This window comes from Patagioenas fasciata, chromosome 5 (assembly GCF_037038585.1).
Source record: "Patagioenas fasciata isolate bPatFas1 chromosome 5, bPatFas1.hap1, whole genome shotgun sequence".
NCBI lineage: Eukaryota > Metazoa > Chordata > Aves > Columbiformes > Columbidae > Patagioenas > Patagioenas fasciata.
The window spans coordinates 4,442,635-4,942,099 of NC_092524.1; the positions used below are offsets into that span (position 1 = coordinate 4,442,635).

The 499,465-nt window shown below is 38.9% G+C and overlaps 2 protein-coding genes and 2 long non-coding RNA genes across 17 annotated transcripts; 3 read left to right on the forward strand and 1 right to left on the reverse strand.

The window, feature by feature from the left end:
• The first annotated feature begins 21,288 nt into the window (after nucleotides 1-21,288).
• On the forward strand, nucleotides 21,289-46,106 carry SLC6A5 (solute carrier family 6 member 5). The gene is made up of 13 exons (XM_065838531.2): nucleotides 21,289-21,412; nucleotides 21,709-21,882; nucleotides 22,770-22,911; nucleotides 23,346-23,478; nucleotides 25,742-25,876; nucleotides 28,055-28,158; nucleotides 30,230-30,354; nucleotides 32,977-33,089; nucleotides 33,369-33,500; nucleotides 34,182-34,281; nucleotides 39,417-39,517; nucleotides 42,575-42,742; nucleotides 44,929-46,106. Exons 1-13 carry the CDS (start codon nucleotides 21,304-21,306, stop codon nucleotides 45,082-45,084), a joined length of 1,692 nt encoding a protein of 563 aa, XP_065694603.1. The 5' UTR covers nucleotides 21,289-21,303; the 3' UTR covers nucleotides 45,085-46,106.
• An 8,094-nt stretch (nucleotides 46,107-54,200) lies between these two features.
• NELL1 (neural EGFL like 1) lies at nucleotides 54,201-326,052 on the forward strand. Of its 7 annotated transcripts, none has more exons than XM_065839269.2 (20): nucleotides 54,201-54,371; nucleotides 58,486-58,614; nucleotides 78,921-79,071; nucleotides 93,178-93,348; nucleotides 109,995-110,091; nucleotides 115,961-116,033; nucleotides 116,278-116,360; nucleotides 121,573-121,707; nucleotides 122,502-122,604; nucleotides 125,597-125,670; nucleotides 131,200-131,299; nucleotides 140,377-140,505; nucleotides 187,363-187,488; nucleotides 218,987-219,109; nucleotides 261,678-261,773; nucleotides 306,968-307,042; nucleotides 315,548-315,741; nucleotides 320,738-320,914; nucleotides 322,634-322,858; nucleotides 324,105-326,052. In XM_065839269.2, exons 1-20 carry the CDS (start codon nucleotides 54,323-54,325, stop codon nucleotides 324,153-324,155), a joined length of 2,361 nt encoding a protein of 786 aa, XP_065695341.1. In that variant the 5' UTR covers nucleotides 54,201-54,322; the 3' UTR covers nucleotides 324,156-326,052. The 7 variants fall into 7 exon arrangements, with proteins under 7 accessions (XP_065695341.1, XP_071664918.1, XP_065695342.1 ...); XM_065839267.2 differs by having other exon boundaries at nucleotides 54,216-54,371; nucleotides 306,902-307,042; XM_071808817.1 differs by lacking the exon at nucleotides 320,738-320,914 and having other exon boundaries at nucleotides 306,902-307,042.
• A 490-nt stretch (nucleotides 326,053-326,542) lies between these two features.
• On the forward strand, nucleotides 326,543-356,972 carry LOC139828062 (uncharacterized). 8 transcript variants are annotated; one of them, XR_011739240.1, is made up of 9 exons: nucleotides 326,543-326,686; nucleotides 334,032-334,114; nucleotides 334,809-334,913; nucleotides 335,370-335,518; nucleotides 340,337-340,425; nucleotides 346,154-346,341; nucleotides 347,734-354,083; nucleotides 355,525-355,630; nucleotides 356,571-356,972. It is a non-coding gene; the product is annotated as an uncharacterized lncRNA (long non-coding RNA). The 8 variants fall into 8 exon arrangements; XR_011739235.1 differs by having other exon boundaries at nucleotides 347,734-353,158; nucleotides 353,929-355,630; XR_011739236.1 differs by having other exon boundaries at nucleotides 347,734-353,158; nucleotides 353,954-355,630.
• LOC139828063 (uncharacterized) lies at nucleotides 332,683-453,205 on the reverse strand. Its single transcript, XR_011739242.1, has 5 exons — nucleotides 453,097-453,205; nucleotides 449,686-449,786; nucleotides 351,104-351,255; nucleotides 347,811-348,016; nucleotides 332,683-332,883 (listed from the first exon to the last, which is right to left on the reverse strand). It is a non-coding gene; the product is annotated as an uncharacterized lncRNA (long non-coding RNA).
• Between the last annotated feature and the right edge of the window lie 46,260 nt (nucleotides 453,206-499,465).

Below are 499,465 nucleotides of genomic sequence, written 5' to 3' on the forward strand. Positions count from 1 at the left end.
AGGAAGAAAAAGAATGCAACGGCCTAGATGGAGTTTGTGTAGTGAAAAAGTGGTGGAAAATGTGTAGAAGGAAAAAGGAAATGCCAGCTATTATTATTTAAAACAAACAAAAAACTGCATTGAGAGAGAGTATTTAGTAGCATCTAAGCAGAACAAAAATGGTCCTGAAAGGACCTTAATTAATGAAAAGTCTGAGGAGGGTTGTTTGATAAAGACACTGGAGTTTCAAAGAACTTCAAATACACGAGTGGGAGTTGATCTGATAGCCAGTGTCGCACCGTGTCCTGTGGAAATAGCCCATCAATTCTAAGTGGCTTTTCTGTACCTAGCAACTGAATAATGTGGGATTCATCTGATGGCACGATCAGTTATTTACGTTTCCTAATTGTAATTGTGTGAATTAAATGTTATAGGAAACATGATCAAAGGAACTGTAATGATTCAGGCAGAGGCAGAAAAGTGGAACGTAGCTGCTTTGGGTAGAGATACCCTGGAATTTGTCCAGTGAGAGAGAGTAATTCTAATTATACTGTTTGTAAGTGCATATTCACTGAATGTTTTGTAGTTAAACTACATATTTTTCTATTAAAAATCGCTTGTAGATTAATTAGTATGATTGCGATCCTATTATATTTAATATCCCATAATTATTTCTACGCTCACTCTGTTGAATGGGAAATGATTTAGAAAAAAATGCTGGTTTGGCTATAAAGAATTGTTTGGGTTTTTTAATTGGGGAAGTATGTTTTTGTTGTGCTTCATAATGAAGGCCAGGAGTTCTGAAGAACATTGTGCAGAGGGGTTTTCATGTTCGATCCAATAGTTAACCTTTTTCATAAGGAGTATTCTCAATTATCAATCTTTATTCATGCTTAAGTAGTTTACATTATACTTAGCCCAAGGTCAGAGATGTTAGGATTGACCAGTGATTCATAAAAGTTGTTTTAATATTCAGATAAAACTGAAGGTTGGCCTGTCTTCAAATCCTTGCCCAAAGTCTTGAAGATCAATAACACCACCTAAAAAGAGTGTGGATGCTCACAGCTCCACTTCTGATTTTGATGCCCAACTACAGGTTTTTCCCTCTTTTGTGATCCGTTCCTTATTTAATTTTCCCTGTTTTCTGCAGTGCTTCTATATGTTTTGCTTGCTAAGCTGTAAAACCCTTTTCCTGGCTTCTACCATCAGAGGGCAGCTAAGCAAGAAAGACAAACTCGGAAGCTCCTGGTCCTTCCTCACTGAATGTCTCTCCAGTGAGCATCATGCTGGAGTCTCTAATAGGATTTTTCTGTGGGCACCTTAGTTCAATCTGCATTCTGTCCTATGGGGTGTGCTGTAATGAGATAGACCCGGCTTCTGTGATCCAGATAAAAGCCAAGTCTCAACTTCAAATAGATAAAGCTCTACAGAGGATTCAGGAAGCTGGTTTGGGAAATAGAGCTGCTAGCTAAAGCAGGTAGGTCGCTAGTAAGGTTTTAAGTTTAGGGTTTTTGTTTGTTTGTTTTTTCAAGGATGTTCCTCTGCTATCTGTTTAATAGTGTCTGAAGTTCCCTGTAGTAACGACTCTTAACATTTTCTGTCTATGGCTTAAATGATTTGAAGAAAAAATTGCCAAACTGTATATGTACCAAGGTTAGTAGGATGTCACAGGCCAGCTATGGCTGAATTAGAAGGAGGAAAAGCATAAATCCTTTCCTGGAAGGGATGTTGGAAGATCGAGAGTTGAAACTAAAGGCCTGTATGAAGACTGAAGTGATTATTTTATTTTTAGAAACCAGATTTGGGGGTACAATTTGCCACTGCTGTTACAGCATTGATTAACTGCATAATCCATGAAATCTAAGAGTTTTCAAAGGCAAGCAAAAATAAAATCATGGGCATATCTCTGAATATACAAATTTTGAAAGAGATTTTACGCTGTTCTGTTTGTACAGATGTTGGCAGATGTTAATGCTTCTGAAACAGTGACATCCAGTTAAAAGGCAAATATTGGTTTACATGAGAAGGCAAGCAAAAACATAGAGGAAAGGTAGAATTTGATGTTACAGCCACTGTAGATACATTTGCAGGAGGGCTTACATGATTAACTAGGTTTAAAAAGCAGCCAGTTTGAGTTATATTTATCTAGTTGGACTGGAACCTGAAGGTGGTTCAGTTTTCCAAGTTTAGTAAAAGAGTTTAAACACATTGTTTGATATAATTTTTGAGCTTGTATAAAATTCATAGGTAGTTAACTTCAGAGTTAAAAGCAGTATTTTTAATGGTGGTGTTGAGTGGTAAAGCTAGAAGGGGCAAGGAAAAACCTTACTGCTAGTAAGGTATTGTGAACATAGAAATGGTTTTGTTTCTCAAATAATTCAAAAGCTTGTGCTTTTTCAGTACATTAATCTGTAAATATCAGTCTATTTCCTGATGTCAGTTGACTCGTTCTGAACTTACTTACTTTTCTAATCATCATATATTAAATTAGCAACAATCTTCATTTATGTTCCTTTCTGAATGGCAAGAGCTTTACTCAGTTTCTTTGCCTTGCTGATGCTTCTTGGTTCCAGCTCTGGACTCCATGGTAAAAGAAAGACGCCCCCCATGCAAAAACTGTACCATGAAACAACTTACTAATTTATAACATTTCTATAGCTGTTCCTGTAACAATTAGCCAAAGTAAAATAAAAGACTCTTAATGACAGCAATAACAAATTAAAGAGGAATAAAGCTTACTCAACATGTTAATTATATTTTCCACTTGGGTACTACTCAAAACATCAGTGGAAACAGGGTGGGAGCAAATATGTCCCATGGAGAACAAAGTAACTGAATTTAGTCTTTCACAAGTGAGAGCTACAACCCAAATAAAAGTATTCTCCTTAGATTCAATTGGCAGATGCTAAAATAATCCTGCTTTACATGGTGATTGAGGCTCTTCTCAAATATTTTCTTCCAAAGAGAGCCAGGTGAAGCTGGGGATGCCCATTTTCTTGTGGTGATTTGTTGGGTTTTTTTCTTACCACTCCAGCATATTGACGTATATTATGGTCTATACAAAATAAGGGATAGATTTTTCCAAAGTGATTTGAATTAACTGGGTGAGATCACATCTGTACACAATAATAATGTGCAGTGAGTAACGAGGATGTGGGTGATTCAAGTACTTAGAAGATATATCTGGGAAATTTCCACTGGTGAAAACCCATCTCATGGACAAAATGCCATGTTACCAGAATATAATCTTTGCTGTGGATGCTCCTCTCATCATCACACCTGCCTTCAATTTTTTTCCACTTTAGCTGGTGACATTCACAATGTATATTTAATGAGCTAGTTTTTTTAACAACTAAAATCTGTAAAATCAACAGAACTATCCAAATTGCTACACATTTACTTAGCTCTTCAGTACTATCACTCTCCACTACTGCTGTCTGCAATAATTTTCGTTTTTAAAAAAATCGATTTTGCTAAGAATTACCAACTCTTTCTGCTTTATATTTCCCTGAGCATTGCAGTCTGCCTGGATGGAAGAAGGGAGCTCTAGGGTGGCGGGAGAGAAGGGTGAGCTGATGGAAGACACACTGAAGAGCTACAGGTCCCGGGTGACATGTACCACAAAGAGAGCTCCCTCGAAGGAGTGTTGATCCACTTTGGGTAATGATGGTTTAGATAATTAAGCCTGAAATACAAGTAGGATTCAGTAAGTAGAATTGAACTTTGATTAAACCTTCTGATGGGTTATGCAAAGAGAAGAGCATTGAAGGGAGGGGAGTTTCATAATAATATTGACTTGTGTCACAACACTGGTCATTCTTGAAGCGAAGTCTACTCAAGTGGAAAATTGGATGTGAGGAGGAGGACTTCTCAGCAACAGGGATGTTATGGCTGTTGTGTGTGAGTTAATACAAAGCCTTACACTGAGAAGATAAAGCAGTAGGGAACTCAGGTCTCTTGCCTCGTGTTAATATACGTCTTGGTGTTAATTTTGGAAGTGTTGTGTTCTTAGAGCATTCACAGCTCTTATATCTACATAGACACCAAGACAGATTTAGCTTAGAGAATAACAGATGGGATGTAGTGTCCCTAGAGGTAGAGATAATGCTCTTGCAATTGATTCGCATGTAATTTTGACCACCTTTAGGGCACTAGTTGATAATGACCCTGGACTGTGCAACGCAGCTGGAGATGGGTGGCCCCCATCTCTTTTGGTTGTCACCTAGAACAGACCAACGTCTCTTGCAAACAACAGCAAAGAACAGCAGGGAACACACTGTGATTTGAGGAAAACTGAAGGAAAGTTGTTTTGTGGAAACATCTACATGCCGAGGAAGGTTAATGCTGTCAGAAACAGAGGATATTCAGGAAAAAATTGCAGGCTTCTTTAACTGTCAAAACATTCAGCTGTGATCAAAATGTTTGGAATTGACCAGTGATTTTAATGTATTTATTCCTCTGCTGAAACAAAGCTTTCTTGTCTTTAGAAGAGTTTTCCTTTCTGAAAAGCTCACGTGAAGGCCCCTCTGTAGTGTCTTAAGGACAACTTAAGATTGTTTTCTCTGAAACAGACTTTCTGAATGTTATTTCTTCATAATAGCTTGATCTACGTTTCAATATTTAAAGGGTGTCATGCTTTTTTCTAATCTTCCTATGTTTAAAAGAAGAACCACAAACAACCCACAGGCAGGATGATGAGGTGCTATAAGGGTGGTAGTAAAGTTTCCATTTTTCGTGGCTTTCAGATTGTCTTTTAATCCATGATTTTGGTCAGCTCTTAAGTTAAAACCTAGGTGCAGCATCTAGCTAAGGAATACACCCTGTAGTTAGGGCCATGCCTCAGCCCATCCTTTAATGGAATTTTATGTTTTTCACACACAAGTATTTTTTTTAATCTGATATTTCATGCTTGACTTATTCCTCCATATGACAGTTAATTACTTTTGTGGTAATTGAGACATTATTGAGGGAAGTGGGTAAGACAGCTATCAACAGGAAAACTACTATGGGATGATCTTGTAGTCAGGTTTTGTAGCTGCCATTTGAAACCCCTGCTTCAGTCCCTAGAAAAACCAAGCGATGGCCAGGCTGTTATGACAGTCTCACCATTTCTCTGTGTGCCTTAAATTATTTCTAGGGAGAAATTGCCTTAAATAGTCCACAGAGTTGGGAAAAGACATTATATAAACTTATAGGGGAGTTCAACGGCTTTTTGATAAAATAGGATTTCATGTGCCTGCCAGAACACGGTTGTTTTTTCTGAGTTGTGCCGTTGCCCCTCTGGCTCCACTCTTTGCTTGAATGTTTTCGATAACTCCATGTTTTTGTACGTCTTGTTACAACATGGGAGCCATTCCTTTCAGTCAATATGCCCAGGTAATTTATTACCAGTACTGCAAACCTTATTTTCAGTAGGTCGTTGCTAGTTCATCTGTTTTTCAGCAAATTGTTATTGCCGGACATATTTTTAAAACACTGGAGTGCGTTGATCCTTTGGAAGAGGACAAATACATATTTTCAGATCTCTTTCCCCATCTGCATTCACTCTGATAAGTGCAGCTTTCATTATGTGGGAGGAGGAGGAGTGGTCCAGAGTCAAACTGTTTGATTTGTTTGACATTTGCTATACATTAAGTGAAACTTAGCCAGTTTGTTTGAAAAGGTGGTGGTGTGGAGAACCAGATGGGGTGAGGGACCAGGTAGATCTGTCCTGTGCTTTTTCTTTTTGCATAAATATTTTAAATACAAAGTCTCTTTCCAGAGCACCTCACCTCTACCTGCTCTTCCCTGCCTTCCATAAAGAATAGAGTTAGCCAAGTGCAATTGACCTTTTTTCTACAAATTAAGCTGAATTAAGGCATGCATGAGCCTAGCTCGTAACAAGAGTGTGAATAGTAGAAAAAGTTAATAAAAGGCTATAAAATACATACCTGGAACTTAGTATACTAATTATCTCCGTGTGGTTTAAGAAAACATCACTATGTTTTCCTGTACTTCACAGAGCCTCTGCAAGTCTTTCTTTTTCCTCTTCACCCCCTGCCAGCTTGTTGCAGCTTACACTGCAAAGCTATTTTTCATGCTCAGTAGCATGGAAACAGAAGGGAGAGTCTGAGTGATCACCTGGAGGTTTTTACAGGGGGTTACACTGGATCTGATGAAAGGCCAGCCGTAAATCGTGCAGATGACGATCCTTTTGTAGCACATCCCCTGGACTACTGTTTGCACCAGCTTGCATCCCTCTGATTGTGTGGGATTTGAAATGGATATGAAGACTTGCCATAGGTGTTAATAATATTCTGGCTCCACATGCGAACGTTTTACACTTAGTATGTTTGGTAATCACACTAAAAGTAAATACTGAGCATGCATGTATCTCACTTGCCTGGGACTGTCCAAGGGAAAGCCATATTTCAGGTCCACTTCCCTGTTATAAATAAATCTGAGGTTTGCAGCAGTTCTTTATGATCTTGTTAGGCTAAAAAAAAGAGTAAACAAATATCAAATTAAGAGATCGTGGGTCAGCCCCGTTTGAGCATTGCTGGCTCTGTTAGCTGATAGCACGAGTTGGTAGTTTAAACAGTTCTGACTTGCAGACATCTTTGCTACTCCTCCTTGGGCTATACATTCATTTCCAGTCTGCTTTTGATTTGTTTTTTCTTTTCTATATCTAACGTGTTCTCCCAAATTGTATTTGTCTCCATCAAAATTGCATTGAAGTGTGTGTTTGCATTTTCCTTCACTTTCTTTGGGGTTTTATTTTTGCTTTTCCTCAGGATCAGGGCTGTGGGATACCTGGGATCTGTCCCTCTGTCTGCTGCAGACCAAGCAGACTTGGTTTCTTTATGTCTGAAGTGAAACCACTAATAATTGTCAGTCCCAGCAGGGAGGTGGAGAAAGGAACGTCTGGCCAAGTTCTGTGGAATTCTCCAGGTTAAATTCTACAGACATCAAAATCAATTTAATTTGTCTGTCTAAATGTTATTGCTCCAAGTTGAGTAATGATGTGTTGCTCAAAGAGGAGCAAATTGGGTAGAGAGAGGCAGGAGCCACCCTCTGCATCAAAGATGTCTTGGTGTTGTTGATTTTGTAAAATTCCTGTGAAGTAGCAACTACAGCTCTGAAAGATTTCCTCTGACATAGGAGAGATGAGAACACTGACACTGAAGTAATTGGTTTGTCCAGGTGGATGTATTGCAGGCATCTCTGCAGCCGTACACTGTCTGCGGTGTTTGACCATATAGCTCACCATACCATGCAGGACCCTATAGTTTGAATGGCCATGTTGCCTTTTTCTCTTCAGAGCTGGGGATGAGGACAACAGGAGTGAGCCAGTGCCCTCCTCACCTGTCCAAGTCCCACACCGAGGTGCCAGAACAGAAAAGCAAGTATCTCCACCATCAAAAAGTCCCTTCCAAACGTATTATCTTACTAATTACGTGTTTCATATCGATTTGCCCAGTTACAGTTAAAGGGGGATGTGGTTATGATTGTGAAAGAAATCATTGTCGCAATGTGGGAGATGCAGGTATAAGAATTTTAGGTTTCCCTCTGATTTTTTTATCAACTTGAAAAGAACTGAGGAATTAGTTTCAAAGCAGCAGAGCAAAACACTTCAAAAAGAAAGAAAAAAACGAGAAGGGGAAAAAAAATTCATCATCATGTCACTCAGTGAACCGCTATACTTGAAGCCTGGAATCCAAAAATGTACAATTCCACTGTACGGATATCTGGAGATGCTCAGATGCTCAGTTGGAGCAAAGCCCTTTAATATGCAGTCTAACAAAGCAGAATTTGATGAGATATCTTGTTTCCCTAGAAACTGAGTTCTTTCTGTCTAAGACTGAACTTTGAGTTTCAGACACATGAAGATCTGAGACTCCAGCATATGGAGGTACTGACTGCTCTGGTGCTAAATCTTACTCGTTTGAACCCATTCCTCTTGCGCTAGTGTCACTTGCCTAACTTGACACTTAAAGACCAGGAGCAGATGGCAAACTTTACTTTTTGACTGCTGACACCTCATTTCCAACATCACCAATTCTCCATTAATTTCTAGCCCCTTGTGCCTGTCCACCAAGCATGATTTTGAAACTACTTTCAAATTGCTTCAGATCCAGGGTGGATTCTTTCAGCTGGAGAATGTTGTTGTTTTCTTTGTAATTGTAAGTGCAGATCAAGTTGGGTAACCGTTACCTTGGACAAAGATGAGGCTCTTTTATCTTGTGCTTGGCACTCAAGATGCCTCATTTACCTGGTCTTGGCATCCATATAGAATTGGTTGCTGAAGTACTATGTTTTTTTTCTACAACTCTGAGCAATCTGATTTTGCTGATTCAGATTGCTTCCTCATACCGTCCAGCTATTTTTGAACACAGAGTCAATCTCTGGTGTCAGTAGGGGATGCTAAATTGAAGGGACAATGCAAATAAAGCCAAGTCAATTGATGTCCTGTGGAAAGGACAAGAAATAAATTAATTGCTGGATTGGAAAAGAGGTGTTGCATGCCAAGATGCTAAAAATGCTAAAGATTTGAGGAAGGTTTTCTAGCAGTATGGTGCAATTTGGAAAGCATAATATGTGTTAACCATTGCACCATGACCTGGAGACGCAATTATATTGCAGGGCTATAGAGACTATGAAAATACGTAATAAGGACTGATTCATAGATGGGTTTTTGTGTGAGTTTTCCTTTCAGTTAAGGCTCGACAGAAAAAGCTTTCGGAGGAGTGAGGAGGGTTGAACTCAATTTCTTAAACCTGTGAAACCTCCTCCTGGCTGCCGGCATAACAAAACTATACTCATGCATTTGCCTAAACTTACAGTGACTAATACTTTTTAAAGTTACTCATGTAAATGCTTTTATCCCAGAATATTGGCCTCTCTACTGAGAGGTCACACAGGGGGATAAGGAACTGGCTTGTTAAGTCCTTGGAATCAGACTTGATCTCAGAAGGATCATGGCTGAACAGGGGGAGAGAGAGGAGAGGTTCCTGCCCATGTTCACTCAAGCTCTCAGTTGAAGTGATGTCCCTGAGGTCACCTAGGAGGCCTGTGGCAGAGCTAAGCTCCTGTCTTACATCATGGAATGCTTTGGCTTGGAAGGGACCTTCAAGATCATCTTGTTCCAACCCCCCTGCCATGGGCAGGGATGCCAGGTTGCTCAAAGCCCCATCCAACCTGGCCTTGAAACACTTCCAGGGATGGGACATCCACAGCTTCTCCAGGCAGCCTGTTCCAGGGCTTCACCACCCCCATGTTGAACAGTTTCTTATATCTGATCTAAATCTACCCTCTTTCAATTTAAAGCCATCATCCCTTGTCCTATCACTACATGTCTTTGTGAAAAGTTCCTCTCCAGCTTTCCTGTAGGTGATCTTTAGGTACTAGAACCTTAGTAGGTTCCTTCTTTCTCCAGTTTAACTCACTGCCTGTCTCTGCCGGACCTGTTTGTCTGCTTCTTTAGCTGCAAAAGAGAAATGGTGGTATTTAGTGATATTTTGGTAAGTTCTCTGCAGTGTGATAAGAGAACATCATATGAGTGTCCTAGATAAATGTGGCTTTAATAGGCAGGTGTAAAGAAAGATTAAATGAAAAAGGTACTCAGGAGAAACTGGCTGTTGAAATACCTCTGATCTTTTTTCTCATCTTACTGTCTCGCTGACAAGTGTAGGAGTGAGCTGGGAAGCTTAATAAGAAAATGGTCTTGGCACCAAAGTCCAGCTTCAGTTTTCCATCACGTTACATAGTGGATCGCCTTGAAGTTTTCGTATGACCAAGGCATTAAGTATAATTGGAGCTCAATGTTGAAGCTGCCCAGAATTTACGAAGATGAACCATAGAAAACAGCAAAGTGGTCTTTTAAACAAGGAACCTCTTACCTTAGAACAACGATGTTGTCCTAATTACTTGGAGATTTATGCTCAAGGGAATGCTTAAACCTGATTTCAATATGTAAACTAGTGGAAGCGTACTTGCTTTTTCTAACTGTTGTTGTTTTAAATCCAATACCTTAAATGGAATACACAGATTGTCTTGGGCAGCAAATACTACTTGTAATGGTTTTTTTTGAATTGTAAATATTGCTGGAGTTGTCTCTTCAAAATTAAAGTTGGAGGTGTGCTGCAATTCAAGTCTAGTTCAGCACTGTGAGATGATAGAGCATAGGTCTGCGCTCGGTGAAGTGCAGACTTTGATTAACAGCTGAGAAGGCTTTGAATAACAGCCACATGTGTACAAGCTGTAAGCCAGATTCTCTGCTGTGATGCCAGCCCCTTTGAGCCATCTGACGGTGTAATGGAGCTGAAAAGTGGCTGTGTAATATATCCCCATCTTCTGTTCCTCAACCACGGGGTAGTTCCCATCTGCCACAGTGTTGGCAAACCCGGCTTTCCCGTACCCAAGGCTTAGGCCCCAGAATAGAGACTCTGTCTGGACTTGCACTAAGGTGTCTGCTAAGGAGGATGTGATTAGGTGAAGCTTTTCCATCAGTATATTCCCTCCGAGCTTTTATGAGTACACTGGGTCCAGTTCAGTTCGTTAGTAATGGGTGTCCCAGAGAGAGAAGCTGTAGCTGAAAATTTGCACTTAGCATTTATTCTTTAGGCAAAATTAACTTATGTTTAACCTATGACCTTCAAAGTGCACTGCTTCTGTGAATGTCCTACAAACCACTCACTGATTCAGCCTCACATCCCAACACCAGGTTGACTTATCAACCCCGAAGAGGCAGGTTTCTTCCTCTGGCGCTCTGCAAAAGTAAGTATGTTTTTTCATGCCGCAGATTGTTATCTCTGTATGACAGTGGCCATAACCATTTCACTATGTGTTGGGGGATTTCCCCTTTCACAGTGACAGAGGAATAAAATGACTGGGGAGCTCTCTGGTTTAATCAAACCAAGAACATCCTATGGGAGACCACAGAAAAGTTAAAGGCTTTTTTTTTTTCTAATTGGAAATTGAAAGAATCCAAGTGACTATTATGACTTGCCTTATGAAATACTGAAGTAGTTACATTGCTATGTTCATTAAGTTTTTGCTTAAAATGGGACTATGTAGTCGGTGTTGTTGCTGACTCCTGGGAAAGCTCCCATAGCCTTGCAGAGGTGCATGTCACGATTTTTCATTCTTACTGGTTTTGACTCAACAGTCAAAAGTGAATTAAGGCAAAGAATGAAAGGTGTTAAAATGGGCTGGTTATCTACAAGAACCTGGTGTGTTTTTTGTGTAATCCTCATGGTGTCTTCCCAGAGCATCTGCCTAGAAAATCAACTTTCTCTCATTTTGTGATACTTGCGATATTTTTCTTTCCAAGTTTCTGATCAGGAAAACGTGCATGTGCTGTGTTCACATGGTAACGAGTAACCAAGATACCCCAATTTGGAGAGTTATTCTTTCCAGATAATATTGTTTATAGTGTTAATCTTTACTGATATTGAAATTGAGCTGAGTTGATGCTTCACAGTTGAACAATGTGTCTGCGTGCCTCAAAACTTCCCCGATTGCACAACGAAACAACCTTGCAGGTGGTTTAGGTTTAGGCACCTTTCTGCAGGTGAACCTCCCCAATGAACGTGCTGGGCTTCAGTGTCCATGTGCAGTTCCTTGTCCCTGTGTCCCCAACCTGCTAAATTGGGTATCAGGGCTGCCGCCAGGCTCTTCTCAGCCAGGGTCTGCCTCTGTCTATCAACTCTCAGATTTGTGCCAAGATGAAAACACCAGGTTGTTGACATCCAGAACCCCTTGGATTGCTCTGCAGGACACTTTTCTATGTGTTGGTTCTGCAGGGCTCCCTGCACAGAGCCAGCATATATTGAAGGAGTCTTATTTGTCTGTTCTCTTTGCTAAACTGACTTATTGTGTATTTGTTCAGCTGGAAGAAACTACTGCTCTTAATCATGGTTTTGAGCACCACTAGTTCAAAAGTACATATTTTTCTCTCTTTTTTTGCAGTGTAAGGATCAGGTACATTCTTACCTGAATAGTGAGAAGTGTTGAGTTCAATGACTGGACCAGACTAGATCTGGAGCTTACTGTGGCACTGTGGAAAGAGCAAAAATAATTTAAAAAATCCTTTATTTGATTGCACACAGGTAAATTATGGAAATACATTTAGTGCTCTAAATAGCACCTATTTATCATTTTTCATGACATATGTCTTTTTTTTTTTTAAGCCATGTCCTGTTGGAAAGCGGGGGTTAAAACCTGTGTTTATTACACTTTGTATTGAGATTATACCCCGTGGTTAAGGAAAATGTCTGTACAAATGAAGAGACATGTAGGTATGGATTAAATAGCTGTTAGGAGCATAAATGCCTGGCCAGTGGTGCAGAAATTTCCTCCAGATGCGTCTGTTTTCCCCCCACCTGATCCCCTTTTCTTTTAATTTTCTCTTATTTACAGTGATCTCCATTGAAAGAGTTTAATTTCTCGCGGAACTCGCTCATTTTTTCTCGGTGAGGCTGCTGGACTTTGACAATTACCTGAAAATACAAGGGCCATCCACTGAGTTCCATGGGCTAAGACAATTGGAAGCAAACTCATCAGAAAGTGTACAGTAAAGCTAATAAATAGCAGGATGAGCCTGAGGCATTTCACGGCAGAAAAATAACAGGTAATTATCACTTGAAAGATTTTACAGTCTCTTCATTATTTGGACATAATTAACTGAGAGAGGCAAAATTTTGCAGCCTGATAAGGTGAATCTTTGTCTTAGGAAGGGGTCCATGCTCTCTGTATAAGAAAACTGTTCAGATGAATTAGGGCTATAAACCCCACATGTATAGTTAGAATGAAAAGGGAAATAGAATTGGAGGTGAAACGTCACTTTGCAAGATCTGTCTTATTTGATACCTGCTTTTGCTGGGTTTGATTTCTAACTCAGCTGAGTGAATACACTATTGTGCTTGGCTTTGCATTATGTATCGCTATAGTGAAATCTTTATAACGGTTTAAAACCGTCGTTGGTTGTAAGAAAAGCCTTAAACTTTTGTGGGTTTTTTGCACATTTTAACATTTCTGCGTTGCCCAAACCCGGACTTTCTCTGCAAGATGACAAAGCCCCGGATGAGGGCGAGTTTATTCACCAGGGAACATGTGGATGTTCTCTCTGCATCCTCAGAGACCCCATGGGATCGTGCCCATCTCTCCAGCTGCAAACGCCACTGTCCTGAGCTGCAGAAATTGCTTTCCCCACTTGCTGGGGAGTTGCCTGAATTCAATGTCACCTGCCCCCAAGGGAAACGAACAGAGGAAAACCACATTTGACTGCAAGTCAAATCCACGACGTGCCCGGTACAGCTTGAATCAGCGCATTTCACAGCTCGCTTTTAACACCTCTCTAATCTTATTACCTTGAACAAAAGGCCATTCACTCGCCTTCCTAACTGGGCATTTAAGGGCATTTCGCGAGGTCTTCACACCGTTCTTCGTCCTTACCATTGTGTTTGCCTTTTAGCTTTAAGGGAGAAAAGAGTTTAAATGGCCGTCTGCGGTGGAGAACTCCCCCCAAAGCGGCTTTCTCGGGATGTGCCGGAAAGCTCCGTGAATAAAAACATAAGGTGAGACCAAGGAGAGGAGGGAAGGAGGAAGCCTCTCGCTAGTTGCATGGATTGATGTGCTGTGTGAAAGGGTTGACACAAGCTGATTTCCCCTTCTAAGTGAGGACCCGGGACAAGCTGTGACTCCAGAGTGTGGCACTTGCAGAGGTTGCAAAGGCGGCAAGTCCAGGGAGAACACGGAGGGAGGAAAAAGGATGCAGCTTCTTGCTGCGACTACCTCCATCAATTTTAGGCAAACTTTCCAGTGGGAAGGAAGGAGAAGGAGACAGATTTCAGATCAATAGCTGCGACGCTTAACCCAGTGGCCAAGACGCGGGATTTTAGCGCAGGGATGGGAACTGCGGGGGTGTCTGTTGGGGTGTTTGTGGAGAGGTGTCGTCTCTCGCTTTTGTCGTGACTTGCTTTTTCCGCTGAGACAGGACACGAATGCGACGTAAAGGCAGGAAAGTGGCCGTTATGAGGGCGGTGGGGGACAAGGGGACACGCTCCGGGGGTCCCGGCACAGCCCGACCCCCCCCTTCTCAGTGCCGGCTCCTCCCCTAGCTTGCGCATTTGCTTATCTGCAAAGAGGGGGCAGGGGAAAAGGAGGGAGGGCGAGCAAAGGGGGGAAAAAAGAATCAATTGCTATTTTTCATCTTTGACAAAGTAATTAAGATGGAGGCACTTGCTCGGCCGCTCCGCGGGGTGCGGAGGGAGCCGGGTTGTGCGGGGATCACCGCGAGGGGCTGTTTCGGAGAAGGTGGGGGGGTCTTCCCTGTTTTTGGAAGGACCATGAACCCCTCCCAACCCGGAGCAGCCGCTCTCACTCCCAGCGGCGGTGTGGGCGGCCCGGGGGGCCTGTGCCGGTGGTCACGGCACTGGGGAGTGGGCAGGGACCCCTCCAGGCAGGGCAGGCTTCGCGGGGAGGGGGGTCATGACCCCCCCGAGGGAGGGGAGAGGTTGGTGTGTGGTTGGTGTGAGATGCAGCCAGGTCCTTGTCCTTTATACCTTCGGTACTCGCTCGGGGCTGTGGAGGGCGGTTCCTGTTGGGCAGAGACCATGAGAAGTCAAGAGAGAGCTCAGAGAAGTCATTTTAATGACTTTACTGGTGGTTAATTGGGGCGTTAAAGCCCCACGTTGGAAGGATTTGGGTTGTTTTTGAAAGGAACGGTAACTCCAGACCAGGAGTTTCGACCAAGAGCAGGTGTCTCCATCTGAAAACACGGATGAGGAGAGAATGGCAGGACCCGCACGGCTCTGGGAAATTTCGGCTTTGCAGGCTCGATTGCCGGCGTCGGGGCTGTTAAGATAAGGGAAAATGTTTGAATTCGAGACGCGTTTCTCTGTGGGTTTCCCTCTTGACCAAGCGTGGGTCCTTGGCTCCGGTCCTCGCCCCACCGAGAGCCCCCTTCCCGGGGGCGCAGGGGAAAAAGGGGTGCCCTTGCCTTTTCTCAAAGTACGGGAGATCGATTTCTCTTTTTCAGGGTTGAAACTTAATTTTCACGTTGCAGTGAAGAAAAAATATCACTTAGAAAAGAGGGCGAAGAATTAAAACTGTCAATTTTCTGGGGAGAGGGGGAAAAAAAGGAAGTCAACCCAGTGAATCTAGAAGAGGTTGGGGGGGTGGTCTTCGCGACCACAATACTTCTTGGACCGCTGCCTTGTCGCTTTTAATTTGGTTCGTGCCTTTAGAGGCATTAATGTAACCTGAAAGGCAGCATAACTGAGATAACGATCCCCCTCGGTTACCGGGCTCCGAACAGATTGTTCTGCGGCTGGAGGAGGCGTTGGGAAGGGAACACTAAAAAATACCGCTGGTTTCTCCCCTCCCCAATAAAATCACCTTCTGTGTGTGCCCCTCGATTTCTGAATAGCCCGGGGGATATTATATTGCAAAATAGAGGCAGAAGGTGTGTTTGAAGAGAGAAACATACCACAATCTACACGCACAGTGTGTATGTGTAAAAATACCTATATGTGTGCATTATAATTATATACCTATACTATAGGTAGGCCGTCGTGATTGAATATGTTCGAAGCAGCAGCATAATAAGTAGTTGTGGTAAAAAGCTGCTTTGAAGCTCTGCTGTAAGGTGAAAGAATTTTTCATTTGGGAGAAGGGATGATATTTTTTTTTCCGTGAAAAACGATTTTTCGATGTTCTGCTTTGCCAGCCCAAATCTCCTCGGCTGTCGCGATACTTCTAATAATTGTCGCAGGTGAATTTCTGCTGACATCAACGATGACCAGGTGTCATGTGAAGGATTTTGGGGGTGAATTACAGGGGACCCGCAGCCGGGCTGCCTGCAGTGGCACAAAAAGCTTTTTCAGTCCCAGCCGGCAGCTCCTCACGGCACCGGGCAGCCAGAGGCTTTGCAGAATTGACTGAGCTACTGCGATTTTATTATTAATCCGCTGAAACAAACGCTAGTAACTCGTAAAATCAAGGACGTACAAGAAATACATGTGGTGCTGGTGAGTTTAGCCCCCTCCTGTCCTCCCCTCCCCCGAATAGGTGCACACATCACGTTGCTTACGCTAAAATATAGAATAATCCCCGGAGAAGCTGACGCCAGCAGAGTGTATGCGGAGGAACAGCATCTCTGACGCTGCACAACAGGGAAGGTTGCTTAGGGAGCATCCCGGTTTGCCAATGCGCTTTATTTTTATCAGTGTGAACGAAGTTACCTTGTGCGCAGCAAATCTTTGAGAAAGCCCCTCAGGTAGCAAATAACACTTACGTGAGGTGATCATGGGTGAATGAGTTTGTTGCAAAAACGATTGTGGGTTAACATCTGACTTCTAGTTTTGAGTAATTCCACCACCTCCCTCGCCCCCAATTCTCAAACAGAAATGCTTTGATAGGTGGGGGAAAAAACACCAACAACTTGACTGCAGTTGCCATCATATTTGCTCCTACTTAACTGTTTTAAAGATAATTTGGATGAAAGATAAGATGATTGCTTTATTGTGTGTATCGTTCTAATTTCATTAGGTCTGAGGGTTTCCCCCCACGAGGCACAGTAAAAATAGACGACATAGTGTTGTCTGGTGCAGCAAGAACAAGGAAGACACAATTTAAATGTGTTTGTGTACTTCAAACCCCTCTCTCTGTGTAGAGGTATGTGGAGATATATATATATATGATAGATATAGATATAATGTGTGTATATATATATATATATATATATATATAAAAGCTATCATAAGGTCCAACTGTGAACTGCAGGAATGCAGAAAAAAGTGAGCTGAATCACACACTACAGTAACCGGGAGGGAGGAGCGGGTTAGAAATGGAAGGTTTCTCCCCACTTCTCTCTTGCTTTGGGTGCAGTAGTACGTGTTTCTCACATGTTCCCTCTAATTACCAGCAAGAAAGTTCTTCCGTGCTCTTGCTGGATTTGGTTTAGTAATCAGCCCCCATATGAGTCACACGGAACACGCAATCCCACCGCCGCCTGAGTGACAGCTAGCCGGCGCTCTGGCTGCTTCTTGTCCCTTTAAAATCTGAAACCAAGGGTAATGATTTATCAAACTCTTATTATCAAGAAAATGTCAAACGAAGGGCACCTTCCTTTGCACTGACGCAAACCCAGTCTTTCCCAAGGAAGTATAGAAAGCTTTGCTGCGGACTGGGCAAAATCCAGTCTGTCAATTGTCTGTACTGCTGGTTTTACCTCTACCGAGTCAATCCGTGGCTATTTAAGACATGGTAAGTGCTTGATTCCTTTTATTTTTGATATTGAAAAGGGGTGGCGGATGGGGAGCTGTCCGCGGTGCTGGCGGAGCTGTCCGCGGTGCTGCCCGCGGAACCAGCGCGGGGAGGGGGTGCAGGGGAAACGGTGGCACCCCGATATTTCATTCATCTAGAGACCCAGTTCTAGCAAATCGTACCCCTGAAGCTGGGAGATGGGATTAAGAGGAGGAGAAAACTTGCAACGGGAGCGGTGACGGGTGGTTTTGTGAAACCTTCCTCTAAAAAGAGGAGGTGTTTTTGAAGCTGATATTAAACTGATGGAACAGGTAGGGTTTGTCTGCGGGTTGCTCAAGGTATAAAAAGAAGATGCATTTTAAATTATAATTTTAAACTGGAGGGAAAGGCAGGGCTGTGGTGTGGGAATGTTGTCAGTATTCTATTTAATGCATGTGGGAATGCTTAAAAAAATCTTTGGGGGTGTGCGAGTCGAAAAGATAACAAAAAAGAACAGGAAAAATTAGCTGTTATTGGCATTAATTCCACTGTGGTGGTGTGGTTATTTTTTGCGTTTCGCTGTCTTCCTGTCGGGTTTTGAAGGGTGTCAGCCAGCTCAGAAATGCTCACCAGCACTATTTTGCTTGTTTTTTAACATCGCCGGCTGCCTACAGGGCAGCTTGTCTATTGCCTATATATATATTAAAAAAAAGCCGATGTGCATTGTTGAATGACAGAAAGGAAATGGGGCGTAAAATTAAAGAATCTTTCTACACTGGTGATAGGGAAGGGAGCATCCTACAGTCGTGATGTGAAATCTAACAAGGTCTGGCGGCGCAGTGCTGTAAAAACACTTATTTAAACTCGAATTAGGGGTTGTATCCAGATTTTCTCGCACATGCATTTTGTGCACAAGGAAAGAAATACGTAGAATCTCTGCAGTCCCAACATATTTTTTTTCTTTTGGTAAAATATGTGACGTTGTCATTTTAGGATTACGCCAGTCAGAGGGATATGAGCAGGCAGGTTGTGAACAGTCCTGAAACCGTTGCTCCTGGACCCAGTGAATGTGCGGGGGTTGTAAGAATCAGCCCCGAAAATGAGCCGCAGAATGCCCCATCGCAAGCCCCTGCCACGATGGTGAAGCTTCCCCGATCGCTCTCTAACGACAACAAAACACTTCCCTCCGAAGAACCTAAACCAAATGGTTTTGAGAGGACCAAAGTCGGGATCTGCAAGCTCAGCAGCACCCCAGTGCAAGCCAACTCCACCCTCCGGAGGGAATCTGTGGAAACCTTTCCGTGCAAGCACACCCCTGGGGCAGGGGCCGCCGGGCAGGCTGCCATCCCTCACTGCAAAATTCCCGCTTTGCAAAGCGCAGACGGGGACGCTAACCTAACCCTTGGTAAGAGCACACTGGAGCAAAACAACGCCAAAGGCGCCTGGGTGACCTTGAGCCAGAGCACCGTAGTACTGGGCACAGATGGCAACACTTCTGTTCTTCCTGGCAGAGTGGAGGGGGTAAGTTGGCTCCTTATAGTTTTTTTTCCCCCCCTTCAGCTCGTGGACTGGGAGGTCTTTGCCACTCAGCACCGATTTAGGGTTGAAGCTCTAAAAGCAGGACCAAATCAGTCGGGGATGGGGCTGTGCCACGGGGAGGGCGGAAAAGGAGGGGGAGAGAGGGTGTCAGATAAACTGCTGTACTGCTGGCGGGTGCTAATCATCTAATATCGGTATAAACGACAATCAATAGTTCCTGCCTGATTCCCATGTGTTCATTGAGCCGTGCCCGTCAGTGTCACCCGGCTCCGGGTACGCGTGTGCGCAAACCCGCTGCGCCCCCCTGCAAGGGGCCGGGTCCTGTCCCCAGCATCAGAGGCGAACGGCTGCCCAGCTTTTCCCATCCGCAGCCTTGGAGCCTGTAACCAAAAATAAGGTCAAATCAATCAAACCAACCCCCCCTCCCAGACCCTGCGCCCAAGGAGGGGTTCTCTCTCCCTGCCCTCCTGCCTCTCTGGGTTTGCGCTGGAAGGAGGGTAGGGGGGCGGGTTTATCCTGTAAAGGCGGGTTTTCCTTCGTCTGTGTGTGCCGGGGGAAAGGGCTGGGCCCCTGCGGGCTTTGCTGGGGATCGGCGGTCAGGCCGTACCCGTCCAAGGGCACCGAGGGCTCTGCTCCCAGAGAGAGCGATGGGACCTCCCGTACATCGGGAATAAGGGACCAGGCCACCCCCCCGAGGCCCTGTGTAGATGCCGACACCGCCGGGAGATGCGCATTGCAGTGGCCGGAGTCTCCGGGAAGGGAACCAGCCAGCCGAGCCCTGCGCATTTCGCCCCGGGAGGAGCCGGGGGGTTTGAGCAGGCGGGGATTGACACCCTCCCTCCCGCCCCCGGGCTGCAATCGCCTCCTCCCCTCCCTCGGGAGCAGCCTGAGAAAGGGCCAGGGTTTAAAAGCCCGTCTCTGTGTTCTCTGGCAGAAGAGAGCCCGGGCGGGGGCTGCAGGGTAGAGGTTCCCCCTCCCGTTTCCCTCCAGGCCCCCCCGGTCTCCCTTCGGTGAACCCGGCAGCCGCAGCACCGCGATGCTTGTTTGCAAAAGCGGCTCTTTTCCGATCTCTCTTCATTTTTATTTTTTTCCCTCCCCTCCTTTCCCCCCTTATAGGAAGACGATGTAGGGGATGAAAACAAAGCCCGAGGGAACTGGTCTAGCAAGCTGGATTTCATCCTCTCCATGGTGGGTTATGCAGTGGGGCTGGGCAATGTCTGGAGGTTCCCGTACCTGGCCTTTAAGAATGGGGGAGGTATGATGGCTTTTTCCTGTCTCTCTACCTGCAGAACCGTGCGTGGCTGGGCCGGTCCCCGCCTTTTTGGCAGGGAGAAACACCAGGGATACGGTGACTGGCAACTCCCTCTTGCCTGGCAAAGCCGGGCTGCAAGTCTTAGGCTGAGCTGAGGTCTGAGGGCTCATCCAGACCGTCAGAGATTTAGTGAGGACCCTGGCTGGGTTTTTCTGATGTTCAGCTCTGAAAGTAGGCAAGCTCCGGCAAGATTTCGTTAAAAGATAGGGCTTTCTTTAAAATCACCTGCAATTAATTGGTGCTGGCCGGAGGGGGAGGAAAATGAAGAGCCAGGCTGACCCCGGTTGGCACAGGGTGAGGGCTCCTGCTTCCCCCAGTTTAAACGCAATCAGGTTTGAATCTGCAACCGGTTCGGCGTGGGGGAGGTGGAGGGAGGAGGAAACGATACCAGGGAATTTCGATTCGGGAAAGTCACACGAGGACGTTTGAACCCGAGTCGAGCCGTTGTGTTATTTGGTGAAGTTTGGGGAATTTATTCTAAATCCCCCAATGAGCTGATTGAAAAGTAATCGTTTGAAATAGAGCGAATACTGCCTAGCAGAAAAGAGAGAAGAAAACTTAGAAGAGGGCTTGTGCCGTTAATAGTTTCTAAGGGGATGAAAAACTTGATTTACGGAGGTTCTCCTAACAGAGGCTCTTGTCTAAACTCACAACCGGTGGGTGTTACTGCTACAACCTCCTGCAGCTGTAAACCTCTTTCCCCTGCGCAAGGCTATCAGCAGGGAATGTTGGTGCTGTGAACATTGAAAACAGTTCTGTGGAGGCTCTAAGAGCTATTTTATGTGCGAGAACTAGCGATTTAAAACGAAAATCAGTCTTTAAAACAAAAAAAATCGAGAGGTGTGGGATTTTTTTTTTTTCCTTTTTACACTTGAGCACTTTTAAGTGCGAGGTGTTAAAATACTAATTTAATAATAATATTGTCTCGAGCAAATGCTGGAAATGCAGAAAGCTGCTCCTCCCTGTTGGGGCTGGGGGCACCGGGGATCGATAACAAAGAGAAAAATTTAATAGCTGTAGGTCTTGGCTACGTTGTCCCCAGTGTCACGGGCAGAAACGGACCCGTTTCGGCCCGGGGAGAGCCGGTTCCCAGCCTACCGCTGCCCCGCGGAGGTTACGCGGGGCTCTCCGCATTCACCCCGATGGAGTGAAGGGGGAGGCGCGGGCGGCCCGCCTGTGCGCCATGATTCAGGTTGTTCTTTTCTCCCCCTCTTCCCCCCCAAGGTGCGTTTCTCATCCCCTATTTGATGATGTTGGCTCTAGCTGGGATCCCCATTTTCTTCCTGGAAGTCTCCCTGGGGCAGTTTGCTAGTCAGGGGCCCGTGTCGGTCTGGAAAGCCATCCCCGCCCTGCAAGGTGAGCGGAGCAGGAGCCGGCCCGGTTTTTGGGGAGCATGACCTGCACCCCCCTTCTTGCATGGCTTAAGCACCGCCGCCTCCCTTCGCCCCAGCTCCGCAGCGCGTCCGCAGGCGCGCAGCCGCATGCTACGGGCTCTCCCGCTGGTGTTTCGGCAGCGCCAAGCGCGCAACTTGCGCGGTGGTTGCGGGTGGATGCGCTCAGTGCCTGCGCCACACGAAGCCGTTGCTTTGCTCCCCGCCTCCCCCCGCGGCATTAACCGCGTTATTCTCCTCTCTCCCTCTCTCTTCTCGCAGGCTGCGGCATTGCGATGCTGATCATCTCGGTTCTAATAGCCATATATTACAATATTATTCTGTGCTACACACTTTTCTACCTTTTTGCGTCCTTTGTACCTGTGCTACCTTGGGCGTCCTGTAACAACCCGTGGAACACGCCGGACTGTAAAGATAAAAACAAACTTTTGTTAGGTAAGTTGGGACAGGCGCTTTTTTTTCCTTTTAATTTAATTTAATTTTTTATTCCCCCCACCTCTTTGTGGCTGTGGTGGGTTCCAGAGCTTTCTCTGGCTCAGCTGCACCACTGGGAGATGCCAGCAGAAAATGCGGGTGCCCGTCCCAGCACGGAGGAACCACGGCTTCCCAATGCTCTTTGAAGCGATTTGCATCATATGGGCGCTTCCCCTCCTTTTATTTAAATTTTCATCGAGGATAAATGGGATATTTCAACTATAACGCTAAAAAAAGCTCAACTTTATATACATATACATATACATATATATATATATATATATATATATATTCCCCCCCCCCCGGTAAAAACTGTGTAGAGGAGAAAGCACAGAACATAATGCTGTGGTTACCCCTGATTTTTGTGAAAGACGACTTCTTGGGCTTTAGCGGGGTTTATTTTCAACGGAAAAAAAGCCAAAAAAGAACCCCCAACAAAACAAGAAAACAGAAATAACAATTAAAAAAACCCAAACCAAACGAAAACAAAACCACAACCAACCCAAAAATATGAAATGAAACGCACTTTTGCAGACGACCCAAACCATGCAATGATCTGAAAAGTAAACCGAGTAAACGCCCTCCTGGAATTGCTGCAGGGACCGGGTTCCCCTCCCTGCATGACCCCGGCACCTTAAACATTTGGAATTAAGGGGGAAAGTCGTGAAATGTTTTAAGACCCAGTTTTCTCAGACCATTACAGTTTATGTAAGAAAATTGTTCCAGCAATCTAAAACACAGAACAAAAGTTCAAGTAACGTGTGTGATCTTATGTTTTTCATTGTCATTTTATACCAAACTTGAAAAAAAATTCGGCCTTCTTTTTTCCCCTTTTTTTCAATTCTTAGATTCCTGCATTATTGGTGACCACCCAAAAATACAAATCAAGAACTCCACTTTCTGTATGAGTGCCTATCCAAACTTGACTATGGTTAACTTCACCAGTGAAGGGAACAAAACGTTTGTCAGTGGAAGTGAAGAATACTTCAAGTAAGATCTGTCTTTGTTTGGAGACATTATGTTAATGTTTCTCTACAGTTCACTCTAACAGACCAAGCATCACTGTTTGGAAGACCAGAAGCACAATAGTTAAGGACAACAAATGATACCCATTTTTTTTTAATGCGTAGGGATGATGAAAGCTGAATTTCAAACACTGGATTATTTGTGTTCTGTTCCTACGGTGCTCAGCACAGCTGGGGTGTTGGCCCATGCCTGGTATTTTTATCTACTACTGCAATGCAGATAAATAAAATAATACATTGTAAGCATCATTGGAACCTTCTAGAGAAACCACTGAGGATACTGAAGCAAAACAAAACCATTGGAGGAATTTGCACTGAAATGCTGCCTGCACTTGCTGTCAATTTTTTTCCTTTAAAAAAATATTTTATTTTATTTTATTCTATTTTTTTAATTCTTAGGTACTTTGTATTGAAGATTTCAGCAGGGATTGAATATCCTGGTGAGATCCGATGGCCCTTGGCACTGTCTCTTTTCCTAGCCTGGGTGATTGTATATGCCTCCCTTGCCAAAGGAATCAAGTCATCGGGAAAAGTAAGAAAAACATTTGTGGTGATACATTTAGCAGAAAACAGTGTGCTGCTTCAAGGGAATCACATTCTTGTTCAACACGGTGAATTACTGATAATTATTTGCAGTAAATGGCTAAGTATTAGTGAAGTGACATTTTCCCGTCTAGTCAAAACAGGCAAACAAAAAGGATTACTTTGGTTCAGGGTTTGTTCCCTAATCTTCAGTAACTTTTAAATGAGCTTTTGAGCTGTGCTCAGCAGTTGGCTGGCAAAAAAGGTCCCTTCAGCAGCTTTCTCTAGTCTGTGTGGGTTTCATTAAAGTCCTGCAGTCACCTTATGTGTCACTGCACTCCTGGAAACTGCGATATAAATCAAGGTGTAACACGTTTTTAAATCAGAACTGAACTCAAATTGTGCTATGGTGAGTATGCCCAGTGACAGCGTGTCTCCCCTTTTCCCATATCGTGTGTCATCTCTCTCAAACTCTTCCTTGCGGCAACCCGGCTCCTTGCTCTGTTTCTCTGGCATCTCACACGTCGTTCTCTCCGTCGCCCTTCAAATCTGCAGTTTCTGCCATGGCTCTAACTAGCAACTGTGTCAAGAGGAGCATGTTCTATTACTGACATGGAAGTACAAGCATTCAAATTGGCCAGGCAGCCATCTGAGCACAGAAATGCGGATTTTTCTTCAGCAGCAGCAGCAGTTTGGATGATTTTGGTTTTTTTATCTTCTTTTTTAATTATTATTTTTCTTTTTAAACTTGCAGGAATGCAGTATATGAGACTTCTCCATCAATGCCATTGCAATTAGCATGTAGGTTAAAATGTTAGATGACGACATAGCAAAAATCCAGCTTATTTACACAGAGTGGACTGAGAAGATCAGGAAAAAAGCTGCAGCAAAATAATTGGATATTTCCTGGGATAGAGATAGTGAATATGCCGAAATAGCTGTGTGTTTTCTAGAGTTCACAGAATCCCAGAATGTCAGGGGTTGGAAAGGACCTCGAAAGCTCATCCAGTCCAATCCCCCTGCTGGACCAGGAACACCCAGATGAGGTTACACAGAAGCCCAAGTGGGAGAAGCTAATTGATGCTATGGTGGGCTTATTATTGAATTTATCAGTTGGGCACAGGGTTTCTGATTCCAAGCCATCTCTTCACATCCAGAAGCTGACACCATATGTTGGGAGGTAGCTTGGGGATTAGCAGAAAATCCAGAGACTCAGAGTGCCAGGGGAAATTAGAGATTTTTTTTTTCCTTATTTTCCTACCTTAGTGTGATAGGAAAAACTGTTTTATGAAGGCCAGAGCCAAGAAACAGGTGAATAACTTGGGTTTGGATGTGGCAATAGATATTCCTTGAAGTGAGTCTTAGTGGCCAAGAAAGATGTTGAGTCCTTGTTGTCAGGGTTCGAAACCCTTTATTTATGCGCAGATGAGTTCAGTCTATTCACTGCACAACCATTCATCAGGACAACAGCTTGAAACAGCAAAGAGAAGGTTGGGAAAGCAGTTTGAAAAGTCACTTCAGCTCGGAGGATTCTGGACCCTGTAAGATTCAGAGGTTAATGTGAAAAGGATTTGAAATGCTTTTGGGTACAGTGTACAGCTTCACTGGCCATAATCCAGCCATTTAATTTGACCACAGAGAGAGCTCAGCTCTGTTCTGGGTAATTATTAAGACATTAAGCAGACAACCTCTGTTGTGTATTTAGACATAATGATGATTAGATCTATCTGGATTGTTCCACTGACTTTTTAAAAATTTATTTTAATTGGAACCATATACATTTTCACGGCGATATCTAATTATTAAGAGGTACAAACAGTAATGAAAATCTTTAGGCCTAGTGAAATACAGAGAAATACATAGAAAAAAATCAGAACTCTAAGTGATACTGAATGGCTCTACTTATTTAGTATCCATTGAGCTTTGTCAGTTTACTCTGGGAAAGGATCAAAAGTGATATTTCCATTTAGCTCTAAATTCCTATTGTTCCTCTCCAGACTTTATTTTTTGCTTTTTCCTCTCCCTGTCTAGAATCCCAAATCTCACCGCTGTTGCTGTTGTCATTATTCCCGTTTCCAGCAGCAAGAAGAGCTGTTAAATTTCCGATTTCCTGGGAAATAGCCCTGTTGTCTTTCTACTTTTATCCTCTGGCTATTGTCCCTGAGACTAAGTGATCACTTTCTTCAGGCAGTAATGTAGCACTTGTATTTCCCTTCCCCTCTTCTTATACATCTGAATAAGCCCTTTCAATAATCTTTTCTTTGTCTGTCCAGGTGGTGTACTTCACAGCTACATTCCCATATGTAGTTCTCATCATCCTCCTTATAAGAGGAGTAACTCTGCCCGGAGCTGGAGCTGGGATCTGGTACTTCATCACGCCCAAGTGGGAGAAGCTGATTGATGCTATGGTGGGCTTATTATTGCACTTATAACTCTGCCAGGGTGAATAATTCATACAGATTTTCTATGTGCAGAGACAAATATTGTCATCTGTGGAAACTTGTTTTTCACCGTGGGTGGAATGTTGTTGCAGTGGATGTTGGTTATTTGCGCACATAACATTTTTTAGGCATATTATTCTAGATAAGGTGTGTACTTTATGTTTAGTATTTCACCTGAATCTCTCAGAGCAGGTGTGTTTGGAAAATAGGGAATTAGGAAGGAAATGTACATTTTCATACACTGGTGACTGATGGATGCTGCCTGGACTTGAACAAGCACAGGGAGCTTTCAGTAGGTTACATAATAAATCCATCTGCATTTCTTGAGGAAAACTCAGAATAGGTGTATTTTGCTCACTGAGCAAAGAAGATTGTTCTGAATATTGCATCTGAGACATTAGATTAAACAGAATCAAATTGCACATCCTAATTGAACTCCCCAGCAGCACATACGCATACAGAGAACGTCTGGGATCATTATCCTACCTGCATTTTAAAAACAAAGCTATTTGCTGTGCAGGAGAGAACAGAATTGAGAAACTCAGTACCTGGTTTTACTCTTTAAACATTGATTTTATGAGACGGAGATGCAGCTCTGCTTTGTCTCATTCTTGATTTCAACTGATTTCTAAAAAGCCATTTGATGCCAACAAAGCCAATCAAATGTGTTCCAAAAACACATGGAATTGTGTTTGTGTAGACATAAATACACCCATGGATTGTGTATTTGATGCGTGTCAGTCTGAAGTGTCTTGAGGCAGGAGACTGAATTGAGAGTTACGATTCAGACTCTTTTCTCTAGAAATTTTAGAGGCATTTTTAGCACCACCTCAGAAAATCTACTGACATTTTTTTTCGTTAAGAATTTTTCCCCTCTATCAATAATGATGCAATATCACACTGGTAGATTGATAATTAAAGCTGAAAGCAGTTTTCTGGGTGAAATGTGCAGATCTTAATTTCCTTAATATCTCTGCAATAATGGGTATTTTGGTTCTTTGGTGATGGGAGTATTATATCTTGCAAACCATACAGAAATTAATTTTGCATTAAATACGAGCATTTTTGGATCCCACATTATTCAACAAAGGAAGCCAGAACTGTTGCCTTTTGCAAAATGGGGCTGTCTGAATACACTAAGTATCTGTATAACCCTGGGAAAGTGTTTGATAATATCGAGGTGAGTTTCTGGTTTTGATTTTATTTGCAGTTTTAACATGAATTAAGAGCTGTATATTACGGTCAGCTAGATGAAGGACTGACTGCTTGCTGGCTGGTAGCTTTTAAAGTCCTGTTTAAGCAATAGCTTCAAACCTGTTAAGGTATATATAGGTCCACTGTATATCTATGCAGGGACCTGTATCTCCGCTTCTGCACTGTGGAACTGAGTGGAAAATCAGACTTTGTAGGAAATCTTGTCTACAGAAATATTAATGCTTCAAACATTTTTGCAAGTGATAAGTGAAACCAACTCTTTTGAAATTCCAGACAATTCAGACATGTTTTAACTAAATGAATTTTAGGCTTTGAAGAACTTTGTTACAGAACAAACAGTTTTTAATATGTTTTTTTAAGAGGCACTTGGTTGAACATGTGTTTTCTTCTGATGGAGGAAACTGGGCCCTGGTGTCTAAATAGCCATAACTTATGCTATGCTGTTTGATGCACACCTAATGACAGAAGTTTACCTTAATTTTAATGTACTCTCACTCATATGTAGCACATGAAGCAACACTGAGGGTCTTACATCTATCAAGAAGACAAAGTATTATTTAGGACCACTGGTAGACAAACCATCAGCACCCGATGCAGATTTTTCCTCTTGATTTATATTTTTCTTGCTGAATGTGTTTGAACTGATATGTGTCAAGAATATAGTTTGATATTTGTACCTTCTATATACAGCAAAGGTTATATTGTCATTCTATATGGGCTCAGGAAGCACAGCACTCCTCATCAAACGGGCACTATGTGTGGCAGGGCAGGATTTTGCTTTTAAACGTTTTATTGACATCCGTTGCTCTAAAGTTCATTTAAACTACTTATGTGTTAATCTCCTAACAGCAACATTTAATAGTGGTATTGATCTTTGCAATACTCTTTCCTGAAGCCGGTGCTATTTCCTCTCCTGTCCATCTTACTTAGGTTTGGAAGGATGCTGCCACTCAGATATTCTTCTCCTTATCTGCAGCATGGGGAGGTCTAATTACTCTCTCTTCTTACAACAAATTCCATAATAATTGCTACAGGTAGGTAAGAGTAAAACCCATCGACCTTATTAAACAGGTCTTGCCCAAAACCAGTCATCTTCCAATTTGCAGTTAAGTGGTTCGAAAACTGTCTTATTTTAAATTTTTCTTTAAATTTCCTTTTTTTTTAAATATATTGGGGGTGGGGAGTTTGTGTGTGGTTGTTTTGTTTGTTTTGTTTCTTTAATCTTTTTTTGCTCTGTGTATTCTATCTTCTCCCCAGTTCCTAATCTGCTAGTCTCAAAATAAGCCTGAGGCTCATTATAGTCTCCATTGGCTCTTTAGTTTCGGAATCAGCGGTTTTAGGTTGCAAGGCAATCTGGGAAGCTGTCAGGAGCTCTGAGCAGTGCTTCATTCCAACTGTGCCACTTGGCAACTTCTGCTGAAGAGCAGCCCCTGTGCAGAATGGGCTGAGATTCGCTGTTGGGAGACACACATGAATTTAACACCCAGTTTCTATATATATACGATTCTAGTCCCTCCTAATTGCTATTTTTTTTCCAGTTCCCTTCTAGTGCTTTTACATGTACAAAGTTATTGCAAGTTTCAAAATTTAAAATCACTTCTCTCTGAAATTGCGGAAAGTTATTTTTGCAAGGAAAAGTCGTTCTGGTGGCATGGGATGGTTTTTCATCAAAAAGCAGGCAAAAGAAATGTCTGCAGACGGAACAAACAAATGCAAGTGGCATTTGTAGAATGCTTCACTGCTGTTTTATTGTCTCTAAAGCCAATCTTGTTTTTACTGGAGTGAAATGTTCCTGACTCCTGCAATAGCAGATGTGCTGATTCAGGACACACAACAGCAGCACAGGGACTGTCCCAAGGGCAGCCTTAAAAGTCATTGCTGAATTAAGGCTTCAAAGCACACGGTCCTTGGGATTTGAACTCCCATATCCTCTAAGTACTGTATACAAAATACCTTGAAAAAGAAATGTGGATTTGGATTTTAAAAAGGAATTTAAAAAGTGTTTCCCACTAGTCTTCAAAAGTAAGTTAATTATCCTAAAATATGGATTAAAAAGTAACAGTAACTCCCACCCAGCAATCCTTCAGGTCCAATTTTAAAAATGCTTGTCCTGGGCTTTGATTTATGGTTTGTTATTGGTAATCTACAAATACGTTCAGAATACCAGGGCAAAAATGGGAGAAGCATCGTGCTATCTTTCTGAATTAATTTAGCGATCTTTTTTTAAGTTTGGAAAATGTTAATGAAAATTTTGAATTAAATATGTGGTAATGAAGTATAAAAATCTTACAGGTCTAATACTAAATACATGCTTCACCTGTGTTAGAGAGGGATATGGGAGACTGAAGCAGAAGTCATTAGAAAAGCTTAGTTACTTCTGATCTGGTTAATTTTACAACACATCTCGAATACTGCAATGAAGACAGACTATTTTCCCTTTTAATTTTTATATTCATTAGATTATAATATTGCAGACAAAATTGTAGTTTTCAGCTACATATTCATTTTAAACATCACAAAATGATCTCTAATTGAAGTAAATTTACATAAATTCACTTCATAATGCATACCTAAAATATGGTACTTAAAATTTATCTGGGTTTTTGAACAAGATCAGCATGTCTTTTTTTTCTATAGACCTGAAGAATTAACCTAATCATTCCCATTAAGAGATGCTCTGTTAGAGATTCCAGAAGTTTGCCAGCTCAGGGAGGTTCTTGACAGCTTTTCAGGCTGTATTTTGTTCTGATCCTGACAAACAAATAGCAGAAAGAATAAGCAATTCTAGTAAAATGAAAAATCAATAAATAAAGCAAGTGACTCGTTTGTTCCTCAGTCGTAGTAGTTAAAGGTGAAGTCGTTTGGACACACGTTTCATGAAGAAAATAATAAAAATCATATCAAGAATGTAATAATTATGGACAGGGATAATGAGGGCTGGTTTCCTGTCGAGTCACATGTATTTTCCCAATATAGCCCAGTATTCAGGTATGGATTTCTTCATATTCCCATAACACCAAAGCTGGAAAATGACACCAGGGAATCCCATCCCCTCCCTTGCATGTGTTACAACAAGGTGACGTTTCTTTTGTGTTTTCTTTTCAGGGACACGTTGATAGTCACATGTACCAACAGTGCCACGAGTATATTTGCAGGCTTTGTCATCTTCTCAGTTATTGGCTTCATGGCAAACGAGCTCAAAGTGAATATTGAAGCTGTGGCAGACCAAGGTAGGGTACTTAGACACCTGCTGGCACCTTCAGCTCTGTCATTAATGATGATCTTGATGCTGGAGGTGGAAATCATGCCTTCAAAGTGGAGCGGATTAGTAAACCACTTGTACGTAGGTATTTCTGTATGGCAGAAAGTACAACAGGAAGTCAAGATATTGCTTGAAGACCACACTACACTCGTCAAAATTATTTGTAAGGAGTTAGCTTCACTCCAGCACAGCTTCTTGACTCTACAAAGGAATGGACAGAGGGGGCACGGAGAGACACTTGGTTCAGCTGGTTTATCTCCCTGGAGATGACAGAATATTTAGCGCAGGGGGTCACAAACCCTCTCTGTTGGGTGCTTGTTGGTGGCCTTTGAGTGAGTGACTGTTCACAAGCTGGAGCTCTCTGTTCCCAGCTGTTTCAGCAGCTGTTCCAGGGGATGTGAAAAGAGCTGTTAGGAGAGAATCTTATTGCAGGGCTGTCAGTGCACTTGTGAGAGCACATTTAGGCTCTTTAAAAATAGTTCACAAGGGTGACACTTCACTGCTCATCATGGTAGGGGAAAGAAAATTTAGTCCCACAGTAGATGACGACTGTACAGTAGGCATAGAGTGAAGATTAAGGATAATTGCAGACCGAGTTAGCACATTAAATTAACAGAATTAAAAATCAGACTCAGCAAGTGGGGAAAAGAGCGAGCCATTGTCCCAGCCTACCCTTTTGTTTTTAATTCTGAAGTTGTGTTTCTCTTTGTAGTGAGGGAGATAACAACAAAAATGATGATGATGTCCCTTCAGGTTTTTAAAATCTTGAATTAAATTGGCAATAGAAATGGAAGGGATTTTCTTTTTTTTTTCCTCCTAAAATATTCATCTGAAATACATAGCATTTTTTTTTTCATTTAGAATCTTCCTTTCAGGAAAAAAACCCCTCATGAACCTGATGAACAACTAAAACACTCTTCATGGAGGGAAAAACTGGATGAGCTATTTTTGTTCTGCTCACACAGTTCGATTAAGAACATGCTGCAGTTGAAATATTTTAGTTATTTAAAATGAAAGTTCAATATCATTTGACTTTTTTTTTCATTTCAACACATATAGAACCTTTGGAGTTCTCCTGGCTTTAACAGACAGACGTTTAGAGAGTGTTCATACCCACCTAAGTCTCTGAGGATGGGAACCAGCCTCCCTGGCATGTGATGCCTTGGAGAGTTATGAGGGCCTGAGATGGAGAAGTGTGCACTTTCATATTCTGTAATTAAACTTTTCCTAAGAGTGTGATTAACAGGAACTCATTTTTCTGAGACTTAATTAAACTTCTATACGCAGGAAGCAAGTGCACACAGAGCCCTTATGTCTAATAGTCAAGAATAAATCTTTAATCAAGAGACGAAAGGACATGTTCATGAATATACAGTAGTTCTACGTGCACCTTCCTGTTCCCAAAAGCCATTTTAAAGGCAGTAACGCTGAGTCAGGTATAGTATTGTGGTGTTTTGATTTATTTTTTTAAGAATGGTGTTAATTCTCATATTTGTCTTTTGTTGAGAAGGAACTCCAAACTCTTCACAAAGTTGCCCGTGGAGAATATTTCACGTGCTGCTAAAACTCTATTTTTCTGCTGTACGTGCGACAGCAACGGTTCTCTCTGGAGCAAGAACAGTGTGGGGAGCTGTAGGAAATGGGATTCAATAATCTGGATTAGAAATGGCCAGGACAAAGTGAATTTGGAGCCCCTTCTTGTGGCGTGGGCCATGGAATTGGCACAACTTGGCTCCCATTTGTATCTCACCTGACAGGAAACATCCCCCAGAGCATCTGAAGTGGATTCTCCTTTAGCTGGGATAAATCGTGGTGCTACTGCCATATTCATCTGGCCTTTTGTCCCAGGCAGATCTAAACATACTTGTGAAAATAATTTTTCTTTACAATCAATAAAAATTATAGCCCAAGATATCAGACCTACAGAGAAAGGAAAATTCCTGGTTAAGGCTTTAAAAGGCCCCATCTCCTTATTTTTTTTGCTGTGCATTATTTAAGAATTTCTTGTAGTGGTGTTTGTTCTGTTTTCTTTTCTTTTTTTAAAAACTGGTGGTAGTTATTACCTTGTGTCTCGTATCAGCTCTGTGCATTCGTTATGTTCTCTCCTGCTCATTTGACTGTGTGCTGATGAGTTAAAGAGGAGTATTTTATTTTCTGTTCATCCTTGTCATACTGAGGGGTGGATGATCGCTGTGTTAATTTAGGGCTGGGTTGCTAATTGGCAGGGACAGTGGTAGGAATTCAATCACAGAGCAGGAAAGAAACAACTGCAGTACATGATCTTTCCTTGTCTTTCATATTTGGATCTATATATTAGTATACTGGAAAAATATGTATTCTGCAGCTTGGAAAGCAGGAGTGTTTTGAAACTTAGAGCAAAAATAGAAATTAGTCATGTGAGGCTAAATTCTGCAGTGGTTAAATCTTTCTGTAACTAAGAGACTGAATCTGATAATTTTTTACTTTTATCAAGCAAAGTGATATCATATTATACTTTGAAACATGACTCTTCACATCTCTTTCTTTTCCATTCAGTCAACAATGTTAATATTATGCAAGATATTCATAGCCTTTATTTTTTCATTTTTAGGTCCTGGAATTGCTTTTGTGGTTTACCCAGAAGCCTTAACCAGGCTTCCCCTCTCTCCCTTCTGGGCTATAATATTCTTTTTGATGCTTCTGACGCTTGGATTGGACACTATGGTAAACTGCTTTTGTTTCCCCTTCTTTTCCTTCTTGCGTTTCCTAATTATTTGTTTGGAGGACGGTGAGATTACTCACTGTTTTCCATGTGGTCAATGCTTTGCAAACAGAGGAATGAAGTAAGGCCATCGATGCGGAAATCATTTGGGTGAAGCTTTGTTGTTGACATCTGAGTGTTTAACACCTCAGATTCAAAATACTCTTACATTCTGTTATATCCAGTTGGACCACTTTGTGTCCAGTGTGCACTGAAATGACTCCTTTTGTTTTGTCTTTCAGTTTGCCACTATCGAGACCATAGTGACCTCTGTTTCGGATGAGTTCCCCAAATACTTACGGACACACAAGGCACTGTTCACTCTTGGGTGCTGCATCTCCTTTTTCATCATGGGATTTCCTATGATCACTCAGGTAATAATGTTGTCTTTGAGCATCACTGTCTGTTCCCAATCCCCCTCTGGTGGCCGTTTTCCTCCTCTGCAAGCTGCAAAAGATTAAGCTGAATTCTGCCACATGCGCAAAGACACCGAGTGAGACAAAAGCCTTCTCTCTTCTTTTCTCCTCCTTCTCCTTCTCCTTCTCCTTCTCCTTCTCCTTCTCCTTCTCCTTCTCCTTCTCCTTCTCCTTCTCCTTCTCCTTCTCCTTCTCCTTCTCCTTCTCCTTCTCCTTCTCCTTCTCCTTCTCCTTCTCCTTCTCCTTCTCCTTCTCCTTCTCCTTCTCCTTCTCCTTCTCCCTCTTTCTTTATAGATGCTCCGAGATAGATTTAAAAGACTTTGGTGTCCAAATCTTTCTGAGAATCAGACTGTTAAAGTTAACCCTTAGCCACACATGTCTAAAGCACTCATGTGAGTTAGGAATTCATTTAAGAAAAAAAAATGTATATCATACAGACCTGCACACCAGTTTTGCGTGCCTTCCCTCCCACATTAGGTATATACTGATAGTCTGGCAAACTGTAGAGTTAATAGTGAAATTCTCATCTACCACTGATAGTCTTCAGTGTATTTTGTCCACTAATTCCTCCAGCATTATAAACTCATAGAGATCAGCTATACGCCACAACTAATGGTTGTTTTCTTCCTTTTTCTCCAGGGTGGAATGTATATGTTACAGCTTGTGGACACTTATGCAGCTTCTTACTCTCTTGTCATCATTGCCATTTTTGAGCTTGTTGGAGTTTCCTATATATATGGTAAGAAAAGATACTGCTATTGGACAGCCTATGTCCAAGTAACATTTTAGCACATGGTAAGGTAGCTGGTAATGTGAAGTTCTTAAGGAAAGGAGTAACTTTGTTGTTGTTTTGTTTGTTTTTAATTAAAAGTCTCAAAATTCCTTTATTTTGAATGGAAGCATAAAAACGCTTAATTACTATAGGATTTCTCTATTAACGTGTATTCAAAAGACTTTTGTAGGGTCTAGTGTCCTTTTCTCACCAATAGCTTAAAACCAATGCTAAGAAATGAGTATAAGAACAGACCAAGCATTTAGTGACACTTCTCCAGCGGCTCTTCTCACTCCAACAGTTTTAGGGTTAGAGACTTCCTGAGCCAGAAGTGGTATCTTTGCATTTAACAACTTCTGAAGGATTTATTTTCCATGTACACATCCAGCTTTCCCTTTAGCCCATCTGTCCGTAACACAGAATCAAGACTATACAGCCGCTCAGACTGATTAATTATGCACGGTAGTGGCACCAGTTACATCAATCCATGTTGACATACATTAAATTATAAGGAAGATCCTCAGGTAATATAAAGCAGTGCAATTACCTTGGTGCTACTGGTATATCAACTGGTGATTTGCTCTCAAACTCGTCCAGGGCTTTTAGGAGATTGATTCTTGGAAATGTGTGATCTCAGATGGTTGTGCTGGGAAACGTGAAGATCTCCCTACATAACAGATGATTAATTTATGTCTAGAGCGTGGTGGTGCCACATAAAACTTGTCTTTAAAAGCAAAGGAAGATCTGAATGTCAGTGTTAAAGACAACAAAGATAAGGCTGTTTCTCCTGTTGCTATGGGCAGGAAATCATCATATATTTTATGTCAGCTAGACAAAAGCAATCCCAAGATGTTCTGTTGAAGGTGCACATTAGGAGCATGATCTTAGGCTCTGGTCCTGTGCACTGGATACTGAAACCTACCTACATTGTGGGGTCCACTCTGTAATATTAATGCATTAAAAAAATTGCATGTAATTCAAAACATACAGAATTTGTTGCTTTTGCTTGAGAAATGAGTGTTATAGACAGGACAGGGGATCATCCCTTCCTTGTTTCCTCTAATTTCATGGAAATACAGAAGTGTATTTTATCTCCACTGACATCCAATCCAGTAAGCAGGCTTGAGTGGTTTGTAAGCTGAGTCAGATGTGATCTAGTGAGGAAATGTTACAGGATGCAATGGGAAAAGTGAAAGCACTGAGAGCAAAGTTGATTAAAATTGATCACGGTTTGGTTGACCAAAATATTTGTTGTTTTTCATGTCCCTGAAATGTAAGTATTTTAATTAGAGTCAGTTTAGAAGTGTTGTCTCTATGAGTGAAATTACATTGGTAACTGCTATCAGCTTTACATTCAACCAGTCATCTCAAAGGACCTGAGCGTGATGCTTTGAGATATCTCCTTAAGTCCAGAGATGGATCTTGAGGGTTATTTAGCAGAACTCCTGGTTTCAAACATCAGTGCTGGCAAGTTTTGCTATTGCTCTGTGCTTCCTTTTCCATGAAGACACACAACCTTTGCCCATTCCCTTCCCCAGTCACTACCAGGTTTAGCATTTACCTGTTCTTCTGGAAACCCCACCAGGTACGTGTCATTTGAGACATAATATCTGGTTATCATACTGACCAGTTTCCCAATTTACCTAAAAATCAATACAATTCCATAAGAGTTGATGAGTGGGAATGCTCAAGAAGAGTATAATGGTTTAATTATTTTTTATCCCTTCTTCCTCCTCATCTTTTTGCTGGGATCATGCCTGAAAAAAGCTGCACTAAAGCCCTAGATGTGATCCCTCTTCCTTGCAGCATTATCCACAGCGTCACCCGGTCTCTGCCAAAAAGGTTGTCCCCTTTAAAGTCATTGGATTCTTTGTTCTGGATGTTTTTAAAGAAGGGCGAAGGTAAACAGGGAGGAAATTTCTGGCTCTGTTCCTCCTCTGAACACTGTGTGGCAGAAGCACCACAAACCTGCCTCTGTGGAACAACATCTTATTCAGCTTCTAAGTAGAATTGTTCTGGCTAGTGCCTGCTTTGGCCAACAAATTCAGTATCCCTTAACATACTATCTTACATGAAAACCATAAAATAATACAGAAATAGTTATAGCACTGCAAAGGAAGGACTTGAATAGAGGAGAACTTTTTTTTGGAGTTACCTATTACTTTAATGTAATCAGACTTGGGAAAAATCTGCCGATTACAAATCATTCTTCCCGTGCTTTCTGTACCAACTGATTGTTAATCAGCAGAAGTTAGTAAAGCCTTTGGTATGAACTATTTCAAAGAGTATTCCCTGGAATTAACCTTTTGCTAGACTAAGGAGCTTCCAGTCTTTTAGACAAAAAAGGAAAGGGTTACTTTACAATCATCGTCCGCTTGACTAATGTATTGTAGCCACTTCTGCTGCATTAAAGCTACTTTTCTAAGGACTTTTCATAGCGATACAGCTTGTATATTTGTGATTTGCATGTTGTAAACACAAGTGAAGCTGCTGCTCTTGTTATATTCCTTCAAGCAGTGCTTAAAATTGGCATAATATATTTTCAAGCTCTGACAAGCGCTGTTTTACACTCCACTGGCACCTTTCTCCATACACATGTACTCTTCATGGCAAGCAGGTTGGCACAATAGTGGCAGGTGCTTTTATGATGAAATAAATCTGTCTTTAGCTCTTGTTACATGTTCTGCTTGCTGAGCTCGTTGACATTTTTAAATTGAGAAGAGGCACACTTGGTTATTTCCTTGCAATCATTTATTTTTTCGGTAGAGTCAGTGCTACATAATCCAGCCAAATTCTGCTTTTATTTCACATGCTGGTATAGCTGTTTATTCTCCAGTTGTTTGGATTATGATGCATGATTAGTAAATAATAGCCTAGAGCTGTGGATATTAATTTAATCATCAGCGTAATTCCCACTGTTGCATTTTGTAACATGAAGCTAAACACAAAGACCCTTGTGCTTGACTAAAACGCTGTTGGAAACTGAAAATGTACAACCTTCACTTTGTTCATGCTCCTTCAACGTCTGTTTTTTGGCAGTCTGTTGTTGGGAAAGTTTGTCATCAGAGTGAGTGGAAACTGCTGCAGTGTATTTGTAGAAAGTGCTAGTAATTTTGAACATTTTACCTCTAGCAGAATGTTGTCTGCCTAGCTTTGCATTCTCCTTTTTAATGGATGTTATACCTGCAGCACCAGCGAATGCATCATACTACATTAGAGAGCAGACACTGAGATATGGAATATCATGTATTGTTTATTTCCCAAAGTTATTCAGCAGGCCTGACTGATCTGAGAGGGAGAACAGATATACTAAGATTTAATTGTCATTCTGTTAAGTAAAGCATCTTCTTTTTTTCCTGTGGAACTTGACAGTCCTATTTTCAATCTTCCACTGAGAAAGAGACAAGTACTGTGCAATTCCTGTATCTGTTTACATGCATTTGACTCCTGAACTGCTAATATTTAAAAGTACCTTAAACTGTGAATATCTACTGATGATTCCAAGAAGGGACTACATTTTTTAATTGGGGTTTCAAACAAATCTGTGCAGGTTGCACGAAGCTTGCACAAATTTTGGAGGCGGAAGCCCCGGTAACTGTTCAGTTCAGTATAACTCCTTTGCAGCGACAAGTGTGGTTGGAGTAAAGACATTCAGATGAACTTTAAACTTGGTGGAAAGACCCTTCAGCCCGTACCTTGTGCTGCTGAAGGGACCGACCCTGTGTGAGCACCTCCCAGGTGACTCAGTGCAAATGGTGCACTGAGCTGTAATAAGAAGGTATTATAAATAAAACACAGGGGTAAATCATTCGGTTGCAGCAAAGATCCCCTTTCAGGTCCATAACACGGTGACCTGGGGGGTTACGGTTGGTCCAGGTGTACAGGGCTCTGCTACAAAACGGAGAAGCACACGGTGGGTCAGATGGGTGCGGAAATACAGTGATTCCATGGGTCATAAAAATTACATGTATTTTACAGAGAAGAGGGTTTCTGAAGAACAGCATTTGCTGTATTCAGTAGAAAGAGAAAAAGAGGGAGAGAAATTACAGTTACAGAAAAAAAAAAGTGACATCTGGGTCAGTTTTCTAAGCTTTCATCTACTGCATGTTGTACTTTTCCCTTCCTCTAAACACGGCTCTTGCAATACCATCTTCTTGTTTAATTTCTGGATTTTTCTTCTCTGTTTCTTACCATAACTCAGTTTTTTAGCTTTTCTCTGACATGCTATCTGCCTGAACCAGCTTAGTCTGTGCTCACCCTCTGAGCTGGGCCTTTAGGGCTGCTCTAGCACCATTTATCCCTCCTGCTGTCCTAAAGGTGCATCAGAAGACACTGAATAATGAACCATTGCTATTTTTTCCCTTGTTAATTCTTGGAACAGTCATGTGGGTAGATTTATTTCTCCTTGACATCAACAGAAAGGCTTCAAAATTAGGCGGATCAAGCCTGGGGTTGATCCCTTCTTATATTTCTTTTGATCTGTGTCTTGCATCCTTTTATCAACTCCAGTAACTTGATAGATGCAATCAATACAACGATCTGAAGAATGAACATGTCAGCCGATCTGTTTGTTCAAACAGTATCAAATACAATTCAAAATAGTTACAGATGTTCACTAATAATTCCAAGTATTGCTTAAATATCAGTTGAAAAATATCAGGTTGTTATCAGTTTCACTGGTAAGTGATACAGTTGTACCCCAGTTACGTAGCGGGTCTAGAGAAGCTCAGGTATTGTCCATGTTGAAACAGGTGTACAGATACTAATTAAGTTTATCTTCACAGCAAACTATAACAAGTAGGCACATAATTGCACCTAGCCCGTACATACTATTTATGCTTTAATCCGAAACATGCTGAACACTTAATCTCTATGTAAAAGCTCAATTTTGCTTTAATCCTCAGGAAGTAAATATTTTTATTAGAATGCTTCCCACCATAACAGTCTAATTTTTGACTGTGTCGTTAGATCCTCCACTGAAATTTTCAACCAACAAATCAGTTTGTTTTTCTAACGAGACACAAGGAATGTCACAAGAGCCATGTTGTAAATAGCAGCTGGTTTCTTTCACACCTAATTGCATTTACATTTACTGTTCACAGGATTGCAAAGATTTTGTGAAGATATCGAAATGATGGTTGGATTCCAGCCGAGTAAATTCTGGAGAGTCTGTTGGGCATTTGTGACCCCAACTATTTTAACAGTAAGAACAAATATTTTTTAAGCTATCTTCTCTAAAGAGTTTTGTTGTTCTTTCTTCATCATCCATGATGTTTCTGAGTGGTATTAATTAGATTTTGGACGCTGATATCTAGACACACACGTGTGCGCACACGTGTTCTTGTACGTGGATGTAGCAGCCAAAACAGATCATAGCTAATGGTATTTTTGCAAGAGATGGATGGTGATTATCCAAGTGTTGCTGTGGAAGCCTGTCCCTGTCTGTCCAAAATGCTCGTATGGCATACTGCAGAATTTTTTATTATTGTGTATATATATATGTGTGTGTTAAATGTATTTGTACATATATATATACACATAGGGAGAGGAAATTACACGATTCCCCTGTCTGTCCTCAGGATGAGCTGGGAAAAAACCATTTATTGAGTCACAAACTAATTGAAGAGACACACTTTGGAAAGCTTTACGTGGAAATTTGAATGACAAAGTTTTAGGTGCAGAGATGGAGCTATTTTAGCAAAGGTAGAAATAGCGATGAGCTCCATAACAAATAGAAATCCCTTCAGTTTCTCTTAAAAAAAACCAAAAACAAGAAGAAAAATAGGGGAAGGAAAAAAAAAAAAAGAAAAAGAAAAGGTGAAAAAAAAAACCTAATAAAGGAAAAACGGGGCTTTTGTTTCCAGGCCCCGGAGCCGCAGGGGACGCGGCCGCTTCCCCGTCGGCACCAGCAGGGGGCGCTGGCGGCGCGCTGGTCATTTTTGTGCGTGCTATTTTAATTTATTTTATTTTTAATTTGCACTTCCACCCCGACCCCTGGCGTAACCCTTCACTTCAAATGTAAATCTCCATTTAATCTCAAAGACAGCACGTTCTCAATTTTCCCAAAACTACACACTTTTTTTTCCAAGTCCAAGTGTCCACTAATAACCATATCTACATTTAGTGCCTGGCTCTCTAACACACTGTCTCCTTTATATTTTAACCTAAGTACAGATACAATCTTTAATTGCATATCATGTTTTGGCACAAGAAGGAAATAATTCTTGCAGCCGTTTCAAAAGCCTTCAGCTTGAGAAGTCTGTATAAAAGCACCGAGCTTTCTTTCAGCCAGATTTTGTGTTTGAGAGCAGGTACTTCAGTCTGTGAGTCCTCAGACTTGGGCCACGAGTGTGGCAAGATGATCAGGGCTGTAGAAATTCTGCATTTCACAGCAGTGCTAAATAGTTCGTATGGGTATTCATAGATAGAGGCTGAGGGAGCTGGGGTGGTTTAGTCTGGAGAAGAGGAGGCTTAGAGGTGAGCTCAGCACTCTCTAGAACGACCTGAAGGGCAGTTCTAGCCAGGTGGGGATTGGGCTCTTCTCCCAGGCAGTCAGCAATAGGACAAGGGGGCATGGGCTTCAACTCTGCCAGGGGAAATTTAGGCTGGATATTAGAAAGCAATTCTGTGCAGAGAGAGCGGTCAGCATTGGAATGGCTGCCCAGAGAGGTGCTGGACTCACCGGCCCTGGAGGTTTTTAAACTGAGACTGGACTAAGTGCCATGATCTGGTAAATGGACTGGAGTTGGACCAAGGGTTGGACTTGATGATCTCTGAGGTCTTTTCCAACCCAGTCGATTCTGTGATTCTGTGATTTTTAGGTAAGAAAAGTTACTCAATTTTCTGAAAAGACACATTTTGCAACAGTAAATATATTGTCAGCTGGGTGGGGTGAAGCACCAAAATGGTGACTCTTTAGTCCTTTTTGGTATTTTTAATTCTGGAATGAGGGTTTTTTTGTCTGAAAACTGAAAAGGTTTAGTTTTTGCGGACAGGAATGCATGTGTGAAGGGACGAGGGAGTTTGGGTGGACTCCACAAAATCCTGAGTTGCAAGGAAAAGAAACTTGCTACAAGGAGAACAATGTCTCCAATGGGCACAATGAAGATATTTCACCTTCTTGCACAGATTTGCTTTACCAATTGTCCTCACTGAAGAATATTATCGTTGTGCATGAAAAACAGGTAGATATGTCTTACCTATCCAGTGGTAATTGTTGTTTGATTGTGACAATATATAGGTATAGTTTGTAAATCCGTTTTTAAAAGTTTGAAGACAAAGCCCAGTTTAATCGATAGTATCAGGCTAACATCAATAGCAATGTATTTTTTCTCTTGTTAAAAACAAAAGCGTGTGCATGTGGGGTTTTTTATATCTTTTTGTCTTCCAATGGTTGTGTTCAAGATGCTGCCTTAGACCCATTGTTACGCTTTTGTACAAATTGCTCGGTTCCTTTACTGATCAGACTCACACTCTTAGTAATCACGACCAGGGAATAGGAAATTATGTTGTCTCTTGAGCAAAGCAAATTTGGAAAGCAAACAAAGTCACTTCAAACTTGCATGTTCTGTTGTTGTTCCCTCCCAATGTAATATTTAGTGAACTTGTGGTGAGAAATAAATTGACACTGATCAGTGGTAATGCAATTTTTATGCAATGGAAACAGACAAAGCAAAACCAAGCAATACATTCTTGTCTGTTATTGCTTCTGTAAAGCTAATATTTGATACATTTGGATAGTCCAATATTAGACTTTCAATTACTCCACATCTCTGGAAATAAAACTGATCATTTTTATACGTGCCTTCACCTAGCTATACTGCTATAAATCTTCTGTGTGCAATTATGGCGAGCACAGGCATTTCCCAAAAGTTACTGAATTATGCACAAATGTAAGCAGATATATTGCTATTCATACAGTAAGTGAAATGGAGTAACTTAGCATAATCACATTAGGTAAAACTGCCAATAGACCATGTAATAAAGCATGTTACTCTAGGGGCAAGATTCTAATTCCAATTATTCTGGCATAAATACAGTGATTTTTGTGGGATTTTGCAAGATTTGCATGAAACTCATTAGATTCAGACTCTGACCTGTTTATTACAGCTTGTGGGAGCACCCTGCCTGAGGTGTATATACTTTATATACTTTTATCTGTATTCCATATATACCAGCTCTGTGTGTGGATACCTACCATTTGTAGGCTCGTTTTGCTTATTCAAACATATTGATTTTTGCTTTCCTTCTTTGTTTCCAGTTTATTCTTTGCTTCAGTTTTTACCAATGGGAACCGATGACTTACGGAGCTTACCACTATCCTGGCTGGTCCATGGTGCTTGGGTGGCTGATGCTGGCCTGCTCCGTTATCTGGATCCCAGTTATGTTTGTGATAAAAATGCATCTAGCCCCGGGCAAATTCATTGAGGTAACGCTTCTGTCTCTTTTTTTTGCTGCTTAAAAATATGGTCACAGGAGACTGTTTTATTTTACATTGATTTTTGTGGTATTGAATGTCTAATAGTACTAAGATTACTTTCTGGTAAGCTAGTTGTTGCGTTGCAAAGAGATGCTCAGTTGATTTAAAATGCAGACCTGCTATTCCCCATTCCTTGAAAAAATGCTCCTAAACTGTTAAGTGATTGCTTTTATGAGAACTAGGAGGAGTTACAAATCTCATAAGCCCCGGTGTGGTATTACTGAGAAAAAGTTGTTCTCCTGGCTCCATTGGCCTTTTGGCAAACGCCATGTGTAGGTGCAGGAAGCACCAACTGCTGGTGTGAGTTGCATGGCAACGAGCTCAGCAGTCAGTGCTGGGAGATGAAAATCAGGAGTCGCCTGTTTGCGAGGTGGTTGGGTACCCGAGTCATCCGGGATGCGCTCCAGGAGGTTGTGCTACTTGATAAAGTTCAGGAATAAGACATATGAAAAGACCTCGCGCTCTACGGCTCAAACTACTCAATATAATGCTTTGCTGACAATCTTTCTTCTACCCCTTCTTCATCTCTTCATTTTTCTTGGTTAAGCTGGTCCTCCCTGGCACTTGGGCTTAAAAAAATTCTAAGTGGTGCTTTCTTTTTATGCTGCTTTTGTTTATTTTGTAAATCAAGCTCTTGCTGGCCACCCTGGCTGTTCCCATCCCGTTGGCTCCTCGGCTCCTTGCCATGTCTTTCTCGTGTCAGAATTTCATCCCTTCGTTGCATTCCCCTTGTCATCTGAAGAAGTTCGGTGGTCTTATTTTTGGCCTTTGAGGCTTGTTTAGTTGTGTCCTCTCCTCGCTGCTTGTGCTGCTCCCTCCTCAGGATAAGGAACAGCACTCGCCACCTCTTTTCACAGCCACTTCTGCAGCTCAGCTCTCCTGCAAAACCCATCAGGGCTGTTACACGCCGCAAAAATGGAAAGGAGAGAAAATGTACTAAAATAGAATAATCTTTTTGTCTCTCAATATGTCACACTATGCACGCCCAAGGGAAAAGCCCGTGCTTTTCTGCTTCACGTGGAGCGAAGGAGTTTAATATGAAGTGGTGGGACACGCCGCGGAGAACATCCGAATACATGGTTGGCACGAGGCAATGAGGCCACTTATCTAAAGGGCCATTCAGCCCTTGTGTGGAGCACGTTGGAGTGTGTAGGTCAGGAGGCAACTGCTCCTACTGGAAACGAGCTAATGTGAAATTAGACTGACTTGTTCATCAGCTCATGAGTTTCTCACATTGAGACAAATTGTTCTACTTCAAGTCTTCTAACTTTTATTCATAGTACTGGCATATGTATTGCTGCAAAAATAGGGTGCACTCTTTACTGCCCCCCTAGTACGTGCAACCAAAGAAATGCCAAAATTTGGGTCTGTTTTAAAGGGGCTTTTGCTGAAGCTATTTCAGCTGTAGCCCAGTATTTCCCAAATACAGAGTCTGTTGCATAAAATTATTATGGTTGATTAGGGAGGTAAGAGTTGCAAACTGGTAATTAAGCAGAGATTAAAATAACTGATATAGAGGTCTGATTCACTTTATTAGGTAATAAACATATAATTGTTCCCTCTTAAGTCATCAGAAATATGTTTTCTTTCCTTTTTATCTGTAAACGCGCCAATCAAATTATATATTTAATAAAGAAGTCAGTGGAAAGATTAGGACATGTTTGTTGTTTGCCAGGTTAATGTTCTCCTCTTTCTTTTTTTCCTGCAGATAAAAATGAAACATTTTTTAATCTCAAAATTAAAATCTCTGCTCATTCATAGCAATGTATTCCTTTTTGGTCATTTGTATACCTTTGGGAAATATGCTAACCAGAAATCCAATTATTTTAATGCATTTACTCACTGCTTAGACCATTGGGCTAAGTAATTGTGCACATGTCCTTCAGTAAGTGAGCCTCACAATCTGTAGCCGTGGTTCTGAGCTCCCCTCATACGGTGCAGGGGAGAATGTATAATTAAAATCTGGGCACTTTATCCTCTATTAATCTTGCAAACTTTGCACAAAACAAACACTGAGCAGTGGAGCATTGCAGGGCCATCATCAATAATCTCAAATGAGCCTATCCTTGTTTCTTCTGCCTTGTAATTTGCTCTGTAACTTTGAATGAAACTCTTTTTCTCTCCCCCCATTGCAGCGACTCAAGTTGGTGTGCTCTCCGCAGCCGGACTGGGGTCCGTTTTTGGCCAAGCACCGCGGTGAACGTTACATGAACATGATTGATCCACTGGGAACCTCTTCCCTGGGACTTAAACTGCCAGTGAAGGATATAGAACTGGGGACACAATGCTAATAATTATTACATGGGTGGCGATAACATTGTCAGCCTTCTCTGATTTATTTTCTTCTTTTTTTCCATGTTGTTTTCCCACTGTTTCTTTTCGTTTTCACAGTGCCTGGAAGTGGTTGCTCAGGACAGCAGGACCTCCTGTTGCATGCCATAGGGAAGACCTACCGAGACCACTTCCAGGTGCAGGGGATGCCCATGACGTGTTCTGTACCTGGTGAAATAGCAAAAGCGTATTGTGCGGTGGGCGACATCCCAGATTTTTTTCAGGCCATGTAGGAATAAACAGAACACAAGGGAAAAATCTTTTAAGGAACTGAAGTGTGGAATCTGACCTGTTCCACACAAGCAACCTTGTATCAGGTAGCTATGATGGGATGGGGGTTTTGTTGCCAGTGTAATCAAAGGGAAGTTCAGCCCTCGGAGGGGATGGAAGTGAGGGAAGAAGGGGATCTCCTGCAGTCCTGCTAGAAATCCAGAATAAGGCTCTCACAGCAAGCGGGGTTGCTTTGTCTACACTGACAGCAGACCCTGACTCGTTGTGTCTCTGCAATTCTTCTATGATTTATGCTAACTTTGAGGACTTGTTATCTAAACGAGCGGAGATCCTTTAAACAGCAGACCAGGAAGCAATGTGTGAGATCAGAACAGAAACACCCTAATCCATTTGATCCTCTGTGATTGGGATTAACTCCATTTGAGTCTGGAAGCGGTTTGGAAATGGTACCAGACTGAGTACGTGTATGGGCATCGCTGTTTCAAGTACCCTCATATGTTTCTTTCGCTAATTTGAAATCTGTCATTTAAATCAAAAATGCTTCAGCGATACCAAGTGTCTGAAGCCTTGCTCCACACTAAGTACACCTGTGGTTATACTCACTCCAATACTCTGAACATAGTTTTCCTTGCTTCTCTGCTTTTGTTTACAGTATCTCAAGAAGCCATCATATAATTTGTGCCTAACTTTGTATTCTTACAGTGGAAAGTGTAGTCTAGTTACCACCGGACAACAGTTATTAGAAGTTAGATGTGCTGTTCAACTTTGTGACTCCTCATTCATTCTCCTATAAACATCTTTATATAAACCTTAGATGATGTATTCTTCTCTTTCAGCCAATGGGGAAACAGCAGAACCCCACTTGTCTATATATTATATATATAGCACGTAAATTCTTCAAAGCAGTATTCTCTCTGAAATGTACATAGTTGTGGGGTTTTTTTTCTCATTTAAAACATTTTCATTAAATCAAAAACCAAAACCCCCACCAATTAACTGCTGCAATCATCCACATGGATGCAATATTAGATATACAAAATGCGAGGGTTGGGGGGAGAGGAGATTATAGTAGATGGCCATTATAACATCGCATAACAATAGGACATTCTAAATCACTACATTTTAGAAATCAGATATAAGTTGTGATATAAATGTTAGATTTAAATAGTTTTGTTACCTATTGGGCCAAATAAAAATAGAGCTTTTAAAGAGTATATTTATTTACCTGAATAGAAAATTAGCCCAATTTATTGTAAATGCACTAGAATGAGGGAGAAAAATATATCTTCAATAATTGGCAAAACCGTAACCTTTACTATCTTGTTATATCCTATACATACATATATGATATTTTTTAACAGTGATCAGTGTTCACGTAGTGTGTACTAGTGATGTTTTATGTCCCTATAAATATGTTATCAATCAGTGTAGAGATGGTAAGCTTAGAGTAGTTTAGCCTGTTTTTTCCCTCCCCACACACACTACTGTAGTAGCCAGTAAATGTTCTTTCCTTTCAGGGGACTGTTTCTGTCCCGTCCTTCTGTCTGTCTGTCTTCATAATACAGGGTCTCAGGTAAATCTTCAGTTAACGTGTGTCTGTAGATCAGTAGACGTGTTGTTTCATCCCATTGACAGAAACCAAACCTAAACCTTACTGTAACTCTTCCACAAAATGAGCTTATTTTCTCTCTGTGTGTGTATATATATATGTATATTAAATATATTAATCATTTTGCTGAACTTCCTCTTTCACGGGGCAATTAGTGTTGCCAGTTCTAGGCACTGCTGGAGACCTTTAATCCTCACGCGGGACAAGCGAAGCGCCATCGGGGGTTGTCACCAAGCGAAGCCACGGCAGATTTTGCATTGTTTTGCGAAAAGTTTCCACTCCACAGGCTCTGTCGGTCCCCGACTCGCTCGGCAGCGCGATGGGACCATGAGCTTCTCTGCCTTAAAGCTGAGCCCCCTCGTTTCAGCTTCGCCTTCTCTTTCAAAAAGGGGGTCGCTATTCTTACTCCTGGCTTTTATTTTCCTAGCAGAGGCAGGTTTGAGATGCCATGGTCTGTTTGATGGGATGAAGGTCCATAAAGATGAGCTGGAAATGTGGCCACTACATCTATGTGGGCTTGAGGGGCAAAGAAAGGAACCTAAATCAGCATCTCTAATGGGAATATTAGGTACTTTCGTCAGGATAAATAGCTTTAGGCCTCTCTTTACCAATATTAGTTAGCGTCTTGGTTTGATTTTTGGAGTCCAGGCCAGTTTATTTCCACTACTATTGTGATTAAAAAAAAAAAAATAAAAGAAAAATCTATACTTTTTAAAAAAAGGAAACACTCCAATGGCTTAACAGTTCTGAATCCTTTTCACTCACTAACTTGTCTCAGGACGTGCATTGGGACAGGGATTAACTAATTGCAATAAAATTACCTCGGTGTAAGGATGTCAGCTACTGTCTACCTTAAGGATAAAGGAGATATCATTTGGAGGAATACTGCTAGGTTATGATATCTTCCTATGGCTTGGATTACCAAACCAGAATGCATATGAAAAATTGAATTGCTTTCCATGATTTCTGTAATTAATCTGCATGCTTTTAATTTAGATGTTGTTCCTGTGCTTGCTAAGTCATTAGTGCAGGATTAGGCTTGACTTTGAAACTCAGAAAACAGATGATAATGATTTTGTTCTAGCCGATATTCTTCTTCAGCTTTAATCTCCATTACTAAGCTTGCAAAAACAGTTGAAGAGAGGGGGGAAATGAATACAAAAGTCATAGAAGATATGACGTTTTCATTGTGTGTGAAAAGCAGAGTTCTTTCACGTTAGCCTTTTAAAAGTATTTTACCGGCCAAATGTGAGTGTTGAGATTAAATTAACCAGCAGTGTCCTCTTTAAATGAGAAGTAATTTGAAGTTTGGGAATGCACTTCATTTACCGTATTCTAGGAGAAGTTTGCATGTACTTTGATAATTTTCTAAAAATAAATTTAGTAACTAATTAAATACCAATTAAGATCTTAAAAAAATAAAAAGGAGGGGAAAAAGCCATATTAGTAAAAATGTGATGTATGTACTTGCAGATCTATCTATCTTGTGAGTAAAAAATGTTCAAATTTGGTGAAATTTCTTATGTTGCATATTTTTTCTTTGAAACAAAATTGAATTCTGGATGAGCTGAAATGCATTATTGTATGCATTAAAGATTATACCTAATGCAAATGCTTGCCATCTTCAAATTCTTTGGGGTCTTCCTATGCAACGTTCAAACCCTGTGTTTCAGCTAGACATGGCAGCACTTTGTTTCACAAAGAAGGGTTTAACAAAATGACCTTTGATTGAGAAAGACTTGGATTGTCTTTATACGATGTTTCAATTGGGTCCAAGTAGTCTTTTGATTAGGTTCTGCTCCACTGACCACGTTAGATGTGCCTCAGCACTGAAGATCATTGCCTCCGATACACTGTGTGGCTCTTGCCATGAAATTCTGGCGCCCGGTTTGTTTTAATTACCTTTGGTGTTTCTGTCTATATGTATAGTTGTATGGGTGGCCATGATTTCTTGTTGCCTGTGATAGAGCCATTGCTTATTTCTGGCAGATGTTGGTTTCATCTTGGTTTTCTGTTCTGCAGCTCCGCTTCTTGCGATCAAAGGAAGGCTCGTTGGGGCTATGAGTTTTGGCACCTGGCATCCCAGAGAGCGCTTCTGTTTTGCTGTTAACTCTGTAAGAGACACTTGTTTCTCAGTTTGTAGTTAAATAAGATGTCTGTAAAATGGTCAGAGCTTGACATTCCCAAGGGACTCGTGTTGATGACTCAAGGTGGGAGGGTGGGGGTATTTGGGGTTTCTGCCTTTGTCACCATCAGGCAGCCTGTTGCCAAAGAGAGGTTTTTTCCTGGCGGGTTTAGCATAATGCGAGAACCGAGCTGGACATTATTGCTTGCAATATTATTATTTGCCCATAATGTTTAAATACATCTTCAGGTAACCATTTGCCTTATAGCTGTGTTCCATTGGTAGGAAAATTATTGATCGACTAAAACATGTTGTTATCTGTCATTTATATTATGTAGTATTACCTTGTAAGGTAGATGCTTAGCTGGTATAAATTGTCACAGCTTTGTTTGGAGCTGTGACAATTTACACCAGCTGAGAATTTGCGCCCTGTGTCCTATGGCACTTTATTACGGACCCATCGCTGATGGGTTAAATCTTAATTACTTGCGTAATGTCATATATAAATATATATATATATTTACAGGCATTCTATGGGGTACTGCTGCCTATGGATAAAGATTTGTACCCTAACCAGGTCATTATAATTTTTTCATTAGCTATATGTGGAGAAGATATATTATGTTACAAAGGATGCATCATATATAACTCATGTAGTGCATATTATAATGCTGTATGTTATTAATTTAAGAAATCATTATTCTTGAGGCCCTACCTCAAATTTTGTATTTATGTGTACAAATGCAATTTATTGTATTATATATTTGCCTATTATATTTGGATGTGATAAATTAAAATTATTCAATAATGTATGGGCTTTAAAGACTCTAAATAAATGTCCAGTGTTTAAAACAGAAAATACGTTGATGTTTTCTGGTGACTGGAATTCCTCTCTTCCCACCGCTTCCTTCCCCACCCAATATACACCACAAACATCATTCTTACTTAACACGCAGCCTTAAGGTATCTGCAGAATTGATCCGTTTGATTGTTAGAAACCTCGAGCAGCAACTGGAAACAGCCCTCTTGGGAAATGGAGATATTGCACAGTTGCAGAAACAAGTATCAATTAAATGGCTGGATTCTTAACTATTTGAGTGCTCTGTAGCTGGTGGAATAATTGATCGCTTATCAAAGCGCCAACTGGAATTGCTCAAATCCTTCTTATCCTATCAATTCAATGATCCCAAAGGTTGTTGAGCTGTTAAAAGCAATAGAGGTTCATATCAGCTGGAGATGAAAACGAAAGGTGTAAGGGAGGAGGAACAGAAGCAGGAAAGTGTAAGGATCTTATTGTACCTTTTGTTTAAATCTGAATTTCACAACACCGATGTGGGAAGCAGTTTCCTCCCTTCCCAGCACCCTGCTCTGGAAACGGTCCCGATCCAACCTGCTTCGCTGCTGGAAGCCACAAGCTTTGCCGAGCTTTCCCCAAACGCAGCAGCTGAAGTACGATGTCTGATCACGATGTGCCATCAAACGTGGGTAACACAAGAAATTTTAACTAGCGTGGTGCCAAGAGTGTGACGGGGATGCTAGGCGAGGGCTTAATCCTGCAGACAGCTCAATAGCTGCGTGGCAGGACTGTTTCAGTAGGTCTGGCAATCAGTTTCCCCCCCAAAAAAAAGTACTTTATTCTGTCTGTAAGCTTGCATTTCTCTGAGATGTTCATGTGCAGATGAAGGAGATGGTAGGACCCAGCGATGGAAGGCTACAGGAATTCTTTGCATGCATAAAGCACTTTTCATCTTGGAGAAGTCTGAAGTTACCAGCGAGCCTCGTAAGAGTCCCGAGAGGCAGGTAAGTGTCATTAGTCCCCTTTTCAGGAGGGAAAACTGAGGTGTGTGGCATTTGTCAAATCTCCAGAGTCAACCAATGCTAGTCAATGATAAAACACATTGATTTGGGGAGTAAGAGACAGTCATTCGCTGTCAGCATTAGGGATTGCTGCTTTAAATCTTTAAACTCGCGGGAACAGCTGAAAACCCATGTCCTTTTAACTTGGTTGTACGGATTCACTCAGGCCATACTTTAAAGCAATGTATGTCACTTAAATTACTAGAAGACAGGCACATCTATTGCAGCACTAGCAGATGCACTTAGTTGGAAATAATTTTATGCTTTCGGGTACCAAAATTCCTATGGTCAGGGTGGAGACTGAAAGGCACATGTTATAATAATTAATCAGTTGAAAAGTTTAATTTAGACGTTGTAGTTTTGAAACATTATCTAACCATGCATTTGGGAATTAAAAAAACCAAAACATTAAGTATTGCTCCACGGCTGAGTGCAAAAGTAGACAAGTGATTTCTCTCTCTAAGGCCTCATTGTGGTGTATTTATTACTTATTTATGTAATCATAAATCTTAATGTGGATACTTTTAGGCTGTTGGACTTACGATCTAGTCCTTTGCAACTATTTATCTGTTGGTAGGACAGGTATGGCATACAGATTTCCCTCCCTCCCTTTACATCTGCTCTTTTTCTTAGTATAAGCGCTGTTGTTAATTCTTGCCCTCTCCTGGCCACAAAGAAAACTTTGCCCACATGGACCACAAGCATCTCTTCAGAGCCAGGCTTTCCAGGAGAAACTGAGGACATTTTCTATCCCATGAGCTATGTTTCTTTATTATTATTTTTATTTGTAAGTATTTACAACTGAGTCCACACATTCAGCTGTGCTTAAAGTAATACTTCTAATCACCTTTCATCCAAGGAAAGCGAACAAACAACTGCTCTGAAGAGATACTGGGCCTAGTCAAAAATACTTCATCAAACTAAAAAATGCCACAAACTTTGTAGCTGACAGGACTAAGAGTTTAACACCACACAGTTAGCAACATCACAATAATTTAGATCAAAATCAAGAAGCATTCAATGTCCAACTGAGAGTGCAAGAACAATCTTCCACAGGAATATAATCCGAGCTGAAATCCAGGACTAGCACTTCACTCTTGTGAAAGTGCCACCAGACATTATTTTTTTTAATTGCTATGAATGTTCAGGAACACCATTTTAATTCTTAGCTGAATGTCATGCCTTTCAGCTATTTAGACTTCCAACAAGATCATATCAGAATATCAGATTTTTTGGTGATAAGGGAAGATGATTTGTTGCCATTAGAGGAGGTGTAAGAATAGTGTTGGCCGGGAGAATCTGATTGTTAATTTTTTCATCTATCTGCTTTTCCTATCCTTTTCCAAAATGAACAGATGGAAATTCTTGTAAGGTTATTAGTGCTTTCCCAATGTGTGATCATTTGGGGACAGTGCTGGACTATAGAAGGACCCATGTTTATTGGACCAGTGCTGCTCAGAGAGCTTCCTACCAAGTTGTTTGTGTTACTTTTTGCAGAACCTGTAGGCTTTTGGATGTTTCTGATCAACAGAAGAGCGAGTCAGGAATGATTAAGGCGTTCTTTACCCATGAGATTGTCCAGGATGTGCTTGAAGCTGTGCTTGAAACCTGATAACTCAGTGCAAATTTTTGTATGTACCCAGAGTAATTTTTAAAATAGCATTTAATCCAGATTTATGTTAAGCTAATAAGCGATCTGTTCAAGAATATATCTATGACCAGTTTAAACTGGATATCCGCTAAAGACTCCGCACAACGTGGAAAACTGGAAAACCTGAGTTGAATTAGATTTAGTTTTGTGTACAGATAGACCCTGTTTTTTCTATCCGATAAGCACAAACATAGCTTAATTTAGATGTATAGACCTATTTCACAGAAAGAAATCTCTTAAATCTAGTAAATACTATGCAGAAAAATGGTTTTATCAGGATGGGATAGAAGGGTGTGTCTTCACCTGCCTATGTACCACTGCCTTTTTTTCTTGTTGCTATGGATATATAACATATATTTATGTATACACACATACACTTGTATACCATCTATATACTTCTCCCGTGCCCCATGGGTATGAGAGGTGCTAATGACACAGCACCCTAAACAAAAGTAAGAATATACAAAGTTGTATCTGAGTAAAAGCTATTTTGATACACTGGCAATAAATTACTGAGATGCTTTTGAAATGACCACCCCAGAGACTTCCTGGAGTGCATTGCATTAGCTCGCTTGCAGCCAGGAACAGCTGTTTCCAGATATCTTACTAATTAAGTCATTAGGCAACCAAGTTATACCCTTTGCTCTTGCTAATGTAAAGGCATGCAAACGCAACTTCGGTGATTTTTTTTTGTGTGTCATCCAAACTTTATCCAAATGTACAGCTTATTACTTTACATTTAAGATGGCTGGAATTTATGTTATGTAGAACCAAACCGTAACGTGATGAGGGGAGGCAGCAGAGAGGAGATTCCTCTGGCTTTACAGCTGAAATGGTTTCATTTGAACTGTAGCAAAGCTAAACCTGCTGGAAATCTCACTCTGCTCCTGTTCAGTGGGATGGGAGCTTCAGCTGGGGCCTGTAATCTCTACTTCAAATTTAAATCAGGTGTGTTCTAGGGGAGAGTCATTGCATGTAATCGATGCCATGTTTCTTGCCAGGCATTGAAGCAAATTAGAGGCTGGAGGGAAGAAATATTTAAAGACAGGTTTTAAAACAACCATCAGAGCAGATTCTCAGATGACTCACAGGTATCTTTAAATACTTTATTTCCCTTTTACACTTTAGAGCCATGAAAGAGAGCAGCAGTTGACTTGAGCAAGGACGTGTGAGAAGCCCACAAGCAGTCCAGATTTCCTTATTATACCTTAGAACTTCTTTTTGTTTATTCAGTCCAGGCATAAATCATTACTAAGACTGAATAGTTAATAAGGGTCGAGTCTTACTATTTCTGTGCCCGGAGCACGAGGTGAAAGTGCGCACAGCCCCCTGCAGAGCTGGGTCATCGCACCCGCGGCTGCGGAACCTGCCCCGGAGCGGGGACCGCGGGTCCCCGGGGAATTCGTCTTTTGGGGGGAGAAGGGCATTAAGCGCTTGGGGAGAGAGGGCGGCCGCTGCGTTCTACCTGCGCCGCGGGCCGCTCGGTGGCCGTGACCGGGCGGCGGCGCTGGCGAGGCCCGGGGGGGGCCGCGCGTCACGGCGGGGGGCGGGCGGGGAGCCCCCGCTGCGGGGGCGTCGGGGCCGCGCCTGGGCAGCGGGCGGAGCCGCCGCCGCCTGCCGGAGCTGCTCCGCGCGTCGGAGGCTGCGCTGGGCTCCGCTGGGCTCGGCGCGGCTCCGCAGCAGCTGCCGGGGAGGGAGGCGGGCGCCGCCGCCCTGGCCGCGCCGATGGGTCTCCTCCTGCTCCTCTGGGCGTGTGCGGCCGCCGCCGGGGCAGGTGAGGGGCCGGGGCTGTGGGGCCGGTGTCCGCTCCTGCCGCCTCCCCGGGAGGGAAAGCGAGGGCTGGGGGAGCCGCCGGCGTGCGCTGGCGGCGGGCGGAAACTTTGCGGGGCGGCGGCGGCGGGTTGTACCGGGCGGAGCGGGGAGGCACCGCGGCGGGGCTGGGCATCCCTCGCTGCGCGGGTCTCCGCGGGGCGCAGCCTGGATGTCCCCAGCGGGGGACCCCCGGGGGACGAGTGAGGGAAAGTTTTCGGGAAGCGGCGTGTGCGCTGCGCCCCGCGGGGACGGGGCGCGGGTGGAGCGGGGCGGCCACGCCGGGGTCCGGCCGGGCGCTGCGCGGTGCTGCCCGCGGTAGCGGGGAAGCCGCGTTACCGGCTGCGAGCGCGTCATTCCTGCCGGGGCTGTGCCCGCTGCCTTATTTCTGCGGCGTTGCGCGACCTAAGTAGCGTTTCTTGTTCCTTGTGGAGGCTTTGTTCTCTGTCCTCTTGCCCCGGGTAACGCTCTGCCTTGGTGGAGCTCTTGAGGGGGGACGTTTCTCGATGGTGCTCGTAGCTATTCTCTAGGGGAATTACGCAGCACAATTATCAGAAGTGTAAAGGAGTCCATGTTTTAAAATTATAATTTTTCTTATGGTAATTATTACCTTCTCAAAATCTGTAGATCTTGAGAGGTGTGACATAAAAATAGCTGGAGGAAAATACCACCTGCCCGTTTTGTAGTGGTGTTACTACTAATATTGCACACAGAAATATTGGAAATGGTCAGTAGGACCCGAAACTCTACTACCTGGAATTGTGAAGCCACTTGGAAAGTTCTTTGTGTGCAACAATTGCCGCTGAAGCTGTGAAAGAGCAAAATGCCTCTGCCAGAGCCTACTCTTTACCATTTGAATGATTGCACATGGGTACGTGGGAATGACTTGGTTGTGTCGAGTGTGCTTTTGCTTAAAGTTTTTTCCAGTCCCCAAATACCACGTTGCACATGTTGAGGAAATTATAAATGTGCTGCATTCGTTGCATAGGTGCACGTTAGCTAGATGGAGTGTGACATGGTTGCTGGTGGTGGGGTGTAGGTGATAAAGGCGTAAGCAGAGAATACAAGCTGTCAGAACTGTAAGGCAGGATTAATTTCTTTTTAGGGATTTCCTGGTGACATCATTCATAATTATATTGCTTAATCCTCTAATCTGCTGTAGTGCCTTCAGTTCACATTGGGCCAAATCCACCAAGTCCTGAGATGATTTCTATTTCCACCCACCTGACCGAACCATTTGGAGTTTTGCTTGTGTGAGCCACTGATTGAAGTGGAACGGCCCAATTACTTTAAATAGGAATTAAAAGCAACATCAGTCAGGATTGGGCCCAAGCTTTGCGCTGTTCTCCAGTGAGAGCAGATGGGTTGATGGTTAATTTTTACTTCAGAAAGAAATGCTATTTCCAGCTTCTCGTTCCACTGAAGAGAGACAGTGTAAAATACTAGATGCAAGTGCGGTTGATATGCCTGTGGTATCTTTCTGATAGACTGAGAGACCACAAGGGAAAAGGAAACTTGGTTATCATACCAAAGCTGCTGATTTGTTGTGTATTAATTATTAACCAGGCTTTTGAGTGCTTGCTGCAGCTCCAAGAGACAGCATAGGAGAAGGACTAGGTATTTAAAGCAGTGTGTGCTCTTGCTGAACAGTTGCTGTGACATTAGAAATAGTCTCTGGTTTTGAAAGCATTTTAAAAGCTGGAAGGGGGCACAGTGAAGTTGTCACACAAGATCCTTCACTGGCATAAATCGAAGCCTGTGGAGCTGCGGTGATCTATACATGTTGAGCCTTGGGTGTTCAGGCTGGAATAAACAGCTTTAATAGAGCAGTGGAGCTACGGTGATTTATGGGAGTGCCTATACTCGCTAGATGTGGTTTCTCTCCTCATCCTGTTGATGTCTGTGGCAGAGCTTTCACTGACTTTCATGGGGTCAGGATTTGTCTTACTGGACATAGTTTGTCCTTTGAGTTGAGCAAATTTTAGTCCCTACTTGACCTTTCTTCATATTGGTAGGTTTTTTGCTGATCTGGATCGATCTAACCTCTTTCAAATGAGGAACAGCATCACCATTCTTGGCAGGGACAGCAGATACTATCTTTTCTAATAGATAAGTTCACACAATTTACACTGTGCTGCTTTTCATCTGAATAGAAACCTTAGAAGAAATAATAAGTCCTCCTGTTTGTCTTCCAAAGCAATCTTTGTTTTTATTTGTGCTTTTATTGTTTTGTTTTCGATTGTTTGGGTGTTTTTTTTTTTTTCCCCCCAGCAAGGCCTCTCTGTGTATATAGGGGGGTGTGTTTGTGTCTGTAGTTTGTAGGTTGCAGCCCCTGCACTGGACGAGTTGCTGTGGCTGGGAATCAAGAGGCAGATGAATTTTCTCCTGTTGATCAGCTGGTCTGTCAGTGCGCACAGCATCAGTTGTGGTCCTTCAGTGCATAAGTGTCTAGGGCAGGTGAAGTCAAAGATGGTACTAAAAGCCTGATGGTGCTGCTGATCATCTGGGAAGTTTTAACTTCTGAAGAAGTTTATCTGGGTTTGTGTTCTGTAATGTTAATTTTCTACGAAACGCTATTTATGCCCACATCCTTATAAAGGCATTATATGTGTATTCATTTGGATATGTCAGCACTCTTTGAGCTTTAGTTCTGTAGGGTAAGGTTGCTAGAGACCTCCTAAAGCTGTCTTTTCAGTATTTTTTTGCTACTCTGCTCCTTATGCAGTAGTATCCTCTGCATTAGCACAACACATTATTCCAACAAGTTTTAATACTTGAGTAGAGGAGAGGCAAACGTGCTGTGGTACAGATGATTTATGCGTAGAATGCGTAACTTGTTCAGTCTGTACACCTCAGTAATTTCTTTGAGCCTCTCCAAGAATAAAACTAGAATATTTGCTGCTTAACTGATCCAGAAGCACGGTCCTGGAATAACAAATGAATCAATTTAGATCTGAACGTGAAGTCCACTCAGTGGAAGTCAGTCTGGATGTGCTTTACAGGTCATGTCTTTGCTCTATGGAAGTTAGTGGGACTTCAGCTCTGTCGGGATTTCATTCTTGGAGCCTGTTAGTGAAAAATTTCCTTAGGAAGGTGCTTGCATCCCACAGGAGATATTTGACCTGTATCTCGGGCACAGATCTCATGCCACACTTATTGCTGTGTTGAGAGAGACGTGGTGGTCAGGCTGGTCTATTCCCATCATCATCCCTAGAGAAAGGAGATATGTTTGCTGAACTTGGTATGCCATAACCATTGAGTTGCCCTGAACTTTTGAACAAAACAACTTCAAACTGCTTGAGAGTGTGTGTGTGTCTTGTCAATCCCTTGAGGTCCCTACTAGTTCAAGGAGTGCCCAGTCTTTTCCTGCGCGTAAACCATTTCTAAATTTTAGGTTTAGATTTGTGCTTCTCCAGCAGATGCTCCTGCTGGTTCAGGTGAACGAATGTCTGCTATTTGTCGGTAGGCTTTGGCATGCTGTGCAGGCACCGGCTGTGCTGAAATATGGAGGTGCGCTTCCAAAGAAAAACCAGTTTCGTGAGTCACCCAGGGCTCTTGGATCACTGGGTGGCATCCTTTGCCCTGCTACCGTATTTCCCCCTGGGTCATTTTGACCAGTTGGGAAAACAGATTATATTTAGACCAGGATCTGTTAGTCGGAACTAGGTCTGAAATGTGAGAAGAATTTTCAGTGCTCACGTCTCCCTGGAAATCGTGTAGCCAATAGATGAACACTGCAAATCTCTTTCATCTTTTTGCATAGGTGGTTATGCTTTTATTTATTTATTACTCTGTAGCCTTATGAAGATACTGGATTAATGTATCAGTTTCAGAATGTTTTAACTTGTGTGTAGCAAGATCTGTGGAAAGGAAATAGTTTAATTGAAAGAACTGGAAAAGAATATCTTCTCTTTTCTGCAGCAGAGGTGCTGTCGTATAAGTAATTACTGTATACAATGTGTGAGTGTGAAGGTACTAGAAATGTCTGCACTAGATACTCTCCTCCCTTCTTTTCATTACCTGATTTGAAATAAAAATTGATCTAACGCTGTGTCTCTCTTTCTCTGTGCCTCCAACAGCTGTAGGATTTGGAATGGATCCTGACTTACAAATTGATGTAATCACAGAACTGGATCTTGTGAATACAACCCTTGGGGTGACACAAGTGTCAGGACTACACAATGCCAGCAAAGCATTTTTATTCCAAGGTAAGATGAGCATCCTCATTTCTCTCATCTCACGTCTGCCTGCAAGAGCTCCTAAGAGCTTTGCTGCCTATCTGGTTCCCTGTACTGCTGGTCTTACTGAACTGTCGCTTAATTTGATTTTTATGTTTTGGAAATAGTCTTAGTTACTTTCCTGAAATACATAGGGCATTTTTTTAGTGTGCTGTCAGGCACTTGAGGTTAGAGATCTTTAGGGAAGTTTGTTTGGGTAGGTTTTCAACACTCCCCAATGTTTATTTGTAACTAAATACATGGAAGCAGTTCCAAGGCGCGGTTGTATTCCTGTGTATGATGTGATTGTATACATGCAGAGGCACAGCTGAAGCAGTGGAACTGTGAGAAAGTATTTAATGTGTTGACACTGATTGGTAACATGTAGCAAGTCTTCCATCAGCTTTGTCAAAACTGTTAAAGTGAGAAAATTGAACAGTATTGCATGTAACTGTCCAAACTGAGTACCAGGTACAGAACAAGTCACTTGGATTTCTTTTTTTTTTTTAATTCAATATTCTAAGATAATGCTTGTGAAGTGTTTTAATTCTTTTATTTATATATATTTTTTAAGTGAATGAAATTCTGGATGAATTAACAAGTCTTACCATGGATTTAAGTCCAGATTGTGACACAATGTCCTATGGGGTGGAAGCACTGATTTGTTACAATATGCTTATTAGGCAAGAAAGACATTTATATCAGTTGAGATTAACATGCACATTAAAGCACAGTTAGGAACATTTTTATTGTGGAAACCTCCCATATGTTTTTTCTTTACTGTGCTTTACTCTGTGTTGAAGTCTGCTTGGTAGTGGTTTTGATATCTGTCCTCTGTAGCTGTTTTTAGAAGCAAATTACTACAGTCTCATTTAGCTTTAGTTCTGAATCTGTAATGGTAACTGACTTCACTGTAAGTAAGAAGAGAAGTGGGTCCGTAATCTTGGTTTATTCTTTACCTGGCCAAGGCCAGTGTAGGAGCAAGAGCAGGGAGACTTCTGGAGACCTTCTCAGAATTTGTTAGTTGTATTTCCAATCTTTCGTGCTATATTGAGTAGCGTAGCTTTCACTTGTTCCCAGATTAATGTCCATTAATTTATACATTTGAAGATACAAATTGTTTTTTTTCCAATACCACAAATCCAGGTTTGTCTGTTACGGACAAACAAATTCCTCAGAAGCCTGCGTTGGCCTAAGTGACTTAAAATATGTTAGTATTTCCAATTGCCGTTCTGTGCAGTTAGTCACAACCGCACTGATGAGCTGTGATGCTGAGTTTTCACACGCTGGTGGTCAGAGCTGCAGGGAGGAAGACCAAGATGTGTTTTTCGGCGCACTGGTTGAAACCATTGATACTGAAAGGAGCTTTGAAAGGCTAATGGTGAAGATGTTATGGATGTTCAGTTCTTTTTGCCTTGGGGGACACCACCTATAGTTTACAAACTTGGAGAAGATGAGCGTAAAAAAGGTAGAGCTTGTAAAGTTCACATGAGTGGATAAATTGGGAAGCATTGAACAGAAGTTCACTGTGTGAAGTGGGTAAACAATTTGAAGACTGTGATTAGTAGTAGTTGTTGTTGTTGTTGTTATTATTTTAATTCCCACAATAGAAGTTGTTCTTGCAAAGGCACACAGGAATAGCCCTCTGCTTAGATATCACCTCTAGTATGAAACTTCTTGGAAGATGACTCCAGAAAATTATTGTCTTCAGTTAAGCTCATCAGCCCTTGGTTTGCGAGAAGACTGGAGACTTTGGTCTATTACTCCATCCTGAGAAAGGTCTGCAATGGGTCTTTTGCTCCTGCTGTCGGGTGGGATGGAAATCCAAGGCTGCTTCGTTGGCTGCTTCCCTTCTTGTTCGTATCTGTTACTTGTTAAATGTCAGCAGTGTGTCGGCAGCTGTACGAGTTTTGCTAACAGAGGTGACTTACTTTCCAACTACAGTTTGGCTGTGTGCCAGGTCCTTTGGCTGGAACCAACAGATAAAGTCTTGATTTTTATCCTGCCGTAGTGTAAAACCGATATAGAACTCGGGGCAATGAATGGGCACCTGCTACATCTAACAGAGATTCAAGCAGCCAACATGATGCTCCCAGAGGAGAGAAGAGACTGGAAGTTAGTGCATAGTTTTAAAATTACTGTATCCTCATGGACCAGCTCTTCTAGTTTTTGAGATGGGATCCTTTCAGCAAAGCTTTGCTTAGATGAGTTCTTACCGTGAGTAGTTGATGCACGCTGTGCCTTGCTGGGCAGGGGCGGGAGGACCTTTGTCACCGTGCAGGTTCATTGCTGAGCATGGAGCCACCTTAGAAGACGGCGTCACTCCTGCGCCTTCACCACTGAGGATTTCCTAGTTTAGGAAATGAGGAGAAGAGTTTGAGTTGACGTTGGGTTTCATAGGGACAGTTTTGCCCGTGCCTTTGGCAGTGTCCTTACAGCAGCGTAACAGGGCTCTGAGCTTCCACAAAGGTTTCCCCGTGGATCGTTTTCTGTCTTGTAAGATGTATTTATGGCTTTACTAGAGCTGTTCAAACTGAGAGTGTTCCTTTGTGTGCCTCTGGAAGTCTACATCTTTGAGGCAGAGAAATGGTAATTTTTCCCCAACTCAGACAGTTATGTGTGCTGCTGTAGTGAAAAAATGGATTGTTTTTCCTAAGTGAGATTCTTTTTCTCTTTGAAATGGAAAGGTTTTTAAATTTTGGGCGTTATTTTGGTTGCATTTAGAGACAAAAAAAAGGAAGGAGTGAGGACAATATAAACTATTATTTTTAATTGGATTTTTGATCAGTGTTGTTAACTCTCTTATAGTAAATGGCATACTATTTGTTACAAAGTTTCTGGGGAATGAGGTCATGATTTGATTTATCCCAGAGAAAATGTAGAAGGACTCTTTTTCCCTGAAGAGGTAGCAATTTCAGTCCAAGACAACCTCAATGAAGCCAGTTACGTATTCTGATTTTATAATGATATTGATAGCAACAGCTGAAACTCAGATTTCTGTGAGCAGCGGCTTTATAGGCAAAGAAACAAATTTAGCTCAATTGTGTGACTCAATTGTGTGACAGCATGACAGAACCACAGTTGGAATTGAGAGATGTGGGTTGCCTTTGGGTGAGCAAAACTGCTCCTAATTCAGGAAAGCGTAGAAACCTATAATTAAGTGTTGTTATCTGAGTGGTCCTGTTGGGCGTGGACTTCGATTATTAGAGTATTTCAGCTGGATTTTTGATTGATCAGTTTTATTATATGTGTGTTTCTGTTCCATTCTCTCTGAAACGGAGATGAGGGAACCCCAAAAGTGGCATAAGCATTGACAGTGTGAATTAGATGAAATATACACATCTAACTCTCAATTCTGCAAACAACCTGACTCTTCAGATTCCTAACATTATGGTGTCTTAATCATTTACCTTTTATTTATTTATACAAACAATAGCGGGGTAAATAGGCTTTTTGTCCAGATGGGCTGTTTTAGCACAAAGAGACAAAGGAGGGCGAGTGGATTCTTGACTGGAGTGCTCTTGGGGCATCCAAGATCCTGCTGTCTGACCCCACATCTCCTTTCCTCCAACCAAGAGTCCAAAGAATTCAAGGAAACAGTTCTGAGGGCAGGTAGGTGATTTCATTCACAGAAGCGTATTGAAAATATTGATCATCCACCTAATGTATTACAATAACATCTTGCAAACGTTGCATGAAAGACATCTGTAAATGGTATCTTACAAACATGACGAAATTATACTAAAATTCCTAAAACGGGTTTATAATACAAACTTTTAGTACATTAAGAAACACTGAGCCATATCTCGCTTAGTGGAACTCAGTCCTGTTCTGTTTCAGATAGCAGGGAAGCAGGGCTTATTTTGGCCATGTAAGTGGAAAGCTCAGCGGGATCTTGAGTCCTGTGGCAGAGAAAGGCTTTCACTATAAATAAGGCAAGAGGAGGTACTTAATTGGTGGTCCTGTTTTTAACTACACTGAACCCAGTGTTTAGCCTAGCTGTTACATTATCTGATTACCTTAACCACAGTGACTTTTTTATTCTGTGCTCAGTTCTCGTTGGGGAAGTAAAATTTTATACCTTTTACAACCTGTCAGCCATGCCTGTTTCTTTTTAATTCTTCTTCTCTCAAAATCTCTTTGGAACTAACAGAGGCTCAAAGCCTTTACTTATAAAGCGCTTCCCCCAATAAGTTTATTAATGCTTTGCTGCTTCTTTTCCTAGCAATCTGGCAGTATTTTTCAACTTAATCTTGAAATTAGGAATGGCCTTTTATAATGGATAGCGTGCAGGAAAATAAACCAGCAAGTACTTTAAAAAGTCTACCTATATGTAGTCCCTTTTTCCTTGACTGTTCCTTTACTTGCATTAAGCAACCACTGGATTTATAAGTGAAACGCCTGCCCCGCAGCACGGAGTTCGGTCCTTCTTCCCACTTCGTACCAGTGACTGCCGAGTTCTTTTCTGCACAGTCGTAGCTCCAGCAGGAGAGGTGAAAGAATAACGAGTATCTGCACAGAGAAAGGCAACGATTTTGCGAGAAAAGAGTGATTCTGGTTGAGTTCCTGAAACAAAAGGGCTGTCCTGCTTCAGGGCAGGAGACAGCAAAGCTGCCGTCCCAAGGGAGGTAGAGGTGCCTTCCAGCAGACTCACTTCACAGAATCACGGAATCTCAGGGGTTGGAAGGGACCTGGAAAGCTCATCCAGTCCAATCCCCCCGCCGGAGCAGGAACACCCAGCTGAGGTTCCACAGGAAGGTGTCCAGACGGGTTTGAATGTCTGCAGAGAAGGAGACTCCACAACCTCCCTGGGCAGCCTGGGCCAGTGTCTGTCACCCTCGCTGAGAAGAAGTTTCTTCTCAAATTTAAGTGTAACCTTTTGTGTTCCAGTTTGTACCCATTACCCCTTGTCCTGTCATTGGTTGTCACCGAGAACAGTCTGACTCCATCCTCGTGACACTCACCCTTTATGTATCTGTAAACATTAATGAGGTCACCCCTCAGTCTCGTCTTCTCCAAGCTCAAGAGCCCCAGCTCCCTCAGCCTTTCCTCGCACGGGAGATGCTCCACTCCCTTCAGCATCTTTGTTGCCCTGTGCTGGACTCTCTCCAGCAGTTCCCTGTCCTTCTGGAACTGAGGGGCCACAGCTGGACACAATATTCCAGATAGGGTCTCATCAGGGCAGAGCAGAGAGGCAGGAGAACCTCTCTCGACCTACTAACTAGCCCCCTTCTAACCCACCCCAGGATGCTATTTGCTTTCCTGGCCACAAGGGCACAGTGCTGGCTCATGGTCGTCATGCTGTCCACCAGGAACCCCAGGTCCCTTTCCCCTACACTGCTCTCTAATAGGTCATTCCCCAGTGTACATCCCTCTCTGTTGATGTTTCCTCTCAGTGTGTTATGGATCCTGTTTTTTTTGTTTTCTTGGACGCCTTCCTCCTTGACTTGCTAATTCCTCGCTTACAGAGCAGAGGTGTTTTCAGATCCCACTCTAGGAATCCAAGTCCTAAAAGCCAGCTTTTGTGGTAAAAAGTCTAAGGGGTTTGATGTTGTCGTCAGGACTGGCCACATACCCTTGATATCAGGAATTTTAAGTGAGCTTCTGCTGGGATGGTCTTCAGGATACACTTTTTATGCCCTGGCTGTGGGGCAGCAGCTCAGCACCAAGGTGCGCTCAGTAAATTCGAAGGGTGAGTTGGCCGCTGCCTTCGCGAACATCTTCTCACCCGAATCTTGGTGACCTGTGTGCAACAGCTGAGGTTTTAATCTAGTTCAAGTGTTAAAGCCCAGCATAATGTGTGGGGTGTGCGAGCCGCAGAGCCGAACGCGAGGCAGCAGATAAGGGCTGGAGGAGGAGACTTGCAATTACTCTTCCTGGGGTGGACAGCAGGGAGGTCTGCAGTGAGTAGCAGAGATAAACTTTAATTTTTAGAGTTCCAGGTGTTGGTACCTCTTAACATGAGATAATGCAATGAGAGTCGTTGCCTTCTGCGTGATCTCTCCTGGTATGTTTATAGCAAATGTTATGTATAAGCAGTATAGTTTTTACAGAGCAGAAGTCTCCACCGTAGCAGAAAAATTAGGAGGGCGCAACATGGGTGGCTGGAAATCTTCATAGTACCTTCAGCTGTTGTAAAAGAGGGTAGCTCTAGTATGTTTTCTGTGCCCTGTGGTATCCGAATACCCCATTTTGGTGGGAGGTTTAGGGGTGGCAGTGGTGCAGAACCTCTGGGCACACCCGGGTGCTGGGATCCCGCTCCACCATGCGCTTGGCAGAGCAGGCGATGACCCTTGTGCTCTTGGAAATGAAAGGAACATTTATTTCTTTTTAAATTTATTTTTTACTCAATATTGCCCACCACCCTCCTGTGCTCGCAGCTGAGCACCTGCACAGCCACTCGCTGCTTTTTCTCCAGCCTGATTAGTTTTCTTTCCCTTTTAAAAGATGCTTTTCCTGAGGCGTCACCAGCTCCCGCCTCTCCTCACAGAGGTGCCAAACAGGTATCTCTTCATGGAAACTCTGCAGGCTCCTCAAACTTGTGAACTTTATTATTATTATTATTATTTTAAAGACAGTTTTTTTCCCTATTACCTGCCGTGTGGTGCAGGCCCATGCCCATTTCCACAAGCGTGGGGTAACTTCGGGGTTTTGCCCCATGTTGCGTATGGGGCACCAGTAAAATATCTGTGATGTGCTAATTTTTAACAAATGTTTTTTGGAGGATACAACTTGGATAATGTACTTTTTTTGTTAGTGATTTAGAACCTTATTTGTGCTGTGCTTGGGTGGCTCATCTGTGAAGTTGAGGTACTAGTGCCCTTTTCTCTAACAACAGTGGTGTGAAAAGAATTCATTAGTTTTTGTAGAGGTCTCAGATACCGTTCTGGAATAATTAACTTGGTCGTGGTCTGTTCTGTTTCCAGAGAGGGATTTGAATAGGGCAGATCTGCTGTTCAGGGTGAGCCTTGAACAATAAAAATAAAGCAAAAGTTCAGATCCTTGTTTGTTACATAGGTATTTTTTTTGCTCTTTGTTCTTTACTGAGACAGGGGCCCTTTGGAAAGCTGGTGTAAGAAAGATGTTGGGACCTGGAGGGTTGAGCAAAGTTTTCCTGTGAGACTTGAACCATAACATCTGTCTAACTTCTTTTTTTCTTTTAATGTTTAAATGTGTTCTGTATACACATTTTTAATATGCTTTGTAGCTATGTTTTTTTGCAATGAAATCATTAGGCTAAGTGTGGCGTGTTGTGGGTTTTTTTGTTTATTTCATTTGTAAACCTGACCATTTTCAGACCAGAGGAATGATCTGGAGTTGGAATACAATGAGCTAGGAGGGGATGAGTGAGATGAATCATCTCCAGTGGAGGAAATTAAAGATCACTTGAGACATAATTATTGAAGGTCTAAAGATACATAAACTACTGTTAACATTGTCAGTTCCCAGAAGTAGGTTTTAAAACACTCGTATATACCCATCCTGTGCTGGCTGTTTCCACTCCTGTTTAATATTTGAATTATGTTGGAAACCTGTCTAGGAGTAAAATTTATCCAGCATATTGGTATGAAGGTATAGCTTGTAAATCCTTGCGGAGCTTCTTGCTCCATATACTTTTGTTAAAACACCACTACCCCACCCAAAGTATAGACTAAAATAGAAATGTAGTCATATTAAATGACAGTGACCGACTTCTACTTTTCTTTCTTTTTTCTTTCCATTATGAATGTTGACATGCAGCCTTCTGTTACTTGACATTTTTTTGGGTTTCCCATCATGTCTGTAATGATGAGGAAAGGATTCTGAGCACACGTGGCTTCTGTCCTTGGCAGTTATTTTTGCTTTCCTGGGAGACAATAATTGTGCTGCTTGTCTGTCTTCATTGCCAGGGTGGTAAGTACAGAGGGATAAGCACTTCAGTATTCCTGTAGTATGCTGAAAGCCTCGAATGCTTTTGCCAACCTGTTGACAAAGTTCAGTAATGAAGATAAGCAGAAATAAAATAAAAGGTCTCTGCTCTTCAGTGGGCAGAGGGGGGTGCAGAAATTAGTTTCTGATACTGCCAGTGAGCATAGCTTGCTTCCAAACCACGTGAGCATCTTGGTCTTACAATGAAAGTAAATCAATTTAGATAAAAGAATAACAGTTTGAGTTTCTTGTATCTTCATCAGAACAGAAAGACAACAAGAACTGTCTTTTTCCTGCAAAGGATTTTGGCTAACTGGTACTCTTAAGTCGTATCATACTGCATGTAATCAGGTTTTATTAGCTGCTTCTTCAGCAAACGACTATTGAACTGGAGTAAGAATATAATTCTATAATATCTTATCAAATAGTGCATGGGCTGGTCAGAGTTCTGGTGAAGCAGAATCAGTACTTGAGTTGTGGTGCCTTGAGGTGAGTCCCTGCACAGTGCTGAGCATCTCTGGGTGCACAATCCTGCCCAAGTTCAGGTCAAGTCCCCGCACCTGACCCTGCGGGTCTGGGTCACTGGGCAGATTTTGGGGCAAAAGAGAGCAGAATCGGAGCGTTACTTGGCACTGCTGAGTTAAAACTGCTTGAAACACAGTGGGAGGGAAAAGCGACGCTGAAGAATTGAGTTCTCACTATAGGCGATGAATCAAAGCGGCCCATTATGGTTGGTTTTGACCTCAAGAGGGATTTCTTAATTTTCAAAACTATTTTAATAGAAATGTGTTAATATCCATTTGATAAGAATATTTACATTCATCCTACTTGATTATATTACCCCTAAACAGAGCCACGTCTTCTGTCTGAAAAGTGGTGTTATTTGAAATGACTATAACACAAATTTAAACATGTACAATGATTTTTTTTTTTAAAGATTTTGTACCTTTAGAAAGTACACAAAGGCAGATATAATCAGACCCAATGCAAGAAAGAGCCAGGCATGGACCGTTTCCTGTGGTGAAAAACCCCGCTGGCTTGAACTACCTATCAAGAATAAAAATTAGATGCTACTTGAGGCCTCAACCCACTTCTGTGCCAAATTCTAGATTAATCTTGCTACCTGCAGTGTGGGTGTATAAATGACACGAGGGGGACGTTTTTTTCTCTTATTTTTTCATTTTTGCCACATAAATGGTGTGAAGTAATCATGTCATGCTGTGCTGGTTCATGGCGTTGTATCATGTGATTGCCTTTGCTTCTGTGGCCTTCTCAGTGATACAAAATGCAGAACATTGGATTTTATTTTTAATAGAATGGACAAAAATATTATTATTGGCACCTGATGTCCACTAAACCATTCATCTAAATCAGTAGTTACGTGGGTTGCATACCTGCTAAAAGAGCAAAGTTGGTTCTGTAATTCTGACAACAGGGATCTGTGAATCACTATTTTGGAGCAGTAAATACTGTAGCTGAGCACTGGTGTTTTGGCTTCCTAAAAACTCTTTCATTGCAGTCTGTCCCATGTTGTCTCTCCTCGTGTGATAATGTTTCTCACATAGTTACAGCTGAGTTTCCCGTTGGTCCTCTGTGCTATAAATAGGAGAAAATACTATAGGATCTCTGCAGCTGCACGGATTATTTTACCGAGTGTGTCCTCCCCTTGCACACACGGGCGACTCCTCCCTCTGAAGCCGAGTTTTCCATTTGGCATCAGTGGGAATGGACACCTAGAGCGGACAAGTTTGTGTTCTAAAGCTTAGTTCTGTGTTGTGCCCTCTCTTTATTTTCCTTCTCATTTTATTTTATCTTTTGTAAACTGAAAGGCAGCAAAGATGCTCTGAGAGTGCATGTATAAAACTAGATCTCGGAGGTTAAATACTCATTGCTTCTGTGATGAAAGAGTATCTACAGATGGCGTTCAGACCTGCCTCTGCTTCTCTCATTTTGCTTTGGCTCATCATGCATAACAATGTTGAAATTTTAAAGCCTATTCTTAGGGACTGGGGAAAATAACAAAGCCAAGATGTGTGGGAGGAGAAGTGGGGTTTGTGTGTCGTGATTTTTCTTGGTCTGCGGAGGTCTGAATGGATGTTCATCATGCTACTGGGAAATGAACCAGCACAGCCTTAAAACACGATATTTGCAGAATGATTAGGTAAATGCCAATGATTTGCAAGCCTTACGTACTGCGCTTTACCTCAAGTCTTCCTTTTAAGGGAATCTGCTGAGAAGTTGTGGTAGGAGGGCCCTGTGCAGTATTAGTTATAGTCATCGTATTAGGGCAATGGTGGAAGTTTACATTTACTTCATTGTAATTAATTATGAAGCCAGAACAAAATTAAAGTTCTTTTTTGAGTAATATCATTGCCCACACATTTAAAAGTCACGGTCCTCTATGTTAGCCTTTTGTTCTCTGATGCTGGCAGTGCTTTTAATGTTTTTGATGTCTAGCGAGTACCAGCTTTGAGATTGGATATTCTCCCTTTCCAGCTTTATGCCATCCTAATTGTTTCAAAATGTAGTCATTAAAACAAAAAGTCAACATTATTGCTGGTGTTATTGCTAATGGCAAGAAATGCAAAAAAGGGGGACACATGTGGCAGTTCTATTTAAAGAAAAGCTTATTTTCAGAAACAAAGGCTTATGGAGCAAAAGGGAGCGCTTAGTACCCCAAGCACGTTTGCTGTTACGGATGAACCCACAGCAATGGATGCTATCAAAGTTGTCATATTTTATTCATGAGTTGTGGTATGCTTGGGTGAAATAAGAAAAGCAATGCTCCAAATCATAATTATGGTGTAAAAAGATAAAACAGTTATTATTGTGACATTTTTGAAAATTCTTAAATCCCTCACATAATTTGTCTAAAACTTGCAGGGAATGACTAAGTATGTTAGTTGTATTTATGATTCTTTGTTGGGGGGTTGTGTGGAACACTTCAAAAATAGAATTTATACGTATTTTGGGAGAATATATAAATGTGTGCTTATGTGTGTTCCAAGAAACAAAGACAACTAGAATATTGAATATAAACATAATAGTAAAGAGGCTGACAGCAGAAATTATACTTCAGTAGAGAAGGGCTTTGACAAATGTATTACGCCTCGTGTTGTTATCGTGCAGTTAATAAATAAAACAGACACCCAGGATTTAATTTGCTGTAGCAATAACATGGAAGTGATTTTTTTCTAAGGGAAAGAAAACAGAAGGGAGAATTAGTTCATGAAACACATTTGTTTAATGCTTCTACAAATTATACGCAGAGAATAAAGAGAAAACATAAGATTTTTAGTAATAAATGAGCTAAATGCTTTAAAAGTAATTAAAAAACTATTTAGCGTCAAGTCATTGGGAGTTTTTGAACCAGGAGAGCACTTCAGCACATGCTTGCTTTGAACTTTACGGATAATTTCTTTTCCTTTAGTTGGATTATTCATGTGATAAAAGGCTTTACTGGACTGGAAATTCAAACCTTTGTGTAGGTGTAGCCAGGTCTGTTTGCTGCCATAAGTAGCATTAGGCATTGTAACCTCTCTCTGCAAGTGACAAACCTCAGTCAGAGGTTTCTGTGTTGCTGAAACTTTCCTGTTAATGAGCTATTTAAAGCTAATATTTTGATTTACGTGTTTAGGAATACAGGTTTTCAACAGGGAGGCAAATTCTGATTTTTGTGTGGCCTTGCTGAAGTTAGACTGGGATTTTCAACAGAGTCAGTGGGATCTTGTAGTTATAATTGCTTTGAAAATCCAGGTTATGGGTTACTTGTTGACAGTATCTGTCATATTCATGTTAAACTTTGGAATACTGAAGCACTTCAGAAGTACTTGGTATTACTATTTATTTTTAATACCGTTGCCATAAAGTATGAGCAGCATTTATTATTACCTGTAAAAAGGAAGAGTGCTAAATGACAAATCAGAATTATTATATATTCCTTAAAAATGCAAATGGATCAGTCTCTGCATGCTCTATTGAAAAAGCTTAAATTTTGTTTCTAGATTATGAACACGCTAAGGGTTATAGTGGGAGGAAATAAATCCAAACTACAATTAGTAGTTATTTGTAAAACTTGGCTTCTAGATCTCATTTTTGGTTCTAGATGCTACTCACCTTCTGGTGCCATCTTAAGCTTCTTTTAAACAAATGGGTCTGAAGACCATGTTTTGTCAAGTTCAGTATATATATATTTTTGAAGTAACTTCTAATTTGTGGGTATGTGACTTTGAGCATACCTGAAAATGTTTTGTAGAAGGGGAGGAAAAATTTGCTTAGCTTGTTTTTGCATGAAGCCAGAACAGAAGCAGTATTTTTGGGTGGCTTATTATTTTGCACAAGATTAGAGTTTAATATACTCTTAAAATAGACCCCTGAAGTGGACAGTACTGCTGCACAATGGACAACGTATCAGTAACAATTCTTAGCCGTTATTGCTATTTCCCAAAGTTACACGCATCACCACTGGCTGTGTTCAAACATGACAGTGTTGCTGCTGTTGTCCATATTCTTTCTGTTAAAATGTTATTGTTTTCCAAATTTGCAAATAGCAATCTTTAACGTTATAGTCACAGTGATGCGATACTTTATCCAATAGAGATAAACAGTGGAAAAGATGTTACGATCAGTGACTCCTGAACTAATTAACTAACAACACATGTAATTTGATTAATTTGCATAATTTAAGAGCGGATTATGTGATTTTAGTCATGGTGTAACTTCAGGAGGGTTTCTACCAGGCATTTAATTTAAGGGATCAACTGTTTGTAAGTAGTCTTGATGTCAGCATGAGTCCCTTGAGGAAACAACAGAGCCTGCTTGAGCCTGAGCTTGGTAGCCCCTTAAAATGTTTGAAACCAATTAAAGAGGCTGCCTTGAGTGACAGGTGATGTGTGGCCTCAGCAAGGTGACCACCGGTGTTCTCAGCAGGGCTCTTGTTGCAAAGCCATTTGGCTTCTTCTGGTTTTGCTCCATCATGGCCAAGTGATTTAGAGATGGTGTCAGTCCCAGAGCTGTGTGTGTGCCCAGACCTGCTGCTCAACCTTCTGCTGCTGGAGAGGTGACTCCAGCGCTTTCCATGGCCATTCTGTCCATTTGAGTGGAAAAGACCAGTAAGGTCCTTGGAGGTATAAAGCCCATATGCAGCGAAAGAGGGGCCATTTCTCAATGTAAGCTTTGTTACTTCTGCCACCGTGCTTTCCCTGTCACCTAGGGCACGTTTTGCCAGCCAGGGCTTGAGAAATGTAGGTGGCCACCTTCTCTCTTGGCACGTATTCGTTTCCATGTCTTGTGCGATATCTGCTGCTCTGTTTGTTCCAGAATACTCAGTTTCTGTGGTTCAGTTTGAAATGCTGATAGAGCAAACAAAGGACTTAGACTCTCTGACGACTACTTAATTAACAGGAGTGTGGTCATTCTAGCTAGTGCTCAAGTTGGGCCAATTTTCAAGAAGTGAAGAGTCCGACATTAATCCACTAAATCAACTAAATTATTGGTTGGGGAGAAACTGTGATTTGATAAGTAGTCTCTGTTTGATTTCTTTAATGACTCAAACTTCTGCTGTCCCTGGTATCTGGAGTTTCAGGATAGGGTTTGCAATAGCTGCCTGAAAGGAATGAAATATATATACAATTTTAAATGCTAGATTAATTTTGTTAGGAGAGCCCTAGTTGTAAATTAGTTTACAAACGTGTATATCAAAATGACAGCAATAGATGAACACTATTGCCAGGGTAGTTTTGCATCATGCAAAAGCAGTTTACTTTGAGTTACTCTATTTTTTCCACCTTCTCTAGCAGAACGGCTTTTGCTGTATAGTCACGGGAACTTACCTTTGTAACATTAGCTATTCACCCTGGTAATTGCTCCATCCTCTAATTTAATGAAAACCCATTAAACCGAAACAATAATTAAAATGAGACATCATCTCTGTAGGAGGTTTGCATATTAAAATCACCAAGCATTTCACTGCAGATGGATCTTATTCTTAAGAAACAGTGTTTGAAGCAACATGTAAAAAGTGATTTATAATGAATAGTCATAATTTAGAAAGCTGTGCTGTTGAGCATGATTTCCTACTGTTTATTACTGACTGTGAGTGGAGCTAGCAAGGCAAAAGCATTTACAATGTCTTTTTGTACCAGCAGCAGAGATGTGCCTTCTTTAGTCTTCCCTAGTAGCACAGTCTTAAAGAGAAGGACTTCTTGGCAGTGAAATGACTGGAAAAGACCCCTGTGGCTGGTGTCAACATCTTTCTATGAAACTTAGGATGTGTTTGTGACTTGTGTGGACTGAGGAGTGGTTTTAGAGGAGCACGAAGGAATGGACATCAATCAGTGGTAGTGTTTGAGGTTGTTAGGATTTTTTTGACCAGTTCTTTGAAGGATCATTTGTGGGACCAATGTGTGGAAAGGAGTTGGTGCACTGGATCCCACTTGGACTCAGAGGCTTTGATGAAGCACCTGCCTTCAGTGAGCAGAAGGGTTTTGTGATGCTGTCATGTGTTTTCATCCCGAGCGCCTTTTAGAAACTGTCTACACTGAGAATTGGTGGTTTTTGATCCGCCTTCCGCTCTTGGTTTCATATATGGAAAGCTGGTGACTTAAAGTAGGGCGCTATGGTTGCTGTGTGTTGTGTGTTTGGTTTTTTTTAATAGAGATTTCAGTTTTATTGCTTTTTTGCCTATAGCAAGGTAAAAACCAATATGCCTCAATATTCTCTTCTTTAATTGCTGTAGCTGAAATCCAGATTCCCTGTTGTTGCCAGGTTAATTTCTACTTGCTTGTCCAGAGTGAGTGCGCAAAGGTTTTCCTGAAACCAGCAGCTTTAAAATGATTGAAGGTACCAATAAAGCAATGTGTTCTGCAGTATGTCCCCTACCAAATTAAGGAAGTAAAAGGAAAAGGTATTCAAACAGGCTAGTGAATGATGAAACGTATCTGTTGCTTTTGAAAACATGAGTTGATTTAGAACTGGATCTTTATCTCTAATGGAAGCATCTATTAAAGAAGAACAATTTCCCAGAGAAATTGGAATGCAGTTTGTAAGAAGTGGTGCACGTTTTTCGTGGCTTAAAATTCCACCCCAAATGGTCATGTACTTCCCCTTGGACCACGGGTTGTTGACACTATCACCAAAGTAAGTTTGGCAAGAATTCTGCCTATTTTCCTAGTGTAATATTTTCTTTCTCTAACTTGCTTTGCTTCTGCACGATGATAATTTTCTTACACTGTTTCTAAAGGAGCTGACGCCAGATTCTCCCTTTCTCTTATTTTGGACCTCTCGTATGTTCTGGGCTACAAGTGGCAAAAGCCTGAGGTTTTAATTTTCTCACGTGGGACAAGGCAGCCAGGATGAGACAAGGTGGCATCCCTGGGAACAGGGGAGATGGTGTTGAACAGGGCAGTGTGGGGTGGCAGGGGCAACATGGGCTTGTGTTAAGGAAGTTTCTTTGCTCTGGGTATCCCAAAACAGTGTCAGACATGAATTCCAGAAGTTCCTCTAAAAGAAAGAATTCACTTGTTAGGCACAGCGTGGAGAGTGGCTCAAGCTGGGTGCCTCCGGAAGAGGGACCCTAAATAAAGAAAACTCTGGGTAATTATACCCTTACAATTGAAGGTTCCCACCCCTTGTGCTCAGTTTGGTCCTATTGTAGAATTAGAGTCTGTATCCCTTAATTTTCATCAGTTGGACCTTCTCTTATCTCTGTGTGTAGTTGGTCTTTCGCTGACCAGAGGGGGTTGTCAGTCTAAGTCCTCCAGTTGCTATTTTGCACCTGCAGCTGGAAAAAAAAGAAGACCTCGTCAATAACCAAAACATTCTTCCTTTTTCTCATCTGCTTTGGATGCACCATTCTGTTCCTTTCCTTATCTCTAGGGCTGCAGCTCGTGTTGACTATCAAAAGCTTCCTTCTTGCTTGAATTGACTCTGATGCCCTTCTAGGCAGAAAGTTTGGAAGTTCACAGTTTGTGACCTAAGCAAACCTAGTTACTGATGCTAAGTGAGTTATGCTCAACAAGTTCTATATGAGCAGTTTCTGAGCAAGCTCTGGAAGAAACAGGATACCAAATAGTTCAACAAGCTAAGGCAGTCTGTATTTCCTAACAGTTTGCGTGTCGTGACAAACTGCACCATTGCTTTGTGTTTGGCATTTCTTCCTTGGATCTACAGCTTAAAAAAGGGATTCAAATCAAGCAACAGATGTGCTCTCCCTTTGACATAGTATGTCTTCTGCTTCTCTGTTTTGCTGAAGAAAGTTGCCTTCACTTGATGCTCTGACATGATTTGTATCTGTTGTACTTTCAAATAACTGTGTATGCTTGCCTTTTTTGCTTGTTTTATTTTAGAAACACGCTGGTATGTTTAAAAAAAACCCCCTCCAGACAGTCAATATTTCAAATTAAGAAAATATAATCACATAGAAGGGCATATGAAAGTCACATCTATGTATGTTTATTTATTTATTTTGCTGAGATTGCATTATCATTCAAGCATGAAGTGATGTTTCACTGAAGATTACTGTATAAACCCATATTGTTCTATATTATGTAGGAAATATGGCATTTCATTATGAGCAGACAGTTATTTTTATAGAGAGCATAAAAAGTATTTTCCCTTTCAGGCACCTGTGGTGAGGGGGTGTATGTATACTCAATTTTTCTTTTTTTTTGAAGTGTGAAAATCAACCTGAAAATAGAAAGCTCTTATTCTAAATGGATTGTACTCCCAGTTCATTTGTATGGTACTTTCTGCAGAAATCGAGCAGAACACAAAGAGCTGACATAGCCGGCGATGGCGCAGCATTGAGGAGGGCACTGCCGGAGATGCGGGGGGCTGTCCTGTGGGGCTGGGGATCCGCGGTGATGCAGCACTGACTGGACCGTGTCCTTAGTGGAGCCTTATGTGGCTCCTTCCCAGGATTCGGACCCCAGGTTGTGAGCCCAGGGTTGCACTCCGCACCCCGAGGGGTTTTTCATCTCCGTAATGCCACGTTGTGTGCCCCCAGATCATTATGAGCATCTCTTGGCTCCTCACCTGGAGTTCCTTCATAGGCTTTTGGGTCATGTTTGCCATCTCACCATGGAATTGCTGGGAAATTCCCCTTATTGTAGTTACTGAGGTGGAGTTACAAAAAACAGCATTTCTGTAGACATTTTTGCATCTGCAAGTACATTTTCCTCGTGGTAGTGGGTGTTCTAGGCACTGGTGATGAGTAGACCTACTCCAAATAAATAGCACCATACTTAGAAGTGTGTTAATTTTTAAAAACTTAATCATATAACTTTCTTTGTCTGAATTATACTAGAATAATGTTGCAAAGCAGTACAGAGATACCGTTTGTTATCTATTAGTTTGGACCCAAGATTCTGGAGTTTCCAAATTTTGGATCTTATCGATTCTAATCAACAGAGAATGAATATAAGGTGTGCGTGTGGTTTGGTGTATTTGTGACTATGGAGATGTGGCAGAGTATAGCACAATATTTTCAAGTATGTTTCTGCCTGAAGTAGTCAGTGCATTGATGATTCATTCATGATTCTGACCAAGGAGTCCCATATTTTTGTATAAAATTCAGTGGATAGGTGGCGGGATGTGGCTTTGTATCTGGGTCCCCCTATAATGAGCAAATGTCAGACTTTGCAAGGCTTGACTGAATTTTAACATTTATGTTCCACTGCCTATGATTTCAAGTGAAAGAGTTTCCGAAAGCTTCGATAAGTCATATTTTATTTCTGGCAATTGTGAAACCTTTAAGGACGTCCTTGTTTTGTTAGAAACAAGACCAGTTCTCTTTTAGTGATTTTTCTTTCAGCTAAGTTCTTCTAGGTGGCTGCACTTTTCTGAGTTTTAGCCTGCATATTTTTCCTAGGATGCTGTACTTTTTGCTGATAAGAGACCAAGGGAATGCTGAAGAAGCTCATGTTTAGATTTATTACTATGGTAGCCAAGAAAGACTGATAAGTTTTGCCACGTTCCGTTGTGAGGGGGGCGTGTTAGAGGAGGGGTGGATGGAATAGGTGACTAGAACTGGCCAACTGAGGATCAACTGAGTATCCCATCTCATAATTGTCATACCCCCTATATAAGAGGGTGATCACGAGGGTCAAGCTCTCTTTGACCATGGCCGGCATTTAGAGAGGACCCTGTCTGTCTGCCTGTGATCTACGGGCCTCAGGCCCTGCATCCTGCAACCAGTTTCCGGTTTGCTGTGAAGTGCCGCCCGTGACTTCCGGGGGCAGCCAGTTCCACACACCCAGCTCTGCTGCTGGAGCGACGCCAACTCCTCATCGAGCACTCGAGATTGGTTTTGTATGTTTTGTATATATTCTCTATTTATTAGTAGTATTAGTAAAACCCTTGAAAACCTTGCAACTTGAAGTCTAAGTCTCTCTTCCTTCCCCCTTATCTTTGCTATCATCTTTCCGATCTGAGGAAAGGGTTGGCGGGAAGTGGGTGACTGGGAGCGTCTGCCACAGTTTATTGCCACCTTGCCTTAAACCGTGACAAAGGAAAAAGAAATTCTAAGATAATATGGTTCTTAAACTTCAGAACAAGAATAATTATCTTCAGCTGTCAGCTCTGGGACATTTTCTCTCTTGAGTCCTACTTGTACCTTGGAAGTTAGTACCAGTGGATTGTCTGTCTGCATAGACAGCAAACCGGGTATCAGAGAACTTACTGGTGTATGGGACACATAGTTTTGTGGCTCCTGCATCAACCTTTTTTAAAGGAACTAAGTAATATTTATGACCGGTAATAACGCTTTCTGGGTGAAGAGAATGATACAGATAATGAAGTTCTGTAGATAAAGACAAAATCCAGTCTTCTGTGCTGGATTGTCTCTTCCACTATTCCCCTTTCTGATGGCAGTGGAAATGATTTGTGTTCTATATCTTCTGCCATGATAAAAAGTGGCATTGGACAGACAAATAGTTTGTTGTTGTAAAGTGGGTGTTATATTTATGTATTGGGTGAATTTAAACCCCTTGCAAAGATTTTTCAGTGATTAGTGATATTTTAATGTCTAATTTGCAGTACTTCTCAGAGGTGAGCTCTTCCAAGTGCAATTGTGTTATGGATTCTGAGTGTGTAGTCTCATTCGAAGGGCTGTAAGCTGCACAGGAAAAACTGAGACACCCAATTACAAAACATGCTTGAATACTTTTTCCTTGGAGTTTGGTTTCAGTCCATGGCATTCCCTCAGTAGTTGCATTTCTGCGTTTCAGGTTGTTTTTCAAGCCAGTCTCTCCTCTTTCTGTCTGCAAAGCCTCATTTAATGACACAATGGTGTTTTTTCTTCCTGCAGTGAAATTCTGAATTGTAAATCTCATCACTCCTTTGTGTGTTACAGCATTCATGCTGGGCCGGATTCTCAGGATTCAGTAGAATTATATGTTCTTTTTACCAGCTGAGAATTTGTGCAGGCATTTTTGGCTTCAAAGTAAACCTTTCGAAAAGAAGCGCCCCGGGTTTCTAATTGGTTGTGACATCCAGGAATCGCAAGTGGCATAGGTCTTGCAGATGTGTGACAAAGGCCCAGCATGAGAGACGTGGCAAGGGGTGGGAAGGTGAAATGCCGTGATTTCTCCGTTTTGTCGTTAATCATCTTTCAGAGTGGTGCTATATTGCGAATAAAAGGATGAGATAAAAATGAATGTGTTGGGAGGCAGCACATTTGAATCGTAGAAGATCAAATATAAGGCGGCGGTGCTGGCGCTTGGACATCAGCAGGATTAGCGAGACTGAAATATTCCTGGATCTGCGTGGTCAGACTGGAGTTTAATAAATATTGTATGAGCTGTCACACTTTGCTTGTTTAAACTGAGAAAACCCCAAAACGATAGTGGATTGTAAGCATGTCTTGTATTTATTTCTCGGGCAGAAGCGCAGCTGTATAGCATTATTAGCAATAATACATCTCTGCCTTACGCTGTGCAAGGACAGGTTTCCTCTGATGTACGATGGAGAGGTGGTAGCGGAGTCGGTGGTAAAAACTGCAATTGGAGCTCAGTGAATTGTGTGGGGAAAGGCAGCGCCTGAGATTTTGCGGAATTTAGGAGTCTATTTATCTGACTGCAGCACACCTTATTTACAGCAACTTAATCTGCTCGCAGCAGACACAAATGGCTCAGCATCCCGTTAAGAATTCTGTCAGAAAATCAGTCGTTGACCAGTTGTGAACTTGTCAAAGTGACGAGTGGGCATGCTGACAGAGATGGCATTTGGGTTTTGTCATGGAGCAAGTACAGTGGTAAAGCATGGTAGATGGCTCTCAAAAATGAAAAATACTGATGGGAAAATGAAAAATGTAATCTGAATCTTTCTGATTTAGCATTTATACCGGACTATTTATTATTTATTTATTTATTTATTTATTTTTTAATTCCTAGATATAGAAAGAGAAATCCATGCAGCGCCCCATGTGAGTGAGAAGTTAATTCAGCTCTTCCGGAATAAAAGTGAATTCACGTTTCTGGCCACCCTGCAACAGAAGGCATCGACTTCGGGAGTTATACTGTCCATTCGAGAATTAGAGCACAGGTAAGAGGAAATTGCAGCAGTAATAACATAGAAGATACTGAGCGCTCAGTGGTCCATTTTGACATGGTGCTCAAATGGTAGATGTACAACCTGACATGGAAGGTAAAACCTTTCTTCGTAGTTTGCAATTTGCTACATTTTGCTCGTTGTTTTCTGTTACAGGAGGAATGCACTATTTACGTGCTCTGGTCTGTAAAATAAATGAACTTAAATGGAAAGATCAAAACCAATGTAGTATTGACACAATGCAGTTTGGAAGTTACAAACCTTGTAATGCAATTTCCCTTACTAGTTTATCGTATGCACTTTGGAGTTTACTTTTTCATAAAAGTTAAACTTACGTGTTTCCTGCTTTGCTATGTTATATAACGTTTTAAAATAATATGTTTTCTTTTTTGAGGTTCAGCAATTAAGTTATTAAGCAATTAAGCTACTTGTGCTTCCGTATGGTGATGTGTATCTTTTCTTTACAGTATATTCTTATTTCGTGTGTTGTTTTTTTTCGTTTTATTGCCAGTGTAGGAGGGAAAAAAAAGGTTCCTTTCATTGTCTATTATAGTGGTAGGCATCATTTATTTAAAAAAAATGAAGTACCTTGTATTGTGGCCCATAATACAATTCCAATGATGTTTTGATGTTTCAAAGCGTGCTTCGCATCAAATAGTCTCCTACTTCTAACATTGTGAATGCTTTTTTTGTGTAATTTCTTAGGACTTGAGGGACCTGCGTGTCTAATCTGTCTTTCTGTTTTAATGCAAGTAATAGGATGTTCTTTGGTTGCTCCTATTTAAAATTTAATATTAGTCATTCTACAGTGTTTCTTTTAGGAAAAAAAAAATCCTATTGGTATTTAGTTTAGTTAACCATGTGCATGATACACAACTGTTAGCCCAATTTTTTGCCTTTGGTTGAGAAGGTATATGAAGAAGGCAGTGGCTTTATTATGACCAAATCGTCAGTGATGGCTCTTGCCAGCACAAGAGCAGGGATATCGGGACACGGATAGCTAAGGGGAGGGCTCTGCCACTTCCTTACTCTATCATCATACTTTTCTGTCGCCTCTACTTTCTTATTGGTCTCTAACTTTATTCATTCTTTCTTTTTTTCCAGGTCATTGTCTCAATATATAAGAATATTGTTTTGCATTACGCAAGGATCCTTCCCTCCAACTCTTCCTGTTTTCCTTCTCTCGCTCTATCATTCCTTTTGTCATTATGTTTTCATTCCTCTGAGCTTTTCAAGGCTCTCCGAAGTCATGGTTGACAGGATGAGTTTGACATGATAAGGGGTTTTTCTTTTTGTATTTGAGAAAGAAGACATTGAGGAGGGTCAGGAATGCTGTCACATATAGGGACACACACATGCACTTGGCAAAATCTAAGGTCAAACTAGACAAGCAGTGACGATTACGCAATGCAAAGCACGTGGATTTTTAGGTATGGCCTCTTTTGAATTTAGCTACTTCTCTATCTTGATGGGTAGAGACAGAGGCTCGTAGAGAGATGTGCTATCCAGAAGCAATCTTGATTGAACAAGATGTGCTGCTGATGTCCTTCTTGGCATTGAGATTATCTCTAGTATTTCAAGTTAGTAGGCATCTTCAAAAATATATCTAGTTGAAGGAGTGGGTGCTAGTCTTGCTTAAACGTTTGTAGTTCTGTGTACTAACTGAGGTAGTTCCAGCCTCTGTAGTTCTATGCGAGAGTCAAAACAGATATGTCCAGTGTTGCTGTTCTGAATGTCAGATGGATTACTGTGATTGTCCTTCTTTTCTGCACTCCTCATGGATCACTTAAAACAGAGTCACTGTTTGTTTGTCTGTTTTCTTAAGTTGCTACTTGGACCATGATAAGGATCGTGCTTTCAAACGCTCAGGTCTGTAATGACAGAAATTAATAAAGTGGATGACAGTGGAGAAAATACTTTTTAACACTGAGGAGGAGAGAACAAAGATTTGGGGCACTACTGAAGAGGACCCTACTTACATTATGATCAATGCAATAGCAGAACTTCCAGCTTGCTATTTGTTTTGGTGTTGCTCTAATTGCCCAGGTCGCTCCAGCTTTGCATGTGAACTGAAATCGGTGCAGGCCCTTGACACAGGGGAAGCCTTTTTAAAATTCTGTTTCCTACTAAGCTTTTGATAATTATCATGGTTGTGTTCTGGTGACATCCATTATTCTTTGTCAAGCTTTTTTCAACCTTCCATATTTCTATGAAAACAATGCAAAGACAATAGTAAGAAACATCAGTATGTTTCAGCATGATTAGGACCTATGGGAACAACTATAAGGGTACATTTATTACCTAGCCAGTGTAGATTTTTACCATGGAAAAGCCAAGAACTCTTTCCTTGTGCACAGAATGGGAGATATTGTGGTTAGGGACTATGCTTAAGGATTGTAGTTAAGTTTCTGAACTTACCAGCGTGCCCAAAGTGGCTATGTTAAAAGTTGGAGGCTTCAGAACATGCAGGAGGTCAACAACACCGAATAAAAGAAGCTGTCAGCTGTTGGTACAAGTGTTCATATATTTGTGGGAAATGACTTTCCATTGTGCACAGATTTAATAGTTGACGAATAGGTTTTATTGCAAACAACAAAAAGGCACGTGTATAGGTACACAGACACACATATATAAATATTTTAAGTTAAATATGCCAGCATAACTAGTTCCAAAGGCAGTTTTGCATGATGTGTGTAGTGGAGATGATTGCCATTAGGTGGTAATGTATAGAATGCCTAGTTTATATATAATTTCTCTAGTAAGTTTTAGCAGGATTTTATTTTTCTTTAGTAGCATGGAACTCTGAAACTAAAGGTATTAAAATAACATGAATACAACTTTTCTTGAAGTTAGTAAATCAGATATGCTGTTTTATTTTACTAAATAGATATTTTGCAACAATTGTAAATTTGTTGTTAATTTATATCATCATTTGATGGACAGGATTTATATTACAATGATGATAAATGCATCTTTGTTAATATATTATCCTGTTGAATCAGCTTAGTGATGATACAGACTTTCTTGTCATGATCCAAATGTATTAAAATACAACTTGGAAAATGGAAAGCTTAAATAGCACAGATTAAGTCCAATTAAACAGTATGATACTATGTGCAAACTGTGTACATAGTTACCTGGAATAGAGTGGTAAACCTGAAGATTATAACTTTTTCCAAATTATAGATTAAAAAAATGTAATACAGGATGGACAAACGTGTTACTTGGGAATGCAGAAAGTGGAAACTGTTTTCTTTATTGGAGGATTGTGCTAGCCAGTTCTTCCTAGAAGATCTTTGTGAGCTGTTTTGCTCATGACTTTTGACTCTTCAGAAACTTGGAAAAGGCCATTGAGATATTTAAAATCCCATCCATAATGAATCCTTATTTTAACAGTGATTTAATGGTTTCACCTGAAGTTGGAAGAGTGGAGAGTGTTCTTTTGGTGAGTCATCACCCAGCTGACCAGCTCATAACACTTGCAAATCAGTTACTGCACAAACTTTCAATAATGAGCTTTTAATTGCGGGGGATTTTTTGGAGGTAGACATCATTGAACCACAACTTGTGGCTAAGCATGGTAGGCCTAAGGTATCAAGAAGTATTGAGTCCAGAATGATTTTTCTATTGATGTACAAATCTGAACCTCCATAAATCAGACAAATAGCACAAGTACACATCACCTGGGACTCTGGTACTTACCTGAAAGGAAGTAAAAGGAAATACAGTTTTTACAGTGTGTCACACATAACTGTGAGGCAGCCACCAACTCATCATCTGGTCATGATGTGGGAGGCAATAACTCTGGATCAGGTTTTCTAATCTTTCACTGGGCAAAATTCCTTTTGACTTTTTGAAAGTAACATGCTGGGTGTTTACATGCTCTGTAACAAGCTGACTCCCAAAGATTTTTCTCCTTAACCATTGGTATATTTGTATGGAAAGCAGAGAAATTGGGCATTGTAATACAGAATATTCAAAATTAAACCTAGTAAGCAGAAGAGCCATGAACTACCAATAAGAAATAAGATAGTAGCCATATTGACCTTCTCCTCGAGGCCTCCTTATGTGCATTTTTAATGTCCCTGAGTCTTGTGTGTTGTTCCCATCCCTCCTGCTTCTCTTGCCTTCCCACAGAAGTCATTGTTGCTGTTGTTGATGGTATTAGTTGCTAAAGAGGCAGGATGAAAAACTGATTGTTTTGTAAGATGCCAAGTTGTTTATTCCTCCCTACTATTTTGTGTGTGTGCCTTCTCTTTTCTTCACATCTATTAGCACTAACTTTCTATCCATGTGTTGTCATTCTTTCTGAAGAGTGTTTCAAATTGGGATATTCCACCATGATAGATCTAGGGACCCAGTAATAAGATTAATGTTTCCAAGATCTTCTTGCAGGAAGCACTAAAAACTTTTTCTAAATTTTCTGAGTGTTTTTTCTTTTATTCTTTGTTTTCATGCTTATAACTTATGCCCATGACCTGAACTTCAGTAAATTTCTGCCACGCCAGATATACATAACCTTGGAAGCGATTAGTATTGCTTGGGTGGAATGATTTATCGAGTGTGAAATTTGGCCCTCCACTTTGTAACAGCAGGTCATATTGGTATAAATATTCAGGGAGATTCTGATAAAAGTGTTAGGCTCATAGTGAAAGATTTTAATTCCTAGCAAGTCAGAATTGGGTGGAGAAGGGAAAAGGCATGGGACTCTCTAGTACGTTCTTGAATACTTCCCCCTGGTGACACCATGAACAACTTCTGAGACTGTTGAGGAACTGATAAAAAACTGGATGTTCACAAATAACAGTTGGAAGGCTACCAGGCCATAATACGCTTCCTTAAAACACAAAACAAGATAGTTGAATTAAATGCTGAAACCTAATTAATGAAAGGAAACCTATACAAGTGACTTCTGACCCTAGTTGTAAATCTGAGAAATTGGATTTACTCCATACTATGTTTTAGATTATTCTCTGCAAGATGTATATATATGCATATTGGATTCTAAGATGCCCAGAATTCAAAAAGTGAGGGGAGAACTCTCCAAATGGGTGCATTAACCTTTTTCTTTTAGGGTAGAGGTCACATCTTCATTAATATTTATATGTAGAATTGCTAAACTGGAAAGCTGTACAGAGAATATAAAGATCCAGCCTTACTTCCTTCCCTCTTAATGAGTTGATAGGAAATATATGAGGCATCTATGCACTTTTTTTGTCATAGAGGAACAAGCAGGTGGGCTTTATTTCTTACAGTTTGGTTTTTTTTTTCACCCATAAGGGTCTTTAGAACTGCAAATGGAAATGGAATTGGGTGCATCTGCTTCTGTGCTTTGTGTTAACGTATGCAAAAGAGGAAACTGAGGCCAAATTTTTATGTTCTATACATCTTCCACTGATTTAAGAGTCATGAAAGAGGAGTTACTGCTTGAGGATCTCCCATCTTGTGGCTCCTTGCTGAGAGCAGGTGTTTTATGGACACCAGGCTGACAACTGCTGTCTCTCTGAAGCATTAACACGCTGCTGATAACCAGCTGTTGAAACATATTGATTGGACCTTGCTGGCAATTGGAGCACAATGGCTGACAGTTTGAAACTCTTTAAAACTAAACTGGGTCAGCGCAGAAATGTTGTGGTCAGCCAGGAGCAGGGTGTGTGGGTCCCCAAGGAGTCTTCTCCAACAAGCTGAATTATTCTGTTTGTTTTATGACCTTCTGATATAGGCAAAACACCGAAATGTCTCAAAATTACTTACACTGTAGGAAGCTGCTGGAGCTGGGGTGTCAGTGGGGAGGGAAGGAGGAGACCTGCGGGGCAGGAGGAGGCTGAGGGCATCCAGAGAGCATCAGGGAGCAGACATGTGCTTGGGCCTTGAGAGGATGGAAAGGAGAAGATTTTTTTGCTGGGAATCTAGCAGAAATGTGTGGAATTTGTAATAATATAAGAAGTCACTGAAAAGTTGCTGAATTTGAGAGCAAGATCAGAGGGAAGAACATTCCTTGTAAGGACACAGCAATTAGGGTGAGTGGAGCATCTCCATTATAAGGAAAGGCTGAGGGAGCTGGGTCTCTTTAGCTTGGAGGAGACTGAGGGGTGACCTCGTTAATGTTTACAGATATATAAAGGATGAGTGTCAGGAGAATGGAGCCAGGCTCTTCTCGGTGACAACCAATGACAGGACAAGGGGCAGTGGGTATAAACTGGAACACAGAAGGTTCCATTTAAATTTGAGAAGAAACTTCTTCAAGGTGAGGGTGATGGAGCACTGGACCAGGCTGCTCAGGGAGGTTGTGGAGTCTCCTTCTCTGCAGACGTTCAAACCCGCCTGGACACCTTCCTGTGTAACCTCATCTGGGTGTTCCTGCTCCGGCGGGGGGATTGGACTGGATGAGCTTTTGAGGTCCCTTCCAACCCCTGTCATTCTGTGATTCTGTGATAGGGTAGTTTGTTTTCAAATATTGGAGTTTGACTCAGGTGGCAGACCTCATTAGTTTAAAAGGCTACATTATCCTCTTGTGTTTTATTCAAATCTGGTATTTGGAGATTATGGATTTGGGGATCCCCTGAGCTGAGTTGTTGCTGTGGAGGGCCCAGGGCCATGGTCTGCTTTGGTCACAGCTCCGCTGGAGCTCTCTGTTCACATGGGCAGCTCCAGGCTTCTGCATACCCATGATGATCCCTGAGCTAATGCCAGCTCAGAGTTAGCATAAAAAGAATGACAGCCCTCATTCAGAATGTCCTTGGATACAAATGCTTTGTGGTCTGCGAATGGTCCGCTGTGACTGGGGAAACTAACCTTTGGTCAGAGGTTGTGGGTGATGAGCCCTTCAGGGACTAGTTCTGAGTGTAACTGTGGATTGCCTTCCTTGCTAGAGTTACAGCGATTGTGTGAGTACAAGGTCACTTGGTTTTGGAATGGTGATATGTGAAGAAATGATTCTTGTCTTTCGTCAGGGTACTTTTCTGTCAGGCTCGTTCATTGGGTTGACATGTGTCATTGCAACTGAATGGCTAAATGTGGTGCAAGGGCTGAGGTAGGAATAAGCAGGCAGCAGAGTGAGGCCATCTCTTTCAGGAGTGGTTACACTGGACTGTGAGACCAACCACTGCTTTTCGTGAGGCAATATAAACAAATTTCTCCCATTACTTGACCACTTCTTGCAGAAACCTACCTTTAGCAGGGATGTCTTGGTTCTTGTAGGTGTTCGTGTCTGTGTGTGTATGAGGATTTATGACCTTCTTGCTTTACCATGAGTAGAGACCAGGTCTTTTTAAGATAGCAAGCAGGTAGCAGCCACAGTGAGGACAGACTTTCAGACATACGAAATGGAAATAAAAATCCTTAAGGTCAAGCCCTACATGCCATGAAAATGAGTAACTGCTTTGTATGAGCTCTGACTCAAACTGTCTTAGCTGGCAGGCAGAAGGTGGGGTTACTCTTTTCTTTATACGATCAAAGAAGAAAGTAAATTTGTATTTGGATGGCCTTTGCCTCATTGCAGGTAAACAAATGCATATTTTGAGCGTCAAAAATGCTTAATGCCTTGCAGGTTGTATGCCCAGCTGCCATGTAGAAGATTTGTAGAACAAAAGATTAAATGTTTGTTACGGAAAATGTCAGTGTAGGGGTTTTATTGCTAAAAGTTTCAAGCTAGGCTGATATAACGTGATTCCTGTTGTCCTCAGAGTGGTCTGAATGGAAAAATAAAGTTGTTTATTTGACTGGATTTAGTTCCTTTTGTTTGAAAGGAAACGATACAAATGTTGGAAAGAATCCTGTTTAGGTAACCAACAGCACAATGAAGTTGAACTTTCAGGCTTTTACTTGAGCGATTTGAAAGAATTGAGTATTAGGTTGTGGCTTATTTTGGATTTGCTTGTATAGGAGGATTACTTTCAGAATGCAGTAGGTGATGATAGAGTGTTTGTGCAACATATGGGCTTCAGCTTTTGCATTTTCTTTTGTAGAAAGTTAATCTGATTTTTCAGCAAGATACCTTCATTGTCACAGATGAACCTTCTGTTCACGATGCCTTTTGTGCTACCTAGTGTCAGTCTGATTTTGCTCATAAGCTTTGATGATATCAGTACTTAATCTCTGCCACAGTAGTAAGTCTTTAGCACCATGTAAGTGAATTCTGCCCTGTATGGTTTTGCTGTGCAGCCTCTCAATCTGTCCATATTTAAACTAGCTGTGACAAGTAGCTTTTTATGGTTTGCAAGTACGCATATGTAGCAGAAGACGAGATCCGTACGCTTGAGCGTGTGAGAGTATTTCTTCAAAATCCAGTGTCTGACAATGCTTCAGAGCCTGGGATCTTACTCTGTCACTTTATAGCAGCTGGGGTACAAGAACAGAGCTTGTGGAAGTGACTGAAATATTTACCTTGACAACTGTAACTTGTGCTAGTTTGGCATCCATTCAGAACCGTGCTGACAACTGCAAGGTGAGTGTTTGCTGTTGTTTGGAGTCAGATGATTCTCTTGTTTCAGCGGCGCAGCTTTTGCCCTGCATGGCTTCTCTGGCGGTGGTGGTGCTCTTGGCCACATACCCTCCATCTTCTCTGCAGCATCATGTACCTGCTCTGTGCCCCTGGCCTGACTTGCTTCCCACCGGTAGTGTTAGAACAAGATCTCACCTTCTTTTGCGTTGCCGTCCAGGCTTGAGCCACCTGGCCGTACAACTGAAATAACAAAGTGTGGTGTGTACCCCTGGGCGCACAGACTCAACCAGCGGTAAGGAACAGTGAAAGGCCAAAAGTGTAATGAGCTGTGATTAATCACAAGATCTCTGTAGATTGAAAATAATGAAATCTGTGTGATAGTAGATACAGATTCATTGTGTACTTGTCTCCGAATACATCAAGAAGTGCTTCTGCAAAGGTGCTAAAGCACAATCGTGCCTGAAGCCGTTTTTATCATTAAACATCGTTAAATGTTCTGATTTTCTGACTGGCATGACTCTATTGTGAAATGAAAAGCTGTGTGCACAAACACATTCAAACAGGCACATTTGTACAGAAGCTTCCTGAACATCTTCCTGCTGGCATCAAATGGGCTGCTCTCTGAACTTTCCTTGAATTTGCTTTGCTAATAAAACAACATAAGAAATTGTGCCTTGACCAGACTGACAGAACTTTCCAGAAGCTTCTGTTCAGTACCAGCCTGATTCTTATTATGGCAGTGACTTCTTTTTTCCCCAGCAGCTGAGAGACCTGACATGGTAGTTTTGCTGCAGCATGTGCAAGGTTGAACAGTGCTTCTATCCTTGAACTCCTGCGGTTTTGTGACCTTCTCCCACACAATGTTAAGCAGATGCACGAGTGTTTTGACTAGATGGCAACCCCAAGTTTGTACATATTCGCAGAGATGCCATCTGTGCCTGCTGCCTTGCCCTGGGACATCTGTTCAGTAGCTCTGAGAGCATCTGCTCTAAGTGCTGGTGCTGCTCCTTGAAAGAGGCTGTGGGGCTTTATTTGGCACTTGATCAGGGATGGTGGAAGTTGTAAAATCAGAATGATCTCTGCTTTATTTATGTTTGAAAGTGATAAAGGAGATGATTACCAGAGCGGAATGCAAAAAGTAGTTTTGCTTTAGTTATTGGAGCTCATATCAGAGCATTTAATCAGTATCGTGCTTACCAGATGGTGACCTGTCTTCATTGTGGGATATGTTAGTGTCTCGTGATAGGTGTTAGCATTGAAAAGATAAGAATAAAAAGGAGATTCAGAAGGAGATATATCTGAGCGTTCTTGGGGTGGTGTCTTATTTGGAGCCCTCCCTCCTTTTGCCACTTCCACAACCTGACAGCAGTAAAATCTGAATGGAAGTTAAGATCACTGCTGTGGTAGATATGATGAATAGATGAGTATGTTTCTTTAATGCAGATGGCGGATTAAGCCAACTCACTTTTATATAATAGAGACACTCTGCTTTTTCTGCTTCAGGTGTCTTACGTGCTCTTATTCAATGGTGATAATGACTTTTCCAATTTTTTGGTCATTACATCCACAGCAACGGTTTCTAACTTACAGTATACTTCCTGACACCTTTCTCTCCTGATCTGGAAGTCAAATGAACTGTCAAATGCACGGTTAAAATATTCACTATGGTTGGGACTAAAAGAAGGCAAAAAAAAGTGCATTAACCATCACTGAGTGAAGTTTTACCCTATTAGGACAATATTGGTGTGTGAGGTACATAGGGGGTTACAAAAGTTGTCAGAGAAAATTGCAAAGCGTTTGGAGCTGATTGTGGAATAATATGGTCCTTTTGTGAAGCACATTGCGTGATCTTAAAATACCCCAACTTTTTTGATGTGCATAAAATTAATCTGTATTTAGCAACGTGTTTTTCTCATACAGGTTGGGATTTGAATGAGAGACTGCAGACTGATCTCTAAAAAGAATTTGGATTCTATAACTGTATAAAAGAAGCCAGCAGTACCTTACATGTTAGCAAATATGGAAATTCTGGTAGTGGCAAGATTTCAGCCAAGGTCGTATTGTGTTGCTGTTCAATAAACAGCAAGCTTTCTTGATACACGTGTCCTGAGAATTTAATCTGTCAAAATGCATCTTACTTTTGATCATGCCTGTTTAAAAACAAAAATGTATAAATCCTCTTTGAGAAATGACAAATAAAACAAGAAACCGTCTCTTTGTACTAACAAGTTGACAAGTTGAATACTGTCTCACATCTCTCTCTGCTGGAAAAGGTCTCGCGGAGGGGAGCAGGGGGATAACTAGAGCGGCAAGTTGACACACAGGCTTTGTGGCCGCGATGCAGAAGCAGAACTGGTTGTAATGCTCAGGGACCTCCCTTGGGTTCTTGATATGAATCTCTTGGTAACCTGAAGAGTTCATGCTTGCCTACTGGTGATAGATTTATTCAGGTGGTCCCAGATGCTGAAATCCTTTCAGGAACCCTGATTTGTTCTGTTCCTATGTTTTCTTCTTCCTTGGAAAATACTGGGAAGTACCTACAAAACACCTGTTAGAGATTAGTTTGTTTTCTTGCCTCTTGTATGGTAGCTTCTGGTAGTTTTCCCCCGTGGCTCACATGTTGGCTTATAGTAGAGAAGAACGTGTGCAGTGGCATTTCAAGTCAAAGGTTAGATAGATATTAAAAAAAAAAAAATCACTTCCTCTGGCTTTACAAATTATTTTCTCACAGGTTGCTAATTTCTTGCCTGAACTTATGTTTTTCTGCTCATTTGACTTCCATTCCACAATTTGCAGATTAGAACTTGAACACAGAGCAGGTGCATTTATTTCCAGGAGTGAATGGCCTTCATGTTGTTGCTTTTGAAGAGGGTTTTCCTCCAGAGCGTGGTGGGAGGAGGAAAGAAAGGATGATGTTTGCTATTGAGAAAGCTATCTGCATGTGAGCTATATTCTGGTAGAGAAAAGACAACTACATCTTCTGAACTGTGACCATGGTGAAGTGCGTGTGTAGTCAAGATCTTGATGTGAATTTGTGCATTTTAAACAAAAATAAATGCAAGAGTGTTGGTTTACATCATTGCCTTGTGCTTTTTAAATACTTGAGATTATGTTGGGCTAATCCAGCCAGTTTCTGCTCTTGGGATTTTATTGACTGTTGTTTACTAATGTTTGTCTGAGCGTAAGTACTTCTGATTTGCACTTATTGAAGAGCGGTGAAAAATAGGTGCAGAATTTGTCTGCTGTCATCCTCCGTTCCTGTCACTGAAGAGGTAAAATGTGGTGTTCTATACAGTTCTGTGGTACTTAGTGTATTAGCTGTACATATATAAAAATGTTAGTGCTGGTTTAAACAGTAAACTTTAACGAGTCACTTTTGTGTTATATAAATCAGTCAGGCGATCAACAACCATCTCAGTGCATTAGCAAGAAGTTGTTTTTTTTGTCCTGAAGTAACTATTGACACTAAAGCTTGTCAGATGAGAAACGATGTTGCTTTGCGATTCCCTATACTGTTCAAATAATAGAGCAGAGATGTGATTAAGTACAGTATCTGACTGACCTTCCCAGGGCTGGACTGTTGTCTTTTTATTAACAACCCAGACATTGTGTGGTAAGCGATTAGCTCTGTGACTAGAAGAGATAATGAAGAACAACTGAAGAAAGCCATGTGCTTCCTGCAACAGGAGCTTGTCTTGCTCTTAAAAGATATAAAAATATATTTATATAATACTTCGTGCATGAGAGAGATACTAGGATGTTATGTAGCTCTCCCTTATTTTTTGAAGCTCTCTACCTCGCTGCTGTTCATCTGAACAAGAGAGAAAGTCTCTTTAATGACTCCTTTTGTGCTTTGACAGCAGATGGCAATTATGGAAAGTTTAACTTTGTAAGTACAACTTCACTGGCAGTACTTGTCCTAGTGCTTTCCTGGCTTGGAAATGCCAGCAGCACTATGTTCTCTATATTGACTGTGCTCTTACTGAGCATCAAAAAGAAAAGAATTAAAAAATCCTCTGCACATTTCTTATTGATGTGTTACAGTTGAGGTATTTTAATGGGTGGTGGTGGTCGTGAATCAACATTCTGCTCTCCCATTTAGAAAAATCTTGTTACTGTGCCCTCCTCCTGCCTTTATGTACATGAAGCAGGCCAGTTCCTTCACACCACCAGCCGTTCTTATTGTTTTCCACTCTGTACTGCGTGCATTTTATTTCTACATGTGCCTGCTGTTTTTTTCATTCTCTCCTGGTTTTGCCTTTATCTGCCTGTGGCTGGTTTTACTTTGCCACTCGAGTCTTTGATTTGGGTGACGTGATAAAGCTCATTTGTTGCATGATAAATGTAGTGGCAAGATATTGACAGCATGGAGGAGGGTTTAAGTTTCACTTTTGGTCAAAATTTATTGTCGCTATTGCCCTTCCCGTTTTGTTGCAAAATTCTCAGCTAGCATTTTATCTCATAAGTAAGTTCCTCCCTTTTTTTAAAGTTATTATGTTCTAAAAAGCCTGCGCTTCCATGGTAAGAGCTATTCTTGATGAAGTGCACACACCTCATATAACGCTTGTGCATACTGGCTATTAAGGTCTGTGTACAGCTGTAAAAGGCTTACAGGAGAATCAAAATCAGCACCTGGATACTTTATTTTTTTAGAAGTGGATTTCGTTACTGTATTTTTTTTTTTAAACCCCAAACTAGAACCCATCTTTCAACTGCCATGTCAGGTTGTCATTGTCCAGTAGTGAAAAACATGACACTGTGGAGGCAGACACAGGTAGGGACAGGCTGGACAACCTAACACGTTTAGTTGTAGAGTTATTTGTGCTATAAAAGGAGGTCTGCATCTCCTTCATTCTATACCCAGGGCTTCATTTTAGCAGGAAAAAGTGAACCTTAACTTGATATGCTGCGAGTACTCTGTGTGATCTGAGGTCCAGGAGAAGGCTTTGCTATTTACACTGTCAATGTACTACCACCTGTACACCAGAGCAAACAAAGCTCTGGTGAGAACTGTCTGAAGGTTTGGGTTGTGTATGCAAGGTGTTGAGACAGCTCCTCTGGCCAGGAGCTTTTGTTCCCTTGTAAAGCTGAACAATTACAGCTGGAACAGTAAAAGTCAGGAAAGGAGTTAAGCACAATTGCATGTAGGAAAGTCCTAAAACTAAACAGCTTTTTAAACAGTGGAATTGCAAATAGTAAATACAAATTTAATGATTACTTGTCGCTTTCTTACTTTAATGGCTTTTGTTAGTTCATTGGTAGTGATGCGTACAGTTCTTTATTTTGGCGTTTCCTACAAATCCTGCGTTCATAAAAAACATTTTGGTAAAAAGAGTAAAGGTCATTTTCTTGTAGTTTAACCTGGTCTATGGGTAAAAAGAGGACGTCAGTTTCCAGGATCATCAAATGGTGTTTTGAACGTGACCTGTTTTCGTGTAAATGGTATTGCTATTTTTGTAATGCACTGAATGTATAGCCTTGTCTTTCTGTCTTTTTTAAAAAATGAACTAGTGGCGAATCCATGCTGAGTAACCCCTTTAGGTTGTGACCATCCGTGTGGTGTTTGCTTAAAGAAACCTATGAATTACAAACCAAGTGACAGGAGCAATGATTAAACTGAAAAATAGCACTGATTCTTCTTCATGTTTTAAATACAGCTATTTTGAGCTGGAGAGCAGCGGCCTGCGGGATGAGATCAGATATCACTACAGGTTTAATGGGAAGTCAAGAACAGAGGTGTTCCCGTACCGTCTGGCGGATGGACAGTGGCACAAGATTGCTGTGTCACTTAGCGCGTCCCACCTTCTGCTCCACGTGGACTGCAACAGGTAAGAAAATATGTTCAGTAATTTATATTTCTTAAAAAAATGCTCTCTACTTACACACAGGTATAAAATGGGAAGACTTTTTTTTTAAAAAAAATCTAATTTAAAATGCACGCCAAACTGCCATGGGATAAGAAAAGGAAAACAAAGCATTAAAATGAAACAATTCATTGTGATTATGAACAAATGTGGAAAAGGTTGATTGCTGACTGGGGAGTATTAAATGCATCTCTGTAGTTTAGGCACTAGCTGATGTTATGTTTGACTGTGATTGCGTTTAAGTGTGATAGATTGGTGTGCAGTCTTCTGTTGTGAACTGCTTGAAGACTTAGATGTGTCAGGGGCACCTTAATTTTATTTTGCATAATCAAGCAATGCACTTTTTACTGATTTTTTTTGTTTTTCCACCCGCTACCCCACTTGGAAACTTCTGAGAACCCTGAAAGCTTCTTTTTGCATTTTTAGAACTTGCGGTTTTTATTTTCTGAAGGGTATTCTGTCTGTCAGTGCACTTTTTTGCTTTTAAAAGTTGTGAAGACTGCAAGATGGCAAATTGTCAGGATTTCAAGGAATAAAAAGCAGCAAACCTAGAATCTCTCTTCCCTAGAATCTCTGTTCCCTTGGGACTTGATCTCGCAACGTGTTGAAGACTTTGGCTTTTGCTAACTTAGCGGTTGATGAGGAAACTCAGAAAGCTTGAAATTGGCACCTTCAAAATAGGCTTTAGGAATGAGGAAAATGATCCACTACTTTTGTGTCTTCTTGCACTGGAATGAATATAAAATTATCCTTTGCCTTTAGTGAGATCAGCGTATGCATTGTGGAATTGTGGCACTTAAACAGATAGGGTGATGGTGGCAGATATTTCTTTCTAAAGTCTTCATTTTGTTTAGGCGGGCAGAATAAAGTTATGTGGGTATTACGGGAGTGTGTGCTATTGGAACATTAGGTAAAGTCTTAATTTTGACCAAAGTAATTATGAGATACTGTTTTGAGAAAAAAGTTACAACCATTTTCTACAACTGCGTTAGCTACTGACAGTAAAAATAGAATCTGAAGGAATGTTTCTTATCGAATCCTTTTATTTGGATCCTAGAAGCAATTAAATCCTTAGAGCAATTTTAATTTCACTGAGGCATGAAATCTACAATTCGTAAAGATCATCTTCATTTCAGTCATCTGATTTATTTAGCTTACCACTATTTGTTTCTGCTATATTATTTCCTTGCTTACAACAGTATATGTTTTTGTTTGTTTATTGACACACTGGGTTTTGGGACAGGTTTTTCATTCTCTCCTATGATCTTTTTATTTGTTTGTTTTGTTTTCAATGAACAGCAAATGTGTTTCAGGAAGACCCTTGTTAGCAGATTGTGTTGTCTTCCTTTCACATTGTGTGCAAGAGGCACCCAGCAGAACAAAGAGCCTGCCTGGTGGAGAAGTTGATCCAGGGCACAGAGCTGTGGTTGTGCCCCAATTTTCTTTACAGCAACAGTCAACAATAGATAAATAGAATTACAGAATGAGCTGTGATGATGTGTGAGGTGATAAATGTGCATAGCTGTCTCAGAACAGGGCTGATCCATCTAAGGGTGTCCCTTACAGTACGTCTCAAGGCTGCTCCCAGCATAAATCAATACCTAAATGACTCTGTTTGGCTGTGAATTTGTGGGAGTTGATGAAAACTTGTGTGTAAAAGTAATGGGGATAGTTCTGAAAGCATGACTCGAGGGCAGATCATAGTAGAAGTTTAAATGAACAACAACAACAAAAAGTCTTTCAAGTTCCTCACTCACCTATAGCATCTTTGTCCATTCAATTAGAGAATTTTGTGAATATTGGTATTATAGTTTCCTTTATTGTATCCTACCTCCCTACATCTTTGCACTTGGAAGAGGAGTCAGCATCTTGTTCATCTTTGCACTAGCATTTCCTGATGACACAACACTAAACATCACAAGATGTGAAAATGAAGATCAAACCATTGAGGGGTACTTCTGAAAATCGTGAACCTCCCTCATGTCAGCGTTAGGAAAGCTGCAGCTGAAAGTGTGCACAGAATCCACTGTTAAGAGCTGTAGGCTTTACATATGAATGTCACCATTTTAGTCTTGTGGGTGTCACTGGCCCTCAGCAGAGTTCAGGATGCCTAATGAGAAGTGATACTTGGTCAGACTTAATTGAACAAGTAAGTCACAGGGAAAAAAATACGTCTGCAGTCAATAGATTCACCTGTCCCACCTCCTGCAGCGATTCAGTGCCATCACAACAAGCATTTAGCCTGAAACGTACCTGTCTAGTTAAAGAAGTTCTGTGCTTTTTACTTACTGTTCTTTCCTTTGTAAAAAATAAAACAAAGCAGAAAGGAAAAAAAAATGACCAACAATATTTAATCCTTTGGATTCCTGCTGGATTTCTTTAAGGTGGTTGCAACATTGCTTCCTTACAGTTATGCATGGATTTGTATAAATGCATTATTGCTTTTGCTTAGGGCTGTGGTAATACGTTAGACGTTTGGAAGGCTATGCTGAGTGATTTGTGAATGCAGTGTTATTAAAGTTAACCTGGATCTGAGAATGCATTGAAAGTGTTTGCATTGGGAAAAATATCCAGCCACAACCTAATTTTGCTACAGGATTTGTATTGCTGTCTCTGGTGTCCAAAAACTGCAGTGGATCAGAAAGCATTAGAGATGAAACTTTTAATTTGTGAACAGATAGTAGAAGCTACTTTTATTCTTCCCAGCCTTATCATCCACATTACTCTGATTTGTAAAATTGCTTTGACATTTGGTGCTTGATTGTCTTTTGGATTCAATTCAAAGTTGACTTTGTTTTTCAGACCTGGATAGGTTAGGGAAAAATACTTGAGAATTGGTAAAAGCCTTTAGTGCTTTTAAGAGTCATCTTTAAAACAGTATAATTGCCTCTGTTCTGATGAGATGTGATATGATGGGGGAGGCATACAGATCAAAGGAGGTATATCTCCCAAGCATGTGTCCTTTTGAAATCGTCTCCTGCTGTGTGTTTCTTGCTCCTTCAAGAACATGGAGTGAGAATTGTAGCTGAGTTTGATGCTCAAGCTTGGAGCTGCTGACATAGGAAGAGACGTTAGAGCCCAGACTAAAAACCTGTTGAATGTCACTGGGCAGTTTTCACAGACTTGGAGAGACTTTGTGCTGGGCCTTGGCAATGACCTCCAGCCAGAGATACATCTCTGACAACTGGCATAATAAGATGTAAGTGTACTTGCTAATATGCCTTTAACATTCTAGTAAGGTTCCAGAAGCTTAGAAAACCTAAAAGACTACATTAATGATGAATGTACGACTGATGCACACGTAAAACCTGTGCTGAAAGTAACATGGAAATTAAGTACGCTGCTGTTAATTTCCTGGCACCTCCAATGCTGAGTCCACTAATGGCAAACAAATCTTGTTTCCAAATATTGGTTATGTGTAGGATCTGTGCTGCCCTACTCTGGGGAAAAGAGGTTGTCAGGGGCTTTCTGGTGAGGGTTTAAGTTAAGCTAGATCAACTGTGTCATTGTCAGAGGGTCCTTAAATAACCTATGGCACTAAAGGGTTAATATGAAATGAAAGAAACTCTGCCATACACTTTCCCAGATTTAACGTTTTAAGGGAGCAGAGGAAAAGGATCCTGCTGTTCAAACCTGTGTCGTTAGGAGACTTGCAACCCCAGGAGGCTCTCCTAGTCCTGCAAGAGCTGCTGTTGGTCTTCACTTTACTGGGAATTAGTTTCAGCTGTAGAGTCTGTAATGTTCCCTGTGGTACCTGGTTGTCCTCTACAATGTGTTCACAACTCTGCTACAACAGTAACAACACAGAAAAATGTTATATTTAATAGCATTAAGAGCAGATTGTGGGACTAGTACAGAGGCGACAATTCAAGAAGTGGTAGGAACTGTATAAAAATGTATTTATTGACAATTTATTTAAGAGCTATGGATTGCACATTGTTCTCAGTGTGTCTAATTAACCAGGGGAGGTGAGCCTGGTGGTTGCTTGCTTTATATTTCTATTTTTTTTTATTTCTCAGCAACCGTATTGCTACTAAGTACTTACCTGTTCAGACAGCATCAGTATTCCTCTACTTGAACTCTCTCTGCAGGTGTAGAAGGGAGAAAGGCACTTTCCTGTAAAAATTAACGCTTTCCAGCGAAAATATGTGCTGGAGTGCCTTTTACTATTGAATACAGCTTGTGGTTTTGATGGATACTCTTAGCTGTCTGATGGAGGGGGTTGGTAAGAGAATAGATTATAAAACTGGAGCAGGCTAGGAAGTAGTCTTTAACTGAAAAAACATGTTGTCTGCTTCTTTTATGTTTCTCCTGATAGAAAAGTGCATTAGGGAATTAAAAAATGCATGAGCACTGAGAAGTTTTTAATTGGAAAAATAAATAAATTAAAGCAATGTAATCCAAATATGGGAATCCAAGACCTCAGAGTTCTTATAAAGAAGATATTCTGGCTGCCAATGCGAGGTTTTCAACTTATCTAAACAAAGTCCTATGACTTTAATTAAAATGTAACAAATTTAAAGAAGGTTAAGGAATGTATTTAAAACAGGGATTCACTGCTTTACTTACTGTGAAACACTTTCTCTTGAGAGATGAGATGGCGTGATGGTGGTGTTATGCAGCTGGGTAATTTACTCCTGACATTTGAATATGATTTTGTGACCCAGATTGCTTCTCTGCTCTTTAAGCTGTAGCAGAAGCTGTCAGAGCGGTGGTCACTTGGGCTGAGCGCTGTAATTTTGCATTACAGGTGCGCCCAACTTCAGATCTGTGGTGTTGTGGATTGGAAGTTAATTTTCACATACCGATTGTCCCTTTTGTTTGACAGAAAGGCTATAAACTTTTTAGCATAAAAGAGGTCTCCAGCTGCTGTCAGGCCTGTATCATTGCAGTCATTGTAGCCAAGCTGCAAGGAAACGTTCAGGATGCATTCAGCATTACTTGAGGAAAGCTATTTTTTTAAAAAGACATTTTTAGTAGCCAGGGTTTTTCATCCAATGGCTAATGCATCAGCAGAATGGTAGTATGGGCATGACCAAAGACTGAATGATGATGTGTCTTAACCCAGCCCCTAATTATAATGAACATTTATTTTTTTCATCCTGGATGAATCAGTTGAACTTTTCCTGTATACTACATTGATAGAACTGGGAGAAGGCCATAAGCATTTATGAAAAAGCTGAAAAAATACTGTAGAAAACAAATCTGTACCCATGCCTGGCTGTGAGCACCCCTAGAAGGCAGCAGCCACTTCGAGTCGGTGCAGGTGCCTGGGGCACTGTGCTGCAGAGTGGAATCGGCATCTGCTTGGGTTTCTTTTAGGAACTGATCCAGGTCCTGCTGATGTCGGTTACTGAAGAGCAGAAGTCAGCTTCTGTTTTTTTGCTTAAAAGTCTTCAATGGGAGCTTGTGGCACTCTCCTGAGTTTTAGGGACCCATGGAGCCAGAGTTTGGAAGCTGCAAAGCCCAACTATGCTGAATACAGACTTAACAGTGTTCTTTCTTTTTTTTTTTTTTCCCTAATTTTTAATGGGGAACTTGCAGTGCATGCTGTTGGATTGCAAATGTTGATAGACAAGTTGATGACTTCAACAGAGCAGGGCTAATGTGTTATGCTTTACCATTGGCATCTCGCCTTCATCGTATTTGTACGCTGTGGATGTGTTGGAGGGAAAGGATAGATAATGGCAGAGGAAATAATCTTAAATCAAGACCAGCAAGCCTGAAATGATTTAGTCATTTCCTAAAGTGTGTGAGTAGGTGTATTATCTAATTTAAAAATATTTTTGCATTGGTCCAGTATACATTTAGTGTGGGTTTTTTTTCCCTTTAAATGTCAAAGCAATAAACCCTTAAAGTGGAGTGATTTACTTAATAGAGCAGTCTCTGAAAATTTAGCCTGCATAGATTGAAATGTATCTGGACATCTATTTCTATGGAATTTTTTCAGGGGAAATCTCCTGTTATTTAGTTCTATTTTCTTTTCATTTGTTGGAGTGCTGAGGGGGGTCATATGGACAGAGGGGCGATCATGGTAATTTGAGAATCAACTAGGTAGAGCAAATGTTTTGAGATTTTTTTCCTCTCGGATTATAACAAAAATTATCTTGCTCCAGCCAGGCAGATTAACTGAGCCCAAAACATAAATGAACTGTTCTGTTTGAAGTGGTTAGCTAAACTCTGGAGTTTAGAACTGGAAGTCACATAGGGTAATACAGGAGCTGAACTGAAAAATGGTGGTATAATTTTAGCTAACTACTATTATAAAGCATTGGCCCTTTGCCAAAGAGCAGATGAGAGCCCCTCTGAGCCGTTCAGAAGCTGACTTGAGATCTGAGTCTCTGTAGAGCAAATAGTACAGAGTCTTCCCAAACGACCTGAAACCTCCTGGGTGCTGTGGGGTGTGAGAGGGCAACTGAGCAAACAGGACCGAGACTGCTCAAGCCTGTGAAACCAGCCCGGAGTTTTATCAAGTGGTCTAGCACTTGGGTAGTCTCTTTGACAATTTAGAACAGTAATAGTTCCCAAAAGGTAATTATTTTTAGAAATCAAATCTTGTCACAATCAAGTTGATTGCAGGGAGGTGGACGCTACTTGTCTGCATTTATTACTACTCAAAACCCGACAGTCCTCATCAGTGCAGCACTGGGTGACAGACACTCAACAGCAGAGAGTACAGGAGCAGTCGTGTTGGTTCCTTGGGTGTGGGTGCTGAGAGGTGGAAGGTGTCAAGGCTGGGGAATGCTGGGAGTGTGGCTGTCATGGCTCTGGGCTCTTAGATGGTGGCACAGATCTTGCTGCAGCAGTTGTGTAGTGTCCCCTCTCACTTCACATGTCATGCGGAGCCACTTGTCCAGACCTCCGTTATGGTTGCAGTGTGTGAGGGGGTCAAGTGGGCTCAGTACTGAGTGTGGGGACGACTGAATTTGTGGTTCTGTGCTGTGGCTGGGAGCTGCTTTGCAAATGTGCTGACTGAGAGAACGGCAGAGGCAGTCCAGTCTCACGCTTCGGACAGTGAGATATTTCTGAGAGTTGAAGAACTCCATGATAGTTTGATCCTCCTCATAGGAGTAAGGTAACGTGCAATTTGCAGTCCTGTAAGTTGTTTTCATATCTGAGACTGGTCAGTAATAATCAGCAAAAGCTGCATGACCTAATTGAGGTGCAATTTTAGTGGCGTTCCCTTCAGCATGTCAAAAGCAAAAGCAAGTAACTAGCACTCTGTCAGCTACTGCAACTCGGGCTTCCTCAGCCCTATTGAATCTTTCCATGTCACACCAGCCAGTTACCTTAAACTCAACTGCAAGATGTGCTGTGCAGCATCCCCGGGGTGAAATCCTGGCCCCAGTGAAGTCTGCAGTGAAAATCATTGACTCCAGCTGAGCTGTGCTTTCACCTCCCGAGCGTGTCAGATGTTGTGAGAAATGAGCTCCAAACCTGAGTGCTGTCCCTGGAGAGAGCTTTTCTGTCTGTCTGCTTGGCAGTTTCCATCAAAACTTAATTTTAGAACCAATATAATGGCTTGTTCTATGTTTACTGTATGCTTCATACACCTCCTCAGTCATGGCCAATTAGTTATTATGGAGAGAGTGCAACGTTATATTTCAAAACGGGCAGTTGAAAAGTACCATGGGAAAACAGAGACGTGGGTTATCGGCTGAACCTGTGGCAAGAACTGACTGAGGAACATGGAATGAGTCGTGGGGTTGCAAAGACAGCGACTAACGAGACAGCGCGACCGGGAGGGCTCTGCTGGGAGCGGGGCAGCACAGGCAGGGTGTTAACAAGCAAAGCCCATGGTCCTCAGCCTGCAGCTTCCTTCCGTCACGAAAGGAAATTGGCTCTGGAATATGGATGAGGTTATTTTGTGATGATACACGAATCATTTAGTGATGATATGAACCCCTTGATGAGATGATCCTGTGACAAGATACACTGTAAGGCAATTAACAACTCAGCAGATGATTTTTTGGAGGTGGGGGAGAAGCTGTTTAGTAGAAAGGATGCTCATGGCTGGCTTCCTTTTAGATCTATTTTTTGTAGCGGTGCAGAAAGGCATTGAAATCAAAAGCCTGATTCTTCTTGCAGTTGCACCTGTGTTACTGTACTGGGTAAAGCGAATTTGGGATTGAAAGTAGCATGAGACAGACAAGAGGAAGGCTGCATATATTTTTGTGAAAAAGGGCTGTTTCTAAGCTGTCAGTGTACTGTGCTTCAGGTTCTGCTGACATTGCCAGTTGTGAAGACCCTTGTGCTACGAATCTTGGGCCGGGGATCGGCATGTCCCTGTGTAACGCAGGTAGATGTTTTATAAAAGAAGCAAAGTTTCAGCACTGCTAGCTCTCACTCAACAAACATCTTGTGGCAAATACCAAGATTAATCTTAGATTTCCTCCCTCCCATGACAAAATGAAGATGACACAAGCCACGTAACAGCGGTTTTACCCCTTTGTTCTGGTAGAATTTTATTTTGGGGTTAATTTTGCTGCAAGACCTGAGTTACCAGTGCTACTTTGTGCCATTATTACGATGCACTTTTTTACCCACTTGCTTTCTGATTTAAGATAGGCTTAATTGCTTACTACTTGTGTCATAGATACTTTAATGTATTTTTTTTTATCTCATATCCATCTTATTCTAAGGGCTTCTTGTTTAATTTGTGAGAGCGGAGCTTTTGTTCTTTTTTATATCTTGGAAGAACGCATTGAATTATTTTCTTCCTCTTTTTTCTAGAATCTGTTTTTGCTTGCTCAGTCTTGGTTTACTGATATTTGGCATCTGTGCTCTGAACATTTGGTTCATCTGAGATGGGCTTTTGGTGTGATGTTTGGGATGGTAACAAATGAGCGTGCTGTGCTTTTAGCTTCCTTGTTAACAGTTCGCTTTATTCAATATTCTGGTTTAGAACCCGATTCAAAGCTTGCTGATGTTAGGGTCACTAAAAGACACCCTTTGTGAGTTTTAACGTTGTCTTCATTTATAAGTGGATTTGTCTCCTTGTCTGTAGTGGGTACTTGTGTGCATCATAAAAAAACCCCAAACCTTACTGTGCTTTTATGCTCTGGTACCTGGGATGGTGATGGTTGCTCACAACTGGTAAAAAGATGCCAAAATACCTTTGGTGAGCCAGATATTTATTTGAAAAGTGGTATTTGAGCTATGTGAGGTATTGAGATGTTTAAAGACAGGTACCTACGTTCACATTAATTTACAAGATGTTGATTTTTATAAGAAAAGTCTGTGTATGTAGATGACATATCCCTCAGCACTTCAGAAGAGACATTATTTTGGCCCAGATACCACCTTGACCACTGTTGGAGCTGAGCAGGCCGAATGTGGTAAAAGTTGGCATCTTCACCAGAAAAAACAAGTCCATTCCTCTTGTGTTTCTGCTACATGTAAATTATGTGCAAGTTTCATAGGCAATGCCAGGAACATGAGCCACAAGCTGTTCAGCTCAAATTTACCAGGTCAAAATGGAAAGTAAAGTTAATAATATTAACCTTGTTTGTAAAGGTGTTTGAATTCACCTCAGGATCTCCAGATGAAGGATACCATGCAAGTATAGTACTCTGAGAAAGACGGATTTCTGCCCTTCATCTGGCCAATGTCATATCATCTACTGGGTCCAATCCTTTGCTTTGAATCAATAACAATGATTTGTTTTAGTTTAACGCCCGAGAAATACTCCTACAATTCATTGATAACTTTGTAGGAAACTGAAAAGCCAGATTTGTTTTGTAAAGAAAGCCTTGCGCAGGCAGATAACGCCTCTGTGATTTTGTCCTTATTCAATTTATATATGGAGAATAAAGCCCCAAATCTGACAGTGACACGTGCTTTTCTAACCATCTTTACTTGCGTTTGTGTAATTTCCTCCTGTTAGAGGGTCTTGAAAGTTGATTTGCATTTTTCTTGAATGAAAAAAGGGATTGCTTATAGAGTTTTAGTTAGATCAATTTTTTTTTCTTTTAGTTTAGATTTGTAGTTGGAATAATTAAACTGAAGAGTACATTAACTTTATCTCTGTGATTATACAGAAAAATCAATGAAATCGTTTGCGTGACAGAGTTTGAAGAGAACTTAAAAACTGAGCATGCACTCTTGAGTCTTTTGCCTAACGTGATATTACTGGACTCACCTATTTTTCTTTTCCTCCCAGAGCTGAACAGTAACTTTTGATTAAATAGTTGGCAGTTACTATTGTATATTCAAAATTTAATAACAAAAGGCTTCCCTCAAAACCTGAGATTTTAATCTAAATAGGTTTCCTCTGTTAAGTGATTGTGAACTCCTATACTATGACAGATAGAACGAAAAATCAAAATTTCCCTCAAGAAGATTATTTTTCTGAAAAAGAGCACTGGAAACTGTATGAATAATTCAGTTAAAGTTGCTCCAGAACTGAATGCATGTCAAATAATGCATCCTATCTGTAAACACTATCAAGAAAATCCAATCATGTTGGTATTGACATATTTTCATTGGGAAGTATATAGAAAATAGGTTGAAAGAGAAATATGTAAAGCCATCCTAGTGTTTCTTTCCAGAATTGGTTCTTAATCCCTTCAGAAGAACAGCCATGAAGACAAATGCCAATACTGTATCTTAAAGCTAGAAGCTGATAAAATAACCTGTTTCTTTAGGCAGTTGGGATTCAGAAAGTGTTGGACAAACTTTTTGAAGCAGCTGGGTATTTTTATCTGGTGAGCTGTTTTAGACCTGACATTTGATTTCAGTGCTGTTTCAGATGCACTGAGCTTTTGCAGCCTCAGCTGGAGATGGTAACGATGGCCAAGATGGTCAATGACTCTGCAAATTAGGTTGGGAGAAAGACAAAACATGGGAGAACCTCTCTCTCTCCCCTGAGTTTCCACGACAAAAGTGGAGTGCGTTATTTCAAAGACTCCGCTGTGAACAGTGCGTTATTTTGTGTGACTTCTCCATACCCTTCGGTTTATTTAAAGAATCTGAGGATCCAGATGGATGTATACAGGGTAATGAATGGTTGCCGGAGAATGTCAGTTTTGAGGATCAGGTTTTGAATTGCAAAAATCTGTTTTGATGATTCACCCTGCTGTCAGCAAGGGCTCCTGTGCAGTCACTGGAGCGGCCTTCGGAGAGTGATTCATTTGCTGGAAGATGAATCACACTCTAGAAACACTTAGGTCTCTTCATTAAGTAAGTGAATCTAGAGGACCAGCTCCACTGGAGGTGTAAACTTGTGAGACATCTAAAATTAGGTGTGATGAATTCAACACCTGAGCGCTACATGGAAATTTTTACCTTCAACTGAGTAAGAAGTATAGCAGGAACAAAAAACCCTCTTATTGGGTTGATAGAGACCAGGGACTGAGAAATGAGGTTCCTGCCATGCCCCAGCCACAAGAATATTTAGATTGCAGCTATTTGTTTTTTAATTGTACTACTGATAAAATTAATCTCTCTGGTTCCTGCAAATTTGAGAAGGCATATTCCTCTTTTAGCAACCTACTCATAGTTTAGATGGAAAGAATTTGGAAATGTTTTGATTTGGTGTGCTACTTCGTTAGAGATGAAGTCTATTTTATTGTTCAGAATTCTAAGGCAGTTGCTTCTCCTGATCAGTCCACGTTGGCTGATGTGTTCTAACGCGAACAGACACAAAGTTTATTTTCATGTTCTGCTAAATATTTCAGCTATTTCCAAAATGCTTCTGGCATGGCAAATATTGTATGTATGAAGTAGAGCTGCATCTCCACAAAAGTGGAAATACTCTCTGTCAACTTTTGCTTGTTAAAGTTGTGTGTAAGAAATTTTCTTCCCTGCAAGAGACAATTCCATGTCACGTTTTTCCAGAGGGAACGTGGCCAAGCGTGTGAGTCGGTTAAGCCCGAGTTGTGCCCGGTCTAAGGACTTAGATCTTGGGCAGTGTCCCTCTCTGACTCTCTTTGTGATCTCGGTTAATCGGTTAGTCTTTGTTTCAGTTTGCATATATGTAAAATGAGGGTATTTCCCTATTTTACCTGAGCATTATAAAGATGATAAAAATAGACTGGGAGCATGGAAGGAAACTAACTTCATGTCCAACAGAACCTGAGTTCTAGAGGCTGTCCCTCTATGCAGAGAAAGATGTGTGTGTATATTTGCATACAAATATTTTACATATGGTTCCTTTCAGGAATCTACTGATTATTTAATAGATTTTTCTGTTTTCTATATATCGTAGACGCCTGTTTGGAAAGCATATATGAAAAAGGTGTTTCTGAGGATTGCGTAAGAATACTTCATAAATCAAAGTGTAGAGATGTTGGTACAGAACACAATGACATCATGGGTCTTTGTCAGTTAACAGGTGTTTTTCTTACTATGTTTAGCTAAATGAATCGGTGGTTAGTGAAGGTATTCTGAGCATGAACATTTCAAGAAGGATTGGTTCATGGTTATATTACTCCAGGTGTATGGTTTAGCTTCTTTGAAATATGTCAGCATAAAGTAGGGGTGAATCAAGCTTTCTCCTGGCAAGTGAATGCAGTAATCATAAATCTGAAAGTCTGAAGTATGGAATAGAGCTTCCATTAACCTGGAGACCTGGGTCTCCTCGTGCTGGAGAGACTGTTCAGTCTGCGGTGATTGTAGAGACCACAGTTCCCTGGAGTCCTCTTTCTAAGCATTCCTGTTCGTGTGAAGTGTATTGTGCATTTCTCTGTGTGGTTATCAAAGCCGAATGTATTGGAAATGGATCTCCAAGGAGCTCTAGACCAGCACTTCATAAACTGGAAGTGTAGCAGACATAATTCAGCTATTCATATGCCAAATACCAAGTATTGGTCAGGTGTAGATAAAGCCATAGAAGGTGAGACAGCCGAGCCCAGAAAATCAAGCAAGGGAATGAGAATGATGTGGAAGCTTAGTGCAGCTGTACAAAAGAAGAAGGATCCTTTTGTATGTATTCAGCAACAGTAGTTTTTCAGCCTGAAAAACACCTCTTTTCTTCCGAAAGAAAACCGATACAGGAAAGGGAGTGGAACAAGGGTTTTTCCCACTTCACAAGCAATAGGTGTAAGAGAATACTACTTTTAAGTAGTAACTGTTCTCATTACTCTTTGAGATACGTTACAAAATGTTCATGCTTTATGGGTTTGTCGAAGTGTAGAAAACCCCTGAAAAATCACCTGAACAGTCAGTGATACTTGATAGATTTGTAAGTGGTGTACATACGTGGGTAACCTTATGTCTGGTTGAAACCCTATTCCTGATTGTTTAGCCAAGAGCCACCTTAATAATTCTGTATGGACAGGGTATCTTCAATACCCATGAAGTCTCTCTTCTCAAAAACCTACTATGGGAATGATGTTCTCATGACTTAAAACGTGAACTTGGTGGCCAGAAGATGTGCCCAGTTCCCAGCATTACTCCAGCATTATGCCAGTGTTACTCCGCTGCACATCGGTCAGCTCTGCTGGCTTTCAGCTGCCAACGTGTGTAGCTGGCCATGCTCTCTTCACTGATACTTGAAAATGTTTGCTTTCATCTTTATTAAATCCACTGATGGAGAGTTAGTAATACTGTCATGTTAACTCAAAAGCTGCCTCCGTGTAGCTCTGGTTTTTCTTTGTGTAGCTGTTTCACCTTTATGTAACAGCTTCCAGCCCCTTGGAAAAGTCCCTTGGATGTTTTTGCATCACTCTCCCTTTTTGTCAGGAGTTGCAGGGCTCTTATTTTTTGTTGCTTAAAAAAAAAAAAAAAATCAGTTGTAGAGGTAGTATGTAGTGAACCGTGTTTCTTGTGCTTCCTTTTTTTTTTTTTTACTATTATGAATTTATATGTGCTTTTTGGCCTTTTAATTTCTCAAGACTGTAGCGGTGATTATAGGGGCAGCAATGAGATGCGTGTATGCTTGCTGGGGCATTTTTGCTGATGCACAAACCAAACAGTATCAACCCAAACATCTTTTTACATAGGAAGTAAGGGCTAACCTACATCTCATGCCTTCAATCCTAAGCCTGTTACTCCATGGACAATTCTATAGAGAAGAAAACCAGCCAGTCTCTTAGACATATATGGGATAAGGCACAAACCAACCTTTAGTTAATCCATTAATTTAAGGTAAATACCTGCTTCAGAAATTGAATTAGAATAGAAGAGTAGAGGAATATAGGGAATCCTGAGCATGTGTCTTTTGAACGATGCTTTCTGAAGAGACTCTGGAAGCAAGGTCACTACAGCCTTTTCCACACAGGTTGTAAGGTTTTGTTAAATCATCAGAAAAGACAAGATGAACCACTTGAGCCTGTCTCTGATTTGACTTCCTTACTTGCTATTCTTGAACTGGCATATAATAAAGTCAGTTAGGTTTTGGGTTTTTTTTTTTCTTTAATATGTAATTGCAGATAGGTATTGTAGAGTTCCTTCATAAACTTTAGCTAGGCCAGATGAATACAAATCAAATATTCTTCAATAAGCAGCGTTGTTGAACCTGGTCAGCACTGGGATTTTCTCTGTTAGCAGAAACGGAGTTCTTTATGGAATATTGACTAGTCTTTTCATGAGATTAGAAATTTTCTGGTGAGAACTTTATTAACATAAGTCATGAACAAAGATGTATTATATATCCAAAGAGAAGTTCCTAACATGATAGTGCAATTTAGTCATTGGCGTACTCAGGGAACAGGCTAATTCCTTGCTCCTTGTTCCACATTTTACAGCAGTTTTGCGTCTGAGTAGATCTTCAATTTTGTGTGAGGCATGGCAGAAGAGGTCTACTTGCACTTCCAAATATTGATAGAGACGGTGCATGCAAAATTCCTGTAATTCTCAAAACATGGTTTAAAAGAATATAATCTTGTTTTGCTTTTTGAACAGGTAAAACAGCTCAGCGTGATAATTTTATAGATAGTAAGAAGTAATTAACTAGTGGAGGCAGAATTTCCTAGAGCTTTGAATGTATCATGTTGATGAAATGTGATGAATTAGCCTGATGATAATTATAAGGAACTTGAACAATAAAATTATGAGCATTAGAAGAAATCTTCTGACTCCTGTACTCACATTCTTGAGTTGGAATTTTCATGTCACTATTTTGTTCTCAGGTTCAAGATTTTTGTTGTTGTTTCTTTTTAAGGAAATAGTAAGTTTGCCTCCTTTATATCACTTAGCTAAGATTGAAAAGTTCCAGTGCGCTTAGTCCAGATTCACTCAGCGAGTATCTGATGTGATAAGGGTTGTCTCAGTCACAAGGTGTAACCCCGAGACACGTCCTTGCTCAAGGGAACGTCCCATCGTGCAGCTGCTGCTGTACAGGAGAGCTCAACGGCCTCTGGACTGTCTGCTGTTCATGGAGTGAAATGATTGACTCATAGTCATATTTGCATACCAGCCACAGATGCCAGTTTTTGCAAGTCTGGCTTGAGTTGAGCACAGACCAGCACTGTGGCCAGGTGGGTGCATTACCAGAAATTAGCCCTTGGCTGTTTTGTTATTTTTCTCCCCTGAATCTGCCTTGAGCTGGATGCAACTGTTAATATCAAGACCAGATGCACCCATCATGAGTGCCACTGGTGGTTGTCACTTGATCAGAGTTACCAGAAAAGGCCAGGTTGGGGGCTGAGGGGAGCACACCATCACAGCAGTACAGCAGTTTGCCTATAAACCTCATGTTATCTCGTTATTTCTTATTGCTGTTCTTTCTAGTTACTTGAAGAATAATCAAGAAAATATTGTGCTAGATACCAAACATATATTAATACAAAGATGTTCTATTCTGTGCCAGACCTGCTGGTGACATAGGCAAGCTGCATGTAAAGTAGAATCATAGCATCATTTCAGCTGGAAGAGACCCTCAGGATCATTGAGTCCAACCATAACCCAACTCTAGCACTAAACCATGTCCCTAAGAACCTCATCTAAACACTTTTTAAACCCCTCCAGGGATGGTGACTCCACCACTGCCCTGGGCAGCCTCTTCCAATGCCCCACAACCCTTTCTGTGAAGAATTTTTTCCTAATATCCAATCCGAACCTCCCCTTGTACAACTTGAAGCCATTTCCTCTTAGTGGCAGCACATGTGAGCACCCAGGCCAAATTAAGTCAATAACAGCAGCAAATGGGAGAGATGGATAAAACAAAAGATCCAGGTGCAGGAATGAATAACACAAATGTAGCAACAAAAAGTCCATGGGAGTAAGGGTGAGATAAAGTTTCTTTGTGGCATCTGTTCAAAATTCCCAAAGTGTTGTTTCTCTGGTTGAATCTTGTGTGTGACTGCATTTTTTTCTCCAGAATGGGTAGTTGAATTTGAAGGCCACCCTTAGGATAGGATGGTTCCATTTTATTGTTTTTCCTGCTATGATGGGTTCTGGCTTTGTGTTTCTTTAGCCTAGTGCTGCACGGTTGCACAAGGGGAGTTTCAGCTTTATCCAGTCTTTATATGTTAGGGATTTTAGTAGCTTTTCACCTTTTTAATAAGTTTTATTTCAAAGTTGTGATGTACCTTTATAACTATCAATGATAAATATGATGTTTAATGGATTTGGTTCTACTTTCCATCTCTTATCGTTGGCTGATTTTGATTAGGAACTTCTCAGAAGAAAAAGAGCATTCGAGTAATGGCAATGTATTCCCTCTGCAGGATTTATGAACGCATCATTGATCCCCCAGAAACCAATTTGACACCTGAAAGCAATTTATGGCTCGGACAGAGAAACAGGAAACATGGTTTCTTTAAGGTAAGCGGATGTGAAACGGCACATGAAGAAGGATATTAATAAATAATCAACAAGATATTTCCGATTAGTTGCCTTACACTCCTGAAATCTGATTTTTATGAGTTTTAGTAGAAACTGTGGACTTGGGATTTGAGGCAGGTCCAGCATTTAGAGAAAAGGCTCTCTTCTCGTAGTTACTGACTGCAGTGCCCAGTATTTGGGGGTTTTATTTGGTTTCCTTACTTTAGGTCTCACCTACCTGCTGTGCTCTTGCCTTGCCACTCCTGGGGACAGAGTGAGGCCGTGTAAGCAGTGTCAGAATCTATTCCTGGCTTTCATCTTTAAACCTTCATGAAAAAACAGCTTTGCTGTGGTCTCCTGGCTGGACAGTGATGGTCTTAATAGCTCTCAAAGGTGGTTTCCTCCTTGATTTCACGTGCAAAATACCCTCACTCATCTGCTGTTTACCTTGGGTGACTCTTCCTTGTTTGCCTGTCAGCATTGACTTCTGGAGCAGAGGTGGTCTCCTGACCTTTGATCCTTCCAGCTGTGGCAAATACTAGATATGGCACACACTGCTTTTGCCTTGCTGCTAAACAGTGGATTTTTCTGTTCCTGGAGTACCTTTCTATTTTTCTAAACTAAGTGTGTCAGTGTGTTTCTCAACAGAGATTAAATAGTGGGTGACCGAATTTTGTTAATCAACTTTTTGGTCCTTTGGAGCTTCTATTTCTTCCAAAGAGCTCAGCTTGAATGGCTGGCAGGGCTCGGGCTGCTCCTACCTGTAAAGCCTTTTTCCATTTATCAGGCTCCCCAAGACATCATTATTGAGAACAACAGTATGGACACGAGGAACTTTTCAGAGGAGAAAGAGGATTTGAGTAATGGCAATATATTCCAGATTCAATGAATGCCAATGTATTTCCAAAATTGCAAAGGACAGAGAAGTGACTTACAACTTGAAAAGCATGCTCCTGTGTGTTTGCTTGCAGTTTTTTCCCCTCTGGTGAAGCTATATGCTTTTCTAGTCAAGGTTGAATTGCTGAACCAACCAACAAACAAAATCCACTGACAAATGAAAATCACCACCTCCACCTGACAATTAAATGTTTTACTTTGTAAAAAAGCTACAGAAAAGTTTGGGATGTTTTTCCCAGTTTTGGGTAACAAGCCAGGGTGCAAGTGTTTACCAGTGAAAGAGTCTATAGCGCAGTGATCGGCCAGTCTGCCTGTCCTCGATATTGGCGTGGATTTGTTGCCAAGGTGATTTACCACCCACTCAGTTTCCCTTTGAAGCTGTTGGTTCCTAAGACAATTTCACAAGTTGCTGTTTTTCTGAGGACCTCTTCTCAAAATCTTGAGATTCCGACAACCTAAGACAATTATTTAATGCTAAAATTATTTACGGTAAGATTGTTGCAGCAACTTACAATTTTCATAGTGAAACAGAGGTAAAAAGCAACTCTTAACTTAAATGGCTGTCCGAGAGTTGTTTTGAACCTACAGCACATTTCATCCTCCAGCAGCTGAGCTGTCACTGCAAAGTGAAATTGATAGTATTATTTCATCCTACAGCTGTTGTTTTTTTACCTCAGCTGCTTCCCATAATTCCACAGATGGTAAACATATGTTTATAGCTACATAGGAAAAAAAGAAGTTATGTTGGATTCGCCCATCTTAAATTCTTATTTTATGCAGGCAGTCAGAGCCTCAGAACTCTGGGACATTATATGTTTATAAATTAATATTTCCACGCGTTAACACTTTGGAAACAGCAGGGTAGCTAATGATATGCTAATGAGCTGACAGTTTTTATTGATCATAATGAAAGCCGACAAGTGTCTTACTTTGCTTTATGCACGCTTGAATATTTTGCTAACTTTCTTCAGGGCAGAAATATAATTGGTTGTATTTTTTAAATCCTGCTTGAGAGTTTCAGAAATCTTATTTTGTTTATGTTACTTATTGCAAAAACTTGGACTTTTGCCAGTTTATGAAAAATACATATCTCTTGCCATACATTTACATGCTAAGCAGGACCTCCCTTTCTTTTTCAGAGCGATTTGTTTCACTGGTTTAGCATGTAAAGAGATAGAGCTATTTTCCTTAATGTAAACAGAGATCTGCAGGGAAATAAGAGCGTTAAAAAAGAATTAGCATTTTGGTATGTTTGTTGGAGCCATGATAATGTGTGTAACAAAAAGCACTGAGTACTGTTCTGAGTATTATCTTTGCTGTTCCAAAAAAATTCTTACTTTAATGATAGTTAATTAATTGTTGTGTCCTTCTGTAAATGAATAGTGTTAGAGCACATTTTGAACCATATTTTCCTGCCAATTTTGGATCATAATTCTTCAGTGTAGCAGAAGAGGAATGAGGGATATGATATTCCTAAGTCACTGTGGCCGGTTCCTGCCATTTTTCTTATTTGTGCTTTTGTTCCACATCCTTACTTGCAGTGATTATTCCATAAGTAGCCCTGCTGTGCTTGTGGCCTTGCCGGGGAATGGAGTGCTCTATGGCATAATCAAGGGAATTGAAGTCTCGCCCCTTACAACTGGTATCTCTTACTCATTGCAACTTACCCGTGACGACCAAGCATTTGGAGTTCAGACGAGATGGAGTGGTTTTAGCACAGCAGCGGCGGCAGCAAATGCAGAACAGACTGAAGACAGTTTTGTCTGTTTGCTTTCAAGGGAATCTCGTGAATTACTTCCTTTGAGAAACACATGTTGGCCCTTCAGGTTTCTTTGTGTGGCCCAAACCCAAGATCTGTTTTAGGGCTAAAGAATAACATTATAATCAGATTAGGAAACCAAAGTAAATGCAGCTGAAAGGAGGAAGAGAGCGATGCCAGTCATCCAGGGAACCTTCACTCTGGGATGAATGTGATTGCTGTCAGGGTCAGAATTATCTGCAAAATTCATTTTATCACTGGGGAGAACCCTTCTCCCTAAGGCTCCCTCCAAAGAGCTGCTGCAGAAATGAGCTTATTAATGCATTGCTGACTAGGTGATTCATGTCGAAAGATGGTAATTTTCATATCGGCTACAGCAGGCTCTATTGATCCTGCAGCTGCGCCTGGGGATTGCATGGCAGGTGCTTGAGAAGCATGTTGATATTTTTACTGCAGAGCATCATGTGTGTACCTGGGTCTCTGTCGTCGTTTCGGTCTCGAGTTGTACAGACTGAGGTGAGGTCAATACCGTGCCAAGGGCTGTTCCAGCACCTGGCGTGGGACACGCTGGCCCTCGTGGTGCTGGTGTAGCATCACCTCGGCATGGGGCTTCGGGCACGTCTGCAGGTGCCTCTGTCACCAGCCTGTCTGTGCAGCTCGCACAGCTGTGTGGCACGAGTTATCTCTGTGGGAGAAGGAGCTTTTGAAGAGGGTGAAAGGCGATGGAGGAAATGAAAACGCAGCAGTGGAGAGCTTGTGGAATATATGAACCTTTTCACACCATGTGAGAGGAGTTCTCTGTTTAATAGAGACATGAGATTGCAATAAACAGAGCTTTTGTATTACATCCTCATGGGATGGGGTTGATATTTAGTGCTGCAGGACTGAATTTCATCTTGTATCTGGTAATCTGCCTGCGCAGATCAAGGCTCTTCAAGCTAGTGAGTACTGATGCTGAATTGAAGCTTTGGTTGTAATTAGCCAAATGCTAAAGGTGATTCTTGCTTGGGAAGGGAAAAAACAGGAAGATTTTGACCACTGACATCTCCCTGTCAAGGCCAAATCCTGATTTTCATGGAAGGTGGACTGAAGAACTGAACCCTGTGCCAAAGTGAACCAGAGCCCTGAGCTGCCCCTGGGGAGCTGCCTGTGCCTGATTCTCCTTCTGGCTGTGGTCACAAAAAGCTCTCAGCAACCGAGACTTGATGCTGAGGGAGGAATAGTCCAAGTTTGTTCATGTTGTTACAATAATTATGGCTGTAATAAGTGTTTGCTTATAATGAAGTCTTTCTATTAAAAAGATACATCAGCAAAATTTCTGCTCTTTGAAGGTTCACTTCTGTGTTTGATCGTATTAATTCTGTTTCAGAGGGTTTATAGACTTAGACGGCATCTCTGTTGGTGAATTGAAGTTCATACGTTTTTTCCATGGTAACGTGCTTTCATGTAGCCGGAAATTAACACACAAAAAATAGTTGTGTTTCCTTTTCAGATTGTATCCAAAAGACAGTTGAGCAATGGGGCTCTGATGCAACAAACTATATTTGAAGTTCAATATGCACTTTAAAAAAGAAGGCTGAGGAAAACATCACTTCTTTTTGGATGATGTCTTGTTAGCTGTGCGATATGCTCTGGTGACGCTTTGTAATCTCATTTACTCTTGGTTGAGCTTTTCGCTGGAGAGGCTTAAGCACTGAATTATATTTTTGTGCCTCACCTAATTTCTTGCTGATGACTGCTGGCAGAACGTATGTAAAATGGCTTTCAGGATGTTCCATTTCCAGTGACAGTATTGCTTCTCATTATTATGATGGTTTCATTATTCTCATAGATGAAAAGGTTAATAAATGTATGTACTTCCACAAGAAAGACAGTGTGATCTGATTATGTCTATTAATATTTTCAGTTAATATTTGATCATGAAACAGTAAGCAGGAAACAGTGCTTGTTGCTTCCCTTCTGCTGTTCTAGCAAATGAGCATGTAAATGTTAAATGTTACTATATTTGTAAGGATTCAAGGGCTATCTGAGGCCTGTATTTTATTTATGGGTGGAGTTCAACATTTTGAGCAAGAGGCTATGTCCTTGGTCTGCAAAATTCACTCTATTGCAATGTAATAGAAAATTAAAACACAGTCTTACAAATCAGTAATTTAATTAGATGCTAACTGCAGCAAAGATAAATTTCCTTTTAAATTAAATAAATTCTTCTGTGTCTGGGAGGAGATAGACCCATGTCATACGATCTGATTAACAGCCAGGGAAAGTGCAAATAACAGCACTAGAAGACCCCTGTTTTCCTTTTCTCCTCTCCCTTAGTGACCATGGCATTATTAAAGCTGGTGGGTCTCATGGAGTGTGGCACAGACAAAGATGGAGCAAGAGCTTTGTACAGAGCTCAAAAGCAAACACAAGCTTCAGCATTCTCTAAGCTCCTTGGAGGATCTAGAATTCTGCAGGAACACTGGGCAACCCTTCGTGTCTGGTGCTTCCGTCGGGAATATCCTGGCAAGTTGGGAACAACAGAGGATGCAGCTGGCACTGGACCTTTTGGTCCTTCCTCTCTCTATCCCTGTCCAGTTCCCTTTCTGTGCCCTGTACAACCTGCACTAGCTGGCTCTGACCTTGGAGTCCTGATTCCTGCCAGTCCTGCACAAGGGATCTTTCCATCTGCCTGGCTTAGAGAGAGGATTTAATTCTAACTGATGGCACAATTACGTGAACCGCCTGTTGAGATACAAAGCTGGTTGGCTAAACTAAACCAAACAACTGAAGTACAGACTTGTACCTCTTGCACTATATACTTCTCTTCTCATAATGTTTAATTTCACACTCTTACTTGGCTAAATAACTAAAGAGTATCGTTGCATTTTCTTTTTGTCTTATGGAAAAGTGTGTTGTAGGCTTGAATGATGGATATTATTTCACTGGTTTTGCACCAGTCTCATCCCATTTTAAGACATTTAAGCAGCTTATATTTGGTGATTGCAAAAGACAAAGCAGTATTATTTTTGTAGTTTATGAAAATTAATATCCAGACACACAGGAAGATAGGAGAAGTTGTTATGTTTTGTCGCTCTTCAGTTATTTTCCTTGTGAGAAGATTGAGCTGGTCAACTTTTTTTGTACTCGCTTAAGACTTGTGAAGCATCTTGTACAGAGCTAAGTGAATGCTTGTCATCTGTATTACCAGTTTTCTCTTCTTTTACAAAGGGTGTTATTCAAGATGTGAAAATCATCTTTATACCTAATGGATATATAACGCAGTGTCCAAATCTGAATCGCAGTAAGTAGCATTGTCTTTATTCTCTCTATTTTAGCCTTTTTTCATACAAATTACTACTTTGTTTAAAAAACAATATTCTCAGGCTTACCATTTTTACGTGTCCTGACTTGTAGAAGGCAAAAATTCTCTGTAAACAGATTGTATTTTGTGTTCACATAAATGAAGTTGGATATACAGTTGGTTATTTACAGGTTATTGTGTCTTTCCTTCTCTTCCTGTTTCTTTTTACTCTTCCTTTATTGAGCATGCCCGACCTGCAGTGATTTCTTAAGTCTGGTGCAAGGAATCATGGATTTGCAAGAACTCCTGGCAAAAATGACTGCAAAAGTAGGTACCTAAGCTTCTTTGTCAGTTACCCATTTTCTTCTGTGCTAAGACCGACATGAAAGTACTTATTCCTTTTGCAATTATTCTATATTTTCATGGCAAAGCCATTTTATTTCTCCTTCTGCCAGTACCCCCATCTGCAGTGGACTTAGGGATATAGCTTCACCGATGTCACTTAAGCCGTATACAGTTTCTGTTGTCTGCTTTATTATTTGTAAAATAATGACAAAATACCCAGGGTGTGACTTTTTTGTGAGATACCTTAGCGTGATTTCCCTTTTCCCGCTGAGGGATAAATGCAGGAACAAAGGAGTGAAATCCCTCAACAATTTCCTCACCGTGTGATGCTGTCAGAGGGTGCGTGTTTGCCTGTGGGAAGTCCTATGAAGTCTTGAGGACTGGTGTAGTCTCCTTCCTGGGAACTGAAATGAGGACCCAAAATGGAAATTGCTGTGAAGCTGCTTTTTTGTTTTGATTGTGAGTAGGGTGAATGGGAAGCTACAGTGTGGTTTTGTTTGGAGTTTTGGAGATTTTATTTACATTCTGCTCCCATGTTAAACAGTCAAGCTCAGTGTTAGCCAAGGTCCTTCAGCCAAGGTTGTGGTGAAGTTTTGGGGTAGGAAGATGAGTTTTAGAGGTGACTGAACCGCTGGTGTATGTTAAAGGGCAACCTGTGAACACTTTTTGAGGTTCATGTTAGTGAACCATCTGGTCTGTGGTAAAAGACAATTAATTGTCTCATCTGAAACAGCACATATGCTCTAATTACTTACAGATTCAAGTGCAGCTACAACAACCTGCAGACTCCTTTAATCTCAGTGTAGTCACTGAGCAGGAATTTCAAAAATAGGATTTACATAGTAGTGCTCCTAGCGTAAAAGCATTATACTCTTTACTGTGCTGCCTTTAAGTGCCCTTTTCCTTCCTAATAGGAAAGGGAAACTTTGTTTTTAGAGTGTGTGCACATTATACTGACAATCCACTTGCTCAGCTGACATACTTTGGACTGTCTGACTCTGAATGCGAAATGGAAGCTTTTAGTTCAGTTTGCTGCTTGTACTGTGAAAAAGAGGCAATTATTTTGAGCCCTGCTGGTGTTATGAGCAAGTCCCAATTATGCACTGTACTGAGTAACTTGCTTTCTCTGCTGTTAATTATATTTTTGCTTGCTAGTACTTTACGAGGGGAAGCAAATAACACAGTATTTCTGCTGCAAAGACTGTGCTTCCATAAAGTGGTGCTGGGATAATCCTTCTTTGCGAGTTCCTTTCTGTTGTAGCAGTCCACTCACTGTTTCATTGCAGTTCTTACAGAAATATCGGTGGCCAGGAAAATGGATGCAGCAGGAAAGGAAGTTAATTTAGTAGACAAATGCACGTTAAAAATGGAGGGACTTGAGGGGGAGCATTAAGGTTTGTATTTGCCTTTTCAGTCCTGACCACAATAGCCACCAGCGGTACTAATGTAGGAACAGGTCCATCGTATGGGGATGATGTATGGTGAGGCTTTGATGGGCTGTGCAGCTGCCTGCTGGGCTCCTGTTTGCCAGGGCAGGTGGCCAGAAAATGGCTTGCTTGTGTACAGGAGCAATGAGCCCCAGCTCCTGGTCCTGCACCAGGAGATGCGGAGCATGAACATGACATTTTGGGAAAGTGGGCTCCCTGCTTTGATGTCCAGTTGTTGGTTTTAGGCTCTGCTATATCTAGGGTTTCAGTTTATCCCTCAATCAGCATTTGGTTACAGCTGTTCTGCAGCATTGAACAGTCCAGTGAATGTTATTTGTAATGAATGTGTATGCGCAGTTTCTATAACGTAAAACCACGAAGACTCAGGCCAGGGCTTACCTGGGAAGAAAACATCTTACTAGTGGCTTCAGGCTCCAATAATTTTGGTAACAGTGCAAATTCTGCAGTATGTAGGCAGGAGTACAGAGAACCCTCTCACTTGGGCTTTGCCTTGGGGTCCCATGAGCCAAGTGCTGGCTCAGGATGGGAACTGGGGGCTCTATAGGAGGTCCCAGCAGAGCATTATTTATAGCAGATTGTCATGGAGTGCTACGTGCAGGAGCATTTGGTCATGACCTGTAACAAGCCAACTGCCATTCCATCCTCTTCCTAACTGTGTCTTGTAAAGACATAGCTTTTAAAGATGAATAAATGCTAACTTTTTCAGCCTGTTTTATTTTTGTCATCATTTGAATCCCGAATCTTTCCAGTTTATATCTTTAATTGATTTACTCTTGTGTCCTTAAATAGACACCATAGTTCAGAGTGTTAGATATCTGGCTAAAATATTGATTTACTACAGGTGAAAAGGATCATGTTTTCAGCATTCCCAACTGCCCTGTTGGAACGCTGTTAGTTCCTCTTTAAATATAATGTCTAACATAATTCATGTAACTCTAACCACCAACTGAAACCAGTCTGGGCATCTCCTGAATTTCTTTGAGTGGAATAGATTTCTTTGAGTGGAATAGATTTTCTTTTTGGTAGACGATGGGCCCACACTGGAGTGTGCTTTATATTCAGATGTACTTGTGAAATGAAGACTTGCAGCACAAAACTTTCTACTGAAACTTTCCTCATTTGAGATTAGAAAGGTTAAAGTGTGAATTTGATCAAAACCAAGAAGAATCATATACTTGAATTCATTGATGGACTAGTTAATCTCGTTTGTTGATGTCATGGTTTAATATGGCCATGAATACCTTTATGGTTAAAAAAATTTTCCATGTAAGTTTTTGATAGGTTTTGGGTTTTCTTGATGTTTTAATTTTTAGTTTTGCCATACACATCACATTTTAATAGAAATCGGTCATCTTTCAGTTACTTTTGTGGGCAGAAAAGCAGCAAGGAAAGTGCAAAATAAGTTTTGTGAATAGTAGTTGGCCAAATATTCCTGAATGTTAAGAACTTAGGGTTTGTTTAGTGTATGGGAAATGCTTGATACGGTACACACTTCTCTCTCCTGAGTTTATTTCGATTTATAACCTAAAAAAATATTTGAAGCTTGAGAATTTTCAACTGATGTTTTAAATGTTCAACAACTCTAGTTGTGGGCATTTGGCAACATTTGGAAGGGTATTTCAGCTAATTTTAAGGAATTCATTGCTTTATTGAGCTCAGTAGAAATCAAGAATAGTAGAATTAAGTAGAAATTAAGGCATGAAATTGAGAACTAAACTATGTTTTCGGTCACCTTAGTAGAACAGGTAACAGTTGAATGGTGTTTCTGAACCGATTCTGCGGGCTGGGATACATTTATTGGCCTCTGAGGATTGGAGGGTTTGTTGTTGGATGCCCTCCTCGTGATCTGCTTGGTTGATCTGCTACATTTAAAGATATTTCTTAGGAGGTAGATTATTTTTAAGTAAATAAAACTGATCATGGTAACAGAATCGTCAGAGAAAGTTAATACTTTCAAAATATTTATTCTCTTAGAGCTGTCGTCTTTTTCTAGGGAACAATTTCTAGGACAGACAAAGGACAATACGAATCACCTCTTTAAAACCTGGGTATTTCTAAAGTCCTTTCTCTAAAATTTATATAGCCCATTCATATGGGAATGTTGATTTCAAAAGAAAACACAAGATCTGTAAATAAAGCAGAAGTGTAAGACAAATCAAACACTTTTTAAACAAAACTGAATGTATTTTGCATACTGTAAATATAATGACTAAATACAATGACCTGAAAAGAGTTTCTGTTGGAAACAAGCAGCTCACTAAGAGGATAGTTTTGCCTCTAAAATGTGAAAAGCAGTTTTGAAGTCACCAGAGTATCAATTGCCTATTATCCTAGAATAACAACTTAAGAAATAAAGAGCTTTTATTGAGGGATTTCTCTCCTGAGGACTGCAGGGGAAAAAAAAATCACAGAAATTGGCCTAGTATTTATTTTCTTTTTCTTCCCCCTAAATATGTTGCTCTTTTACTGGCAGGAATGAAAAAAGGCATATTAGAATACTTTCATTTAAAGTGGATGGAATTGTAGAGGATGGAAGTATATGAAATTCAGATATATGCCATTATGTAAAAAATACTGTAGCACTGTGCATTCTTTTTTAAATAAAATCTGTCACTATTAAAATGTAGCAACCTATAATGTAGGATAATAGCATCGTATTTATAGCAGAACAGAGTATGCATTCATCTTGTCTTGCGCCGGATTTAGGTAGCCTTGCTATTTGCAGTGGCTTCAGTGTGGTGACTTATACACAAAAGACAAATGTGAGTGTAAAATAATCAACACCTTGAGAAACTCCCATCCAGCTGGCACCGTGGTAATTTTTTGAGCAATGGCAGTTCTGTATATAAAGTCTGTATTTCTGTGTTTATTTATTTTTAGAAAGAGTAAATGGGAAGGTAATTTTGAGTGCTCTTAGGGATTTGAGATGATAGTGCTGGGTATGAGGAGGGATAAATGGGAATTATTCCTCTCTGGAGGATGGTAAGATGGTACCTTGTATGAAGGGAAGGCCTGTGATATGGTTTAGGAGCGGGTGGTACAAAAAGCCTTTTCCTTTTCTTCTGCTACACGAATGGGCATTATCCCTGCTTATTACTGCATAGTATCTCATCAGTAAACACAGCAATTGCATGTCTGCAGATGTAATACTTGGAAAAATACACATTTTAGTAGTTTGAATTGAGGAGGTAATGGGAACAGCAAGGAGCGTGGCTTCTCTGTTAATCGGTGTCTGGGATTATTTTGTTCTACGCTGGATTAAAACACTTTTCCCCCTCTAAATCTCACTTGCTATTATAAGGTTAAGACCTTCCTAGAAGTTCAAAAGTTTTAGTCTGGCTGATGCTTAGCAATGATGAGGTGGGGATGAACAGGAAGAGTCAGTCTGCCAGTCTTCATGATTTTAGACCTGTAATCAGGTTGATGAGCAATTACAAAATTTGTTTTAAAAACAATTGTAGTTCTTGAACTTTTGGTGGTGCCTGGGCATTCCTGAGGGGATCTTAGCTGGGTTTGTTAGTACAAGAGACAGTTGCGTGAATCATAAACCGTGTTCAGCTGGCATGGAGGGCTCCATCAAAGTCTGAGTAGCATTAGTTTATACCTGCTGACATCCCAGTTCAGTGTTTCAAAGGCTGTAGTCAAACTTGGTTCGGCTAAAAATAAGCATACTGCTTTCTCATATTTGCTTTTTTAAATCATGTGTTTGACTTGCAGAAATCTCATCAAGTTACTTTCATTTATAGTTAAATTATGCAGAAACAAGACTGAGTCAATTGGAAGACTGTCATTGCGAGAAGACTTGTCAAGTAAATGGATTGATCTATAGAGACAAAGACTCATGGGTTGAAGATGATCATTGCAGGAATTGCACATGCCAAGTAAGAATTTCTAAAGAGCGGGACTTAATTAAAATGTGAAAATGACCCCTGAATACGTAATATTAACTCGGAGAATTTTTAGTATGCATGTAGTGGCAATACGAACAATAGGGAAAGAAATGGTAAAATAAATAAAAATTTGACATTGCTTATGTGCAAGCTTCATAAATAAAATGTTTTCCCTTGGCAACGCTTTCTTATTTGTTCTAATTATATCTGTGAGAACTTTATGGTTTTGGGGTGAAAGTGTGGCGTTGTGTTTGTTTGGTTTGGAATTGTTTTCAATGCAGTAGTTTTTTCAAAAGAAAGCATTATCTTAATAGTATTCATAGATGCTTAGTTGCAGCTTGCATGGTAACAACATGCAGATTCTGTTTTCAGTGTTTATCACTCTCAAAAATGAAGGAACAGAAGAGAATTAGTATGTAAATCTTGTCTCGTTGAAATTATTTGATAAATATCTGAAGAGAGCCTTTGTTTGCTCAAGAAAATAGAAAACCGATGGCTGAAAATCTCAAAGATGATTGGCAAAGCCTGCAGAAAGTGGTGCTTGTGTTCTTGTGAAGATGGGCTTAGATTTTCCACTTCATGCACTTTGCTCAGGGGAAGTGGGGTAAAACCAGTAACATGCATCAAAAGGGGGCGATTCACCTTCAGATGCATTTTGACTCAAGATTGTAGCTGGATACGATTAAACTTGTTACTGAAGGATGGGTCGCCTGTCTTCTGTGTTTTGTATAAAATACTAGTTACAGCGGTTGTGGTTCAATTTTGTCTCAAAAACCTTTGCTCAGAGTGGCGTTGTGGAGTGCCGAAGGATGTCCTGTCCCCCTCTGGATTGTCCCCCCGACTCTCTCCCGGTGCACGTGGAAAGCCAGTGCTGCAAAGTGTGCAAGGGTGAGTTCATCACACCCACCTCTCAGCTTCACCCTCTGTTTCAGCAGAGTGAAACTTGTCCTCAAAGCAGGTGCTTTTATAATGACTTGATTGAAGAAGAAAATAAATAATTGGTGAGGAATGAACAAGCTTAGCAGATTTCTAAGATTTTCTTTTTTGCCTATTGTCAGTGTAAAATGATCCATCTCTGTGTTTGAGATTGCTAAGTCTTGCTTGGCTCCAGCATTTATCTCCTGCTGATTTTGAGGAGCATCAAGCCTGTGGTCTGAACTTTCTGCAGCAATGAGTCATAAACTGAGCTGTTATCTTTTTGCCTATCTTTTATTTTGGGTTGGAAGGCTCTTCTTTAAAATAAACCCGACAGAATTTGAGACATGGAGTCAGTATCACTGTATGGAGTGACAGTTTGCTGTGATTAATTTAAAAATAAATGTATGAGAAGAAAGAAAAGTAAATTTTATATCTGTGTTATTGTCAGCTTTCAGTTTCTCCTTCTGGAAATGGAAGATATAAGTAACATTTCTGGAAAGAATATTCAATATTTGTTGCCTTAATGGTAGTACAAGGGACAAAGATAATTTATATATGGGAATTTTAGCTGAATACTGATGCCAGTCTTACCTAAGCAGTACAAATTATCTTCCCCCCACCATTCTTGGAGACAGTAAATGTCATGCATGAGTTTTTCAATAATTCATAGGACAGGAACGTTGAATTATTTTAAGATTTATTAGGAAAATAACAACACTTTTTTTAGCATTCTGTCACCTTTCTTCAGTTGCTGAATTAATTAGTCCCATGTGCAAACGTCCTTTAGCTGTGATCTTGCACTTGCTCTTGTTTCCTCATGTCATCTCATTTGTCTCAGCTGTATGTCAGTATTCCACTTACTAAAAGATGTTTATGAACAGAGTGCTTGGGTGGTAAAGTGGCCATGCTGGCCTGTATTTTTTGTCTTGATGTGTTTTTATTTGTAATGTTGAGAGTCTACAAAGTTCTCCCCTGAACCTGGATGCCTTTGATGTGCGTGTACGCGCGATGGTCAAAATCCGACACTGAGGAATCGCAAGGCACAAAATTGTAGATTCAACGTGTATCCTCATAAATAAACTGTGTTCCTGTTATTTGTAAGGGAAAGATGAACAATCCAACTTGCCTTTTGTCAGTGATTGGCACAGACTTGACTTGTTATTCTGACAAGAGCTCAGCGTGTCAGTCAATGGGAGGAGATGGATGGAAGTTGATTGAAATTGATTGTAAATGCCAACTCCTTGACAGAATGATGTGCCAGGGCCACCGTCAGTCACTCCGGGGTAGATAGGAGTAATTGCCGAGCTTTTTCCAAAGATCTGCTCTGCAGGTGTTAATTTCTCTGTGCTTTTCCTATTTAGCTCTGATAGAATCATCAGCTGTAATTTGCTCTCTCTAGGGATTATTGAATGGCTGGATTATTGAACACTTTCCTGTTTTAGCTGAGGGTTAATGAAAAAGTTGCTGTAATGTCTGATCTGTTAGAGGTTTTAAAAATGACGCAGTTCTGTTTTGATCCCTGCCATCTCGTGTTAGCCTTCCAACTAATATTTGACAAAAGGCTGTAATTTTGTTTAAAATCTTGTCATTTTTCTGAGTTGTGCATTAGCTTTCTTCCTGGTGTGTCCGTTCTTTTGTTAAAAGCAGTCATATCAGGAGAATAGGCAGAAGAGAAATGTCTCTCATTCATCCTCTCCCAAAAATATTTACTGAGATTCCTACTTTAAACAAAGCTACTTGATCTGAAGTTTTGTTCATAAGTGAGATCACAACTCCTCAGGTATAAAAACTAGGGCAGATTTAGAAAAATGAAGAAAACTAGGATACCAAAAGGAAGAAGCCTGTTTTTTTAAATGCATCGTGGATAGTGAAAACAGAGTTATTATTATTTTTTTAGTTTCAGCAAGTCCTTGGAGGCAAATTTACATCTGAAAGTTTATGAAGATAGATCTAGCAGTCCTTCATGTTTAGAATTTGGGAATCAAAGTGGCTATGACAGTTGCTGCTGGGGAATATTCTTATTGGTTTCACCCCTAAAGGGTACACACATGCTCCTGTAAGTGCTTGGCTCCCTTACCTTGCTACTCAAGAGAGAAATTGAGGTAAAGCAATTACTAGACAGTCTGAGACTTCTGTTTTTTGAGAACCAAGTACTTTGAATGCTTCAGCTTGGACTGTACATGTGCTTTGACTTAGGAAACTTTTAAGGCTTTGTTCAGTTGCAGCATAGGATTCACACCTTGACTTGGCCTTGAAAGGAGGGATGCTCACAGGTTTTAGTCTGTTGGTTCGCTTGTGGAGCTGGTTATTTTTAGCAGAAGGGTCAAAACTTCAAACAAGAATTTTTTAGTAGGAGCTTTGAGTTTCCTGGGCAATCTCCTTATTTCATGTACGCTTTAAGAATATTTTTCTGGAATAGATTTTTACAGTTTGTTGATTCAGTAGAATCATTCACTGCATCTAATCCATTTTTGCAGTGCTCCAGCAAGTTGAAGAATTCACTTCTGTGCCCACAAAAAATCTGGAGGTTTAATTAGATTCTGCGCTTATGTTGTTCTCTTGATGAGCAATACACTAATAAATGTCTCCAGTTCTTTGAGTCATGGAGACCTCTAGTAACACAAATACTGTGGCTAATTTCCAGAATGTCAGTAATGAAAATATTGTTTTATCAAATACTAATGAATTTGATCCAGTATGTATTGTCTTACGCTCATATTCCTCCTCTTTAATATGGTTAAAGGTGCTACTTGCTCTTAACATGAATTTGTTAGTTACTTTATTTGTAATTGTATATGATACTGACTTCTGATGAGTGCAAAATGCATCGCATTTTTAACATGTCTGTATTTTTTCAGTGTATGTGAAGACTGGTTTTAGTTTTGTGTTATAACTTGCTTTTGTTTACTACTTCTTTAATGAATTTATTTTGATTCTTCCTCCTTCTCCTCTCAAATTACAGCAAAGTGTATCTATGGAGGCAAAGTACTAGCAGAAGGTCAGCGAGTGTTAACCAAGAGCTGCAGGGAATGTCGAGTAAGTTTCAGTTGGATAAACTTTTCCTGATTTTAAATGTATGTGTGTGTTCCAAAGTGACAACAAGAAGTTAGTGCATTTCTTTAGGCTTCCTTCGTGCAAACGTGATATCTGTTGTCTTGAAAAGGTGAACTTGAAGTCAGTGAAAGCCACAAATACAAAACCAAGACAGGAATGTGACCCATGTAGGATAGTAAAAAAAATGGGCAAAATGAGTTGGAGGGATGTTTTATCTTTTATCTCCTGATTTCATGAGCTCTAGAACAAGGCAGCAGCATCTTGAGCCAGTTACAAATTGCTAAAATTTGAAGCAATCTGACTTATATTGCTTGAGTTATTCTAGATTTACTCTAGTATTATTGAAACTATAGGTAGCCCTGCTAACAACTGAGGTAAATTACTAAGTGTTGGACTGGACTGGGGTCTTTCTTGACAAGTTCATAACACTTAGCTACAGTCAATAGTTAAGAACAAAGGTAAGTGGAGACTGTGTTAGGTAGGAACATTCAGGGAGTGTTAGGGAATAAGAGTGCTACACAGTGTGTTAAGTTTGGCAGAAACCAGTTGTTGCCAAGACTATCATTAAGAGAAGAGGGTACTAGTAAATAATGATAAAAGGCTCATTGCTCTGCTGAGACGTGTATTTTTTGAGAGTGTGCGCATGCTTTAAATATGATTTGTAACTTCAGAGAAGCACAACTATTTTAAAAACATTTGCTCTCACATGTAATTTTCCATTATTTTTGGGTTTGCATCTTGTAGAATTTGTAGAGGGGGAAGGGTGATACAGGGGAGGCTTACAATGTTACTGACAGATCAATGTGCTAGAACAATTATGAAAAACATTTGGAAAAGATTACAATGATCTAGTTATTGCACTTGTGACTGAGCGTACAGAGTAGCAATTTTATGTTCACTAATGGAAAGGGACAATAACTGGTTGCAGATGTTGTGAAAGCAGCTTGTTATGCAGAATTACTTTGCTGTTGTTAGTGTTCAGCTGTATAGGGGTGCTCAACATTGTATATATGAATACGTGGGCAAGGTCGTTGCCTTGAAGACAGACTAAGGTCCCTGTTATTTATAGTATGACATAGAATGTTTATTTGGGAGGGCAAGTGCCTGCATGAAATAAGGTGAGAACTGGAGGATTTTCACATTGAAGTGAAACCAGAGAGAGTGATCTGAATTATGTCTGTGGAACCTCTCCGTGCTATAAATAAGAGTGTTATCTTCATCATTATGAGCATGACAATACATTGATGAAGGCTAAAAGCAAATACTGACCATTGAATATCTGTCAGATCAGAAATAACTAAAATAGCAATGAAAAGAGCTTTTGCATTTTCCTCATTGTTAAAGGAAATTGGTATGGCAATGCTAATTGCAGTAATGTTGCAGTTTATGTTGATAAGTGTTTGAAACAGCACACGTGAATGTAATACCATGAAAAAACACCGAGTCCATGTCTCAAAAAGATAAAAGAAGAAAAAAGATTTCCACAGTCATGTTTCGATAAGACATTAAACTTCACTGGCAAAGCTTGTGCTTCTAACTCAAGAGAGTTTTTAGGTGGATGCTTACCTCTGCCTCTATGAGATAATGTTTCTGCAGACAGATAGTTCATTCCATGAGTCTACAGCATGACCTCTTAAGAGCTGTAAGGAAAACAGCTACTTATTTATTGCCTCAATTAGGAACACTTACTAGATGAAGGATGAATGGTGATGGATCAAGCTGTGACTGTGCTCAATGTTTTCTATCCCCTATGGGTCTACTGGTGGGCAAGGTGGTATATAAATAAAGGCAGGGCTTTGTGCTAGGGGAAGGACTACAAAAAATTTACTGTAGTTTAATTTCCAGACTTGAAAAACAGACATTAAGTTTGAAAAGCTGTTGATCCATGAAGGAATACAGTAGAGGGTACACATCAACTGTCAATTTATTAGTGTTGATAAAGATGACTTAAAAATTTTGGGTAGTAGCTCTTGTGTTTGTAAAGGAGAGGATGTAGTTGTAGGCAGGGTAGTGTCAAAAACATAAAGTGAAAATTTCACATTTCAGTTTTTATTTGAAGATAGTTGTTTTTGCATAGGTACTGATCTAAGCATAAGGGGCTTTTAACTTTTATATTTTTTCCATCCAACAAAAATAACAATTATACTGATGGATCCGGATAGATCAAAGATTTTCTTTATCAGGCTGTGAGCAGGTTTTTTTTATTCTTTCTGAAAACTAATCCAGACTAAAACTGTATTTGATGCACATCCTCTTAACCATAGGCACAGATGTTGCTGACGGACAGCCGTTCCCAGTTGGAATCCTGCCCACAAACACTCTCTAGATTAATCTACAATGACAAAGTGACAAAATTAGTCTACAGGTGTTTCTAAGAATCACGGGCTGGTTGAGGTTGGCAGGGACCTCTGGAGGTCGTTCTGTCCAACTCCCCTGCTTGAGCACGGCCACCTAGGCCAGTTGCCCAAGACCGTGTCCAGACAACCTTTGAATATCTCTGAGGATGGAGACCCCACAAGCTCCTTGATAGACAGGGCTCCACTGACTTTTCAGGAAGCTTAACTAAGTTTTTCGCAGAGCTAAGGAACAATATGGTTCCTAGAGTGACAGCTGAGGACAGTATTTGGAACTTCTCCTGAAAGGCTGATCAATAACAGCCGAAACAAGAGGGATGGGGGGGCAACCCAACTCAACAACTCAACTCAATAACAAAACCTCAAAATAACCTAATATGAAAATTTTCCAGATCTGATCATCTGAGATGAGCTGTTTGTGGTTCAAATATTCATTGCAAGTCACAGATTAGGCTTATAGCCAATTCTTTTTAATGTACTTACCTTTGTAATAACAAGAAATTTAATTATCTTCTTGTAAATGTTTGACTCCAGATCTCATTCTTTGTGGATTGTGTGTCACCATTGGAACTTGACCTATTTATTCCAAAATAATGTCTTTTTGACATCTGTTGAAGTCCAGAATCTATGATTATGTATGTGAATTGAGTATCAAAGTTAGTAATTTTTCTGAGGCTGCCTGATGCAAGAATTCAGGAGTGTGAACTACTCTTGCTTATCTCAGTAGATAAAATCTGAAATCTAATGATGATCATTCTTATAGTCGGATCTGTACTAGTTTATAACAAATTGATTTTTATCCGAAGAGTACTCAACATGGAAACATTTTAATTGTTTTAAAACTTAATTATAAATATGTTCTATTTGTTTTCCCAAGATAGAAATTCTACAGAAGAAGGGGAACTTTAGAGAAAAAACATCTTTCTGTCATTAAATAAATGGAATTCTCTTTGTCTTTTTTTAGTCTCCTTATGATTCACTAAAGGTGTGAGCTTGGATTGAATTTATCTTTAGCTTCTTGACTCATCTTGATCACTGATTTGACTTCCGTATGATTTCTTGATTTCTTGCCATCTTTTTTGACCAGATTTATCATCAGTCAACGCTTTTCATCCATATGTTGACATCCTGTACCTTTTCTGCTGCAATTGCCTTGTCTCAGCTTGAATAGGCGATAAGTTATAGCCAGAGCTTTTCCAGCTGGTAGTTTGATAACATGATAGTAAATGACGGCTCAGTGTGTCGGGTTCTTTTATCACCTTTGCTGCTGCAGTTGCACAGGCAACCATGGGGGATTCCTCCCTTTCACTTCTGGAAGTGAGATCAGAAGGAGACCTGATACCTCCATTAACTTCACTGTTGTTGTGTGGGCACTTGTTTCAATGATGCATGCTATATGTGATACTGTAGAGAGCTGCTTTTTTTAAAAGATAAAAAAGAGAACCTGATGCCTGTGGGTTTTTTTAAATACTATTTTTCATGACAGCAACTGATGCAACTTGCCAGTGAAGACAACTGGAAGTGAGAAAAACAGCTCGTCCCTGCTTAACCTGAAGATTGCCATCTCCAGGGCAGTCACAAGCTGTGATTGTAGAACGATTGGGTTTGCGTTGCCTACCTCTGCTGCAGCTCTCAATTGTAATGTAATACCTGTGAGCTGTTTGGCACCTTGTGCATCATTTGCACCTTGTAGGCGTTTTTTCAGCGTACATAACCGTGCAGGGCAGCTTGGTGCTGGGAGAGCTAATTCTGGAGCCTGAAACAACACAGGTTTAATCAACATGGGATGGATGCTGAGGTGAATTACCAGCAAGGGTTTTACTGTCCTGGTTCTGGCACCTGAGCTTGTCTTTTGGTGTGATGTGGCTCCTTGTCTCGTAGCTAACAAGAGTGTTCATGTGTAGGGGTGTTTCTTCGTACAGGGTAGACATGTGGGTATTTTCAACATCCTCTGATCAAAGTCGTGTATCTGATCCATCAGATTATGAGAATGGTCGCTTTAATAACATATTTTGTCTTTGGTTTTTGTTCCACTATCTGAGGCATCATGAAAAATATTTTGGGGAGGATTAGGGACTAGATTCATATTCATAAGGTGTATTGGCAATATAGCAGGCTGCCTGCTTGCTTAGTGGAGTTTCGCAGCCCTTCGGAAAACTGGATTACTCAGATGTGGAGAGTCCTGTGGGATAGTTATTGTAGCTCCTGCTGAGCAAAAATCCTGGTAGTTAATCTCTGCTTCACTTGGCAGTTCACAGTGATGGCACAGCTGCAGATGGGATGCTGAAGAAGTAAATTATGGTATGGAAAAGGCTGGAGGGGGATAAGGGAAAAGAGGAGGCTATTTGGGGACAAGATGTTAAGAAACAACTATGAAGAGCAGGACAGCTGTTTGGTCTGGAGACAGGGTGAAGCTTATTTCCCAGATGGGAAGAAGATGGTGTAAAATCTCCCCAAAAAGTCTTTAAGTCCGTCATTTTAGAAAATTTCTACCAACAGCTAGACCTCCTATACACAGTCTTATTCTACATCTAGCAGAAATCAAATATATAAAAATATCTTGACCTTGATTTACTTTTTATACAATCTCAAAATGGAATTTCTGCTTTGCCATACCTTTGAAGAACCTCATTTCTGGAAATTAGATGATCAGTAATTCTAAAGAACAGACCCTTTTAATTGGACACAGCAGCCCTACACATGACACTTGAAAATATTGGTCTTCTGTCTGCTGTGTTTGTTTGAGCTGAATAATTTATCAGTGAGTTATGTAGAATATGAAATAAGAGGAGTAAAACTTGGACTTGGGTAAAGCAGGAAGGCTGTATTTAACAAAAACCTGGAGTGAAATTCTTTACATCCTTCAAGTACGTGAAAGGAAACCAACTATACTTGGAGACAACATATTTGGAAAAACTACTATAGAATTCAGAGCTTAAGTGCCTTTTTTTCCCCCTTCTTTTGAATCTGGGCATAGAAATGTCCAAGTAGATTACTTTAGATGTTATGTTGTAAAGAATTAATTTAACTTGCTGCCTGCTAGTTTACAAGTGTTGTTAGTAGAGATTACCCAAGTTATAGATGGAAAATTATGTGTACCTTGTCATTCTACATGTTAAATCAATTTATAATTTTTTAAATGTTGTTTGCTTTCCAGAATGGAGTTTTAGTAAAAGTAACAGAGGCTTGCCCACCATTGAACTGCTCAGAAAAAGATCACGTCCTTCCAGAGAACCAGTGTTGCAGTGTTTGTAGAGGTAAGCCAGCGATTGTGCATGCTTGGAAGGAATATAAGTTGCTGATTCGACAGGGGGACACACTGGAAGGAACAATTCCCTTTTAATGAGATATTAGGTACCTCTATAAACCTGAGTCTATAATTAGCCTTCACGTCAAACCAGTCTGTGATACTCCTTTGGGTAGAAGACTTAGCAGATACAGAGCTGTAATTGCGCTGAATTAGAGAGGGGAAAGAGAGACCAAAGGAAGAGTTGGGGGAGAAAGGGCCGAGTATCTTTTAAGAATTCCCATTAGGAAGAAGTTGCGTTTGCAAAAGAGATTATTTTATGTTGCTTCAACTTGCAACTGCACTAACTGTACGGGGGTTTGGAAGTGTTTTTTCAAGCTTTCTATTTTGCAATCACAATAACGTTAAGATTCCAGTTTGATGGATGTTTTGAGATTGATTTAGATCTGAGTTCTCTCAGGACTCATAAATGAGTTAAGCTGGACAATTACAGAATAAAAATGAAAAAATAAGCCTAGAACCCAAAACCCGATTTTTTCTTCCTTCCAGTGGGGCATTGAGATGCAGATTCCTCTTGCATGTTCACTTTCAGCCCTGGCTGAATCCTGATTACATGCTGGACCAGACTGAACAGCCGTAGCTAAAATCTTGAGGAAATTCCCTCAAATGAGGAAAATGCAGGTGTCACAAGGATGGAGAACTCAAACAATCTTCCTTTTTAAAGGTGTTGGCATCAGTGAGCTGTTTGGTGACATAACTCCCTGTGTATGTCTGTATTGTACCTTTTGTTCCACGCCTCTCCCTTGGTGCTGAGTCTAAGCTGAGTTTAAGGGGAGCCTGGTCTCTCAGAGCAGGATTTGCATGTCAGCCCTTAGCAATGCAGCTCAGAAATTTCAAGCGAGAGCTTTGCCAAATGAACATTAGGCGTTTCCAGGCTTAGATGATTATTGTGGCCTTCTGGACAACTTTTCTTGCCTGTGTGTAAATTCCTCTGGTGCCAGGGATGGGGCTCTGAATCTCTCCCTTAGTCAGTACATTTTAATTAATAAATATGCATAGTTAAATATTTACCAAGGCCTTGAACTTGCAATCGTATGCACATGGTTGCAGGGACCAGCATGTTTCAGACTGCTTGCTGGATCATGGTCTAAGAATACACACATTAATTTTTCGAGCAGTTTCTAGAAACATCTGTAGCTATTTAAGCAAGCAGTAAGTGTTGCTTCGTTGTCCCTCAGAGGACTCGTATGTCTTAATGATACTTCTTAACAGATGGCCCAGTTTGATGTAGTGCAGTACAGGAAAAAAAGATCTTCATTACTTAAAAGCATTAGAAATCAGAAAGCTTCAAAGTTGATGAAAGACAGGCTCTGTGTTATTCAGTTCTATATTATTGTTAATGATAGGTGCTCTTTTTATATATTCATGCCAAGCCTGTTTTTATTATTTATAAAATAGCGTGAATGTGTATACTTATGTAATGGTCTCCGGGAGCAAAGGAAGGAATTGCAGCTTCACTTCCTATGAATTCTGATACATGGTGCTTTCAAACTGATACGTTAAACTTCCACTTGAATTCTCCTTTAGCTGGCTATTAAAACAGTGCCACCTCCTTTTGGATTTCATCTTTGCTTTTTAAAATTATTTTTAAAATTATGCTTGAATATCTGATTAATTTTGTCAGCTTTACAAAGACATAAATTGAAGTTAGCACTCCTAAACTGCTTTTTATACCTTGAAGTAGAAGATATGCTACCTGACATTTTTGCTTCAGTTGCATGCAACCCCAATCAGCACTCTCTCTCTCCCTCTCTCTCTCTCTCTCTCTATATATATATATATAGCTATATCCTGGTGTTAATAACGGAGATTTATTCAGAATTCTGTATTTGATATGGGTTTTATCATGCAAACAGGTGCTCTCTGATATGACAAACAGGCCATAGTTTCTGGTCCCAGCTTGTGCCAACATGTCCTTCACTGGCAATGGGTAGAGTGCAATAATGACCTTTTTTTGAGACTATATTTGGCTTTTATTGTCCAAGTGAAAGCAGTGAGGAAGAAATACTGTAGTAAATATAGTTCTAAGTAATCAGAGAGTCTTGAAAGCCCGTATGGATCATTGTGTGATGATACAGATGATTCTTTGCATTAATTAGTCAACAGGATGATTGGTAAGCATTTAGTAGTAATGTTAAATGAGAACAGTAATTCCATGTAAAGTTTATTATTGCATGCTAGTGACCGGGTTTGTATCAGTTTGTGCTTTCTTTAGTATCTAGTTGTGGAAACAGCAAACTGCTACTGAATTTCATGTTTTGTAGAATTCTAGAATACCTTTGCTGAAGTGGGCAAGGGTGGGAGGTTTGCAGCTTGTGCTTTTCTAGCTGCAGCAGAGGAATTTCCATTTAATAAAAGGATAAATGTGAGGGATCAACAGAAAGGAAAAAAAACGCAGAGAAATGCGGAAACTTCATGATGCTGTGATATGAGACTATTCGGGGATCTCTGTAATATCTACCACAATAATAGATAAGTGCCTAAAATAAAACAGGGTATGCAAGGGGAAAAAATGAATCTGTGGTGTTTATGGGTGATGGAAATTGCGAGTCAGCAAAGGACCGAGTTGAAAACTGTAATGTACACAGCTGGTGGGCTGCCTGATAGTCATTATTGTTTGTAAATGGTTAGAAAAGGAAAGACAGCAAATCATACCTTTTCTTCTTCAGGTTTGCTACATGAACTTATATTGCAAAAGCTAACGTTTTGCTGAAAGCCAATTCTAGATTTCAGTCGAATGATTGTCTAAGGTGTTCTGCAAGGCAGGCGGAGTATGGAAAAACTGCTGTACAATGACAGCTTGGTTTGGGGATTTGGTGTATCTGAATGCAAAAACAGGCCTCATCAGATCTCTATCCTCAAATATTATGTAGAATATGCCCTTCATCTTGTGTGCTTTAATATAAATGCCTGCTTAAACTATGTGGCTACTTTATACTTTCCAGCAGGACAATGTGCTATTATTAAGCTCTCTTCTAGGCACACAGAAATTTTAGGTAATTTTAAGATTTTACAAAGAATCATTGTGTAATAAACTATATTTTTTTTACTACTTTTTTGAGAATCAGTCATTTTTCTTACAGCATGCCTGCTACTTTTTTTATAGCCCAGAGACAAATCTAATACAAAAACTAGTGTCATAAAAGTGTTTTATTGTTCCCTTTAGCTGTTTTTCTCCTCGCCAAAGACAGTGTATAATTTTGAAAGAGTGGCTTTTTTTCCTCTTTTGAATGAGTGATGCAAATAAAGTTTCATGGGAGAATTTTTATGTTGTTATGCTCACAACTTTAATTTGTAAGAACAGCCTTACCAGCCCAAGCACTTCAGTCGTGCTCCCCTTAAAAGAGAGTGTGAGGCAATACTAAAGCCGTGAGAGCTGTTTGGTTTCTGGAGAAAGCCATTTTTATTTGTTGTCCTGTAACGCGATGAATTGAGATGGACTGGTGATGCTGGTTGGTGGTAAGTGGAGAATCCCATTGGTGAGCTGAAGTTTGCATTTTACCGCATTCATTTCTAAAAATGGTGCTTCTGCCACCCTTCTCTTGCTTTTCTTCTTGTTTTCAAGAGGTTTTGATTCCTTCGATTAGAGGATGGGAAAGCTCTTGAGTTAGTGTGTTCATCACGTCTCCCTGTCTAGCTGCGAAACTGAGATTTGCTCTTTCAGAAATCAAATGTTTCTCGTTCATTCGAGGTTTTAGTTTTATTAAGATTTAATAGAGGTTGTTACATATGAATTAGTAGATTTCTAAAGATAGTTATGATGTTACTTAGTATTTAGAAGAGCTTTGTATCTGAAAGAAGAGTCTTTATAAGCTTGTTAGGCTGTGCAGCACCATTACTCTAATGCACACAAGTAAGCAGTAAATTATAAGGTCTGTATTGATACAACAGCTTGAAAGAATTAATGAAGTTACTGTTTTATGTCAGACCACTGAGTTCTGGGACCACGGTCTCTGAAGGCGTAAAAACTGCTGTTCAAAGTGCTTCGTTGCTCATGACTCATTAAAAACTGATTCAGATCATGAAAGAGCATAATTACTAGTGCAAATTTTATGACTCTTCCTATGAGTTGTCCCTCAGATTTACTTTATACATTTATGTAGTAACTGTGGGGTTAAATCACAAAAACAGTAAAGATTTTGAGGCTGAAATTACTTTGGACCTGTTGAAAATTGCTATTGCTATTAATGGAAACATCGTCAGTATTCTTTTTAGAACCCTCTGAAATGGGAAAGAGTGAAATGTAGATTGCTGACGGGTACCTTCTTGAACAGCAAGAGAACAGAGGTTTTGCAGTTTTTTGAAGTAAATAGGTAGAGATAGTGTAAGAAGTACAGAAAGCATTACGGATGTTATCAGGAAACCCTCAGAAAAATGAGAGGTGCATTAGTGTTGCCCATAAAAAAAGGAGAAAGAGATATGGATATAAGATATATTGATTCCAGCTGTAGTCTTGAATGAGTTCTTGCATTCTTCAGCCAGTAATTAAGCCACATTACCAAATATGTTAAATGCTTAAAAAACCTGGGTGACAGCGCGAACCAGTTTAGTGTGCTGATCTGGAAAAGCAGATCCTGAGGTTCTGGGAGCTGGAACCTGCAGATATTCAGAAGCTTGGAGAAATAAGAGCAAAGTTCACATGTCCCAAAATGGAATAAATGCTTAATTTTAGCTAATCTGACTTGAGACCACTAGATCCTAGCTGATTGTGCACTTGATGATGCTGCAGAAGTAATAGTTGTATGTCTGCTAGCATGAAATCTTTTTCATAATTGTCTTAGTACATTTATTAATGGTCATTCTACAGTCAGAAGAAAGAAGTAGAAAGATACAAGTATGTTATTAAGAAAAATTGGAGCAAACATTTCAGCAACCTTGTTAAAGGAGGAGAGTGATGTTATCAGAAATGTTTGGGGAAGGAACAGAGGTCATCAGGCCCATCAAAAATCTAAACACACTCTTCAATATTTAATTCCCTTGTTGGTAGAACCTAATTGTATCTCGAATGTCTTGAATGACTTTGAAGGGCTGTTGTGCACATTTATGACTGTGTATGTGTGGGGAAAATGGTTTCTGACATCTGTTCTGAATGTGTTTATCTGTGATTTTAATTCATGCTCACTTGCCTTGTCATCTGTGTTGGCCTGAAATTAGTTTAGATTATCAGAAGTATTTAAGATTTCTTTGTGCTTCTGTCAAATCCCCTCCAGTTGCCTGCTTGCTTGGATGTGGCGATTCTATTTTCAGCCATGTCTCGTGTTTAGAGAGGAGCTGACTGTCTCAGATAAGACTTTGCTGAATATTCTCAAGTCTCGGTAATTCAGTGATTTTCACCTGGGCAGCTGGAATGTGTGCCCTCTGCTAGCTGAGATTCAGGGATCCCACCGTGGTACCGATGGGTGGTTTCGCCATCTGTGTAGGTATTTTAAGGGAACCCCATAATCCATTTCACAGCAAAGAATTAATAAAAATCAGATGTTTGCATTCTTTTCCATTCTGCTTACTTGGGGATAAGAATTGCTCCCATGAATAGACTGGGCATGAATAGATTGATGTTTAAGTCAGTGCTTATGTCCCTCTGTATTTAGTCAGGAATATAAGCAGAGCTGTTGCAGTCAGTGGCCCTTTGTGCATTTTTTAATGTTTTGCTGAATATCTAATCTTATTTAGCTGTATCAGATGTTGAATTGGGATTGTTAAATGTAAGAAGAACACAGCTAGCTTATTTCTTCATGTTACAGTCCAAATATAGAATCATAGATATAAGGTGGCATTTATTTGCCAGAAGAGCAGGAAAAGCACTTGGGCCTATTATGAGCTAAGGGTAGATGCCATTTTATTCCTTTCTTGCCTCCAAAACCCCAGCTGGGAGAATGCAGACCAGGCTCTGAGAAATGCAAGAGCTGCACTTCCTTGGTGTGCACCTTTTAGCTCTTTTGAAGTGCTAAATGTGCATCTGCACTGCAAAAGTACTTGGAAAAGCCTCTGATCCAATCCAGCTCTGATAGGGGCGCAGTGAACCCTCACTCTTTTATGCCAATAAATAAGTTCTTTTGTTTGTTTCCTTCTGTTGGTTAGCCTTAAAATGCAGTAATGCACACTGTTGTAGCACTGTGCGTGTTCTCAACAGGAATGGCTTCCACTTTCCACTTAGGGAGGTATTGAACATGTTTTCTGAAACGCTGTGGGAAATTGAAGTTGAGTCACTTTTAGTCAGCGTTTTTAAAAGGTGTTTCATAGTTCTTTTATAATAATAAATGCCGAGGCAATCTAGAGATGTAGTAGGTGTTCTATCATTGTGTGTTCCTAATGAGAGGAGAACAATGAAAAGTTCTTTAGAGCTTCTAATTACCCAAGTTACAGAACTGTAGCATTATTTTTTTCTCCTGTTCTCTTTTGAAGTCTGATTCTGAATGGAGACAGTTCATAGTTGAGTTGATAATAAAGAAACAAAAGCAATACAGGTTTTTCCAGGCAATTTTTAACAAATGGTGACAGCTCTAGTGCTACAAAATGGGTAGTCAGGGTAGTCATCATATCTACTGATGAATTTCATATAAACAGTGAAGAATTCTTAGGGCTATAATGGGATATTGAAAGTAACCAGCAGCTTGTGCTTGGGAGAAAGTGCTGTTAGAACAGAGCGGCTGATCTGGGACTGAGGGCTTGTGATGAAAGTTAACCCTGAGAAGCCATCCCTGGGGCTAATTGTGTTAAATTTGCCATGAACTGATCGCAGGGTAAAATGTTGACTGAGTGGTTTAAAGAGAGGCCAGAATCCAGGAGTTTTTTTGGGTGCAGAAAGTTGTATATGGGCTATTGTAACCAAAACATGCTGAGAAAGAATAAACAATTTTTACATGTTTGGACAAGAGGGAAATATAAATTAATAAAATTAAAATGTGCTAAGAGAGTAGTAACAGTCCACAGTAGATGAAAATGTGATATTTTTATGGTGCGTAGCTTAACACACTGATGTGTTACATCGGTTCTGAGTAGTAGTATCTACCAGTAATAATCAAATATAAAGCTAGTACTGTGTATGAGCTCAAAGGAGAATTATTATTCTAAAGAAGCAAGAATTATAGACCAGGATGTCATAGTCGTAGGGGAAACAGTGACAAAGAAAATGTTATAAAACTTGTTGTCTCTTGGATATTATCTAGAACTCCAACAGAATAGTAATCCTGCTTGGGGAGTATAAATTAGATGCTGAATGGATGCGTTTGGGGAGATGGGTTCCAGTGTTCAGTTTCGATTATAATTATAAAGGCAAAAATGAGAAGTCAAATACTGTGATTGCCTAAATAGCTAAAGGCAGTGTAACTGCACCCTTTTTTACCAGTATAAAATGTAGCCAGGCTTGACAAGGCTGTAGCTGGAATACTTAAGTGTTTTTTACCAGACTGTGAAATGAATGAAGACTAGAAGGGATATCTGCAGTTTTCGTTAATGGAGTTGGTTCTTTTTTGGAAGTTGGATTACAATGACAGGACGCTCTAAAGGAGCACAAGGAGGGTACCTTGGTTCTTAATAAAATTAATCTGAAGTTTAAATGTAGAGTTGGATGTTGACTCTGAGAAAATGTCCTTGCTAACAAGTGTTACATTTTTTAAAAAAATGACCTCAACCCAAAGTTAGATGATTATATCAATATGTACTGAAGTGATGAAATCTGATTTTTAAGTTAGTACATGACTGAAGTGCATGTTTAGAAACAAATACAACCCCTCTCAGTGAACAACAGCTTCAGGATATCGCATGAAAATTTGCTTACTGTAGATGAACACTACACTAAGTATAACCTAAAGTCTTCCAAAGTTCCGTAAAGAATATCAAAGCAAGGGTTATGAACAAAGATCTGATTCTGGCCTTTAGATCTTAGAAGTCCAGGTTGTCTTTTTCTTGACTGTGATTAGGGGATGTTGGGAAAGTTTGGCATCAGTGAACTAGAACTTTTAGTTTGCTCCTTTATGACCAGGCAGAATTGGCAGGAACTGTGCTTATATTCATATAAGGGCAAGCTGGAATAGAAGGAGCCGATTCTATGTCTGGGTTTCTGGTTTCCCTCCTCCTAGGAGAGAAAATGCAGAAAAAATAAGAATTACTGACATGACTGTTTATGTATCTCAGGCAAATAGAAATTGACTCTTGGATATTAATAGAGAACAAAGCATCAAAAATACACCAATAGGGGGAAAAAAATTGTTATCAAATTCTGTGGTGTATTCATTTCTCTCTTACAGTACTTCCAGTGGTGTGCCTTTAAAGAGATAAAGTTGCAATTACGTTCACTTTAGACTTCAGCAGGGAGAGATTTTGACACATCTTTGAGAAATAATGAAAATCAGGAAGAAAGACCTTGAACCAGTTGTGCTTTTACACAAGAAAGCGGGAAAGTTCATCGTGTTTGTAGAAATGACTTTGTATGGAATAAAAGAAACTGTTTATAAAGAAGCTATGCAGAAAAAAGGAGAGATTAATATAAATTCTCCCCTACAAAACATGATGCGCGGATTAAGCATAAACTGTTGAAACAATCCAAGTAGTTTTTGATGACGGAACTACAAGGCGCTGCATGAGGTTGTTTTGACTACCAGTATAGCTTTGTGTTCTAATGTAGCATCTCATTTTTGCTCTTCTAAAACCACACTTGATTATGTGTAATAAGAGAACTATGAAGGATTTTTATTTTAATATTCTTGGCAATCGGAGGTAAGGTGGTCTTTTATCCTACATGGGTTCATTAGATGACTGATGTGTTTTCATGGCTTCTTGCTTTGAAGTTATCTTTTCTCCTGACTAAAACTAGTCGTACAAATAGATTTTTCAACAAAATAATTTCACTGAGAATGAGTTGGTGGAGGAATCCAAAAAGCCTGTGTACACCAGATAGGTTTATAGAGAGAATTTCTGGAATGTAGCATGCCAAAGTTCTTCAGAGTAATTCAATCAATGTAAATATTAAACCTGAATATCTGAAATAAACATGTTTTAATACTGTTTTGTGTGTTCCTTGTATTTCAGGTCATAACTTCTGCGCAGAGGGACACAAATGTGGTGAAAATTCAGAATGCAAGAACTGGAACACAAAAGCTACCTGTGAATGCAAGAGTGGTTACCTCTCTGTCCAAGGGGACTCTGCGTATTGTGAAGGTAAACAAAATATTTAAAGACCTCTCCCCTTGACAACCTCCTTAGAAGCACAGTGTCAAACGAATGGTTGACAAATTAATTTCATTGAAAAGTTCGGTTTCATGGTAGTGAATATCACAAGGGTCCTCTTTGCGTTCATAAATGTGGATTGAAGATGACAAGTGGCACTGGATCATTCCGATTACCTATTTATGGGCACACTTCACGGAACACCGTGTCATTACAATTTTTAAAATAACGTTTTTTTCAGACAATAGCACCTACCTCCTAAAATGTTTTTTTTAGAGAACAACATCTTTATAAGAAACATTTAATTTAGGAAGGGGGAATTCTGCTGACATTTGTGAGAAAGATAAGTGTGGAGGCGTGCTGAGGGGTATGATACAGAAATGATGATCTGCTGTCCTTCCTGTAGTGCAGCTGTGGGCCAGGTACTTTACTGAAATGGTTTTCCTATGACACAGAAGAGACCTGTTTCTTAGAAGAGTGTAGCCGAGGTACTTGTTTTGATGTATTATTCCATCACAGGAACAAATGCAACAGGGCATCATTCTCTCTTTTGTTTCTCGGTGTTTTCTAGAGTTTGCTGTTATTTGTAGCTGTGATGGTACTTACTGCAAACTAAATTGATGAATCAACATATCCCACATTCCTTCCTGCCTTTACATTGTGGTTTTTATTTGCCCCTGTATGTCAGGCTGCAATATTGAATCTTGGCCATCGTAGTAAGTTTTTGAACTACTTTGTAAAAGAATATTTCCCTCAATTCTTTTTCTAACGGTACTGGTGATGGGAGATGGCATTTTTGACAAGCTGTGAAGATATACTGTAAGAATTGGAAGACAGGATGAAAGAATAAAAAAGACATGCATGGACTGGGCTTAAATTATCCTGCTTTTGTAAAAAAAGACCTCTTGGTGTATGTAAGTGAAGAGGACTGCTTTAAATAGCAGTTTACGGAACTGCTCAGTAAATTGCAGCTATAAATCTTGTGGTATTTAGTTCTCTACAAACAAAAATTCAAATGGTCCTATAGATGCACTTTCAGTGACTGGGAAAACAGCTTACAAGTTTCTTTGAAAAGTTGGGCAGAAGATACGCTGTATATAGAAAAAGCTTTTTTTCAATACAAAAAAAACTGTGAGAAGAGCTGTTCTTTACGTATTGCAAGGACTACTCAGAAGTCAGAAGATAGCTGATATAGAGCCTTGTTACTATAATACAGAATCCAGTATTTGTTCCTTTTTGCTGTTTTACATAAAATCAGTGCTTAACCTTTTTATTTACCTCTATGGAAAAAAATTAAACATCTTGACTCAATTTTGCAGATGTTGACAGTGCATTAGTGGTAGTGGTGGGGAAGGAGCTTTTTGAAGGAATTAATGGGAATTACGACATATCTGGTCTGTGTTGCATTCAATTTCAGAAGGGCAAATCAAATCTCTGACTTCTGTGCATGTGGGTGAAATGTGAGGAAAGAGAACAAACTCCTGGTGCCTGAGACCATGAGAGAGAGGCTTTCTGCATGTTATAAAATTATACATTTGCTAGAAGGAGCGAAGTTTTTAGGAGGTAAAATGGAGGAGGCCCTGCAGCAAGGGGACCTACAGACTGACAAATCGATTAACTAAGAGGTGATTCCTTTCGGCCCTGTGAAACCCTTTCACTCCTCACAACGGCTTTCTGCAACATCTCTTTATAGGCCTCTCTGATTTCATTTATATGTTTAATCTGCTAAACAGAGTCACTTCATAGTTGCCTATATAACATCCTCAAATGCACGGTGAAGCTGTGATTTAAAGAAACGAGCTCAAAGGCGTGTGTCTGAAGGTAGAATAACGTGGCAGTATGTTGGTATTGTATAGGGGTGGATTTTTTTTAGTGGTTTTGGATTGCTGTGTGTCTTGCCTAAGAAATAAATATACGAAACACCTGAACAACAAGTAGTAAACGTACAAAACACCTGTGGAAGCAAGGAGGATCTCATGCTCAGCTGTGATTCTGAATTGGTCCTCATCATTCCTACGCCTTTAAACTTAAAAGGCATATAAGATTACCGTTGCCTTTGAGATGACGAGGTTGAACTATTTCATACTCATGACGTGTGCCGATAAGCTGCACCTTAGTTCAGAGCGCTCCAGATCATTAAGTTAGAGCTTTCCAGATTTCTCGTCTCTCACAATGCATTTGAACTGCTTGTGCGTGTAAATTCTAATAGGTGGTATTATTTTACCTTACCTGTGTTTTTACTGTTATTTCTACTCTCTTTTGTACGGTTTCATCCTGCTGGAACTTATAGCATCATTTTGATCTTGTAAGATCTCTGAAGAATTGCGTTTGAGTCTGCTTTGCCTTTTCATATATATTTGTGTCTTTTTTTTTAACATTCCATATTCACATTTGCAATGCAGTGGAAAAAACTGAAAAGGTTCTAACTTTTCTCATAGAATTGGCATCAGCAAATTTGTAAAATAAATAACAAAAACCTGGGAGGCTTTTAGTGTTCATTCTCGGTAACTCCTTTCCAAGTAGTTAGCAGCTCCTTATGTCAAAATATATATGTAGGATAACCACCCACTTTATGTATTTCATTTTTGAAATAACATAAACGTGTTTAGGAAATACAGTTTCTGAAAACAAACAAGTATATTAAACTCATATTGAATGAAGGAGATAAGTGGAGATTCTCTGTGTTCTGTAAAAGCAACGTATTTCACTTGAAAACAGAAAAGTTGGGGTTTTTATACATTTGCGTACTTGTCTTGCATGTATGAGACGTAATTAGGGCATTCATCATTTTCAGAGAGACATATGGACATATTTCTGTTAATCATGTTGGCTGGGGTTTAACTACTGATGGGGTTACTGAGGCACAAGCATTGAACCACTGTCCATTTATATCTGCCCCATATTCACGGATAAATTCTGTGAATTGCACAAGTAGTTGGGAAGTCCCATGTCTGCAGGATGCAAACATTGATGTTAAACACAGCAGCATTTGCACACTTGCAGCTGGGGGTTTTTAGCACATGATATGGGAGCACCCGTGTTGAGGGCTGGAAGTTGCACCCATGAGAGTTAGAGATGGCGCAGCAGTTCAGTGGCAAAACCAGGGCTGAAATGGGGAGTTAATTTAAGTCTGCCTAATGCTGATTCTTCTAGACACGGTATGTGCTCTGTGCAGCAGGCATACAAATACTCTGCATGCCTTCAAAGCCACAAAACCCCGCAGTCTGTGACTACTTCACAAATACTAAGGGGACAGGCCGTGCCGTGTAAGCACACGGAGAGTCTGAAGCTCAGAGGTAAAATGAGAAAAATCAAGCCAAATCAGCTGAAAGTTTGTTGCTAGCGTGCTTATCCACACTTTCTAGATGCTAACAAGCAACCAACCATCTCTTCTGAAAAGAATATGGTGATTTTTCTGCTATATATTTCACAGTGAAGAGCAAAGGCAGAATTATTTTTTTTCCCACCACATTTCAGTTCTGTGTTCTTTATTACCTTCTTAACTTGAAAGATTAACAGCCCTTTCCTACCTGCAGGGTTGTTATATTGGTGCAAAAGTGATTATTACCTAGTGGCTGTTGAGCTCAGATTCATCGTGAGAGCCATTTAAATCCAAAGCAGGATGGATCTCCCAGTTAGGATAAATGTATTTTCTCACTGATGAGAATGCATGAAACAAGAAAATTAGTATTAACCTTCTGTCCTTCATGCACAACTCCTTATGCCGCCAAGAAATATCTAGTAAAACTGATACAGTTTTACTGTCATGTTCTACAGAAGTATTATTTTCCCTTTCTGCTTAACCAGTGTCACCAGAGAATGTTCCTGTGATAATGGGTGTAATACAGGAAAGGATACACTGACTAAAGTGGGCCTACAAGATTATTGTTCTCATTGTCTTGACTATATTGTAGTGTGTCTTTTCCCTCTATAGAGAAGTAGGATTGCATATGGTCTGTAAGGTGTCTTCCACCTGTCGATGTAAAGAGTGTAAACAAATGGTGTGAATCTGAGTTGATCTTTTAGGAAGAGGTGATAAAATAAAGGTATTTTATAAGAATATTAAAAAAACACGACCAGCCAACAAAAAATCCAAACAAAAGAAACCAAAAAACAAACCACCTTCAGAGTAAAAGTCTGCTGGCAATCCACGGGCTTGCCACAGCTGTTGTTTTTCTTGCTGTATGAAATAAGTTGGACTTTGTTGAATTTCCCCTCCCTCCTCTGCAGTGATTTCGTTGCAGCTGTTCTAATTTCACTGCACTGTGGCTTGGGATGTGACATGGACATCGTGTGGTATCCTATCAACCTTCCATAGGGCAGTGATATATGTGGTTTTGGATGGTGTCCATGGGTTTGACTTCTGGATAATCCTTCTGTTTGTTCTCTCAAGAAACCCGCCTCACAAGGTGTCCGTATTTCCCACGCTCATCATTCACTTTACATGACAATAAACGTATGTTCTATGCTCTGTGGGTGGACATATGCGCATAACTACGTATCGGATACTTCATGAAATTACCTGAACTTAAGAAAATGGGAAAAATGTTGGTGGCAAATGACTGTTCGCTGCAACTTCACTCATTTTTCTTCTACACTGAAACTGTAGCAAAGAGGAGGGCAGGGGAAGAATCTAAAAGTGTTACAGCCAACATCACCATCTCTGCCCCACAGACTATGTCAATGGCACCATTTCAGTTAGAACCAAGTTCTCCCATGGAGACTAAAAAAACCGAAACCAACCAATCAAAAAAGCCCATCGAAAAACCCAACCCAAACAAACCACAAACAAACAAAATACCACAACAAGACAAGAAAAAACCCCAAACTACCACCCCCATGCACCACCAAAAACCCAGCCAACCTGCCCAAACTTTCCCCCATTTTTATAAACATGGAACTTGGTGCCAGGTTGTTTTTGGTTTTTTAAGAGTTTCACAATTTCTTTGAGAGACCCTTGTTAACCTCATTTTTCATCTTATCAGTGAAAGTCCCTTCTCTTGGTGATATAATGCAAATTATACATTGGTCCTGTCTGCTGTTTTCATAAGGACTTTTTATTTGAAGTGAACTCAAATTCATCTTTTATAACGTGATCAAAAGGCAGACACTTGTCGGTCTCCTCCATTTGTGGCTTTATGGACTTTAATAAACGAGACTGCAGTTTCCTTCTGCTTTGGGCTGAATTAAAACCAAAACAGACCCTTCCCCATGCCAAGTGCCTACATCCAAAGGCAGGGTGATAGAAGTGCTAGTGGATGGAAAGTTTTCAAACAAAATGTTAAACTTTTTATCCTAAGAAGGCTCATGAGCTTGTTAGATAATTATGTTTATGCCTTATATGGCTCTAGATGGATTATTTGTGTTATCAAAAGTGCTTTTATATTTCCAAGTGAATTAGTTTGCTATTCCAACAACCAAACCCTGGAAAGTGAAATTATTTGCCATTCCCTGGAGTAACTTTTGGTGTAATGTCACGCTGAGATTTGTATGAAAAAAGAATTTAATTTCTAATAAGGTGTAACCATATGTTTTGGAGTTACTGTAAGAAAGTGTCATAAATAATTATGGTTCCAAAGAAATTCAGCCTTGCAACTGTCAGTTCTTATGTTAGTAACTTGCATTTGAATAGATTACAATCATTGCTATTAAAGGAAAAAAACCTCTTTGCCTCTTCAGAATAGTGATAAAAATCCTGCTCTGAGGCTGTTGAGACTTTTTGTTCAAATGGAGGGATTGCAGATGCTGTCTCCCCTTCAACAATTGCTTAGATGTGTTAGGGTTGCATTCTTATGAATTGCATTGCATGTAATTTAATATCTCATCTATAAAGCTTTGGTTTTTACCTTTTGTTATTTGCCAAGAAGGGGCTGATCATTTCTAAGACAGAATAGAGCAATAGTGGGCTAGTTCACTGCCTGTCTTTACGCACTTGCCTGTCTCTTCAATCTGTATTTCCATTCGTCCTCCAAGATCTCTTTGTGTGCTCACATTCCAGATTTGGGTGCAGGGCTGCATTTATGCTTCTAACTTCTTTTTAGAAATAGAACTTTATCCCATTCTTAGATGACTTAAAGAAAAACTCAGTGATGTGTTGGCTACGAATTGTAGCAGAATCTGACTTTAAAGCTGACCAGTAAAAAAAAAAAAATAGATTGTATATTCCTGCTGGGTCAGCATCATTATCTTTACACTATAATGACCCTTAAAGGAAATTGTCCCCATTGCATGTTCCAGCACTGAAAGAGAGAGAAATCTATGCCATAAGTGGTGACTTGATATGTATGTACTAACCCTTGTGCGCAGAAAGAGCTCTTGCTGTACTTTACCCATTAAGCCCTTGTATTGATCCGGATATCATCAAAATTCTATCTTCAAATTAGGACAGTATAGCTCCTGTCATGTTTCTGCTGACATCAGCGAATAAGGGAAAAATTTGGAAGAGCTTTTAGTGGAGCTACAGTGGTTCAGACCAGGCAAGTGGTTGTAGCAAACAGCTGGCAGCAAAGCAAATCAAGACATTGTGTTGTTTTTGTAATGATGGTCAGAAGTTTGCTAGTGGCTGAAGTGGACTGATAAATGCTGAGAAATGTTTGTATATAACGAGGAAGTTTTGCTTGCACTTGAATGCAAGCCACTTGCAGTGCCTTTATACGAATTGCTAAAAAGTGTGCACTTAGCTCTTCAAACTTAGATGCTGAGGTTTTACTCTTTTTAAAACCTGGAGCATAACTAGACTAACTGAAAATGATGTGTGTGTATGTACCTGTGACATACCTATGCGTGTGCATATATGTAAAGTGGTGTTTTCCTGTTGGAGCACAAAGGCTTTAGTTACCTGGGATCTGACAGAATAGCAGCTTTCCCAAGGACCTGTGAAGTCAAGGTGAAGACCGCAAGGTTTACATTCAAATTGTGCTTTAGGCAATTTTGTTGGAGCTAATGTATATGCACATATGAGACACAGGGTCTTGTTTTCCATTGACTTTGTGTTATGGAGCCTAGTGATGTGTTTAGTTTTAAACTGGATCCATTGGCTGCACATGAGGCCCTGAGAATGGGAAAGGGCTGCGATAGGGCCAGAGGCTCTGAGGTGCGGTGAGTTCACATCGCTCCATAACCAGCTGTTCACAGCTGGGGGGCTGCCCATGTCAGAGAGGAATCCAGATCAGGTTCCCTCTTTCCTCCCCCAAAGTACCGTTGTTTTATCAGACAGTGTAAGAAATCATCTTGTCTTCAGGCAATTTTTTCTTCCTAGTAGCAAAAAGCATTAATGATTAAAGCTGATTTTAGAATCCTGTTTAGCAAGCTGTTTCTGAATTCTCTCCTGTAGGCAGGAGAAACATATGGAGTGGGCTCAAAAATGATAGTTTCGATATACCTTTCTGAGCCGTACACTTTGTGATTATTTCGGAGAAGCTATGGGATTAAGTACTAGAGCCAAGTCCAACTAGCCTCAATATCACACAACAGCAAGAGCAATACATTTTGAGAACATGGTTTTAAAGCTCTAGCAAATGGAAATGTCAATCAACATGAGATAAGATTACTCTGGCTTTTTCTTTCGTTGTGATACCTGGTTTGTAAAGGACATCATTACTCTAGAGTGTATCGCTAATTGTTTTTCACTGCCTAGAAGGTCAATTCTTTTTAAAAGCTACTGGATGTTCATGACTTAACTTGACAAAAAAATTCAATAACAAAAAGTATTAACTGAAAAACAAATGCCAGTAATGGACTAGTATATTTATTCTGGATGGCTGAGCAAGGCTTGTCTAGCATGCTTTGGGGACTATTGCTGGAATAGATTCTGGTTAGGACTGGGCAATTGCTGCACTTTGGGACAACTGCATACCTGGGGTTAGATGGGTCCCGTACAACCAAACGTAATTGCAAAGTTAGCGCTGCTTTCAAAATGGGGTTGGAATAGAAAACCTCCAGAAGTAACTTCCAACCTATATTTTTTTATGATTCCATCATCTCTTATTCCAGTACTGTGTTTTGCATCAGGAGCAGTGGAGGGACACTAGATGCTGTTGACTCTCTGTGGTTACCTTTTGCAGTGCTTGAGGATGCAGAGAGGGCAACTATTTTGCATAGCTGGAAGTCTTGAAATGAGAAAAATGTGATCTCTTAACTGCTTGTACTTGTAAACTTTTTTCCGGTCACTTGAGAGAAACTCGATGTGCAGTTTTGAGGCTCAAGCTGTCTTCCCATTGCTCTTAAAGAATGGCTTTGAGGGCATGGAGTTCTTTGTCCAACTGGCAGTTCTCATAGTCAGTTTATAGATAACCTGTTGGACCAGAAGAGGGAAGGATGTGCATTTGTTTTGCAGCAAGATCAGTTACAAACTGAACACCCCACCGTCCACCCCGTCAGTTTTGGGAACACAGAAATGAACTTGATTCACTAGAGGACCATGTGAAGGATTTAGAGGATTCTGATCTCAGCCTAGAGACTGTTGAGTCCTCAGGTAATGGATGCAATAAAGTACGTGTAGAAAATAATGTTGTTCAGATTTGTATATAGATATTAGGGATCTTGGGGAAAAAGGGCATTAAACTCCTCAGGGATGTTCTCATCCCTGTGGTGTGTCAAAGAAATTTTTCTCTTAAAATTTCTTTCATGACCCTTTTAAGGAGTTTCAGCTGAGGTTCTGGTGCTTCTTGAGCAGATGCTGATGTGTAAATGAGAAGGCACCCCATGGAACACAGTGGCACTTTGGCCATGAAGCCACAGCACCCATCTTGGGAGAAGGTACCAGGGATGAGCGTGGTTACAAAGAAGGTGACAGTGAAAAGCTCAGGACTTGGGGAGCGGGGAGACTTATAGCGCCCAGGGGCTGTAATATAGGTTGCAAATACAGCAGCTCTGCTGCATTCAGAGAAGGATGTCTAGTAGATGTTTTGTGTTGACCAGTTTAAAATTAAAGGCTTTGCTCTACCTAAAGAGAGTTCTGAAAGAAAGACAAAAAAAGGACAACAAACCACACAACCACCCCCTTCTCCCCACAACTCATGTTTGTTGTGTTATTTGTTTTTTTTTTTTTTTTTAAAACTACTGAATAAAATTGAGTTTTTATCCTTCAGTCAAAAACCTAAATGGAAAAATCATCCGTTTTCTCATAGAAATATTTATTTATTATTATTTTTAATGGAAAATGTGTTTTGCCTCTGCTAATAGTATAACTGGAGGCTGTTCCAGTAAATATTATCTATTGCCTTTTTCCTTATGCAAACATATTTTGTTTCCAGTAGATGGGAAAACTAAATTGGTTCTGAAAGTACAAGAGTCTCTAAATCATGACAAATGTCAGTTTATACTGACATGTTTCTTCCTGCAAGATTTAGTAAGTGACTTACTGAGATGGGTCTGGGTATTCAAAGCTAATGTGCATATAAAAAACAAAGCACAAAAGTTAAGTAATCATCGGCAAGGATGTTTTTACTAACCGAGGGCTTTGCTAGATGGTTAACTCTCTACTTTCTTTTTGGGTTTCTGCATGCGTATTTTGCATCTTTTCCCAGCATTTCTCCTTATGGCTTTTGTTCAGATTAACATGGAATGGAGTTGCACAGGATGTGTCTCTATTAAGTGCAAATAATTCTGAATTGATTCAGAGGCGTTGAGCTTTTGACATTATCCAGATGCAGTAGGGTTACCCTGGTGTAGAGCAATTTTAATGTATCTCTTTCTGCTCACCGCTGAAATTGAGAGACATTTGCTTTATATATTTATATGAAGTTTTATTTTCAAATAATACATCAATTCCCAGTTTTTTCAGTGCAATCCCTTGATGGAAACACATTTATAAATTTAGCGAAGAAAAAGAGCAACATATTTTCTTATTGTATTGCGTGGGGAGCTGTATTTGAACAGAAACTAAAAATAAGACTGCTTTGTCTGGTTGCACTGTCCTAGTAAGAAAAGGAAGCGTTACTTGGACCTTCATAGATGTCAGATCCATCCGTTTCCCAGTGTATCTCTGCACAGGTTTCTCTTTTTCAGTTTGCTGTCTGGAAACTGGGATAACGGTGTTAACTAATCCCTTGGTTGTCTTGCTTGCAGTATTGTGAGGTTTACTGGATGAAGGTAGTTGATAAGGGGACAGCACAATAATACCACAAAATAGACTAAAGTAAGTGTAGAGAAGTAAGCAAAGTGCTTACACAGCAAGAAGCAAAGTGCTTGCTTTTTTTTTTTTTTAAAACATTTATTTAGTTTTAAAATTTTTATTAACCCGGTGTTATTGACAACTGAGGAAAGGCTTTCTATGAAATATTCATTTACACATCTAATTTTTAGAAAGGTATTTCCTCTTATTCTGTAAGATTTTTGACAGACAAATCAGTTTAATTTAGGTAGGTAACCGCCTCTGGAATAACTCTCAAAAAATGCATTTTTCTGAGACATCTACCTCTATTTAATAAACTGCTGCTTTGTGCCTGAATCTTTTTGGAGGCTGGGAAAAAAGAGTTAAAAAAAGTTAGAAAGAGACTTTGAATCAAGTAATTGAAATGAGCACTAAAGCATCTACAGCATCTACAAAGATAACTCATATTGATGTTACTTTCCTATTGATTTGCTGACTCTTACAATATTTTTAGTATTCATTTTTTTTTTTTTCTAGAAAGATACCTTGCTGTTTTTCCCAGTTAGTGCATCTGTTCTTTGTAGCTAAAGGGTAAATTTCAAAATAGCCTTTGGGTGTTCTAGAAATTTTTTCATTGTCCTTCTTAGCACTTTCGATTTCCTCAATTCATTTCTAGATTAGACACCTCAGTTTTCCTTCTTGCTATTGATAGTTTCTGATTAATTGCATTTTATTGATCTTATTTTTTTATTGGTTCTTTTGAAGATGTTGCTGTGTTTCCGTCTTCTCCTCAACTCCCTCGCTGAAGCCATGTATGTCTCATACCAGTTGTCCCTGTCACGATCACTGTGTTTTGGTAGTAGAAAATCATTTTCTCTCTACTTACAGGCTTACAAAAGTGCTTGAAAATGCTTTGGGTGGAATTTGCTATAATAAATATAAGTTAGGTTTTCATATTCTCAGTTCTACTTCCTTTTTTTTCTTCCTTGATCTCATTTATTTAAATATCTGATTGTTGTGCTTAATTTGCAGTAAACCCAAACAAAATAAACCCTTTCCCATGAAATACAAACTCTTTTTAATCTCTCATCTTCCTTAGGATGGCTTCCCTCTCATCTTAATTTTCATTATTTTGTTTCCCTAATTCTTATGACTCATATTTTCCCTTCAGTGTTTCACCAGAGAAAGCATCTCCACATATCGGTAGCTATTAGTGCTGAGATAATTATATGAATACGCAATAGCGTCTTCAGACGTGAATGTGAGTTGGTGTTGGCTCAGAGACACACTGTGTTTTGCAAAAAGAGAGAAGAACTAATTTGCAAAGAGTTTGCACTGAAAAATGACCTTAGGTCTGACTCCAGGTGTGGGCCAAGCGGGCAGCAGATCTTTGTCCTGGCAGGTTGACCATACCCAAACTCTGCTTTCCATCTGTTGGAGCCCAAGATGCAGAAGATGCAAGGCTTGGTGGTCCTCCTGCTTCTGCTGCCCAGGGGAGAGATGATCAAGTAGGGCCTGTCAGCATGGTGGATGGTCAAGAAATAGCTGTTGCCGTTCCCACTTTCTCTGTTTCCTCAGGAGCACGTCACTGGGGTCTTTATTTCCTTGCTTTTCCTTGCACATCCATAAGGCAGTAAAACTCAGTTGATTCAGCGCTTCACGGTGTCATGACTGTGCCGGTGGCTGGTTTGCGTTTCTTCTTCTCCAGACCATTGCAAAGATCATAGTGTGACATTTGGGCAATAGAGATCCCACGTGAGCCTGAAATCGTTGCTGACGCGTTCCTGTTTCCAGGAGCAGGAACGATCCTCATGATTTTTAGCTTCATGAAGCTCTTCCTTACTGCGAAAATATGAGTGTTGTTTTCCATTGTGGGTTTTTATGCAAAATGGGAAGAATTTTGCAGTATTTCTATGGACTTGTATGGAAACTTAACTGAGAAAAATGGAAAATCAGCCAAGCATACTGGGAAGATCAAGATAATTACTGGCTAGTAGACTCTGTGTAACCAACATTTACGCTATTTCAGACTCTTAAGAGTGGCTAATGCATGTGAATCGTTCTTCAGTTAAGCACTATTTTACTGGAATTCTAACTTCTATTTAAGAACCACTGTGTTGGTAATGAGAAGTTTCCTCCGTTTATTTGAGCACAAGCGACACCAACCTTTGAAGGTCAGGCCTTTGCCTCTGTTTTGGAGCTTGCTTTAACCTGGTACCCCTTAGGTGACTTTATTTGCTTTTTGGCTTTCAGGCCAGCTAGCTGAATCAGTGCTATTGTGAAAAGGTCAGCAGCAATCTGGAGTGCATTCAGTTTTTCTGCAAGAACGTAAGGCACAATTTCTAATCTTTTCTATGAGGATCAGCGCAGAGCCTGGCACGGCCACTGTGTGTGGTTTTCATCCAACGGTTTTCCATACAAACAATAATATCAAATTTGGATAAAAACAATGCACCTTTCTGGCTGGCAGGGCAGCTGATGTTTGACAATACAGCAGCTGCAATGCACCAACGTGCCTTTTAGTAATTAGCACCTTGCTGTTTTTACTGTTAGTGCTATCCCTCATAAAAAGGCTACAAAACATTGGGTATTATAAAGACATTCAGCTTTTGCCATACGCTGTTTCGGTTGCCAGGAGTACTTGGTTTTGTGTTGTGTTACATGGGGAAAGTGGCAACTCAGTCCGAGTGCTAACAGATTCCTGTCAGTTGTTTCTTGGTTAGTATTGGCATTATTGGATATTCATTAATGTGCAACAGATGATGAATGTGGAGGCGGACTGAACCATCTTCTCTCATTAAGCGTTTGGAAACAAATGAATTTCTGTTTCAGGTGAGTAGAGTTCTGTTTTTCCTTAGTTAACACAATATAAATAACTGGAGCTCAGTTAGATCTATTTTACAATTCACATAAATCTTGAAATGAACTAATGAGTAACGTGGAATAGGGAACTGTATCTCAGACTGCATGGGATCCTAATCAATATGAATTCCCCTGAGCTATTATCTATTTTGTGCTAGGTTCTCATTGATTTTATAAACATTTTAGCACTAGCCATAATCCCCTTTGAATATAAATCCTTCCTAGGTAGTTTCTCCTGTATTTTAATTACTTCTAAAATAACCGACTTGAGAAGTCTTCCTTAAATTTGTTACTAAAACGGAGAAGTTCTCCCAAGTTTTCTTTGCAGCCCTAATCTGACCCCTGTGAGATCAGCAGGTGTATTCTCAAGAATTGGTGATGCTGGGAAAGCCTGAGACAGCCAGAAAGTGTTGAAGTTAGAAATTGCTAGAAAATCAGAATTCTTGAGTGAAAAACAACCCATTGGTAGTGAGGTATTTTCTTGATTTTAACTCGTGTGAGTTGAGACAGTTTTCTTTCCTTCAAAAGAAAAACTTGAAAGAGACTGAGATGATCCTTCTGGGACTGGAGAGGTGGGACACGGGCATTATACCTTCCTTCTAATTTGAAGATACAGGGGACATAAGTTGTCAATTCCATTTTAAACTGAATTAGTTGATTGGTGCAATTTCTTTGACTTTAGTCTTGGAGAAGAATATTTAAGTTGAAGAGATGATACTGAACATTTTTTGTTGTGACATAAAAATAAATATCCAACAACTAGCATAAACGCTGGCGCTGTTATTCCTTTATATATATACTTATATATATAGCAGTAGGAGGTATTTTGACCCGTAGATAAACAGACTGTATCATCTGTTAAACTGTTCAGAGCTACAGGGGATAAACTGAGTTGGCCTGTCTGAACTGCAGCAGTGTCAGATGCTATTCTTTGATATTCCTGATCAGGGGTGCCTTTAAACCCTAGGGGAGTTTTCTTTGAACATATGTCAGTTGTATGTCTTATCATAGGCTGGTTTTATGTGGTGGGGCATATTGGATTCTTGCTTGGCTATATCAAGAAAAAAATGCTTCTTGAAAAAATGGAGAATATATTTTTCTTGCAGTTATTCAACCAACAGCAGGCCTGAACTGCTCTGTAATGTTTAGCTGAACTGCAGGAATAATGTGATGTTATGATAGGTATATAGACAGGAAATAACCTGTATATGTATATGAGTATATATACCATAAAGTATTAACTTGACCTGAATCAATGTTTACCACTGAAGTTCCAGCATTTTGGTGTTTTGCTAGTTTTAGATTTAACCTTCCTTAAGAGATGCCATTGCAGTTTTAGGGTAGCTGTAGGATGCCGTTGTAGTCTCGTGGTTTTTTCTTCCACATAAGATGTATCATTAAGTGTGTGTATGTATCAGATGGCATGGGAAGATCTAAAGACAGAGGAGTTATTTATGCTTGTAACTGCTTTTATTTCTACAGTGTCTGAAACTTCTGTTTTTTGAGACAGGCTATCACTGCGATAGGTGTTATTCAGATGTACGACGAAAATCGGATTCATTTTCCAGGAGGCTTTCTAACCTGAGACGAGAGACCGTGTTTTAGGTGGGAGGAAAAAAATATGTGGGAATGTGGTTTGAAGCTGAAATCCTAGAACAGCTTCTTCTTTCCTTAAGTAAAATCCTGCTTTTTTAAGTGAACAGTTTCTGCCTTAAGAGTTATTTTTGTAAACCTAAACATACATTGAACCGTGGTGATGAAAGTAAGGCAGAGGCATCTCTGAGCAAGAAGGAAGTTGCAGTAAGTTCTTACTTCAGCAAGAGCTGTCAGCCTCTACAACAGATTTTATCTTCAGATGAAGTCCATGATGCCCAGCTTGAGATTGGATCTCAGCAAGGGTTTCCTCTCCACCGATCTTCATGGGGCTGGCAGTTCCTCCAAGGTAGCGGTGGCTCATTTCCACCCCAGAGAGAGCTGCCCTGTGGCATTTACTGCCCCATGCCAAATACTGTCAGGAGGTAACACCACAGAACCACAGACAGGTGCAAAAATGTGGTTGGAATACACCTTTAGCTGAGTCATTTGTTGGTGTCTTTAGGTGTCATGGAAAAGGATTATTCCTAGGAGGTTTTGAAGGGAGATGCTTGGGGTGGTGCTGTTATTGCAAAACTTATCTTGAGTGCAATGTGAGAGAATAAGTGATGGTGCTTTTTTTTTTTAATAATTGTCAAAGGTGACTCTCATGGTTTGATTCTAGTTAGGAGTCAGTCTCTTGGCACCAAATGTGTGACTGTAGGTAAACTTGGAAGAGTACGTGATAGCCATTGAAACTGAAGACAAACATCATAGGTAAAGGCAAATCAGTCAAGGAAAGTATAGAGAAGGTACGATTAAATCTTTTGTTGAATCTGAATAATGTGAACTTGAACTCATACACTGACTTGTGTAGCTTCATGTGAAAGAGCTGAAAAGAGCTGCGAAGTACTGCGTGGTACATCCTTTCATGTGGTGGTTCTCCCCTCCTGGTCGCTGGGGAAGAAGCTGGAGCTGAAAGCTGTTCCCTGTTACACTTCTGCTGGCTTTTCTGATATGAGAGGTAGCATTGGTTTGATCTGGGAGGACTTCTGTGCAGCACACCTTCTTGATTTCTGTAGCATTTGGTAGCTCCTGGTGTTCAGCTCAGTAATCTGAATGCTAGTTAGCTTTGTTACTCATGAGATGGCTTGTGATAATTGTGTGCTGACACAACAGTATATGTATGGATGAAGTATGACTTATTAAAAGCTTTAAAAGCTTTTTGCTGTGCGTATTGAGCACTGTAGTGCAAGAGACACACAGAAAAGAGTCCTCAATAAATGGCAAGGCAGGAATTATCCTTGGGTTGCAGTTGTGAAGTATTGAACCAAATGTTACCTGAAGAGTTTAGATGAATTTTATCTTAAATGCAGTGTCTGTTCTCATGTTCCTCTACACTTAGAAGCCAACTCTTTTAATATTTAACCATTCAGGTTGTCTTGAACAATGTGTGAATAGTGAGATGTAAGCAAGAGGCTAGATGTTGGTACGTGATCACATAATAATGTTCTTCACAGTTTGTGTGTTGAGCATTTCCATTTAATGACTACAAGTATCTCACACCAAGTTTCATGTGTTTCCCTCCATCACCTTCTTTCTTTTTCACCCCTGTAAGAGAATGAGTGATGTTTATTCATTACCTCAAAGTCACTTTGCTGTGATGAGGAGCAATTTTGAAGGCTGTTAATAAACCAAATGTGAAGGTACCAGAAAAAGCATTCTAAGCTTTGATTATGTGAATTGCTTATTTATGGAAAGAAGCCTCGTCCATAGCTGCATGCATACTCATACATATTTATACACTAGTATATTTTAGATGGTAGCTGCATCGTACCTTTAGGCTGTTGTTTCGTCTGTTGTAATCATGTTGCAATAATTAAAACATGAGAGACACAAACAAACAAACAAAACCTTGTTTTAGTGTAATAGAGCTTATGATGCCTGACAGATAGAAGTAATTAATTTTTGCATGAAAAGCATACAATGGAAATGCTGTCAAAACTGTGCACTAACCAAAATGTGTTGAGGAGGCACTGAGTACACTTGAACTGCATGGAACTTGCTGATACAGGACACATTTGGGTTTTCTTGTCTGTTCGTTTCCAGTATTTGTTTGTACTGAGAGGCTGCATTTGTCACATCTGAGCAAAGCCTAGTTACTCACCAGCTGCTTTCCTTGCATTGTTTACCAAATTCTCATTTACTGCAAATGGCATCTTTCCTTTCAAAAGGTGCCAGTCGTGTGTTTTTCTAAATGTCTCATCAAGCTTGATGCAAACCCCTTGTTCTTGCTGCATGATTGACTTTTTTATTTGTTTGGATAGGTTGGCTATCTAGACTTCCCATCGTTTTTTATTCATTTTTAGAGGCACCTTGATTTTAGCTGAGATTTTTGATAACTTGGATCCTGTGATCAGCATCTATTTTCTCTAAAGCTTAGGCCAGCAGTTTTTCCTCACTGGTCACTGGCCCTAGAACTAGAAATGGATAGTTAAACATTTGGTTTTAACTGTGCTCGCTGTACTGTCTGTAGATGGAGGGAGATTTGAAGAGCCATTTACCAGTGGTTTAAGCAGAATGAAATAGTTTCCCAAGCCTTTTATCATTATTTTTCCAATTGTCTGTGCATTGACAATAGTTTTCTAACATCTCATTTTTCAAAGTTACTGAAAGGGCTTCCTAGTCTCTCCATGGGCTCCTTCAATTCCAGTTCCAGTGGAACCAGAGCTCAGTGTGGTCCAACAAAAGCAGCAGCTGATTGCCAGGGCCCAGCATTGTTGTGTTGCCTCAGTCCCCTAAGTGCTGGATCCCAAGAACGCGTCTCCCAGGGTACCTGGAGTCGCCTTCACAAAGCACTAATGACACAGCGACTTGCTGATTGCCATAGGGACAGGAGCAGTGCTCGCAACTAACAGATTAAAAACCCCAAATCTTTACTGTTTGCAGAGGAGATGGAAAAGAATAAATGATACGCTCTCATAAAACAAAACTATGCTTAAGAGTATAATTGGCCACAGCAGACATTTTTTCCCCTGACAAAAGGACACACTCCATGAGCTATTTGGCATGATTAAAAAACCTCAGCATGGCTCTTTTGAGTTAGTAAGGCAGAGCTGAATCAAGTTATCTAAGATGTATTATGACACTTCAAATGACAGTTATTTGCACATCTCAGGTGACAGCCTGCATCCTTGAATATTAGTTTGACTGAACTTAAAAGTCACACGAGATACCGCTTTTAAGGTCAGCCAATGAGGTTTTCATGGACATGCAATATAGAGTAAGAAACTATTATTTAAATCAGAACAGGACTTCTCTGCTGACAGTTTCCTGATGTGGCAGTTGGGCTGAAGTCATTCCCAGTTTTATTATATGTCATATATGTTATATGTTATATCATCATCAGTGTGTTATTCCAGGGTTTTTAAACATGTGGTCCACATTAAAAAAAAAACATACCAAAGTTTTTTAAGCTCCTCAGCTAAGCAATCTCTCTGGTTTCATTTCTCCATGGGATGAAAGGGCTCACAGCCCTCTTAGGACCAGACTTTTTCTATCCAGTAAATGCTGTGATATAGTCAAATAAGAATATACCATATGAGAAGGAGAAAACAGTTGAGTTTTTGTTGTGTACAAGTAGTGCAGCAGTTACAGCATGTGATGAAAATGCGTGCAGCGTAAAGAAAATGTGCAATTCTCATGTGAGAGGCCAGCTGTCAGTTCTTTTCTCGTGTCTTCTCCATTGGCCTTACAGAGGAAATTTAGCTCTCTCAATATATCTTTTTATGAGCAAACACAAACCAGTTCTGACTTCACCTACAGATGGGTTTGCTCTGATTGCTGGGAGAGTGTCCAGAGAAGTGGCTGCGTGAATCCTCCCAAGTAGAGGACTGACCTGGACACTCAGTGTATCTGAAGGCATTTAATGGTTGGGCTATTGCACAAAGGGAAGAAGCTGTTTCTTTCTTCTCTCTTTGGGGAAATAAAAAAAGAAAAAAGAAGAAGTTGGTCACCTTTTGAGAGAGAAAGAGAGAGGATCAATCCCTAAAGATAGTTCAGCTCTTCATCTTTGATTTAAATCCTTAAAATCTCATGACTTTAATGGATGTTTTAAGTGCTTAAGTAGGAATTAGGAGCCAACACACTTCGGGCCATTGTGTCTATTTTATCAGGAAAATGTGAGGTGGAGGTGTCTCACTGTTAAATGTAGTGCAGCCATTAAACCTGGAGAAGAGCTGGGAGCTGAGCTAAACCCTTGCAATTATGTTGTTTATGTGTTGTGGTGTTGTTTGTTTGTGTGGTATTTTGTGGCTGGTAATAGTTATGTGGGAATTGTGACCTCTGAAATAGCAGTTGGGGCTCAAGCATTTGTTGCATCTGCCTCTATGTTATTTGACTAAATATTTTTAATATCTGCAAAGATTGTGAGCATATGAGATGAGCTGTTCTTAGTAACAGCCCAAGGAGTAAACTCTTGCAGTAATTATTAAAAGATAGCACAGTGTAGCACTCCTCTTGGCCAGCTCAGCACAAAGAGCAAAATGTGGGTACTAGTTTAGGATATTGTCTATATCCTTAAATATGAGGAAATTAAGATGACGTGAGCCAAGCCTTTTCTGATGTTGTCTGCTGAATCAGTCACTCAACGCAGCCAAAGAAAATTCATGAACATGCATATCAATAAATTCGATAGATGTGATTTATGTTTGTGCTTGTGTTATGAGCTGGTGCACTGATAATTTTCTCCATGTGAAAGATGAACATAACTTGAGGATAGTCCTAGTTTAAGATCTTAAATTAGGTACACAATGTGAGATTCCAACATTCTAGAAGTCACAGCATAATTTCTTGTAGACTGTGGTGTAACATTTGGATCAATTTCAAGGGCAGGTAGGAGATCTCCAGATTACATTTGAGTGATGAATGGTTTAGATGAATAATTGGTGAGCAGTTGAAAGATTGGCCTTTTGCTTACCAGTTTAATTTTTGATACCTCTAGTAACATCCTTGAAAACCTTGTAACCCATCATCTTTACTGATATTAGTGAAGGAAGATGATGATGGGAAATAATTACATAAAGAACAGGTGCTTTCTGTGTGCAGTGGGTAAGGAAATGCCCCATGAAATACTTGGCTAATGTCCTTCATCTCTGGACTTGGTTTGTCATAAAAAGTGAAGCCCCACCCAGAAAAAAGAAGTATAAAGCCAGAAAACTAGCAATCTGTATCTATGGGTGTCCTGGCATTCCTTATCTGAAAAGGTGATATTTTAATTACGTGCATTGACAGTATGGTTGCGGGTAGATGAATATTCTGATTGGTGGTATTAGAACCAGCAAACAACAGAAAGTAGAAGCTTCATGTTGACATAGAAAACTCTGGAATGTGGTGTTTTGTTAGAAAGAAAGAATTTTAATTTCATCAGACTTCTATAATATTCAGCTGGTTTATAGCTCGTGCTTCATTTCCTGTCTTCATGAAAGGCTGAGTAACTTTATATCCTAACTTGAAAAAAATTCCAAAAGTCAAATTGAAAATTGTTTGGCTCAGACTATTTATAAGCTTGCTCATTTGAGTTCTTTTATACCCTTTGAGAACAGAATACTCTTTATGTAATGCCAAGATTCAAAAGCTGGATTTTAAAGTGCTATTCTTTACCACCTATGGAGATCCAAGGTCTCTTAGAAGTCCTTCCAGTTTTTCACAGATTATATGAAATAGAATAATTGAGCCAATTTCACAGCACAGAGTTCTTGTCTTTACCATGTTTTACCCATTTGAACAACGTTTAAGCCAAATCTATACCAATACCTAAAATTTTGTACCTGTTCTCGCAACTTAACACCTACTTCACTGCTCAGGTGGCCTCACCTCCATAATGAGATCTGAGATTTGTCAAAATGCCAGTAGATGTTCCATCCGCACATCAAAGATCTCTCAGCGTTGAAGTTGGGTCCTGAGGAACTGAATACTGTTCCTCATAATTTCTTCTAATTATTACCTCAAGAGATGAGTTGTGGATCTTCTTCAAGGGGAGTTTAAAGAGAGAATTTTGTGTGGAAGGGAACACTGTCAGTATTTTATGTTATATAAATACACTGTCTTTTCATGGCCATGCTGCTCGTTCCTTTTTTGCTTGTCCTTTAGTATGTTCAGATTAAACTTCTAGGAGTTGTACAAGATTTCAAGACCTGATTGTACGATCATCCCGTTGAGGCTGGAAATGCTCGAATGCACTGGCAGAGCCATGGAGCTGTGACAGTGAACAATGGAATTGATCACCCTCACTTGTCATTTCCTTCCTATATTTTTATATCTCCACTTAATGCTGTTGCAGGAAGAACCAGGGCTCAAAGAGAGGAAACTGGTATGAGAGGTTAGTATAGAACATTTTGCTTGCTCATCAATGGATTATCTTAAGAAAAATGATTCCTGACAGATATTTGCCTAATCTTGTCTTAAAAAAACCTCTAGAGATGGAAACCCTACAGCTTCCACTTGAAAATTCATTCCTGTGCTTTGGTGCTCTTTACCATTAGAAGGTCTTTACTAACACTTAATCTAAGCTATGCTGCAGTCTCAATCCTAATTTAATAGGGTAGTTCAGAAAAGGAAACAAATGAGTGTCTAGAGAGCCAGGGTTATATCTGAGGGTCCAATGAATCAGGGTCATGTTGTTGCAAAATTAGGTAAGCTCCATCATGAAAGAAATATGAAACGTAATAAATGTTTTGCTCCCTTCGGCATTGCAACACATCACTTAAAGCATTTTCTACATATCAGATTTGGATTTAGTGGGAAAAGTCGAAGGAAGAAGCAGATGTGAAACTAACGTAGTTTTCACTGGAAGAGATGGTGATGTTCCGCTGTTGATGAGGACACATCGTAACAGCCTTCAAATACGTAAAAGACAGCTGCAAATAAGTATGAAATAGTCCTTTTTAACCCTTGTGGTTGATGTGGGATTTTTTTGTTTGTTTTTTAGTTGTTTTGCTGTAAAAAAAATCAGTGTCATTTTTTGCTCCCACCCATTATGACAGTAGTTTATTATTTCTGTGTAGGTGTAGCACCTCGCCCTTTTCAAATTGCATTCTACTTTTAAGGAATCGTTTCTCCAGTTTGTCAAGACATGTTCACCAACATTCTTGCAATTCCTGCCAAGTTAGCATTGTTGGCAATTTTTTTTCTGTATACTCTTTGTTTCGTTATGAAAATATGAGAGTTAGGACAAACTGTCAGGAAACTGTGCTTAATAATACGGGGTTTGATTAGTAAAACAAATACAAGCTTCAGTTCAAATTCTTTTAGAACACAATGTCACAAGAAATCCTTAGAGTCTTAGCTGATCTGCTAGTGTCTTGTAATGACTCTGGGGTCTTAAGTGACAAATGAAGGAGGAAAAGGGCTAAAATGTCACAGATCCCACCATGAATAAAGTAATTGCTGTGCTAGGACTTCCAGCTACTGTTCAGTCTCACCTCAAAATATGTTTTATATTGACTGTGTCCATTGCTGTGTAAATGCTCCGGGTGATCAGGGCATCCTTTGGGAGTGAGGGAGGTGGGATGTTCAGCTGATATATCTAAATCTTTGCTTCAGCGTCTGACTCTTGTGTCCCAGTTCAGTCAGCAAAGACAGCTTCGGTTCAGCTTTTAATCTTGCGAGTAGTCCCATTGAGTTAGCTGGAACTACTCAGGTGCTTCAAGTTGAAAACATGGTGTAGTGAGTGCTTCGCCAGTCTGTGCCTTTGCACTTTGTGACTGTTTAACACTTTGAAGATTTTTCTGTTGAATGAAGATATTATCTTCAAAATCATGACTTTCTGAACTTCCAGTGTTGGAAAACTTTTGTACATGAAACTCTTAAATAGCTTGCAACTCCTGTTAACTACTCTAGCTCTTACTATAGAAACTTATTTTATAGTGGTGCAGAGAAAACTGGTGTCATCTTTATATGATGAAGAAGCTGTATCTTGATTTGCTTCCCTTGTGCTCTTTCAGTCATTGTCATATTTGTCACCGGCATTTTCACTCTTTAGCTTCAAGAAGTTCACACCCATAAGCACTTTGGAATTTAAGGCATCGTGTCTAAGAGGAATTAAAGTAGATTAATTATAGATACTGTTGAAGATGGTTAAAGATCCTTTGCATTTTGAAGCCTGACTGGACTGTCAGTCCTATCTGTCAGTCTTGGGGAAGCCCTTATGGCAGCTGGTTTGTATTCAGAGGTTCCCCACATTGCATTGTCAAAATCAAAGAAAAATCTTACATCTTAAATACAAGTAAGTGCTGTTTATTGTAGATGCCACTCACTTCTAATAATGTGTGAGGTAGATAGCACAGTTGCAAGTTAAACAGAAGTTGGGCTACGCGTGAAAAAAATTATCCTTATTCAGAACGCCTGAAAAGCAGTTGGTTTAAATATGGGTTTTTTTGCACCAGTTCCGTGATCACTTTTGTGTGGCTTAAGCTTTTTCCATTTATAAATTAAATGAAAAATTCAAAGCATTGACAGATGCTTGATTCAAGAATTACACGCTATAATAGAAAACTTTTGTTTAATTATAGGTTTTTCAGACAGTGGTAAGAGAATCAGTCAACACATTAATTGTATATATTAATCATCTTTCATGTATGGTACCTGTTAATAGCAGATGTCTAATAGAGCAAAACTGTGGTTTTAAAGTAAGTCAAAGACCAAGGGGAAAAAAAGACCAAGAAATATTTTACCCTTTATAAGTGAATGTTATTCCTGAATGCATAGTTAGAAGAAATTATTGTTTCACCTTATCAAAACAAACAAACAAATACCTCCTATAAAATGAGGTGGGAGGTAGGGATCACTAATAATGTCTTGGGTTCCCGTTTGTTGTCTTTATTAATGGCATCAGCCTGCACAGTGATTCCAGGCAAGGCTTTAAAGTTAAGGTAAAAGAGGGGAAAAAAGAAGCTTAATAAAATGTTAGTATGAAAATAAGTGAGTCTGCTAGAAACACGAAAGTTGAATGTCAGTCAGTGACATTCATAAATTGCGAGTTAAACGCACTGGAAGCTTCTCTGGTATCAGAAAAAAGAAGTAATTGGTGTCTGCCATTGTCAGTAGTATTATTTATCTTCAGTATTTTTCCCTTTTGTTGCTTGAGATGATCTGTGTAATTTTTTTCTCCTTTAGCCTTGAGAATGGAGAATAGAAGGCAAGCCAGAAAAGCAAGGGAAGGAAAGCTTTCCGAGAGTGATGCGTTTAAACCCTCTCCCCTCCTCCCCTGCCAGTGCTGGTATATAATAATATAATAATAAAAGTCTTCTAGAAATGGGAGTTGAGATAGAATGCACTCAAGGATAATGCATTCTATAAAGTTAGTCTTCAGAATAACATGAGTTTTGAATTGCTTTTTCTCTAAAGTTGACTTAATCACTCCGTGCAGTCTGCTGGAGAAAAGAGCTGATCTAAGGCATGTGCACTGTTGGTCAACTCAACGTAAAAACCTCTATACCCAGTTTTTTCATTTTTTTTCCTTCCATCTCTTGATAATTAGATTGGGTTAGGCTATTTCTGGATATAGTCTTTTTAAATTGCAGAAATCAGTCTTGGTGAAGCAGCTTACATTTTTCAATTAAAGCTACATTGTCAGCTCAGCATTGAGGCGCATGTCCCCGCCTGGCTGTTGTTGTAAGGAGTGTGAGCATCAACGCCTTGACTAGAAACTGGTTTTGACCATTTATTTCATTGTGGCACATTTTTACTCTGGAAACTGAAATGGCATCTGGTATTACTGACTTACTTCTAAAAATCATTGGGTTGTCCTACAGTTGTGCCATTCTAAATGAAATTAGATGTGGAAGTGGAAAATGACTGGTATATGTTTAAAGCATTCTGCTGTGCTGGGCTTAATATGCGTGTTGTTGGGTAAAGAAAGAGAGTTGATGGGGGCCTGATTCTGGAGTTCATTGGCTCCACAGTCACTGAAGTTACTTATCCTGTTTGAAAACTGCTTTTCTTATTTTGCAAGGGAAAGTGTTTTCTTTCTCGGGAGAACACTGTACCCCAGGTATTACTGTGGTTGCCATGGCACTTTGCTAGCAACAACCTCTTAAAAACATTAGTACTGGCAAATAAATGGTGTCTTTTTGATCGCTTTGACAGATGCTTGTTTTATAGAATATTCTACACTGACTGGTTTGATTTTAGAGATAAAATGTCCTTGTCTTCTGAAGCATCATTACTTTCGACTAAGTAAGTTTCTGAGTTAGCTTTGCCTTTTTTTTTTCTTTCTTTTTAAATTCAATAAATGTATAAACCTCCCATCCCCTCTCCCCCAGTCTTCCTCTTTTATAGAAGCTGTTTTGATAACTGATAGGCAAGTGTGACTGAGCCAAGCTGGCTCTGCTTACATAATCTTACTGAGAAATGAATTTTCAGACATGTGATTTGCTTGTCGAGAATACCTGCTTTAATTTTGTTTGCAATCTGTCCCTTTTCCCTTGTTAACTTCTGGGATATCAAGCAGAAGAACAGCCCGTGTGTGCACGCGTGCGCGTTCGTGTGTGTGGGGAGGGTGGGTGGGAGGATGTGTCAGTTACTTGCTGTTTAATAACCGAGTCTGTGGTTTTTTTCCTTGTTATCTTTTGAGCTGTCTGAAAAAAAAAAAAAAGAAGTTGTTTTCTTCAGATGAGAGTGTTGGTTAATTTGTGTCTTAATAAGCAAAGAAAAAGATGTGGGAATTTCTTCTGAAAATGAAGATATTTGTGTTTTTCACACCTGAGCATCCACGGTAGTGGAATTAAAAGGAAAGGACTTACGGCTTAAACTGTACCTTTTGGCACTTGTTCAGACAAGAAGTGCTGCTTAAACTCAATAGCTCCGGATTAGCACAGGAGGTGGTGTAGCCCAGGAACCTCTCTCTCCGTGATCCCTTGTTCCTGGGCTGCAGGGTTTTGGGAGCAGCAGGGAAGTGGTGAAGCACCTGCAGCAAATGGTGAGGGCTGTGCTGGCTCGCATGTGGGAAGCTGGAGAAGTGGAATATTGTTCCCATGCATTCTCCCCATTTCTAGTCCACCTGCTCTGGGTGGGAAGGTGTTGGCATCTACTGCGAGAGTGGATTTATTATGACTTATAGCATAAGTTGAAGTCATAGTCAAGCCCTTAAGCGAGGTTTGATTTAGCTACTCACAGTTTTTTATGAAGGCTATAGTGAAACTTATTCAGAAGGTTATTCCAATCCAGTTCCGCAATATGAAAATAAAAGTGTAATTTAAAACAAATGACTTGCCAGACGTTGAATGCCTAGTGAGCTTGTGCCTAGTCCCTAGTGCAGAGGGTCATCAAATCAAATATTGTGGCTGAATTTTTGAAGTGCTTGGATAATTTTATGACCAATAGTAACATTTGTAGTTATGAAAGGTAAGATAAAGATCATCAGCTCTCATGCTTCAAGGCATAAGGTAATCACCGCAGTGTTACAGGAGGGATATTTCCCCGCTGAGCAGCATTACACAGTTGGTTATGTACATTATGAGCTGTGTTCCTTCCTTCGATCTAAACCATTAGCCAAAGAGGTGACACTTGATGGGTGAGCAGGTTACTAAGACAAATCTCATTTTAGCCATACAGGGGATATATGTTTCTATACGAAAGGGATTTGTTGCATCACATAATCCAAGCTGTTGCTTACAGGAATATTGCTTCACTAAAAAATCGTATAAAGGTGAGCTATTCCCATTTTGGACTCAGTAACTCTTCTGCTGTGGTGAGACGCTTACTGTTATTATACATATATGAATAATTCTTGTTTGCTTAGTTGGTGCTCTCTTCTGCTTCGCTCCCACTTGGAGCCACCATCAGACCACGGTTGGCAGGTGTGGACTTTCTGATTTCACAGGAGTTGGCAGGTGGACACTTCGGCTCAAGAGTCAAAGCTGATCCTGACTGTGTCTGCAGTCAGTGCCGGGGTTGTCAGGCACCCCGGCTCCTGTGCGACGTCTTCTCTGCCCTGATGGATTAGACCCAGCTTCCACACGGCTATTTAATACTTCTACATTCCGTCCTTGTTTAGAGCTAGCCACGAGAAGAAGCTGAGCATAATAAGCATATATATAATAAAATATAATTATATATATACTCAGTCTTTGTTTAACTAAGCTGAAAGGGCCAAGGTTTCCTTGCTTCTTTTCATGGTTATTTTCTCATTCTCACAATCACCTTAGAAACTGTTTTCTGGACACATTTACAGGTTTTGTTTTGAACACAGGTGATCAGGAATCTCCTCACTATTTTGCATGAGATCCGAGTAACCCTTTTCTGAGTCAGCTGAAAATGTCTTGCATGTCCCAGAAATTCATTAGACCTTTTTGCAGCTGCAACACATTGGTACCTTATAATCATTCTATCGACCAGCTCGCTTCTTTTCTGTTTCTTACAACTGATGAACCTCCAGTTTAAAGGAGAAATCCTTGTCATTAGTTTCTCTTGTCATGATGGTGCACTTTTTGCTTTTAAATTTCATTCCGTTCAGTTTTCTTGCTCTGAAGGTCATCTCGTTCTTCCAGTGTGATGATCTTGTGTTCTTCCGTGCTGATAACTCTGTCATCTTTGCATGTCATAATCTAGTCCTTGAACTAAGGTTGCTAATGAATATATTAAGCAGAATGAATCCCAAGGGTGGTTCTTGAGAAACACTGTTAGTAAATTTCTCCATCTTCAGTACTGCTTTTTTTCAGTATAGACTCTATATATAGCACCTCACACAGACAGTTTTTTATCCGTATTATGATGTATTCTTATACTATTCCCCGTTGTCTCTCTTTTAAATAATAAGTTCTTGTAGGACACTATCAGATGCTCAAGTTAAATATAGATGTATTAGTTGCGCTTTACTGCCCTTCTCCAAGTAGTCAGGTATTTTACTAAGAAAACACATTATTATTTTTAGGTGATCTACTAGTAATGAGAATATATTTCTTTTTATCCTGCTTCAGGTATACCTCCATGCCCTCAATTACTGCCTCTTCCAAAGCCTGCAGCATTCAGTGTCAAAATGACGTGAATATGTGTTTATCGTTTCTCCTTTCTTGGAACACAGGTCCTATGTTTAGTATTTCTAAGTGTTATTTTTGCTTTAGAAATGATGATCTGGGATGCACAAAGAACAAAGTTTTCAAGTAAAGGTTTATGAAACTAACTGATATAATTGGACAACTTTAGTTCCTGTTGGTTTATAGGTTGCAGCAAAAAACTTGCCGTTGAATTTGTATTCTCATCTTCTGGTTCTTTCAGGATGCTGGAAGTGCTCCTGTCTGTGTGTCTTTATTCTTATGAGAAAAGGGAACATTTGCCCAGGTTTGTGGTTACACAGAGTTAACTTTTCATTGAATCTGTATGAGAGTGAGAGAATCTATAACTAGTCATTCTCTTTATTTTCCTCATTCTCTTCTGCTTGAGTGAAAAAGAATATTTCACTGTTTATTCTGTTTTCCTTTGAAAGATTGAGCTCAGCTACTATTACTTACTATGTGGCTAACATAGGAGACATGGCTTATCTTGTTAATAAATCTGTCTTTTCCCATCCTTGTAAGTTTTTTGCTTACTCCTGGTATCTTCTTTGAAGTGTTTTTCATCCTTGCTGAGTTTTTCTCACTTTCGTTCCAAATACTTTCAGCCTTTTATTAAGGTTATTTGTCTGTATTTTTGAGCTCAGTGCAGTCCAATCAGTTGTGTTAACTTTCTTAGGCTCTCAGAGTTAGCCCTGTTAAAACCCAAACCTTCTTTGCAGGCTTATTTTTATATATCCATTACATATCATTGAACTCATCAAAAGACGAGTCAGTACACAATCATTTGATCCATTTCTTTCTTTAGCCAGCTTTTCTATAGGTTTATTGCAGCTTTTAAATTCTTCACCCCTGATGTGGTCCCCAGTGAGTCTCAGTGGTAATTAGAGGTAAAGAACAAACCTGAAGATTTCACATTGTGGCTTTAAAAATTGCAAACTGCCACCAAAAAATATACTTAAAAGATGATGACTGATGCTCTGAGCGAACTGATCTGGTTGGAGATGACCCTGCTCATTGCAGGGGGATTGGAGTAGATGACCTCTGAAGGTCCCTTCCAACCCAAACTATTCCATGATGTTTTCAGTCTATACTTATCTTTTGATTTACTCTCAGTCGATAGGTTGTGATGACAGAATTATTTCCATCTTCATGTACATGTGTAGTTTTCTGTTTTCTACTCTTAATTTCTGGAGATCGATAAATATCTGAAGTTATATCTTTTAATAAGGTATTTTTTTGATTTAGAACTGTCTTCATTTTAGTTTCAGATTTATAACTGTAGTTAATCAAATTCTGTTACACCTTAATTCACTTTGAAATGGTTTTTGGTAATGGGATTATGAATTTTTAAAATCTGGGGATTCAGAAGAACCTCTGTTTGACCCACCTGTAGTTTTAAAGGAAAACATTATCTGGATAGTGAGCATACTTCTTAGTACTAAAACATAATTAAAAATGAGATAACATGAAGTGAGAACAAATGGTATACAGGCTTATTTTATGTAATGTTATGAGCAGAAAAAAGTATAATGGGGTCTTTCCATATAATTATTGTATCCACAATCAAATTATTTCACTTGTTGCTACAGTTCTCTTCTGTGGAAGACCATGGCTGGTCAGAGTGTAAGAACTCTATGGCTATGCAGCATTGTTCTGCCAAACCTCAGTAAAATCCCAGTTTGAAAATTATGCATAATTTGACAGCAGAAATATAGCAAAAGCTAAAAAACCCATTGGGTTTTGTTAACCTTTGAATTAGTGGCCAAAGAAAGCTCATTCCCAGAAGCAGAACAGCTCTTTTTCACATGAGGCAGGCATTGCATACTGGTCATTCAACGTGTTTAATTCAAGATCCATTCTACCCATTTTTTTGGAGGTTTTCCATCTAAATCCTGACCCGGACTTTTCTGATAACTTCATAAGCATATGTACAAGAGCTTTTTATATGTAAATTTGTTATAGTCTTTGTACTTAAATCATATTTTGAAGACTGAGTGGCAAACTCTACATATTAAAACATATTTATAAACAAAAAATGTGAGGAGTGTTCAAGAGGAATACCTGGTCACAACAATTGCTCAGGTGTCCTAGATTTGGCCTATTCAAGGGAAATTAAACACTGGGATTTTAGGTGTTTGATTTATAGAATGTCTTCCATTTTTAACCAGTGTTCATATCAATAAATTAGACTAGAAGGAGCTAATATAGGGGCAAGACTGACTTTGCAGATGGGCTCAGGTTGAAGGGAAGAAAGGGACAATTCAAAATTAATGAAAGACTGTCTTTAAGATAACTCATTGTCAAAATTAGTGAAAAGCATTAATGTAGCAAACAATGTGATGCCCAGGATGGAGGGATCAGAGAGACTAGAATGTTGGGGGAGCATGTGGGCTCCAAAACAACAACAAAAAAGTCCACCATTGGGAGAGAAATAGGGAATAACAGCCAAAACGTGACCTGAATAATATGTGCTTTTAAAAGGTTATAATTCCCAATTCTTCTAGTAGTGGAGGTTACACATTTTTGGAGTATTTGAACTACTTTTGTTTACTTGTATAAAGCCAGTTGTGACTCCTTAGGTTTGTACGGGCACTAATATATCTGAAATAGGTATCAGGAAATGTATGTTATTACTCTTAAAAGTTATTCTGCAGAATCAGTAGCAAATGTTTCAGCTTTTTATAGAGTAATTAACAAGTATTAAGATGTTAAGAAATGTATGGAAATTGGATGAAGAATTGCAAATAGTTGGGGAGTGTTGTAAAACAAACGAAATCCCAAGAGAGTCAGCTCACCACCCCAGACAGGAGAACATTTGGTTATTGTCTCTGTTGTCTCTATTTCTGCTTCTCCAAGCTGTGGTTGGGATGGTCTCCTGGTGGGATTGACCCTTGTTCAAACCTCTCCGCATCCTCTTGTGTACGTGGCGCTTGTTCCCTTGTGAGACTGAAAGATGTTATTTCAGAAATGTCACGCTCTCCAAAAAGTTGTTTATTTGTATTACTGAGCTCAGCTTTCTTAATTTGTTCCAAATTCATGAATGATTTCTGGTAAGCCCAAACTCTATTTTTGACAGTGACCCATTTACTAAAAATAAAAATAAGTAATCCAGCTTTGCTAAATACCTCCCTAAAACCCAATAAATAGTTTCTAGTACTGGACTTCTTCGCTCTTTTCAATTTGCGAGACATCAATTCAGGTCCTGTGAACTGAGTGTTCCTGAAAAGCTGCCTACTCTGCATCCCCCATACAGAAAGTCATATTTATCCCCTGCATGTTCTTGTACCAAATTTGTCTGCTTCCATTCCTCAGGGAGAAACTCCAGGTTGTGTCTGTGATCTTTGGAAAGCTCTCTGAAATATTTAGGAGTAAATGCCTGACAGTCTCTCTGTACCTAACAGCACAAACTGGGGATATCAGTTTGGTAGAGAATAAATATTAGACTTTTTAATTTTGTGTATTTAGTATGTACACTTTTTTTTAGTGAGTGTTTTTGGCATAACTAGCTGGTGAGGAGGAATATGTCTAGTATAATGATCATTTCACGCTTGCCACAGCTATAATAACACATACTACAGTATACTGTGAACCTTACCACCCCTGAAAAAAGCAATGGAAATACACAGTTGGAGAAATTAAGCAAGATATTGCTACTGCCTTGCGGTCTTTATCACTGTAATATGTGAATAGTGGCATTTATTAAAAAAAAAAAAAAAAAAGCAGTCTGATTAAGATCTAAGAGTAAATCTGCATTATAAACACACATGGCTATCATCCCAAAAATGGGAGAACTTCCCAGCTGTGAAGAGAAAAATCATCTCCCCATCTGCATTTGTGCACTGAGAAAAGCACTAACAGCAGTGAGGGAGCGGGAAGGACTGGACAGTGGTGAATCTTTTAGTCTTGACCTCCCTCTTTTTCTACAAAAACAAGCAGGTTTTTTCTTTCAGAGGCTTAAGGGGAAAATGGCATCTGAACACTGGAGCAAATATACTTTACCAAAGTACTGTTCATTGTGTGAGAAATAGTTTCACAGTGTAAAAACCATTCATTGATGTGCTCGGAGAAGTTGTCACTTCCTCTGAGAGATCGCTCTCTTTGAGCTCCAGGTTTGAGACACAGGGATGATGACAGAGTTCAAAAACTGCTTTTACAATCCATGTTGGTAGGATAGGCTGTTGTCAGATATCAGGGGAGACTTAGGAACTGATTTCTGAAGTGATTGTATGTGTAGGTTGCCTTTTCTCTTTCTCACAAATTTGGAAGAAGCCTAATTTTCTCCTTAATTGCGTAAGGCACCGTGTTGACTTGGGCTAGTCCTGGTGGTTTGTGTCCAAAGGAATCCGATGGTCCGCAGCCTCCTCCGTTGTGACCCCAGTGCTCTTCAATGCTGGGAAAACAATGTGGCTGATGAGGTGAGGAATGAGAAATGGCAGATACGACCATGTTGCTCCTCTCCTTTCAGCTGAACGCGACATCACAGCCAACTTCTGCTTGCTGAAGCCCATGGAGGACTCAGCCTGTTACCACATGTCTGGTAGTCTAGGTGCCCTGTCAAATCCATATCTAGGAGGGCTTCTCCTGTGTGGTTTCTAGAAGTCTTTTGCACAAAAAAACTTGGTTACAATTTGCCAGGCTGAAATGAATTGAAGTGGGATGTGATCCGGTGTCCCTGCGCTGCGGTGGCCAACCTAGGCAGATCAATTGGCAGCTCTTCTGTTTCCTGTGGGAATGTGTTTGTTGACTCGTGTTTTTGTTATGACATTGTCGTCTTATGTTCACTTCCTTTTTTTTGTGGTAAGTCTTTGCTGTTTGGGGCAAACAGCAGAGAACCAAATAATCTTTGAATTGTGGAATTTTTCTCTCTACCAATGCAGTGAGATGATTTTACATTTAATAGTATAACTAAGACATCCAAACCCAGATGGTGGACATCAGGACTCTCCTTTTTCTGTATAATGCACTGTAAAGGATAGATGTCCAGGTACGATGTCATGCTTGGCATGCTGACACCTATAGTTGGATGGATAGTCTAGTCCATCTGGATGGAGAACCTCTCTCTTTCTAAAGGACATCATAGCTTAGGTCTCCAGCCATCTGTGTAGCCTTGCTATTGAGTTCAGAAATGTGTCTTCTGTGATTTATGGCTAATTCAGAAGTCTAGTAGTCAGACTCACTATTGTTTTAAGCCATAATATGTATTTCTTCATACTGTGCATCAGCTTGCATGAATAGCTATTGTCAAGCTAACTCCTTTGTGTCTTCAGGATGTTTGGACCTTTTGGGTTAATTATAAGACATCAACTCTCAGTATTTATATATATGGACACTAGATAAAATGGCAGGTTAAAGTAAGATTGATAAATTGCAGCACTGCAAAAATACAAACTGGTGAGATTTGTACTTAAAAATAGGAACAATTTTCCCATCAGAGAAAACAGCAAGAAATCTTAAAAAAAAAGATAAGAAAGGAGCAGAAGTTGAGAAAATGGAGAGATGTTGTGAGTAGAGGAAGAATTTATTTTTTTAAGGTAGTAATAACTTGGCTATACCTAAGGGAAATTCGCTAAGGATTATGATTCACTTTGGTCACCTCAGAAACAAGCTGTTCATCTGTCAGTAGATATTTGAATTATTAGTCAAATATTTTATTATTATATCAACAACATCACTAATCAGATGTTTTAATACGTGATACTAAAACAAATTAATTTGCTGACATAGAACCAAATAGGATTTTTAGCATATGAGTGATAATACCTTGGATATGCTCTTAGCATTTGCTAGCCAAGTCTTAAAAACTCCCTGTGACTGAATGAAGATGAATGCTTTTGAATTTTTATCTCCTTCGTGTTAGTGCTTATCTTTTGTTAGTGATTCCTGAACAAATTGCAGTATGTGATGTCCCTTTAATTATGTGCCTGTGCTTAGATGCCCAGATAGAGAGTTTAGGGTTTTAAAGTGTGAAAAGATGCCTTTATTTAAGATGAATACAGAATGCAGAGGGAACAGAACCCTTCCTGCATCTGCTGGAGGAACTGAAGATTGGTTTAATTCACGTATATATGAATGTGTGTGTATACACCAATATTTTAAATACTACAGACGTCAACTATCGTTTTTTATCAGCTGAAGGTCTGACGTGCGGATATTCTGGTGCAGCTCATGATATGAGTCTTGTCCTTGAGCCAAAGAGAACGTTGTCTACCCATCATCCTTGGGGTGCTGTGTCTTCCTTGGATTTTAAATACTAGTGGATTTATGGGGGATTTATCAGAGTATGAGAATCTAGTCCCTATCTGGAAAACAGCAAGATACATATAGCTTAGAATCAGTGCAAATTATATGCTCTGTAATTGTCTCTATAAGAAATTCATATTGGTCTTTCTTTGGTTAGAAGGTCTTTATGCCACTCTGTAAGCCTCAAAATAATGAAACCCCCAGTGACTTCACTATTCCTGTGTAATTTTTTTCATTCGTATTTTCTCTAAAACTTTTTTAACAGAATCTGGTTCTGGGATAATTTCCCAAGGTCAAAGCAGCACATGATTTTCCCCTTCCAAAATCTTTGTGAAGATTCAAAAGCAGAGTTCAGAGCATGTGTCACATTGAGGCAAATGGCATGTACAGTTAGATGATTTAAAATTAATAAATAGAAAGCTATTCAGAAATGACTGTAAAAATGATGAAGGGTTGTAGGAACTGATTTATGAGGCAAGACCAGAAGTTAGATATGTATAGCTAGGATGAAGGGATAGAATGAACATAACTGTCTTCAAATATGTGCATGAGCAGTCAGACAGCAGCTTTTTGTGAATTCAGGATTATGGACTAGACAAAAAAGTGTTTTAGGGCTACCAAGATAAAGAGAAGGTAGAATTAAGGAACAAAGTTGTTAGGATTTCTGAAAAATTGGAAGGTAAATAGAAACTGATTGTTAAGAAGAAATTTCTATATGTATCCAGCTTTGTTAGACCATAGGATTGATCGTTCTATTGTGTCAACAGATTATTTCCCTCATTTCTATTTGGGTTTGTGGAAGTGCTACAGGAGGATGAGAAGCTGGAGAAAGGTGGATGACAAGGTGGATGAAAAGAAGTCTGTTTTTATCTTGAATATCATTTTTTTGTGAGAAAGGAGCATGTGTACTGGGTACAGATCTTGTTATTGCGCATTACTAATTTTGTCCTTGATGCTTATTATACCCAGAAATACAGATGCAGGCTCAGATACAGTAGTCACACCTTTCCTTTGGTTTAATAGAATGTCAAGTGAATTGCCTCAAAAAGCCTGGCAGTTGTGTTAAATGATGGTGTTATGGCTCAATGGAGTTTCAGTACATCACTCACCTTAATGAAAAACAATGCCTAACTAATTAAAATTGCATCTATTGGCTGTTAAAATTACAGTTATTAGCATCATTCTTACAGGACTTGAGTGGAAACTTGAAAAATCTTGATTTAGTCATTCCCTCTTAAATGGGTCTCTGATTCTTCATTCTTCAGTGCTCAAGAGATACCAAACATGGAGATATAATTGCTTAAATTACTTTTTCACAGGCTAAAGGAAATAAAATTCTTAGTTTAAAATGATAAGTAAATGAAGTGGGTTGACATTGGTGGCTGCCAGGTGCTCACTAAGCTGCTCTATCACTCCCCCTCCTCAATGGGATGAGAGGGAGAAAATACATTGAAAAGCTTGTGCGGGGAGATGAGGACAGAGAGATCACTCAGCAATTGCCATTGAGCTGAACAGACTTGACTTGAGGAAATGAAATTTATTGCCAATCAAATCAGAGTAAGATAATGAGAAATAAGAACAAATCCGAGAAATGCCTTCTCCCCACCCCTCCCTTCTTCCCAGGCTCAACTTCATTCCCTGTTCTTCTACCTCCTTGTCCTGAGTGAGGCAGTATTTACAAATAATATGGAATGAACGATGAAAACAGGCCAGAATTTTGCTTCTTAACAGAGATGGTGAAAATACATTTTAGATGTCTATAGAGGTCTCCCTCCTTATAGCGATAGTGAAAGCTCATATCGTTTTCATAATGATTATCTCCAGGGCCAAAAACCGTGAAGCTTTCACCAGCAGAATCCAAGAGTCACTATTTTGCTTTTAAATAAAACTACCTTATAAAATCAAGACAGAGAACACCGCTTGAAACCCGTGATGTTGGTTCAACTCTCGTGTTCTTTATCCTCATTCAGTGTGAGATCTTTGTTGATTCACCTCCCTCTGCAGCGCACAAATACATATACACACACACACACACAGACATATACACACACTCTTCAGTAGGTTCGTTAAAATCAAAGCCCATTGAACTCTTCATGTCGTTAATTTTCACAAGGAGTATTTCAACCCGATTCCTGTTTCTGCCTCTGCCCTGCTGTACAGTCCTGTATTTCACAGTGGATTTTGCTGGGTTTTGAGAGGATTGCTTATAGTCACTAAAAGCCTGTCTTGGTCATGCTCAAACTGGGACTTATTGCTGATAACCTGCTCTGAAATGTACGTAGTGGTGCTGGTAATAAAATAGTAATTTAATATCACAGATGACAACTTAATACTGCCCCCGTTCCTGACCTCCGCTCCCAATGGTCAGGGTGCTGTGTACCACACATTAAAGTCCTGCTTCTGGAAGGCTCTCAGAAAGCTTGTTTGTGGTATGGCTCTTTGTGGGATGGCACATGCCCCATCAAGAGCTTTGGTTAAAACATCAACCCGCATGCCTGCAGTTAGTGTTCGTGACTGGGGAGGTTTGGGTCAGCATCTCTCTTCTTCCTCCGTTCGTTGTGTGCTGACCCCTGGTCTTGGTGGAATTTGAGGGAATCTGTGTGAATGAATTCCCATTGTTGTCTCACTGTGATGACAGTGGATATAGTAATCCAGACGCAGAGTTATTAGAGATGAAATAGTCAGGACCTGAGTGTCCCAATTTCTTTTAACTGCAACTAAACTTATCAAAGGGGAAAGCATTAAATCACTGGTTCAATTTCCTAGCCAAAAGCAAAGCAATTAAAATAAAATTTCCTACCAAGTGTTGAGGCAGGAATTAGAGTTGCAGGTAAAGAATATTTTTATGATCTTCTGTTGGATTCTCCCCCTGCCCCCTTTTATTGTTCCTGTTGCTTAGATCAGCTCAGGTTATGCCTAAGGAATACAATATTGTTGCAATCTCCAAACCAGAAATACCTCTCTCGGTAACTAGTGCTATAAATCACACCTGATTACCGTATTTGCTCCGATCAAAAATGCATCTTGCACTTTTCAGTTATGTCAATTAAGGTTACATTTATAGGGAAAAATATTTGTAGTGTATAAAATTAGGCATGTTTCTTCTGCTGATGTTTGTGTGTGTATTTAGTTTTACATTATTGATTAAATTAAATTTAAAAGGGCACAAACAATATGACTGGATTGTGTTGCAAGGATACAGAACAAAGAAAGGTGTTTAGCATGGCTTAGAGGGATACTAGGAAAAGAACTGCTTCTCAATGATCTGTAATTTTCTTATGTAAGATATTTGTCTCTAACCCTCTGTGGAACCTGGTTAACAGAGAATAGTCTGGACCCAGGAAAATAAAATCAGTAAATCCTCTGTTATATAAAGCCACCTGGTTTGGGTTGCATGGCATTGACTTAGCAATGGTGACAGGTCTGCCACTTTAAGTTCAGTGTTCCCACATGGATTTTTGAGCGGAGTTGCACAGAGGAACAAGATGTGATGGAAACAGATGAATAATGAATGCTTGAAAAGATGTTAAGAGACAACATTTAGGAAAATGCAAATAGAGCTGTGAAGGCCATAAATGGAGAAGAGAGCATGGTGAGTGTTTACCAGCATGGGACAATATTTTTCCATTACCTGTGTGCTGCTTTGCACTGCAGAAATTCAGTGTGAAAATGGTGGAGCATTAATTTTGCATGTTTTTTTGCTACTAACATATCACATCTGGTCTATTATAACAATATATACATTAAAAAGAATTACAAAATGAAAGACCAGTACTTTTCCAGGAACTGTAAGTTTTTTTAGACGTGGCAATGACACCACCCCCCCAAATAAAACCCCAAACCCATACAGTTTGCATTAGCATTTAATTTTTCAGAGAGATAGTGTCCTCCTAAATGCCACAGTAAAAGGTTGCTGTGGGCACAGGGATTCTAGATCAATTATATGGGTAGCCTTCTACAATTTATCATTTGAAGATAGCATCTGTGTGGATTTAAAAGAGTAAGGCAGTCAATATTGCAGGACACAGATAGGAAACAAACTGGGTGAGAGTATTAGTGATAAAAATAGACCAGTGAAGCAAAAATTTGGGACAATGCTACAAGACAAGCATGGATGGAACCAGGTATTTAATGTAATTGCTCTTGGTGTAGCAGCATGAAGAAATAATTGTTCATTTTCATACAGTAATCCATTGTTCCCCCTTAGCCATTTGTAAAATCAGATAAAAGGGATTGAAAAGGTAAGGTAAGGTATCAGCTGAATGAAAATGGATATAGTTATTTCAATGTGTCATAATGCTTGGCTAATGTAGGTGAATGGAAGATCAGAGAAAAAACCACTCACCTCTCCCCTTCCCTTCTTCCCTCCCCATATAAGCATCTACTGGTATCTCTCTGAATGTCTGGTAAGATTAAAAAATAATGATAAAAAAGGAGGTGAATCTATTACACAAATCTGACATTCCTTTTCCACCAACGGTGTTTACTTCATCAGTGCTTACTGAGATCCAAAGGGGAGTTTCTTTCATAACTGAAATCAAAGCCAAGGCAAGCAGAGCTTTGGGAGCAGATTGATATAATCAGTAAACTAGAGGCAATCTATTTTAAGGAACAGAGCTAGTTTTGTAAGAATGAGGTGATTATATTGCTTTGTTTTCTAATGGGCTGTAATATATTTAGCAGCAGTAGTAGCATACCCTTTTATTTGACGTAGACTTATGTAATGGTAACTTTTACAGCCAAGCATGAAGTAGTTAGATTTAGAATGGAATCTTGTGCATTAAGAGCCTTTGAAGAAGAAAAATGTGTGGAAGAGTGGTACTAAATACTAAGGGAGAGTAGTCCAGTTAGATTTATTACATATAACTTTTCCTTCTCCTGTCTTCGTAGTAATTTCTCGAGCTTTATGCTGTGGGTTCTAGCCCACAACATAAAGTAGTTAACTCTGTGTCCTGAATAGGCAAATAGTAATGCACTGATGAGCACCGTTTATGTAAGGGAATAGACTTTTCAGATACATTTTTGTTGATCTGTACAGATTCATTGGAGGAGCCAGTCAGACCCTTGTCATCATGCTCAGGGTCTTCAGAATGGAGAACAGTGTCAAACTGCTGATTCCAAACTTTGGAGCCCGCAGTTGCCCGGAGATGTGCTGTGTTGACGGATTGTGACAGTATAGCTCTCGATTCATGGTTTGGTTTATCAAATCATCTTTGGTGGCAAGAATTTGTCCTTTAGGCTTGTCCCAAGGCATATGATTTTTTCACCATCTTCTCCTCAACAGCTACAAGATTTCCCGAACATCTCCTGCTTTAGGGAAAGATATATAGGATGCCTAGGGAGGAATGTCGTCATTTTTGTTCAGTGTGTTGCCTTCCAAAAAGCCAGTGGCTTTTCATGTGTAGTGTTCTGTCTCATTTCTGATTAACTGCCAGACGTGATTACTGTGGTGAAGTTAAGCAATATTTTCTTTATTTGGATACGTGCCATACGCATGCAGGCATTTATTACATTTACAAGGATGAACTTGGGTATGCCAACATTTTAGTTATCACATCTGTAAGAATTTTTATTGATTCCAAAATTAACATTGAGAGTAAAATTTTACAAAAACTTCCATTCTGAGAAAGGTAGCATGTACAAATATGATTATTTCCTACCTTTGAATAATGGGTGATGGATGGATGAAACATTCAATTTCTAAAAAAATAATAAAAAAGAACAGTTAACACTTTTTGAGCTGGTTTTGAGATAAAACTAATATTGAAGAACACGATAATGCCATCATGGGATTCACAACCACATGGGCTTATTTCTAATTTCACATTTTTATAAGAGAAATTTACAAAATGCATAATATTTGAATTGCATTGAGTTTATCTTTTATCTTTCTCTGAATTTGCCTCTTATCTACTGTGGTGTCCTTGGTAATATTGCCAAGAATATTACTCTAGCCATAGAGAGGGGCAGCACATATCCCAGCTGGGTCATTGCATCGGGCTGTTCTTGAGAGATGCAGCGATAGTTCTGTAACCCATGAAATCCCCTGGATACTCTGAACCAAAGAGTGGACAACTTCTCCTGTTTTAGGCTCGCTCCTCCTGCCAAGTTCTGAGCGCCAACAGCTCTTGTAGGACCAACACCAGCTTATTTGGGATTAACTCCATTTTAGTTGAAGTGGTCTCATTATAATCAGAAGCATTCAACATCTTGTTCTTTACTCCTCAGTGGGTTTAATACAACTTGAGAGGGTATAAGTGTTCTATGCTTTTTTCCTAATAGGCACCAGGTCATTTTCCTGAAATAGAGAATTCTTTCTGCTGGTATTCCTGAATATGTTAAAATTCCTGGTGGTGATGAAGAACCTCTCTGCCATAATGTCTATCAGAAGACGTAATGAACGTTCTTCAGAATCCTTATAGCAAATTATCCTCAAAGTCACTGATCTGCTTTGATGGAATCTCAGAGGCCAGAGCTGGAGAGCAGGGACGGTAGGACTGACTTGGGTAAAAGTTCTGAATCCTGTTGGCCATATGGACTCTGAAACAGAAAAGTAACTTGTTTGCTATATGACCTCTCATAAACCACTTAGCGGAAGGACAAATTAAGCAGCATCTTTGAAGAAAAGTCTTTACACCCACTCAGCCACACGGCTTAGTAGCCCGTTTTGCCGCCATGCATCTTCAATACAAGTATCAGTATGTTTTCAAATAATAATTAGAAAGAATAAATTGCGTCTTGAATAATCCTGGATAAAGCAATCTGGATTTCAGTTAAGTTTGAAGCATCATGGTGTCTGCTATTATAGGTGAAGAATCGTGACTTGTTTTTGCTAGTTGCTTTGACATGTTTGAGCAAATGACTGATCTGATGCCGTGAGCCAAAACCTGTTCCCCCAAATGTTTCATTCTGCTTTTTGTGATTATTTTTAATCTGTGTTCTCTAAGCTGCATTATCATATGTGAATTCTGGCTGCATATTTTTTTTTAAATAACTTATTTGCAACTGTCAGAGATACCTTATGAATAAGTTACCAATCATCCCTAAGAGCTATAGCTGCAAACATTAAAAAAGTAATATTTATAAGTCTGTGAACATTTTTTATTAATGTATTTATAAAATGAATGCAGTCGTTCACTTAGGGTTAAGAAAACAGCTCCTTTCTATTAAAAGCAACACCACATTACTTGTATTTTCTTTAATGCTGACATGTCAGTGGCAGCTTTCTAACTGGTTTATATAATCTTTTATGAAAAGTTCAATTTAAATAAACTGCTGTTATCCTAAGAGATCTCAAGGCTCTTGAGGATGGACCCATCTCCCCCAAACCAACCACACAGACATTTAATAATGCATTGTAAATTGTCAGCGTAATGATGGAAAGTGCAAGGGAGACTGGAACAGCAAATTTTTAGTTTTCCTTAGAGAGGAGCAGAATTTACTAGAATAATAAAAGGAAAATCTTCTCAGAGGATCACTAGATAGTGTGGACAGCAAACTAAAGAATCTGGTGCTGTCTTTCATGATAGGATTGTGATATTTTGAGGGAAGATGAGCGAAATGACTGTAGCTGAAATATCCTGGCTCCAAAGGGTTGGCCAGATTATTGGAGACTCGGGTTATGAAACACTCTATTTTTAAAAGCAAAAAGCCATAACTTAGACTAATGATTTGTAGATTATTGTAAGCATTAACAAGGATGGAGAAAAGGAGCTCATGTGCCTAAGTGATATTTGAATGTCTAAGGCTCTTTTGGTCCTTCTCAGCAATGTTACATTAGTTCAGGGCTGGTCTGCTCTGGAAAGTGTGACTGTTCAGGTGTGATTTGCATGTGAGTGTGTGTTTTTAAATATTTATTTGTTTGTTTGTTTGTTTAACTTGATTGTTAAACAGTTGTCATCCCCAGAGGAGCAGTTAAATGGATAGAAAGATTTGGAATATTGATACTCTTGTCCTGATCGTTAAGTAGGTATGTAAAGCAGTTTTACGCTGTGCCTAGAGGAAGAGGCTGCACCGTCTTAATGAAGCTCTAAAAGTCAAAGTGATAATACTTCCTGATGTTATTATATTGATAGTTATTTTATTGCTTATGGATTCTCAGGTGATGTTACAGCAGCCCTAATTTATGAAGGTATTTTTAGCTAGTTAGTGCTTTAACGACATTACAGTAATGGTTCTTAGCCCTATAGAAAGGGACTTTTTTCTTTGGCTGATCTGCTTTTGTTTTGGGTTGTTTCCCTGGCTCTGAGCAGGCAGCAGCTCCATCTGTCCAAGTCAGAGGAATGATGAGGGTCTTCTGCATTTGCACGGCAGCCCTGCCTTGGAGGAGATTAATTGTTATCAAGGAGTCCAAGTTGGTAAATGGTTTTAAGGTTAGCCTAGACATTTGCAGGCAATAATTAGTCTGTTCTTAGGCAGCGGTGGGAAGCAGAGCTGCTGCCAGCCCACAGGGAACTGCTGATTGCTGCCATCTGATGCTTTCTGGCTCTCTGAGGCTTGCGTTGCACGATTTGAGAAAGCAGCCCTGTGCTAAAGGTACAGAACAGGTGTGGGGCATGTTAGATGTATGTGAAAGAAGACGGGGAGGGGGAAAAATAAAGCAAGGGAGCTGAAAAGTGAGTCTGGCACTGGAAAGGAGGTAAGAGCAGGAAAGAGTCAGGGAGAATGAAAAGTAAATGTGAAGATCAAGGAAAAGAACATGTGTTCGTTTTTGCATAAGCGTAGGGTGACTGAAATTGTAGGACCTCTCTTATGCTCCACTACTGTTATGTTCCACTGTTTGGAAACTGTTTATATGATTCCATCAGCTTGTGAACATATATTAAGATTTTGTATTATCTAAATAACAACATGGGTTGGTTTTACTTTAAAAAAAGAACCCAGATTATTTACGCCAGGGTTCAATATAGTTCAAGTCAAGGCATTGTATTAACTTGAGTAAGAAGCAGGGAGGGGAATTTACCCCCCACTAATAATATTTTCTAGTTGGGAGGCAATGAATTAGAGATCAGAACTTTCTGCAAAGTTGTCCTTTTATTTCTTTTTCTTTTCTTCCTCCTCCCCCCCTGTTTGTTTTTCTGTCTGTGCTTCCTCACAAAGTGCTTGAAAATTAGAGTTAAGTTTGGGAAAGTTGCTCCCCAACTAGGAACTGAGTAATTGAGAGCCACTTGCAAATGGAGTAATTGATTCTGGTATTTAGCAGATTTCCAAATCCATCATATGTTGGTACTCTGGAACACGTCATAGTTTGTTTAATTTGGTTTTGATCTGAATGTTATTATTTTCCAGTAGTTAAACTATGAAGGCCGAAACCATGGGTAGCGATACTGCAGATGTCCAAATGGTTTATTATTAAATGCTCTGCACTTCCAGGGACAGAGTGCACTTTGTTTCAAGATTGCACACTTGTGGTTATTACAGGAGTAACCATTTGAAAAATTGTTGGTGCATTTTATCTTCTGTGTGGATATAACTCATTGCCATTAACAAGAACTGTGCCCTCTTTACACCAGAGATTCGTTTGGTGTGACACTTGTTGGAGGGGATAAACAATAAAAAGTTTCTGTAGTTGTGATTTGGCATCTCATGGTCATCTTCAAATATTTTAAATATTTAGCAATAGGATTCCAAGTCAGATGTGAAAAGGCTTAAGTGGTTTGTGAAGTTTGTCAAGTACATTTGCAGGTGAGAAAACCTCTTTCTCTGGCCGTGGGTTGAACACCGTTGGTATTTTCTTTCCGTCTCACCTTGTTTTGCTTGGTTGGTGGTATGGGATGAGTGTGTGCTGTGCAGTAAAATGCATGTCAGGTGTGGAGCGTCTCCACTGAGATACTGCTCTTGTGTTTTGTCTCAGTGTACTCATAGCGTTGCTGAGTGCACTGGCACAAATAATAAAAGATAATAAGTGTATATTTCCCTATACGCTCACAAACACACTTTAGAACTCTAAGGAGTAACGGCGATAACTGATGAGCTATAGGGTAGGTGAATACTGTGGTAAAGAGAGCTCTGCGTAGGCACTGAACTCTATTTTGCTGACTGTTAAGGGAACACTTGAACCCAGTAGAACAGCACTTGCTTCCCAGCCCAGCCCACCTGTAACGTAACCATCCTCACTGGAAAAGTGAAGCCCCAAAGTCTTTGTTGTTGCAAAGAGCTGGCTTATGTAGATGGGAGCTGGTGATATGTGAATGTTCATTATGCTGTGTCAAGTCTCATTTTAAAGACCATAAGTATACCTTTTTAAAAGAAAAACAAACTACTTCACCAGTCTGGAGAGACACATAAATCATGTATTTTTATCACCTCAAAAGACCACTAGAAGATGAGCTCTAATATTTCAAATGCGACAAGCAATCTATACACATGAATCACAATTTGAGTTCCATTACAACTGAGCTGATATATACCACTATGTGCTTTATGGATTTTATTCTAACAATATTAAGTAAAAACCCACAGCTTTTTTTTGATGAATACCTAACCTTTTACAAGAATTTGTAGAATTGTGGTCCAGAAAAACAGCTTTAGCACTGCCCTACAGGCTTCAATAAGAAAATACTATTGCTGATTTTGACCTCTCAATATTATCCTCTATAAAGGAAATGTGTGTTTTAGTAGAAGGCTAATACTGCATTGGTGAAAGAAAATGCGAAATACCAAAAGGTTTTATGGAAAATGCACCAAGGAAAACTGAGACGAGAGTTAAATAAATGAGCAAAGTTTGAAGAGAGGGATCTTTTGTTGCTTTTGGTTCCTTTGTAAGGCCTCGACTTTTTCTTCCTGGACTCAAGGACTTCTGCAGCACTCCGGTGTCAGTTGTTCTCAATTCCACTATTTATAGTCAAGTCATCACTTGAAGTCCTTAGTCTCCTTTTGAGAAGTTCTCCCACAGCCGTATTTTCATACAGGTTGTGAATTTTCTTTTTATCTCTGAGTATTCTAACGTTTTGTGTTACGGTAACATGGGTCTTGCTCGCAATGAATCAAAGTTCCAATTCCTTCACCTGTGAGACTTTTAATTCTCTCGCTTCTCTTTGGGGGAAGAAAGAGGAGGAGTGTTGTCTGGTGAATTCAAGAAGGAAGCCGGAGATAGACTGTAGCGCGTAAGGTTAATTTTCAGGTGAATTGGTTGCTGTTTTGACATTCTTTCTTTCTTTTCAGACCTCTTTTCCTTCCTTTCCCTTTTATGCTAGAAAATTATTAGATATGCAAGAACAAAACGCCTCAAAGCTATGCTCCAAAAGCCTATTAAAAAGAGGCTGCAAGCAGAACAGCGCGAACACACGTCAACACCTGAGTGTTTCCCAAGTGGCTCTAGCGCTCAGTCGTGTGATAACAAGACATGTGGGAGGATTTTTCTTGGCTTTTATCTTCCATATATTGATGCTCCTGACACTTTAAAATTCATTTCATCAAGTGGCACCGCAATAGAAACAACAGAAATGCAGGAACGAGATAGTTCAAGGTGTTTGCAGTGGTGTACAGTCTTTTGCCTCCAGGCCATCATTTCTAATTCAGCTCAAGTTGGCAGCAGTCAGAAATTGCTGCCAACTGACAGCTGTTTGGTGGCCAACACAAAGTCATTTAGCTAGTCGTTCCTACTGGACAGATGTCTGTAGTGTAGAAAGTGTGAGTATAGCTGGCATGTGTTTCATTTTTAGAGACTGGGAAGTGTGGGTGCATCTCAACTGCAGCTACTTTGGTTTAGGGAGGTTAAACAGGATACTCGAATTTAGGCAACCAAGAACTCAATAGGTGCACAATTAAACTCCCCCATCTTCTGGGGTTAAATCCTGGTGTTTTGGTACTAACCCCTTGCAGCACTTCCATCGTGTCCCCCATAAGTACCATGTGGGAGGAGGTTGTAGCTTGATCTCTACAGGTAGCTCTGCGGAGGGATGTGGTAGGAGACCACACTGTGGGGTGACCATCTCATCTGTACCCCACCATCCAAGGAAGTTCTTCAGCTGTGTTGTCAATTAACACCATTCTTGAATGTGAGCAAACAATAACTAGGAGAAAGTAAAAGGGGGGAAAAATGAGTCTGATTCATCTTTCTTTGTGTGGCCGTATGTCACACTAGAATTAATCTTCTGAAAACTGTGCATTACTTCATGTAAAATCTGTGCTACTAAGCAGAAAATCTATCCTGCTGAGAAAAAAATAGAGAGAATTCTTCAGTATAATACCTGGTTTTGTGGGAAAGGAAGAGAGAAGATTTCACAGATTACAATATCACAGAGCTTTGGGATTGTTAAACAGGCAGGTGAATGATAGGTTTGATTCACCATTGTGAAAATAGTTTTGGATTTTGGATTTGCAGCAGCAGGAGAGATTGCTCAAGCAAACAGAGAAGATGCGGTCAAGTTGCTACCATTTCTTTTGCGTTGGGATGATGTAAAGCAGGTTTTAAATGGGCTTAGGTGACTGGCTCAGTATTCTGCTTGTGCGAGATGTGGAAGTGGCACAGACTCAGTAGCTCCAGGAGTGGGTTCCAGGGACACTTGGGTACATCTGGATGGCTGGAATATTTGATAACTCTGCAGCTGAATCTGCTGCGTTGCCCTGACAAATGTTGCTGTGCCATATCTACCCAGCACTGCAGCTGATACAATGTTGTACAGAGCTACTGTGCCTTTGTGCTTTAGTTTACCGATAAGCCAGAGCTAGGATTTTCGTACTTCGGGCGCTGTTTTATGTGTTTGAAAAATTTACGTTGGTTTTTGTCTTTTGATATTGTCATAGGAAAAAAACCACAACGTGTATGTGTTACTTTTACAGAGTTAAAAAAGTTTTAGGATTTCAAGAACAGTGGAAGGAACCCATTACTATCATATTATCAGGAGTTTTAGCTCTGTTTTAAGCTATACTTTTCTACTAAATATGCTTTGTTCTTTAGTGCCAGAGCTAAACCAGATTGCCTTTGGAGTTGTAAATGGGAGTTGTTTCCTCTTATTCTAATATTGTGTCATGGTTTTGATTTCACTAAGCCTGACTGGGACTTTGTTTGGTTGTTCTTTCCTGCAGATATTGATGAGTGTGCTGCCAAGATGCATTATTGTCACGCCAATACGGTGTGCGTTAACTTACCTGGATCCTATCGTTGTGACTGTGTCATGGGATATGTCCGTGTGGATGATTTCTCCTGTACAGGTGAGCTCTTACATATGTATATATATATATATACACCAATAGTAGCATTACGCTCTGTGTTGTGTCTATTGCTAAGCTTTTACTTGGTCCCTGTGCCATACCAAATGTCACATACTAGCTGGCCCACTGCTGACGTAAAATTTAGGCACAAGTGAGATAAGTAAATGTGATTTGGGGTCCATTTGCTTTGTACAGACCCTTTGGGATTAACTTGGAAGGCGGCTCAAGAAGCCCTGTGGTTCACACACTGAGTGCTCTTGTCAACCAGGACATGGTCCCTTCATAGAATCATAGAATCATTTTAGTTGGAAGAGACCCTCAAGATCACGGAGTCCAACCATAACCTAACTCTAGCACTAAACCATGTCTCTAAGAGCCTCATCGATATGTCTTTTAAACCCCTCCAGAGATGGTGATTCCACCACTTCCCTGGGCAGCCTGTTCCGGTGCTCCACAACCCTTTCCATGAATAAATTTTTCCTGTTATCTAATCTGAACCTCCACTGGCCAAGGTTGGCTCGTGTACAAGGTGCAAAGGCCAAGATCAGATCCCATGTGTAATGAGATAAAATGCTGTTTCGTTACCTTTGTTTTGAAACTCGTCAGTGAATTGAAACATGAGAGATTATCCAGGAGGAGAAGCTTTCTGAACAGAGCTGAAGCAAATATACAAAAGCAAAACTGAAAATGTATGAAGTTCTCAAACCCTTTTATTGTTAAGTGATTTGGAAATTGTTATTATTAATGCTGAGAATTAATGTCTCCAGGACTGTGACACATGTTATTTAGAAAAGAGAACAAGTGTGATAGCATTAGACAATAAATCCAGTGAGTCTTTTTTAATACCTGCCAGCAAATAAAGTGCTAAAAATTCTTAGTGGGAAGTGGTTAGGTCTCATTTCCATCTAGAGGTTTTTAAGGAACCTTCCCTGGCAATCTCTGGGAAATGTGTGAGAAGCTGCTGAAATGCTCAGTCCAATTGAACTTAATGGGATAGCATCTTTCAGTCCGAACCCTCCAGAAAGGCTGATCTCAGAATTATTTTGATGGTGCACCTGTCTGAGAGGGGAGGAAAAAATCAGGCAGATTTATTGGAATGGAAATAAGTCAGCTTCACACAAGACCATTTTTAGAGTTGTGTTGGGTGAGCTATTTTCTTAAGTGGAGAGATGGCACAGGGGTATTCAATATGAGAATGATTTCCAGACCGGAATAATTATTGTCTGTTGTAATGCATGTTATCCTTAGGGAATGTCATGGGAAATGTTGACTTTCGTGGTTACAACATGTCTTGTAGCAAAGATTACGTAGTTTATAAAAACTGTGGGGAAGTCCTGCCCACCTCTTGAGAGAGGTTGATGTTAAATAGCTGTCAAGAAACAGATTTTAATGGTGCCCGGAGAGTCATTATTTCTATATAATCTGTGTCTTTTGAGTAAACTTTTGAGTTTTACTTGATCTTCACAATCTGCCATGTCAGAAAAGTTTCAGACCTTCAATTTTGTTCTCAATGTGTGTGTTGTGTGAAGTAGCGGCCTTCACAGCGATAAGGAAAGTGTTTTTGATAAGCTGTCACTTCTCTTACATGCACTACTAATTTCCTAATATTCCTTTCCTTCCAGCAAGGCACTGTCATTAGGCATACACATAGTTTAGAAAGCAGGGTATTTGTGATTTACAGAGAAAATACAAAGTAGTATAGACAAGTTGCTTGACAGTAATGCGTGAACATTTGTTTAAAGTGCTTAAAGTGTTTAAAGTGTTTAAACTCCAGAACTGGTATAAGAATGAAATAATAGAATGAGTGAGCTAACTTGTTTCTTGCAGGTTTATTACCTTGCTAAAATGACTTATTGTTTGACATCACAGTTAAAAAACACAGCAAGTATGTAACACAGATGGGGAGAAACTCGGTTATATATAGAAATAATAGTATTTTATAATAAGAAGAATATTTAAAGTATTGTGCAATAGAAGCACTAATCCTGTTTTTGAATCTTGCGTTATATTTACACAGGCTTTTCCTCTAATGAATATTAAAAAAAATAAATAGCAATAATAATAATAAAATTCAGGCACCAAATGCTTAACTAGTTCCCCCTCATGCAAGCACAAGCAAAATAGATTGTGGCTATTACTCAGTTTTTAAAATGTATTCCTCTTTATTCAAACAAAATAATGAGACATTATCTGGTTATTGAACCGTGCATTTGGGGACAAATCTGAAAGCCTGAGATGGGTTTGCGTTCTGATTACAGCTGAATTTTCCGATGGGTTCAGGATAAGGGTTAACAAGTTCCAAATGTAAGTGCTTAAGGCTTGTGCACGGCATTGCATGTGTTTTCTGCACTGTTGACCTAAAAGCAGAGTTATTCTGTAGAGCAGGAGGTATCATGTTTTGGGAAGTCTGAGTCTAATTTGTTGAACTACAAAGTCAGTGGGTGTTGCTTGGTGGCCTTGGTGGCTGGTCCCTGTGCTCTGGAGGCTTTCAAAAGGTAGGAAGCAGTGATGTGTGGAAGCCCTAAGTCAGAAAGAAATATTTCAATTTTATATTGGGGTTTTTATCTTTGTAAAAAGAAATGAAGTGAATATTGAAATGCTCGGTCAAATTTGAATTGAGGAAAATTAAATAAATTTGGATATTTCTGCATTTTAAATGTGAAGCTTACAGTGTGTTTTCTTATAATTCTGCGTCTTTCTCAAATCAAGCTGATTTGTGCAGGTTTTGTGTTGATGAAACTTTTATTCCCAAAACAATTTTTGAATAATATTTCCCATTTCTGATGATGAGAACTGTGGAGTTGAAACTTGCTGTGGTTATCAGTAAGAAGCTCCTGTGGTGGAAGCAGTGCTGATTTTATTGAAAATGCAATCAGAGAGACAGAGTGACTAAAATAATAGTCTATATGAAGCATACAATTGAATTAAATTCTGAAATATTATTTAAAATCAAGTAGTGGCTATTTTAATAAATAATCAATATTCAGTCTCACATAAACAAACGACTTTGTGTGTTGAGGTTCATCCCATGGTGTTTCATGACAGGTTAGTCAGCCCAGCAATAAATTTAACCTGTGTTCACCAAGAAAGGTACGTTAGTGTTTTTCTGCTCACCTAATCCTAGAGCTTTGAGCTTGAAATGTTAATAATTAAGTTGTTGAGTGAAAGACACTTTTATTAAGCAAAGTTACCCTTGAATAGGAAGCTTCTTTCAGTCTCTTCCTGTGACACTGACAGGTTATTTATTGGCTCTCAGGTAAATCACAGTCTTGCCCGTTCTGAAAATGATTTGCTGCTCCAGATGCTCTCATTTACTGGAATCTACTGATTTCAACCACTTTATTGACTTCCACAGGTTTCTGCCTTGCTTGCTTGTTGAAAAATAAGCTTTCTTAGGTTGTGTTCTTCTATCAGATGAGTTGGGGAGTTCGCTTCGGAAGTGCATTACTTAGTTTCATACTCTTTGAAGCATTATAAATTGCATAATAAAATCTCCGTTTTATTTTTGATGGGCTGTATCTGTTCTCTGGTGTGATTTGAAAATGCATATATGTGTCTGATTTTCTGTAGTTTGAAACTACAACATACAGTTTCTGTGTCCCACCGCTATTCAATCAAGTAAATAAATGCTGTTTCATCTTAGTAGCTTATAAGTTATCTGTAATAACTAGGTATATGATGCTGATATGATGAGGTAACAGTGTAGCTGGGTATCATCTGTTTTTGCATAGTTCTGGCATTTTCTGTGAAGAAAATAATGATAATCATGATAAAGATTCGTGGCCTTGAACATCTATGATGATGATTTAAAAAAATACACCCTCATTTTGCAGTGTTTTCCTTGGGGCTGCATGAGATGCTGAAAAACTCCTAAAATCCTACAGTCATTCAAAGAATAAGTTGTTTGTCTCGTTTTGTGTAATTGCTACTGGGCTTGGATGCTCTCTCTTTTTTTTTTTTTTTAATTTCCTACAAATATTCACTAAGTATGCACTAAAGCTTAAAAAAGATCTTTACAAATGAGAATATCAAGAGATTTTTATTCCTTTATTTGCATGTATTACTCGCAGACCTTTTCCAAAATGAAGAAACTTCCTTTGGACATGAGAATGACTCAGTCCATTTTGCCCTAGGGGTATCTTTTCGAGAAATATTAATAATATGGAAAGTTATCTGGCCACCCAACGTATGTCAGCAGCATGTTCTGCCAAAATGTGGTGTGACTTATATGCAGACATCCTCCTCCTTATGCACCAAGCTATGCTGACAGATGTTTTTCCTCCGTGCAAATAATCCATCTCCAGATTTTACTATGGAGTTTTGCAGTTCTGCATGGTTTGAATATCGGACTGTGCTTTTGACCCTTTTTCAGTCCTTATTTTGTGTGATAATGTTCACAGAACTTCTTTTACCTTTGGCTTCTCTAAGCAAGGAGTCACTAAAGTCATCATTTGTTACTTGCTAAAATCAAACCAGTATCGCCGAAACAGGAACTATTTTCCGAATACATCATTCAGTATTTTAATTCTGTGGAAGAACCGATGTTAAATAGAAATATATTATTTAGAAGAAGTCATAGAATTTAAATGCTACTCTGTAGTTTACATACTAATTTGATTTACTGTATGAGTAGAGAAGTTGTAAGAAAACCTAATGATTTTGACAGGTTATCCCATAAGCCCCTTCAGTTTCTGGAGTAACATTGAGTTTTGAATCTAATGCACCTCTCAGAACAAGCCTTTCTGCAGCATGTTATTGGAAAAGTAGTGCCTAAAGCACAGAAGAATGTAGAGTTCTGAGAAATCTCAATTTCAAGGAAAAAAACCCAAAACATCAGCCCCCCTCTGCTCTTCCCTCCTTCCCCTCCCTCACCTGTGAAAGGCAGCTTAACCGCAGGAATTTCCTGCTATGGTTGGAACAAACGTTGTTTAAATTGGTTGCTGTCACTAAAATGGATGCCTTTAGATTTTTGTTGCTGGAGTTTACCAGGCAGGTTCAAGGTGGTGTAGTTGACCCCATAATAATACTAATAATGCAACAAATTTCACAATGATGAGGTGGCAGTCTCAAAGGACAGGTTGCTGACCTCTCATCCAGAACCACTGGATGTGTTTGAAAAAGACCCGAATAGAAGGTTTTAGGCAGCCAATTGAAAATATAGTCACTTTCTGAAAGACAGTGCTGCTTCTGCAATCTAATCCACTGACCCTTTTTTCCGCCTTTTCCTTTTCGGTAAACTAAATTAACATTCAAGAAAGAAACAATAACATTTTTTTGGTGTGGCATTTGAACTTCTGAAGTACTGTGCAGGGTCTTGGATGTTCACAGAGGTCAGTAAACAAATGTTACCACCGTTCACATGATGCCCCAGAGCTGGTGAATTGATGGACATGTCTGTGAACTGGAAACCCAAGTCTGGGTTCATGGGCAGGGGAGGTAGGTCTGTGGTCATAGTTTTCAGGTATGTTTTAGGGAAGAGCCTTCTTCAGAGGTTGCTGTTCTCGAGGATTTCATTAGTGAGTATCTTGCGTAGCACTACGTAATTTCTGAAGAAAATTTATGAAAATATTAATTGGTTTGAGGTCATAGTTATGGGTCACCATTTATAGATTACGCAGCAGATGTTCAGCACAATAGGTGACTGGGATTAAGGACCTCAGGCAGATCTGGACCTTCATGATTTTGCCTGGCACTAATATATCAATATATATTAAAATATCAATACACTTCTCTGAAGCATTTTGTGCTTCGAAGTCCCCTCTGTCCTCTACATGCTGAGAACAGCCCATTGTCCTTCTACAAGCTACATCTTGATTTGTGTGCTTGTCCTCTCACCGCACTGTATCTTCGGGGAAGCACTCAGGCATTTCCAAATGCATTTGGAACTTGGTTTTAAGCCAACCTGAACAGACGACACTATGATTGTACTAACTCAGCAGGTACAAGAAACTCTTATGCTGGTCTCTCCTTTCCCAAGATCCTTATGTGACAGGTGCTAAAAGGCAAGACAGGACTTAGCTCAATAGTCAATCGCGTTTCCGTTCCCATAACTGCGAAGAGAAATGCTGTTTAGTTCCAGGTGCCTTGAAATGCAGAAGCATTTGTTTCAAGGCCCTCCGTGGGCTGTTGGCCAAGTTCAGCAGCATGTAATCTATGCACCGGTGGGTATTGCCTGCACCAGAGAGCATTGCTTTGCTCCGCAGGACAAGTCAACAGAAGACTAGAAAAGGATTGAATCAATCCAGCAAAACACAACCAGAGCGACTCCACGTCAGATAACTGATACTCGCACAGGTCTTGACTCAAAACCCATTAAGTCAATAGAAAGCTTTCGGTCGCATTCATTTTGGCTTTAGATAAGTCCCACAGAGAGATAACTAGTGTGCTCTTGCCATGGCAAAGCTCTGTTTATAATAATGAAAAAAAGGATGATTCTTTTGTATTCTCAGAGAATGCTGTGCTAACATGGATAAGGTAGCTTCTTAGTGCATCCCTAGAAGGCTGATAAGTATTTAATTGCTGTTTTGGAACAGCGAAGGCTGAGGCACAGAGAAGTGGAGCATCTTGCCCAAATTCATGCTGAGACAGTGGCAGTGTTGGAGGGTCTAGTAAACAGAGTCAGAAAAATTAGATGTGGGAAAAACACAGACTTATATCAACGAGGATTCAGTGAACAGTGGGGGTTTTTTTACAGGTATTGATATTTTCGCAAGAAACAATAGCGGTTCATTGAAGCACAGTGTGCGTGAGCCTGAGTAACCACAGGACCTTCATGTTTATAAATCTTCTCCTTCCTCTTTCCATGCAGATTTGTCTTTTGTTACTTTGGAGTTGAATTGTCCCCCAGTCCTCTGATTTTAAAAGCCACATTAGGTTCTTTTGTTCCTGAATTCACCTTCATTTACTGGATTTAACTGCAATGTTTTTTACATTCCTTCCTTTAAAAAAATGCCGTTGGGAAGCTGCATATTATTTGCTCCTAAGTGCTTTCAATCTGAGGGAAAAAAGTACTAAAAATGTAATATTTATAGTGATTTAAATTCCTCACTGGTAAATAGTTTAATTAAACATCTTTGTGCTTTCCTGTGCTCTAGGCATGGAAGTGTTGCTAATTTGTCCAGAGCAGTTGGTAATCCTTTCAAGTCCTTTTTGACACATTGATTTTCTGTAACTTTATTAATACTAAAATTAATTAAAGAGCTGACCGCAAATCATGCTGATAGTTGTATTTCTTGACTTTAGGCATAATTAGCATTTTTACATGATTTCTTAGCTGCAGACTTCTGTGGGGGTAAATATTCTATCACCAAAATGTAGTATTACAAATGGTTTTGCATATGTATGTTCATGCTTATGTATAAACTTAAGCTCACGCTTAATAATAATATTGGTTTAATAATCATTCATGACCCATGAATGAAGCTGTCAAAAAAGAACAAGCCAGGGCAAGCTTGTCCATCTCACCTGGTCAGCATTTGTCCTGAGGTCTCTCATGGCAGGACTTCTCCTTGATACAATAGGACTAAATCCATTACTATGGCCCACGAACTGTTGATCTCTTTTGTAAATCTGGCAATTATTACAAACACTCTGTGAGGTGAGAGATGAAATTAGAGCCACCACACGAATTTCTTAGTCGGAACGTGCTATCTTGAAAGCATGCAGTGGCTGCAGGATCAATGTCAGTGGTTGGAAGCAAAACCTCTCATGTTTTAGTCATCTGCTTCCCCAGTAAGTGTTAATGCCTTCAGGAGTGTAACTTGCTTTGGGGAAAGAGTTTATTCAATCAAGTTCTGATCTGTTTGGTGCTCTAACAGTCAGGGTTTATCATCTTCTCTGTCCAAAAAAGCAAAGAATTCCCTCCTGCTGTATTCTGTTCCTCGAAAGCACTTGTAACAAACTCTTTGTTCTTCAGACATAGAATTGAACTCTCCTACTAGATCGTGGAAGTAACTGAATCATAGAGAAGGGCATCTGGTTCACCATTCCTCCTCAAGGCAGCATCCATGGACCTTGAAACATCCTTTGTCTTACCTTTTCTTAAGAAAACCCAAACAACTTCACTGAGGGAGATTCAGTACTTACTCAGCCATTTAGAAAGGTTTATTTAATGCTACCTTACATCTCCCTTGCCACGATTTAAGCCTATCACCTCTTGTCATGTTCTCAGTGAACATGAGAATGCTTTGACCTTTCTATTTGCAGCCCTTTTAAATATTTAAAATCTGTTTTCATCAATATGCTTTATTCTTTTCATCTGTAACCTAAAACCTATTTTTAGGTTTATGGTTGAACAGTACAAAAATATTCTAAGGGAAAAAATTCTAAACCCGCCCCCCCAAGTTTATTTTGCATTCAGCTGCAAGATTGTTGGCGTGTGTCAAGGAAGATGCTCTAAAGAATGGTCCCAAGTGAGAGGTGCGACGTGCCTGGGGTCAACAAGTCAGACAGACAGATGTGGCCAAAACGTCCTGTATTGATTCTCAGAGCCCTGGGCTGTGTTCACATCTGCTGCCAGAGGCTGGTTAGCCAGACACAACGCTGACCACACTGCAGAGGAATTCTCTGTTTTCCCTGCTATATGCTCTTTTTCTATCCAAACACATTGTTCAGCCAGACAAAGAAGAAATGTCAGACAGATGACTGATGGCCAGGTACAGACTCTCCATAGTGCTTGCTTTTGGTGCTTGAATGGCTTATGTGGCTTGTTTGATTTCAGTAGTAATGAGCACAGTACTGTTGGAAAACATCAGGAGAAAAAGGCTCAAATGATCTTCCAATATCTTGCAGTGTCTGGAGTCTGTTGTGAACCGAATCTGCCCAGTGTATGGCACATAAATACACATTTCTTCCAAAGAAAACCCGTACTGAGGAAGAGGAGTCCCTTCCCATTGGAGCATGGAAGTGCCAAATTCCTACCGCTTTGATTTAAGGAATGGTGGAAATGATCAGGGATGCAATCACTGGACCTCTAGAAAGGCCAGAAACTTGCAGTGTATTCACTTTGCTTTGACAAGTGTGGAACTTGGGGATTTCCACCTGAAAGACAATGTTTCATGATGGATGAGGCCAATCTGCCCAGGCTTATATGTGGAATGTGCAGCACTTCGCTCCTCTGCTGTTCTGTCTTGCTATTTGCTGCTTGGATTTAAGATTTCCTGCATAAGGCCTTTATTTCTGAAACAAAGGAATTATATAGAGCTTGTTAAGCTCAACAGAAAATTTTCCATAAAGTTCATGGTGCTTATGTCTGATGGGCTCTTCTGCCAGTGAGAAATGTCTATGACAGAGGCTTTTACAGGCCTTGGTTTTTCCTTTTTTAAATCTAAAGATATATTTTATACACAAGGAAATAATATATTAATATATCTTATTTTGCTATGATCTCATTTTTATATCTGTGCTGAATATTTCATAGAAGTGTGCATATTGATTGGGAGAAAGCTGATATTTTATTAACAACTATTGATTCTTGAGTATCAATTACTGTATACAAGTGATCAAAGAATCACTTTCTGAGGAGTCTTTGATAATGAGAAGACCTTTGGACCCTGGTTCAATGATGGGCATCTGTTATTTGTTTGAAGTGGCTGAGGTTTTGTGCAAGCCATGTGTAGACATAAGTTGTAGATTGTCCAACTCTCACTTGGCTGGTTGTGCAGCTTCCTCAATAACTTAAAAAATGGTTTATTTTTGAGCACAAATGTGTGTGCGATGGGGTGAGGAATGGGATAGATTTTCTATTGCTCTGAAGGTGTGCGCTGTGGTTTGTTCTTTTGGGTGGTCTCATTCTGGTTTTGGAGGAAATTTGTGTTTGGTCTATGAACAAGAATATACAGATAGATTATGGGTGATATTTGCAGGTGAGTGCTAGTATGTCTGATAGCCTAGCTATCCGAACTTTATTTCTGGATTTTTAAACATCGGTGAATAACCATAAATCTGGTAATGCTGCCTGTCTGAAATGCTTGTGAAGTCATTTTAAAGGGTGTAGAGGAGCTGCCACTGGCAAGCAGACTGACTTGGCCCTTAAGAAATGCAGCCGTGGGGAATAGCGCAGGGAGGGGGAGAAAGAGAGGTGCTTTGATCTACCACTTTGTAGTTAATATTTTCATGCTTTCTACTCTAGGCGTTTTGCCTCCTAGTATGAAACTTCCTATTTAGTTACATGATTGCATGTAGTAATTGCTCGAACTGGGGATTTTTCTGACTCTTCCAGAAATAACTCATATTCTTCATTGCTAGAGAAGTGGGACAGAGCAAGGCAAATGAATGACCCAGTCTTGCTAATCATGCTGCCATTAGAATAATCTGTTACCATTTGTACGTGCTTCAATTTTATTTGTTTTTCTTTTCAGAGTTTACAAATAAGGTTGGGTTTAGAAAATACGATTTGTGCTGCTAGACTGAGCTAATCAGGTGTTTTAGGGAAGGAATCCTGCTCTGGCAGATGATAGCAGAAGGAGGCAGAGAACAGAGCTGCCAAGCAAAGGCTGAGGACGGCCACGCAGAGACAGCTTAATGACCTGCAAGGGTAAAATATTTTTGTCCTGTTTATTTATGCTGAAGAAAAGTTTCCATGTTTTCAGGATCATAGGGACTTGGTTTATGCTTTGTGCTTTTCATAATGCAGAAACAGAAAGGATTGTTTTGAAGGGCAGCAGAGCAGCCTTGTTCCATCTGGATTGCCAGAACTTATGGCCAGTTTTGAGTGATCGAGCATCCACAGCTGAACATTATGGATGATACTTGCAAAGGAAGGAGGAGGCTTCTTTATTGCACAGAAACTGAAAAAGTTGTATAAAAAGTCAGCTAGAAAGACTAAATCCAAGGCAGTAATGGAATTTGAAATGTAACATTTTTTACAGGAACCTGGAAACAAAAAAGCTATAATGAGGCTGGAGAATTTAACAGCCCTGTAGTATTCTGATATGTAATATATACAAGCTTCTTTTTGCAGATCTTTTATCAATATATAGTCACATAAGCATTTTTGACTTGGAACAAATTCAGTCATGTTAATTAGCAAGGAGGGGGTAATTTTGTTTGTTTGTTTGCTTTCCTTGATATTAAAAAGTTACATGGCTGAATATTCATTCAGGCAACAGTCAACTTTGAGGTTGCTAAAAGTGAGGTTACCTACAAATCCAAAAAATTCAGAGGTTGGGTTTATATGTAACATAAATCAAACTTGATATGCTTATTTAGCTCTACTGTCAAACTGGATTCTGAAGTCTTTTTAGTTGCTACTGCTGTTGATTTGTTGCTCTGAGATTGTTGATTTATTAAAAATAATCTGTGCCATTAGGCTGCCTGTCAGGATCTATAAATCGGATTGGCGACCAAGAGAAGTTATTATCCCGTGTGGATTTTGGTTTTTGCGCTGCAGAAAAGAGGCTAATTAATTCACCGACAAATGGAATTCATGCTGCTTTTGAAATATGAAGCCCTTACCTGATATTTTTTTTCTGAAGTCCAGAAAGAACATTTTCTTACATTATTTCAATGGATTAACTGCCTTTATAGTCCAAATTTCTGTTCCATTTGGAAGCTTAGTTTTCTTACACACTTACCTTGAGCTGTTGAGTTAAAACAATAAAATACAGAGAACTATAGGAAACAATGTGGCATTAAGGTTAAGTGCTTATTGTTCTGGGTGTATCAGGACATTCAGACAGATCTTGAAGGAAATGAACAGATCTGTTTTGAGTCCTGTGCTGTAAATTGTCCCAGTTATACATGTTTTCCAGCAACAGATGGTTGAAGGATAAACCACTACCAACGTGAAAACCTGTTATTCCTGGGTTTTTTTAGCATGCTGCAACTCTTAATAGTTCATGATTTATACACTAAACAAAGTCAGTATGTAAATGTGCCTTATGGAAAGTCAGAATGAGACTTAAGAAATATTCAAATAATTGGAAAGATTTGGCAAAGCGCGGAGCTGTGGTTGCTGCTGGATGCTCCTTTGGCTTTCCAGTCAAAATCAAAACTTGTCAAGCTGGGTCTGAGCCTGCCAAGTATTCATCATCTGCTGCAACATTTCAAGTACCTTCCCTTTCTAAATATTACTGTGGGTAGTGGGTTGTCAGCAAATCTCTGAAAGGACTCCATACTAGATATGTTTTGGTCTCTGCTTGGATGAACTTTTCCCTCTTTCTGTGCTGCATGGGACTAGAAATTAAACGAGTTTAGGTAGTGATTGAGGGCATTAACTCTGCAAACAGCTGGACCTCACCGTATTATTTTAGTCTTTTAATATCTCAATTTTTTTTTCTCTAAACAGATTTGAGTGCAAGCTACTTTCTCAACAGAGGTTGCTTATAAAAAGAAAGCCACATCTCTCTTATAATGTAAAATAATTTTAAAAAGTAAATTACTAGCATTGAAGACTTTTTCCAGTGATTTCTTTATTGAATCTGTCTTGTGTTTCTCCTTGTTGACAGCTCTATGACCACAATAACTTTGTGCAGAGAAATGTCTTCTGACCTTGTGTTTTCCATCTTCTGAAAATAGCACTTTGGGTGATTGTCTCAGACTTTTTTTTAATATTATTCCATCAAGTTTTAGCAATCTAAAGTAGAGTCCCTTTTTTAAGCTATGAAATCTACACAGGTGGTGTTTCTCTTCTTATTTCTGTTCATTATTAGTGCTGTTAATTCCTAGTATTAGATGTGCATTTTTACAGAAATCGTGTTTGCTATAGAAGCAATGGTGGTCTGAAGGTTCTATGATAGTTTTTTCGCTCTCTGATTATTCGCAATTTAATATGATGTTACCTTTTAGAAACAAACATTGTAAAGAAAAGGCACAATAAGTACCACAGGAAGAATAAACCTAAACTGCTGCCTGCTTGGTATGGCACAGGGTAGCCTAAAAATGATAGGTGAGTACTAAATTAGTCCAGCACCCTGCCCAGGCAAACTTATAATGCTGCTCAGCATTTTTGTGTAAGCTCTTTAAGATCAGCATTGCAGAAACTAAAATTAAAAGTCCTCTCCGCTGTTAGGAAAGATTTAATAATTTCTTCCCAATTCATTGCTTTGCCTGAAATGAAAGATGATCATTTTTGTTCATTGGGTATGTTAAATCTTTTTATAGTGCAACTGAACACATTAGCCTTTTATAATGCAAAGCAACCAGAAAATTCCTCTTACTGAACGCCTCCTGATAAATAAAAATGCAAATCTAATCTTGGAAGTGCGTGCTATCCTTTTGCCTTCAATGGTGTCTATATTTGCATGATTCATAGGTAACTGCATTGCCTGCCCTTTCTGTGTGAGCTAAGGATCAGCAGGAAGGAGATTTTGGGGTGCACTGTTTGAGTCTGGTCTCATGTAACACCTACTTGAATGAATTTGAGTAGTCCTATAGTGCTGCGTGAAGTGGTTCAGCTCGCCTCAAATGAAGGCAAGAAGGACAACTTCTACTCTTCCTCTTTCCCACAACCAGAGTGTAAACTTGGTCTTCTGCTAGCTGAGCTCATAAAAACCGAATAATTACAGTGGTGTGGGCTGGAAGACCCATTATTGTGTACAGTATTCCTGGAGATCCTCCTACCCGTTATCTCTTTAGATAGCAGTCTAAAATCCACGATTGTTTCTTTTCTTCAGATAAAATTAATTGCCTTTTTATTAGAACTTGGCATGTTGACCTGCAGTTGACTCGGTCTTTATTCTCTGACAGCAAAGGTGGTTTCTTCAGAGAAAATGTAGGTCTCCCTTCAACTCTAATACATCATAGAAGGAATCTCTTGGTTCCATCTAATGATCATTCTGTGCCTTGAACCATAACGATCAATAGTTTCATAATTAAATCCTAGCCAGTGAAACTATTCATGCTCTCCTTGTACATTAAAGGGCTGGTATTTTGAATATTATTGGACTTAAACTCGATACCATCTGAAGTCTTTTATCAGTTAGACCTCCTCTGTAAAATGACTGTTTCTGTCTGTCCAGACTGATTTTCTTCCCTTTAATTTCACCAGCAAGAGAGCCCTTTTTCTTCGTATTGAGTGAGAGGGTTTTCTACATTCTGTTACTCATTTTCCATACCTTTGTCGTAGCTGCTAGTAATTTTCTTGTAAGTACTGAGTAATCATAATCTTTAAAATCTTTTTATACATTTCTTAGAAGAAAACAAATGGGACCTTCCAAGGAAGAAAGTTAAGTAGATACATGAATATTATAGTGATCTTGGAAAAATAATCATTTTTATCACTTTCATCCTCTACAAAGAGGAGGATAATTGCTACTATCTGTTTAAATCCTTCAAATGCTATTTGTTAGTATAATTTCAATTGGCCACAATGCCTTATTTTCGATGTCCTTGCATTTTAAGATTTAATATAAAAAAGTGATTAATTAATAGATGATAAAAGTAAAATTGTGCCTGGAAAGGCAGTTGGGTTATTATGAAATATCTAATCTAATTAGATTAAGTGAATTTGACGTGACTTAAACCAATCTGTTAGAAGCAGCGGTCAAAAGATAATAACAGCCAGAGAATATTTAACAACCACAACAATAATAATTATAGTCCTAAGGTATTTCCATTTGAATCCTTCAGGATCCTTCAAAACAAGAGTGCATTGAGCATCTTAGTGTATTTGTGAATCAGTTGCCTTAGTTTTACACTGAAGCACAGGTTACACACAAAACCCTACTGTGGGGATGTTTTGCTCCCATAAATATCTATAAATGTCTCTTATCTTCTGTCTGTAACTGTTCAAATTATAACCCTAAACTGCATATAAATGCAATGGAAGGGTAGGAAAGCTTAGCCATAATGAAATATAAATTTCAGACATTATATAATAAGGACTGCATTTTTTTTCTATAGTTTTGTGGCATTTGTGAATTTGTGCAGACAGTGATGCTCCTGATTCTCCTCTGCTTTTTAAATGCTGTCTCATCTTTCCTTTTAATAACCAGAAAGAATATGCAAAACTTTGCAAGAATTACAGTCATTCTTGTAGAGATCCACTCTTGCACTTTTTTGATTTTTCAGTTAGCATACAAAGCATACACTTTTGTTTTGCTTTCCAGAAAATACTGTTAAATATTCTGTTCCTGTTCATCTCAGTTCATTTTCATGTGAGTTTATTCTTTCTGAGCTCTGAGCCTCACTGTTACCATGGCCATTGTTCTCTTGTATCTTTTCTCACTTGCAAATGGAACTGATCTGTATCTTATTCTCATGCCACCTCCTCTTTCCATGTACAACTGACAGAAGTCTGACTTATGAGGATTCCTCCTTTGGACATGCAGTTCGGGACCACCCCATTTTCATGTTTTTTCCCTTTAGTGCTGTTTATTGTTTTTTAATCCCGTTATATCTCTATGACAGGCCCAACAGTTATACCAGCATTTATCAGAGATGTGGTGATCCCTTCCAGCCCTCACAGAAAATGAGAAAAGCTCGTCCCAAGATGAGGTGGTAAACCCGCTGTAGTTAATGATCTTCTTTTGATAGCTCTGTTATTATTATGCAACCTACATTGTGCCTTCTCAAGCAAGAAATGGCACTCAGTGAGCATCACAGTTTAACAAATGTTTCCTTTTGAAAGGGTTTTTGAAAACCTTACGACACAAAGTCAGAGGCTGTAATAATGCCAAGTGAGTATATCAAAGAGAATAAACCTAAAATGTGAATCTTCCCCATGAATTGTTCTGCAAAAGAATAGAAAATAGGATTGTGAGCCAAAAATTGTCACTGTTCTTTATGTTAGAAACAAAAGATGGAAATTATTTTGGATCTGGAACTAACCATTGGTCTGAATGTACCCCTTCCCCACGGGTGCTTGGGCTAGTGAAGTTTCAGGGAAATGCTGACTTTGGAAGATGCCTTGTACAGCTGATTCTTCACTGCAGACTCGTCTTAAGCCAGCATTTGTCCATGTTAGACGTACTCAATTTTTAAGACACATTTCCACTTTATTGTGCAACAATTATTTGTTCACATTTTTTGGTGAAAGGAACGGAGGGATCTCTATATGCTTATTTTCTCCTTATGTTCCTTCATTGTCACTCCTCCACAGGGACCTGCTTAGCTGTTTCTGACTATTTCTGAAATCCCATGCTTAGACACAGTTCTTCTTGGAAGTAAGAATTTAATACTAGGCTGCGTTATGGGTTGTCATTTGGGTCTCTGGTAGGATTAACTCAGCTGAACTTTTCTCCCTGCTTTGCATGGGTGCTTTTTGTCAGCTCTTTGGAAATACAGCAGTTTTGCCAGTTTTGGTGTGGTCGCTGGCGACAGGACTAATGTCATATCATTTCTCTTTCTCAGTGGGGGTATGTTTTAGGATGCCAAATGTGTCAATTAGAAAAATCTCTTTCTGGTTGAAAAAGATTACTTTCCTCTCATTGCAGACGAGTTAAAACAATCAGTATTGTGTATGTATAATTTTTCATCTAAGGGATTATTCCTCGTTGCCCTTATCTTGCCTCTTATTAACTATCTGAAACACATTTTTATCCTACTAATTTTGTAAACTGCATGTGAACCCAGTGAGATGTGTCCCACAAGATGACTTCCTTGGGTTGTAGTGGTGTGAGGTATCCCATTGAAATTCAGTTTGTGGTTCCAGACAACTGTTTTGTTCCACTAATTTGTTTCACCTGTCATCTTCATCACCTAGGATGCAAGGTCAAATTAGTATCAAAAGAAATCCTTTTTTCTCTCCTTCCAAGCGAAACTATTAATATTTAGCTATTCAAATTATTAATTCACTGATCCTTTTCTCTGGCATTGGAGTGCTTGTGACTGATCCTGCTTTTGTCGCTGACATCTGATCTGTACACATGGGAGATTGTGGCAGGAGATTTCCTCCAGGGAATTTATCACTGTGATACTGCCGGTCCTGTCTGTGTGTTCAGGTTTTCTGAGGAGCAGTTAAAGTCAAAAGCTCCAGTCTTCTGTGGGTAAAAGTTTCTTAATTACTCGAATGCTAATTTAGTGCTGATTTTAGCACTTGTGCAACATAGCTCTGGAATCCTTTGGAGAGGCTTATGCCTCTTGTCTGTGGCAGTATTTTCTGTTCGCGGACATTTGTCACGTATCACGGAAGTGACATGTGAGACACCAATTGCTAATGATCATCATTGGGTTTGAGCCCCTTCAATGGAAGATGTTGAAAGGACTGCAATTAGTCTTTATCAAAACTATGTGCAGGCAGTACTTATAGAACTTCCTTCCCCTGCCTCTGGGACATGGGGGGATGGGAGGAAGAGGAACCAGGGACCTTGTTTTCCTCTCTATATAGGAGTTTTCTTCTAGGAAAATAGTTAATGAAGACACAAAATGTCTTTGCAGGGGTTAAAGATAGTATCTAGAGCAGGAATGTTATTTGATGTGTAAAGTATGTCTTCATTTAAATAATAAAAGCATTTGATCTTTTTATTTCTTGCAATTCTGTGAAGCTAACATCTGAGTATGCACCTCCTGACACTTTCCTCTGAATAATTTTATGGTGATTGCCTGTCTGATGCCTAACCTGTGACAATACATTTACATCTATCACTTTCCCAATGGGCTTTTGTCAGACTTGTTTCAACTGTTCCTTATATCATTACGTGATTATCAGCAACCTTTTTCAAATTGTATCTTGACAATTAATCATGATGCTAGTGGATGAGTGAACTGGCTAAGTGGATGAGGGAAAGGCTGTGGATGTTGTGTACTTAGACTTCAGTAAAGCCTTTGACACTGTTTTTCACAGCATTCTCCAGGAGAAACTGGCACCTCATAGCTTACTTAGGCTTCAGTAAAGCCTTTGACACTGGTTTTCACAGCATTCTCCAGGAGAAACCGGCACCTCATGGCTTTGATAGGCATATTCTTCTCTAGGTAAAGACCTGGCTGGATGGACAGGCCCAAAGAGTTGTGGTGAATGGAGCCAAATCCAGTTGGAGGCCGGTCACCAGTGCTGTTCCCCAAGGCTCAGTATGGGGACCAGTTCTGTTTAATCTCTTTATCAGTGATGTGGATGAGGGGATTGAGTGCACCCTCAGGAAGTTTGCAGATGACACCAGGTTGGGTGGGAGTGTTGATCTGCTGGAGGGCAGGATGGACATACAGAGGGGTCCGGACTGGCTGGATCAGTGGGCTGAGGCCAATTGTATGAGGTTCAACAAGGCCAAGTGCCGGGTCCTGCACTTGGGTCACAACAACCCCAGGCAGCGCTACAGGCTGGGGAAGAGCGGCTGGAAAACTGCCTGGTGGAAAAGGACCTGGGGGTGTTGGTCAATAGTGGATGAAAATGAGCCAGTGTGTGCCCAGGTGGCCAAAAAGGCCAACAGCGTCTTGGCTTGTATCAGGAATAGTGTGGCCAGCAGGACTCGGGGAGTGATTGTCCCTCTGTGCTGGGCACTGGTGAAGGCTGCATATCAAATCCTGTATTCAGTTTTGGGCCCCTCACAAGAAGAAAGACCTTGAGGTGCTGGTGTGAGTTCAGAGAAGGGCGATGAAGCCGGTGAGGGGTGTGGAGCTTAAGTCTGATGAGGGATGGCTGCGGGATCTGGGGCTGTTAAGCCTGGAGAACAGGAAACTGAGGAGAGACCTCATCGCTGTCTACAACTACCTGAAAGGAGCTCGGAGCATGGAGGGGGTTGGTCTCTTCTCCCAAGTAGCAAGTGATAGGACAAGAGAAATGGCCTCAAGTTGCACCAAGGGAGGTTCAGACGGGATATGAGGAAAAAATTCTTCATGGAAAGGGCTGTGGGGCATTGGAACAGGCTGCCCAGGGGAGTGGTTGAGCCACTGTCCCTGGAGTGGTTTAAAAGGCATTTAGATGAGGTTCTCAGGGACATGGTTTAGTACCAGAGTTAGGTTATGGTTGGGCTTGGTGATCCTGGGGATTTCTTCCAACTGAAATGATTGTACGATTATTTGCTAGCTCTTGTACATGCAAGCTATCCCTGAGATGTCAGTGGTGTTCCAGCATGTCATGATGTTTACCTGTCACCTAACAGTGACAGTTGTCAGGTTTTGTTTCGATTCTTACCTTTTTTTGTTTCAAATGGTTCAAATATTCCAAATCCAGTCTTTTTCTCATTCTTCTTTGTTGGTAAATAATTTAATTTTATTAGCTGTGTTTTACACTGGTGTAACATCTTTCTAACCATTGATTTACAAAAGAGGTGGCAAAAGTATCTTAGTGCCTGAGTGACATAGTCAGTTAATGAGAGAGAGGTCTGGAATTCAGTTGTACCAGGTGTTCTGACCCATGGGCTGTGCTTTCTCCTCTGGGCACGTTCTGCAGGGAAGTCTGTGCTCAGTTTAGCTAACAGCATCATTGCTCCCTTTTCTGATCGGGAGTGCTCTATATAATCCTGCTTTTCTTCCCTGGAATAAATGCTAGAATTAAATTTTAAGCAGTACAATAGCACATGGTAGGCACAGCTACGTGTTTTGTGGAGGTCGTTTCTTGTGAAGAAGAAACTTGTTCTTTCCAACTTCACCATTGCTTGATTCTCATTTCTCATTTTCTCCCTCATTTGACTTTATCTCACTTTTTCTAGTGAAATATTCTAATGCTCATCCTGAAGTTTCATGCTTCCTTCATGATTTGTGGTCATTTAACCTCACTTTTTCTGTCTCAGGGGGGAATATACATAAATCTGCAGTATTAAGTACTCAAGCTAAATACGGAGTTCCATTGTGCCACCTTCTGTAAATTGATTTTTGCAGCCGTTCCTCACACCTGGTGCTTTGCTTCTTAATTATCTCGTGCTTTGCCCGAGGCTGAATGAGGGATTGTCGTACCCACCGCAGAGAGCCTTCGTGTGGCGCTTTTTGAGTCAATCACTGCTTAACACTGAAGAGGGACTGAGAAAACCACTGTGACCTTATCCCCTAGAGACCCCTGCTCTGAATCTCCAGTGTGTATCTGCAGTGCTTTCCGTGGTGGTCGATTTTAGGTACTGCAGGTTACTGCCTCAATCCTCCCTAAAATTATAAGTTTTTCTTTTTGAGAAAAGACATCTTACTTGCATCATCTGTTTTCATGGATAATATTGTACTTAAATCCCTGTTTTTCTTACATAATAATACATACTGTTTGTTATTACTTTTCTATGACTTTTTAAATGCATTTGAAGCATCTGAATGCATTTTTAAATGCATTTAAATTCCCTGTTTGAGTGAATATCAACCAACCACATGTCTTTTTTCAGTCTCATGGATGATATGTTTGTGTATCTAAGTAATTTTTGTTAATTTTTACTTGACTGACGAAAGTGCAAAACCAAGTTGCATTGTCATTATCTTTCGGTAAGTTAGATGTGAAAGCCTGAGCAATGCACAGCATATAAATTCATATAAATTCTGTTTGATCTGGCTTTTGTCTCAGCAGTAGAATCTTCATACTGTGCAGTGTTTTGCTGATATAAGAAGGTATAGCTGCATCCAAAGGAACTCAGGTTGTGATCTTGTCAGATCTCATAAGACAAGTATGGTCTATTGTGATTGCTGTTATGGTAGAATATCTCCAGGGAAAAATATAGGTGCCTTAGGAGATGATGATGCACTAGTTGCCACTTCTGCTTTCAAATCGAGATTGATTCTATGTGTTGAGAGTAAATATCATGCTGAAGTTGCACACTTTGAGGGGTAAAATGATTTGATCACTTCTTTCCGTGTGAAAATTCCATGGTATTTTTGTGAGGCTAAAAGGACTAAACTCAAAAACTAATACACAGGTGTGACATAAACATGCATTGGGGGAAGTTAGGTTTTCAGCACTCTGAGGGAGCAAACTAGTTAGTAATTTAGGTGATTAAATACTGTCTTAAAAGCCAGTTTTTAGACATACATTTTTAAGAATGAGTGAGCTGAAACTAGGCAAGTATTCTCTTTATTTTCAGTAAGAAGCAACAGTCCGTTTCTACTCTGTCAAAAGCTTAAAAAGATCTGAGTCCATCCTTTTTGCAGCATTTGTTTAATTAAAAAATGGTACGTAAAACATAAAGGTGCTAAGTCTGCTCAACTCTAACTTCGTGAACAGAAAACTTAGGAAAGTCTGCTAAGTCTTCGTGACTTTCCTATCACCTGCAATAAATGCTCCAGTGCTCCACAAGCCTTTCCATTACATCTCTGATAGGTGCAAAGGAATAATACATCTCCTGTCCTCGTTATACTTGCTCTGCTACCAAACCTTACCTGTGATTTTATGTCTTCTTGTATCAGCAGATCGACACATCTGTCACACATGCGGGTTCATTTAGAAACAATTCCACCTTTCTATGTAGCAATAGCACTAATAGACTTTTGTGCAAGTTTGAAATAGGGTATGTATTGCTTTTTGTATATTTTATTTTTTAATGGTGAAGCGAAGGTATCATGGAGTTCTGAAATCTGAAACTCGTCTGAAATTGTATCACCAATGTCAGTTCATCAAGCCACGATGAAATGTTGGCTAAAAGTTGCATCTAAAGGTCTATTTCATACTTTTTGTATTAGTGATTTCAAGATTTCTGCAAACTAAAGCTTGCAGCTATTGTTGAACTGAAAATATCTGAAAGATGAAGTTCTGATATCAACTTCATAAAATATGCAGTTTTTACAATATTATGGATAAAAAGCAGCCTGTTCTTTTAGATTAAGTTATATTGCCGCATAAATAAATCAGTACCGTATTGCTTTAGGGTTTCTTTTCCAATACAATGCAGGTACTTGGACCATATTCAGCTTTTAGCAACATAGAGGCGTAATAAAACTGTATTTTAAGATGAAATGGTAACGGGCATCTCTCCTGAAAGCTGTAAATTAGGCAGTGGCAACTGACAGACAAATCTCAGTTTTTCAGATTGTGTCATTACGTGTGATTTCTTTATTTCCCTAAGTGAATGTCTTGTCATTTAGAGAAGCTGAGAACTTCATAAACTGTTTTTTTACCATTGCTCTATCAATATTAATGTCACTGCTCCAGTCTAGCTGGAACTGTGTAGTTGCTCTCTTTCAGTGTGGTACGTCACATTGACTTCAAGGCTTTATTTGCTCTCTGAATGAAATTCTCTGCTTTGTAACTATGTCAAGAAAAACAATACTTCAAAGAATTTGGAATAACTACTGGTTTGCAAATATATATATATATATATATATATATACATATCAATGGACACAATCGACTTGTGAATCTGGGCCTGGGATTTGGCTTTTGTGGGGCTTACTCCCGATTCCACCAAAGTCAACTGTAAAAATCATATTGACCATTTGGGATCAGACTAAAGGCCATAGGAGGTGCCTAATAAAATTCCAATGCCTTGAAGCCTGACTGGTTTGTGGAAAAGACAGGGATTGTGTTAGAAGTTTAATATCCAATAATAATAATAATCAAGATGACCATATTGCTTAGTGTATTCCCATTCAAATATGTTGATTGCATTGTAATTCAGGCATGATAATACAACTTATGTGAAGTACCATGGACCTGTGCTCTGACCATTGCACTTCAAGGCCATACAAAATCTGCAATTTCTTCTGGCTTCCTAAAATAAATGAATAAATAAATAAATGAGTGGCATGCAGACCAGGTTATTGCAAACCTCTAGACGTACAGTGCATGAACTGGTTATTCTGGTTCATAAATCCATTGAGGAGAAACACTTTTAAGATGTTCTGGTTCTTGCAGATGAGATTGTAGCCATTGGCTTTTCAACATCACATGTGTTTCCCATGTCTACAATTTTAAATTTTTGATAACTTTGTAAACAATTTCTTGTTCCTCTGAGACTTTTACGTAATAATTTAAACCCTTTAGTCTTGAAAAACAGGTTTGTATTGGGCTGTGTTTCATTAGCAATATGTTGTCTGCTCCCTTCACCCTGTGCAAAATTTTGCATAATGAGAGAGTCATTCTGAGCTGTAAGACCAGAAATGGAGCTCTTATGCTCTCTATTACCATTAAATTTAGGAATTACTCTGAGTCTGTAAGACTGAAAGCGGGCAATTCTTACTACCTAGTTTTAGTGCTGAAAGATCATCTCATCTTTATAGAGTTGAGCCTCAGGCTGGAAGACTGAGTGGTCTGGATGTGCCAGCTCTTGGCTCACTGAGAAGCTGTCCCTGCAAAAAAATGTGTTCATTTGCCAACTCTTCAGAAGATAAAGATAACAAAAAGAGTTTTTTGACAATGGAGTGTGGTTTGTTCCTTAGTGGATTTTTCTTTCATTTACATCTTTAAATTTGCAATACGCAGACCTCCCCAAGCGCTTGCAATGAGCCTCTTGTCTAGATCTGGTCTGAACTGAATTTGCTGCCTGTCTCCAGGCTCAAAGTTGGGCGGCAAGTTTTAGTTCAGGATACACATTACTAATGGCAAAGTTACCTCACCTATTTTTATTGCATGAGAAATATGTTCAGATGGAAGATGTGGAAACTATAGTGGATTATTAATCCTCCAGCACAATCATACAAGCTGTCATAATGTGTGGTGTATAGGTACTGATTTTTTTCTGAAGATCCCTTTTCAGCGTTAGGCAACTGACAACACAACATCCAGACGTGAATAATCTGCCTTTCAAAAAGAAGTCCACAAAACTGCAATGAAGTGTCCGGTTCAAATTGAGGGTATGTCAGATACATTGACATTTTATTATCAGCGTGCTTGTTTGTTAAGGATACATCCTGAAGTTTCTGTATATGTCAATATTGTTATTATTTCGTGGTATATGTGACATATAAGCCTGGCCTTGAATGTATCCATATATCATGTTAGTTATAATATATAGTAAGTGCATGAATAAGATTACATTGGTTTTGTTTATGATCTAATATTACATGACTGCAAAGAAGATTTAATTGTCATGTGAAAATCTAAATGAAACCAACTACTAATTAGAGTTGAATCACTGAGACAAATCTCAGGGATTCTCTCTAAACACCAGTTTAGGAACGTGAATTTTATTATTTTGTTACACTGGTTTCCAGACAGTCCTAAACAGATCAGTTTATTAGAATAAATTAGAACAAAATAAAATAAAAAGAATAAGCTTGGCTAACATTAGTAGTTTATTTCATAAACTTGATTGTAGATAGGTGGATGTGATTAAAATCTAATGAGATGCCGGAAAACCAAAGAAAGAATTTTAGTTTATAATTCAAAAGGAAACATTCAAGAGGTTTTATTCAGACAGGCAACTGCATGCACATTCAGAATTTTATATTCAAATTAAATCCCACTATTTCTTCCCAATTACCCAAGAGTAACATATGTCTCCTCTTTCACAATGCAGTCTAAATAATTCCACGTTTAACACCAGAAGCTGTTCGTTGTGTTGTAAATTACAACAGCATTTTAGTGTCTTATTAAAAGAAGTGCAAATCAGATATTTCTGCCAGTACTTTTTATGTTTAACTGCTCATAAGGATAAAGCTTTCGCATATCCTTATGGCGAGGAACAGTGGGGCTTTTCTGAGCTACGTCCTGTTCCTTCTTCCCTTGTGACTGAAGTGCACAATGGGCATAAACTTGACTTTGTTTCTTTAATTCTTGTGAGCAGGGAAAAATATTGTTCGAGTTGCGATGGTGTCTTGTGCGAGTTAGTTTTTTGTATGTGTGTGTGTGTTGTTGGGTTGGGGTTTTTTTTTGCGGCTTTTTTTGTGCCTTTTTTTTCCCCGTCTCCCTCAGGTTTGTCTGGAGTCACAATCAGCTGTTACCTTTTCACCAGCTTACCATCTCCAATGTAATTTCTTGTTTGGTGTATGCATCTTGTTTCTAATTGCCCTGCTCTTCTATGAAAGGTTCTTCCCGTGTGCTCAGAATAACCGCTTCCTTTTATTCAGTCTGTTTAAAAACTATCCTCTTCATTTCATCAGAACTTCTTATGAGCTGAAATCCTGATTCCACTAAGTCCACAACTCTTCATAAATACATTTTTTTAATCTCTTATTTTTAAAGCCTTAATTATTACATAGACATTTGAATCCTAATGCCATGCAACAAAGCATTGCTTCTTTTGAGAAGTATTTGGAGAGATGGCTTTCTCCCTTCTGAGTTTTCAAGGGCCATTACTTAACTGGTGCCAGATAGCTAATTAATTTTACATTAGGGCATATATTCTATACAAATGGCCTCTGTGTGAATAAACAATAGTGGCATCTGATGACATTGCTATTCCATGACTTGTCTCTCTATTGTAGGTCTCTTGGCGTATAGAAATGTTGTGGTATTTGTTGTTACACGCCAGTCTCATCTCAACAATTTAGAGACAACCTTAGATTTCCTTTCAGTGTTGGAAATATAAGAATAAATAGAAATAGTTGGAATCTTTGGACAATGTTTTTCAAAGATAAATGTTTTACTATTAAGGTATGAAGGCTTGGGGGAACTAATGGAAGAAAATCTCTACAATAAGAAAATTGTTTCCGTCTTGTAAGCAAGTTTAAATTGGGGCCTTTTCTTGTAATGAGAAGTGAGAGTAGCTATGGTGAGAGACCCCTCGATGGGATATGTCTCCAGTAATTGCATTCCAATGTCGGTCCTTTTCTCAAAGAGCATCCTTATTTAAAGAACATAAAAATATAAAGGTCGTCACTCTTGCTCAAAAGTAAATCTGGTGTCAGATGTACCTTCTAGAAATTATAAGTTTGAAATCCATTACGGGCTTTTGAACTGTGCGAGGGAAAGCTATTCTGATGCTCCTGTTAGTTATGACTCGCGACCAAAAGGTTCTTAGCTTTACTGTGTGTTGTTTGCTATATGTTTTCAATCTGTGCTTCTAATTTTTATTAAATATTTTCGATAAAGTGTACAACAATATAAGTACTTGAGTTACTCCAAGCATGTGCAGAAAAGAAAAAAGAAGAGAAAGCTAAGGCAAGTAGATCTGGCCTATAGAACCCTTACAAATCCAGTAAATTATTGTTTTTTCTTTCAGTATGTGAAGTGCAAGCATCTAGAAATTCTGTAGTGCCTCTGAAAATTAATTTTTTAAAAATAAATGCACAAAGTGTAAGCAAAATCCACCTTTGTCTTGTATAAAGAATAGAATAAGATTTTATTATTATATGTACTTCTTTAGTAAAAATGTGGGTATTTATAATACCCCAAACTTCAAGAGTATAGAAATATGTCATTTTTTATTACTCACAGTTTTTCTGAGCTAAGTTGTCGGAGCTTCCTAGAGCCTTTCACAAACTGTATTTCATGTGCATACAGATGGAGAAAATTTGTATTTACCTATAATTGTTTATTAATACATTTAGGTATTCATAAATACATGACAGAGATATCCTTTATTACTTTGCAGTATGTTCTGAATCATTTTCCTGTAGCTGTTTTTACTCACAAACACTTTTGCAATATGGTGTGGAGGCCTTAATGCAGAATACGTTACCTCAGGCAGACAAAAATCTTTCACTGCACCCCCACAGCCCCCAGAGCTTTTCCTCCCGCAGTCTCCCAGTTCAGTTGAGCCCAGAACAGACGCTGTTTTCCAAGTATCACAAAACACAAGTAGCTATGGGATTCCTCAGTAACATTAAGCTAGAAAAATGCAGGTATGGAAGATTTGACAGAAATACGGGTGCCTGAAGGTCGCTGACTTTTTTGTCCTTATTTGAATATTCTTATTTTTACTTCACCCACCAGCAGGGTTATGTGTGAGTGGTGGAGCTGCTGGAACTCTGGCTCATTTGGGGTAGGCAGGAGCTGTTAGAACCTGCAGGTGCTTTGACTTCGTTAGCTTAAATAGGTACCTGTGTTTTGAAGACAGCTAAAGGTCTCTTTAAAATTTAAGCAGGTGGCTTCACAGCTGAAGTGCATCATGATTGATTATTCTGCCATTGCTGAAGGTGCAGCTAATGCAGCTATTAGCACAGGTTTGACCTTTTGTAGTGAATGCTCTTAGACGTGGAGTTTAGTTGTGTTCCTGGTCTCCTGCTGCCTCAGGTATTTTTCAACTTGTTTTCTTCCATTTGTGAGCTGTAGGTGTTGGCTGCTGGTGTTGCAGATGTTGGGGTCTGTGCTGTTTGCTTGGCTGGGGTCTGTCTGTCTCCAACAGCCACACAGGACGTGGGGATGTGACATGGGGATGCCATGTGGTCAGTCTGGTAATTGTGCTTATTTCAGCAGTTTTTTATTAGTTTCATGTTACTGAGACTTTAACAGGAAATGGTCCGTGTTTTTCCACTGCACTGTAACTAGTTTCTTCACTGGGATTTCAGGAAAAAGGAAATATTGCATGTACCCATTTATCAATGTGCTTGCGGACCAGCTTGTGTTTTGGTATAAAATGGTTTTCTGTGATTTGTAGAATGCATTGGTGCTTTTTGTAATAGGATATGCAACTAACCATCTCCTTGAAACTGCTTTCTGCTGAATTAACTTTGCTATTTATGTGATTGTTATCTCTGTAAGGCTATGTGATATTGAAATGAATCTTGTCAGACAGCTTCTGAGTATTCTAATCAGCAAGATAAACTTTTTTTTATTAGGTAACTATAATACTTATCCTCAGCCATTGTGTATGTGCAGTCATGTACCACTACCTGCATTTAAACATCAGCGTCCCCAGACCCTTGGTGCCATCAGAGGGGACTTCTGTTCATGTTGATGCCATTTTAGTTGCCTGAGGCAAGCAGTTCGCTGGGTTGACTTTCCAGGGACAGCTTTTTCTAATAGAAGTTTTCTACAGAGATTTTATTTTAAAAGCCTAAATTCTTCAAAACCGAAGCATTGCTCAATGTGTGCATAGAGGACACCCACAGCTGATACACCATGATTTCACAATCATACAACACAGGTGGTGGAGAAATGATTTTGTAAAAGGATGACTGATTTCTCACCAGTGATCTTTAGGAGGCTGATGACCATCCTCAGCCTGAGGAAGAAATGAGCTTTACAGTCACTGCTCCACAAGCTGGCCTGGGTCAGGTGTGAACTCAGAAAATAAGACACTCTTGAGGGTTTTGGGAAAGTTCATGAAAGCTTTTGGAAATTCTAGAAGGTTTTTATCCAGAAGGAAAATGTTGGGTTTTAATGTGCAGTTTGCTGGCCTTAGCTGTAGCTTGGTGGATAGGAAATAGGGGCAGGTGAGCTGAAGCTCCTCATCTAGTAGTAGAAGGTAAACAAGCAGTTGATATTTGAGTCTTTTTATTTTTTGCAATAGAAGAATGATGTCCTTTAATTTTCTTTAAAATCTTTAGTATTTGAGGATTTCAGAGAATGACAAATAATAATAGTAAAAAAAATCTCATAATATTCTGTATAATGGGGGAAACAGAGCCACAAAAATAAGTGATCTCCTTTGCTTTATCAAAGACAAAGCTCAGAATGGAAGTGGCAGGAGCCAGGATTCCTGCATAGCAGGACTACAAATGCTGAAGACAATTTATAGATTTAATAAATAAACTAACTTGTCTGTAATCAAAGAATGGTGCTGCGGTTGTAACTGTTCTGAAATGGTACCTGTTTCTTGAAATGGATGTTAATAATCCAGAGGAATGAGTGTTGGGTGAGGGAATTGCATCCTGCAGTACTGTCCTTCCCAGTGAGCCTGCCAGTTCTTTCTGTCTTTGATCATAAGCTCCTTTTGTGTATATTATATAACTAGTAAAAGTCATGGAGAGATGGATGACTTCAATCAGACTTGATGACAGTTTCATATTGGAGCATGGCAGCATGTTTATTTTTATCTACATAAATATGTGTGTGTGTAAAAAGAAATTAGGAATGACTTTTGGTTTTGTCTTTTAGAATAACCTGTTCTTGTGCTTCTCAGTTTCAGCTGAAGTAAGATGTGGCTTTGATATTTTTGTCTCAGCTGTACCCCTCTTTGCAATGACAGTGTTGTGACTCTTCTCACTTGTTTCTCAGGTCCAGTCTTTGATTGCTCTCTAGTCAGATAGTATTTACCAGAACATTAAAGCAGAAGCGGGTTCTGTTTGATGTGCTTGGATGGGAGGTTTTAGAAAGTGATGTGGGTAAGTAAGTAGTGTTCTTTGCCAATTAGCCATCATCTCCTTTGAGTTTAAACAAAACATGAGCCCACTTTCTATGCTGGCTACCCAGTTTGAACACCAAGCACTCCAAAGGATAAACTTTTCTGAGGGAGAAGGAAACCCAGGATAACTCACTACTGACAGAATCTGAAGGATTTTTCCATCTGGAATAAAAGATTTTGGTAGCTTGACAGAAAATCAATGCTTTCTCATTCTTATTAGGCCTGTAGCAACGTCATCTGTAGACATCTCTACACCAGGGGAGAATTTCATTTAAATTTCCCATTGTTGCAGCCATACTGCTGCTTAGAAATCTTGGGATTCCTCATGCAGATGAGGTTCCTTTAGTCCTCCTTGTGCTAGAAGCATCAGGGTGTCTCATGAAGGACAGGTTTCCATGATCAGATTTGTTGCTAACTCTTCAAACGATATCTCCTTAGAAAAAACTGACCTCTGTTTTTATATGACTGTGGAAATGCAGCTTTGTCAATCTTTTCCGTATTGCCAGCATCTGCACATCTGCAGGAGTGATAAATACCATGATTTACATCATCTAAGTCCTAGAATAACATAATAGCGTATAATCTCTTGCGTATTTTGGAAAAACCACCTATGTTACCCCTGGGAAATCTTTTGTTTATACTTGAAGCGCTGAGGAGGTAATAATGTAATTTTCGCAATTGTTTGAGTAGGAATGTTCTTGTGTGTACGGAAGCCTGTCACAAAGTCATTCTCATTATAGTTTGAACATGAACACGTGAAAGCTAATGGCAATAACTAATAAAAGTAGGGATTGTGGAGGGGGTGTTTAGCCTCAGTTGCCTGCTGAGCACTTCACTGGGGCTTGGAGCTCCATAATTTTGTGTCTGACCCAGCGGTCTGAGCACCGTGAGACTGGGGTGGCAAGAATAAGGCTGTGGTACGCTTCCTAAATGATGGAGACAACAGGGAGCTCTTGAAGAAGTGTAGCAGAGGGTGTAAGGCATCTGAAAATTGGAGAGGAGCTGAAGTGAATTACTAAGCAGAGCTAGGGACCAGCATAAACTAACAAGTATAAATTAAAGCCTGAATTTATCAGCTCAAGCGAGGCACGTTTGAGTGTGTGTGGATGAGAGTTTCTTTCTAAAAGCAAAGAGTGAGCAAGTGATATATTGGTTTGATGCTCTTTAAAAGAAAATAGTTGCAATCCATATTGTTTTGCTGTCAAATGTATTTGAAAAATAGAAAACATATGTCAGATGTATGTTCTGCAGATAGTTGTCAATGGTGTTCCAGAAGTGTTTGCTGTGAGGGGTTCTTTGGGATCCACCATTCAAATCCATATATGTCTTGAGTTATCTTGCAAGTGGCTTCCATTCCATACTCTGGTAAAGCGAGGCCATGGCAGAGGTTAATTCAGCCTGGTGAACCCTGTGTTCCTGTTGCTCTCAATGGAGATGCTTTTCCAAGTAGTTAATCAGAGTCTGTAAAAATGAGTATTCTGCTCATGTTTTAGAAGCATACTCTTTCTCTGTGGTCTACAGAAGACTAAACTTAGTCTGTTGTCCTTTGAAAACCCCTTATTCACGGCTATATTTAAGCAAATCCCCAGTTCCAGAGAGGAATACCTTTTAGCTCTGTGTATATGGATACCAACCTGATGATTGCAGTTGCATAAATGAAGACTGCTGAGACGGGTTCCAGATCCTGATTTTTGGTTATCCGTTGTCCTTTGTATGAACAGACATTTCATTTAAGCCGTTTCACTTCACCTTCTTGATTCCACTGAACGAAACTGTAAGTCCACCAGTGCAAAGGTGTAAAATATTCATGTTTTCTTTTTGTAATCCTACTGCATGAGGGAAGCTCTTAGTAATTGCAGGAAGAAGCAAGGAACTTCAGGGTCAGGTAACTCACCACCTCGAAGTGATGCTTTCCTAGAACAAAATGTAGCGGGAGAGTAAAGTGCAGGAGCAGCAGCAAATTGGGCTCAGTGGCAGCAGTTAGAGTTGTAGGATGAAAGCAAAATATGGCCCGTTTGTCTGGGAGTCCTTTGGGGGTTCAGTGCTATGAATGGTACTCTAAAAATATAAAATATTATTACAGTCTATTGGAGAAGGAGTCTAGCTCGGCATGGATTAGAGCGAGTGGCTGTGACACCTGAACTGTGTATTTAAAGGGTGAGCAGTTGAGGTCCCTCTTGTGTTCACTTACTCTGTATTTATGCTTGTTACTGTTGGTGAGGGGCAGTGATGTAAAGGTTTGTATTCACAGCAGATATTTTTTTGTGGTAATATCTTTCATTGGTTTTTATCACAGCTGTACTTTGCCTTTTCACAGTTTCTTTTTTTCTCTACATCTTTGTTCCTAAATAATCTACTGTCCCCATGCAGATGATGTTGAGTTTGGTAACTGAAACAGACCCAGAGCTGACTCCCACACCGAATTCCCAGTGTTCGGCCATTGGGGCAACCTCATTATTCCTTTGGTTTTCAAATGCCACATCATCACCCTGAAAAGCTCACTGTCTCTTGTGTAGTTTTTTCACGTATATATCTATTTCCCCCCCTTATAGAGCACGATGAGTGTGGCAGTGGACAGCATAACTGTGATGAGAATGCAATCTGTACAAACACTGTCAGGGGACACACCTGCACCTGCAAACCTGGATACGTGGGGAACGGAACCATCTGCCGAGGTGAGTCTGTTAGTCTGGCAACACCGGCAAAGTGGGAGATGCTATGAATGTTTTCTGACAGTCACCTATGTTCAGGTAACTTGTGATGGCTGGATTCTGTCAATGGTTCACTGTAAGATTTACCATCTGGAAAATGGGAGTGTGCATGGAGGTGATGGGAATTGATTTGTGCGTAAATTCTCCGCAAGAAGGAAATATTTTTGGAATGCTAGAAGAAAAGTACTTTTCACTTACTGTCACAGAATACTGTCATTTGAACTAGTATCATTCACCTTGAAATGAGTTCATGGTTTTATAAACTGTGGGTGGTATGTGCTGTCACCTTTGGCTTTTAAAACTTAATCAGATGCCTTTTAAATTAGGATAATTATCTTTTATACTAACGTCATATGGTTTTTATTTGACTACTCACAGCAGAACAGGGATTTTATTTTTATAAATCTTTACCTTTAAATGTGTATTTTGAAGATTTCTCTTTTACATAAACCATAAATAGTGATAGTCAGCCATGCTTTTTGTGAAGTGGTAGGTCATTTATTAGGGGTATTTTTTTGGCTTTGTTGCTGTAGAGGAAGAGAAGCAAACACATTACATAAAACCAGAGGAGAGAATATATTAACTAAGTTGGCTTAGTGAGGGCTGTGTCATGAATACTAGTGAGTTGTAACTCATGCATTTATGAATTATATTTGTCTCATAAAAAGCTATTTTTTGTCTGGGATTGCATACTTTATGACTTTCTAAACAGACTAGCAGTAATGGAAAAATAACTTTTAATTTTTTTGAAATGACAACTACTGCAATTGGGGGACGTCCAGGGTAAAATATTCTGTACTTAGTATGGGAGCATGAGAGGTTTGGGTATTAATTTTCCAGAAAGTTCTAAATTGGCTAAGCGGTTTCTTTAAAGGAGAAGGAAGATTGATGTCATTCGTGTTTCACGATTAAGTTCTTCACCAAGATTAGCCTGTCACCTGCTGAATTATCATATGCCATCTGATTGCCTTTTGATATTACTTTTTTTTGGGTGCTGTCCATCCACACAAGAGCATTACTGTATTTAAAACGGTTAAATGGTTTGTAAAGAATTTAAAAGGAATACAGAAATGTTATGAAAATGGTGGGCAAGTTCGATCTTGATCTGTGTTGGAGATCAACAGGTGCCACCGGGGAGAAACTCATTGTATGTGTTCAGTCTTTGGTTACACTGAATTGCAGCATAGACAACTATAGTTAGAGGGAAATCTGACCAAGCATCATGTCTGACTGTGATTTTTTTCTTTTCTGAGGGTAATACAGCAAGATAAACCCTTAATCATATTTCTTTAAAAAAGGGATGTTTGGATTAGTTAATAAAAAAAACATTTTCACACTTTTTTCTTCATTTGGACACCTGGGTATTTGCTTTAATGTGCCAAAAACTCCAAGTGAAACTCCTACTGCATATTTATTAATCTGGTCGTGTTGAAGTAATGAAATGTCACTGGAGAAATGCAATAATGTTTCTTGCCCTCAAAGTTGTGTTGAAATCTGAGCTGTGGATAAAATATGTATTACACATATTTTTTTAGTGTGCCTTGAATTGCACATGAGTGTAGTTATAGTTGTCTTTTTGAGATAGATGTCCATGGAAATAGAGGAAACAAAGTGCTTTCTCTAGGTTCTGACTGGGAAGAACAAAAAATCGAAAAGAAAACAGGAGATTATAGAAGAGGGGTTTGTAGTCTAATAATTATTAAAGTCACTGGGGATAAGAATAATCTGACACTGCATGGAACAGTTACTAATGCAAACCAGCTAATATTAGAATTGTGTGCAATTTTTTGAATAGGAAAGTAGAGGTCTGAGATTCTCAGCCTGTGGTTCTGTTCTCTTTCTGTCACTTGAGTTTTTTACAAGTTTGGACAGCTAATTTGAGAATCTTTCTAATTGCATCCACAGTAGCACCAGAAACATCACTTTACCCCTTTTTTACCAAGTTTACCGGTGATATCTTGTGGGTGGAATCTGCCTAAAAATGAGCAGATAACAGAAAAGTTCTCAGTTACCAGTCACAGCGCACAAGTGCTGGGGTTGGCACAAGGAAAGAAAAGTGGGAACATATTGGGACAACGGCTTTTGTTGTCCTGTAATGATTTTGGGGCTTTATCTTCAGGTGATATAAATGGGAAAAAAATCGACGTAAGCCAAGGTGATGAGTTTTGTCTGAAGGTATGATAAACATTTCTCCTTGAGTCATCTGTAAGAGCTTGATAAACCTTTACATGTTATAGATCTGTGCATGGTTTTTCCAACCACTGCTGAAAGAACATCTCTGTAGTTCAATAAGAAATCTTATTAATACTGTCGAACAAAGCCATTAATAGAGAAATGATAATTTGATGATGAGAGAAAAGAGCTGACTTTGTACCTGATTCTGCAATCATCACAGCAATCTATTTTAGCAATGTTATAACAAAGAAAAGCAGGGTAATGTTCCTCTTTGACTTTACTGGATAACACTGTGATAATCTTTACAAAAAACCCAGAATACTGCTATTTGTATTTTTAAAAAGAAAATGTATGTGTAGTTAAATTAAATTGCGTGGTGAACTACTGGTGAATATAATTAAATTACTCTGGCAGGAATTTGTGATGTTTGCATTTTTTGTGAAAAGTATGGAGAAATAAAAAGGCCAGACATAATCTGGATATTACTATTATCATTGCTGGGGATTTAGAAGTAAAAACAAATATTGAAGAGGAAAGCAAATATTAAAACAAAAAATCTGTGTAATCACACTGTCCCTCTTCTTGAGTAGAAAAATGAATTACATACATAAGGAATTGCTTTACTGTAAATGTGGCAGATGAGCCTATGAAATTAGGGACTTGATTGTGTCAAACTAGATGTGAAAACTCTTATGAGGGATGATGGAGAAAAAGGGTGCAGACCAAGACCAAATGCACTTCTGCATTAACATAGGTACTGCCATAGTTGAAGTGACATAAAAATGGAAAGAGAAGTGGAGAACACCACAATAAAATCTTCATAAATACCTAGTTACCAATATATTGACAGTGAGACCATCTAACAGAGACAAATAAGACTTATTTCCTATGGATGCTCTCAGTTTTGGGGTAAGAATTGGACTTTGGCGCTTCAGGAATACACTGAAATCTTGGCAATAGATCGGAACAGCAGAAGGATGATGTGACCTGAAATGATAAGGCAGGACAGTGCTCTGCCATCACCACTAGTGAATATGACAGCGTGCTGGACCCAGAATCAGACAGATTATATCTTAGGATTTCTCCAGGAAATGAAAAATGAAATAGGGAAATCTTTCCTGGAAGAAATTACAGCATTAAAGACAGAGGACAGGGGTATAGTTAGGTGAATAGAGATTCTGAACCTACACATTTGTTAAGTTGATCTTTTCTATGCAAAAGAACTGAGAGTAATTCAGGAAACAGGAGAAGTTGTAGGTGGGTAATGGGAGAGTCATGCCATGCCCGTTTACTGGAATTCTTTAAATGATTCATAGAATTCATAGGTTAGCGTGTGAAATAAGGACAATTGTAGCAATTTTGCCAAACTTAAGGATGGGATTGAATAATGCAGCATAAAGGGAGTTGACTTACGGTAGAATGGAAAGGTGCTAAAATTGGTTTAGCTACCAAATGTTCTAGTTAAAGAAAAAGAAAGAAGGTGTGATAGGGGAATGAGTACCTGGTACAACATGGCACTTCACAGTGTCCCTGTCAGGATGGACCCTGGGGGAAATCTGTGTTTAGCTGCTATGGTCAGATGAAAGAAGTCTTATCTTCCTAGAACAACCAGGTTTATGAATAACCCATCACCTGTGGCCAAGGTGCAGGAGTAAAAGTCTTTTATGTATAAAATGAATAAAACTCACTGTCATGACTGTAGCTGAAGAACCGAGGATGCTGAATATAGAGATAAATATCACTTTTAGACTGGAGAGGCTCTTGGTCTGTGTCCCTGTGACAACTTGGCAGGGCTTGAAGCTGAGGGGCTGGAAAACGTGTCCAGGGAAAACAACTTTTTCTGCTTTTTGTCTTGTTAAGTTCTACTTCCAGTTCCACTTGGCAGCCTTGCACCACACGCTGTGGAAGTGACATGTTGAAGCTGGATGTGCCATTTGTTAAAACATAAAGGACCTCGTACTGCACCATCTGCTTTACCTTAGTGAGATGGAAGCCAGAGGGTGTTTGCTGTAGGACCCACAGGCCCACAGTTTAGCAGGAGCTTATTTAGGAGCTTGTGCCTTGTACCACTGACTGAAGTCAAAGGAAGGAGCCCAGGTAAATTGAAACATCAGCGGGTTTCCTAAAATAATTGATGACGTTTGGGATTAAACCTTAAAACCGCACCCACCAGGTTTTGTAGGGGTTACAGATTTGAGTTTCTGCTTGAGCGACGTGCAAGTCACCATCAGTGTTTTGTTGCAATCAGTTGTTTGTTTTGTCCAAGATGACCTAGATATATTATAGAAGCCTTGTCTTAGCTCTTGATATTTTGTTCCAAATGTTCGTTGTGAAGTATGAATTCTGCCTGTTGAAGTCCTTACATATTATTAGAAAAATAGAGTGGCCTTGAATATATTTGGATGGTAAAAAGGGGCAGTTGTTCTGAAACATGGACAAGGTGTGTTTGCTAGTCTTTTTTAAAGTTTTATTTAATATCTCTGTACTGGGGAATGAACAGAAGGGTAGCACTTAAACAAGTGCAAATATTTTTCATTGTACTTCGATATTTTACTTGTATAGTCTGTCTAACAGGTATATTTAGTGTGCTATTAATATCTCATTTAGCGGTTTCTACTGAGTTGCAGATTTATTAGAATGATTAAATGAGGTGGATTTAGTTACAGTCATAAACCTGAAGGCAAATGTGTCCAGCATGACTGATGCCTGGGCAGGGAAGCACCAGGTACTGTGAAATAAAAAGCAAAACAGTGTTTATTCTAATTAGTATTCAGGTTGTAGAATGGCTTATTTCTGCCAGAGTATAGAATAGGATTTCTTTTCCTTGCTATATTCTTCTGAAGCATTTCAGGGGGAGACACTTAAAGCATTATTACAACTCAGCGTATGGTGGAGTCTTAAAGATGAAAACCATTATTTTTAAGCGGCTCAGTTCTTCTGGTGTATTCTGGAAATCCAGATTAGTTTCTTAATTGTACTGCATTTCTTCCTATATATTTGCCTTGGAAGGTGTGCTTGAGAAGCACAGTTGTTACTGATGAACTTACTGGTCACGTTGTGAAGAACTTATTGGGAACTTCGTCTGGAAAAGTAACCTGATTTTGAATAGATATTCTTATATTTTATAATATAGTGGGAATAATAATATGGAGTCTTTATCCATAATACACTCAGAATATTTACTGATGACCAGAGTAGGTCACGAGATTGAAAATTGTTTCTGTTGGATGTAAATCAGTAAGTTGGCCTATTTTACACTGTTTTAATCATGAATTGTAATTGGATAGACATGTTTTAACAAATGGCAGTCTAAGAACTTCATTTCATTGTAATTTTCTGTGTTTCCAAGCAAGTATGTTTTTTTTAAAGTAATTCATAGTCTGAAATATCTTTAATAATCTGAAAGACATGCCCATGAAAGAAATTGCATCTCTTCCTATGTGTAGGCAGTAGAGTTATGGTATAGTAAATATATGATTAAAGACAAAGAAATTGTCATCTGTTAGTGAAATTTTACCTGCTATGAAAAATAGACAGTATTTATAGTAAGAGCTTAAAAAGGGAAAAAAACAGTCAGTCTCTGGCTATTTCTGTGCGGCGTTGTCTGCTTTTTTGGTGTCCCTCGTACACTGACATGAGCAGTGCTAAGGTAGATTAACTTTGAATGCCAGCAGCGTGGGACAGTTAGACGTGCTGATACCTGGATATTAAAGCATATTGGATCACTGTAAGCTGACTGACACTTAGGTTTATGGTTTTTTTGCGTGTGTCTGTTGGAGGTGGAGTTGAAAGCCTATATGTGGTGTTGGAGTGAGTTATGAATAATATGTAGGCCAACACTAAAGTGGATGGGAACAAACACATCTTTCCCCATAGCCTTTGCTTTTTGTAGTTGTAAGGCTTTGAATGGTTGATGTGCCTTATCGCGGCTTTAATTGCTGTTTTGGTGTAATATTCAAAGGTCTTATGAAAGAATATGGGAGTTTTGACTCGTGCTGAGATTCTCATCTTCATTCTTTGTGTTTCCCTTTGTGTAGTTTTCAAATACCCACTACATTGTGAATAAACCAATACGAATCAGATAGATGTGTTCACATACAGTTTGGCGTCACTTGGCACGTGTGGAAAATGCCATGGCAGGTGTAGGACAATGGATGGATAGTTACACTTTTTGGGTGAACTGTGCTAGTTGTAACTGAGTTAATAATTTAAAGCCAATATGCAGATATACAACAGTGCAATTGGAATTCTTATAGATTTTTCTAATTCTAAAACTAGCGTGATTGAACTCAGAATCAAGGCAAAAAGGTCGAAGCCACTAAATTTTCTATAGTCCTAAATCCACTATATTAATAAAAGAGTTGAAGTTTTAATGTAAGAATCTTTGTATTTCTGTTCATGATTAGATGGTTATTAAGTGCGGTATGTTTATTGTAATTACTAGGTTTGTGTGTTGTTTTTTGAGTTATATAAGCTCCCTTTGTAAATTATTTGCCACATGCCTTTTAAGCCCATTCAATTCTGATGTTCCTGGTTTGGTTTTGGACTGTAACAGTAGAATAGTTTTGATGAAATTAAGGTGATTTATGATAATTTTTCTTGCCCTTGAAATGTCATTGCTTAGATTTAATTGTGTGAGGTGCTGAAATTCAGGCATAGTTATTTTTGCATTAAGAGCTATGCTGTACTATCTACCACTATGGGGTCCACTGTTACAGGCTCTGTAAAGGCACAATATTCCCTGCTGGTTGGATCCTGTTCTATGTGTGAGAATGTTCCAGATGATTTAGAATGCTCATCAGTTATGAAAATAGATCGTTTAAAAACCACGGTTAATGTAACTTGTCAGAATCCAGATCCTGATGTCTTTGCTTGTCACAGATTGTCTCACTGCTCTAGATGTATAGGTAGTTTAAAAAGCACGTAGCACTCCTTTGTGCTTACTAGAGAAATGGTCTGGTCCAGAGCAACTGTTGTATCTGTGTAAAAGGATGGAAATGCTGTCGTTACCTGCTGGTGAAATATTTAAAACTTGATCTGACAGATTTTTCTGCTTGTATGAGTAAGTCTAAAAGGCTCAGCAGACCTTCTCATGAATGTTTATGAGGGTTCCCAAGTTCAGATTCTGTACTGGAGATTCTCCCGTTGACTCAGTTGTTTATTGTCTCCTGTTGCTTTGGTTTACATTGGCTTGTTTAGCATCAGCAGTTCACTCTAGGGTCTCAGTCCTATATGGCATGTACAAAAGAATTGCAAGGTGATGACAAGTTGAGAGATGTGTTCCTCACGAGCTCCTGGGCCGTAAAACCGGGTAGTGTAGGAACATGGGACTGTTTCAATATTCAATACTTTCTTTTTTAATAATAAAAGCAAAGATGTGGAGGTTTTACTTTATATTCAGTGCCTGCACCATGTGCTGTATTTATTTTCTACACACTGTTTGAGGCCATCTCAATGAGTAACTCCTGCTGTTTGCAGCAGGTGTGTCACCGAACCCTTGAGGAGCCCAGTCCAGGGTGTCCTGAAGTCAGCACGAAGTTTTCTAATGCTACTAGAACGGTTCTTTCATTTTACCCAAACTACCACATTTTTCTTTTTTCCTGTAGTATTAAAATCTAAAATTTGAACAAAGTTTATCAGTTATCAAGTCTTTAAACATGCGCTGCATTCAAAGGACTCATTTGCTGTGCTCTATGGCCTTTTTGACAGTAGAGCAACAGGCATCGTGGTCAGAGATTTGATCTGCAGAACTGGCTGCTTTAAATGTGTAATCCTTATGATGTGTGAAACCCAGTCTGTTTAGATCTGTGACTCTCTTGGCCTGCCCTGGGAGTTTGCCACGCAATTATTTGGAACAAAGTACTTATTTTTTCCATGGTGGCTGTGAAAAATCAGTTGAGTAAGAGCATCTTGAAATAACTTGCTGCACAAACCCCGTGGCAGCGTGGGCTTGACTCTGTGCCACAATAGGAACACAATAGCAATAGCAGCACAGATCTCAAATCAGTTATGGCGTGCAACCGTTTCAGGATTTATGTATATGGAACAGGGCTCATTAAAAAGCAAGAGGATGCCCGACCCATGAAATTCTTTCTGTTCCCTGTAGAACATGACCAAACCATATTGAAAAGTGAGTATTAATACCTTGCTGAAATGTAAAATGAGAACATTGCAGCTCTTGTTTTTGACAAGAGTCGTACCACCGCGCTGTCAGCCCACTGCGGGAGGAATTACTGTTTCACACAGCACACAATAAGTGTGGAGAACCCTTGGTCACAGGGTGGTGAAGAGGCTACACAGATGGAAAAAGCTGCTGAACGTCAGAAGAAGATCCCCAGCAGTGAGTGCACGGTGTTTGGTTTGAGGAAGGTCGTGGGTAATCCTTAGGAAATGACACCAGATCCGTGCTCTCTTGTTTCCCTTGACGTTCTTTAGGGGCTGTAGTCAAAGAAAGGACGCTGAGCTAGTAGGCCCTCTGGAATTACCTAGTTGGTGTATATTAATGTTGTTCTGGCTGAGATTGTTATTAGAACAATCCCTTTTTGGTGAGGATAGTACTAGTGATTCATTGATGTATTATTTTATTTGTACGAAGAAGTCAGAGATTCTCAAAGGAGCTTTGGGGGTCTGTTCTTTACCATTGCAGTGGAACAGGCTCCAGCCAGAAGCTTTCAGTTTCTTCTTCCTATGAATTTCCCACACTACAGTAAACCAAGGTAAAAACATGAAGTGATTTGTGAAACGTGGTACACGCAGGCAGTATGTGATCCAGGATTCGGACTCTGTTCTCACACTGACAGATCTGTTCCTCAATTATTAGGCTGTGATTTCTCTACAGAAACTATTCAAAGTATTTTAAAAATACCTAAAGAATGAAACAACAAAAAAATCAAGACTCCAAATCAAGCATTTGGGGATATTTAAAATTTAGGTAACCTATTCAGTTGTAAGTCACTTGTATCCACTGCTGAAAAACAGTCGTTACTGCTAAAATCACAGGTGTCATGGGTTTTCTTTGATCGCTCTGCCTCATTCAGTGCACAGTACAGACACATCAATCAGTGAAAGAGATGAAGTCCTGGAAGTAGCTATTCAGTGTGTGTTATTTTTCTTGTTCATTGTGTGACACTATAACTATTCGCTACCGTCCCAGTGTCTGTACTGAATTTAGGATGTTACCAGGTCCTTCAGAAACCAGTCTATATTGCTCTTATCAAATGATTGCAATGGAGTGAAAATGGACCCTAGTTGCCTTTACATTAGTGGGAAAAGGGATTCAGTTCCAGGTACCCAGGCAAGTGTGTTACGGTTAATTTTCCTCTCTGCAGCTCCCACAGTCCTCGTTGTCCTCCTGTTCCCTCTGTTCCGCAGCTGCGTCCTTCCTCTGTGGCTTCTGCGTCCTTCCTCTGTGGCTTTGCCCTCTCCTGCCTTGAGTTTGCCTTGTGGACCATCGTGAAACGATGCATGAGTTATGTTAGTTGGCTTACTAATTTTGGAGGTTGCGTTTATTTGTCGAGCACTAGGAATGGCAAATCTGGAAGCCGTGCAGGATGTTTGGTGGAATGATTTGCATATTTTTGTCTGGAAAGATTTTCCAATTCAATTCGTTCACAGTGGTTCTGGTGTTTTAGCCTCTGCAAAATTGAGGCACCCCTGTGTGTGTATAGAGTTCTTATCTAAAGTGTTCAACGATAAAAATAATAAATGTGGCTACGGCAAGCGAGCATATGCTAAGTAGAAGACTAATAGCAAGCTTAAACTGTATACTGCAAATGGTACCTGAAAGAAATGTTGCAGTGAAAAAGAATCTATTCCAGAACCTACTACCAAAAAAAGCAAATGGTGCTTTGAAGATCGTATCATCAAAATGAATTATATTAGGTGAATTCAGTACACAAACTACAAGAATGCGAGTTAAAATAGCTTAGAACACGATAAGTGCAGAGGTAATTAGAAGTTCAAGTGAACCAAGTGGAGGTGGGGACTCAAGGGGTCCCACTTTTCAATGTGATTTAGAATTCAGTCACCCAAGAGTAAAAATGAACAATTTGTATGTCATAAAAACGAAGAGCTTTTCTTTAGGTATTCCTGAAGGGCCAGAGCTGTGTGACCTATGTTGTTATTCTACCAATAAATACTTGGGCATCTTAGTGTGTCACCTTGATGGGGCTTGTGGTTTTCTCTCTTTTTTCTGTTGTGTGCCTGAAGATGGGAATTGTCAGGGTGGATTTTTGAAGCTTCAAAACTGACTATTTATTTGAAGGCTACATGCTGCACAGACACATCAAGCAGGGCTTGAAACTCTAAAATGATGTAAAATTCGCAAATATACCTTTGTTGTTTAAGAAAGTGAAAGCAATACACATCCGTATCTTTTTGCACGTCCATCTTATCCACCTTCATCGCCTGTTCATTATGTTATAGCCTCAAGGGCATAACTAGATGCCGCCCATAGATTATGGGATGCATTTGCTGCTGATGATGAACAGACTGGGTAACTGTTCTCAACTGCCACTTGTACTATGAAAATGTATCCGCCCTATCCCTTGAGCAAATGATTTCACAGTGTCTGGTGGCTTCATGAAGGAGCTGCTGTGAGCAGAGAGCCCTGAGATGGAATAAAATGGCAGTTGGGTGTGAGGCTGCTAGAACACTTACAGCGTTTAAGTAGGCAATATCCATTCCTCTGCATTAATTATAATAGTTTACGGATACTCATTAATATGCCACGTTTATTACTGAGACACATGGTTGTACTGCTTTCCTGACACCTATTATTTCCTCCCCCTGAACAGAACAAAGGAAACAATAGTCGTCTGACATTGCCATGACATACGTTATTTTCCAATAAAAGATTGAGGTAATCAAATCAGTCCTGCATGCATGGCCCAGTATTCCCTTCGCCTTTGCGGAGAGGCAAGTGAGAAAATTCTTAATGTGGTAATTTTAGACCTGACTGAGCAAGGTATGTGTCTAACTAAAAATCAGTGATTGACTCCAATGAGACTACTTACATAATTAGCCACTTGGTTTTTTAGTTTCATGCTGAATATATGTTGCCGTATTTATTTCACACGGGTTAGGATAAACACAGTCAGTAAGCTTTTATCTTTTGCTGTGGGTGTCAAGGGGAGGTTGAATTCATCACATCTGAAGAAAGGATAACTGAATAGCCAAATCCACCTATCACTTATCTTTGAATCCTCAACAAATAGAGTGGGCTTAGAAGAAGATTTAGAAGCTAATTTTCAGTGACATCACAGAGAAGTAGTCGGAGCCAAAATAAAAATGAGTGGGAATCTGTAAGTGGTTGCTAATGGTTATTGCCAAGTGATTTTGAGTACTCTATTATTTATTTATTCTTTCACTGCTATAAAAGCACTGGAGTTCAGAAATGGCTCGGATGTTAAGGTCTGATCCACTGGGTATTTATACCCATTGCATTAAATGTTCATTGAGTGAAAGAAAGCACCTGCACACAGCTGGAGTGGAGGACAGGCAATATTCTTCCCATCTTACAGCTGCTGGCCGTAACCACTTACATGGAATTACGCATCCTTGCACCTACTTTTCTGCTCTTATGTTTCCCACGTGCTCAGTTTTTTTTAAAGGAACAGAGCTCTGGGTTTAGTTTCTTTTAGAGTGAGGATTAACCCTCTTTTAGAGTGAGGATTAACAAGCTCTTCAGCAGCGGACAGTCACTCGGACCATTGGCGATAATATGTCCCCCTTGCCTTGATTCACATGGACCTGGGTGGCTTCAGGTAGAGGCTCTTTGTGGAAGTCAGTGCTTTCTGTGGGACTCCCATCCCAGCTCTTGGGACACTTGGCCAGCAGGACAGTAGGGTTGCAAGCCCTGCATAGGCTGAGGCAGCTTCTTTTCTGCTTATTCCACCTCATTGCGTGCCTGAGGTTTGGGCAGTGTCCCAAAGTTTCTGTGCAGAACGCAGGTGCCTGGTGTCTCTGATGGGGCTCAGAGAGAAGACTTGAGGAGGGGTCGTGAATGGCATTTTTAAATGTAGTTACCTAAATTCTGTCCGCATTGCATTTGAGGCATGCAAGTGCTTTATTTGATTTCTCCCTATGTATGTTTCCTTTACGTATTGCTTATGTTGCTATTCCCGTTCGTCTGGATATCTACTGGGAGAGTTACACCTAGTGGGTACAGTAAATTATACCTAATGCATGAAATCTGATGCATGAAAACAAGTGTAATTATCTGTCGCTGATAAAGGTAGATGTTAAAAATTTGTAAGCAGTGCTTCTCTGTGCCGAGTACTTAAAACTGAAGATTGCACATTAAACAGAAGTATGATATACATCTTGAAATATAATTCCAGGTACTTTTATGATGTGTTTCTAAGCTCCGAACTGTGATTTTTGTGTAGGCTTCAAAATCTTTTATATTGCTGTGTTTCTGCAGTCAGTGAGAAATACGATGGCCTTCAGTGCAAATAAAATGTGCTGTGGAATGTGACTGAGCTTGAAGTTCGCAAACCTGACAGAAGTGTGTTTGCATCTGAATATATTTATTAATTGTTATTTAAACCTTAATATTCTTCCTGACCCTGTGACCGTGATAAACTTTGTAAAATGTCTCCTAGGTCATACAAGACAAGTCTGGTCAGGCTTCTCTCTGTTCTAGGTAGACACACTAGGTATGTGTTAATGAGGTAATATATAAAAGGACAGATAGTCTGTTCTTGCCTTGAAAATTACATGTGTTGGATAGTATTTCAAACTGCTGCAAGAGCTTAAACTGTTACTTCCCATGAAGTTGTGCCAGTATCATGAGAAAAAGCATCTTCATTAAGAATTTGTGCCATGTAAAGAATACATGTGCTCTTCTGACGCTTCCTGCTGTTTATTTGTAGCGTCCCGCAATGCTGAAATGCTCTGCGGGACTGACTGCTCTGAAGTGTCGTAGCTGGTGTTCATGTGTCTCATATTGGCGACGTCAATGTACTGCGAAAGCAACATTTATCTCCACTTAGCTGAGCCATTTAAACACTTCTCTCATCCACAGACTGACTCTGCTGTACAAGGATGAAAATACTTCTAATTTAAAGGAAATGATTTTAACCCTACAGCTGGTGACACACTGGTTTATGAAATGTGCGGTAGACAGCGGGCGCAGAAGTTGGTGCCTCTGCAGGCCGTTATTCACATTTATGTAGATGGTGACATTTCTTCATGAGGACTGTTGAACACACATTCAGAGGCTCTAACACAGCCTTTTTAGCCCGTGCAGTGACAAATGGCTGGAGATGTGGAAATGACAGAAAACCAAGCGATCTGACTTGAAAGGAAAAAAGTAGAAACTCTCGGGCGGTGATACTTGAATTTTGCTCACACTTAGCAAAGGGAGAGCACTGAGAGAGCATCTCCACGTTGGGCAGCTCCGGTTGTGCCGTGGTGGCCCGAGTGCTCAGAGGGCACTGGGCACCTAAAGCTGGTGACATGCTGAGCTTTAGCAACCTAAGTCTGTTTAATATTTTCTGTCATGTTTCTACTATTATTTTTATGTAATTAAGATGCTAATATATTTACTAGGCATATTACTGAGCCCAGCCTACCTGCCTTTTCGTGAAAGTCCCCAGTTAAATAATCAACCTTATTCAGTCCTGTTAGGTATTTCTCATTAAACTGTAATAATCCGAAAAGTCTTCCAGTAAGTCAGGTGAGACGCTCTCATGAATGTATGATAATTATGTCAGTGATAGATCATATAAAAATATCTCCTGCTAGCAGGGTTATTTGCATTTCACTTGTGATGTCGACTAGCTGACATGAAATCTCTTTTTATTGCGTTATTTCAAGGATGCAGGGAAGTGAGCAGTGGGTATAAAACCACGTGAAGGCTCATAGATCTTGTAAATTTGAACAAGCACAAAGCTTACTGTGATTTTTGTCTTCCAGGCTCAAAATCAGTGCAAACGTTTGGAAGGTTCAAATCTGATCCTATGCGGATCGTGTTTGTTAATCGTATCTATTTGTATTAATCATGTTTATTAGTTGTGCATTTAAACAATGCTGAAGGGAGTGTTTGTGCAACATAATTGCAGTATTGCTATGTTTGAATTGTGACTGCTGCATTGCCAAAATATCGTTTTAATGCAAGTCTGCTTCTTCAGAATTGTATGTTAGAAGCCAGAATTCATATTGTTAAATGAAATGTAGGAAATTCAAGTATGTTTCAGTGCAAAACAGTAATAATTTGTTGAGCTGATCAATTGCTTTAAAAGAAGTGAGAACTACATAACCCACAAATCAAAAATAGAATTGACTCTGTCTTCTTCTGACATGAAACTGTTTTCATTGTATAGTCAAATACATCCCGTGATGACATCTTAAGATGTGGAGCAGCTTTTGTGGCTTGTATCACTTGAATAGCATCCACTTCATCTAGAGATATAAGAACAGATCACAAATTGATCTATTAGGAAACCTGTAAGGCCCAATACTGCAGTTTTGTTGCACTGAGTTGTGTGTGATTGTGGCAGCAGTTACTTGGATTTTGGGACAAGGGAAAAGTATGATTTATTAATGGTTTCTTTGTAGACAGCGGCGTTTGCTGCGCTGTATAGATTTGATATAGTGATAACATACTCTATGGAATTTCTGGGTTTAGGGCAATTTTTCTGAAACTGACACCATCTTTTATGACGTTGTTTGTACAATCATGGAATCATTTAGGCTGGAAAAACACCCTTAACCTTGAGTCCAATCATTAGTGGTTGTGGTGATCAGATGAGGGTGATAATAAACTGATACTAAACCTGAGTTTCTTTCATCAGCCTTTTTTGTGTGATCCCTTCAATTCCAGGTTGTGTGAGTTCTGTACTGCTGAGTTGCTTGGTCCCTATATGCTTCCATTTGATGTGATCAATATTGACTTGATAAATATATGGGCAGAGGAGAATCGAGCAAGTTCAGTATCTCCGTGAGACAGATACAGAAACCTCACCCACGATCCGCTCAGTGCTCATCGAGTCAATCGCATCGGTCAGGTCAGAATTGTCTCCTCTCCCCTGCGGGAGCCCTGACTTATCCGGTTGTTCGATGCGCCTGTACGCAGAACAAACGGAGACTATATTTTGTACACATTATTGTCAGTGCCTTAGAACAGCAGTTAATAAGGGCACAGAACAAGTCTGTGACTAATGCCTGTCACTGCCCGCAGCCATCGCGGCAGCGGGTGGACCGCTGAGATGCAGGAGATGGAGTAATCCAAGGAAGGAATAGAACGCAATTGTCTGTTTCCCTTCTTGTCTCATATTTTCCTTTCTAATTTTACTGACACAGCCAGTGGACAGGCTCTAGCCCTTGGAGTTATTTGGATTTTCTTTTTGATTGTTTTCTTTCATTTTTTTCCTGACTTCCAAGTTGCTGCCATGGTTGCCCAGGAGCCTCTGCGGAAAGGGCAGAACCTGTGGACTGCCCCAAGGGTGTTAATAGGGCAAAGGTTTTAGGTTTGCTCTTGCACAGAATGAAGCCTATTAACTGTTTCAGTGCATTTGTTTACAACTTTACTGAGGGTAGTGGAATATTAAGATCACTTTTTCTCCGGAATCTCCCAGCTGGCAACATAAAATGTTGCTTCACCATCAGGACAGCAATTTTTGTGCTGTCGTGCCATGCTGGGGGTTAGCCTTGCTTTTTAGCTGCCCGGGTGGAAGAATACCTCAGTGTATTTGGTTTATTGATTTTTGACAAATACATGCTGTGAAGTTAAATGAGTAGTTAAATACTAAACTGTTAGGAAGAAATGTTCCTTTAGTGTCTCTTAGATTAGAATTTATCGAGAAAAATGCTTCCCATTTTAAATTCAGCATACCACCACAAGCCAAATAGACGATTTTTTGGATTGTTTTTCACATTGATTTAACAGGAATGAAATGTAGATTGACAGTCCTAAAGCAGAAGTTCTCAGCTCATAGTGTAACACTGACAGTAAGAAGGGAAACTCTTGTTCCCTTAGTGAGGGGCAGACTGTAAGCTCCAGGAGGCCTAGTCCTCAATAACCAGCAATAAACTTGTAAAATACGATCAGTTATTTTTATTAGGCTTTGTTACTGGGCCACCACTAGAAGAATTACTTTATTTTTTACAATCTGTGTTAGTATTAGAATCTTCATCTTCCTATCCGCATGAAGCTTTGTCTTTCTCAGGCACCTTCATTTTTGGTTCTTCACCTTCTGTTTCTTCTTTCCAAGCAAGAAATTTGTGAATATTCTGGTCAGAAACTTGTATTTCGGAATTCTTTGCCACAAAAAGTTGGTCACAGAATGTCAATTTTGCCGATTTCAAGAAAGACATTTTTCTCTTAAACCGATTATTTCTTCTCCAACATTAGAAGCATCTCCAATTGTGAACTTTAAATAGGAGAACAAGTGTGGCCAGCTTGTACAGTGAGAAAATGTTCAATTTGCAATTAAATACTGGGGCAGCAATGCCTTGGGGGCAGAAAGGCAAGAGGGGGGAGGAATTAGTCCCTGGTATTTGCTGACTGGGTGATTATTAGCGATAGCAGATACTGAAACTTAATTAGAGTTTCTGATCTGGAACAGTGTATTAGGTTTAATTATGTCTGCAAGTCTAGTATTTTATGCTTTTTCTTTTAATTAAAATGTAAGAATTTAAGAAGCAAAACTTCTCAATCTTACAGTCTGGGCTGAGCAAGAAGAAACTACATTGTCTACATTATGCCATAATAAAATAGTAACACTGGTAAAATCTGAGGTAGGTGAAAAAAAGATGGACTTAAATATCTGACCTGTCAGAAATGAAATAAGTTACAATAGTGCCCTAAGGCAGGCTTAACGGCAGAACCCCAGCCGATATCTATGGGATCCGATCCATGGGCTGTGTTGTCATGAGGTTGCACTGTGCTGCTGATCGTCCCGTCCCTGATGTGAACCATAAACATCAAAGATGCAATCCGGAGAGCATTTGAAATCGTGGAAATGGATGCACAAGTGTCCTGGGGAAATTCCAGTTGCTGTTCAGCATTGGTGAGCTCCAGAGATCTGTATTTCAGCAGTGGATGAAGCAATTCCTCCACGACATATTTACAACATGGTTTCAGGTTTAGGAGTGTTACTGAGTTAGATGCTGCATGAGTTAAATCATACAAATGTAAAGGATGGAGTAATATAGGGAAATGCACACTTACATTGATGAAAGCACTACTAAGGTTACTCTAACTGCTCCAAATAACAAAATATAGTAATAAAAATGACACCCGCTACTGTATGAACTGAAGTGATCATCCTCATCCTTCTTACGTTTTAATCTGTCCTGAAAGGGAGTGATCCCACCACTAAGACATAGCTGATGGTGGTGATAGATGCCGACCATTTCAGCAATTCTCTCTGGCTTGACAGCTCTACTCACTCATCTGTGGCTTTCAGAGCGCTGGGACGTATCTCCCTGGGGTTTGTTTTGTATCTCAGCAGATTTTCTCTCTCAAGTGATGCTTTTGTTTTATGTTACGAGAGACTCTGTTTATTCCTCCTTGGAGCCTGGATGGAAATGGCACAAATATAGTAACTCCTCACATAAACTTGTTGTTTTTTCTGTTTCTGACCTTCAAGTGACAGAAAGTCTATATTTACCACAGGTGAGGATTTTAAATTGAATGTAGGTGCAAGTACATCTTTCGTTCAGCAAAATGATTCAGAAACAGAACATGAGGTGGGGTGTAAACATTTTAGCTCCATTAATTTGTAATAATATACTCCATAGAGGCAATACGCTGATAAAACTTCTGTTGTATTTAAAGCTGTCATGTTACAGGAACACATAGGAAGAGAATAAATGATCAAGAACAAATGCAAGATCCTCCTGGTTGGGTGGCAGTGAATTGGTAGTTTTGTTGCGTTCGGAGTCTTTTTGGGTCTGGGGGGTGGCATGGGCAGTTTGCTTGTGCCCATCTGGAAGCCAAAGGTTATTTTGGAAGTGCAGATGTGGGTTTATAGTGACTGTTGAAAAATAAGTAGACCCAAGATTTGTAAACTCTGGATTTTAGTGCTAATGGCATAATCTGTAACTTTAGGACCTTACCGCTTCCTGAGTTGTCTTAGTTTAAATTGCACGGTTGAATATTATAATACAGCAAATAGCAATCCAGAAGCTTGTTTGGGGGGGAAACGGGCAGAAACCCATCTCAATTTAAGGCAGTGACATGTTTATAGAGTGCAATGATTTCTACATCCTCCTGTTGCACCTGAAGAGGAAGGTCTTGGGTGTCACAGAAATCAGAGCTAGAGAAAGTTTTTTAATGAGAGGCTTGCAGTTGTTGAAAAACCTGCATGCATCTTGGCGTTGTTTTAGATTCCTTCTTGTCACCTTTACCAGTGCAGAATGTCTTTGTGGTGCGTATTTCTAGCACTTTTAAATGGGGAATAATTTATTATTGCTTGTGTTACGTAGCAAAATTGTGCCTCGAGTACAAAAACTGGTAGAAAAACTCACAAATGGTTGTGACAACACCACCCGCTGGAGCACAACAGATGTTTCTTTTTTTAAAACTCAATCATTGTGTCCTACAGTGACTTAAATGGGTTACAGCAAGGTTAAAACTTTGTCCTCTGTAATGTCCGTAATTCACAGCTTTCCTGTAATATCCTATTGCTAGAGAAGTGATTCCCATTTGTAGCACGTGTTTACAGATCTCCTTTGTATCTCTCTCTATTATCAGAAAATCAGGTACAGACAAAGCAATACCTTATCTGAAGATGTTGTTAATGAGTTAATTAGTACAATGAACATAAACATAGATCTAGTACCCAGATTGTAGTGCAGGAATGAATCAGTTTTATATTACTTTATTAGAACTGCAGTGTTTGTTTTGTTTTTCCTTGGTTAGAATTACTGCTCAGCCTGTTTGAACTTTTACCCTTTTTCTCTCCTGTTTTTGCAATACTTGCTTAGTCACCCATTATGATGGTTTTCCATGTTAGTAGCCATGTTTATTGGAGATTATACCATCCAAAGAATTGAATATTTATTACATTTCCCTGTGAACAGAATGTTGGCTTGAAATTTACGGAGGCCTTGCTTCATGCTGATATACATGAATTGGAAAGATTGATTTTTTTTTTTTGAAAGACTGCAGCATTTTTTTGTTGGTAGTAAATTTATATGGAATTGAAAAAGAATAGTAGATATCTGTTGTCTGTCGGCAGCATGACAATAATCTTAAAAAGCAATCTCTGCCGAGAAATGATGCTGGAGAAAGAGAACTTTGTGCTCAGTAGGTTTTCTCATTACTGCAACTTGTGCATAAAATACACAAGTACAGAGAGCTTTGTTATGAAAGCTCGAGTGCTCCTGAACTTTGAGGCAGGGCCTTGCAACATAAAAGCGTATTGCCTTGTTTCAGATATATGTTTGTAGATGCCCTGGATAAAAACTCTTTATGTTTGGTGTTGGAAAAACACATATGCTCAGTGTCTGCTGCTTATGTTTGAGCAGGCTGGTTCCCAGGGGGTTTTACAGGCATCTTGATTTCTGACATTTGTTACCCTGTGGTCTTTGGGTAAAGTTCTTTATTGTGGTTGTTGGAATGACCCTTGAGCGCAGTCCGATGTCTATGAAATTATTGATCCTTATAGGTCTAAGTAGTCTCTAAGTGCAAAAGGTTTTCTGGGAGCACTGATACAGTGTACACCAAAATACAGAGTGTGCCTTTCAGCAATGTTAATTGTGCCACTAGGGGCCTTATTCAGGTCTTTGGAATTCATGAGGAGCTTTTGCACTGAGTTAGTGAGGATGGATCTAGATCTGTTGCAGGGTATTACTTGATTAGAGGGTAGTACTGAGAGCATGATGTGAAAGCCAGTGGATAGCATCATAGGTCACCATTCAAAATACCCCATTAATCTTCACAATTAATACATTAGTGATGAATTATGGGGGTTTTGTGAAGACTTTCACCCTGAGTTCTCCACCAGGAAGAATTATATGACCTTGTGGATTAGAGTAATCATCCACTTTAAATGCTATAATAACCTAAAAGCTCTTAGAAGCTGATTACAGGGAATTTTTCTGTACAACTAGGGCTTCTCATTTTGAAGTAACAGAAGGCAAAGTGGTATTGGTCTGCTGCTTGACTGGGAGGTGGGAGTGAGCTTCTACTGTGATACAGCTGAGAAAAGGGTGAAGTATTCTTACTAAAAGCAAAGAACCTTTTAAATTATATAAGAAATAATGTAAGACCTCATTGGAGATGTTGTGTCTGGTTCTGTCACGTCTGTTCCGAAAAGATAGTTTTAAACTGGGAACGTGTTCAGCGATGGCTGTGAGGATGTGTGCAGGAATGCAGAGTCCATCTGATAAAAGTGGATTAAAGAGAGTTGCTTTTTTTAGCCTAGCAGAATGAAGCTTGTGAAGAGTTATTTGTACCATGTACAAATTCAGTGAGAGATAAACATCAAGGAAGAAGAAGAAAATTTTAAAGGATGCTGCTGTTACAAGAGTCCAGTATACAAAATTTTGAAGACTGTATTCACCTTGGAAATTAGAATAAGGTTTCTGACCATTCAAGGATTAAAGATACCAGGATTTTATTAATTACTTGTTCCATATACAGTTCTTTTGTTGACAAATCTGAAGGTGCAATAGCCTTGGGATGGGAAAGGGCAGAGATGAGCGGCAAGGATTTAGTGATTTCTCATGCTCTACTTCACTGTTGTCTGTGCGTGAATGAGAAGAGGTGATTGCCATTAAAAGACACCACAGTGATGTTAATGAAAAATGTTTATGGGTAAGGTCTTAGTGGTTTTCTACTTGTGTGTGCACCTGATGAGGGGTGGGACACCATCTGCATGAGGGATGATATCTGCTAGTATCTTACATCAAGCAGTTCCTCTGACCTATGGGCTCAGCCGTGTCCGCTGGCACCATGTTAGGAATGAAACCAGCTGTGGTGCCATCCTGCTTGTTGGTGTCTTTCCTTGGTGGCCATAGCTGGGGCAGTTTGGGGATGGGAATGATCTCTGGGCCTGTTTGTAGACATTACAACTAAATCTAACTCTGCACATGTAAGTTCTCCATGACCAGTACATGGTATTTTCTACTTGATGACTGATAAGGTGGTGGAGTGATTAACCTGCCAGACTAAGACAGTGTCAAGTATCTGTCACACCATGAACGCGATTCCAAAAAGGAGGGAAGAAACAGTTTTCTGACAGTGATAAGTTATAATGTATTAACTAGGTCAAGGTCTTTTGCCGAACAGGAGGTGCAAAATGACAAGTGCTTTTTAGGTGAACTGTGCTATTTTAAGGTGTTAAAAAGACATAATAAAGATGTGGTGTGCATTCGTCATAGAATCATTTTGGTTGGAAGACGACACTCTTAAGATCAAGTCCAGTTATAACCTAACTCTGGCACTAAACCGTGTCCCAAAGAGCCTCATCTACATGTCTTTTAAACCCTTCCAGGGATGGTGATTCCACCATTTCCCTGGGCAGCCAGTTCAATGAAAAGGATCAAAAAGAGAAAATCTTTATGTATGTTTAATAATTGGATTATTGAATAAGAAATCTAACCTAACAGTTAAATGCATTGAACCGAAAATGTGAATGAAACTATTTGGAGGAAGCAGTAAATTAAGAGATGAAAACATCTACATCTTATTTCTGGCAGAAACTGTAAGTTTAGAGAAACAGGTTTTGTCTTGCAGCACAAATAACTGTGTGTGGATGAGGCAACACAAGGACGCATGTACCAGAAATCTGACTCTTCTCAGAATATATTCCGTGTGTTTTTACATGACTGTTATTGTTCATGTATCTGTGGTACACACATGGATCTCAGCATACCAGTAGCTACATGAAAATGCAAGGGAAAAAAAGGAAAACCAGAAGAAAATGCTTACCCCATTCATTCATTGAAAGAAAACTCTCAATGAAAAAAGCCTCACTTCATCTGCTGATGAAGTGCAGCTGTAACACTCAATGTCGTATGCAGTCTTTAAAGAGAGAAATGAGGAAAAGTGATCTAACTCAGGCGGAGCTTAAGAAGCCAATCGAGGAAAACATCCCCCCACACCCATCCTGCTCTTATCAAAATAAAAAATACTGACTTTAAACGTTAAACAGATGCTTATCCATAGCTGCATTTATTCTGAGCTATCTAAAGAGAAGGTAAAACCAAAAATCAAAGTCAGTGACCTGACCCGAATGAGGAAAAACAAAATTCACAGGATAAAAGATACTGATAAAAAAAAATTTCAGATCTCCCCAGCACATATGCAAATGTTTGGAAATCAATACAGCTCAAGCCAGAGCAGTAAATAAAGATGAGCACTGCAGTCAGCTCTTGTATCATTTAAGCATCTGGTCTGCTACAGTTAATGCCAAATTTAGTTCATGTAAAATAGATGTAAATGAATGTCTGTTGCAAAAGAGACTAAAAGTGAATATCTGCTAAGTGGAATGTTGCTGTGGCAGAATTACAAGAGATTTCAAAATTATTGTGCAGAAATCTCAAAAGCCAACAGCATTTTCTGCAGCTGCAGGGTGGTTAACAGACAGGATTCCAGCATCTCTTTGGAAGAAATGCAGTCAATGTTTCAGGAAAATGCATTTTTGCTCTTTAAGAGACTAGCTAAACCATATCTCTGTTACATTTTGCCTAATTCCAATCAGCTTTCTAAATGCACAGATTCTCTTCCAGAGCTAAAGGCAAGGTAAACCAGTATCTATCTCAGAGGAAGATTTTCCTTTCTGCTTCACACAAGATCAGGTCGGCTCTAAGAAGGATCTGGGCAGAAGGGATACGATCGCTTGAATGGTGGTGTTGTCCATCCAGCAGATGGGCAGGCGAGCAGGAGGAAAGGCCAGGAGGCAAAATGGACTTGGCTGGTCCCTGCAAAGACTGTAGAAATTCCCCCTGTCCTCTCCGCCACCAACCCTGCAGAGAGGTCACAAGTTTGGAACTGAAATAGCCACACCTCCTCCTTGCAGTTTCTCCTTGGACCACGAGGAAAAGCTTAAAGTCTCAGATCCAGACTTCAGAAGATGACGAATGTCACTGTTGCAATATCACTAGGTGTATCTTATGGCAGAAATAGTTTCTTTGGGTTGTATTTTTATTGCTGCAGTATTTACAGGTTGAAAGGTTTGTAACAGCAACCATTGGAGTCTTCCATCTGTGTCTGGGTGGTGGGCTCGTTGGAAGTTGGCAAAGTCCTGCTATTTGCTCCTTTATTATAAACCTGCAGACCAGTTTCCTCCCTTGCACATCTCTGGCTGTCTACCACTAATCAAATACAGCAATTTCAAAGAAATAATTATTTCTGCTATTAAAAATACCATTGTGCATGGTGACTGAGGATTTCTTCTCCCTCCCTGCTTTTTATATCTTCTCAGTGGGAGCCTGGTATTTAGTTGGTCCTTTGCAAGCATAAAATTTGCCATCATGGCTGTTGAGAAGGAATAGGACCTTGGCCTATGGTGTTAGCGAAGAAGATGTGAATTATGATGTAAGATATTTGTCTTCGGCAAACTGAACCGCAAAACTTGGTGTATGAAGGCCAAGTTTCAATATCTTGCTTATCCATTTTGAAGCACCTTGTCAGATTTTAAGTACTTCCACTATTAGAGGCACTGAAATTCGCAGAAATCCAGCAGTGCACTTTCTCACGAATGTATCACGATGATATCCTCTAATTTCCCCCCCGATCAAAATGTTCACGTCTGTTTTCATGATACCAAATGAACAAGACAATGTAGACCTTGGTGTGAGCGCACCTTTGCATGAGGGATCACGTATGGGAAACTGCAAATCCTGGGGATTGCCTGTACGCTGTTAGCTTCTTGTATTTCCAGGTGTCATTTTCTCGAAAGATTCAAACATAGTCAAGGCCGGACAAACCATAGAAGTGAAATGTAGAAGTTCTTCAGACACCTGTTCAGTAAGGGCAGCCTGCAAACATATTAGATACTGAGTGATTATACTCTCTTTTATTCCACTTCCATTCCGTGACAGGAAGATTAAGCTTAATGTCCATCTGACTGTTTCTGAAGCCTTCTGTGTACTTTCTGTACTACTTTGGGAAAGAAAATACATCTGCCTAGAAGACTTCAGAGCAGCGAACGAGTAGGACTCTTGAAACAAACAAAATAATTAATTCACTTTTGAAGCCCCTTTTTAATATCCTTGTTGATCATCTTGCTCAATACCAGGACTGAAAATTTCTATTGGGGAGATGATGCCTTTCCAGAAGCATTGCTGGATATTTTGGTTTTGGAGAGGAACAGAAGCGTTTTGTCAGTGCTCTGGCTGCTTCTCAGTTATTCCTCTCATTTTCATAGCAGCTGGTAACCTCGATGGAAACACCAGCAAGATGATATGCTCTAAATTTGTTGAAGGTTCTTTTGTTAACAAATGTCTCGGAGATGCCCTTTCTTTTAATCTCCTGCATGTTCCAGGTTTGGAGTCATTGCTGCAGCCAGGTTTCTCCTGACAGAGTGATTGACTTGTTCAGGCAGCAGCTGTGTCCTGGGGAAAGGAAATCCTGCTTTAAAAGAGGACAGTCCTTGTCAGAACAACCCACCTATTGAAGTAAGGTCAGAGTGGAAATAGCAGAAGAGGTTCTGAGTACGGATAGACCAGACTAGTTAGAACTAGCTGAACTGTGATTTGTCACTGCTTTCCTACTTTTAAAAGGTTATATTAGAATACCAACCTAGATCTAGACCAGTCTATACTCTGCTTTACTCTCACCGAGGCTTTTGTTCAGCTTCCTTAGAGTTCATCTTGCTGTAAGGATTGTTTTCTTTTGTTTCAGTATGTTATGGGCTTCTGTTTAATTCCTCAGTTTAATTCTTCTGAGGCTTATGCATTTTGTCATTGAGAAGACAGTCTCTGAACAGTCAAACGTGTTGTGCTCCATGCCCTCTTCACCTATCCATGGGATTGCCTGTGAATAGGTGAGTTCATGTGCAAGGTGGCCACCTGGTTCCCAACAGGTGTGTGTTACCTGCTGTGCCAGACTTGTCTCGGTATGACCTTAAAAGTCCTTAACAAGCAGCTTTCTGTGCAAGCTTTTTTTTCCCCCTCCCTTGTAATGATTCTGTTTTCTGTTCTTCTACAAGAGAATAAACTGGGCTGTAGATTCTTGTAGATAATATTTAGCCTTTCTCCTTTTAACTTAAATATTTTGTTATTCATCTCTCCCTTGAAATTTAATTTAGAGCTTACATTTTGTCCATCAGTGATACATGTAGTTACCAAAGCTGCAGTAGGCTTTGGGGAAAAGCTCTGATGCATATTGAAAATATAAGATGCTAGCTTTATTGCAGGACTGTACCACTCAGATTGCCACCGCTTATGTCTATGGCCATCATTAACCGTGCAAAAGGCCAAGCTGTAACTAAACAGCTCTGGATCTGTGTTGGGGATGTGCCAGTGGCATAAATAGGGAAGACAGCAGCGTGCAATCACCTTCTGGACTTGCAAGCATTATGCCTTAGACTGATTTGCTAGCTCAGATGCTTATTTGGGAGAGCACTCATAGGTTTATTAGTCATGGGAGCTGATATTTCTTACTTTCACCAGACCAACTGAATGTTCTTTTCCAGTTACTTGTAGTGTATCTGCATTGACAGTTTATGAAGTTCACGTATGTGTAACATCTTTGCTACAAAATGTCTTGAAAAGCTTTAACCACTGGAGTGAATGATCAGTTTGTGAGTGCTGGAAGTAGTGGGACAGTACCTTTACTCTTAATTTTCCAGGTAAAATCCTTTCAGAATCTGTAGAGTTGAGAATGATAATTCTAAACTGAATCAGGAGCATTGTTTTATATCTGTTCTGATCCTTTAGTTATCAGAATCTCCTTTCAGATATGCTTTGTTTTTATGCACATCGTATACATAATGACACAGCGACTTTGTCCTTGGTGTCTTTTCCAAAGATAACTGCTTTTTGTTTTAATTTCTGTACAGCTTTAGGTGTTGCAGGTTAGTTCTTCCCTGTTTGGGATTTGTCTGCCTTTTGAAGGCGGCAGGCTCTTCTCTTTGATTCTTCAAATTTAAATATTAAAAGCTGCGGCCAAAATTCCTGCGTAGCCAACAGCATTCCCTTTTGCTGGTGATTGGTTGTCAATCAGATCTAAAGTATCTAGAGGTGCTTTCATTTTTCTGTATTTTCAGTTTCTTACTTTTTGTTTCATTTGCTTTTTTCTTTTCCCCTGCTACTTTCGGCTTTGTGTTACTTCTTGAAACTTTTGAAACACAGAAATACAATACATCTGTCCCTTCTCTTGCACCGAGTTGGAGCAGAGCTCCAGGTTTCCTGCTGGAGACTCTCACTCCTCTTGAAGCCCAGCTGGCATTCCTTCTCCTCAGAAATAGCACAAGAGAGTGAATTCAAAATGTCAGAGAGACCCCTTGGCCGTTTCTCACCTGGGTCTGGGGTGCTTTGTCCTCTCGCATCTAATTTAGCGTGTGCTTACCAAGCAGAGTTCTATTAAACCCCATCCCTTGTGATGCCTCCTGATGCTCATGGACCCTTTTCAGCGTCAGAGAAGAAAGGTGGAATCAGTGCCTTGCTGCCAGCCGAGGAATCTCATAATCCACTTATAAAAAGGAAAATCTTTCTAATGAGGATTGATTACTTCTCGTTTGTTTAGGAGTGTTCTTCCTTTTGTGTGCAGTAATTCGCTGTCTGGAAGATGGGTCGGCAGGCTTCCATTTTTGAGATAAAGGTTTCGATTGAATTTGCAGCTCAGTATTGCAGCTCACTTGCTCTCAGGATATTATCATTACTTTGCCACAGTTACGGTTTTTATATGGATTGGCAGCCGTTTTTACAGGCAGGCTGAACTTCATAGAAACCCAACTTAAAATGCACAGAATGAGAAAAATGCCTCTCTTGTAAGGCTCCTGCTGAGCTGATAACAGTCTACAGGAAGACATCTATTTAAACAGAAATAAACATGCCTTAGGATGCTTGGATCCTATTTTCAGCTTTATTAAGCTATTTTCAGCTTTATTAAGAATGCTGTGTTTAATTTTTCCAGCATTTCCAGCCCCATTAATTTAGTTTACACTGCATTTGGATCAATTAGTGCACTTGATGATAATGCACTGTTTGCCTCTGCCTATTTAAAACAAGAGGAACAACAGGATGGATTTGCAGTGTATTAAAGAATCTGGAGTTCCTCCGAAGTCTCTGATTAGTCCAAATGGCAAATCTCAGAGGCTGGCCAAGTGCAAACAAGACTTCCATGTTGGATACCTGTCCAGTGGATCTATTTTCTCACTCCAGTGACTTCTCAACCAATTCTTCTAGTGACATCTTGGCTTCAAGATTTCCAGCCCCCCACAATACACATATTCTTCTGAAGATTGTACTAAACAGGAATACACACAAGTTAATAGAGGTAGAGGCACAGAATGTTCAGAAAAAATGATAAAAGGGGGGGAAAAAAGGGCTGCTTCAAAACTGCAAGGGTTTAGAAAGACTTCCCGGTGTGATAGCAATCCTGTTGTAAACCAGTTGAGATTACATGCAGCTTTCCTTTTGTCACTAAGCATCTTTATGTCATCTTCTTGGAGATTAAAACCGCCAGGGCTCAGGACTCTAGAGAAGGCAACCTCTCCAAACCTGAGCTGCGTTGTCCTGCTTGGTGCGTAATCAAAACGCTAATGTGTTAGATTTGTTTCATTGGATCTCTGTGACCTGCTGCATGTCGTAAGAGAGGGTCAAAGGTGTTCTGCATTTTCATGTTTCATTTTTGGTTTAGAGAATTGCTTGATGTAAAAAGCAAGTGGGTGACATGAATTTTATTGCATCACTTTTCAAGTACAATAGGGTATATTTAGTATTGTTTCAGACCCTAATACAAACTATTCCTGGCCTCTGCTTCAGAGTATTGGCAGCATCGACTTACAGTTATTAATGTAAAGCAGTGCTTGCTATGGTTTTATTTGAGACATATACATTACCAAAGTACAGTATGTGAATTTTATCTGCCAGATAACATGATTAAGATGATTCAACTTGGAGAAATTACCTCTATTTATCTCTGCAGCAAAATTATTTTGGAGGTCGTTATATTGTGTTATTGCACCGCAATCTTTTGCTTTTTCATTACTGAATAGCATCGCATTTTGCCTGGATGCTTTGAGTATGGATTGTTCCCACGGGATACCTTGTTTGTCTTGCTTCTGGCCTGTCACAACGTTTGTAGCTTGACTCAGATTACTCACAAGTTTGCACATGGCGAGTCTTGTAATCTCATTTGCTTCACCCAACTTCATATGCAGCTCTGAGAAACATTCCCATTTCACTGAAGTACCTCTGCAGTGGCATAAGACGGATAAAGGTAGATACAAGTTGCTGCAAAAATGGTATTGTGATGCTGGATTTGTTGATTTATTCAACAGTAACAAAATACAAAGCGAGAGGTGAACGGCCCAGGCTGAATTCCCTTGAGTATCTGCCTGATACAGAAGTATCTTACTCCTTTATGCTTCTTTTGGAAACAAGAAAAATCAATTCTTCCTTAAGTATCTTTGTTCAGCTTCTTAATGTCTTAAATGGATATTTAAATGATACTGGTCAATCAAGTAAATGTGATTGTGGATCCTGAAAATGCAGAACTTTTTAATGGAAACAGCAAAATCCCAGTGTTACTTATATCTGATACTCCACTGTAAGAAATGCACTGTCTTTATCTTACCCTATAGTTTCTGATTTTCTGCCAAGCCCCTAGAGCTTGGGAATTACTGTGCTGGTTAACATGCCATATAGACCACAATTTACAAGGTTTATTTTAGAGAGATGTAGTCGGTGGCGATGTGCTACAGGCATGGCAGTCTATGGAATCTTGCCCTGTTGCTGACACTAACTATTCTGTGTATAAACAGATGATTTCAAACTCTGGGTTGCCACCAAGAAGAGAGAAACCCCAAACCCATCAGGCTGTGCACTCCTGGGCAGCTGAATTCTCTCTGTAAGGGTTTGGCGCTGCCAGCCCTTCCTTTCCTTAAGCCCATTTGATGCCCATACGGTCACCAGAACTCCGGCTTCATAATGACATGTCAGCTCCTGAAATCTCGACACATCAGCTCTAGTATGCACAGGAACAATACTCATTTTAACCAGACGCTTGCTTTCTGCCCAGTGTATATTTTTAAAGTTTTCTGTTTACAGGACACCATTATTCTGACACTATCCAGCAGCAGTAATATTTGTTCGCTGTTAATGATTGATATTATACACTGTAGGAGTTTTATTTCCTTTTGCTACGCAGTGTTATTCATGGTGTAGAGCAAACCTAGTAATTTTACTGAGGTTTTTTCTGGGGGGAGGGAAAAAGACGAAAACAGCAACAACATAAAAATAGAAAGCTTTACAGAGCTGTTCAGAGAGCATCTTTTCCCCACAATTTCACCTGTTTTGGCAGTATACATTAGCGATGACCGCTTGATTGCTGCTCAGTGAAACATACTTGTTTTTTTTTTAAAAAAAAGGTCAAAACTTATTTGACTCAAAAAGTGTCTTTAAACAGAAACTACTCTGTACTCGGCCAATTTTGTGAGAACATTGCAAGTTTAAGATTTCCGGACTTTTATTTTCGCTTGAATGGAGATGAAGCGATTTCAAAAGGTTTCTTTACTCTGCTTGAGTTAGGATTGGCGAGGCAATAGACACGCAGTACATGCAGTGTTTTTCTACCTGGAATTATGAGGTATGTTTTCAGCTTAGCACATGTGTAACTGGAGACACAAATGTGTTCAAAATCAACAAAATTGTTGTATCTGATATATGTTTCCATGCTACATGTCTGTATCTCATTCTTGGTTTGAGTAATGTACTTTTGTGTTAAGAGAACTGTCATTTAGAGAACTATGCTTTGGATACACCAAATTCCAGTGAGATATATGAAGACCAGGTACTATGTGAGATAATATACTGCAATGTATTATGATGTTTTTAGGAATCATGGTGTAGCATTGCTATATTTCTTATACCTGATGAATGATATATTAATATGGACATGAGTACCAAAATATTGCACCATTGCATTGGAAAGTACAGTCTCCTTTATCATCGCTCACACTGGATAGATAAAATAAACATGACCTGAAGTAGTTTCCTTTCTAGTCCAGATTCTGGTTAACCACAGTGCTGAAATATTTGAAGATGCCTTTGCATCAATGCATAAATCTAATAATTTTCTTGTCACCTTCACGTGTTTTTTCTGTAGCTGTCTGATGCTTGAATCCCACTATTTTAAACCAGTTAATTCTCACAGAAGTCACTCCTACTATGTGTGGCTTGTTTCAAAGGAAGTGCGCTTTGTGGAGCTCATTTGCTCATTCTTTTAAGATGGTGCTTGTAGATTCAAAGAATGTGTTTTCTGAAACTACTTTTACAACAAAGATTTTATTGAAACCTATTGAAGCTCCATTAAGCTGCACTGAAGAGCACGATGTGAGTAGGTTAAGATTGTTTGTGTTTTATAAAATCTGGAGCTCATCATCTGCCAGAGCTGCTGTTAGAGGACTGCAGAAACCTGCGATATGAGGGATTTTGAGAACAGAAATGTGTGTGCACAAAGAGTACCCGTTTTCAAAACTGCCTCTCTGTCCTTTATAGAAGCCAGTCACACAAGTGGAAAACCTAACGATTGGATGAATCTTACCTCCTTTCACGGCACAGATTATATAGGAAGAATGTCCACGAGATGGGTCACGTAACTGCAGTGTGTGTGCCAGGGACCGCGTGTTGGTGCGACTGTTATGTGGCTGTGGTAGATCCTCAGATCTCAAAGAACCGTGGACTGTACACACGTGGTTTTCCTTGAATTTAGCCAGGGAATATTGCAATTAAATAATGTTCTCTCTGTTCTAAATATTTCCAACATAGAGCGAAATTTCATTTGTTATGAGGACGTGATGAAACGGGATGTGTAACCCAGACTTGAGAAGGAAGCCAACCCCTCTCAAGCCAAACACTGAATTTCATTTTGTGGAAAATTTTTTAACATTACAATTTATTTATTTTTGAGTAATAGCTGCCAACACTCTTATACTTCTTCTATGCTTTAGAATTTATAACTGGGACTCTTTTGTGCATAACTGCCATGTGTATGTAAGAAGATATATGCTATGCACACGCTCAAGTCCGCTAAAAGCAGGCGAAGCTGTTGTTATTCAGGGCAGCGTGATGTTATGAGCAAGTAGAAGTGCGTGCCACAACAACGAAAATAAGCACCATAGTTTTGCTAGTTCTCCACACGGCGTTTAATGGATATGAAGCAGTTTAGTCATGATATCAGGGAACGGATACATCTGTTAAGAGAAATCCATTCTGTGCACCATAAAATTAAATGTTGCATTGGCAAGCAATGTAGCAAGTATTCCTGTAGTCAATTTTTGCAAACTAAACATTGGAAAATGGTATTATAAGAGGGGGGGTTCTAGAAACCTGATTTCAAAACATATTCCTTTAGGAAGACACCCTGCACTTGATGGAAGGGTTAGAGCTGCCATTTATGGTGCTTTATTTTTTTATCCGCAATGAATATACTATGTACCATTAGCAGACTAAAGCGTAAGAAGGGTACTTCACATTTATGTTGAACCCTGTCATTCTAAATGAATCCAAAGTACTAAAAAAACCCATATGGCATGTGCTCTGTGGTGCTACCAAAGTGCCGTTACCAGGTTGTGAGGCAAACAAACTGTCTGGAGTGTTTTGTGTGTGTCGAGAGAAACAATTTTGGCCAGACACAGCAAGCTTTAAGTCCCAGCACCTTTAAGGCACGCTCAAGCCAATTGTGGAGATTTGTCATTAGTTTGATTTCTCAATGCACGTGACATTGTGATGGGAGCCGTGCGGCAAAACACAGAGTGCGCTGGCACGGAATCATTGATGTTAGGTTTGTGACCACAGTGGCCTTGCTCTGTAAGAAGCAACTGAGGATCTATATTCCATTTTCCTTTCCCTTTGTTATTCCCTTACCTGTTCCTACCCAGTAAGTTCTCTATAGAAAAACAGAGGGGCAGAAACTTAAGTCAACGTTGTGCATACTTTCTAGATATTAGCTAATTTTTTTGCATCACTGTGTTGTGTATATGTAAGGACACAAGTTCTTGTAAGTTGTGACGGAACTGTACCCCTTAGAGTCTTGTAGCTTAAGAATTTAAGGGGTAAATTCTTAGTCGCTGTGTAAATTGATATAGATTTACTAATCGACACTAGCAGAGAGTGCGGCCCCTTGGGTTTCTAAAATGCTCTTGGCTCAGTCAGAGATTATATACACAAAGATTATATTTGCTTTTCTGCTCTTACTTGTTAAAGGCGTACTTTATTAAATGATATCTCTGTAGTTAACTCTGATCTGAAAAAGTGCCTGGCAGGTTCAGGTTCTTAATGCGTCTTCCTCGCTGGGGGGTTGTAAGGCTTAATTGTTCATAATGTGTAAAAGCTCGAGATGAAAGGATTTATGTAAAAGCAACGTATTATGATGATTATAAGGCTGATGGTGATGCATATCACACCTGCTGTCACGCCAGCTTGAGCAAAAGCAATCTCTGCCTTTAGACCGAAATTTCTGTGTAATGGTGACAACAATATCCCTTTCCAGTGTTTCTTTTTTTCCTTATTGAAAAATCTGGTGGCTCTCTCAGATAAGTCAAAATATTTAATTTTGTTCTTTTTACTTCTGGATGAGCCTTACACTTGAAAGTAAAATTTATTTGGTGATGTTAATTTAGGTGATTCCAGATATTAAGGTGAACATGTCTTTTACCACTGGGAAAATGAAAGAAATAGCTAAAAATCTCCTACTGAAAAGCTTTCTGATTTAAAATGCAGATAAGCACTGAGATTGTGTCCTATTAATAGTTATTTGCATGATCTTTTTAAGCCAACGAATGCAAATGTCAGAGGAAGCGTAGAAGATTGCAAAAGTTAGCCAGACCTGAGAGAATCCCTAATTTAGTGTGGTGTGTTGTAGCAGTGTGTTTGAATCCCTCTTCCCCCAGTTCTCCAACCCATCGCTTCATTGTTTTCTTTGCTATTCTTTCTTTCCCTCCTATAAACTTGATTGGAATGAGACAGAATGCCCTGGGGCATTGCTGATGGGATACAGAGCTTTTCATCTCTTGATTGCCTTCTTGGCGGTGTCTTTAGTGAATTCAAACCTTTATCTGTTAGAGACTGCAAGGTAAGCTAGATTCTGTAAATTGAGATTAACTCTTAATTCTGTTCCTTAATGGGAAAACATCTATATCTGACAGGGCATCTTTCTTGATAGAGAATAAAGGCTGGATGGGTATTGTGGGTGAGCTCGGAAAGCTTTACCTGCTCAAGTCCTTCCTCTTGTGTAGTCAGAGGACTCTGATCTCCAGAACTGACAATTCCCATCCTTCTGGTGTTGGGCAATAGAAAGCAATTGTACTTTGAAAAGGGCATTTTATTTTGTGTGAGCTGTCTTGGCAGGATGAGTGAGATTGGAAAGACGATGCAAAAGCCCATTAGAAAATGTTTGCAGAGATTCCACTGTAGCTGTTTCTTGCAGTGTACCAGAAGTGTCACATTAAGACCATGAGAACACCTACATTTTAGTGTGCTTGTTTAAAGATACACTGTTTAAGGTCTCTTAATGTCTTTATACGTTATTTATCTTTAAACGTCCTCGATCCAGAGCAGAAAAACCCATTGCCATTTTATTTTGTATTTTCTCTCTGCCAGTAATGTCACTTCTATGCTATCAATAATTCCTTGATTTCATATTGCATGTTTTGTGCAGCTATCAAACAAGTATTTGTTTTTGGTTCCGGTTGTTATGCTTGCAATAAGATAGCAGCAATCCTCAAAATATACCACTGAATGTAACATTCGAGAGGTTGTGATTACACCCAGGCAATGTTTTTGTTTCCAGCCACACTGCTTTCTGAAGTTCATTTGCCATTTAGAAAGATAGTGTTCCTCATACAGAGAATTACCATAAAATAGCTTTTTATTGACATGTTAGACATACTATTGTTACAGCTTATTCAACATTCCACTGTTTTTAATAACGTATGATTATTTGAGGATGCTAGGTAGCATTTCATTAAGCAATACAGAGTAAATCTTTCACACCGAGACAGAATGTTTCCTACAGGTAAATAGGCTTGGGTTTTATTGGTGAAGGTGCCTCTCAGTGCTACAGGATAAAGCAAGAAGAGGGAATTTAAAGACTGGATGCCTGTTCCATTAGGGTAGAGTCCGGCTACTCTGGAGCTCAATGTGCCTGGAGTGCAAAGGTGGGGACTGGAAGGCTATGATGAGAGAACTGTAAAACACAGCTAGAAAACTATTGTGTTGTCTGAATATTCCACATACTGTACTAAGGTCAAACAGACCTGAGATTGCATCCATTCTTTACTGATTTTTTTTCTTTTTTTTTCTTCAATGACTTCAATGGTATTTGAATCAAGGTCTTTCTAACATTGTGATAATAGATGAGGCAAGGGAAAATGCTTCTATTGTGCTTCTGGAACATGCTTCTTTATCCTTAAATTAAGATTGATTAAGCATAACTGATTTCTAAAGAAACTGTGAGCCACAGTATTGCAGCCAAAGTGGCAGCATGTCAGAAGTTTCACCTTCTATCTTGTTCTGGAATGACTGCAGTTTTTAGTAAAGTGTTCTTCTCTCCCATGTGTTTTTTCATAACTGCACTGAACTTTGTATTAAAATATATAAAAATAGAACTTAGTTGTTATGTTTGTAAATAGAAATTATTTTATGCTCCTTTGTTAAAAACAAAAGTGGGAGTATAAGCAGCACATTGATGTGGTGCAAAGAAAAACTCCAATAATATGATGTGTCATGTCATTTCTCAAAGTAAATTTGAGTTTGGTTTTACAGTTCTAACTGTTGAATTGAATTTTGAGAGATGATGCTTGGCTGGTTTGTGGAAGAAGTATTCTGCCCTATTTTGTCAAGCTTAGTATTAGGTTACTAGAACGACAGCTGCAGTGGACTTACAATGGTGCACTAAAAATATGAAGGGTGTAGCCTTGAGGAAGCAGGGCAGTAAAATGGCAACAAGAATATTTATTTAGCACAGAATCATCTGGGGATGCGAGAGAGACTTTTGAGAGCATAATATATCACAGGACACATTTCATTATATTACTTTTGTCTCTTACTGCTTCTATTGATCTTTTTCATATACATTTTAGAAAATTGTCACATATCTGTCCTCAGAGCCATAAAATAAGCTTGACATCAAAAAGTGTTTCATATATGTCTTTTAACCAATAAAGTAGAATGGACAGATTCTGTGCGTTCAGTATGCTGTCTGAATTAATTTAATGAAATACAACTTATTCATTAGAAAATACTTTAGGTGACAGTGTATTAATGAAGGTGGATAACTTGCACACTCGAAAGTAAGTTCCATTATTGGCATACTACAAAGGAAATTATTAGTATTTATCACTGTGATTCATTGTACTAATTTTGAGTCATGTCTCATTTTTCAAAAAGAATCAGACATCTCCAACCAAACAGCACTTGGGCCCACCATGAAAACATCCAGATGAACGGCCTGTTCCTTGAGTACAAATGACTACAACCTGATAGTTTACCAGTCAAGCAGAAAACCGGGCACTGAATTTAACATCACAGAACAGCAAAGAAAGGGCCCAGTGCTGCGGGTTCGGTGCCTGCTGAGAGATATGCTCAGCCTTCCAAATTCACCTCAATCTTAATTTGCAAGTGCTGTGTGACAGAGCGCCCGGTGCTTGAAAAGATTCACTGCTACATCAGCTAAAATAGCCCAGGGACAAAAATCTACAATATAAGTTCACCGCTTTGATAAATACTATATATTATGCAAATATATACACACACGAACTCACAGTATGCATGTATATGCCCGTGTCCCATATCTTTGACATCACTTCTTCCTGATATATTAATGATTTTTTTTATAATCCTTCCAGGTACCGTTTCTGGTTTGCCCTTTTTCCTTAACTCTCACTATGTGTTGCCTCCCAAATTTGAAAGAATTCCTTCATGCTTTTCTGAGTGCTTTGAAAAAAACCCTATCTACAAACCTTGATTCCAAGATCATTGATCTTTGTTCAGATTTAGCTCTAAGTAGTGGTTTTGTGCTACCAGGATTTAGAATTTGATTACGCTAGGCAGCTGTTGTGCTAATTACATTTGTAAAGTACCTGTTACATGCGAAATCTCTAGAAATATAAATCGGAAATAATAACTTTACAATCAACTGTTAGAAGATTTAAGATTTATAGGGTCTTCCTGAACTAAACTAACCCTCATACATACCACACGTAAAATCTGAAGCTTAAATTTGGTTGGAAGCCACTCACAAAGTTGATGAACTGCTCAGCTGAGGATGTATCTTCCAGTCTCAGATGTGTTCGCATCCTGATTGCCAGACTGACCCGCTCTCCCCTTCCTGCTCCAACACGTGGGATGAACATTTTCCAGGATAGTCCTTTTGCCCAAAGTTCACTCCTGCCAGATTCGTCCTTCTCTGACTCCATCCAGCTGTGAAAGGAGTCCGGTGGCATTTGGCAGACTGGGTGTTAAATAAGTTGCACCCTGTATCCAATGGATGTAGTTCACTGAACCAAGAAGAGTTTTGTACTTTTATAGATGATAATGTCACACTTGAGTACGGAGAAAAAGAGCAGAAGCTCTGCTGCTCCCTTATTTTGTTTGCGTGCCTTCTCCTCACTTTCTCAGCTGTCCTCTAAACCCGCCTCAGCAACTGGTATCATCTGATTATTCCGGTATTTGGCTTCCATAGTTGGATTGTTATCAACTGTGACCTTGTGCGTACTTGGCTGAGTAAATTCAATCAGCTAATGAAATTGTGGTCTTTCCGTCAATTGATTATCAAATTGCTTGTGTAGTTCCGCTAGCCCATCTCTTTTTCCAAAGCCACACGTTTTTGTTTATCCAGACAGTCTGTGCCTGACCCCTTCCTTGCCTTACCTCAATGGAAATGCATTTCCTTTTTTCACTTGACGTGCATTTGAGTCTCTCCAAATACCAGTGGACTTCACGGTCATTTTACTGATCACCCAGCTGAAAAGAAATCACAAAAGAAGCATTTCAAAAGTACGAGAGCAGCCTAGTATGACTTTCTGGCTTATGCTGCCCAGTGTAGCAGTCCCAGACACCTGCTGGTTTACAAGGTGAACAAAGGTTACGGTTTTTGCCGAGGAAGTGACCAGGAGGAGCTGTGATTTGCATTTTGGATAGGGGATGCAGCATGGAACAAAGCACCTATGGTGAGCACCTCCAAAGGATGGATTTGCCGCCCCCACCCCCCTTTTTTTTTTTACTGTGCCAGTACATAATGTTTAAGCAAGTAAAGGTGTCAGATTGAAATCCCTTTTAATTCCAGTCTTCTAGAAAACCGCAGTAGGTTTAAATATAGGCCAGCACTGGCCGTATACCTGCTGCTGTATGCGATCATGAAGTTCGGTGTATGCTCCTTGCTGTAGGTATGTAACACCCCTAAAGCTGATGTATGCATATGCGGCCAGCTGCCAGCTGGTCTGGGATGAACATGAGCACCCAGTACTTTGGGTAAAAATGCAGAAAAGCTGCAGGTTGCAATAGTGCTGCTCCACACCAGAAGCTGTTACCATGTGAAGGACGTGGTCTCACCTCAAGCCGTGTTACAATTCCCTCTGCAAACCAGGCTGGTGGTGACTCTGCTCTGCAGCCGTCTGGGCAAGCCGAGGAGAGCTTTGCTTATGGGTTTGTGGTTGGGTTTATCTGTGATAAATCCAGTATAATACAGGAGTAGGTGTGGATTTGCCCCCTATAAACACATGTAGTAGGCCCTGTTGAACAAACCTGTGTTTGCTTTCTTTAATTAAGAGTTTCTCCGTGATATAGAGGCTGGAGTTATTTACAGTTTTAGTATTGCTATACTATTTTCTTTTATACAAACTATGTTACACTTTATCTTTTTTCTACAGTGGTTTTCATTTTGATACTAGTGGAACCCTTTTTGTTTGTTTGTTTTCAATGCTGTTCCTTTCTTGACTACCAAAGAAACAGGGAAAATTATGAGGGAGAGAAAAACAGTCGAAGAAACCAAAAATACCCGCTGCTAAGGCTGCTTTTGAACCTCTTCCATCTCTTTGCCGACAAGTTGAAGAGGTCGGCTGCTTAGTGAACAAATTGTTAAGGAATTCCTAAAACATTGCTGTTTGTTACTTTACTTAGTGACGGTGTTGAGAAGAAGTGGAAATGGGGATTATCCACTTGATAGAATTCTAGACAGTTGCTTCTGAGTACAAATTCTCAGAATTTGAGCATTTACTCATTCTCAAATAGAAGACGATGAGCTTGAATAATGAAATGCATCAATTTTACTTGTTTTTCTTTCTTGAAAAATAATGGGTAGGTAATATAAAGGAAAAGAAGGGAGTGAAGTATACTATGCCTATGGTTGCTTTACAATAGGTCGTCGTATATGCCTATGGTAACATTGTAGTCAGTGACACATTAGGTGTAAAAGCATGGACTATGCTATACCAGGGCAACATCAAGAAAATGGCCTATTAAAAGGTGCGTTTAATAAATATATCTCAGTTTATCAAGTTTTATAAAATAGGAATGCAACAGTAATATTAATGTTGTGATGTTTTATTATAGCTTTATCGAAAACTTAAGTTTTGCGTGTGTCAAGGAATAATATATATCTGGGGTTTTGAGAAGGTGACTTTTGTGTCTCTTCATAGTCCAGTGACTTTCCTTTAAATTTGTAGGATATTTACTTGTTTTTCTTTTATTTGTGGTTTTCTTTCAATACAAATATTTTTACATATTTATAAATATTTGTGTTTTATTTTGTAATGATCACTGTGTTACGCTTGGAAATAAGATGTATTTGCTCAACATGGGGGTTCCGTGCTGAGGTACCTGCTACTGTGCTGCCATACTAACAATTAGAATAATTAATCAGATTCCTTCCACTTTATAAGGAAGGAGACTGGAACCCAAACTCTTTGGCTTTCCATGAGTATTGTAAGCAGAGGGGCTAAAAAGAGACTACAATTTGGAGTAGGAGGCGGTACAAAACATTTGAAGCTACTGTTGGCAAGCCTGCCTTACATAGGCGTTCTTGCACGTTACTGCTTAGATCTAGGGAAGAACAAAAGGAACTGAAGGAAAATATCAGGCACATTCCACGCCTTCCGCTCCAAGAGGCTCTAAATCTGCTGAATTCTCTCTTTCTTTCCTGGGGATGTCCATAAGAGCCTCATTGGGAGAGGAGATATTGATAACTGTGTTTACTGGACAGGGGAAAAGTAAGTGTACCCCAGCTTGTACCCATCCAGGAGTGCGATACCAGGTTTGTGGGGACCCTCAAGATGCTCTTTGTGGAGCTCTGCAGTGGGACTCTCCTGTCTCTGCATGTTATCACAAAAATAACAAATCCAGCAGATATTTTGACTGTTTCCATTCTCTATGGATCTATCATCAAGGAGAACATACATTAAAAATTAAACTTCTTCTCTGCAGAGAAATTATGTCTATTAAGGAAAGGTCTTTATATGATAAAGGCTTTTACTTTGGAGGAAGCAATCTGTTAGCATTACAGAGGTCTGTTCACTTTGGCAGAAGCCTCCTGGAATCAATAGATGTGGTTTCTTTTACATACGGAATACAGAGTAAGGCTCTTAATGATGGAGGTTTACCCTTGTAAACTTTACCCTAATGGCATCTTCACTTAATTTTCCTGCTAAAACCGTTATTGCGAATTCACTAACCATCCTACTTTTAAACAAGTTTGCCAGCCTGCAAACAGTTTCAGAGGCAGGATCTATTTATGGGAATCCATTAGCAAAATACGATCCAGCCGCAATTTGTCTTGTGATAACTTTCTCTGAGTAGGAAGGAGTCTGCAAGCAAGGTTTACAGCTGATAGTTCTATGGTACTGGTGGGCCCCCGTCACTCCCCCAAATAGAATTTGGATTTTGAGGGGTCTAAACCACAGTGGAAGTCTCAGATCCAAAGCATAAGCCCCAAAGCAAGTAGGTTCATGAGAACATGGGCACTCCAGTTGATTTAACTATTCAGTCGCTGAGCTGCTCCCTGTTGGGTCTTCTTGTCCGTAAGGCATAGGTACAGAAGTGATGTAAAGACTTAATTAATCTCTTCTGCCAAGGGTGTAAATGAAAAACTTCATTGTTGGATATGACTGAATTTTGATAAAATGTTCCAAAAGGCTTCGGCCAGGGGCAGAACCATTAGAGGAAATAGTTCAAACAAGTGAAATTTGGTAAAATTGCTAGCAATTGAAGCTGAGTTCCTGTTATTAGAGGTATGGAGCATTCTTAAAATTCAGAGTAGTGCTTTCAGTATATAGAACTGTGAGCTGTGTTTCTAGCAGCGAAGGAAAGTAGCCTTTAGACAAACATTTTGGTTTTGTAACTACGTTCTGAGATTTGTGGGTTGGATGTTGCTGCTTCCTGCACTGCAGGAATTATAGAGGGTTTGTAGAACCATCTGGGCAACAGCAGGGTAATTCCGACACTCTTTCTTGGGGTTTTCTTTTCTTGCATAAAAATATATGAATGAACCACCCCCCAAAAAGCCTGAGCAACAGAGACGAGCACAGTTAATCTGCCACAAATTCTAATTCTTTTGGTGTTGTGCAGAAATGTATTACTTCTTCACGGAAGTCTCTGCTTAGTCTCAGTTTCAAACCAGAAAAAAAATGGGATGGAGACTGTAACTTGTACCTTCTTTGAGAAGGCTGAGACTAGAAATGAGCAAAATGGGATGGAGACTTTAACTTGTATCTTCTTTGAGAAGGCTGAGACTAGAAATGAACAAACATTTTGCAAGAGCTACAGCAGGAATCTTTTGAGTCTCATCATGTTTTTCATATTGTCCCCAGCTGTATTCCATACTAGCACTTTCTGCTTTCTGAACAGTCATACTTTTCGACAAATATTTGTATGCAAAACTGTATTTATCGTATTTTTTCCCATACAGTAGAAATTGTCTGGTTTAAAAATAGATGTATTTCCGAAGTTTCCCATATGGAGTGTATGTATTGATTAGCATGAGGAATTACTGGGCAAGAACAGTGCTTCCTCCACACCACGGCCTTGTGCCAGTCACAGGACCACTTAATATGTTCTACTACCATCTCAAAAGCACTTCAGCATTTTTCTCCCAAGTTATCCTCCATAAAACAGTATGACATGCTACAAATTATATATTTAGAGTAAGGCAGATCTGTATATCAGTTCAATCAAGAGATAGGTTACATGCTTTTTTGCCTCTAAGTGGTTAACAATTGCAAAAGATTATTTTTAATGCTTAATGCTCTATTAACTTTATTTTTCTTTTTCGGGCATTGAAAAATAAATCTTAAACGTTTCTTCTGTTATCTAGCACTTTAAGCCTTTTCATAGCATTCGTAACGTCTCTTTGCCAACGCTCCATCTGTGATTTTAGCTCGCAGGAAGCACTTTGCAATTCTGTTATTAGCTTAGATGCAGAGAGCTGTTTAAATATTAATTGTGACTTCCCTCACAAGTGCCGCCAAACCCACTGAGTAGCTTGTGAAGTTCAATAAATAGGTAGGAGAGCATGGGGAGTATGGTGTGGGTCAGGCCTGCCCCTAGTCTTCGTAAAGATCTTGAGTTAACAGTGCAAAACAGATCATGTCCTGATGCTTGTCTCGCAAGAAAAGACATGAGATCCAGCATTTGTTTCAAATCCTAGTTATTGGATAACTGCACTTTTAAAGTAGTTTTGTATTGTTGTCAGGAATCACACTTGAGTAGAGGCATTATCTTGTGTGGCTGAGCCCTTCTCCTCTGTTTTCAGTTGAGTCTCACCCTATTTCATTTCTCGATTCCACAAAATGTGCTTTACACTTAAAAAACAGGAACACATGATATGTTCATAGAAAATTCAGTAACGTGTATTTGGTCAAAGTGAGAAACAAAGCAGTTAAGACCATCTGACCAACCTGTTTTCTCTGCATCACCTGAGCATTGTAATTGTAATACTCATATTAGGTATAATTGAAAGAAGATCAGTCCCATTAAAACCGTACATTCTATTTCTCCGTCTCTTTTCCTTCCAGATGGTTATTAATGTTTTATTGGTGAGGTGGTTTGCCTAAGGTGTAATCCAAGACTTTTCCTCATACCATTTGGGTTACTCCTCTTTGTGTTTGCAGGTGGACTGAATTTAAATATGTTGAATTCTGTTAATTGCTCAGAATTTAGATGTTTTTCTTATTCTCTTGCAAATGTATAATAAATATTTAAAAAAATTAAATAGTACCCCTGTATTCCTTTTATTTTTCAGCATTCTGTGAAGAGGGGTGCAGATATGGTGGAACTTGTGTAGCCCCTAACAAATGTGTCTGTCCTTCTGGGTTCACGGGAAGTCATTGCGAGAAAGGTAAAGCTTTCCCAAAACACACTTTCTTCTTCGGTAGTAAGAAATATGATATGCTGAATTAAGAAATAATTACTTTCCATTCATTCATTCTGCTTGATATTTTCTCTTCATTGAATATATGACTGTTCCATAGCCGCCTTTGCCTAACTGAAAGCTGGTCTTAAAATAAGCATGGACAGTTTTAGACAGTCAGGGATGTATTTGCTTTTGTTTCCAGCAGACCCTTAGTTAATTAGAGGGGATGGCAAATGAAAAATATTTACTCCACCTATTTGCTGTGGTGCAAGCTCAAGGTCACCTTCTGCTTCTTCTGAATCTGGTTTGCAAATTAGACTAGAATTTGGAAGATACAAGTTTTTCCACTTAAAGTTATTGAATTCTTAATATTTGATTTGTTTCTAAGTCACTGAGGCCACCAATTTTTCATAGAATCACAGCCTATTCAAACATATCTCACTAGTGATGATTCGTTTCTGCCTTTTCCCAGATATTTTTCTATTTCAAGATTTGCTTCTGACAGCCTCATGGGCTCAGCTTTCTGTTCATTTCACAAAGGTCTGTCTACCTTAAATGAGAAGACAGGGATCTTACAGAATTCCATGTAGGACTGTGGTTAGATTCATTATACAGCAGATTTGGGATTTTATTTTGCTTGGTATTTATTGAGGTTGTATTTCACTTAAATAACCCAATGAGAGAGTTTTCTGCATTGTGCGTTTGTGAATAAACCTTTTGCACTTGCCTTTGCTGGCGGAAATAAAGTTAATTGGTAACACAGGTTGCATGATGCTAGTGAGGATAAGATTAAAATGGATGAAGTTTTTTGAAGGAAGAAAAAAAAAGAAAACAAAGAAATAACTGTTAAAGGATATGTTAAATCACTGGAACCACTTGTTACCTAGAGATCGTTAAGTATTTGTGTGTAGCAGTGTCTGTTTAATACCTGGCAGTTCTATTTTAATACAAACCTAACCTAAGCGCACTTGTCAACAAATCTGCTTTGAGTAGCTTCTGAAAACTACTAGAGCTTTTTATGGATATACTTAAATCACTGCATACTAAAATCCCTTAGTTTCTAGTTGGCAGCATTGTTTCTAATTATTTGAGAACCAACTAGGGCATTAATATTTTCATATCATCTTGAATAAATTTCAGTACTGCATTTTTCTCGCCTATAGCCTTTGGGTTATTTGTTTTAAATAGAAAAAAGCTCCCAAGCCTCCTGACATTCAGCAGTAAGTACCAGCAATATACACGAGAAAGTAATACAAGGAGTTTCAGCCTCAGAGCCCCACCTGCTATAGCTCCCCAGCCTCTCATCCTTCCTGCTAGTTACCCTCCTCCATTTATAATTTTCTCATTCCTTTGTAAAACATGTATTGTTCAGGGGGAACTGTGCTTCCAGAGGAAGGCACGATACCAGAGGTGTGTTCTACCTGTCTGAAAATCTAATACTGTAAAACCAGTAGCTGCTTTGCCCCCCAGTGCCCCAGCTGCCCAGGAGCTTTGTGCTCAACTGCCCACATTGGGTTTCTTTCTCCTGAGAATGTTCAAACTGTCTTTTTTTTCCTTATAGCAGTAGAGGGACTTTCATAACTAGAACACAGAGTCTTGCAACTGTTGAAGTGATGGTTTAAAATTGATGAATGGGTGACATAACCATTGTTGACTCCTATGTTTTTCATGTCTTTTGTATTGTTTTGATCTAAAATATGAGTTAGCGCATGAAGTAAAGGAAAGATGGCAGGCATGGTAGTCTCAGTTTATCAAGAAATTTAGAGGTAGATGTCAGGAGGAGTTAGCTTCTGTGTATAAAATCTATATGACCTGAACCAGAAAGATGTTTATTTTTTCCTTTAAAGATGTATAGGATTTACCAGTATGCTACAAGTCAAACTAATGGTGGTAACTTTGAGAAATATGACGTGCAAACTGGCTTGAGAATGAAGCTTTGTGTATGAGAAGTTAGCACATTTTAGTTGTGTTAGAGGTTTGAAAACTTCAGATGTCATATACATATTTCAGTGACAAAGTGCATATCAGATGTGTGTGAGAACAACTTCAGCCTTCCAAATGTGCATGTCCTGGAAAAAATAAATATTGAGAGTAGAAGTGTGATGAAACACCTTTGAGGCAAAGCTTCCCTTGCCTTACCTGCTTACTCCTTTATGACAGAATGCTCTTAGGAAGGGAAAATACTTCCATTGTAGTCTCACTGCAGTTTGCTGCAGTGTTTTTAGAGGACATTTAAAATATTCAAAAACCATGATATTTTTTTTCCTTATCTGTAATGTTAGAAACAAGCACTTTGTTAAATTTAACATACAATGGCACTCCCTCCATCGTTACGACATAGACCGAAGCCAGTGAAATGGTGGGACATCACTTTAAATCAAAGCTTAAATGTTCCTGGTAAAATCTTCTCTGAAGCTCGTGGTGATCTGATGCATATCAGAAGTAAAATTATGTGTTTTGGTAATGTATTCTATTTGCCATGGTGCATTTAAAAATGTCCTTCAAACCAACAACACAGCAATTCATCATATATTATTTGTGAGCTGAAAGGACTCATCACTGACTAAAAACAGTATGACCCAAATTGTCTTCAACGTCATTTAAAGTGTAAAATGAACCAGTAATTAGAAATGTTGTTGAAAAGTGGGTGCATTTACTTCTGAACATGAATCATATGTAACTTATAATTTCTGACTGCCTGGTTGAAATGATGATATTGGATTAATTAAAAGTAGAGCAATATCTGAGAAGGGTAGGATTTACGTTGGTAGTTTACTCAGGTGAAATTAAAATACACATCTAAGGCTTATGTACAAATGCGTAATTCAACATACTGCTAAGAATTACCTCTTGCCGATTGCTTTGCCTGAGATGAGGAATCATCGTAACGGTTGAGGGGCTGCCTTTTCTTTTTGAAGGTGAACTACAAATTGATGTCCAGAGATATCAAGTAATTCCACCTTCCACCCTTTCTTTATAATGCTGTTTCTTTAAGCGTGTGCTCGATGCTTCTTACAGAACTGTTACTGTTTTCTACTTACAATCCGATTCTATCTTCTAATCAATTTTTTTGTTTGTTGGTTTTGTGTTTAGCTGGCCAGAGCCGAAATCAATGATCTCTGTGATCATTACCGTTTGTGATCATATTTAACACGGTTCCAATAACTGCTAGAATTTTTTCTTACATTAGAATTTTTGCTGATATAGCTGTATGGTTCCGGCACGTACATGCCCGGCGGCCGAGCTGGAGATATGCATCCTTAACTCGATGTTACGCTGTTGGCTCAAGCCCAGGTGCATCCTTGGCAGGGATCCTGTTAAAGGCTTCTGAGAGACTTTCTGGTGTGCAGAGAGGAATGCAAACGCTGTACTCTGTGAGCGTTGTTGGCAGCGTGGACTCAAATGCCCTAATTTTCCACCCAGTCATGTTTTCTCCATCTCGTGCTTTTGCAACACTAAAAGAAAATCCCATCATTTCTTGAGCTGCGTTTCCCTCTCTGCAGATGAGCAGATCAGTGGAGTTTTAATGCTGTTTTTTTTTTATACAGTGTTGGCCGTTATTGTGTGTTTGTGGACTTTTAGTCACTGTTGCCACTGAAGTGGTGAGGATGAGATGGGCAGGACAACCTGATATCAAAGGCAGGAGTAAAGAGATGATGGTCTAGGAATTGCAGGCGTTCCTTGAACGCCTGCCTGCATGTGGTGGAGTCCTGTATGTGTTCCTACAAAATTCACAACAGCTTCTCTACCGCTCCGGGATGGTGACCAGTGGTGGCAGAAATTTCACCTAAGGGAGTTAATCCCAGTATGAATTATAACTTTGGGCAATGAGCAGGAAACAGCAGAAGGCCTTGAAGTGATGGGTTTCCAACTAGGGGCAAGTCAAAGAAAGTACAGTATTTTTCCAAAAGCTGCAGAAGGGCTTTTGACAGTGGTGGGACATAACTTCCAAAAGGGATTCACAACACTTGCACCGCATTTTGCTCCCCTGGCTCCTGCGAGCAACCCTCTGAGCCTGGTACACAATGAATGGGGAATATGATTCTGGTAAATTAGAAGGACGTTGTGTAGGCTGGAGCTCAGACACCTAAATATTTTTGTGGTACCCGCATGTGTATTTAGAGTCTTTGTAAAGCACCAGAGAACAGTTTTCACACAGAATAATAGGTTGCTGTCAGAGTATTACCACCAGAAGCAAGGATAAGGCATGGCAGTGAAGCATCAGGATGTGATAATTACTGGGGTTATTCTCTGTGCTGTTGTGGACTGTGTGTGCAGAAGATTGGCTGATATTGGGGCGAGAGGTCATTTTTCAGTATGTACCATGGCTGAGAAATGGGCTTTGAATCCATATAATTACATTGTGAGTGGAAAAAAGATCAGCACTTTTAGTATTGCATAATAGTTACATATGGATTCTTCAGTGCAGTCATAGATTTCACAGGTGTGCAATAAAATGCTGCTGTGCTTTTTATCTTGAAGTTGGGTATGTCACGTATACGTCATGAAAATGAGGAAGAATTTAGCTGATTTGTTTCTTAATAATTGGCCTTATCTGGAGTAGTTGTCTAAGAAACCACATACTACTTTGTGTGCTTGTGTCTTAAATTGCTGCTTCTGGAATATATTGTCTTCTGCAGTCCTTTGGGTAAAATCCCCTACAGGCTGTATTCCTTTGAGCCCTGCAGATAGGGGGGAAAAAAAGTGAGAATTGTATTTCTGTGTGCTATTTCTTTGATTCCTGAGCTGGATCAGTCTTTAGGTGTGTAGCTATCACAGACATTTCACTTGAGAAACCGGGTTTAAAAAATAAGCAAGCAAAACCTAAAGCAAAGTGAAGAAAGAGATTTTTCAGTGAGTATGGTAAGCTAAATGTCAAAACTCCCTACCTTTCTCTGTCTCGGGTCTTTTGTAAAATACAAAGCTAGGTTTATTTTGGGAAACAAACCAGCTGTGCAGCTGTGGGCAGAAGGCTTTGCATGAGATTCTTTCTTAAGCCGCTCATTTCAAGGTGAGGCAAAGCCAGAATAGTGTGAGATAGGAGGGGTGAAGTGAATGATGCTTAGCTTATTACAGAAAATGATGGTTGTGGTTGATACGGCACTCCTGGGGGTGTGACAGATCCAGAGAAGGCAGATGCTCCAGGTGGCCGAGGTTACCCCGCTCCATTTGCTGCCAAGCTGTTTACTGCATTTGCCCCACTGGTCCTTACCGCAAAGTGGCAAGGGGTGATATCTTAATGTGATAGAAGAAACAAAGCTGTCATTTGTAAAGATATCAGGGAATAGATCAAAGAATATCTACTAGAAAAATCTGATTAAGACGGTCTCTGAGGATCAAGGGGACATCTGTCTGCAAATCAACAAATAACTCTCTGTGGCAGAAAAAGTTATTCTATCTCACAACGCCCAGCCAAAGAAAAGAGAAATCTCCCAGACCAAGAACTCCATTTATCCCCCCAGCTGAGCAGAGCATGAGGAGAGTGGACTCATTTTTGTAGTGCTTACACTGCCTTATACACGGTAAAACTTTATTTTTAAAAGCTAGAAAAAACACTGAACAGACACTTTTTTTTTAAAGGTATATTTTTATGTTGATGCATAGTTTGTTTGTTATGTTCAGGTGTCTGAATCTATATATTTTTGTTTGTTTGCAATGAAAGGAATATCTGGTATATTAATCTTTTATGTTAGCTGAGATGATATCTTGACATTCCAGGTAACAAATGGTTCTAATATTCTAATGTTTTATTATTTGTATCACTTGTGGTTATAAAATATTTCTTTTATAGTTTTCTGACTTCATGAAGGACATAGTTGTTTGGGGTTTTTTAAGCCATAATTTTTTTTTGCCCTTTGGTCCCTAGAGCTTGCACTTAGAAATGGGGTAGTATTGTATTGCTTGTCCTGGCTGGGATTATGCTTGCTATTCTAGGCTCCTTCAGTTTGAATTTCTCCACTCATATTCCATTTTCTCACCCTGACCAATGTCTACATGCCAGCTGGACACATCGGGTGTTACTGAACAATGCAGTTTTACCTGTATAAGAGAAAGACAAGATTTAGCTAGTTGCCATTTGATTTGCATTTAGATTCATACAAAACAATGTAATCAAGAGGTAGTTTCTGTTGATCAAACTTTATAGTGCACACAAGATCCAAACCTGGATTCTAAAATCTTTGTTCTATCGCCTTAAATGTTAAGAAAAATACCTTTAGATAGTGCCTTGGAATGCCATCTTTCTTTGTCTTCCGGTTTCTGTTCTGGATGTTCTTGGATTGATATCTTTTCAAGACCCGTGGTAGAACTTAGTATAGAGCTTACAAAAATAGCTGCAATGTTTTATTATTCCTTAGTTATCCTACCAGTGAACTGAAAATACATGTGGTATTTAAAGAAATTAATGGATGGGATTTCATGAAGTGTCAGTGGCTTTGAATCTTCCTTTTCTTATGGAGCAATAGATTTGACCCCTTGATGGTAAGTGCTTTGAAAGGGAAGGAAAAGAGTGGGAAACTGAGAAGGAGATGGATGGCTCACCTAGACCTCCAGTGACACAGGAGGAGAAACTCCGAACAAAATTATGTCATCTCCTTTAGATTCAGGTACCTTGCCAAAGTGTTGGATAGTAACCTGTGTTCAATCTGTTGAAAAGCTGTTAGCAATTGTCTTGAAATTAGAGATGAATGGTCTTTGTGGCAGTATAGAGAGAGCTGACTGAATTTATGTTAAAATTTAACTTTTTGATGTGGTAAGGATTAATAAACATGGCTCTTTAGTGCATCAGAATTTAGTGATTGAGTTCTACACGAGAAACATCCTCTACCACAATTAAGTTGAATTTTCAAAAGACCCTTCACAGACCAAGGCTTCATAAACTATGAGAAGTTTAGGAAAATGCAGGAGTATGAGAGTGCTGTTCAGATGAATGCTTCCATGAACTGTGCCGGTTGATGTGTCTCTGCAAGCGTCCTTCCCCCCAACATGTTCTGGGAGCCACATGTGTCCCCATTGCCATGTTACAAGCTGTATGTGGCAGCCAGTGGAGCCAGCCAGCCCTTGTCTGGCTTGCAGGAGCTTCCCGAGCCAAGTGAAAAGGGATTTAGAGTGAGAGTCCTGGTGTTTCCGTGGGACTGGGCTGGCTGCACACCCTGCTCCATAGGGAGCCACTTGGCAAAGACAACCCCCCTTGAGTTGTGCCTTGTGGTGCTTTGGGTGCTATCATGCACTTGGGCACCTTCTACCTTTGTGAAGAAGTTCTCTTTTGGCGCTAGAGGGATGCAAGTCAGAAAGATGCGGTGCATTTCCTCGGGTTGAATGTAACTATCGAAATAGAATAATTTTGATTGGAAGAGACCCTTAAGATTATCGAGTCCAACCATAACCTAAATCTAGTACTAAACCATGTCCCTAAGAACCTCATCTGTGTGTCTTTTAGACACCTCCAGGGATGGTGACTCCACCACTTCCCTGGGCAGCCTGTTCCAGTGCTTCACAACCATAAAGGAATTTTTCCGGATATCCGGTCTGAACATCCCCTGGTGCAACTTAAGGCCATTTCCTCTCGTTCGATCGCTTGTCACTTGGGAGAAGAGACCAACCCCCTCCACGCTCCAAGCTCCTTTCAGGCAGTTCAGAGATCAGAAGGTCTCCCCTCAGCTCCTGTTCTCCAGCTGAACCCCCAGGTCTCTCAGCCGCTCCCATCACACTTGTGCTCCAGCCCCTCGCCAGCTCCGTTCCCTTCTCTGAACTCCCTCCAGCACCTCGAGGGCTTTCTTGGCATGAGGGATAGGGGCATGCTTGTATAGTTGGTTTCAATAACGTGCCTGGGAGATGCAGACACTATTCACGGGCAAAAAGGAGGTGTCTGTGTTTCTTGGGTGAGATAAAAGCATGCTGTGAGGAATATAAGCTGTTCTAGCTAAACAGGTAAAAATTGTCAGGGCCTCTCTTTGCCCTCTATTTGGCACCTGGAAATTACTAGGAGAAAGGGAGGTTGTTTTGTTCCTGTTTCTTTGTTTCGGCTCCAGCTACACACAGTGTTAGATGTTTATTCATCCATAAGTTCTAATTATGTACTACAGGAGGAACATCATGTTTAGAAAAATATGGGTAAATAAGCAGTAACAAACTCCTAAGCTCTAAATATAAAACCCATGTATTCCCTCTGAACTTCCTACAGTCCTCAGCCTCCGTAGCCAAAGTTTGTGCAAAACCTTTGCTCAAACTGAATTTGTTCTTTGCTGGAGACCATGATGCTTTGGCCTTTTCTGGAAGTGCTCAGTCCCTGACTAAGTGTTCATCCAGTTTAGCACCAGGAACATCTCCCACACCTTCTGTGCATTCATATCTATTCAGTATCCTCTTGGATTCTGAGAACCAGGCAGTGAAATTTAAATTTGTTTCAAGTGGCAGAATCACCGCTTGCATTATATTAAGGAGAGAACTACGAAGCACTCAAAAGTGTCAGCAAATATTTATATTGGAGCAACGAGATATACTCATATGGTAATGAAATTTCCACTTTGCAGCTAAGAAGTTTGCTTATATGAAGCATTTATTGTACAGACAAGACAGTTGCTTCAAAATACCTACTTCATGATGGTTTAACTACAAACCTTGTCTCTCATTTTACTATGGTTAATTAAAAAATCCCAACAAGTCTGCTTTGAGTACAGCGCAGTAACACTAATTTTATTGCCTGGTTTGTTGGGACATTCTGACCACCTTTTTAGGTTCTTCTGAGCAGATGCCTATGTCAGTGAAAAAGGAGAAATATCAGAATAGATAGTGGACTAACTAAATGTTAAATAAAAACTACCTCAGTCTGTCCAACTACATTTATTTAGGGGACATTACTGAGTGTAGTAAGCTCTTTGCCACCCTTCTTCTTCTTATTAATGGCCCGCTCTGGGCTGGAGACTCAACAATGAATATTTGCTGATAACCTAGAAATATAACTTGAGATTTTCAGAGCAGGTGTGGAGAGGAACTTACATTTTTTTAAGTCAGAAATGTTCTTGGTTTCAGTGGGAATTTCAGCTGAGTGGAAGCTCTAGGATCTGGTGGAATTGAATTAGGTGAAGTGAAAAATAAATGGCTCTAGTGTGAAATAAAAAAGCATTTAGAGTGGGGTTTTTATGTGGAACCAAATGCGTTAGTTCCAGTTACCAGTGATAAATATGCCATCTTTAACTCATTGACCTGTGGTACGAATCTAACTAGCTAATCTGGGAGTAAGAGCAGATTCAAACTGGGCACAGAATTCAGTCTCTTTAGAAAAATTGTACAATTTGGAGAATTTTACTATCTAGAGCCACATTTCTGCTGAAGCTTAATACAGTGAATTATCACACATTTAATGAGTGATCTCATTGAAGTTATTGTAGTGAGAGGTGTCTTGGTCATCCCAACTAGCATCAGAAAGCAATTATTTTTTTTGAGAATGAAGCAAAACAACAAGCTGAAGTTATAGAGGTTATCATGTATTTAATTCTGACAAAAAGTTGGTTTTCCTGCATTTTTCTTTTTTCGATTTAAGATCTTTTCCACTGAAAAGCTATGGCATGAGAAGAATGCTTTAAACTGTGATGCAACAGGAAAAAACTAAGTGCATCCAGCAAGATCTTTGCCCATGTTGATAGGAATTCATCACCAGAAAAACAATAGCCACCTTCAGTTGCTTTCATTGAGCTGACAGTCGGAGGAAGAGATCGTGTCCCCATTCATATAATCCTTGGAAGGTGAATAAAATGGCATAAATCACTCCCTTATGTGACTTATGTAGATTGCAGCTTATGTACAATGAGGATAAGTAATCCAATTATTCTGCTTTAGGAGTCAGGGTGAAAATGTGAGTTAAACCCTTATTGAAGGAAGTGTCATCCTTTCTTTATTAGCTGAGGTAGCCTTTGTAACATCTACAATTTTCGTTTAATGTCAGTCCTTTTCATTATCTGTTTTTGTAAGACTAACACCCGTGCTTTTCAACAGTTTGCTCCAGGAAGATAGCAGAATTAGGTTGTTTTTATACAACACTACGGCGAAGAAGAGCCCACAACAGGAGGAGGTTGCTCTTTGCAAATCTGCTGAATTAAAAATCAGTGCGGGGACCCAAGAAAACAAGTCTGTCTTTAGGATTGTACTTATGTGTACTTAGGGAGAAGAAAGGAAACATGATGTTTTGCTGATATGGAACCTTACACACTTTCTTTTCCCCTTCCGAGGCTTTTTCTGTATTGGGTGAGACATTTTTGTTGTCGGTAGTCTGTTTGATAGCGATGTGTCTGTTCTGCTACAGAAAGTACATGGTGCCCCCGAAAACTCCCCTTCACTGTTGACTTCTTTCTGGATAATTCAGCATATCATGCCTGGTGAAATAACAAAAAAATCAATAGAGCTATACCCGTTGGGTGTGAAAAAGGTCTATGAATCCATCTCCTGCAAAGTGTGGTATTAAAGCCTACTCCAGATTCAGAGCTCACTAACTGTGCAGATTCCTCTTGCTTTTGTTAGGCTTTTGTTCGTGCCTGTAGTCCCCAGAGAAAGAATGTGCAAGATGTTAAAATAATACTGTGCTTACTCTAAGGTACATATGAAGCATGAAAGTAACTTGGATTATTCTGGATGAATGTTTTCTTTGCTACTTCCATTATGATTGAAGTAGCTTTAAAATAACAGTTATACTCAACCTCAAGGAACTATGTGGCAAAGTTATTTTCAAACTTTTTATAATGTTATGATAAAAATCTCTTCAGTCCTTCACATTTGCAGAAATAGAGTTCTTCCTAAATACATCAATCATTTCTTTTGCTCTTAAAAAAAGAATATCTGATTTAGCAACACAGGCAGTTCAATAGCTGGAGTTTTCTATTACTTAAGCTGCGTAACATCTGAATTACTTCTTTCAACATGTAATATCTACTAAGTAAATCGGTAATTTCAGAGGCAAACATAAATGGTGGAGTTTTATTTGAAAGAGTGAAGTCCCCTTTCTTATTCAATTTATGTATTTATTTATTTATTTATCCTGAAGAGCCGTTCTCTGTAGCTGGCAATCTCATCTTTGGAACAGTTTTCATTTATCTTTTGAATGAGACATGGAATGAAAGCCCTGAGCACTTCTGGTCATTAAAGATCCGGTTGAACCTGTATCCTATTACAAATCGGATAATTACATTCCCCCTTCTTTTGGTTATGTCAGTCAGAGAAATTTCTCATTTGAAATAGCCGTCTGGTTAGCAAGGAGTGGCACCCATGCTGTAACTTCATAGATAGCTCCATTGCTGTGATAGGTTGCAGATCCTTACACTTTTGATGGTAATTACACAGTATTAAATGTGAATGACTCTTTGATGGAGTACGAGCACATAGGTGTGTGAGGGTGAGCTCAACTCATCCACTGTCCTCATTGCACTGTCTTGGAAGCAGTGACATCTCTAATCAGGATGGCACAGTTCACCAGGGCCAGTTCTAGGTTCTTGCACACCTACCATGTCTTCTTCTTGTAAGCTGGTAGGCAGTGGGGCTCTTTGAGCTGAGAAGAGTGAAGGGCCACTGAAATTCTGCTTAGGATCCTGTGCATCACCCTCACACGTGCTGCAGCCACCCAGCTTCTTCATAATAGCCAACTGGTTTACTGCCAGCTTGGGCTCTAGGTACTCCTTGGGTTAGGAGAGATTAAATAGATTGTTCTCATTTCCAAGACAGTATTTTCACAAGTAGCCAGGATGGGTCTTTCCCTCCTTAGGGCAAAGAGGCTGGTGAGGGGTCTGGAGCATAAGTCTGATGAGGAGTGGATTGAGGGAACTGGAGTGTTCAGCCTGGAGAAAAGAAGATTGAAGGGAGACCTCCTCGCTCTCTACACCTACCTGAAAGGATGTTGTAGCATGGAGGCGGTTGGTCTCTTCTCCCTAGTAACAAGCAATAGGACAAGAGGAAATGGCCTCAAGTTGTGCCAGGGGAGGTTTAGATTGGATATTAGGGAAAATTTCTTCCCAGAAAAGGTTGTGGGGCATTGGAACAGGCTGCCCAGGGCAGTGGTGGAGTCACCATCCCTGGAGGTGTTTAAAAGATGCGTAGATGAGGCTCTTAGGGACATGGTTTAGTGCTAGAGTTAGGTTATGATTGGACTCAATCTTAAGGGTCTCTTCCAATCAAGATGATTCTATGATTCCTTTTGCAGTTAAGCCACTGACCTTGAAATCCAATGAAAGTTTTCAGGCTCAGAAGTCAAATAGCTTTGTAGCCACGAGAAGGTTGGTTCTTCTCTTGAGTGTTACCAAAACAGTGAAACTGGTCTGCTGTTGATCAGTCAGAAGGTATGGCCAGTACACGTATTTTACTTGCTAACATGACCACTTCTGAAGACTGAATTCCAATGAAGAGGTGTTTCATGAAGATCTCCTTGGTTTCCGTTTGATGCTTTGGAGCACAGGTGGTACTATAGTGTGGGAGAGATGTTTAGTTATCAGTAATGATTTATTTAAGGAAAAAAAAATGATTCTGGTAATTCTTTGTGATTATATTTCCTAGAAAGAAACTGAGTGGTTTCTCTGGTTTTGTTTCACTTGGTGGGTTTTGTTTATTTGTTTCTTTTGTTTTCTCTTTACCATAGATCGAGTAAAGAATGTTCCATGAGCTGTGTTAGCCCCTGCAGAAAGTAAGTTTAGTGGTATGACAGGACAGTTTCTTTTTTCTGCCAAATTCTCATTGTGTCAGCCCTAGCTCTGGAAAGCTATCAGTCTGCCCAAAATGAATTAAAATTGGGGAAAAAAACTCTCTGCGTACCACAAGGGATTTTTGTTTCACCTCGTTACAACCCAGGCAGATTGTGAATGCTACAGTTAATGGAAGCTGCTTTTTGGGATGGCGCTTTCAAAGCCTCTCTTTCTGTCCCCACCTGTAATTATTTTATTTCTTACCCTTGGGATGTCTAACACAGAATTTTTCAATTCTTTCTGTTAACTGCACAGAGAAAGTAGAGATTCATACCTCAGAAATTTTCTTCCATTTTCTCATCTGAAATCTTGTTTCTCCTCCAACTTTTATAGAGTTCAGAGCTGATGCAGTTTGTGAGATGTGTGTGCTGATAGCAACAACTGCTCCCTCAGCAGTCCCATTAATCATTTATAGGCTGGGGAGTCAGATACGGTGTGATAACGCCTTGCTATTCCTAAGGCCTCCCTTTTCGAGACAACTGAGTCATGTGTTTCTTTTTGAAGAGAGCTTTGATTTTTGTTTTCTTTTTTTTTATTCCTCCGTATCTCCTCTTCCCCCATCTTTTCTCAGCAGGCTTTATTAGGTGTATTCATCACTGAATAAGATGAAAGAAAGTTGCGTGTGTAGATGGATGGGGGTAGGTCACTGAGGATACAGAATCTGATCAATAATGACCAGGATTTCCTGATATCTAAAGTCTGTCTTGCTGATTTGACTGTGGGGGATTTTTTCAGATCCCCCCACGATGTATAATTTACCAATATAAGAAGAATTAAATACAAAAATTACACAAGAAGGACGGAGTCCACTGCTTGCTTTTCAGCCACTACAAAAAGACTTCTCTCTCTGTTCAAGTTGTAGGTTGCTCAGGTTCTAATAAGTTTCCTTACTGGGCATTAAATAAATTAACCAGTGTGTTAAATCCATTATTGTATCTTGTTGATACAATCGGCAAAATGAAATTAGTCCATTTGCTGAATAGTTTCAACAGTGAACTGATTGACTGTAAAAATAAATTGCAATGGCTCTTTTGGAAGAAATTCTTCTGGGGAGGAGGAAAATCCAAAATGGGGAATGTCATGCAGTTGACATTGCTGCTCTATTGGTGCTTGTGGAAAAGTGGAAGACACCTCACTTCATTCATTTAATGTGTTTTTCCATGAATGCTAAATTCAATGTAGTTGAAGAAACATATATATATATATATAGTGTATTAACAGTTCTGGATTTGGAGTTTCATTTTTCTTTACATCACTGTAAAGACTCACCAGACTCAAAGTGCAGTTTTTCTAAACCAAATCAAGAAATAAAATTAGGAAGAATTAAAGGAAGAATATTGTGTCAATCAAATAAAAAAATGACAAATTTCATAAACTGTCTATATGAGCACCAACAAATGTCAGTTTTCCACTGAAAAACACTATTTTTGAGACATGAAGAAAAGGGTCCAACCAAACCAGGAAGTAAATACCTTTTTTTTCTTTTCCCTATTAGAATGTATGACTTTTGAGTATAAATTAAACATGATACCTAAGCTGAAGGACTGACCATGTCAGAACGTTAATGTAAAACCTAAAATCCTTTGGGAAGATAGAAAACCTTAGAGGTTTGTTGGTTTCTACAACCTTCAGGTTTATACCATCAGTTGCATTGAAACAGGCTGAGAACCTTGACCTATTAAATTTGGTGAAAAGAGATTTTATAAAAACTTAATTTATCTAATAGTCATAAAAGGCTTTGTTAGTCTTTACCCCGCTGAGTTATACAGCTTGGTGTGAGAGCAGGTGGCTGAGAATGCTAACCAAGGATATATTAATCAAAAAGCATAATTACTAGAAGGAATATTAAGTAGTAATATGTATTCCTAACAACTTTTAGAAAGTGAACAAATAAGCACTATCTGGAACTAAGAGGCACTGAATACCTTATTTTATGGCTCTGAAGATTTTGGCTTGATTAATTTTAACCTTTATGAGAAAAACATTTGTGTTAGTGTGCAGTGTTGTATAGTGTTGAAGTTGGAGGTGTAAAGAGAATAAATGCCCTGCAGTGTTGGCATTCTGACATATCAGATTGTGCACATGCTGAAAATAAGTGATGCTTATTGAGGAATGTATGCAGAGAAGCAAAACCTAAGAACGGAGGGTCTAGTTGCGACCTTCATCCTGCGTACATCACATATATATTGGCACATTATGTACTGTTTGGGAATGCTGCCACAAGCAAGGTGGCAGAAGCTTACTTAGCACAGAAAAATCTTGTCTCTAGGTTATGGAAAATCATAGCATATTGAAATATGCTTGGAATGTTATTAGTTTATTTTTACAGCATAGAGGGTAGAAGAAGGGGAAAAAAAACCCTTGACATTCCTGAAAGTTGATTGAGGAGTTAGCGTAGAATGTAATTTATGAAGTGCATTGCATGAGTATAGAGTCTGTTTCTAATCCCATTGAGGGACTATAAACAAGAAAAATTATATTGACAAGATGTATTTCAAACAAATTTTAGCAATAAATTCCAATTTTGAGCAGGTCAGCCATAACGATGTAACTCGATTGTGATGTTGTTAATTTAAAACAGCGTATTTTTTGTTGTACCATGTGAAATAGCTCTAATGTGAAGGAGCATGGCAGTTTCTGGGTATAGGGATTATTTCCTTTTTGGAAAAAAAAATGTTAATTAATTTATTATATAAAAAGGGTGGAGATTATAGGTTTGTATTAATCTAATAATCAGTTATTTTATGAAATTCCCTGCACATATTATCCTAAGACACCAGGTGCACACGTTGTAAGGCAAGGCATGAAAAAAGACCTGGTGTAAAGTCATCACAAGTTTTGGGTTGCCTTTCACGAGCAAAGATCCTGAGAATTTGGGAAGGTCATGTTCAAGGACACAGCTGTCCTGAGACAGCCAGACAGAAGATTTTCTGTTTCTTGGAGTTTTTAAAAGCCAAGGTAAAGCCTCCTTAAAATATAAGTTTGTACCGGGAAGATGAATTGATTACTCCATTATTAAGGCTGTACGTGGTTCCTCCTACTTTCAGAAAGAAAATCACAAGCAACCTCTTTTAGTTACACCTGTATATTTTGTGGCTGTGTAATGTATGTATAATACAGCTTGTATTTGACTGAAGTGATGTGTCTTTTAAGAACTCCTGAGAAAGGAGTGCAAAAATTGCTTGTAAATGTTGGCAGATAATCATGGTATTCATGAGTTCTCATTTATTTTTCTTCTCCTTCTCTCTCAAAAATACCCAGTGTTGTTGTGAGCATTCTGTTACTTCCAGAAATTAATTCAAAAGTGAGATAATCTAATCTAAATTCAGTGTAAATACTGCTAAAATATGGTTTCAAGGCTAACGTAAGATTATACACATACTGTGGGGTGTAGGTCATTGCTTGTTTTCAGAAAACAAGGGTTTCTGTGTCTAAGTTGTACGTTACTAATTCTAAACCATAATTTTTGCTTCTTGTGTCTGCTCTCTGGAGATCAGCACAGACAAAACACCACATAGTCAACCACTTCTGATTTGTTTTTCTTTTGTTTTCTGATAATGTGTACGTGTGTTGAAAGAACATATCCTAGATGTGTAGAATGAGGCAGGTGAGTCCGGCCAGCCTTTGTGGGGAAGGATTTCTATATAGTAGTGAAGAAGTGGAATAAAATCCTATTTTCATTATTCTAGTTCTGAGTTTTATCTGTGCAACCTTTGTGCGTGTATATACATTTAGAGTGACTTCGGTGGGAGAGAATGGCTGACAAAGGACATAAGGGCTACACCGTCAAGTAAAAATACATGAGGAAAAGAGAACTCATGGTATTTTTCATCTGGTCAGCCTGTGTGCACTGGTGTCAGAGGCACAACGTTAGTTACAACATCGGTAGCGTGATTTTTCCAAGACCTGTGACATTTAGCCAAAATGTTGTTTCTCTAACAGCACCTCCGTAGCTGGAAAGTCAGCTCCCCAGGGAAACTATGTGCTGATGTGGTGCAGAACAGCTTCTAGTTATTTAGCCTTCTCTCCATTAATCATTATTTTACCCAGATGTAGATGATGACAATATAAAACCCCTTTAGATGATTGCATGAATGGCTAAGTATGCATGTTGGCTAGGCTGACATTAGGACTGGGAATTCATAGAATCACAGAGTAGTTGGGGTTGGAAGGGACCTTCAAAGGTCACCTCGTCCAACCCCCTGCAATGAGCACGGACAATTCCTTTCCTTGGAGCTGGGGAGGGTGTCTGCAATGCTTGAAACTGAGTGCTGAAAAGAATTAAGATGCACTTGACTTGTGATGTTGTTTTTTTCCTTTTGCCTCTTTGGATGGATGGATTACGTGATCATGTGGATAGATAATGTGGCATAGATAATTCTGTCCTTGTGGTGCTTCATAGATCAAGGTTTTGATTTCGTTGTTCATTTGCTCTGAGCATGATGCTGAGAATATTACAGCATTTAGATGTGAGGATTTCTAAAATGATCTACTGCAAATTTGGCTTCAGACTGTAAACATGTATTATAACTGTGTAAGAATTATCAAGTGAATAACACTATGAAAGTATTTTGGATTTTAAAAACCCAAGCAACCCATATATTGGACTTCTTAGTGTAATTTAGAATTCGGTATAAAACCCAGCTTATTAATATTTAAAAGGAGAATATTTTCTCTAAAAATCAATGAGTAGATGCAATTATTTGTTTTAGCAAAGAGGTTTAAAAATGAGAAATTGTCTGCTGGTGTGGAACTGTCCTAATGCCGCTGGCTATGAATATATTATAGAGCTATATCTTTATAGAAAACATTTCTGCCATGTCATCTTCATTTAATGCAGTCATTTTCTGTTTTATTCATTTCACCTAGGTTAAATTTTGTTTACACTGTAATGCAATTTGTGTTATTAAATACGATTCTCATAGGTCCCTCACTCTGAAATATAGAACACTAGCCTGCAACTTGCCTTTGTTTTTGATGTATTTATAACTGAAATCTGTTTACATCAGAAGTGTATAAATAATGAAACTGTCAAGAATTTAATGTCATAGAAAATCATCTCAGAACAAAAGCCACTAATTTCATGTGCGTATATCTTTGTGTGACTTTATAGGCTCTTGTATTACACTACTCATATTACATGTTTGCAATGAAACCAAGAGAGGAATGTGTTGCTGAAGATATTTCTGCAGTAAGCGTTCAAAGTTTGGAAATTTAAAGATATGTATTTCCTTTGATTAGCGTTTTCATTAACTTCAAGCTGTTTTGACAGACTTTCTTACTCCACGTAATTTGCTCTTGACATATATTAGTATCAAATCATGCTTTCAAATGCTTTATATTGTTTCTAATATTAAACTATATTCTGGAATTGTCTTTCAAGACTTCTGAAAAGAATACTGTTTTGCACAAGAAACAATGTAGTCTTGCGACCCAAAACTTTATTTTAGCTCTCCTATTTCAGAGAATGCAGACAGTTACCTAGATTTACTTCCTTTGTTCTTCAATATTGTGGAGACTTCTTCTGTTCTAGGATTTTGAGTAGATCTGAAGTTTCTGCCCACAGAGTACCCGTAGAAGTGGTTAGGACTCAATATAATGCAGACAAGTGGCAGATAAACCTCCTGCGTAGAATCTTAGCATGATTTGGGTTGAAGGGATCTTCAAAGCTCCCCCAGTGCCACCCCTGCCGTGAGCAGGGACATCTTCACCAGCTCAGGGTGCTCAGAGCCCCGTCCAGCCTGGCCTGGGATGTCTCCAGGGATGGTTCATCCACCACCTCTCTGGGCAACCTGGGCCAGTGTTTTACCACCCTCAGTGTAAAAAATTTCTTCCTCATGTCTGGCCTGAATCTCATCTCTTTTAGTTTAAAACCATCACCCCTTGTCTTCTTGCAACAGGGCCTGCTAAAAAGTCTGTCCCCATCCTTCTTGTAGGCCCCTTTTAAGTACTGAAAGGCTTCAATAATGTCTCCCTGGAGCTTCCTCCAGGTTCCTGATACTTGAGCCATCAGACTTCCTTGATGCTCTTTCATGCCACATTTTGTACTGGTGGTTGTTGTCCACTGTGGACAAGCCTGGCTGTGGCTTGCCTGTGCACTGCTCAATGTGACCTGTTTGAAGCAAGGCTCGAATATAGGTGTCTGTTCAAAAGGGGAGGAATTTTATATCACCAGTCCTCAGACAGAAGGGTGGAGCAAGGGGTCGGATTCTGAATATAAAGATTTTTAACTTCTCTCAAAAGAAAACTCTTGGCATCTTGTGACCTCTTGCTGCCACCATACTGGTAGGGAAATGTCTTCACTGGCTGTTCAGTTAGTCTGATAGATGAGTAATATTGTGTTAAAGGCATTAGAGACATATTATGTTAAAGACATATTCATATTATGTTATGTTAAAGACATATTCATTGTTGCCCATTATTACCTGCTCTGGATTTTGTGTGTATCAAGAAGATATAATGGAGGTAAAACCAGAGAAGCCTCCTCATACAGAATAACAGTGAGAGTGCTTGAGTGTTTTCTTAAAATTGAAACTGTGAGATGTATTTCTCCACCAATGCGTACTGCTTTCTAACCTTGATTTTATTGTGTGGCAGACAGAGGTTAGTATCTGTTCTTAACTTGAAACAGGATGCCTTGAGGAAGAAAGTCTAGGAGATGTATCAGTGGTCTGCCTGCTGGAAGACTGAGCAAGAACTGTTTGAAACTGTTCTCATGGTTTCAGTGCTTTTAAATTGGATTGTTCACCTCCATGAATACTATGGAAGCTACTCCTCTAAAATCATCATTTATCTGCTACAAAAGCAATGCAAAATGGAGAACTGTTGTACTCCATATGTGATGCTGCTTTTCCTGAGTTCCGATTAAACTCGCTCAACGTCATACATTTAGCTGCTTTATTGATATTTTTCTTTTCTTTTTGGTGGATTGAAAGAAAAACAGTGCCGAAACATGGATTATACAAAACCCTTTGATACAAGCTATAAACTATAATTGCTCTTTCTTCTTTGCCTTTTCCTTCTTTCCTCTGTGAGTATAAGATGAAAAATGGTTTCGTAATTGAGAAGAGACTGCGATTTGCTTTGTCAACAGAGGTCTTTGAACTCCTTTCCCTGTTTCTTCCTACTGCAAACTTTCTGTTTGATATTGCGGGGCATATCTGGAAATAGAGCATCTCATAAAACTGATGGCAGTCAGCTGCTCTGTGGGAATGTGGTGTTCGTGCCACTGAAAATCACGAATTTCGTGGCTGCTGTTGTTTGGATTTGTTGTTTTTACTGAAAGGAGGTTGTTCGTTGAGTCAGACGTGGCTCTTCGTGGTACCGATGAGATCGTAATCTTCACTGTGGCTCACTCTTCTGTGGGTTGTTGTCTCCGTGCAAAGAGACTGATTTGCCCAGGGCAGAAGGAAGACAGATGCTTTCTCCAGGTTTAGAAAGAGAATGTAATGTGTGGGTGTGTAACTGATAAAAGGAAGCAGCTTCATCAGTTTTAAGCGCTCTCTGATTGACAGCTTTCACCTGTAGTGGAGCCTGCTAGGGTCTGGATTAAGAATGTTATGATGACGACTCTTATTTACTGATCTTTTTGCTTGATTTTATGTGTGCTTCGTTCTTGGTGAGCCAGGGTGTTTGAGTTATTTTTGATTCTCTCACCCATCTCCTCTGCCCTTGACTGTTGTTAATCTCTGCAGCTAAGCAGTGGATTTCTTTGGCATTTGTCTTATTTTAGAGAATCAACATAGGGGAAAAAAAGGGAGGGAGATCTTAACTTAAATATTTTTAACAGACAGCTGAACTAGAGGCTTAGATTGTTTTAAATCCTGTAACGCTCAGGGAATGCTCCATGCACTTCAACAAATACTAATTAGATGTGATCTTCCATGTGGCTTTGTGATTCTGTTCTTAAAATGCAACGAGTAGTCTGTCTGTGGAAGGGGTGGGAAGAGGCCGCTCTGTGGAGACAGCTCCTTGTGCTCTGTGACTAAAATAAATAATGGCCCCTTTGGGCTTGAGGTACACATTAGTTTGGTTGCTCATAGATCTCCTGCTGCTCAAGCACACTGGGAAACAAATGCATTTCTTCTATAAGAAAATAAAACCCAGAGTTAGTTTTCTCAAAGCTTGTTTTGATCCTCTGCTGCAAACAAGATTATTGTCTGTTTCCCTGGCTGCCCCAGGTTGTCTGTTGGTCTTTCCTCATCTAGTCTGAGACCATGTAACAAAGAAATAATGAAAAAAGATGGCCATATCAAGGAGATTTTGTAGGTCTCAAGTTTCAGGAGGCGCTCTGCTCCTCATTGACTAGCATTCCAGATGAATTTCTTTCTTCCAAAGAAGACAAGGTTGTGTTTTGCCATGCCCGATTACTGTATCATTGTCAGTTATATTTTTAGGAAGCAAAATAATCTCAGACTTATGGAAGGTTTAAACTTCAATCTGTATATAATAAGAAAACCCACAAGCTTATGTACGTATCCTCTAAGACTATGCTTATTTGGTCTTTCCAGTCAAGGATACAGAACAAGAGTATTGGCTGTGCTAATTAAGAGCCATATGTAATCTCCTGAATATCAGATCATTGCTCCTGGTGCTTTGAATTAGATTATTTTGGACATTAAAATGTTCTTATTCAGTTTTTACTGTTGTGCTTGTTCATAGTAGTTATGGATGGAGTTCTTTTTGCATAGTTTACTCACCCAGAAGGCAGAACACATAGGGTGATTTAACATTTTTGCCGAAACACTGTCTTTTTCTATTTTTGGAAGGCCTTTCAGCAGCCACTTGAGCACCAGGAGAGCTAAAGAAATGGTATTAAATGTGCTGCCTTACATGAAGTGCACTATTTTGCAGTCTGTATCTTCTTTCCATCTAACCCACAAATTGAGGGAAAGCTGACTGGTAGCTGCTTGGTATGGATGAGCTGCTGAAGAAATAACCCCGAGGGTTGTGTGTGCAGTGGGAAAATTGGTCATAGCTGGGGCTCAAAGCTCATCTACTCCAGTGCTGGAGAACTGGCACATACATTCTCTTAAAAAAAAATCACGGTGAACACAGGAGGTTTAGCTGGATGGGAGGACCAAGTGTACTAATAATAGTAGAGACTTGGCAAGTACATTTTGTCACTGTTTAGTATGTAATCTGCATATTTTTAACTTGACAATTCTACAGAAAAATTTCCAGAAAAAATTCTGAGTCTTGGAAACAGTGCAGCGTTGAACAATATTTTCCTTTCTTTAATTACAAGAATTTGGGTCAGCTCTGATTTTGTGTGTATTTCAAAACCAGCTGCATTAAACAACATGTTGATGCATTTTAGATGTCAAAATGAGCAAGATCAGAAGCACTCCTTCTTTACAACACAGAAGAATGCAGGAGTATCATTACTGTTGTTAAGAAGTAATATCTCCACAAGGTACACTACAGCCAATTTTGCTGTTGCAAAATCTAGTATGGCCCGTTACCCATGGAAACAATTTGTGAAAGAAAACCTCTACAGTCCTTTGATCTTGCCAGAGCTCTGGAGAAAATCAAGGTTTTTTTACCATCATTTAGGGTTATGTATGGGCTGGAGAAAAATGTAGTTCTGGTCACAAAATGAACATGGAGAGATGTGATAGAACCTCAGCTGTTAATTCGTGTGAGAGCATTGTTCTTTCACGTAAAAAAGTTTCTTAGAAAACGCCTCGCAATTAAAAGGCAATTATTTTTTTCCAATTCAAAATAACATCTTCCCCCCCCCAGTGTGTTCATTTTGACGATGTTTATGAGTTATTAGTCTTATTCATGAAAGAACTCTAATGACTAACCTTCACAGGTGATTTGTCATGATTTTTAGGGGATTAGGTAGTACTGTACAAGTACAAGGTGAAGAGGGAAGCCTGTCCAATTTAGAAGTGATTAAAATAAGTCCAAACATGAACCTAGTTTGTGATACCTTCAGTTGACCTCATGAAAAGTACAAGGCATGAATGCTGCAAATATGCAAAGTTCCTGAATGAGTTTTCTTGGTCCTAGTAACCTGCAGAGTGGTGGTCTAGTATTATGGCATGTGTTGCTTTAAAAGTCTCACTAAGCACTGATGTCATAAGTTTGTGTGGAAGTAGCTACAGACTGTGACTGACACTTCTATTAAACCCCTATGTTTTTCAGGGTCCATTACATAGCCATAAAAATCACTTGACATTCAAGGTCTCTGCCTGAGAGCCTTGTCTTCCTTCCCTAATAGAAAAGTTCCAAAGATATACTTTACCTCCGTAATAAAAGAAGAAAATATATTGGGTTTTTTTTCTTTTTTTGAGACATCACCTTCTCATATCCCTTCCACTGCTATGTTTTAACCAGAAGTTTTGATGGTTAGAACAAAGCAGTGTTTCTTCTTTGAGCCGAGCAGCCCAAATGGTTGGTTAAGCTTAGGGCTAGTTTTACGCTCAATTTTATCCTTGCCTGTTGCTGTAAGGCCTGCCCAGCAGGGAGGTGATACAACCCCAGCCCAGCCAGGTGTCTGTTGCCTCTGTGAGATGGGGGAGAGGAGGAGGACTTTCGAATTCCTCTCCTGGCACAACCCAAAAGAGGCAAATAATAGCAGAGAAGCAGTAAGAGGTATTTCCTAAACCTCTTCTCAAAAATGGCCATTGTCTTCAGCCTGACACTGCTTGGTAAGGCATGTTGTGGTGTAAATGGTTTGACTGGGAAGGGAGATGGGAAAAGGTATAAACTCAGGCTTAACACCACCTTGACAGTACCACTCCTCTCCAAAAATCAAGTTGCCTTCTAGCAGTCAAGAAATGTGAGTGTGGGTGTGAGGGGCAGATTTGTTCTCTGTCTTTTTCCACGCTGTGCCTCCATGTTGGCTACATTTGTGGTTAAACTGTCCTCTTTTCAGTTCTGATTCTTCTCTCTCATTGATGCTCATGCAGGAGAGCTTCTATTTCTTCCCACCCACAGTGTCGCCAAGTCCAAAGTATTTTTGGAAAGTCGTAAAAAAATATGTAAATGGAATGTGCTTGTTATTTTAATTAAGTCTCAGATATTATCTAGGAGTTAACAGACATCATTCTAGACAAGAGAGCTGTTGGTTTGTCCACTGAAAATGTCATGGTGATAGCCTTCATTATCTTGTAATGTAATTTATGTATTTGATTTAAAGTGTGGTTTGTGGCACTTGGTATCTAACACACTTAAAATTGCTCTTTACCAAATAAAGATTGCAGATAATTGCCTTAGAATATGATCAAATATATTGCTGTTTTTGAGGGAAAGAATTTGATTTTTTTTTTCTTAAATTCTTTTTATACTATTGTAACTTTTGTTGAGTTAGTTGGCAGTAATGAATGATAGTGGAGAAAATTTTCTTGGAATCTGTGACTTCATTTTTTTCATCCTTCTGTTGATGTTTCTCCTTGACATGATGTGCAATTCTTCACCTGTGAACCTGGCTGAACAGAAGCATCATCCTCTGCTCAGGAGGTTGTTAGATTCTGGTTCTAGGGAGTTCTTTGAGGTAAAACTCTTTAACGGGAGCGTTCTTCAGCAAAGTCAATCCCAGACACTTTGTGATCTGTGAGATGCCATGGGAAAACCAAGGTAAAACTTGAAAGATGAAAGAATCCTTCCAAGTTGAATCTGGCGGGTTAGTAACAAAAGCGCAAGCTACTGAGCTTTGCCAGGAAGAATAGTGTTAGGAGGGCTTTTGCAAATACGTAGCTGTGCTTAAGTTTATAGCAGAATGTATAAATGTATCTCTTAACAGTCCAGAAAGAATTTTAAATGGTGTATCTGGGACACTTGGCTCCTTTTTTTCTTCAATGCCAAGAATTCAGGAACCTGTGCTGCTGCTGTTGCTTCCTTCTCAGTCAGCTGCACTTAGCAGAACTCTGAAGTAATGAAGGAGGTGTAAGGAAATGAATATTTTCTTGCTCCCTGATACTGAGTTGGCTCAAGTCAATAACTGAGTAAGTAGAATTTGAGAGAAAATAATGACTTAGAGCCAAGTGTGCTGGTCAAAAGACAAAAATAGACTCAGGAAATAAACCTGGATGTGACCTTAGACAGGTTTTTTTGACCTGTTGCAGGATAATCTTCCGCTTTTCTTTGCACATCTATGTAACCTGTTTTTAAAAAACCTTAATGGATGGAAATTGCACAGATGCCCTAGATAGCCTGCTCACATGCTTCTCTGTCTTCACTAGTATTTTCTTAATGTCTTAAGTCTATTTTATTTTAATTTAAGCATGTTACTTCAGCCTTTTTCAGTTTGTATCTTCCATTTATACTCATCTGTATGTTATTTTAACCTTTTTTTTTTTCTCTTGTATTTCCTTGAGGTCATGTTTTCCAGACCTCTCATTATTCTTGTTATCCTCTCCTATGGATCTTCAGTCGGTCCATATTTGCCGTTAAACCTTTTGCCTACTCTTACATGATACTGCAGCTGAGACCTTCTCAGAGCACTGAACAGAAGGGCAGGATGCACACTACTTTTGTCTGTTCTTTCCAAGGTGGTGATGGCTTTGATCGCTTTGCTGTGGCATCACGTTCAGCCCATGATCTGCTCTGGGTCTTGCTCTGCATAGTTGCCCCTGTGAGGGTGGTCAGGGGAGCTGGGCCAGCAGCGACGCTCGAGACAGAACAGCCTGAACACAATGACTCACCTCTGTGTCATCTCTATTAATTTCCTGAAAATTGGCCTGCATTATTTACTCATTTTCTGCTAAGTAAATCAGAACATTTCCGTATGACATGGCTCCTTAGCAGGACTCTTAATGAGCATTGCAAGATGATCATTTGTAACCCTGAGCCTTTAACTTCCATTTATTTCGGTAGTCAGAAGGACCTGTCTTTGGTTAAATGAACTGTTTCTTTTTTTCCAGCAGGTCTTTACTCTCTCTGCACACACGTATAACTTAATTAACAACACACCAAGATTTCACGTGTGGCTATTCCTGGTGTAAAAGTCCAACATACTTTTGTACCCGTTTGTAAGCTTATGAGCAGCACTGAAAACCCTGGTAAATGTTTCCAATTTTAGATGTGAAATGCCTTTTACAAACACTTGAAAACATTAAAATAATGCTAAAAAAATAAATGAAGCATTATTTGACCTGAAGCATGATTATTTCACTTTCCAGCATTGCAAGCGAGTAAAAAGCCTAGTTATTTTGACCCGGTCTACTTAAAATGTTAATTGTGTAATATAAAGTTGAGAGATCTTCTGCCATTGCTAATCTCAATCTTCATTTCTCTTCTTAATTGCACATTTGAACAAGAAATTGTAATGTTTTTAAATTAGCTCTTACAATCTATTGGGCCTTATGTGAAGGAGAAGATAGTTACTTGTAAACTCTGTGGTTTATATATAGATAAACCTGGCTGATTCCCAGGAACATTGTAGGAGAAGTTGCAAATGTAACAAATATTTTTGGAAAGCATATATTGAAACATCAATAGCTTTCATTTCACCAGTCCTTCCTGTCTTTTCCTGTCTCAAAGACACCCATCTTTTCTATTCAAAGTGCTGTTAGGCTAGTTAGGAATAAACAAGTGTTCTTAGTATGTGATGGCTGGTTCTTGATAGCTAACGGAACAATTATAATGGAAATTGGGCAAGGTCTTGTTATGCAGAGAAATGAAACTGGATCACAGGATCTGACCTATAGAATCTGGTATTATGAAGAGTAAACAGTGCTGGCTTCTTTAGAATTTTATCGTATGTTAACAGTTACCATTTAGAAAATAATAAAGTCTCTGGCATTTTATAGCACATAAGGGGCTCTCAGATGATCTTAGTTCTCGCCATGAGTGACTGTGTCACATAATCCTCTTTATAGATTTGTCAGATCTGTCCTAAAATTAGTTAGATCTGTCCTAAAAGTAGTAAATATCTTGCTACTCAGCCAGAAAAGCTATTCCAGATATTGCTGGTCCCTCGGCTACGAACATTCCACTGGTTTCCAGAATAGACTTATTCCTGACAGTTAATACTCATTTGCATTGGTGTTCTGCCACGTGTCATTCTTTGTCTTAAATTTAAAAAAACAAACAAACCTTTTTATTATTTCTTCCTAATGAGCTTACACAAAGGAACAATATCTCCACTTGGCTTTGAACGTGCTAGGCAAAATAAGTGAGGAACACTACATTTCATAGAACAGATTATAGACTCACCTAGTGGCTCTGTTTGTTGGCGTTTTGTTGTTTGTTTGCTTGGTTGTGTGTTTGTTTGTTTGTTCTATGAACAGAGTTGAGAAAATTGTATTGAGATAAGTGTCGCACTATACCTTGTTTTATGTCATTAATACTTTTGTGTTTCTGTAACAAATGCTTCTGTTGATAAATTTGAGATAGCTTTTGCCTTTTTCAACAAAGCTAATCCTCCTTATCCTATGATCTTCTGATTGATCAATATGGTCTTTATCCTCCCCAGCCATTTCTCTCTGATGATTTCCCATCTTTTAGCAGAAATGCTTATTACTAGATTCCCAAGCAGAATCACAAGGCATATCATTCATTTGAATTCCATTTCTATTATGTAAGTCCTTATGGCCTTTCCCTTCTTTCAAAATGAAACTCCAATATTCCCTGGCATTGGTAGCACTTCCCAAAGCTGTACCAGGCCTACCGACCAAAGTTGTGCCCCCTTTTTTATGTTTGTGCTGAAAATTTGAGACAAGCTCCAAGACAAATGTTCGAAGAAAATCTCTTCTCTGGTTCCCTTTTGTTATCAATAGACTTCCAGGAACTTTAAGGATACAGTTATTCCATCTTTATTGGTGTGTATACTGAGCATAGTTGGAAAAGCCAAGATCTCCAAGGCAATTTAGTCACTTGTAATGGGGCTGTGACAGAGTTAGGTGTCCTACTGTGCAGTCCCTCATTAAACTCTATAATCAGATGTCTGTGAACACTCCTGTTTTCACAGGTAGAATGTCCTAGAGGCCATAAATTCTACTTCTGCATGTATCCGATTTATGTGTCTTACCAGGGATGCCCAGCACTGCACTTCATGCCAAATTCATTGTAATTGAAACTCCAAAACCAGTTTTATTGAGACTCAACACACTAACCCAGAGTTCTCCAAGAATCCATCCCTGGAGTTGGGCTCTTGGCAAAGCCCACCCGTGACCCAACAGCAGCTGCTGCTTTTGATCAGAGACATTACGCAGAACGTTTCCATTTGTGGGTGTACACGTCTTGCAGACCAATGATATTTTTAACCTCCAAGTTTTGATTCAGGATGATTCCCTGTGCTTGAGGGATTGCACGTCTCTCTCTGTTCCCAAGGAAGGGTCTGCAGGAGGGTCCCTTGTCGTGTCTCCTGATGTTGGTGTTCCGCACTGCAGAAACCGATAAAGATTGATTTGCCCAGGGTAATAAACATGTTTTCTTAGGAGTTAGGTGACTTCTGGCTTCCAGTAACAAGAACTGTTTAATCCAGGATTTTTTGAATTGGCAGAATCCTAGCGGGCTGTGGGAGGAATGCAAGGATGTTCCTTCTTATTTCAAAGCATCCTCCTTTCTTTTTAGAGGGATTAGCTTGCTGATGTTGGAGCTGAAGGAGTGAGGTGTGGGGCGATCCTTAAACAAAGTTTTACCATTCGGCTCATTTCAGAGTAGAAATTTCTTCTTTATTAGAAGTACTAATACATGGAAATATATCTTTATAATGTTAGACTATTTGGGGCCGGTCTGAACTGTTATCGTAATTTCACACATAATTTGTGTAGCTTCACCATTTGATCTCATTTTTTTTTCCTTGTGCTTTCTTTCTCTGACCACCTTACTTCCATCTCTTTGCTTCTCAAAAGATTGAAGGGCCAAAATACTGCACCCTAATGTTCTTTGGTTATTCGCAGAAAGTGTCACATAGTTCAATTATAATGCAAATAGGAAATGATTTATATCTAGAAAACACAAGACATTTCATTTAGTACCAAATAGCAGGAATGAAATTACTCTATTTTCTATCTATGAAATTATCCAGTCTTTGCTGGATTGCAAATTTGGTTCAGGCTGCTTAATGCAGTTTAAAGTTCTATATTAAATATGAAGTGAGATCCACACTGTCACATTTACGAAGTGTTGCTGCATGCAGGGGTGTAATTTAATGTCTACCGTCAGGAAATAAATTCATAGAGTATAGATTTCAGTCCTGACTGGGCCACTAACGTAAGTGACTGGAGGTGCTTCCTTCACTGCTCCAGGCTCATTTTTCACTGTCTATGGGATGTATATCACGGCAAGCACCTATAGCCTGTTGGGTGAATGACTTAAGTTGTTAATGCAACTAAGACGTTGGATTATGCTTTTAAAGAAAATGGTAACATACCCCAAACTAAGTTTTGATATGATTTGAAGTGTTTTGTCCTGTGAATTTCTTGGCATTGCTGTTTGTAAATTGTTGCGGTTTAACCCCAGCCAGCAATCAAAACTGCAGTAGCCACTCACTATATCTTGTTTTTCTTGTTGGCTTTTCATGGCTTTCCAGTGATACTAGTGCATATATTTAATTATAGTACAAATTGGGGAAGCAATAACAAGTAGCTACTGCCTAAATTCTATTAAAAAAAAAAAAAAGAAACTAATGAAAATACTGTGTGTCAGCACTAGGACTGCGTACTGTGTTATAAAGGAATCTAAAACATAAAAATATAGAAGTTCTAAATCCTCATAAAATAAAATTTCAAATGACTTTTCAAAAGAAAATGATAGAATATATAATTTATTAATTTTTTTGATGTAAAAGAAAACAGTGTTTGACAACCAAGCTATAGAATATAGATCAGATACTTCTGATACTCTTCAGATATATATTCAATCAATTATTGAAATAGACAACTGTTTTGCTGTCCTTTTACTAATGCATATCAGTAAATCATCCCTAATTATCAATATAGTAATTGGTAGGCAATTATAAATTAATGAAGACCACAAGCTTTAGAAATAAACTATGCAGTTGTAGAGAAAAACACAAAATAATAACACTCTGTTCAAAGGCAGAATTTTGTGATCTCTAGAGCTGAAGACGACTTTTAAAATCCAAAGAAAAATATCTGGTGTTCTCATGCTAAAAAGGGCGGTGTAGACAAATAAGAAAGTGGTGAATAATAAGAAGGATAATTAATGTGAATCTGAGCAATCCAACTGGTTAATTGCACATTAAAGTCCTTTCAGTTTTCTTGGAAATGACAGAAAGTGTTTCAACTTAAAAGGAGCGACTGGCAGCATGGTCCGTGTTTCTCAGCAGTTTCAGAACTGGATTCTCTGTAGAGCTAAAACAATAATACACTCTACTCTCCTTCTCTGTAGTCATTGGAACTATAAAGCAGTAGTAAAAAATCAGGAGAATTATTATAACACTGCATTTACTTTTAATTAAATTTTCAGGAGTCTTAGTGTGCTGCCTGAAATTGACTTTTTAATATTTTGCGCACACACACAAAAAATGAGATAGCAAAGATATTTGATGACTGCACATGTGTGGTAGTCGTTCTCCCCTGAGACGCAAGGCTGACTCGCGTTCAGGTGAATGTCTCAGTTTCCCTTCCTGCATCCCTGCGCTGTCCCTGATTGCCGATGAGAGAGCTGATTGCCTCCCAGGGCTGGGAAGACGTACGGAGCTCTGGGAGGGATGCAGGAGCTGCTCTCTGTGCTGGAGAGAGGAGGCTCGGCCAACAAGTGGGTCTTTGCTACCTCATGAGACAAGTATGTTTTTATTATAGTAAGCTTTTGTAGGTGCGTATTTTGGAAGGAGATCAGATATGATTTGATCTTAACCTGTGGAGATGCTATTTGCCAAGGGTAGAAGATGGTGCCGTGGTGTTCTGGTGGATATATCTGGGGACAGGCTCCAGGCCAGTTCTTTGTACGCTTTTCCTTGTCTTCGTTGAGGATTGGCTCAGGATGTGCATGTCCCTTGACTCTAATTTAATCAAAGAAGGTACCTGAGTGATGTTTCTTGGCCCCGTCATTGTTCCCTTCCATAGTGTTCTGTGATGAACACACCAAATACCCTTTCACATGGAATGCCTGTTTTTCAAAACGTTGCTTTAGCGTTCTTCTCCATCTTAATGACACGTCAGTAGCGGTAATGTAAAGATATGTGTTACTTCCAGTGATATACCATAATGTGAAATAACAGTTTAGGGTAATCTATTTCTAAAATATTATGGGTAGCTACTAAGTAGTGACTAAAGTGCTTTACACAAACACACGCGTACATCAAAGCATTTCTTATTAGTGTTACAGGGAATCGGTTTGGCACTTCAGTTCCAGCTCAACGCAGCCAGGAGATGCTTTGATCTGAGTGCCGAACTGCTCCTTTGTTACAAACAGGACGCACTTTGATGTAGTAAAAAACAAAACAGATGGAAATTTAATTCACAACTAAGTTTTCCATCTTGGCTTTTTAATTTATATTTTATGACATATTTGGAAGGTGGTGCTCTATCTGTGGTATTGAGTCTCCTTCCTGAACGTGCAGTCCATGGAGCTGAAGCGTGTCCCTGTATCTCCACCTCAAGGTGGGAACTGCATTAGAGGACACATGGTACCTTTGCAGTTGTTAGACAAAGGCGAAAACACAACAGATTTAAGATGGGAAGCGAAACTTTTTCTCCACAGTATGGTCTAAGGTATTAACACAGCCAGGGTTAGGGTCCTGAAAAATTCCTCTCTGGAAAATTACGCTTCACAAAGTAAATGAAATGTCTTTGGTCAAGGACGCTTTCTCTTTGCCCTTGCCTGCATAACTATATGCCACGAAATTGCTGTAGATAGCTCCAGGGCTGGCAGTGATTGGTAAAGGGATTTCTTTGTATACTGTCTGCTATTTTTAATGGCTTTTAATGGAGGAAGCAGTTTTTATTTTTTTTTAAAGATTTTTGAATTGAGTCACAGTGAACCTGAAAAATAAATACATAAATATTCAGTTCTTCCCAGGAAGCCCAATTCTTACTTTGTGTCTTTGCTATAACAACTTAAAAAGAGGCACTTTTGACTCTAAAGCAATATAAATGAAGGAAAAAAAAATTAAACTTTGATGAGAAAGGCTATAAAATATGAAAGCTGTTAAAGCAGTTCAGAAGGTTCTAGTCCCATCTCAGAAATGGAGGTGTTCTATGCCAAAACGCTCTGTTGTTGAGGTCTTTTACAAAGAAGAATTCGAATGAAGGATGAACGATCACTGGTGTGTGCAAGAAGGCACAGAGCTTGTTCATGCAATTGCCAGCAGAGCATGTGTGGGTTGTTTGGCTTTGAAAAGGGTAAAGAATACTTTTCTGGAACAGTCGGAGCAACCCAAAAAACCCCCAGCGTAGGACAAAGCCTCAAAGCACGTCCAACAAAAAGGAAGATGTTGTGTTGCTCAGTGTATCGAATCCTTCCTTGTGCTGAGATTGGCAGCTTTTTAAACTTTTCTTTGTACTGTCACCTGAACTTTTTATTCTATACCAGGAAAAAAAAAAAAGGGAAGAAAAAGAAAACAAGAAGCCATAAAAATGGGTAAAAGAACAATAAAAAGCAGGCCAGGGTTTATTGTAAAATATATTTCTTTTAAGGCATTGCTAGAAGCACTGTTTTCACATCTTTCAAACTGTTCCCTCCCTCCAGTGTCTCCCACTGGACCATTGAAGAGGCCAAAACAGCCCCAGTAGCTTCTTTACCTACATGCAAGCCAAACAACACCTTCTAATTCATCTTCAACGTGCTGAGCAGATGTCCTTACGTCGGTCCTGTGCAGTCCTTCCCCATAGCTGACGTGGTCTGTTACAGTCACTATTGCTGCTAACGATTTCATGCATCAGCTGATGACATGATGTCTCAAGAGGGCTCATCTAAACAGGAGGCCATATGGAGGTGACCGTATTGGATTGGATTACTATTTAGATGTACATTTGGATGCATTTCTGGAACAGCTATGTGTAGACTGTGATGTGATTTGAACAGGAATTATTTTGATGACTGGAAATTCTTGAGGCCAGGGACCGAATTTTCGGTTACTGTAGAATGAGGTAGTTTTCCCAAGAAAATGTCCCTAAGAGCCTAACAAATGACCTCTTCTTAGGAAAAAAACAGATATTTTTGACTTTAGGTTGAAGAAAATGAGATTTGTGTCTAAAACACTAGTGAATTTTGGGGTGATATGTAACTGAAGGCTAAGTAATCAAAGTATCTTTTTTACTCTATCTAATTAATTAGACGATAGTCTGTAGGATCTCAAAGTTGGCTTAAGAACCAAATGAAATACACATCTCACAATTTGCTTTTTCTCTGCTGTATTTCACAATCAGTGTATCTGTGAAAACCTTGTTTTGGAAAGGCAGATCCTTTATACCCGGTTTTGGTGGTGCCAAGATCCTTAACAACTGCACGCTGCATGCTTGACTGGTATTTAGTGTTCATCTATTGTAGAGTGACCACTGGCCTAAGTCACTGGTTTTTACTCTCAGGTGATGTAAATCTTACAAGATTGTGACATGGACATGGATTAGTGGTGGACTCGACAGTGCGAAGTTTATAGCTGGACTTGATCTTAAAGGTCTTTTCCAACCTAAAAGACTCTATGATTCTATATTGGGTGCTTTCATGCGGCCCTAAGAATAATTTCAGCTGCCTATTAACGTTTGTTGGCTTAGGTCATATTTCCTACTGTGGAAAAGCTTCTCCTATGAATTTCATATCCTGTGATATTTGCGGTTACATCACCACTGCCATTGCCCTTGTTCAGGATATGAGACATAGTTGGGAGCAGTGCTTCATTTTCAGTTCGTTTGATGTGTTGTGGTTTGGTTGTGGGGTTGGTTGGTTGGTTTGTTTTAGGTTTTTGTACCCTCCCTCAGAGTAGTCTTCTTCTTAAATACATAAATACATGTAGGACAACTTTTTTCAGAGCTCACTCTTTTGGATTCTTGATATTCTGGTATCCCATGTCCCAGAGATCAAACTCATTTCATGGATAACGAAGCTCTGAAATACAGTATCTGCATACACACATGTAAGAGCTCTTTGTAAATCTATAACATTCTTTATGTTCATTCATTAATCTACATACTATCTGAAGTATACACTGAAGAGCTACTAAAGGTTTCTGTAGTATCAAAAAAAATTTGCTTACAAATAAACAGAAATGGAGAGACAATTCTCGAGATTGGTGCTACTATTGCTTGTGTGTTCTATGTTAAACCTCCGGTAGCTGTTGCTTTTAATCCTCATCTAGATTCATTGTGTCTTTGGAACTGCCCAAAAACCCCATGCGCTAATATTTAGATCATGTAACAGTCTGAGATTTTACAAAGTTCAAAATTGTCCTTCTGGTGTGATAAATTCTAGTTTTATATGCCAGCTTTTGCAGATAGTATTTTTCAGAACAGTTGTATAGGTTAGTGCATTTTAAGAAAGTAAATTACATTGTGGTGTGCAAATAATAAAATCAACCATTATAAGAAACTCCTAACTTTGGGAATGCTGTTGAAAAGCAATTACATTCAATTTACGTATAATAAAACTTAGTTAATTCAATGAAATGGGGGGCAGAAAACCTATTTGGATAAATGTGGGATTTTAACGTGTTGGCGGTCTTATTCATGCAGTACGTATTGATGACTGTGTCTTCATCCCGAATAATCAACCCCCTTTTAGATAATCAGAGAAGTTTTGTTATATTGTTACATTCTTACAAAGTATTGTAATATTGCGTAATACTTAGGAAATGTTTTGAGAGCACAGGATGAAAGAGGGTGTAGAAGTGCAATGTACTTATTATTGTTATTAACATTTGATGAGTCCCCTGGCTTTTCTTTCAGGATTTTCTACTTATTTCAGTTGCACATTTTTAATTGCTTAGTGAAATGATGTAGTCATATCTCAGAGTTGGTTTAATTGGAATTATTGATGTCTGAAGCAGCGCCCAGGCTGGGAAAACTGGGGTCTGATCAAAGTCTGCAACTAATGGTTTAGTGGAGTTAAAAATTCAGTCTGTAATTAAAAAATGAAAGAGAGAGCGTGCGCTTTCAAAGCGCACATTTTATGCTAAGGAAACACTCACTTCTTATTTATTTGGAAATATTCATTGCAGTATTCACAAAGAAGAGTAGCAGTAATGACTGAAGTTTTTAATCCTGAATATTTGTTCAGTTTTTCACCTGGAAGATTTTACTGGATGCAGCACTGTGCTTTCATACTTGCTGGTTTACTTTATTCTCTTCACTTACAGTTAGAACTGCTTGTAAAATAGGAAGTTCATTTTAAGAAGGGCTTCGAGATTTCTGGATTCCTTTTAATTCTATTTTTTGTAATGGAAACCAAGAATTTTGAATCTTCCACAGGGGAGCTTTTTTAGTTTGATTGAAAGTACATACAAATGTTTATAATTTGAAAAGGTGTTATAACGTATAGAACAACTAAGTTTAACCTTCAAATGAATTCTGACTGAAGTTGATTTAAGAAAACAGAAGATATTAAGCAGTGAGTGTTGCCTTTGGAAAGTCTGTATCTCAGCTCATTAACCAGTGAGGATGCACAGGACAAATGTTGAGCATCCTCAGTCAGGTGGGAAAGTGCTCTTTTTCAGGTTCCTTGAACTTACTCAGTTGTGCATGGGAAATTACAACAGCAAACTGTTTTTTATGAACGCACATATGACGTGATGGAGTTCGGAATGTGGGTAAATGTAACTTCAGTGGCGGGGGGACAGATGGAAGGTGGGGGGACTGGAGAAAGTTGAAGCACACTCAAAGAATGGATTTGACTTGTATTAGAAACAAAAGGAGATAGGCAAAGTGATGCAAGAGTCTTGATTTCTCATCTTAATCCTTTCAGTCTTCTTATTTGATATTTTTTTTTTGTTTATGGTCTTTATGTGTACCCTTCGTATTATCAGAATTAAATATATATATATATTTCAAGGTGGATGGGGATCTTCCATTGCACGAGTAGTTACAACCCAGCTCACTGTGTGGAAGACCCACTGCAAATTTAATTCTTTTTATGAAACTGTGTTTGTACGTTCTCTGAAAATACACATTTTTATCATTTGCATTGTGTTGATCAGCACTTCCTGAACCATTTTTTCCCTAATTCAGGATGGAGAGAGCTTTACATTATTCTGCTTACAATTTCAAGAGCTCTTTTTACACTGCTTGTTTGGGGATTTGCTTCCTTGGGAGAGTTTATTACTGTATGAATGAAAATGCTTTTCTGAAGCTGTTAATCATTTCAAGATTTGAAAAAAAGCTAATTGAGAATATTTCCCATTATTATTAAACTCTCAGGAGTGCTATAGGGTGTGCACGTTATTATAATCTAAACCTGCGATTTGACCTTGCTTTTTGTGCCCTTTGACACGGGAATTTTACATGGGAATTTTAAGGAGAATGGCCAACACTCTCCTGCCCCAGCCACAGTGAAGAAAATGTACTTTTTATAATTTCCTCATCAGCTGCTGCCTCCTGTTAGCAATGAAATTGTTTTGACAAGTGTTATTTTCTCTGAACCATATTCGATTACAGAAGGGCTCAAAACTAATCTAAAGAACTTCCTAGCATTGTGGACTGTTGTGCTGCAGTGTAATCTTCCCAATGAAATGAAGGGAGACTCATCATGTGAGTCATTTGAAAATTGGTTGAGGCAAATGACTGAAAAACATATAGTAGGGAGCATTTATTCTCTGTCACAGGATGCGCTAGATAATAGGCTATTTATGGCTTTTTGATGTTGAACTTTGCGCTAACATTTCAAGTGCTATATAGAGTGATATATTCGTTATGTGCCTAAACACTGTGCATGAAGTAGTCTGCTAGCACTGGATAATAATGTTAAGGCTCATCAATGAAGCTTTTATATATAAAGCCAGTGTCATTTGAGCGATTCTTTTTGTGCAATGCACAATTGGTACGTTGGGTAGAGAATGCTGGTTTTTGGCGTTCTGTTTTATGAGGTTACCATCATATTTTGTAACTCTGATGAACCTATTTTCACCCTGCATCCAGTTTACTTCAGCAGTTTTCTTTGGAGTGAGCATCCCTTCTGAAACAGCATCAGAAAATGACAGGGTGGTTGAGGTTGGAAGGGACCTCTGGAGGTCACCTTGTCCAAGCCCACTGCTCAGGCAAGGCCATCTAGAGCCAGTTGCCCAGAGACATGTCCAGATGCTTTTGAATACCTCCAAGGATGGAAATTGCAACATCTCCCTGGGAAACTCGTGCCAGTGCTTAGTCACTCTTACAGTAAAAAAGCGTTTCCTGATGTTCACAAGGGAACTCTTGTGCCTCAGTTTGTGCCTGTGGCCTCTGGTCCCGTCACTGGGCACCACTGAAAAGAACCTTGTTCCATCCTCTTTGTACCCTGCCTTTGGGTATTTATATGAATTGGTAAGATCCACCCCCGAGTCTTCTCTAGGCTAAACAGTCCCAGCTCTCGCAGCTATTCCTCATATATGATGTACTCCAGACCCTTACTCATCCTTGTGGCTCTTCACTGAATTATCTTCAGTATGACCTTGTCTCTCTCGTGTACTGGGGAGGCCAGAACTGGACCCAGCACTCCAGCTGTGGCCTCACCAGCGCTGGGCAGAGGTGAAGGACCATTTCCCTCAACCTGTTGCAATACTGAAGAGACCACTGACCTTTAGCACAGTCACATTGCAGGTTCACATTCAACTTGGTGTCCACTGGGACTCCCAGCTCCACTTCTGCATAGCTGGTTGGCCCCCATCAACTGTTTTGTTTGAACATATATCCCCATTAGATCTTTCTTCTTAAATTTTGTGATCTTGGCAAGAAAATGTGCAGCTCTTTAAGTGCAGGATGTCAAAATCAATTGTCAAAAATATTTTTATTCTCATGGATATATTAATCATTTAATCAGATACTTAATGCATTTTGCCATGCGGATTTGCTGAAATGTAATTCTGCAATCTGTAATATGTTTTTAGTATGGTCTTACTAGTCATTTTAAATTAAGTGAATCTGAATTTGCAGCAGTTATGCTTTGAACTGGCTTAAAGCAGCTTTGTGCATAAAAATACTGTGTTGTTAGGGATGGATTTGATTTTTTGTTTAAATTTGCATAATCTTAGCTGTATAGCAGTATACCTCTGTGTGCTGAGGGCTTCATTGATTGCAGCCTGTTGACACAATAGACCTCTCCTGTTGATCTTGTTCTCTCATTTTATTCTAGTATGCGTATCTAACATTCTGAATAGCTGCTCATGTATAATATATGCAGATACAACTCCAGTATCACAATTTAATTGAATTAGTAAACAGGGATGAAGATACTGAACACTCTGCAAAAATAAAGCCCATGTCATGCGGGGAGTGAAGGATGGCCTTGCCCCTACCTGGTTATTTGAGAACATTTTTGTAGGGAATAGAGAAATGGTGACCTGAATGATAGGATAGTGGGCTGGAATTACAAAATTGAGGAGCTTCTCGCACATTGACTTTGGGCAACTTTGGGCAATTTGTTGTATCTCTCTGCCTTAGTTATCTCACCTGTAAATTGCACATGATCTCTCTCTATTCTACTGTAGCAAATGATATAAAGAAATCAAATGAAAAGCACTTTACTAGCAGTCTGCAGTTGAGTCTCTGTGCAGAAGTGCTACCAGATTGATTTAAATGGGTAACCTTAGCGTGGAGACCACACACTATTTTTACCTAAATAGGTGGAAAAAAACCCAAATTTGGGGTCCTGACAAAGTGCTCTGGTACATTTAGGAAGAACATAATGTCAAAAGAGCACGAGAGGAGCATTTGTGGGGGACTGTGGGACAGTGCCAGCAGGTCCGAGGTGCTGGTAGGCAAGGAACTCAACTTGTGTCCTGACATTGTGAGTCAACGGTCAGTTGTTCCCCACACGTCCCTCCAAGCCAGCTGCATGGAGTATGCTGGCAGCATTTTCCAAGGCGTGGGAAGAGCCAAAATACAATAACCATTGGGCTAATAGCCCTGCTGTTCTCAGAATAATGTAATTTGAGAGACATGTTGACCATAGGCCTCCAATTTGCCAGCAAGTCACGGCCTCAGTTTGAAACTTAACCTACTAATTGTGAAGTCAGTTTGTTTCTGGCTCATGGAGTGATAATTAAAATCCTGTTTGCAATAGGAAGTCAAACGTAATAATAAATATCAAATGGTTCTTCACCCTGCTTAGTATATTCCTGCCATGCTTTCCGTTGAGCAGTCTGGCTGCAATCCTTATTTCCTACACCACCCAGCGATCTTTAAATATGAGAATGAAAAACTCTTGTTTCAGCTCCAGTGTTGTAAAATGCTATTTATTTGAACCATCCAGGACCTTTAGGTTTCATACTTCAAGTGTGCTGCATATTTAGCATACAAATAGACAAAGATGAGGGTATAAGAGAGACATGCACTAAACTGATAAAGACATCATCTTGGAGTGTGTGTTAAAAATTAATTTCAGTAAATTAGATGTTATATATTAAAAGAATTAATCTTAAAAATTGCTGGTACAACTAGTCTGGGTTATTATTCTGATACCAATTTAATTCCATTTGTTCTTGTTAAACTCATCATTCTAAATTTGAACATGGGTTTCAGATGATTAAAAATCTTGATAACACCAATCCAGAATTACACAATAAAGCATATTGCAGCTGTTCTTTAATTATAATAACTGGTGGGCACACCTTTCATCCCTGAAAGCTATTTAGTACCATTAAACTGTTGCGTGGGTTTGATTATTCATGAATTGGAGTTGTATTAACTATCTCAACAAATATAAAGTTTTATGGTTTACGGCTGTGTCCTCAAAATAGAAAAATGGACCCAAGCCTGTACGTCTTATTCCAGCAAAACTGCCTGAGAAGTAGCTGCAGAGGCCAATATAAATATAACGCAATTAAAATCAGTGTGTCGAAACACACGTGACGGCTGAGGGGAGAGGAATATGTTATTTGGTGCTGATTGTTTGCCCAAAATCTCCTAATGAGTTAAAATGAAAGTAATTAAAAAAGAGGCTAAATGTCAAGGAAAAATTTCCTAAGCAGTTAATCCAATGTCTGCTACTGTTAGAGAGGGAGACACTTCAAGCTATGAAGCAAGGAACTGATGATTAAAAATGTCAATAGATAAGGCTCAGACATAAATCTTTCCTGTCCTTTCTGATTTTTAGTATCTCTGTAGTCTTAAGAATAAACTGGCCGCATAAGGTTGAGCAGCAGCCATGAATCATTATTTGAATATAAGTAAATTATACAGTTATCTGTGTTCTTCTAAGTCACCATTTGCTTAATAGATATATTGCTGTGCTGTTGCTGGATCGTTGGTATTCTGAACATGCTGGGTTGTAAACCTGTGACAAGGTCGGAGTGCTGTAGCTTTTCCTACCTTGCACTGAGAAGGTCTGGCAGACTTTAAGGATGGCCGTCGTCCATGGATTTCTGCTTTGTTTTGCATATGTTTAAAAATAAATGCAGGCCCTTCTGGATAACCATTGTGAACTGTCAAAGCTAATGTAGAGGTGAAATAGCAGAGCTGATGTAAGAGTGAATAATAAAGGATAAAATCCAGCCTTTGTATAAGTTTCTGTAGAACAGGAGAATTATTATTTGCTTACATCAACTGAATTTGGCATAAACGTAGGCAGGTGGGAGAGAATGTTTTCATCTCTGCTCATCCAAAGTAGTTGTGTCTGCTTTCAGGGTTTATTTGAAGTAGCTGAATGGCTCCTTTGCAGCGGGGAAGCTGTTTGCATAGTGCTGTCACCGACGTCCCTTCCTTGCTCGCTCTGTCTCACAGAAGTGATGCTCGTGTGAGATGCAGAGAAGCTGTACATTGCATAGAACTTATGCCTCAGTTGACTGGGTGGATTTTTTCTGGTGTTTTTATGTTGAAGAACAAGGTGGAAAACAAAGCTGTAATTGCTCTGGAACTAGCGGAGTTAACTGTCGGGGTACAATTTTAATTCAGAAAGCTCAAGACCTGTGTGATCCTTTCTTATTAGTACAAGCTTTTCCTGCTTATTGGCCTCCTGATCAACAGAGAGCTAAAGATAAGGATCTTATATATATTTTTTTTTTTTAATAGAGCACAGTAAGAGTTTGATGAACAGACACTTTAATAATAAAACTCTTCGGTCTCATTGAAACTGTAGATTGCTAGCTACTACATGACACTGAACAGTTTTCCTTTCACTATTATCACACAGTGACTTAAATGTGATGAGGCGTTAGAAAAGATTGAATTATTTTAATTTTACTTTTTCACTGGGTTCTGAAGCCATTGTGTTTTATTTTGAGGTAAATTATGCTATTTATCTTGTCTACATAAATACCTTTATGAATAATGCAAGAAGCTGAGATGCTAAAAGTAAAAATTACAGACCTGTCCTTAAAGGACAGGATTAACATCCTGCAAGAGCTTATTTAAAACCAACTGGTGCCTTTATTCTACACTAGAAAGATGTGCCATTATAGCGGAGTGTTGCCAGATCCATTAACAAATCTGTACTATTGACAATCAAATAACTGAGTGGGGTAAAAGCAGGCAATGGAACGGTCTGCACAGGATTTCCTTTAACATAACTGCTGTAAGAATGAAAAAACTGCCAAAGTAGTTCTACAGGGGTGAGAGCAGCGGTGCCTTATGTTGAATTATGGCTAGAAACAAAAAGTGTTACATTTAATGCAAAGATAGTGCAGATATTTAGGTGAAGACTACAGAGGCCAACTAAGTTGATGGGAAATTTTTGGTTCCCGAGGAAGTATTAAGTTGGCTGTTTCTCACAAGCAGTCTGGTTTAGACTATATAGCTATTAAGACAAATATACAGGAAGCCCATGCAAATTTGTGAGTCGGTGAACGTGTTTTCACCGACTCTCTGAGCATTGCTCAGCCGAAAAATGTCCAACCCTTGTTTCCTTTGGCCCAAGTCATTACAGAATTTCTGAGCCTGTGTTTCTGTGCTCCTTTGAAGAATGATTTTAATTCTTGTATTGTTTTGACTCTCAGGTCCGAGGTATACGCTTCATTTCAGCTTAACATAACTTTATGAAGAATGTTTCTATAGTATATTCTGGTAAGCGTATGCACAAACAAAACATACACAGAAATAGTGCCTGTATACCTCAGATTCTATAGTAAAACCCCAAACCAGGCTTGAAAAGAAAGCTATTCATTCTGAGGCAAGTATGCAAAGGAAGTGTTAGGATCTAAAGAAGATGGAAAAGCTAAGATGAAGAAAAGTGAATTGATTCTAATTCCCTGAACTGGTCATTATCTACAGCAACATCTTCCTATGCAGAAAAAAATCCTCAAACAAGTGTTTTCAAAAGCCACAGTACATCCAAGTGGAAATGATCTATTAAATGAACTAAGTAACGTCACGGTATATGACACACCATTTTATAAAGCTGCTATTTGAGGTTCCCTCTTGGTATTACAAGCCTCTTAAATCATTCTGAATTTCTAAACCAAATCCGTAATATTTTCCTATACCTGCAGAGCTATGTTTATACATCTGCTACAAGTAAAGCACAAGACCACAGGAGGAGCTTACAGACCTAATCATAATATTTTCTTCCCTTTTTCTCTTTACATACGTCATTTTAAGCATGGGAATAAGAAACAGCAATGTATTCGACAAATGGAGAAGCTGCTAATGGTTTTCCCTGTTTATACACCCCCTCTTCATGCATTTTGTATTACACGGTGCTGCTAATGACCTGTTGCCGAAGAAACACTGACATGCTGCAGCCGCAGAGGAAGAGATGCTTCTCCATTCCCCTCCCTGCACCTGGGCTCAGTTTAACCTGAGGAGCAGGCTGGGCTCAGTTTAACCCAGAAAGAAGAGACGCAGGGCATCTTCTGCAAACTGGAGATGGCTCTGGGAGAGGAGACGTAGTAGGAGGGAGCAGAGCTTGATAGATGGATGGATGGATGGATGGATGGATGGATGGATGGATGGATGGATGGATGGATGGATAGATAGATGGATAGATTTTTTTTTTAACTATTTTTTTTCTGCATCAATGGTGTCTTCTGTGAAAGATTTTCCAAAAGCAACCCGCATACCATCCCCTTTTTCCTTGCCCGCTGCCCCTGGCACAGGGCAGCGCTGGTGGAACTCCACTGGTTTAAGTAGATGGAGGATGTAAAGCAAGAATCTACACAACTAAAAGCGAGTCCTATTTTCCCAGCTCTGCTGGTGTAAGAAATATGTTTGTGTCTCCCTAAACATCAGTGGAGAAAAGCTAGAGACAGGTTTGGTACTGCCACAATGAAGTCATCTAGTTTTGAAGTAGTTCTAGGTCTTGTTTTACTTTTCTGGTGTAATTTATAGACTCATACGTTCTTCTTCTTCCATTAAGTAAACTGCTGCTTAGTTTTAGTATCCTGGCAGACAGGCTTTCTGAAAAGCAATCTGCCAATCAATCCTATACCATGAGCCTAAATCAAATGCACTTTCAGAAGGGCTCAAGTTTAGAAATGAACTTTAGGAAAACTCCATTGATTTTGTAAATTAAAAATGTAAAATGAAATGGATAGAGGTCCGGGCCAGGACTGACCCGAGGAAGCAATCTTTAAACAGGAACGTTCTCTGATTCCACACTGGGAAGGAGAAGAAAGCAAGAAGGATTCATTTGCAGTTGACCCGTGATAGCAAAGTCGTTCACTTTCCAAATGGGATTAAACTTGTTCCATCAGCCATGACATGCGAAAAGATCATGGTTATAAATTCCATTTGCTGTAATGAATTGGAAGCGTCGGAGTTTGCAAGCAGCACTCCTGGTTGATGGACAGCTAGATCTGCACAGTGTTTTAACACTAAAATTAGCTTCTGCAAAATAAAAAGTACAGCAAAGGTGGCAGCAGTGACAGATTTTAACGCATTAAAAAAAATGACGCTATCGTTAGATGGAAGCTGGATAAAGCTAGAAATAAATAGTAATTATAGCCCTGTTATGTAGATAATTTTCTTCATTATTTAGTGAGGGTGAACAAAAAAACTGGAAGAAGGCATTTGTTTAGGTTTCAAAGCTGTATTTCAACAAGAATAAGTATTACTACTTAAATGAGGAAAAATTGAACTTTTCTATGGTATTGTTTCTAAGTTTTAAGAAAATTGACCTGTACTGAAGGATACTTCATTCAAATCAATTTCAACGTATATCAATGTGACTTCACTGCAGTCCATTAAACTATATATTTTGTAAATTGAGGCAAAAGCTACACTTTGTGGTTACTTAATAACCTTAACTCAGTCTTGCATCATGTTCATGAGACATTTGTACTTTGCTTGCAGAACTAAAGGCAGTTTCAGAACCTATTTTCCCCCAAAATTGTGTGTTTGGTGTACACAATCTTATGCATCTTTTAAATGTGCTGATTGCCAAGTAAAAAAAGATCTCAGTGGGTGAAAACTGTTAATATTTGTGGATAATCTGAGATTGATTTTAATTGATAAGGTACCCACTTGAAAACTGTCCAAGATTTATAAAAAAATTAGCTTGAGCGAAACAGAGGAATGCAAATATAATAGCTCCTTAAATTACTGCAAGGTTAACATATAATTAATTTGCTAATTTTAATTATAACCCTACAAAATGTGCAGAAAAGTGCTCAAAGGGGAGAAGCAGCCAGGTGCCAGCCGTGATTAACCAAGATTGCTGACAATTATAAGGTCTCTATTAACCATATTCCAGAAATCTTTAAAAAAATCCGTTCTAAAACCAGCATATTTATCGAAACTGCGCGGGGTTTTCATCTTGCTATACTTTTCCATTGCTACAGACTTGCTGTCATTTGCTTCACTCTTGTCCAGCTACCTGTTTGATTGCAGCTGAAACATGGATTGCTTTCCCTGTTTGTCACACACTATTATACATATATGAGGTGTTTCTTTTGATCATATAAATGAAAGAGATTGAGTATTGTTTGCAAAGTGTTCTGGGCACCTTAAGTGCTCAGTAGCTGCGAATATCACAGCTGAACGCTCAAAACAAATCCTGAAGAAAATGCTCTTTTTTCCCAAGGTGTCCTGGGACGTGCAGTTTGTAAAGCAGGATTATTTCAGGAACCTGCCGAAACTGGAGAACCTGCCCTGCGATGCTTTATATGCACAGATAAATTAATTCTGAGTTAAAAACAAAGAGCAAAAAAATATCTGCATGTTTGCATTTCTAAACAAATCACGGTATAAACAAATGGCTGGTGTGTGGCAAATTCCATGATGTGTAATTGTTCTTTTTTATTGTTATGTGAGTCATGTTTTAAATGTCTGTTGTTGGGAACCGTAATAAACCTTAATCTATCTATTAAATGAAGATTAAGATTTTTTAAAAAAGCACCTAACAACAACAAAAAACAAACCTAAAGCATTGGTGTCAAAGGAAATTAATTTCCTGGCTGGCTTGTGTTTTTCTCTGAGGCAGATATTGATGAGTGTGCAGAGGGGATCATTGAGTGTCACAACCATTCACGCTGTGTTAACCTCCCAGGGTGGTACCACTGTGAGTGCAGAAGCGGTTTCCATGACAATGGAAGCTATTCTCTTTCCGGGGAGTCCTGTGTTGGTAAGCAATGATCACCATAGCGCTTTTTTTTTGTTCCCTCCTCCTCCTGCATGGTGTTATAAAGTGACTACTGAGCCGCTGTCCTGAGCAGTGGCTGTGCTTACGGCTCAAATGAGAACGCAAGCGAGCGTGTCTGTGTTTGTCGGCATCCCCGGCCGCGCGGTGCGGGTGCTGGTTCAAGATGCGTCGCGTCTTTGAGTGGTTATTACAGGAGGGAGGCACTTGGAGATCCAAAGTGTGACTTACTGCCCTTAGCCATTTATCATAATAAGTTGCTGCAAAACCTGAAGTCAAGTAGGCTTTCTGGGGAGTGTAATAGGCCACAAGAGGGGAAGAGTTGGGTTTCAGTTTTCAAATTTCACCAGAGTGACGTGGGAAAACATTTGGGCTATAGCTGTGTTGCTTTGATTTGTTTGTTTTTCCATTGTTTGGCATCTCCATCATTTTATTTTTAGAATTACGCAAATAGCATCAAGCTCTTTACGCACCATGTTTGCAGAACAAGACCCTAACAGCATGAATGGAGAGGAGGTTTTAGAAGGTGTGGGTATTTTATCAGATGAGTTCAAAGCTGTTTAGAAAGGATCTCATTTTAGCTTCTATAGAGATACAGATCAGCTTCTCATAGTACTACATACAGATCAGTTTCTCCTAGTTTTATGTCCTTTCTTTGCAATTTCAGTTAATTCATCCCTACTCAGTTCTATGAATTTTCTATAGAAGCTTTTCTGCTGCTTCTGTGAAAGACACTTTTTTTTTTAAATAAACACTGTAAGTTTCCTTTATCATGTCCATAAGTGTGAAGAGCTCTTTCTAAAAGAGTTAAACTATACAACTACAGTTAAAATAAAAATTTGTACTGAAAATACATACATTTATTTGTAACTTGTAACAAAAATTCCCATCTTTCACAAAGTTTGGCTGTCAGAAGTCCTTGGGATAAGCTAGCATCGTGATTTTAAAATGCAGCGATAATTATTTTCAAACCCAATATTTTGTAGGTTGTCCAGCTATGTTAGCTTCTTACACATTGTCCTAAGCTGGTTTGGAGCTCAGTAAAATCACAGATTCCCAAACGTTAAGAGTTTTCCTCTGGTTTATTTAAATACTGTGAAAGGAGTGATGGGACAGAGCAATGTTGAAAATATTTGCTTTAGGAGAAATCAAAGCAACAGGACATAATCTTCGAAAAACCCTGATTGCAACTGGGGGCGAGGGGCATTTGCAGCACTCCGGGTCCCCCATACCTTGTCAGGCTGAGCTTATCTTGCTGGTTTAGGTCTAGGAACACCTAATGCTCAGGGTGGTCTACAGAAAAGACCACCACATAAACAAGACTTGTTTTCAGCAGCTGGTTCAGTTGCTGAAAAAGTCACCATTGCTCATATCGCTATTAAAGGGAAGGGCGCTTGGCTACCTGACAGCACAAAGGAGCCCAAAATACTCTGTATTCTGTGGAGACTGAAGTTTTTGTGCAAACAAACTGCCCTCGTTTGGACCTGCGCAGCGTGTTGGAAGTTGGTGAGGTGCGGGGCTCATCTTGCCATACACAAGTTGTAAACAGAATGTGAAATTAGCAGGGTTATTTTAACGAGATAGCTCTCCTCAACCATCTGCTGCAGGGTACCAGCGAGGAAGAGAGTAAACCAGTTTATTATATTCCCTTATACTGGTTAGCCAATTAAAAATGAATCAGAAGATTCTGCTAAACTTGTATTGACAAGTTTCAAACCATGGTGTTTATTTTAAAGTGCAACTTAGAATTGGTTAAAATGACAGATAACACTGTACACGTTCCAGCTTAGACTCGGTTTCTTGAACACTGACTTTCATCACGTTGAAGTGCTTGTTTGCATGGTGGAGTATTTAGAGTCAGGGCCAGAGCCATTCACTCTATTTCAGATAAAAGAGGGTACATCTGCTTAGCAACAGCATTTTGTCCTGGAATACTTTCAGTCTGCATACTGTGAAATCCTGGGGTGTACCTGAGGCGGATTTGGGCCATTGCCTCTCAGTATGTTTTGAAATGTTTCTTCTTTATCCATGAAGGACAAAACTCGGAGAATAATAAATAGGCTAAGAACGTAAATTAAATAAATTAACCTTCCCCCTCAAAATAATAATATTTGAAAATCAGAAGGCAGTGGGAGGGAAGACTCAGCTCTGACAGATTGCACAAAGCTGGGGCAGCTGGTGGCTTTTGCTGGATGCATTTGTGTACCTGGTGGTTGACCCCTCTCCCCCCGTTCGTGTGTAGGTGGTTCTGGAGCTGAGTCATTGCTTGCAGTGTCTCTGCAGTGTTGCAGAACGTTTTGAAAAAATAACATCGATTTGAGAAGCGCCGTGATACCTCAGTGCTTCTAAAAGCTTTATTCTCCTTGGCTAGGAGAAAACAGTGGAGTTTGTCACCTGGCAAGGGACAAATGTGTAAATCAATGGATGTGGCGGGGAAGGTCATAGCATTGCACCAGAGCTTGGGTAATAAGGATGTATGACTTAGCCAGGCCACTTCAAGCTTGGGAAAACTCTTTTATTGCTTAAAATATCAACCAAAGGCAGCTTTGTAAAGGTAATATATTTCCATGGGCATGCTTTTATCAAAGATGTCAGCTTCATAAGGTGATGGTGAGCAGGCTCAAATTAAGAAATTGTAATTTAATTTCCAGCGGTAGCATTTTTATGAGGCACTGGCCTTTCACAATATGTTATTAAGAATACTGCTTGCAGACAAAAGGCAATTGCTATACTAAGTTGCTACCAAAGTTTGCTTGGCAATTAAAACTTGTTAGGCTACAGTTGCTGTGTTGTGTTTTACCTTTTTTATTTTAATAAAAGCTTTGCTACACTTTACAGTAAACAAACAAAACCACTTTAGAGAGAACTATGAGTTGTCATATGATACATATCCCAGTATTAACTACCATCTACCATCTTGAAGCAACTGGTATATGTTGTTTTTTCCCTGCGCTAAGTACCTGTTGCCAAATAGTTCTTGTCATAAGATAACTACTGAATAAATTCTCAGCACTGAATTTTCAGTGGTAACGTTTAAGATTACCAGAACAAAAAAGAAGGGGAAAACTAGCAAAGAAATGCTGGATTCTGGGAAATTAATAATATCCCTCAAAGTTCATTCCCACCTACAGCAGAAAAATAAAAGCAAATGAAATTATACTTCTAAATCTCCATCTCTAAGTGAGATATTTCTGCTGTGGAGAGAGCTGTTCAGACCTTGGCACGCAAGATTCTTCATTCTGTTTTTTCCATGATGTTTCGTGTTTCTGAGTCTTCTACATTGTGACTTGCAAGCACAGGAGGAAGAAAAACCAAGGCAGCAGTCCCTGTCAGTTGTTGATTTTTTTTGTTATTATTTTTTAAGAATTGTGCACATTTTGTAGCAAAGCTTGACACAGATCTTCCTCCAACCAAAACCCCATGGGATTCACCCCAGTTTTTATCCTGAAGGGTTGCATAGCTAAACCTCGCTGCTGGGTTAGTGGGGAAGTAAAGGCTGGAAAAAAGGTCAGAGTAGCAGTGTGAGAGAGAAAACTCCCCGTGTGTCGGGTGCCCACAGATGGTGGGTGCAACAATGCTCCAGGGTGAGGGGTAAATTTGGTTTAAAATCACTTCCTGAAGCTTTCATACACTCCATAGTGTGCCGCGGTGTTGGCTGTTACCTGGATTAGAAAGTCAGAGAAAATGAGGTCTGTTCTTTGTTACTTTTGGCCCCTTTCTGTGACACACAAAGAGCCAGACTCCTCCTTTGAAAATCTTCTTATATGCCTGAGAACTGCTTTTCTATCTGTGCTTTGAGAAGTGGGACACAGACAGAAAGGCTTGTGTGTGGAACAGAGTATCCAACACCAACTCTAGAACCTGCTCATAATATCACAGTCAGTGTCTGTGGATTTTATCCTGCAAAATAGAAATTATCTTGCTTACTTTCTATTTAGTAACTTCCGATTCTTGTATTCTGAAAGAAAGTTGCATTGCATGTCTTCAAAGTAATTGTGTTTAGTCATTTCTATTTTTCTAGAAAGCATTAGTAAATCCTGTATTCAGAAACTAATTTACTATGTGATGTTCTTTAATAGACCATTATGTCTCTGTAGAACAAAAGTACTATCATAAAATATTTTCTAACTAAAAATGTATCTGTTTAGTGTTTTGGTTTTTCTTCAAAGATGAGTCCCAGTCACTTTGATTTAGAAAGAAGGCAAATACATTAAGTAGCAAGTTGCCTGTGAAAAATGATATGTCAAAACAGTGTTTAGTTAACTTGTACATACATTGCTTTGGGAGCCCAGCATACATTTTTCACGTTAACGTTACACTGTAATGGTTTAATGTACCATAACAGTTAAAATTAGCACATTAGTAGGATTCTTTCTTCTGCTACAGCTTATCATGATATTACAGAGCAGCACTCTGCATGACTTGCTTGCACACATTTATTAAGGTGCTATAGAAATGTCATACCCTTAAAACCTGAATAGCCTTGAAAAGAAGAAATGAAGTAGCTGGGGATTGGTTTAAAATTTCAGTGTAGCCAAGTTAATGAACTTGTGTTGATATGTACAGTCATGCTTGTCTTCTACCCCATTCAAATACCGTGGCCATGGGACCTCTCATGATATCTGAGGCAAATTACTTCTCCTTACAGCCAAAAAGGATGGAAAAGGAAATTGCATCTCGGGGGATTATTCTGTTCCATTTTGATTCTGATTTCTTTTCTGCCCACATTACCAAACTGTATTTATATATTTTGAGAGTATACTGGGAAATGAGCACGTCTTGGGTGGTTGGTTTTCTTTCTTTTCCCATCCACAAAGCGTGACTAAGTTGCAATGTGGCTAAAATTAATATAATCAGGTACTTGTTGCTGTACATCGGCTTAAAGCAGCAGAGATTAGGGGTGTTTGAAGAGTGAAGATCAGTTCTACCATAGTCCTGTGCAATATCTGAGGCGACGTGGCTTGGAAACAGTCACTTTGCTGTCAGCTGTAGGCTGTTGATAGAAAATAGCATAAGGTTAGCGTTACCAGCAAGATTCTGATTATGGTTATTTCTACTGTATTCTTATATTTCCTTGAAAAGGAACTGTGTGGAGGGGGCAAGTAAAGCTCTGCCACTTTTACTTGGATTAATTAGTAGTCTGCCACACATTATCTCAATATAATTAATAAGATTGCAAAGTCCTATTTCAGGGCTGAATATGAGTTTTCACAGGCTGACAGGATACATGAACTAATCCCCCCAAAATCAAGACAGAGGTCTTGTTCTTGTGTCATATGCATGGAAAGACTGTGGAGCCTCCTTGCTGTTTCATATATGTACTTGTCCATTGTTCTTCAAAGCTGCTTGATTTATAAATGAGTATTTCATCTTCTTCCTACCTAGTGTCGTTGTAGTGGGAAATTTGTGTGGAGTTTTGCCTTGGCCGTCATTAAACATTCCAGTTTTGGGCCCCCATCTTCTGAGAGCAGTTGTGGAAAAGGAAATGAAACCTGATGGGAGTGTGGGGGATTTGAGAGGAGCAAGGATTTGAATAATATAAAAATAATCTATATGCAAGAGTCTTATAATAGAATTTTCATATTCATTAAAAGATTGTTTTGGACATGTTCAGAATTTTAAACTAGGCTAATATTTCAACACCTAAGTAGACACATTAATTCCAGTTCTTAAGAGAAATTTCACACCAAATATGAATATTTTCTTCAGTGTTTTGCATAGCTATCTACATGTTGATCTCGTATCAATATGAGCAAGTTCATATGATATCCATTACAGTGAAATACTTTCTCAAGCTAACTGGGGACCGACAATAAGGGAGTTTTTGTCAGGGGATTCTTTTCTTCCCTCTCCCCATCTGGTTTGAGGATGGAAGAGTGAGAGGGACAAAAACTTGTTAGGTTTATAACTTATTTTCCTCAAGAGACTGGGGACATCGGCTGTTTGTTCTGGCTTTTAGAAATGCAATCAGCGACAAGAAAAAACTGCCAAAGGGATGTTCTCGGAAAATTAGCTCTATTAAAAGTTCAGCTGGCAGTAAGTGCAGTATCCCAGCCTTTTGTATTTGATTAATGACTACAACTTTAAAATAATAAATGCCATAACATAATAAGAAACCATCATTTGCATAAAGAACGGAAAAAAAAATGAGCAAACTGAGTAGCAATTAGGAATTTATGTTCACGCTATGTTACTCAGCTCTGCTTGATTGGTTTCTTTGTCAGGAATGTCCCATTTACCAGTTTGGGCTGCTCTTAATGGGAGCATCCTTTTTATGTGTGCTAAATGGAGAACAGCAGTAGCAGTTCGTAAATAGGGTGTTCTTCCCTTTTGGATATGGATAACAGATTAAGTTGGCTTTGTGCAGTGTGAACAGGTCTGTGCTACTGAGAATATGAATAATGTTAGTTTCTAGTAATTGCTAACATCTGGCTTTCCATAAATCTGTTAAATTACATGGAAACAGAATTAGATTTCTGTGTCATAAGTAAAGCAATTACATGGAACTCCGTAGGCAATATGGCTTTATATTCATCTGTGAAATCCTTTTAGTTTTGAACTGTGAGAGCAACCCTTCTAATTTGCACCATTATCCTGCTACATCACATATATATATATATATATATATACACATATATATATACACACACATATATGTATGATATGTATGTTATTCAAGGAGCCCTTAATATAGTGAAGAAGATACGAATGATAAATACAAGTCATAGTCTGTTGATAGGAAAATGAGATATGTTAAAGACTATTTAAAGTAGCTGTTTGGGTATAATTCATTTCATAGCAACCCCTTCATAGTTCTCTTCATGTTGCTCTTAATAGTTTTTTACCTCCTGTGATACTCTGGCCCTTGTTAAACAATACACTACAAGTTTTAATTTCTCTTAGTTCAGCACCTTTTAGTGGCCCTTTCAAGTACTCAGTACTGTTAAGCTACACATTAGAGCAATAATGTTATTTCTTGGCAATTGAGATTGTCAGGGCAGCAAAATAGAGCATCTTTAGGGAAGCCTGAGCGATGAGCAATTGAATCGAGCTCTCAGGCCCCTGGGAATGTGTCTGAGGAAGGACTGGCCTGCAGCTTAGCCTGGGATGAAGCTTCTGCAGTGGAATGGCCTCCAGCTCCCCTTCAGGTCCATGGGCACAAAGAGGAGCGGCTGTTGCTCCTCTGGCTCCGTTGTGCCGGCTGATTTCACATTTGATCAAATCCGAGGGCGTTACCACATTTCCACTTGTTCCTGGACTATTTCACCATTGACATTAGGAATTTAGTAACCAGGTCAGAGGGAATTTAGTGATTTGATTGTTATTGAGTTTCCTTCCACAGATTGAGAGAATTTTTGACATCTTTTAAAGTTCTGGTTTTCTGAGGAGGTGGCTTTTTGAACTCATGGCAACCATCCAAAACATAAGGCAACGAGCTATCACATCCACCTAAACCAGACTTATAAGTAATTTTCTTTGTAAATTCTATTGAGTTATTAAATGTGGTGTTTCAGAAAGGAATTAAAAGTACTCTTGAGTAATATGGAAGAGTTAAAAACTTCACACTATCAATTAATTTTAAATGGTGAGGATTCTTCCTTGTAGTTTCTGAATTAATATAATAGTGTTCTGGAATTCTTGTGATAGAAACCATCGTATGCTTCTAAAGGATTCTCTTCTCAAGTCTTTCTTCCACTGTTGCTTTGGTTTCATTGTTCATGTTGCAACAAGACAGACCTACCAATTTACTGGTATTTTCTCTGGACAATCCCTCAATATGTTAAGAGCAGCTCAAAGTTATTTTCTGAAAGAAACACCTGTTTTTCATAATGTGCTTGAAAATCTCATGCTTTCACGGCACGAAACCCTAGATAAATTCATATTGCATAATTATATTTTATCCTCCAAAAGCAGTTTTAATAAGATACTGTATTTCCCTTTTTTCTAGTGTATAATGGTTTTCTTTTGTTACTTATTTCTTTGTGTCATTGCTAAATCGTACCTTTTCTCCATAACTTCATTTTCTGATTTCTTTCTTTCTTTTTTGTTTTTTTTTTTCATTCACTTGTACCTTCCAGCAATGGGAAAAGTATAAAATTGACCACTTTTATTATTATGGGAAATGTTGATTATGGTAGGAACTTATGAAGTATAGTGCCTTTCTATTTTGGTGTAAAATCCAGCATAGGGAATGGTTTAGCTGACAGAAAGCCACTCTGCTTATTTACTAGTTTCCAGTCACTGCAAAATCATATACAAAACCAAAACAAACACTGAAGAATAACCTAAAAAATAGATATATAAATATGTGTCTATATATATATAAACTTAGTGTTTAATGTCTAGCAAGTAAATATGGACGATATCAGAAAGAAGGTACCCATTTGTACCAGTAAGGCAGATGGGCGGTAGTTATTTAATACAGAAACGAAATTTTCCCTGTGATAAAAAAATAGATGTGCAAAGCATTATAAATCTGCTGTTTTGCAGATATCGATGAGTGTGCCTTAAAGACCCACACCTGTTGGAACGATTCCGCCTGCGTGAACCTGGCAGGAGGGTTCGATTGCCTCTGTCCGTCCGGGCCATCTTGCACTGGCGACTGTCCCCATGAAGGCGGCTTCAAGCGGAACGGGCAGGTGTGGACCCTGAGGGAGGACAGATGCTCCGTTTGCTCTTGCAAGGTGAGGTCCAGCTGGTCTGGCTTTCAGGAGTCTTTTAATGCCCAATATTTCCACGGTGTTGGCAGAAAAACCAGCCCAAGCCCAGGGTGCTGAGGCAAAAGGTAAGTTCTGTTGTGGGCACTGAAGTTGTGATGGGGAAATCTTCTGGGAACGTTGAAAACTGTTTTCAATTTCTGTTTGACACGAATACACGTCTCTCAGGAAAAGCACTGTAGTCAACCATCTTCCTTTTGGTGGTGTTTCCCTTGACTTGGAATACAGGTGAATTAACGGGGTGAGAAGGAAGGCCTGAGTGTGAGGACCTGGCAGCAGGTGCTTAATTCCTCAAACGAAGAAGGGCAAAGAGCAGCTTTGTCCTCCTCATCCCGGGTTGGCTGTGGTGACAGCTCTCCCAGTTGAGCAATGCAACTCGCTGCCCCTTGGAGAAGCCACATGTAGTATAAGGAGATCTACTTTATAGTTAACTCTTAAATCAGGGTTTTATTTGTTTTATGGGTTGTTTCCCTCCCCACCCTGGAAATTAGTGGTTATTTTCTGAGTGTTGCAACTAATCTAAAACAACATTTAGCTCTCCTTTCTTCATTTTCACTAATTAGAGAAGAGGAGTGCTGTCATTGAACTTGGAAGAATTTTAGGAGTGCACCGAAAAATGGTTGATATTTATGGCCGCTTTGACCTGAGATATTCATAGCAGCGGTGAGGCTGTCCTTAGGCACAGCTCAGCACTATTGGCCCTTGCGTTAAGTCCAGGAAAAATGGGATTTTGACCACTGTGAAAAGCTGAACATACAGCATGAGAAGTGGCCTTTCGGTCCCCAAGTCTTAGTGCTGCTGAGCCAGAGAAGCATTAAAGGGTTTGGGAGGCACAAGGGGGAAGAGTTGTTTTGAAGTTGCAAGAAGCTGAAAGCCTCGTAATTCTGTATTGCAATAATATAGCAGAAAGGAAAATGAAGATTTTTAGAGTGAATAGAACCTGCAAAGTATGCTGCTGTTTGGGGCTCAAAAGGGAATATGTTCTTGTTACTTGCTATATTTTTTACTTCAAGTAGCCTCAGGCTCCCTAAAACTCCTCCCTTCAGAAGCTGAAGTGTGCAGCTCCACTGAATATATATCAAGCTTTTATTGTAATCTTGGGGAACTGGCTGGCTTATGAAAGGATTTCCAGTCAATAGAATAAACAGTTTAATATATGTGAAGACATCTGGTCTGCCTTTGCAGAATTACGACTATTAGTATTCCCACTTTAGATTGCTTGTGATTTGCTTTATTTGCCATTTCTCTGCACTTATTTCTTATGTTGGATGTTCTTATTAATATATGAAAATATACAAAATGATTAACTAGTATGTAGATGTTTTAAACTAGGCCTGACACTGTTGCTATGACTCTTCCTTTATACCTTCCTCACTTTCCATTTTTTTCCCCGTGTGAATTAACAACACATTCAATTTCACTCCAGTCGCTGCCTTGTTTCAAGAGCCAAATTCTTGTCAGGGAGAACAGGGAGACCTCCTTCTCTATTATATCCCAGGCAGGATGTAAATTCTTCACTTGGTGTTTGTTGAAATATGGTATTGAAACCTATTTTGCTGAAGCCACACGGGGAGCCGGCCCCGTGCAACCTTTCTGTGGCTGCCTCGGTTTTCGGTGAGGAAAAGGACAGAGTGTAACTAAATCAGTCTGTGTACTCCTTGCTCAAACTTTGAAATGATCCTACTCACAAATCAGCATTTCAGATTCGAAATGATGTTTGTTCTTTTGGCTTTTCTTTTGTTATGGTTATTTTAGGAAAGGTCAGACGGATGTATTTTGTGCAGTGGCTGAAACGCGTAGGTCTCGTCTTGAATATGTTTTAACTTAAAATCTGGTGTAAGGGAAATGAAATACCTTAACTTCTGAAACTTGTTCTTTGTGGAGTATGATATTATGGAGTATAAGAAATTATATTACTTCATTTACATAGTGAAACAAAATGTCATTATGGAAGCACAGGGGATTATTTCAGTGTTTCATCAGACCCAGTCTCTTCAAACCATCCTCGTTCGTCTGAGTAAATATAAAGTTTCTGGAAACAAATTCTCAAAACTATAAATTAATACAGTACCTTAAGTATATTGGATGTATCTTCTACAGGGATCTTCCTGAACCACCGTGGATTTAATACACAGGACTGGTAAAAGTTTGATGGGGAGCTGGGAGCTGTTTCTCTCTCCCTGCAAAAACTAAGCCTGGCTGTATAGTCTAGCGATATCTGGGCTTTTGAGTCTGTTTGCTAATTTTAAAGACACCCCTCCAGTCCCAGTTTGACAAAAGCCTGGGGATAAGCACAGCACAGGCAATGAGCGCGTGTGCCGAGGTGAAGCGTGTTCCTGATGGTGAGAGCGGTTGGATGGTTTGGTTTCTGCAGGGTCTGATTTCTGTCCAAATTGGCCTTGGGGCTTGTGGAAACTTGAGTCACCCTTTACAGGAATTCCATGTGCGTCAGCTTTTTCTTTGGTTAGAAGAATTTTGTGTTCTTACCGCTGATTTTTAGGAAGTGTGTAGAACTGATTCAGTGAGGAAGGTGGGGATGGAGAGGTGCTATTAATATGCTGTATGTGATTACCCACTGAAAGGAAATAAGTTGCTTTCTGTATATTTCCCAATTTTCTCTATATTTCTCAATTCTACTACAGAACTGCAAAGATGCAAGTGAGATGTAGCTTAAGAGGCTTTGTGTCACTGCAGTGTATGGATAAAAATGTATTTTGAAAGGCATGGAACTAATGAGGTTGTAGATAAAACACAGTTGCTAAAGAATAGAGTATCAGTGTATTATGGTTACCAAAAGGTCTTGAGCAAAATCATCAGGCTTGTCAATGTTCTGGAATACGGAGAGTAAAGGCAATGTAAAAGGTTAGCTGCTCCCCAGAGGCAAGAGCACGGGAGCTCAGAGGAGCACAAAACTACCAGCATTGTCGCCAGCTGAAAGGAGAATTTGAAAACTAATCTTGAAGGCTCGAAATCTGAATTGGAACGAGGCAGACAGGTTATTGAAAGCTGTTATTAATCAGCTCTCCGTTATGGAAAGGAGAGAGACTGATATTGTCAAGGATGTTGGGTTGCCCGGACATGCTGGCACAACCTGGAGCCGCTCAGCCTGGCAGAGCTTTTGTGCGGAGCTGCCGCTGATGCCTGTTCCGCGGTGCAGGGTGGAGGATGGTTGTGGGAAACACCTGCGAGAATGGAGATTTAGTCACAATTCACCACCAGGCTAGAGATGAAGAAGAAGTTTTTTACACTGAGGGTGGTGAGAGCCTGGCCCAGGTTGGCCAGAGAGGTGGTGGATGAACCAGCCCTGGAGACATCCCAGGCCAGGCTGGACGGGGCTCTGAGCACCCTGAGCTGGTGAAGATGTCCCTGCTCATGGCAGGGGTGGCACTGGGGGAGCTTTGAAAGTCCCTTCCAACCTAATCTTCCTTATCTTATGATTTACTCAAACTGCTGAGTAAAGAAATAAAGCTTGTCTATTCCTTCTCCCACAGCTGAAGCAGAAAACTAGCCATGAGCAGAGGATCTTTAGTTATCTTAATTTGATACAAAACTAAACAAATACTGTAGGGCAGTCTAGTCTTATGCCCTGTGGTTGGCAAAAGCAGTTCAGACCTATGCTAACCTAGCATGTGTTCTACATTTCCGTAATGCTGTGTTCTCTTCAGCTTTCCTTGTTAAGCATAAGAAACAAATTTAATTATTCTTACAATGGAAATTGATAGTCTAATCAATTCAAAACTATGATGAAATGCATCAGCGAACACTGACTGATGTGGATGTTGCGATTCCCTAATGCTGATTTTGTATGTGTTGCCTTGTGGCCAAGCCCAGATTCCTGCATCAAAATACAAACAAAACAACCTCCCATACTACATGCTGTGGTGATAGCTGTTTCGTCTGCCTGCAGAAGAGACATCCTGGGCTGCTGTCACTCTTTAGTAATCCATTTTTAAAAGGATCAAGAGGAAATCCTGTGCTTTGATAAGTCGCCCGTTATTTGGTGGCAATGAAAAGCTTTTCCTTCTTACATCAGGTACAAGTTTACGGACTCAGAACGAAGTTATGATAAGAATGTGGAAAAACTGCAATGAAATGAGTGGAGTTGCTTTAGGAATTGTGTGGTTGTGATCCAAAGCAGAATATAGCTACATTCCTCCCACAGCTCTGCCTTCAAATTGGCTGCAGGAGATGCTTTGCTTGAGTAAAGACAAGTCCAATAACACACTGAACGCTAAAGAAGTGAATGTCTCCTCATTGTTAACTGTAATTTCAGTTCTCTCTGGCATATCAGTGTGTTGGCTCACCTACAGTAAGAGATATAATTTCAAACACGATCATCTGTCCAATTCTCATAACTGGAATTAGAATCAATTTGTTTTGCTGTGATGCAAAGAGAATATATTATTTTCCCTTCACATGCAGAAACAATTCTTTGTTTATCTCAAACAGTTCTGTTTAATGGTCTTTAACAAAATGAGCCATCCAATATTGTAAGCAAATATTTAGCAAAATCATATTTTGGAGAACCTGTGGAATACAGGCCCTCTCTAATACGTGAACGGAATTATAACGAATGATGATAAGTCCATTCAGCTTTAAGCTGCTGTACTGTAGGTCCAGATGTGGAACAGAACCAGTGGTGAATTCAGGGTGAAGAATGATGAGTGCTATTGTGATTTTGCTATATTGGGGTCAGATGAAGTTAAAGAGACTACCTTCTGAAGTTTGATTTATTAATTTGAATTCTTCACAGTGATACAGTCAGTTAAAATAGTGCTAAATAAATATTACATGTATCAGAGTGGCAACTGCTTGAAGAGTTTGTTGATGTAGCCAATAAGATATGAAAGATGTACCCTTTGATATTTATACATACACATAGATATATACACATAACCTATGACCTTATCCGGGCTGCTGTCTGGCGGTTTGTGGTTGACATCAGGGCAATGTGTCCTCGCAGGACGGGAGGATTTTCTGCCGGAGGACGGCCTGCGACTGCGAGAACCCCAGCGCCGACCTCTTCTGCTGCCCCGAGTGCGACACCCGTGTCACCAGCCAGTGCCTCGACCAGACTGGGCACAAGCTCTACCGCAGCGGGGACAACTGGACCTACAGCTGCCAGCAGTGCCGCTGCCTGGTATGGGGAGAGCGTTTCGGAAAGGAGAGAAAAATAATAAGGATTATGATTTTTAGCAAAGTGTACCTGGAAGCAGACTCTTGGCTCTCTCTTCGCCTGCTTTTCAGACTGGGAATGATGATAAAGCACTTGCGGAGCACCAAGGAACTGAAAGCCACACCATCAGTTTTCCTCTTGCTGCTAAATAAGTGGGTCTAATGAGCAAAATGAAAAGCTTGACAAAAGTGTAGAAGCTGTGACACTATATTAGCATTAGTCTACTTTTGAGAACTTTTATAAGGTCGTCTGACCTTTAAGTGACTTAACAAAATTTTTTTACCTTCCAATAGAGTTGGTTGGAGGAGTTTCAGCTTTTCATGTGTCTATTTTCCCCAAATGGACAATACAATTATTGTTTTTTCCTTCAGCAAATGCTGGAAAAATGAAGTGCCAGTGCCACGTGGTGAATCAGCAAAAATGAACCAAAAAGAGAAGGGTAAAGAAAATGAAATTACGAGACAAACATGCAAAATAAAGAACATTTATTTTCTCATTAGGCACTGTGGATTATTTCCCCAAAGCTTTAAGTTTTGCACAGATATACTAATTAGTGCAGCAATGAACTTCATTAAAATTATCAGTTTTCCACTTATAGCTGTCTGTGTAATGTTGTCTTTATATATGATATTAATCAAGAGGTGTCTGAGCATCAGGAAACAAATTACATTCAAAGCTAAGTTACTGTGAAGAGATAATTACCCATAACATACAGAAGTAAGTATTGTATTTGGTGTTCTCCTAAGATGTTTTTTTAGTGTTTGCAAAAGAACAGCAAGAAACATTTGCAGCCAGCAGTGGCAAGTATTAGATGTGACATGTTTTACAAGGGATGCTGATTTTGTGGCTAGCAGTTCTTTGCCTAATTTTACGATTGGGTTAACATACAGTGCTAAAAACCGGTGATGCCCTAAATCAGTTGTGCACGTGAGGTTCTGTGCAGTGGGCGACGTTACCAGCACCCAAAGTGCTCACAGAGTAGCGTAATACAAGTTATTGGAGCCCTTTGCAGGTTGAGTTTAGACACACACAGCAGTGCTCTACAGTAGTGACCCGATGATCTTCTATTCTCCATGTTTCTGTCTACTAAACTGCTTTTTTTCTTTTACAAACCTAAATAACAAAATAAAATGACTCAGTGGAACATAACTGGTATAGCTCTAACAATTCCTTTAGGAGTTGACAGTAAAATCAATTTTGGCTGTTGCTTGTTAGATCAATGTCCAGTGCTGCTCGAACATACCAACCTACATCTATCTGCAGTGTTAATTCTCTATTTAAACAGTTGCTGTGATCCCGCAGAGATGTTTATGTGACCATGCGTAGAAAGAGTACATGAGTCTGCATGGCAATGACTGCAAAAATAACAGTTTATTGTGAATATTGGAACCCGGGATTTAATGCTGCCTTTAAAAACCCCGCAGAACTCAAGTTCCCCTGCTACGATGATGACCATGTTGTTATTTAGCCAAGAAACAATCAAATGACAGTTTGCTACATTTAGGAAACTTTATCTCAGTATTCAAATGTGCATATATATGATCAACCAAACTGAAGAGTCGATCCATTAAGTTTATTTCATTTTTGGCAAGATAAAACTTTTCTGTTCAACAGGATGTGAAGTTTCCTGGTAGTTATAATGAATGGCAATAAATTCAATGAGCTTTGTTTCAATTTTTACAGGAAGGAGAGGTGGATTGTTGGCCTCTTCTGTGCCCGAATCTGAACTGCGAGTACACAGCCATCTCAGACGGGGAGTGCTGTCCCCACTGCGTCACTGACCCCTGTCTGGCTGACAACATCACCTACGACATCAGGAAAACCTGTCTAGATGGTTACGGAATCACAAGGCTTAGCGGCGCTGTATGGACAATGGTGGGATCTCCTTGTACAACCTGCAAATGCAAGGTATGCTGGGCAAGGGGATGGTAATGGAAATGTGTGTTGCTGCATAAAATCAGGGTCACTTTCTGCCCTTGGAAACTCACATTGAGATTTTGGGGAACTAAATGAGACCCAAGGGCAGAAGCCTATAGAAAACCCACAGCTTTTGTGTTTCACAGGATGGAAATAAAAACCATTCTGCACTTGTTGAAGATATTGAACACAAATATGCAATATGCTAGTGCAACTTGCAGACATTCTGTTGGAGAGCCCTTCAGGCATTCTCAGTGTGAATCTAGGCTAATATTTTAGTAATTGCCTAATGTCATGTGTTTTATAGAGCTAGTAAGCAGAGGCAAAAACACTAATAAAAGTTTCACCAGCGAGTACACAAGTAGAAGCTCATTGCAGTTCAGAGATGAAGGCACTCCCACAACGCAAGTGAGAAGGGAACGTCATGGTTTCTGTTCCCTGGTCAAATCGAGACGTGTTTGATGCGATGGCTTTAATGCAGAAGTGCAGCCCGCCTGCTCCGTGCAGTGATGTCCCCACTGCGCTAATATCAGAATTATGAAGATGTTGTGTTGGATTTCATAAAATGTTCTTCTGATCACTGTGGGAAACCAAGCTGTTGCTCCAGGGCTTTAAATTATTGAAGGTAGCTTTTCTGCTCTTCTTTAGAGCTTTTACTGTTCTTTGTGTTGAATTTAATAAAAAAAAAAAAAAGAAAAAAAAGAAAAAAAAGAAATCTCATTTAGGGTTTTGGTGGTTGCTGTAGTTTTAAATACACACGATAGTTTTGTAAATGACTGGTTGCAGCAGACAGATATTTAACAATGGATTAAACTCCAAAGCCATATGTTTCCCACTCCTCATACATATCTGCCATGAATTAAGAATCTGAACTATCTGCTTATTTCAGGCGAACAGGAAGTTTCCCTCCATGGATCACATCAAAACTCACTCCATTAACTTTCTTGCATGGGAGAAAAAATAATCTCTATTGCCATAGTTGCACTGTATTTTATTGTGGGGAGCACTGAGTCTTTCCCATCCAGGTTTCTAGCTCAGGCTGGCTTGGTGTGATTTGGCAAAGAGCCTCCTCAAAAAGCCACCAGAGCTGTGACTGCTGAGGACACCGTGGTTTAAGCAGATTTTTGTATGCGGTAGATGTGTCAGAGATGTATCTATTTCTTCGTGCCACCGAGCCCTTTGCTTTTTGTGCCCTGTTGTGCGGAGGTGATTGACACCCGCTTGTCTGTCTGTGCAGAACGGGAACGTCTGCTGCTCGGTGGATCTAGAGTGCCTCACCAACAACTGACGTAGGCAGACTGGACTGTGCCGAGGGAGGAAAACTGATGAAGCGAACACCTGAAATGAAGTTGTTCTGCGTTGGCGTTTTATACAACAGACAATTACCAAAGTCTCCGCATGAGGAAGATGTTTGGGAGTTGCCTTTGGGACCTTTCACTATGCTCATCCTTGCTAGCCGTGTCCGGGTGACTTACAGTACAGCGCATAGAAGTCAATGGTTGTTAAAAGTTTCCAGTGTTGTAAATGACACACTTTTCCTGTCGAGACATTTGCAAACATGTTTAACTTATTTCATGGGTAAACTAATGCTGTATTTTTGTTTTAATTTGTGTATTGACAACATGATAGAGTTCAGCTCTTCTTTCTTTGAATCTAGATTTTACAAATAAGACAGCCTGTTGTGGTTTTGTCCCATGATATCACATACTTAGTTCCAAGGTCCCTGTCAGATGTATTTATGAAAATATGTATGTATGTACAGTCAAATTACATAGTACTTATATTTCACAGCTGTCCAACATTCTAAGGCATTCAAAGGTATATTTGATTGGACAGACTGGAAGTAATCAAAACAAGTCTGTCTTAAAAATTTATACAAATAAATGCCATGAACATAGTGAAATGGCAAAAAAAGCACTTTCTTCTCCAAACAAGTGGAGCAGCAGCAAGATTCCTATAGTGAGAAATGGAACTAAAAACACATTCCGCTGCCAATTCAACACATAGTCGGGAAAGAATCACCGCTCATTGTCCGCATTCTGTTTTGCAAGAGAAACTGCAACTGTTGGAGAAGGGCTTATAATCCCTCTGAATTGGGCAGTAATAAAACAGCGAGAGGCCCTCATAATTTAAATTTAGGTTAGAATTTGCTTTCAGTTGTTATATCATGGATGAGTTCAGAATGTTTTGCTTTGTTTTTGTATTTCCAGTATAATAGCGATGTCCGCCAGTCTCAGTTACTGCAGAAGCACCAGCGACACACGGGACACCAGACCCTAACAGCTGGTAACTTGTATTACCCAGTTAACAACTCAGAAACGGATTTTTCTCTTTTCATATTTTAAGACATTAAAAAAGTCTTTAGTTTTAAATTTCCTGCGCACACAGTGTTGTTTAGTACCTACGTTTAGACATAAATACAAATCAAAACTCTTAGCTCTGAATTGAGGTTAGAGTTTAGATTCCCTTCAGCTAATGTCTATTTTTTTCATGAGGCTAGAAAGTTTGTGGCATTAGAACAAGAATATAATTCTACAACGATGGCATCTACAACTTAAATATCAACTTTTAACGTGCTGTTGTGTTTTGTTCTGCTCATTCGTGTAGTTTTTTTTGCTTTTTGTTAATTTAATTAAACACGCATATGAAAAGACTGCAGAAACCAGTATAGTGGCTGCAGTTCGGAAAGTCTGCATTTGTGAGTTTTTCATAGATTCATGCAGAAAATGTGAAACTGATTAATAAGAATGAAGTGTGACTATACAGTGAACAAATTAGTCGTCTTTTAAATGAAGTACTATTATGTTTCTTATAAAGGGACAGTGGCAAAACAATATCAAAATTACTTGCAGTCATTCAGATAACTTTATTCCCATTTTTTAAACAGGATTTGTTTTATCAAACAGGTTTGTGTGGTAAAGCTCAATTTATTTTCTTAAAATGCCCCATCATTTTCAGCTACTAATGTATTGACTATATTTGCGTTGCCCTAATGATTGTATAATAAGGGAAACAGTTGTGTTTTATATGATACTCAAAGGATGTTTGTAAATCATAATGTCAGCTCATTTTGTATATCATTGTAAAACCCAATGGTAATTCAGTTGGATGAGATATCCAGTGGGCTGAGATATAAAGGGGAATGATTTAAAACTTGTGGGCATCTAAATAAACTCCTATGTACAGATTGCTTTCCTTTAGTTTTATTAGCAGAGTTTTAAAACACCAATCACTGTCCTTTCAGACTTGAACTCCTGATGTTGCTAAAAAGAGAAAGAGGTGGAGCGTCAGAATTGTAAGAAACACCTCATTTATATTGGACAAAAATCATATATTCCGGTCTGCCCTACACACCAATTTCTGAAGCTCTGTGAATGGGTTAAATGCAGGGCAGGGTCTGAAAGTCATCCTTTTCTGATTTACCTTTTCCCAGGATGCTTTTTGGAAGCCCCAGACCTTGTCAGGATCGTATTCAACAGGAACACACAAGTTCACATTTTTCCACTGCACAGACCAATTTTTTTCCAGAACTCAAATGCAAATTAATTCAGTAAAACCCTTTCAGAGCGTTTTATACCACATTATGTGTCATTATCTCCAGAGTGATACAGCTTGAATTGTTTATTCAAAGTCAAAATATTGACACAGCCCTGTTTATTTGTGTTGCATTTTAAGCAGTTACCCTGACTGTGATGAACTTTTCCTTACGAAGCAATTTGATCTCTGGTCATGTCACATTTACCTTCAAAGCACTTGGAAGCTGCAGCCCCAGCTCAAAGAGGAGGACAATTCAATTCACTGTGTTCCTCTGTGACCAAGGTAAGAACTTTCAAAACCTTTTTCTTGCTCAAATTCCCTATTTCCTATAAAACTACAGTTGAAAATGCTGAAAAAAAAACCCAACCAAGTTTATTATAATAATTTCTGAACATTTGTCTATTTTTTGTGCAATGGACCTTCTCTCTGCTTAGAAGAATAATATTAATATAGGAGGAATACCAGTGTAGCTTCTGTGAAAGGAAACTTTCTGCTACTTAAGAGACTTGGTCAAAACTCTTGCTACAGGCAGTTAGAATTTTGTAGCTGTTTCTACTTACTTATTCTGTAAAGGAATATTTTCCCTGCGTGGAACGTGAGAAAAGGAAAACGAAAATTCCAGCTCTGATAAAATGTCTTTTGCCTCCTCCTTTTGGCAAAAAGCTCAGCCTAGCTACTAAACCAGAACAGTGGGTTGTGTCTTGTGAGGGAAGCAACTTCTTAGCTCTGCTCCCTGTGTGTTTGCCGACTCACCTACTGAGATAAAGCAAGTGCACGTGTTCCTTTGTGGTGGCTCCTGGAGTCGAAGACCATGCTCACCCACGCTAATCACTGTTACAGGTCAAAGAAAATCCAAACTATTCCCCACAAATGCTGAATAATATCTGCTTGATTCACAGGGATGTGTGTGGAAGGTTTATTAGTGCGTCTGTGTTGCCTCAGAGACCTAAATAACAACTGTCTTCCAGTAATATATCCTCCTCCCGAGAGCTGTCAGTGAGTTTGCACGTATAACTGTGTACATCATTTAATTAATAACATCTTTTCAATCAGATTGCAATGACAATAGTTTGGTTTTGTTTTGGGTGTTGGCTTTTTTTTTTCCCCTCTACGACAGGCAATAATGTTTTGCAAAACAAAAGGTAAAGTGTCAGGAGTTACTATACAAATGGTGGAGTAGCTTGTAATAGAATTAAATCATAACTCCCGCGAGCAATATGGGAATGTCTCACATCTAATGGTACTTACATAATCATCATTAATGAGGGGGTTTTAAAAGGGCCCCATGATACAGTTTGATGTAAAATTTTCAGTGAGAGTTTTGATAAGACATAATGGTTTGAGGAACATATTCTGCCATCAGAAATATGTACCTGCCAACAAGCTACTGCTCCCTTTTAAGGTAGATCTTCAGCGCTCATTGAAATTTAAACTGGTGTAAGGTAGACTCATAGCGGTATAATTTAAAAATTAATTCCAGCCTGGGGTGTCTGAATGCATCGTATTCGGTTCTCTCCTAGTGGCAGAAATCAGCAATAATTCTGTTTCAGTTTGTCATTCACCCCAGAGAGGGGTTGGTGAAGTGCTGGTATTGCTTGTGATCTGCAAGTATTGCTTGTAGGTGCTAACAGGATTATTTCAGTCCCAAGCACACAGGTTTAGGTATACCTAAGAAGGGTATATATTAATGAGCTGATAAAAAGCGTCAAATTCAGGGTTTTTTTTAATGAAACTATCACCAGGAGATTCACATGATGTCAAAAATCATGGCCAGTCAAAAAAAAAAAACCCACGGGCCCCCAAAACCATGTATGTGTCATTTAAATCCTTTGCTGTTACTTCAGCTACACGGTGAGAGGGATGCGCTGAATTCTGATGAGCGGATTCCTGACTGGGAGCCAAATCTTTTCCTTCAGCAGTGCCTCACACTTGAATTATTTTTCTTCCTTCATTTGTACATGAGATTGTTTTATTTAAGTGGTTTGATGGGCGTTGAGCAGTGTTTGGAAGCAAGACATCATATTCTCTTTGAGACTCAAGTAGCTACAACAGGATCATCAGCTTCTTTCTTGTATGTACCCTGTACTCTAAATCTACTTTTTCTGTCACAAGAATTGCAAATGTATTTGATTTAATCCAGTGCTTCTATATACGGGTTTGACAGATTCCCTTTCACTTCAGTATTACACATGCAGTTTGTTTTCCTACCTGAATATTATGCAAAATTCTCATCAGGTGCTCGAACGTGCAGGCTTGGCTACTGTTGTGACTCTAGACTCAAAACAAGCATTTCTTTACTTAATGTCTATGAAATTAGAATTAGAGACTCAGTGAAGCATCTTCAGGTAAGCACTAACTTTAAGGGTAAACTCTTACTTGTTAAGATAAAGGTTAAGGAAAAGGGAATATGTATTTTAAAAGTACATTTGCAGCTGTAGAGGTGATTTTTTCAGCCTCACCACAGGTTTTGCCATTCACTCACATTTGTTTTAAATCATAAGCTGATTAGGTCACTTACTAGCCACATATTTATTCTGTGATTTGCAGGGTAGAAGGCAGCTTTGAGAACTAGGTAACTACTGCGCAAAGTCATCCTAATGAACGGGTTTTCATGCAAAAACAGTAGTTAGAAACACCACCAGCACTTTCTCAAAGTCAGAAGCAAATATCTTTTGTGTGGTTGTCACATTTTTCTTTGTGTTTTTTTCTACTAGCAAATCTTTGGAAAGAGTTTAAAGTGCTGAGACAAAATGCTATTTAGCTGCTGCTTTGCGGTTTCTCTTGTGCATGAGTTACCGTTGCCCGCAAGTGCGGTGGTGGGAGGAGGTGGATGCTGCTGGCCTGTTGTGCTGGGACCAGAGAGTCTGCTGGTGCCTTGGAAGTGTCAGAAATGTCAGGAATGATGTGTTTTTCTTAGGGTGTGGGATGGTGAAGGATGAGCCTCCCAGGCCTGGGTGGAAGATCTGAGGCTGGATGGAAAGGTGAGAGCATGACAAAGCAATCCTGACCTCACTGGGCTAATTAGTGATGTGACCGTTCTCTTATTTACAGTTTATTCTTCAGTTTTCTTGATTGTTTTGCTGCTCTCTGAGCCCCCCCCATCAATACCGTCCTACAATCTGAACAGAGACTGAGCAAGTAACATGGAAAGTAAGCAAAATAAATATTTGTTTTCGTGCCTATAGTAAAAGGAAATTTGGAACCATGACTTATTTCTTTTCATTCAGACGTCACTTTTTGAAATTCTAGTCGTAGCTATAATTAAAGTGTGGTCTGGAGCTCAGTCTCAAATGTTGTTAATATTGAAGGAAGCCAGACCAAGTCAGTTACCTAACTTGCAGGTAGAGCACCTCAAATTTTTTAATGACCTCTTGCATAAATATTTTCTCTCTCAGGGAACAAGGGATCTCTATGCCTGTTATTTGAATTACTCCAGGCTGTCCCTGTGCACGGTGTGTTGTGTCCTTTCTGCCTGGAGTACTCAGAACTGCCCCGACAGTCTCTGAAAATGCATTTTGTAAACCAAGAATATGTCTGTACCTGAAGCCACGCTGACAGACCTGTAGAAGGGGGATAAATGAGCCTGTTATTGATGTTATAGCAGTCTCATATCAACCCCTAACAGAACTTCAGACGTCACCAGGACGTACATAGGGACAGGCAGGATGGTGTGAATCCTGAGTGTTGGCCGCAGTTTGGTGTGCCTGCAAAATTCAGAGGCATTGAGATGAAGGTTTTCATTCTCTAAGTATTGCTCAGCGGGAGTTCAAAGCTATTTCTCTTCCCAAATTAAAGCATTATTGTCAGCTATATGGGATTATGGTGTGCACATATATATCCTCTAAAACAGGGGAAGAAGAAATTATCCCTGATAACCCTTTAACCTCTGAGTAGCCATCTCATTCTGTGTCACCTCTCGATGTTTGAGGTATTATTTACGGAGGAAGCTTGTTTAGATTATTTTCACTTGAAATAGTGTTACTTAAATGTATGCCATCTATTTCAGGTGAGTTGATCCACTACAAGGGTAGGAATGAGAAATGTTGGTCACACATGTTCAAAAATCACACACCAGCTGTGCTGAAATGAAGATATAAGCTTTAGTGTTTTGAAAAATGTACATTTTTCAATGATCTGAGGGGTTTCACTGCTGAACTTGTATTATTACTGTTGGTAAGACTCCAGCCTGCCCTGGGCCACAGAGGCCACTAGAAAGGCAGATGCCCAAGTAACTAAAATTTCTGCTTGATGTTTGTGGTCCAGGCCAAGCTCAGTGTTGCCAAGATTGAATGTGCATCTGAGCTTTCCTTGAAAATAATGGGCTAGAGATATCGAATTCCCTTTATGGGAGTTTGAGAGCTTTTGGGAGGCAGCTGATGCTGGAGATGGGTCTGTGTTTGGAAAGGAGTGAGACATGGTGCTTGTGCTGACCTACTTTCCTTCCAGTGTTTGTACTTTGAATTTATGACCGACTCTTGTGCCCAAGTGTAAGCAAAAATTAAACAAGAAACCAAAAACCTGTGAGGGGAAAACCCTCCCCTAAAACCCCAGACAACAAGAAAAAGAGCCTAAAGACAAACACATTAAATCTTTGTCACCGAGCAGACAAATACAAAAGTGTATACATTTGGCAATTTTAGTTCATAATGGGAATGTCATAGTATAGTAGCAGTGCCAAATTCATAGTACTGGCTTTAATGGAGAAAAACTAGTCATGTAGCAGCATGGCGGTAAGTCATGGTGTGGTCTAAATGCTCCGTGCTATATCAGGAAAGTGCGTGCTGAAGCATTTTCAACTCAGAAAATACATCCTATCTAAAAAGTATCTTTCAGCAAGTGTAAGCAAAGTGAAATAAATAGATCAGCAAAACATTAAATTTGAAAAGTCATGATGTGTGACTGGGTTGTGTGCTTATTACATCTTAATTTAAATTAGCTAAATGATTTGTGATAGCTTAAAAATAAGAAGAGGTTTGGGAGCTTAAATGAAGATGGTTTAGAAGTGGACAAAAGAATTTCAGAGCAGTGTAGTAAAAAAGATCCCGGTCAATGGAATTTTCTCTCTGTGTGGGGTGATGTTCAGTAATTGAGGCAAGAAAAATCATTACCTCAAAGCTTGCAAATGGAAAGGAGAGAAGCAAAAGGAAAATAAAGCGTTATGTCAAAGTGAGCAGTAACTCCAGAATGAGATTTCTGCATTTTTTATGACATGAGAGTACTGCCTATAGCAAAAAGAACTGGTTTATTAAGCTTGGGCTAGCACCAGACGCAAAGAGGAGGTAGCAGTCCACAAACTGGAAAGCTGTTATCAAATGTGTAATGGGACATCACTGAATATTTTAGGTTACAAACATTCCTTTGGCTTTCTGCGTGAGAGCAGAGTGGAGCTCAAATCAAGCAATTCAAACTAATATGACTTGATGTTGGAAATACGGTGTCATTGGGCAGTTTAAATTCCAAGAGGAGTGTGCAAGAGAAACACATGGCTTGAAGAGCCAGGTAATATAAACACAGGCAATGATGCTTTTAGCAAAGACAAATGTATTCATGAAGCTGGTGACAGTAAATGTGGAAGTGATTTATAGGAAACACTCCTAAGCCAAGGAGACCAAGAAAAGTAGTCCAAAGGAGTCAATACACTAAAAAATTATTAGATTTTTTTTCCGTTGTCTTTAGAATGTGGGCACTCGAGGTTTAAAACTGTTTCAACCTTCTGTGCGGTGGTTTTATTTGGGAATAAATCCTGACACCACCTTCTGGCTGGGTTGTGGCAAGTGGCTGCTGACCCTGGCCCCTGGGAGAAGGCTCAAGAGCAGGAGTTTGGGTCCTGGAGCTGCTGTATTCTCATTTGTATGTGTGTGCAGAATTATTTACAGAAGATAAGGGGGACAAAACACTGTTGGCTTTGTAAAATTTATGGAGTCTGAGGTTTAGTTGTCGGGGATGCGTGTGGTGACAGTGGAGCTGGCTCTGCCTGGTTGGGGATGGAAAGGCAAGATTTATTGGTGAAGCAAAGGGCTGTAAGTAAAACAGAGCAGGACTGGGATCCCGAGTCTCTACACTGTTCATTGCTTTCTAACGGGCAGTCAACTCGCTGAGGAAACCAATGACTCTATTGGCAGCTGAAAAGTGATTACTGGAGGCTGAAGCTCCAAATTAAGTTCTGCTTGCCCTCCCCATCCCACATTCATCCCTGCTAGAACATTTCTTAAATATTCTGTGGGATGCCTGAGGCTTTGCAGTGACTGTATAGTTATTCTGAAGTTGTTCAGATGTTAGATACTTAACAGGACAGTACCTTGAAATGGGTGCTGAGCTCCCCAGATGGTTAGTGAAGAGCAGAAGGTACCTTTGGGGCTTCTACAAGGAGTCCTGGGTGCCTAAACTGAGGCAGGTGGGTGAGCCGAGCAGTCACCTCCGGACAGAGCTGTGCGGAGAGGGGACTCTTTGGAGCCAGGTTGGTGCACGTCTTGGGCCCACTGCGATCAGATGATAAATGGTAATAATAAAATTGCCATATAGGATCTAATAATAATGTAATATATCATCTAATCACAAACTCTGAGTTTGAAAGGTAAATAAAATATTTTCTGATGAGAATGAGCTTTCACGGGCAGTTACAATTTATCTCTTTATGCAGAATTTCTGGATAACCGAACTGTTTCACTTACTTAATGGTAAGACAATTAGAAAGATTTTGATACAACATTGTCTTAGATTTTTATAAAGGAAATTGTTTGTTAGTATGGCCGTAAAGGCTTTGCTGCAGCAGAACATGCTTTGCAATGATAGAAGCAGATGGTTTACGAAGTTACTGAATAAGAACTGATTATTGATTTGCTATCCTCTACCAACATCAGAGTTGAGCGATAATGTACTGTACTTCTTGTTACAGAGTAAACAGCTATTTTTATATTACTTGCTTTCTTGCAAATTGGCTACTAGCAAGGAAAATAAAATATATGGCTGTCTAATATCTTGAAGCAGTAAACAAACTGCACTGGGGGAACATTAGTGAAGGGCTGCAGAACACTTGCTGATATTTATAACTTCTGTCTCTGTCAAAAAAACTTCAAATCAGAAGTTCACAGTTCTCCTAATAGCAGATGCAGTCAGAGTCCTGTTGGTTTACCATTTACTTTCAATACACACAGTTAGCTTAGTAAAATACTGAACATGTTCTCTTTTAGCAGAACTCAAGAGGTGACAGGATTTTTAGCAGCCACTGAGCATACAGTGAAGTATTAGGGTCAGTATTGTTTTCCTGCCTGATTTATTCTCTTGACTTGAAGAAAATTCCAGAAGGTTAAAAATGCAGCTAGAAGCAGGAGTGATATTATAATTCAAGATGACTGTGTAGCACATTTAAATAAACATGCAGTAAATATTTGCCTGTTATATTCTGGTAGCTTTTAATAGCTGCTTGGTTCAGGCTGGGGGGAGACCATTATGTCTTGACAAGGTTGTTTTCACTCAAACGGTTGTTCTCCTAAGAAAACAGACTTTTCACAAGTCAGTGACGCACACCTGCCGTGAATTGTGCACCCAAACTGCAGCAGATAGGGGAACGCTAATAGATTTTTCACTATCAATTTAATTCGGTTTCTGATCGATGCCCCTTTTGCAGGTCAGTGTCTCCAACTTGGTGGATTCTGCCCCAGCCTGCGAGTCGCCTTGTTGCGCCGTGTTATCCCAACGCACGTCTGAGAGGTAAATGGCTCCTTCCACCTGGTGCGGGCAGTGAAAGGGTTAACGTGGCACTGAGTAAATAGTAGGGGGGGAAGAGAAAAGGAAAATTGTTTTGCCAAAGGAGAAAGGGTCTGTCTTTTCATGATACTGATCTAGGATGAGGACCGGGGTCTTTTGATCTTGCTGCATGAATTCTTCTCTGGTTTTTAAATACGGTGTTGTTATTTACAGCTGGCTCGGGAGGCACAGTAACCTATCCTCGACTCACGTAGCAAAGTGAACACGTACAAGTTATTAGGACATAATATACTTACCGATTGGGTAATAACATGGCAAGGCAAATAAAAGATTTTATGACAAATTTAAATAGCGGTGGATTAAAGTTCAGGAGGACTGGGGATTAGGAAAAAGGGCTTCATCTGGACAAGTTAGATAGTGACTGTTAAACTGTCCTCTGGGAGATTTGCTGAGCCTTGAATAATAGGAGCGTGTTTGTGTGTCTGTGAATTGCCGTACCTTGTTTTTCTTAATCAAATGCAGGCTCAAGCAATTCTTAACTTGTGCTTTCCTCCTTCCCTGCCTCACTCCCCTGCTCCTCCTACCCCCCGCATTGGCTTTTTTTATTCTGTTTATGGGCCTATAAGTGGGAAATAGAACTTAATTGACAGTTTATGCCATATTTAAAATGGTTACATACCTAAATCCAATTATGCAGGGGACAATAATGAATGCCACCTCATCAGTAAGGAGCATCGCCATCAGCAATGGCCATCCTGTTCTCCTTTCTCTGCATTTCCTACAGTGACTGCAGTACAGGCAGGTGAGGGAAAACTGTTCTATAATAAATACTGTAAAAATGCTTTGTGCATAAACCCGTCTCTCCCTATTGTTCTAAAGCTGGAGTGCTCAAGTTTATAGATCTGGTTGTGCTAATTAGATTGCTGCAGCAAAATGTCCCCTACTACTGGTACCAAAATGATAAATCCAAATATATATATATGTATATATATATATATATTGAGTTTTTTTTAAAGTTTGGTTAATTTCTTAAGTACATCTTTTTTTTAAACCATGCAATTTTTTGAAAGTGCACTGGGATTTCTTTTGAAGCACATCTTGACTTTTCATAAAGATATCAAAAGTGCTTTAAAATATATCATAGCTGATTTTGCTCCCTCACAAATCCCTCACTTTTTATTACCTTTTAACTAAGTCACCTTTTTCCAGAAGGGAGAGGAAATGGTTCACATCTCTTGATGGTTTGTTTTTCTTTCAGTTTTCCTGCTGTCAATATTTAGGGAAAGAAATTACCTAGAAAAAAAACCCCAATCTCCCAGTATATCAACCTTAAAGGAAAGAAGGACAGAAATGTGTTCCCTCGTGACACCTGGGCTAACTGGAGTATAACACACCTGAAGATACCAGGTAAAGTAGCAATAGTGGAGCTTACAGTGCACTGTGGCAATTTAGGAATCCAGTTTCCTATGGCTGGCTGATTGCTGTGCTGCAGAGGTCCAGGACTGAAAACCAGCTCTGACAAACACTGGGAGCAAACGTGGGGTTTGTTTGCATATCAACCTCTTGCATTTCTGCTCTTGCCTCTGGGCTCCTCAGTACCATTTACAGAGGAAGAGAAATACCTGCAAATTCAACTCAGATGCTGAGCCCTTTAATGGCATTTGGTTAATGCTTGGCAAGTGTGATATGATTTGTAAAAATCATCCTGTTGCTTAATCCCCTTCAGTGCCAAGGGTTATTAGGTAGGGATTGCAAACAAGATGAGAAATTGCGACGTTTATATGTTATGGACTGAATGGGAGAATCTTCAAGCAGCTTAGAAATCCTTGAAGGCTTTTTTTAACCTGTGGTACATTTTGGATAATCAAAACAAGTATCATAAACAAATTAAGACGAACTCTAGCTGAGTAATCCTTTCCCTTAAACCCTGAGAAAAATCAGTGGCAAATCCCAGCACAAGCAGACTGCTGCTGCCTGTTGCCACAGCACCAAGAGTTGTGCCAGGGTTTAAGAAATAATCTGAGTCCATTTCTTTCCCCGTATGCATGCCTAAGATGTAACTCCAAGACGTGTATGTGAGTTTTCCCACTTTCTGCTCTCTGAAGGCTTTGTAATCTGTTATGTAGTTCAAAAAAGGAGGAGAAAAAACTTTATTTCATTGAAAGGAATAAGGCAATGAGTTAAGAGCTGTCGTGGTTGAGACGGCCAAACGGCATAGACCAACTTCTTCCAGGATGAAAGTAGTAGATGCCATTTATTGCCACAAGTGCATTTTTATACAGTTTTACCAATTCATGTGTCTCTTCACTATTGGTTACAAGTCACAGCAGTAACATCTCATTGGCTAATTTTGCTATCATCAGTGTTACTCTTCTACTCCCTTCTCTCTCACGGGTACATCCTTAGCATCTCCGGATACTCCTTTACTCCCATCTTTCTCATGGGTAGGCCTTCATATCTTCAAGGCTAATTTCTGTTCACATGCCCTCCGTCAGGGAATCCACAGACCCACCGTAGTCCCCCATGAAGAACTGTGATTTAGGGCTTGCCATCTTTACTCTTACTGCCCAGGTTGAATAGCTGCAGGGTTTCTGAGCTGTTTGCAAGCAGAATTTGCATCTGGATGTGAACTTTGATAGGCGGCCGACAGGTATTTCAGGATTGAGCTGCTTCTGCACAGTGCTTTTCCAGATGCAATCTCCCAGTTCCAATGTATGGGAGCATGTGTGAGAGGGGAAGGAAAAATGTCAGCGAGATTACTTCAAAAAAGCGGGATGCCCAGGTTAATTTGTAATAACCAGTTTGGGAGGAGCTCTGCCTGCAGCTGTGGAGCTTGTGACCCACACGGAGAAAGCTGCTTTATCAGGCATTGAGCTGCACGGTGTCTGGCAGCATTTCCATGTCAGCCCACCGATGAGATAGTGGTTTCCATGTGTGAAGCAGACAGCAACTTTAATGGAAGATATTTGGTGACAGGGAGCTGTAAAAGTTGTTCCATTATCCTGTAGTTACACAATTATGGTATTCTGTAAGATGCTGCAGTTGTGATGACAGTAACATATTCTTTATTCAACTTATAGGTAAGATGTGGCAGGAACTGAGATTTCTGGGTCTCAGACATGTTTCTGAAATATCCCTGGATTACCAAAGTTGCTTGATGTATGAGGAAGTCAGAGTAAAGTGTGGGATACCTGGCCCAGTTACCTGGAAATGGCCCGATGCGGTTAGTGTTCGGTGTCCGTGCTGACAAATGAGGAAGAACAGAAGCTCCTAGATACAGACACGAAAGGGTTGAGTTTCTGACCCATCCTTCAAACCCTCCTCCCTAACAAACCCCCTCTGCAGCACTTGCAGCCTGCTAGGAGACTGCTTGGTGACAAGAAGTGTTGCTCAGGTGTTGGGTGATATTTTGTATGGATCGGGGAGCCATGGGGCATGTGGATGCCCATCGTGTCAGAGCTGTGTATCCAGCCCCCGTGCCCATCTGCTCCTTTGAGGGGAGGAAGGAGGGTACGAGGGATGGTGGGACTGATGAGACACCTCCCAGGCTGGGAGCAACCAGTCAGTAAAGTCCCAGAACTCTTGGTTGATGATGGTGTACAAGCAGAGACCTTCTTGCTGTCTACAACTGCCTGAAAGGAGGTTGGAGCATGGAGGGTGCTGGTCTCTCCTCTCAAGTAACCAAGTGATAGGGTGAGAGGAAATGGCCTCACGTTGCACTAGGGAAGGTTCAGATTGGGCATCGGGAAATGTTTCTTCCCAGAAAGGGTTGTGAAGCACTGGAACAGGCTGCCCAAGGCAGTGGTGGAGTCACCATCCGTAGAGGGGTTTAAAAGAAGCATAGATGAATGTTCTTAGTGACATGGTTTAGTGCCAGAGTTAGGTTGTAGTTGGACTCGATGACCTTAAGGGTCTCTTCCAACATAAATGGTTCTATGATTCTATGAAATTGAAGAAGCCAAGCGCTACATGTGTCACCAGCCAAAAGGAGGGGAGAGCTGCTGGAGCAGTGGGGTTTCCCCAGCGGCTGCAGCGTCCTCAGACTGCCTGGAGAAGGGTTCATCGAGGAACACAAGCGCCTTCTGTCCTAAATGTGGAGGTAAAAAAAAATGCATTTTCTTTTTTTCAACTATAAAATCATTTTTCACCATTAGTTTTCCAATGTAGTAACTGCAGCTTTGACTTGCTGGTTGCAAAGAGACCCGTGCCCTGTGCAAAATGATTACTTATTTATTTTAGAAACAAAATCAAGGCTGTCTATGATTTGGATCTAATTTCACATTTATTTTTCATAGTTTGTTTGCTTAGTAGCTCTCCAGTAAGACAGTGATTAGTTAAATCAGTTATACATAAATTCAAAAACTTGCTCTTCATTTTAGATGTTCAGACTTAATTGGATTTAAATCAGATTAAAAAGTGACTTCTGAGGGAAAAATACCCCCAAGCATGAAAAGATGGTTACTTTTTTTTAACTCATCACGTAAATGGCAGTTGAGATTTCTATCTTTATAGCATTTATTCCCTGTTACAGCTTACAATTCTATTTAACTTGAAAAGAAAATACTTATATATTGAAATGTTAGCAGGGCAGAGTAGGAGGGAGCCGCTAACTCATCTTGCGCGGAATAGTCTGTTTTCTAGTCCAGAGTATTTTCTTCAGATTTTAATGAAATTTTAAACTTGAACACTATGAAAGGAGGTCACTCTATGACTTTATTAAATATATTAATTACTGTGAAAATCATATAATGCAAGCTGTATTAAAACGGTGGCAGAAGCTCTGTTTCTCTCCCAGGAGATGCCCTGGTAAATCCAGATAGTTTCTCCCTTGGGGCTTAAGGGGCCATCAGAGATTTATTGACGGGCCTGGGCCACATATGTAAAGATGATTTATTGAATAATGAAAAGCAGGGTTGGAAGGGTTTGGATGGAGTTTTCAGTGCTATGGTAGCAGTTTGGGGTCTCCAGAAACAACATCCATGAACCCAGCAGAGGAAGGTCTTTGCAAAGGAGTGGAACACAACTCCATCCCGACTGTCAAGCACAGACGATGCTGTGGGGCAATAGCATTTTGCTGCTCGGCCTTTTGCCTCGTTTACTAAATGCGAGCAATTTTAGACAGACATTTGGCCAAACAGGCCAGCTGCAGGATCAGCTGTCTGTGGCTTCTCAGGCTCCTCATGATGCAGAAGATTGAGGACTTTATGCAAATTCAGGTACTCAGCCATATGGGAGGCAGGATGAACGTATAGATTTTGGAGGACAGAGCAGAGATTTGTATTAAGGTAATTCCCCATCTGGAATGATACAAGGCTGGGTAATTCAAGCCATTTCCCCCCAAGGGTGTGTTCTCTAGGGGGCTTGATGGAGAGGACTGCTGCAAAGATCAGAAAAGGCAGAAGGAATAACAATCGCTGACTCCAAATGCTTGTGCTCATCTTTCCCATCAATTATTTAAACAAGAAAGATTTACATGAAAATTAATCATTAAATTTTGAATTGCTTCTTGACATCAATAATGAAATAGCTGCGCCAAATACAAACAGATACAGAGAACAGGATAAGAAATCATCCTTAATATACACAACAAGAAGTAATATTTTAATGAAACTATAAAGCTCATTACTGCTTTATGATGAAGGGTTACTGTCAGTGACCTAGAATAGAGAGCTTTATATGCTGAACATGAAACCCCTTGTTTAATCTGTTCTATTTGACATTGGCATATTAAAATTTGTGGGCTGGATTCTACTGTATTCTGTAAACCAGTAACTTTTGGGACCAAAATAATTTTTGTGCGGTCAGGGGGTTGTCTTTCAAATGTGTGCATCTACAAGTATCATGGTAGACACTACATTTCAACATTTAAACTTTGTGAATTGTTGAAACCAATTTTGTCAAGTCTATTTCTTGACGGAAGAGACTGAGACTAAACCTACCAAAACCAATGTAATTGGTAGTTTTCAAATAATTGCAATTGTTTAATTAACCTAAAAAAAAATGGGGGAAGGGCTTGGTACGCTTCTTGATGTCCCAGCTGAAACATGATAACCTAAAACTTTAGCTTCTTTTACCCCTAACCCCCAAGTAAATTTCTAATGCTCCTGTCCAGAAAAAGAACGTGGGAAACATGGAGAATAAACAACCTGTACTCATAAAAATCTGCAAGTAAATAAAATGATCTAATTATTTATTTAAGTAACATGATGTTGGTGTTATACTTAGGATTTCCGAGTGGTTGGTGTTGAGAAAACTCCAAACTGAGTCAGATACGGCATTGACCTAGAAAGCACTGAGACCCTGCAGTATATTTGGTAAGTACAAGCGCTTTTCTAAATTCAATTACTTTTAACTTGCTGGTGGATCTTTTCAAAGCCTTGTGTGTGATACAATCACCTCCAAAGGCAAACTGTGTCCTACATCTGCGAATAGAAAGCACTAAAGAAATGGTAAGCATTGCTATGGCAAAATAACTTACATAATGCGTAAAGTTATGTACTACTCCCTGACCTGCTCCAGCTCCTTTGTTTAATGTTGTTTATAGATTTGTCCAGCCATTTCCCTTCTATGTTTCACCAGATTGGTACCTGTAGTGAATTAGAGGGAAGACAAGCATAAAGTCAATTCTACTTGCTGCAATTCCCCAGATTTTAAAAGGGAAAGATGTTTATTTAATTTGCTCAGCAACCTATGAGCTCTTGAGGCTCATTAATTTCCTGAGAAGTAAATAAGTTCCGGTGTTTTGTTCTCAAATTTACCACTTTTAGTTTATTTCCATGTTAGCTGGTAATTCAGCCTCTGCCTCTTGCTTGAGTGAACTCTCTGAGAGATCGCATCTGGGTTTTTTCAGCTCGGGGCACAATTGTGCACAAAACAGAAGTAGTGTTTGCCTTGTTACTCTTGTAATTGGCACCGCATGGCTCCAGGAGCGCAGGTAGAACACAGGTGTGGGTTGTGGTTGGGGGTCTCACCGAGCATTGCACCCACACAGACCAGTAAACATCTTTTACTGGTACTGAGCTGGGCTTCTTGGGGGTGGGTGGTACTAGCCTGGCAATCTTTGCATTTCCCCCCGAGATGCCATGGAGAGAAAACCATAGCCCACTTTTCTGCTGTCTTCTAGCAGAAGGCAAAAGCAATTAGGTGAGGAAGTTTCATTAATGAGAATGGAAGTTCTCTTGAGGCCACTTTATTAGCAGCTTTTGGTGAGGTAGGGTGTGGAAATGTTAGATTTAGACGATAATCAGCCTGCATTTTTATCTCTACTTAAAATAAGTAGAATGGCAAATTATCTTATCTCCATAAACTGCTATTTTTCACTTAGTAAATTATTTTACCACCCAAAGCAGATGCCACACAAAGAGTTGTGGTTGGGAGGCATGCAGTTATTTATCTCGGTCAAAATGTCTCAGCTAAAAAGCTATCAGTAGGAGATAATAATAATAAATACATATGGTGTTTGGCTAGATGAATACAAGATTATACTAAATAGAACACATTTCTGAAAAGAATAATTGTAACTAATTAAGAAATCTCCAGTTCTGCTTAGACTTGTAAGAAAGTGAAATCAAATTTAATTATGCAAGGTCCCAGTTGTGCCAAAGGTGTTATAAAGAATATCTTTATGGAGACATTCAGTATAAGAAACTGGCTGGTGCTATTATTAGCATGCTCAGTTGCACATTTTCTTTATATTAGTTTAAAGTTTAATGATGGTATTTGCAGGGCTAATTACCAAGAATCTGCACAGCACTCATTGGCATAGTCACCCAAAAGGCATCAATTTTTGCAACAGTAAGTTATTGATAACTCCGAACTAGCTTTGACTAAATGCCACTATATTAAGTATATGTACAAATGGGTACTTAGAAGTGGAAATATCTGTGATGGTGCCCACAATTCCCTTGGAGCATAAGCAAGGAGTGTTGTTCCTTTGTCCCTGCACACTAGCAGAGGACAGCTGGCCAGCATCAGGATTTAGTGCGGTGAGTTCAGCACTGTGCTGGGAGATGCTCTGCAGAGGGGTATCTCAGGTGAGAGGAACGGTCCAGAGACTGTGAGCAGGGAAACAGTCCATAGATGTATATCATAGAATGGTTTGGGTTGGAAGGGACCTCAGAGATCATCTAGTTTGAACCCCACTGCCATGGGCAGGAACATCTTCAATCAGATCAGGTAGCTCAAAGCCCCATCCAACCTGACCTTGAACACTTCCAGGGATGGGACATCAAGAACTTCTCTGGGCAGCCTGTTCCAGGGTCTCACCACCCTCATGGTGAACAATTTCTTCCTTACATCTAAATTTCTTCCTACATCTAAATCTCTTTCAGTCTAAAGCCATCGCTCCTTCTCCTATCGCTATATGCTCTTGTGAAAAGTCCCTCTGCAGCTTTCTTGTAGGTACTGGAAGGTGGCTGTATATGTTCCCTGACAGCCAGTTGTCTAGCAGTGCTGAGAAGAAACGCTAACTGCTCATAGTAACTCAAGATAAAAAATCTTAACACAGCAAGAATATCGTGCATCTCACGCCTGAGGAAAAGTATTTGGTTGGGCAATCCAGAGGGTGAACAAAGGGCTTTCCCAGTAGCACTGAGTGTATCCTGATCTGGGAAGTCATGGTCTGCCATGGAGAAGACAGATCTTGGGTACCAGTGTGGTCATGGAGCGGCACTGATAATGAGAAATATGCTGTGATATTAGGGGGATGTGGGAAGAAGATTTGATGAAAAAAAGCTGTTATTTTTGGAATTGGCACAGAAGTCACATATGGTTTCTGGGTTGGGCTGTGCTGCCCAAACCATTTTCCAATCCTTTCTTGGCAGCAGAATTCTGTCCCCCGCTGCAGCCTCTCTGGAGGTGATGCTGACAACATGGATAAATGAACCTTTCAAACACATGCAAGTCTTCCCGCTGATATTGTCAGGCCCTGCGAGGGAAGGCCTTTTCTTCTCAGTTATAAGAGCTTTTCTTTCCTAGAGCACTATGTGATTCCAGCCCCAAAGGTGACTTTCTTGCAAATAATGATCCCTGCAGGCCACCGCCAGAGAGTTTTATCTTTAAACCCTCCTGGCCTGACACACCAGGACCTTCTCTCTTCTTCCCCACCTACCTTGAAGATAATCACAAGGCAACCATCTCTTTCGCTACTGCTCCTCTTCACCGGATTGCATTAAAGCCTCAGCCCCAGGAGCCGACTGCAGGGCTGATCCTTCGTGAGCAGCAGGAGGGGGCTGGCAGGCACAACAGGCAGCACCGTGCGTTATTGGCCGGCCAGGGATTTATTCCATTCATCTGACATGTGGCGCTTTGCTCTTCTGTGGTGGTGTGGATGCAGAGCCAGGGCTGAAAGCCTTGGTTTTCAGTACCTCTGATCTGCGGGAGTGGTGTATATCTCATACCTTAAAAAAGGAAGGAGCTGTGTGTGCTCTCAGCCTTGACTGGCACATTCTTGGGCTTTGCACTCAAGTATCTGTGGGGGGAGGCAGCCAGAGAAAGGCAGCAAAGCATAAAACAAGTGTTTTCCCCAGCTGATCTGCAGGCAGTGTTGGAAAAGAAGGGGTTGTTCCTGCTGCTGAGTGACTGACAGGAACCTGGGGTGGGATTCACTTCTCACCACCTCAGAAACCCGGCAATGTATATGCATCTGCAGCTGAACTGGGCACTCTGGGCTTCCCTGATTAGTTAATGGAGGTGATTAGCTACTTTTAGGCGTTCTGTGCTATTCTAGCTGTCTATTTTAGTGCATGATGAATTGTACAATGTCCGTTAGCTTTAAAGAGAGTCTAATCCAAGTAGCTCAGTTGTGGACCTCTTAATTGATTTACTTGGATCAGTTCTACCTCTGTGTGCCAAAGTCTTGAAAGCACCAGGTATCTTCCAAGGCTAAAGCCGAGGCAAACAGTGAGAGAGAAGCAGTGCAGAAAGCTGTCTTGTGCTTTGCTTTTCCCAGATAGCAGCATCTCTTCAAGTGTGACTTTGGCAGCCAAATGCTTGAGATGGCTCTGGTCATTTTGTACTGTCAAGAGTATTGTTGGTCCTAGTCTAAGAGCAGTGCAGTCTCCATGTGTTCTCCAGCTTCTGTCCTTGCTCTGTGATCTGAAAGATTTAGCTTAAACTTGTTTCATCCTTTCTCATACCATAGAGTTAACTCAGTCTTACTGATTCCGATACCTGCTCTGAATCGGAATATCTGTGTACTCACACGTAGGATGGGATTCCATGTACTTTCTTCCCAGCTAACACCGAGAATCCTGGCTGGACTGAGCATGCTGAATCTCACTTTGTTCTGCTCACCATTTATATTCTGCTTTCAGATCATCATTCCAAGATAGCTGAAGAACGTGGCCTGTACAGGTGCTTTCAAGGTTGTGATCAGCATTTTGATGAATTGCAGAGTCTTTGGATAAATGGTGAACACTGATCTGCATGGAAAGGATTTCTTCTCTACAGGAGAAGTGCAGATGTCCAAGGATGGGTGGGATGCAGAGAATCTACCTCGTGCAACTGGTACTTTATAAACCTGAGCTGCAAGTGTCAGTCCACCTGTTGTGTCAGAGCGCAGCACTGATACAGCTCCCGGCAGGCTCTGTTTCTCTTCTACTGGGATCTGTCCCCAACTGGTGACCTCCTGCTATCATTTGGAGCTGCTTCTACCAGTGCAAGATGATCCTGTGGGATGTCTGATCATACAGGGTGTCCATGTGCCAAGACCCTGATTCCCAACGATCTTCCTTGGTGTAAAAAATGTAGTACGCACATGGCAGGTCCTACCTATGTCAATGCACATCTCAAATATGTCTAGATACTAGAATTTCTGTTAGACAGCATAAAATACAAGTCATTTGGCACACTTAGGGAGCTCTCTCCTACAATTCTTTCCTCTTCTGCTTCTCTTGTTGCTAATGAAACAGCTGCTCTTTGGTTTCAGGCTTTAACCTATTTTTAGATTCCTTTTGTGCGGCTGGCCCTTTGAAATGCATGAATTGCTGTGGAAGAAGGCCAGTGTCATTGCTGTGAGGCAAGAGGAAGGCCGATAGGTGAAGTCATGTCTGGTAATGAGAGACTGTCTCACCTATTCATCTCCTCCCTTTATTTCTATGAAGCAGCTCTGTTCCCTCAGGCTCATGGTTATGTACCTTTTCTGCTTTTATTTAAGCATTACAATGAAATCAGCCACAGCGCTTCATTAGCACAGCACCAGCGATGGCTCCCTCCCTTGGGGGGCTGTTTTCTTCCCATCTAGGGCGGTGCAGAGCTGGTATGCTCCAGATGGATCTCAGTACATGGTCGTGTTCCCACTGCGGGAAATGTGCTGGCCCAAAGTGGAAGGGGCAGGTGGAGAAGATTGGATTTCAAGGATTGAAGCTGGAGAACAGTGTGGAAAGGAGAAAGCTGTGAAGGAAGTAGGGGCCCAGCAGAAGGTGGGATTTATTTGTTGGATGAGCACTAAGATCCCTTTTATGTGAGCTTCTGGGTTCTAATTGGGATGTCAGACTTTGCCTTTGTGCTACAGGGTTTCAGCTGAAGGGATGTGGGTGGGCAAGCAGAACATTGTCATCTAAATAGTCAAGTTATCCCAGTGACTGTGGACACCAAAGATACCAAACCCAGAATCACCATCTACTCTGATCTGACCAACACGACCATGGGTGTTAGGATTGCTGTGGTGGTAAATGTGATCTAAATCATCGCATTACTTCGTGGGTTATTTACCACCTACAATTAACTAGTTCAGCACTAAACTAACTTAAGCAGCGGTTCCACGTGGGATTTAGAGTTTGTAGGCTCAGCTGTCTCAGCTGACACTAATGAACATGCTGTGGCTAATTGAAGGGGGAAGAATCATACCCACTGTCTTGGTTGCAGTACTGAGCTGACTCAATATTGACAACTTACTCATTTCTTTAAAAACCAAAGCCAGGCTAAGCACATTTTGGTTGATTAAAAAAAAAAAAAAAAGATAATAATTTTTACTCCCTGGCTTCTGAGTTTTAGGTGCCTGAAAAATGTTTCTGAACTGATCGAACAATTTGATCCTTCCAGACAGACCTTCTTCTCCTTGCTGCAGCCGTTAGTGCCTTGAGGCAGTAAAAGCCAACTTGTGTTTGCTCTGCATCCATACACTGACAGTTTCACTGGAATCGAGTCATCTCCAACCTATCTGCTAAATTCTGGCTAAAGACAAGGAGACCTCAACACAGCAGGCTTTGGTTTTCTTTTCCTACACTCAGGCAAGTGCATTTTAAGTTGTATCCTTCAGGGCCTGTATTATTACGTAGATTTCAAATACCTGCCGTGACTTCCCCTGTTCAGAATAAGAACATCTATGACACCTGTATGAGTATTTGCATGGTGGGTGATGAAGTCTAGAGAGCTGTTTGTCAAACAAAGCATGGTTAAGGAGTTAGAGGCTGGGCAAAAATCATCCTTCCTAAAATTAATAGTACTAGTTCTTCTCTGGTTTTTTGACCTCACTCTCAGTATTTTAAGAAAATATCAGGCATTTGTTTTTCACCTCCCAATGAAGTTGAAAATACACACAGAGCATTAAAACGGTGGGTGAATGGAAGGGAAGAAGCTGGAAGGAGAGCGATTTTTGAAATAAATAACAACAGAATAAAATAAATGTGTTTGATGCTCTCCCCAGCACTAAGTCTGCACTATATCATTGTGTAACACTCAGCAGAGACTCTCGTTTTTATAAATTAATCAAGGGTTTAGTGTCTTGCGTTTCTGAAGATGACATGGATGTGTGAGGAGAAATACTAATTATGTCTTTTAATTTAGCATCAGCTGAGATCTCCGCAACTGTTAAGGGGTCCTCACTGTCCTTCTCCCAGTGAGATCAGTTTCTTATTTTCATTAATCTGCCTGTTTTATGTAAATCATTTCCTCTCAGGCTTCTCTACAGGCCACTGGTTCCCTGTTCATGTCTGAGCAGGGTTGGTTTTGTTCCATTTTCCCTGGGCACTGTACCAATATCTGTGCATTTTAAGTAGTCAACCCAATAATGGATGGGAACAGAAGGCGAAAGGAGGATGATAACATGAACTGGCGAAAAAGAAAACTGAATGAAGGGCACAAAGAGTTGTGTGATGTAAGAGAACTGGAGGAACTTGCTGAGTGACTTAAAGCAGAGAGACCCAAGGATGTACCTGTGGCCCCTTTTTCCCTCAGAAAGCCCTAAGCACAGTCAAGAGAGGGTGCGTGACCTGAGCTGTATCTCAGCAGAAAAGAGGGGCACAGTGTGACTCCAACAAAACCAGTGGTCAGAGCAGACCAGCAGGTGGTGCCCATCAACTCTGAGTCTGCCACACGCTTCTTCAGAATGCACTATGCAGGAAAGCAAAATACCAGGTTCTTGGGTAAACTCTGGGCAAGCTAGCTAATACCAGTGGTGTTGCTTTGATTGAAGATTTACTCTGGGCCTTCATTTAGTAGTCTGGTTACAGAGCAGACTGCTTTTCATTACCATTTTAAATAGAAATTACCACTGTAGTTAATAACTTCCATAGTGCTTTTACCCTCCAGCAACATTATTATTTATCCTTAAATTATGAATGTTCTGCTTTTCTTGGCATCTTATTCATATGGTTTGGGTTGTTGGTTTTTTTTTTTGCTAGAACTTGATAGTAAAACATCCAAGACAACCATGTGCTTGTGGAAAGAAAAAGCAATAGAACTGGAACCGAACACTTACCTGATCAACAGGAGATCAGGAGTCGCATCCAGCTCCCAGCAACCTGCCTGTCACCATGGGATATCGCCGCAAAATCCATGCGGTTATGCCACCTTCACACCGATGCTCCAAGCCAGATGAACTCTGTGTGTGCATGTAGTTTGTGCTGGGGGAAGATGCCTGAGATCCTGCAGTTTCAGAAGCCTTTCCAGCAGCTTAAGTTGTTTCTGGAATAACAAGTATTGAAGAACAAATGTCACTTGGAATTGTCCTATTGACTCGCTAACACCACAGAGCAAAACAGCCCTTTGTCTTCTGGAGCTTAGCAGGGCTGCTCCATCCCTGCCTGTACAGACAGACACCCCCATCACCTGGAAATGAGATGAGAAGACAGTGGATCCTCCTAAATGTACTATAATATGTTCCCTGCTGATTTGTGCTTATTCAACAGATTGAGCCAAGTAGATGATGTGACATATGCTCTGGATAGAGAGTTCTCATCTTATTGAAATTTCATGTTTAGGGAATCCTGGCTGCTCCTGCGGGACTCTGGGCTTAGTCCGTGTTGGTATCTCAGCTTGCAGGAGCTGGGGCTTAAAATTAGTTCCTCAGGTAAGGCCCTAAGGAACTTGCAAGGCTGAAGGAAGAAGCCTGGAAAGGAGCAGTGGTAGAAGATAAAAGCAAATTCAGTGGGTTGCTTGTAGGGAAGCTGTAGGTACTTTGCCGTGTGAAAAGAAGCGCATTCACCGAAGAAGCAGAGTACAACACTCTCATTTAAAGGTATTCATTGACTGAAGTGGGACTATTCGAAGCAATATTGAGCAACTACCAGCCACTACATCAGAAAGAAGTGAAGGAGAGCTCATAGAGCCGGTTCCCTTCCTTGCTGTGGCGTTGAGGTGGTCTCTGAACACCCCAAGGGCTGCCCAAGGCTCTGCTTGTGGTAAAACATCCCGAAGGATGAGAATTGGTGATGACTCTAATAACATGGACAACACCCATCTTTGCCCCTAACTTCATCTGACTTCAAAAGAATTTTCTTACAGATGCAGGATGTCTTTCAGATCTATCAAGAGTATTTTAATATGTTGAAAGTTCAGTCTCACCATGGCATCTCCAACTCAAAAGAAATAGCTGGTTCTTTGGCACTTCTGCATCAATAAAACTGCTACTGAAACTTTAGTTTAGTTTAGTCAAAGAGCAACAAAACCTGTTGGGAGCCTGGCGTTATTAAATGATAAAGGGCTAAACAGAATGAATGTGACAAAGTAAAGTCTAAATGAGATATCAACAGCTAAAAATGCAGACATCAAAGAGAGAAGATTAGAAACAACAGAATGGTATCAAAAAAACCAGCATTGGTTTCATAGCAGAAAACCTTTCTGACAAAAAAAAAAAAAATGTATGAGTGTACAGAACTGATTCCTAGAGGAAATGCTGGCAGCCCATTGACGGAGCAGTCAAACGCAGGCTTATGGAACCACTGGAAATTCAACACGAGAGAAATAAATATTCAGCGAAAGTCATCTAGGAAGTGTATGCCATTTCTAACCCCTGGTAGTGCTGGGTGCCGTGGGACTACGAGTTCTGAGCGAGCTATAATTAGAAAGCAACACAGGCCTCAGAAATTATTCCTATTTCATCTACTTCTAAGAGCACTTTTAATTGGCATTATTCAAATACAGACTCCCCCAGATATGCGTAACGACAGGATCTTCAGCTCCTAAATTATTCCACGTTTCTCTGTGAGAGGTTATTTTAGCATGAGCTGATTATCTCCTGTTGGTCATTTAAAATAATAAGAGAGCAACTTTGGTAGATGCTGAGCTAAACCTTCCTGGAACTGGTTTGCAGGAAAAAAGACAGAAGTAGTGAATCAGCAACAGGAAGACTGTTAGAAGGGAAGGCTTTGATATGTTCAGAAGACTCCGAGCCCTGAGATATATGTGTATATCTGTATTATATATATCTAGATAGATAGATAGATGTATCTCTCTCTATATATATATATCTCCACAAAGACCTCAGAAGAGAATGAAGAACCACCTTCAGGGCTGGTGGGCTGGTTGCAGCCATGAGCTGAAAGCTGCGCTTTGTGTCCCTCTCACATGTGAAACTGCACATCCTGTGACTGAACATCATTCATCAAGGATGTCAGACTCCATCACTGATTTCTACACTTAATCAAGATATGCCATTCTTTCACTAGTCACTTGCATCAAATAGATAATAATACTGAAATTCCTTATTTTCCAGAGCGCCTACTATTAGAGAATTCTTAATATGACTACTCAGGCCACAGTGACTTTGAGCAATGACTTTCTCTTATCACATATTTGTGAAGCAAAATTGTTCCCTGATGTAAATTAATAGTGGTGGCTTGTAGTAAGCACAAATCCTATGTCTGTATGTTACTATGAAACACGCTAGCGAAGCATTTATTTTATTAAGCTATGAAAGACCCTGCAAGATGCATTGAATGACGAACAGCAAGGTAAGGAGGGGGGAAAGAAAAGAGAAAAAGGAGGGTAGTAATAGAGACTCCTGGCATGTACTATTTTACAAAGAGCTGCTGTGAAGAAAACAAAACTGTGTGAGGCAGGTAAGGCTGTGTTCTAATTCATACCCCACTGGAATTTAATTAACAGATTGGGTGACGTTTTCCAATTATCTGAAAATAGACGTAGTGGATAGCAGCAGTGTGCATGGTACAAATTCCAAGCAGCGTGCACCACCAAAGGACACGCAGCTTATTTGTGTTTTCGGTAGAAATGCAAACCTCTAACAGCTGGAAATAAAGGCCCCCTTTGTGGCTTTATTGGCGGTAGACAAAGTGCTTTCAAAGCAGGCTATGGAATTTCTGACAGAGGGCAATGGGCATTGTCAGATCTGCTGGAGCCACCAAGGAGAACGGAAGGCCATGCTGCTGCTTCGGGCATTTGTCAGCACAACAGGGTCACAAGGACCGAAATGCAGTTCTTTTCCCTTAATTTGCTTTTCCTTTTGCCTTGGGATACAGCCCCCTTCTGAACACTGTTCAAAAAGGATCTCTCCAGCAAAGTGAAAACAGGCCAGGCACTTGCAACAACTTCATTCTATCTTAGAATATTTATAGTATAGTATTTGAAGTAAAGGTGATATATCCTTCGAAACAAGTGTAATTTATATTAAATGTACAGCGCTTGCATTAGGGTTTTAGCAGAATTTTTAGGAAATATTTGAATTTCTAAATTAAATAATAATTGAAATATTTAGTCCATATAGAGTTCCAGCTCTCTGAGCACCCCAGTGGTTTAGAAATTGTGTCTACATACAGGCAGGTGGGAGTCACATCTGTCCCCAGGAGCTGCGTCCTCCATCAGGGGAAGGCTCCAGAACTCGAGGAACCACAGGCTGGGTCTCCTTCCCATATTCTGTCCCCAAAGACACCACCTTGCTCTACCTTGGTAACCACGGTGAGCAGCTCCTACAGAAAGAATGAGAATTTTATTACATCATTCAGACCAAGGGACATGAATCAGCATCGTTCATCCACCGCTGCAAAGCACCTTACAGGGAAAACCACAGGGGAATCTGAAAAACTACCTTTTTGGCTCTAGATTAAAAGATTTATTGACATTCCAAGGAAATTAAGACTGAACTTTAGGGGCAATTATTACATGCAAATATTGCTTTCTGCTGCAGATCTAAGTACCTCCAAAACATTTGAAGCTGTTATTTTTCTATGTTCCTAATAATAAGTTAAGTTATGCATTGTAAACTTAAAGGATTACAAAATACTATGGCAAATAAGCACCTATAAAATAGGTGTTTATTCTTAGGTTATTCTCACTGTAATGAGGTAGAATATTCTTATATCCAGGTCAACTCTTTGAGTCAATGCTGCCAAGTGGCCTTAGAGATGCCTCTAACTAGGTACATTTATCAATAGAAATCAGCCACTTATTGAGCCTCTTTTACAGTAGACAGCTTGGTCAACATGCAAAGGTCAAAGTTAACGCGGTGGCAATGATGCCTGCATCCATGTCCTCCAGTCATTTAAAACTTCACCACATTTCCACTTCATTACATTTAAAATACAAATGAATTTCACAAATTAGATTGAAATCCACGAGCAATTAAAAAAAAATAAATGTGAGTCAAACACCGTTATCACTGCATTAGAAAACTGGAGTATCATTGCTTTGGTAACACAGCAAAAAAATGGTCCCATAATTGACACAGGATAGATAGCTGGAAAGGAAAATAATGAAGTTGCCCAGGGTGAATTTGAAGCAGCGAAGTCTTTCAACTAAAGACAAAATAATTGGAACATTTTAGCTAAGAAATAATGGGAAAATGAAATAGAAATAGCTTGTGTATGCGTAGATAAAAAATAGAGCAATTGAGACCTGAAGAGAGCATTGGCAGTGATTAGAAAAGTAGAGACAGAAAATTAGTGAAAAATGACAAAATGTTATGCACAGATGTCGCCCACTTTTAAGTCATTGTTTTCTATGGAGTTGTTCAGAAAGTAAGGTAGGAGTTGGGAACGGGGGTGAAGAACCAAAATCTACTGCTGTCTCAAGTGAGCTGCCTAACACTCAGAAGAAAGGGGTACGTCACTAAATTAATCTTTTGTTTGTTTGCCCAGAGAGGTGGTGGATGAACTGTCCCTGGAGACATCCCAGGCCAGGCTGGACGGGGCAACCTGAGCTGGTGAAGATGTCCCTGCTCATGGCAGGGGTGGCACTGGGGGAGCTGGGAAGGGCCCTTCAACCCAAACCCGTCTATGATTCTGTGATCTGCAGGTTTCATTCACTCTGTCATCCCTGCTATTTTGCTTATCATGTCTCCATCTTCCAGCCAGCTCAATCCTTGAAAGAAACTGGGTGAGAGAAACAGAATCATGTAAGCAAAATATCGTTCTGTTCTATTTTGCAATGGGTTCACGCTGGTTTCAGTACCAAACTTGTGTGAGCGTTATAACTGGGGGCTTGGCCGAGTCCACCTGACAGGACAGTGGTTGGGCACAGCCCTCGCACCTGGCTCAGTCTCATCCAGCCCGTGATGTGAGAGGGATGCAAAGGTGGTCTTCTCTCTATAAGTATTTGTTATTTGGGAGTAAATCACCATCTGCCAGGAGAGAAAACAGCTTCAGAGATTCCCTGTTCTTTGCTTTCTAAGGGACTGGTGGGAAGATGCTCCAGACACCCGTTTCTGGGTTCCCCTCACCAGTAAGAATGAAGTGGCCTGGACCTGTAGCCCTGTCCTTACACTCCCTCGGGAAAGGCAGAATAACTACATTGTCATTTTTGCAGTCCTACTAGGAGCGGCGTGTATGTGCATGCAGGAGAAGGTATCGGAGCCTCCGACTTCAGCAGAATCAAGTAGGTAAACTCGCAGCGACTGCTGTTTGCTGAAGCTGTTGCTAAGTAAATCTGAGAAGGAAAAAACCTTCCACCCTGCTGTCACCTCCCTTGTGTTTCTTCACTAAGGCAATCTATAAACTGGAAGAACATAAAGGGAAACATTTAGAGGAATATAATAGTGTTGGCACATGATGAGTGATGAGAAACAGCAGACCTAACCCCCTCACAAGATATAGTTACAGCAGTAAAGCTTTTTTAATCAGCTAATCCCACTGGATCCAATTGTCTGCAGATTGGCCAGTCTTTGCTTAAAATTTGGGGTGAAGGAAGAATCTATTTTCTATGAAATGGTGAAGATGCACTTGCAGGGGGACTTTATTTTTTATTGATATGTGCTGTTAACTCACAATTAAAAAGTTGTCAGGAGCACTATACTCCTTTTAATAGATGATCCTTTCATGAAAGACACATTTAAAACAATCAGCAACACCGAAATAGATACATAAAACACACACACACACACACGCATATATATATGTATATATATATATATAAAATAGAAATATCCTTTCCTACAAACTTAGGGAAGATCTCAGATAGAAGATTCCAAACCTTTACCATGATAATATGCGTATGTATCAGTATCTTATAGTATCTGTTCATTCAGTGTTAAAATTGATTGAAGATAGTTACTAATAACCACATCATTTGCTCCTCTCTCTTCTCTCTTTTAAATAACCTTTTAAATATTTAATATAATATTTTTTCTTCCCTGTTTCTACCCCAAGGTTAAAGCTTTTTAATTCCACCCAGTAGGTGAAATGGAGTTTTGAAATAAGGACTGCAAGGACTGCAGCAAGGTTGGGTGAACAATTAAGATAATGGTGGGACTATCCAGCTGAATAATCATTTAGATGATTGCTGTCTTGGAACATTGTATGAGGTATGGAATAAAGGGAAAAATCAAAAGGAATTCCCTTTGAATAGATGTTTGGCATGGCTGAGTGCTGCAGCAGCATATCTGAATGATAAAGGATGTTCACTAAGACAAAAGCAGTATTCTTTTCTAGAGAAGAGGAGGATTTAATTTGTTGCCATCTTTTATTTCCCCTGCCCTGCAGATTTATATTTCAAATGCAAAGTGTTGCTTTCTTGGATGCTCAGTTATTGTTTGAAAGGATATGCTCTAAAAGACAGAAGAAAAAGCAAAAAGAAAGTGCTTTTACCTTTGTTGTACCAGAGCACAGGGGTAGAAACAAGCTGCAGAGAGGATGTATTAATACTCGGGAAATCTGTGCTGATTCTCTCCAAGGTAACCAATAATGGCTTGAGGCAGAGGGAATAAGGGCTATGAGGAATATGGGCTATAAGCTGTTTGATTACTGGGCTGTCTAGGTGTATGGATTTCCTGGGGCAGGTACAACACTGATTTGACTGTTAATCCAGCAGATTTGCATTCTCTGAGAAGTGGGGCTCCAGACCTGTTAACTCCACCTTTTTCTCAGGGACTCTGATTATACCCTTTGATCGATAATGTTTATTGCACTGGTGTCTTTTTTTGATAGAGTTTACTAACCAAGTCCTGGCAGTACACATGTTAATACTGTAGGTTCAAATTTCATATGGTTTAAATATCTGCTCTTTTGGACTGGAGAGGAAAAAATGCGTTGCTCTGCTTTAGGTCCCCAGGAAAACCAATCCTTTCCTTCTCACTAACATTAATGAGGCAGCAGTCTATCCCCAAAGCCCAAATGACATTTTTCTGAAATAATTCAGACAGAATATATTGAACATGCATCCCTTGCAATATAGTTATTAAAAAAAGTAAATATTTCAAATGACCTTTGCCAGGCCTTGTGTTTACCAGAGGTATTAATTAAACTGCCATGAAAAAGTCCACAAGGATTACAGAAGAACCAGCAATAACATGCCTGGCCTATTTTGGGTGTCATTTAACTGACAGTACAAGATATTTGTGTCCTGTCACCCTTTTCATTAGTCAGTCTTAAACCTCTAGACAGAATTATAGGCCTCTAGTTTAGCAGTAGCAATTTTCCATTTCACTCAGCATGACGCAAACCATCAGATGCTCTGAAGGTGCTGAGATACCTGCTTTGGCTGGCTGATATTGTGCTCCTTGTGGTGCTAAGCAAGACTAGAAGAAAAATCACTTATACCAAATGATAGATCTATCGAGCTAAGATTGATTTCCCAACAGTTTCATAAGCACAATCTTCAGCGCTTGTCTATAACCTTATGATTTTGGATGAGAGAGATAAACCTTACATGCCTGAAAACAGGCAGTCCTTTTGACTGAGGTGTATTCTGCTCTACAAAGCAATAACTTAACCTATAAGCTTAACATCCTGCCTTTGCTATTTCAGTAGCATTGAAGGAGAAGAAGAGGAGGAGAAGAAAGAGAAAAGAGAAAGAAGGGAAGAGGAGAAAGAAGAGAGGAGTGGCCATTATATTTGGGTCCTCATGCCCCAGGTAAGAATATATTAAAATGTACTTTTCTGTCCTCTGCAAGTGGCCTGACTTGGAAATGGCAAAGTGAAGAAAAGCAGATTGAGTGTAGTTTGTCTCTAGAGGCAGTAAAATGCACACAACACATTTGCATGTTTCTCTACAAAGTCTGGGAATTTAAGGTACATAATAAGTTTGGGAATGTAAGGTCATCACCACAGACTTTTAAATGGGAGCTCCCTTTGGAAGCAGGTTTATTGAACCACCTGGCAGATTTGTCCTGCTGGACTTTATAGAGCAGCTTCTGAAGAACAAAGGATTCTGTATAAACTTATTGAGATATCTATTTAATCCTGCATTCCCAATAAAGTTTTAAGCTCACAACAGACAGGAGCAGATAGTGAGCTGAACACTTCATCTAATTCATTAATCCAATGTTTTACATATTTATTTGAAAAGGAGTGTCAAAGCACACTAAAATTGGACATAAAGAAAACAGAGGGTGAAAACAAAAGCTTAGAGAGACAGATAAGCTACTCTGAGATAGGAAGAAATGCAAATCTCCTGTGAAGACACTGGAAAGAAAAACATACTGGAGAATTTAAATGACTAACTGAACCTCATTTCTTTTGTTATCGCTCTCAATAAGCAGAGAGGTTTTTTGTTTTTCTCTCCTTTCATGTATTTATGGAATACTCTTTGTGGCAATTTAAAGATATTTACATGTTTTTCTGAGCAGTTTGAAGCATTGGCCTCCTTAAAATTATGCAGTTCATAGGAGAGAAGAAGATTGAATTGGTCCTCCACAGTAGGGAAGGACAAATGGAGTTTTCTCCTCAAATGATGCCTTGTTGCAATGAAATGATGATTAAACCACCACAAAGAGGAGGTGTATGTGTACAGGCACCACTATTCCACATCAACACAACTACAACTAACTCACTGCATTTTATTTTGATCACAGGTATAATACAAATGTTCTCCTGGATGACAGCTTGGATCTGCTAAGAGGATAATTTGGGATGGACGCTAATGTCTTGTTGAAGTTGTATAAATTCTTTCTGAAAAAGATATCTGGTTTGAGTGCTCAATGCCAACTGAATCCTCATAACCAAAGGCAATAATTGCTCGCTGCTGATGTGTATCCATGAATAATTGAAGGACTTGCCTTTTCCTATCCTTACTTTGGCTCCCGGGATTGAAGGGACCCAGGCCTTGCAATTATTAAAGAGATCTAATCTTATTTTTATTTAATTTCCATTTTTATTGCATTTCTGTTCTCATTCATGTTAACATTCTTCCCCTATTGTAATGCACAGAGCTGTGTGTGTAACAGCACCACAACAAATAAATGTCTGAAAGCTTCTCTTGTTTCTAGTGCTTTCATTTCTTTAAAAAAACACAACTTGTGGGTTTGCAGGGCAATCTATGTTTGAAATACCTCCAGAAAAGCTCTTCAAATGACAAAAAAGCATTTACAACACATCATACTAGTCGGTAGGGTTTCCTTTCCTTCTCAAAGTCCTCACAACAAGCCCTTGTGTTACATTTCACAGATATTCTTTTTAAGTCAAGAAACCGCAATTACGATAAGTTAAGCTTCCTTTGCTTTATGCAGACTTAGAATGTGCTACAGGCAAACAAGCCAGTGTTTTCCCGATGTTTATTAAAGCCAGTGGCCAAAATAAAGGTATGTTTATTCTTGCGAGATAGCCTTATCGAAACCTCTGCATGGGAATTTTAGAGCAGCATTTTTACCTTATCAGTTGAGCAACACAGTCATTTTCGTATTCAAGATAAAAGAAAGAGCCTGAAGATAATTGTATTTACACACACAACCACAAACACACACATATATATGCAAAATATAGGAATGTTATCTTTTGTATCTGTTTAGGCTCCAACAAGGGTTGTTAACAGGTAGTTTTCATGGTACACACAGACCAGCTCTGAATGTCACCCTTTTCTAAGCACACAGTACAAAACAAACAACTACTTTCCTGGGGCTTGATCCTGCTGCCTTTTAACTCAGAATCTAAAGTGTCAAGAGGAAGAATATTGGATTCATTATATGCTTTAAATAAAAAATATGCGGAGTGCTATGTAGTTCAGCTGTTGACCGCTGCTAAACACAATTTAATAGGCTAAATGAATGCAGTATGCAAAATGTATACAAGTCCTCACAGTTCTTTAAGAATATGCTATGTATTATTTAAAGAACAGTAATCTTAGACCTTTGCCAGCCATTTTGAAGGAAGGATTAAATATCTGGGACTAGAAAACAGCTGGATGTGCCAACATGTTCATGTTTTTTGAGCTGTGATTTAGGAAAAGGTTTCTGTCTTTGTTTTGAAACTTCAGTGTATTTTTGCAAGTATTCAACACTCCTCTAGAAATACAGGAAAGAGAAAGCACTGAAGTATAAATGGATTAAGACTGAAACAACAGGTTGCTGTCTCCAGCAACTCTTCCCCTCTTTTAAACTTATACATTATTGGTTGCATGTGTAAGACAAAGAGGCACAATTCTTAGTTAAAGAGAAGATTTTTCACCTCTCTTTGCTTCCGATTAGTATGTGAAAATAGAAATAACTTCCCTAGCGCTGGATTGGCAGTGAGCTCCCAGTGGAACTTGCTTAAATACGCAGAAATTTGTAAAGGAGACACAGAAAAACATCTCTGCTCAAAAAAATCACATGTAATGTAATGTAATGGGGGGGACATTTCACTTTTCAATTCACATTATTGAAATCTCTACTGCTGACAAAGGGATATCAAGTATCAGCTGACTATAGTGACACATAGGTAGAAGGACAATGGTGGTGCTCTCTCCTTTTTGAGGAGGGACAGTTGCCACTTATACACTTAACCTCACGCTGGAGAGGAAGCCCAGACACAGAAACAGCTACTCTGGAATCACAGCAAAAGGAAGAGTTCCTATGCCTGATCAAAGCATAATGGCATGAAGAGAGAAATAAAAAAAAATTACAAACTACTGTGCATTCAGCAAATTCATGACAGGAAAAGAACATGCACAGGGAAGTTTAACAAAACCAGTTGCTGTAGTGCAGTGGCAGCAAATGACATCCAAGGAACTCCATGGAAGAGCGAGAACAGAACACCAAAGACTAGAATAGAACATAGAATAGAAAAGAATAGAATAGAATAGAATAGAATAGAATAGAATAGAATAGAATAGAATAATAGAATAGCAGAACAGAGTAATAGAACGAAAGAATAGAATAGAATAGAATAGAATAGAATAGAATAGAATAGAATAGAATAGAATAGAATAGAATAGAATAGAATAGAATAGAATAGAATAACACCAGAACAGAAGAACAGAACGGAATAGAATAGAATAGAATAGAATAGAATAGAATAGAATAGAATAGAATAGAATAGAATAGAGACCAAAACAGAAGAACAGAACGGAATAGAATAGAATAGAATAGAATAGAATAGAATAGAATAGAATAGAATAGAATAGAATAGAATAGAATAGAATAGAATAATAGAATAAGAGAACAGAATAACAGAACGGAATAGAATAGAATAGAATAGAATAGAATAGAATAGAATAGAATAGAATAGAATAGAATAGAATAGAATAGAATAGATTAGAATAGAATAGAATAGAATAATCAAATAACAGAACAGAATAACAGAACGGAATAGAATAGAATAGAATAGAATAGAATAGAATAGAATAGAATAGAATAGAATAGAATAGAATAGAATAGAATAATAGAATAAGAGAACAGAATAACAGAACGGAATAGAATAGAATAGAATAGAATAGAATAGAATAGAATAGAATAGAATAGAATAGAATAGAATAATAGAATAACAGAACAGAATAACAGAACGGAATAGAATAGAATAGAATAGAATAGAATAGAATAGAATAGAATAGAATAGAATAGAATAGAATAGAATAGAATAGAATAGAATGAAATAGAATAGAATAGAATAGAATAGAATAGAATAGAATAGAATAGAATAGAATAGAATAGAATAGAGTAATCGAATAACAGAACAGAATAACAGAACGGAATAGAATAGAATAGAATAGAATAGAATAGAATAGAATAGAATAGAATAGAATAATAGAATAACAGAACAGAATAACAGAACGGAATAGAATAGAATAGAAGAGAAGAGAAGAGAATAATAGAATAAGAGAACAGAATAACAGAACGGAATAGAATAGAATAGAATAGAATAGAATAGAATAGAATAGAATAGAATAGAATAGAATAGAAAAGAATAGAATAATCGAATAACAGAACAGAAAAACAGAATGGAATAGAATAGAATAGAATAGAATAGAATAGAATAGAATAGAATAGAATAGAATAGAATAGAATAGAATAATCAAATAACAGAACAGAATAACAGAACGGAATAGAATAGAATAGAATAGAATAGAATAGAATAGAATAGAATAGAATAGAATAGAATAGAATAATAGAATAAGAGAACAGAATAACAGAACGGAATAGAATAGAATAGAATAGAATAGAATAGAATAGAATAGAATAGAATAGAATAAGAGAATAAGAGAACAGAATAACAGAACGGAATAGAATAGAATAGAATAGAATAGAATAGAATAGAATAGAATAGAATAGAATAGAATAATAGAATAGCAGAACAGAGTAATAGAACGAAAGAATAGAATAGAATAGAATAGAATAGAATAGAATAGAATAGAATAGAATAGAATAGAATAGAATAGAATAGAATAACACCAGAACAGAAGAACAGAACGGAATAGAATAGAATAGAATAGAATAGAATAGAATAGAATAGAATAGAATAGAGACCAAAACAGAAGAACAGAACGGAATAGAATAGAATAGAATAGAATAGAATAGAATAGAATAGAATAGAATAGAATAGAATAGAATAGAATAGAATAATAGAATAAGAGAACAGAATAACAGAACGGAATAGAATAGAATAGAATAGAATAGAATAGAATAGAATAGAATAGAATAGAATAGAATAGAATAGAATAGAATAGAATAGAATAGATTAGAATAGAATAGAATAGAATAATCAAATAACAGAACAGAATAACAGAACGGAATAGAATAGAATAGAATAGAATAGAATAGAATAGAATAGAATAGAATAGAATAGAATAGAATAGAATAGAATAATAGAATAAGAGAACAGAATAACAGAACGGAATAGAATAGAATAGAATAGAATAGAATAGAATAGAATAGAATAGAATAGAATAGAATAGAATAGAATAGAATAGAATAGAATAGAATAGAATAATAGAATAACAGAACAGAATAACAGAACGGAATAGAATAGAATAGAATAGAATAGAATAGAATAGAATAGAATAGAATAGAATAGAATAGAATGAAATAGAATAGAATAGAATAGAATAGAATAGAATAGAATAGAATAGAATAGAATAGAATAGAATAGAATAGAATAGAATAGAATAGAATAGAATAGAGTAATCGAATAACAGAACAGAATAACAGAACGGAATAGAATAGAATAGAATAGAATAGAATAGAATAGAATAGAATAGAATAGAATAGAATAGAATAGAATAGAATAGAATAGAATAGAATAATAGAATAACAGAACAGAATAACAGAACGGAATAGAATAGAATAGAAGAGAAGAGAAGAGAATAATAGAATAAGAGAACAGAATAACAGAACGGAATAGAATAGAATAGAATAGAATAGAATAGAATAGAATAGAATAGAATAGAATAGAATAGAATAGAATAGAATAGAATAGAAAAGAATAGAATAATCGAATAACAGAACAGAAAAACAGAATGGAATAGAATGGAATAGAATAGAATAGAATAGAATAGAATAGAATAGAATAGAATAGAATAGAATAGAATAGAATAGAATAGAATAGAATAGAATAGAATAATCAAATAACAGAACAGAATAACAGAACGGAATAGAATAGAATAGAATAGAATAGAATAGAATAGAATAGAATAGAATAGAATAGAATAGAATAGAATAGAATAGAATAATAGAATAAGAGAACAGAATAACAGAACGGAATAGAATAGAATAGAATAGAATAGAATAGAATAGAATAGAATAGAATAAGAGAATAAGAGAACAGAATAACAGAACGGAATAGAATAGAATAGAATAGAATAGAATAGAATAGAATAGAATAGAATAGAATAGAATAGAATAGAATAGAATAGAATAGAATAGAATAATAGAATAAGAGAACAGAATAACAGAACGGAATAGAATAGAATAGAATAGAATAGAATAGAATAGAATAGAATAGAATAGAATAGAATAGAATAGAATAGAATAGAATAGAATAATCAAATAACAGAACAGAATAACAGAACGGAATAGAATAGAATAGAATAGAATAGAATAGAATAGAATAGAATAGAATAGAATAGAATAGAATAGAATAGAATAGAATAGAATAATAGAATAAGAGAACAGAATAACAGAACGGAATAGAATAGAATAGAATAGAATAGAATAGAATAGAATAGAATAGAATAGAATAGAATAGAATAGAATAAGAGAATAAGAGAACAGAATAACAGAACGGAATAGAATAGAATAGAATAGAATAGAATAGAATAGAATAGAATAGAATAGAATAGAATAGAATAATAGAATAGCAGAACAGAGTAATAGAACGAAAGAATAGAATAGAATAGAATAGAATAGAATAGAATAGAATAGAATAGAATAGAATAGAATAGAATAGAATAGAATAGAATAGAATAGAATAGAATAGAATAGAATAGAATAGAATAACACCAGAACAGAAGAACAGAACGGAATAGAATAGAATAGAATAGAATAGAATAGAATAGAATAGAATAGAATAGAATAGAATAGAATAGAATAATAGAATAAGACAACAGAATAACAGAACGGAATAGAATAGAATAGAATAGAATAGAATAGAATAGAATAGAATAGAATAGAATAGAATAGAATAGAATAGAATAGATTAGAATAGAATAGAATAGAATAGAATAATCAAATAACAGAACAGAATAACAGAACGGAATAGAATAGAATAGAATAGAATAGAATAGAATAGAATAGAATAGAATAGAATAGAATAGAATAGAATAGAATAATAGAATAAGAGAACAGAATAACAGAACGGAATAGAATAGAATAGAATAGAATAGAATAGAATAGAATAGAATAGAATAGAATAGAATAGAATAGAATAGAATAGAATAGAATAATAGAATAACAGAACAGAATAACAGAACGGAATAGAATAGAATAGAATAGAATAGAATAGAATAGAATAGAATAGAATAGAATAGAATAGAATGAAATAGAATAGAATAGAATAGAATAGAATAGAATAGAATAGAATAGAATAGAATAGAATAGAATAGAGTAATCGAATAACAGAACAGAATAACAGAACGGAATAGAATAGAATAGAATAGAATAGAATAGAATAGAATAGAATAGAATAGAATAGAATAGAATAGAATAGAATAGAATAGAATAATAGAATAACAGAACAGAATAACAGAACGGAATAGAATAGAATAGAAGAGAAGAGAAGAGAATAATAGAATAAGAGAACAGAATAACAGAACGGAATAGAATAGAATAGAATAGAATAGAATAGAATAGAATAGAATAGAATAGAATAGAATAGAATAGAATAGAAAAGAATAGAATAATCGAATAACAGAACAGAAAAACAGAATGGAATAGAATAGAATAGAATAGAATAGAATAGAATAGAATAGAATAGAATAGAATAGAATAGAATAGAATAATCAAATAACAGAACAGAATAACAGAACGGAATAGAATAGAATAGAATAGAATAGAATAGAATAGAATAGAATAGAATAGAATAGAATAGAATAGAATAGAATAATAGAATAAGAGAACAGAATAACAGAACGGAATAGAATAGAATAGAATAGAATAGAATAGAATAGAATAGAATAGAATAGAATAGAATAGAATAGAATAGAATAGGAGAATAAGAGAACAGAATAACAGAACGGAATAGAATAGAATAGAATAGAATAGAATAGAATAGAATAGAATAGAATAGAATAGAATAGAATAATAGAATAAGAGAACAGAATAACAGAACGGAATAGAATAGAATAGAATAGAATAGAATAGAATAGAATAGAATAGAATAGAATAGAATAGAATAGAATAATCAAATAACAGAACAGAATAACAGAACGGAATAGAATAGAATAGAATAGAATAGAATAATAGAATAAGAGAACAGAATAACAGAACGGAATAGAATAGAATAGAATAGAATAGAATAGAATAGAATAGAATAGAATAGAATAGAATAATCAAATAACAGAACAGAATAACAGAACGGAATAGAATAGAATAGAATAGAATAGAATAGAATAGAATAGAATAGAATAGAATAGAATAGAATAGAATAGAATAGAATAATAGAATAAGAGAACAGAATAACAGAACGGAATAGAATAGAATAGAATAGAATAGAATAGAATAGAATAGAATAGAATAGAATAGAATAGAATAGAATAGAATAGAATAGAATAATCAAATAACAGAACAGAATAACAGAACGGAATAGAATAGAATAGAATAGAATAGAATAGAATAGAATAGAATAGAATAGAATAGAATAGAATAGAATAATAGAATAAGAGAACAGAATAACAGAACTGAATAGAATAGAATAGAATAGAATAGAATAGAATAGAATAGAATAGAATAGAATAGAATAGAATAGAATAGAATAGAATAGAATAGAATAGAATAATCAAATAACAGAACAGAATAACAGAACGGAATAGAATAGAATAGAATAGAATAGAATAGAATAGAATAGAATAGAATAGAATAGAATAGAATAGAATAGAATAGAATAATAGAATAAGAGAACAGAATAACAGAACGGAATAGAATAGAATAGAATAGAATAGAATAGAATAGAATAGAATAGAATAGAATAGAATAGAATAGAATAATAGAATAAGAGAACAGAATAACAGAACGGAATAGAATAGAATAGAATAGAATAGAATAGAATAGAATAGAATAGAATAGAATAGAATAGAATAGAATAGAATAGAATAGAATAAGCGAATAACAGAACAGAATAACAGAACGGAATAGAATAGAATAGAATAGAATAGAATAGAATAGAATAGAATAGAATAGAATAGAATAGAATAGAATAGAATAGAATAGAATAATAGAATAAGAGAACAGAATAACAGAACGGAATAGAATAGAATAGAATAGAATAGAATAGAATAGAATAGAATAGAATAGAATAGAATAGAATAGAATAGAAGAGAAGAGAAGAGAAGAGAAGAGAAGAGAAGAGAATAATAGAATAAGAGAACAGAATAACAGAACGGAATAGAATAGAATAGAATAGAATAGAATAGAATAGAATAGAATAGAATAGAATAGAATAGAATAGTATAGAATAGAATAGAATAGAATAGAATAGAATAATCGAATAACAGAACAGAAAAACAGAACGGAATAGAATAGAATAGAATAGAATAGAATAGAATAGAATAGAATAGAATAGAATAGAATAGAATAGAATAGAATAGAATAATCGAATAACAGAACAGAATAACAGAACGGAATAGAATAGAATAGAATAGAATAGAATAGAATAGAATAGAATAGAATAGAATAGAATAGAAGAATAGAATAACAGAACGGAATAGAATAGAATAGAATAGAATAGAATAGAATAGAATAGAATAGAATAGAATAGAATAGAATAGAATAGAATAGAATAATCGAATAACAGAACAGAATAACAGAACGGAATAGAACGGAATAGAATAGAATAGAATAGAATAGAATAGAATAGAATAGAATAGAATAGAATAGAATAGAATAGAATAGAATAGAATAGAATAGAATAATAGAATAACAGAACAGAATAACAGAACGGAATAGAATAGAATAGAATAGAATAGAAGAGAAGAGAAGAGAAGAGAATAATAGAATAAGAGAACAGAATAACAGAACGGAATAGAATAGAATAGAATAGAATAGAATAGAATAGAATAGAATAGAATAGAATAGAATAGAATAGAATAGAATAATAGAATAAGAGAACAGAATAACAGAACGGAATAGAATAGAATAGAATAGAATAGAATAGAATAGAATAGAATAGAATAGAATAGAATAGAATAGAATAGAATAGAATAGAATAGAATAGGCGAATAACAGAACAGAATAACAGAACGGAATAGAATAGAATAGAATAGAATAGAATAGAATAGAATAGAATAGAATAGAATAGAATAGAATAGAATAGAATAGAAGAATAGAATAACAGAACGGAATAGAATAGAATAGAATAGAATAGAATAGAATAGAATAGAATAGAATAGAATAGAATAGAATAGAATAGAATAGAATAGAATAATAGAATAACAGAACAGAATAACAGAACGGAATAGAATAGACTAGAAGAGAAGAGAAGAGAAGAGAATAATAGAATAAGAGAACAGAATAACAGAACGGAATAGAATAGAATAGAATAGAATAGAATAGAATAGAATAGAATAGAATAGAATAGAATAGAATAGAATAGAATAGAATAGAATAGAATAATAGAATAAGAGAACAGAATAACAGAACGGAATAGAATAGAATAGAATAGAATAGAAGAGAAGAGAAGAGAAGAGAATAATAGAATAAGAGAACAGAATAACAGAACGGAATAGAATAGAATAGAATAGAATAGAATAGAATAGAATAGAATAGAATAGAATAGAATAGAATAGAATAGAATAGAATAGAATAGAATAGAATAGAATAATAGAATAAGAGAACAGAATAACAGAACGGAATAGAATAGAATAGAATAGAATAGAATAGAATAGAATAGAATAGAATAGAATAGAATAGAATAGAATAGAATAGAATAGAATAGAATAGAATAGGCGAATAACAGAACAGAATAACAGAACGGAATAGAATAGAATAGAATAGAATAGAATAGAATAGAATAGAATAGAATAGAAGAATAGAATAACAGAACGGAATAGAATAGAATAGAATAGAATAGAATAGAATAGAATAGAATAGAATAGAATAGAATAGAATAGAATAGAATAGAATAGAATAATAGAATAACAGAACAGAATAACAGAACGGAATAGAATAGACTAGAAGAGAAGAGAAGAGAAGAGAATAATAGAATAAGAGAACAGAATAACAGAACGGAATAGAATAGAATAGAATAGAATAGAATAGAATAGAATAGAATAGAATAGAATAGAATAGAATAGAATAGAATAGAATAGAATAGAATAGAATAATAGAATAAGAGAACAGAATAACAGAACGGAATAGAATAGAATAGAATAGAATAGAATAGAATAGAATAGAATAGAATAGAATAGAATAGAATAGAATAGAATAGAATAGAATAGAATAATCAAATAACAGAACAGAATAACAGAACGGAATAGAATAGAATAGAATAGAATAGAATAGAATAGAATAGAATAGAATAGAATAGAATAGAATAGAATAATAGAATAAGAGAACAGAATAACAGAACTGAATAGAATAGAATAGAATAGAATAGAATAGAATAGAATAGAATAGAATAGAATAGAATAGAATAGAATAGAATAGAATAGAATAATCAAATAACAGAACAGAATAACAGAACGGAATAGAATAGAATAGAATAGAATAGAATAGAATAGAATAGAATAGAATAGAATAGAATAGAATAGAATAGAATAGAATAGAATAAGCGAATAACAGAACAGAATAACAGAACGGAATAGAATAGAATAGAATAGAATAGAATAGAATAGAATAGAATAGAATAGAATAGAATAGAATAGAATAGAATAGAATAGAATAGAATAGAATAATAGAATAAGAGAACAGAATAACAGAACGGAATAGAATAGAATAGAATAGAATAGAATAGAATAGAATAGAATAGAATAGAATAGAATAGAATAGAATAGAATAGAATAATCAAATAACAGAACAGAATAACAGAGCGGAATAGAATAGAATAGAATAGAATAGAATAGAATAGAATAGAATAGAATAGAATAGAATAGAATAATCGAATAACAGAACAGAATAACAGAACGGAATAGAATAGAATAGAATAGAATAGAATAGAATAGAATAGAATAGAATAGAATAGAATAGAATAGAATAATCGAATAACAGAACAGAATAACAGAACGGAATAGAATAGAATAGAATAGAATAGAATAGAATAGAATAGAATAGAATAGAATAGAAGAATAGAATAACAGAACGGAATAGAATAGAATAGAATAGAATAGAATAGAATAGAATAGAATAGAATAGAATAGAATAATCGAATAACAGAACAGAATAACAGAACGGAATAGAACGGAATAGAATAGAATAGAATAGAATAGAATAGAATAGAATAGAATAATCGAATAACAGAACAGAATAACAGAACGGAATAGAATAGAATAGAATAGAATAGAATAGAATAGAATAGAATAGAATAATCGAATAACAGAACAGAATAACAGAACGGAATAGAATAGAATAGAATAGAATAGAATAGAATAGAATAGAATAGAATAGAATAGAATAGAATAGAAGAATAGAATAACAGAACGGAATAGAATAGAATAGAATAGAATAGAATAGAATAGAATAGAATAGAATAGAATAATCGAATAACAGAACAGAATAACAGAACGGAATAGAACGGAATAGAATAGAATAGAATAGAATAGAATAGAATAGAATAGAATAGAATAGAATAGAATAGAATAGAATAGAATAGAATAGAATAGAATAATAGAATAACAGAACAGAATAACAGAACGGAATAGAATAGAATAGAATAGAATAGAATAGAAGAGAAGAGAAGAGAAGAGAATAATAGAATAAGAGAACAGAATAACAGAACGGAATAGAATAGAATAGAATAGAATAGAATAGAATAGAATAGAATAGAATAGAATAGAATAGAGTAGAATAGAATAGAATAGAATAGAATAATAGAATAAGAGAACAGAATAACAGAACGGAATAGAATAGAATAGAATAGAATAGAATAGAATAGAATAGAATAGAATAGAATAGAATAGAGTAGAATAGAATAGGCGAATAACAGAACAGAATAACAGAACGGAATAGAATAGAATAGAATAGAATAGAATAGAATAGAATAGAATAGAATAGAATAGAATAGAATAGAATAGGATAGGATAGAATGAAATAGAATAGAATAGAATAGAATAGAATAGAATAGAATAGAATAGAATAGAATAGAATAGAATAGAATAGAATAGAATAGAATAATAGAATAACAGAACAGAATAACAGAACGGAATAGAATAGACTAGAAGAGAAGAGAAGAGAAGAGAATAATAGAATAAGAGAACAGAATAACAGAACGGAATAGAATAGAATAGAATAGAATAGAATAGAATAGAATAGAATAGAATAGAATAGAATAGAATAGAATAGAATAGAATAGAATAGAATAATAGAATAAGAGAACAGAATAACAGAACGGAATAGAATAGAATAGAATAGAATAGAATAGAATAGAATAGAATAGAATAGAATAGAATAGAATAGAATAATCAAATAACAGAACAGAATAACAGAACGGAATAGAATAGAATAGAATAGAATAGAATAGAATAGAATAGAATAGAATAGAATAGAATAGAATAGAATAATAGAATAAGAGAACAGAATAACAGAACTGAATAGAATAGAATAGAATAGAATAGAATAGAATAGAATAGAATAGAATAGAATAGAATAGAATAGAATAGAATAGAATAATCAAATAACAGAACAGAATAACAGAACGGAATAGAATAGAATAGAATAGAATAGAATAGAATAGAATAGAATAGAATAGAATAGAATAGAATAGAATAATAGAATAAGAGAACAGAATAACAGAACGGAATAGAATAGAATAGAATAGAATAGAATAGAATAGAATAGAATAGAATAGAATAGAATAGAATAGAATAGAATAGAATAGAATAATAGAATAAGAGAACAGAATAACAGAACGGAATAGAATAGAATAGAATAGAATAGAATAGAATAGTATAGAATAGAATAGAATAGAATAGAATAGAATAGAATAGAATAGAATAAGCGAATAACAGAACAGAATAACAGAACGGAATAGAATAGAATAGAATAGAATAGAATAGAATAGAATAGAATAGAATAGAATAGAATAGAATAGAATAGAATAGAATAGAATAGAATAATAGAATAAGAGAACAGAATAACAGAACGGAATAGAATAGAATAGAATAGAATAGAATAGAATAGAATAGAATAGAATAGAATAGAATAGAATAGAATAGAATAATCAAATAACAGAACAGAATAACAGAGCGGAATAGAATAGAATAGAATAGAATAGAATAGAATAGAATAGAATAGAATAGAATAGAATAATCGAATAACAGAACAGAATAACAGAACGGAATAGAATAGAATAGAATAGAATAGAATAGAATAGAATAGAATAGAATAGAATAGAATAGAATAGAATAGAATAATCGAATAACAGAACAGAATAACAGAACGGAATAGAATAGAATAGAATAGAATAGAATAGAATAGAATAGAATAGAATAGAATAGAATAGAATAGAATAGAATAGAATAATCGAATAACAGAACAGAATAACAGAACGGAATAGAATAGAATAGAATAGAATAGAATAGAATAGAATAGAATAGAATAATCGAATAACAGAACAGAATAACAGAACGGAATAGAACGGAATAGAATAGAATAGAATAGAATAGAATAGAATAGAATAGAATAGAATAGAATAGAATAGAATAGAATAGAATAGAATAGAATAGAATAGAATAGAATAGAATAGAATAATAGAATAACAGAACAGAATAACAGAACGGAATAGAATAGAATAGAATAGAATAGAATAGAAGAGAAGAGAAGAGAAGAGAAGAGAAGAGAAGAGAAGAGAAGAGAAGAGAATAATAGAATAAGAGAACAGAATAACAGAACGGAATAGAATAGAATAGAATAGAATAGAATAGAATAGAATAGAATAGAATAGAATAGAATAGAATAGAATAGAATAGAATAGAATAGAATAGAATAGAATAGAATAATAGAATAAGAGAACAGAATAACAGAACGGAATAGAATAGAATAGAATAGAATAGAATAGAATAGAATAGAATAGAATAGAATAGAATAGAATAGAATAGAATAGAATAGGCGAATAACAGAACAGAATAACAGAACGGAATAGAATAGAATAGAATAGAATAGAATAGAATAGAATAGAATAGAATAGAATAGAATAGAATAGGATAGGATAGAATGAAATAGAATAGAATAGAATAGAATAGAATAGAATAGAATAGAATAGAATAGAATAGAATAGAATAGAATAGAATAGAATAATAGAATAACAGAACAGAATAACAGAACGGAATAGAATAGACTAGAAGAGAAGAGAAGAGAAGAGAATAATAGAATAAGAGAACAGAATAACAGAACGGAATAGAATAGAATAGAATAGAATAGAATAGAATAGAATAATCAAATAACAGAACAGAATAACAGAACGGAATAGAATAGAATAGAATAGAATAGAATAGAATAGAATAGAATAGAATAGAATAGAATAGAATAGAATAGAATAGAATAGAATAATAGTATAAGAGAACAGAATAACAGAACTGAATAGAATAGAATAGAATAGAATAGAATAGAATAGAATAGAATAGAATAGAATAGAATAGAATAGAATAATCAAATAACAGAACAGAATAACAGAACGGAATAGAATAGAATAGAATAGAATAGAATAGAATAGAATAGAATAGAATAGAATAGAATAGAATAGAATAGAATAGAATAGAATAATAGAATAAGAGAACAGAATAACAGAACGGAATAGAATAGAAAAGAATAGAATAGAATAGAATAGAATAGAATAGAATAGAATAGAATAGAATAGAATAGAATAGAATAGAATAATAGAATAAGAGAACAGAATAACAGAACGGAATAGAATAGAATAGAATAGAATAGAATAGAATAGAATAGAATAGAATAGAATAGAATAGAATAGAATAGAATAGAATAGAATAGAATAGAATAAGCGAATAACAGAACAGAATAACAGAACGGAATAGAATAGAATAGAATAGAATAGAATAGAATAGAATAGAATAGAATAGAACAGAATAGAATAGAATAGAATAGAATAGAATAGAATAGAATAGAATAGAATAGAATAGAATAGAATAATAGAATAAGAGAACAGAATAACAGAACGGAATAGAATAGAATAGAATAGAATAGAATAGAATAGAATAGAATAGAATAGAATAGAATGAAATAGAATAGAATAGAATAGAATAGAATAGAATAGAATAGAATAGAATAGAATAGAATAGAATAGAATAATAGAATAACAGAACAGAATAACAGAACGGAATAGAATAGAAGAGAAGAGAAGAGAAGAGAATAATAGAATAAGAGAACAGAATAACAGAACGGAATAGAATAGAATAGAATAGAATAGAATAGAATAGAATAGAATAGAATAGAATAGAATAGTATAGAATAGAATAGAATAGAATAGAATAGAATAATCGAATAACAGAACAGAAAAACAGAACGGAATAGAATAGAATAGAATAGAATAGAATAGAATAGAATAGAATAGAATAGAATAGAATAGAATAGAATAGAATAGAATAGAATAATCGAATAACAGAACAGAATAACAGAACGGAATAGAATAGAACAGAATAGAATAGAATAGAATAGAATAGAATAGAATAGAATAGAATAGAATAGAATAGAATAGAATAGAATAGAATAGAATAGAATAGAATAGAATAGAATAGAATAATCAAATAACAGAACAGAATAACAGAGCGGAATAGAATAGAATAGAATAGAATAGAATAGAATAGAATAGAATAGAATAGAATAGAATAGAATAGAATAGAATAGAATAGAATAATCGAATAACAGAACAGAATAACAGAACGGAATAGAATAGAATAGAATAGAATAGAATAGAATAGAATAGAATAGAATAGAATAGAATAATCGAATAACAGAACAGAATAACAGAACGGAATAGAATAGAATAGAATAGAATAGAATAGAATAGAATAGAATAGAATAGAAGAATAGAATAACAGAACGGAATAGAATAGAATAGAATAGAATAGAATAGAATAGAATAGAATAGAATAGAATAGAATAGAATAATCGAATAACAGAACAGAATAACAGAACGGAATAGAACGGAATAGAACGGAATAGAATAGAATAGAATAGAATAGAATAGAATAGAATAGAATAGAATAGAATAGAATAGAATAGAATAGAATAATAGAATAACAGAACAGAATAACAGAACGGAATAGAATAGAATAGAATAGAATAGAATAGAAGAGAAGAGAAGAGAAGAGAAGAGAATAATAGAATAAGAGAACAGAATAACAGAACGGAATAGAATAGAATAGAATAGAATAGAATAGAATAGAATAGAATAGAATAGAATAGAATAGAATAGAATAGAATAGAATAGAATAGAATAATAGAATAAGAGAACAGAATAACAGAACGGAATAGAATAGAATAGAATAGAATAGAATAGAATAGAATAGAATAGAATAGAATAGAATAGAATAGAATAGAATAGAATAGAATAGAATAGAATAATAGAATAAGAGAACAGAATAACAGAACGGAATAGAATAGAATAGAATAGAATAGAATAGAATAGAATAGAATAGAATAGAATAGAATAGAATAGAATAGAATAGAATAGAATAGAATAGAATAGGCGAATAACAGAACAGAATAACAGAACGGAATAGAATAGAATAGAATAGAATAGAATAGAATAGAATAGAATAGAATAGAATAGAATGAAATAGAATAGAATAGAATAGAATAGAATAGAATAGAATAGAATAGAATAGAATAGAATAGAATAGAATAGAATAGAATAGAATAGAATAATAGAATAACAGAACAGAATAACAGAACGGAATAGAATAGACTAGAAGAGAAGAGAAGAGAAGAGAATAATAGAATAAGAGAACAGAATAACAGAACGGAATAGAATAGAATAGAATAGAATAGAATAGAATAGAATAGAATAGAATAGAATAGAATAATCGAATAACAGAACAGAAAAACAGAACGGAAGAGAATAGAATAGAATAGAATAGAATAGAATAGAATAGAATAGAATAGAATAGAATAGAATAGAATAGAATAGAATAATCAAATAACAGAACAGAATAACAGAGCGGAATAGAATAGAATAGAATAGAATAGAATAGAATAGAATAGAATAGAATAGAATAGAATAGAATAGAATAGAATAATCGAATAACAGAACAGAATAACAGAACGGAATAGAATAGAATAGAATAGAATAGAATAGAATAGAATAGAATAGAATAGAATAGAATAATCGAATAACAGAACAGAATAACAGAACGGAATAGAACGGAATAGAATAGAATAGAATAGAATAGAATAGAATAGAATAGAATAGAATAGAATAGAATAGAATAGAATAGAATAGAATAGAATAGAATAGAATAGAATAGAATAGAATAATAGAATAACAGAACAGAATAACAGAACGGAATAGAATAGAATAGAATAGAATAGAATAGAATAGAATAGAATAGAATAGAATAGAATAGAATAGAATAATCGAATAACAGAACAGAATAACAGAACGGAATAGAACGGAATAGAATGGAATGGAATGGAATGGAATAGAATAGAATAGAATAGAATAGAATAGAATAGAATAGAATAGAATAGAATAGAATAGAATAGAATAATAGAATAAGAGAACAGAATAACAGAACGGAATAGAATAGAATAGAATAGAATAGAATAGAATAGAATAGAATAGAATAGAATAGAATAGAATAGAATAGAATAGAATAGAATAGAATAACAACAGAACAGAAAAACAGAACGGAATGAATAGAATAGAATAGAAGAGAAGAGAAGAGAAGAGAAGAGAATAAGAGAATAAGAGAACAGAATAACAGAACGGAATAGAACGGAATAGAACGGAATAGAACGGAATAGAACGGAATAGAACGGAATAGAATAGAATAGAATAGAATAGAATAGAATAGAATAGAATAGAATAGAATAGAATAGAATAGAATAGAATAATCGAATAACAGAACAGAATAACAGAACGGAATAGAATAGAATAGAATAGAATAGAATAGAATAGAATAGAATAGAATAGAATAGAATAGAATAGAATAGAATAGAATAGAATAATAGAATAACAGAACAGAATAACAGAACGGAATAGAATAGAATAGAATAGAATAGAATAGAATAGAATAGAATAGAATAGAATAGAATAGAATAGAATAGAATAGAATAGAATAATAGAATAAGAGAACAGAATAACAGAACGGAATAGAATAGAATAGAATAGAATAGAATAGAATAGAATAGAATAGAATAGAATAGAATAGAATAGAATAGAATAGAATAGAATAGAATAGAATAGAATAACAACAGAACAGAAAAACAGAACGGAATGAATAGAATAGAATAGAATAGAATAGAATAGAATAGAATAGAATAGAATAGAATAGAATAATCGAATAACAGAACAGAAAAACAGAACGGAATAGAATAGAATAGAATAGAATAGAATAGAATAGAATAGAATAGAATAGAATAGAATAGAATAGAATAATCAAATAACAGAACAGAATAACAGAGCGGAATAGAATAGAATAGAATAGAATAGAATAGAATAGAATAGAATAGAATAGAATAGAATAGAATAGAATAGAGTAATCGAATAACAGAACAGAATAACAGAACGGAATAGAATAGAATAGAATAGAATAGAATAAAATAGAATAGAATAGAATAGAATAGAATAGAAAATAGAATAATAGAATAAGAGAACAGAATAACAGAACGGAATAGAATAGGATAGAATAGAATAGAATAGAATAGAATAGAATAGAATAGAATAGAATAGAACAGAATAGAATAATAGAATAACAGAACGGAATAGAATAGAATAGAATAGAACAGAATAGAACAGAATAGAACAGAATAGAATAGAATAGAATAGAATAGAATAGAATAGAATAGAATAGAATAGAATAGAATAGAATAGAATAGAATAGAACAGAACAGAACAGAATAGAACAGAATAGAATAATAGAATAACAGAACAGAATAACAGAACGGAATAGAATAGGATAGGATAGGATAGAATAGAATAGAATAGAATAGAATAGAATAGAATAGAATAGAATAGAATAGAATAGAATAGAATAGAATAGAATAGAATAGAATAGAATAGAATAAGAGAATAAGAGAACAGAATAACAGAACGGAATAGAATAGGATAGAATAGGATAGGATAGGATAGAATAGAATAGAATAGAATAGAATAGAATAGAATAGAATAGAATAGAATAATCGAATAACAGAACAGAATAACAGAACGGAATAGAATAGAATAGAATAGAATAGAATAGAATAGAATAGAATAGAATAGAATAGAATAGAATAGAATAGAATAATTATATGTAATTGACTAGAATAATCAAATTGCATAATCAAATCAAATTGAAGTATTGAAGAATAGACCATAAAAAATAGAAGAATATAATGGATTAAGATAGAATTAGATTAGAATATTGAAATCTAATGGAATCGTACTTTTTATTAAGCCATAGCCTCCTCTTTAGATTTTAGTGGCTATCTCAGGTATATTCTGCTCAATGCAATTGTGTTTTTTTATGGTGCACACTGGCCCTGCAAGTACAATTTTTGTCTCAATCTGCCAGCCAGAGCTGGATCTGTTCTCTGCAGGGCTGGCTTGGGAATCGGGGCTGCTGGGAGCACCCTCGGTGCTTCACCTGCTGCTCAAGTCACACACAGAGATGCTGAACAAAAATCTGTCACACAACAACCACACCAGCTTATTCTCATTCTGCACGCCATGCAATACAAAGACACTTGGCCACCTGCTTTTAAAATGCTGAGTGTAAACACATTACATTAACCAAAGTGGAGAACAATCTTTTTGCTGAAGTTTGTTTTGATCTGGGCTGCTGCCTTGCCTTGCAGATCTGGAACCCACTGATAAGACCAGTCTGGCCTTGGGCTTAAAACTGAAGACATGACATTTTTGTTAACGCCACTAATCTCATCAGATATCTGCCTCAAAGTTTTTCTACAGCAAAATGAGTCGGAGAGTAGAATGGTTATGGATTTTTTTTATTAACTTGTGAGACTTCTTCCCCAGCTTTGCAGCATGCACAGCTACCAAAATGAAACAGCTTAGACTCTGCAAAATCCTGTAAGCCCCGCGTAACTCGGAGCGTAAGGCAATTCCAGCAGATTCAATAGTGTGAAGGCTACTTTCAATTTGTTCAAATGGTGCATAGACCACTTTCTATAGAAGAATAGATTGTCGATTTAGTTTCTTTCAATGGACTGTTCACATTCAACTACGTTGTCACCATCTGTTTCACCTTACAATTATAAATGCAAATGAACATTGTTCACGGTTTCAGTTGGGGTACATTCCTTTATCCTGCATAGCCCAAGCCATATATTTGTCTGGCAGGGAATGTAAACCCAAACTGGGAAAATTTTCCTCTTCAGATACTACAAATTCTTTGTAAAGGCTATAGTAGATTTTAGATGTATAAATGATGTTTGAGATCACCAGTCCCCTTCCACGTTCTCCCCTGTGTTCCTGACTCGATTTGTGTGCCCGGATGCATCATAAAATCCACTAGTGAAGAAAACAGCTGTCATGCAGAAGGCCTCAAAGGGGATACTGTGATATATTCTATTAACTTTTCTAATATTTCCATTTTTTGAAAAGGAAAATTAATACTGAGAATCCTGAGAATTAAAATAATGCTCATTCTCTTTCTAGGGTTACAGTGGCTTAAAGATTTAACTTCAAAGCAGCAGTCCAAGGAAGCTGTTGTACATCAGAACCAGCATCTGTGCACATTGGTACTTTCTTCTCTAAAGGAGCTCCTCTTTCAGGCCCTTCAACAACTCAAAATGAGCTGCCATAAGGAAGTCCAAGTGGATTTTCCTGTTTCTATCTTTTTCCTTTTCATTGCCGATGTGCAGCATTAACCTCTGGCTCACTCTGCTTGCAAAAACCAGCCCTGCAAAATGATAGGGATGGGTCACACAGTAGTTACTGAACTGTCAATATTCAACTGTTAATTAGTTGCTAATGCTGCAATTTGCCCTGACAGTATTTCAGCAAAAGTAACTCTGCTGTTTCAACATTCTTGACAATCTTATTTTCTTGACATATTAAGACCAGAGCAATTAAGTCTGTTATTATTTCTCTCTTTATTTCTGCACCTAAAGATTTCCTTTGAGACAGGTGACGGGTAGCAGGAGACAAAGTCATCTGCAGGATTCTAGCTTGAATTCAGACAGGGATGCCAGTAACCAGAAACCTATTATTTTCCATCACTAGATTCTAGCATGTCTTGCAGAGCATAGATATTTCTAGTAGAACATGTTTACCGTGTTTATTAAAACCCCACCACTGCAATTGCTGTCTATCCTAGGCAGCCTACCTGTGCTAGGCTATGGAATTCACATTACAGACAAGAAAAGACTGGGAGGGTCCTTTCTCTGTTAGACTTCAGGCTATTTCTAGAATGTAATAATTACAGTTGGTTAAAACATACAATATGCATCAACAGAATGTTTTTTCCATTTGGTGATAAAATCTAGAGTAGCATTCTGTGGCAGAGTTTTCATATGCTATAACAAAATTTCACTGGGAAAAAAATTGATTACATTTTAATACATGCAGCCTTTTCTATATGCAAGGCACAGAAAGACCTTACAACCCTTGAAGTTATAAGGAAGGTATGCATTTATTTACGATGCCGGACACACGGGGAATCACTTCACCTAATGTATGTGTAAAATTAGAGTAGCTGTGAACTTGGTTAAATGCAGTTAAGTGTTACATATTCATGAAAGTTTTAGGAACACCTATACATATGCATAACCTGTCCCCGAGAAGGCGGTTCTTATTACAATGAGTTCCGGGAGACCATTTCCATAGTCTCCGCCTCTGGCTCCTCCTGGTTGCAGCTGCACAGTGATCCTGAACCCAGGTCCTCTTTCTCTGTGCACGGTCACCTTTGGTCCAGTGTGATGAGTTGGTTGGGTCTCAGACTGCTGAGTTGGTTAAAACTGGTGTATCTCATGTCCTGTGCCCAAGTTTCCGTAATCTAGTTCACCCAAGGATTAGTATTTTTGCAAGGCGTCAATAAAGTCCTGTTTATCGTACAATAAGTTACACAGAGTTAAGCAAGGCTAGGCAAGAGTGATGTGGGTTAAATGGTTAGTTCCTTAAGTGTCAAGTGTTAGTTTTTAAGTGTTAATTAGTTAATTGTCAATTCCCTATATCATTCCCCCTTTTTCTAAAAGGTTAGTAAATACTTTTACTAATGTGATGATTCTTTATCTATGTTTTACCTGGCCACAGGTAAGAAGGCTACTTCTACCTGAGAAAACCCACCTCTATCCTTAAACAGATTTTTAATGTTAATGGAAAAGTCAGGCTCCTGGTGTTTACTGCACTGCTGAGCTCTTTTGGGGCAGCTGACAACCATATGGCTGGTGCTCCAGCAGAAATGGCATCTTCTGGGCTGGTACGGGAGCTTACATTCTTTGGCGTGGTGACCCTGCTCACTGCAGCTGTAGCATTTGTCTTCTCTTTTGGGTTTCTTCTTGCTGAGGTAGTAAGTGCCACCCAGGCTGGTCACCCAGAAGGATCAAAAGGACCACAGGGACCAAGGTCCAGAAGGACCAAAACATGTCAAGGTGGACATAACCTGATTTCTTTGATAGAATTTCAGAAATGTTTTGGTTAATTACTACAAATTTAAAGCTCTCTACTGCAGAAGTGGGCAATGTAATATATATACTCTGATTGTTTTGATTCCAAAGCACCAATTTAAAGTGTCCCCCCATGGTTTTATTCAGATCTTGCTCATGCCAATTTTCATCCCACCCGCGTGCTAAGGTTATGACTGTAAGAAACACAATTTTCCAGGTTGCGCCTGGGTTACCCTTCATGGTGCTTTGCAGGCTTTCTTCACTCTAGAATGATGGATCCAGGTGTTCCGTACTTTAATCTTGATACCAGTGAAGGATGTCAGGAGGACTTGAAATGGACCTTCCTATTGTGGTTCCAAGGCCCTGTTCTGCACGAGACTTCACATACACATAATCTCCCAATTGGATGTTATGTACTGGCCCATCCAGACCCCTACTCCAAATTTCAAGCACGTTTCCCAATTTTGTTAAGTTGTTTACCCAATACTACCATATATAACAAGTCATAATTTCATCCCCTTCTTGTGCAGACATCCCCTTCTGTACACTATAGGGTCTCCCATACAGGATTTAGCCCGCCCTTTGCCCTTGGCCTTGTTCATATGCAAGAGGGCTAAAGGCAAAGACTGAGACCAGGCCAAATTTGCCCCAGTTTTACAATTTGTTGTTTAATTAGATGGTGGTGTGTTTTTTTTTTTTTTCCTTTTCTTTCTACCTGGCCCCTGGATTAAGAATGATAAGGTGTATGTAGTTGCCAGTCTATTCTCAAGTGCTAACTGATTTGCTGTACAATTTTTGAGTTAAAATGGGGCCCTTTATCAGAGGATATATCAGCTGGAACATCAAGCCTTGGTATTGTTTCTTGTGCTAATGTTTTAGTCACCTCCCGAGTTACCTCCGAGAGAATAGAAAAAAATGGTTCACTCACATCTGGGAGTCCTAAAGCAGGCGCTGTCATCAAAGCCTCACCAAGTTCTTCGAAGGCTCATGTAGCTCCTTTATTCCATTGCAGGTGTTCATCTGTGACTGCTAGTACATACAATGGCTTGACAAACAATCCATAATTATAAATCCACAACCGGCACCACTCCGTCAAGCTCAAAAAGGGTCCGTAATTCTTTTACAGTTTGAGGCTATTTAATTGTCAATTGTTAATTGTCAATTCCCTGTATCAGTACCACAAGTACCATAATACCATGAAACATCTAAGGCACAAGTTTTAAGTACAGGTGACTTGTATAAAAGGAACACATTTGCTTTATTGGATCACCTAAACAATAAGTTAATACCTTTTACTTAATATCTATATCTATATGCATCTTACCCACTTTTGATTACTATCTTACGCATAAATACTTTTAAATGTTAATCTCTCTTGCAGGCTGAGAAAGAGAATAATCTAGACACATCCTTATGGCACTGCAGTTCTCTGAGGATGTGCCAGAGCCGGAGCTGAGCAGAAGCGGCCATGCAGGAGCCGACTGCTTTCTCCATCTTAAACAGGAGAGGATCAGGTCTTGGACATCTGTGACAGCTCTACCTCTTTTGAGGAGATCACATGCTAAAGACATCCCAATTCTCACAATCAAGATAGAAAATTTATGCGCGAATAGGTGTGTTTGCCACCATGTCCTAAGCAGTTTCATTTTTCAACCTCTAATTTATACTGGAAACATTTTTTCTAGATTTTCTACTAAAAAGCTGTTGTATAAGTTCAAATCTTTGAGACTGAATTTTTACCCATGGAGGACTAAAGCAATCTCAGTGAGCAGGTCTGCGAAAGAGAGCTAGGCACAGCTTAACCACACCTACCCCCAAATGCCTCGCTATTGTCTGCGCCATAATCTTCCCAACACAAGTGCTAAAATTGCATTAATCCAGAGAAACTGGCACTCTCAATTATCTAAACTCTTGGCAGGGAATCCTAAGGAGCTGGGCTTAAGTTTCACCTCCTAAGAAGGGAAAGGCCGCAGGATGGCTTCGATAGCAGCAATTTTAAGAACTTTATCTCGGCCCGTGCAAGCGCATGCTCCTAGAAGCAGACTCCTGCTTTAAACAAACAATAGGAGGATTTGAAGCTCAGTTTCTTATCCTGCGGGTGGAAGCTATAAACACCAGGTTGTAAGTAAAAAATGAAGGGAAATACACAGCACGTTTTCTCTTCCTTTCCCCTGCGTTCAGCATGAAATCTCACCTGGCTTTCTGTTCTAAGAGTATTCATTTGATCAGCCTTTGCAGGTGTTACGGGGAAGGGAAAATTTCATTTCTGAATGCTGCTGGAGATTAAGCACCATGCTGCTCACTAAAGAAAAGACGCGTTGGCTCGGTGGATGCGTACTGAGGTATCCTAGTTAGCGGACAAGTAGGACTCTGCAGGATTAACTAGTCAGGTTCTGAGAAGGCTTTGGAGAATCTGTATTTTGAATTTAGCCATTTAAAAACAACAACAACAAACAGTCGAGCTCTGTGCATTCTGTAGTTACCAGAAAATTCACTAGCCACAATTACAGACAATGGTTTCTGCAATACTGTGGTTTCCTTCATGTGTAATTCAAAAGGAGTCAACGGGGGCTTCTCTCGTAATTGTGTGTTGCTTAACGTTGATGAAGTGGTTCCCCATGCACAAACAGAAACTTTCTCTGTATTTCTAGACTCCTTTAAAATTATTATGCAAAGTGATTTGGACTCCTGCCTAGAGCGATGCATTTTTGAAATTTATTTAACATATCCTATGTTTTGATAAATACTACAACAGGTACCCCAATATTATGCAAACAGGTGCTGCAGGAAAGTGAACACAAGTTGTTGTATTTGCATATATCCTAATGGAAAGGGATCAAAGAGGCCGCTTGCTGATGGTTTTTCAGTGATTTTCTAATGTTGGCTGGTTTCGCCCTAGTCCCATGAAGCACATCACAGAAACTCTTTCCCTAACTAGCTCTACTGATTATCTTTTTGACTATTCTTTGCAACGCGATCCTGGAAAGACATCAAGGAGTTTTCACATTGTGATCCAAATAGCCCCGCTGGCAGAAACAAATGAAAAATTTAGATCTTTCCAGAAGCATAACATGAACAAAAACAGATATCCAAGCCCGAATGGAAGATTTTAAGTCACAAAAGGGGAAGTCAGTGGGTGACACGACATCTTTTTTTTTCCCTTGAAATTCTCCTTCTCTAACCCAAAAACCAATGTGAACAGAAATTAAGATTTTTGTTCATGTAGATCGGTGACTAAGGATTGATAACTTTCAAAAGAGGTCACAAACACTAACATTCCTTGGATACTTATATATATTATCATACATATGTTAATAAAAGAAGTAAAAAAGGAATTCTGAAGATTTTTGGTGACATCATTTTTATCTGCTACAACTTGGCATCAAGACTTTTCATTTAGTCTTTTGGCCTGGCCAGACTCTACACTTCCCAAATTTTAGTAGCTCATTTTTAGTTAAGAATTCCATGTCCTGTTCTGGTTGCTGGTGACTTTGCAGTTTTTCAGATTTCAAATCAATTATCTCCTCCTTCATCTTTAATTTACATACTTGATTAGTTTTTAAGTACTGGAATTAAAGTATCTTTTTAACAGTTTAACTTAGCTTGACTAATGCCATTTTAAAGGGTACACTACACTTACTATACCTTACCAGGCAGTAATATATTCTTTTATTCCATATTTTGTATTCCAAATACTATTCTGTACAGTCCCTGAACTGTAACTCTGAAGTGATTTGTGCTTCTAAATCAAAATCCAACCCTATTCACTTGGGGAAAAATTTCTGGCATTAAGATTAGTTATGTACTGCCTAAAACTCCATTATGGGTAAATCAAAAGAGACCTAATTTTTAAAGGGGATCTTTCTTTTTTAACCCCACAAGGAAGGTGTCACCATGTTTTGTGTGGTGAGACTCAGGGTCACCTGAGGTTCGGAGCTTAACGAATTACCATTAGCTAAAGAAAAACCTCAGCCACTACTAAAACCCACCCCAAGCCTTAAGGCTCAATCTCTCCTCTTCATCCTTGACATGAATGTTCTTTATATCACTTCCTCATGCAACTTTTCTCTTGGTTTATTCATTTACCAAATGACCCTTTCTTGAAGAGAAACCAGTATTATAACTGGTGGTTCTGTGCTACCTTTAGTTAGAAGTCATTTCCTTTCTCTCTCTCTCTCTATATATAAATATATCTACACACCAGCCTCAGATACATCTGGGAGAGTCGATAAAATTAAAGATATGAATTTATGAAGTTAGATTTTTAAAAATGCATGCATAGCATCAATGAACAGTAATTGCAATATGTAACTACACACACAAACACAATTAGACACAGAGGCTTGAATGTGTAAATATTCTACTTGCTTATTCAGGAAGGCTTGCTTTAAATGAACATCAAATAATAGCACATTTCTTTGGCGAGTGCAATTATGTTATGAGTTTTGTCTCTCTGCCTCAGAAATAACCATGTTTTATTCAATGTTACAAGTCAAATCGCATTCAGATATATTAATATATATATACCCTCGGTCTAACACTGAATATATGAGTAAGTGATACACTTTAAAACACCAATTTATGAACCTGCAACCTTTGTGTTTACATTTTTATCCCTTTGCACTAATTGTTATGTGAGAAAACTTGACATCCCATATAGTAGAGAACACAATAATTCAGTTCTGGTTTTGGCATACAGAAAAGCAGGTCTTTTTCTAGAGCCCTGGGGGATAACACACTCAGTTCTGCATAGTGGAACAAATATGCTCTGTTTTCTTGAGTCCAGACGTTTTCTGCACCTATAGAATCAAAGTCAAAGGCTCAGGCTTTGCAGAGCTCTATGTCAGTGCCTGCAATGTGCATATCAGCCTTTACTAAGGCAACCGGGTAAAAAAAAGTCCAATTGGTTTTAACCTTCTTTATTTTCACTATGGTCCTGATTTCAAAGCCACTGATCGCAAAGTATTATATTAAATCACACTGAGGTAGTGTCATAACCCCATCGTTACAGGTGTGTTGCCACAATGTAGAATATATCAACAATTATTCACTGAATTCAGTTAATGAGAAGAAGGAAGAAAAATTCTGCTTGGTTTTACAAGATATTTAAAAATAGCTGCATGGTTACAACTGTATTTTGCAGGCAAAGGAAATATGTTGTCCATGGGAATATCAAATCAGATAAGGAGTAGATTAAAGGTACATTGCCAGAAACAGTAACTCCAACAAAGCACCTGAACCTTATTCTTTTCACACGTATAATGCAATGAATTTGAGAAAAACCCATCCATCCCATAGCATGATAAACTCAGAAAGGTCAAGAGTCTTATTCAGACTGGATTCAGGCCTAATGTAAATCCAGTTTGCAGGAGTGGGATAATTTTAAATGAAAAACTAGCTGAACTCAGCGCTCTCATCATTGCTGTAAAACCAGCATTTTGCTGCCTTCAGTCACTGGCTCAAATTGGAAGCCCGGGAAGAATAAAGACATCTAAAAATGAGGCCAGATATAACCGCAAGTCTAGTTTAACAAACTGAGAATGTCACAAAGGCAACAGATTCCCTTTGCTCCCTCCTATCTGCCAAAACGTCTGAAAAAGAGAATGACTGGATGAGCTTTAGCAGTTCTCTGACCATGAAAAGCTCTATCCTGGACATCACCCGGAAAAGAAAAAAGGCAATTTTTGCTGAATTCAAAGATAATTTGGTATGGCGGGCAAGGTTCAAGCATCCTAGAGACCACTGCCTTGGGGTTTCATTGTGGACTTTTATTCTTAGGAATGAATCGTTCTTGTACATTTCTTCAATCTTTTAGTAGTGACGGGTCTGAGCTGTGAAGTCAGAATTGTGAATAAGGCTTGAAACTCATCTCATATTCATTTAAAATAGGAGTCTTATTACTGCATTCGGCGTTATCAAATAGGTGTAAAATCACTGAAAGAAAAATCAGAACTGAGTGCTTCCTGGGCTTATTTTGACAGATCAAACACATGCAGTCAGCAACCTTGAGCCACTGTGTTTTACCTCTTTATTTTCTTGGTCTAGCCCTTTTTAAAGACAAGTACAAAACAATCTTATTTCTCCTTGGAAAACACTGAGTCTACTTAAAAATAAGACACCAAATCATGCCAGTAAAGGAATCACTCTGCTCTTCTTGCGAATCAACATTTTCACCAGACCAACTAGCAGAACTTGCTTTGAAACTGTATTTTCCCCTTGCTCTACTTTCAATAAGAATTACTCACAGTACCTTTTGGGGCAGCAATAACGTGATGTTTTGCACTTCAATGTGAAAGACATAAGGAACACCCATATGAAAAGAAATCTACTCTCTCGGAGTGATGGAAATGATCGTTTCTTGTATACAACAACTAAATAGGACTGAGTTGTGCGGTGAAGCGATAGGCTGTGAAATGCAAACACCTTTCTGCATCATTCTTTGAAGGAGAGGAGACTCTCTGTGTCACTGCTGCAACCATGAGCACTTAAGCACCATCACTGCAAAGAACATTTTGTCAGATTCAGCTCCGCAGGAAAACACGGAATGTATGTACGAAACTTTGAGATCTGTTTTAGAAAACCCAGGGGAGCCGTGGCGCGGTTCCTGCCGTTCACAGGTGTGTTTAAGCTGTACAGTGCTACCATCAATTGCCGTCTCAGAGTCTGCTGCACAGCTGTCGAAAAAATTTGGGTTGGAAATACAGCCCACGCGCCTGTTTTGCTTTGCCAAAGATCAGTCAAATGAGAGTGGAAAATTACTCAGAACAGACCCCTTAATCTGCTGACTGTACACTTCCCAGACTGGTTTTCACTCAGCTCTTGTTCTTACCTTCTGTACTGATGGTAAAATTAAAAAAAATATAAAAAAAACCAATAATAAAACACCTTTCCAATTAGATTCAAGCATTTAGATTGCCCTAACACATTGCATAAGAAAACTGATGTTTAAAAAATTGATTAGGGTGATCTGGCAGGTTCAATCAAACGTGGTACAGCCCACTACAGAATAACAACTAACTTTGACACGGCACAAGATTGAGATGTATCAGAAAAGCAACCAAAGGAGCAAACGCTCCAAGGGAGGCTACTATGGCAACAAGCTCTTCTGGGTTTTTGAGCCCCACATCACTTGTGTCCCTCGAGAGCCCCAATCACGCTGGATGCAACAATTATCCCTGATCTGGAAATCAGCAGCAGCAGCAGCGATTTCAAGCCCAGCACTTGAGCCTGCACGCTGCTGAGATGGGTTACAGTGAAAGACTGAAAAACAGCAGCAGAGCAGAAGCTCTCTAGAACCTGTTGTCACTCAAGGTTTTATTTGAAACAGGCTGATTTTAGTTGCTATTTTTTAAACTTCAGAACCACCACAGTAATAATGTTGGCGTTAGAGCTCGGGCGGACCCTGAGAGCAAGAATTAGATGTCCCCACATTAGAGTCAGTGAACAGATATAAGAATTTCTAGAGCACAACTCATCTGCTTGTATTTACATATTTCCATATTCACTCCAAGAGTCATGCCCCATAAGTAGCTTTTTTCTTTCCTCTGACTAAAAAACAAATTTAGACAATTAGTTCACATGTTGATAATAACATATATCAGCATTACGCGATACATATCCTAACCCAAGCACTTTACGTTCACCTGTAGGTCAGTTTTTCCCCCTCCCCAGGTTACCCTAGGAAATATTTTTCCCTGTTAACCATTCATGTACCACACAGGAATCACTGTTTAATTCCCCCATCACCCACAATTTCCCAGCATTGCTCCTTCCAGCCTCTGTTTCCACATTCGCTTGTGCTCTCATCTCTCTCAGTGTTATTCTGTTTGTGACCTTTTCCAAGATTTTATTCCAAAACGTTTTGATTGTGGAAAAATATGCAGGGTTTATTCCAAAACAGCAAGGCTCCAAAGACATCTGAGGAGTTTACATCATCCAGAAATATCCTGCACTGTGGTCATTGCTATGTTTCCTTTACATTTCATAAACCAGAATGAAGCTGCATTGGTTAGTGTCTTCTGATTGTAGATAAAGATAACAACCGATGCATCAGATTAATGTATATTCATGAGTAGAATTATAGCTGTGCATGAAAGCACTACATTAGTGCTCGGTAATCAACATCTACTTTACTTTTTTTTTTTAATTTTAAAGTTAGCACAGTCACTAATCAAAGATAATTACACCACTGCCATTTGAAATGTTTATCAGAAGTTCTGTAGGAGGAAGAACAAGAAGTACCATTTTTTTTTCTCTACAGTGACATGCAGTACCAACTAAAGCTGGGTGCACAACACAGCAAGTTGGCTTTGCAAAGCTTGTTTGTAGAGTTTTGGCATGGAAATAATAATTGTAGACAAGTAGTGTTTTGTATCTGAATACAGCCTTCTACCTAAAATTCACAAGGTGATAGTAAATACTAATAACCTATCACTATCCGCAATATGAAGTACAGGAGCACTGAACCCACTCTGAATGGTGAAACTGAGGCACACAATAGGGTAAGTTTCCAAAGAAGTACAATAGATCAACAGCAAAATCAAGGACGGCATTCAGATCCCCTTGTTCTCACCTCTCAGATTTAGACAACCTGCTGAAAATGAGAACAAAAAGGAAGAATGAATTCCAGTCTTTCCAAACCACAGAGGATCAGGATAGCAAGGTTTTAATTTTGGACTACTCCATATAAATTATTTGAGTAAGCTCTAAAGAGGATAGATAAACGATACTTCATTTTAAATGTGAAATACACAAATTCTATGGAGGAGATGGTGATTCAAACCATGTTCTAAATTTGGATTCGGTTTAGATGGCATTTAAGTCTGCACAGATTACACACGTAATTTCCTTACAAACCTGTTATTTCTCATCTTTCTTCACCTATCTCAGAAACCTCACAACATTTTGTGCAGAAGAGGCCGCCACTCAAAAACCTCCCAGTGTTTCACATGCCATTATTTTGAGTATCAGCCCTTCTTTCTCTTCTTCCATCCAGCATTTTCATTAACCTGATATACTCTCTGATTCTTTGAGAGGGAAGACAGAAAGTAAGACTCAACCTTTTTGCTCCCGTGTTTTCTCCTGGTGTCACATGAAATGTAAGCGGACCATTTTTATTGTGGTAGACCTAGGATATGAAGGCAGAACTGAGGTCATACTTCTTGTACACAATAAGATTTCCAATAAGCTTGACTTCAGGGTGATGCAAGGAGTATTTACAAAGTCCCAAGCCTTCAACTGTGTCAGTCTTGTGGTGTTGGGGGTGAGGGAGGAGGTGGGGAAGCAAAGAAGCTGTTTGGGAGGAGGGGACAGAAGCCAAACACATTTCTATTCTTGGTTCCCAAAAGCTACAAAATAGTGTGATTTATTCCACCACATCAAGACCTCATCAATAATTTGCCTCCCATTCATAAGCATAGGTCGAAGTTTTCTGACTATCATAAAAGTATTGCAAAATAACTTAATTACTTAATCCTAGAGTCAGGCATAAAATTTTACTGGTTTCCGGGCTCACAAGGAGGTACAGAAATATGGTTGTTCTGTTGCGTCTTCGCTACATCTCATTTTAAAACGCCATTTTCCCAGAAATCCCACAAATGTATTCATTCTAATTGGAAAAGAAATACCACTTGATGACTAATTTTCAGGCATGCTGAGCACCACCTGACTCATTAATAGAGTGGGAATGGCTGGTACATAACAGGAACAAAAATCAGAATTGCCCAGTGTTAACCACCATCTCTCATCCGCATTTTCAAGGCAGTCATTGCTTGCTAAATAGTTTTATAGACTCCTGAGTTCATTTCAGGTGTCATGAGATAATATTGGAGTACCACCTTGAGTACAGAACTTCCAGAATCAAAACAGTTACACCGTACAGGCCACTCATAACAACATCATATCATTTGGTTCTTTCAAAGGTTTTTTGTGTATCATAAAGTTGCATATATGTTTGCTTGTGTATGTAAATTACTAAATTTGGCTTACAAAATCTTGCAAACTTAATTGCACTTTTTTTTCAGCTCTTTAAACTGAGAGTGAAATCATTTTCTATTTGTGTGTGTAGAGAATCCCAGAATGGAAATGTTTAATCATAATAGAGGAAAATGGTAAACTTTTAAGACTGTCCACCACGTTTAGAAACCTCAAACTTAGACAAGCATCAAGATGGGAAATACTGCTTTTAAAGTGCTCCCATCACAGCCATTACCATTGAAACAGCTTTGTACGCTAAACCCATCAGACTAGGAGCCATTCAGGAGAGTTGCACAGTCCTAAAGAATGTCATTATGGTTTTATTGGGTCCCTGCGAAATTCTGCTCAGGTCCTGGCAAAGCTGCCTCTGTCCTTTAGACTTCTGGAGCAGTACCTTGCAATTTACTCGGGAAGGATCATTCAGAATCAGTATCTAAAGCCAAGATGCTATCAACAATCTGCGAATGGTAATGATCTTCTGGTACTTTTCAGATTTGTCCTGTTTGAATATCTAACAATAAAATTCATTTGTGAGAGCTGTGCTCCAGCGTTGGTGCCTGACTCCACTTCCCATTCTGTGATTTTTCTTTTACTAGCAATTCAAACTCCAATAAAATCCCAATGAAAGCCACAGCATGAAGTTCTGAAACGTAATGTGCTGCTTAGGTTTCCTTTCAGATGTCTCAGTTGCGGGCCTTGGCTCTTTTTGTTTTGATCATTAACAAAGAAGTGCAGGGTTAATACATTGCCTTGGAAATCAACGGTTACACCTCGGGAAAGCTCAAGGTCTGCTCACAGGCACAATGTGCTCCACGATCTGCCTGACAAGACATCCCGATGGGTGTCTTGGGAACAGCCTGAACTCTGCCTGCTCTGATAGACTCGTGGAATGGTTTGGGTTGGAAGGGACCTTCAAAGGTCATCTAGTCCAACCCCGCTGCCATAAGCAGGGACATCTTCACCAGCTCAGGTTGCTCAGAGCCCCGTCCAGCCTGGCCTGGGATGTCTCCAGGGATGGAGCATCCACCACCTCTCTGGCCAACCTGAGCCCATGTTTTACCACCCTCATTGTAAAAAAATTTCTTCCTCATGGCCAGCCTGAATCCAGCCTTCATTAATTTAAAACCATCACTCCTTGTCCTATCTCAACAGGTCCTGGCAGAGGCCTGCAGAGGGTTACGCTACCAGAGAGGCTCTGCGTTGGAGTGTCCTGGGCTCTCCAGACAGCAGTTTAGACTTGAGCATCCCTCACAAATCGAGGTTAAACATCCTTCAGAGTCAATGTTTTCAAGCAAATTTTCAATACATGCTAACGTGGAGGACTGACAGAGGAGTCCACCATCCTGTTGCATCATGGACTAAGAGGCATCTGTGTATCAACCGGTTGCCATATGGCTACAATGGAGATAGGCCAGGTTCTCCTGCCGATGCCAACAGAGAGACATCTGCAGCAGAAAGGCTCTAGCAGCAAGCAATGTGGCATTGCAGCAGTTACAAGTCCTGCACACCCAGGGCCTGCACAGAACTCATGCTGGCTCAAAAGTGGCCAACACTTACTGGGAAATGAACACAGATGATGCATCAAATAGTTGGGAAGTTCATGAAGGGTTATAAGGGAGACAGAATAATTCCTCTTTATGCCTCACCACATTGTTTTTTAGGATCAGTATCTGCTCTGTCACATTTATGAGAACACCTGGAGCTCTCAGACAGCAATACGACTGCAGTGTTTCCCAAAGAACACGCAATTAAAACATAATCAGGAATCACTGTTTGAAAAAGGATCATCCTTAAAAATGCATTATATGAAGCTCAAATTCCCTCATATTAAGGTCTGAAAGATTGTGACTGCTTGAAGAACTAGCAACAGAGAAAGTTGGTTTGAACAGGAGGTTGATATCAACAACTCCCCAGGCATCAGCTACTTTGGGTCTTAGACAGGGCCTAAGCTTTGTTAGTCTATAGCTGCTGAGGTGGTGATGAGCACTGCAAAAAGCTGTGAGAAACAGCCCTGAACTCAACTGCAGAGTAATAAACACATCAACATGCCACTTATGAGCAGAAATTACTGCAATCTCAGTGCTCGAAAATTAATGATGGGGGGAGGTGACACATGCACAGCATTCGCTGAAAGCAGTGTAGGATTTTTATTGGCAGTATCCACCCATTTATGCTGGAAGTTCACATCCCTCATATGCATGATAATTAGAGTCCATTAACTGGGAGGAGGACAGAAGAAGAAGAATTTTCATGAATTGTGACAGCACACTGGAGGGGGCAGAAGGGGGGAATACACCATTTATTTGTTTTCCATGAACAAAACCTCCCATTTCCATGAAAATGGGCTTAATTAAAAAAGAAAAAAAAAAGTGTGCGTTCAGAATGACACTATTCAGGATTTAATAGTACAGCTGCTCTGTGAATCTTCGTGTCTCAAAAAAGACTAATGCAGCTGCCTGTAAAAACTGGAACGGAGACCCACAGATGGGAACATGCTGTTGACAGCCTCTGGGAGGACGGGTGGACCTCATGGAAAGCCCTGACACGGTGGCAGACCATGGAGAACTATATTATCTGCTGCTGTTTATGTGTAAGTGATGTACAAAGCTACAGGAGATGCCGTATGGTGTCCTGTTGGGAAGGAGAAGAATGGTACGCAGTGTCTCAGGAACACCAGGCTGAGAAACAGCAGGTCCTGATTTCTGGGTACACTGTAGCTTGATTAAGTCAATGCCCCAGCTTCTCCAGTTTCATACTGGGATAGGAAAAATAATTACTTTAGGTGATTAATTACACATTTAATTATGTTAAATAATGCTATATGATACATTGAAAATACGCTCCAAAGATTGACACTTCAAGATGAGAGTCTAACTGACTCATGGTAAGTAGGCTCCTAAGTTTCAGTTTGCAGACATTTACATGGTTCCTAATTAATTAGTCACAGCAGCAAAGCTTTTGTGTCTTCTCTGTCTTTTTAGCTTGGCAGGAGAGAAGTGAATTTGATGGGCTGGAGGAAGATCTGGTCAATCATGCAAATTTTGTCACATCACTTGCATATATAGTTAGGCCTCTGTTAAAAATAAAGCGTGTGAGTCAAATCACCGTTGAATTTCTTTAAGAAAAACAGCCTGGAAGTTCAAGATCACATGCATACAGATAAAAGCAGTTGTAAGCCAGAGAATAAAATGCAGAACCAATCCAATTTGCTTGGAATAATCTGAAAGGGTTTTTGCCAGATCTAATATGCCATTTATGATGATACAGCGATACAACTCTCATGTAATAATTACTGCTAATTTTATGCACCTCCCAGAGTAATGTAGGTTGCAACCTTATCAAACATTTCCAAAGTTTCCACACTCTCATAGAAACTACGCTCAGTGATAAATTTCTGGTTAGCTTAGTATGCATTTCAAAGTGCAGCGAGCTGTTACCATTTAGCCATTTTAATTATGAAAGGCCATAAGCTGCTTTATGAATTACATTCTTAAAAGCATCTTCATTCTTATTTTGCAATTACACGGTGAATGTGAAATCAAATGAGAATGCTGGGGTTTGAAGTCAGATTAGCAGAAATACACACATCTTTAAGGGAGATACCATCACCAGGGCCAAAAGCTGCACCTCCTTCGAGCGGACTTAATGCCAGCGGTAAATTCAGCCACTGTTTGAAAAGGCATTTACTTGCTTTCTATCCAATAGACAGAGGTTTGTGGTTGCTTCCTTTTGCCACTAAGAATCCTTCATTCACCACCTCTGTCATGCGTAGACTACACAAAATTGTGTCCTAATTCTCTCCTAAAATAAAAAATTTGCCGCCTTTTGTGTGATATCTTCTGATCAGCTGAGCAGGGGTGAGGAGAGACTAGAGATGAGGACAAAGCAGAGTTACCAAAGCAATGTTCTTATAACCAAAAGGAGGGGGACTTGCGGTCAGAGATGCGGTGCAGAGAGGATCAGGGTATCACTGAATACAGAACACCAGCAGTGACAAGATTTCTTAAAGCTCCTCTTGGGACAGGAAAATCTTACACAGAATCCACAACAGTCTCCCACAAGCATGGAGTGACATCTCCACTACTCTGAATAAAATGCTTATTTCTATTTTTTTTTAATTGTAAAAGCCTTACATTTTCTGAGGATAATTCTCCACATTTGTCATCCTAGCTTTTGACAGCAAAGTGAAAAAATCTCAAAAAAAATACATCAGAACACATTAAAGAAAGGAAATACTATTAAGAAAAATCCCAGCAATAGCAGCGTGTGAAAACTGCAATTAAAAAGAAAGTCAGCGTGAAACAGACATGTACAACAGCACATTTTGATCCTCATGCCAAGTACCTGGAGTTAGGTTGTATCCACAAATCAGAAAGGCGGTGCCTAAAACGTCATAACCTGACAGTTATTTACTGAATCGCAGACATTCAAGGTGAGCAAGACCAGAGGATGAATTCCTGAATTTTCAGTAGCAAAAATGAGGCAGGAGAACTCCCCCTCCATGATAATCCCAGCACCTCCTTCAGAAGCGAGAATGGTGGAAAAGAGCTGTTTGGCCAAGATAACAAGAGGAAAGGTGAAGGCAAGAACAAAGAAAGCTTTTCTGAGGGCCATCACCCTTCTTTTGGTTATTAAGGGTCTCTCTAATCCTTCTTCTATATATATTAATCTCTTAAAGATATTTTAAGGAAGCAGTTTATGTAGACACTGCAAATGAACAGGCATGTTGGCCTTGTTTCAGAACAGGACCAAGACCAACTGATATGAAGGACTATAACTCATGGGTTTTCTGGGATTTAACAGTTACGGAGGTGGGCAGGATCCAGCCTAAGGGGATTTCTTTGCATTCTTTCTTCTTTACTTCATGGAAGCACAAAATGATCTCATACGGAAGGACAAAAGAAAACTGAAAGTAATTCTTTATTCTAACACACCGACTTTCCTCCTTAAGCATGTGCTATGTTAATCGATTCCCTTGGCTTTGACCTTTTTGGAGGAAATAGTCTTATTTTGCTACAACATTTATCACCAAGCCAAAATGTCAGCACTGTAGATGGTGGTTTTTAACCGCACTGTTACAATGGCTGGGAATAGAGCTTCTGACGTGCTGGTAGATATGGTATCTCCTCCAGAAGGGGCACAAACAGAATGGAACATCGCAGTCACTTTTCCCCAGTATAAAGACTCACAACTTGATTAGAAAAAAGGTCAGGGAAGATTGTTATTGCTAAATATATTATGTCTATGAAGGCAATAAAGGTGGCAGCAAGGAAGCCTAAATAGCTTTTCTTTACCAGTACTGTGACTCTGACAGTTTCCCTGTCTTTTACACTTTGTACTGATTTGTTCAATAATCTGAATGGCTGCATTCACCTGAACCACAGTGCATTATTAAGACTGCCTCCTTCCTTTTTTGAATCCCCCTCAATAATGCCGCTTTTCAATTCATTTTCAAAAGTCAACACCCCAGAGAATCAATAAACTGAGTGTTCTGACTATAACAACAAAGACCTCATCAACCAAAAGACACATTTTCCTATGTTATCAGTTGTCTTGCATAGCACTTAATGAAGCACAAACATGATGATGACTGACAAAACACTTCTCTGTTCTAATTTAGCTGTAAAAAGACTCTGCTTTCTATACAGAGAGTTGTGTTTTGTGGGTTTCTTACCATCAGTAGCCTTGCTGATATACTGGCGATCTGTGGTGTATCACTTAAATGTCAACAGCAAAGAATATGAAGCAGAAACTGCTGCAGAGATTTAAAGTACGTAACAGTGATTTGTCTTACTGGAAATACACAGGGAAAGTGGTACAGAAGCTGGTGACAGCAAAGGAGATATCAACCAGACTGATGCTTTCCCCACATGAATTAATGATTGTGGTTATGATTGTTGATGGACCACTGTAAATTTATAATCCTGTAATGGCTCACCATTTCTTGTAGCAAGTGCAATGCTGAAGGCCACTTCCACTCACTTGACACTAGTTTGACTGAAGTGACCCTCATTGGAGTCAGATAAGTCAGGTTTAACAGTTTTCAGTCAGTTCCTTGCACTTCAAGTTAGGCCAAAGCCAATGGCTTACAGACCCACTGCCAGGCTCTATCTGCAATCACATCTTTTTAACATTAAGTATAATGATGACTCTGCTAGAAGATGTCAGATATAAGTCCTAAAAACTTAAGTCCTACAAGACAGCCTGTTTTTAAGACTACTGAATCTCACCTCTTTCCTGGGTAGAGCATTTATTCCTCTAAAGACTGAAATCTGCTTTCAGGCTATCAAATGCTTGGTGACAGATTAAGGAAGAAAGGAATTAAAATAGTTGAAGCGTATATCAGTTTGTCACTTCCCCACTCACAGAGTATCAATATAGAAATTAAAGTTATTTAAACACCTTTGCTTGTGCAAGAATAATCTTCATTTTGCTATTGTCTACAGGTTACACTCAGTCAGAACTTGCTTTAATCAATAAAATCTCAGAGTAGGATGTTAATAGGATCCTGCAGCATCTGCTTTTCTCAGGGTCCATGAGCACATTAAATAAAGTCTCTTTGTGCATCCACAGACCGTCTCACTCCCCATCCCCGCTCCCTTTGGTGCCGCTGTGACTTTAATAGGATGCCGACAAAATCTTTTGGCTAGCAAGGTGTTCAGAGCAGAGCTTCTTTGCACAAGTTAATAGTTCAGATCACGCGCGCTAATGGTTCTTAGTAAATTGATATGTTATTATTGCTTAATTTTGGTAAACATTCTCACCGGAAAGTAGACTCTCAATTGCAGCCCATCTAAAATAAGCTCATTTATGCTAATGTCTTTCTCCTTGACACTCAGTAAATTCTTCCTAATGCATTAATTATGACTCCAGATAGACCAATGATTATTTCATATATGCTAATTAGGAATCATTTTATTCAGTCTGCCACACACATCAGTAAACAAGTGGAATGAATTCCCCACAGAGAGGATAAAAGACAATGATTTTCCTTCCAATGCAGCTTAGAGAATTTACCCCACAATCAAGACGTAATTAGAGAAGAAATGAGGAGGTAGAAAATACACTTACAGGTGTGAGAGACACCAAGACCATTTTCTTTCTCAATGACGGAATAAAGCGTATTCTTACCTAATTCATCCTTAGCTAAAACCTCATTCTTAGCTAACGAGTTTTTACTATATATGACTAAGAAGTGCAACTTTCTTCTATAAAGTAAATTAAAATTACAATCAAATTAATTCCATTTGCAGTAGAACAAATTGATATGGAAGAAAGTGTAATTTCAGCCCTGGGTTTGAAAAAGATACAAGGCTAAAGAAGACTGTGTGACACATTACTCTCATTTCTACTCGCTCAATGTCAAGGTTAAAACATACTGGAGAAAACTTTTGCTTCTAATACTTATGATCCTTAGTGCTACTAAACCCAGTAGTTCTAGACCTGGATCACGTACACGTCTTCTTTGTAACTTCTGTATAACTACTAAGGATTTCCCCATAAAAACATAATTTCAGGCTTCAAACCAACCAAAGAGAAACATAAAATGAATCTTAAAAAAATAACATAATGGGGACATATATTGTTAAGAATAAAACCTTAGATTCTCATGACATAAATGATAATATATTGTAGCATAAAAGCTGGCAATATTTATGTGCAGGTCATATCCCTATATATACATGTAGGTTTGTACTTGGAGGAAAATTTATTGTGTGTGGATATGACAATTTGTACTTTATTTTCCTCTCCAGGTCTTAAATCAAGTTAATTCATTTTATAAGTTTACACATTCAGGGCCTGCTGGGTACTTACTGAAAACATGAATAAATAACACAGAAGACTCCGCAATGTGAATTCAACTATCAATTTTGATGTGTGAACCAATCTACAAACTAATTTGGTCTTCCAAAATCAGATATTTCTGGGTTTGAAGGCTGACTACTTAAAATGGATGAATCGATCCAACAGTAACTGGTACAACTAGAAAAACAGCATAAAGTCATTACTATATGAAAAGGCCAAATATGGTCCAGAATCAGAGAATTACTGTTAGGGCTATGCAATTTTTGTATAGACTCTCTTTCAATTGTAATTGTAGGACTACGTGGGGTTTTTTGTGGTTGTGTTTTGGGTTTTGGTGGGTTTTTTTTGGTTGGTTGGTTGATTTTTTGTTTGATTGTTTTGTTTGGTTTGTTTTTTCAAAAAGAAATTGCCTGCAATAAATTTGCACCTAAAACTGTTGAGAAGCCTGTCACCCAAAAAGTGGGATGAATGGCCACAGGCAGAACCTGGTGCCTGCGCTGTCCTAAAAAAGACACACACTGTTCCCTGCTTGGAAATAAAGTGTGGGTTTTCCCCTGAATTATTCTAGAGACCAGGAGTAATAGGATGAAATCTGAGCCAGTTTCTGGAATCTAATGAAGTGAATCTCCTCCTAAAAAAGATCCCAAGGAATATCAATTGTATACCTAATTAAAGCTGTTAGAAGTACTTCTGTCTGTTACTCAGGTTGAAGAAAATGAAACTACCTTTCTTTAGGCAGATAAATAAACTTACAGTGACTACAAATGAATGTAGCACATGACCTTAAGAACACGCTGGTTCTGGATCTCATCTTTCACAGCAGTGCCCAGTCTACAAAATTCAAATGTATCTTGCATATAAACTGTAGTGTACAATTCTTTATTTTTTAAATTATCTTCAGGAATTTGAATAAAGTTATTGATCAACTGGAACACAGATAATACAGTACTGCAGATACGCCATTAAAAGCAACAGTCCTTAAGCCAAATCGTGGCTCTACATTTATATTACCATCATCACATCTTTTTCAAGTAAGGTAACTCCTTACCCCAAGGGTCAGCAGGTATACAGGGATATTCCTAATGGAGGGCAGGGGGGAAAGAAATAGGATGGACTCTGCTAACAACTCTCTGAAACATTAAGGGAAAAAAAGTCTAGGATTATTAAAATTAACATCAGTCATCTTAGACAGAAAATCCTTAACTGTCCAGTTAGATTACTCTGCCATTCACACTCCTTGGAGATAAGGGCTGCTTGCAGGCTCTTTAGTCTACACTACAGTTCTAAGGAATGCAGCATGGATAAGTGTGGAAAGCAAGAACCTTGAAAAAGAAATACTAGAAAATGTAAATTTTAATTTAATTCGTGTAATTTTGTAGGGAGGGGCTGATACTTGGTTGAGCGGTTGTTAAAGTCTATGAAAAAGGTAATGAAAGATCAGATGGACACAGTTCAAGAGCACTAGCCAAAATTATCACATTGTAAGCTATTAGCAGTTTTATATATATGAATATGTAAATATATATCTGCTAATGGGATGTGTTTATGATAACATGGCAAGATGATTTTGCCACTAATGATTTTTTAAAGAGAAGAAACTGAAATCCCAAGTTGTCTGCATGCTGCACTATTTAAAAGGGAGGCCATTCCCTTAATGTTCATTTAAACAAAGTTATGACGAGCCAAGTTTAACTGATTAAACCAGAACGATGGTCCCTTGCTGGTGATAGAGCAGTAGCACGCTCTACTTGTCTTTCAATAAACCATCCTAATATCCAGATATATCAATCTCACAAAACATCAAATGAAGCCATGTGGAAATCAAAATTCCTATGAAGTTTTAGTATACAGAAGCAGGGGAAATTTATTTTGACCTTCATGGAAATCAAAAGCTAAGGAAATCTTCATAATTCTCTATTCACATCTTCAACAAACATCTTCTCACTAATGAACGGTTTCCGCGGTTTTGTTCATTTTCTACTTTTTTGTTTATTTTTAAAACAAATATATTAAAGCAAATCACTGAAGGTGAGTAATGACCTTATAGACACATATTTAGCGCTACCTCCCTTCAAGGGAGGTAGAACTGTCCCAGTAGGTTTCTGCATAATACTGTGGACATGAAATTCTCACCCACACAGTTGGTACTACAAGCCCTATGGCATCTGCCTGGAAGAACATTAAGAGTATAGAAGACAGGGAAACTTTACTACTCACTCCACTATTCTCTGTAGCATTTCACATCTTTAGGGGTTTCATTGTTCACTCAAGTTTGGATTCTGTGTTCCTAATGAATCACGATTAAACACAGCATGATCAAAACAGCACAACGGCAGGTACGGTGGGTTGGAGAAAGGTGGGTCTCCTCAGTTAGGGATGGAATACAAAGAGACAGCATATTAATAAAACCAATTAACAAAAGCTTTTGAGTGCAAGTCCTCTGAAAACATAATGTGAATGCAGGTTCCAGCCCCAGATGGCATTTCTAAACCAATGACACAACAGTGTCATCTCAACGTCTCAAAGACTAAATTTGCTGTCCATGTTTTTCTGTTGGCAACTAGTACTGAGCACCTTTCTGCTTTTGACATGTTTCATACGAATACAAAGAAGAAATTGATTTCTTCGTCAAAATCTGCATTTCTATTCTGACATTCAACCTCGTTTCTCATTTCTCAACCTCATTTGTTTATGCAAATTCTTGCTCACCACTACTAGCGTTTTCAAGAAAATGATATCATTGTGCTTTTTATAATATTACACAGGGATAGGATATGGGAAGCACAATCTGAAAACGCTTTGCTCCATTGCAAGTTACATGTATTTAAAAGCACAGGATTTATTGTCAAGCCACTCAGGATTTGCGTAGTTGCTTGCAGGGGTGGGACGCCGTGCTGAGAGAAGAAGAGGATGCAGTAAAAGGCAGGCACTTCATTTTAAAATCTGGGAATAATGTTTTTCTATCCATTGGAGACAAAACCTGCTCTCTGGACAAAACTACCATCAATTATGAGACAATTTTTAGAGCATTCAATGTAATGGATGATAGTTTTAATTACTTAAGTACATAATTGCCTGACAGCTAATCCCAATCATGATTGTGGTTTGGGGGATTTTTTTTATTTGTTTTTATTTTTATCATTACCAGACACAAAATGAAGCATATATAGTATATATATAAAATATAATATTGTTATAGTATATTATCAAATATAATTGTTTATTTTCAAAAAAACAACCAGAGTCTGTTGGTAATTGCATTGTGTACGGTTGATTGAGAATTTTAAAATTACAAAAGAGCTTAAAATACATGGATTTAACAGGGATTTGGCATGCTGAGAATATCATAACTTATCAAGTATCTGGCATTAACTAAATCTGCTACTTACAGCAGGGCCAAGATATAAAAAGTCAAAACAATCGTAAAGCCGCATGAAATTTAAGCTGAAAAGAGAAGAATCTCTCTTTGGTGGATTTTAGCTGTGACACAGAATTCGCGCTATTCTCCCTCTTTTTTTCCTTCAGTCAGCATTGTCAAAGTTGGTGCTTCTGCACGACACTTCAGATGTTAGGAAATCCTCATAACCTCGCAAAAGGTCTCGCAGTTGATTCACAAAACATCTGAGTGCTTGTAGAAGTACAAAAATCAGTTAAAGTGATAATGGAAAACATCAGCCAAACTCTACACATTTCACTCAATTCCACATGTTCAGTACACAGAATATCTGATGTTGCGCTGTAGTATGTGTGCTCCTCATGGAATAGATAACACAGTTATCCCGTGCCTAGATGGTCACTTGAGTTATTAATAAGACGTTCACCCAGTTACTCTGCCTGAAATTGCACATTGTTCAGTAAATACTAAACACTTTTTTTCACAAGTTCCACATTTGAAAGATTGGAAGGGTTCCTGATGACTCAGGAAAAAACAAAACTAAGGTTAATCTTTCAAAAAGACAAGGATGAAGATCAAGTGAACCACAGGCCTGGCAGACTAGAAGGTACCTGGGGACAACCAGCATGGATTTACAAAGGGCAACTTGTGCTTGACTGATCTGATTGACTTCAGTGATGAAACGGGAAGAGAAGACTGGATGATGCTTACCTTGTCTGGAGGAACAGACTGACGAGAATGTTAAGAAATGAAATAGTGAAAAGTACAAGAAAAACATTGTCCAATTAGGACAGCACATTGGCCAACTGTCCCAGTACAAGTAAAACATGTCCAACAGAAGGCCATGAGGATAGTTAGGTGGTTGGAGCACACAAGGTACAATGAGAGAGCTGGATATGCTTGGCCTTGATCAGAAAAGGATAAGATGCTATTTAATTCCAGTCCTCCACTGCCAGAAGCAAGATTACAGAGAGAAGACAGAGCCAGACTCTTCTCAGAGGCACACAGTGAAGAGACAAGAGGTAATGTCCACAAGTTATAGCACAGGGAATCCAACTAGACATAAGGCAAAATATTTTCAAGATCAGAGTGGTGAAGACCTGGTTGTGCACTCTGCCACTGGAGATAATTAAAATCTGTCCGGGACACGGCCCTGAGCAACCTGCTCTAATTTCAAAGATGGTCCTGCTTTGATCAAGAGGTTGGACTAGACCACCCTCAGAGGGTATTTAATGATCAATAAGGATATAAAAACAAATCATGAAATGTTGCTATGGCTAAATAATGCAGTAGGGGGGCAAAGAACACAAAAAATAAAGTAGTAAGTTAATTTCTTTTTTGCACTAGGCTCCACTAAATTCTGGGAAAGACAGGATTACCAGAGCTGGTCTTTGCATAGCTGGCCATAAGGTCTGACTATTTCAGAAAAGATCTGCAGGTTGGAGATGATGTTGGAGGACCAATGGAGTTGGTTTAGTCAGCTAAACTCACTCCCAACATATCTCCTATACTGAGGTGAGAGAAGGTCCTACACTAAGGCATCTTCTGGCACCTTTCTGACAGAATCCAAGCCTCTCTTCAGCTTTAATCCTTGGCATTGCATGAATAGCACAAACATGCTTTGATCTAAAGTGAGAGGCTGACTCGTAAAAATGCCAGATAATCTGTTAAGAATCTCTCGCTCTGGAAAGTGGATCTTGAGAAATATCTAGAAATCCAAGTCACGTAGCACAATTCTGTTACACTAGAAGCTTTGCAAATGTAAAATCAAAAGATTGTTGGTATTCTAAGGAAAAAAAAAAAAAGAAATATACACAGGTAAGACTAGAGAAAATTCATTTTTGTAGACTGTTTAGTAAGATGTTCATAATGTATGGCTTTACAAGTAAAAATTTTTAGTTTAACTGAGGTCAGAAAGACGTATCAGGGGATGAAAAACGCAAAGGAAGCCTAAGCAAAGGATTGTAGGAAGAAGGAACTCTCCATCTCCATACTTCGAGCTGACTAATAGAAGAATTACAGCAAACTGCTTCGAAACAGGCAGGAAAAAAAATAAATGCACCCGTTATTACATCCATTGACTGTAGCTGGAATCAAATGCCTTATATTGTTGATCACCCCATCAGAGCTGCACTCTGGCCTGGGGCAGGGCTCCTCTGACACCGACTCAAACCTGTTCTGGGGTTTCCATCTACAGGTGCAACTACACCCTCCTCTTCTCACAGCTTAGCACTTGGCCAGCCACACGCTAACATGTCTCAACCTCTTAAAATATTCAACATTAGGACTTTCCCAGTCCTTTAAGTTTCTAAAATTGCATCTCTTACATATTTCTTTGACACAGTATATTCCATAATATCCATGTATGACAGTGAGAATATTCACCATTCATACAGAGAAAAAGAAAAAAGTAAATATTCAGCAAAATATTATATACCATGTAGAGCAAAATCAAAAGCACACTGATTAGAAAGAGACTTTGCAGTAAACTGCAATCAAAGTTTTCATTTGGATTTTTTTGCTTCTTTGGCTGTTTCAAAGGCTCCTTCATTCTCCAACATAATATTAGAAACTTTAACAAAAGGAAGCTGAATGGGCATGAGGGATTTTGGAGTTGCTCTTTACCTTCTCTGTCATTAGAGCTCCTAGAATTTCAGGGAAATGCATCCAGCTTGAATACATCTTCACATTGGTTGGCTGAAATGCCACGTGTCTACAAATCACCACAACGCACTTCTCTCAATAGAGCAGCTTTGGAAAAAAGGAGAAATATAAATCCTCCTGCTTCCATACCAATCGGAAAACCCAAAAGAAAATTAGCACAACATACAGACCTAATTCTAGTCATTCACGTCTTTCACACGTGTTAGTTGAGCATTCCCGTTGCTCCACACCTGCCTTTATAATCACCACAAACTATCAGTGGAACATCAGAATGTGTTCTTCCGTGATTAGAAGATAATTAGTTTTAATTTGTCGATAATGATAAAAAAACTAGTGATGAGGGTTTGCTTAGACCCCCAAATCTTTGTTACTTTGATTTTTTAGTAAGCCGCATTTTTTATGATCATATAAGACCACGATTTCTGATTACATTACCCCTTCTTGTTCATATGGGCATTAATCTTTCATGGATAACGTGGCCTGCTTCTAATGAAAGCCTTAAGCCTCAGACTAAAAGCACTCGATTTAGGTCCTTTAGAAATAGCGTCTCATTGAAACAGCATAGGAGGTTGCTTAAATACCCTGCTGCCGAAATGACTTACGAAAATTAATGGACCCAATTGAAGTAAAAACCTCTATGTTCTTTTATCGTAACAAAATAAGGACAATGTAAATGTAAAAAATTGCCAAGGAGATTATATAAGCAATCAGCTGCTAACAATGCTCTTCTAAGTGAGCCAATGTATCAACATTATTCCGAATTCGGGCTTTATTCAGGCTTCATTGGGAAGAGCAATTACACCAGAGAAAAACAGCAGAATTTTCTCTCTTGTTAGTTAAAGAGTAGTAGTAGATTTTTGGAGGTTATTCTAAAGCTACTAAGATATTCAGACAAGGTGTTTTCAGGAACAGAAAAAAAATATATAAAATAAAAAGAAAAAAAAAGACACATCACTTCTTCATATCTCAAATATCTCGATTTTGGTTTCCAGACTGGTGGAGCAATATCAACATCACTTTCTGAACTCTGTTCTGCATTTGAGCATGCGTCTAAATATGCCTGTAGGGAGATCTTTTCACTGCATTTCACACCGCTTTCTATCCAGAAAAGGCACCCATCACCTTAGGGAAAACCCATGAGGGCGTCAGTCTAGTCTAGTCCTACCTGACTTCTTAATGTAGACTTACTCTACACTATATATTTTGAGGACCAAAACGTGTCTTTGTATTTATTCAGTATCTGATGCAATGGAGCTCCTTCTGAGGTCCATTCCTGCTACTGGAGTAAAATAACTAAAAGTCTTTAAACACAACTGTGAGGGTAGCTGCTTGCAGAGAAGAGACTGCAATGAATTTAGAAGTATGTCTGTGAATATTTTGCTCTGTGCTCTTACATTTGTAGTGCTGACAGTCAAAAAATGGAGTTTAGGTTGCTACCAGTATTGGATGAAACTGCAGTAGAACAGTCTGAAGTTTACGGAAAAAAAAAATATATATACATATCTGTATATATCTATAGATAAGTAACATCACTGTGCTCTGGATCAGGCGTTTAAATGAGTGGCTAAATAAAGGCACTGAGAACTCACAGCAAAGCACAGGACATAAGGACATTTTGTAAAAGATACATCTTAAAGATATGCTGAAAGACTTGCTAGAATATCCACCTTAAGATCTACCTATTTAGTAACGGAAAACAGCTTTAGGCAAAAGAATTTGACTGTACGTGGCTATGAACAGGTCTCCACAAACAGGGTAAGAGTTTTCCTGTATTGAAATGTGCTGGTAGGAAATGGAACTTTTGAAGTAACCCGAGTCAAGTAAAAACCCTGAATTTCCCTCGCTTCCTTGAAAGCAAGCATTGCCACATTGACAATGTTACATATTCTCCAACAGCCCATCTCTAATGTGAAAATTAACATGCCCTGCCTGAGAACCTCTGCAATGATACTGGATGCATTAAAAAATTGTGGCTTTTATTTGATAGTGATTAGTTGGTTCGTAAAGTTATAAAATGGTGATCCACTATTGCCTTTTATTGATTTACGTTTTTAGTTACATTTCGCATAACATAAAATTGATTTCTGAATGATTATCTAATAAGCAAATATTTTAGCTTATTATAAGATTTGAAAAATCTTCCACATGAAGACAGGAAAAAGTGAAGGAAGGACTTCAAAACTGTGCAGTTTTAAGTTATCTGCCAGAACCGTTTCAGCAGTGTTTAAAAAGCCCCATCAAGCCATGTGCCAAAGCACTACAACCATTAAAATAACCAGACAAATCTCCGCTTTTTATCACTATTATTCAAGACAAAAATGATATTTTGGCTAAAAATAATGATGGCCTTTATGGTTTTTCAAGAGTCAATGAAAACTATTCTAATCACTCTGTCTTGATTTGATTGTGGTTTGGGGTTTTTTTGTAGAAAAATAAGAAAAACTACTCTTGTGAAAAAAACACTATTTAGAAGGCATTGGTGGGAAGGGTAGATCTCTCTCCAATTATTTCTATTAATCTGGCATTATTATTGATACAGCCAAAGTGTGGGGGGGAGGGAGAGCGGAAAGAATAAGAATTTTGCAATTTCTAATGCATTTCCTTATTCTTCACAAGTAAAAATAAAACTTAAAAAAAACCCCTGCACTGCGAAATTGTGTGGACCCGGGGTCTCTAAGTCTTCTTAGTCTTTTTACAGCCTCCTACAGCCTGCACTCCTGTTACCTATAATCACATATATTCCACCACAGAAGCTCCAGTCTCTTGGATGGTTTTCTTCATGTGGGGTAGCTATGCCCAAGGGGTGGCATCAGTACTAAAGCCAAACTGAGCTCATCTTCTTGAGGCAGAGGATTTGTAGCCAGCACGGCTGAGCCAAGCCCTTCTAACAGTTGGGCAGCACAGACACTGAAGTCTTGCTGCATTTCAGCTTATCTTGGCAGAAAATCCAGCTTCTTGCTTCATCTAAGAAGATGAGACTTTGTGACAAGAAAAAAGGAAATTATACAGAGGGTGTTTCAAAAAGATGGACCCAATTTGCAATAATATCTTTGAAATTGGGTCTGTCTTTTTGAAACAGCCTGTCTTATTATTAAAAAAAAAAAAAAAAGAAGAAGAAAGATTATCAGGGGTCTGGAGCATCTTTCTTATGAGGAAAGACTGAGAGAGCTGGGGCTGTTCAGCCTGCAGAAGAGAAGCTGAGAGGGGATATCTCAAGGGTGGGTGTGAAGAGGATGAACCAGACTCTTTTCAGTGGTCCCCAATGATAGGATGAGGGGCAACGGGTACAGACTGAAGCACAGGAGGTTCCATCTGAATATGAGGAGAAACTTCTTTACTCTGAGGGTGCCAGAGCCCTGGACCAGGCTGCCCAGAGAGGCTGTGGAGTCTCCTTCTCTGGAGAAATTCAAACATTCCTGTGTGATCTGCTCTGGTGAACCTGCTTTAGCAGGTGTGTTGGACTGGCCTGGATGATCTCCTTGGTTCCTTCCAACCCCAACCACTCTGTGATTATGCTAGCCTTCTCATTGTTTACATAGATTATATCTAGACTGGCACCTTTACATGACTGCTCTGGAGATATTATTACAAGCCACAGTTAATTGTCAACCCAGTCTCTAGGACAGGGGCTTCTGTTGTGCTTTAACATTAAACCAAACCCAGCATTGCATGTCACTGCCAAGCACCAATGGGCTGGGGCTGAAGTAGTATATATAAATTTTAAAAATACTTTTAAAAGAAACCTTCAAGACAGCACGAAGATTTTGGAAAAGTACTAGGAACTATTTTAAAGTTTTTAAACTATTGAGCTGACTGAATAGCAAAGCAACATGAAGACCTGGGCTAGGTGAGCTCAGCAAGGACTGAGTAGCAGTAACGCCTGTTGCACGTTGCCTCTGAGGGGCTATTGAAAGAATGTACATTTTCTATACATCTGGGCTGCTGAGCATGCTTGCCCAATCATAATATTTTATTCAGAGGCACAGTGGTGCTTCTTAAAACTGCTGCTAAGGAGGACCACAGACAACACAATAGGCATTTGGTGGAGGATTCAGCCAGGCTCTGGCCAGCTTCTCTATACCCTGAAGACCTTCACTTAGGGTTCTTCACATGTTCTTCTGGGCCCTCGAGGTCTCCTAAGTCTGCTGCTGAGCACAGCTTTAGGCCTGAGCAGCACAGAGAGGCGTTGAAACTACAGAATGACTTTGGGCTTGAACACAGGCTCAGGATGGCGCTCAGATATAAACCACGCCAGATATCAGAGGCTTAAATGAACTCTTCAACAGCATGTGGAGGAGAAGCAATCAATCTGAATGTTCAGCAGCCGTTCACAGAATCAAATCCAGAGAGGGTTTGAAGTACAACATCTGAGAAGATTTTTTAAATGAGGAAAACACAACATCTACTTGCAAATGCCAGTAAACCATTTCCATCCCTTTGATTACATCAGATACTCTCAGAATGTTTCAGGTCTGATGCTCACAGAAGTGGATCTACTCTTTACAAGAACATGAGAAATAATCTCAGTGTTATTTTTTTTCTCTGTTGTACCAAATCATTTTAAAATGGCATAGCACTTTTTCATGCTTAATCCTATCTGAATTTTCTTATGCTTTGATTTATTTTAGCAATATCATTTCTGTAATAATAGTGTGAGGTTTTGTTGTGGTTTTTTTTGCTTTTATAAAACCAGTGTTAATGTAGTCATTTACTTCAGAGCCTTGCAAAGTGAATTACTACACAAATTAAATCTCTCTCAGTATCTGATCTGCTTTGGAGTTGTCCATGGTGTGGCATTAACTGAAGTGACCTGCTTGAGAGATAACTCCTCATTAGCTGGTTATGAGGGAGTATGGTCTCCTCACAGAATAAGAATAGTATAGTTTTGGGAAGGTTTGCCTTTCTATTTGATGATTCAATTTGCACTATTCTCATCCATGAGACAAACAGATTTTAAGGGGCATGCACTATTGTTCAGACTGCCAGAGGAAATTGTTCACCAGCGCAGTCTAATACTGGACTTCAATATTTTCTTGGGATATTCTGGAATAATATGTCTGATTTCTTCTGGCACATGCAAGGAACAGTAGATTATGTACAAAGAGTAAAGCTCCTTCACTGCCCAGGAATGACCCCATAAAGCCCAGGGGATAGTTTGACAAGAAACTACATGCTATTAGTCTATTTTGTAAGATGGAAAACTAGCACTCAAATTCAGATTGCCCATTTTCTGTCTGATTCCACGTGCCTTGTGTTCATTACTGTCTCTTCTACTTACACAGAATCACAGAAACATTTTGGTTGGAAGAGACCCTTATGATCAAGTCCAACCACAACCTAAATCTAGCACTAAACCTTGTCTCTAAGAGCCTCATCTACGCATCTTTTACATCCCTCCGGCAATGGTGACTCCACCACTGCCCTGGGCAGCCTGTTCCAATGCTCGACAACCCCTTCTGTGAAGAAATGTTTCCTAATGTCCAATCTGAACCTTCCCTGGTGCAACTTGAGGCACAGAGACAAGGAAACATTCAGGTCACCTAGATTTGGATTTGACAATAAATGTAATAAATAGAAATACTCCAAATCCCATTTGTAAGACACAGGAGACCCACCATACTGGGCTCAAACCCATTTCCCAGGAGCAGAATTCAAACAGTGAGTACAAACATGAAGTCCTCTCCCAGCTCTCCTCCCTTTTTCACCCACAGAGGAACAGGAAAGCAGGGTTGTTACTAAGGACAATGCAGAATGTGACAGCCAGGAAAAACTCCCACTCAGCATCACTGAGGGACGTTAATACACTATCCCAAGAACACAACAACCAAGGTTCATGATGCATGGACTTAGTAAAGACCCTGCTTCCAAGGAGGAGTAATCCTGTTGTAGCAGTGTGGCAGAACGACTACAGAGGCATATTGCAAGACGTGACGAAGACCACGGTAGCCTGACACAGTCCAGTACACAAAGCATCACAGGCTAGGAGACATAGAGGCCCATCTGTCAAATGGATTCACAGATCAGTAGCCAAGGACAGGGGTCCTAAGCACAGCAGGACAGTGTATGGCCAGAGGCAGGTGTAGAACAGCAGCTCATGGACAACAGCTGAGTGACCGTCGTGCTCAAGAAGCTGCAAGTACCAACCATAACTGAATGCTGCTGCTAAGGGACAGACAGCTAACACAGGGACAGAGACATAACAAGCTGGCTTACAAAAATCCTAGCAAATGAGTCAGCAGAAGAAAAAAAAACCACAACAAAAAACAAAGAACAGCCCTCCCCCCAAAAACATAAAAAAACCCCAATCATTTAACAAAAAAAGGAAAAAAAGGCAAAAAACCAAACACCCCCCAAAACCACAAAAAACCAAAACGAACACCCAACCAAGCAAAAAAGAACCAAACAAAAACCCCTCAACAACAACACCACAACCCAAACCAAACAGAGAAGCTGGTGTAACAGCTGTGAAGTTCGCGGTTCATACTTGTCAATAGGTTAAATAACAGCTGCATGTCAGTGCCTGTTGTTTATTATTACCTACTGTGTTGTAAAGGGTCCTGACTAACAGACAGGAGGGGGCCAGCTCTGCATGATGAGGCGATTAGCACCACAGGGCACATGGCAATGTAGATGCAACTAGAAAGGACAAGTGAGAAACCTCCCAGGGAAGAAATATGGTCATAGCACTGAGAAAATCCTTCATCAAATTTGAGAATAGAGATGAGAAGCTGGACTCTTGCTCAAAAACCAGCATATTGGAGGAGAATGAAGCCAGAGAGGACACAGCGGTCCCGCAGCCGCCTAAGTCTTTGCAATCCCTCACAATAGAATCCTCTGGGTAAAGCAACCAAGTAAATATTAGGAAAAAGAAAGCAACTGTGCTTGTATTTAAAACAAAGAGGTCACAACCACAGAGGAATTTGGAGGGAGTAGCACAGTAGCAAACAGTTTGGAATAGGCATCATGAAGTCCATCTGTTGCCATTAGGTTTGACTGCTAGCTGCTGCTTAATTTATAATAAATTTCATCATTAAGTAGCTAGCTTAGATTTAGATACATACAGTCCTCTCAGTTTATGATCTAATGTGAAATACACAGAGCGGCAGACACAAACAGAAATGTTACGTTCCCTGCAGCTCACAAAATCAAATGCCTTTCAATTCCAGGCTTTAATGTGCAGTCTTTCTTCCAGGTGGTGGCCAGGCAGAGATCCAGGGTACAGTGTGGTTTGCACCAGATGTTGGCACTCATGCAAGCCGAATTTTGGCAAGCAGGGGAGAAGGCAGGACAGGAGATGCTGTGGCAGCTGTTCTGGCCTTGGCTTGGTGCCTTGAGAGCGCGGCAGCATCTCACACGTGTGTCAGGCCTGGGTACTTCTCCCAGTTACTGCATGTTCTTTAAAGCAAAGTAACTCTTTGAGTGAACTTTAAACTTTATCAAGTGAGTGTAGCTGATACAGAAATATGCAGAAACACTTGACTTTGCAGAGTCTGAAACTGTCTCTCTGCATACCTGCACATCGCGCACTTCAGCCTGCATCCATTTGGATGGGCAGTGATTTAGATGACAACGATGGTACTGTAATTACAAGTATTTCTAATTTTGGCTTCCATTCAGTGCAGTGTGGAGTCAAGATACGACTTGAACATTTGTACAACAAAATTGGTTTAAGTAATTCTATAAACTCCAAATAGCTGGCCTATCAAAAAGCCATGAAACAAAGCTCAAGTAGTGCCGATGTCTGAATTAGCAGCATCATGCAAAAGCAGCTACAGATTACAAGCTGAAGCGAGCAAATTGCTAGACATAGATCATGTGCTCTTTTATTATTTGGCTATTCTCTCTTGAGCAGTCTGGATTGAATAGACTGCCTTCAATTCAGCAACTGCTGACATGAAGCCAAATAGTATGCCACTGCTTACAAAAGCATGCGAAAGAGCAAGTAAAGAGTCATAAAATGAAGAGCTGAAATGCTGTTTTTCTAAGTCAGAGCTGGGAATGTGGAGGGTAGGAAGTAAAGGGCTGCCTGCTATGCATGGAAGGGACAGGGAATTAAATAAAGGCATTTTATTGCCACATGGCAAGGTTAGTTGACGGGCATGCCTGAAGCCAGGGTGAACATCCAGGTGCCACGGTAACAAGGCAGGAGGGCATAATTGGCTGCTCTCAAATTTTGGTACTGTAATCCTCACTGAGACTTTGTTACGTCTCATTGGTAGATATGCCTTATAACTCTAATTTTAATAGGATTATGTGGGGATTGGCTCTCTAGGGGAAATGTGAAAGGGAATTAGGATACTTCTAATCAGAAGAACAGACATATACCCTCTAACAGATGTGCTAAAAGGCCTTATCCTGGGACAAATATGGCAGCAGTCCAGGATCAAAACCAAACCTTTTCATGTATTTTCTTTTTTCATCCATTTTAATCATTTGACAGGGGAGAGAGCCAGGGGTCCAAAGGCAAAAGGAGGCACGGAGCAGGTTGGGGTTTCATTTGACTCACTGGTCATGGATTAGCTACTTGAGGTGAAAAAAGCTTTAAATAAGAGATCATGCAATGCTACTAATACCAGGTGCATCAGAATATAGCCTCAAATTCAGTCAGTAATGTGGCTCCATACTTACCCTGGTCTAAATTTGCAGCAGTAACTTATATCTTTGGCTTTGTTACCAGGGAAACTGACAGCTAGGAAAGTGGTGAGGTTTAGAATGAATATTTTCAGTTGTGGACAAGACAAGAACATGAAAATATTTAATACTGGAGCAGTGCACACAAGTTGTTAGTGGCCAATATATATATATTTTTCTTTTTCCTGGGAAAAAAATCCTGAATTGAAGTACCTGTTTGGAAATGACCGAGATGGTGACACAAACTCTTTAGCTAAGAGCCACCTATGAGCACTTGTTGTACATGACTTTACAAAAGATCTTAAAAACCACCAGAAATTGCAGTGTTTTATCTGCACTGAGCATTACTGTTGGATGTTTAAAGTATCTTAGCTAAGAATAATTTTGAGTACAACAGATTATTGTTTATTGAGCATACTGGATATTCATTATCAGGCCTCTGTGCACTCAGCTGTCTTTTGCTTAAGATTTTCGCCGTAAGGGACCTAAGCAATCCTTTTAAAGTAGAGTTTTGCCTGCAAAACCCCTGCTAATGGTGTTCTTCATAGGAGCAATTTCAAATGCGGCAATAGTGGCAGGTCCAAGAGCAGCACACAGTCTTTTCATAACTACCTCTGCTCTTGGACTGTTGTTGACTTCTCTCTGACAGGCACACTAATACCTTATATATTCTTTTACCTTGTATACAATACACTGAACCAGATGACTCAAGAACAGTCTCACTTAGGGGAGGTGATGGAAGCACATCTACTGAACTGGTGGGAGAGTCACAAAAATCAGAAGCTTAAACACAGTGCCCTAATAACCTCCAAGTTAACAACAGAAACCTACAACCCAGCTTGAAAGTCCATAAAGATGATCTGTATTTGGAACCTAGGCTTATCAAGATCATTAGTTTCAGGGGTGTAGTCACTATTGTTTATGAACAAGTACTATGATTTTTTGAAGAAAACTCAGGGATTTAGGAACCCTGCATATTTGGCTATAAAGTCATCAATAGCATTTAAAACCACTAACGTTTGTAGCTGAATTAAAGTCTTATTTGTTAAACTTGTTTCTATTTTATGCTTGCAAACTCTAGACATATAGAATAAAATCAGGTTTTGAAACTGTCATTTCAACAATCTGCACTGATTGTTTTCTTAACAATGTATTAAAAAGATGTCTACAAAGCACAGAGTTCCATTAACATTTTTAGCATCTCTCTACAAACAAGGAAGACAAAAAACCCTCCGTAATTTCAGTCTCCAAACACTTTGCTGAAAACAGGAAAGAAGAAAATCCATGCCTATCTGCTGGTATAGGGGTACATCTGTACATATGTGTGCAAACACATGTAAAGCACCAACTTGATTGTATTAGATGGATCTCAATACTAGCAAATTATTTCTACCAGTGAAAATTACACAAGCCTTCAATCTGTGGTTCCTAAGAAATGGGAAACAATTAATTGCCAACCCAGAAATTTTCCACACATTTTTCTATGCTTTCCACAAATGCCATGGCAAGGTCAGATATTTGAAAAGGGAACATACGCAGGTTGCTGGAGGAAGAAAAGTGAAATATATATACCTAAAAGCAATGGAGCCCTCCCATGTGATTTATTTCTATATGAATCTGGCAAGAATTGGCCTCACCGCATACCCTAGAAATTAGTTCTCTCAGGTGAAAAATCTGGGCCTTCACTTTATTGTCTTTACTGGACTGAGAGTCATGTCCAGAGCTGTCAATTCTTATGTTCAAAGGTGAAACTTCATTAAAACATAAATATGGCTGTAGTGCTTCAGAACAAAGGATCCTCTAGCCCAGGATCCTGTCTGTACCAGGTGCCAAAAGAGGATGCCAGGGAAGGATTTCAGAACAAGGCAACCACATCGTATCACTTTCCAAGCACCTTCACTACTTCAAGAGATCTTCTCTACGTACACAAAAACCATCAGCGGATTTTCTCTTCCCTAAAACTCTCTGAACGTCTCTTGATACCAAGTTTTAACATCCCCAAACCAATGAGCCTGCCAGCTGCCTTCCCCTGACGGTATCAATTTGGGTATAAAAGAATTTATACCGACACTGACAGTGAAAAGGATTGACAAATAGCAGCTCTTCAGGTGCTGAAACAAGAATACAAAAAGAGGTTGATTTAAATAGATTTCTATCACATGCAATTACAAAGCAATCAAGGGTCCTCAGCAACAATGACAACTCTTTAAAATAACGATTAAAAGTCAGGCTCAGCTTTAGCTGTCTAAAAGTTACATGTCTAATCTAAATTGTTATTATTTCTTTATGCTGGATCTATAGCATGACAACTTCATGCTTACGATAGATGGTTTCTGGAGCTGCCTTTGAAATTAACAGGAGCACGCCTGTTCTTACAGCAACTCTTTTACTATTTGCTTCATTAAAAATCATTACTTAAAATAATTCTGTTTATAAGAAAATACCAAAATTATTTCCTATTATAAAATTCCTTAAAATATTGCTGGAAGAGTCTTATAACAAGCTATAGGATAAAGCCACTGCTACAGCAGAAGGATGAGTTTCAGACAAACCCCACATAATTAGTATTTATTTTGTTGCCAAAAGAAACATCTGACAGCAGGGTTTTTCTTTCAAAGAGATGGCCCCTGGTTACTAAAGGAGAGATGATATCACTAGAAGCCCACAGCTGGAGTTATGTTTATGATGCCTTCACACGTAAATGGGTTTCCTTGAGTAATGCTACAGAGCAGCTGGTTTTGCAGAGACGTGGTACAATCTGCTGCTATTTGATTGAGCACCTGAGCTTGGTGGAACATGCAGGCACAGCTTATCTGACCTCCAGGATCTACGTATTTCTACACTGGGTTTTCCTAAACAGGCTTCTGTTTCTTAATTTCTCCCTTCTGCTCGACAAATATTTGCAACTCTCATTACAGCAATTTTGCAACAGGCCGCACTGCAGTTGAAGGGAAATCATCACACAAAATCAGAATCCTGGTTGCTTCATACTGGAAAAAACTGTTCAATTTTGCTCAGCAGTTAGGTTAATATGTTATAATTCTCAGCACTTTGGGTTTTTTTCAGCTTTCAGAATATGGCTATGAAAAAAATGTCTGAAAATAAATCTTTTCTGGGATACATAGGGTCATTTCAACAGACAGTGACAAATGTGTCAAAGTGTGCAACATATGAATCACCTCAATATGAGGGAGACTCAAGGTCCCTTTGCTTTGTTTTTATTCACCAAAGAGATTTTCAGATGAACATGTACCTTAAAAAAATGCTTTATGCTTTCTATCCAGTTCTATATTTGTAGCAACACAATCATTGCCACGTACATCTTAAAAAACAATTTGTTGCTTAACACTGAAAAGGACAGAAGCTGGAATGATTGTATGCATTCTTAGTTTAAACATTCTGTTATTAAACAGCGTTTATGTTGAAAATAGACTACGTTATGAGACAGCAGGAAAGCCACCACCACTAGGAAATTAAATAAGATATTATCTTGTAAGTGATATTTTATACATTTATTATAATAAATAATAAATAAACACTGATATGTCTGTATGGATAATAAAAAACCCCATGCCTACACTTAACATCGCACTGGATGCCATTCAATTTGCAGTGTCACAGTTTTAAATTAGGATTTACTTTACTGAGGTCAGTGTAATTCTGTCATCAAACTGACATGAGACAGGAGTGCAGCTGATCCTGCACCAGATCTGGACCCCCTTGAACTATTGGCCTGTTTTCCTCTGACACACTGATCCCATGGACCAGATTCAGTGTCTGCATGTCAGTCAGTTCCCAGGTGCCAGCTTGGACCAAATATATCAGTGAACCTCCTGGGGATACGGTACATGCTGGGTGCAGATGACCCAAGGTTGTCCTCTTTCTCCAGAGTGGGTCTTCAGCAGCCAACCGTCAGGGGCAAAGCTGGAGAGAAACATCTGGTTCTTCAATCAAGTCCAGCCCTTGCTGTCTCGCTATAAGCCAGACCCGTCTTCCAGCTGCCACCCTCCAGGCTCTCTCATCCCAGATGGCAGCAGAAACACAGATGGGCAACCTCAGGTTAACCTGCCAGGTTAGGGAGGTTTGGTAAATCTCAGATAGCTCCCACACCTTGTGGCTTGACCTCCACCCAGCCAGTTACACAGAATCATAGAATCATTTTGGTTGGAAGAGACCCTCAGAATCATCGAGTCCAGCCACAGCCTAAATCTGGCACTAAACCATGTCACTAACAACCTTCATCGACGCATCTTTTAAACCCCTCCAGAGCTGGTGACTCCACCACTGCCCTGGGCAGCCTGTTCCAATGCCTCACAACCCTTTCCATGAAGAAATCTTTCCTAATATCCAATCTGAACCCACCCCTGGTGCAACTTGAGGCCATTTCCTCCCATCCTATCACTTGTTACTTGGCAGAAGAGACCAACCCCCTCCACGCTCCAAGCTCCTTTCAGGCAGTTCAGAGATCAGAAGGTCTCCCCTCAGCTCCTGTTCTCCAGCTGAACCCCCAGGTCCCTCAGCCGCTCCCATCACACTTGTGCTCCAGCCCCTCACCAGCTCTGTTCCCTCCTCTGAACTTGCTCCAGCACCTTAAGGGCTCTCCTACAGTGAGTGGCCCAAAACTGAACCCAGGATTCAAGGTGCAGCCTCACCAAGCTCATCAGGATCTCATGAGAGGTTCTTACAGCACTAAACAGGTTTACAAGATGTTTATTTTTCTGCAGGAATGAAGCAGAAAGATATTTTTTATTACATTTATATAACCCTAACCAAGGGCTGAACTCAAACTGACTGTTCAAGGCTTTTCTTGGCTGAGATTTCAGCATCCGCACCACATCGAACTCCTCTTTCTCCCTCATCTTTTTACACCTTGGATTCCTCACTTCTGGTCTCATTTCCCTAAAGACTCACTAACTTCTCTTTCCTGATTCAAAACAGAGCTGCAGAGAGAACTACCAGCTCCATCCATCAGCTGGTCCCTAAACTCCACTCCTTTTCCATGTTGGTGCTTTTTCTTCTGAAACTAATGAGAATTATTACCTGAAGACAGATTTCTTCACCTCTTTGCCCCAGAAATCATTCCGTTTTAAAAATGAAGTCAGACATCCACCTCATCATAAATCCCTGTTTTCTGAGATACTGAGAGAGCTTTTGTGGAAAACTTAAAGACATTTCAAGGGAACAGAAAAAAAGGAGGCAGGAAATATATTGGGATACTTACAACCTGAAAATTATTGATATTTAAAGAACGTCAGAAAGCTGAAACAAAAATACCCGCAAAATGGTACTTTGCTTTAAAACTGTTCATGTCTGTTTTATTTTCATGTTCTACTATAGATAAGGTCTGAAAACTTTTGCTTATATGCTCATGAGAAATATTCCCAAAGAAACTCATTAGGGATATATTATTTGGTCGTGTGATAATCAAAATGACGTGGGTATTACAATGCTGACAGAGAATGCACTAAACTTGGGAATAAGAAACATGTATCTGCAATAATCCTACTTATATATCATTTAAGATATATCGCCACCTAAGCAGGTACTAAGCAAGCACCGTTTTTTGCAGTTTCACCAAACAGATGTCAGCGTCAGGCTAATCTCTCTACTACTAGGTTTAATGCCAAATGGCTTTATGATCTGAGAAAATATACAGCATGCAACCCTTGCAGAAATCAAACATAGATGTGCAGGAAATGTTCAACAATAACGTCTGTTTATAGCACAAAGTAAATTCACTTAAATCTCCAAGGTTGCTTAAAATTATCTGAAGTCACACAATGAGAATTGTTTCATCTCATATCTTCCAGAAAATCCCTATTTTTTGGTGAAAAATTGAAACAGAGTTTTATGAGAAAACTGTGAATCTTGGTTCAAAAATACTTTACGTGAGAGACAGTTGAGCAATTAAATCTGCATTTTCAAGCAAATGGGTTTCTTAATGTTATCTTTTGCTGAGCCATGAAAATGACAGATCCTAACCACAGTGAATCAAAAGAGATATAGTCCAGATCCCACACTAGTACCCAATTTAGAAGTAATTCACATACACCTCTGCAACAATATTAATACTCCCAGTCCCATAAAAAGCATGCAGTTATACGGCTTCAGCCTCAAATTGAATAATTACTTTAGTTAATGAGAACCCCCCACTGTTACCTTGGGGATTTGTAAAAGTCAACACTAAACGATCCATTTTATCTGTAATTCAGAAAGTACCAGTCAGGATTAAACTGTAATCATGGCTTGTTATTAGATCAGTATATTTCTGACTAATGCCTGGCTGCAGGAGGATTTATCACAAGTTCAGTTACACCTAATGCCTTCCCACTCGGGTTGCTCCCTGCAGAGCTAATCGGATTTCAATAGAAGTTTGTGGGAAATTCAGCAACAAAAGTGACAGATCTACAAGTCTCATCTGTCCCTTCTTTCTGACCTGTATTTTCTCCTTTTTTTGCTCTTCCTCAAAAGAAATCCTTTCTTTTTTATTTCCTAGGTTTACTTCTGCACCCATTGTGGTTTGTGTTCACTTTCCTTTAGTTCCTCCTCTGTTTGGTGTTTTTCCTATCACTGTCTCATTTCCTAAGCTAGCTAGCTCAAAGTTGAGGCAGATCATAGTTACACCATACACTATAAGAATATATTCTCTCATTTTTTTTCAGGTGTCCACATAATTACATAGGAAATATCCTTTATAATGACTCCCTCCTTGGGAGAGGGCAACGATACACACGCACTCCAGCAGAGGCTCAGAACCGGTACCGGGAGCTGCTGGTTTCTAAATTTATGGGCAGTGCAAGCAACTATCAGAAAACACCTGAGAAAGACCAGGCAGGATATAGCCTTGAAAAATAAGTATCCTTATTGCATCTATATGGTCATCCTTGCGTGTTTTGCATTAATACAGTTGAATAAATGAATGAGCAGGCAGCTGGGACGATTTTCTCTGATACCGCAATCTGTATGATCCTGAATTTTTATAGGCCCTGCACATTCAAGGAGGCCTGAAAAAATACAGGCATTGAGTTATGAAAGCCTCAGTATTCAAAATATATTTGAAATACATAGCTACTTCTGCCTGCTGTAAATCAGCGCTTCTCTGTTGTTTGACGTTAAGCTATACTTCATCCAGTTGAGGATGAAAATGAACCGGGTTACAGATTGTCCCAACACATCGGCAAGTAAGAGTGCTGCTATTAGTGACCTAGATCTAAAAAGCTGAATTATTAGGACCCAGAATCACCATTCAATGTTAAATTTTACTAATTTCCTGATTCCCAGCAGTACAAAGAAGTTACAAGTGGATACCTTAGTGTATAAGAATTTATCCTATTCCTAGTGAGATTAATTTGCTACTGATGATGTACACGGCAATATTCACACCCACCACCCATGAATCCTTAAATATCAAGTTTTATCAGCTAGGTTTAATAGATGTGATACTTTCCCCCTCCAGTACCAGTAGATCAAATATATAAAAGAATATAATAGAAAAAAAGCAAAACAAATGGAGCAGGTTGTCAAAACCAGATCAGAGCACCAGCATTTCAAAGATTAGAGATGTGTGGTTTTGGTTTTGCTTTTTAATAAGGTGGAAGATGGGAGAGACTGGAAGGGTTGATAGAGGAAGCATATAGGTTGAGATGAGGTATTTTTCTAGTAATTAAGTAGTAAAAACTCCATCTCAGAAAAAAAAAGGTAAATATAATAAGCCAAGTGACATAGGAACTAATGAAGAATACTTCTTCAGAAATTGTAATTAACAAGACATGCAAAAAAATAGGGAGCTTAGCCAAGACCAAGCATATCTAATACAAGTGTTCGAAGGAAGCGGCAAGAAAATTCCTTAAACAGATAGGAATGGAAAAAGTACACTAGGAATTTAGTGGAAGGTTTATGATAAAAAAGAGTGTAATGTCAGGAAAAATGATCCTAGGTATAATTGAAAGCAGAGATCATGCTGACAGAGGAGAAAGACAAACCAAAGTTAAAGAATCGTTATTCTCAAGTAATGTAAATAAGTGAACGTATTAAAATATAGTGCACATGTGAGGATTGCCAATCAGTGCCCAACTCAGAAGTTGTGTGATACTAAAATATCTAAACAGAATGGGACAGTAATGACAAAATACAAAGTAGTATTAAAGAAGGTGTGCAGGCAGTAAATACACCTCCAGGCAAACTACATAAATATCACTTCAGATATTAATGTCTAACATATGGCTTTTACATATCAGAAAGAATTTTTCTTCAACATTTGTTTGACGACTTTTTAATGCTCTGCAGCCAGAGAACCCATAGGAAGAAGAGCAATCCCTGTTGAATTGCGTACAGCCAGTACGGCGCACACAAAAGCTCCTTCTATGGTATAACTTACAAAAGTCATTCTGCAATAATGACTATAGATATATAGATATCTAAAGTTGTTTGTTTTTCTGGAAAGAGAAAAAAGCTACCTTTAAAACTCAGGACTACCTTTAAAAAGGAGAGCTACATATAAATGAGGTACTTACACTAAAAATAATATCAACACCTAAAGGGTAAAATACAGCAGCATGGAGTAGGTTATGGGATTTCCTGAGCTTATATTGACGTATTAATATATCTTATCTCAGAAATGAGTAAAACAAGACCAAAATCAAGATAAAACACTTATATTGGATAATTGAAGAGCACTTCAATCATTAAAAATAATGCTAAAATGAAAAAAAAAATAAAGACTAAGTGATTAAAAATGGACCCAGATAAGTCAGATGAAAAAGATGTCGAGCAGCGAAGCACAAAATGGCACAAAGCATAAACAGCTGCATCCCCTTTGCTTTACACCCACAACCCTTCAGAAAAAGGCAATCTCCCAGCTGGGGTTATTCGAACATCAATTGCATAAAAGGCGCACTCAAAAATAATGTAAAAGCAGAAAAGTGAAATTCATTCGATGCACTAGTGTTCACCAAAGGCATCGGTGAGATTCCTCATCACAGACTTCAAAGATACTTCAGTAAAAGAGGTGTCGAAAACAGGAGCTATCGCTGGAAATGGTTGAAGATAAAAATCAACAAAACGAACAATGAAAAAACCCCCTCACCTACTACAAGGTTTTCATCTTACAAACACGAATGTGAAACTTCCAAGGAACAACCTGTGGTATGGAAACCATCACTTAACTGGCCTTCAGTTCCAGAGGAACAGAAGGTAATAAGTAAAAATGTATTTATTAGACATGGGGATAGACATGATATAATGAGAAAGAATCAACACAGCTTTTGTAGAAAAAAGTTATTTCCTACGAATCTCTTGAAGTTTGAAGGAGTCAATAGTCATATTAATGAGAATGTCCTGGTTTGTTAAAAACAAGTTTCTCTTTAGTGAATTTGCCTGTCAGCTAAAGCCTTCATATTAGTTGCATTTTCCTGGAGAACCAGATACATGTTTTGGTAAACATAGTAATGGAACGCGAAGTTATTGATAAGCATGGATGGACATGTCCTGAGAGGGGCAACGAGAAACAGGTGACCGAGAAACTGACCAACTGTGTATAACATTCCATTCACGTGAATACTTCATACAGAAATGGGAGATCATGAGGATCTTGTCCCTTTTTCGTCCCTTCTGCTTATGGCCGACATTAGGAGAGGACCTTGCTGGTCGTCCCTGCGAACTGAGGCCTAGTGAGAGACTGAATCCAGCTCCGGTTGGCTGCAGAGTCCAGTCCAGGACTTTGGGTGCAGGCTCTGCAGTTGCTGAGACTTTCAAGATGAGTTTTGTATATTTTGTATTATTTTCTCTACTCTTATTAGTAGCATTAGTAAAACATCTTTAATTTTTCCAACTCTCTTCTCTCTGTCCTTTTCTTTTCCTCCCGATTGCCTGTCCTGAGTGGGAAGCAGGGAGAGGGAGGGGCAGGGAGGGAGGAGGAGGTTAACAACACATCTGCCAGAGTTTTATTGTCACCCCGCAATCTTAACCCTCAACAGGGAAAGATTGCAATAGAATACGCTGAATGCCAAACATTTCTTGAGAGATTTTTTTTATGAAATGATGTTTACACAGACAATGGGTAAGAGAGAAGGCTTTTTCATATGTACATACCTAACAGCCACTACGGTCAAAATTAATCAAAAAACCAAATTAATAAACCAATAGTTTTGACAAAACAAGGAGATCACCAAGAAACCAAGGTTTTAGGGGCATCTCTTGAAAAAATCTGGGAGTAAACACACTGCTCCTAGATCTAAAGCCTTCGCCTCGATGATGATGGCAAATCAGCAGCACAGTAAATAAAGATCCTGTGAGTTCTCAACAGGTTGAGGCTTGAAACGACTTTGCATAAATTACAGAAGCCCCAAAGCCACCGAGTCCAGCATGTCTCCTGCTACAAGCACAGATCAAGCCTGAGATTAGCTACTTCACAGAGGTATCTATACATCTAGAAAAATATTTATGACAAAACTTAATGACTGTTGTCTTTCTAATGACTTTATTGTAGCAAGACGAGGGAGGGAAACCAGGAGAGCACTGGGAGCAGCTGAAGTCCCGGCTGGCAGCCTCAACAGAAAAGCTGGGATTAGCTCAGGTCCCCCAGGACAGATTAAGGTGTATTAGCAGAACAACACGAGGGAAATCAGCTTTGCTGCTGCTGTCCTTACTTATTTCACAGACAGAGCATTTCAGTCTGTGGATCTTTCAGCTTCAGCATTTTTAAGCAACAGCAAACAGTCTCACTTGCAGAATATCTGCATTTTTAGAATGGAAGGAATAAGCAAGGAATTCCTTGGCTAGTTTTTAATGGGTATTTCCATCCTTCCCTCTGCCCCCTTCTCTTCATAAATTCATCAGCACATGGGCATTTATACAATTGACAAGCGGAAATGTATCACAGCGCAGAATTAAGATTAAAAAATATATATACAAATGCAGAAATATTAGACGAAATGACATGTAGTAATTTCACCAGTTCTGCTATTTTAAATGAAAATAAATGGAGAAGTCCCTGAAAAGACACGTGTCTCTTTAGCATATTAGATTTGCATTTGTAGTGATCCATTTCAGAGCTTGGCCATCAAACCCTAGGAGGCTGATTTAGCCAACAGAATGTTATAATCAACCATATCAAATGCTCAGATCCTTAGAGACTATAGGAGTTTTTAAAAAATGGTATTCATACAATCTTTTTCCCTCGTACATCCTTACAAAGGGAGTGAATACACTGAAATAGAGCAAGGCAGGAAATACTGGCCAACAAAAGGAGCTTCTGTCCTCCAGCTGGATTCTTCTAGAAGCAAGCTACCGAGTCCTTTGTTTAAGCCATTATTTTTCATTAGATGAGGCACTGGTGTTATCCAAAAGTTAATAACAGGAATATGTCTGCGTGACAAAACAAATATAGCTTGAATCCTGTAGTGGTTAATACCAGAAACAGTTTGCAATCGAGTGCATGCCTGACATACACAAATCACAAAATGGTATAGAAATGTGTTACTGTGCTCTTTTTTCAACAGAACAAAAACTCTATTTTCTGGCACTGCCTCTGTCTCTCCAGATTAGATTTTAGTGAATAAATGGAAGCTTTGGAAGAGCAGTAAAAAGCCAAACCAAATAAAAAACCCACCCCCTCAACCCAGTATGGTCTGGCTGGCACAGGTAATCCTACTGCTGTTGTTTAAATTCCCCTGGACATTAGGCATATACTAATAGTCTGTTTAAATAGTCTAATACCTTGGCAGGGTCCTTTTTTTTTTAAGCAGTATGCATGGTTTTAATAGAACCCTTGACATTGGACAGGCACTTGAAATCACGGTTAAGCCAAAATGTTTCTATGAACAGCTCTAAATGCCATCAACACCTGTGGACATTGGCTGATAGAGCTCACACAGTTTTTTGTCCCGACCTTATATCTCCTCCAAAATAGTGCTGTCCTTTCTCTGTCCTCTGGGCCACAAGGATATAACTTCTAACTCCTATAAACTGAATTTTTTGAGCTGTGTTTAATGGGTGTTTTCTTCTTTCTGCTCTTTGGGGGTAGGTTGTTTCTAACAGCTTCCATTTTTCACATGGTGGTGATAACCAGCAATCTCCTTAAGCAGAACTAACTCTGGCTCAGCTGAAATCATTATTTTGAAAGATTTATTAAAATTTATGTGTAGATCACTTTGTTAAGTGTTTAAATATCCCGCCCAAAACCAACCAAACAAAAAACAAATAAAAAAAAGGAAAAACAAACAAGCACACAAAAACCCCACAACAAAACAACAAAAGCCACACCAACACATGAAAAACCAACCTGAGAAAAACCAAACCAAACTAACTAAAGCAAAACAAAACCACCACCCACAACTCCTGACTTTCATGTATTATATTTCACACTATTATATTATATTATCACACAATCTTGCTTTGACAGCCCAATAGCAATTACAGAGCAGTTGCTCATTACATGTCAGTGTGCGCATATTATCAGTGTATGTAACACGTACATACTGTTTTCAAGCATTTCTTCCTCTCTAAAAGCCAATTCTTCCAACAGAGTTAAATTGCGTAATTCCCTCAACAAGGATTCACAAAAGAACTTCAGTTTAGCTTATAGAGAAAACAATCTCACACCAGCCTGCATGCAAATGCAATTTCAGACAAATTTGAGAGAAAAAAAATAGGGGCAAGTTCTCCTTCGTGGCAAAAAGGAGGAAACATTAAAAACTGGAAGGCTGATTTGTGAGCTCTTTGATGTGCCTTAGAGGGCTACAGTGTTTCAGAAGTTATCAGCAAAGATATATTAGTGAACAGAGAACAGCTGACCTATTGAAAGATGCATGGCAGTTACTTTTATCACAGAGCTTTTGTTTTATTATAGAACTCAGCTCTCCTAAGGATTCAGTATTCTCCCTGGTAAATATCTCAGTTCGCAGACAGTAGATGGCTCATACTTGCAAGCAGAGCAATCGTCCCACCAGGCTGTTATGGTAAAGCTATGGAACTTACAAAACCATAAAGCAATTAAAGACAAAAAAAAAATATGAGAACTTCCAAAAGGCTAAAGGAAGCAAACAGATTAATATAGGCTTTTAGAGGGGGAAAGCAAGAGTGCTTTCAAGAGGAAGGAAGGAAGGAGAAAAAACCATTAAGCTCTTAATTTTGCATGAAGATCTATTATATCTTGCAGTCACATTAGGTCACATTTGCCACAAAACTGACTCTAGAAAGAAACCATTGGAATATACTACAGTGCAGAATATAGTGTTTTCAGTTCATTCTTAAATAACATCCCGTGATACAACACTGATTTTTAGCCATATGGATTGACTAATTAGGTCATATATATTTTGTACTGTATACTGCTGTATGCATAGGTTGGGTACTCGGCCATTCACAGCTATCTTATAAATTAAATGTCCTAAGATTTAAAGGTAATTTTTAGAGCTTTTATGAAAGCAGCATCTCTTTTCTGTTGGGAAAAAAACATATAAATTGGATTTTGTCATCTACTGTTTCTCATTAGCTCATGATCATGCTGGGACAACAGTGCAAGAGGTATTAAGATTAAAAACCAGAAGAAATATCCACCTTCTCACTTATTGCACATTATATGTGTCCTGTGGTGCCCAAAGGTGTCAGTCAAGATTGAAAGCTAATTGTACCTGGAGCTGTAAACACATGCAATGAGATGGCATTACTGACACTAACCTCAACAGGAGATTCCGCCTGGGTCTGCTTTGGGGCAGCTGGCAGAACTGAATCTTGAGGACATTAAATGAGATGAATGCCAGAGACTGGTGTAATAAGACAGCAAACCACTCCCCGGTATGTGTCAACCATGGCAAAGGAATAAAGGAGAAAAAAGGTTCAAGGTGAAAAGTGATCAAGCTGTCCTGAGCCTCCATGCTGAGGGATAAGGAATAAGAACCCGGCCAATAAGTCTACTATCAAGTAGGACTTACCTAAAGAAGCCAGCGAAGCAATTTGGAGGCAGAAGTATCAACACAGATAAAGAAAATTATTTTAGGAGCAGAGTGACATGTATTTCAAGAGGATTACAAAGAAATAATAGACAGGGCAAAATATAACCTACCCAGGTTAGACATTAGTTTTGCTCCTAAGAGGCAAGATCACTCTCCATCTGTGTTTTTATGCAAGGTTACTGTCCAGATTTGCAGACAACGTCTGTCTTCTACCCTATTGTAACTCAGTACCTAACAACTGGCCACAGAATTTAGAGGGCAGTTGGTTAAAAGCCTTAGTCTGGTTCTTCAGAATAGAGAATGTCATTGGCAGTATCATCCTTAAGCACCATGCTTGGTCACTATCTTTAATTACCAAAGTACCTTACAACATTAGTCCAGAACAAAATAAAGAGAATTTAACAGAAGGGAAGCCTGTTATCTAAGATTCTTGAATAATGGATGGTCAATTACAGCAATTAAAATCCATTGAAACTTTCCTGTCACAAGCATATAGTTACTACATTTATGAATATGGATATGTTTATTCAAACCATATGGACCTAAGCCCCTACCCCCCTACCAAAACTCTATTTAATTGACATTTATTGATTTTCTTATAAGCTTTTAAATATTTTCTGTACAATTTGTATACCATTAGTTTTCACTGAAAAAAAGAAATTTTTTTTTAAATTATCTTCCTTTATATTTTAATGTTACTCAGTTCCAGAAGAATCATAGCCAGCTATATCTTTCATATGACTGGATATGGAGTCAAGAATAGCAAGAAAAGGAGTTTACAGGAGATTTGACACTTTTAAGGAAGGATCAGAAGGAAGGATCAGGGTTGGACTATGTTGACCTTAAGCTTCATTATGAAACCTTATTCAACTCCTATCTGCCTTCCTGTATTCCTATAAATCCCCAAGTTTTACCCTGAGGCACTTCGCTCTCTCAAGGGTGTAAAACTCTATTTAATTTTTAGACAGGAGGTCAAGCTCTGAATCAGCTTCCTTTCTCACCCATCCTTTTCTAAAGCATGTCCACATTTACATCTCAAACAGGGATGGGACAGAGTGATCCCAGTTTTCTGCTTCCACCTTCCAACCCTGCGTAGTTTCTAAAGGGGAAAGCAGCAAATCACAGATCCCAGTTGCTGCTTTGCATGGGCTGGCCTGGCCTTAGTCCAGAGACTAAATCTGCTGCACTACCTGGCATGGAAATGTTGAGGGTGAGCTCAAGTCTGACCCTAAATATTAGTGAAAACTCAGTGTGTGTTTCAGATGATAAATTAATTTGTTTTACTGGGTATTCTGTTATGCGTGGCAGTTTGTTGAGGTCTGTAGATGTGCAACACAAGTGCAGTGCAGAATTTGCAGATCTTGTTTCAAAGCCACGTGTTCCAAACAGGCAAGAAGCAGTTGATATTCTTAAGTCAGTGTAGCAATGTAGCTGACTTGGGTTTTTTTGTTTGTTTTGGTTTGTGTGGGGTTTTGGTTTTTTGTTTTGTTTTTTCCCCTTTTACCTTTATTATAGGGTGAGAAAAAAATTTAACAGGGAAGAAAAGCGCAAGAGCTAGTAAGAGTACAGCTTTTGCTGTAGAAACTGAGGAAGGATCTTGAGGTTTTTGTTGATCAAAAGTGTCATTTGGTCCTGTCATCCAAGAAATAAAAAAGCAATCTCAAGATGCATCTGAAGAGGGATAGCGAGCAACAGCAATCACTGCTCTAAGAGTTCATGGTACATAGTGCTCAGATTGTGGAAGGTTAACACTTGTGTCTTTGCAATGAAACAATTGCTCAGTGAACTAGATGAGAATATCAATTTCATTTTTATCTACTTGTGGCTAATAACTTAAAACAAGAACATGCGTACAAAGCCTAAACTCAAGTGTTTAGAGTATGATAGATTTTTAAAAGGGGGTAAAATCGACGACCTCAAATTTTAAATTCCCTGATGTTTCTCTAAATAGTCCAGCCTTAAAATACAATTATGCAAAGTTACAAATGCATAAAATTAATTGAAGCCACTGGTATTCATCTAACAGAGGATTTAACTTAGTCATGCTTACTAGGAACATGAATCTACAAGACATAGTCAAAGACAACTATTAATTTAATCAAAACCACAATGTTAAATTAAGTATTGGGTTGCTTATTTTTAATTTAAAGAGAATAAACTTTGAAAAATGCCTCAGCTTGCTTTGGATTTGCTTTTTAAGCATAAAGCCCAACAAGGAACAGCCCAGCAGCCTCAGCACTTCAGCTCCAGATGGGAAAAAAATACGTTCTTTTCTGCACTAACTGGTTTGTGTATAATTATGTCATAAAGGAAAGGATAAGTTCTCCAAGTGTGGATCTTTCTTAAATTGGACATCAATAAGAAACTGCCAGTGTAAACCAGCAATGATGTATTGCACGGCATCGAATTACTCAGAAAAGGTGAATCTGCAGAATGAGGTACACAGCACAGACACAACCCATTAAGAAGACTTGTGGCAGTAATTCCACTGGTTTCAGCTGAGCTGAGGATACTTAATTTCAGTGATGCCTTTGAGAAAAATGAAAATAATAGGAGCCTGGGCTTCCATGTTAGTCTTCAACATGGGAAAAGAGGTACGAAACCCAAGAGAATGGTCACTATGATGGAAGTTTAAAGAAAAAACCTTTATGAGCAAGTCTAAACTACCAGAGTTATTTGAGCATTCTCTCTCAATTTGTTAATCTGGCCAAAGCGAAGCAACAGAGACCACACATTCCAAACAAACTTGTGCTTCTATTTATTCTGTGTATTCCTTAGAACTATCTCTTGGTTTGAGATACAAATAAAATCTGAAACTTGATCACACTCTTACCAATTAACAATTACAAATCAAACATACTACTATTTTCAGTCACCCAGTTACCGTTACTGAAAATCTGCACTTATTACTGCTTATTCACAGAAGAAAAGCATTTATTTTAGTAGTAATACCCCAGGTCTTTTACAGACAACAATCCTGCCTCTGTCATATAACTCAAAACTGGGGCATCATTTGTTACCAGGTGCTACTATGTCCTGACATAAACTCTAGAACCTCAGAAGATGTAATTTACCCAGCAAATCACTGCAGCTCAGTGTGGATTAGCCAAATGTCAGCAAAGTGCTCTCTGCTGTACCTGTATTAATTAAAGACGGTCAACAGCTTAAAAAGAGAAAGTAGCACTAAAACATGCATATAGTCATTAATGATATAAAGCTATTATTATTAATTGTCTAAAGGTTCAAATTAGGTAGTCTACATGCTTCAGTGCTGGAAACACAGGAAAATTGAACCTTATCATTTTGCTCACTGAGATGCTACATGAGTTTTGCTGAAATAGTCTGGTGATTTGCAAAGTGCTTCTCCCACTGAATGCAACTATTTTCACAGCTATTGCCAAAGTCTGCTTCTACAGGCAATTTTCCTAAGTGAATTAGTATTTTCTCTGGACATAATGTAAAAAAGAGCACACAGAAGAAGCTAGCAGTAGCATGAAGCAGCAAAGTTAAAAAGAAGATGAAAATCTGAACTCTGCAAGAAAAGGTGCAGAATCTAGACTAAATCATGAAATATTTACCTAAAGGAGCCACGAAAGTATCATCAGCTGACATTTACTTAATACTGTACAATATTACTATTCAAAGAAAGGAGGAGATGGTGGATAAATCTTGCTTCTGTGAATAGTCCTACTTAGATGAGTCAGTGCTCTTTTCGGTAAGATGAGCAGCTTTTGTTGTATATCACCACTCTTACAGGACGCGCATGTGAAATTTTGCTATGCTGATTTATTCCAATGAAATACAAAAAGTCTTCCCATGGTGTTCCCACAGATCATTTACCCTCCATATACTGCCGCTTACTGTCCTGCTTTCGACTGGGGTGGAGTTAATTTTCTTTCCCCTCTATTCCCTGCACTTTTCAGTTACTTCATCCATCATTTGCCTACTCCGTATTGTCTGCTCACTGCTAGTGTCAGTTTTGAGTCTTGTGAGCTACTAAATAGTCAAAAAGAGGTCAGGGAGCCTTATAAATACACAGAATTATGACCCTGTGTTAGATGGAGAAGACATTACATACGCTATTACAAAGTTATTTTGGCACAATCAGTCATCCAGTACCTCCAACTCCAATGCCAGGAACAGACCAGCAAAATGAAGAACATCAAGGAATTGTTCAGAAATGGAAATTCAGATGGTTGGAAGGCACTTCTGACACTACCCAGACCCAAATTACTCCAAAAGACACCTCATTTTCTTTTTCTGATCCTGACCTAGATAGGGAGTGAGAAAATAACCTTGAGAAGAAACCTTAGAGCAGACAATACTCAGTCTCACACCCTACAAGCATGAGGAGGAATAAAGAAAACCACTGTGGTCATTTTCATACTATTAGCTTTACCATTATCCATGATTATGGAGTCAGTCATCTTCCAAGCACGACTATGTGCAGATAACCTGCGATTTGTGAATGGGTTGCACAAATGCACTTGCTTTTATTTATACCCTCACTATCAGAGTTCACGTTTTACTGGCCTCATTAGTTTGGCTTCATTCTAACTGCTTCAGCCACCAGGTAGCAGTGATCTCTTTTCTGGGAGGTTTACCAGCCTCCTAGATCCTTGGGGCATGAATAAAAGTCATGCTGAACATAAATTAGGTAAATCATTGGCAGTAAAACATTAAAACTTCAATTTTTAGCCACTCTTCTGTCCTTTCCAGGGAAACTTGTGCTGCTTTTGCAAAGAGACGGGTTAGTGGCCGTCTGTGGATATCAATCACCCTCTGCTTAGTTCAGCATTTCATCAAAGTTCAAGTAGCCTGAAAATGAAGGAACAATTTGTGTTTCTTCTGGCTTTTCAGATGGATTTTTTGGCATTTTAATAGACTTAAGCATACTTGTTTTGTAGTACTTTACATCTGTACAGTAACACACTCTGAAAACGTAGCAGCCAGTTGTTCTGTCATTGCTTTTCTGTTGCTTCCCTTAAAGAGATTCTTCTATATAATAAATGTCTGGGTGAAAATTTCAACTAGAATCCATGACAAGGAAAAAAGTAAATATGTTGCAAGGACAAATTCCTTTACTCAGCACAAACTAGAATTTCATCACACACAATTTAATTCGTAGAAATTGCAGTTGTTCTCCTTTTCAGACCTTTTACTAGTTATGAAAACTAAAGGACAAGTGAAAGATGGGGACAAAGTATCTCCTGCTTTCTTACAGGTGCTATTAAACCAGAGCTGTCCTTCCAAAGGAAAGAACAGTATTTCTGGTTGTTTAAAAAGTCAGCAGGTTTTGGGGGTATTTTACTGCATTACAGAATTGATGGTTACATTCAAAGGAAATTAAAATTGGTAAAATTAGTTGTTTGCAGAATCCAACACTTGTACAAATCTGTGATCAGAATATAACCCTATTACATATAAAAAAAAATCAAATATTAATAAAAGACCTTTTTCAACAGATCAAGATCTATTCAAATATTGCAAGCAGTACTTTCATATAACGCAATTATATCTGCCTCTGGCCAAATAATAAGTAGAGGAAAAAAAAATTCATTAACATCACTATTCATTTTATATTTGGTATCATGTACAGTTCAGCCTTTATTTTAAAAATAAAAATGGATGCGCTTCATTGTAAGGAATGAAAACAGATACACGTGATAGAAACTTGCACAGAGTTGTAAGACAGTGAGTTCCTCTGGACTCCCTGACTTCACTTGCACTGCTATAAATTCAATAGACTTCAAACCAGACCTTGCTTTTCCCCTTTGTATTCCTGTAGAATAGTGGTTGTTACGCCAGATACATTTGTCACCGGTACAGTAAGAACATAAGGACCAGCAAAAGCTATAAAAATCAAGTTAATAACTTTTTTCCTATGACAGGTCCATCAAATTTGGAATCTATTTTGTTCACATTTTAGTGATGATTAAACTTTTTATTCTATTGAATTTCTCATGTAATCTGTCACAAATTTTGTGGACACTAATAACCGATCATCACAAAGGTGCAGTAATTAAAGGCCTCGTTTTGACAGAATTGTTACACCTGGCACCCTGCAACAAAAGTGAGAAAAGCAATTTACTTGCAAACTAGGAGCTAAATACCTTCACACTGAGACTAGAAAATGCACCACTACTTTATTGTGATGTGTAATTTTACATACTTCTATAACGGCAACACACAATGCGATTAATTTCTTTTCAGACAGTAGGGAAAGAAAAAGAAAAGCCAAGAATAGTCCTTTCCTGTCTGGACTGAAATGCTGCCATTCAGAGTCAAGGGATGCTATTACACATTTAGTGATTTATTCATCAGAATTACACAGCAAGGGTAGAGCAAACAAAACAAGCAAGTCTACCAGCCCTACAACTCTGCCGAAGAAATATATAAGAAAAAAGTATGACGTTTTATTTACTTAAGCTAGTTTTAGGGAAGAATATGAGCATATTACTATACAGCAAGATATTGAGAATTCTAATATGAAGTGAGTATATGAACTCCCTGTAGAGGGTCTTGCAAGTTATTAAAGTAACATAGAATAAATGCTTTTTCCATATGAGGAATACTTGTAACTGCTAGACAACGAACTCGGAAACAAATTCTAATTTCTGAGGTTATATTATTCTATCTGCCTGGTAGTAATTCTCTGCATCTTATTTACACTTTAAGGATTTACCTCAGCTCAACTATGAGAAGAACACAACAAGATCTTATGTATTTCAAGCTACTGTCCAAAGTTTTAGCCTGGATAGCAAAGGATTATCTGAAACTTGCTCAGAGTTGTTTTATTTCCAGTCCACATACAATCCAGCAGATACAATAAAACATAATAATGAACAAGGCTGAAGAATCACATCAAGATGCAATCGCATGAAAGATTAAGAGGCTATGAATGAAGATGCAGTGTTTATTAAGGAGTTGGGATAACAAATAGAATTATTCACAAACAAAACCAATCTATCAAAAGTGAGGTGAGATTGAAACTGCATTTCAGTGGAGCCCAGCTCTTCTGTGTAATGCTGATGAACACATCAATATATTCAATTTTGATTACAGTGAGACAAAGCCATAAACCATGCTAGGAGTGGGCTCGACATCTTGTAAAACTGCACCTGTCATTTTCTGACACAAACTTATTACAGAATAGACTTAAGTTAGTAGGTTCACTCCCAGACAGATATTTTGTCTTTTTTTAATATGATTACGGACCTAGTTGTAAAATGAAACCCAGTGATGCAGTAAGGCCTGATATGAGCACTGTCCAAGGATTTAGCTGGTCTCTGTGACCCGTGCTTAGTGTAGGCACATCCAGTGTGCGTCCCCGGGATTAATGTTTTTACCTGGAGAGCAGCTCTTTTCCTCACACAGCGTTCCCAAGGATAATACTAGATTCTCATTACACATTCCTGTCTCGCTGACATCCTTGGTGCATGGCTGGCAAGGGAGACCCGTGAAATCAGTGCTCTTAAAATAGCAAAAACATCACAACCTACAAAGAACATCAGTAAGAAATATCAAGAAATTCCCAGTTAAATGCACACATTTGCAAACATCCTAATGCCTGCTTCTAAGAGACAGACATATTTTAGTAATTAATATATGCATAAGGAAGTCAGCTATATCCAAGCCTGGTTCATACTGAAACACTGTTTAATAGGTTTGTTCTGTTTTGAATTATTTAAGCGTGGTCTGGTGCACTGGGCTATTTAAAAACATTATTATTACTTATTACTCCAGTAGCCCAAGAAGCAGTTGACATCATCCCCTCATGGAGCGGAATGTGCTGAGCCCATAGAAGTCAGATATTCCCTGTGCATTGGGGTTAATCTAAGAGGATGAGTTTAAAACCTACTGTTGTCTTCTCCTCTGTAAAGATTCCAGGGAACAATGATGGGGGGAGACACCACCGTTAAATGTCCTGCAAAGTCCTCTGTGCCCAGGCTTCTGTCTGCTTAGATGGGAAATCTGCAGATTGGGAACTTTTTGAGAAGGTCACAATGGTGACTCAGACGTTTTGTCGAACCATCTAGATACCATTTCTCAGCACCTCCCTTAAGTTCCTTCGCATTAACAACATTGTGTCTGTGAGGAAGATGAAATTAATAAGCCCCAAGAGTTTAAAAAATGAGTTCTAGAGGGATTTGCCAGCAACCTGCTGGCCCGGATCCTCCAGCCGGCTTTCTTTTTGCTAAACTTTATTCATTCCAACTCCCACGGGCAAACTCCCGTGTAAAAACTCATCTGTCTGTCACTCTGTTCTTGACAGTCCTTGGTTTTACTGCTTTCATTGTCTTCTCTTGGAAAGCTAATGCTGCTTCTCAGGGCAAAGATGGGGATGGCCAAGCAAAGAGCTACACGAGCTATAATGCACCCGACAGTTGAGTGAACTTTTATTCTCCAAAGTGAATTTGTGAAAGGATAAAACAGAAAAGAATCTTTAAGTTGCAAGAATTCTGTGGCCAGTACAGTTTGTTACAAATATAACTTGGATGGGGAGAAATTGTCCTCTTAGGCCAGTACAACACCTGATAGTACAAGGAAAATTTACAACTACTCCTAGATAAGGTATTGTTGTCAACTTCTGAGTAGAAGTAGGTTTTCAAAGCCTTTGGAACACTTCTCAAAAAAGTACTAACTTCCTAACTTTAATGCATTTTTTCTCTTTGTTTCTGCCTATAAGCCATCCAGACAATTTCTACTTATTACTCCATCTGCAGCCATCACAACAGGGAGATGTGCTGCTAAACAGGGAGGGAACACAATAGATATATTTACTTAATACCTTTTGTAAAACAGTGCATTTCACCTCTCCATCAGAACTTTTGTATTTACTCTCTTATTTTCCTGTACTAAAATGATTTAATTTTACTTGCTAATGGGAAATTACGCTATATTGTTACGATACCTCATGGATTTTTTGCATTTTAATGCCAAGCAAATAGAATTATTGACAACAATGCTGATCATGGATTTGGCAGGTAGGGAAATGCTAGGCCAATTAATTTTAATTTAGTCTAGTGAGGTCTGATACTACATTATGTCTCTCTATGGTTTCATTGTCAGTAATAAATTGCTGGGACTGTGTAAGTATTTGTCAAGGTTTGGGGTCCTCAATAAGTCTGAAGGATTTGAGCTATGCAATTTCATGTTAGTAATTTTTTGCTAGCGTGGTATTTGTAAATCTTTGAGAAAGCTTGGGGGAAAGTCCCATAGTAACCAAGCTGTATTTTATTTACTCATTTTCAGTAGCATTGTGCTTGAGAAACGCATAATTCTTCTGACATGGCACAAAAGTAGCATTATAAATAAAGACAGCCAAAGCGGCCCCTCTACACAACACTGAGAAGGTCTCACCTGGAGTCCTGGTTCAAGACTGGGATATCTCACTTCAAAAGATGTAGGAATCAATTTAAGAAAATCCATGGAAGAGCACTAAAATAATCAATGTTCTAGAAGAAATGGAACACACACAAGGACAAAGAGGAAAATCCCTCAGTCTAGTGGAGACTCTGGACATCTGAGGAGACAGCACCAGCTACTAAAAGGTTACCACAAGGAGGAAGGGAATAGACTGTTCTCCATATTCAGCTGGACGAGGTCAAAAGTGATGGATACAAATTGACGCAAACACTTCAATTAAATGTTAAAATAAAGTCTTCCTAACTGTAAACGTATGTAAAAGTTTAAATATTTCAGTGAGAAGGGAGAGGGGTTCCATCACCAGAAGATACGAAAAAAAACATATCAGAAAGACAGTGCCATGAACAGTTTATGTACAGCTGCGTAAGGACAAGCTGGTTACTGTGGTCCTTTCTCAGTCACTATTTCTTTGATTATGATTCCTTAATATGAACATTTTAAGTGAGATTAGGCAGTGAAAGAGGGCTCGGGACACCAGCTACGCAACTCTGCCTCCTTGAACAGAAGAAAGGACTAGCACTGAAATAAGATTAGGACAACAACAGGAAGGGAAAGGAATGGTAGTTTGTTGTTTTTTTTTTTTTGTTTTTGTCTTCCCTCCCCCAGTACAAAGAGAATCCTTTCTACCACGAATATGACTGAATGCCTTGCACCAAGAACTTATTTATTAAGTTAGTTCTTTGGATTATCTGATATATCTATTACTCTAAAATGTTCACAGTAGTCCCCCTGGAACAGAACAATTGCGCTCATAACCAGAAATAATTAACACCGATTCTGGGTCCTATACATGTCCAAAGTGGCAGTAACAAGTGACACAACCTTCCTCTCCAGCAGAAAGAGGCCAGAAACTGGAGCTGTTTCCGTCTTCCACCACTCCTGAGCCAGGGTGGAAGCAGCAAGCAGCTTTATCCTCTTTTCTTTGTGGGTTTCACGGCAGCAGACTTCGAAATGACAATTGATTTTCTAGACAGAGGAGTCGTAAAACTTTTGAAGTCCAGATAGATTTAATCTACTCCATTTCTTAGAAAATCAGTTAGCACACTTCAAGCTGCTTGATTATTCAGACAAAATCTATCTTTGGCAAATCCTTGGTTCATTTTCTACCCTTTTTTCTTTATCTCTGTTTCTCTAATTACAACTTGTCTGGTGCATATCCTTCAAGTACAGCAATTATTACAAGCCTATAACTGCTTTCATTCTCTCTTCCTTCAAGAACTCTTAAATTCTTGCATTCTGTTGAGGTCAGACTAATGACACCATAGTTTTACAGTGCCACACAAGGTCAGACATGATAGAGATTGGAAACAGAACTAAAAATAAACACGAAGAAATACGGCGGGTAGAGCTGAAAGGGGAATATCTGACTGCAACTGAAGACCTTAAGTACTGGATTTGTAAGACTGTAAATTTTCATTGTTGGTCCTGAAACAAGAAGTAGGAACGTCCTAACAGAATTTGCAGACAATAAGCAGGTAAGAGGTATTGTCAGTCTTCAAGAGAATTAATATATCATGCTGTAAAACTCTGAAATAGAAAAGCAAAAGTGTCTGTAGAGACTGAACATGAAGTAATGTCCTTTTAGAATAGCATGTCTTATGTCTTATAGCATGTCTTATTACTTTTACACCACTGGTATTCCTGTGCTAAAGAAAATAGACTCTACAGTAGTACTGGAAACATTAGTACAAACTCAAGCACTCATGGTATTCAGCCTAGAAATGCTGCTTTACAAAGAGATAAACTGAATTGAGTATGAATGACTACTTAGATGGGAAAAGCAATTGAAAGCCTATTTGGGAGCAGAACATAAAAAAAGACCGATCTGATGAGTCAATGGAAGTATGGGCTGAGGGGTGATGTCTTTACTTGCTTAAATATATTTCTATAAGTTCAAATGTAAATAGATACAGAATATTCATAACTAAATTCAACAAGAAATTCGAAGTTTCTTAATTTTTAATGTAGTCAGATTACAACACAGCCTTCCAGTAGAGATGGGTATGGGAGACCCTTGGAACATATTGTTTTTAAAAGAAAGAAAATAGAAATCTAATGTAAAGGTACACCAGTGAGTAAGCTAGGAGTAAACTCAAGGGCAGATTTACCACCACAACCTTCTATCCCTTGAGGGAAATTGTAGCCTCAGTGGAATGACCACATCACCGACTTTGACAGAAAGAAATACAGTATGGCCAGGAAGCCAGCAGAAAAGGTATGGAGAAAATAATGCGAGTCCAAGTATGCTAAACTTAAATAGCAGCTTTTCAGATCTATATTAAACAAGAACATGTTAGTAACTCCTTGTATCTTAAGTATGTTTCCCCAGCGTAAAAATAATGAAAGTTAGGCTACTCAGATATTCGTTTCACTGAAATAATTGTCAAGATATTGTAATTTAGGGACACAAGGCTTTTACCTACAGCACTACAATGAAATAAATTTTAATTTGCATTTAAGTAGGTAGAGATTGACTGCTAAGACTAATTCATTGCATCTTTTCTCTCCATAAAAACTTAATATACTAGACAGGAAGGATAGGGGAATAATGAAACTGCATGACTTGATAAGAATGAGTTTTAAACAACTGGCAAACACTTAAGATATTATTCTCCCGTTCACAGCCTCTAAATAGATGGATCCAACCTTTATCAAAGATGCCAAGGAGAGACAGGGATGAGGAAAACCATGAAGAAAATATGGAAACACAATACAAAGACTACTGAGCAAAGTGAATGTGAATGAAGCTTTCTCCACATGACATGCATGTGCTGATGCAAGTGATTAAGAGACTGGGGAGGGACGGTTTTGAAAGCCTGAATAAATCATGCATTAGACGCAGCACGTTGATAGACTTGAGTATAGACTGTACAGCAAAAACTCCCTGTGTGTCTCGAAATAATCTGGCATAATGCTGGCACAATCTGTCAGGAGCTCCATCCTGTAGCTTTCTATCATTTTATGTAATAGACAATTATAGTATTGATGATTGTATTTCTATGGTACACATACAGTGGTACTATGAATGTGTTCTATGGTACTGTGTACCATAGTACATGGCTCTTGGCAAAGAGATAACCTGTAATAACAAATGGCATTTGATTGTATTTTCAGATTCCTGCTTGTACAAAATGATTTACAAACTTCCCTTCCTTCGGTGACCCTCTGCCCCACACAGTAACATAGATACTTCAGTAAATCTGACAAACTGAAATGGAAAAGAAATAAAATACCTAATATTTTCTTCAAATAGCTTGGATACTCAAGTTGCCAACTCAATTATAATTATAAAGGGAAATTATGGAAAAAATATTAATGTTTGAGAAGTAAAAATACTATTTGCCAATTCATACTGCTGTTTGTTATGATTCATGCTGGAATGTCAGCTTGGGACAAAACATTCAAATGGGTATGAGGTTGAGCACATGTTCAAATGCTGTTCACAGTAGGGATAAATTCATCAATGTTGTTCACAATAAGAATCCAATACTAAATTATGGGGTACAAATCAGTATAAGTACAGCAGTGCTAATGGAGGAATGTCAGCTTTTACACAGACGAAGAAGCCAAACCCTCACTCAGCAAATTTTTCAAGGACATTTCCAAAGGTCCACAGAGCAGCTGACGATCATACACATCATACATGTTGTTGTCAGATAAGTTTTCATCTTGTTGTTTTGAGGAAAACAAATGCAAAAATATTAACATCTTTAGTTAATGTTTTCTGGATAGAGTTCAATTATTTTTGTAAAACGAGATTCTATGTTATGCATATTTAAAGGTGTCATGCAAGAATGCATTTTCCTGGACAATTCAACCTGCTTACTGGAATTGTAGTAAATTCACAAGTAATTGAGCCTTAGGATAATATTAACTTTATAACATATATTCTATGTTCTTTTAATAAATATGCAGATTTTGTTGTTGACTGAGTGCACACATTTGGTTTTCAGGTGTTTCTTGTCTAGGAATTGCACACCCATTGATTCCTCAGTCTGTAATTCTGAAAACATCCCAAATATACAGAAATAAAGTTGTCTTGCTCATTATAGAATCATACACACTTAATAGGGAAACTCTTTTCAATTTAGCTTTTGTGTACAAATACAAGTAATAATTTCAGATATACTAAATACATATTTAGGAAAAAGCTTTATGTGTGGGAGAAAAATTGCATTTTCTAATTATAGAAATGTACATAATTTAAGAGGTAATTGACCAACAAATGTTGTGTGTGAGACTGCTTAACCCAATTACAGACATCATTTATAAAGCAGGAGCATAGATAGGACCATCATTTGCAGAGGCAGTAAACACATTAATTTAGAATGGTTTAGATGTCTGCTTGCCTTCCTATCATCCCTTGTAGATGTCATAAGAAAACAGGAGGAGAGGACCCGAAATCCCGCAACAAAATCTAAGCATGAGGTTTCATTTTAGATTTCAGGCATATATTTCCGAAAGAAGCGCAAAGCTCTGCCCAGAAAGGTTCGACTGCATCACCAGGTCCTTAGGGAACGTGTTTCCAGGCAAAATCGAGGAGCAACAAACCAGCTGTTCATCCTTCAGCGCTGCCAATTGTGTACGCAGTGCTAATGCTGCCACCTCGCCAATGAGAAAGAAACACAAAATCCTGACAAATCCTGACATTAAGAATGTCGCCGCACTTTGCCTGGTGATATAATAGCTAATAGTACCAGCCTGACTCGATGCTGCCAGGTAGTTTATTCATCAAAACCCAAAGCAATGTTAATTGGCAAACTTCCATTTTCTGGTCTGGGGCACAGAAGGAGGTTCAAAACTACCACCTGCCACTCCGCTTCTCTGATAAGTGAAAAGAGTACGATGGGCACAGACCCATTTAACTGATGGCTTTTTGAAATACTATAAAATCCATATGATTATTAGGATAGTCCTGAGATGTTCTATATCTGGAAGAATGTAGGAATTGAATGTTCGTCTTAGACCTCGCCTGTAAGTGCTGTTATCAATCTCACTTGGGCTCTCTCAAGAAATATCAATTTGCAGTAAATGGAAAAGCTCCAAGACAGATAAAAGCATAAGTGTATCAAAAAAGCCAAATTCAAGTCCAACTTGAATGTGACTTTGACTTGGATATCTGACATCATAGGTGAATGTTTTTACCACCATTCTTTCCATCTTGTTTCACACAGAAAGCTTTAAAAAGCCTCAGTTTTGTCCCACTGTGGTACAGAACCACTTCTGAAATCTCAGGGGGAAAAAAAAATGCTAGTTGTGGAAATGCATTCCTACGCACAACTTCATAAGATGTCAGACTGAATGCTGCATTTGCTGTATTTTGCATATTTTCCTATGCTCGGCAGCTGCGCGCACCAATGTAATTAATTCTGCGTCACGGGAAAGCATTTAAACACAAAGCTTGTGATGCTGCTTCACCTTTGTGCCTTTCCAAGACTATTATGAGTAAATTCTAAGGAAGTTTCCTACACTTTTAGCTGGGTCCACAGCTCTACTGGGGTTGTGATTGGGCCCACATACCTGCCTACAGAGCAAAAATGCTTCTTGTTATCTCAATGTTACCACGATAGCTTTAACTCCCCTTATTTAGTTATATCTTTTAGCTGAACTGTGTGTATAAACCTGCACTGAAGGGTAAAAAATAATCTTCCTTAGGAATGAAACACAGATGAAATAATAATTTAAAGAAATATAATCGGCCAAGGTGGTGGGGATGGGAGGAAACTTTCAAGCCTCGGGGGAGAAACCACTGTACAAGGACCTAAACAATACTGTTTGCATCCACAGAATAGAGAGGGAAGTTCTGCAGGTATGTAAGAAATGTGTTCATGGAGTATGGGGTTAATCAGAAGAAGAACCACCACTTTGCACTTAGCATGGCAGCAACTTGATTATAAATCCTTATTTATCTTTTCTGGGACACCTGAATCCTGCCCATGTGGTACCGCTGTTTGCCAATACACATCCCTCTGAGGAAAATGCATTTTGTGCAACTCTTTACTTAGATCTGAATACCAACACAGCTACAAGATAAAAAAGTCTAAGTTTCCCTTTGGAAAAACTCTGGTAGCATTCAAAGTGTAATTGCTTTTGCAAACTGACAACTAATTATCCAAAAGCAAAATGCACATTAGGCATTTAAATAATGAAATGTCAGTCAGTATAATAGAAGTGCCACTTTACTTGTTGCTTTTGGAAATTATTCTAGTCTTAAAATGAATCTATCTACATATACATAGGCATATGTACTTTGCAATTACGCTTATTCACATAAAATAAAATCTTACTAAATTATATTATTTCTACCTACAGAATGCTTATATCCTTCAACTACCATTGCTATTTGTAAAGGTACAAAACCCACTATTAATACAAGCTGTTTCAGGCCCACATTTGTTTTCAAGTGCTCTCTGCCTTATCTTACTGCTTGCCAAGGGAATTTTCTATCCCCTGCTGATCACTAGAACACACTTATTTTACTGTGTTATGAATCTGTAAGTCAGACATCATCACACAGAAATGAACCATGTTAACATTAGGATTGTGGGGCATGAAAAAAATGGTCCGCTATGAAGCTGCAAGAATTCCTTATCTGAAGGATATGCTCCATGTCCCTAGCTAATCACAACAAGATTTTGTACAGGGCAAGATTAAAGAATAAAATATATTTGTTTAAACATAAGTTTTTAACAGCGGAGAGGCAACAAACAAGTGCACAGTTAAGACTTTACTCAGCAGCATCTTCCCTAGACACATCACTCCTAGGTCTTCACATCAGATTCTTCAACACCTCATCAGCTCCAAGGTCAACTCATCCCTGCACCCTCACTCACAGATGCTCGAGGATGCTGCCCCGTGAGGAGAAGCATCTTCCAGGTCCATGTCCCTCGCTCCAGCTGCTAAACGTGGCCAGGGGGCCACAGAGCAGCTGCTCAAGGTTTCCTCCTCCTTGTCCCTTCAGGGCAGCAAGGCTGCTTCTTCCCCCTATATTTCTTTACTCACTCCCTGTGATAGGACACGGCTACATCACAAGGCAGCGTACAGGAATTAATTTCTTCCACTTTAAGTTATCAAAACAAAAAAGATATCAAACACAGCACAAACAGTGAAATGGAGAATGTGTTCCTCAGAGTGTGACACTTGTACTCCAGTACAACCACACATTTTAGATATTCTTATGGAACATGCCACATGTGCACCAGGATAAATACATACATGCTGTAGATTCACGCATACTGCCTGTGTGCATTCAAGTACATCTAGAGAGATGCAGATTAAGTTATTTGTAAACATTTATGTGTATTTTATGGATATGTACATACTTGTGTTCACCTACACATAGTCACTGTGAGTGTACAGACACAGGTGAGTGTGCACACACACATATAGGTACATTAGGAATGAAGTTCTCTGCAAAAATCACAACAGCCACATTCTCACAGTGGTTTGTGTGGACAACGACACTGAACTTGACACCCAGCTGTGCTGGAAATCAAATTCTACAGCAAAGGGCCAGGATTTGGTGTGAGCAAAATAGTCTCCTCATTAATATTTATGTGGAACTATTCAACATGAGCAAAAATGATACGGATGTGCCACTGGCACTCATGCTGTAATACCGTATTTTAACAAAACAATTTGGAAGTATGAAATAAAATACACAGTATTTTAATAGATTCAGAAATGCAGCTCTGTTCCAACCACATCCATCATTTTACCTGTAAATCACTCTGTTTAAGCAGTGGTCCTACTTATGTGCAGCCCTGTGAGTGGGCATGAAAATTCATCTTCCATAAATTTGCTATAATAGGGTAGCGGTAGTTACTGTAACTGGAGTTGCCAAATCGTTTCCTCTAAATAGTTGCTGCTTGGTCCAAAATTTTCTATTTCCTGTCTCTATCCAAGAATGGTTTCTATTTAATAATTTACCATTATCTCCTCAGTAGCTTGAGTGAGTTACTTCACTCATTTTTGTTGTGATGAGAATAAAAATAACACTTTCTACATTATAAGAAAAAAGCAGAGATTTTTCTGGGCAACACTTTAACCTAAATAACTGAAAATTTGAAGAGCTCCAATTTGTCATCATGATAGTCCCTCCTGAGAAACAAGCATAGCATTATGGAGAAAAACAAAAAAAGGCTTTGATTTGACTAAATTATGGGCTTTTGGGAAATGGTCTGCAGTTTTTGTTAAACTTACTAGGTGGGCAATGTCCTGCACACACGTTTGTAGCCTTACAGTACTGTGCCTGAGTCAGACAATCTAATTCAGTCACTTATTACAAGAAATCCAGGGTTAGAAATTGGTAGTTTAACTCCTTTCACTCCTCTCATTCATTTTTCATTGCAATACCTCTTCAGACAATTAAAACCCAAGAATTATGAACTGCTCCATCTCCATGTATAGGCAAATGATTGAACTTCTTTATTTGGTATATACAGCTCTAATTTAATGAGGCCCAAATGAGACTCTGGTCTGATTAATGATTTGAGAGAAAAAGCAATTGCCCTCTAGTTGTGAAAACCGATATTATGAGGCAATTCATGAGGTGGCCTGCAGGTGTAGGCACCATCTCTTAATCATCCACACCAAGACATCTGCGATATCCACATCGCGATATTGGCTTCATCACAATTCTGTGTGATTCTCTGCCTCCCCAAGGGCCTGGGATTAATCCCAAGGGAATCCAGATGTCACAGTGAGTGTCCTGATGGCATCTTGTGGTGTGGGCACGGGTAGGTGCACATCTGAGAGCTATAATCATACAATAGTTTGTGTGCCACAGGTGTAGAAATGCATCATTTTTATGTTTTCACAGGGGCAAAATTTGCAGTTGGCTTCAACTTTAATATTTCCCAATTTCTTTTGGTGCTTAAATATAGACCCTTCCTCCTCTGATGGCCAATTGTAACTGGGCAGATAAATCATGTATTTATGTCTTTGTTTCATTAATGGAAGGTCCACAGTTATTTCCAGAAAACACTCACGTAAGAATATGTAATATTAATAAATATTAAAAATGAAAGCTTTATAAGTGTTTTGATGAGCATTTGTGCCTGCAATATGCAGCAAGGCAAATGTCTGTTACAGATAACACAAGGGAGGTAGAAGTATGACCATTTAGTTTGCAAGGCAAGGATTTCGGGAGCTGCTTTTTGAGCTGTTCATCAAGCTCTTTTTCTTGCAGTAGAATTTGAACAAGATCAAGAATGGCTGGATAAGCAACCCCTCTCTGCTGCTTCTGTAAAGAAGAGATAGAGCTAGCGCACATGTTTTAAATTCCGATGGAACTGGTCATTATGAAGATACTATACTTTGATGTCAGGCTGATATCGCTGGGATTATCGGAGTTGTTTGCAGGGGAAAGGGAAGAGGAAGGAACGCTGTCTGCTATTATTTCCATGTGAAAATGAGGAGATGGAGCAGACAAGCAGCAGATATTCTCACTGCACTGCTTCACCTTGCCACACACATCCCCGACATTCAGGATATGCAATAGTGTTATTTTGGAGATGAGTGAGCTGTGACTAGTTCATAGCAGCTTCTTCGGTAAACCCATTTTAATTTTTAGCAATAGTAAGCAGAGCAATCATAAACAGAAAGAATCATTTTGTGATGACAGCGATGAATTTCTTGCAATTTCCTCTATTACAGTAAGAAAATGGGAAATATATCCAAATATAATTTCCTTCTGCAGATTTATCATCACTAGATTGTGTTTTATTGCTATTATATGAACACTGTATTTAGATACTTGTGCTCAGAGAAAACCTCCTCACTTTTGGCAATTTCACTTTTTATAACTCTTGAATTCCAGCTAATTTCTGCCTCATTACTTTAATATAATTCCTCACTGATGAGAATCTTAGGAGAAGGGACACGCTTTACAACACCAGTGCCTCTTCATGAAAAGAGAATGCAAAAATAAGTATGAAAGCAATTGATTCCAGCAGAAAAAGGACAGGCATTAGAGCCTCAGCCCAGATCTATTTATTTAAAAATAATTTTCTCCCTTATACCACTGAGAGACTAAAAGAAATTAAAAAGCAGCTTCATATATCAGGGAAAAAAAAATGTTAATGAGGGAATAACATATTACAATATTGATTTTGATTTAAAAGAACCACCAGCTTCTCCTAGGGATAGAAGACCAAGGCCTAGGATACATATTAAATCTGATTGAAGAGACTCAAAAGATTAGCCAGATAACCACAGTACTAGCTTCAGAATTGAGAAAACATTTTTAAGTGGCACCACCACCCTAAAGTAAACCAAAGGTAGAAAAATTAGCATATTTGTAGCTTAATAACCAAATTGAAACCATTTTTAAACACCATGTCTTTCCTCATGCACAATATGCAATTAATCCTCTCCTATTTATATCACTAATGCCATTCTATATGGACCATACTTGGCACTAGAAGGCGCTTAGAAAGAACCAACAAACATCCAGCTATCCATTTCTCAGAAGACCACATGCTTCATGCTTTTATATTCACAAGGAGCAGTCAGATTCACCCTTCAGTGGCTTAACAAGCGCCAAGATCTTCTCTCCTGGTCCAGGAGCTGCTCAGAGCTGCTTTCAGTGCAGGTTGAACTCCTGTGTGCTCCCCAGCATCAGCCTTGCAAAAACATCTCAGCTGGAAGTCAGTCTCTGCTACCTAAATTTTTATCTCTGCCTTTAAGTAATGGAATTTGCTAAAGGCTTTGCAGTAATTCTCAAAAGTGATTTTACATTTTACCTTGCAACACATGGGAAATTCACCATCTCTAACTTCTCAGTTAGTTGAGGAACGCCAGGGGTCATCCAATAATGGTGTGGTCAACTGCTTCAGCACTACCAGCCCACAACTAACACGATGCTTCTTAGGACATGAACAGAATGGAGGTGCTGTCGTGGCTAAAGACCTTTATGGACCAGGGAAAAGAGGAGGGAGTAGGAAGGCAAGAGATCACGAGTTTCATGATATCTTTGTGATACCTTGTGATAATTGTTCTCACGTTAATGCAGCGCTAAGGACTCAATACTGGATGAGTCCCAGCAAAGAGAATAAGTGGGATCTCAGAGCAGGTCTGCTCACCCAAAACACCGGGAAACACACACCCCAGCAGATAAATTCTCCTGATTATAGACAAAAGGAAATGCAATTTTATCAAGTTGCACTGCCTGTTCAAAAATTCTGCTCACATGTAGTGTACCTGTGGGGTTTTTGGCCCTGCTGGCAAACATCCTCAGAAGTCTGTGAGAACATCCGGATCCCCTAGTGAGCACCTTCCTAAGATAGCTGCCACAAATAGACCACTCCAGGTATCATGATAGAGCATAATTGCTGAACTTCCACTAATGGAATGCCTTCCACAGGCTCTGGGAGCTGTGTGCCCCAGAGTTTAACTGCTGATCTCAGAGCAAAGAGAAAAAAGAAAAAGAGGAACCAGAGAGATAAGTAGTCAAGCCTCTAGTTCACTACTACAAACTGTTTTTAATACTGTATATTAAAAAAGGCCAGTGGCTGAGCTGACACCAACATCCTATGAGAAACAGATCTTTAATTTGTACATCCTTCTAAACCATTTTCAGCACAGACACTGATGCATGGATATAGGGAACAGTAGTGGGGGGTCTTCCTCTTGGAAATGCTAAAATAAAGCTGCTGAGGTTTCCTTATACAGGCCATTTTGTTTCTTGTATATAACACTCTCATAAAACTAAATGCTGCCATAGGAATAGACAGTATGCCAAGTACACTCTGCTGATCTGAAATGGATCCAAAATATCTAAACCTCTCGAGTCTCTATGTTCTGGCTGGAAATTTCATGACCATAAACTTTCGAGCACTGGCACTCTGGGATCTGGAAAGTCATCTTTACTCCTGGTCTCGTTAGTTCCTTGATTTAGCCTCACTTTTTGTGCAGCCCCAAATAAACCAGATTCTACTCCATTTCTAGGAACATACTTAAGTTATTTGTATTTGAACTGGAAAGTGCTATCAGCTACATGCCCATCTTTGATAACTCTCACCACAAACAAATAACACACCAGATTAAGACCCGAAGAAAAAAAAACACATCCATAGAGGTACATTCCACCAGTGAATCTGTTTTAACACTGGTACAACGGGGGGGGCAAAATTTTCCAAACAAAACATAGCTAATCTTTCCTACTGAAATAAACTTACATTAGTAAGCCTACGAAAATTTTAATAGTATTGTAATAAAGGAAACTCATTCTGATAGAGAAGGAATTCTGTATTCATATGTTAAAAGTCTTGGACTGGTTCCTCAATATTTGCCATTTAGAATTCACCTCTAATTTTCTTGCCCAGCATAGGAGTCATAACCATGATTAAGAATGGACACGTTGATAAGTTTCTAAAAGATGCTGAGGAACAGCCCCAAGTTCATTTACAAGTCCAAGTCTTTCCTCAGAAGGATAGTATCCATTCCCTCTGTCCTTATCTAGCTTTTCCCCATTATTATTTCAATTTGGAGATCAATTACAACAGCAGGTATCTCAAGAGTGCAGACACAGCAGCCAAAGGCCTGACAGTCACAGGAGAATCAACCTTTTTTTACTGAATCCAGAAAGCACGATTGCCTACCTTGGGCTTAAAGAAGGAAGAGGTTTTTTGAGGCATAAAGTTCACAACTATAGAGAAGATAAGCATACACCTTTAAAAGCTACCAAGATGATCTCACACACACCGCAGAAAAAGAAGTACAGTATTCAGTTCATCGATTATTTCTGTGTGATCAGACCAGTGCAACACCTCCCAGGGAACCCAAGGTTTTGGTAAATCTCCATTGCTTGGGTCTAGCAGCACAGAAACTGCAGTTACATGTGTCAAAGAATCCTGGAGACAGATGTCAGTTTGAGGTTGTACAAGAACAGCTTCACTACTGTGTGAATATTGCATGAGCATCAGTTCATTGAGGCATGGTGTTATTACCAACACTTGTTAGGAGGGAAGTCCCAAATTCCCACATTTGTCTTTTCCTTATTGGAAGCCTCCAGAGCTAAGATGAAGCATTATCAGAAGCTGTTATGATATGGGAATCACTAATCTATCAAATCTTTTTTAATCTCAACACCGTTACGTATTAAAAGATAAGCATACGTAATAGTTTTTTAAACAGCAGCAATATATAATGAGAAAGTATGATCTGGTAAACTGAAAAAAAAAAATCATTTAACTTCTCCCATATATCATTAAATAGATAAGTTAACCATCAATCCCTGATAATGACTCATTCATTTATTTTGCCAGCAGGGCTGATGTCTCCCTTCTTAGCAGATTATCAATAAGAACCCTAGTTAACTGGAAAACAACCATTCCTTCCACATGTTTATGCAAGGTTAAGAAAGAATTGAGCTTTCACACTGAAACAAGATATTTTGCTGAAATCTCATACAGTGGTTTTTTTACAGTAACAATTTTGAATGCCATGGTAGGAAGCTGATTTGATCTGCTGTTAATCAGCCTTGCAAAGCTGCAGTAATTTAGCATCATTGATATTTAACTCTTACTTACTTGTTTGTTATTTTAATAAAATCTTGGAACTTGAGCCTGTTGCCTCAGGGCAAGGGCACTTTCACTGAGGAACTTCAGGAATGTGGCTCAGTTTCTGAAGTCAACACTTTGTCCATAACAATGCAAACAGATCAATTTTTATGAAAACTACAGGACCAGAGGGTGAAAAATCACCTTGATCAGATGTCCATTCCGAATTCCTATTTATTACTGAAGGCTGATGGATGGGTTTTACACCATTTTTTTTTCCTTTATACTGTAAAATTTCACCCTTCAAAGCTCCTTGTGGAGCCCGTCTTGCTATGACAGGAGAAGGAACAGCCCGACAATGCAGGATCCCAGTAGCGTGTTCTCTCGCAGCTTACATGATGATGCTGCTGCAGTTCCCTCATTCACAACTCACTCTCAGCTATTTATCTACAGCCTAATTAGAGACCTAGAGCAGAAAGGAGGTCACAGTGGCACTCGGGAGCATGTGTGAGCTGAACATCATGCTATGGAAAAAGATAAATCAAACCAAACCAATCATCACATATGTACCATATGAACGTATATGTGGGAATTGACACACTTGACCATCCAGTTTCCATTCAAAGCTTGCGTATCAATCAACTCCTCTTCAGCTGTATCAATTCGAGATATTTCATCCTTTCACAAGACAAGAAAGATACTTAATGACACTGTGATGGTTTTGATCTGCATCTCCCCACAAGCTGGCAGAAAGAAAAATGTTCATTTTGAAAACTTACCTGCACAGCAGGTGCTTCAGAAGTACAGATTTAACTGTTGGATCTCCTCCCTGTCTCTCTGTATTTTTTGGAGTGTCATATTCAGATGAGATAAGGCTTCCCTAGAGAATAAGACAGCAATTGTAAGGGAAAAAAAAAATCACATATCACCACTAGTTATGTTATATATGTATATATATAATTTAATTGGAATATTTCCCAGGTCAGCTAAGGCAATGAAAAAATACGCTGGAGTACCATGTGCTCCTTCAAACATACAAACTCTTAGATGTTTACACAGCATTCTTCTCCAAACAAATGATAAATGATAGAGGAACCTTTACCTAAAATACTGGGCCAAATTCTCAGATAAATGCATATTTAAGCAGTCCACTGCATGTTGCAGAGGCCCAGTCTGGTGGCAAGCACCAGTATTGCCCCAGGACTCTGCTACACAGCTGGTAGAAACTCTCCTCGCCTCTTTAAAAAGCTCAATACGTTATTTTGCTGCAGAGAAGGGAAAATGCATATATTGCTTATTAAGTTCCCCAATAAGTCCAGCTCAGCTAGTCTAGATCCCCAGCAAAGTCTCCTGATTGCACAAAACCAAGATCCACACTTAGACAACCACCCACGTACCTAGATTTAGATTCTACCATCTCCATGTAGTAGTTCTGTACATTTTCTTTACCATCTTAGAAACGTATAATGTGATTATTAGATGGTATCAGGAAGAAAAAAAAAATGCGCCCATGAATCAGAAAGTGCATTCCTGTGTCCCTCCAAATCACAAAATCATAGAATCATTTCAGTTGGAAGACACCCTCAGGGTCATTTAGTCCAACCATAACCTAACTCTGGCACTAAAACATGTCCCTGAGAACCTCGTCTAAACTCCTTTTAAACCTCTCCAGGGATGGTGACTGCACCACTGCCCTGGGCAGCCTGTTCCAATGCCAGACAACCCTTTCCATGAAGAAATGTTTCCTGACATCCAATCTAAACCTCTCCTGGTGCAACTTGAGGCCATTATCTCTTGTCCTATCATTTGCTACTTGAGAGAAGAGATCAACCCCCTCCATGCTCCAGCCTCCTTTCAGGCAGTTGTAGACAGCGATAAGGTCTCCCCTCAGCCTCCTGTTCTCCAGCCTGAACAGTCCCAGCTCCCTCAGCTGCTCCTCATCACACTTCTGCTCCAGGCCCTCACCAGCCTTGCTGCCTCCTCTGCATTCTCTCCAGTACTTCAATGCCCTTCTTATGAATATCGAAGGATAGACGATAGATCATATGACAGAATCATTTAGGCTGGGGAAGAGATCACTGAGTCCAAATGTTTGCTTGTCACTGTTAGAGGTATGCCTCTGCATCACCCCAAATCCAAAATGGAAAGTGTCCATATGAATTTCTTCAGTATAAGAAGTCATTAAAAAAAAAGTTATTCCACCCCTAAACTTTGTTACTTATGGGGAACATAGATTAAAATCATAGATGGTATGTGACCATCAATTTATTAATTATTTAGCCTAATCTGATTATTTCTTTTAGAGACAAAAGAATTCGAATTAGTGCTGGGAACCTTGCCTCACCTCTAGTTTGCTTCTGCTTTTCCCTTTGCCATACATACATTTTTTATTTCAAACCAGACTATTTTTTCACAGACAGCAAACCTGATATGTCAGAAACTTGTTCAACTTAGCAGCTCAATCTTAGAGCACTTGCACATGTAAAGTCCTGTGACATGAAATAACAATGTGCAATATTTTACTTATACACTGATGGTTAAAATTTTGTTAAACTTGTGTTCTACCTAACCTGCTTACAGAGCAATTCCAGACAAGAAAGTTCATTTTGTCTACACATACAAATGCATGTGATGAAGGATGTGGTGGAGCACTTTGGTCACAACAAAAAAGTTCAAAGTACCATTTTTAGTTGTAGCTAGAAAGACCTCACAATAGATTTTGGATTGTGCTTGTTGGGTTTTTTGTGTGTGTGTGTTTTTGCATATTATTTTTTAAGTTTAAAATCAACACACAAAGTTCAGTCATTTAAGAAAATCATCTTAGGAGTAATTGCCATACCAACACTATTTAGTATGCTCCTTTGCCTTTCTTGCCAATTGAAACATACATCAAGTAATTACATGCAATTAAACCTATTCTTTCCAACGCTCTTGCTTTTTTTCATTTCACTACAATTACTGCAAATTTCCTTTTGCTAATCAACTTGCACTTTTCAAACAATTTTGCATGCATTTTATGCATCAAAAGGGACAATACCAAATTCTGCTGCTCTTGCAGAAGAGTCATCTCTGTCATCACTCTTTGCATCATAATTGAAGCAGCCACACAACCATTTTCATACTAAGCTTTCAGCTGCTGTATTGATTCTAAACATAACTTGGGCAGGGGCCTTTCAAAGAGGGGGATCTTTGTAGTCTGCCCTGATCGGGGGGCTGTTGCACACTCCAAATTTGCCCTGTGCCTCATCAAGGCTCTCATAATAGGATCTACACAGCAGAAGGAACAAAATAGGAAAAACACACTTTGAACTTAAGGATTTATGTGAATCACTAGCTACAAAAAGGAAGTTCGTAAACTGCAGTGTTTTAGCACAAATAGTTTTTTTACTTGAGATAGGCACACAAGATGAGAAAAATACACTGCATTCTCTAAAGGAATACATTCCATTGCTACTACATTGAATTATTTAGCTTTTAGGCTCTTTGAGGCAAGGACTGCGTTTTGATATGTTCTATGGTATCACCTGAGTAGGTCTTAAGAGCTAGGATACATAGGTAATACCACAATGTAAATAATAAACATACATAAGTCAACATTGATAAACATAAAGGACAGGATCTCTGTCCTTTAGCAGATCATAATTGTTGCTATATTCATAATCACAAAGATTCTAGGAACACAAATCCTTTCCAGCTGCCATTAAATAACACATTATTGACTCCTCTGTATACCAAAGACAGCAGAAATGTGCTACAGCCTCAGCTAGAGTAGTTAAAACAACTCCCATTTCTAATTTTCAGAAGTCACCTGCCCAATTACTGCTAAATAAAACAAAATAGTAGCCGGTACACCAACCAACATAGACACAAAGACCAACAGAACTGTTAACAAACCTTCCTTTATGTCTTCTCTCAGATAACATCACATTTGTTTCTGGTCCCTTCTGGAAACCGGGTGTGACCAAAAATATATTGGGAAACCATAGAGCTGGAAATAACCCACTCTTCCATATACCCCCAGCTTCTCAGCACATAACAAATTTGTTCCATTTTCCTTAAGTACACTATCGAACAATAACAACGCACTTCAAGACTCCTCCTGCTTGATGCTTAACAAGCAAACTATTCAAATAGACAAATTTGCCTTAATATCAGCAACCCTGACCTGCATTAACCACAACTAAACATACCTCAGGAACAAAAGGACTCTCCTAAAGCTTGCTTTGATGTACAACAGGCTGATGAGCTACCACTCCATCCAGAGGGCTGCAGCCAGCAGACTGAAGCTCACCTGTTTGACTTTCTGCTGAAACAAAAGGGGAGATCATTAGTGGAGATCGTTAGCGGAGGCTGTAACTAGGCAGGAGGCAGCATTAGAATCAGCTGGGAGCACTGGTAGTTAGTAGCTCCCCTGCTGAGAGCTCATTGTCCTCAGGTGTTTTCCACTTGTTTTGTTGTAAATCTATTTTTTTTACCAGTCTGGGAAGGGTAATATTCTTGGGTCATTTTCAGCTGAGAAAGAGCCACTAGTTCCACATTAAAGAAAACCAAATGCTCTTATTTACATGCAGGATGTACTTGTGTATCACAAATCTGAACAAAAATAATTAAAACATGAGGAGGGCAGCTGGGGCATGGTCCTGAGGTCAGGCTTGGGTCAGTGTGAATATATCCTCGTGGAGGCCACTGAAATATGGCAACTGGTCACACCTGGTCCACTAAAACAATGGGCTTCTGCTCCTCCATTTCACAGAATGTTAGGGATTGGAAGGGACCTCGAAAGATCATCTAGTCCAAGTTTCCAGGCATATATGATCCAGAAAACCAACTATTTAATCTCTTTGTCCCAGAACGGTCCTTGCTTAGAGTCAGTCCTTTAATGACCATACAGCCGGTCAGCAGCAAGATGTTGGGAAAATAAATACCAATGAAGTAATAGTGTCATTTTATATAAACTCCTGTGTACTGGCAGCTTTATTGAGTTGTGTTTCCTTTTGCATAGAGACGTACTAGCAGCATGTTTCATCTGGGCTTAGGGTTGGCCAGAGTTGAGAAAACTGTGTTTTCAGCAGCTGTTTATATTCCACATGTGTAGATTCTACATGTGCCACAAAATAAGGAAAATTGATTATGTTAATAGATTGAAAATATTTCCCCCACTGTATGAAAATTTCCCCCTGTTGTACTTCCCTGGCCTTTTTAAGGTTGGAATTTCAGTTTTGAGAGGGTAAAGTCTTGGAGATGAAAGACAACAGCCAATCTTAATAGCTTGATTTTTACAAAACCTGGACAATTAGAAAGAAGTCTCTTACCAATAATTTCTAGTAACTTCTTTTTTTTTTTTTTATTCTGCTGCTTGCCCAGACCTGCCTATATTTGAAGTTAAAATCAAGATAGAGGTTGAAGTTTAGGGCTTCAGTGTAAACCATGACTGGATGCAACAGGCTGAAACACTAAGAAAACAGTAAGTGTAACCTTCAGTACCCTATTTTCTATTTCATTGTTGATTTTGGTCTGTTTAAATTTGGGATAGAACAGGGCTGAAAAAGAAGTTTGGAAAAGGTAAAGCTTTTGTCCTGAACACAGTTAATAAATTAGGAGAAGGCCTGGTGTTAACATATTGTATTTTTTTTTCTCTGCATATTAAACCATGTATTTTAGTCTACGTATCGTTTCCTTGTCTGAAGATAAAATCCCAGATAGTGTTACAGACAGTGGAAGCTGAAACAATACAACAGATGGATCCCGAAAATTCAGCAGTTAGTCAGACAATTGGAGTCAAGACGTTCCAATATCTTGCTTTCCATTTTAACCTAAAGAATGATACCCTTGTGATATTTAAGATGAAAATTGAAGTTGGGATCACAATTAGAATTTGAAAACATAAAATATCAGAAGTCCTCTACATGACTGGAAACTTAGTCTGCAGAGTTATTAAGAGGGCGATGTCAGCAGTAACCAATTCCTAATGTTATTGTTTACTGTAGGAATCAGTCTCATGGGTATAATTAAGTTATAGGGACCTAAATGATCAAGAATCAAGTTTATGTTTGGGTTTTTCAAAATACACCTCTTTAGGGATTATAATTAATGTTTGACTTGTCCCTTTTCCTCAGAGGACTTCATTGAGTTATAATTATGGTCATGGTTAAGGTTTGGAAAACTGAACAGATCTTAAAAGCAAAATTTGGATTAACTTCTACATGCATACACAGTTAGGAAGAAGAATGACTTAGTGCCTAGTGCCCTATCTCGTATTTTATTTTTGTATTGGCCAGAAGCTGCAGCTGTGGTTACTGTTGAGGCTGTGATTAGAGCTGGAGCTCCATGACCAAAACCTCAGCTCTTTAACTCAGAAAAATCCTTTCACTCAGAAAGGATTTAATTCAGAACAATTGCTCTCACCTTGTATTTTGCTTGAAAATATATGCTCCTATTTTGCATCTGAAAAAGTCATCTGTATCACTAATGGGCACAGGAAAATATATTGTTTTTTTCCCCACAAACCTAGGATACTGTTAAACAGCTTTACGAGGAAAAGTTTCATTTGCCTTTCAGACATTAGGCATTGGCCAGTGTTCAAGGAAGCACATCCATCCAGATGAACAACTGGCTTGTTTCAGTACTGAGCAGCCAAATTCATCCCTGGAGTAGCACCAATTAATATTTGTAAGGGATATATGGCAGACATAAATCCAGGCCATTGGAAGAGGCAAAAGTGATGTATCTTAAATATTCTGGCAGGACATACCAGTAGATTATGTTCTACAGAAAGCAGGTATATGTAAATCTGGGATATACAGGTTTTATTTTTCACTACATAAGAAAGGCAATTGTGTCAGATACAGGTCTATTAAGTGTAAATGTCAAAACAAAATTACCAAAGCACTCACATTCAGGGTCTTTCCTCGCCTCATTTCAGACAGCATATGGATGGATACATGCCACAATTATCTTAATATGTGATTTAGGAAAAAAAGCAATGAGCCTGTCTGTCTTGTTTCAGGAGTATATTTTAGACCACTCATCCACCATCAATATCTGTGCAGAAGCAAATACTGAAGACTGAATCTCTGCCACTAAAGGCTGGATTCTTCATGGAGCCTTGTGATGGCTCATGGTTGCCCCTTGGACAATGAAAACAATTGGGAAATCCAGGTTTTAGAGCTCACTGACTCCTATGTGGTAGAAAATGATCATATTTGGAAAAGAAAATTGCAGTGAAGGAACATGTCATGAAAAGGAAAATGTAATTGTCACAGGACTTGCAACGAGGAAACGTTCCAGCCACTGTAACTTATAACATCCCTGAAATTGTGCTAAATTGCCATCTGGATTTACTCTCTGGTTGACTTATCCTGCGAAGGATTATTCAATTTTTCTGGAGTTACTTGGTCACAACCTCAATGGCATAAACCATGTTTTCATACTAACTGAGGAAGACAGTGAGCAAAATACTGCTTCCTTTCTCTTGCAATGGTGGAAATTAATTTGAAAAACTGGAGACTGAAATTACATACCCCGAAGCCCACAGAATTTGTATTGTACTTCAAAAACTGTGAGGTACAGAGAATTTCTGCATCAAATCGATAATCACCCACAATATCTTGGAGTCACAGGGAAGGGACTTTCAGTTATGTTTGCTGTCTGGAAAATATCAATAAAAAAGAGAGCTTAGGTAAATATCATTCAGAAGCCAGCTGGCGCGAAGTAGGACACCCATATACACCCCTAGGACTTCAGTGCAAACTCTGACCCTGTCTCCAGCACGAAGGCATCTGCTTGTTCGATATGAAAGCCCATATATGAGATTCTCAGGCACCAAAATAATAAAGCTTTGATAGTGATAAGTGGCATATTATACCTGCTTCGATTTAACAATTGCTTACTACTGGATCAGAAAACATAATCCATTAAGTACTTGCATTATTAAAGTATAAAAAAATGAGGGGTAATAGATATATTTTGCTCTAAAATGATATATGACTTACAGATCTTTTAAACATATACCTCATTTTTGTTTTTTATAAAGACTTTCTGAAGTGATGGTGTTGAATAAAGGCAGCGTATCATGGTAGCACATTTCTGGGCACATCAAGGGGAAGGAAGTGATCAGGAATAGCCAGCACGGGTTTACCAAGAGTAAATAATGCCTGACCAACCTGACCACCCTCTACGAATAAATGTCTAGATTTGTGGACAAGAGAGGAGCTGTCGTTGTCACTTGCCTTGACTTTAGCAAGAGTTTTGACACTGTCTCTCCCTATGCTCTTGTAGCCCAGTTAGGACATTACAGTCTGTACAGGTGAACAATTAGAAGAGTAAAACCACTGTTCAGAGGACGGCAGTTAATGGTCATTCTCTACCTGGAAAGGGGTCTATAGTGTGACAAAATGGTACCTCTGGGGACTGTATTGGGACCTCTGCTGTGTAACGTCTTTATTGATGTTCACTCATCTCCTTCAATGATGAGGAAGAGATGTTGGAGCTCAGCAAAGTTGCAGATGACTATAAATGGGGGACCGGCTGATGCTCTCAACAGCAGGGTGGGCAGGGCTGCCGTGCAGAAGGACCTGAACATGTTGGATGAACACGCCAACAGGAACATGATGAAATTCAACAAGGATAAAGGCAAAATCCTGCAACTGAAAAGAAAAAACATCTTGCAATGACAGAATAGGTGGAGTACTGACTGTCTGGGCAGCATTTCTGCTGGAAAGGACCTGGGGCTTCACATAAACAGCAAAGAAAGCCAACAGCATCCCAGGCACAATGAGTAGATCAAGAGAAGTAATTATCTCCCTTCACTTGGAACATTTTAGGCTGCATCTAGAATGCTCTACCCAGTTTTGGGCCTCCCAATTCAGTGAAGACGTCAACAAAATGAAGAAAATTCAGCAGAGGGCCATGAGGATATTCACAAGGCTGGAGCACTGGTCCTATGAGGAGAGACTGAGGAACCGGGCTTGTTCAACCTCAAGAAAAGCCAACTGCTGAAAGACTGAAGAGCAACTTTCCAATATTCTGAAGATGTCCTCAAGAAGACAGAGCCAGGCATGGCTGTAGGATGAAAGGAAACAGATATCTGCCTCTGATGATATTAATTCTAAAACACGTGCTTCTGCAGGAAGCATGAAAGGAATTAATCCTCGGTTTTATTGAACGGGTAGGAAACCTTTGCATGGCTTTATAATCTGTCATGCATTTCAAAATGCTCGACTCAAGGGATTCCTGACAGAACTCCCACAGGCTGAAGATGTTCCAAGGATTAAGAAATTTTTTAAGTATCTTGAAAACACCTTTTTTCTTTCTTGTCCTCTAATCTGCAGTGCATAAATTTTGTCTCTAGGTGAGGACATGCTCCACAGTTATTACACATATCTCGCAATGATATAAACTACCATTTTTTAGCAAAATAATTGCTCGTCACAGTTCTGTCTTATTTCCTCAGTATAATATTTGCAAAGACGTTTTAGGAATCATCAATCAACACACACTCTCAGCAGAAGTTTAACTAAATAGTCTGTTTTCTTATAACTATTTCTGTTTTGGAAGGAAATGAACTCTGAGGTCTCCAGGACTTGCATGCAAATTTTGATTTTCACTTGCAAGTTTGGGTCCTTGTTTACTGATGTTACACTCTTTTCCAACTGTGAAGGGGCTTTTCCTTCATGGGCCACCAAACTGGGAGAGATAAGATGCAAACTGTAACATTGGAGAAGAAAGCAGAATCATTCCAAAGCTCAGAGACTCTCTGACCCTTTCTCTTTCATCTCAATTTGGCAGGAAAAACATTGGCTTATTTTCAGTTTGATAGTTAAGCCAGGGTCATGTCCACTAAGTCCAAACAACCACTTAATCTGTGATCAAATCACAATGGAATCAACACCAGCAGGTGGGAAACACAAATAGAGACTTTTCATTATTTGTGATTTAACAACAATTACATAATACTAAGAGGAGAGGCCAGAGAAAAATATATGTACTGATTTTTACTTACCTTTTAAAATTGCAACCAGGCCAATTGAGTGAAGTGAACGTTTAAATAAAGGACCATAATCCACATTATATCTCTCAGATTTCACAATTCTGAAATAAGAGAGGGCTCTTTGATCAGATGTCTGAAATCCACTCTTTGTAGACAGGACGCGCAAATGAGGTTTAAGTGGAACTCGAGGTTCACCCTCTGCAGAGGACAGGGTTTTATCAAAGGCGAGCATCTCTTAAACAGATGTTCAAAACACTGCTGTGGATGAGTTTTTAAACAGAATACTATTCTTTCTGTATACTATATGCATATTATGTCATAATTGGTAGCTACTCCAAAATTAACATAAGTAAGTCCACAATTACAAGGTTGCATCAACACAGTACCAGAAACTTAAACCAAGGTGGGAAAAAAAAAGCACCACAGACCATTGTAAAGCAAAAGACTGCCTTTTGAAATCTTTTGCTTTCAAAAACAGTTGTTTTGAGGTTTATTTTTGGTCTTCAGAGAAGACAACTTTTCAGTCATGACCTTTGGATGCCTACAAGAAGCTGCAGTGTTCTACTAATCTCATACCTAATGTTGCCTCATTTACGCTATTCAATAAAATGGACAAGAACCTCTCTGGCATAGTGTGTCTCATGTCAGCATAGTTAATTTTTCTTACATTCCAAAACAGAAGGTTTGCAGCCAAAATACCTGTTGTAGGTAGTCCCTAACTCATGTTCATCCTCAGACTGAGTCTGGTAATTGTCTGGGAGATTCCTTGTTGTCACAAGACCAGACCATGCCAAAAACTCTGCGTATAATTTAGCAACTGTGGAAAACAGTCCAAAACAGTGCCTTGGCACCGTTTTGTTTATCACTAAGAAGCAGATGATGAGCTTAAGTGCATAAAAACACAGTAAAACAAACCAAACAACAAGGAACATACACCATTTTCTTAATCTTTCTTGAGAAAAATATATTACTAAATATTGTGGTCAACAAGTCTGTGAACCTTTCACTGAACTGCGGGGTAGGGGCTGAAGGGATCAGAAATCACATTATCTTATTTTGAACTGAACTAGCTTGACATAATTTCAATTATTTGACAAAAAATAATCTGCTCTGACAACATAAAGAAAATAATTGTATTCAGTTATCCAGCCTTTTATAGAGAATAGTATCTAATTTCTCCCCTTGCTGTATTATTCTGGTATTCAGCTTTGTCTTTTCCCCTGTTAACATGCCTCTCTCTGACCTGTTACCAACAGATACTGTGAAATCTGGTTCTCCTTTAATTGATTTCTGTCACAACTTTGTTACACATACCTGACAAACTTTCCACAATGCCAAGTATACTGTGTTATAAATTTCCAGCTGAGAAACACAAAATATGTTTATAGAGTGCCAGCATCTTCCTCAAGTTATAAATATAAAATACGTTAAGACATTTCTAAGTAACCATTTTGTCACTTACATGACAATAGCAGCAGAAATACACTCCCAGTGAGATTTCACAAAATCTAGAAAATTCTGCATGTTCAGTCAAGCCGCTGCACATCATAGAGAGCACAAGGTATCTCTGGGAAGCCATTTGCTCACACACTCTCAGCTGCTTTGTTCCAAAATTATTCTTAGACGTGCCTGAAGAATTCTGGTCCATTGAGCTGATGCGTGTTGAACATCTAAAACAATAACATTCTTATGCCTTCACGCTGAACAAATCTTCTAAATACCTTTTGTCTGAAACTCCTCTTAGTTGGACCAGTTGCTGTCCCACAATTTCACTGTAGATCTCCCACGTTTACACTGGGATTTATCGGGCTCTACAGACTAAATTTTCTTCAATACACAATAAAATATGGACCAGTAAAGGTTGTTGAGAACTACAACCTGGAATACTTCAAAATATAATTCATTATCTTATTGGCAAAGTCTTATCTATACTTATAGATCATAATCATAGTTATGGAATCAAATGCTAAATTGGAGGAACATCTTTAATGCAGAGAACAGTCTGGCTACAAAGTGCAAACCTGCTGCAGAATCATTAAAACAAACCAATTTATGCTCTTCTAATTGGAGTCCAACCCTGCTGCTTCCTCCACTCCTTATTCCCCACAGTAGCTGGGACTTGGATCAATTGACTCCTCCAAACCCAGGCGGACTTTATCAAATCGCTTATGACAATCTGTCAGGCACTTCTAATCATATTAGTGATTTCCCATCATATAACATCAGTAATTATATTATTAGACTTGGGTGTGGTTTTTTTTCCCCCATCTGACAAAATTATCTCTGCATATTAATAAATTTTCTATCATGAGACCTCAATGAAGCAGAATATCAATGAGATGTGATGGGGTGGAAAACTGTTAGTGATGTTAAAGATGTTCACCTTCTAGAAGAGACATGTCACTCTGCACTGTTAGAAAAGGTTCCCTTACAATGAGCAAAGGTCTCTCTCTCCTTTTTCTTCTTTCATTTCCGTCCATGTGGGACAACTGTGAAACTTTATTTACAATTCATATGGAGAATGATTAAATAGCTTTCATCCTCTGTATGCTGAACAGCACTGCAAATCACAAAGGCATTCACTTGCTAAGAAGAAATTACAGCAATATTGTCTCATCCTCAGCATCATTTGTTACTTTAAAAAACATAAGAAAGTATGTCAAATTGTGGCAGAGACTGTAGTTTTATCTAAAATAAACTTATTAAAGAAGACAGATTTTTTATTAACAAGTCAGAAACCAAATGATTAAACAGCTTTCTCTCTGTCTGAATACCAACTAGAAATCAATGTACATTATACTGCCGTGGCCGCTGAGATTGCACAAGATCCAAGGACAGCACAGAGACTCTGATTTACTGAAAATATTTCACCAGGGCAACAGTGGTGAGATGAAGTCTGGTTTTCCCACAGAATACATTCCCTTGCTCTTTCCAATGGGAATTTAGAAAACTCACTTGCATAAGCTGTAGAAAGGTGGTATTATTGTTACAAATCCATAACTGTTGAGCTGAAAAGAATTGCTCCTACATGCTAAGTAGGTTCTCTAGAAAGCCTTTTGGCTGCTCAATGGCAGAAAAGGTTAATATTTTCCTTTACTGCTGGTTGTGACAATTTCAGAAACAGAAAACATCAGAAAAAGTCTATGTGCACCCAGGGATTCCCCCATAGTGATTCACAATGTCAGCCTCATGTAGATCTTCATGGATCAAGCGCACAGAGAATCTGGATCTACCCATTGAAATGACTAAAAGATGATTTCCATGTAACATGACTATAACAGGACCTATAACATAAAGTAGCACACAACGACAGCTTAAGCACTTCAATAAAGCATGCAGGTTTTTTGGTTTCCTATAACTTTGTCGCAAAGATGCCAAACTGCTCACAGGAATTAATTTTCTTAAAATAAAATGGTAAGGTTTTTACATACTTTCATAAGTTATCCTTGGTCTACTCTTTCACTTGCTGGATTTAACCTGGCAGAACTGAAATAAACAGAAGAATGTGGGGCACAGTGCCTGAAATTTCAAAATTAAACAACAAAATGGTGGCAATAGAAATATTCTGGATGATAAATACTAATCATCATGCAAAAAATCATACAAAAATTTCAATGAATTATTAGACATCATATACATAATATTACTTCAACGTTAGTGATGTAATTGGAAATTATTTAAGCATTATTTTTAGCATACTACCTGACCAACATCAAACAATATCACAGAGAGAAACCTGTGATTTTCTGAGTGGTATGGGGAAAAGATTCCTGTGCATCCCCCAGGTAATATGCCTTCCACTACATAGAACTTGTTTTTGTGACCCTAGAAAGAGTAAATCTAGAGAAGCCCTGGATAAAATAATTGTACTGTAGGTGACAAACAGTAGGAAATATTACAGCTGTAGACAGACATAAAGACAATTCCGTCCTGATTTAAAGTATGTAAAATTATATTGGCTGCAATAGAAAATACTCAAAATCAGTCAATGAGGTTTATAGGTGATGCAAAGCAGAACAAATGCTTGCTAGGTCTAAGTGATAGATTTTATTGAGGTAAAAATGCAAATCCAGAGAGTGTGCAAACACTCAAGCAAATGCATTTAAGCTGCAATTATTTACAGTGCGCAAGGATAAAAAGTTTTCTAGCGTGTCCCTCACTCTTTCTTAACTCTTCTGAAACAGCATTTTTACCATCTGAGGTTGTGTGGTCCAAGACACCTCTGCTGGAAAAGACGTGAACAGTTTAATGGTGTGGATGATTTGGGGCAATACCATAGCTCAAGTTTGTGGTAAGTCTGCATCAGTCTGTATAATGCGCTATAATCAGCTGGAATGGGGAAAAGTAAATTTGTTTTTAAACAAAAAGTGTATTTCAGACAGCAGGTAGACTTTCCAGCTTTTCCTTCCACCTAGGATCTAGATATTTTTCTCAAAAGTTTAGCAGGATTCTCCTGGTATATCAGAGTTTATGCTACCCGTTCAGACATTACAGATATATTACAGCACAGGTACAATATAATTTCGTCAATGGACATACCTGATCTTATTCTGACATGGCAGCCCACAGTAATTCCCAGCGATGGCCATGGAAATTGCATTCATATCTTGCAGTGGGAGAAGAGAGTTTTGTAACAAATGATATGAGAATTCTTAGTAACTCAGGATATCCCCTCTAATTGTCAAAGGCAACCATAATTTATTTTATTACAGTGAATAACCACATAATTTTCAAAGGTTAGCCCCCTCCAGTAAATTATAGCCATAATTTTGCTAATGCTCCTCTTGCTTTGAAGTTCCTCATTCTATTACTGTTCAGGTAATAAAATCTTTTTGTATATATTTAATAGGTAGATCTACTCTACACAGAGACTATGTCCAAAATGTGGAGATAATCATAATCATGAAAAAGTCTGGCACGTTTCCAATGAAAGTTTCAAACAAAAGTGTGGAGCCTTGTAGAAATGGGATTATCTGGTGATAATTGTTTGGTTTGCATTCTATATATATATATATTTACTCTATAAAAGCATAGGAAAAGCAATTGGAGGAAAGGACAGGCATGTGATTCATTCCTAGAAGAATATGTATGAGGATCACCTCAATATTTCATTTATTTGACTAGATAGGACTATCATCAGCTAGAATTTCTTCCAAGGTAAATTATGACTCATGGAGACATCACTGATATTAATAGATGAAGGAAAATCCCTAAACACTAAAAAAAAGTATTAGAACCTTCTATAAAAGGCTTTTGGCAATGTTATAAATATATGCATATTGTTTTAATATTATTTTAGGGTTAGGAAGAGTGAAGGATTCATTCTCTTAAATCCTGTCAGAAAACTCTCTTTGCAGCTACAGTATAAAAGTAACTGTTTAGACCAAAAGCTTGCACTACCTAGAACATCACTTCAGTGCTTGTACATATTAATAGACACATGCAAGAATACAGTTAACAGACACATAAGATAAAATATTTTTTGGGACACACAGAAACTGGCTTTATATTGTAATAACTGTTAAACTCTACGCATGCCAGGTAAAATAAAAATCCCCTAAAATCTTCTGCAGAGGAAGCCAAACAGAGCAAAAATTCCATCTGAAAAAGACAAGACACATAGAACGTGCCCAGGAAAATGAGACCAAAGAAAACACTTATCAGGCACACAATGCAAGGCAGATGTGTACAACAAGGTTACACAATGAAGCCGGTGTTACACAGGATGCCTAGAATCCGTAGTAGGAAAATACTGAAATAGAATTTAAATGGGAGCTGTAGGATTTCAGAATTTGGAGGAAGGATTAAGAGTGCATGTGCCTGGCTTACGGACTCTGTGTAGCAATGGGAGAAAATTGAGACAGGCATTACTGAGCCAAATAGCATCTTTTTAAAGTTAAAAATAATTTCTTTTAGAGCCTGTCACATTCCAGTCTGCTGTCTCAAGGATATCTACAGCTAAGAGGACTGAGTTATAAAGAGGAACTAAGAGAAATTAGTGTACAAAACATGGCTAAGTGGTGACTGAAAGACATGAGAAAATGTGGTAAGAATTGATTAGAGCCAACCACGGATCTATAAAATCCTGAACTAGTGCAGAAAAAAGAGTAGTTTACAATTGAAGGAAAAACAAAGTGCAAAGCAAGATCTACTACACTAAAATTTAAGTCGGTTAACTGGCCAACCAGCAATTCAACCTGATTCGCTTTCCACGTGTTCTGCAATTTAAATGATGAGAAAACGTGAGCTTTCTCTGATCCAACAGCCTTCAAGGGCCAAACATAGAAGAGAAAACAGAGACGACACTGGGAAAATTACGTGTGTATTTAGTGTCTACAGCAAAGAATCATCAAGAAAAATGTCAACACAAAAGAGAAGGTAATTCAGTTTCCAGTTCTTTTTGTGCTTTACTCTTCCTATCTTATAAATAGTTTAATGTTAAGATCCAAACATACTCGTAGTACAGTCTGAAAAACAGTTTCTCTGAGCTGAGCCTAGAATTGCCCAGGTAACAACTCATTGCAATTTGCATGGTATAATTCCAACCCCAAAATAACGCTAAAAGGCTTTGAACAACCATTCAGCATCTATTATGGATTCTTTGCAAATTCCTATAAAGCCCCTTTTCTAGTACCCAAAAAGGGGAAAAATGTTAAGTCAACTAGAGAAAGCAAGTCAATTAAGATAGTTATCTAAGCTGGAAGGTAAAACCTGTTGGAAATCCTTTTTCTACATGCTTCAGGGACATAATGAAAAACACCAAAAATCCTTTTGTGTTTAAAGCATTTGGCAAGCAACAGAGAAAGACAGACAGATGATGTCCTTCCTACTACCCACCAGGACCACGTTACCTTCACTGGTAACATCCTCCACCCATTTGAAATGACAACTTGGAGGTGACAACGCGAGTGTGATCTTTCTGGTGCCATTTGTTCAGTGTGTGATGAAAGTGATTCTGAAAAATCTAAGAACTTTCAAGCTGTTGTCAGGAGCCTCCATACCAGTGGAAGGCTGAAGAGTGAAGAATTAATCCTAAAATACTGCGTTAGCAATGTGCCAAGGACAGATGTCACACTGTACTGCGATCTAATGAAGCCATCCAGCAAAGAAGTGGAAGCACGGTCTCATCAAGAGCTACTGCTCTCCTGCAGCTGTTTCTTTCTACTCCGTACCTCCTGAAATAATACGCTTAATATTCTTAACAGACTCTTTGATGAGCAAGGATCAGCTACAAACAGTATATTGATTTTCTCAATAAGAAGGTTCAAATTAAATAGTAGCTGTTGCTGCTGTATGAACATCTATGTCGGGTGCAAAGATTTTTAAAGACATGACAGAATCAGAGAAAGACGGAGGTTGGAACAGACTGCCAGAGATCATCTGGTCCCCTCTGCATGCCCAAGCAAGGCCACCTACAGCCGGTTGCCCAGGATGGTGTCCAGATGGCTTTTGAATATCACCAAGACTGGAGATGCCACGACCTCCCTGGGCAACCTATTCCAGTGCTCACTCACCCCCACAATGTTTCCTGATGTTCAGATGGAACCCTCCTGTGTTTCAGTTTGGAAAGGATCATCCATCAGAATAAAGTCACTTCAGTCAGTTCTCAAAAGACAGTAGACATACATCTAGTCTTCTGTGTTGTTACTGTTGTTGTTTTTCCCAATAGTAGTAAAATATTCAGCTAATAAGAAACTGCACAGCCAGAGGAGTTTGTGCTATCTTTGATTACAATTGGTTTCACAGCCCTTTCCTCATACAACCTCACTCTTCCTTCCTCCCTCTGCTTCATTTTATTTGGTAGAAATTGTTTTGTTTCTGTCCACTCTTCCAGGATTTCAGATTGGCTGAAATGAAAGAGGGACAACAACATATGCTTGAATGACTAAACAAACACCAGAGATATGAAAGAGGCTTTCAGGTGAATCCTGATATCTGTTCTGCTTTCTACAAGGGGGAAAAGAAGGAAAATATTTTCTCACGCTCATCTCCTGTCATATGTGGACAGTTATTATTTGTATATGCTCTAATCGCAGTAAAATGTACATCCTGGAGATGTAGTTATGAACAGGACCAGACAGAAGGAACATGTCACTGCAACTAATTGTCAAAAGAAAGTCTGACCTGTTGATCCATATTGAGAGTTTTTCCTGTTTCTATTAGGGATTCACAAAAGGAAAAGAGACATTTCAATAACAGTTCAGGAGTTAAGAACTAAGCTTCAAGGTTTGTAAGACTGTGGGCAAGAAAGAAAATAATACTATCCAGCTCTTAACACAACTTACTATTAATATACTACCATTTGTGTTTGTTCAGTCAGCAAAAATAAATATTAATGCACTCGACGTCAGGTACAATGTTGTAACAGTTAAATATCATTATAATCTTACTGGATTCAAGAGCCTATAGGAATAAAAATAGTTGCTATTCATGGCTATAGTCTTTGCTTTTTTTCTTGGATCAAAATAAGATTTAAGGGTTATGTACAATCACTTTTTCATTGCCACATTGATCATTTAATACAAATGCTTCTCTTAAAATTGGGCGATTTTCCAGGCATTGTAAATTAATCTTCCAGCTCCACAATTAAAGACATCATGCTGACGAATGAGGCAGTAATGCTGATTTACATTCAGCAGTTATGTGACTCCAAGATACGACGTGCCGTATCTTTGCCTCCTCAGCAGAAGCAGCCTCGGAAAACCATTGTCCGCCAGGTTTCTTTGTTATCACTCGCACTGAAAAACCTGTAATGCTTCAGATAGCAGGGAATTTGCTATTACTAGAAATAATTTCCTTCTTTATTACCTGTTATAAAAGCAAATGAAATGCTTACTGATGACATCAAACTGATGGTCTTGAAGACAGATTATTTATTTTACTCAGAGGATTGCTACACCAGAGGCAGATCCTGGACCAGTTTTCTTTCCCACTACAGCAAATCAGCCTTGGCCAGAAACAGCCATTCTGAAAAGGGTGGAACATATTCATCTTCAGCTCTATTCACTTCTGGATCTCACTGCAGAAACTGTCAACAAACGTGTTAATTAGCGGGAGACTAATTCTGTACATGCTGCTGCTGCCATTTGAACAGAGGCCTTAGAATTTGTCTAAACTCGGCAAGTATCTATCATTTGAAACAAAAAGGTGGAAGTGCTCCAAGAACAGGCACATGAAAAACTATAATGACTGTAAGTGCCTCCAGCTGTGACTTCTCCTCGTGGGGATAAGATTGTCTACCATTTAGAGGGGAGATCTGCTCTTTAAAAATCATCTGGCAGCTTCCAGATTTAAATCAGAATAGGTGGGGGGTGGTAGGAAGCAGGATGAAGAGGAGATTGCTACAGATTGGAGGTCAGGGTGGGGATTTACCCCAGCCTAAGTGCAGGAGGATTTTGGAGAGAAATAGGAAAATGATACAGATGTCAGAACAAGTTGCTGGTAGGGATTTTTTTCCTGTTTCCTCTCACCTGAGGCCAAGACCTTCCAGATCCAAGCCTGTTTGAGGAGAAGGAAACTCTTGCCGAGCTGGGCTGATCCTGGAAGAATGGGCAGCTGAATTGGGGAAAAAGGTGCAAGCCAAGTTTTCACAACAAGCTATGCTTTTAGCAGCTGGTTCGAACAAAGGCATCGCAAATGCTTGTATAGAGGAGAAAACTGCAAACCAAAGCAGATGTCCACTAATCTCAGCAATCTGACCTAGCTGAAGATGTCCCTGCCCATTGCAGGTGGGTTGGACTAGTTGACCTGTAAGTCTCTTCCAACCCAAATCATTCTATGATTCTAATGTATGAATTACTTTAAAAGTACGTGGTACATGGTTTAGCTACATAGAATTTATACTGTGACCGCTCACATACTCTTTATGCCAGATATTCAGCATTTATTTTTTGATAGCTACGTCACGCAATATATCATCGCAGTCTATGGTCTTTATAAGCCTCCAGATTGAATAATCAGCCTTTCTTGAAACTAGGAAAGAGCAAAGAATAAATGTTTGGATTAGTAATTCTGTTTGGTAGAACCCATGGAACTTCAAAGGGCTAGAAACATTTTTATTGAATTCCTCAGAGTTATAAGAAGTCCATAAGTATAATCAGAACTCCCAGTGAATGAAGAGCGTGCTTTCATTTGGAAACAAACAAACCAACCCAAAACAAACTCACAAACAAACAAAAACCAACTAAACAACACTGTTGCAACTGATACATAATTCAGTGAAGTTAGAAACATCCTACGTTAACAGTGGGCCATATGCAGCACACTTTCCCATGTGCTTTTAATCTCCTTTACCAAAGAACTGAAGGAAACAGGGAACATTTAAGGATTGTAGGCATTATAATACAGACATCACGTTCAGATGATTATACCTCTTCTTCACTGAGCTTTAAGATCCCACTGAATGGCTCATCACTTGTCTGTAGTTAATATACAAAAGGCGCACTTTGACATAATTTTAGAAGGAATAAATGAAACTGTCAGGGAGGGTTTTGGTGCTTAAGAAGAACTATTAACATAATTGCTCTAAAAATATTTAAAAGAGCTGAAGGTCACATGCTGACCCTTCATATCTAAGAATATATTGCAGTTGGTGTCTATCACTTGACAGTAAACTGATCAAGCCTGTTGCAATATCCAGATATAACGCTGTCTGCCAGTGCTGCTGAAGTTATGGATTTATCCCAGGATTTTCCTTATCATTCCTTGGTTTTAGAGATTTATAACTCCATTAATCATCTTTTAATATTAATGCAGGAAGTTTGCCATCATGGACAATGAGATTTAATGACCAGATTTTTTCTCCATTTGTGGAAGAGACAAGTCAGATTATTTTCACTTTTCAGAAGCCTACTGCCTTCAGATTAGAGGTCAGCACACACACCTTTGCAGATGTCTAAGCCCGTCATTCTGCTTTCTTATATTCCAGGGATACAAAAGAAAATGACAAGAAGTTCTTTCAGTTCTGCAGAGTCTTGCATACCTGCTAAGAAGCACTGACAAGCCCATGGATATCTCACATACCAAATTTCTGTTTCATACTAGATAAATTCAGAGCCTTTGCAAAGCTCTCTGTGTCCTTCCTGCCTCAAAGGGCCCCGGATTCAGAGTCTTTGAAAAGCAACCACTGTTCCCACTAAGATCATTAAGACATCTTGGCATTTGGTACTTCAGAAAAACAGGAACTTTAATGTGGGGCTTTTGAGAGGCACAAGTGCTACAGGGATTCTTAAACAGCACCTTTGAACTGGTTAGAGTTAATTCTTCTAGGGGTGAATTTTGCTCTCAGTACCTAGTAATTAGATTCTTAATGCTAGTATGCATATAAAAATATATCACAGATCAATGCGTGGGGATGAATTTCACTCCCTACGCATGATGAATCTTAATTGCATTCTCCTCTGAGTCTCAGATCTCCCCATAGGAGAGCGGCGATTGCTCATTTAGGTGGGAGAAAGGACCCACTTTTCTGAAGGGTTTCATAGAACCAAAATCCTTTTAGATCCGGTCAATAATGCTGCCACATACCAGCCTAATGAAGCACAAGTTTGCATAAACAAGTTGACACATTTTAGACAATATGTTATATTCAGTTGGAAGGAAACACAGGTCATGATACGCGGCAGTTATTCTTTGCTTTGAATCTTCAAAGTACTTCAGAAGCAAACTAATTAAACCTCTAAGTAATTAATACTAATTATTTAGTAGATGATAATTATGGTAGTCTATTGCTTTAAACAAATTAGTTGTAAATGTTTTCATGACATACCATAATGTTTTATGTGCAACTGCTATGGTCTGCTGGTTATAATGTGTATCTTACGATGTAACAATAAATAAGTGAATAAATAACTGAATAAAGCAAAAGACCTGTTGGAATCCAGTGCCAAAAACCAAAATCAAAGCCTTGGGTCACAGGAGATTCAGCAGATGCGTTGTGCAACACCTTTCATATCTACTTGCTCTGCACACTTTCTTAACCCTGCACTGATTGCTCCTATTTATATTCATAATTAAAAAGATAAGATGATTCAAAAGCAAACTGAAATCTTTTACAGCTATGTAAATTTATGTAAAGTTACAGTTATGCTCCTGCAAGGATCCTTACGGGCCCCTTCCAACTCAAGATAGTCTATGTTTCCATCTTTATTCCAAAATGCTCCGCTGTGCATTTATGTAACAGGTCACAAGTTTTAATGGATCAAAACACACACAGGCTAAAGGACGAGGTTAGCACCAGGACTCACGCTGGGATTGCCATGACACTAGCTGGAATCCAGAGCAAAGAGTAAAGGATTTATTTAGTCCTTCTTACACCACGCATGGAAAGAGCGAGGACTTCAAAATGACGGGTTGGAGCCAAGTGTGATGCTGCACACTCAGGGCACAATGCAGCTCCACACCGGTGCAAGGATGACCCAAAAGTGACAACTGCAGCCCTGTACATGCTGTTTATGCATGCTGTGTAGGACATAAAGCAGCTTTAGAACTTAAGAACATAAATTCATGTGAGCTTGCTTTCTTAAAGCCAGGAAGGGCAACTGACTCAGGTTAGTCCCTAAGTACAGAGAGACTCACAGGCCAGTAATAGGTATGAACAGTCATAGAATCACAACATCATTTTGGTTGGAAAAGACATCAAGATCATGGAGTCCAACCATTATCTTAACACTGTCACTAAATCATGTCCTTAAGAACCTTAACCTAACTCCGGCACTAAACCATGTCCCTAAGAACCTCATCTATATGTCTTCTAAACCCCTCCAGGGATGGTGATTCCATCACTGCCCTGGGCAGCCTGTTCCAGTGCTTCACAACCCTTTCTGTGAAGAATTTTTTCCTAACACCCAATCTAAACCTCCCCAGCACAACTTGAGGCAATGTCCCTCCTCAGTCTCCTTTTCTCCAGCCGATTTCATCAAGTGCCTTCTCTGGATGAGATGGGCACTGAAATGTCCAATCTGTGCAACCCAGGTAGCTCAGGGATGAAGAAGAGAAGACACCGAGCTGCTCAATAGTGTCAGGACTGAAGAATGACGAAGCACACGCTGGGGACACTGGCGTCTTTTTGCCTTTGACTATTGCTCTGACAGTAAACAGCATCAGTTGAATGGCAGTAGCACTTCAACAGCACAACAAAGTGAAGTTTGAGCTTTAAAATGTGTTTCAAGTAAGAAAAGCACTGTGTCAGAAATTACTTCACAGGGCTCCGTGTTTTGTTCTCCCCCCAGTAATGCTATATCAAATCCAATAGGCTTGCAAAACAAATTATTTTTCTAAATGTCATCTCCAGCATACAAAATCCCCAAGATCTGAAAATCAGCCTGTGTTCATTGTACTTCTTGCACCATTACAAATAACAATTTTGCAGTACAAATCTGAAATTGCCCTTTCTGACAGAACAGAATTCAGCTCAGCTCTCTACAAAATCACTGTTTTAGCGGCAGCTATAACAAATAGTTGGATTCTCACTGCAAATTAAACATAAAATGTCAAAGACCACCAGGCTGCTCTTTTTTCATTTTTACCATACGTACATTTTGAGCTTTCCTCTTCAAACACAGATTTTCACCATTTAACTTATTCCAACATAATAGGATTGTCATGAAAATAAATCAATGTGAGGCTGAAGCCAGAACTGTTGCTTCCTATAAATATGTACTTATAAGAGTACAAGGGGGACTGATTCACTGAGTTCACCATTAAGTATTGCAATGCTTCTCTTTCACACTTCACAGCCTTTAAAGTCCAGAAAAGCTCATTTTAACTATGTGCTCTAACCTCTTGTTTAGCACTAGCTGATTTTCATGCATTAATTCCAGCTTCAGAGTCCAACAGTTGAGTTTGAACAAGACATTTTCTTTCAGAAATATAACCAGTGTTATTTTTATGATTTTGCAGTGACAAAAAATACATCAGAACTCTTTGTAAACTGCTTCTATTTTTAATTATCCTCACCACTTAAAATATATGCAGAATAACATTCTCAACGTTCTCTCTCTTGACTTTGAGCCTTTTGTTTTTCCTGGACTTTTCTGCCTGACTAAAAAACAAACCTTTTCTTACCAAATTTTGTGCTTCAATTAGTTATTAGTAATAACTGTCCTTTAAGTCTCTATTGAGTCCTGTATCAATCCATTCATTATTTTGCCAGAGATCAGATTGCGGGATGGCTGTCTAGTAACTTAAACAAACTAACCTGTCACAGTACTAGCTTGCTTCTAATCCTTGAAATGTCTGTGTTTTTCCAATATGTATAGAAAAATCAATATTAACAATCCAGAAAGCTCCTTTGCTAGCTGGTTTAAAACTCATCCGATGATGGCTAGAAAATATTCCATTTACATAAGTAGTTCTGTAAGGGCAAGCATGTCATCACCATTTTAAAATATAAATATATAGAGGTATATTTATAACATTACACACACATATATATAATCTGTAACAGTACTTTAGAGTTTGTATCATGGAGATCAATGGGACTTTTGCAGCCAGAGCTCTACTGTAAGCTGAGTATAGATGTTTAAGTGACACATAGATATTACCTAGAAACAATGCTTTGGGGGGATTCTTTATCATTTTATTGTTTTTCTAAAATGTCCTCTTCAATATTTTGTAACACTTATCAGGATGTCTGTAATACTGTACGTTACCTGCAGCTATATCAGTGGATTCTGTCAACCGAACATTTTCAGAGAAAACTTTTAGATCACTCCAGCAGCTTTTAAGAGCCCTCTGAGTTACAGTTCTAGTCATACGATAAAACTAAATTGGAGGTAGAAAGTACCATCGGATGTCTTCCAGTAATTATTCGCTTTATCTCACAACCATTGCCATGCTCGGCTTTCCCGAGGACCCTTTGGCAATTGGGAAATGTTTCTTTGCCGACCTACTTTGAAACACGGTTCAATTCATTTAGTTTAAGTGAAGTCAACTTGGAATGTGATTTCAGTGGGTTTCTGTAAGTGTTCAGTCAGTCAAAGATTTGGACCTTACTTATCCTCTAGATGTGTGTTATGTTGACTGCGTTGGCCTGAGTATTTAGTTCTCCAGTGAGCTGCTGCACCCTGAGGAGAAACCAGCATTCAAAGCATATATGAAATTCCAGAACAGTGCTCCTAAGTATCCTGGTAGACGTCTTCAGATTATCTCCTCATTAGAGGAGAGGAGAGAATGGGCTGTGCATTTTAAATTTCTCTACTGAAGAAACACATTATAGAGAAAATTGGTTTTCCGCCAAATCTTGACTGAGAAAATGGTCATCAGTGAAATAACCAAACCCCGTGGAAATAGGTGAAAAGGCCTGTAAGATAAGCAAAGATTTTGCTTTTAAATGAAGAAAAATTATTTTCCCAGACATAGGAGTAAGTGTGAATTATGCTGTTCATATTTTCATATTTAGGGGAAGATTTTTTTTCCTTCGAGGTACCCTTTTGAATAAAATCTACTGAATCTAATACTGATGAATCCAGTTGGATGATATACTTTTAACAGGGTTTTATAATTATTCCTCAAAAAAAACCCAACCTATTGTATTTTATACAGAACAATGTTTTTTCACACAAGCTTTATTCTTGCTATTTTAGGGTTTCTCCTTGATTAGTTCACTTCTATTGGATGCTCAGATACCAGTGGGAAGCCAAGAGAACATTTTCTCTCTTATGTAGCAAAAAAATTGAGACTGCCTTTCCAAAACAATCCTCTTTGTAATAAACCCCATTTGCTTTGTCACAACAGGATTAAAGCCATTGTGCTAATTCTGCATAATGTATGGGAGTGTTTTTCAGCAGGCAATTTCTTCTTCAGGCACAGTGAAATTTCGTCCTTGACTTTAAATCCTCCACAGGCATGGTTTCTATCAAAAAAACATTTTAATTTGTTTCCTCAATGGTTCTAAAAGTCGTTTCTTCCTCTTCTTCCACATACACAGTCTATAACGAGCTTCATCCTCTCGTGTGTCAAACGCTGAAGCCTCTTGCCTTTGCTACTTATTTTCCTTATTTTGTTCAAATTGCAGCACTTCCATTTCCATCAAGTCACGCTCTCACCTTGACTTGTCTGAGTGACTTCAAGGCTTCTTGGCACTTCCCGTATCAGTAATAAACTCCTCATATTTATCTGAAAAGTTATATGTAGACCTAGTGACTTAAACATTTCAGCTTTCAGGTCTTACTGTCATCCCCTATATTCTTTATCTCCATAGTCCTTTTTTCTCCCCCTCTGCCATTCTTGTTATTAGTTTCCTTACACTTGAACTCTCAACCTTTTTCCTAGGAAAAAGAGTGCACTTTCAGCTTTGTTCTTCCAAGATCCCCATCAAATACACTTCTTTAAACTTGCTAGCACAGAAATTCCCTCAATAGATAGTGAGAAGAACCACCTATTCCTGTACCATATCATGAAAGACATAAACCAAACTTTATGATCTCTTTTCACTGGAAATATTATCTCCTTTTGAGACTAGTTTTCTCTTTCTCCATGATCTGTTCCCACCATGTTCTATTCTCATTCTCTATGTAATAAGTTTATAAACACGAGCCTAATATTCTTAAATAACTGAGGTGCAAGCGCTTTCTTTTTCTGCCTCAGAATTTCTGCTGAGAAGCATGGCAATTTTTGTTCTGAACAAAAGACTAGGTGTGTGCCAGGATTATTTGGCTCCTCCAAATTTCAAGTTCTTGTTATAATTAATTGGGATATTAGAACTCTTCAAAATAAGCAAAAATGATTTCACAATAGAAAGTATAGAGAAACTAAATATAAGGTTTCCTCCCATTACCTACAATAAAGTTTCTTGAGCTTCACTATTACCTTACAAAGAGGAAGAATACCCAAAACACAAGCTGAATTTTGCAAAAAATGATACAGTTTTAACAAAATCAATAGCAGTGCTTTGTTAACATTCAGCAAATGAAGCTCTTTCATTCTTCTCATTCCACTGGAAAGTTAGAATTCTTTATAAACCTGAAAAGAATTCATTTCAACAGTGCAACAAAAAGAATGCTGACAAGAAATTTGAACTGCTCGATATAGCTGCTGTTTTATAAGAAATATTATGTCACAATCACCTTATATCCAAACCCACGGAAAGCTCAGCTGAGCTGCTATAGAAAAACACTAAAAAAAATATTAAAAAATCCCCCAAAATTCTTCAATTGTTTCCATTATGAAAGGCTGCACTTCACATTCTTGGGGTATGACCCTGAAAGGTCAAGGAAGTACCTTGTAGCCGTGGGCTGTAAATGCACAGATTATATATGGCTTTACCTGCAACAATGGATTTCTATGATAACTCTAATAACTGTGGTAGAGATAGTCCATATTTCCAATACTCTGTAGTGTGGCTAGTGGAATTTCGTCATCACAAAGATTACTTTTTAAAAAAGCTTATTGCTTCAGCAGTTCAGCTGAGCTGACCACAATATCATGGTCCTCTCCGCTGAATATTACAATTTGTAAGAAATTAGTTGGAGAAGTGAACACCTTTCAAGTAGGTTACTAAAAAGGACAAACTGAAATTAGATCATTTTCCTTACATGCAGATAGCTTTCTTTGCTAGCCTAGACTGCCTTAATCAATCTGCTCCTTCCAGTCTTTCAGAATCACACTTACTCAGTCGCACTCTGAAAGTCCAGACCAGTAAAACACAATATATCTCTGTAAACCTGTCTCGCTAGCTGGCTGCTTTTCCCATGTGCAGAAATACATTGCAAATCACTGTCTCTCTTTGCCACCTAGCGGGTAGACTGATTTTACAACTGTCTTTGAGCTACTTCCCTGTAAAAATATGATCATGGCATCCTACATAAATATAAAAATTGAAAAGTATCTGCGGTGGGCTGTCTGGAAGCATGGTCAATACATGAAGTATGCCTATGGTCTAAATTACCGGGAAAGTTACACAAAGAAGGCTATGAGGTATCACATTGTTGCTCCAAGGGTAAATGTGGCTCTTCAAATAAATCAGAGCAGTTTTCAAACCTGCACATAGCATCAAAGTGTGATTCATTTCTGAAGGAACCAGAAAGTTCTGGTGCACTTGCTTGTATTGTTGGTATATGTTTGCTGGTAGGCTCCCCTGTTCTGAAGTTATGTTGGAATATTGTCAGGTCTATCCTTCTGCAAATTATATTTGCATACAAAACTTAATATGCATAAAGATGAGAAAAATTGTTACAATTTCCTTAAAATGTCTTGGCCTTATAATGGAAATTGATGTTTGCTGATCTATGCATTTAAGGAAAACAAAACCTAATTCAGGTCTTTCCATCCATCTGTCAATTAAAGTATTTTGCTTCCCAACTGGGCCAACACTGGAGATCAAATCCTGGTGATTGCCACCGGTGTTGTGAGGATGCAAAGAGAAAGAAGTCAAGTCCTGAGCAGTTGTATCTCCTGCTTGGGCCTTTCTGAGGCACAAGTTAGTCAAGCCAATAGCCATTTTTATTTTTCACATGCCTGGAATTAATCTACTTGCAAATGGCCCAACATCGTATCAACTGAATCTATGCTATTGGGGTTGCAGACAAACTTTTTCTTATTTTTTAAATAATTTCATATGTATTTGACCTTTTAAGATGTTATTAAACCACTGCAGAGCTAAAAATACAGATTGTTAACAGCTGCCTATTATCTGCTTTAGGATGGGCTGAAATTACAACACGAGATAAGGTAAAGAGCCAGATTTGTGCAGGCTGCCTGTAAAGGTTGGCCTGGCAACTGGACTCCAGGTTGGTCTCCGTTCTATCAAGACATCTCCATGCAGACTTGGCCAGTACAGAAATGAGAACATGGGAACACCAGAACATTCTTCCTTGTGAGCTGCTCCTTCAAAACTATAAGAATCAAAGAGTCATAAGATCTTTTTAGGGTCAGAATAGATAGAGAAGAGATTGACTTGAGGGATAAAAAAATGTATTAACTGGAATTTGTACTATTATTTGCAACTAGTACTTGTACCGGTAGTATATCAATAAAGATTTACAGAAACTCTCCAGTATACATAATATATTTCTTTAATGTTACTTTATACCAATATTCACAAATAGTCCAATACAAGATCTTTTTACCTAAACCAGAATGGAAAGGAAACAAAGTGACAACAAGGCTTCGAAACAATCAGCAATGAGAACTCTGATTTTGTTTTTAATTTGTATTTTCAGTTTTATGTCTTTGTGTTCAGATATTAACAACATATCAAAGTGAGGCAAATGCAGAACAAGGCTGAGAGAGTTCTGTATATCTTTAATGACCATAGGCTCCATTAAATTAAAAAGGAGCATTATATGGAACTAATGGTAGATAAAAATCTAATTACTTTTGGCAATGTCCTCATATCAGTGAAAGAAAATACGAATACAAAGATAAGACATAAAATATTGAAGATGATAGAAAGCTGCAGTCCTTTCGGGAAGCTCCGATGTTACCTTTATTTATAGCGGTTTTCTGATACTTAACAGGGCTAATACCTCAGAAATAAAAGAGTATATTTGTCTTTTCCCATGGAACTCCATGGCAGTTCTGCTGTCTTACTCATTTTTAGAAAACCCTCTTTCCTTTTCTTCCCTGTACCTCTCAGTAGCCAAAATAGTAACTGAAGTTGAATATTTTAAAGATTATGGCCCAAACTGTTATCAAGTAGTGACAGAAGCAGCATTTTGTCCTTTGAGTGCTTTTAAACTTTTGACACTTCCAGTCATGTAGCTGTAACCATGGAGAAATGACATGAACAGAAGCCAGAACGAATCAGACCATCTGAGCGAGATGCAGAATATGGCTCCCAACATTTTGGAAATACTATATGGGAATGGAGTTTTCTCAAGCGCTGGAGGGAAATAAGGAAAGAAAGAATAAAGCGTGTGCTTCCCAAAACGACTCATTCTGTCTTCAGACCTTGCAGAATTCATGCTAGTGAAGAGAAAAGGTTTTTGTGTGAAAACCAGAAAAGACTGTCCCCCCTTTTTTTTCCTTTTTAATTGCTTTCATTGAATATTATAGTAAGCCCAGCAGTATGAATAATCATGGCAACAATTCTGGAATTACACAGAGCACATTAAAAGCTTGCTCAAAGCATTCCTTTGAAAAAAATTGATTCTAAAATTTATGTTCTGCTCAGAGAAAGGATGCCCAGTATGTGATCTGTGAATTAATGAATTGCATGGTCCAGGCCAAGAATTTCTCATGAAATGTTGATGAATCAGGCGTAAAATGGAGAAAATAGAAGTCTTCGTATAGACACATGCCGGTAAGTTTTGTAACATTACAGACTCTCATATGTCCCGAAATTCTTCCCAAGTCTTCTGTATTTAGCCAAAGTGTGTCACGTTGTACCAGAGAACTGTTCATGGTGGGAGTTTCACCTTCTCACACCAGAGCTGAAATTGTTCCAGTATCTTCTGAAATCTGATCTTGTATTCTTTCGATTTTCTTTATAGCAGTCTCAAGCACAGTGCCAGTATTTAGTTCTACCCACCACCATGCTACATTCTACTCCTACTCAAACTTTCACAACATATGGCCTTTAAGAATAAATTTCCCATCCTTTTTTTTTTTTTTCCAAAGGCTCATTAGCTTCCACTTCTCAATGCCAAAATGCTTAGTATGCCCATGTTCCAAGTCAATCAAAGCCATTCCAAACTTTATTGCCCATTCCAGCTTTGTATTGACTATTCCTCTCTCTATCAGACTCATTACCAAATGCTGTTGCCCTCCACGCCTGCTCCTTGCTTGTGATGACTAACAGTTTCAGTTGCTAATATGTACAAATATAGCAGTCACTTTGTTGTAACCCTTTTTTTTCCTTAGCCAATAATTTACACGTTCTTCATCAACAATAACATACTTATTAACATCTCATTTAGTCATCTGTGGTTATTTGTCATTAATACTTTGAACTGGCATAGCCAGGTTGATGCAATTTGGATGAGTGTGCCATAAATCACAATAACTGCATAGTTCCTTTATGTCTTTGGTTAGAAAATGCTTTATGTAACTGGAAGATGCCACAACTCACAGTAATGGTACAAGCCAATACTGCAGAAATCAAGAAAATTATTTGCTTAGCATTTTTAAATATCACATTGATTATTCTATTGTATGGTATGCGTAATCTAAATATGGATATGTGCCTGAGGAATGGCAACAAGGCAGGGACAAGAAATTATTACAAAAGTCAAAGTGCTTTCGAAACAGTCTTCAGCGGATGGAAAGTCTCCAAAAGTTAGCACCATTCAGCAGAATACAGACATTTCTTGAGCTCAGCAGAAACACTGAAAGCTGTTAGGCCTTTTTTTTTTTTCTCTAATCACTTACTCTTGTGTAATGGACTTGAATTGACATTGGGGAAATGAAAGATTAATCAAATGCATTTGCTGTCTTTTCATCAAAGCAGTCCTTTGGCAAATCAAGTGTGGGTCTTCCTTGACCCATTTCCACTTGCAAGTTGCATCTTCAGGCAATGAATTCATGCCAGTAATATTTCAATGAATGCCAAGCTGAGAATAACTGTGATATTCTGGAACACGATCAAGGACTTTCTTTGATTTCCCTTGTCTTTAACTTCACTGGAATACTGGAAAACTACCAAACTCAAGGGCTGATAGGGAGCCGACAGTAATGAATCACCATTTCCATCTTTATCAAATTTTAAGAATTAAGAATGACTGCTTGATTCCCTTTTCTACAAAAAATGCAGCATCAGAAGGATATTAAGTCAAGATGGAAATTTGCAGAAAAGATTTATGTTTAAATAAATCTGTTCTGTAGGAGGGGGACATGAGGACACAAGTAATTTTCTTCCCGTGTAACAGCCTGAAAAATGTCACAAGCTTCATGTTCGCTAGTAGATGAGAGCACCGTGTTATCCTGTTTACCTGTTATAGTACAAGCAATAACACCGTGCATTTGAGTACATCTTATAGAATATGTCAAACTCTATTGGCGTGATTTAAGAAGACTGGTAAGAAATAGCCAAGGCTCTGACATCCAGGCTCTCTTCAATACTCCCCACGTGCAGTAAGAGCTTGCTTTTTTCCTTGGCTTGCGTCTGTGAACTTTTGCACAGTTTAGATTTTCTTTTGATATAAGGTTGCCTACACTTTAAGTAATAAATATACTACACATTGGCACAATGCATCATACTTCGGAGCACTCCGAGTGTCTCACAGCAATAAAAGGTATTATATATTTTCTCATGAGGAATGGCATGCACGAGGTTGATAATGTAATAGCATTTACTGAACCCAGAAATAAATCCCAATATGCAAGCTCTCGAGACAAAGTGGTCGCTTTTTCACATGTCCATATAATGAATAATATAAAACGTAATGCTATAATTTAAATAATAATTAATATAGACAAAAGGCAAAACCTTTTTGGAGACATCTTTTACATTATTCAAATATAGACTATAGAAGTCCAAAATTCAAAAATCCAAGACTAATAAAGTCAGGATAAATGCCTATGATCTTTGCATGTCTCCATATTAAGAATTATAAGGCAAACAATGTATTTTTAGAAAAGTTCTACAGAACAAACACCATAACACCATTTCTATTGCTAACTGTGGACACCAGAACTGTTCCACTGATATATTGTGGATTGTAGACGTAGTTATTTTGATGTTTTCAGAGGTTACTGAAATAGAAATACATTCAAGATCCAAAACTTCCAGCTTAAAACAAACTGAATGAAGCTCAAAGTACAGTAGTTGTAATTCTGACTAGAAATACCTAGCTGAAAAATACTTTAAACCTGCTACTTGTATAGACAAGGTTTAGTTATTGATCAAAAATAACCAAACATTGCCAAAAGAAGGAATGTTTATAGGGAGCTCATCTCTTTGGGTAAATTAAGACTATAGATTTTCAGCTGACAAACCTTTTTGCGATCTGATCTATATTTTGGTCAGACATTTATTCCAAACTGCTTTTCCTACATCAGTAGTATTCTGTTCACCTCAACAAACCACACAGGACATTGAGAGAGTTACTCATTCAGCATATTTCATCTTAACCCTACCGTGCTCATTTTATACCTCTAGGCAACTTTTTCTAACATTAATGCAAGGGTATTCTGTCATTCACCCACCTATCTACCCAGATTATTTTATTAATGAAAAGTGGTGTGGTTTTGTTTTTTCCTACACCCTAATGCCCCTCTGCTATTTCTCATTCTTCCCCTAACTTAAATGTACTGGAAATGAGCAAGTCAGATTTATCAGTAACCTTCTGTTTCGTTATTAAAATTAGTTATATCTTAACTCATTATCAGACATGGTTCCCTAAGTTCTCTTTTATATCCACATGCAACTTCCTTATTTCTCCCCCATTTTCATTCCTTATGTTGCTTCTCCTTAATATGCCCTTTTTCGCCTAAGCTTATGGTAATTCAGAGCCACAATTCAGTTTTATACATCTGCCATGACTGAGCTAATTGCAACTATATAGGAAAACTGAGACTTGCGATTTCTTTGTATATTCTTGAATGGGATTACTTGCAAATACTAGTTATGTGTTCTCTGCCTCTTTTTAAATATATACGGCATCACATTTGTTTTCATTGATTGGTTAGTACAGCGCATTGACATACCATAAACATCTATTCAAAATAACCTTGGGGTAAACATAATTTTTTGCTGATTGAGAAGGCTTCAGGTTTACTCTGAGGTGAAAGACGCATTAAATGAGATTCATCGTTCATTTACATTACAGTGATTTGGTAAACGTGTGACGCTATCATTTGTTACTAACAATAAAAATACAGATTATTTTGGGCTATTCACATTCTTGTTGAAGACATAAAGATGCTGCTCAGAACTATAGTATTTTGCTCAACAAAATTGTTTTCTGTAGGAAACACTTCTGTCTCAAGGTGTTTAGACCCATGTCTTCAAAATGCTTCCCTCGTGCCCCGGGTGCAATCTGAAATGCTTTTGCGCCACCTTTAGCAATAATTGGCACCAACAAATCCACTTTAAAATAATGAAAACTACCAGTGTATGGTATTTACCAGAAACCTAGGTCCTTAGGGTTAAATTCTTACATCTCCAAATGTGACCTGATCACAGAATCACAGAATGTCAGGGATTGGAAGGGACCTCGAAAGCTCATCCAGTCCAATCCCCCTGCCGGAGCAGGAACACCCAGCTGAGGTTCCACAGGAAGGTGTCCAGGCGGGTTTGAATGTCTGCAGAGAAGGAGACTCCACAACCCCCCTGGGCAGCCTGGGCCAGTGTCTGTCACCCTCACTGAGAAGAAGTTTCTTCTCAAATTTAAGTGGAACCTCCTGTGTTCCAGTTTGTACCCATTAGCCCTTGTCCTATCATTGGTTGTCACCGAGAACAGCCTGGCTCCATCCTCAGGACACTCATCCTTTACATATTGATAAACATTAATAAGGTCACCCCTCAGTCTCCTCCAAGCTCCAGCGCCCCAGCTCCCTCAGCCTTTCCTCCCACGGGAGATGCTCCACTCCCTTCAGCATCTTTGTTGCCCTGCACTGGACCCTCTTCAGCAGTTCCCTGTCCTTCTGGAACTGAGGGGCAAAGGACTATATGCCAAAAAGAAAAAAAAGAAGTGTCTGCTTTCTTAGTCCAGCAGTTAGTCTGATGAAAATGCTGCCTGTTTTTAAACATTTTGCCATTCTAAGGCATTCTACCTTATAAGAAAGAGGCCTTGAGCACCAAAATAAAGGCCTCCACCACTAAAGCTAAATAGATAGTAGCTTTTTCTGCACCAACAGTACGCAGTGCTGCACTAACACTTGTTTTGTTTCTGAGAAACATGTCCCACCTAGGGCAGCTCTGCATTAGCATTTTAGTGTACATCAGGAGAGCAGATTTGAGGTCAATCTGCCAAACATCCCCATTTGCTGCCTTTTCATTCTCACCACACTGTGGTTTTGCACTGCATGAACTGGTCCTTCTTCAAGTGGCAATAAATCCAGAACACCTAGGAACACGGAACCACATCCATTCCTTCCATGAGACCCAGAATGAGATCGCTGTGAAGGAAAGCCTCTTGAAATTCATTCTACGTGTCCCACAGAGCCGCAGCCTGCAGTCTGCATCACTTGCTGCCATAGTCACAGTAAATGAGTGGCTGTTCTTAATAGCTCCAAAATCTGTTAATCCTGCAAGTCTCTTGTTAGGCACTCAGCAACAGAAGACATTTTAAAAAAATTCTCTTAAATAACATGATTTAAGTTTCCGCAGACAAGCTGAAACAGATCTGTACGGTCATCATTCCCAGAGCAGAACTCCAACCGTTGGGCAGCATCACATTTTTCACTTGAAGACAGCAAAAATTAATTACTAACGAAAAACTTTAAGAAAAAACATGCCCGTTCTTACCTTTATCAAAGAAGGAAAATCATTACTACAAATGAAAACAAGATTTGCTTCCTGAAATAAAGCAACATAGGTAGGTCATAGTGAGAGAAGCAACCAAGTCAATGTCCCAGCCCCTACTTAATGCACTGTTTGTGAATTACTGTTACAGAATATAATCTAGGTAATAGCCACAATCCAAGATAATTAAAACCCACTCAGTTTCTTCCCACAAATTAATTTTAATTGAGCTAAAGCATGATGCAGTCGAAGAATTGATTAAATATATATAATCATTACATTTTAAAATACTTTATTAAGCAGGAGGCATTCAATCTATTAATTAGTGTATTGTCACAGGCAATTGGAAAGCACAGGTCTTAATCCAACTCGAGTAATTTACAAATGGAGCAATACTGGATTATTATTTGCGCAGACATTTTGATGCTGACTTACAGCATTGTTTCCTAAATTCAATGATGTATGGGAAGAAATTAATATTTGGAAATGAAAATGAGCATATTTCACCATAATGTGAAACGGATACTCTCTTTGACAGAGACATTATTGGAAATGGCCTCAAGCCAATATCTGGCTGTTATCTTATTTGTACAAGGCTGCACTTGAAAAATCAGGAACAATAGCTGAGAACGCGCTATTTTATTCAGTTCAATCAGCCTGGTTCCTTCTCAACATTGGATTTGTGCAGCCGATGCTCAATATGTTTACCTGAAAATTCACAAGGCCTATACAACAACTTAAATCCCATTAAAGCTTCACATTGGGACTCTAGCGGTGCATCGGCCCTTTGCACATGGGTGACTTTCACCATAAAAAAATGACCCTTATAATCCATAGTAGATTTTAAGGTACTCACTCAAAGAAATGCATGCAGTTTATAATTTGCAGGGGGAATATTGTTGTAGTATTTTATTTCACCTTATCAGGCAGGAGTCATTGTAAACTGTGGAAATTTGCATGAGGCTGGCTGATTTCTCAGCAGCTGTTTTTCGGCGCTTCATCCATCCTTAACAGCTTTCTCCCCATAGTTACTTTTCAGTCTGATCTCTATATTATGCTTATTTTCTCCCCCTTCAAATCTACTGGCAAAAATAAGCAGATATTTTAAGAAATTTTAAGCTTTACACAAGTCCCTGACTGAGTGAGATTAGCCTTTCACTTACAAAGTCTAAATGAATTCTGTATAAACCTCTCCTAGCAAAGCTACATCTTTTTCCAGCCATCCCATCCTCTTTCTATACCATCAGCTCATCAAGTGCTGCAAATGTAGTGGGGCAGCCAATGATACTGGAAACTAAAACTGGTAATGTATTCAGAAATCTAATCTGAGAAAGCATGTAAACTTCTAGATAACATGTATACGGCAGCTGAATTAGCAAGATATTAGAAGTTGTGTCAAAAGGAACGGTCGCTTCTTGCCTTTCTGACTCCAGTTCAAGACTGCAAAAATGTATATGAACAAGAGTAGGAATAATTTTGGGGTCGTTTTTCCAGTGGAGGAATAGGCAGTTGTGTATAAAGAGAAAGAATTATAATGGCATTATGTAACATGTCTAAAATTGAAGGAAAGAATATATTCTTATTAGTAAACTTCCACTTAGAATCATTACTAAATTTCCTTAGTATTGGGAAATTGAGATACATACTTTTTGATAAAGGAGAATTCTGCGGAAATTTTTAGAAAGTTGGAATAGCAACTAACCACTCTTTGTTTTCTATCAGGATGTTTATTGCACCAGGCCTTTGAAATTATTGGTACTATCGCCACATTTTATACTTGTACCATCTTGCTTGGAGCTGGAATTTGGCCTCTCTGCATTTCTAAATTAATTATTTCAGAAGCAGAATATTCTTCATGACAGGAATACCATCCACTATAAAGTTCTTTTCTTTCCACTTGACCCTTGACTTTCAGCAATGTAGAGCTAAGTTTAGCCTTTGTCTCTCCTCTGCTTTTGTTCTGTATATTTTAATGCATTAATTATCTTAAGGGAAAATTCAGAAAAGCAAGATCCATGTATATGAGGCAGATTAAATTCAACGCTTCTGCTTTCGAATACTTTTCATGTAAGTCTATCTTATAAATAGGCTTTTCAAACTCTGTCCAGGGTTACCTGATATACATGAAGGAAACTGAGATGTTCACACAGTAGAGAATGGGGTGAGCAGAATTAGCTCAGAGAAACTACTGTTCCCACCCCCCAAAAAATGAACTAAAAAAAAGAGAGAGACAAAATTACTACAACGAAAAAAGCTACAAGATTTCAGTCTATAAAATAAGGAGAGATTGTTGCCATGGTACCAGGGAAATTTCTCCTTCACTTACATGCACACACATGAACCTTTCTTGACAGGATAAAATTATAAATGTGCAAGGTAAAGTATTTTCTATTACACTTCCTCACAGTATTTTAAATGGATATTTGCATTATATTTAGATGAAATCACACAAGTAATAATTTCTTGCAGATCTCTTCCAAAGCAAAGCAACAAATATTGTATTGACATTGAAATGCATGTGCTCAGAAGGCACAAGGTAACTCAAGGCATGCAGATGGGTAGATAATGACTTCTGAGCTATTCTCAGGCAAATACAGATTTCTCAGGAACTGGAAGCTCTCTTTACCTGGACAAAGTCATGTCCAACAAATATGCAACTGGCCCAAAGTTTTTCTCTGGGATGGCTGAATGACTCTGAATTGTGTTCTTGGGGCTCAGTTCCTCATGTTCCTACTGTTATTATTACTCTGCCACCTAAAATAGTACAATAGTATGTTCCAGTCTATTCGTCTTTATAACACATATGACATTTTGTGCCGATTTCCCCAAGTGCTCTAAGCACTTAGCAGGAAAACTTTCCATTCGAGAGTTCTTAGACACAGAATCAGATAACTATTCAGCGGCCTAACGTGAAAAGGCACTGCCAGATTTTCATTGCGCTTTAAATAGGTAGGTGTCCATTTCATGCACAAAGATTTCCCACCAGTCCTTAATGTCAGTACAAGCACTGATTTTATATGATGATATTATATTATCTTGCACCTACAATTGGTCCTTGCAGATGTAGTAAATTTAATGACGGACATTTTGAAGACAAGAGACCACCTACTATGACTCAAATAATCTATGTTCTTGCATAATGCATGACATATAACTGCCCCTTATGCTAATTTCTAGATAAGAAATGCATATTTTCAAAAGGTTCAGTATTGTGCTTTGCTGCTTTTCTTCTAACACACTGCCTGCTGCACTCTGTCAAGAAAGATTATAAATAGAACAGAGCTTCTTTCTCATTACAGTGATTTTAATGAGAATGATAAATGGGTTCAAATAAAATCATTCAGGCTCCAGTGATAAGATCACTATCTCTTCCAGTGCTGTATCTAACCCAATTTCATGATGTCATTATCTTCCCTGAAACGTAATAGAATTTATGGCAATTTAAAGGATCAATCTCGGTACATTTTCTATATGCTGTGATTTCTCTGGCACAGGAAAACTCCTCTCAGTTGATCTGCATTGGGACTATACTTTCAGGTATTCCTGCTCACAAATTATAAAATTGCTAACTACAAATTACCACCTACAGCGATCTGTGCATGCATAAAACACTTGCCTCTCGGTTGTTGTTTACTCCTAAAAGATCAGAGATCTTCTGTTATGACTTGTACTGAGATGAATAATGTAATTAAACAACACCCAGGAGAGGAATAAAAAATGCCCGAAGAACAAACTCATCTGTTTTTCAGATTATTGTTTTTTTCGACTGCCAAACTTTAAGAAGGCTGCCCAAGACTACCTCAAAAGGAGCATAACAATCTTCAGTACAAAGCTTACAAGCGAAACATAGATAAATAATCCTGAAACTTTATCATGAAAATTTTTCTATCAGAAGGTTAGAGAGAACTCAAAGTTCACTAGTTACATTACCAGCATAGAGAAGGCATAAATCAAGGTGAAAGAACAGCAGGTTAAAACTTCAACCATGACAAGGTCAAGGCAAGGATTTTTGCCACAATAAAATTAAAAGCTATTGCTCCCTTTCATCATCCTCCTAGAAATTGTCCCTGTTTTTCCTGGTCCCACATAGGAACAAAAGAGGCAGAGCAGATCTGCAAGATCGTTGTCACCTTCCAACAATCAGAGCATAGAGCTTTGGGAATTCTTGAGATTATTGACCGCTTTGATACATCTGATTTATTCACTCATAGTTCCTAGTGCAAATGTTTATCTGAGAACATATAAAGAGCCTGAAAAGTCATAAAGTAAATCTTTTCATGCCTCTTTTGGGGATCCTGATTTATGAGGCTTTCTGAAAGAGGTGGGCTACGCAACACTGCTGCCAGAATGGTGATTCACTGAGGGTTTTGTACAACACCCTTGCAGTTTTGGTAAACGCCAGAAACTCTGCCAAAAGCAAATTGAGCCTTACAAATTTTTTTGAAACCAGCAATGAATAAACACTAGTGCCACCAACCGTTACCTGAGTATTTCACCTAATATGTTCCGTGCTGTTGCTAAACCCTGGCAAGGGGACTAGAATGACTCTTTTTCCCTCTCCTCTTCCCTTTCTGTGCCTGATTTTCAGGTTTATACTCTCCTACTGAAAATCTAACTGGTTTAAGGTGATGGCAAGTACATTTTTCCTTGTTACATACAAGTAAGACCTTTCCAGACTTAACATCTTATCTGCTGCTGTCTTTTAGTAGAGAGAGTGAGAATCAATAACACATTTGTCCCTTTAGCCCGGTGTTCTTATGGCTCTCGAAATGTAACTGTTGGGTCTTGATTCTTACGTGCCAGTAAAGTTTTCCAGCAATACACCACCTTTGTGTACTAAACACTTGATATTTTCGCATAGTGAAGTTTGTTTTCCTCCCCTCTTCTTCCTGTTGTGTTCATCAGCCTCGTTAGCCAAAACACACAGTTAACACATGGCCATTCTTGCTGACCTTCTGGGCTAAATACTAGCAGAGTTTGTATAGAAACATAAGCCAGAATGTTTATTGCAATATTTACCCAGCCCTTTGTTCTCTGCAGAATGAAGAAGTCTGTATTGTGCCGGTATTTGGATGAGATTCTCCCCCTTGACATTAACAAAATCCTTCCCAGTTGAGCCCCCATTAAGCACCAAGTGTTCAAAAGCACTCCCTTAAGTCAAAAAGTCGCAGCCCTTTATATTAGGGCTGGAATTCCGGAATGAAAATATCTCCTTGGCGCTCCAGGAAGGTCCTCAACCACCTCTTCATTCCAGAGCCGGCTAATAATTCCTGCAGGCATTGTGTGCATGCATGAAAGTGCTTCAGGATGAAAAGTGCTATAGAAATGTAAGCTACTATTAATTACGGCGCTCGAAGGAACATTCAGATAGCTTAGTTTTTCAAACAGAACCTACATTAACATTGCTGTATGGTCTAAATTTCATTTTCTCCTCACCTTTTTATTTGCCACTCTGTCAAAGAAATACAAATTCACTGTTCCAACACACCTCTAAACCTTGATATACTCTCCCTGCTGATTCAACTGCAGCCATTGACTAATACATATTATTTCTAGAGCACAGCTGAGGCTGATGTGAGGCAAAGACTTGGTATGGAAGACAAGAAAAAATGGGTTTTGTTTCATATGCACATATAAATACATACATTTCACAACATGGGAGCAAGAGAGCAGAGCGGGGAGGTCAAGAGTGAAGCTGCTACACACAGACTTTCCTCAGATTTCCAAGAAATTAAGTTAAAATGCAGCAATTAAAAGGGAGGCAGAGGATGACAAGGATTATAATCAAATTTGTTCTTCTGGAACATCTTTAAGATCTTGCCTGATCAATTCCTATCCCGGTTCTGACAGCGTCTGCCGGCTCTTTAGGTACGTAGCATCAGAACTGCAAGGCACAGAGGAAAAGAAACAACACCATCACCAACACCACCATCATTCATGCTTTACCATATGACTAATCTAAAGGTTTTAAAAACAAATGTGTCCTCTAATATTTTCCAAATTCAACTGAAGCAAATGAAAAATGGATATTACTTACTGGCCTCCAAATTAGCTTATTTTGAATTAATACAAGATGCAGAAACAAGATTTTTGTCTCATAACTATTTCTTAATGGGATGAAAAACTGGATTTCTTAAAGTGTAAGTCAAGGTTCAGAAAATTCCTTCCCTGAGCACTTCTGTTAAGTATAAATTATTCATTTTCCTACTTACCAGGATAATTCATTTTGCAGTCCAAACTAGCAGAACTTTTAATTCACTGGGTAGCAGCCTATGCTTTTACAGTTAAAGAACACATTCGGTTTCTTCCCTTTTGGCCAGCATTGATGAATTGCAAAAATCACCTCGTTAGCTGTGTTAATCTGCTCTCATACAAAATTACAACACAGACATCTACAGCATTCTCTAGCTTAAAAGCTTTTTCAATTCAGGACGTTGTGTGTTCCTCTCAAAAGATGGAGAACGTGGTGTTCTCATTCAGTCCAAATGCCAGGGATGGTTCAGACTCGGTTCTGATTAGATCCTGGGCATTGGAGGCTGCAGATAAAGCCTAAGAGACGGAGCTTTACTATGGGCATAGTTTGGGTGTTAAATAACTTAGCAAAAGTCTGAGAGTGAGTGAGGAGCACCTGAATTCCAGAAGAACCTCCATAACGAGAGTTTTCTATTACAACTATTTAGCAGGTTTTACCTAAACTACTCCACCCAAACACCCAAAGTGGTGACTTTTTGTTGTTCTACCAGTAACTGCTGCATTAAAGGATATAAATCTCCTCATAGTAGCACTCGCTGCTTCAATTTGCACAGCATTAGTTTGTTTTTTCTTCCTAAACTCTCTAAGATTTTACAGGGCTTTAATGAGTAACTAAAAAGGATCCAGACTTGTTAAGCCTCTGACAGATGTTCTTTAATAATATCATTCTCGGTCTTTTCAGAGCATAGAGAATTGGGATTATATTTTGTGGTCTGTTATGCAATCTTTATTAGAATTTAACTATTTCATTAGCTTTTGTTATGAAGATGCTGTGTTGATGGCTGCTATTCCCACTTCAATGTTGCTGACTATGTTTTCCATTTTTACAAGCACAGCTACCCTATGTGTATCCAGTATATTACTTGTGTTTATTTTTTAGGGAGATAACAAGGCAGTAAGAACAGTGTCATTCTGTAGATGAAATGGTGTCACCCAGTAGGTTTTTACTGCTGGATACACTTTGATAACATAATGTCCTTCCTTTGGACAAATCAATTATCTTCACCTCTTTTTCCTTTACACTAGGATAGGAATAGGAATAATTGCCTTTTCTGACAGCACAAGCATCACATTCTATCGTATCTCACAAAAATATGTCTCTAAGTTTGGGTAGGAAGACACACAGGATAAGAGAAACATGATAAAGCCAAGTACGCCAAGGTGTCAAAGATGAAAAGACATGTGGCCAGATACCCTACTCTAATATTTTTACCAGAACCCTAAGTTTATTTTCTCAAGGAAAAATACATTTTGAGGTTGCTTTAAGAAAAGGAAGACAGTGTAACTATCTATTGTTCTTCCCATCTGTCAGAGCAATCAAACATTCTGGCCACACGTGCAGTATCCCATGTAAATTACACAGCCCTTCAAATGGGACAGAAAATTGATCCTTGAGCTTCAGCCAAAACGCACACTTAAGATATCAGCACCAGCCATCTATGTGTTGGCTTTATCAGCATCTACAACTAAGAGCATTACTGAATATTTCCATGTAACTTATGCATAGCCAGTAGAGTAAGGATATCTACTAGAAAAATGTTCTATAATGCTGTTTCCATAAGTAGCCCGAGTTGTTTACCTGCCTCCCCGGACTCCTCAGTAATTGCCCAGTAAAGCTCCTTTCTGGAAGCCTCGTTGCACTAACAGCACAAACCTCTCACAGATTTCCTTCCCAGGAGTCCCACTGCTTTCCTCATTCTTTCTGAATAGTGGGAAAAAAAAAAATCTCTAATGATGTTTAAGAGGGGTATGTTTGAAAAATTATTCTGTCTTTACATATTTACCTTAATAAAGCTCAAAGAGCCATAAAACCTTGATTACTTACAAATACGGCTCATTTAGCCTATTTTTGTTTTTCTAACTTTATTTATTTATTTACTTACTTAAGCTCAGTACTAATTCTCTAGCCTGCTTTTGCAGTAATTGCAGCTGATTCCAAGCTATTGCTTGTTCACCAGGAAGACACTTCCTACCCCAGAATCCAATCAGGTTTCCTCATTAATCAAAGTCCTTCAGAGCTGAATGCTCCCATTCCCTAATCACATCTGCGAATGCTGCATTACAAAACATGTTTTCCCAGCTTTAACCAATTCTCCTTTTGAATTGGACCAAAACCGTTATATTTAACCGTGTATTTTTTTTATAGGACTTAAAAATCCATTTAATGGAAAGAAGGAACCATTTTCGTATTTCTCTTTCTACTTCTCTCTCTCCTGCATGTTGTGTGAGGTGCTCACGTCTTTACCTCAGTCAGCAGCACTTTGTAGTCCACTTAAGTGCTGTTGCCTATTTCCAGATTTTGCTGCTTTCTTTTATTTTCTTTCCTGTCTCCTCCCCAGGTTTCTTCAACAGAAACAAGGGAGAAGAGGGTCAAGGCTCAGCACAAGGCTATTTCTGGATTTACAAGCTGTGCAACACAACAGGAATGTATCTGTAGAGCAAAATAATTCTTGCTGGGGAACTGACATCCACACTATACAAGTTTCAACAGTTTTACTTCAAAGGAACTCTAACCTGAATACCCATTAACAACTAGAGTACATTAGGTGTAATTAATGAATATTAATACATTTACCTCTTTAATTTCATCAGAAACGCAACCGGTCTGCGTGTTCAGAAATTACTGAATAATGCAAAACACAACATAGTAAAATGAGAGATTATTGGGGGATTTGCTTTAAAAACAGACTCCTGAGCTAAGTCATTCATGTAGAAATACTTCAAGTCACTGAATCCAAAGTAATTCAAATCCTAGAGTTACGATTTTCATACAGTCAACTTCATCAAAAGCCACAATAACAGCATAAAGCATTTATCCAGGTGACAAGAAAGCTGGGTACACTTACAGCTTCAACAGGAGGGACTTCAGTCAATATCCGCTGCCACACCGAGCTCACAATCACCGGCTAATGCATGACAAGGAAAAAACCCTACTTGATCCCTTCCAGAGAAGACGAACTACTGTGAGGCCACAAATTCAAGCTTCAGAGGACCAAACCAACCACAGATTAGAAGACCGGTCAGTGAGCAGTAGGAAGAAAATCAAAAGGCTTGCATTTTGTTCCCACAATAGTTTGAGTGTTTTAAATTGCTCAGTCACCAGCTAAAGAAAAGAGAAACCACACTGTGAGCAAGCTTCTAATTCAGGTAAAGTATATGGCTCCCACTCTGACAGAAAGAGGTAAACAATAAGTCAACAGTGAAGCAAACCTTGTACCTGAAGGACACTTCTGCATCCCACTCAGAGCCTGAAAATAGAATTGGGAACCTTCACACTTTGGTTTTGGGCCACAGCAGAGCAAGGCAGGTGTTCTAGGCATCCACCTCTCTCTGATTTTGGCAAACATGGGAGTATTTATGTCAAAAATCTCAAGAACGCTACAGTTCAGAAAGTAGGTATTTCCAGAGTTTTAAGGGTATTGGAAAATGAGTTATACAGACTGCTTCTTTGACCTGGACATCTAAATTCCATCCTAAAGACACCAAAACAAACAAAAAATTGGGGGTGATCTACACTTGCTTACTTCAGCAATTTGCTCAGCTCCATAGGGAAGCAGGGACTGAGTGATTAGTATCATCACTGCTGAAACTTCCTTTACATTCTTCCTCCTCCCTGTTTTTCTACTGCTGAGAAGCCATCGGTTTCTCACACTCTTTGCTTTCAGTTTTTTTTTTAACAGGTAAACGGCCCTGTGACTCAAGAGAAAGCTTGTAGTGTCTGTCTCATTCTCAGCCCTAATGGTGACGAGTACATTGTGGAAAAGCTAGAAAACACGAGAGGTCTTGATATCAGCTTTAATTTTAAAAAGAACTAACTCTTCCAGTAATGGAGCTGATTAATTAGCAAGGATCCTTCAAAACATGAGGAAGTAAAATTTTTATGCATATTCTTTTTAATGGCCAATATTTTTCCTCAGGGTAAAATGCTGGGCTGTGGCATTTCATTAATGTATGAAATCAGGATTTCATACAGTAAAACAAACACAAATATGAACTTAGGAAGAATTCATTGTCAGGCATGTTTGAAAAGGATTGCAGGCACCCGGGGAATGCTTCTGTTTGTTGGTTTAAAAGGCCTTTTAATCCGAATCTAATTTCCTGCTAAACCTTGAAGCACTTCAGCACAGTCTTGTCATGCAATGGAGAGTGTGGTACATGCCTTGCACATCATCTTACCCTGGTTCGGGGTTTGGACTCATTGCTAGTGGCAATTGAAATGGAGCTGTCATGTCTCCTGCTATTTCAAACTCAAACGAGGAAATCAGAGACTGAAAATAGTTACTCTTTTGACTCTCTGTGTTCTGGAGTTTGAGTTTCTCCTTTAATATTGGAGAAAATCCCATGAAGTATCACCAGCTGCCCTGGACATCCACTGTTGGCTGCTGTCAGAGACAAGATGCTGCATTGGATGGATCTGACTATGGCTGCTATTATGTTTTTTATGCTTTTCTGAAGTTTTAGTAGATCATAACTACCTGACATTGTCACAGCGACCCTCAAATTATACCTTTGGTTGGTCTCGGTAGAAAGGCTAAAGCCTGATATTCTTCCCACCATAAGCAACGCAATTGGTCTTGTTGCCTTCAATGAAAGTTGCATTAGGTTTTAATACAGAAAATTGTAGAATGAAGAACCTAAAGTGTTTTCTCCTTCTCCAAGTCTATCTTTTGGATTAGATTCACTTTATTCAGAGTACAATAATCTTCTGTTTTCAACTACCCAAGAGAGACAGAAGAATACTGGTGCTAGTCATAAGAGCGATGACTCTCTGTGTACCGACACGCGTGTCAGCTGTACTACCATAAGACATGGGCAGGCAAAATACCTGCAGGAATATATACCTTGTGTAAGAAGAAAGCATCATTAACCAAACCTTATTCTTATTTCTGCATAGAGAAGTTGTATTGCTATCACTGAGACTTATACATGTGGATCTAAGGGCAGAATAAAGACGCTAGCTAGCATTTCAGTGTAGAGCAGCAATTATTCACATTGTTTTTCTCAAAACAATTTCAAACTAATGTACTGTAAAACTGTGTAGTGAGTAGGGGAAATTCTGCTTTCCAGCTGAAACAATTCCAGACTAAGATGCTTCCCGATGAATGCATGAGCTAGTTCTGCAGTCAATGAAACTGTGACATGATGTTGAAATATCAATCCAGAGTCTTTTGGACAGCACGCAGAAGAAATGCAATGGGTTATTTACTTGGTGTTCAATATTCTTTTGTTATGGAGGTCATTTCGTATTTCTTTCCAATTAGAGGGAAAGGTTCACATGAAGTCCAATCTGTGTTCAAATTATATTATCTACACACTCACATTTTTCTTGCCATTTATGACTTTAACTGCAGGTGTCAAGGATCCAAGGCTCTGGCATCCATCATGAATCAGACACAAGAGATTAGTTTCTGAACTCAGCCCTGCAGTACAAATCCAAAGGCAAACTATTACCTGTTTCAAAAATAAGACTTGCCCATAATAAGGAATAAGCAGCCTTTGTTTACCAGTCTTTGCCAAAATCTCTTAATCTGGCACTCAAAATGATCAGCTGGCAGAAAATAGAATCACTGCAGTGGTGTACACAAAATATCAGCTGGGGCTTAGGGCAAATCTTGGTCCTAATGAAGTTAATGGCAGAATTCCCACTGACTGCAGAGGGACCCGAGACAGAATGTGACAGCTGCATATAAACCAGGGCAGGCTGGTAACAGCCTTTCAGCTCATTGTACTTCCTTGGAAACACACAGAGGTTTTCACAACTCCTTTTGTCCACTCCAGCAACTCAACGGAGATTTAAAATTACCTCAAGGCTAATGCTGAAGCAGCACTTACAACTGATTTTCAGTTCTCTGCTGCATAAGAAAAACAAAAATGAAACATTGTTTCGAGACTCTCTCGGATGAATATTTCATTAACTTTTTAGATAATTAAAATTCTACAAATTACTAGCCAGGGCAAAATTTATTCAATTTAAAATGTTTTGCAATGCAGTTTAAAAAATAAAGAAAAATGGTCTGATAATTCAGTTAAACAAAAACAAAGGGTAATTTTGAGTTTAAAATCTCCTAAAATATTTTTAATAACAGCTTTTCATTTCTGACACGAGCTAACTGGAACAACACTTATAAAAGCTGTTGAAACTTCATTTCCCCAAAACTAGTTTTGGTCAAAAAAATCATAGCTCATTTTGTAAGGATGTGAGCTTTGGATAGCAGGAGGCAGCAGAACGGGTCACAAGCTGTTTCTGGACTCCTTCCCAAAACCAGTGGCTCATGGTGATCTGAAAACATCTCAAGACAAAAGCGAAGTGGGTTTAGTAACCCAGCTGGCAGATTTGCTCCTGTGCCCTAAACTGAGAGGAGGCTCAGGGTTCCTGGGATTGAAAATGGATTTGCCTTCCACGGGGCTTGTCCAGCGCTCACCTCTCTATTGCACTTGCAAAGAGCAATGTTCAGAATTTCCTCCTTGTCATTTGATTTTTCTGTTAGCAAAGTAGTTCAGGACCGCTGTACTGAGTCCCATCACTCTAATTACACCTACGAAAAATGAATTTTACCTTCTTTTCCTACTGTATCTTTGCTTTTATAGCCTGTATCACGGGTGTTTATTCAGCACGAAGAATAAAGTCAGGATCGTATATTTTTCTTTGAAGAGGGTAACACCAAGCCATCCTGGTTTTTTCTTGATTAAATCAGCGATTCTATGAGGAAAACTCTCACACAGGTTCTATTCCTGTTATTTTGCTCCGGTTGCTACTTGAGGCCACCGCACTGCTGTTTCGGATGTGCCTCCAGGCCGTTTTGGCCTGCTGAGATCTTTTTTTGACACCCTGAGAACTACTGATGAGCTTTCATACCCCTGCGGCAACGCAACCTGTCTCCTTGGCAGCTAAAAATGACGCTGCGCCGCTTGGCCCACTCTCCGGCATGGTTCATCTATTCTTTTCTTGGCACGTCATTTTCAACAGGTGTCATCATGCTCCAAGAGCAGCCTGTAAGACAGTAATTGCTTCAAGGAGCTGCTCTTTTAGAAGAAACGGCACTGGCGTTGTCGTGCGGGCTGCTGATTGTCACCTGGCACCTCTGCCCTCAAGGCAAGGGTCCAAATAACTTGTGAGGAGGCACTTTGCCATCTCAGCAGATGGACATGAGCGTAAGCAGCTTAGAGAGGAGGACTGTGCATCCAGCAGAGGCACAGAGGGCATGATTGCTGGCCAAGAACGCTGCAACTGCTGTTCATCTTCTGCTCACCAACCAAGAGTTGTTTATCTTCTGCTCACCGATCAAGAGTTCAGGGAATATGTCATTGCTAATTAAGACCTGGGCTGGACTCAGGTTCAAAAGTATAAAATACGACTGTGTAAAACAAGCGGCTGTCTGGGTTGAATCAAGTCCTGAGAGGGGCCAAGGGAGCCACCAGGATGAAATCTGCCCTGGGGACGCCCAAAATGCAGGAAATGATGCCCCAAAATGCCGCCAATTCATCACATTCAGGGAAAGAGGAGTGGTCATAAGGGAAATCACTGATAATATATGGGTGGATTTATACTTACTGAAAAGAAAAACAAAAACTTGGCATAATAAAGGTTTGTAGTTGAAATGGGAAAAAAAATTAGGCCAGATATGAGAAAAAATCCTAATTGTAAATTGCATGAATTTACAGAATAATCTCAGAAAGGAAGGCTTCGAGGCACTTTTGTTTGGCAAATGTAACACCTGAAAGAAAAAACTCCTTCAAAATGAGAAGACTATACTGCAGTCACTGTGAGAAAACCCAGATGAATGACCTGAGGGATACTTTTCTCTCTCCGTTCCTTGAGTCAGATAAGATTACGTTACCTGAGGTACAGCAGTACTACAAGTCCTACAAGGCCTTTGTAAGTAAATCTGAACTAGAATTAAGTGTTTCAGAGGCCATGTCCGTGTACAGAAAAGAAACGAAGCAGAGGAACAGGCAATATATTATTTAAAGCACGACATGACATGCTTCTGCTCATTGGAGACAACTGCAGTACCAGATGACAGGATCAAGGATGTGCTGAAAATACTTTGGAAATATGTTAAATCTGCATTTTGATCTTGCTATTGTTATCTGAGTTTCACACCAAATATTCATGAAGGATCATAAAATCTGGCTGCCCTTTTGCAATTTCAGTTTCTAGAAAGGTTAGTAATTAGGGTAAGAAAAGAGGTCAAGCATTTGCTTTTCCAATAAAAGAGAAATTATAAATAGACAGAAAGAAAGCAAGTGAATGAAAATGCAAAACTAAACCTGAAAGGCATTCACTAGATGATACTTGATGGAATACTTGAAATACAGCACCTTAAAAGGAAAAGCTGGCTCAAAAAGTAAAAAGCCTGCCTCAAAAAAAATAATGAATGAAGCACAGCAGATTTCAGAGCTGATGTTCTCTCATTCAGGTCATTATCCACACACTACGAGTGATAGGATCATGTATTTCACATGATTTTATTCCATGTATTTTTATTCACACCACGAAGATGTCTTCATCAAGTTTGAAAGACATTATGCCTGCATGGAAACTGGGATACAAGAAACTCAAACGTTCTTCAAATCTTTACAAATACATATATTCAGACAAAAAAGATTGTAAATATTGTATGTTCCTTTTACCAGGCACTGACACTAAGAGGTTAGAAATGTCTGTTTTGTTTTCCCACTGTCCTTCCTCTTTCCTGACCTCCAGTATAAAAGGAAGAACTGACAAGGGAGCAAAGCTGAAGAGCAAGCGCAGCTCACACAAACAGAAGCAGCATGTTCCAACACTCTGCTCCAGTGATACAACTAGATAAATTATAGCACTTCAGACTGTTCTCCAGCCCTATGCAAAAAGACAGATGGGATTTGATTGTCATCACCAAAATGTCTTTCCACAGTTCTACCAGCTTTCAAAAGCAGTGTAGTCCTGACAGCTGCTTTCATTATCACTACATTTGTATCTATATCAATATTT

Bases quoted from the DNA above. Each gene is read 5' to 3' on its own strand.
- NELL1 (XM_065839267.2), top strand. From the start codon at position 54,323: ATGGGTCTCCTCCTGCTCCTCTGGGCGTGTGCGGCCGCCGCCGGGGCA. The intron at 187,489-218,986 runs GTGAGCTCTTAC...CCCCCCTTATAG, and splicing joins GGATGATTTCTCCTGTACAG to AGCACGATGAGTGTGGCAGT. The intron at 219,110-261,677 runs GTGAGTCTGTTA...TTTATTTTTCAG, and splicing joins GAACGGAACCATCTGCCGAG to CATTCTGTGAAGAGGGGTGC.
- SLC6A5 (XM_065838531.2), top strand. From the start codon at position 21,304: ATGATGTTGGCTCTAGCTGGGATCCCCATTTTCTTCCTGGAAGTCTCC. The intron at 28,159-30,229 runs GTAGGTAAGAGT...TTTTCTTTTCAG, and splicing joins TTCCATAATAATTGCTACAG to GGACACGTTGATAGTCACAT. The intron at 34,282-39,416 runs GTAAGAAAAGAT...TACTGTTCACAG, and splicing joins TGGAGTTTCCTATATATATG to GATTGCAAAGATTTTGTGAA.